Here is a 576,716-nt window from a genome sequence, read left to right as displayed (position 1 = left end):
ACACACACTGGGTGGCAGGAGGCTGCTCATTTCTCTCTGAGAACATGGGGGGGGGGGTGGCTGCTAGGCATTTACATGCGAAGATTTGCAAACAGCTTTCCTGTTATTTGTGAGTCATTTGTGGCTTATTAACTATTCCTGTCTCTGTAGAAGAGCGGCCCAGGGCTTTAGTCAGGGCTCCCCCGTCCCTCAGGACCCACGCCCTGAGCCCCGCTAGAGGGGCCAGGAGGTGAGCGTCCCGGGAGAGGAAACTCTACCTCCCTCTCATTCCGAACCCTTTAGAAACAGCGCTCTGCATGGGCCCAACGGGCGGACAGGACTTCAATTCCCCAAGAGAATCCGCTTTTTCAACTGAAATGGGGGTCGCCTCGCTGGTTTCCTTTGCTGTTGCGCTGAGAATGCGAAATCAGCCGATTTGGGTCTCTGTGTGGAGGGTGGGACTAGGCCGAGGTCAGTCTGCAGAGCCGAGGCTGTGTCTCTGGTCCTCGGGGACTTAGAAACATGCCCCTCCGTGTCTGGGACTGAGCGGGAGGGGCAGGAAAGGGCAGAATGGCCGGCTCCGCATCTGGGCAGCAGCCCTGGGTGGCATGCGGGCCTCACTGGCAGGCCGCACGGCTCCTCTCCTGGGCTGTGTCTCTTCTCCTCTGCTGGGGAAGGATGAGAGGGGGGATGGCGGGAGGTAGAGGCGTTTAGGACAAGTCTGGTCCCTCTTCTTGCCACCAGCGTGTCCCCTGGCAAGCCGGTACCTGTAACACTTTCTCTTTTCCTCCACAGCATCGCTTTCTGCCCTGTGAGAATAAGAGCAAAGCAGTGGAGCAGGTGAAGAGCACCTTCAGTAAGGTGAGCTGCACGGTGCCGGGAGGGTTTGGGGCGCACGGCCTGGGCCCACTCCCCAAGGGGCAGAGGCTGGGCAGGTGCTCATCAGCCCCATCCTTCGCTGGGAGGGACTGTGGGAACCCGACAGATGGTGTGACCTCCTCCGCAGCCAGCGAGGAGCTGCCGCCTCGGTTTATTTGCTTTCTGTGAAGTGTCTTTGGGGGTTTCTAAATGACTGCTCCCCGCCTTTGCAGGCCTGTGGGTTGAGCGGCTGGCCCGCCTGTGAGCACAGTGAGCGGGGTGCTGGGGAGAGTGACAAAGGAAACAGAAAGTAGCTTGTTGGGAATCCAGGCTGAAGCCACACGTGCAGGAAGCCGACACGTGAATGTGCGCGCTCGCACACACACGCGCACACACTCACACACGCACACACACACCCAGGGGTTCAGCCTGGCCTCCCCGAGACTCAGAGCAGGAAGCAGGATTCTCACCCCACGGGGGCTGGTCCGCGCTCACTTTCCATCTGCCACTCCCAGCTCCCCAGGTGCCCGAGAATGTCAACTCTCAAACCAGAGGGTTTCAGGCTTCCAGTTCTTGGTGGACATTCAAACACCATTTCCCAGAAGCCATGTGGCCTGTGTCCTCTTTGGGGGCCGGGGGACAGACACTGGGCAGGGTTCCCACATCGGGGAACATGAGTCCCCCGGCACAGGTTGGATCCGCAGGGTGGGGCCTGCTAATTTGTTGGAGGAAGAGAACAAACCTCAAAGAGGCGCCCTTCTCTCCTCTCGCACCGCCTTGTTTTCAAAGTGGTGCCTCTGACGTTCTTTCATCAAATTCTGAACAAGCATCATGTGAGCACATGGCCTTTGAATGTGTTGGCAAGGCACCCGCTTGAAGACTGTGCTTTGCCAGCAGGTGCTCCTCTCGCCACCACTGGCTCCGCCTCACGCCAATGCCCAGCCTTTCCCAGGGCGGCTGAGCATATCCTCGGGTTGGGGTTGCCTGGGTCCACCCTTCACCTCCCAACTCGAGGGATCAAGTGCAGCTTCTAGACCCCAGGGTGACAGCCATTCAAGCGAGGAGCCACCTGACTCCCTCAGGTTGGGTTTTCACGAACCATCTCTTGTCTCCCCACACAGCTCCAGGAGAGAGGGGTCTACAAAGCCATGAGTGAGTTTGACATCTTCATCAACTACATAGAGGTCTACATGACAATGAAGATGAAAAAATGAAACATGCAAGCAACAAAACAGCCAGGATGGCGGCTCCCCTGGACTCTAGGACATCGATTAGAGATCTCCAAAATCCAACCCGGGTTCCAGGAGAGCCAAGCCAGCTCCTTGGAAAATCTCGCCGTACCTCTCTCCTAGAATATTTATTACGTCTGATACCTCAACTCCCTTTGCTATTTATTTACTGAGCTTCTCTGTGAACTGTTTAGAAAGAAGCCTAATATTATATTTTTTTTCAATATTTATTATTTTCACTTGTGTTTAAGCTGTTCCCGTAAGGTAACAGCCTATGGTATTTAAGTGTTTTAAGACAAATTGTAAGTTATCTATAAAGAAAAGGAAATGTTTCTTGGGGAGCCAATGGAAGCTTCCACTCCAAACCTGGTCTCGCTCTTTTGTCCCTGGGCCTGGGGCTCCCAGAATGTTACAAAGATCTCACTCTCTTAGGAAGAGAAACTTGGGAGCCCCTTTGATCATTCATATCCCAGCCGCTCAGGAAGATCCCCCTGACCTCATTCCCTAACCTCTTCATTCTTGAAAGCTGTGGCCAGCTTGTTATTTATGACAGCCTAAAATTGGTTCTAATAGAACTCAGTTTTAACTCAAAGCAGTTCAATTCCTCTGGGAATGTTACATTGTTTGTCTGTCTTTGTAGCAGATTTTAATTTTGAATAAAATAAATGAGTTTTATTAAAATCATATTATGGTGTCCGTTGACTTCTGTGTGACTAAAATTATTCCCTCACCCTAGCTGGTTTGGCTCAGTGGATAGAGCATTGGCCTGCGTACCGAAAGGTCCCGGCTTCGATTCCGGTCAAGGGCACATGCCTGGGTTGTGGGCTCGATCCCCAGTGGGGGACTTGCAGGAGGCAGCCGATCCATGATTCTCTCTCATCATGGATGTTTCTATCTCTCTCTCCCTCTCCGTCCTCTCTGAAATCAATAAAGATATCCAAGTCTGGGTGGGGGGCGGGGGGAGATATTCTCCCTTCAAAAGCCAATACCAAAGACCACCATAGTCTTTCTATAAATTCAATCCTTTAAGGAATTACCCTTAAATCCTTAAAGATCATGCTGATTTTCAAGGCGAAGGATGAATTATACACACACCAACATTAGAAAGATAGGCAGAGGAAATTTTTTAGTAATTGTTTGCTTCTTCAAGCACCAGAGTTCCAGGGGTGGACACTAATTTATCTGGGTTATGGTGAGGACTAAGATGGGGTGTTGTCATGGCACTAGGAGGTGGTCCCAGTGCCCATAGTGGGTTGTTATCGGCATTCCTACTAAAAACTTCTACCAAATTCTCCCTGGGCTGAAGCAACAGAATGAACCCAATAGAGTAGAATATGAGCACATTAGCCCACTCAATAGGATACCCAAGGATTCAAGCTCCTGCCACTCTGCCTTGAACCATCAGACAAACGTGAGATTGGCTTTTGACTGCGATCTGCTGGGAGGAGCATGGTGGCTGGGGAAGCCCTACTCTAAGCCGGGTGACTCGGAGGAGCCAGGGAGAGAAGGGGCTGAGTAAACACTGATCGCCCTCACGGTCTGCCCAGGCAGCCCTGGGTCGGGGGAGGACAGGAGCTGACTGCCTGTGGTCAGTTTTTCAGTAAGACCTGACTCACTTCGTTTAAAGTAACCATCGGAAGGAAGTGGGAACATCAAAGCTGAAATTCTGAGATGAAAGGTTAGGTTTAAGAATGGAAGATTACCAGAGTGAAGGTGTCTATGCTAAAATGAGAAGAAGCCGGAAGGTTTAGGCATTGAGGGCTGTCTTCCAGGCAACATACACTAACGTAACACATTGTGAACCAGTAGCTTTATTGCCAGCTAACCCAGTGGCCAGATAAGTTTCTATTGAATGAGTACAAAAAACGTGTTACATGAATGTTAAAGGCACGCTTTAAAAATTAAATACCCATTGCATTTTGAAGTTATTTATTACATGTTCTTACAAGCGAATGTCTCTTTAAAGTATGGTACTTTGTAAAACACTGTGTAATATGAAGCGAGAATGCGCCTGATCCGCCCGCAATGTGTTAGTGTGTGTTCTTATCTGTCACCTCATCTGAGGGAAATGGGCACCTGAAGCCAGTAGACAGAAACTCACCTGGGGAAGCCACACAGCTGATCAGGTGTTAACAACAGCTACAATTTACTGAGCTTATTTTGAGCTAGTCAGTACTAGGCATATATGTATCAGGCATACGATATGGTATTTTGATGCTATTTTCTCTAAGGGGAAACTGATTCAGAAATGTGGGTATGGCTTGGCCACATGGGTAATGTGGAGAATGGAGAATTGAGAATAGCATAAAACACCATTCCCTTTGTATTAATTATCTATGGCTGTCCCCACAATTTAGCAGCTTAGAACAACAAGCATTTATCATCTCACAGTTTCTGTAGGTTAGGAATCTGGGAATGACAACCAGGGTTTCTAATGAGTCTTGGGTTCTCTAATGAGTTTGCAGTCAAAATGGCAGCCAGGGCTGCAATCACCTGAAGGTTTGCCCGGGGCGGAACAATTCACACCCAAGGTGGCACGCTAACGTAGCTACAACAGGAGGTCTCCATTCCTCGCTGGCTATTGGCTGGTGGCCTTGGATCCTCACAACATGGGCCTTTCCATAGCGCTACTTGCATGTCTTCACAACATGGCAGCTGTCTGTCCCAGAGCCCAAGACAGTCAGAGTGTCTTTTAGACCTCATCTCGGGAAGTGCACTTCATTGTATCGGCTACATTCTATTTGTTATGTGAGTTGGTTACTATAGCCAGTATTCAAGGGGAAAATAATTAGATTCCACATTTTTTTTTATCTTTTTTTTTATTGCTTAAAGTATTACAAAGGGTATTACATATGTATCCATTTTATCCCCCCGCCCTAGACAGTCCCCTAGCCTCCCCTATCACCCAGTGTCTTATGTCCATTGGTTATGCTTATATGCATGCATACAAGTCCTAGATTCCACATTTTTAAGAAAAGAATATCAAAGAATTTGTGGACACGTTTTTAAACTAACACACCCTTCTAAAAATTTAGAAGAAATAGCTCTGTCCTAGGCTGGGAGGGAGGTGGGGGTGAAGGGAAGGGTAGGCATCAGTGTGTGCGGAGGAGTCATCATCACGGACACTACCCTCCTAAAGTTCTCTCTCATTGGCTGAGTATCATTATATCACTTCTGAGCCTCAGGTTCTCACCTGGAAAACTAGCAAAGCTTCTTTCCCAGGTGTTATGGACTAAATGGTTGTGTGCCCTCAAAATTTATATGTTGAAGCCCCAATATGATGGCATTTGGAGTTGGGGGCTTTGAGAGATAATTGGGGTTAGATGAGGCCACGAGGATGGACCTCATAATGGGATTAGTGTTCCTATGAGGAGAAACACCACAGCGCTTCTCTCTCTATTTCCCATATGCACACATGGGACTAGCTTTAGGCCTGGGCTGGTTTAGGGAAAAGCAGGCATAACACTCCAAGGAAAGAGAAGTTGGATCATAGGAACCTGTGCTCAGAATTAAAAATGACAGGAAGTCCTCTGAATTTTCATAAGCTGCAGAACTGGCTACAGAATGAACCAGTCAACTCTATTATCTCTGAAGGGTTCATGGGTCCCAGGTGACATGTGTCCCATTTTTCAGTACTCCGTCAGGGATTTGATAGGAACAGGAAAAGACATTAGAATGTTAACTACACCATTTTTTAAAAAATAGTAATGCTTCTTTCTTTTTTTAAAATATATTTTATTGATTTTTTTTTAACAGAGAGGAAGGGAGAGCGATAGAGAGTTAGAAACATCGATGAGAGAGAAACATCGATCAGCTGCCCCCTGTACACCCCCAAATGGGGAAGTGCCCACAACCAAGGTACATGCCCTTGACCGAAATCGAACTGGGGACCCTTCAGTCCCCAGGCTGACGCTCTATCCACTGGGCCAAACCAGTTAGGGCTTAACTACACCATTTTATTATAATGATGATAACTACTAAATGCAAAGTGGGAGCTTTGACAGAGAAATTAACGTAAACTCAGGGTTAGAAGAAGGCTTCCATGAGCAGGTGACAGTCAGCAGGACATGAAGGATGAGAATTGGTCAAATAAAGAGAGAGGGACAAGGACCTTAGGCAGGAAAGGTCATACATTTAAAGACCCCATAGAACTTTAAAAAGGGGGACCACGGGGTGTCTCTGAAACAAAAGTGGATTTATACCGACTTCAACATGGTAGACACTGGGTCCTCTTTAGGGCCCTCTGACTTCTTTTTTGTTTTTGTTTTTTCAACTAATGATTCTCTCTCATCATTGATGTTTCTATCTCTCTCTTCCTCTTCCTTCCTCTCTGAAATCAATAAAAAATATCTTTCTTTTAAAGAAAGACTATAATAATATAAGAAAGATATGAGCAGTCTCACCTTGAACAATAATTATGACCTTAGAAAGCACCATCTTCCCTAGGTCTGTTTTTTCAGTGGCCATAGAGGACCCTCTGACTTCTCAATCTCCTCTCATGTTCTGAGGCCCTGAAATTGGTAGGAACTTAAACTGTTTAAGGAACTCAAAGGTGACACTCAAATGAGGGACATTATGCATGAGGGAGAGAGATTTTAGATGAACTGGATGAAACAGACTGGGGTAAGAATTTTAGACTTTAACCTAAGAGCAAAGGGAAGCCATTGAAGGCTACTAAGTAGACAGGAGAGTATATATCTTCTGAATGAGACCCTATATGGGTCATTTATTTCCATTCCAGGCAAGAGGCGATTGCAGTCTGGACCAAGGTGATAATAAATAGGAATTGAGAGAAGTGAAAGTGTTTAAATATTCAGCCACTACTTAGATGAGAGTGGTGACAGCAGGTGATGGCCAAGATAAAACTCAGATTTCTAGCCTGAACAACTGGGTAGAGAAAAAGCAGGTTTGGAGGGGAAGGTAATATGTTCTACACTAGTCCTACTAAGTTGGAAGTGACTCTGAGACTTTGAGTGAATATATTCAGAGTAGTCAACTGGACATAGCGATGTACTCTGGATAAATGGGTATCATTGCTATAGAGGTGGTTAGTGAAGTCATGGGAATGGAGAAAATCACCAAGGGGAAGAATCTAGGGTGAGAAGAGAAGAGAGCCCAGAACCAAGCCCTGGAGAACCCAGGTATTCGTAAGTCAGAACAAGAGACACTGCAAAAGAACTTGTAAAGAGAGGCCTGGGCAGTAAAAAGAAATACCAGGAGAGAGTGGCATGCCTGAGGACAAGGAAACTATTTCAAGGAAGAGGAAATGGTCAGATGGAACAAATGTTCTTGGGAGGTCAAGTAAGATCAAGACAAAAGAGCTCCTACTGAATATAGCAAGTGGGGACACTGATGACTTTATCAAGAAGAGTTCAGGGAAGTGACAGGGGATGGGAGACAGATGGAATTGTGCATAAAATGGGAAGTTAAAGATTGGGATGACAAGTGTGGATGACTCTTTCAAGACATTAGGCCAGCCATGGCTGGGTGATTCAGTTGGTTGGAACATTGGCACGTACGCCAAAGTGTTGTGAGTTTGGTTCCCAATCAGGATACATGCCTGGGTTATGAGTTTGGTCCCCGGTTGAGGCCCATGCAGGAGGCAACCAATCAATGCTTCTCTCACATCCATGTTTCTCTCTGTCTCTCTGTGTGTCTCTCTCCCCTCCCCATCTCACCTCTTCCTCTCAGGTGAGGATTTTTTTTAAAAAAAGACATTAGGCCAATAGAGGAGGAAAAGAAGTGGAAGATCAAGGAGTGAGATGGGAAAAAATGATGAAGACAGTTTCTTCAGCGAGCAGGAAGGGGTACCATGTAGGACAGCCTTTGAAAGGAGGCTTCATTCAATAATAACAGGAAGGAAGCAGGGACAGTGGGTACAATGCAAGTTGATTTGAAAATTTGTTGGCAGGAAGTTGAGGTTATTTCCATCAGATGGTTTCTATTTTCTCTGAAAAGAATGAATAAAAAGGAGAGAATTCAAGGACATTTGAGGAGAGAAAAAAAAGATTTGAAATGATGTTTGCAGATATGTGGAAACAAACAATTCTAGAGAAATATGGTAATTTCCAGACAATGCTAAGCCCAGTTGAGTGAGGTGAACATGAATTGAAGTGGTCTGCCAAGTTGTGTAAGTTTTCTCAGGATTCTCTTGGCATCCTGGAGTGAACACAGAAAGCAGAATTGTTTTTCCCCGTGAATGTAACAAGAGGACAAGGGGGAGAGGACATTGAGAATATAGGGAAGAGCTTGTTTAGAAAAATGGACCCAGGAGTCAAAGTTGAATGATGAGGGAAGTGAAGACAGGAGAGAACTGATAGAAAGGGATGATGCAAGGGCCCTGATGAGCTCAGGAAACAGTTATGATGGTAGAATCTGAATCACCAAGGAGAGAAGGCAGCGGCCAGAGAGTGGAAAGACTGAATAAGGAGATTTTGGAGGTGGGCAGTTTTGAGGGATGACAAAACCCATGCTATAACCATGGGTAAAGGCTGAGGAAAGGCAGAGGAAAAGGTCTGGAATCTGGAGGTCATGGAATTGAAAAGCCACATTTTGGATCAATTATCCACAGGGGCACTGAAGTCCATCAGGCTCATGGCAGCAGAAGGGATTGGAAGGAAGGGTGAGAAAGGTGCTCAAATCATTTGTAAATGAAAGAGAGATGTAGAAGGTGTCTGAAGCTTCTAGTGGATTCTAATTTCCCATGTGAAGAGTTCTCAGAGTTTCACACACTGGGCAAATGGTCATTTTAGATTTTCTAAATCTTAGAGGGAAACAGATCTAGGCAGCAACTTGTTGGATTTCTTGAAAGATTTCCTAATATAGACTTCTTGGGGTTTCCTAATAAATAAAAGGACCTATATATTTGTAAACATATGTTACCAGACTGAAGTCATGTTTACGTCAGAAAAATAACAAATGTCCAAGCATTAATCACATGCAACCCCAGAGACACTCAAATCAAGAAGCTTATAATTTTTGCCATGATGAGTCATCATTCAATGACACATCCAACTGGGAACCTCCAGCAAATCTTTAACCACAGACCTCTCCTCCCATGTGCAGGTTCTTCAACCCCCTTCCCCCCGACCCCCAAATCTCTTCAATCTCTCGTATTCCTATTGTGCTCCATCTATTTCTTACATAGCCAGAGGATAGAAAATAACCATCAAGAAAGTGCAAGTATAATACAAATCTGTTGATGAAAATAAAATTCCCCCTGAAAACAGCAATGCAAAATCGAACCTTTTCCTATGATGTTTGGCTCATAGAAAATTACATTACAATGAGCAATTCTCCCACCCTCATCTCAGCTGAGATATCAGAGTTGCAGTCTAGGGAGAGGAATGGAGACAGAAAGCTGTCTAAATCAGTGCTGCTCAGTGTGGCCTGTGTTGGTCCACAAACTGTTACCTGTCAGAGGCAAGGGGAGTACAGAAACAAAGAGTACGTGTTTAGAAAACTTGATAGCAACTTGACAGTATGTTTGTTAGATCGAATCATTAAAAATGGATTTGTATTTTGTATATCTTTATATTTTTTTCTCATTTTATTTTCCTCGTGATTCTTTTTATTGTATTTTATAAAAATGTTAATTCATAATAGACTGGATATTTTTTTAATTTTTAAAATTGATTTTAGAGAGAGAAGAAGGGACAGAGAAAGAGAGAGGGAGAAAGGGAGAGAGAGAAACATCTATGCAAGAGTGAAACATCAATCAGTTGCCTCCCTTACACATCCCGACCAGGGATCAAACCCACAACCTGGGTATGTGCCCTGACTGGGAATCGAACCCTCGACCTTTCAGTGTATGGGACAATGCTCCAACGAATGGAGCCACACTGGTCAGGGCTAGATTGGAATTTTTTTTTTTAATTTGGTTCTTAGTCAAAGATAGTTTGAGAAGCATGGGTCTTAAACGCACTCCCTGGCTTATTCCTAGATTCATGCAAACTAAGTTGGAAGAAAGAGGTAGTGAGATACAAATGGTAGAAAGACATATATCATACTTAGACTAACTCGATTTCATATCCCCAATCTGCCACTCACTGTTAACCTTGGGCCAATTACCTAATTTCAGTTCCTTATCTGAAGGGAGGGATAATAGTTCTTGATTTACAGATATGATGTGAAGATGACACAAGGTACTGTGCTACCGGCTTACCACAATGGCAGGCCCAGAATGAGGGCTGTGAGTTGCTGTAAAGATCATCTGTTTGAACCCATAACCCAGCAGTTCTCCCCCTGTGGGTCGCGACGCCTTTGGCGGTCGAACTACCCTTTCACAGGGGTCACCTAAGACCATCCTGCAATTCAGATATTTACATTACGATTCATAACAGTAGCAACATTACAGTGATGAAGTAGCAATGAAAATCATTTTATGGTTGGGTCACAACATGAGGAACTGTATTTAAAGGGCCAGAAGGTTGAGAACCACTGCATAACCTATTGCTCCAGTGAGAATTCCCAGCCCCACCAATGAACCAACCACAGGCACCCTAACACAGGCACCATATCCTGATGAGGACCCCCAGTTCAGGCAAAGCAAGTGGTACTGGCCAGGTTATCTCTCTCCTTGTCTTCATCATACCCAAAGCATTTAGCATCCTAACTAGGAAGAGTGGCAGCCACTCTTGGCAGCCATCCCTCCCCCTCCCCCCCCCCCACTCCCTCATAATAAAGAACCCTGATTTTTATCAGGTATCAGGCATCCATGTGCTCCAGGGTAGCTGGGCCACTCCGGTGGTAATTCCATTCCTCCTGTCCAGTGACTGGTTTAGGAATGGGTGTGTGATATAACCTGGACAATGAGACATGAGGAGAAGTTGGCTGAGGGTCTACCAGGAAATGGTTTTTCTGACTCTTAAATGCAAGGATAGTAGCCTGGCCGGCGTGGCTCAGTGGTTGAGCGTCGACCTATGAACCATGCGGTGATGGTTCAATTCCTGGTCAGGGCACATGCCCAGGTTGAGGGCTCGATCTCCAATGGGGGGTGTGCAGGAGGCAGCTGATCAATGAATCAATGATTCTCTCTCATCATTGATGTTTCCATCTCTCTCTCCCTCTCCCTTCCTCTCTGAAATCAATAAAAAAAAAATTTTTTTAAAAGCAAGGAAAGTAGATTTTTTTCTGCCTCTGGTTGTTGTTCATATTTAAAGCCTGGAATTGCTGAAGCTTCTTGAGACCATGAAGGGATTCAATCTAAGAGGATAAATCAACGGACAGAAAATAGCAAACAGAATAATGGAAAGAAGTCGGTCCCTGGTGACTTTGTTAAACCCATGAATTAACCAATCCTAGAAGAGGACTGTTTCAGAATCTTTAATATGTGAGATAATAATTTTCCTTTTGTATAAGTCTCTGTTAATTGGGTTTTCGGTTACTTGCCATCAAAAGAATGTATATAAAATATATGTGACTCTCAGGCAATAGGGCAGCTTTGATCCTGGGGCTTCCCCTACTCCCTTCCTCCTTCTGAGCAGTGAGTCACCTCTGACTCATCCACTGAACCCCAAATATTTGAGGGAGTTCAGGATAGGCAAGGAGTCCATCCGCTTTCACCACAGATCATCACTCCTGAGTTTCAGCAAATTCTGAGGCCAGCCCACATCCCATCTTCTTCACTGGGTTTATCTAAGGAAACCAGAGCTGTGCAGAGCTAAGTGCGGACACTGATGCTGGGAATGAAATATGAGGAGCACCTGCTTATGTATCTGGCCCACGTCTGCCTTTCTCACAGGGCTCTCCCATTCCGCCCCCTTTCTCTTGAGTTAGACCCTCCTTTACAACTCTTTCCCATCCTCTAAGTCCCCTTTCAAATGCCTCCTCGTCTATGAAGCTTTCCCACAGTGGAAGACACACGGTTGTCTCCATTCACTGACCAAACCACTGTGCCACACTTTTAGGCGATTGATAATGTTCTCAGAGGTTCTGCCTTCTAATGGTTTCCTATGAGCTTGACGCTGTCCCTCAATAAATCTGACTGCACCTTTGAATTGCGAGCCTTGCAGTCCTAGGTCCCCAATAGCATCAAGCACAGAGACATTAAATAAAGTCTTGAGTTCAGCTAAAAAGAAAATATTCCAACAGTCATAAAATCACAAACTTTATTGATTTCAGAGAGGAAGGGAGAGAGATAGAAACATCAATGATGAGAGAGAATCATCAATTGGCTGCCTCCTGCACACCACATACTGGGGATCAAGCCCGAAACCAGGGCATGTGCCCTGACCAGGAATAGAACCGTGACCTCCTGGTTCATAGGTCGACACTCAATTCATGAGCCACACCGGCCGGGAAAATCACAGGCATTTTGAGTTAGACCCTCAAAGGCTCTCCTGTCCAACCGCCAGCCACAATGATCCTAACAGAGCTCATTACTTTGTGTGCTGCCTATTTCATTTATGGACAGCTCTCATTATTGGAAAGCAGTTTTATTAGCAGACCCAAATTTGCTTCCCTCTAACTTGTGTTCAGTTGTCTTGTACAGTGGGGCCTTGACTTACGAGTGTCCCAACTAACGAGTTTTTTGAGATACCAGCTGTCTCTCGGCTGATTTTTTGCATTGAGTTGATAGAGTAATTTGAGTTAACGAGCTCCTTAATGAGCTCGGTCTCGGAACGAATTAAACTCGTAAGTCAAGGCCCCACTGTACTTTCTAAGATAAAAATAGAATAAATGTATTCAATTTTCACATGATGGTCCTTCAAATATTGAAGGGAGCTATTACATCAGTTCTACTAGTAAATCATCATTTCTTCAAGCAAACTGTGGGGAGTGACTTAAATCATCCTGTAAAAGTATGGTTCCCAGAATCTTTTCCAGCTCCGGGTTTTCCTTGGTATACCCTCACTAAGAGAGTGGCAGCATTACCTCCAATAGCCAAGATCTGGAAACAGCCCAAGTGCCCATCAGTAAATGAATGGATTCAAAAGCTGTGTTACATTTACACAATGGAGTACTACTCAGCCATAAAAAAGAAGGAACTCCTACCCTTTGCAACAGCATGGATGGACCTAGAGATTATTATGCTAAGTGGCATAAGCCAGTCAAAGAAAAACAAATACCATATAATCTCACTTACGTATAGAATCTAATGAATAAAGTAAACAAAATAGGACCAGAGGCGTGGAACAGACTGACAGATCTCAGAGGGAAGGGGGGTGCGAGGGGGCTGGAATAGATTAGCCAGAGGACATATATGCATATATACATAGCCCATGGGCACAGACAGCAATGTAGTAAAGGTGGGAGGTGGGGAAGGCTGGGTGGAAGAGGGTAAAGGTGAGGGAGATGGGGGACATCTGCAGTCATGTCAACAATTAAAAAAAAAGATTCATTTCTCTCTTAAGCCTCATCTGTTAAGTCAATAAATATTAACTGAGCTCTTATGCACCAGGCGTACAGCAGAGAATCAGACAATGAACTTGCAGTCCGATAAGAGCAAGGAACAGAGTGTGCCTGGTGGCTGAATTGCATAACTTCAGAGCCACTGTTCACACATAATACAATAGAAATGTCACCCCTGGAGTTACGCAATGTGGTAGACCAGTCACTGAAGTGAGCAAGCAAACTGTGGGTTAGGAAAGGCCTCCTTAGAAGAAAAACACATTTAAAATGAGACTTGAAATATGAGGTTCAGTTCATCAAACAAAGTGAAAGAAACAGTGTGCTGGGCTGAGGAAACATCGAGTATAAAGATGTGGAGGAGAAGGGGGCGAGTGTGAGAGTTAAGAAGAGGGAATAGAGCCCTGCATGTTTTCTGGGTTGTGGAGGCTGGTGTGGCGCGCCCACAGGTTGGGGGGAAGAGGAGAAACCAAGATGGCGGCACAGGTAAACACCTAAAATTGCTGCCTTGCACAACCACTTCAAACTACAACTAAAAGACAAAACAGACATCATCCAGAACCACAGGAAGGCTGGCTGAATGGAAATTCTACAACTAGAAGGAAAGAGAAAAGCACACTGAGACTCAGAGGAGGTGCGGAAGTAAAGTGCAGAGATACGGAGGCGCATGTGGCAAGGGCTGGCAACTGTGTGGTTGTCTTTTTCAATCTGGAGGGAGACACAAGCTCCCGACGTCTCTGAACTCCAGTTCCGGGTGAATCTCCGGGGACCCAGACTCACACGGGGAGAAACTGGACTGTCTGGCAGCAGGCAGAACTGGAGGGCGGCTTTCTCTCAGAGGTGCTTGCAGCAATTACCGGGACCCTGAGACGCGGGGCCTCTTAGGGTAGGAGTGAGGATCAGCCATAGCTGATTGCTCCCCCCTATTGATTCCTTGAGAACCCGCCCCACCCAAGCTGTGGCAGAGGCTTTTGCATATGAATGACATCGCCCTTTGCAATCCACAATTACCTAAAAAACTGCAGCTGAGTCAGAGAGACCCAGAACATCCAAAAGAAGGCCCAAGGCCCCACAGCAGATTGCATTGCTTCACAGCTGGGCCTCATCTGGGCACCTCCAAAACCCAAACAAAGAAGTGGAATCTGCATATCTCTCCATAGCTCCTGCTGGGTAGCCTTAGACAGTGGCTAAAATAGCACCTCCTTAGAGATCCAAGTGCCAGTGTACCCATTAGTCAGAGTGGGACCATCCAGATTACAACTCCTCAGATCCATAAGCGACACACTCAGGGGGCAGACTTAGTGAGCACCAAAGCCCCACTGAAACAAGTCTTGCCCCAGAAGGGTGTCTCCAGCACAGAAGTTCTCCCACCGTAGACACAGCTGATTCTCACAGCCAATTGGCCTGGAGGTCAATTCCTCCCAGTGATACCTACAATAATCAAGGCTTAACTATAACAAGTTTGTGCACACAACCCACAAAGGGGTAAACCAAGAGTGTCCACCTCAGGTAATTGGGAGGCTGAGCCACTGGGCCCTAGAGGACACCTAGCACATAAAGCCACCCTATCAACACAGGGAAGCAGCCAAAATGTGGAGACAAAGAAACAGGTCACAAATGACAGAAATGGAGGAAAGCAAACTACTGGATATAGAGTTCAAAACCACACTTATAAGGTTTTTCAAGAATTTTCTAGAAACCACCGATAAATTTAGTGAGACCCTCAATAAGTCTAGTGAGACCCTTGAGGAGATGAAAAAGGACCAACTAGAAACTAAGCATACACTGACTGAAATAAAGAATATTATACAGAGATCCAATAGCAGACTAGAGAATCGCAAGAATCAACTCAAAGATTTGAAGTACAAAGAAGTAAAAAACACCCAACCGGAAAAGAAAAAAGAATCCACAAATATGAAGATAGTGTAAGGAGCCTCTGGGACAACTTCAAGCGAACCAACATCCAAATTATGGGGGTGCCAGAAGAAGAGAGAAAGCAAGATATTGAAAACCTATTTGGCCAAAACCGGTTTGGCTCAGTGGATGGAGCATCGGCCTGCAGACTGAAGGGTCCCAGGTTCGATTCTGGTCAAGGGCATGTGCCTGGGTTGTGGGCACATCTCCAGTGGGGGATGTGCAGGAGGCAGCTGATCGATGTTTCTCTCTCATCGATGTTTCTGACTCTCTGTCTCTCTCCTTTCCTCTCTGTAAAAAATCAATAAAATAAAAAAATAAAAGAAAGAAAACCTATTTGAAGAAATAGTGACAGAAAACTTCCCCTACCTGGTCAAAGAAATAGACTTACAAGTCCAGGAAGTGCAGAGAACCCCAAACAAAAGGAATCCAAAGAGGACCACACCAAGACACATCATAATAAAATGCCAAGAGCAAAAGACAAAGAGAGACTCTTAAAAGCAGCAAGAGAAAAACAGTTAGTTACCTACAAGGGAGTACCCATACGATTGTCAGCTGATTTCTCAACAGAAACTATGCAGGCCAGAAGGGAGTGGCAAGAAATATTCAAAGTGATAAATAGCAAGAACCTACAACCAAGATTACTTTACCCAGCAAAGCTATCATTCAGAATTGAAGGTCAGATAAAGAGCTTCACAGATAAGAAAAAGCTAAAGGAGTTCATCACTACAAAACCAGTATTATATGAAAGGCTGAAAGGTATCCTTTAAGAAGAGGAAGAAGAAGAATAAAAAGGTAAAGATAAAAATTATGAACAACAAATACATATCTATCAACAAGTGAATCTAAAAATCAAGTGAATAAAAAATCTTATGAACAGAATAAACTGGTGATTATAATAGAATCAGGGGCATAGAAAGGGAGTGGACTGACAATTCTCGGAGAGAAAGGAGTGTGTGGGCTGTGGGAAGAGACGGGACAAAAATCATACATCTATGGATGAGGACAGTGGTGGGGGTGGGTAAGGGCAGAGGGTGGGGTGGGAACCGGGTGGAGGGGAGCTATGGGGGGGGAAAAAGAGGAACAACTGTAACAATCTGGACAATAAAGATTTTTTAAAAAAAGAAAAGAAGAGTGAATAGAGAGATTATGAGGCTTGAGATGTAAACCAGGATCAGGCCATACAGTTTCTATTAGGCCATGTTAAAGGGTTGACTCATATCCTAAAGACTCATATCGAAGGGTTTTAAGCAAGGAAGTAACATCATCATATTTGCATTCTGGCTGCTGCATGGAAAGTGAATTGAGAGAGAATAAGACCAGAGACAGGGAGACAAATTCAAAATCTGTGCAGTAATCCAAGCCAAAAGAAATCAACAGTGGCCTGAACCAAAGTAGCAGCAGTGGAAATAAAAAGAACTTACATAGACATAATTGTGTAATAGGTCAGATGTAGTGAATGAGATCTGATGGCCGCCTGGATGTGGAGAGTGGCCAAAAGGGATAAATTAAGACTATCTAAGACAGTGGTTCTCAACCTTGGCTGCACATTAGAATCACCTGGGAATCTTTTTAAAATCCTGATTTCTGGGCCTCATCCTCCAGAAATTCTGTTTCTTTGTTACTAATGTTGTGGCCCCACCCCATAACAAAGAAACAGAATTTCCAGAGGATGCGGCCCAGAAATCAGGATTTTAAAAAGATTCCCAGGTGACTCTAATGTGCAGCCAAGGTTGAGAACCACTGATCTAAGACAAACAGGCAAATGGTTGGAAACCCTGGTGGAGACCCAGGTGTAAAGAATGAGGAAGCTGAAGATCCGAGGGTTGGATAGACTCAGCTGAGATACTTGAAGATGTCTACGTGAAGGTGTCTAAATGGATTTCAAGAGACATGCCCACAAGAGTCTGCAGTCATCAGTATATAAATGGTAGCTGGGTTATGGGAGAGGATGTCAACGCAGAAAAATATGTGTAGAATGAGATGAAACGGTTTAAAACACGGAATACAATCATTGAATGCATGAGCTGAGGAAGAGGTATCAGCAGCAGAGACCAAGGAGAAACAAAGGCCAGAAGGAAAGTGGAGCGATCATGGAAACCAAGGGGAGTGGGAGGAGCCCAGGACTGCGGAAGTCCACTGCATGTGCCTGGCCAGGCAGGTTCCGACTCTCTCCCTCCTTCCGCAGGATCACCTGTCAGGAGACGGCATCACCACTGTCCCACAGAACCTTGAGCAGCAGCCACACCACGTTGCTGGCCATCCTGGGTGTGGAGAGTTGACTTGTGTCTCCCGAAAAGGTTTGTTCAAAGCTTTGGAGCCTGTGTGAGTCCCCCATGGCTGCTGCCACAAATGATCACAAACATCTCCTAACCTGGGTTATGAGTTCACAGGCATTGGCCATACAGATAGGTTTCACATACGGATATGGTTTCATGATAACAAAAATGAAAATAAACAAGAGCAAAAAAAGGAAAAGAAAAGAAGATGTGCTCCAGTCCTAACCCCCTAGTACCTGTGAATGTGACCTTATTTGGAAGTCGCCTTTGCACGTGTAATCAAGTTAAGATGAGGTCGTTAGGGTGGGCCCGAATCCAATGACTGGTGTCCTTATAACAAAAGGAAAGCGTGGCTACAGAGACACAGACACACAGGGAAGAAGACCGTGTGAAGACGGAGGCAGAATTAAAGCTATGCTGCCACAAACCACGGAACATCAAAGATTGCTGGCAACCACCAAAAACCAGAAGAGGCAGGAGTGTTCCCACCTAGACTTTCAGGGTAAGCATGGCCCTGCTGACACCTTGATTTTGGACTTCTAGACTCCAGACTTGGGAGAGACTACATTTCTACTGCCTCAAGGCATCTACTTTGTGGTAGTTTTTCACATTTCACAGTAGCCCTAGGAACCTGATACCCTGAGATCAACGAAAATCCCGAGTCTTTTGTATTTGAACTATGACTAAGTTACCTCATTCTCAGTCTGTGTTGTTCACTGAAGTTTTTTAAACTAAATGTATGACTTACGGGATGCTCATCCATCTTTGCTTTGTTCTTAAATATTTAAGGCTATTGATCTAACTTTCGATAAACCTGGCTTCTATACTTTTGCCTAGATTGACAGAATACTAAATATGGTGAGTCAAGGCCATAGCACATCAGATAGCCATCAAGGTCCTTCTCCCAGCTACAAATAATAGGCAGCTATATCTTATCCACAGATTGATCATATAAGACTTTCTCAGATGCCTTGATGCAATCCAGATATACCAAGTCTACTGGAAGTCCAAAAGGTCACACCAGAGTGACCTTGAACCTGCCCTCTCCCCTCAAGATTGGCACCATGCAAAAGCATCATTTCATTTTTCTGAGTGAACCTGAATTTCTCTACCCCAGGTAATCTCACTGACTCTGCTGCTTGTTCTGTTCTTGGATCAGCCTTCAGATCTGAAGTACTTGGTCTCCCAGGCATGACCCCGAGTGTCCTCTAAAATCCGACTCAGCACCCATACCCACAGATCTTCTTGACTCCTATATCTCCTGAACCACAGTCCTGACAAGTGGCTTTTGCAGCTTAAAGGTGGGACCTGACCAGTGAAGGTTTGCTGGATCCTCGTGACTGTTGCCTTCTGAACTTGCTCGAGTCACAAGCTGTTGGAGTCAGCTATCATTCCACCCCGTTCTGAGGTAGAGAGAAGCAGTGGGCAGCCTTTCACATAGAAACTGGGAGTGAGGGTGAGAGTGAGGAAGGAGAGATGCACAAATACCAGGAATAACATATGTCAGAAGCTGACGTTTGTAGAGTAGGAGAAGGACCAGATGTAACTCCATGTTCATTGCCAGAAAGCAAACTCTTAAATACATGTTGTTGTCATAGACAAACGGCCTCCGTGGTTGGCCTGGATGTCAATACCTAGCCTGCAGATCAGGCAAGAAGGGAAAGGGACGGGGAGGTTTTAACAAGCCAGGCCCGGGGATGGTGGGCTGAAACTTGGCCCACCTTCCATGATTAGAACCGTGTCACTGAGCGGCACCTGCCCAGCAACAAGGCCAGGGGGAGCGGGATCTTTAGCAAACAGCGCCTTTCCTGCCACCGTGGGAAGAAACCTCGGGTCTAGTGAGTGAGGCTTGAATGCCGTGGAGGCTGTCTTTGAGAAAAAATAGGAAGTTGTAGATTCCAAATTAGAAAAGGGTCCGTACATGCCAGGGCTCTGCAGCTGAAAGGTCATTAGTCAGCCCAGGGTGACTCCCCAGAGGCCACCGCACGCCACTTTTCAGAATCGCCAGGGACAAACCAAGAGGAAAAGGGTGCGGGTTCCAACCAGGCTACAGAACTCCTTCGTGGGAGGGGGTAAACTCTGGGATTGGTGAATTCAGCCGTAAGAGTTCATGGAACTCTAGATCCTATAAAAACAATGGCAAATGTGCTGTTGGGAAAAAAGAATATTGTTTTATTATTTTCTGTTGGTAAAAAACAGATAAAATGCTACTCTTGGACCACAATACCTAAGGAATTACATCTCCTTGGGTTTTGCTCTATATGTAGCTATTCAGTGGTTTGGGGCAGGGATGCTCTTTAAGTAAAAGGTGTATAGGAGCGAAGCATATGAAATGTTATTGGGTGTCTTATGATTCTGGAAAGTTTGAGAAACATCAGTGTCCCTTCGCAGGCCTCTGGCCCTGAGATTCTGGATTCAGGGGGACACCCCCGGCATGTGCAGCACTCACCGGCTCTCGAGTGCACCTGGCAGGGCATGTGATGATATAAGCCAATGAGGAGCTGGGCCCCATGAGAACTGTGACATCCACTTTCTCTGTAGACCCATGAACAAGGGACATGCCCCTACACCAGGGCAGGGCTGTGGCCCAGCGCTGCCCTCAGAGTGGCTCATTGCAGACACAGTCAGACAAGTGCCTGACACCAGCAGGGTTTACATGTCTGGGTCTCAGCTTCTTAGTAAGAGCTTTCAGGGCACACTCCTCTCTGTATTGTCCCATTCCCTCCTCCCCCTTGATTTCTTTTTTTTTTTTTGTACCCAGCTAAATTGTACCACATTGAATACAAGTTTTGAACTGTCACTTTGGGAAAACGTGGCATAAAAATCAAATACTAAAGCAAATAAATAGGAAAGTGAAATAACAATCAAAATTCAGTCTAGATAAAAGCTAGATAATTAGGACTTCTCAGAGCATTTGTTAATCCTCAGCTTCACCCATCCACTCAGCCGACAGCAGGCCACAGGGTGTCAGGAGAGTGACTCCACAAGTCCACCGACTCTGAGAGCGAGAGTTTTCAGCTTGCCCCTCTCTCCCCGCCCCTCCCGGGCTGCACAAGCCTGTGGGCAATTTGTCTTTGGCCACCTCAGCTCTCCTGCTGGGCCATGGGGTTGAGGAATGAAATGTGTGGGAATGGTTTGTGCGGTCACTGCCACAGGACCCACGAAGGGCAGAACAAGAGGAAATGGGCTGAAACAGTAGTGGAGGTACTGGGGCTGACAGAGGGAAGGAGGTGCTATCTCCGGTGACAGGAGAGCTCAAAGTACCAGGGTGCCAGCTAACCTCCTGCAGGAGGCCTTCCTGGGTGTGTCACAGAGCTGTGGGGCCTGCTCCCGCCAGGCCTGTGGCTGTCTCCACCACGCCCTTTGACACTTACTCAGACATCACCTGGTGTTGCTCTTGACGAAACTGTTAAGTTCATTCTCTACAAAGAGTACCTGACACTACAAGGTTTCCGCCAACGTTCAGCAAATATTTGAGGGCCTACTATGTGCCAGACGCTGGGGAATATAGCAGTAAATAAAACAGACACAAATTCCTGCCCTGTTGACCATCCATTCCAGTCGTTATAAATAAGTAAATTATATAGATTATTAGAAGGTGATCAGTTCTATGGGAGAGTGGGGGTGGGGGAATTAAATAGGGTAACTTTTTTTTAAAAAATATATTTTATTGATTTTTTTACAGAGAGGAAAGGAGAGTGATAGAGAGCCAGAAACATCGATGAGAGAGAAACATCGATCAGCTGCCTCCTGCACGCCCCCCACTGGGGATGTGCCCACAACCAAGGTACATGCTCTTGACCGAAATCAAACCCGGGACCCTTGAGTCCGCAGGCCGACGCTCTATCCACTGAGCCAAACCGGTTCTGGCTAGGGTAACTTTTTTTAAAATATATTTTTATTGATTTCAGAGAGGAAGGAAGAGGGAGCGAGAGATAGAAACATCCATGATGAGAGAGAATCATGGATCGGCTGCCTCCTGCAAGTCCCCCACTGGGGACCGAGCCCACAACCCGGGCATGTGCCCTTGATCAGAATTGAACCTGGGACCCTTCAGTTTCCAGGCTGACGCTCTATCCCCTGAGCCGAACCGGCTAGGGCGTAGGGTAACTTTTTTATGGACATTATATTTTAATAAAAACAAGCAATTTTTAAAAATAAAGCCATGGAGGGTAACAGAGTGCCCAGAACAGGGAGGCAGGGATGGGAGAGAAGATTGCAGTTTTAAATAGAGCAATACGGTAGGCATCATTGAAAAAGTGGCCCATGAACAAAACCTAAGGGAAATGAGTTGTGCATTTATCTCAAGAAGTAACGTTCCTTCTTGGGGGAGGGGCACAAAATGGCCAATGCTGAGCCCTTCCAGCCCTTCAGGTCCATGACTGCTGTATTCCCTAAACAGCTTCTCTGTGCCTGAGGCTTTGGCTGCCTCCTCCGTGCCTTTGGGAGGTGTTCCAATGGGCTGTAAACTTCTGTTGAACATCAGGGTCCTGCAACGGCTTGTTTAATAGACACTTATCAAGCTGAGCCTCAGTGTACAAATCTGTAAAATGGGGTAGTAACACCACTCCCTCATAGGGTTTTTGGAGGTCCAAATCCAAAATAGAAGAGACTGTCTCAAAGGGGACCAGAGGCTTCTGAATCGGGCTGGGCGGTTCCTTCAATGGGCTTTCATTCACATGTCCTGGAACTGGCCTGAGAGTTGACACTGATTAGCTAAAACCCAAACTAGACACAACTGCTCTCACATTTCCTTCTAATCAGCCCTAATCTCTGCGGCCTCCTTTGCTGGGATATAACCCAGCGGTTTTCTTTGAGAAAAAGAAAAATTATTCTCAGAGAAGAGAGCGATACCCCCAAAGTCAGGAGCCTGATTAATTTTGGCAGCTGTGGGAGGGGAGGAAGGGGGACACATTCTTAGAACTGGGGCTGGCGGGTTCCTCTCTCAGCTCGTTCTAAATATCAGGGGCACCAAGGTTTTGAGAGAAACCCTGTGACTCACCCTCCCTTCTCATGACCCCTGTTTTACTAGAAGGCACACTGGCTTCCCACCATCCTCCCTTGGCCCCCAACTCTGCCTGGCTGCTAACACCCACCTAGTGACCCACCCAGCTACTCACACTTCCTCCCAGCAAGTCCACGCGCCAGCATGGGTGGGGTCCCAGCATGGGTGGGGTCCTCTCTGCTGGGCTGAGCCACCACAAGTGGGTCTAAATATTCCTGCAGCAGAACATTAGTGGCCCCCTTTCTCAGGCAAAGCCACATAATGGTAATCACCTGGTTGCCCACCCAGGCCACCACAGCTGCCACTGTTATAAAAGGACACGTGTCGGGGAGTGAGTGGTGGGGGGAGTAGAGAGCGCAGGGGGAAATGAAGCGGGGAAGGGGCAGAAAGACACATTTCTAATTCCAAAACCCAAACTCTCCTTTTTAGTTAAACCCACCTGCATGCGCTGGTACAGTAATGGCACCAATTACTCTGGTGTGTGATAGCGAGGGGTATGTTCCAGGCATTGTGCTCAAGCTTTGATACTTTTCATTTGATCTTCACCACAACCTAAGAGGCAGATGTTATGTTAGTCTGGGTCCTCTGAGAAACAGGTGCCAAAATGACAGGCAAAGGTCTTGTTAGGAGAAATGTCTTTATGAGAGAAAATAGGAGGGGAGCCAGGCCGAGCTGGGAGGAAGGGGGGGGGGGGGATAGGGGAGCCACCAGACCATGCCCAGCCCCCGCTGAGAGGAGCGAGGACAGGAGTGTAAGTTTGCTGGACTACTGAGCAATCTCTGAAAGGTTCGCAGAATTGCCAGGGAATCCTCCAGCCAAAGCCAGCCATCACTAGGGTCCTGGTTTCCCCAGAAACGATGTGCTTTGGCGTCCCTGCTGTGCCATCGCTGGTGGAGAGCAGGCAAGAAACATGGCCTCAGTGCAGATGCGGCAACGGGCTTCGGGGCCCAGCAGCTGGGGCCCTGGGTGATTATGCTGGAATTGGAGACACCTTCTCATAACCAATAATTAATTAGCATCATAAATAGTATTAATAATTACTGATGTATAACGAATCATCTAAGACAAATTCTAATATAATTAATGCATAGATACTATAATACATAACTGAATTATAATTAATAATTGTGGGGTTCCATGATTATTATCCCCATTGCACTGGTTGATAAGCTCAGGTTCAGAGAGGTCAAGTCGCTTGCCCATAGTTTTGACCCAAGGTCAATACAACTCCAAGGCTTTCTCCTGTGCAGGGTGCATCTGAGCTACTGACCACGGACCCTATTCCTCAGACTCATAGCCAGCAGAGGGTTGGCACACCATCAGCAGCCCATAAAGGGTTTGGAGGGGAATGTGGTTGAGCTCCTGTCTAGTAGGAAAAAAATCCTTGTATGTCTCCTGTGTCCCCCATAACACCTACGTCCCTGAGTCAGCACCCCCTCCTCTGCCCTGTGCCTTTCTTTCCTTGATCTCCCTAATGAGAGGGGGCCCCTCCCCAAGACCCCCCACTCACTCTGGGCCTCTCCTACAGCACCCGCCAGTCTGCCTCATGTCCAAGTCATTTGCACACTGTCATCTCCTTGGTGCTCCCACCAGGGGCACTCACTTCCCCGTCTGAGAAGTGGATCAGGTAACCTGCTGAAGATCAGAAACCAGAAGGAGGCTGAACAAGACTGAATCTCAGTTTTGTCTCCGAGCCATTCTGCCTACACATTCAAAATATATGCAAATAACCATAATTTGGTGAGCAGAGCAGCTGACATGGGGAGAGGCTGAAGGAATCCCCTTGCCCCCTCCAGACCTGATTTTTCCAGTCGCCCACAATGCTACCAAGGGTATGCACTTGTCAGTTTAGGGAAGTGCTTCAAATGTCCTCTTAGCCCCAGATTGCCCCACTGCTGACAGCAAATTCTTTCATGGACTCTCATCCAGAAAGCAACATGCAAAGTGCATTCATTAATAAATTGATACTGTCTTTTTGGCAGTACCTGCCAAAACCTAAATTGTATATACCCTTTGATCTAACTATCTTTTTCTTGGGATCTATCATACAGAAATTCTTACACATGTGCACAAAGATATTGTACAAGATGTTTACAACATTAATTCTTATAGTAAAACAATGTAAATAAATGAAACATATTCTTAGCAGATAGTTAAATAAATGATAGTGCATCCATACTGTGGAATACTCTGCACCTGTTATTAAAAGAGATAGGATGGTTCCGCATCCTGTCATGAACACTCACTAAGATAAGCTAAGTTAAAAAAGCAAGTACCATGTTAACTGGTATGAAAAATTTCCAGAGACTGATTGCAAAACAATGTGAATATACTTAACATTGCTGAAGGGTACACTTAAAATAATTAAGATGGTAAATTTTAAGTCTATTTCACTACAACTTTTTTAAAAAGTTGCAGAATAATAGGCCTAATAATTCCATTTATACTTGTTATAAGAAATTTCTCATCTGTGTTTACAAGCATATATTTTATGGACAGGCCTTCAGGATTCTTTTTCTTTGTGGCCTTCCACAATTTATGAGAAGCACCTGGTAGTTAAACCCCATGATTGTTAGAGCTTCTGGTTCAAACAGCTCCTATGTTCAAACTGCAAGACAAGACATGCTACTCTCAAGGCTACATTCTTGCATCCCCCTCCTCCCTGCTGTTTTGAGAACTTAGGGATAATTCACACCAAGGAGTCTCTATCAGTGATGGCGAAACTTTTGAGCGCAGCGTGTCAGCATTTTGAAAAACCCTAACTTAACTCTGGTGCCGTGTCACATATAGAAATTTTTTGATATTTGCAACCATAGTAAAACAAAGATTTATATTTTTGATATTTGTTTTATATATTTAAATGCCATTTAACAAAGAAAAAGCAACCAAAAAAATGAGTTCGCGTGTCACCTCTGACACGCGTGTCATAGGTTCGCCATCACTGCTCTAGTTAGTAGTGAGTTCCCTCCCCCTTCCCCTTTAAACAAGCCTCTTTTGAACTCTTCATAACTTTGCTCTGAGCATGTTTCACAGGCTTGGGGAAAATACTGATAAGACACCTCCCTAGGACATCTGCTGGACGATCTCCTGGAAAGGAAACAAAACATAACTTTTCAAGACAACCCCCCTGATGTCTGCTCAACTTCAGCCCCAAATCCTCCTCCCTTCCTGGTCACCTAGCAACAGCAGCCGTTACTCTTTAAAGGGGGAAGCCACCCTTTGTTACTTGCCCTGTATTGATTAGCAAGACACCAGCCCTTTCCTCCCTTGGAAAGTAAAAATAAACTGCCTCTAATCTCTTCTTTTAGTTGTGAATTCTTTGAGAGCCCACATCATGGGCCAAACCCTAACGTATATGTATGTAGATAAATGAATAGAAAATCTTTGTAAAGTTGGATAAAATCAAAAGAAACTGCTAACGGAGTTATTTTGGGAGTTGACATAGTTGGGTGTGGTTATGAAGAACTTCCACATTTCACACTGTGTGCATATATAATTGTGTGTATATAATCACTTTGATGTTTGAGTTCATGAAATTGCTTGTGTTAATGGTTCTTTAGATGCATTCACCGTCCAACAGATACTGAGCACCAGCTGTCATTTTTAGAACGTGAAATCAGATGAGACCAGTCTGGATCTCTCTCTATTCTTTCTCTTTCTTGCAGACCAGCTCAGAGAATGGCCTGCTCTGGTCCCCCTGTGAGAGGGTGAGTGGGTGAGAGGTAAGGCTAGAGTCTCACTATGAGGGCCTATTCCTTAGAACAGGTTTCTGACCAGAAAAGGAGACAGCTGAGTACCAGAAACCCATGTCCCCTCCAGGTCTTACTATGAACACCAGCTCGCCATGTACCGCAGGCTCCAGTCACAGCTAACCAAGGTCTGGGACAGACTCAACAGCCTCCAGTCACAGCTAACCAAGGTCTGGGTCAGACTCAGATGAAGTCGTGGTTTCTTTGAAAAGCAAACCTCCAACTGGTGAGTTCAGAACCACAGGTCTCCAAATCAGAGAAGAAGGGCTGGGAGAATTCAGTTCATTTTGAAACTAGAGGCCTCCTACCCCGAGGGAGGAAGCTCTAACTATTTGATGAACCAGAGTCCCACAGCTGTGGGGATTGAGGAAGGACCACGGTCACGTTTCACATGGTCTCAGACAGCAGTGGCCTGAGCTAGCGCCTGGCCTGGCCTCAGTCTGGCCAGAGCCCCCCACCTACGGGTCCATTTGCATAACATCTGCCCGATACTTGGCATCACCGGGCCTCAGGAGCACTGCTGCCCTAGGATCAGGGCACCAGCTGTCACACGCGCCTGAGGGACAGAGCCTGAGGGAGAAGAGGACTGGGGAGGGGAGAGACATGGCAAAGGGGGAAAGCCAGTCCCAGCATTTCACTTGCAAATCCTGGCAGGGGTATTGGATGGGGTAGGAAAGTTCACTGTCCCTCAGAGCAAGAAAATTATGCAAACAAGGGCATTTGCATGGCAGTTCTGTGCCACAAGCTCCAGGGGCTCCCAGCAGCACCGCGCCCCCTGCAGCCCCACCTGGAATCCTACAGGCCTGACAGCCTCGGCTTTCCTCGGCCAGAGGCTTTGGGCAGGAGCTTCCCTTCGGAGCAAGAACTATTCTCTCCAGTGGATGGATGGGTGTTCCAAGGTAACCCCAGGTTGGAAACGCTGGTGTGCAGAAAATAAAAAAGTGTGGAAGCTGGGGTACAGTACAATGTGTATTTGTAACCGGGAAGCTCCCCAGGGCCTGTGTTTAAGACACTGAGTGGTATAAGGACCGTGAACTGGGGTGATACTCAGAGGGGACAGGAGCAAAGAAGCCCTTGACAACCATTCATCCCGATTTTCCGAAGGACCCCCCTCCAATTTCATGTGATGTCCTTTTCTACAATGATCTGTAAAATGTATCACTAAATGTGATCTAAGGTGTCATTTCGTAAGGCTTCTTGAAAACTTAATGAACTGAAGAGCGGGGGGGGGGGGGGGGGGGGGCGGGAATCCCTGTGTTCCCAAGGTTTGGTTTTGGGGAAGCAAGCCTGCTGAACGAGGGGAATCCAGGTTAGAGAGGCGGGAAAGAGAAAATGGGCAGAAAACGTGAGAACACCCCCAGGGGGGAAGTCAGATTTCCCACCGACAGAGCTGATGGGTGAAAGGTCAGGCTGGAGAGACAAGCAGACAGCAGTTCCAACCAGAAGACAGATGGGGTGAACAGAGACCTGGAGAAGGAAGACAACGGCCCTACTTCCCTCATTTTCTACCATCAAAACCATCGTGCCTGGCTCTCCGCCTGAATAGCTCCTCCTTCGGCACCACACACCTGCTGTTCTGAGGTCGGTTCTCCCTGCCTTCTCTGGATGGAGCCACCTAAGGGTCAGACCCACTTCGTACTCATCCATGTCACCCCAATGTCCTGGAAGCTGGGTGTTGCACATAGTAGGTGCTCAAGATGAGCTGAATGAGACGCTAGCATCTTTACTCTTGGAGAGTGGGGGAAGTCTTCTCAAAGAGCAGCTCGGGCCGAGGCCAAAGCACTGACCCTGCTAGAAGCGAGGCCTCAAAGGGCTCAGGGCACAGCCCTGTCATTGTCACGCATCCATAGTGCTTCCCGCTTCCTCAAGTCCCAGGTGGCTGTTTATCCTCAGGTGCTTGGGTGCGAGGAGGACAGATATTATCCCCAACAAGGCATGGACATGAGGGCTTCATCTGTAAAATGAGGACACCGGGCCCACTCCTACTGACCTCACTCATCTCTCCTATTTCAAAGCCTCTAGAGCAGTGGTTCTCAACCTTCTGGCCCTTTAAATACAGTTCCTCATGTTGTGACCCAACTATAAAATTATTTTCGTTGCTACTTCATAACTGTAATGTTGCTACTGTTATGAATCATCATGTAAATATCTGATATGCAGGATGGGTCTTAGGCGACCCCTATGAAAGGGTCGTTCGACCGTTAAAGGGGTCGTGACCCACAGGTTGAGAACCGCTGCTCTAGAGCCCTAGGAGGCTGCCCTGGGCCCCCTGGGCTTGGATTGCACACCCCTCACTGTGTGGAGCAGTTTCAAACGGGTCGATTCAGACCACAAAGTGTGCCCATGCCATGGATGCAGAGAAAGGACCAGGCCTCTCGCTGCTGCACACGTGTTTTGTGTCTTGCTGACTAGGAACCAAGCAGGAACCAGGCCTCACACGTATGCGTAGTGCATACGTAAGTGCCTGGGTGTGTAGTGAGTTAGTGGGTAGGCCTCTTTACACCAGCCTGATGGATTGGATGCAGGGAGAGGAGAGGTCGATGAATTCACCACAAGGACCCCCCAGAGCTGGACCCCGGTGTCCCTTCCAAGTGACTGGCTACTCCCACACTCGGCCAGACTCCCCTTTTGATGGCTGAGGCCCCCAAACTTGGGCTTCAAGAGAAAGAGCTGGGGGGGGGGCTGGATTCCAGGGCTGAGGGCACAGAGGCTGCCCCCAGTGCTCCTACGTGCCAACTCCAGCCACTAGGGGAGGGGGGGGGTGCCCAGCAGGTTTGTTTACATCCGACAGTAGATAGGACTGCCACCCTTGAATAACTGAATTTCCTTCACACCTTGAGCAGACAGACCTACCCACTCGTCATCCACAGCCCTCCGCATTTCCTGCCTCTAACCCAGTCAGAGGAAAACCCCAAATTTACTGTTATTGTTTGCCAACCCAACAGTCTCACCCAAGACTCAGAGACAGGCCCTCAACATAAGGGCAGGAGCAGAGAGCCCACCTAGACCACTGGCCCTGTCCAAACCTGGGGTTCCCTGTGCCCTCTGGGCACGGCAGCCCACCTGAGGGTGGGACCCTAACTGTGATAAAGGCCACCTGACACCTAGCACCTTACAAAGAATTTAAATTATCTCCTTGAATTTCTCACAATGGTCACAGGGCATAGGAATGTCACCCCGGTTTCATTGAAGAGGAAACTCTACTCAGTGGAGAGGAATCCAGTCTGTGTCTGCCCTTCCCCCACCCCATCCTTAGCAAGAGGATGTCAGATATTTTTTCCAATTTGATTCCCCTCTGCTTAGCTGTGAGGCTTGGCAGAGACGTTTTCTTCTCTGGGGTTGTTTGCTCTGAGGTTGCTAGACTACCTCCGAGAGCTTTCATGACTGCGAAGATCAGGGTACTGGGCAACCTGAACTCGTGCTCAGTAGGTGCCTACGGGTGTCCCTAAGCCCTCTTGCATCTCACACCTCTTAAGGGTGTTCAAGAACCACGCCCTGTACCCCTGCACCCATCAGGCCACAAACATTCCACGCTCATCCCATCTGGGGGTTTAGCAGAAAGAGGTTAAGTTTCCCCTAGAGGCAGGGAGGGCATCAGGGGGCCAGGCCAGCGTGCATGGGGGAGAGTGGAAAGGCAAGACCCGCTCACCCAGCCATCTTCCCTGAATGCCAACTTCAGGCCCATCCTCACTGGCCACAAAAGTGTCCTGAGCTGGGCTCACCCAGAGGAGGAAGCAAAACTCATTGTCAGCGTGTAGGGCAAGAGGTGAGAGGGCTGAGACGGGCGTGGTGGCGCAGTGGCCCCTGGGTGCCCACATCCCAATCCTTGGACCTGAGTCGCCTTCCATGGACAGAGTGCTCTGCAGGTAGGATTCAGGGTGAGGGCCTCCTGGACTATCTGGGGAGGCCCAATCCCATCACTCGGGTCCTTGGGAGTGGAGACTCCTCCCTGGTTAGGTCAGAGAAGAGTGGTAACAGAGGGTCAGAGATGTGCTGTGCTGGCTTCGAGGACGGAGGAGGCGGCCATGGGCCAGGGAATGAGGAAGCTTCTGGAAGCTGGAAAAGATAAGGCCACAGACTCTCCTGCAGCCTCCGAAGGAATGCAGCTCTGCGGAGACTGGATCTTAGCCAGTGAGATCCTATCAGACCTCCGACCCACCGAGCTGTAGATAGCACCTGTGTGCGGTTTTAAATCCTGAAATGTATGGTAACAGCAACAGAACACTAATGCAGCCTCCCAGACATCACCGGCTGACAACGCCCTTCCCCCTCTCCCCCCAAGTCCCTTCTGCCACCCTGTTCCCCCTCCCCCGGTTCCTGTCACTGCTGACACCTTCACAAGCTCAATTTCTCTGGAAGCTAAAGCTGACGCTGGTTCATGTGAGCAGTGGTTTCCAGAGGGATGAGTGGTTTCAAGATGGGAGCCAACCCCGGCTGTCCTTCCAGGAGTCGTGCAGGGACCACCGCCTGTGCCCGTGGGTCTGAATGGAGGAGACGTGATCCACCCATGACCGAGGGTAAGGAGGCCTCCCCGCTGGGCAGGAGACATGGTCTGCGGCTAGAGGCCCTCCAGGCCTTGGGATCCTGAGTTCCAGTCCAAGCCCGTTAGCCCGACCTCCAGCAGGTCCCTTCACCCTCTCCATCATTCACTCACTCACAAAGCAGGGATAGCCACCGGCCTCACCTTTCCCCCACTCCCCACCCGCCCCACCCCCCCACCCCCCCACACACACACAGCTCCGAGGATCATGAGAACACGTGACACTGTCCGGGATGCACTCACTGTCCGCCTGGGAGGGAGCAGTGTGGCCCTGCCACACCCCAAGTCATCATGTGATCTCAAGTCCCACTCTGAGCCTCAGCTTTTAATCTGTGAACTGGGAGGAATGGGTCACATGCACCCTGAGGCCCCTTCCAGCTCTGACCTGTTTCTGCCTGACCCCTACCTCCCCCTGCTGGAACCTTCAGGAACTACACCCACCTGCTCCCCTGGTCTCTTTCTGAGGATTTGAACCAAATTACTATCACTAGACTCCCTAGACCCCCACGCCAGTCGGCCTGGCTAGGCTGAGGGTGCCAATGTCTGGCTGTGGCTAAAGAGGTGAAAGAATCGTGTGCCAAGAAGCAACTTGACTCCTGATTCGGTATTTGGCAAAAGGGCATGGGCTCCCCAGCCCTTATTGGCACCTCCACCCTGCTCCAAAGGAGAGCAGCATTATACCCCTGCACCAGACCCACCTGGCCAGGCGTCGACAGGGCAGGCGCTGGCTGCTGCTCGCCCAGAAGGCCCTCCTCTCCTCGTCCCCTCGTCCCCTCGTGTCCCCTCCATTCAGTCTTCTCCCCTCCCTTCCTATTCCTTCCCCTCCCCTCCTCTCCCAGGACTCCCAGCCCATAGAACCACTCTCCACATGTGGGAAGAGGAGAGGTGGGGGGTCAAGGCCTAAGGCCCATGAAAAAAGAGAAAGAAAACCTTTCAACTATTAAATCTGTTTAGTAAAGACAGTTTCGCTCATACAAAACAACAATTTACAACAATCTAAGTGCTGGACACACCATCAGACACGGAGGCGCTGCAGGCACTGGAGCCCTCCCCAGGGCAGAGAAGACCTGAGTGCCCCCCCTGCCCTGAGGGAGATGAAAACTGAAGTATTACAGCCACCCCACCCCACCCCAAGGGACCTCTCCCCACGCTGCTCCTCGCTCCTCACTGGCCTGGACACATGAAGCCAAGCTGCTTGGGGTGGGGGGAGTGGCTAATGGGTCGGGGCAGAGTCGGGGCATCTTTGGTGTGAAGACCCCCCACCCACTAGGCCACACAATGGAAATGTGTGGGAGGCCACAAGGGTGGTGCTGCCTTTGCCCAACACCAGGGCCCAGGGCAAAGCGCAGAAGCTGTGTCCCGTGTAAAGTGCCCAGGTTCACCCCGGTGAGCTGAGAGGAGGCCTGCGGAGAAATGGCTAAAAATGTAAGACAAATAAGAAATGGGTGAACAAAGGCAGGAAGGGGAAGCAGAGGTTACTCGGTAGATGAGCGCCTCAGAGGACTAGGACCAGCACTAAGAGGGGAGTGGGGGGGGGGGGTCCAGTCTTCCTGATTTGGGCCAGTGCTAAGTCACTCCTCTCCACCTCCCGGACCAGTTAACAAGAGACAGGCACGCAGGCCAGGCTCCTAGTCTGGACAGGCTTCCAGGCACCGTGGCAGGCTCACCACAGGCGGGGCGGGACAGGCCAAGGAGGGAGAAGGTTCCTGAGCCACAGCAGGGCCCTCCTTATGCAGCCCGGCCTGTCCCTGGCCCCACAAATGCGCAGTCCTAGGCACACATGCACGGGCGCGTGTACACACACACACACACACACACAGTCACTCACTCCTATCCGTCTGGCACACTGGTGATGTCGAGGGATCCAGTAGGAGGTGGTGGCATCCTGGCCCCAGACCTCCATGGCCTTGAGCGCCAGGTGCCTCGGCCAGCGGGGAGCTGAGGCTGTAGTGGGGAAACGGGGCAGACGGGACGACACAGGGACACTCCCTACAACAGTTTCCACAAATACCCTTTAACAAGAGGAAGGGGCTTGGGGGGAGGGGGGAGGAGGAAAGGACAATAAAAGAAGTTTCATAAAAATCCTAAGTCAAATCATGATCAAACTGCAGACTGAGCACAGGTTCAAGAGCATCTGCTCCCTCCTCTGCACACCCTCCAGACCCCGGCCCTCCCTCCGGCGGCCAGAGCCGAAGGCAGGAGTCAGCCTCTCCCGGGACCCCTGCTCCGCGAGCCGAGGAAGAGGGAGGCAGCAGTGGGCAGCCTGTGTCTTCATTTAAAAAACAGATTCAGGTCGAGTTATTGCTTGTCCTCCGGCGGAGAAGGCCAGCTGAGTGGTCAGTGAGCGAGGGCCGCCGCCTCCAGGGCCCGAGCCTTCTTGCGCCTCTTCAGAAGCAGAGGGTTGGAGGCATCTTCTATCTTTTTTATCTTGATCTGCTCGTAGTCGACACGCATTGTGGCCAAGGCACTGGTCATCTCCTCCTGGGGAAAGGGTTCCACCAACAGAGATGTGAGAGACATAGGTAAAGGCAGAGTGAGCCTGGCGGGGGTGGCTCAGTGGTTGGGCACCCCCAGGAGGTCACGGTTCAAATCCCGGGCAGGTGCTGAGGCTCGATCCCCAGTGGGGGGCGTGCAGGAGGCAGCTGATCGATGATTCTCTCATCATTGATGTTTCTATCTCTCTCCCTCTCCCTTCCTCTCTGAGATCAATAAAAATATATTTAAAAAAACAAATAAAGGCAGGATGAGGGCAACCAGAGCAGAGAGAAGCGGCAGGCTGGTCAGTAGGTCCAGGACCAAAAGCGGCCTCAGCCTTGGGCTGGGTCAACTGAGTCGCCTCCGCTGCTGCCGCTCTCCGAGAGCCCTCCAGGGGCCCCGCAGGAAGAGTCTGCCCCGCCAGTCATTAGCTGTGTGACCTTGAACAGGTCACTCCCCTCTCTGGGCCTGTTTCCTCATCTGCAAAATGAGAAGATAGTACCTCTGAGGCCCTTTTAGAGACCCAGGGAATAGAGAGCTTATAGGAAACAGCCCCCGAGTTTAGGCCGGAACACAGACTCCTCTGCCCCAACCTGGTCAGGGAAGTGGCTCAGACTCGCTGTTCTTGTAACAGAAACCTCTCGTGAGAGAATGCAGAACCAAATCCTCCCTGGCCAGCACCGCCAGGCACCCCGCGCCCTCTCGGCCCGTGGTTCCTCACCTTGACATCCTCCCACCGCTCCTTGTCCTCCTTCAGGACCCGGCTGGTGTGCAGTGGGGTTTGAGGGACCTTTGTTGATTGCTGAGGGGAGAGAACAGGGTCCAAGTGAAACCTGGGCTGGGCAGAGCCCTGGCTAAGCCCTGCCCCCAGGGACAGTCCCCAGAGACCCAGGCCTCTCTGGCCGCCGGCCGGGCTCACCATGATCCAGGGGTGGTTCATGAACTCCGTGATGGTCATTCTCTGAGTGGGCTCTGTTTTCAGCAGGTTCCGGATGAGCATCTTCACTGTGGGGGGGACACAGGGACACAGACAGTCAGGGCCCCACTCCCTCTCCTGCTCCTTCCCACACACACTCGCGCACGCGCACACACGTGCACACACTGGCACACATGGCTCTTTACCTTCCTCTGATACTTCTGACCACTCTGGGTTGGGAAACTCATACTGGCCCATTCGGATGCGAGTCTTCATGCCCGGAGAGATGGCAAGGCCATGGTTGGAATAAAAGGGCGGGTACCCACACAGCCTGAGCCGAGGGAAGCAGAGAGAGGGACAGAGCTGGTGTTATTTAGGGGCCCTGCACCAGGAACAGGATGAGAAGCAGACTTCTTGTAAAGGTCACGGGCAAATGAGGACTCGTTGATTCAGGCACGGTACAGAAATTCAGGACAGGGCCCTGATTCCTACATACCAAGTACCCAAACCACACATTTCCCCGCCCACCGGCTAGTTTCCAATCATCACTTAGCTCTCAGATCCACTAGCACTGAGGGAGGGGGGCGTGCAGGAGATTCCCAGGGAATCCCCATCCAGAAGGGGAATGCTAACCCTCACCTCTTCCTCTCGATCAGAGAGGAGCAGGCTTCCTCCCACCTCGGCCCAGCCCCGACCTGGGGTCCCTCCCGGCACACTCACAGGATGTACATGATGACACCCAAGGACCACATATCACAGGACTTGTCGTACTTCTCTGGGCCCAGCACTTCTGGAGCTGCAAACCAAAGGTCAGTGTGGATGGGCCTGGCCCTTGAACACGCGGATCTACCCCAGTTTCTCTGCAAATGATGCTCCCAGCCCAGACCATCAGCCCGTCATGATGGGACTGTAGCTGCGGGAGGGAGGGGAACAGCCATAACCCAGCCCCGGAGCTGAAGGAGGAGAGCAAAGACCCTCCTCCCAGTGGAACTTAGGACTAGAATCTTAAGATAAGGTAATTCTTGGCAAGAGCCTTTCAGACGCACGATGTCCATTTACTTTGACAAACACATTTGAGAATTTATCCTGTGCCAGTGAGCTGGGCGCCAGAGCCAAATCTGGGTGCCAGACCACTGGGCATCTGATGGAGGTGACAGCTCCTCTCGGGAAAGTGCCCATGTGCACAAAACCCTGCCGTGGCCTCAGGTAGTGTCCTAGGACCCCCCAACCCCAGCCCATCTCTGACGAGCCCTACTCCATTCAGGTCACATGGAACCAGCGCCACACAGGGCCAGAGGACACGCCTCTCCTGGGGCCTCTGGCTCCAAGGCCGGAAGAGGAGGGTTTGGCAGAAGTTCAGGGGGAGGACGAGCCTGGCCTTCCCCGGACTTACCCACATAGTAAGGCGTATAACAAGGAGTGGTCAACGAGTTGTGGCTGGTGGTTTCCTTGGCAAAGCCAAAATCGGTGAGTTTCAGGATGGCGTTGGGCCTTTTGGAGGTGTATAAGAGGTTCTCGGGCTACAGAGAGAGGCAGAAAAACAGCACTCCTGCATGAGGGCTATCAGAGATCAAAAGGGTAAAGATGACTTCCCTCCCCCCTCGCCCACAGCCATCTGTCGGGCCCCAGTGATCTGCACACCATCAGCCATGACTAGCTCCCTGCCTTCCCGGAGCTTGGAGATAAGAGGCTAATGACAGACCAGCAGTGAATTCACAGGGCAGAGAAACCACAGGTGTGGCTGGGCAGTGCCGCCTGAGGACCACAGGGCTTCCGACTGGGTTTGGGGGTTTGCCCAGAGAGGGCAGGCTCTGTGGAGCAGAGAATAGCACCCTGTCCCACCCTACCCCACCCTGCCGCCAGGAACCAGGCAGCAAGGGGACGGGCAGGACGATTCTGGCACCCTTTCCATGCGCCCTCAGCAGCGCCTGAGTTGGGAGGGGGCGGGGTGATGAACAGCTGGTACCTTGACATCCCGATGAGCGATGTTGATTGAGTGCAAATACTGAATGGCCTCACCGATGCTCTTCATGATTTCTGAAGCTTCTGTGGAGGAGAGGAAAGAAAGTCACACGGTGTGTCATTAGGGTTGCAAACTCAGCCACCTGGGCTCAGAGGAGATGGCAGCCCTGGCAGCGAGCGGGAGGAGGCAGGAGCCTCAGCAGGCCGCACCGAGGGCAGGCACTGCGGAAGGTCCGCTTCAGTCACCCGCTGCCCTGCCTGCCCGAGGCCTGTCCCCCAACAGACCCTTCCTACCTCTTTCTGTGAACGCCTGGTCTCCTCGGTCCTGGATTCGGCTGAAGAGTTCTCCACCATCCAAGCTGAAACAAAGCCATGGTCAGGTCTCGGGAACACACCCCACCACTCTCCATCACCCCCCCTCCGCCAAAAAATCCATGAGGGGCCTGGGCAGGGAGTGGGAGGCGGGGCCAGAAACAGATCCGCAGGCTGCTCACCACTCCATGACGATGAGCAGGCACTTCCTCCCCGCGTACAGGTTCTCATAGACGTCCACGATGCGCACGATGTGTGGGCACTGGGAGGCCCGCCAGTGCAGCTCCACCTCGCGCCGGGCCTTGGGGCAGTCCTGCAGCATCTACAAGGCAAACAGCCATCCGAATAACTGCGCTGTCTCAGGAGGGGGCAGCCGGCTGCTGCTCCACATGGGTCTCTTCCGAGGCCCTGCCACATGCCGGCTGGCATCCCACCAATGCGCCATAAACTCCCCACTCCCACTGACCCCCTACCAAGCCAGTCTCCTTGGCATTTTCCCTGCAGCTCCTTCTTCTAAATGCCGACTTGGAGCTTTTTAGCTCCCCTGTCTGCTCTAAAAGAAACCCCAAATGACCCCGTGGTGCCTGACAGTCTACCCAACTAAAGGCACAGAGTCCACTGTAGGAGGCAGGCAACAGCGAGGCACTGAAAGACGGGGATAAAGAAGGTCTGGGAGCAAGACAGGCTGAGGAAACCCAATCCAACATGGAGAAACTCAAGAATTTATAAGCAAAGGTACCTCCACGACCCCTCAACCCCAGCACACCAAATCCTGAGCAAGTCCTTTCTACCTGTGATACTTCATTCAACCAACAGGTGGCCTCGGGGTCAGCGCAATGTATTTAGAACCCAGGTTCCTATGAGGTCTGCGACCTTGAGCGAGTTATTTACCGCACCAAGCCCCATTCACATCCCCCCTTCTTTCATGGACCAGGTGGCCAGGGGCATTAAAGGAGCCTGGATCCCACATGCGTCTCATGAGTCTCAGGGGCTGAACCTTGACTAGTCCAAGCCAGTCTCCTTATGTCCAGGCCCTTCACTAGTGACTGGCTTGGGAATAAGCCTAAGACCAATGTTGGCCAAGAACTTTGTAGGAGATCTGCTGAGAGGCCTCTTAAAGGGAGCGCAGGGATCATACATCACCTCTCTCACATATGGCACCTGGGACCGAGGCAGTCACCTTGGTGCCATAGGGGAACAGCCTAAGAGGATGAGCCAACACACTGAGGAAGACAACCAGGAGAGGTGGCACCTGCCTGGATCCTTGCTGATACCACCACACGTCCCTCGTGGCTTCTTTGTGGTAAGAGGTATCCTGACACATCCCTTTATAAATGGGGATAAATCTGTTGTGAGGATTAAATGAAAAATCCTGCACAATGCCTAGCAGAGTGCCTGGCAGTGCTCAGTAACAGCAGTCGTCATTCTCATTACAGAATGTCTGCCAAGTGCACAGTGCAGATGCCAAAATAATTAAGATAAGGACCCTCGCAGACTGACCAACCGTGGGAAGTCAAGACTAGCACTACAGTACACACCCAACTTCTTTGGGCAGTTAGAGGGCTGGGGTGGGAGGAGGGAGTTGGGCTAAGCAGGAACTGGACAGGCAGAAGGGGAGGCTGACAGCAGAGGAAAACAGCGGGAATCAGGGCTGACCAAGAGGGAGCGGAGCTGGGCTGGGGGGCGAGCTAAGGCACCTGCTGCTGGAAAGCGGGTGAGGCTTGGTGAGTAGGATCAGATGGCCAAGATGGAGCAGATGAGAGGGGGCGCTGAAAGGCAAACGCGGGGATTTCCAACAATAAACTAGCACTCCTCTATGCTGTGGTCCATGATATGCTCGGCCTTTTCTAATTTTACAGTAATCGCCATGTTACAGGGTGAGGGAACCGAGGCTCGGAGAAATAGTGGGTCCCAGGCTCAGATTCGGGGGAAGGCAGAGCCAAGGTTGGAATCCAGGGCTGGTGGATTGCAAAGCCCACGCCATTTGTGCTGTAATACACTACACGACTTTCAGAGAAGAGATGGAGGCCGAGACTTGTCAGTCTCAGACCGCCAACCGCAGAGGGACTGCAGAGGCAACAGGTGTCCAGTTAGTTCAGTCTTGAGCAGGCAAGAGGCAAGGTCCCCATGGGGTCACACTGTCACCTAGTGGCCATATGAGGACACTGCACAGGCCCTGGGTTCTGCCACCCTCAACTTCATTCATTTGGATGGACCAGGAAAAGAGTGTATTTTCCTTTCCCGAGCTCTATGCGGAGTCGGAGGCGGCACTGGCTGCCTTTATGTGCATGTAGCAATTCCACAAGCGCTCAGTGAGCTCCTACTATGGGCCACACATTGTGCTGGATGTCAAGACCAAATAGAAGGCTCCTGATCTGAAAGAACTCGGGCTGGGGGTGGGGGACACACTAGGAAGGTGGACAGAAAATACTTAAAACCCACTGAGATAATGTGCTGTAAGACTGACAAGTTCCAAGGATTCAGGAGCAATCGTTTTCAGAGCAGCCAACTGGGAAAGACCTCTATCGCCCCCTATAGGCACATAGGAGTTAAGGCTCAAAGAAGAAGAAACCAAGTTGTCAAATTACTCAGAGGCAATATGAGGTCATGGATCAATTTCTGGTTGCATCATAGCCTTGCAGAGGTCCTTACCTTTCTATGTCTGTTTCGCAGCTGTAAATTAGGGGGGCTAATCCCCACCTGGTCTCCTCCCTCCTAGAGCCATTGTAAGCAACTAATGCAATACTGCCTCTGAGAGTGTTTTGTTACCGCGCACTCGTCCCTGAGCCCACAGCACAGCTGCCACCGCACAGGGGCCTCTCCATCACATCTGTGCTGCGGCTGGAGCACGTGGGTTACCAGCACAAGTCATCAGCAGGACTGTAGGCTGGGTTTCTGTCTGTAGCCTGGTGGCCACCCCCTGGGAACCAGCTCCAAGCTCTAACCAACCAGAACTGTGCTAAGTGAAGAAGCAACAAGGCCAAACCCAAGAGCACGCCCCCAGCCCCTCCTGAAATTGGAGCGCACACTCCAAGCTCCTTTCCTTCCGCCTTAGACACGTTAGTGTATGTGGCACCAGGCACATTCCATCTCCGGGCTCACACACATTTCTCCAGCTGCAGGGGAGCTGATGGACCTAGTACAATGGGGCCTTGACTTACGAGTGTCCTGACTAATGAGTTTTTTGAGATGCCAGCTGTCTCTCAGCCGATTTTTTGCATTGAGTTGATAGAGTAATTTGAGTTAACGAGCTCCTTAACGAGCTCGGTCTCGGAAGGAATTAAACTCGTAAGTCAAGGCCCCACTGTATATAACACACTTGGCCTTGGAATCACACACAACTGGCGTCCCAGGTCTGCACGTCCCAGCTTGTGTCAGGGAAACCAATCTACATTTCTGAAAAGGGTGTCCTCATCTATCAAACTGCATTCAATTTAACAAATAAGTACATGGTGGAAAGGGTAGCGCTTTTCCATTCTAAGAGAAACATAATCAAATTTTCCCATGAAGACTGGTAACTGACATCCAGGCGCATGCTTATCGGAAGTCCCTGAATGGCTATGAAAACCAACGCAAGCAATGAAAGCAAGACCTTCAGATCAGTCAGGAGGGCAGGCTGGCTGACGTCAGGGCAGAGCCAGGAAGAGCCAAAGAGGCTTGGTGGACAGCTGTGGCGTGCAGAGCGCCTGGAGAGAGGAAATCAAGAATGTGCTAATCTGGAGTACCGGGCTAAGTAAAGAACAGCGGGGAGCCGCCTGAGCTCAGCCAGAGAGAAGGGACAAGGAGAGAAAACAGGATTCCCGAGGTGCTAACAGGGCAACCAGCAGAGATGCGGTGGCAGGTTCAACCAGAAGCCAAGAGGGGACCTGGGTGTGAAAAAGGACACAGGCGGCCCCTACAGCCCTGCGGGCCTGAATCTGAAGGGAGAAAGTGTCTTCCCAGTAAAAAGCCATACAGGCTCTTAGGCAAGGAATGCCTGGAAGCCTGTGAAGTATTTTAAGCGCAGGCTAAACCTGGAGCAGATACCGTGACTTCCCTCCTCCCTCCACATTTGCGTCTGAGATGCTCTTGATTGCTGCCTTGTGCTGCATGGGCCCGGCTGCAGCCCGCCTACCAGTGTGGCAGGGCCAGGGAGCAGGCCACAGAGTCCATTATCTGGGGGGACCTCTAGGGTGAGGGTGGCAATAACGGAGATATGGGAGCTCTCCCAAAATATGGTGCCCTGCCTTTCTGTCTTTGCCAGAACCTGGAGGGAGGCAGGACAGTCCCACTTATCTCCCCACCAATTTCCCCGCAAGCGTCCACACGGGAAGACTGGAGCGTGGTCAGCATCCCAAGCCGAGCAGAGCCAGGGCAAAGAGAAGCAACAGGCCGGGCCTGAGGCCTGCTCACCAGCGAGGCAGACATGAGGACAGGAGGAAGAAGCCAAGCCCCATGGGAGCATCCCCTGCACAAGCTCCACCACCACTTCATCCCTTGGTGCCTCAGTTTCCTATCTGTTAAACAGGACAGTAACTACCTGTCCACATTCAACCAATGAACACACACGTGTTATGTGAGTGACCAAGAATGGTTCCTGGCACATGGTAAGCACTGCACTAGGGTTTGCGATGGTTATTCTGCCCACTCCCCCGCCCCACCCCGCCTCCCCCACTATTAGAGTCCCATTGGGGTGGGGAGCTGGAATCCCACTCCTGCCCACCTCATTTAGGGTGTTAGCACTGGGCAGAGCGGGGGACCCAGAACACCGGGAGGGAAGCAGGCTTTGGCATCCTAGCCCTGAGCTCTCCTGCTCCCTCTCTATACCACCTAAACTGGACAGCTGGGGCGGGCTGCAATGTAATGAGGGAGGAAGCCATCCCTTCCCAAGACTGACCCGGTGCCAAGAGTGATGCAAAAGTCCAAAAGTCCATCAGGCGCTGTGTGGCAGGTGTGCAGTGCTCCTTGTACAAGGCAGCCTCTGCACGCCCAGCAAGTTAGCAGGCACATCCCCCAACCTGCCCCACATGGAGAGGGCTGAGGCTGACCTGGACGCTTCTCCAGGTCGGAGAAAGGAGGACTTGAGAAGGAGGCTTGCTGCACGGCGATGGCGCAACCTCAGCACAGAGCAGCCGGACATTGGCAGCCTCAGAGCCAGAGGAGCAGGGGGCCTGCTCCCGGGAGTGCTCTGTGTTACTGGGGTGTCAGTAGTTGGAATGTGGAACCGCCATCCTCACACCCACCCCAAGAGGAAGCATCCTATTTTATAAATAGCAAAACTCAGGCTCAGAGGCACTAAGCGATTAGTTCAAGGCCTTTCAGCCAGTAGCCTGTGGCAGGGCTGGAATATGAACTCCATTCTCACTGCTCCCAGAGCCTCCTGCCCACCACCCATGGCAAGGCAAAGGGCACAGATGTGTCCAGGGCTATGGTACAACAGCCGAAAGTGGGGGCTGAAATGGACATATGCCTTAAAGTGCAAACCTTGGAGCTTGAAATTACTGTTAGAATTTTATCCTCAGGTACTAAAGGTACTAATGGAGCTCTAAGGATGTGTGTGTGTGTGTGTGTGTGTGTGTGTGTGTATCCCAATAGTTGTTTACCTCACCTAGAAATGGCTAACAAGTTGAGTGCCCAGCAATAGCAAGAGATTTATCTATGATTTATCTATCAATCTATAATCTTTCAGATGAGGCTTCAGAATAATATTTACTAGAAATGGATTCCTAAGTCTCTATTAGCTTCTCAGTCACCATCGTTGTCATTGTCTATTTTTTTCTTTTGCAGCACAAGTTCCAATCTATAATTTCCTTAAATTTATTTATCAAAAAGTATCTGACAGTAAATGGAAGAGCAAGTTACAAAGCCTTATGTACAGTCCAGTACTCTCTGTATATTTATTTATATCTGTGCATATATATGCACATAGACATACATAGTATGTGTGTATATCTATAACAGGAAGAGCATTCATACTCTGTAACATGTTGATGGTAAATATATCTTTATTTAATGGTGATTTATAATTAGTACATGTACTTTTTAAAGAGGCAAAGAAGCTTAGCTCTCCAAATTTTAATCAGAGGCTGTCATCCACACCCCTATATGGCCAGGGAGCAGCTCGGGGCTTCCAGGCAGCTCTGCCACACTACTCGGCCTCGCCAAGTCTATGGACCTAGAATCTCGGAGTCCTGAGCAAGAAATCAGCTCAGGACCTGGGGAGGTGGTAAGGAGAATTGAGTGCAGCTATTCAATCTCAAAGATCTTGCCGCCTACACCCTGGGAAGCTGGGTCCCCCACAGCCCTGTACTAGTGGAAAGGAAGGTGTGAGCTCACGAGGCCACAGGACCAGGACACAATGTCCTTACATCGCTTATCACCTCTGCCTCCATCCCTGGACCTGAAGCCAGGGAGGGACATGGGGAGGAGACACAGCACACGCAGTACTCGATCTCACCTTCCCAGAATGCCGTTCCTCAGCAAAACCTGGGGCATGCAGGATGTGCCAGGGGCATGCAGGATGTGCCACACGCTGGTGTGGGAGGTGCTGGGATGTAACGGAGAGCATGACAGGAAGGCCTGTGCCCTCCTGGGACTTACACTTTAGTGCGCGAGGTACACAATAAACCAGTGGGTGTGTTTTGTGTGTCTTTTTTAAATTGCACATCGTGCTTTATGCTGCAAAGGAAATAGGGAGCTGCCACCAAGTCAGCACTGGTGGTGGGGGGTCTCGTTCCCCAAATTACAGACTGCCCGAAGGCTGGGAGCGTGTCGCAGGTCCCTCTTCATCCAGCCCAGCTCAGGCACACAGGAGATGACAGACAGCTACGTCTTGGTTGAAATGACGATTTCCCTCCACACCTACTGGGGGTGGGAGTGCGCCCCATTCCGGAACCTTGCAAAGCTCAGTGAGGAGCAACGGGTGGTCCTCCCCTAGAAACTGGTCTAAACATACATCTCGCAGATTTGTTTAACCTCAGAAGGTCACCATAATAAAAGATACACAGAAGTACATCATTGGGGTCCCTCATATTGCACATATCCCCAAACACTTGATTCGAAGGTAAAAGCCTCTACTTGCTACTGACTTTCATTCATGTGATGGGGGAGGGAGGAATCCCCACCCAAAACAAAGCTAAAACTCCCAACGGGGAATCCAGTTCCAAAAGCCTTAAACAGCCACGCCACTCTGCCCAGAAGATGAGCAAACCTTTCCTGGGGTCCCCGCCCGCAATCTCCAGGACTTCCCGGGGGGGCCACACAGGACCGAGGTTCAACGAACAGGCCAGCGCCTTAAAACTCACACTGCCAATGACAATACTTTTTAAATGTTTGCAACACATGATGGGTAAGAGGCTAACTTAACTCCGGCAAATCAACTGTAAAAGATTAAGGATCCAAAATAAAAGTGAGCAAAGAATTCTTATTTCAAAGACAAAGAAACACAGATGGCCAAACGGAAGATACTCGATGCAACTCATTACAAGAGAATGTTTATAAAGACAATGATCACAATTTCACCAGAATGGCAAGATTTCAAAATGTTTGACCAAAAACATAACAAAATAAAATTCCCAAGTTTATGCAAAGATTTGGGAAGGAAAAGGCACTCTCTCATATTATCAGTAGGGAAATAAACTAGTGGATTTTTAGAGGCGGTTGGTCATATGTATCAAAACTGTAAATGTTCAAACCTTGGACCCAGCACCTACCCAGCTAGGAAATCACCCTACAGATGTGTTCCTAAGTGATTTTAATGGCAAAGGGGAACTGGTAACAACCCACCTGCCCCTAAGGAGCCAGTGGGATGGACGGCGGAGAGGCATGCGCCGCGGGCTGCAGGCCTGTGGGAGGGAGGCCGCCCAGCCGGGGGAGAAGGGGTGTTAACGAAGGGCAAGCAGAGAGAGAACAGGACACACGTTAGCTTCACGCTAATGTTCTAATTTTTTTAATGGAACTGCATACACATTATGTAATTGACTTTTAAGGTATAATCAGAAAGACACCAAAAGGTTAATCAGTGATTAATTATAAATGGTGGTAAGATAGCTGACAATTTCCTCTTTGGTGTTTTCTTTTAATTTCCAAAAATAAAATACGAAACAGAATATAAAATACAATCCCATTTGGGTGTTTCGTTGTCATCGTTGTTTTGCTCGTTTTTTAAGGCAGGGGGAGGAAAGATATATGGACTTGTGGATGCTTAAAATTTTTCCAGAGGAATTTACCCCCAAAAAATATGTTAACAGTGTTAACCACTAGGGTACAGTAGATACTAGAGAGAAGACTATCTTTTTTCCCTTTTTCTTTCCATTTTATATCTTTCTATTGTTTAAATATTTACCATCTGCATGCATTTTTAATTAAGTCAAGGGTTTACATTCTAACATGCAGTTTGCCTCAGGCCTTAACTTGACCCCTGACCTGGCAGTGACACAGTTACATGTGCCCCAATGCAAGCCAACCTTCCTGTAGAGAAGGAGGTGAGCAGGGACGGGGAATCCCACGCTGGCCAGCGGAAGAAGGGCCTGGTGAACTCTAAGTATGAGGGTAACTCAGTTGATGGAAAGGCCTGGCCATCCTCCTGGAGAATTCAACCAAAATATGATGAAAAGCTGGCCGAAGGTCCAAACCACCACTCCTGACTTACACGGCGTGGGTACCGAACACAGCGGGCGCAGGCTCCCCCGAGTCTGGGGTGGGAAACTGAAAGACTGGAGCACACAGATAGTTCTGCTTCTTCTCGCAGATGATTATGACTTCGAAAGAGAAAGAGGAATTTCCATGTATTCTGCACCGCATGTGTCAGGTGCACTTTATATATAGAAAATAAGCAATATGCCAGCCTCCTAAGGACTCTGAAACAGTCGACTGCTGGCTCCATTTACGGGTGTGACCACCAAGCCCAGTGCAGTTACCTGCCCAAGGCCCCCTGCTGGAAAGTGACAGGGCCAGACTCACACCCAGTTCAGCCTCTAACCTCCCAGTTCTTTTCTTTTGTTTTCATTACAAAGGAGGCTTTGCCAAACCCTGAGCTGCTAACATCAGTTTACTGTTGCCCTGTCCCCATGTTCCTAAATGTCTCCCCTGCCTGCTGTGTCCACTGGCCTCTCCCCTGTTACCTGTGAATCTGTCAGCCCAGCACAGAGCTCGGTGCAGAAGACGAAAAGGGCAGACTGCACCTCAGAACAAAGTTACGGGTGAGGCCTGCAACAGCATGAGGCATCGCTCCCTAGGACACAGGGAAGATGGGGGAAGAAGGAAACACTCTGAACTCTCCAGTTGGTTTTACGCTAAAACCTGAGTGGCAGGAAGAAAAATGCCACATTCTTTGTAGTATCTAGGTATGACTTTTGAAAATCCAGAGATGGAGAAACTACCAAGAGAAATTAAGTCGGAAGGGGGTCAGGAACATTGCTTCTGACCTACGCAGACTCCATCAATTTGACCCTGTACAACCGCTAAAAGCAAATTTAAATTTTTAATTGGGAATGACAAATGCCATCTCACCTTCATCGCCCCAACTTAAGGAATAAGATTCCTGACAAGTACTGGTATACCTAATAATGGGAGGTGAGACAGTGGAAGAAGAGAAGGGTTGTATAAATCAAGAGGGCGGTATATACACGCACACACATACACACACTCATATATGCATACCCACCACCCCTGAAAATAATTCCACAGTTCTACTCACCTGAGAGTGAAGGATAGCCGAGTGAGGACAGAAGGAAAAAGAACCGTAAGTGGTAACATATGGGAGAATAATACATGGTCAAGCAAAAGACATACACCAATCTTTCCTACAAAGTTAGCAAAAAGGCCCAGACACAAGACAGAGCTGCCCAGCGTGGACACAAGGACATCTGAGAAAGAGATGTCCTGCTAAGTCTTTTCCTGCTAAGAGCAAGACACCGGATAAATTCTTGCCTTGCTTTACTAAGAGTTTACCTCTCACACAGCCAAGGATGCAAGGAAGGGAACTACAACACTAAACCCAATTCTGACCAGGGAGCAAAGTCTAGTCAACTGTGTAAAAAACAAACAAACAAACAAAAACCCACCACCACCAACAACAAAAAACCCACAAAAATAAAATAACTTTAGCTCACAAAAACAATAATAAGAATACCACAATAGGAAGTAACCTTGTCATATGAGAGTTAGAAGGAGAGAAGAAAAAACCTGGGGACAAACACAATTGGTTAGCCTAGACTTCCAGATGTTGACACAAAGGAACAGATGAACAGGGAAATCCCAAAAGGGACTGCATTTTGAAAAATATGCCCTGATCTTTAACACGTGGATTGTGACCATCTAAAGCACATAACCCCGAAAAAGAAACCAGAAGCAGAAAAAGAAAGAAAGAAAAGAAACCAGAAGCAGACACCCCAGATGGCAAGGCCACAGCACGGGCAGCTCTGATGAGCTCCGAGATTAAAGGATGCATCCAAAGACATGAGCAAACTGCCTGTAACCAGGACAGACCCAGGCTCATTCTGTGGCTCATGACACAGAATGAGCAGAACTCGTAAACATGCAAGAACCACAGGAAGAGTACCTCAAACCTATATGCAAAGCTGAAAGAACCAAGGAGGAAGCGGGCCCCTCACAGAGACAGATTTGGGGGAATGTTCACCTCCAGTATGTTCCATTCTTTTTAACGATGAAGGAGAAGGCTCTTCAGACTGGAACAGGCTCCACATGTACACACACATTCAAGGGAAATCTCAAATCCAAGCGAGACCAACTTATAATCACCTGAGGATGACTGAGTTAAAAGAGGCCAATCTTGGAAGAATCACAGAAAGAATCTGCAGGTGGTTCCAGAACCACGGTTGGTTCTGAGATGGGCAATGCCCTGCTTTTGGGCAGCATGTGATTCCTCAGCATTCACTGTGCTCCAGGCACCAGACTAAACACTTGGGCATTCCAGGAGGTCACGGCTTAGTCAAGGAAACAGGAACAATATGTAAAAAGAATTGCTGATAAGAAGGACTGCTCAACTTCACATCTGCCTCTGGCGAAGTTCTGGAACAGATCATGAATTGGACCATCACCAACTGGACCATCATGACCTAGCCTGGGTTCCCTGTGAAGCCATGCACACTAGTCTGATACCGTTTTAGCAGGGTTACTAAGTTGTAGGCCAAGGGTCGGATCCATTGGGGCTTTGACGTCTATAAAAGTAACTAACTCCTGCCAGACCTTTGGGATGACAAAGAAAAAGGGGGTGTGATGACAAAGCATTTTGAAAATACTTGCAATTGTTATAAATGACCAATAACAATGTTATTTAATGGATCTAGGACAGGCTGAACATGCACCAAAGTGAACTCACTGCTCTCCTCACTTGCTCCCCAGTCTCGGACAATGACATCACCATCTAGCCAGGCTGTCAGATATAAATCTTGAATCAGTCATCCTCAGCCTCTCTCACTCCCACACCCGCTGAAGCAATCTTGGAAAGATCTCCCACTCCCATCTCCCCTTTTTCTGCCACTTGCTTGGTTCCCTTTGCTCTTGGGCGTTTTCTAACTGGTTTCTAGATGGTACGTATCTGTTACAACACATCCTGGGTCAACTACCGAAAGGAAAATCTGAGTAGGACATTTTCTTCCTTAAACATGTCCATTGGCTAACAGGATAAAACGCAAACTCCTTCCTGTGGTCTTCCTCAGCTCCCAGCCATAATACCTGTACCTTCACCTCCCAACACCCCCCCTCTACTTAAGCTACACTGGACTTCAGGGTCCTCAAACAAGCCAAGTCTTTGCATCTTTCAAGAACCAAGGCACTGTCACCTCCTCTGTGGAGCCTGCCTGACAGTGCCTTCCAGGCAGAGTCAGCCCCTCTGTCCTCTCGCCTCGCACCGGACTCTTGTAAAACTCCTACTCTGGCACTCACGAGTATATTTACAAGACTGTTCCTCCCCTGCCGGACAGACTGTGCCCCTGGGAGGCTGGAACTGTCTTATTCACTTTTTGATTCCCAACCCCAGGCCCGAACATGGCATCGGGACATACTCAATATTTGCTTGTTGGCTAAACCCAGAGAAAACCTCCAGTGACAAACCAAGAAATGCCATCCTTGGCTTTGCCTAATAGTTAACCAACAAGTTGGTTGAAGGCAGAGTAGACAGCAAGCTAATCAAACTTGCAAGTAACAAAACAAAAAAAAAACCCTCCAGTGAGTAAAAATGTGGGCTATAACTAACCCCAAAACAAGGTCATATGTTAGGTTCAAAAAGATAATCTACAGCAGCTTGTGATGAAAGACCTTTCTCAAGTCAGATCCAGGTCACACAGAGGGTGAGTGAGAGCAAAGGTCCTGCAGCCAGCCGCCTGTTGAGTCCCAGTTCCTCCAATGAGCTCACCGTGGGAACCTGAAGTGCCCTAACCTTCTTAGACCTCCTGTTTACTCGAAGATAACACAGAGATAACAGTACCTACTTCACAGGGTTGCTGTTTAGCTAATACTACTACTACTACTACTACTACTACTACTAATAATAATAATAATAATAATAATAATAATGGATTTGCCATTAGAATTGTGCCTAGCTCAATAAACTCTACTACTATTTTTCGCTGCTGTTGTTTTGTTGTTGAAAGATACTTCTAAGAAAAGATGAGCTGTAAATCATTGTGGTTAAAAGCAAGGGCCTGGAATTAGACCGTCTCAAGTTCAAATGCCAGCTCTGAGCTTAGTAACTGCCTGACCTTAGGCAGGTATTTCACTTTTTCGTCACTGTCTTCATACATTAAATGGAGCTAATGATAGTATCTGTCAGAGATTTACTACAGCAGTCTTTCAAATGGGGGAAAAAGTGGAGATAAACTAAATATCCATTACTAGAAAAGGGTTAAGTAAATTATGGTATATCCATAATGGTGCATAAAATAATATGCAATTATAAAAAAGAATGAGGTAGATCTATATATACTGAGATCAAAATTTCTCCAAAAAACTATATTCTTTTTTTTAAATGTTTTTGTTGCCCTGGCGATCTAATCATCAATAAGGAAAAATAACACTGTTCCATGACCTTGAAAAAATATTGCCAAAACATTAAAAACTCTCTTACTGTCAGTTATAATGAAGGAAATGAAAAAACAGTAAAACTAATATTTATCTAGTACACTGTGATAAAAAAATATTAGAGACACTGAGAATGAGTTTTATTTCTTTGTAAAAATATTATCCAGTGTGAAGAGCCCTTGCCTTGCCACCTGCGATGCAGATGGAGCATCATTTCTGTGTCTGCAGACTGTCACACTCCTTTCTCAGTTTGGATCAGTTTCCAACCTTTCCTCCTTTGCACTTTTAATGTTGCAAAATAACCTCCAAGAGTGTCCTCAACATGAAGTTTTTTCCCAGTGTCACTTCCTCTGGGATTACTTCATCTTTCCCGTCACAACCACTCAAGTATTCAATGAGTTTGCCTTCACTGAGTTCCTCTGGCTGCATACGTAGTCTTTCTCTTTTTTTAATATTTTTTTTATTATTGATTTTAGAGAGAGGAGGAGGGAGAGAGGGGGAAGGGGGAATGACAGACAGACAGACAGACAGACATCAATCAGCTGCCTCCTGCACATACCCTGACTGGGGATCGAGTCCGAAACCTGAGTATGTGCCCTGACCGGAAATCAAACCAATGACCTTTCAGTACAGAGAAGATGCTTAACCAACAGAGCCACACCGGCCAGGGCTGCATATATAGTCTTGAACGGTGGCAATGTTAACATTCCTACAATCACTTATTTAGTCTACAATTCCATTTCTGCTCAGTTCAAATTTCACTTCCAGCATTACCACTTCCCATTTCTTGGCTGACACTTCATCTTTTTGGCCAAGTCCCTCTTCTGATTATCTAATTTTATAAAACGTCACATGAGTTTCCCACTGGGAGACAAGGAGGCAGCACAACTGCACACTTTCCTGTCTATATGTGAAGTCAACAACACATGGGGAGTGGCCCACCGCAGACTCTGAAAGAAGGAATATGAATGGTCGCTGGTCATCCCAAACATCGTATATACATGGTGATCTGTGGACTGAAGAGCCAGCAGCAAAAGTTTGTGCTCCAAGCAATCAGTGGGGTAATATACCACGGCAACTGGACTTTAAGCCATCATGTTGAGGGACTGGTGCTATGTAACTAAACTGTGACGACTGAAATCCATGCATATTGGAACCACAAAAACCAAGGACTGTCTGTACAAAGGACATAATACACAAGTACATCCACTAAAGAATAACAGTGGGGCCGAACCGGTTTGGCTCAGTGGATAGAGTGTCGGCCTGCGGACTCAAGGGTCCCAGGTTCGATTCCAGTCAAGGGCATGTGCCTTGGTTGTGGGCACATCCCCAGTGGGAGGTGTGCAGGAGGCAGCTGATCGATGTTTCTCTCTCATCGATGTTTCTAACTCTCTGTCCCTCTCCCTTCTTCTCTGTAAAAAATCAATAAAATATATTTTTTTAAAAAAAGAATAACAGTGGGAAGAGCTGTATTACTTAAATTCTTTTCACTAAGGTTTACATCTTTTATTTTTTAACATATTTTTATTGACTTCAGAGAAAGAGAGAAAATCCATGATGAAAGAGAATCATTGATTGGCTGCCTCCTGCACGCTCCCCACTGGGGATCAAGCCCGCAACCCGGGCATATGACCTGACCGGGAACCAAACCGTGACCTCCTGGTTCATAGGTGGGTGCTCAACCACTGAGCCACGCTGGCCGGGCTAAGGTTTACATCTTAGGAATGGTTCTCAGCCTGAGACGACTTTCCCCCACAGTCTGGAGACATTTTTGATCATTGCAACTTGGGGGCCTGGAGAGGGTTGTAACTAGGGTCTGCTGGGCAGAGGCCAGGGATGCTGCTAATTCCTAAAAAGCACAAGACGATCCGCCACAACAAAGAATTACCTGGTCCAAAATGCAACATGCTGAAGCTGACAAACCCTATTTTAACCCAAACGGCTTACATTAAGCTATTTTTAACAGTACCTTCCTCATAAGGTGATGGCAATGATTGAGGTCATGGCAAGTATCAGTAAATAATATTGCTATTATTTATTAATTAATGCAATAAATGCCATTAATATTAGAGGGTCTAGATGACTTCAAGCTGAATAAGTATCTTAATACCACCTCAGACTTGTGGTATTTTTTTTTTTACAAACATTAACTCATTAATGCCAGGATATGGCTGCCAAAAAGTTCACATCACCTTCAACTCCCTGACAGACCAAGTACCTGGATCAAGATAGGAGTCCAGACCCAACCATGCTCTCAAACCACATCTAGAATCCAGTGCTCACTTCCGGGCAACACGTCTGAAAAATTCCAAAGGATCATGACCAGGATGCAGGAGGTCTGAGAATCATGTCACACGAGGAAGGGTTCAATAAACTGGGACAATTAGCTTGAAGAAGAGAAACCCTGAAGGAGTAATTCCAGACTGAGATGTAATAACAGTTCTGAAATTCTATGGGACAGTCAGAGAGAAGAGAGCTAACTTAGACTTGTCCTACTGGTTCCCCACGGTACAGATTACAAGGAGCTGACCCCAAGAGCAGGGGCCTGGAAGGGAGAGCTCTCTACTCCTGGGAACATTCCAGCAGAGGCTATCAGGTGGGCTCGCCAGGAAGTCCTACACTGAGTAAGAGAATAGTCTAGGTGAGCAGTAGGCACTTTCTAACACCATCTTGGGTCCAGAATTTGAGAGGGTGGCAGAGCAGAGAGTTGGGAACAAGAAGTAACAGTCTCCTTTGACCCACCAATCCCACTTCTAGGTATTGACCCAAGAGAAATAAAAACAGTAAGTCCACAAAGACTTGTGCAAGAATGTTCATAAGAGCTTTATTCGTCATAGCCGAAAGCTGGAAATACTCCAACTGTCCACCAACAGGAAAACGGACAAGCAAATTATATCACATCCAACAACAGAATACTACTCGGTATAAAAAGAAGCAAACGAACGACCTATACAGGGAACCATGTGGATGGCCCTTACACAGAAGAGTTAATACTAACTGATCCATTTATGTGACATTCCAGAACAGGTCAAACTAATGTGCAAAAACACCAGAACTGTGATTGCCTGGGAAGGAGCATGGCGGAGCTTACGAGGGTAATACAAATGTCTATTCTATATCTTGGCAGAGGTCTGGGTTGCACAGATGGAAGCATTTATCAGAACTCATAACTGATACACTTAAAACTTGAGCATTTCACTTTATATAAATCTTAGCACACACACAAAAATGCATGAACAAATATTGAATTCTAATTAAAAGCTATGCACAATGAAATGTTTAGGGTGAAGTGCACTGATGTCTGCAACTTACACCCCAAAAATAAGATACGCTGATAGCCGAATAGGGAGATGGGAAGATGGAGCAAGATATGACAAAGCAAGGTGAGTAAAATGTTCATGGCAGAATCTGGTGGTTGGTATATGAGTGTTCACCACACAAGGCTTTCAAGTTTGCTGCATATCTGACGTGTTTTATAATAAAGAGGGGAAAGTACGAGAGGAGTAACAGCCAGTAGGGAGCACAAGGAGAAGAGGAGGTGGCTGGGAGGTCACGGGAGGAGGGCAAGGGGAAGAAGGGGGACCGTCTCAGCCAATACAGCAGCCTCTCCAGGGCAGAACTGCAAGCTGCAAGAGGCCTGGCTGATCTGGCAACAGGCGATTTTAGCCAGGATGGAGCACATGTGAGGTTGGTGCTCAGACCTTTGTGGTTGTAGTTCTTGTTCCCATGGGACCTGCTCCATGACTATCCTACTCTGTGCCCAGGACAAGACTCCATCCCTCTCTGGCCTTGGTACCTTCCCCTGGACTGAAGGGACCAGTTTAAAGGATCCTTAAAGAGCTTTCCAGCTCTGACAGTCTACGCTCACTGCATCTGTGCAAACCACATTTCCAGACAAGAGCCAAAGGATGCAGAGATGCAGTTACAGCTTCAGCGAGCTCTAGCCAGTGTCCTACACACAACGGCACGGAGCTTGCTGTTATGCCAGTATGTCTTCAAAGAAAGGGACTGGGTACAGCCAGCTCTCAAGTATCCGCGTGTGGATTATCCAACTATAGAGCAGCAAACACTGAATCAATGAGCAGAAGTACCCTCCCCCTAACATACAGCAGGTTTCTGGGACACAGAACAGTATGGAAGCCCAAAAAAATTAAGGAGATAAAAATGCACTGATATTTTAAAAAATCCAATTTCAATAATTTTTATATTATCTACTCCACTATCTCTCCCTCCCCCACCCCCAATGGCATGGATAATTTAAACTGAATTGCGTGCATCCTGTTGGTCTTTCTGTGCTCTGATCTATCTACTCTGCAGTTCTCTACCCCAAGGGACATGAATCCTAGAGTATACCAAGTGATAGAAGGCTATGCCAGAAAGCGAGCCAACCAGTTCTAATGCCCATTCTGCAATTAACTTGCCGAGCACCTGCAGACAAGCCACTTGCGCTGCCCCCTCCTCTGGAAAATCTAACATATGCCTAGCCCACCTGAGGTCTAAGGTTTCTTCCAACTCTAAATTCTTTGACATCATTCTCTCTCCCTGGGTAAGTAATATAACCATGAAATTTGTCTAGTTTTCAAAAAACAAACTTATAGATACAGACAACAGAATGGCGGTTACCAGAGAAGAAGGGGTGAAGGGAGGGTAAATCCCTTTACCCAATATGGAATTGTTATATGGAATTATAATGTTGTATCCCTGAAATGTATAATGTTATTAACCAATGTTACTTCAATAAATTTAATTTTAAAATTTGTTTAGCTTTTATATATTCTACTAGAGGCCCAATGCACAAAATTCGTGCAAGAGTCAGCCTTCCTTCCCCTGGGCGGCACCAGCTTCCCCTGGCACCCGGGACCCGGGCTTCCCTCACAGCCCCGGCTTATCTGAAAGGACATCTGGTCTAGACCACGCAGATGACTTGGAAAAGTCCTGGGGACCCTGGGAGCCATAGGGAGCCCCTCCTATATTTCAGTACCTGTAACCATCCCCTCTTTCTCTGCCTCACCCATTCAAGAGTCTAGGGCTCCTGTCCTCAGATCTTAAAGGGGAGAGGAATATGTGTGTTTCTCAAACCAAAGACCATTACCTCACAAGCCAAAAGCAACTTCTGGCAGAACTTCCTTCCCAGCATTCTCTGGGAGGGTGGAGGGGGGCGGGGGGAGGGAGGGGGGGGAGGGCCCCACCTTTGGGTAAGAAAGAATTCCCAGAATGGCTGACTTGTCTACAAGTGCCCTGAATGCACTCCCGGCAGTGGTGATGCATCCCTGGCTGATGGGGAAGGAGGGAGTCATCCCTGCTCCTCCCCGACTCCAGGTCCCCCTCCACCCTTACCCAACACCCACCTCAGTGAGCTCAGAGCTTCCTGGCAAGGGCTCCCCGGCCTGGGGGCCACAGCAAGTCCTCAGGGGTCAGAGCTGCTGGTCCCTCCTGGGACGCTGGAGCCTGGGAGTCTGCAAACACAGCTCCAGTTGGCAGCAGCAGCTAATAATACTCCTGCTTCCCAAACCAAACCCTGGTCCACCCAGACTTCCTGCTCAAGGGGGACTGGAGGACTGAAGGCGGGATCTGCCCTTTCTAGTGACCCAGACAACGATTGGAGGGGTTGGGTGTGCTCCCCTCCCATCTGAACGGCACCGGCTGCAGTGGCTGAGGCCGTGGCTGTGGCTGAGGAAAGGCAGAGAGAAGCCAGAGGAGCTGAGAGGTGACAGACAGCTCACCCTAGTTCCTGAGGACAGACTAATACCCCTCCCTTTGGGAAGGTCAAAAGAGAAAAGGCGGCGTAACAAAACATACATACATGCACACGTACAAAGATAGGAAATCCTGGGCGTGTTTTAATGACACTGATGTCTGCTCATACTGGAAGCGTGTGCCCCCCAGCGAGCGTGGCTGATTCCCACCTACATTCTCACGTGTTCCCCAGTGGCCAATTTCCTTAGAAATCACCGTGACCTCCTGGCACAGCTGTGCCGGGAGGGCCTGAGGCCTGCAACAGGCTCGGGGATTCCCTGGGCCTGAGCTTGCTCCAAGTGAAGGACCCAGTGGGCCCTCCCAGGCCTTTCTCAGGGGGCTGGCCATCTGGGGGACCAATCGTCCATACCCACCTCCCGTCTCCAATGGCCTGACAACAATTCTACCCAGGACTCTCAAATTTTAAAACTCCACAAACTTTAGTAAACCCACATCAAAACTTGAACTCTTAAACTTAAACCCAAATACCTTCATCCCCATTCCCTGAGTGATGGAGAGCCAAGTGCCCTTCCACCCTGGCTCACCTTCCTCCAGAGACCCTTTGGCTGGGGAAGAAGAGAGAAAACACCCAGCCCCCCTTTCTCCCTGGCTGCCACCTCCAGGTTCAACACAATCTCCCCCACTGGACAGGGGAATGCAGAGATAAGGGAGCTAAATCTTGCTCCCCTCCACGGCCAGGATTAGCAAGCAGCTGCCCTTGGGATCACCAGCCCCTCCCTTCTGACCCGGGGGAGCTCTCAGTAGCCTGGGCCTCAAGCAGGGGTACCGCTTACTGCTTGTTCACCCCCCACGCTGCAAACTGCCACTTCCCAGGCATGACAGATGTAGCTGCTATTCAGTATTATTCAGTATGCTCAAGTCAAGACAAAAGCCTCCTGCAGAAGCACAAAGCCAGCAGGGATGCAGCCAAGGCCAACTTCAATAGAAGCCACCTGCCAGGGGCCCTTCTCTGCCACACCCCCCAGCATTCACACACACACACACACACACACACACACACACACACACCTCTTTTAAGCCTCTCAAACCTGTGTTGACCTGCAGTCAGGTGAATTCTCTGAACCACTGGACAGTTATTCTAGAGCAGAGGGATTGTACTGCCATTTCTCAGACCTTTTCTGTAGGATGTTAACAACTGATAAGCCAAAAAAGGGGGTCCTGTATATGCCACAAGCACTAGGTTATACAAAGTCAAATAGATTCTTTTACTACAGGACTTCTCAGAGCCTTTAAAATGTTAAAGTGCACTGCAGAATGTTTTCCAGATTTACCTGATCACAGAGCACCTCAGAACTGGCATTCCACCAACACAGTCCAAGACTGCAGTGTCTTTCCTCCATGTTCACCAACTCTCGGTACCATGTGGAGCAAATAAGAAATACTTTTCCCCTCAGTAAGCTTCCAGGGAACAGATGAATGAACAGTTCATGAGTGCACACACACTGGTGGTATCCTCACCACTCAAATCAACCGGAGTGAAGTTTCGGCCAGGACCATCGGAACTTCATACAAGATACTCAACCTCTGCACACACTCCAGACAACCTCGACTGTGAATCGCCTGGGCTATGTCACCAAGGACAAGGGTTCTGTCCCAGAGGAGCCATCTGGTTTCATTCCCTCACCACGTCTCCCCCTAGACCTCCCCACTGTTTTGCATTTGGCCAGCAGGGTAACTGGGTGACCGCAGTCGATGTACACACCTGTGGTTGGGGAGGGGTCACCGCCATAAATGTCACACCAGGTCTGAGTGAGCTCAGGCACCAGTGCCACTAATTCCAACAGAGAAACCTAGAAGGAGTACAGGCTGATCAAGCTTGACCAGCGAAGATTCTCACTCAACCCTCCTCCCATCAGGGCCAGACACCAGTGGGCAGGTAACTATGACACTCAGATACGGCATCGATCAGCGGTTCTCAACCTGTGGGTCGTGACCCCTTTGGCGGTTGAACGACCCTTTCACAGGGGTCACCTAAGACCATCCTGCCTATCAGATATTTACATTACGATTCATCACAGTAGCAACATTACAGTTATGAAGTAGCAACGAAAATAATTTTATGGTTGGGTCACAACATGAGGAACTGTATTTAAAGGGCCAGAAGGTTGAGAACCACTGGCATCGATGGTCAACATTTCCCAGGGTCCAGGCTTTGCATATTCAAGCTACATCTCTCAGGCGTCTCTTAGATCTGATGGTAGGCCCCCACCTCCAAAAAAGTTGTTTCTCAGACTGACTTTCCTTTGGGTTGGAAACAGGCGTGTGCCGGGGTGTACTTAGGGAAGACCCTTCGGCAGCCTGTTTTCCTACCATGGGCTCCCTACTCTTTGGGAAAGAAGGAGACTCTGGAAGGGTGTCCCCCGCTGACCTCTGCAGTGAGAGGCAGGGCCCCCACAGGAAGTCTCTGCCTCTCGCGCAGCTGCCCTTGCTCTGCAGCCACGGCCTGTTCCTGGCACACAGTGAGATTTCTTAGAACACCTTCAGCAGAGAGGGAGGCTGTGGTTAGCGTCCGGGCACCACCAAGAGGCCGGGGAATTCCTCCTGCTCTGGTTCTGACCTGAGGGGAGGAGGCCTGATGTCAGCTCTCCTCCCACCCAGCAGCATCGGAAGAAAACAAGATGGCATTCCACCAGGCAGCACCCAACTACCTCTATTCATCGCCGCACACCAACTGTGTGCTTTACCGCCTTAGGAAACAGCCGCGTTGATTCCTACTGAATTTCTCTTCTTGTCCACCTGGCAAAAATTAGTCACCCTATAGGAACCGGGAGTGAAAGGGAACATGGACAGTCCTGTCCTGTCCAGGGAAGCCTCTCCCCAGTCCCTAAGCAGCCCCAGGCCCCACCCCAGAGACAGAAGCACAAGTCTCTTTCCCGCAGCGGCTCCCACCACCCAGCCTCTCCCCCTGACGCCTCAAGGCCTTTGCTTTCACTCATTATCCCACTCGCCTCCTCTAACTGGGGGAAGGGCAGGTTGTGTTTGGACGTAGCTGCTTCTGCAGCTGACACTTTAATTCTTGATTTTAAAAACTTTATTGTTTAAACACCAGTTTGCCTCTGAGGCAGCCAAGTCCCCATGCCTGCTTGTTAATTATCAGCTGCTAAACAGCACTTTTCTCGTCACTTTCTCATCAGAGCTGATGAGGCGGAGGCCACTGGGGATACAATGCTGGTGCTGGAAAGGGGCCCGGTGGCAGTCTCAGCAGAGTCCCAAAGCAGCAAACAGGAAGGACCCTGACCCACTCCTGTGGGCAGGCGCTGCACCCCAGCTGAACACCCAGCCCTGCACTGGCACCGGGAGATCCCAGCAAGCCAGGCCTTGGCCTCAGGAGCTCAGAGTCCAGCAGGAGAGGACATGAGAGTGACTGAAGTCGCATGCATGGCAGTCATACAGCAAGTATCAACACCACTAGGATAAGAAACGTAGGTAGGTATCCTGCCTAGAGTGAAGGGTGAAACCTAAGCCTTGAAGGACAGCTCAGTGCTACCAGGACATAAAAGGATGCACAAATGCAAGGCCCAGGAGACGATGGGAGCCTAGAACACACTGCAGAGGGGGCAGCAGGCATCTCCTGGCAGGGCGAGCGTTGGTGCGCAATGAGGTAGAGGTGGAAAGGAAGGCCAATGCCAACTTACTTGAATACCATGTTTAGAAGTCGGAGCCCTTCGCTGGGAGGGGAGGCTACGAAGGTCTCTAAACAGAAGTGGAGTTTATGGTCCTATCTGACTGGGAAGGATGGTGGAGTCTCTGAAGGAAACCAGACCAGTGCCCTTGAAAAGCAAGTGCTGGGAAGAGAATCAGGGCCTCTCTCTCAGGGAACAGCTCAGAGAGGTGGCAGGCACACGTGCTCCCCAGCAGACGGACACTCCCTGGGGCTCCCTGTCAGGGTCCACGGGAGGTGCACCTTTCCCCATCTCTCGGCCAGGCCTGACCGTCAGGAGGAGCCTGGGGGGTGGGGTCCCATCTCTGCATCTCTTGAGAGCCCGTGGCAGGCTGTGCGCTCTGAAAATGTGCCGTGACGCCGGGTGGCAGGGAGCGCACACGGCTGTGCCCAAGCATCTGTGAGGGTCGGGAACAACAGTGAGCGATGAGCGATATTACAAGAGCTGGAAACTAAATCTGGAACTTAATAAACATGGATCTTTAACAAGAGGAATTTTTGTGATGGTAAGTTTCTAAAAAGAAGGAAGCTCCCCATCACTGAAGGGATTTAAGCATAGGTTCCATAGATCAGAGGTGGCCAAACCCTGATCATTGTCAGGTAAAAATACACCTTCCTGAATACACCACCCTGTAGAGTCTTGAACTCAATTAACATACAAAGAGTGGAGCCCAGAATCTGTATTTTCAAATGTTTGCCAAGGAGATGCTGACAATTGTCCTGGTTTGGGAGTCACTGGGCTAGATGGCCATCAGCCATAAACGAGACAAACTAAATACTATTTAAGGTCCCTTTCTCTTGATCCTCTGGCCTGAACCTCAAAATCTCCCTCAGGCTCTTCTACAAATCCTGCTCCAGCTCAGGGAAGCCTTTACCAGGTGCAGAACGATCTCCTTCAGAGTCAGCACTAAGAGCCTTCTAAGATGATGGAATGTTCTCTGCCTGTGCTGCCCAAAACGGTGACGACTGAGCATCTGAAAGGTGCCTAGTGCCACAGAGGCACTAATTTCATTTTATTTCACTTTAAATAGCCACATGTGGCTATAGTTACCACATTGGCCAGTGCAGCTTCTGTGAACGCCCGTCCACATTCACTGTGGGGTCCAGGCAAATGCGCACATCCTGACTCCATTCCCTCCACCACCGCGGCCTGGAGCTCATCTGAGCCTGAGGAGACCCCCTGACGACAGGGAGATGCAATGCAAAGAGAACAGCAGGAAGGGGGAGCTCTGTGTCGGCTGTGCCAGAGGAAGCAGGTAAGAGAACAAAGAGCCTGAACAGAAGCTCAGCCCCGCGGGCTTGGTCCTGCTCTGCCAATGAAGCAGTAACACCAGGAGCCCCGCAGCCATCACCGCAGCTTCCTTGCAGCAAGCAGACCAGACCTCATCCTCAGGGACCGCCTCGTCCCCCAGGGCACAAAAGCTGGGGTCTCAAAGCAGGTTTGCACTGACCCTTTTTGGCTGTACTGGGGCATAGAAATCCAAGAGAGAGGAAAGGAATCTCACCAGAGAAAGTTCCAGACCTCAAAAGTTTTCATCAGGGAACTATATCGTCTGAACACTTCCAAACACTACTGGCTCCCTGCCCAGGCACAGCACAAAGGCCAGATTCAAACCTGACCGAGGACTCCAGATTCACATGTGTGGTCTCCAGCCTGGACTCCTGCCTCCCACTTCTCAGGCCCCTTTCCCCAGCATCTGCCAAGACACGTGCTCTGAAGTGTCTACCAAAGAGGGAGGTTCTCTGAGCCGAGAGACAAGGACTGCCTCAACCTTCTGCGATGCCAAATGAACACAGACCGACGCGGCAGCAAGTGCGGCCGGGTGGGCGTCATAGTTAAACGGCTGTCACTGTCCAGGAGACGCAGCCTGTCTCACCTGGAGGACAGCGGACAAGATGCGTCTCAAGGCTCCCTGGGCCCAGGCCATGGACGCTTTCTCTTTGGGGAGGCAGCTGGCCTGCTGCAGAGACTGTGCTCGGAGGAGAGGGACACGGGAAAGCACGCAGCGGGAGGAGGGCTGGAAGAAAGGCGAGGGACAGAAAGCACTGTGGGGGAGGGCCATAACCATCCATCAAAGGCTAGGTACTTTTGCTGAAGTTTACTGGAAGTTTTCCCCTCTTTCTTGCTCTATAAAAAGAAAGAAAGAAAGAAGAAAAAACAACATGTTGCAACTTCCTTTGTCACCGCACATGCTCAGGAAAAAACAGGCCCGACCCATTGCTTCACTTTCCCATCTGCACTAACGGTCAATCGCCCCATCCTGAGCCCCCACTTCTGCTCGCCCAGCTCCTGAGAGACAGGAGTGGAGAGCCTTCTGGCACCTGCCTGCCTCCTGCCACTCCTCCACCCGGGAGGTGAACACACAAAGGATGTGACTCTTCAGAGCAAGAGAGAAGCCCTGCGAGGGCCCAAAGGGGAGTAAAAGTTTACCCTGCCACTGGGTCGGCCTGGCCATTTCCTGTCATTGCCCCCTCCCACCCTGGCTCTGAGCAATGGCAGGCAACACCCCATCCCAGCATGTCCTATCAGCAGAAGACCCATGGGGAGACAAGCCTCTTTCCCCCTCGGCCACAAGGTGAGAGCTCCCAGTGACGTGCCTCTGTGCCTCTGTTGGCCTAACTTTTGTCCGCACGATCTCCTGGGTGTCACAGGGGTGAGTCCACAAAGTGTCCCTGTCAGTGCCAGGCTAAAGTGATCCCACCTCTCACCCCTCCAGCCTCAGGGAGCCATCCCAAGACTCTGTATCCTTCGTGGCCAGTCTGTTGCCTGCCTCATCACTTCTCAACACCACCTCCCTGAACTTCTTTCTTCGTGTGTAAAACCTGGAACTGACAACCTGGCCTACCTACCAGAGGTAAAGTAAGTCCTCAACGCTGTCGGTGGTAGGTTCTGCGACTTTAAGTGAAACAATGGATAATGAAACCAATTTTAGCGTAGGCTGATATATAAACAAGAGCTCAGTTCCACAGCAGCATCTTATCAATGTCATGATGGAACGACGTGATTATTCGAGGACCTGCTGTACTCCTGTCAGCGTGTCAAATGGGAGCCTGTGTGAAGGGCACAGCCACAATTTAGGAGGCAGTCTTCTTCACTCCTCTCGTTCCTTATACACACACATAGGTGTTCTCTCCTCCTCTAAACTCTAACTTCCCAAAGGCAGGGCCTACATTTATCACTGTAGCAATTTGCACAAAATAAGCATCCATAAATATTTGATGGTAAAACATAAATTGCTAGGTCAACTAAGTACTGAATTATAATGCAGCCACCGAGGAACGATTAGAGGCAGTTCTACAAGCTGTAAGGAGCCCCTTTTAGAGTTAGATACTTCCATCAATAGCAGCCTCAGGGCTCTGGACTGGCTGTTGTGTCTGCCTGCAGACCCTCCCCCTCCAAATATTTCCAAGGCTCACTCAAATGTCACTTTTGTAGTGAAGCCCGGCCTGAGCCCCTATTTAAAATGTCAGCACGAGACACACACACACACACACACACACTCCCAGCATTCCAGGGCCTCCTCCTCTGCTTATCTTCTCCTTTATACCTATCACCATCCAATAAGCTGTATCACTGAACTGACTGGTGTGTATGTCTCTCCCTGCTAGAGGATAAGCTCCATGCAGGTAGGATTTGTATTCTGTTTTGTTTTTCTGGCCTGTTTAGTACAGTGATATATGCCCAGAGCCTAAAATAATTCTTAGTAGGTGCTCAATAAATAATTGCTAATGAGCGAATTATTCTGAATATGTTTCCTCAAGACTTTTACTTTGTAGTATTATTTTTAAGGATGAGCAACAGAGTGTAAGTAAAACGCCTACCACAATGCCTGATACGTAGTATCTGCTCAATAAAGCCTTGTTATTCATCTGGGAAGCCTTTTACAGAGTTGCTAAACTTTCAATAGTGATCTAATGAGGCAGAAGACAGAAGGCTGTTATATGTATCCAAGTCAACCTGCTGTTCTGATCTATCCTTAGGGAGGGAGGCTGTAAAAGTCAGTCTTGGCTCTGCTAATTGATTTTCTTGAGTATAAGTTGCTTTGGCTCTCAGAGGGCTAGAAGACACATAAGGCAAATCCTGCTTGGAAAAGTGGGAGGTCTAGTCTAAGCTGCTAGAAATCAACCCCCATTATTCAAAAAATTCCTCTCATCTCAAATAGCAGGAGAATTAAGGGAGCCCATTCTAGGCCAATCCTGCCATCTGAGCCTCCTGATGGCCAGTCAGCAGGGAAGACAGGAGGCAGGCAAGGAGAACACGTTTGTAAACACTGCCTGAATGGCTGAATGAATAAAACTACTACAGCCAGGAGGAGGGTGAGAGAACAGTGGCCTGCAGACAGCAGCACAGAGAGGAGGGCTCCCAGGCCCCAGGCTCCCTGGAACCTGGCTGATCACCTCTTTCACAGCATCTGGTTGTCTTCCCAGTAGTGGGGTTGCAACAATAACTGAAGAAAGCTCTTCAATTTGGGGTCCTTCCGGATCAAGTCTCAGTCCTTTCATTTACAAATGAGGAAATGAAGTGGGCCCAGACAGGTTCTAGGACTTGCTGAGGACCACGCCGCCAGACCTCTCAGTTCTGTTTCCCCTGGAAATCTGGGGCATGGAGTTGAGGTGGCCCCACGAGGTTCAAACCTCTAATCTCAGTCCCGGCAACTTGGTGTGCAATGCTGGTCCTCTTGCAACACACGGAAAGGCCAGCAGACAGATCACTGTGGACTGCATCTGTGTGTCTCTGCTGTGTCTGAAGCTAGCTAAGAGATGCCAAGAGCTGAGGGAAAGCTGGCAAGCTCCACAGCTGTTCCTCCCTCGGTCTAAGTTTCCCGAGAGGCAGAAGGGTTCGTCTCCACAGCAGAACAGGAAAAGGAGGGGCTCTGGAACAAGGAGGAGAGGAGAAGAGGCATCAATGGGAAATGGGTCAGGGCCCTTACAAGAACGAGAACTCTGTTAGCAGAAGCAGAAGGTGCCAGCTTGAGTCAGCAGATCCGAGTGGGTGGAGGGAAGAAATGCCCACAAGTCTCTTCTGAGAGTGGCTTTTTAGTGGATAGGAGGAATAACAGGGACAAACACGCCCGGGGACCTTAATATAACAGAGTCCAGCCTAATATTGTCCTTTTCCCAGAACCTCCTCTTCACCCTGAGGATCGGGGTTAGTACCTTATATTTATGTAGGGAGCACCCACTGTGTCAGTTATCGCACCTTTATTAGGCAGCAGGTATAATGCACAGAGCCAAAGTCCTCTATGGATTTAATAATGGCATTCAGTCACCACATGGAAATAAGAGGATACAAAAGTAATGAAGAGGGAGGTCTTCAAGGAATGCAGAATCCCATGTCTAGCGGAGCCCCTTGCACATGGAGAAAGACACTGAACACGTGCAATAAAGGTTTCCAGTGTCCTGGTCAGTTTGGCAGGGAGGGGTGGGGGGCCCGCTTCCGGAGTGAAAGGCTTCGGGAAAGCAGCAGCATCACAAAGATAGGGAGAGAATAGGGAGATACAGATGGGGCTGGGGCGCAGAGGCAAATGAGCTACAGATGGACAGATGGGATACACACTATGGCAAAGGGGAGGGGCTAGGGAAGAGAGTCCTATTAAGGAAACAGCATAGGTAAGCCCCTTAATTTTTTTTTTTTTAAATCGAGGTCAGATCAGGGAAGGATTTGGAAATCTCCTGTATTCTTCAGGCAAAGGGAACCCACTGAAGGGTTTAAGCTGGGAAGCTACATGATCAGAGCTGGGCTTTCAGCAAACTAATCCTCCATGTACCCCAAGGAATTGAGGGCCAAAACCTTCCTTCCATGGCTGAGGGTCCCCACCCTCACCCCACTATTCTCTATTCCGTCTTTCTCCAATTACATTTCAAACCCAGTTTTGTGCTCTTTTGAAAACAACAAAGGCAAGGTCACCAAAATAACTGTATGAAATCAGGGGACACATGCAAGGGGCACCCATGCCCCTCTTCTTCCTCCCTAAGAGCACAGCCCGTGGTAGGGGACACGCAGAGCATGAAGTCCCTGAGAATCCCACAGGCCCTGTGAAAAGAATGCGATGCTTGTGAGCCTGGCAGCCTTTACAAAGCAGGCTACTACACATGCTCAGTGAGTCCCTGTGGCCTTCCGATCTAGGTGCTGTAAGGAGAGAGGTGCTGTAAGGAGAGAGGGCGGAAGGTACAAGATGACCCCTTGCTGCCCTCACCAGCACAACAGAGCACAGAGCTCCCAGCTCTAAGACACACAGTCTCTTCCCCGTCACCTGCATTCCTGGAATGCTCTAAGTTCCACACGTGGCCTCAGAGGCACAGGGCTACCCTCTCCCTGCCCAGCCCCACGGCCATAGAGCTCTGGAGAATCCTCACTTAGAGGGGATTCCCTCCCAGGCTCCTGGAGGCCGGCCTTCAGAACCTCCCAGCCTTCCTCTAAGAATTACAGCCGCCAGGGAAGGAGGCCCAGGCCTGGGGTAGGGAGGAGAGAGGAGAGGAACAGCACAGCTACCCAAGGACAGGGGCTCCGTCTGTCAGAGTTAAAAATAAACTCTTAGCAATTTACACCCAACTCCTCCTCTGCAGAGGCCAATGGGCCTGGCAAACAGATCTCTCCCTGCAGAGGAAAGGCGGACAGACAGGAGGAGGCAGACATGGAGACACGGTCTGGGCATGTAACTCTAGCTGAAGGCAAAAGTCCTACCTTGGCTTCTGTCACTCTCCCCACTCACCCTTCTCCCAAATAAACCCTCATCTCAGAACACAGACACAGACCCTCCCCCTCCTGTGCTATGGTTAGCACCAACACCTGTCCAAGGATTAGAAAAATCAGAAAGAAGAGAATTCCCAAGGCAAACATTCTGCCCAATATCCACCTACCAGTTGAACAGGTGTCCCAGCCACCTGAGCCCCTTTCCTCACCTCCTGCTCTAGGTCCCCAGGACCCATGGGTGGCAAGGGAAGAGGTCACCTTGATGGACCTCAATGGAACAGATCACCAATCCCCATTACCACCGTCAGGAGGAAGATGAGGCCCATGCTCTCTGGAACCCCCTGCAGGTGGCTGAGCTGGGAGAGCCAGGAGGTCATGGCCCGACGCAGGAAGGAGGCCCAGCCAGGGCCTCTATTCTTGGAAGCTAAGGAGATGAGGTCACACTTGTGAATGTGGTAACTGGAAGCCCCAGCGCTGCAGAGGTGGAGAGTATCGCTTAGCAACGGTCAGGAGTCCTAGGGCAGGTAGCAGGCTCAGTCCAGGGCAGCAGTGAGGGCCGGGGACAGCCACAGGCAGGCCTCTCCGCCTCATCCCCACACGCCTGCTGGCAGAGAGGTGTTTGCAGGTGGAGCTTGGAGGGAGCCAGAGCTATAGGCAAACAGCGGAAAGTCTAATGAACTCTGATGAACTCGTCCACCCGCCTCCGTGTCTCACCCTTCCCCTAGTGGGGAGCAAGCAAGGCGGCTCCCCAGAGCCCTTGTGCACACGCATACAGCTCACTACCTGGACAAGCACCAGCCACGGCTCACTCCCAGCACTCGATCCCGGTCTGCTCCCAAGCTACCTACCCAGCTCAGGCTGGGAGCCAAGCGGCAAATGGGGAAGACGAGAGTGACAAGAGGGAAGTTCAGCGTGGCAGGAAGACCTGGGACAGACACCAGGGCCTGGCCTGAGGGTAGACTGCTGCAGTGGCAGGTTTATTTTTAGCTGCTGGGACAGAGGGGCTGAATCCAGGGCCAGAGTCCTGGTTGCCTTGGAACAATATGGATAATCATAATGGCAGCCAAGTGACCAACTCAGTCACCTGCCTGAGGAAGTGGAGGGGTGCAGAAGGAGCCCCCAGGAACACAAAGCTGGAAGAGCTGGCAGGTGTATTGCCAGCAGGAGACCTCCCCTCCCCCATCTGAGACTAGAAAGAGTTCACCTCTGCTTCAGGTTCAAAAGAAGCATCTTCGTAGAGAAAAGCTAAACAGAGAGAAGGCCTGGCCAGAGCAGTTCCCTGGTTCCCTTCATCTTTTCTGAGGCAAATAAAGCTTCCAAGGGTGGCCACGAAGCTGAGCCTTTGGTCACCACTCTGCACTGCAGACACGCCCTGGAGGGCACCAGAGATGCCTGGAAACACCCCTTAAAAGTAAGATACCCTTCCTTCTAGCTCTTTGGGAAGCTCGGGTTCCTAGTGGAACAAACACACAGCCCGCTGGTCTGGGAGGGAAGATCAGTTACAGACAGGGACTGACCTTGAGGCCATGTCCCAGCCTCTCCTACCTGCTGGCTGGCGCAGTGGCACACAAAGGTGTTTTCGGGGCAGAGAATGAAGATCCCAAGAATTCTGTACTGCCCGGCTGAGCCCAACCTCATCGCCTTTCCACTGTGTCTCTTCTTCCTCCCACCAAATCTGATGGCCCGGCACACAGGACCCAACAGTCCAGAGCCCCAGGCCTGAAACTACTGCTTAGCCTTGAACACAACTCACCAGGCACCCGCCTCTCCTCTTCCTTCTTCAGACTCCTGATCTCACTCTTACCCAGTCCTTCAGGAAGGAGTGGCATCTGAATGTAAATCCCAACTTCCCATCAGCTCTGGGAATCAGTCTCCAACTCTCACCTCAGAACAGGCTTAGTCCCTGCTGTATCTCTGAGTGAAATAGAAGAAGACACACATATGGATGGACGCAGCCACCCGGAGGCAAAGCCTGACAGGACACTGTGCTAGATTACAGACTCACTCCCTCCCTCAGCAGGTGCCCCTGCACCACCCATCACAGAGCCATCTTTGGCCCCATGACTTCAAATGGGAAAAGGGTTTCAGACAGGAAGAAAAAAAATTCCCTTCTCCACCAGCGCACAACGATTCTTCTGATGTCAAGGAAGTAGATTCACACCCCATGGACTTACACAGCCCATCCTCTCTAACTGAAACACGTCTGAGTGTTCACACGGCCAGGTATGGGTCCCTTTACCAGCTGCTCAGTGAGGGTAACTAACTGGACACAGGCTGTCCTATCAAAAAGGCATCCATGCTGGCCCACATACTGCTGACGGCCCGGCATGTCAGCAAGCTATCCTGCCCGCCCTCAGCCTCTTCTTCCAGGGCAGCCGTCCACTGTCCACAATGCCAAGTGCTCAAGGAGCCACTGACAGCCTGCCTGACATGCTGATATGTGCACTGAGGCCTGGAAAGTTTAACTGACCTGCTCAAGGTCAAATAACTAGCTAGCAGGACACAAAGACGAGGTCTTTTTTCCCTCCTTCCTAAGCTAGCACATAACCCATCACAATAGGCTCATCTCTAGGTATTTCCATCCATACATATCTTAAAATACAAAATATCAGTATTCCCCTAAAAACTAGAAGATCTGATTTGGTGTGCATGAAGCTGCCACAGCTGTGGTCCCTTCTCTTTACCAGTGTCCCCATTTATAAGGTGACCTGCGTTGAAAGATCCCAGTGACTGTCAGTGGTGCTCGGTTTTGCACTGTCAGGTCTACAACCCCAGCAACACTGCCTTTAGCAGGTCAAGCGGAGGTCTCAGGGGAAGCAGGTCCCAAGACCTGGCTCTTAGGCTGACACCAGGTAAGGCCTTGGTCATACCACTCAATCTTTGTGGACTGGTCCGGCCTCTGCCTCCATGAACTGGAACAAGTCAAGAAAGATGACAGGGCAGTCAGCTCTAAGGTGCTTTGAGGTATGGGTCCCTTCACCACTGGGCCTTAAATCATTACCAAGAGCAGCTGCAGCCCCATCAAACACAAAGAACAATTCTGCTCTGCCCTGCCCGCCCACCCACTCTGGGGCACCTAGGAAAACGCAGTATAGGGAGGAGGGGAAAGAGAGCCCACTTGACCCTTGGAAGGGCATGAAGAGAAGAGGGAGCAGGAAAGGAAGGCTCTGCCACAGACATGAAACCACGGGGAGAATCCTGGGTCAGACCACGGGGGGTGGGAGGGGCGCACCTGGGAATCGTTCAAGGGCTCAGAATCAGATGCCTGTGCTGTCCTCCCCTCTGTGGCTGACATTCCTCCTGGCACAGACTCCATAATGAGCAGAGCTCTGGCCCCTCCCCCAACCCAGGATTGGGCCAGGGATTAAGTCTGCCTCCAGCAGTCCTGAAGCTTGGCTCCTCCGGGCCTCACCCTGAATCCCCTGCACCTGCTTCTTAAGTGAAACCATCACCTGATGATGGCCCAACTCCTCCGATCCCAAGCAGTCAACACATGGTCATCACGGATACCAATCCCTCCACCCTCCTGAAGCGGAGCCCCTACATTTCCCAGACACCCACCAACACCGGGTCCCGAGGCCTGGGGCTTTGCTCCACCCCCCTCCTTCCGTAAGCCCCTGATCCCAGACCTCAGCTGAAGATTATGTTCAAGCTCCATCAAAGCCCAGAATCCACAAGTGAAAAAGGACCATGAGTCAACCGGCTTTGATCCTGCTCAATGGATGCCAAGCGCCCTGCTGCAGTCTACAGGGGCCAGAGCCCCAGGAGAGGGACAGGGTCTCTGAAACCTGCCCTCAAAAAAAGCCCCAAGCCCCAACCTCAGCAACTCCTAACCTTTCTTTATAACATCCTGCTCGCTTACTTCATGACCCTCAAACACTTTATTTTTTTTATATATATATTTTATTGATTTTCTACAGAGAGGAAGGGAGAGAGATAGAGAGCCAGAAACATCGATCAGCTGCCTCCTGCACACCTCCCACTGGGGATGCGCCCGCAACCCAGGTACATGCCCTTGACCGGAACCGAACCCGGGACCCCTCAGTCCGCAGGCCGACGCTCTATCCACCGAGCCAAACCGGTTTCGGCTCAAACACTTTAAAACCTGCTTTTAATAGCAAGATGGTGCTTAGGTTCAATTCTGAGACACCAGCCCCACTTGCTCCCTACCATCTGGACCTCCTATTCTCCCCTCAACTCCACTACCCAGAGCCAACATCACCATCATCTCCTGCAGGTCTACTCCTTCCCCAGGGGCCCAGTAATGAGCTGTTCTCAGCTCTTCCGATCCTCACAGATTCCCGATCCTCACAGATACCCGTGTCAAAGCTCCTCTATTCCCAAGCACACGATTTAACGCCTAGACCAGCAAAGTGCAGTGGGACTTTCTGCGGGGATAAAAATGTCCTTCGGAACCATTCAATTCAGTAGCCACTGGCCACATGTAGCTCCTGAACACTGGAAAGGTGGCTAGCAACTGATTTGTTTAATTTAATTGAGTTTAATTAATTCTAATTTTAATAGCCATGCTTGGCGATTGGTTACCACATTGGACAGTAACACCCTAGACTTCGTTTGTTAGTTTCACCTTCTCCAAATCGGTTTCTCGAGCCTCCCCCCCAATTTTAAGGCCACTTGATATGTCTGTGTCCTCCATACAACACATAGGAGGATGCTCAGTGAACTATGAACTACCTGTAACCATCGTGAATGTAAGAGGCTGATCTGGTCAATGAAACTTGCCTCACCTTAAGATCCTATCCAGCAAACCCCAGTCTGGACTCTGCCCATCACCCAGCCACACTCCCATCTTGCTCCCCAACAGGTACGCATGAGGTGTGCTGGGTAAGACCTCCCTGTACGGTGGGGATGTGGGAGCTCTGGCCTTCCCTCTGACAGTATGCAGACCAGCCATGACAGGTTCAATCAGCTCCCCTCCAGAACACCAAAGGCAGCCACGTTGCTGCACTACGCGATCCGGGGCGAAAGGACGCTGGAGGAAGGAAAGGAGACGACACACCAAGCGCCCTGTTTTCTCTAACCCAGTGGTTCTCAACCTTCTGGCCCTTTAAATACAGTTCCTCATGTTGTGACCCAACCATAAAATTATTTTCGTTGCTACTTCATCACTGTCATGTTGCTACTGTGATGAATCGTAATGTAAATATCTGATATGCAGGATGGTCTTAGGAGACCCCTGTGAAAGGGTCGTGCGACCGCCAAAGGGGTCGAGACCCACAGGTTGAGAACCTCTTTAACCCGTGCAATGGAAAGGTAAACAGAGATAAGTTATGACAGCATCCTATATTTTTTTAAGCAATAACATGTTCCACCTAATCTGAGCCACAGCAGAGAGGGACAACCATGCCAGCTTTAATTAAATTTGTTCAACTAATAACCAAGAGTCACCATGACACAGGGAAGCAGGAAGCAGCTGAGGAACTGCACAGGGAATACAACCAATTACTGCTCAGGTGGCTTGAGACCAGGTGTCCCTATCAAAGAAACAGTTCATAGGATTCCCATATTCTTATACAAAAAAAATAATAATAATAAATAAGATTTTTATCAAACACTCCCTAAAAAAGGAAGGGAGTGGTGAAAGTGCTTGTTACTATAGATTCAAAACTCATGGAGCTGCTGAGTTGGTTTATAAACTCCAACTTCAGGGATGACTGCTGAGAAATACCCACCCAGCACCCCCTCACCCAGTCCAGCAGGTCCTGGGTGACAGTGTAGCTCCTCATGGGGCAGCAGACAGTCCCAGGTACTGGCCTGCTGAGGGCACTACAGTTACAAAGTGTGAAGAGGCCTGAGACCCAGAGTCAGGTCTCCTGGGTTCTAACCCTGACTCTGCCAGGTGCATGGCTACCTTACCTCAAGCACGTCTTCGCTCTGGGCCTTACTTTTCTCATCTGCAAAATGAGGGGGTCAGATGAGATGACCTCTAAATTCCCTCTGACTCTGAACTCAGCAGAAGCAGCCAGGAGAGAGGGTGAGGTGAGGTCATAGCACCCACCAAAAGCGTTTACATGTTAGATCCCTCGGGTGGAGAGAGAAGCAGCAGGGCGGGCAAGTCGAGACTTACATTTTAAGCAGTGAGTTCACTTAATCAGGCTAAGAGGTCACAGACCACAGACAGGGAGTAGGGCATCTGGACAGCCACCACCTCCCTCCATCAAGTCTCAGGTGTCAGAACCCTCATCAGAGGCCCTGCTCTCTGCCCCAAGTCCCCAGGAACTGTGTGACACGCTGTGCTGGGTACAGGTCTTTCCCTTTTTCTGTAGGCACCATCCCCATGGGGCAACCCCTCCTGCCCCTGCCCCTGCCCCACCCCCATCTTCCTCCCTTGCTATATAATCAAAACACTCCTGCTTTTGAAAATCACTTCACTACTCAGCACCTAAGGTTGAGTTAATCAAGACTCAAGATCTAGAAATCTCTTTGGTGTATGTCTGGCACAGGATGCTTTGAACCAAATTCCCCCACAGCTGTAATTATGTGTTGGCCAATATTTGGATATGGAAGTGCTGTTGACACTGCTGTCAGTCTCTGAATGCCTCATCCCTGCTTTCTTCCTCTGTTATTAAGCTTTTCACAAAGATGTGTGGGAAATCTACAATTTAACAGTTGAGTCAACTTGTAAGATCTGGGAGCAGACTACCTGTCAAAACAGACTCTGACTTCAATCTTCACCCCTTCCTAACCCCAGAAGGATAAACGACGAGTGTTATTTAAAACACTGCTGGATTGTCCCTTTCTTTCAGAGCTATTCGAAGAGGGTCAATGTCCAAATCCCTCTCCTATTAATTACAACAGAAATCTTAATTGCCACCCAAAAGCACTTTAGAGGGTGGTTGTGTGTGCCCATTAAATAGAAAAAGGAGCAGAAATGGAGAGCTTTTGTTCTAAAGTCTCCATACAATATTCCAACTTTCCAAGAAAATGAGCAGCCAGTGTCCCCAAACTGCTGATGGGGGAAGGCAGATGGCATCTCAGAGGAGACAAAACTTTGCTGGAAAGAACCGTCTGTCACTTCCTCAATGGTACAGATTAAATGTGGTCAAACAGTATTCACTCAACTGGACTCCCCAAGGTCAGAGCCATGGTCAAACAACCCCTCCCCTCCCAGCCCCAGTTATGAGAATGGAAAGAGTGGTCTAAGGCACAAAAAGTACTCAAGTGTCCATGGTGCTGATATATTCCTTCTCCCACGGTTCAACTCTAAACAACCTTCAGAAGCCCACAACACCACCTTAAAGTATAAACCAAAGAAATCTTGACAGTGTTGAGCTTGTTGAAAGCTCTCCCCCAAAAAGGAGGATGAAAGGAGCAAGAAAAAATAATTTATAGAGGCGTAAAATCTGGAAATTGGACATTCTTGCCCTCTCCAATCGTGAAGTACATACCAGGATTCTATTACATCTAATTATATATTCCAACAGTCCCACCCTTAACACACACACATCTGAGTTTTGTATTAATAGCTGAAATGCAGCTAGCAGTGTGTGTGGGGGGGGGGGGGGTGAGGAGGAAAAGATAAATATAACACAGGAAGTAATTCTCTCCTCCAATCATTAACACCCCCCAGGGGAAGTCGGGGTGATGGGTCACCTTAGAGATGCGGTTTGATATGAAAACCCTCTGAGCAGACCTTTTAAATGCCTCTGAACACTGGCTCCCACTGCACTGGGACGACACTGGGGACTCATCCATCTCCCCAGACCTCCAAGTCCATTCTGGTTAACTTCTGAAGTCGGTATGCTCTCTGAAATCCCCATTTTCCTCCTACCACACCCCCTCAAAAAAGAAAAAAAAAAAAGAGGTTGGGTTTCCCCAGTTCAAGGATAACGCTCCCTCCCACTGCCCACCACCAATGGCCCATGTCCAGGACTCGAGGGGCCACCTCCGATCCGATGTGCGATATCGGTACGGGGCCAAGCGTGGTTTCCAAACCCGGTTTGCAAAGATCAATGACGCTATGGAAACAGCCGACGCCGCGCCGAGCCTGCTGGCCTCCCATCTGGAGCCTCACAGGCGCGGAAGGTAGGGTAGGAGGGCGCCTGCTCTCCGATCAAAACAATCCCCCCTTCCCCGGGGTGGCGGGGGGCGAAGGGCGGGGGTGGGCGGGCCAGGGGGGCGGGAGGTGGCCCCGCGGAATCCCCAGCCTCGCACGACCTCCCGGCCGCGCTCGCGAGGCCCAGGGAAATGAAATCACACATTCCGGCTCCCAAATAAGGAGCGAGGCTAAACAAACCTCCGAGCTCCGACTTCTCCAAACCAACCGACCAACCGGCTCAATGAGTAATGGGTCTTTTGTGCCCGCGGAAAGAAAGGAAGGAGGGAGGAGAGGATGGGGAACCGCCACCCCGGGAAATCACTTCCTCGAGGCGCGGTGAGAATTTAGCAGAAGTGGTCCCGACGCCAACCGTTCAGCCCCGGCTGGATCCCGCTCCAACCCCAAAATGGCAGAGTCCCCGGGAGTCCCGTCGAGTCCCCCAGCCGCTCACACCCGGAGTGACCAGAAACGCGGGGTCGGCAGCGCGGTCGGCTCATCAGACCTGACCTTCCCGCTGCCGGCGCCCTGGCCGCGCGCTCGGCGCCCTCGGCGCCCCGACCCACCGCCCCGCGCGAGGCCCGGACGCCCGGCCCGGGACAGGGTCGGCGCGATCAACGCTGAGCGATCCTGCGCCGCGGCCGCTCCCGGCCCCGGGGCGGGTCCCGGGGAGCTCCCCCGCGCCGGCCCGCCCCTCCCGCGGCCCCCGAACCTACTTTCAGGGCGAATTTCTCCTGCGTCCTCTTGTTGAAGATCTGCAAAACTTTGCCGTTGATGCCCAGCCCCAGGACCTGCGTGGTGACCTTGTAGTCGTCGATGATGGCGTTCTTCTTGATCTGCAGGCTCGACTTGACGTGGAACTGGGGAAACTGCTGCGGGGGCTGCGGCTGCGGCGGCAGCTGGGACGGGGCGGGGGGCTGCGGCGGCGGCGGCGGCGGCGTGGGGAACAGCACCGGCGGGGTCTGGCCCTGCGAGTTGGACAGCATGGTGCCGGGAGACGCGGGCGCAGGGGCGGGGGGGCCCCCGGCCGCCCCCTCCTCCGGCTCCGGACGGGGTCCCCGCCACCCCCCGCCCGGCGACAAAGTTTGCTCCGGGCTGGAGCCGGCTTCCCCGGCCGGGCCCGGCTCCAGGCTCGGCGGGTCGCGGGGCTCCGTGGGTCCCGCCGTGCTCCGCTGGCGCCCACCGGCCCTGCTCCCACCCTCCCCCCGGGGGCCTGGCGCTCGGTGGAACGCGGGACGGCGGGGGCCCAGCCGGGGGGAAAGCGGCCGCGCGACAGACTACCCTGCCCGGGGGCCCGCGGCCGCGTCACAGGCTTGTCTACGTCCGGGGCCGGTCCTTAAAGGGGAGGGGCGGAGGGGCGGGGCGGGGGCGGAGGGGCGGGGCCGGTGGGGAGGGGGAGGGGCTGGCCTTAAAGGGAAGGACAGGAGGCCTCCGAAGCGGGGAGGGCGGGGCTGGGGACTGGGAGCTGGGAGCTGGGAGCTGGGGGACCGGAGCCTGGGAGTGGGAGACCGAGAAATCCTAGTTCTTCATTAATCTGGGCCACGCAAAGGGAAGAGGGAGGCGTACGAAAGTAGCTGCACAGTCCAGATAGAAAACCCACTTTTCTCCCATTGTCTGGCTCTTGGCAGCAGCCAATTGGGAGATGGGGGTGTATTTTGAAGGCGAAGGATGACTAGGAAACACGGGCTGGATGCGACCTCAGGGCTGGAGGCCATTCCTCGTAGGAATAGGTGTGCAGCAAATCTTCACTCTGAATTTTGTACTTGTTTTGCTATGTCCTCTGATTTTTTTTGCATTTCTTTCCTCATGGATGTATTGTTTATCCGTAAATATTTAAGTAATGTTGAACAATTTAGTAATTATTCCTTTGAACATTTGTTTCATGGCAATTTGCTTTAGCCCTAGCCGGTTTGGCTCAGTGGATAGAGCGTCGGCCTGCGGACGGAAGGGTCCCAGGTTCGATTCCGGCCAAGGGCACATGCCCCGGTTGAGGGCTCAATTCCCCACCACCACCACCACCCTGTAGGGGGCGTGCAGGAGGCAGCCAATCAATGATTCTCTCTCATCATTAATGTTCTATCTCTCTCTCCCTTCCTCTCTGAAATCAATTAAAAAATATATATATGACAGGACAGGGTGGGAAGAGGATGTCTTGAGAAGCAGACGGCCTGAATCCAGGGAGCTTTCCCAGGACTGCGTGAAACTGAGCAATATAGCAACGCCTTGTCATAGGGTTGCAGAGAGAATTAGAAGACAAGTGTAACAAATGGGAAGGTGCCGTGAATGGGTTCTAGTGTCCAATGTGGAAAGCTTAGACCCTGAACCTACAGCCCTGAGGAGAAGAGGGTGTTTTTGAAGAAGGGACGTTCCAGTCCAGGTTAGCCCTATATCTCTGGGGAAGAGAATGAGGATCTAGCTGGGCCTGTAGTGTGTGGGAAGGGACTGGGGAGGCCATAAATATAAGCGGCCAGAAGGCCTCTGTACACATTTCTGGTGGGGTTTGCAGATGCTCATTAAATACATCCCTACTGACCTACTCCCTCCTCTGACCGGTATCACAGTTGAGAAATAAGACAAAGGAACCAGACAGGTGGTGACCAAACCTGATATTAATTACTGATAAGGCCAAATTAGAGAACAGGGCATGACCTAGGACCACACTTGGCCTTTCATATCCCCCACCCCCACCCCCGACACTATCGAGCCCCCTTGTCCAGGGAGACCCTGCTTAGGAAGAAAGAGAAAAGGGGACATCCGGAAAATAGGGGCCCTTCGGGGCTGAGGCAAGGCAGGAAGTAGTGAAGGGTGGACTGAACAGGACTCCCTCCGTGGGCCAAGGAGAGAAACAGCTCCCCTGACACAGATATTTGCTCTTTTCAGGCAGAGTTCATGTGATGCACACATTGACTGAGGACAAGGTGCCACGCTCAGCCTGGTGGGGCTGGGGGTGGGGGGCGTTAATCTGCGGGGAAGAAGACAGACAGGGAGAAGCGGACAGCATCAGGAGAGGGGCACAGACACAGGTCTGGGAGACCAGGCCGAGGGGTTCGCCCCTGGCGGCAGGAACCGGAGCTTCCTCCTGTGCAAGAGGATGGATGCGGTTAGACAGTTCCCCAAACCCCTGACTCTTCAAAGACACAGAGACTGCCAGAGGCCATAGAGATTGGAAGACACCTTTGCCTGGTTCTGTGTATTGCTGTCACCTCCCCAAGGACACTGGGGAGATGCCCACGGACTGAGATAAGGGAGGACGCAGGGATGGGGGAGGGTGGAAACCTCCAACTGCTCCATTGTCTTTCTCAGCTGATAGGAGGCCGCTCAGGGCTCTGAGTTGGTCTTTTTCCCTCTGCAGAGGGTCACTGGGGGCTTCCTGCTGCTTGCCACTGAGCTGTCACCTGCTTCTCTTCACAGGGCTAGAAAGACAATAAGCTCTTTTTGCTTTTACAGAGGCGGCCGGGCACCATGGAAAGAGAACAGAATTTAGAGACAAATGACCTAAATTCAAGTCCGTCCTCAAATTGAGTAACTGTGAGCAAGTCATTTATTCTCTCTTTGCACCTAAAAAAAAAAAAAAAGAGAGAGAAAGAAAAATAATAAAATCTATTTTAGGGCTGAGTGAGAATGAAACGAGATGGTGTTTATAAGACCCCTTCATAAACTATAAAGTATCATGAAACAGTCATTATCATTACCGAGGCATTGCTGGCTTGCTCTTCCGTTCTGTGCCCACTGCCTGGGGCTCTGCCCCTGATACCAAAGCTGCCTGCCTACCTCGCTGCGGCTCTAGGAAATGTGCTGAAGCCCAGTGACTTAGGAATAACAAGATAGCTGAAACCCCAGCTGGGGATTTCTCCTGGAGTTACATGGGCTGGTCAGGCCTACGGGCATACAAGGACTCTAAGGGCTTGTATAGAGATGACATAAACTGCACGTCAGGCCCAGAAAACACACACATGTATAAACACAAATACATAAGCGCAATGTTACTGACATGTGACAGACAGGGAATAAGTGTGTAATGGATGAATAACTGGGGAGTGAGATGGACGAAAGAAAGAAGCACTAGGCAGGAGATGCAGAGTCTTAAGTTCCATTCCAGGACTAATTAGCTATGAAACCTTACGAAAGCCCCTTGCCCTCTCAGTTCCCCCTTTGTCATCTGCAAAACAGTGATAATAACATTTGTCCTGCCTACCTCGCAGAGCTACCGGAAGGATTAAATGAAATATTTTCCCTCGGGACACAGAAGTCCAAAGTCCTGGAACATCAAACTCAACCATCTGTAATGAGCTACTTGGACAGTTTTCCTGGATATGTGCAGAAGCCCTTGAGAAGTTAAAAGTCTATGAAAATAGAAAATGCTATTTTTGTCTGTTATTTGCATGCAAACACATATGTCATGCAAAATTGTACACATAAAGACAACTTAAAGACCTAAAGTACATAGTATTGGGTGAATTATAATCCTTGATTCATGACACACTCTCATCATTGGATCACTGGCCCATGTATCTCTGCTTTTATTTATTAGTTATTGTTAGTAATGCAATAATCATCTGCAAATCCACTACCTAAAATTAAAGTCACCATTCCCTTGCTTTCCTTTTATTTTGTTAATGTTTGCATGTCTGCATTTTCTTTTCTTTTTTTAAAATATATTTTTATTGATTTTAAAGAGGAGATAAAAAAAACATCAATAATGAGAGAGAATCATTGATTGGCTGCCTCCTGCATGCCCCCCACTGGGGATCGAGCCCACAACCCAGGGCATATGCCCTGACCAGGAATTAAACCGTGACCTCTTGGTTCATAGGTCAACACTCAGCCACTGAGCCACGCTGGCCAGGCCCCTTGCTTTCCTTTTACATAGTTTTGTTTCGTAAGGGCACATTAAAGGCATAGGTGTCTGACGTTCATGAGAGATGAAAGTCACAGTGTCTGAAAAGAGAGCTGGATAAGGGTGACTTTAGCAGCAAGATGAAGTTCAAATAAGGAAATTCCTTGTCAACGTTTCAGAGTATTCCCCACCTTCTCATGGTGGGGATGATGATGATGACGACAATGAGCGTTGAATGCCTACTCTGAAGCCAACACTGTGCTCAGCCCTCCATCTGCATCATCTCATTTAAATCTCAAAAGAACTGTGGCAGATTGCTAGTTGTTTGCGCCAATCCCCATTTCCCCCTCTTTGATAGTAAAGAAGCTCCGGTATTTACCTAAGCACATCACTGGAATAAAAATGACATTTCCCAGCCTCCGTCGCAGCTGACTGTGCTCATGAGCTTAAATTCAAGCTCATGACTTGTAGATGGAAGTGGCTGAAGGGGAGAGGTAGGGCCGTCTTCACCTCCTCTCTTCTCTTTCCTGCCGGCTGGAATGAAAGTGTAATGGCTGGAGCTTGAGCAGCTATCTTGGTTCATGAAGTGGAGGCCACAAATTGAGGATGTCGAGCAAAAGAATAGAAGGCGCTTAGTCCTTGGGAGCATGCATTCATCCTATCAGCCCTAAACCACTTACCCAGACTTTGAAGAAAGAGAAATAAATCTCCTTGTTACAGTAACTGATGTACTTTTTTGCATCATTCACAGACAAACCTTATCCTTACTGTACACAACCTTGTGAAGTATGTGTTGTTATCTTCATGTATCTCTCTTATTAATGAGAAAACCGAGTCCTGGAGAAATTAAATAATTTTCCTAGGGTCACACAGCTAGCAAAGGACAGGACCCAGTTCTTGCTGACCCAAAGTCCATGCTCATGCCCCCCACTCTGAATCCTGAGCAGACATATACCCACATATTCTTCTTGACGTCAGAAGTATAGTATGCGCCATTTCTGGGCAGAAATCGCCTAAAGAGCTATGAGCTATACTTTCATTTTAGATAAACTTTAAATCTCCTACATCCCAATTTCCATTAATCCTCAAGTAGAAGCCTATGTTGATATGAATGTCTGGGTTATATTGTAGGACAAATCACCAACCCATGACAACCTCTCTTCTCGAAATTTTCCCCACCCTGGCTTTGCACCGTCAGGCAGTGAAAAGGTTCTGTTTTACTGTGATCAGACCTTATGAATGATGACAGAGGCTAGAACTCTCCTGGGGTGAACTTCCTGGAAGTTTTCAGATGGTGTACCCTTGATGAGATAGGGTTATCCATAGGCTGTTGGATATGCATTTGCACACAGAGAGGGCGGTCTTTGTATCTACTGCTGCTACAGCAAACAAAACGATGCAGAAGACACCGTGAGTCACGGGAAAACCCTGTCCACTGAAAACTCACACTTGGAAAGAAAGATGACTTTAGGCCGAGGAGAGAGAAGCAGCCTTCATGTCAGAGACTAATGATTCTTTCATGACATGAGAAATTCTCCAAAACAAGAATGACAGCTATATAAGAACCATTGGTCACAAACATTTCTGAAATCTCTGCAAGTGCTAAGGTCTGATCCATAGGAAGAAATTCTCCTCAACGCAGGTGCTGTCAGCAATGCACAACCCAGAGGACCGTGCTTCGCCTCCCCCCCCAACCCCAGCCTCAATGCCCTTTCTGCACCCCATCCTTTGACCATGTAATACCACAGCGGGGAGCAGCTGGAACAATAGGGAAGAATGGGAATGGAAAGAGAAAGAAGGAAGTACCCAAAGGGGAACAGAAACTTAGCCTCAGCACATCAACAGACATCACTTGGTCCAAAGGGACTACAAGATGGGACTCTTAGGACTACAACATGCCTAATCATAAATTCTGTGGCTTAGGATGGGAACCAGAGGGAAAAGAAAGAAGTCGTCCGCCATAGCTAAGCTGGCCCAAGGTTACTATCCCTGTTTAAAAGCTCTGCCCCTCCCGTCCAGCCTATACCTGCCATGGCCATTGCAACTCAGATGAGTCTTCAGCCTGGAGAGTGAATTGGGGAAGGGGGAAAGAGGAAGGGGGATTTGCCTCCAGGAACACAATGGGAAGGGTCATTCGGTCTTTGCCTGGTGACCTAGTGACCGTTGGATTTTTCCCCCCTTCATCACTTAAGTAAATGGGAGGGTAGGAAAGCTAGAGAAAAGGTGTAGTATGTGTAGAGTGTGTGTGTGGAATGGGTAGTGACTCCCTAAGGGTATAATGATAAACAGCTTCCTATGAGAATATAATTTTGAGGCAGCAGAGCATGGTGAAATCAACCCCTGAGTTCAAATTCCTTCTCCACCACTTATGACTGCACCTCAGCCTTCCCTTTCTGTAATGGAGGGGCGATGCTATTCCCTAGATTCAATGCACAGGCGACAGTTTGCACAGTTAACGATACATAGTCATTGGCCTCTGCAAATGTGAGCTGTTATTACATAATAGGTACTTTCTTTCTTTTTTTTTTTTTTAAATATATTTTTATTGATTTTTTACAGAGAGGAAGGGAGAGGGATAGAGAGTCAGAAACATCGATGAGAGAGAAACATCGATCAGCTGCCACCTGCACGCTCCCCACTGGGGATGTGCCCACAACCAAGGTACATGCCCCTGACCGGGATCGAACCTGGGACCCTTGAGTCCGCAGGCCAATGCTCTATCCACTGAGCCAAACCGGTTAGGGCCATAATAGGTACTCTCAAACCAGTCTTCTCCTTCCATCTCCTCCACAAGGCTGTAAGTAATATTATTTCTGCTATTCTGGTCCTTGAAAACACTCTTCCTCACAAAGGTTACATGCCTGGCCGGAGTCATCACACGGGGGTGGGAAGAGCTGGAATTCAGACCCTGGCTTTTTCCACACGTCAGAGTTCATGTTCTTAAGTGCCCTTGTACGAGCCCATCCCAGCCTGTGCGTGTGGCTGGGGAGAAAGAAGCAAAGAGACTGTGACCTGCAGCTTACCTGGATTCCAAAGACTCGCTCAGAGAGTTCGAGGCCATGACTGAGATTCTGTTAGCCTTCGTAGCTGGGACCCCAGCGTGCATAAGCTTTTGAGGAAAGGACCTAAACATGGAAGGCATCTGTGGTCCATGTTACGTTTTTGCTTTTGCTCATTCCACGGCAGGGGTGGGAAACAGTATTTCCCCCTACATTCCTCATCAGGTGATGAACACTGTTACCTTGTAGAGAGGGAGCGGACCTGTGCAAACCACTGCTCTCTCTCCTTCCTCCAAACACCACACCCACCTCATTGTACAGACTGGTAGGTGCGTGGCCTTAAAACCTGAGACGCTCAGACCTTCCAGGGCCTCACCGCACAGAGGAAGTTCTTCCTTTGTGTGACCCATATAACACAGGATGCAGGCAAGTACGCGCCTGTCATTCTGAAAGCTCGCTCGGTGATGCTGGTGAGGGGTCAGCCCACAGTGCTGGGTAGGCGTCTGCAGCCCCCGCCAGCGGGGCCGTGGGTACAGGGGAGAGTTGGATGTATTGAAAGAGAGAGGTTGGCATGGGGCCAGCCTGAGACCTGCACATGCCTCCCCACCATCCACCTTGTGCCCCCTTTTATATCAACCAACATGGACTGAGCACCAATTAGCACCAAGTACTGTGCTCGTGTGGAAAGACCCGAGGCCCTCTGGGCTTGAGTGCCTTATTTACATAACATACATTTTGTCTTTTTCATCGTTTTTAAGTGTACAGCTCAGTGGCATTAAGCACATTCACATTGTTGTACAATCATCACCATAGCCATGTCCAGACCTTTCCATCTTCCCACACTGATACTCTGTATCCGTTAAACATAACTCCCCACGCCCACCTTCACCACCACCCCCGCCCCCCCAGCCCCTGGCACCCACTATTCTACTTTCTGTCTTTATACATCTGACTCCTCTAGGAAACTCATGCATGTGGAGTCATACAATATTTGTCCTTTTTAAAAAATATATTTTTATTGACTTCAGAGAGAAGGGGAGAGGGGGAGAGAGATTGAAACATCAATGATGAGAGAGAATCGTTGATTGGCTGCCTCCTGCATGCCCCACTCTGGGGATCGAGCCCACAACCTGGGTGCCCCCAACAGGGAATTGAACCATGACCTCCTGGTTCATAGGACATCACTCAACCATTGAACCTCGCCGGCAGGGCCTTCTCCACATTTTAGCTAACACTTGTTATTTCCAGGTGTTTTTTTTTGGTTTGTTGGTTTTGGTAATAGCCATCCTAATGGTGTAGCCTTGAGAGGTGTAAGCCTGGTGTTCCAGGGCTCAGAAACAGAGAAGATTCATCAGAAAGTCCAGCCCCACTACAGAGACATTCGGCACAGACATCTAAAGATGGGCAGCAACCCTCCAGGCAGAGGAGACAGAGGTAACAATGAATGGGGAATGGAGCGAGCTGAGGAAGGGCATGGCCTGGTTAGAAGCAGCAGGGAGTCAGCATGGGCAGGAATGTAGGGTGTGTAGGGAAAAGTGTCAAGATGTGAGGCAAGAGGCAGACTTCAGGACTAGAAATTCCACTATGGCCTCGGCCTTTGGGCACTAGGGAGCCATGGGTAATGTATGCGAATGTGCCTGGCAAACTTCAACATAGAGCATACATGTAAGACTTTAGAATGAAAAAGAGAGAAATGTGTTTCCAGAAACAAAGGTGCTACAGAACGATACACAATGCCTGGACAATGGAGGCAGCTTCTGGCATCTTCCAGGGAGGGTGCTGGGTCCCCAGGGTGCTGACCCTGGCTCATTTCCTTCCTACTGGCTCCCAAATACACAGGCAACCAAGCAACACAAGTGGCCTGCTCCCGTTGACCTCTGCAGTGTGTGTGTGCGTGTGTTTCAGGGGCCAGGGGGGCTCCTGCTGTCCATTAGATGAGAGGGACCCCACAGGGCAGCAGGGCCATCCTACTCCCTCCTGGACCATTGCACTCACCAGTGTGTGCCCTCCTAGTGCAAGAACCTGAGTCACTGAGACACAGGGGAAATCTCAACCCCGAGCAGCCACCTGCCTCTGACAGCTGCTTCTAAGCCTGAAGTCAGGCCCCAGCGAGGCTTCCCCAATGCAGATGTCTCACTGTCCCTTCTGCCGTAAGGAGAGGGACAAAGGACTCTTCTCTATGTTAACATGTAGGAGATTGACAAGGTCACAGAATTCTTTTTTTTTTTTTGAACCTTTAACACATTCACATGATACAAAATGCAATAGCTCAAAGGAGATACAGAAAACTGCTCCCTCCAGCCCTAACCCCCCCCCCCCCCCGCCACCCAGTTTCTCATGTAACTTCTAGAGGTATCCCAGCCAGCCCAACCTCTCATCTCCGAACCAGCAGGGACTGGGTTTGGGCTCAATCCCAGGATATCAGATCCTAAACTTAGGAGGCCTGCTGTCAAGAGGAAAGTCCTGGCCTGGTCAGCGTGGCTCAGTGGTTGAGCGTGGATCTATGAACCAGGAGGGCATGGTTTGATTCTAGGTCAGGCCATATGCCTGGGTTGCGGGCTCAATCCCCAGTAGAGGGCTTGCAGGAGGCAGCTGATCAACGATTCTCTCCCATCGCTGATAGTTCTATCTCTCTCTCCCTCTCCCTTCCTCTCTGAAATCAATAAAAATGTATTGAGAAGAAGAAGAGGAGGAGGAGGAGGAGGAGGAGGAGGAGGAGGAGGAGGAGGAGGAGGAGGAGGAAGAGGAGGAGGAGGAGGAGGAGGAGGAGGAGGAGGAGGAGGAGGAGGAAGAGGAGAAGGAGGAGGAGGAGGAGGAGGAGGAGGAAGACCGAGGCCCTGGACCAGCCATGCCACACGATGTCAGTCCATGGGCCAGCGCCAACCTCTAGCTCATCCTTTGCTCTTGGTGCCTGGGATGTAGGTGTCCTGCATCCCAGGAGTGTGAGGCTTTTGCTTCCCCTGGCACCTGTGAGGGAAGCATACAGTTCCTCACAGGGCGATGGGAAGTGGGGGCTGACAGCTAAGGGTGGGAGCTGGATGCAGGAGTAGGGAAGAGAGTGGGACAAATCCTAAAAAAGGAGAGATGGGGGCAGATGCTCCCTGGCTGAGTGTGAACCAGGAAGTCAAATCTGGGGCGGGCTGTTTGCTCGCTTGTATCTGCAAAGGTCCCGTAACCCAGGCGGAGAAAGCCGGAAAGGTAGCACAGGAGGGCGTGCGGGCAGCCTTCCCGGCCTCCCCCGACAGGTCAGGGCTGAGCAGAGCAGTTTCTTCAGTGTTGGTGTAATCACAGCTGCCCGCCACAGCGCTCTCACCCACGTCACTCCCCAGGAATCTGGTTCTTGTTTACTACGAAGCCGTGCGGTTATTACAGAGCTAGTGGCCCTCCTCCAGCTTCCCCGGAGAGCATGTGGAGGAGCCCAGCGCTGGGAAGGGGGAGCGCTGAGTGGGAAGACCAGCAGCTTCCGGGGCCCTGCCCCTCCCAGGCTCCCTCGCCAGGACAAATTGGAGAAGGAGAAGGACCTGCTGGGACTCCCAGCACACCTGGGACATGCCTTCCTGGAAAGTTGGGAGAAGGAAGGACAGGGAAGCAGAAAAGCATATGGAGGAGAACAGGCCGGGAATAGCTCGGGGACCAGAATGAATGGGATTCTTGTGTGCTCTGCGCTGTGTTAAGAAATCGGAGAAACCTGGGCAGGGAGTGAAGCCTCTGAGGAGATTTATGTTTTGTAAACGTTGTATCCAGCCGGAGCGACTTGCCCAATGTCTGTCACAGCATATGACACATCGTTTTGACATAGTTCTGCTGAATAGATGGGTTGGAGGATGGCAGATGGCACCCGGAGAAAGAGAAATAAAACTCATGATACCAGCTCCCACTAATTGAGCATCTATTATGTTCCTGACATGGTTCTAAGTGCTTCCCATGTGTTAACTCAATCAGTCCCCATAACAACTCTACAAGGTAGGTGCTACTAACACATTTCCAGGCGTCCAGACAAGGAAACTGAGGCACAGTGTGAATTTAAGGAACTTGAAGTAGGGACTGGGGTGGGGATTTAAATGCAGGGAGCTGGGCCCTGAACAGTTTGGCTCAGTGGATAGAGCGACAGCCTGCGGACTGAAGGGTCCCGGGTTCAATTCTGGTCAAGGGGACATACCCGGATTGTGGGCTTGATCCCCAGTAGGCGGAGTGCAAGAGGCAGCCAATCAGTGATTCTCTCTCATCATTGAAGTTTCCATCTCTCTCTCCCTCTCCCTTCCTCTCTGAAATCAATAAAAATGTTTTTTTAAAAATAAAATAAATAAATGCAGGAAGCGAGGACCCAACCCTGTCTTCTCGGGCACCATGCTCTCCTGAGCAGGGAGCAGGGCCAGCTGGAAAGGGACCACCCAAAGGCAGACAGCTGCTGCCGCATGGAATAAAGCTCTGTCTTCGAGTCTTTCTTCTTCCATCAATCACCCGGCGGTGACCTCATCTCCATCCCAACCCCTGGGGGGCTGCACTGGACCCCGATTCTAGGCTCCGAAAAATCATAATGAGACGGACACGGTTAGGCTTTTCCCAAACCAAAATTCTAATCTCACCTATGAATTTGGCTCAAGATCTTGGTCTGAAAGCCACGGAAAGGCAGGGGCCCAGGGACCAGGACACGAGCCCGACCTCCCACGCTACCTCTCTTTGCTGTCCCTCCTTGATGCCTATTCCTCTTCTGTCCCCTTTGTGTCTTTCAGAACAGTGTCCCCGTGAGGAGGCATTTCGGAAACACCAGGTTGGCTCCTTCACTCCCCACCCCGCTGTCTGCTCCTTTCTTCCTGGGAAGTGGAGCTGGCCAGGTCGTAGGACAATCAGGCCGGTTCCTGCCTTTCAGAGTTTCCAGAGGCCCGAGGTGCTGTGGATGGAAATAAATGCCCACGTGGGATCATTACTCTGGCCCTGACGCCTGTGGTCTGACTACCACTTACCCGTCACCGATTCCTGAGAAAGACAAAGGGTGTGAATAATCAGCCCAGCGGACAGTGTCAGGAGGCCGGGGCAGAAGGGAACGCACGGCTCCCCTGAAGGGAGAGGGAAGAAAGGCCGCTGGTCCAGGGGACGGACAAAACGGGCTCCAGAGGAGATAGGCGTGTGGAGAGGAAGCCATTCATCACTGGCTGCTGACAGCCGAGGAAGCTCTCTTCAGGAAAGGGGGAAGGAAGCAGAAAGGAAGGACCCGGAGGCTGTCACGTGGAGGAGGAAGCATGGCATTCGAGTCAGGTTGAATGGTCACAGGTCCTGGAAACTAGCTATTTAAGGGCCTTTGTAAAACACACACGCACACACGTGTGTGCCACATGCATGCACGCATGTGAACACACACGTGAACACACAGTTTTCTTTGGCTGGCTTCTTCGCCTTGAGGCCTGGCTGAGGGGCTGGGGCCAGGCATTATCACTGGGCCTTTTAGTCAGTTTCACTTCCTGTTTCTCATGCTGAAAGCATAGTAATCATCATCATGATGATAATAATAATGCCACTGCCTTGCCTTTGCCTCCTATTTATCTAGGGCCTCCCAGAAGTGTGTGTAAGTGCACAAAGTGGGAGGGGGACAGTGCAGTTTATCTATTCTATCAGTCAACAGCTGGGGGTGGAGACAGGCATGGAGGTGATGGTGGGGGATAGGAATTAACAATGGAAATTATTAACCTCATAGTTTTTTCCAAGAGGGGGAATCTAAATGGGTTGGTAGTTTCCCCCAAATGGGTGTGCTCACCCTACGGATGTTTGCATATCTCTCCCCTCAAGGTCCTCCAAAAATAAATCCTCCCAAGACCTTTCCATCCTCCAACCTGCCCCAATCAAGGAAGTCCTTGTGATTCGAGGCCCAGAAGGTTTAGGGGTAATTTCCTAGAGTCCCACAGCAGGTCAACAGGAAACGTAGAACCAGGCCAGGCTTCTGCTGCAACCTTTCAGAGTTGTAACCAAGAAGGGAATTTCCAATTGCATGGGGGAACTTGCAAAGTAGTTAGGAAAAACCACAACTATTTCTGCTAAGGAAAAAATATGCAGTCCCTGCAGACTGCAAACCCAAGGACAATGAGAGAGAGTTCGCTCTTTCTGAGAATGTGCTGGGATTAGGATCTCAGATTAAGATGGGGTAGGAGGAGCCGCCTCCAGCCTCCAGACTTTGGTCAGGAACAAGGGTTCACGGAATGGAGGTGTCAAGCCAGTATTTTCATTCTTTTAATCGCCAGTGACCAGCTGTACTCGAGGGACAAAGGTGAGCCCTCCACAGCTCTGGGACTCAGAAGGGAGTGGAGGGAAGTGGGGGAGGGACCCATTATCCTGATGTCCAGAGTGGCAGTCTTCCTGTCGATCCTGCCCTTCCCTTGGGGGTCTGAGGAGAAGGGGAGGGAGGGAGGACTACAGGAACAAAGAAGGCAGGAAAAGAAAAGAAAACCACCCCAGAGAGACCCTAATTAATTGAGTTAAAAAAAATTTTTTTAAAGAAAAGAAAACCTTCCTCTCAGGCACAAAGACACACACACACACACACACACACACACACACACACACTCACACACTCACACATGCACCCTGAAGCATTGTCTAGCTATATGGAGGATGAGAGGATGTGATCTCACACCTTCATTCATTATGACATTTATTGTTGTTGAATTTTTTTCCCCTAAAGTGCAATCATAAGCCTGGGCCTGCATGGTGAGTGACGGGTTAGAAATGTGAAAATGAAAAGTGAACTGTGAGCCTGTGAAAAATCAGCCTCGGGCTGTCGGGTCTTGCGTCAGTGCAGGGGGTGGAATAAGAATAATATCAAACGTTTACATAGCAATCCCTATGTGCCAGACCCTGGTCAACACCCTTCATATATACTTGCTCAGCTCATGCCCACAGGAACCCTGGGAAACAGGCTGCTGCGACCAGGAGATTATCATTCCTATTCGTTTCAACCCTGTCCTGGCATTCCGGGGCTCATGGGAGGGATAGATGTTTAGCCACTCACCTCTGCCTCTCTTCCCAGCAGCAGTGGGGCCCAGGCCTGGCTACGTGGTTTGCAGGACCCAGTGCAAAATGAAAACGCAGGGTTCCTTGGGCAGAAGAGAGCGGTCCTTTCACCCATCCCTCTCCTCACGGCCCACATCTGACTGGCTGGCCGTCCTGCTGATTCTAGCTCAGCACGGCCTCCCGTATCCTCCCCTCTTTAGCGTCTCCCTGCCACTGCCCTAGTTTTCTCTCACCTAGAATATTCCAATAACTGGCTAACAGATTCCTTGCTTTCAACCCCAGAGTGTCCAAATCAGTCCTTTGCTCTGCTTGCTACACTTAGGCTTTTATTTTTTTTTATTTTTTTTATATATTTTATTGATTTTTTACAGAGAGGAAGGGAGAGAGATAGAGAGTTAGAAACATCGATGAGAGAGAAACATCAATCAGCTGCCTCCAGCACATCTCCCACTGGGGATGTGCCCGCAACCCAGGTACATGCCCTTGACCGGAATCGAACCTGGGACCTTTCAGTCCGCAGGCCGACGCTCTATCCACTGAGCCAAACCGATTTTGGCCACTTAGGCTTTTATTAGTTTGTTCCAGGGCTTTCTCTCCCCCGATTGTAAGCTCCTCCAGGTGGGCTCTCTATTCCCCGTCTCCCCTGCATTCCTCACTAGCCCGGGGAAGAGCAGTGTGGGCCTTGTGGGTACATCTGCAATGCCTCCTTTGTACATCACCCCTTTTCCTTCAGGCCCAGCCTCTGGGAGTCTCGATCAAGAGAGCACATAGCCCAGCCAGGGTGGCTCAGTGGTTGAGGGGCAATCCATGAACCAGGAGGTCACACTTTGATTTCCAGTCTGGGCAAACGCCAGGGTCGTGGGCTTGAGCGCCCCCAGTGTGGGCCATGCAGGAGACAGCTGCTCAATGACTCTCTCTCATCATTTATGTGTCTATCTCTCTCCCTCTCCCTTCTTCTCTGAAGTCAATAAAAACATATTTTTTTAGAAAAAGAGTACACTATTCTTCTATTGAAATTCCAGAGGAAAGTATGACATCCAAAATATGGCCCAGTGGAAAGACAGGAAGACCTGCCTGCCCGGGAATCAATAGGGGTGGTAACGGTGAGGAGCTGGGGATGCGTCTGGCTTGGCACTGTAGGCGTGGGCTTACTTGGCCCGACCTCAGAAAGGCGGAGAGGCCCAACGTCCATAACTGTCAGTGCCCATCACAAAGTGACCGGCAGCTCAGGGTCTTGTTTTAAAGAGATGGCCTTGCCTGCTGCTTCAGGAAAGAAGCCCCAAGCAGAGATGCTTGAGCTTGACAGTTTTCAAAGTCTTTGTGATGCCCTGACCTCATTGGAAGAACAAACTCAATTACCTTGGGTCCAGGATATGGCAACCGCCCACCTCAGTGAGGATGCGTTCTGCCAGGAGCCAGCAGTGACTTAAACCGGAAAGAAGCTAACCGTTGCATCATGAGACTGAAGGAAGGTGATCTCAGGCTGGCCGGCAGCTCCGTGAAGTCATCAGGTCCCAGCGAGGATCCAGGTCTTGCCATCCTCACAGCAGGCTGGACCTCACCTTCCAGCTCAGCTCATCCCTTCCCTGTGGCAGGGAGACTGGAGCAGCTCTAAGCTTCACCTCCCCCAACAACATGGTTCAACAGAGCAGAGGAAAAGGCAAGTGTAAAACAAAGAATCCAAACAGAACTTGACATTCTAAGGGCGTATTTTCTCCCATGACTATCTTATTTACCAAGAGAAAACGTATTTCCCAGAGAACCTTCGCAGATTTCCCCTCGTGTCTCATTGGCCATCAAGAGGCCCTAGGCCAGGGGTGGGCAACCCCTGGCACGCGTGCCAAACATGGCACGTCAGTAACTTTTGCTGGCACGCGAAACCCTCTCTTATAATCTTCCATTTACAATTTTTTTTCTTAATATTGACTTTTTTATTTTTCAAATAAATTCAGTGTAGGTGCATCTTAGATAAATAAATAATTTTACATAACAAGTTATCTTAAAGACCACAGACATGGATTGATGAGAGGGGAAGAGCAATTTCTATGCCTCTGCCATAACTCTCCCTGCCTTCCTAGATCCGACCAGTGTTTTGGTTTCATCCACATACGCTTGTGAATCTTTGTTCTCAGTGATGAATTTTGTTAAGTCTCATAATAGGAGTAGCCTGACGGATGAAAGTAGTAGCTCGTGCATATCTCTGAAGGTCACAGAATAAACCTGATGTAAAATCTCTGTCATCAGTGATGCAGCAGCAAAAGTCCCACTGATAATATCAAACAGAGTCATAAAGTTTTCTGTCGGACTATCAGTGTACATGAATACATTAAAAAATAAACGTATTTTTCATCATCATATACTGTGTTTTTGTCGCTCGAATGAATTTTATTATTTCTTCAAGGTTCTTCACATACATACACCTTAAGATATATCAAGTAGGCGTAACATGTTCTCAAAAATTAGGGTTGGCACACAGAAGAATTTGAGTCAGAGATTTTGCTGATTTTGGCACGCACTCACAAAAAGGTTGCCCACCCCTGCCCTAGGCCCATCCAAAACCAATCCTGGGATGAAGGAAATGGGATTCCCAGGACTTGTTCCCTAAGGCGGGGAGGAACTTAACACACAGGAAAGAGGAGGCTGATGGTTTTCAAGTGGGTAAGTGACAGCATGTCCCACTCCCACTCAACTGACTCTTCCCCTGACCTTGTAACATGTTTAAGCATCCCTGGCCCTCCATCCTGCCTCTCCCCACATTTACCCGTTTCTCCTCTTCCCTTCCCTAGCAAGCTCGCTGCAGGGGCTGTGTGACTGCATTGTCTACCTCCAGGGCTTCACCTCCTCATCGCTCCTAAACTCCTACACTTGACCGAAGTCAGGCTTTTGTCTCTGCCACTCCTCCATCTGCTTCTTGTCTTGGCTCACTCCCTCAGTTAGATCCCTCTACTGGGTTCGACATGGTGCACCATCCCCTTTTCCTCAAAACTCCTTCTCACCTTGTTCTCAGGACATCACAGCCCGAATTCTATGTCCACATCCCTGCCCACTTCTCAGTTTCCCTCGATGGCTCTTCTCAGCCTGACCCTAAAATGTTAGGGCATTCTAAGGCCCCTCCTTTGACTGTCTTTTGACAGTCTTCTCTACTACTTCCCGGGTTTCAACTGCCAGCTAACTCTAAACCTATGACCCCCAATTCTACAAGTCCAACCCAAACATTTCTCTTGGATCCATACCTGCAGAGGATTCCATTACTAGGTATTCCCAGACACCTTAAAGTCATCATCTACAAAACTGACTTTATTACATGCGTGCGCGCACGCGCGCGCACACACACACACACACACACACACACACACACCACTTCACTCAGCTGCTCAGAGAAGGTACCACTATCTGTCTGGTTGACAAAGACCGATGCTGGTAGTCACCCTCTACTCCTCCCTGTCTCTAAACCCCAATGCCCAATCAGTGGCCAATTCCTGCTAATCCCACCTCCCCACTGTCAGTTTCCTTCCTCTCCATTCTCCTGCTTCTTCCCTGCTTTAGGCACTCGTCATCTTTCATATGAATTATGGCACAGGCTCTTACCTGGTTTCTGGTCTTCCTTTTCCCAACCCATTCTCCCAATGTTGCCCCAATAGCTTTTTTTAAATGCAAATCTGATCACGTTACTCTAGACCTTGGCTCCTCGGAGCCTAGAGAATTGGGCCAAACTCCCTAGTACAGCACATGGGATCATTACCGTGTTGGTCCCAAAGTCATGAGCACTGCCTTTAAAAGTTTAATCTGTAAGTGTTGTGTTGGTTAGATAGAAGAGGGGACAGAGAGACTATTCTAAAATCCTGTTTTTATTATTTTTATGTTTAAATATATTTTTATTGATTTCAGAGGGGGGGGAGAGAGAGAGAGAGAGAGAGAGAGAGAGAGAGAGAGAGAGAGAGAGAGAAACATCTATGATGACAGAGAATGACCCATCAGTTGCCTCCTGCACACACACCCACTGGGGATCAAGCCCACAACCTGGGCATATGCCTTGACTGGGAATCAAACCGTGGCCTCCTGGTTCATAGGTCAGCGCTCAACCACTGAGCCACAATGGCCAGGCCTAAAATACTGTTTCTAAATCTCTCCCTCAGTTGTGTAGATTTGGTAAGCCCATATTGCCCCCAGACTCCTTGAATGTACACATGCCCAATGAATATATATTGATTTGAAATTGAAGTGTATTACTTTTCTTTGAGTTTTAACTTTTCCAACTCCTTAACATGATAGACAGGGTCATACAGCCCATAGCCCTCAGCCCATAGATTTCCACAAATTACTTACCCCATGGCCTTATCTTAGAATTTGGAGTTGGGAATAAATGTACCAAGTAGTTGGAATGAAGGGGTGGATGAAACGCATTTGTGGGGAATGATTGATAGAACCTGGTTACTATTAAAATTTGGATGCACACAGTAAGTCCTAGGTCCTCTGGATGTCCTCTGGCCCAGGGGAATGTAGCCAAGTTCTTGGATTGGGAAATATTAAGACACATGCAAACCAGTTTAGAAAATGAGAGTCGTGGCCCATCTGTATTGGGTGGGAAAGGAAAGGAGGGAGGGGGCATATAACATTAATAAACCAATCCCAACACCACATTCAATAAGTAGAAATAGGAAGGCTCGGTTTCAGATAAAGGCCAAGTAACATTCCCCTTTCACATTTTCTCTGTGTTAGAATCCCAACTTCAGAAGGCCAAGGTCAGAGCTCAGACAATGGAAAGATCCTCTGTCTTAGGATTGGACCAAAACAAAAGGCAATAGGAAAGGGAACTGGAGTTGAAAAGGAGAAAGTCATTTCTAGGGATGCATCTGTGAGATTCTGTAGCAGGTGGAAGGGAGAGAGACCTAGCATAAGTGGACTTCCAAGGTGAAGTGCCTCAGGTACATTGCCTCATTCAAAATTTCACACCATAAAGTAAGGATTATTGTTCCCATTCTTTGTATTAACAAAGAAAAACCTGCCACATATATAGTAAGCAACACAGCCAGAACTTGAACCCAGAGATCTGTCTGACCCCAAAGCACATCCTTGTCACCTCCCTATGACCATGAGCAGCCAGCCAGAACGCCTCCCTTCCCAGGAATAGTGATCTCTCTGTCCAGATTCATTCATTCATTAAACAATTTTTATTGATTGATTTTAGAGAAAAAAAGAGGAAGGGAGATAGACAGACAGAAACAAGATTCTGTTGTTCCACTTATTTATGCATTCATTAGTTGCTTTTTTTTCTTTTTTAAAAATATATTTTTATTGATTTCTGAGAGGAAGGGACAGGGAGAGAGAGAGAAAAAAAACATCACTGATGAGAGAGAATCATTGATTGGCTTCCTCCTGCACGCCCCCTATTGGGGATCACACCTGCAACCCGGGCATGTGCCCTTCAGTCCGCAGGCTGACGCTCTATCCACTGAGCCAAACTAGCCAGGGCCATTAGTTGCTTCTTGAATGTGCCCTGAGCAGAGACCGAACCCACAACCATGGCATATCGGGTTGCTGTTGCAACCAACTGAGCTACCCAGCCAGGCCTCATTAAACAAATTGTAATTAATGTCTATTATATGTCAGGATTAGCTGTGATTCTAATGTTTTGTAGATGGGTATTCAAAGGATCCCTAGAGGTCCCTTCTAGCTACAGAATTAGCCACTGTAAGAAACCAAGGCAGCCACAGCTCCCTGCTGCCCAGGCCAGGGAGGGCAGAGGGAAAGCCAGCAGGAAGTCTGAGAGTCAAAATGGACTCCAGCAGTCTCTCTCAAGGTCCTGTGTTAAAAATGAGCCCAACCCAGGGTTTCCGCTGGGGATGATGAAAAGTTCTGGCAATGGATGGTGGTGATGGTTGCATAACATTGTGAATGTACTTTTACACCGTGGAATTATACACTTAAAAATGGTTAACATGCCCTAACCTGTTTGACTCAGTGGATAGAGCATTGGCTTGTGGACTGAAAGGTCCCAGGTTCAATTATGGTTAAGGGCATGTACCTTGGTTGTGGGCACATCCCCAGTAGGAGGTGTGCAGGAGGCAGCTGATCGATGTTTCTCTCTCATCAATGTTTCTAACTCTCTATCCCTCTCCCTTCCTCTCTGTAAAAAATCAATAAAATATTTTAAAAATGGTTAACATGGCAAATACCATATTATATACATTCCAGCACAATTAAAAAAATGAAGGTACACTTAGCAGCATGAACTCTTTTTTTAAAAAATATATTTTATTGATTTTTTTACAGAGAGGAAGGGAGAGAGATAGAGAGTTAGAAACATCAATGAGAGAGAAACATCGATCAGCTGCCTCCTGCACACCTCCCACTGGGGATGTGCCCACAACCAAGGCACATGCCCTTGACTGGAATCGAACCCGGGACCCTTCAGTCCGCAGGCCGACGCTCTATCCACTGAGCCAAACCGGTTTCGGCAGCAGCATGAACTCTTGGAAACAATTTTGCAACACACCGTACAACACTGCTCCCAAATGTACACCTACCCAAAGAACTAACCGTTCAGAGCATGGAGACAATTCGGTTCACTTGGGTTTTAAACTATCCGCACAAAAGAGGAAGGAAGGCAGGAGACAAGGAAGAAGGGAAGGAAAAGCTCCCTTAACTCATGTGTGGAAAGAGTCACGGCCATGTTTGAACTGTCTCCCTAACGAAGAACAAGAATTTGTTCTTGTGACTTGCTTCCTGCCGGTAGCATCCTGTGCCGGATAGAGTCACCGTGCACATAAAAGGACTTTCCGGTAAGGTGTCTAAAAAGAAATTAAAATAAAAAAGAAGTCCTGGCCGGGTAGCTCAGTTGGTTAGAGCATTGATTGACCTGATGCACCAAGGTTTCGGGTTTGATCCCCAGTCAGGGCACATACAAGAAGCAACCAATGAATGCATAATGCATAAACAAGGGGAACAGCAAATTGATGTTTCTCTCTCTCTCTTTCTCTTCCCCCCTTCCTCCCCCTCTTTCTCTCTCTCTCTCTCAAATCAATCAATAAATAAGACTGTTAATTGAGAACAGCAACAAGAAAATAGGCCCAGCACTATGTCTTCCCAGCCTGAGGGCCACAGTCACTCTGATCTTCCCTGGTCGCTGAAAAGGTGACTTCCCCCCTGGCCAAGTTGGAAGGAGCCTGGCAGGCATGAGAGACAGTGATGCCAGCTTTCAACAGGGAAGACAGCCCCAGCAATGAGACTAACTAGGTCCCAGGACCAGGAGCTGCCCGCGCCCCCCCCCTTCGTTCTCCCCACCCCCTGCGCTTCCCCATGCATACGGATGCTCCCCATTCCAAGTCTGGGACTGCCCACCCACAGCACTGAGGCAGGCAGTGCCTGTCATCTCCACGTTACATATATGGAAACGGCTAGACTTGAATAAAGATACTCAAACAGGTCGTTGCTTTTCTTCCTTATAGCGAAAAGGAGAAATGACTCACGCGATGTTCTCTTTGGAACCAGGCTCCTGTTCAGAGCATGGCTCTAGTGCTGTTTCCACTGTAATGTGTCCATCCATATAATTGAAAGGAGCTCCTGACTAAGGACCAGAGCTGCAGTCGGGAGAAAAGGGGGGGAAGCTGGAAGCGTGGACTCACAGTCATCTCCTTTTTGGAGCTTTGGGGGAGAAACTGCCATGGACCCAGAGGGTGAAGAAGCTGCCCCTGTGTAACTTTATGCTGATACTCACCACCAGAGGGGGCAGTTGCTCCACATCGGTGGTCTTTCTGCAGCGCTGAGCAGGTACTTGCTAAGGGTGAGAGACCCCCTAAGGCCATACGCGTCCTTTTAGCTCTCCCCTGCCCAAGCACCGCCTGTCAGGTACTTACAACTGTCACTCTGCTGTAGATACGGAAGGCTCTGGGGGATCATCTGGCCCCAGGCAGCTGGCTGTTCCCCACTCTTAAAGGGCTCCAGAAATAGATTCTCGCACCTCGCTTGGCTGCTGCGACAGGCTGTCAGTTTGGGCTGCTGGTTGCCCACAGCCCCAGAGACGAGAGCCACGTGAGGGCAGATACCCCACCCCCACCCCACCCTGGTAACTGCGCATCAGCCCCTGTGGAGGGAGCAGGGGTTTCATCTCCTGCCCAGCAGCCCCGGGTACCTGCTTCCGTCCTTCTGGCCCCCTCACAGACCATGCTGAGAGCCGCAGGCAGAGCCTTGGCCTGGGAGTCCAAGGGCTGCAGCCCTTCCTCTGCCTCTTGAGCACTTGCTCTAAGCGACACTCCTTGTGGAGATGAGTGTGGGCGCAGACAGCCCCATTTAGAATGAGCTCCCACCCCTTCTTGCCCCCAATGCATCTGTCTTTGCTTCATTCCATCTGCTGCCCTCAGAGGAGTGGCTAATTAAATTAAAAAGAGCTGGCCTATTTTGGGTGTTTCTCAGAGAAGACCTGGAGGCATAGTCACCACGTGTGGAAAGAACCTCCCCCCACCCCAGACTGAAAAGCTCTGATTGGTGGCTCTTCTAGGATTGGCAGCTCCTAAGTCCTATAGGCTGGCTGGTCACTTAAGGTTCTATTCCTTTCTGTCAAATGTGAGGGTGGGGTATCCTAGTAAACTGGAAGGGAAATACCCTCCTGGGTGGTCTCAGTCCACATCGTCCTAGAAGAAGGAACAAACTCGTTTATTTTGCCTTGTTATTTGCTGCAAAGTCAGAGCAGCCACAGTCTGGGAATAAGAATTGTTCTCTGGAGAAAGGTGGCAGGAGCAGGGTGTGGAGGGTGGGGTGGTGGGCAGGGGTGGCGCAGAGGGACAGATCCCAATCTCCGACTCCATTACTCACACTTGAAGAAATACTGTTTCCTCCCAGAAAATCACTTTCTTTTCAAAAAGAAAACTCATGTTACTGCCCTGGTTTTAAAAAAAAATCCTTTGGTGCCTTCTTTCTGTGCTCAACTGACAAACTCCTTAAAGGGACCTACAGTGCCCCTTTAAAGTGGCCCAGCCCGGGCAGTGTGGCTCAGTGGTTGAGCATAAACGTATGAACCAGGAGATCATGGATCGATTCCTGGTCAGGGCACATGCCCAGGTTGCGGGCTCCATCCCCAGTGGGGGCAGGGTGGGGGGCACGCAGGCAGCAACCGATCATTGATGTTTCTCTCTCTCTCTCCCTTCCTCTCTGAAATCAATAAAAATATATTAAATAATAATAATAATAAAAAGATAAAGTGGCCCAAACCATTCTCACCAGGTTCAGTTCCTAGTCTGGAACTGCTCACCGCCCCTTCCGCCTCTTGCCGTTCCACACACTTCAAGTCCTCCTCCAGGAATTCCCTTCTACCTGGCAAATCCTACCCATTCATGGGCTTGCACTGCAAACATTACCCTCTGAAGCCGTCCTAACACCTCTGGGCATTAGTCACTCTCCACTGTGCTTCCCCGGAACTTTGATCCTATCTCCAGCACACCTCCTGCAAAACATGTCAGTCCTGTGTAAAATGTGGACTCCCTGAGAGCAAGACGCGTATTTAATCATCCGTATAGCCTGAATTCCCAGCGTGAAGTTCGGGGAGTTTTTATTGGTGAATTGCTGGGAGAAACCTGACCTCCAGAGAGGATACAGGCAGTTTGGCAAGTTGCTCCTCTCAGGTGAGGTGAGAAGTATTGCGTGGAGTCAGACAGCTAGCATCCGATGGGCGTTTCTGGCCATGGCTATTACGTAAAATCTCAGAGACAGATCTGAAATGTGACCTTGTGGTAGATCCAGTTGCTAAGTGGCATTCCGCTCCAGGGAAGGAGAGTACTCCCAGCCTTTCTCTCATCTGTCCTCTGAGCTCCATCTCACATTCCCACTTCCTCCAAGAAGGCCTCCCTGAACACTCCTGCTCCGGTGTCCCCAGCTGGAATCCCCGATTCCCGAAGTTTTATCCTGGGTGGACAACACAATGCTGGTGTATAGTGTGCTTTGTGCTCCAAAAGAAGGTTTATTGATGCTGGTAACATTGCCGTCCTAAGATCACAAGATCACAGAGTCTGTGCTGTACCCACTCTGGATCCACTCCCCACCCTTCTCCACCGTGCTCTGTGCCCCAGGAGGTTGGCCTTTGGGGACGGCACCAGCCAGCCTCTCCTGTCTTCTGGCTTTTGGCTATAGGTGTGGCCCGTGGGAGGCCTGGGAGGAAGAGGAGATGGCGGCATACCTATCCCCTTGGTTCCGCCCTTTGGCCAGAGGTGGAGTGCCTGCCTTCGCCTACCAAAGGCCACAGCTTCTGGGGGGCGACCCTCTCCTGCAGGCTCACCCACAGCCATGCTCTTAAAGGTGGCAGCAACCACTCCCTTCCCTGGCCCCAGTGCCTATCCCTGTGGGCCTCCCTGTCCCTTAATGGTTCCCTGTAACTGCTCACGCTTGGCAAATGGCTGCCTCATCAGACTCTCCCATTACTCCATTCTGAGTGAGGGTTAGACACCGCATCCATAGGAACCTTGTGACCCTTGAATCCAACTCGGAGCCTTTCGGGGTTCTCAGCTGCCTGCTCCACATTTGAGAATCACATTTCAGGATCTCAGATGTTCTGCATGTGTCCCAGTCCCCTGTGATTTCTTACATTTTCCAATCAGAGAAAAATGGGCATTTCTTGTCAACCTTAGGAGTAATGTCCATGGAGTTTGGAGTTCATAATAGCTCCTGGAACCACAAATAATCCTGCCCTCTCCCTATATATTTAGTGTTTTTTGGACCACTTAGATATGCAAATGTGGAGTGTTTCTTTGGCGGGGGGGGGTATGTTTTTTTTTGGGGGGATGCCAATTTCTCCCTTAAACCACCAACCACCTAGTCCAGGGGTGGGCAAACTTTTTGACTCAAGGACCACAATGGGTTCTTAAACTGGACCGGAGGGTCGGAACAAAAGCATGGATGGAGTGTTTGTGTGAACTAATATAAATTCAAAGTAAACATCATTACATAAAAGGGTATGGTCTTTTTTTTTTAGTTTTATTCATTTCAAATGGGCCGGATCCAGCCCGCAGGCCGTAGTTTGCCCACGGCTGACCTAGTCAGTGCTCTCGACTGTTGAACGTGCTCTGCCTCCCCACCCAGGGCCATCTCCCCAGTTCCTCCAACAGCCCCTATCCCCCCTCCCCCTCCCCCTAACACACACTCCATAGCATCGTGCCATCCCACAGCGAGGAGGGTTTCTGATTCCTCATGATCCCCAGAACTGTTTCCCAGCCCCCCAGCACAGCGAGCGGGTTGGCACTGCACCCTTCCACCCCTAATACAGGTGACATGTTCTCACCGGGAGGATCCGAGAAAATGAGCGTCTCAGCTGAAGGTTCCCCGACATCTCAGGACACGCAGACCTGAGCGAGAGCCTCAGCTGCTGAATCATTCCACCGGTGCTGGCACCTCAGGAGACAGATTAGTTCAGCGTATATACCCTCCTCCCAGGAGCGCCTCTCTGTCTGCTGCCCTAGATTGCCCGGAGGGAGGACCCTGAGTGTCAGATCTGGAACATGCCTCCTGAAGGGAAACTGAGGCCTAGAGAGAAGCAGCCCCTGCCCTGAGTCACAGGAGAGGCTGGGCAGGAGGAGGGAGCGGGGTCAGGGGCACTGCAGAAGGCAGACAGATGCGCCTGGCTGGTGTGGCTCAGTGGTTGAGTGTCAACCTAGGAACCAAGAGGTCATCGGTTCAAGGCCCGGGGTGTGGGCTCGGTCCCCAGTGGGAGGGGGACAGGAGGCAGCCTATCCATGATGTTTCTCTCTCATCAATGTTTCTGTCTGTCTATCCCAAAACATATTTTTAAAAAAGGTAGACATATGCTGGCGTTCTGAGCTGGGAGGGTTGGAACAAATCTCCGAGAAAGAGAAGATAGGAGTGGGGTGTGTGTGTGTGTGTGTGTGTGTGTGTGTGTGTGAGTTTGCACCCGCAGGGGGCAGGGGGTATGCGGGGAAACAACAGCTCTGGCTTAATTAAGATTGGTCATGGGACTTTGGCCGAGCTGTTTCTCGCTTCAGCTCCTGTGCCCACACTGCCCTCCCCAGAGTTACCACCGTTGCCCAGTGCCAGGACCCGGGGAAGGACAGTCTTGCCCGGAGTAAAGTCCGACTGGCTGGCTCCCTCCCTGGCCCCAGTTGCCCCTTCCCACTGCTCCTCCCTTCCATCGAGGCCCCATAGAGAAGGGCTGGCACCCTCGCCCACGCAGCTCTGGGTGCCAGATGAGACACTGGAGCTGGGCGATTACCGGAGCTCTTTTTAACCAGCCGGGCTCATGTGACTGGCGGGGGTCCAGGCAGACACACGCAGCCAGCCCTCCAGGCGGGGCACACAGCGCTATTTATTTCCTGCCCAGTTCTCCGCGGACAGAGCTGACGGGGTGGGGCTTTCTCATTGTATTTAAGCTTCAGCTGGCGCCACTGAATTGCCCCAGCCTCAGCCTTTGCCCCTTTCCCAACCCTGGAGGTAAAAATAACTGCCCCCCCTTTTCCTGCATCGGGCGGGGGGCGTTGAATGGGGCACTTTTTTGGGTAGCAGAGGAGAATCTGGCTACAGACCTTGGCTCTGCTACCCACCGAAGGGACGAGGGTGTTTGTTGTCTCCGGTTTGGGCCTCCGTCTCCCGCTGGCTTTTTCAGTTGGGAGGAGCCCTGAGGCAGGAGGCATGGTGCCTAATGGGTGGTCAGGGGCAAACGGTCAGGCCAGTGAAGGACTGGGGCAATCGCCACAAACGGCCTTTGCGGCCCTCCATCCCCTGCCTCCACCTTGGTTTCTGCGGACCCCTAGGCCGTGGTCGGCAAACTGCGGCTCGCGAGCCACATGCGGCTTTTTGGCCCCTTGAGTGTGGCTCTTCCACAAAATACCACGAACTTCGTGGCCCATGCGCAGAAGTCGGTTTTCAGCCTGGGCCAGTCTATTTTGAAGAAGTGCTGTGGATATCTGGCTCTGTTGACTAATGAGTTTGCTGACCACTGCTCCTAGGGCATGTAGTCCATGCTCTGTCCCCCCACCACCCCCGCCCCGCGTATGCCATTGTATTTCAATTCTTTACCCACTACATTCATATTGGGATTGCTGGGCACGGCGCCTGGGGCACAGGAGATGCGCACACTTAGCTACAGAAGGAAGAGAAGGCCCGCAGGGCAGGGCGGGCCCAGCCGCCCCCTGGAGGAGCCTGCGGAACTCGCAGTTGGGGGTGAGTAGGGGAGGCTCTGGCAGTGGTTCCCAGCCCTGCCCCGATGCTAAACACCCTGTGGTCTCCTCCTCCAGCCCTCTTCTACCCCCACCCCACGCCACCCCACCCCCGGCTTTCCCAGCTGAAGCTGCACCTTTCTCCTGGGGGAACAAAGAGCCCAGGGATTACTCTCTCTTTGAACTGCAGCTGCCTGGGGCCAGGTGGGGCTGGAGGGGCAGAAGGGGTGGAGCATGTGTCACAGCAGTTAGGAAGCAGTTGTCCCTGCAGGAAGCAGACCACGGAAGCTTGGGCCCTGTTCTTTCAGCAGAATTGGGGGAAGCACCTGTGTGGTCCCCCCCCCCGCCCCCTGCCCCTTGGCTCCCCTCTGAGGCCCCCTGGCCCCCTCGGCCTGGCCTAAATGTCTCTCTGGCCTTTTGAAGTAGATCGTGACTTTGGGTTCCAAAGGAGAGGAAGGGCTCTTGAATGGAGACGGCTGACGGAGAGGGGACTGGACCCAGGACAAGGTGGGGCAGCTGCTCGGAACTGTAGGGAAAGATCTGGGGGATGAAGCTCCCGGATCCATCCCGCGTAATCACCTGCGTCTTGGGCTCCGACCGGGTTTGATGATGGGACAGAAATAAACGATGTTGATTTGGCAACTGGAGAAAACAGCAAGCCAAGCCAGCTATTGTAGAGGGGAGAAAGGGAGAGAGCAGAGGCAGGGGACCCGGTGCCCGCCGGCCTCCTCCCGGAGGTCGCTCCGCCTGGGTGGCTTATGTGGGTCGATTGATGTTGGAGGAGGGACCGCAGAAGTCAATGCCCTGACCGGAAATCAAGTCAGAGCAACTCCAGGGGGTCCCCACCTCATCTTCCAGGTCCGACTGAGGGCAGCGAGAGCGAGGATGGTAGTCATTTTTCTTTTTGTTTTGTTTTTTACTTTAGGAACATTCTTTTTGTTGTTGTTGCTGCTACTGTTATGAATCGTAATGTAAATATCTGATATGCAGGATGGTCTTAGGCGACCCCTGTGAAAGGGTCGTTGGACCGCCAAAGGGGTCGCGACCCACAGGTTGAGAGCCGCTGGAAAGCTTCATAGTCACTTTTCTACAACACAGCACGTCTTCCTTCTCTGCCCTCTTTTCTCCTCCTCCTTCAGCTCAGAACACAAGCCTCAGAGACCCAGCACACGCTCTTCTGAAAGGATCTCCCCTTCTCACCCCACTCACTTGCAGGTTGAGACACATTTTAAAGCCAAGGCTGAGTGCAGACGACTTGGCATTTCCTCTAGAGTCTTCTAGACCCACCGCCTGCCTTCTGTCAAATTCCGGGCATATGGCCTGAATGCTGTCGCTGCCACCCGTCCCTGGCAAGTGCCACCAGAGTGCTTTTCACACCACAATTGCTCAATAAGTCACTGTTGAAAGAATAAATGCACTCAGGAAGGCCTGCATGGACATGCCCCAGGAGGGCAGAGGTGAGCCCGCGGGCCAGCGCTCCACCCTGGGAACGATCGAGAATTCTCCGCAGCGGTTCAGGCTGGACATCCCGGTCTGCTCCTTCGTCAGGAGCTGGTTAGCAGCCAGACGCAAAGGCAGGGCCGGGCAGCCTCTGCAAACAAGGCCACCCTGTGCCCAGTTTCATGCTACAGAAAGGCAGCGGTCCCATCTCAGCACCGGCTCAGTCTAGCTGCAGTCACTTCAGGTTTCCGCCTCTGGACAGAAATTCCTCCCTGGAGATGGACAAGCGATGGACGACACACCTCTAGCCCTCATCGCCATTTCACTGCCTTTCCTAAGTTCTGGGAGTTTTTGCCCTACATGCATAAAAAACCACGGGCATGCCTGGCTGGCTTGGCTCAGTGGATAGAGCGTCGGCCTGCAGACTGAAGGGTCCCAGGTTCAATTCCGGTCAAGGGCACATGCCCGGGGTTGTGGGCTCCATCCCCAGTGGGGGCGTGCTGGAGGCAGTCAATCAGTGATTCTCTCTCATTGTTGATGTTTCTATCTCTCCCTCCCTCTCCCTTCCTTTCTGAAATCAATTTAATATATATATATATATTTTTTAAAGCCACGGGTGTGTCCTGGATCAGGGCGCACTAGATCATGGGGAAATGTAAACAGCTTTGTTGAAGGCGGGTGCTTTGTACGTTCCCCTAGTCCGCAGCTTCTCTAGCAGCTGGTCTCGAACACGCAGCTGCTTCATGAACACCGGGAGGCCCCTCTCTAGCTGTAGGCCAGGCCGCCATCGGCAGCCACAGGCCATGGAAAGCCTGTTCTGGACGGAAAGCAGTCCCTGGGGCCGTGCCCACTTAGCTCCAGTGGCCAGGCACTGAGGGCCCCGGGCCAGACCCGAGGCCGGCAGGAGGGAAGTTGCCCAAGGGCCCCTGAGAATATGTTTCCCTTTCCTTCTTTGGCTTGGTTCCCTCTGGTTTTAAATTATCCCCCGGACCAAGGCCTGGGCCTAAGAAACACAGCGCAACTTCCCCAATGAGCTGAGTGCCAGGCTGCATCCTGGAGCCCACCTCGGGCCTCACTCAGCACATGGAAACGTGGGCGCAGCCAGGGGAGCTGACAGTCAGGCTCCCGGGAGGAGGGCCACCCCTGAGCACCCCCCGCCTCCCCACCTCGTGTTTCCCAGCTCCCTTCTCCACACCCGAGCGGGGCCTACACCGAAGCCCTGGGAACTGAGAGGGTGTTACAGGGGAGTCTCTGCAAGGCAGTTTCTCGGCCTGCTCCTTCTTCCGCTCCAAGGTTTGCTTTTTCAAGCCTTTTCTTCCTCTATTGCTGCCCATGGTTGAGAGGCTGTACCGGCAGCACAGCGGAGCCCATGCTCCCTGTGGGTGGCAACCCCCCCGCCCCCCCCCCCCCCCACACACACTGGAGACACTGCAGGCACAGCACGCAGGGCCGGGCTGGGGAAAGTTCCCAGCTCTGGGTTGGAAACAAGCATGAGAGGCTGAAAAATGCTCAGAGCATGTCACCCTTACTTTTTAAAAAACAAACACCCCAAAATAAAACAACAACGCTGAGTCATCCACACCGACATGTGCTTTCCAGGGGACGCGAGTCAGCAGGTTCACACGAACGGAGAGAGAATCCCACGGCACCAACATGACCCCCCCTCATGCTTCCAGGCTGACATCCTGAGCTGAAATAGCCACGGGCACCATCTGGCCGGCTTTGGGGCGGGCGCTTTCCTTTTAGTTATTTGTGGTGGCGGAAGGTGAGACTTTATAGTCCACAGGCAGGCAGTTCTCCTGTTATAGGGACATCAAGAGAGTCGAGGCTCCGTGGGTGCTCGGTGAGCTATATTAAGAATCAGATCCTCTCCTTCAAAGTCTAGACAGTGTATTTGTGGCTCTGGCTTATCTCAGGGGTTATGGATTCAGGGACCGGAGAGCTTTCAGCCCTTACATGGATGGGTTCGCCACGACTCTGAAAACCGTCCCCCTGAAATTAGCAGGCGCTCCTTTGACAGACACTGGGAGAGGATTAGCCCTAATTTGGTTGAAGGACAGGTTTGGAAGGAAATTCTCTTAAAAAATCTTGGGCTTTCGGAAGTATAGGTTGAAGATGAAAGTGGGACATGTTGGAAAGAGGATATTAAAAACGTTATTTAAAACGGAGAGGCTGCCCTGGCTGGGTGGCTTGGTTGGCTGGAGTGGCGTCCCATACACCAAAATGTTGTGGGTTCGACTCTCCAGTCGGGGCACATACCTGGTGCCCTGGTGGGTTCGATCCCTGGTTGGGGTGCCTAGGGGAGGCAACCGATCAATGTCTCTCTCTCTCACATCGATGTTTATCTCCCTTCCTCTTTCTCTAAAATCAATAAAAACACATTGTTGGGTGAGGATTAAAAATATACAAAATTAAAATTTTAAAAACTGGGGGGCTGATCCCTGGCACAGGACAGTCCTTCCTTGATCTGCCACTCCCTGTCCATAGGATGGGTGTCTGCAACTGCTCTGTGGAGAGTAAGTCCTAGCACACGAGAGGGGCCCCTCTGGCCAGCCTGAATCGACGCGGAAAACATGTTCTGGCAGGTCCACCTGGTTCGAAGGACAAGTGCTTATCCTCAGTTCGCAGGGGAGACCAGACATCCCGGCACAGTCTGGAACAATCATTGTCACCTTTCCAACTTCCGTGCTGATGACATCAAGTGACAGATGCCAGAGAAATAATAAAAAACACATGAGAGTTTTCCATGATTCACTAAAGTGGCAGGAGCATTCTGTTAGTCAGAAAAGCTCAGCACCATTTATTAGCTGCTACCTGAAGTTTAGCATCTGACTTCATTATGCCTCATTCGGAATTAAGCAAAAGAAGAAAGTGTTTCAACACGACCAGCTGCTCCAGATCCCAACTGCTTCACAGTTGAAAATTTTATTTAATCTTTTGTTCTGTTTTATTTTTATGATCATACAATAAGCCCCATTCTTTATAGATTAAATGTTATGAACACTAAAATATGACGACACTGGCCAGCTCGCCTGTCTGTCCCAAACCCCCTTAAAATCCTCCTACTCTAGTCATGTCGTTTCCTCTGGGAAGAGCATCTGGCTGGTCTCTCGCCTTTCACGGAGCCCCTCTAGCACAGCAGCAGACCTTTGTCAGTGAGGTTCCGGTTGCATTTTTCTTTCTTTCTTTTTTTTTTTTTTTTAAATATATTTTATTGATTTTTTACAGAGAGGAAAGGAGAGAGATAGTCAGAAACATCGATGAGAGAGAAACATCGATCAGCCGCCTCCTGCACATCCCCCACTGGGGATATGCCCGCAACCCAGGTACATGCCCTTGACCGGAATCGAACCTGAGACCTTTCAGTCCGCAGGCCGACGCTCTATCCACTGAGCCAAACCGGTTTTGGCCGGTTGCATTTTTCTTTTCCTTCCTATCAAGGTGTCAAACACTGGACCGGAAGAAGGCGGTCTCATAGCACCTTCATCCAATGATCTTTTCTCCAAAAGAGATCGGAGAGTAACTGTGTGAGTCACTTTAAAAGAAGACAAGAGGTGAGCACACTCCTGGTGCACGGGAGGCAGAACCCCCATCACCTGCCCATGACCAGAAGCACCACGACCGGTTCACTCAGAGCCGCCATTTCAACCTTTCTCATCTCACGGCACATAAATCACCAAAGTTCTGCGGCACATCGAAACATGTTTTTTTGCTGATTTGACAAAAAAAAAAAAGGTATAATTTGGTTCATTCATACCGGACAGCTATTGTTGTGTTGGCTGTTGTCATTTTTTTAACTTGACAATCTAAGGAAAAGAAGTGAGTGCCCCTGACTAAATAGTCAGGTATCGCATGTTCTCAGAATCCTTGGGGCACACCAGTGTGCCTGACACGGCACACAGGTTGGGAATTGCTGACTTGGAGCATCATGAAGTCATGGGCCGGCCTATCTGAAGTTTACATTCGTTTTTTAAAATGTATTTTTATTGATTTCAGAGAGGAAGGGAGAGGGAGAGAGAGATAGGAACATCAATGAGGAGAGAGAATCATTGATCGGCTGCCTCCTGCACACCCCCTATTGGGGATCAAGCCCGCAACCCGGGCACGTTCCCTTGACTGGAATCGAACCTGGGACCCTTCAGTCTGCAGGTCGACGCTCTATCCACTGACCCAAACCGGCGAGGGCTGAAGCTTACATTCTCATAGAAGGAGGAATCGTGATTGCACACGACAAACAAACAGCTCAGTCACTGGGAGGGCAGGAGGTAGGACAGAGTCAATAAGATGAGCAGGTATTAGGGACATCAGCCAATTCCCCACATTAAGAGGCAAAAATAGCTTGGGGACTGAAGTGAAACAAAAATTTCTATCCAAATCCGTGTCAGTGGGATTTTGGAAACTCAGCTGATTTTTGTCAATTTCAAAATGAGTAAAAGAAGTCAGTTTATTGAAATGACCTGGAGAACAAAAATGGCTAAAGAACCCAGTAACTGTATGACACAGTTTGAACCTCTGCCTAACTCTTGGTCTGATTCGGTCGCTCACTGCTTTGGCTGGGAAAAGATCCAAGCAAAAATTTAAGCGGCCGAGAAAAGGGGGCACAGGGTGACAGCCTCCAAAAACCACAACTTGTCCCCAGACTTGAAACCCACTCACAAACCTCCCCAAATCCATCTCCACAACCGCCGCCACGCGGGAAAGCAGCCCACTCTCCCCAAACTCGAACCAGCCCACAGAGACCTGCCCTGCGTCACTCCCCAGCTTGCCAAATGTAGGCAAACACACCATTCGCCTTTGTATTTGACAACCTAAGGGAAGAGAGGTCAGTGCCCCCGACTGAAGAGTCAGATACCGCGTGTTTTCGAAATGCTTGGGGCTTTCTAGAATTTGTCTCGTGTCACGGGTTGTCTCTATCCTGTCACTCGACCCAATTTCAATAACCTCACAGTCCATTCCACACGCAGGTCCAGACCACGTGCCAACCTCAGCCATAGGCTCGCTTCTCTCCCCCGGCGCACACAGTGCTGACTGACCAAGGAGACCGCTCACTAAAAACACCATCATGGGGATCGCAAGCCCTCCAGGGCTCCTCAGGTGTTTACGGCAGAGTTCTTTAAACAGGTTTCTTAAAAGAGCAAGTCTTCCACACCGATAACAACCGGCAAAACCACCTCCACATATGCTCTGCCCAGATAACACGGGAGATTTCACCCAGCTTCTCCTTACGTTGGAGAACTCAGCAGGAGTTAGAGCAGCGGTTCTCAACCTGTGGGTCGCGACCCCTTTGGCGGTCGAACGACCCTTTCACAGGGGTCGCCTAAGACCACCTGCATATCAGATATTTACATGACGATTCATAACAGTAGCAACATTACAGTTAGGAAGTAGCAACGAAAATAATTTTATGGTTGGGTCGCAACATGAGGAACTGTATTTAAAGGGCCAGAAGGTTGAGAACCACTGAGTTAGAGGGACCGAGGGGAGGTCTATATCCCATTGCCTTTTGTAAACCAGGAGCAAAGGAAGTTGTGAAGGTTGTAAGTCCAGTTGCAGTCACCAAAAGTACCAGGACATCCTCTTTTAGAGGCTGAGCCTCAGTCTGAACTCTTCCCTGCCACGGGGCTGAGGCCCCGCTCTGGTCATTTGCTCATTGTTTTCATAGCCTGTGCTGTGGCAATCAGGAACACTTTTTGGATAAGGCAAAAGTTCCTTCAATAATCTTCCTTCCTTCCTTCCTCCCTCCCTCCCTTCCTCTCCATATATATTTGATTCTTAGGGAGACTCATCGATTTGTTGTTCCACTTACTTATGCATTCATTGGTTGCTTCTTGCATGTGCCCCGACCAGGAAATGAACCTGCAACCTTGGCGTATCAGGACAGTGTTCTAACCAACGGAGCTGCCTGGCCAGGGTGACATTTTTCTCCTTTGTGTACTGAGTGGCCCAACGAAAGGAGCCTCGTGCTCTTAGGCCAGGGGTGGGCAAACTTTTTGACTCGAGGGCCACAATGGGTTCTTAAACTGGACCGAAGGGCCGGAACAAGAGCATGGATGGAGTGTTTGTGTGAACTAATATAAATTCAAAGTAAACATCATTGCATAAAAGGGTACGGTCTTTTTTTTTTTTTAGTTTTATTCATTTCAAACGGGCCGGATCCGGCCCACGGGCCGTAGTTTGCCCACGGCTGTCTCAGGCAGTTTGCAGACTGAATCCTAGAATAAAAAGGGAACTGGCTCCTCCTGAGAGCGAAGCTGTAGGAAGCAGTGGTGTCCTCCAAGGCACCCGCTTGTTTCGGAGGAAGTGGAAGCGGAGGAAGGGAGGGAGGAAAGCAGCAGTGTTACCTGGTTACTGACTCTCTCCATCCTTCTTAGTGAGACAGTTCGTTAGCAATTAGTTCATTACTATTCCTCACTGTTCAAATCTTAGGAAAAAGGATGTTGAAGAGGAAGGAAATGGGTTATGACGTTGCTGATTTTCTTCTTATAACCGAAGTTCATTCAGAATCTAGGGGCTAGTCTGCGGGTAAATGGCAAGTGGGACGATTGTGGCACGTAGCTGGGAAAAGAGGAAGAAAGCAGCGAAGCCAAAGTTAGGTTTACCTGAAAGGGATCGCTTTTGTAAGGGAGAGCCCATGAAAATGCAGCAAGGAGGCTGGTGCTGGGGCTCCAAGAATGAGGGAGCTGCAGATGGCACGCCGGCTCCGCCTGAGCATCGGGGTCACCTGGGGCAAAGCAGCTGCGTCCTCCTCCTCAGAGACCAGGGGGAGGAGGCATCGGACTCGCCCTAACACCAGTACGCGGCAAAGGGTAAGCTGTCTGCAAAATGCTTCCAGTGCCCAGGAAACAAATCAGAGGCGAAAAGAAGAAAAAAAGTAAGTAATAACAACACACAAAATAAAGCTCTGGTCGGTACGGCTGTGGTTGGAGCATCGGACCATGAACCGAAAAGATGCGGGTTCAATCCCCAGTCAAGGACATGTACCCGAGTTGCAGGTTCGATTCCCAGCCCCCACAGGGGCGTGTGAGGGACGCAACTACTCAATGTGTCTCTCGCACATCGACGTTTCTCTCTCTGTCTTTCCGCCCCTCTTCCTCTCTCTCTAAAAAAAAACAATGGAAAAAATATCCTTGAGCGAGGATAAATAAATAAGCTGCACATCACAAAATCGAAATGAGTCACTGAGAAGCAGAAACACCAGTTCCCCAGGTAACCAACAGCTACCGGGAGCTTCCTTGACCCTGTACTCTGCTGTGAGCCCTTTCACCTAGAATGGCCCCCGAATGGCCTGCTGGGGCAAGAGGTCCAGCCTTGGCTCCCATCCATAACTGCGGCCACGTCCCAGGTTACCCTTCCGGAACAGATGTGGAGGGAGACTAAAAGAGGAATAGTCAGAATAGATTTTTTGGGATACTTCTATCTAGAGAGAAGAGATTTAAACCAATACAACACACAGGTTGATGTACATCTGACAATAATAACAGAGATGCATTGACCTATAAAAAGTCATTTAATGTATATTCCAGGATGGCCAATACAAGCTGGTTAGGTAATTAGCCCTTGAAGAGTTCTTTTTAGTTATATAAAAATGCTTTGCCTTGTTAAAAAAAAAAAGAAATCTAGTCTAAGAAAAACATATCCACCAATGGCTTGTATTTTTCCCCCATTTTTTTTAGGTTTGCAAGATAGTTAAAAATACATACATGTGCATCTCTGAGCATATCACTGTCCATTAGCTAATCAGTTTTGGCAACACACTGCACAGAGGTATACCACCATTGGTTTCTGACATCAAGTTAGCTTTAAGCTTATTGGCTATGCCAACCACCGGAGGCAGCTTGGAACCCAGGCCCTGGAAAGCATTTGCAGAATTTACTACCCGTTTCCCTGACACCTTCTCCACCGTGAGAGGTTTGGGTACAGACTTGCTAATCCAAGGGTGTCTTAACGCTTGAGCGGGGGTCAGGCGGGCAGTGGGGTCCCACTGAAGACACCTTTTCAAAAACTCTATAAACAAGTAGTCATCACACCCTTTCAGTGCTGTCACCCAGTCTTTGCTGCCTGGGGGACCCCGCTTTTTACCCCTGCGTGAGCGACCCACCCCAAGCACCACCCTCCCATCTGCCTGCGTCGTCACGGAGCAGTAGCGAGGGAGGCCCTTGGAGTTGATAAAGTACTTGGCCCGTTTGGACTGCTCCAGAAGTTTGGGGGGCGGCATCCCCAGCAGCTCCATCATACAAGCCAGCTGGTCCCCTTCGTCCTCCCCGGGGAAGAGGGGCTGTCCTGTGAGAAGTTCTGCAAGGATGCAGCCAAAGCTCCACATGTCGATAGGCGTGCTGTAGCGGCCTCCTAGGATGATCTCTGGGGCTCTGTAGAAGCGGGACTGGATATACGTGTAAAGCTTCTGGTACTCGAAACAGCTGGACCCGAAGTCAATGACCTTGGTCGCGCTGCGCCCGTGGTGTTTCAGGAGAATGTTTTCGGGCTTCAGGTCACAGTGAATGATCTTATTTTTGTGGAGCGCGTCCAAGGATTGCAAAATGGACTGGGCAAACTTTCGCACGAGCTGGACGCTAAAGCCCTGGAACTTGTTTTTTTTGATGAGCTCGTACAGGTCTATGCTCAGCAATTCGAAGGCCATGCAGACGTGGTTCCGGAACGTGAAGCTCTCCAGCATGTGGATAACATTCATGCTGCCGGTTTTATCCTGCTTCCTGAGGTGCTCCAGAATCCGGATCTCCTCGGTGGCTTGCCGATGGAAACGCTTCTCATTGCGCACCATCTTCAGGGCCACGTACTGTCGAAGTTTGTGATCATAGACCCGGGCTACCTGTCCAAAACTCCCCTTGCCAATAATTTTCAGCACCTCGTATCGATAAGCGAGGTGGTCTCGAGGTACATGAATATAGGCCCCTTCTGCATCGTCATACCCCCCATTATTGGGACCACCAAGGACTCCATGTCTTTTTTTGGCATTTGGACCCACAAAGTAAATTTCTGGATAATTGAGGATTTCCAGCTTCTCGTAGCCGGTGAGCAGGTGCTTGTATTGCTTCAGTGCCTGCTCCGGGGTCAGGGGCACCACTCGGGAAGCTTTGGGTGAACTGCCGGATTTGACCGTATTCAGGCTGTCTGAACTTTTACCCTGAGAAACAGGAGAGCCCTTTTCCGAGTCGTGAATGCCATCTGACTGGAAAGTGTCAGATCTTCGGTTGCCAAATTCTTGAAACAGCTCTTCTACCTTCATTTCACCTCCATTCAGAAAGCGCTGGGTATTCTCTCTTGTTAACTGCTCAGTGGTGATCTACGGAGAAGGAAAAATGAATATAATGTGAGAGTCACACAGAAACAGGGGAAGGATGAAAGAATCCTCCCTGACACAACAGAACATATCCAGTCTGAGAAAATGACCCAGAAGTGAGGTAAGGACAGCAGGAGTCTCTGGAAACTGTTACGTTAATCTTCAGACTCCCTGAGGATTCTAGCCACCCCTAGCGCCTCTATGTGCCTTGCTCTGTTCAAGACAGGTCTTCTTACCATACCCTAAGCATTCTAGTTCCTTCTAATAGGTATGTCTTTCTACTGAGAGTCCTTTCACCCTAATCACTCAAATCCTACAGTCTTTCAAGTCCAATTCAAGTCCCCTCTCTCCCACTTAGAACTACTCCAAGCCCATACTAAATAACCTTACAGCTTTCCCAGTCTGTACCACAAAATCTGGCGCTTGATTTTATACATATAAATATATATATATACACACATACACACAACTGTCTTATATTTTTTACTAATGGTTTCAAGTACCTTCCCAAATGTTAAAGGCATATAAGCAGGATCAAAACAATGTACATGCAAGTGTTCTGTAAATAACAACGTATTATTAAAGAATAGAGGCAGGATTTGAACCCAGGTCTTCTGACTATCTGCAGTGCCCTTCCCATTAACATAACTTGGCACCAGGTTCTACTGCTCCCCAGTAGGGCTGAATGCTGACCATGGTCTGGAACCAGCCAAGGCCTCCTCATCTACTCTTAGGTCCCTAAGTAAGTTATTGCAGCCTTCTAGCCCAGCTCACTGAATCACAAAAGTTCTAAGCCAAAGGGAACTCTTGAGACCATCCAGGCCAATTCTTTATGTACCTGAGTACGAGTGAGAAACCAACGCCCCAGTGCTTCTTGTCACACTCTCCCGAAGAGATACAGGGTCTCTCTCGCTCATATACACATAGACCTACTCTTCCTCAGCATGAGCCTCGGCGATGAAGGCATATTACTACTCTTTTCACGTGATTTTGCTTAACCTTTGCCTTCAAAAAACAGTAACCCACAAAAGAAAGCTCTACTTACTCCTCTGAAATGAGACAAGATTCTTTGAAATTAGATGGAAGAAAAGCAAAAAATCCAAACACTAAAAAACAAAATAAAAAAATATGAAAAATGTAAAAAGGTGCTAGAAGAAGAAAAAAAATGTTAACTCTGCCGTTAAAAAAATGATGGGACACTTCAAAGGACATCTGTTTTTCTTAATCAACCCCAAAGAGCTGTACTCCCGATCGTTTGATAATTTCTGACAGCCTCTATGATCAAGGATAGGTAATTCCAGGGGAGCTCTTAACTATAGTCACAATCCCTAAAAAATATGATAAAATTTAAAGGTAATGACATAAAATGGCCAAGCCTTTAAAAAACAGAACTTTAATATAAACTAAACAAACAACACCTGGCCTATTACCTTGAATAAATAAAATATAAATACAAAAGATGAAAATATAAACAACAAAAAAAGGATGAAAGTATTCAAGTGTTGACATAATCTTTTAAAGACAGCTCCCAATCTAAGCTATAAAAGCAAAATATTCGATCTTGCCTCCTCCTTTTAGGTCTTTTAATCAACTGAAACATTCACAGAGTACTACAGTTAAGAAATGAGGTGTTACACAATCTTACACAAAAGCAGCCTGAACAACTACAGCCACACTTGACACTTAGTTTTGAAGTAAGGAGGTGAGATATGGACCAGGAAAAAAATCTTCCTTATACCTAAGCAGATAACTATCACTGGTCAAAAAACTACAATAGGCCTGCAGACAGAACCTAAACACCTTGCTAAGATAGAAAATATAGTGCAAGGTTTTTTTCTCATCAGTAATTAAGTCAAATAGTGATTCCTGTTTTTTTAAGGATGAAAAATAGAAGAGGGTCCTATCTCTCCATCCAACATTCACATGAACATTTATTGTTCACTATTACAAATGCTACGAAAAAACACGTGTTCTCAAGGAACGACAATCTATTAGGAGAGACTTCCGTTGAACTAGGGAATTATACATGTTTGGCTTTAGGTAGATTTACATAACAAAATGAACATTGGCGAACATCTCAGCCAGTTTTCTTTAAAATTTTTACCCTCTAACTTAAATGCATCTGAGTATTGACCGCTAGTCCTGGGGACCCATTCTGAAGCAATGTGAAGTCAGAAGGCTTGGGTTGTGGTCCCGTCTACACTGCTTCAAAGCTGCAAGTCCCCGGACAGGTTGCTTAACCTTTAGCCCAGTTTCTTGGCCTCAGTTTATCTGTAGAATGTGGGCAGTAATGCCTGATGTTGTGTGAATCAAATGATGATGATGATAATATACGTGAAAGGCTCTCACAAACTAGAAAACATTTAAAAAATACTGGTAACAATAATGCTCAATATATAAGATTTAAACCCCTAAACATGCTCCCTTTCCCCTTCCAGTTTATCTCTTCTCTCTGTGGGGCCTTCTTCCGTATTGCCAGGCTCCCTCCACTAGACGTCTGCACTAACATGCCTCCTGCTCCACCAAACCCCCAAAACACTTCCCTTAGGATGCACAGAATCACCTCACCCACTGTCTCCCCCACATAAAACTTGCTTTCGACTTGCTATACAATTGAATGTGTTACCTCTCCAGAGATATTTGAACTTTAACGTTAGATCAATGCCTTAACTCAAAGGAATGCCTCTCTAGGAACTGCAGCCATCAGTGACCAGCTGGTGGGGAAGGGATTTGTGGCCCAGGGCCCACCCCTGGGCATCTCACCTACTCTGCCTACATGAAAGGCTGCGCTGGCTCTGGAGGTCTTCGTCTCTGTTTGCGATAAAGAGAGGGTCTCAGGTTCAGAGCATGAACAAGAACAGATATAAAACAGAAATTTAATTTCCATAGAGTTATTACAATAAGATTTAAAAAGATCATTTTGATTTCCTGACTCGTGGTTTTCCCTAATAGTGAGCCTAAATCTCTCCCCCCTCAAAATTAAGCCTTGTTTTGCTCTCGGGAACTACACAGAAGTATCCAAATTTCAAGTAAATGCTCTCAGATACCTACGAGGGGCTGCCCTGCCCCCCACCAGTTTTTTCTATGACATTAGAACATCATCCCCATGACATTCTCTACCTCCCACGGCTGTGTCAGATTCCCTTACTATCCTATTCATATTCTCAATACAGGCTGCACTTTAAGTCTCTCTTCAAGTGTAGCTCCCAGAACAGAACATGATGCCTCGGGTGTAGTTCCCTATGGATTACCAAGGTTCCAATCTCCAGTGAATCTGAAGAATTCCAGGAAGGAATTTTTCCATACAGGGAGGGGTTTTCTCCTTAGCTTGCTTTCTTTTCCTGTAAATATCTCAAATACGGGCCTGAATCAATAATGTATCAAGTCTGCTGTGCTATAAATAAAATCTCCCTTCCATTGTTCTAGGAGACTCTTACAGTTTTCACACGTGTTACAGTATAACAGTTTTAAACCATTGTATATCCCTGGTCTTGGGTTTATAATCAAAATAAACAAGTAATGTGCATGATCACCTATATCGAATATCTTAACTATGTAATTATATCCAGAGAAACAGATAATGCCAGATGAATTATGTTTTATTTAAGAATGCTTCATATATACTATTAATGGGGAGGTCTCTTGACATTTCAAGTCTTAAAGATCTTGTTAAGAAATTCAGAAAAAATTAGCCTTCTCACCCATATAGAAAACACTACCCTTCCTAAGTTCTTGACCTAAAATCTCTACAACACAACCCTTAACCCAATAAAAGCCCATGAGCAAATAATGTGCAGTTTACAAAGAGGATGCAAGCGCATCTTGGATAAATAAGGATGCTAAAAGACTTTGTGAAAATAGCAATAGGTTGTTGAGACAGATTCATGGCATCATGAACTATAAGTGTAACCGAGAAGTCAAAAAGCATTTTTCTGCAAAATTTGCAAAGACATTGGGTTAGAATCTAAAATCGTGTGTTTCCCCAACATTGTTACTCTGAATACCATACAGTAAGAAGTTAATTTTGGTCCTGACACATACGATGTAACTGACCTACTGGAAGATGATTAGCATTAGCGGACCCTGAATTAAAGTTACAATGAATTTTAAGTCAAATGGTAATGCATCAGCCTCCTATAGAACGGTGCTAATTGGCAGCAAGTCATCAAGAAATCGGAGGGTCAACACAAGGAATATGTGGTTCTGGGCTTCTCAGAGGTTTTTACATATTAAAGAAATAAACTTACAGAGAATGGAAAGGAACCTTACTTCACTCCAGAGAGAGTTTAAAAATAGGGTGACCAGCCTTCCAAATATATTTAGCCCATACTTTGTATTATTATTAGCTTTGAAAGTAGTGAAAAGGTTGATCAGCAAAAGCTGGCAAAAAAAATTGGGAAGGACTAGGAAAAATACAAGTAATTTTTTTCATATAGAAACACTTTTAGGTCTTCAACACAGAAATATAAAGGAGAAATATTACAAATTAGTCTCTTCAATTATTCAATTTGTTCATTAGATGCAGCAAATTTTAAAGTCACAGGGTAGCTTCTCCCTATCATGGAACTTGTCCAAACCCTGCTCTCCTTGCTACACTGAGGGAATATGAATTAATTTTTTTTTATTATCTTAAGTAAAATAGTGTCCAAAGCTAAATTTCTGCAGTCTCCAAAATAATTAAATGCCTCAAAAAACCAAACTGTGCTGTTATGTTTTATTTATGAGCTATAAAATGGGTGTCTTCAAACTGATGGCTGCCAGAAGGGTAGGAAAGGGGAAGGAAATTAAGCACAAACTTCCAATTATAAAACAAGTCATATGATGAAAAAGGAACATAGTCAATATCATAACCATGCATGGTGCCAGGTGGATACTGGACTTTTATTACTCTGTAAGTTATATAAATGTAAATGTATATAAATAAGCTATAATTAAGAATACATTTTAAAAAGAAAATGTGAAACTAAAAAAAAAAATGGTTCTCTTTAGCATACTAATAAGCTAAAACCACATTTCTATAGCGTAGAGGGAAAACCTATAGATCTTTGAATTCAGGGGTATTTTCTATTCCTTGTTTTTGTTAAATGGAGCCTTTGAATACAGAGTATATCATGTCATAACAAAACAAACATTCCCTGGATAAAAGCAGCATATTATTTCTTCCTAAGACCATGTCTGTATCCCAGTGATTGACAGGAATCGGTGAATAACAGAAGTTATTATTCCAAAGTCAAGAGAAAGCCAAAAGGAAACAAAGTCTGGGTTGCCAGTGAGATGTAACTGTACCTTGGGCATTAAGTAGCACTTCCTCCTTTCCAAGACAATTAATTACAGCACAAAGAATGACCTCATTGACTTACATTTAGTCTTCTGGGTAGAGGTGGCTCAGAAGGATTGCAGAGAACATTTGAACAGGGTGGGCATTTGGTTTCATCTATCATCATGAAGGTATCATAGACACCATCCCCCAATCTAGTTGAAAGGATTGCAGATAAGATCTGTTAGTAACTGAAGTACGCAAATTTTTATTACCAAAACATCCTGTGTCTTAACTGCTTCACATCTGCCACAAGAATAATGAATACACATAACTGTCTACATTGCACTGGGGTGTTTGGCAGAGGAAGAAAGAGAACCTACATTTTACAAGTAGAGCATTTCTAGGTTTGTATTTTGAAATTGTTAAAACAAGTCTTACTTTCTGAATGCTGTTAAAAAGAGGGACTATCAAATAGATTTCATAGCCCTAACCGGTTTGGCTCAGTGGATAGAGCGTCGGCCTGCGGACTGAAGGGTCCCGGGTTCGATTCCGGTCAGGGGCATGTACCTTGGTTGCGGGCACATCCCCACTGGGAGGTGTGCAGGGGGCGGCTGATCGATGTTTCTCTCTCATTGATGTTTCTGACTCTCTATCCCTCTCCCTTCCTCTCTGTAAAAAGTCAATAAAATATATTAAAAAAAAAAAAGATTTTATGTAACTTACTACTTAATTACATTCTGAAGCCTAAAAACTAACCAGAACATAAAAAAATAAAATAAAATAAAAGACAAAAGTTACTGAATTTCCAAGACTTGGATTCTAATCTCGGCTCTACCACTGGCTGCATTGCATCCCTCCTGAGCCAGTTTTCCACATGCCACAATGGGAAGAATAATTCTAGTCTACACCTTCCGGGTCTTACAGGCAAGAAATAAAAGGCTTTCTTAGGGCTTTTTTTTTTTTTTTTTTTTAAACGTACCTATGTAGCATCTACTTAACTTGTAGAAAAACACAGCAAAAAAATCCTCTAAATCACAAAATGTACTAAATTTCACTTCTTTTTATCCACTCCATTTTCTGGTGGATGGTGGACGCTAAATGCTAAATAATTAAGGATCGTCTCTTCTTTAACACTGCGCCTACACCACCGTAAGGAAACACAAAAGATGAAAAGGGATTTATTTGATGCACAAGATGGCCCTGATTAATGTATTTCATCTGCTACCAAGAACATGGATTTCCCAGCATTTCATTTTTATATGCTATACAATGATGATGACCAGGATGTAGGGAAAAGGCTTTTTTTTAAAAAAAAAAATCTTTAAAATATGCTAGAATATTTCCGTTGCCTTTAAAAACTGTCTTGTAAAATTCATTCTAGGGTTTTCTTAATTGATGTTGTAAGAATATACACAGTAAAAAAAAATAAAACAGAAAACATTACAAATATTTTTGAAATGTTCTTTTTAAAACATGCTCGCCTTCTGACAGAAGCACTTGTATCTTTAACGAAAACTGCTTCACCGACAAAAACCAAAAATTCTGGATGTGACTCCGTCTGCCAACAGAATGCATAGAACCAACCAAACGGGACAGACGTCCACGTTTAAAAAAGAAAAAAGATATAGAAGATCTGCAGATTTCTCATAAATCCCCAGAGGAAATTACCCAAAGGAAGTCTCCATGCAAATGAAACGAGCAGAGGGGCCCTCTGCCCGCTTAGGTGTAACATACCATGCAAGGTGGAGAATCTCTCAAAATAGGACCCCTGAAGTCCAGGCAGCAGAGCCCCTCACCTGCAGATCCAAAGCCAACCGCACCCCTCCCCTCAAAGCCCCAAGAGTTCAGCCCTTGGTGATCTGCTCTGAGCAACAGGGCTTCTCTGGAAGCGAATGCTCCCTGTCTCCCCAGTTGGCTAAAAAGTCCCGGCTTCTCAGAGTTCCTTACCATATAGCCCCCGACCTAGGGCTTCAGAGATAATCCCGAGGGTGGGAATTCCTCTTGCCCTAAATCCGCTCCAGCTCCCTCCCCGGCTCTCGGGGGGGCTGGGGGGAGGGGAGCAGAAGAGGAAGAGGGTGGGCCGGCTCCTGGGGGTGGGTCAGATCCCTTCCTTCGTCCCTCCCGCTGGGGTCCAGGCCTTCCCCGCTCCCCGGCCTCGCCAGCCAGCGCCAGCCGCTCGATCGGGGGCCCCCAGCCCGTTACCCAGCGGCGCCGTTACCTCCGCTGCTGGGGCGGCAGTCCGGCTCCAGGCGGCCCCGCATCCTTCCGCCCGGGCCCGCGAGCCGAGCCTCCCATCGGCTAGCTCGGGACCCCCGGGGGGAGGGGCGGCGGTTGGAGGGCCCGACGGGCGGCGTCCACCTGCGCTGGGACAGCCGCCTCCCGGGCCACGATGCCTCCCCGGGGACTCTCGTGCAGACACTGCAGCTCCACGCGCCTTGGCTCGCGACTGGCCGAGCAGGGGAGGGAGGAGAGGAGAGGCAGGCGGGCGGGGCAGCAGTGTGGTCGCCTAGCAACCGGGCACGCCCCGGGACACGCCTCTGCGCAAAGACGCGTGACGCACGGGGGCGGGGCTCGAGGCCTCTGCCCACCGCGCAGGCGCCGTCCGGGAGGTTCGCTGCGAGGGGCCGCCGGGCGGACAGGTTCTGCTGGCGGCGAGCGGAGGGCGGCGGCCCGGAGGTGAGGACGGTGGAGGATTGTGCAAGTAGCTCTGGGTCCCACTTCTGCCTCAGAAGTCTGCTGGCCCTTAACATGTTGCATCCTGGAGTTCCAAAACCCTCTCTGGAACGTGAATTTTTAAAAATGTGTAATTTCTGTAGACTTCCCTACGGAGCGGCCACCCCTCCCCCCCCACGGGCCAGTAAGTTACGTAGGAGAGCGATAATAAGCCCAGTTCGTGACGCTGCCGGTGCTTTCGAACGTGATATTGTTTTTCTTTCATCTCAGTAACCAGACCAGAGGACAGCCCCCTTGGACAGCTTTCGGCGCTCTTTCCCAGAACGTAAACCGAGGACTGAGTGCCCTGCAGTGGGACGCTACGGATGGTAGGTCTCCAGGAGCCCTTCTAGGGTCGAGGAGACGGAGGCCGGAGGAGCCGTGCGCCCCAGGATCTTCTAATAATCATTTTTTATTGATTAGAGTCTAATTGGCAAAACCTGAACTAGCTAAGTGTGCGAGTTCCCCAGCCTTCCTCCCGCTGCCCCCTGGAAACAGGCTTTTCCTGCCCTTTTCTTTGGAATGTGTGTGTGGAGTCAGTGTCAGACGGATTTTTGGTAGTTGAGACGAAAGTGAGAGGAAAAGACGTTAAAATAGAAGAGCACAAGTGGGTGTTTTCTTGAGCATCTCATCGGATTTTCCAAACCTGCCCCGCGCGAGGCCACCTGACCCTCATGAAAGGAGCAGAACGCTGCTGTGTTCAGCAAATGCCGAACATGGGCGCCACCTGGTGGGGTTTGGGGGACTCGTTGACCCAACCAGTGGTTCTCAACCTTCCTAATGCCGCGACCCTTTAATACAGTTCCTCATGTTGTGGTGACCCCCAACCATAAAATTATTTTCGTTGCTACTTCGTAACTGTAATGTTGCTACTGTTACGAATCGTAATGTAAATTTCTGATATGCAGGATGTATTTTCATTGTTCGCGACCCGCAGGTTGAGAACCGCGGCTAGTCCGTAAGTTGAAAAAAAAAGTCCATCCAAGGCTCATTTGCGTGTGACTAAAAGTCATATTTCTGGTTTTCATGTTTCCAAGTAAACATGCCCTTAAAATCCAAAGGCTCTTCACTTATTAAATTAAGAATGTATTCGTTTGGGGGAATTTTATTCTTTGTGATCAATGTTGCTTTAGCCTCTGATGTACATATAATTGAAAATGTTGTCTTCCATGATGCTTTAAGAAATGTTTCCAATTTTATAAAGAAGTATTTTTTGCTTCCCACCCCCAGAGCAATCCTGTTTTCTTTTTCTTTTTCTTTTTTTTTTAAAATATATTTTATTGATTTTTTACAGAGAGGAAGGGAGAGAGATAGAGAGTTAGAAACATCGATGAGAGAGAAACATCGATCAGCCGCCTTCTGCACATCTCCTACTGGGGATGTGCCCGCAACCAAGGTACATGCCCTTGACCGGAATTGAACCTGGGACCTTTCAGTCCGCAGGCCTACGCTCTATCCACTGAGCCAAACCGGTTTCGGCCTGTTTTCTTATAGGTTTGTATTTGGGCTCCAGTGGAAACCTTTGTTTAAACAAAATCCCATGGCAACAAAGGTTTGAGCTAGATTGTTGCTGAGGCCCCTTTCGGCTCTAAGATGGCAAAATGCTATTATTAATAATCACTGTCCTTGGTACCGATGTGTGGACACCTCAGACCACTTGGCATGGGACTTGCCCCACAAGTTTTGTTATTACCTCATTCTGAATCACTGCTTTGAGAGGATTGGGTCTCCGTCTGTGTTCCAGGCGTACCTCTGTGAGCCAACCTGAAGCATCCCTGCTCCCGTCCTCCCCTGAGACAGAAAACACCCATCCTGTATCTTGCTGCTATTGCTCCCATGGTCAAGGGGTGGGGAGGATTCCTTGAGGTGGCTAGAGCCTCATAAATCTCTAACTTTAGTGACCCAAGTACTTTGCAGGATTTCTTCCAAGAGGCCCTGATTTAACAGTTGGCTGGGTTAAAGTCCCCCACTGAGCTGCTGCTCTGCAGCTCTTGAGCAGGCAGCTCCTCACCATTCACATCCTTTCTTCCCCTCCAAAGCCTCACACATTCTTTGCAGCTGCTCCCCTAAAGTAATGAAGACTGTTTTACCAGTTCTTTTTTTAAAAATGTTTTTTATTGATTTTAGAGGAAGGAGGAGAGAGAGAAACATCAATGATGAGAGAGAATCATCAGTTGGCTGCCTCCTGCATGTCCCCTACTGGGGATCGAGCCCAAAACGTGGGCATGTGCCCTGACTGGAATTGAGCTGTGACCTCCTGGTTCATAGGTCGACGCTCAACTACTGAGCCACTCCTGCCTGGCTGTTTTCCCAGTTCTTGAATCTGGCCAGCCATATGAGTTGCTTTGACCAATAGAAACGGACAGAATTGTATGATTTGGAGTCTAAGCCTCAAGACCTTACAGGTTCTCTCTTATGCTCTTAGATGCTGCCACCATGTGGACAAATCTGAACTAGATTGGTGGAGAATCCTCAGCCAAACGGGCAAGAGAGGCCATCCAGCAGAGTTGTGTTGCCAGATGACAGCATTCACATGAGGATCCCAAGCAAAGCCAGCAGAAGAACCAAGTCAACAGACCCTCGAGAACTGTGAGCAAATAAAATGATTATTTTAAGCCACTAAATTTTGGGGTGCTGCAATAAATAAATGCCGGTACTTTTGAAAAATATCCATTCTGACCTACCCTCGAATCCCTCCAGATCTAATGATGAAGAATTTCTTGATAAGGGGCTCCAGTGATATATATTTTTAAATCTTTATTGTGGAGAGTATTACAGATATCCCCCTTCCCCCCCCCCCCCCCATTGCATCCCTCTACCCGGTTCCCACCCCACCCCACCCCACCCCAGGCCTTCACCACCCTATTGTCTGTGTCTATAGGTAAGATCTTTGGTTAATCTCTTCCTGCTCCCTCCCCCCTTCCCTCTGAGATTCGTTAGTCTGTACTATGCTTTTATGCCTCTGATTCTATTTTATTCACCAGTTTATTTTGTTCATTAGATTTCTTGTTCGTTTATTTTGATTTTTAGATTCAATTATTGATATGTATTTGTTGACATTTTAGTGTTCATATATTTTACTAGAGGCCCAGTGCACAAAAATTTGTGCACTCGGGGTTGGGAGAGGAGGTCCCTCAGCCTGGCCTGTGCCCTCTCACAGTCTGGGACCCATCAGGAGATAATGACCTGCTGGCTTAGGCCTGCTCCCGGGTGGCAGAGGGCAGGCCCAATCCCTAGGTGCAGCCCCTGGTCGGGCTCAGAGCAGGGCCAATTGGGGAGTTGGGGCACCGCCCCCTGTCATGCACAGAGCAGGGCGGATTGGGAGGTTGTGATGCCACCCTCAGTCACGCTCAGGGTAGGGCCGATTGGGAGGTTGGGGCACCGCCCCCTGTCACACTCAAGGCAGGGTCCATAGGGAGGTTGCAGCGCCACTCCTGTCATGCACAGAGCAGGGCCCATCAGGGGGGTTGGGGCTCTGTACCCTGTCACACACAGAGCAGGGCAGATCAGAGGGTTGGGGCTCCGCACCCTGTCACACTGATCCCGGTGCTGGGAGGCCTCCCTGCTCTGCTGATCCCAGGGCCAGGACGCCTCTCGGCTCCCCTGATCCCTGGCCTGGAGGCCTCTCAGCTGCTGATAACCATGGCCTGTAGGCCTCTCGGGTCCGCTGATCACCTGGGCTGGGAGGCCTCTCGACTCTGCTGATCACCTGGGCTGGGAGGCCTCTCGGCTCCGCTGATCACCGGGGCTGGGAGGCCTCTTGGCTCCGCTGATCACCGGGGCTGGGAGGCCTCTAGACTCTGCTGATCGCGGGGCCAGGAGCGGGCCGGGAGGCCTCTCGGCTGATCACCGGGCCGGGAGGCCTCTGGACTCTGCTGATCACCTGGGCTGGGAGGCCTCTCGACTCTGCTGATCACCGGGGCTGGGAGGCCTCTCGGCTCCGCTGATCACCGGGGCTGGGAGGCCTCTAGACTCTGCTGATCGCGGGGCCAGGAGCGGGCCAGGAGGCCTCTCGGCTGATCACCTGGGCCGGGAGGCCTCTCGACTCCGCTGATCGCGGGGCCGGGAGGCCTCTCGGCTCGGATGATAACCGGGGCTGGGGGGCCTCTAGGCTCTGCTGATCGCGGGGCTGGGCCGACTCTGGCCTCCGCTGATCTCGGGGCGGGAGGCCTCTCGACTCTGCTGATCCCAGGCCCTGAGGCCTCTCTGCCCTGCTGCTTCAGGGCTGTTTGGCTTCGCTCTGCTTGGAGCCTGAGTATGCAAATTAACCGCCATCTTTTAGCTTCTATAATTAAAACATTGTATCTTTTGGAGTTGTTGCTTCAGGAGCTCAGAGCCCAGCAGCTGCGGGGATCCTTGACTTTCTCCATCGCTGGGGCAACCAAGCCTCCTATTCTCAGCTGCCTGGCTGCCAGCCGCCATCTTGGCTGACAGTTAATTTGCATATCTCACTGATTAGCCAATGAAAAAGGTATCGGTTGTACGCCAATTACCATTTTTCTCTTTTATTAGTATAGGATTCTTTCTCCTCCTCCTCCTCCTTCCTTCTCTTCTTCTTTTCTTCCTCCTCCTCCTCTTTTTCCTCCTCCTCCTCTTAAAGAATACCCTTCAACATTACATGTAATACTGGTTTGGTGGTGATGAACTCCTTTAACTTTTTCTTGTTTGTGAAGCTCTTTATCTGACCCTCAATTCTAAATGAGAGCTTTGCTGGGTAGAGTAATCTTGGTTGTAGGTCCTTGCTATTCATCACTTTGAGTATTTCTTGCCACTCCCTTCTGGCCTGCAAAGATTCTGTTGAGAAATCAGCTGATGGTCATACGGGCACTCTCTTGTAAGTAACTAACTGCTTTTCTCTTGTTGCTGTTAAGATTCTCTCTTTGTCTTTAACCCTTGGATTTTTAATTATGATGTGTCTCAGTGTGGGCCTCTTTGGGTTCCTCTTGTGTAGGACTCTCTGTGCTTCCTGGACTTGCAAGTCTATTTCTTTCACCAGGTAGGGGAAGTTTTCTGTCATTATTTTTTTCCGTCTACTGTATTGTGGAGTGTCTGTAAATTATTCTTTATTTCAGTTAGTGTGTGTTAATTTTTGACTGGTCCTTTTTCATGTCTTTGACATTCTCACTAAGATCCTTGAAAGTTCATTGAGTAACTTTATAACCATGGTTTTGAACTCTGTATCTAGTAGTTTGCTTGCTTCCATTTCTTTCATTTATGGCATGCTTCTTTGTCTCTGCATTTTGGTTGCTTCCCTGTGTTTGTTTCTATGTATTAGGTAGAGCGCTATGTTTCCTGGAATTGATAGAGTGGCTTTGTGTAGTAGGTGTCCTGTAGGGCCCAGTGGCTGAGCCTCCCCAGTCACCTGAGCTGGGCACTCTAGGAGCACCCCTGTGTGGGCTGTGTGCACAGTCTTGTAGTTAAGCCTTGATTGTTGTTGGCATCACCAGGAGGCGTTGACCTCCAGGCCAAGTGCCTGTGAGGACCAGCTGCGACTACAGTGGGAGAGCAGCTGTGCAGGATACACTCCTATGGAACAGGACTTGCTTCAGTGGGGCTTTGGTGCTCACTAAGTCTGCCCCTTGAGTGTGTCACTTATGGATGTGTAGAGTTGTAATCTGTTATGGTCTGAAGCTGTCCACCAGGTATACTGGATCTAGGGCCTCCAGGGAGGTGCAAAGTCAGCCATTGCCTGGGGCCACTCGGCAGGAGCCACAGAGGGATCAGCAGAGGGCTGCTATTTGCTATTTGTATTGGGCTTGGAGGTGCCCAGGTGAGGCCCAGCTATGAAGCAAGGCAGGCTGGTGCTAGTGCCAGGTCTTGGGGCATGCTGTCACCAGCTGAAGCTTGTTTAAGAGACTTTAGCAAAGGCTGAAGCCTGAGACAGGACAGGCTGTTCATACGGAAAAGCTGCTGCAAACAGCTTGGGTGGGCCTGTAAATTGGATGGAGTGAGTCTCAGGGAATATCCAGGGCAGAACAAACAGTGTGTTCCAGGCTGATAGAGATTCAGAGATGCTGCCAATCAGCCCTGTGAGAGGGGAGGTCCCAGCACTGGAACAATGACCCCTGTGAGCACCCCCATCTGGGAGAAAGCCACCCCTGAGTTCCTGCCCTGATGCCAGACAAGCCAGTTCCTCCCCGTGTGTGTCTGGGTCCCCTGGCACTGGAGCTCAGAAGAAGCAGGATGTGTAAGTTCATGTGTGGGCTCCTTAAGAGGAACACTGGGATTTCAGCAGCCTCCTTGTCACTCAGCCACAATCCAGCCTGGTTTTTTGTTTTGTTTAAATAATTCTTTATTGTTGAAAGTATTACATATGTCCCCTTCTTCCCTCATTGATCCCCTCCAGCCACCCCCCCACCCCACCCCAGGCTTTCAGCACCCTATTGTCTGTGTCCATGATTTATTTATATATGCATACAAAGTTTTTGGTTGATTACCTCCCACCCACTCACCACCCTCCCCCACCTTTCCTCTGAGATTCTGCACTCTGTTCCATGTTTCCATGTCTCTGGATACACTTCTTTCGTCAGTTTATTTTGTTACTTAGATTCCACGTATGAGTGCTATCATGTGATATTTGTCTTTCTCTGACTGACTTATTTCACTTAGCATGATACTCTCCAGGTCCCTCCTTGCTGTCTCAAAGGGTAAGAGATTCTTCTTTTTACAGCTGCATGGTATTCCATGGTATAAATGCACCACAGCTTTTTTTATCCATTTATCTACTGATGGACGCTTGGGCTCTTCCCAGATCATAGCTATTGTAAATTGTGCTGCTATGAACATAGGGGTGCATACATTCTTTCTGATTGGTGCTTTGGGTTTCTTAGGATATATTCCTAGAAGTGGGATCACTGAGTCAAATGGCAGTTCCATATTTAATTTTTTGAGGAAACTCCATGCTGTTTTCCATAATGGTTGCACCAGTCTGCATTTCCACCAGCAATGTACTAGGGATCCCTTTTTTTCACATTCTTGCCAGCACTTGTCATTTGTTGATTTGTTGATGGTAGCCATTCTGACAGGTGTGAGATTGCCATTTTAATTTGCACTGATGATCAGTGACTTTGAGCATTTTTTCATATGTCTCTTGGACATCTGTGTCCTCTTTGGAGAAGTATCTAACATCCTTTGCCCATTTTTAATTGGATTGTTTGTCCTCCTTTTGTTAAGTTGTTTGAGTTCCTTAACATATTTCGATATAAACCCTTTATCGAATGTATCCTTGCCAAATATGTTCTCCCAAACAGTGGGAGCTCTCTTTGTTTTATTGATGGTTTCTTTTGCTGTGCAGAGCTTTTTATTTTGATGTAGCCCCATTTATTTATTTTCCCCTTAGTTTTCCTTTGCCATAAGAGATGTATTGGTAAACATATTGCTATAAGAGATGTCTGAGGTTTTACTGCCTATGGTTTCTTCTAGGATTTTTATGGTTTCACGACTTAAATTTAAGTATTTTATCCATTTTGAGTTTATTCTTGTGTATGGTGTAATTTGGTGGTCTAGTTTTATTTTTTTGCATGTATCTGTCCAATTTTCCCAACACCATTTATTGAAGAGACTCTCTTGACTCTATGGTATGATCTTGCCTCTTTTGTCAAATATTAATTAAGTGTAATGGCTTGGGTCGATTTCTGGGTTCTCTGTTCTGTTCCATTGATCTATATGCTTGTTCTTGTGCCAGTACTAGGTTGTTTTGATTATGGTGGCTTTGTAGTATAACTTGAAAACTGGTATTGTGATTTCTCCAGCTTTGTTTTTTTTTTTAATTAAATCTTTATTGTTCAGCTTATTATAGTTATTCCTCTTTTTTCCCCCCATAGCTCCCCTCCACCCGGTTCCCATCCCACCCTCTGCCCTTACCCACCCCCGCCACTGTCCTCATCTATAGGTGTACAATTTTTGTCCAGTATCTTCCCGCACCCCCCACACCCCTTTCCCCCCCGAGAATAGTCAGTCCACTCCCTTTCTATGCCCCTGATTCTATTATATTCACCAGTTTATTCTGTTCATCAGATTATTTATTCACTTGATTTTTAGATTCACTTGTTGATAGATGTGTATTTGTTGTTCATAATTTTTATCTTTACCTTTTTCTTCTTCTTCTTCCTCTTCTTAAACGATACCTTTCAGCATTTCATATAATACTGGTTTGGTGGTGATAACTCCTTTAGCTTTTCCTTATCTGTGAAGCTCTTTATATGACCTTAAATTCTGAATGATAGCTTTGCTGGATAAAGTAATCTTGGTTGTAGGTTCTTGCTATTCATCACTTTGAATATTTCTTGCCACTCCCTTCTGGCCTGCATAGTTTCTGTTGAGAAATCAGCTGACAGTTGTATGGGTACTCCCTTATAGGTAACTGACTGTTTTTCTCTTGCTGCTTTTAAGGCTCTCTCTTTGTCTTTTGCTCTTGGCATTTTAATTATGATGTGTCTTGGTGTGGTCCTCTTTGGATTCCTTTTGTTTGGGGTTCTCTGCGCTTCCTGGACTTGTAAGTCTATTTCTTTCACCAGGTAGGGGAAGTTTTCTGTCATTATTTCTTCAAATAGGTTTTCAATATCTTGCTCTCTCTCTTCTTCTGGCACCCCTATAATTCAGATGTTGGTACGCTTGAAGTTGTCCCAGAGGCTCCTATACTATCTTCATATTTTTGGATTCTTTTTTCTTTTTGTTTTTCTGGTTGGGTGTTTTTTGCTTCTTCGTATTTCAAATCTTTGACTTGATTCTTGCAATCCTCTAGTCTGTTGTTGGAACTCTGTATAATATTCTTTATTTCAGTCAGTGTATGCTTAATTTTCAGTTGGTCCTTTTTCATAACCTCGAGGGTCTCACTAAATTTATCGGCGGTTTCTGGAAAATTCTTGAAAAACTTTAAAAGTGTGGTTTTGAACTCTATATCCAGTAGTTTGCTTTCCTCCATTTCTGTCATTTGTGACCTGTTTCTTTGTCTCCGCATTTTTTATGCTTCCCTGTGTTGATAGAGTGGCTTTCTGTGCTAGGTGTCCTCTAGGGCCCAGTGGCTCAGCCTCCCCAATTACCTGAGGTGGACACTCTTGGTGGGCTTTGTGCACAGTCTTGTTATAGTTAAGCCTTGATTGTTGTAGGTATCACTGGGAGGAATTGACCTCCAGGCCAATTGGCTGTGAGAATCAGCTGTGTCTACGGTGGGAGAACTTCTGTGCTGGAGACACCCTTCTGGGGCAAGACTTGCTTCAGTGGGGCTTTGGTGCTCATTGAGTCTGCCCCCTGAGTGTGTCCCTTACGGATCTGAGGAGTTGTAATCTGGATGGTCCCACTCTGACCACTGGGTACACTGGCTCTTTGATCTCTAAGGAGGTGCTAATTTAGTCTCTGCCTGAGGCCACCCAGCAAGAGCTATGGAGAGATCTGCAGATTCCTCTTCTTTGTTTGGAGTTTGGAGGTGCCCAGATGAGGCCAGCTGTGAAGTAATGCAAGCTGCTGTGGGGCTTTGGGCCTTCTTTTGGAAGCTCTGGGTCTCTCTGACCCAGCTGCAGTTTGTTAGGTAATTTTCAGATTGCAAAGAGCCAGGCCTTTCATATGCAAAAGCCTCTGCGCACAGCTTGGGTAGGGCAGGGTCTCTGGGGATGAACAGGGTGGAGCAAGCAGCTATGGCTGCTCCTCAGTCCTACCCTAAGAGGCCCCGTATCTTAGGGTCCCGGTAATCACTGCAAGTACCTCTGAGAGAAAGCTGCCCTCGAGTTCTGACCGATGCCAGACAGTCCAGTTTCTCCCCGTATGAGTGTATGAGTCTGGGTCCCCAGAGACTCACCCGGAACTGGAGTTCAGAGCAGTCAGTAGCTTGAGACTCCCTCCTGATTGAAAAAGACAACCGTGTCCTCAGTTGCCAGCCCTTTCCACATGCGCCGTGTCCTCAGTTGCCACTCCTTTCCACATGCGCCACGTCCTCAGTTGCCAGCCCTTTCCATGTACGTGTTTGTACCTCTGCACTTCCGCACCTCCTCTGAATCTCAGTGTGCTTTTCTCCTTCCTTTTAGTTGTAGACTTTCCACTCAGCCAGCCTTCCTGTGGTTCTGGATGATGTCTGTTTTGTCTTTTAGTTGTATTTTTGAAGTGGTTGTGAGAGGCAGCAATTTCCGGTGTTTACCTATGCCGCCATCTTGATTTCCCTTCCAACTTTGTTTTTCTTTCTCAAAATTGCTGCAGCTATTTGGGGTCTTTTTTGATTCCATATAAATTTTTGGAGTGTTTGTTCTAGCTCTGTGAAATATGTCATTGGTATTTTAATAGTGATTGCATTGAATTTGTAGGTTGCCTTGGGTAGTATGGACATTTTAATGATGTTGATTCTACCAATCCATGAACACGGCATATTCTTCCACTTGTTTATATCTTCTTATGTCTCTTTTTTCAGTGCCCTGTAGTTTTCCATGTACAGGTCTTTTGCCTCCTTGGTTAAGTTTATTCCTAAGTATCTTAATTTTTTTGTTGCAATGATAAATGGGATTGTTTGTTTAGTTTCTCTTTCTGAGAATTCGTTATCTCTCTATATAAAACCCTAATATGCAAATAGACCAAATGGTGGAACAACCAAACAACCAGTCGCTATGACGTGCGCTGACCAGCATGGGGCACATGCAGAACATGGCGGGAGTCAGCTGCAGGCAGTAGAGCATAAAACATGGCCGGCATTGGCCGTGGCGGGATGGTGGAGCAGGTGAGCTGGGGCGCCAGATCAAGATGGGGCACCGGTCACTGTCATCAGGGCGAGCCTCTGGTGGTTACTGAAAATTCTTTGCTCCCACACACTGTGGTCCTGCCCCAGTGCTTGCACCCGCTGCCAGCGCCAGCCCTGATCGCTTGGTGCCATCAGGGGGTGTGAGCGGCAGCTGACGGCCCCAATTGCCTCTCAGGGCTTCTCCACCTTCCCCTGCTCCTGAGGGGTGATCAGGTCTGGCAGCGCCTCTCACACCTGCTGCTGGTGCTGGCCCTGCTCTCACCTGCTGCCGGCACTGGAGCCGCCACTTGCACCCATTGCCAGCGCTGGAGCCGCCTCTTGCACCCGCTGCCAGTGCCCGGCACTGGTCCCGATTGCTCGGTGCTGTCAGCAGGTACGAGCAGTGGCTGCCAGTCCCAGTCACCCCTGAGGGCTTCTAGATCTCCCCCTGCTCCTGAGGGGCAATTGGGGCAGCAGCCTCTGCTCACACCCACTGACAGCACCAGCCCTGCTCACACCCGCTGCTGGCACTGGCCCCAATCTCTCTGTGCTATCAGGAAGTCCGAGCGGTGGTAGCGGAAGCTGGGCTGCCGGTAGACAGGGGACCATGGGTTGCGGTGGGAGGGGCTGGGCAGGGTATGGAGGATGGGCTGAGACCTGCCCCTGTGCCCACCACAGCCTCAGGACCCACAGTTCCTTTCAAGGTGCACGAATTTGTGCACGGGGCCCCTAGTTGGTGTATAAAAATGCCATCGATTTCTAGGTATTCATTTTGTATCCTGTTATATTGCCAAATTCCTTTATTAAATCTAGTAGTTTTTTGGTGGAGTCTTTAAGGTTTTCTATGTATAATATCATGCCATCTGTGAATAATGAGAGCTTTACTTCCTCCTTTCCAATTTGGATGCCTTTTATTTCTTCTTGTCTGATCGCTGTGGCTAGGATTTCCAATACTATGTTGAATAAGAGTGGTGAAAGCGGACATCCCTGTCTTGTTCCTGTTCTTAGGAGAAATGGTTTAATTTTTGCCCATTGAGTATGATGTTGGCTGTACGTTTGTCATACATGGCCTTTATCATGTTGAGATATGCTCCCTCTATTCCCACTTTGCTGAGGGTTTTTACAAAAATGGGTGTTGGAGTTTGTCTAATGCTTTTTCTGCATCTATTGATATTAGTGATTTTTTTTTTAAACATATTTTATTGATTTTTTACAGAGAGGAAGAGAGAGAGATAGAGTTAGAAACATTGATGAGAGACAAACATCGATCAGCTGCCTCCTGCACACCCCCAACTGGGGGTGTGCCCACAACCAAGGTACATGCCCTTGACAGGAATTGAACCCGGGACCCCTCAGTTCGCAGGCCGGCGCTCCATCCACTGGGCCAAACTGACTAGGGCTTGATATGAGTGATTTTTGTTTTTCCATTTGTTTATGTGATGCATCACATTTATTGATTTGTGAATATTGTACCAGTCTTGTATCCCTGGAATAAATCCCACGTAGTCATGGTGTATGACCTTTTTAATATACTGCTGGATGCGATTTGCTAATATTTTGTTGAGGATTTTAGCATCTGTGTTCATCAGGGATATTGGCCTGCAATTCCCTTTCTTTGTAGTGTCTTTATCTGGTTTTGGAATTAGGATAATGCTGGCCTCATAAAAAGAGTTTGGAAGTGTTACTTCCTCTTGGATTTTCTGAAATAGTTTGAGGAGTATAGGCGTTAGTTCTTCTTTGAATGTTTGGTAAAACTCCTCAGTGAAGCTGTCCGGACTTGGGCTTTTGTGTGCTGGGAGTTTCTTGACTACTGCTTCTATTTCATCAGTTGTTATTGGCATATTCAGGTTTTCTGATTCCTCCTGATTCAGTTTTGTGAGATTTTATTTTTCTAGGAATTTGCCCATTTCATCCACATTGTCCAGCTTGTTGGCATATAGTTGTTCATAGTATTTTCTTACAATCCTTTGTATTTCTGTGGTATCAGTGGTTACTTCTCCACTTTTATTTCTGATTTAATTTATTTGGGTCATCTCTTTTTTTCTTGATGAGTCTGGGTAATGGTTTATCAATTCTGTTTATCCTTTCAAAGAACCAGCTCTTGGTTTCATTGATTTTTTTGTATTTTTTTTTAGTCTCTATTTAATTTATTTCTGCTCTAATCTTTATTATTTCCTTCCTTCTACTTACTCTGGGCTTTTCTTATTGTTCTCTTTCTAGTTCTTTAATTTGTAGAGTTAAAAAGTTTAATGCTGATATTTCTTGTTATTTTGAGGCATGCCTGTAGTGCTATGAACTTCCCTCTCAGGATGCTTTTGATGTGTCCCCAGAGATGTTGGGTTGTGTGTTCATTTTCATTTATTTCCAGGAAGTTTTTTATTTCTTTCTTGATCTCATTGGTAACCCATTCATTGTTTAATAACATGCTATTTAGCCTCCATGTGTTTGTATGTTTTGGGGTGTTTTTATTGTAGTTGATTTCTAGTTTCATTCCACTGAGATCTGAGAAGATGCTTGATATGATTTCAATCTTCTTGAACTTGTAGAGACTTGTTTTGTGTCCTAACATGTGGTCTATCTTTGTAAATGATCCATGTGCACTTGAGAAGAATGTATGTTCTGATGCTTTTGGGGTGAAATGTTCTATTAATGTCAATTAAATCCATCTGATCCAATGTGTCCTTTAGAGTCACTGTTTCCTTGTTAAGTTTTTGTCTGGAAGATCTATCCAGTGAAGTCAGTGGGGTGTTAAAATCCCCTACTATGACTGTATTGTTGTCCATCTCTCTGTTAAAGTCCTCTAGAGCAGTGGTTCTCAAACTGTGGGTCGTGACCCCTTTGGGGATCGAACGACCCTTTCACAGGGGTCGCCTAAGACCATTGGAAAACACATATATAATTGCATATTGTTTTTGTGATTAATCACTATGCTTTAATTTGTAACAATGAAAATACATTCTGCATATCAGATATTTACATTATGATTCATAACAGTAGCAAAATTACAGTTATGAAGCAGCAACGAAAATAATTTTATGGTTGGGGGTCACCACAACATGAGGAACTGTATTAAAGGGTCGCGGCATTAGGAAGGTTGAGAACCACTGCTCTAGAGGTGTTTTTTTTTTTTTTTTTTTTAAATATATTTAGATGTTCCTATATTGGGTGCATATATGTTTACTGGGGTTATATCCTCGTGTTGGATCAATCCCTTATGTGGTGACCTTTGTTGTCTTGTGATGGTCTTCATTTTAAAATTTATTTTGTTGGATATGTGTATTGCTACTCCAGCTATTTTTTCCTATTTGTATGGAAAATTATTTTCCATCCCTTCATTCTCTTCCTGTGTGTGTCTTTTGTTTTGATGTGGGTCTCTTGTAGACAGTATATAGTTGGGCCATTTTTGTATCCATTTAGCTACCCTATGCCTTTTGATTGGAGCATTTAATCCATTTATATTTAGGGTTATTATTGATAGGTCCTTATTTATTGCCATTTTAATTCTGTATGCCTAGGTTTCTCTCTGTTTCTTCTTCTCATTACAGCAATCCCTTTTAACATTTCTTGTAATGCTGGCTTGATTGTGATGTACCCCTTTATCCTTTTTTTGTCTGGGAAGCTCTTTATTTGACCATCTATTTTGAATGATAGCCTTGCTGGATATAGTGATCTTGGTCTTAGATCCTTGCTTTCCATTACCTTCAGTACTTCATGCCATTCCCTTCTGGCCTGTAGAGTTTCTGATGAGAAATCAGGTATCAACCTTATGGGAACTCCTTTGTAGGTAACAGTTTGCTTTTATCTTGCTGCATTTAAGATTCTCTCTTTGTCTTTAATTTTTGGCATTTTATTTATTTATTTATTTTTAAAATTATTTATTGCTTAAAGTATTACAAAGAGTATTACATATAATTTTTGGCATTTTAATTATGATGTGTCTGGGCATGGGACTGTTTGGATTCTTCTTGCTTGGGGTTCTCTTTGCCTCCTGAACTTGTATGACTTTTCCCTTTACCAGGTTAGGGAAGTTTTCTGCCATTATTTCTTCAAACACCGTCTCTATCCATTTTTCCCTTTCTGCCTCTTTTGGCACACCTGCTATTCTAATATTGGTACGTTTCATATTGTCCCACCGCTCCCATAAGCTGTCCTCCTGTTTTTAATTGGTTTTTATTTTTGGTTCTCTGTTTGATATTTTCAACTCTGTCTTCTAATTCACTGATTCGTTCCTCAGCTTCTCCTGATCTGCTATGTATTCCTTCCATTGTGTTCTCTATTTGTGTTATGTCATTCTTTATCTCAGCCTGTTCTTTTTTTCATAGTTACTATATCTTTTTTCATGCTGTTGAGCATCTTTACCATCATTACTCTGAACTCTTTCAGATAAAGTTCTTATCTTTGCTTCATTTATCTCTTCTTCTGCAGAATTCTCTTTTTTCTTTCATTTAGGGTTTGTTTCTTTGTCTCCTCATTTTGGCTGTCTGGGTTTGTGACTATGTGTTAGGTAGATCCTCTACACCTCTCAATCTAGTGCAGGACAGTGTCAAACACTGTTTTCTGAATAGTTAGGTCAGGCAAAGACTCAAAGCCTCCAGAGAAGCCTCTGCCTACAGACTGATAGGATTCTGACTTGAATTGCCCCAGGCAGTCATTCAAAGATGTGGCAGAGGTTTTTTCAACAGGGTGGGGCAGTTGCTTCTGCCTGGAGGCTAATTGTTATCTTTAGTCTCTTAAGTGGCTTCAGGGCAAGATGTTTTCCAATAGGGTGTGTCAACTGTCTTCCCCCCAGGCAAGGCAAATAAATGTATGGGAAAGATGTCCTCCACTGTGTGAGGGAATGACTCAGCACAGGACACTGGGGTGTCTGCCTTCTGAGCTCTAACCCCTGAGTCCCCAGTCCTGGCTTCTGCTCACAAAGCTCCAGTGCACTCCGCCCTCCCTCTGCTGGAGTATAAATTGGGTGGTTCCACAGGGAATTTTGTGCATTGGCCCTTTAAGAGGGTGCCTGAGTTTTCAGCCATCCCTGGCAGACAGCAACCCCTGCTTTTCATAGCCAGATGTTATGTGGTACCCTTCTCAGTTCTGGTGTTTTCTGCTGGGGGTGCAGGGGCGGGGGGGGGTGGGGGGCACGGGCAGCTTGGGGATTCAATCCCAGAGTTCTCAGTGGAAACTTCCCCACCCCCATCCCACCACAGCTGAGATATCTCTCTGGAACTTCAGTTGCTATCTGTGGGCACCCGGCCAGCCCTTTCGCGCCTCCACCCCTCCTACTAGTCTCTGTGCAGTCTCCACTTTTGGTCCTTGGGAATCAGGGTTCTCTACTGCGAGTCTTCTGTTGATTATTTAGGAAGTTTTTCTGTATTTTAGTTGTAATTCCAGTTTGTTCCTGGGAGCATCCAGTTACTCTGCTGCCATTTTTAATCTCCTAGGCTGGTTTTTATAGCCTGTAGTTGCAGGGACTTCTCTTCCCAGCTCTGAAAGCCTGGGCTGGGGGGCTGGTGTGGGGCTGAGACCCCCTTGCTCCTCACAGGCAGCCTCTGCAGAGACAATCTCCCTCTCAATTAAAAAAAAATGGCACACGTGGGTGATGGACCATCCAGTTCTGTACCTCTGCCCCTCCTACCAGTCTTAATGTGCTTTCTTCTTTACTTCTCTACTTGTAGGACTTCCATTCGGCCAACTTTCAGGTGGTTCTGAATGATGGTTGTTCTGCATTTTAGTTGTAATTTTGATGTGATTGTCGGAAATGGCCTGTATAGGCCTTTACCTACACCACCATCTTGGTTCTCTAGGGGCTCCACTGATATTTCTGTTGTGGCTGTTGTTCACTCACCAGGTCTGGAATTCACTAGAGTAGACCTTGGAGACCAAGTCCTACTAGACCTTGGAAACCCACCTAGCCTATTCTATTCATGGCACCTGGGCCAAGGAAATCAGTTCTCTATCACCTACTATACAAGTATTGCAAGTATCAAGAAACACACACACAACAGCCCTGGCCCGGTGGCTCAGTTGGTTGGAGTGTCATCCCCGTACAACAAAAGGTTGCAGGTTTGATCCATGGTCAGGGTGTGTATGGAGACAATTGATCAATGTCTCTCTCTCTCTCTCTCTCTCTCTCTCTCTCTCTCATCAATGGAACACATCCTCAGGTATGGATAAAAAACAAAATGAAATGAAAAACCATTATAGCTGCTTAAAGAAAATGCATTATGAAGGTTTATAAATGTATACATTTATGTATTATAAATGTATTATAAAAGTGAAGGATCCCATCACTCGTGGAGTTTTCCCAGAGTCCGTTAGGTTCTGAGAGTCACCAGTGACAGGTTTCTGCCACAGGCTGTGGAGAACATCTTTACCTCAAATCAGTCCTTCCAGAATAACTATAACTTTCTGAGATGTGGAGGTTTTACTTCTGAGCAGCTATGTGATCTTTTTCTGCCCAATTGCTAGTGTCTGAGGGCTCCTACTGGCCTCATCTGGGATCCTCCAGATTTATTAGCTTTTGGAAGTGTGAGTTGGGGAGGCTGTGAAGAAGAAAGGAGATTAAAAAACCTAGAAGAATATTTAGTTTGGTCAGTCCTAAGAAGAGAGAAAGGATAAGAGGACATCTTACTCACAAAGAAAGTCTTCACCCTCCTCAACAGTGTGTAGCTCGGATCTCCCTGGGTGTGTGGCAGGAAGGCTAGGACGTGGGTGCCTCTGGTCTCTGCTGGCCCCACCCCAGCCAGGAAGACCAGGCAGTGCTGAGTTGGACATGGTGACACTCTGCCTTCTTCTGAGAGTCAGCCTTGAGGTTTGGTTTTGCAAGAGCAAGACCTTTACCTAATGTGTCCCCCTTTTATGTTATGGGTTCAGTAGCATCTCCCCATTTATAAAAGAGTCACAGATTTCCTGGCACAGGGTTTTTCTGATTAAAGCTCTTCCCTTCCCTAGACCTCTCCAACTTTGCAATAGTCAAACATCTTAGGCTTTTCAATTTTCAATTTTTGTTGGATGTAAAATACAGAATAGGTAGTATAGTCAACTAGAGGCCCGGTGCACAGAATTCGTGCACTGGGGGCGGGGGAGGGGGGTCCCTCAGCCCTGCTTGTGCCCTCTTGCAGTCCGGGAGTCCTTGGGGGCTGTCTGACTGATGGCTTAGGCGCGCTCCCCATGGGAGCGGGCCTAAGCCATCAGTCAGATATCCATAGAGCTGCTGTGGAGGCGGGAGTGAACTGACCACCAGAGGGAAGCTCCTGCATTGAGCATCTGCCCCCCTGGTGGTCAGTGCGCATCATAGCGACTGGTCGTTCCGCCTGTTCAATCAATTTGCATATTAGCCTTTTATTATATAAGATAGGATAATAGTGTAATACCTGTGTATGGTGCCAGGTGGGTAGTAGACTAATTAGGGGATCACTTCATAAGTTATATAAACATCTAATCATTATGCTCTACACCTGAAACTAATATAATATTGAATGTCAACTGTAATTGAAAAATAAAAAAAGGTTTAAACAAAATTCCAATTTTTGCATGGTAAGCAAAATAGCTAGTGGTGGATAATTTTCTGGGAGAAGAGTTGGACTGCATATAGCTATGATTCCATCACAGTGACATGAACAAATTGGCTATTTCAGGATGCACTGGGACAGAGAAATGCTTGGGTTTCTTTATTAGTTTCCATGGCTGCATAACAAACCATCCCCAAGCTCCACAGCTTACAACAACAATAATTACTTACTATCTTATGGTTTCTATGGATCAGGTACTCAGACAAGGCATAGTGAAAAGGCTAGTGTCTGCTCCCTGATAGCTGGGGCCTCAGCTGGAAGACTTGAAAGCTTTTGTGGGGTCAGGCAACTTACTCAGAGCTGGAGGGAGCCTTCTCCCCCCCCACCCCCCCACCACCAGTGTGGCCAGGTGAGGGTACAAGGGGCAGGGCTCTGTGGTGCTACCCTCCTCTGGACTCCTCTGACTTTGTCTTGTGGCTGCAGTGCTTCAGAATAAGAGCTTGGTGGGTGAGAGTGCAGGGGAAGCCTGAGCTGGGTCTGGCCCCTCTGCTGCATTAGGGGCCCTTCCAAGAATGGTGGAGGGCAGACACTGTGCAGGGCCTAATCTTTGGGCAGTCAATGTGGAATTCTCCTTTGTGCAACTATGTCAGCTAATAAAGCAATTAGGATTTTTTTTTCTTGGTGGATGGACATTCTGTGCTGAAGTTTTCACATGAAAAATTTAATTTAATAGGGCCAGGATCCCAGGTGTTTAAATCCTTGCCTCCAGAGACATCTCCCCCAAGCTGTCCCTCAGGGAAACCCAAACCCTCACCTCTGAGACTGATTTTTTCAACTAATATTAACTATTTATTGTTAACTTGCAAAGCCCTGTGCAACATCTCACATGTTAACTCAGTTGTTTCTCATGGAAGCTCTATTAGGTGGCTATGGCATCCACATGTCACAGAAGGCAAGAGTTTCAGAAAGAATAAGCCATTGGTCCATGATCACAACTGCAAGGGCCAAACCATCATTTGATCCTAATCTATCTCACAGATTTTTAAAAATAAGCAATATGAGTTAATAAACTCATAAGTAACATAATTACTTTGGAAACAAAACTCCCCAAATAATGCCTGAACCCAAAAGTTAAAATACAAATAGCCCAAAATACTTTAAAATAATACATTTGAAAATCATTTGTAGTTTTTTTTCTCGTAACATGAAGGGCAAGTCTGGGACAAGAGTGGATTCCCACCCTAACCGGTTTGGCTCAGTGGATAGAGCGTCGGCCTGCAGACTCAAGTGCCCCGGGTTCGATTCCGGTCAATGGCATGTACCTTGGTTGCGGGCACATACTCAGTGGGGAGTGTGCAGGAGGCAGCTGATCGATGTTACTCTCTCATTGATGTTTCTAACTCTCTATCCCTCTCCCTTCCTCTCTGTAAAAAATCAATAAAATATATTTTTTAAAAAAAGAGTGGATTCCCTGTTATTGTTATTATCACCTCATAATAATAACTTCTAGAAATTTTCTCATAACATAGTAGAAAATCTGGGAGAAAATCCTAGCTAAGCCTTTAGTGTGCAATAAAATGAAAAGATTTAATAAACAAAAGCCCTTAAGAAGCATTCAGGAGGCCTGCAAGTTTAATAAAATACCAGCGTTCAATTAATTTTGTGGCATTGAACTAAATTGAATGGAACGGGAGCTGGCACACTTCGAGGCCGATGAAGTGGAGATGAATAGCAATCTCTGTTGGGGCGGGTAACTACAGACTTGCTGGCTCCGGCAGTATGCAGTGCGCAGGCGCAGAATCACAGAGGGGGCGTGGCGCGGGGAGGGGCGTGCAGGCGTCCGCCCCGCCTTTCCCGCCGCCCCGCCCAGTTTCTGTTCTGGGCCCTGCCACTAGGGGCGGCCGCGAAGCTGCGTGGTCACGGTTTCCAGCCGGGCCCATATCCCAGCTGGGCTCCTTTCCCGGCCAGGCCCCAGCATGGCTGCGCCCAGGACTGCGGGGTGGGGAGACGCCGCGCTCTCGTTTTCCTGACAGCCTCTGGCTTCCGTGCTCGACTTCTCAGGCCACTCCAGCAAACATGTTTGCCAAGGCCTTTCGGGTCAGGTCCAACACGGCCATCAAGGGATCAGACAGGTGAGGGGGAGAAGGGGCCTGCTCCGCCCATGAGGGCACCCAAGTACCTCTCAGCCCGGTTTGGTCCAGAGCCCTCTTTGGGTTGGATCAGCCGGCCCGGGTGCAGGCCGCGGGGTATACCCGGGAAAGGGACTCCAGGGGGGAAGTGTGGGTTAGACACATTTTGACGGTGAAGACGGAGGCCTCATATATCTCCTAGGCTGTCTTTTTGGATATTCTAGTGAGTTTAAAAGAAAACATAATTCAGTCAGCGCTTATAAAATGCAGTCTACGGTGTGGAGGATGCAAAACTGAAGGAGTGCAAAGTCCCTGTCCTCCGAAGAGCTAGAGACCCCGGGCGCAGAGAGCTGCAGGTGCACAAGCAGAAGTGCCCGGTGCTTCTGGCCGGGTGCTTCTGGCCGGAGCGGCGGATGCAGGGGAAGGGGGAGGATCGCCGGCGCGGATGGGAAGAACCAGGTCTGTCCAGTGTCGCAGATGGGATGGCACGCTGGCGCTTCCGGAGCCAGTGTTGTGTGGTTGCTATTCTTGGTGCCCTGGTGTAGTGATTCATCCTACGCTGGCAGGTTCGTCCAGCGCATACGAGCAGGGAGTGGGTCCCAGAGCTGGGCAGGGCTGAGTGTCCAAGTTCAGGCTTACTTGGGGTGCTCACTGGGCCTTGTTTTGTTTTTTGTTTTCTTTCTTTGTAAAACGGAAAGATTTGCCCAGGAACATGTGGAAATAGATGAGACATTGGTGTGAAACAGACCAGGATGTTTTGGAAGCGTGTGCGAGAATACAGCATTATAAATTACAGTCTTTCCTTGGCCCTCGTGATTTTTTAAAAAAAACAAAATATTTTATTGATTTTTTACAGAGAGGAAGGGAGAGGGATAGAGAGTTAGAAACATCGATGAGAGAGAAACATCGATCAGCTGCCTCCTGCACACCCCCCACTGGGGATGTGCCCACAACCAAGGTACATGCCCTTGACCGGAATCGAACCCCGGACCCTTCAGTCCGCAGGCCGACGCTCTATCCACTGAGCCAAACCGGTTAGGGCGACCCTCGTGATTTTATAGTACGTCCTCAGTATTTATTAAAGTCCACCCAGACAGCGTTCATTCCAGGCATTGGTGTGCTTTCTGCAGGAGAAAGCTTCGAGCTGACGTGACAGCTGCTTTCCCCGCCCTGGGGACCGACCAGGCCTCCGAGTTGGTGCCTGCGAAGGAAGAGCTCAGCATCGTGAAGCTGTATGCTCACAGAGGGGATGCCGTGACTGTGTACGTGAGTGGTGGTAACCCCGTCCTATTTGAACTGGAGAAAAATCTGTACCCGACAGGTATGGCAGTCGGATGGGGATGGCCATCATTATAGCCTTTGCCTAGTATCTGTTTCTCCTTTTGTCTTCCTGTCTTTCTTAAACAAGTTGAAAATCTCCCAGTACCATCCCTAAAGATTTTTTTGGACCTAATATCCCTAGAATTGGGTCTTTCAAGAGCAGAAACTGCTATATGAGGGAGAAAAAAAAAAGTTAACACAGAAAAAGAGTAGTTGCCAAGGGAAATTCTGAGATAAAGTGTATAGTAGGTTACTTAGGGATGGAGCAGAGGTCTTGAAAACAGGTGAATCTCAGGGCATGAATGTTTCTTAAAGCTACCTCCAGCAGGATTTTCGTCAAGTACCGAAGAGATACTATTGTAGGAAAGAAGCTAGGTTAATTTAAACTACATGCTGGCTGGCTTGGTGATGTGCTTCAGTCGTGAAGATACCTCACTGGGAGTCTTTCTTAGGCTCTGCCTGGCTCTCAGGATTCTGTGCTTCTCTCTTTGTCACAGGTCTCAGAGACTCTGTTCTTTTTTGTTTTCTTTTTTTTTTTAATATATTTTTATTGATTTCAGAGAGGAAGGGAGATGGAGAGAGAGAGAGAAACATCAATGATGAGAATCATTGATCGGCTGCCTCCTGCACGCCCCCTACTGGGGATTGAGCCCACAACCCAGACATGTGCCCTTGACCGGAATCAAACCTGAGACCATCAGTCCACAAGCCAAACCAGCTAGGGCCTTTTTTGTTCTCCATAGCTACTGACACCTACTTTGGCACTTGAGGCTTTCTTCCTCGGAGCTTGGCTGAGACAGTGCAATGCAGTCTCCTGAGGCCACGCCTATCTGACCCCACTTTGCTGCTGTACAACTGCAGGCCCTTTCTGATCTAGGGTTTTATGGCTAATCACTATGGAAACAATAAAAATAATAAACATGGGGAAGTTCAGCATTTCTTCAGCTGGTGCCCTGTTCTTACGTTACTTGCTTCTGAGGTAATAAATGGAATCCTGTTGGGTCTGTGTCCCCACTTTTATCTACTGTGGTCATTTGCTGCTGCTGCAGTCCAGGTAGAACAATAGGTGCCTCCAAATCTCAAGTGACATCCAGTTTCTTAAGTCTCTGCCTCCTTCAGGAATGAAATCTCTTTGGCAACTTTCTCTGTAGCTTTTGCTTTATCGATATCGTAACTAAATCAACCTTAATGTTTGACTTTGCAAATTCCCCAGGGGATTGACTTTGGCAGTTCAGTGTTTTCTGGGTCTGTTTTTGGACAGTGTACACCCTGTGGTCATATCCTGATCTTCTACCAGCATTCACAACATGGCCTCTGGTGCTCGAAAAACTGGTGGGGGGAGCAGGTAAGAGGATTTTCCTATGTTCTGGCTCTTGGCTGAAACCTACTTAGGAAGGGCAACTATTTTAAGAAATGTACCTGTTTCCTATATTCATGCATATGTTTGAAACATGGATTTTATCCACCATGTATATTGTGGCTCTCGCTTGGCTGCTTCCATGAGCCCTTTGGGCCTCTGACCCTTTTGTAAAGTTTAAATAAGTGATGTGAAGGTACCTTGGGAACTGCCATATGCTATACTGTAAGTCAATAGGCTGAACTTAGGAGACTAGGATAAGACAGACTCTGGAGCTGGAACCTCAGCTTGGTGCTTCGATGTGACCACTAGCCCCTGGCCCCCAACGGGAACAGGTCTGCTATTCAGGTTGCCATTTTTAATTTTCATTATGAATAATGTAGTTAATAATTACATTAATGTTTGTTGAGTGAATAAATAAATGATGAAGTTAAAACGTGGAATTAGATGGAGGCAAAACATAGATTGTGATGCTTTTGTTCGCTGCAGATTTGATGCTGCCGGGAATAGTGGTGCCCCCTGCTGGTCTGCCTCAGGTACAGAAGGGTGACCTCTGTGCCATTGTCTTGGTGGGAAACAGGTATTGTGCCAGCCAGCTGTGCCTTTGGGGAAAAAATTAGGTAAAATTGGGGAAGTGGTTGGGGAATGACAACTTTCAAAGCATATGGATAAAGGATTAAGAGGAAAAAACAGGTTCTTCTAGAAGACAGTGAATGGTAATGAGATATGTGAGATATCCACACATCTGGGGCCAGTGTATTTGCCACTGATGCTTCTGTTTTTTTTCCTAAATAATTTCATTTTATTTTATTTTATTTTTTTTTTTTTAAAATATATTTTATTGATTTTTTACAGAGCAGAAGGGAGAGAGATAGAGAGTTAGAAACATCGATGAGAGAGAAACTTCGATCAGCTGCCTCCTGCACATCTCCTACTAGGGATGTGCCTGCAACCCAGGTACATGCCCTTGACCGGAATCGAACCTGGGACCTTTCAGTCTGCAGGCCGACGCTCTATCCACTGAGCCAAACCGGTTCCGGCATTTCATTTTATTTTTAAAACACTTTAATATATATTTTTTATTTCAGAGAGGACGGGAGAGAGATAGAAAAATCAGTGATGAGAGAGAATTATTGATTGGCTTCCTCCTGCATACTCCCTACTGGGGGGATCGAGCCCACAACTAGGGCATGTGCCCTTGGCTGGAATCGAACCTGGACCCTTTAGTTCCAAGGCCAACACTCTATCCACTGAGCCAAACCAGCTAGGACTCCTAAATAATTTTAGATTTACAGAAGAGTTGCAAAGATAGTACAGGGTTCTGCTATACCCAGCTTTCTGTAATGATAACATTTTATATAACCACAGTATAGTTATCAAAACTAAGGAATTAACATTGGTACAATACCATTAACACAATTAAAAACTTTATTCCAGTTTTCCCACTGATGTCTTTTTTTCTCTTCAAGGATTCAATCAGAATAGCACAGTGCATTTCATTGTCATGTCTTCGTAGCTTCCTGTCTGTGACATTTTCTTGGTCTTTCCTTATCTTTCATGAAGTCCATACTTTTTCCCCATCATCATCATCTTTTAATTATTTCAATACCTTCGTTGAAATGTAGTTTACATATTATAAATTAACCTGTTTCAAATGTACAATTCAGTGCTCTTTAGTATACTTACAGCATTGTTCAGCCATCACAACCCTGCTTCTTTTTAAAAATAATATAGCAAGTAATGATAAGAACAATTCTAAAAAATCAAAAATCCCTGTATCTCATAATCCTTTTCTCCTAGGAGTAACCATCATCATGTTGATGCATATCTTTGCCAACCTTCTTCAATGCATATATACATGTGCATATAAAAATGTATGATTTAGGGTATGGACGTTTAAAAATACAAACAAACAGAATTGTACTTTATTTATATTGTTTTCACTTAAGATAGTGTGGGCATTTCCCGTGTAAGCAAGCCCAGATGTGCTGACTCCTCTTACCTACTCTGTGATGATGGGAGAGGTCCTCTCCTAATGGACATTCTGGTGTCTCCAGTTTGTCTCTATCAAAAACAGTATCTTGCTGATGCCTCTAGGAATACCAGTGCCAGTATTTTTCTAAAGTAGCTACCGTCGCCCTCCAAAAAAGCTGTATCAGTTTTCACTCCCACCCATGGGTGTGATTCCCCTACGTTCTCACCAGCTCTGGATGTGACGGGTCACTTTCTTTTGTGTCATCTTGAGTGAAAAATGACATCTCATTATTTTACTCCTCACTTCTCTGACAAGGACCAGGTCAGTGTTTCAAAATCTTATTTTTGCTACTGATATTCTCCAATTGGCCCTGAACCTTTTGGAGCCACACACCTAGAAATGTTTCCTTCCCTGTTTCCCTGCAGCAAAACTTGCAGTTGAAAAGAAGGGCAGTGTCATTGTTTTCCCCTCTGGTATTCTGTAGAAGAAAGGGGAAAACTCCATAAATATGGATTTGGCCTGCATATGGGATGAAGCTTGGGGGTCGTTTGTGGCAGGTTAAAGGTACAAAGAAGCTAAAACTACAAGTTATGTTTGAGACTGAAGTTCCTGAGTTACTGACCCAGGGGCTGGAAAGACCCCTCTTTTAGGAGCTGGGAAAGAAGCCAGATTCAAAGTGTCTGTAGCAATAACTGACCTATGGGCCCAGGAAGTAGAGCTGCTAAGTTAGCAAACATTTCTTCAAGTTCAGGTGTTGGGAACTCCACTCTTGAATCTTCTTGCTTGGGCCCAGGTGACCTTACCCCACAGCTACCCAGCTGGTCACTGATCCTTACAAGCAGTGTGTGAGCAGTGCGTGCGTAACACTGGGAGGACGGAGATTTCTCATTTGGGTCTTGGAAGTTTTTGTAGTTGCTATAAATGTGGTGGTTTTTGACATTCTGGACACACCCAGTTCTTAGATAGATAGTTACACAGAGCAAATCCCGTTATAAAGAGTCAACTCAGAAGGAACCTCTTTAGTTGGTGCCACTATTTATCTCTTCTCCCTTCCTTATGATATCCTTCAACCTAACCATGGCTTATGAATGGCCTCTTTTCTGAACTTCGGTATAGGATGGCTATGCTTTCTTTAAGGTAGGGAAGTAATTTATATTTTTGAAATTAAAGAAAGGGAACTTTAAATATCCTCTCATGGGCTTCATGGCCTGCCTGGGTTTAATTCATAATGGAAATAAAACAAAAAGCGTCAACATCAGCAGAGGAATTGCTTAAAAGAAGGGGACTATTTGGTCAAGGGATTTTTGAAAGTCATATTTCTAGGCGATCTGAAGAAAATTGAGATTTCTGTGATCCTAGTGGGTGCTTTAGATTTGCAACCATGGTGCTTTTAGCACGTGTGTGGGAAGGTGTCCTGCTGTGCTCTCCTGGAAGACACTCCCTGATCCTTGTCTCTGGCCTTCTCCTTCTCAGGGCCCCTGTGGCCATCGGAGTGGCTGCCATGTCTACATCTGAGATGCTGACTTCAGGCCTGAAGGGAAGGGGCTTCTCTGTGCTCCACACCTACGAGGACCACTTGTGGTGGGTCTGCTGTTTTTTTCTGTTTTACAGGTAGCTGCATGGGTGGAGAGAGCATGGGGCCTGGATTCAGAAGTGAGGGTTTTGGTCCCTGCCGTATCCCTAGGCAAGTTGCTGACCCCAGACATTAATTTCTTTGTTAAATGTGGAGAAATATATGTATACATATATATTTTTTGTCTGTATGGAGAAGAAATTAGAGACTCTCTGACTATTTTCTAGGTGGATTATAGAACCCTAGGCTTTGAGTAAGGCCTTAGGGATTGTCTGCTCCTCCCCTCAATGCAGTTATAATCCTTATTTTTATAGCTCTGGTCCATCTGGCCTTGTCTGCCGTGCACATTTAGGCATCTTTTGGCCCTATGACAAGTGCTCAGAAATTCTCACTTCTGAATCCAAATCTAAGCAGAGCAGATCTTTAGGCACCAGGTGGTGATGATGATGATGTTCAGGTTCCACATTCCAATCTCCAGGATGGAAGTTACGCTTTCTCATTGTAACAGTTGCTTTGTGGAGACATGTACGAGTCTATTTTCTGGTTATTTTTTTTGTCACTTTACCAAAACAGTAAATAGTGCTTTTCTCAAAAGCATTATGCCTGGTCTTTTGGCCAAGTGTTGTGGCCTGCTGGTATAGATTCATCTTTACTTTCTTGCCCCTCCCTTAGAGTTGCTCATTTTACGAATATTCACTGAGCCCTGCTTTGCTGGGGTACAGCCTCATCAGCCGTTTCGCAGACATTTGCGAGCTGCTCACTGATGTTCTGACTGCACCTTGCAGTCAGTGTCACGCTAAGTGGTTCTATCAGCAGCTCCTCAGCCCCCACTCCCTCCCCCCTTTTAAAAATACTTCTGATACTGACCTGATCAGAGAACCCTAACCATACACTCTGGCCTCACTAGTCACCAATAAGCCTTGCTGCAGCTGTTAGTTAAAACGTAGTTTGGTTTACATAATTTTGGGTAAGATCAAGCTTGGCACTTCTACCTTTCTGTGCTCTGCTGTTTGGCATCACTCATTTTTCTCTTTTCCTAAGGCTCCACTCCCCTGACTAGAGCGACACTGGACCTCTGGGAGGGGAAGGCTTAGTGGCATAACCCCTTTTTAATCTCTACTCTGCAAGCTCGATTGCATTCTGCTTTAACACAGAGCAGGTGGCTTTGCAGCCCTTGAGCATTGCAGGTGTTTGTACTTTGTTATATCCTGGGAGCCTTGGGTCTTTGTATTTCACCAAACTAGTCCTACAGATGCATTGCAATCTTAATTTTGTTCTTTAATTCAAAATAGTTTTATATTTAACTCATATGAATAGAATACTTTTGGGGGTTCTCTTTAATTATTTTTTCTTTAATTTTTTTCTGTCCCCAGATGTCTGTTAATAATATTATTATTCCTTTGAGATAGAGAGGAGTCAAGAATTATTCTCCCCATTTCAGAGATGAGGAAACTGAGGCATGTGACATTTCTGGTCACAGAACTGGAAATAGATTTGATATGAGACTCCAGGTTCTCTGTCCTTTCCTGGACACCCCACCCCAGCCTGTAGCTCTTACTCTCTCTGGTTGACCCCTGACCCAGGTTGGAAAGTGCTGGGCTTGGTGTTTCTGACATGAGTTTTTTCCAGGCGATCTGGAGACAAGTCCTCTCCACCTTTCATTGCCCCACTGACCCTGGATTCCCCAGATGTCAGTGAAGAGAAGGGGTCTGTCCAGGCAGGCCCCGCCCTGCAGGATGACATGAGGCGCCTTACCCTGGAGGGGAAGGAGGAGGAGAATGGGGAAGATCAGCAGATGCGTGGGGAGAAGACCCTACCAGAAGCCTCAGAAGACCCTGGCGTCGGGGGCCTGAACCCAAACCCCGCAGACAGCAAGACCCTTCAAGGTATAACGCTGGGAGTGGGAGGCCATCCTCTCAGTTTAGGAGCCTGAAGCGCTCCACTCCCCTGACTAGCGGGACACTGGACCTCTGGGAGGGGAGGGCACGTCCTTATTTCTGTTGAGGCGGTGCAACAGCTTTTTGACATCTCACCTGGGAGTCTTCCCCACACAAGTCAGGCTTCCCTGGGGCCAGTCTGCCCTGGCATTTGGACTGTTGCCAGCTTCAGAGCCCTGTAAGGTTTCTGTCTGTCAGAAGTGTTGGCTCCTGGCTGGGTGGAACTTTGTGCTTAACCCCTTCTCTGGGGTCAGCCCTCTTCAAAGGCTCTGTGCTCCAGCGAGTCTGGGAGCTTTGGAACCTGGGGATGGATTCCGTGGGTAAAGTGGGGTACTGTGGAGCTGGGCGGGGAGTGCCAGGCATCTGTATCCCCCAGGAAGGATAAGGTTCTGTCTTTTCCTTGCAGAGCAAATGGATGAACTGCTACAGCAATGTTTCTTGCATGCTTTGAAGTGCCGAATCAAAAAGACCGACCTCCCTCTACTCACTAGCACTTTCCTCGGTAGCCACGTGTTCTCCTGCTGGTACGGAAGGCATGTGTGGGTGGGCGGTGGCCAGGCACAGTCTCTGCCTGATTCCTTGGTGGTGGGACAGGACAGGGCTGATGGGGCATTGGTTGAAGGACACATGGTGGGAAGAGTGGAGTACAGGGTTGATCTGGTAAATAAAGTAGGTCCCAAGTTTTAAAACTTAAATTTTAGCCAGCGAAAAAATGCTGAGGAAATGAACAAGGACATGAGGGCACTGCGCTCTGTGGTGCTCCTGGCAGCACGTCCTGTCCAGGAGGAGTCCCGAGCGGCCTCTGTCAGGGGGCTTCTTCTGGAACCCCCTCATTCTCCTGAGAAGTGGGTGGGTGGGTTAGGTTGTCTCAGGAGGAAGAATCAGTGCGCTCCCCACCCCTCCTCCAAGCACCAGCCACCTGGAGAGGGAGGATCACTTGGGGACAGGACCTGAGCTTTGAAGACAGAGCCATCTGAGCTCAAATGGCAGCTCCACAGGGAGTGGGAGCAGGAGAGCTTGAACTCGGCTCTGGGCTTCTCTGAGCCCTCGTTTCGAGCACAGCCCGCCCTGGCTGGTGTGGCTCAGTTGGTTGGACATCATCCTGTGCACCGAAAGGTTGCTGGTTCGAGTCTCAGTTAGGGCACATGCCCAGTTTGTGGGCTTGATCCCTAGTAGGAGGTGTGCTGGAGGCAACTGATCGATGTTCCACTCTCACATCGATGCTTCTCTCTCTCCCTCTCTCTCTCTAAAAATTAGTAAAAATAAAATCTTAAAAAAAAAAAGATGAAATAGCCTGACATTTAGTAAGCGCTTAACAAACAACATGCCAGCAGGTTTGCTTATTGAGTTTGACCCTGAGACCTCTTTTTTGTAAAGGCGTTCCTAGACAAGAGTGGGGTCTGGAGTGTGTGGCAGGCATTTGGTCATTGGCCCTGACTTTGCTGGTGGCAGGTAACTGAGGGACCCTGGCATGTGCTCCAGATAGAGCTTCCTAACCTGGTGGTTTCTGGAAGGGCTCCCTGGGATCGCAGTGCTGGTGTGTGGCGCATGTGGAGAGAAGATGGAAGCTCTGGGGGAGCGTTCATTAGGGGCCGCCCCTGTGAGCTTGTAGCCCTAGGGCAGGAAGCAGCAAACATTTCTGTAGAAACAGATAGTAAACAGTCCAGGCTTTCAGGCCGTGCAGTCTCTGTTGCAACCATTCCACTCTGGGCTGTGGCACAAAGGCCAAGGCCGTGGAGCCAGCAGATGGGTGGGCATGGCCTGCAGGATCTAGTTTGCGGGGCCCTGCTCTAGGCCCACTTACCGCCACGAGCTCAGTGTTGGAAAGGCTCACCTTGAGGTGGAACTTCTGAGGCCTCAGAAAGTTGTCTAGTTTCAGAGGAATCTAAAGCTCTATCCAGTACAGTGGCGATTTAAGTTTAAATTAATTAAAATGAAGAGTTTAAAATTTAGTTCTTCAGACACATTAGTCCAGGGGTGGGCAAACTTTTTGACTCGAGGGCCACAATGGGTTCTTAAAGTGGACCGGAGGGTCGGAACAAAAGCATGGATGGAGTGTTTGTGTGAACTAATATAAACTCAAAGTAAACATCATTACATAAAAGGGTACGGTCTTTTTTTTTTTTTTAGTTTTATTCATTTCAAACGGGCCGCCATAGTTTGCCCACGGCTGCATTAGTCACATTTCAAGTGCTTAATCGCCACACTTGTAGAATAATAGTGAACATTCCATCTTCACAGAAGGGTCTGTCGGACAGTAAAGATCTAGAGGAGCCTGGAGCGTGTCCCACTGCGAGACCACTGGGCAGAGCTCTGGCACTGCAGCCTCTTTCTGAACATGGGGGAGGAGGGCTCAGGAAAAGGCCTCCCTCAGTGCAGGCAGGTCCCACCACTCTGGCTCTGTTAGCTTAACTTGCCTTTTCCATCTGCCATCAGCCCTGAAGGACGGCAACTGGACATAAAGAAGTCGAGCTACAAAAAAGTAAGCAGGCCCTTCTCTGCACACCCACAGAGTTGTGTTGGGGCACACATGGCATGAGCTGGGTGGGCAGGGGAAGCCCGTTGTCCAGGGCTGAGGCTGGAATTAAACTTTTAATTCCAGATATAAGGTGGGGGCGGGGAGAAAACTCCCTGGGCGAGGCAGTGGGTGGACCTACTCCCTTCTCTCCTCCTCACCCTTGGATATCTGGTCAGAGTTCGGAAAGGTTTCACCGTTTAGTCTGTAGCAGCTTCTCACCCTCTGAGCCTCTGGGTGGGGGCCTCCCAGTTCCTAATTTGATGAGAGCAGGGACTGTCCCGTGTTCTTCCCCAGGACCTGCCTAGCTCGGTGTCTGGCACATCCTAGGTGCTCAGTGTGTGCAGAAGTGACAAAGTCCCCTCCCACTGGCCCTCTCTCCCTTAGCTCTCTAAGTTCCTGCAGCAAATGCAGCAGGAGCAGATTATACAGGTCAAGGAGCTGAGCAAAGGGGTGGAGAGCATTGTGGCTGTGGACTGGAAACACCCCAGGTGAGTGCAGGGGGCCTGCTCACCGTAGCTCAGCTGGCCCTGGGGCACCGGGGCCATGGACTGGGACTTGCAGACACACTAGTATAAAATGTGTTTTTTCTTTCCTTCTGCTGGGTTTTAGGATCACATCTTTCGTCATACCTGAGCCCTCCCCGACCTCCCAGACTATCCAGGAGGGTAGCAGGGAACAGCCCTATCACCCTCCAGATATAAAACCCCTCTACTGTGTCCCAGCCAGCATGAGCCTGCTCTTCCAGGAGTCTGGCCACAAGTGAGTTTTTGGAGAGCAGCCCTTCTCTGCCTGCTTGGTGTTCTGGCCTGAAGTCCTCTCCGCCTGAATAGTAATCTTCTGTGTCTGGCAACACCTTCCCTGCCCTGTCCTCCCTTTCCCCCAGGTCCAGCTCAAGCTTCCTTCCCAGAAAGTGTCTCTGGACTAAATGAATGAGAGTAGGTCTCTCCCTTTTCTACCTGTAATCACTCCTTACATGGCCCTACCTACTACCTCGGTCAGGACGAGGGAAGAAAAGAAGAGGTTGAAAAGCTGGGAAAGCACGCTGCTGAGCAGGGAGTGAGTCCTGGTGTTTGCAGGTTGTCTCCTGGCACACCATGAATTAACGCCCCCCCACTTCTCACCCAGGAAGGGGAGCATTCTCGAGGGCGGTGAGGTCCGGATGATCATCATTAACTACGCCAAGAAAAATGACCTGGTTGATGCGGACAACAAAAAGTGAGTGGATCAGGAGGAGGCTGTCTGTGTTGTTAGTGTTCATCTTTAGCGGACTCAGACAATTTGTGGAGGATGTCGGGATGGAGGGCCGTGTAGAAATAATCAAGACCAGGGTTCTCAACCATGGGCTGTGGACACCTGGTTATTGTCTAGGCCTAGGGTGTTGGGTTCCATATTTGATGTCAACATTGGCTGTAGACTGGGAAGTATGATCTCATACCTATCTACTACTGATTTTCAAATGCAGGTGCTTACTGTGAGTGATAAAATGTAAACTTTAAAGAATTATCATAGCTTTTTGGTCTTTTTTTAAAAATATATTTTTATTGATTTCAGAGAGGAAGGGAGAGGGAGAGAGAGAGATAAAAACATCAGTGATGGGAGTATCATTGATCGGCTGCCTTCCGCATGCCCCCCACTTGGGATCGAGCCTACAACCCAGGTATGTGCCCTTGACTGGAATCGAACCCGGGACCCTTCAGTCCACAGGTTGATGCTCTATTTACTGAGCCAAACCAGCTAGGGCTTCTGTTTTCGTGGTAAGTGGATACAGAAAAACTACTAAGTGAAAAGCATTCCATAATATTTATTTTTAATTTTTATTGATTTCAGAGCGGAAGGGAGAGGGAGAGAAACATTAGTGATCAGCTCCCTCCTGCACTCCCCAGACCCCAGGCTTGTGTCCTGACGAGGAATCGAACCGTGACCTCCTGTTTCATAGGTCAATACTCGACCCCTGAGCCACACCGGCCGGGCTTATTTTCACTTTTAAAAGACATCCATATGATCAGAAGGTTGTACTGGCCTACTCATAGCTAGCTAGTAGCAGAACTGAGCCAAGACTCCCGGTCTTCAGTTTTCCCCATCCCACTTTCCCCCCACAGCCCGCTTCTCCCTTGTTCTGGGAAAGCATACTTGCGGGGTGCATTGTTTCATGGAGTGTGGTCCCATTTTGATTCTAGTAATCCTGGCTAAAAAGGGTGTTATGATAAGAGGTGAATTCTGAGCTGGGCCCTGAGAAGGGGCGAGGCTAGGACTTCTCTATTAATAGCCTCTTCTTTCCCTTTAGTCTTGTGCACTTGGATCCCATCCTGTGTGACTGCATCTTAGAGAAAAGTGAACAGCACACAGTCATGAAGCTTCCATGGGACAGTCTCCTGACCAGGTAATGGGGAAGACCACCCCTCTCCCTAGTACCTAGCACAGTGGTCGGCAAACTCATTAATCAACAGAGCCAGATATCAACAGTACAACGATAGAAATTTCTTTTGAGAGCCAAATTTTTTAAACTTAACGATGTACCTACCTATATAGTTTATTAACTTAATTAGGGTACTCCTAAGGCTTAGGAAGAGCCACACCTGGCTTGCGAGCCGCAGTTTGCCAACCACCGACCTAGCACATTGAACTTTAGAATTGTCACTGTCTTCGTTTCTGACTTTCTTTCCATAATTCATTCCCCGTCAGTCTAAATAAACACAGGCTTGGATAATTCTCATGAGAATGGTCTTTGGGACGACATGAGCCAGCACAATAGAGGAGAACTTGAGAGGGAGAAAGAAAAAGAACACTTTAAAAATAAGCACTCCAGAAAGATTTAGAAGCAAAAGAAGGTGAATTAGGAACTGTCTTAAGTCTTTCAAAGGAAAGATTCTTATACTCTTTCTTTTCACAGAATCAAAACTGAAAAGAACTTGTGTCAGGAGTTTGCAGACTCACGGCTGTGGGTTAGGTCTGGCCTGCTGCCTGGTTCTGCAAACGGCTTTATTGGCGCTCAGCCACACCCACCGATTTATGTGTTGTCCGAGGGCTGCTGTAGTGCCACAGTGGCAGAGTCGAGTGGTTGCAACAGCGACCACATGGCCCTTAAAGCCTCAAATATGTACTGTCTGACCCTTGATAGAAGTGTGTCAAAACCCATGTATGTCAGGGCAAAGAGAAAATCTGGCTAAAGGAGAAATTCCTTGTGGTAAAGGCATTCTGTAACATGTGCATCATTGCAACATGTCAGAGATGGGACACTTCACCAGCCGGGGTAAGGTAGAGTGTTCAGACGGGTAGAAATCCATAAAGAAGCCTGGGCGGATTCTCTGAAGGCCAGGCCAGTGGGCGGGGCTCACGTCGCTGAAGTTCCCTTCCCCGAGTATGCAGTGGGTCTCAACTTCAGTCGCACCTGGGGAGTTTCAAAATACAGATACACTTGGTTAGTTCTGATTTCAGTGGCCGGGGAGCAGCTCCCGAGGTGATTTGAGTGATTCTCATGTGCAGCCAAGGGCAAACCGCTGCCGGCTGGTGGTGGGAGCAAGGGACGGTTCCTGTTGGCTTGTCAGCCCACAGCTCACTGACGCCCGTTTCAGGTGTTTGGAAAAGCTGCAGCCTGCCTATCAAGTGACCTTTCCCGGACAAGAGCCCATTGTGAAGAAAGGCAAAATCTGCCCCATTGACATCACCCTAGCACAGAGAGCTTCCAATAAAAAGGTAATTTTTAAAAAGACACAATATTTGAAAATGGTGATTTAATGTTCCAGCGAAGTTCTGGTCTATCTAATGAGATTGGCCTCAAACACCTCAGAGGTGATTGATGAACACCCATGTGTGTGTGACTGGGCTGGGCCGCATAGAAAACAGGCAAAGCTGACCCCTCACTCATGCCCTCTAGGATTTTGTGCCAGGAAACTGGCCAGAGCCTGGTTCCAAAGGTAAATAAGATTTTTTTTGTCTTAAAGGCTTTCAGGTCTTATTCATTCCGTTATCTCTTGCTCAGTGAAGGTAACTTGTAAATAATTGCTAAGGAACGGACTGTGTTTAGTTTGGCCACACAGAGCCTTGGGAAGCTGTCCTGGGGAAAAGGTGTGCATGTTCTGTGTGCCTCGAGAAGACAGCGGGATGGCTGGGCGGGAGTCCCAAGAAGACAGACTTGGGTTCAAAATAAAAAACCTTCTAGTTGTGCAGGGTTATGAGCGTGGGCTTCAGGATTAGAGACCTGGGTTCAAACGTGGCCGTTGCTTGACCTTGAACAAGTTATTTAATGTCTTTTTGCCTAAGTTTCCTTATGTAAAAAGATGGGAATAATACCTACCTGAGCAGGCACCATGAGGATCAGCGAAGGAATATACACGGGGGAAGCACTTAGAATAGTACTTGGCCTATAAGCATTCAATAACTGGGAACCAATAATAATAGCCTTAATAATTAGGCATTAGCCAGTTTCTTGAGCATACAATTTATGTGCCAGACTTTGTACTGAGCAGTGTGTGTATGGTCTCTCCCTTGATTTGTTTTTTTTATGATTTAAAAAAAAAAGCCCTTATGTTTTGGAGGTACACACTGAAATGTTTGTGTATGAAGTGATCTGATGTCTGGGAGGGTTTGCTTTAGAGCAGTGGTTCTCAACCTTCTGGCCCTTTAAATACAGTTCCTCATGTTGTGACCCAACCATAAAATTATTTTCATTGCTACTTCATAACTGTAATGTTGCTACTGTTATGAATTGTAATGTAAATATTTGATATGCAGGATGGTCTTAGGCGACCCCTGTGAAAGTGTTCGACCACCAAAGGGGTCGCGACCCACAAGTTGAGAACCGCTGCTTTAGAGCAATATAAGAGTGGGGAGTGGATGGGGACATGAATCAGGTTGGCTATGATTTGATAACTATTGAAACTGGTGATGGGTATGTGGGAGCTCATCATACTATTCTGCTTTTCTTTCTGCTTAAAATTCTCCATAATAAACACACTTTTAAAAAAAGTATACTATATTATAGACACTGAGTGGCCAGATTATTATGACCATCTGACGTTTGTAGGCAAATTAGCTATAATTTCACACTGAAGTTGCTAGAGGGCCAGACCATTATAAATGTCTGAATAGCACAACATACCTACGTATCGTTGCTGATCACGTTCATCCTATCATGTTGATGGCATATCCCAGTGGAGATGGCTTCTTCCAACAAGACAATGCGCCATGCCACGGTTGCTCAGATTGTGCAGGAGTGGTTTCAAGAACATGAGGGAGACTTTACCTTGCTTAGGTGGCCCCCACAATCACGAGATCTCAATCCAATTGAGCATTTGTGGGACGAAGTTAAAAGAGCCATCAGGCAGCTGGTTCCACAACCATCAAATCTCACAGAACTGGACAGTGCTATTCATCAGGCATGGTGCCAGATTCCTCACATCACCTTTCAACATCTCGTGGAGTCAATGCCAAGAAGAATCGCCACAGTATTGAAGGCAAAAGGTGGCCCAACGAAGTACTGATGGGGTGGTCATAATAATCTGGCCACTCAGTGTGTGTGGGATAGAAAATATTTATCCCGCTAAATATATAACACACATATTAGATGAGCTAGAAAGACTCAACTTAGAAGTACAAAAATAAAATATTTGGATGAAAAGACACCATGGTTGCAGGGATGATGAACATAGTGGGTGATGAGGCTGCTAGCAGGCCCTCTGGAGGAAGGGCACGTGTCTGTACCCATCATCAGTTTTTTGTCCTCTCCCTAGGTGACTGTGGTCCGGAATTTGGAGGCCTACGGTCTGGACCCATGCACAGTGGCTGCCACCCTGCAGCAGCGATGCCAGGCTAGCACCACTGTCGCTCCTGCCCCTGGGGCCAAGGACAGCCTACAGGTTCAGATCCAGGGAAACCAGGTCCACCACCTCGGCCGGCTGTTGCTTGGTGAGCATCTCCTCTGAAGAAGCAGAGACACTGATCTCTCTTGGCGAAAATCTTCCCATCCTCTGTATATGGCCATAGGGTTTTTACCAGCCAGCAAGAGGTGGAGCTAATGTTTGAACTAGACTCTTTGGCCCCAAATTCAATGTTCCTTCCACCACCCTTTGGAGTAGTTTTCTCCCAGGTCCTTCCCTTTTTATAAGCATTGTTGGGCACCCCAACTGCTAGGCACTAGCGGGGCTTTTTGCAGGTATGACCTCTCTTGATCATAATGAAGCTGCAGAACTGGTTCTGTTTTGCAGATGAGGAAACTGAGGTTCTGAGAGGTTCATTGCCTTGCCCTGAGATAGTCAGCTATTGGCTGCTGTAGCTGGGCTCTGAACTTTGTTTGCTTTGTCCGACTGTAGAGCAAGCATGTCAAACTCGCGCGAGTTTGACATGCTTGCTGTAGAGCAAAGTTCTGTCGATCAACTCTGGGTCACATAGCCTCCAGTCTGGCCTCAATTCAAGCTGTCTTCTGCATTTCTGTCTGAGTCAGCTTTCTAAAACAAATGTACTTACATCACTCTCCTCTAAAGTTATTTTTGCCTCTTTAGTGCGCTCAGAAACAAGGCCCTCCCAGGCCTCAGCCGCTGGCCTCCTGGTGTGCCTCCCACAGCCAACTCCGCCTGACCCTAAAGGCTCAGTGGCCAGCTTAGGGATCACGAGAAGCCTGTCTCAGAGCGTGTCCCATTTTTTTCTGTTTCCTAAAATTAGAGTTTGAAAAATTGCTAATGTAGCACTTTCCAACTGTATTTATAGTACTGGTTAGTGTCTGCAACTTGGCTAATTTTTTCTAATGTCTGAACTTCCTGCTGAGCATCTTAAGTCAGAGACCTTGCCCTTTTCATCCTTTAATCATGCTTAGGGCTTGGCACATAGTAAATGCTCAATAAGCAAATTTATTTTATGATAAGGCAGTAATCAGCAGTTAACTTTTATAATTGAGCCTTTTCAAGTGAAGAACCCTGTATGATTTGCTGAGACAAATACAGAGGAAAACAGACACATTCTCTCATGAGACGGTTCTAAATGCCTGAAGTACAACTAGCAAGTAGCTATCAATGTGAAAATTACTGAAATTCACACGTACCTCCACATCTAGGAAAAACACTTCATCCCAGAAGGCTTCTGTAGGAGCTGAGTCTAAGCAGTGTAGAAGAGCAGATCCATGGTGGAAATGGTTTGAACAGAGGCTTGTCAACAGAATGAGCACCCAAGTGACGAGAGGGCCAGGAGGTAGCCGTGCGGGTTGGGGCCAGGAGGGACCTTGTGAGACGGAGCAGGGGCTGTGGGAGGGGGGCTGTGCCCCACTGACGAGTTCCTGTGTTTGGATTGTAGAAGAATATCAGCTTCCTCGGAAACACATCCAAGGCCTCGAAAAGGCCCCCAAGCCTGGCAAGAAGAAGTGACAGACTCTTGCTTCATGTGGTCGATCCCGTGGAATCCAGGTTCTGGGCTGCTCACTCATAGGAGCGTTTTCAGCTTTTGCAAATAAAAAATATATAATTCTTTACCAGAATAAATTTTTATTCTAATCTAAATCTGATTTCCCTCTTGTTTCCTCCACTCAGCTAAAATATACTAAATTTTCAAGCCAGGAGCCGTTTTACCCAACAGAAGAGGCTGGCGTGCCTTTCCATTCAGGTTTGGGTTCCTCCCTGGTTCTCAAGCCCAGGCGGCCCACCAGAGTGCAGGCAGGTGAGGCCCTCCTATTAGTTTGAAGTCCCTCTGACAGATAACCCACAGCCTCTTGCTCATCTATTCCTACTGTCTAATTAGCCTCCCAGGCCAAAATAATCCTTCCCATCTCTAAGGGTTACTCATACAGAAAGCAGAACCCAGCTGTTTTGCCTGGGTTGATGACAAAAGAGGCAAGGACTGGCCCTGAATTACAGCAAAATTTAAACTCAATAAACAGGAAACGATAAAAGCACATCAGGACGTGGGTTTCTGTCTAGTGATTCTTCCCAGCGTTCGTTAGTGCACTGCCACTATCAGTGGAAAACTGAAGTAGCTTCCTTACCGTGAAGGCTTATCAGGCAAATGCTTTCTGAACTTCCTAACGGGCTCCTGCTAATGTAGCTGGTTTTCAGAGGGGCCATGAGCTCCCTGAAACAGTACACCAGGTTTTGTTCGATCATTTTCCCAAGAGAGGTTACCAGGCGTTTGTCGCATTCCTAGTGGAACACTTAATGCTGCGAGAAGGTCCAGAACCATTGCCTTGGTCCCTGCTCAGTTCACGGAAGTCACGTCTGTGGCTGAAACTCTCCTGTAAAGTTGGAGGGGAAAGGGCTGAGCTGAATCCCTTTAGGGTTCTTTAGGTGGTATCATCAAAAAAGTTCTACTTCAACTTCTTTTTTCCTTTCTCATCTCACTTTTTAAAAGAAACAGAGATGCCCAGCTGGTGTTGCTCAGTGGTTAAGTGTCGACCTATGAACCCTGCAGGAGGCCATGGTTCGATTCAGTCAGGGCACATGCCTGGGCTGCAGGCTTGATTCAAAGTGTGGGACGTGCTGGAGGCAGCTGATCAATGATTCTCTCTCATCATTGATGTTTCTCTGACCTTTTCCCTTCTCTGAAATCAATAAAAATATAGTTAAAAAGGGGCAAACGAAAAAAAAAAAAAAGGGAACCCCCTTCCCCTGCTTGTGGGAATGCAGATTGATGCAGCCACTCTGCAAAGCAATATGGAGGTTCCTCAGAAAACTAAAAGTAGAATTACCATATGACCCAGCAATCCCACTTCTAGTGTTTATCTGAAGAAAACAAAAAAGCTAATTTAAAAAGATATATGCACCCCTGTGTTCATTGTAGCATTATTTACAATAGTCAAAACATGGAAGCAACCTAGGTATCTATCGATAGACAGCTGGATAAAGGCATAATACATATAATATTAGCCATAAAAAAGAATAAAATCTTGCCACTTCTGACAACATGGATGGACCGAGAGGGCATCATGCTAAATAGACAAATACTGTATGATCTCACATATATGGGGAATCTACAAAAACAAACAAAACAGGAACAGACTCATAGATACAAAGATTAAACTAATGCTTGCCTGTGGGGAGAGAGAGGAGGGATGGATGACAAAGGTGAAGGAGAACGAGTTGTAAACTTCCAATTATAAATTCATGGGAATTAATGTACAACACAGGGACTATAGTCGGTATCATAATTGCTTTGTATGGTTACGGATGGTTACTAGACTCACTGTATTGCTTTGAAAGGTATATAATAGCAAATCACCATGCGTTGTACATCTAAAACTAGTATGTTGTGTGTCGATTATACTTGAATCATAAAAAATAAAACTGGAAGCAGAAAAAAGAAATAGAAGAATCATTGCTTACCTCAGTAGCTGGTCCTGGCGTTTAATTCTCCTCAGCTCCAGAACGCCCTTCTCTTTCTAACTCCACATCTTTCCTCCCCTGCTCTGGGGCTGTCGAGTAGCCAGTCAGCTAGCAGCACTCCCCAGCCATGTATTTGGACAGTTTCCTCGAGATCATTGAACAGTGGCTTCACGCCTCTGTCCGCTGGCGAAAGAAAACCTGACACTGCCAAGAAGTGTGTGCTGTCTCGGTTCCCACCGCCCTCCCAGCTCCCAAGGTCCATGAGAAGGTCAAGTTCAAGGAAGAGGTCTCCAGTCTGAATCACTTTTGCAATGAACTTTATTTTTTTAAACCCATATAAGAAAGACATTTAAAGAGAAAATATCCTCAAAACACACACACTGGGAAACAGGAGGATAGAAGGCACTGCCAGCAGTCACGCCCTCCCCGGGGAGGCGGGCTCTTGGGCCATCCTGTTCTCGGAGGCTCGGACCCTGGGTCCTGGGTTAACTGTGCTTCAGATGAAGCCTGCGTTTTCCCGTAACGTTCTTGGTTCATAAACACCCCTACTCTTCATACATAGTATATGCCTTTACGGTATACATGTACATGAGTTTTGTTTTCTTTTCCAAAAATAAAGCAGCCACCCCCGTCAGGAGGTTCTCAGCAGCATTCACAGCGTTGCAGCAGGAGCCGTGCCTTCTATCCGTGGTCGAGACATGCAGCGTGAAGGGAAAGGACGCGGCCGCTCCCTGAACTACGCAGCAGGAGGGAGGCTTTCCGGGGCGGGGGGTGCTAAGGCTGAGCATGAGATGGCAGGCCATAGGGTTCTGTGATTAAAATCTTCTCACGCTGCCAGCCCGTCTGGCTTCTGCAGCTCTGGAGACGAGCACAGTCTGTACGATGAAGGGTCGGCATTGCTTCTGGGACCAGGACAGTGTGGGCTCAGCGAGGCTGCACGAGGAACCGAGGCTTGAACCAACCCCAGCGGGACTGGGGAAGGCAGAGGACGTCGAAGAAAGGGTCTCAGAGGCCGGACTGAAAAACCTGCCGCTTTGAAAGTTAGGTCTTTCTCCCTCAGCACTGGAGTGTCTGCGTCCGGCTCCGTGCTCGCGCCGTGTGGCTGGTGTACTTACGTTTGGGCTGAAACAAGGAGCCAGCACAAGTGACAGCCCGGAACCTGACCCGCCCTGGCAATGTGGTTTGACATCTCTTCTGGGAATCAAAGCCCAGGAACTTCGATGGGAAGAAGGCTTGACCCTGACCCCTGACCCCACACGGAGAGGGAGGGCTCTCCGGGCCTTGTCTCCCACACCGCTGTGGCCCACTTCCTGGCAGGAACAAGCCAGCAGCAAAGCTTCCGACAAGCTCCCTGCTCCCGTCTCTCTGGAAACAAAAAGGCACTGAGGTCAGCGGGGAGGCCAGCGGGAGGCCAGCCCCACGCTCGCTGAGCGCAGTGCCGCTGGCCGCTGGCCGGCCCGTGCTGCAGAACACACAGGACCACGTGGCTGGGTGGGAAGTTCCCCTGAAATCAAGGCCGCTCCTCTGGCAGCACCGGACTCCATGCCCCCACCCAGGAGAGGCCGTGCTGGAGGCCCAGGGCCAAGGCAGCCAGGCCTCCCCGTCCTCCCGCTGGTGGAAGCTGCAGACACTCGGACACGTTTCTCCACGAGCTCTTCGGCTTCCTCTGGCTGCCTGATTGCCGTGCTAGCAGGAGATGTCTAAAATGGCAGGTAGCCGGTTTCCGTGGTGGAAGGAAACACGAGGACGATGGCAGTATAAATACAGTTGTAACTGAAGAACAAACCGTTGTTGACAAAGACGCGGCGAAGCACCACACACACGCAGGTGTACTTCTGCCTCTGGGCTCACATGTGCACAGGCTCTGGCGATGAGGGCCAGGGCCAGGCCGCAGCTTCCCCAGAAATCTCTGAGCCAACCTCGGCCCTGGTACTTCTGACCCGGGGCCAGTGCGGGACAATCCTTTTATGAGCATCATCCTGCTTTCGGGAACTTAGCTCAGACCTGCTAAAGGAATATGCTACAGCTTTTAACTCATAAATAAGACCCAGTGGGTGGCACGTAAAGGAGAAATAAAGGAGGCAACTATTTGGTTTGTGAAGGCTTGCAGATTGCGGGAGGACGCCGGTTGCTCTTCGCACAAGTGCCACTTGGCAGGTGCAGACGGGCGCTGCGCGGCCGTGGGCAGGACCCAGCCCCGTGCACACACGTGTCCATCAGAGGCTGCGCCGCATCTGGGACTGCTGGTGGGCACACACGCATCCCTCAGAGGTGTCCTGAGAAAAAGTGTCTGTTGCAAAATAATAATTAATAATAAAAATAAATCCGTGGGCGCCGGGAGCGAGGAAGCAGGACCGGTTAGCCAGGTTGGCCTTGGGACTCTCTCAAGGCCTCCTCCAGTTTCTGCCTAAACTTGTCGTACTTCTTCTGCACTTGTTGGATTTTGTCCTGCTCTTCTTTTTCCAGGATGGTTAGGAAGTTCTGGAGCTCGGGGATGGAAAAGGCATCCCACTGCGAAGCGAGAGGGAGATGCAGGGAGAAAACGAATAGGAGACGGGTTAGAAGTCGCCCGACCCGAGGGGCCCTGCTGCCTCAGGCTCACAGCTGCGCACAGTCCGCTACTGAACAGGCAGGTGCAGTGAGCAAAGCTTGGCTTTCCCATGTCATGTTAGCAACACATTTTCAAATCCTCATATATGACCAGCAAGAAGTTATCCATGAGCCGATTATCAATATTATCAGTCAATAACCTTAAATGTTCTCTGTAGCAGCGGAGATCTTAACAGGGCCCCGGCTGGTCTGCTCCAGCTGTCTGTGGGGTGACAGTAGGCTCCCCACATGCAGACCCTCAACATTTGGAGGAGAGCTGGACTTGGGCTCAGGAGGCTGGATTTCAGCCTGAATCACCCTGTGACCTTGAGCTCATCACCCCACCCTTCTCAGCCTGTTTTCTCATCTGCTGGCAGAGCAGATAATGAGAGAACATAACCCACAAAGCTCTGCAGAGCCTCGCTGGCCCAGGCCTGCCCGGACGGGACCTGGCTTCTCAGGCTGACCTAGGAGCTGAGGCCCCTGGGGGGCAGGGGTTTGGACGCCTCAATTCTTGGAGCACATAGGAGTTGTGAGGTTCACCTGGTTCCCTCCCCACATTGCATAGGTAGCAAACAGGTCCACGCAGGGAAGGTGGAGTAACCACGGTCACAGAACTTGAGGCGGCGGAGCTAGAAGCAGAGCCCAGGCCTCGGAACCCCAGGCCTGCAAGCTGTCCCCTGGGCCAGCGGTGCTCCAGCCTTTCCAGTGGAACACTTCCAAACAACCAGACCTGCCTGGGTGACGTGGGGAGAAGGGACAGAGCCCCACTTGCCTAGATCCCCCAAATCTCCAAAGGGACCCCAAGACTGCTCTGCCAAGTCCTAGGCCTCCACTGAGCACTGTGTGACAAACTCTCCATCACATGTCTCCGCCTTCCCAGCGTCCCAGGCCCCCAGGGGCACCTGTCTGGGTTCCACCTGTTTATACCACCAGAGTCCTCTAGGGGGAGCAGGTCAGTGTTTAAGAACCAGGGGAGACAAAAGGCTCAAACACCTCTCTATGGTGCTTGCTGGGCCCTCAGGCCACCCTGGAGCGAAACCACCTGAGCTTACCCAGGGAGTTGCCAGTGCCCGTCCATCTGAGCTCTCAGAAACGAAGCCCATGAAATCCTCTTTCCACAGCCCTTGCCAGACGCAGGCCCGGACTTGCCTCACCCTGGGCGCTGCCAACCTGGCTTACACCCTGAACCTGGGCCCCGCACTCACCCCAGCTCAACTCCTCAAGCCATTTTCCTGCCACACCTGTGCTGGGCAGTGAGGACATACCCCTGCGCCACCCGCGGTGCCCTGGGGCTGCGTCTGTGCAGCTGCAAAGGGCCCAGGCCTACCTCCACCTCTCCGGTCTCGTTCTCCTTGAGCACAAAGCTGAGGACGTCCGTGTCGGGCCCGGCCAGCAAGCGCAGGTAGAGGGGGCAGTCGGCCACGGAGAGCTTCTGGAACAGCACTGCGGACAAACCGAGAGCGGGGCTGGGGCTGGGCCGGGAGAGGGGCAGGCCCTGCTCGGGTGGGGAACTGGACAGAGCGGTGCTGGTAACAGATGGAGTGGTCCTTTCAACCACAGAATGAACCTGGCAAGGAGACGTGGGGAGTGCCTGGCCGCGGTGGCTCAGTGGTTGAGCGTTGACCTATGAACCAGGAGATCATGGTTCGATTCCCTGTCAGGGCACCTGCCTGGGTTGTGGGCTCGATCCCCAGTAGGGGGCGTGCAGGAGGCAGCTCTCTCATCATTGATGTTCCTATCTCTCTCTCCCTCTCCCTTCCTCTCTGAAATCAATTAAAACAACAACAAGAATACACGGGGAGTAACCTTTCATCTCTGGTGTGAGGGGGAAGCATGTTTCCATTTACATCATCTCCCAAAAGATTAGGAGCAGTGGGGCGGGTTCCCTCTCATCCCAGATTAGGAGGCGGGAGCCTGGGTGTGGGTTTCCTGAAGTCACATCTGGAGCGAGGGGCACAGGGAGGGCATCAGCTCCCACCCAGCACACGTGGGCCACAGACCTGCTGCACGCGGATGGCCTGGCCTCACGGTGGTGCGGGAGAGGGCCACCCCTCCGCCAGGCCTGGCGGGTTAGTGGGGGGACAGACAGTTAGGAAGGTGGTCTCTGGGGCGGAGCCTCCACTCTCATACCTTGCCCGTCCTTGTGTATCCGCTTAAAAAGTGCAAACTTCTGGGGATTGTCCACGACCATGAACTTCTTGAGCAGCCCCTGGATGACCTCGCTGACCGTGGTGGTGCTGCTGATGTGCAGCTGCTTGATGGCGTCGAGCGGCAGGTAGAAGGACGTCCGCTTGTCCGTGGTGGCCGCCAGGTTCACTTCCTTGATGGCGTCGTAGATGGACTGGGGCCGGATCCCAGCAGGTACCGTCACCGGCCGCCGAAGTTTCAAATGCACTTTGATGAAACCTGTGTAGGTGCCGTCTTCACTCTGCCCGTGGGGAGACGGCAGATGGGGTCAGGGCGGGTCTGTCTGGCACGGTCCTTGCCGCTGCCCTGGGGCCCAGGGGCTGCACTTCACCCCGGGCAGCCCCCCACCTGGCTCCCTGAGTTCCTTCCTGCCTCCTTTAACCTAGGGGTGCCCAGTGGGCCCCAAGAAGGCCCACAGTATGTAGCTACCAGAAAGGATATTTGGAGCAGCTGTAGCTTTGTCCCAGAGCTGCCTGCCCCAAATCTGCCACCAGCCAGATGTCGATTGCCTTAGGCAAGTCCCCTCTCTAAGAGGCAGGGTCTGAGCGGCCTCTTTCTAAAACCCACAGCCTGTAAGACAAACCCAGGCCCATCTGTGACTGGATTTCCTGGGGCCTCATTTGGTTGAAGCCCCCAAAGAACCAGTTGCTGCCAGTCACCAGCAGGGGGCAGGGTTCTCCTGATTTCTCCTCCCCTCCCCACTGAAGATGGACTTTCTGAGCCTGGCACAAAGTGGGCACCCCCCCTCCCCCTCCTGAGCTCTGTCCAACCCAAGGAAGCGTCCCCAGACACAGGCTGTACCTGTGCAATTAAGAGGGGCTGGAAACACCCCTTGTCCAGGGCTTCCTGGGGGCCAACCTATGCCAGGCCCTCGGTCACTGTATCTCCCTTTTACCGTAAAACTCGGAGAAGTTAAGAAAGTCTCCCAAAGTCACAAGTGAACAAGTGGAAGAGCCAGAGATGGGATCTGTGTCTGACTCTAAAGCCCATTCCATTTCTCTAAAGGACGGGGCCCTGGCAGCCCAGGCTGTCCGCCTTCCACAGCCCCCGAGGCCCCCAGAGGCCAGAAGAAAGGGGACGTCAAGCGGGGAGCCCCAGAATCCAGAGGGACTGCAGAGAAGCGAGACGGGAAGGGGGTGTGGAGAGGCCTGGGGGCACGGGTGGGCAGGCCCGCTCACCAGCTTCATGCCCAGGCAGTTCTTCTCACGGCTGTTGTAGCTGGCGATCTGCTGCTTGATCTCCTGCAGTGTGGGCGGGCGCCGCAGCTCCTCCGCGGGTTTACAGACATTCTGGAACAGACACAGAGGTGAGGGTGGGTGTACGTGGTTCTCAGGATTCAAAGGGGAACGCCACGCCCTCCCGAAGGCCTCTGACCAGCAGAAGCCAGCAGCAGCCCCACACAGTGACAACGGATGGCGGGACGCATCTATCTGCTGGGCCTGGAGCTGTGACTACTGTCTGCTGCTAAGGTTTCCACAGCAGCTGCAAGAGAAACGGGCCCTCGCGCTGTCTGTTTGACTGTGGCAGCCAAGAATGAACAGGGAATATAGGAAAAACATGCAGTTTCTGCAACTCAGAAACAACTCCGTAAGCAGTGAAGAGCCCGTTTTACTCCACAGAAGAATCTAAAATATGAGTTTACGAGAGAAATATTGAAAAGTCACTCCCCTTCACCCTTGCCCTCTGATTGATTCCACTTTTTAAGGGTTGAAACTAATTAAAACCTAGCCAGTGAGTTCTTTTATTAAAAGAGAAAAAAAAGAAAAAAGAATTGCATGGATTTAGGGTAGAAACAGAGGTCACATCCCAGCTGTGCCATCGCCTCGCCCACCACCCCTGGGGAAGTAACTGCAATCTCCCTCAGCCTCAGTCTCCTCATCTGTGAAATGGGAGCACTACCTCTCCCTTGGGCTTGTTGCGAGAACAATGTGAAAGTGCCCGTCCCACAGGCATTGACTTTGAACTCTGAGAATCAGCAGAGCTCCTTTGCTGACGAAGGGTTGCTATGGGAGATGCAAAGAAATGCAAGCATGCTCCATCTCCTCAGGGAAGTAACAATAGAGGTGGAGGGACCTGAATGTGCATAGATGCAGCATGTGCCGACCGAATGACAGCAATTCTCCTGGGCCCAGAGGTCCGAGGGCACAGGGACATCAGCTCAGGCCCCATGCCAGAGGAAGTAAGTGTATATTTGTCAATGAATGAGTGAAGTGGTGGGGCCGGGGCTGTGGCCCTCTATGATAATTGAGGGGCTAAACCTCCTCTGCTGGTGCGGAGGGACACCCCGCACTCACTCAGCACCGGCTCTGTGCCTGCACTCGGCGTGCATTACCTCATTGAATCCTCATGAACCCAAACTCTGCAAGACAGTGTATTGCCCATTTCACAGGTAGACCACGGGGAGTAAGAGGTTAGTGACCTGCCTAAAGCCACAGTCAGTGTGTGCAGAACTGGAAGAAAAGCCCAGATCTGTTCTGTGGTGCTCTTCCTATGACGTCATGGCTTCTTCTCATCTCTCCCCACCCCCGCTCCAGGAAGGTAAAGGACGGACGGAGCTGAGGTGATGGAGGTCAGTGTTCTTCACACCGTGGAAGTGGTCCGGGGGGAATTCTGGGTCCAAGCAACTCGGTCCCTCAGTCACCCCCCCAGATTTCTCTCAAGTTCATTGTCAACCACCTTCCCAGTCTTTCCTCAGAGTCTGAGTGTGGCTGGGAGTGCAGGAGCCATCATTTGGGGGAACAAATGACTAAGTAGAAGGTTGGTTGGTCAAAACCCACCCAGAATTTGCCTGATCTTAGAAATCTACCCAATTCAGGGAAGGTCAGGGTTCTCTTTTGGCCAAAGAGGAAACAGGCCGAGGGGGACAGGTGACGGTGCTCTCTGGGCTCCCTCCCTAACACCATCCAACACCGTGCCGTGGGCGTCGGGTTTGGTTGGGGAATTCACAGCCCTCGGCCACCACATCGCCACCCCGTGAACACCACGGGCACCCACAGCAGAGCCGGACCTGCCCCTGCCCTCAGCAAGCTGTCCCGTGGGGACATGCCACACTCAGCAGCTTCCATCACTTCCTCCTCTCACTTTCCAGTCCCACGGAGCCCATAACATGCCACGCTCGGTGGCTGCCAAGGAGCGCTGGTGTGGCCCCTCACCCTCTGCACGGAGGCGAGTGAGAGCCCTTGTCTGTGACGGCATCTTCCCTTGGCCTGTCTCCCCCTTCACTCTTCCTCAGGGATCTTGGGAACAGCACTGTGCCCCGCGCTTTCACATGCCTGTCTCACATACTACACATCTCATTCCCATTTTACAGATTATAAAACCGAGGCTCAGAGAAGTGAAGAGCGTGCCTGACTGTCTTAGGTCCCCCTGCTAGTAAGGGGCTGAGTAGGGCCTAGAACAGCGGTTCTCAACCTGTGGGTCTTGAACAATGAAAATACATCCTGCATATCAGACATTTACATGACGATTCATAACAGTAGCAAAATTACAGTTATGAAGTAGCAACGAAAATAATTTTATGGTTGGGGGTCACCACAACATGAGGAACTGTACTAAAGGGTCGCGGCATTAGGAAGGTTGAGAACCACTGGCCTAGAACCCAGTCCACCTGAGTCTGAAGCCCATGTTCTCCTCCACTCACCACGTGGCCTCCTAGGACGGCCTCTTCTGCTAAAGGGGTACCCCCCTCCCCCTCCCCCCACAATGATCACCGAGGTTCCACGCCACAGGCCTGGATGCGCAGCTGCTACACCAAGGCCTGTCAGTTACGTGGCCTGTGAGAGGCTCACCCAGGGTGCACTGGACCCGTGGGTCAGGCCAGAGGCCCTGGCCCCAGGAGCACCACGGCTCCTGAGAAGATGGTAAGAAGGAACTTCTCACCTCTTCAGCCGCCAGGATGGAGGGCCCACCCTTTCCCTACTGGACCCCGATTCCAAAGAAGACCACCCAAGGGGAGCACTCCCAGGACACCTCCTGTTTGCTTGAGCCTCACTGTCTTCATTTGCTGTTGATTCATTCATCCAGGGACCTCAACACAGAGCTGCTCACCCTTTCCCTGCGCACATCTCTGGGACCTGGCCTGCCCCGCCTGCCCCCTGGGAGCTCCCAGTCGAAGGACCGGGGTCCCGTTACTGTTCTGCGCTCCGTCCGCCTCTGCAGCATGCAGGCTGCTGCTTGGAGTGAAGAGCCTTCTCATACTCATCTACTTAAAAGAGTTAATGGATGGAAAGAAAACTCTAGAAGCTCTGGGAGATCCCTCATAGTTTCCAACCGAACTATAGCCATCTCTCTGTAAGAAAAGGCATCTGTGTCCCCGCTCCCACTGGCCCGTGTTCCAGGCCTGGTTTTGAAGGCAGCCAGGGTCGAGACTGCCCTAACCCAGGGCTTCTTCCTGTTCCCTTTCCTTCAGCAGATAACGCATCTCTTCTACCCCGTTCCCACCCACAAACCTGGGGGAGTGACGTGAGTGGCCGCGGGCACCCCCTCCAGCACTGACGCAGAAGACAGCCGTCCAGACTCCACCAGGAGCCCTGCTGGCCAACACATGAGATCTCATGCCCTGGGATGTCAGCCGCAGGGCTGGGCTGGCTGCTGCCCACACCAGATCTGGCAGACAAGGTCTGACCCACGGACCGAATGAATCACCTCCCAAAATAGGCCAGCCAGCCAGCCAGCCAGCCAGCCACAGGGGCCTCCCATCCTTTCCATCCAAGGGATGGTACGAAATCTAGACCGGCGATGCTTAAACACGGCCACACACGCAGTCCGCAGGGGGGTCGTCAGAAACTCAGCGCCTGAGCTCCATCCTGGGCATTTCATTGGTCTGCGGTGCACCCTGGGCACAGGGCGTCTGGAGTCTCCCAGGTGGTCCTAACGCGCAGGGTTGTTTGAGAAGAACTGGCATGGACCCCTCACAGGCACTTGCAGACCTCAGGGGTGCGCATCCCGCTGCAGGGGCCCAGGCACCCACTGCCCAAGTATCTGCTGTGTGAACAGATCAATAATACAGTCATCTTGCCCAGCCGTGACTCAGTGGTTGAGTGTCGACCTATGAACCAGGAGGCCACGGTTCGATTCCCAGTCAGGGGCACATAGCCTGGGTTGCGGGCTCCATCCCCAGTGTGGGGCATGCGGGAGGCAGCCGATCAATGATTCCCTCTCATCATTGATGTTTCTCTCTCTCTCTCCCTCTCTTCCTCTCTGAAATAAAAATTTAATTAAAAATAATAATATAGTAATCCTCAGAGGATAAGGCAAAGACCCCAATCGCTTCACCTGCCAGATTCTCAGGTGCTCAGAGTGGAAGATTTGTCTCTGCCCCTGGCACAAAGGTAGGCACCAGGCAGACGGAGTTTGTCTCCTGGGGTGGCCCACGCTGGAGACAGAACAGGAAAGTCACTCTTACAATTTAACCAATACTGGCTGTGGCCCGTGAGGGTCTCTCCTTGGGGGTTTACACATCTCAGTGCATCTGGCATGGGATTCGTCTGCTCTGATTAAGCCCTGGCATTGGTAGCAGATGGTTTAGCTGCTCCCAAAGCCGCCGGTACATCCAGGGCACGGGGGTGGGGGTGGGGGGTATGTCCTGAGCCATAGAAAGGGCTGCGTCCTCTCTTTGCTCTCAAGGTTATTGGGGTGCAGAGACCTGAAGAGGCTGGGTGTCACGGGTCAGGGCAGTGGAGCCGCTGAGAGAGTGACCCTCAACATTTTCTATTAAAATATCCTTAACAACAAAATACAAAGCACCAGCCCCTGGCAGTATGGGGCCGGCCTCCAAGCAGATTTCCCTCAAGTTGAATTTTACCTGAAGAAAAACACAACCAACACCGGCTGATTGTGCAATCTAAGCAATGGCACGTGTAAAGTCTTAAGTTTGGTCCCTGGGGGTGACCCAACGATCTGAGGAGCAGAGGGGCTGAGTGAGTCCTGTACCTTATCCCCAGGTACACACGGGGCAGCCCCGGGAGCGCTGGCACCGAGGGGCCCCGTGAGGAGTTGGCCAAGGTGACTGTGTCCCACCTCAGGGTGAAGCCATCAGATTAACATTCATCCCATTTTTTCCTTGACCTAAATCACACAAACCTCATTTTTGTCAAAAATTCCACTCTCTCTGTGAACTTCTTCCTGCACACAGCTTTGTTACATCGCTCCTGTCTGCTCCTCTCCAGTCCCGTCGTCTGTCCAGTGCCTTCATCTGATCGCCCGGGTCCTGAATGATGACGATGATCATCCTTACGGTTCTTTACTGGCCAACCATGTGCCAGGCGCTGTTCTACTCACCACCAGTTTATGAGAAACGTACCATTATTGTGCCCATTTCACAGATGCGGAAACGGAGGCCCAGCAAGGTTAAAACAAACCTACACCTAAAGCTAACGCTATAGTAACCGGCACTTAAATACGCACCTACTGATGTTAACCTCCAAGTACACCGGCCATCTCCGTTTTTCTTCCCAACTTGACAGAAGCTCCTTAACACGTTAAGCGCCATGTCATCACTGGTGATGACACTATACTGTCCACCCCGAAGACAAAACGGGCTGGGCGCTTCACGTGTTAATGCCTTACACCATGCTTCCATTTCTCCTCTATGCCCGGTGCACTGAGTACTAAGCAGATATAACAAATACTCGCCCAGGAAACTTCAATGCCCTGGACAGCTGCTCAGTGATTAGAGCGTCAGCCCGCAGACGAAAGGTACTTGTGTTCAATTCCCTGTTAAGGGCACGTATTTCGGGTTGTTGGTTCTATCCCAGGCCCGGTTGGGGCCCGTGCAGGAGGCAACCAGTCATGTGTGTCTCCGACATCGATGTTTCACTCTCTCCCCTTCTCCTCCCTCCTCTCCACTCTCTAAAAATATCAATGGGAAAAATATCCTCAGGTGAGAATTATATATAAAAAAAAAAAAGAAAGAAACTTCAATGGTCCCCAACTGGCTACAGGAGAAAAAGAATCTAACTTCCCCCTAGGAATTACAGTACCGTGAGCCTTGGATTTCAACTTGGACTGTGCCTGTCTTGTCCACCTAGCATCCCAGAGCCTAGTTCCAGCTTGGCACAGAGTAGAGGCTCGGGTAACACCTGCAGGATGTTGGGGTGCTGACTCCTATTACTAACTAAGCGATCTTGAGAGTCAGATAACCTCTTTGAGGTTCAGTTTATGCCTCTACATATTGGGGTAAAATTCCCTTATTGCTCATAGCATTGATGCAAAAGTAAAACAAATGAGATGACGAGTATAAACGTGTTTGGGGAAAGATCGAGCCCATCCAAAGGCTTGTGCTGTTACTATCAGTCCAGGCGTACGCAGTCCGACCCCCATGGGCGCTGATTCAGGATTGGCCCACGTGCTCACTTTCTCTACGCTAGTGGTTGGCAAACATTTTCTGTTTGGGGCCAGATAATATATATATTTTAGGCTTTCAGGCCAGATCGCCTCTGTTGTAGCTATTCAACCCTGCCACCGTAGCACAAAGCAGCCATAGGTGTGTTTCAATAAAACTTTATTCATGGACTCTGGCCCCTGGGCAGCAGTTGGCCTCTCCGCTCGACACGGCTGTTTGTGCAGTTCCTCCAGCCCCAGAATACAGAGCCTCCATCTGCACTAGCTCCATCTTCTCTGTTTAGGTTCCCGATGAGATTCCGCGGCACCTCCTCATTCTCCGTTCTCCTAATATACTAGACCCCTGACACTTTAATCCCCAGATGGAGACAGGTGTGCAGGTCTGTTCTGGCCCTGCCTTTTCCTGAATCATACTTCTGCTGAGTCCTGTTTCCTGTGTATTTCCTCACAGCTTCAGTTGACAGGCCTTCTGTAACGTCACGCTCACCTAATGGACATTTTTTTACAGGCAGACAAAGGCTTTATCACTTCCTTGGAGTTCCGCTAACTCTCCTCCCTTCTCCAGTGAGGAGGCAACAGGCTGGCTGAGGGAGGGGTGCGGGGGGCCTCTAGGCTCCCTCACTGGCTCAGGGACTCACTCCCAAACACCAGCCCCCAAGCCTCAGATTCCTGTTGTAGCAAAACTGAAAATTACCACATGCCATGGGCCTCTGCAGCTGCTTGCACATGTCAAACCCACTACTGCCAGGACCTATAACCTGCATGGCTACATGCAACAGCTAATTACAGGCTGCCTTTTATTGTTCAATTATTGTTTCACATGTGCTCATACCCCCTTCCCAATTAGATGCTCCCCGGAGGGAAAAAGACAGGATGTCTGAAGACTGCGCTTCTTTTGTACCCCCTGCGGGACCTGGCTGAGCACCGGGCTCACCTCCAAGGTGTCAGATAAATACCTGTGGACCGGGCGGCAGGGAGAAGGCGGAGCAGCCCGGTGAGTCCCAGACCAGGGCCCAGCGATGGGCGCCAGTTAAGTCCAGGAGCGCCTCCCACCCACCCACACCCCAAGAGGCCGATGCTAAGGAGGTGTGGGCTGCATGGGGCTCGGGCTGAAGGCCAGCCCTGTGGCTCAGTTCCTGGCAGTTTCCTGGTGGCAACAAATGCCAGACCACCAAATGACCTGTGACCTCCGGGGAGCCACTTCCCCTCTCAGGGCCTCGGTTTCCTCATCTGTGAAATCATGAAGTGAGACCAGCAAGGCTCCGTGTCCCTTTGCAGCTCTAAGATTTTACATACAAGATAGGTGGCTTCTTTCATCACTGCTTCCTCTTCCTTTTCAGAGAACAGGGTGTGGGGCTGGGCTTCTGGGAGGGCCGCTGGGGGCTCGTCCGAATTGCAGCGATAACGGGTCTGAAGCAGCACCAAGACCCGTTCCCACCTCCGCCACTCGGCTTGTCTCGGGACTCACCACTTGCTTTCTCTGCTCGTCGGCAAGACCCCATTTGAGCCGAGCTCAAGTAGGTCTGCACCCTCTTAACGCGTACGGCTCAAGAAAACAAAACAAGAACTACCCCGGAAGCCATTGGCCATGAGCCTTTGCCACATTTCCTCTTTCTTGGCTCTTAGCACATCCGTCAGCAGCAATTCTCATGCCCCTCTAGCCAGTGTCGGGGAGGAGAGCTCCAGGCGTGAGAATGGCCGTCTGCAGACACCTCCACTCCATCCCTCGGCCCAGCAGCTGGACTGAGCCCGCACGCCCGTGTGTCTGGCAGGCCTGTCCTGAGTAGGAACCCCTGACAGACAGGGCAAACACCCAGCTGTCCGGGCTGGTTGGGATGCCTTGCTCCAGGCCCAGACCACATTCAAGGCCGATGAGTCCCTCGGCGATGGGCTGGACCAGATGGGAAAGAGGAAGCCGGTATAGCCTCATCGCGGGCCCCCTCCCAGGTCCCCAAGGGCCGGTGCCCAGATGGCTTTCCCAGGCAGCCTGGCCGTGAAGCGGTGACTCCCAAAGGTCCCTCTCCCAATGGTGAAGGTCCCAGAAACAGAAGGGCTAGAAACTCCAGAACTGTGCTCTCCGACAGGCTATTCCCAACAGAGGAAGGAAGGAAGGAAGGAAGGGGCTTCAGCATGGAGCCACCCGTCCAGCAGAACCATGTGGAATGTGACTGCTTGGGGGGAATATAGAGGAAATCAGGGAAAACCAAGGGGGGTAGTTGATAAACTGGGAAGAGACGGAAATCCCCAAAGACAAAACCGCACAGCAGATGGCGAATGTCGACAGTCAACAGTTACTGATCGAATTGCCTAGGGCTTGAGGACTGTGAAAGGCACCCTGGGACATGGAACCGACAGGGTGGTCCCTGTCCTCAGGAGCCCACGGTTATCGGAGGAGGGAAGACAGACACGCACAGTCTGCACAGGCCCCCGCAGCTTTCGGGGCGGCCTAGGTGGGCCCCGGTGTACGCATGTGATACCAGCGAACTCGCCAGGAGGCCAGCGTGTCCTGGGTCCGGGCACAGTGTCCCTCACTCTCTTAGGTGACCGTCTCAGTCTGCAAGCGGAGCAGGGAACCTGGGGTGAGTCAGGGCCAGGGGAGGCTGGGTGAGCCCTGGGGCTTTGGAGCTGCAGTGACTTAGGTTCCCGCCCCGAGTGCCTCAGCATCATCATAAGAGTCACCATGGCAGCACTGCTCTGGCTTCACAGCCACAATCTCATTGAACCCCTGAAATAACACAATGAGGGGCGGATGTCATTACCCAGAGTCCCTCTCTTCACCACTAGACCCTGTGCCCTGCACATCCGGCTACAGGTTGGCCTCTGCCAGCCTTGCTCTCCATCTTCTGCGAACTTGGGCAAGTCAGTCTCACTGGGATTCAGATTTCTTTGTGACATGCAGCTACCAAGGCCTTCTTTTCTTTTTTTAAATTATATTTTTATTGATTTCAGAGAGGAAGGGAGAGGGAGATAGAAACATCAATAATGAGAGAATCATTGATCAGCTGCCTCCTGCACACCCCCTACTGGGGATCGAGCCCACAACCTGGGCACGTGCCCTTGCCCAGAATCGAACCTGGGACCCTTCAGTCCGCAGGCCGACGCTCTATCCACTGAGCCAAACCGGCTAGGGCACAAGGCCTTCTTTATACATTTGTTGTAGAGATGAAATGAGGTGGCGCTTGGGAAGTGCTTAGCACAGTCAGTCTAGAGCAGCGGTTCTCAACCTGTGGGTCGCGACCCCTTTGGCGGTCGAACAACCCTTTCATAGGGGTCGCCTAAGACCATCCTGCATATCAGATATTTACATGACGATTCATCACAGTAGCAGCATTACAGTGATGAAGTACCAACGAAAGTAATTTTATGGTTGGGCCACAACATGAGGAACTGTATTTAAAGGGCCAGAAGGTGGAGAACCACTGGTCTAGAGTGAGCACCGTCATCACCACTAGTCATTGGCCCCACAGCCCACAGGCAAGTTTGGTTGCTGGGGAGACCTCGTGCCTTAACCTTGATCCCTGACAGGTGTTTCAGCCAGGGCCTCATTTTATGAGAGCGTTGCTATAAAGACAAATATATTAATACCATATATAGAGGCCCGATGCACAAAATTCGTGCAAGAGTAGGCCTTCCTTCCCCCGGCTGCTGGCACCAGCTTCCCTCTGGCACCCGGGACCAAGGCTTTCCTCCCGCCACTGGCAGGCACCTGGGACCCGAGCTTCACTCGTAGCCCCAGCTTCATCTGAAAGGTCGTCTGGAAGGACGTCCGATCTAATGAGCATATCACGCTTTTATTATTATAGATTAGAATACTTTCTTCAACCTAAAAGTTCACTTTTTCTCCTGATTTTAAAAGAAATGAAAACATTTTTATGGACCCGTAGGATATTGTGGGCCCTTGGTACTACATGCCAACTGTGTCTCATGGACAAGCGGGTGCTGCTTTCAGCTCTCGAGTCCCAGGTAGGGGGACCAACTGTCCCAGTTTGCTGGGGACTGAGTTTTCTCAGGATGCTGGACTTTTGGTGCTGAAGTGAGGACAATCCTGGGCAAATTGGCACATTTGGTGGGACTCCCTCCCTCTCTTATCCTCTCTACTGCAGGCCCCAGGATACTCACTGCTTGCTCTTCTGTAAAGCTGCACTGGCCCCTTGCCCACCCCTGTCTACTTCAGAGACAGTGAAGAGGAAGCAGAGGTGACTGCTGCCCTCTGACTACCTTTGAGGGCCTTCATGCAGCCCCCCTTTCAGCCCAGAGACCGGAAGTGTGAATTCAGGCAGAATAGGTGACCCCCATTCTGCTGCGATGGCCGCAGGCATTTTGCCCTGGGACATTTTCTCATGCCCCCCCCCCCCACCATCACCAAGTTTAGAGCTTGAGGTCTTCCTTCTGGTTGGTTTTCCTCCCTGGATTTCCATCTCAGCCCCTTACCTCCCCCAACCTCACCCAGGTCAGTCTCCTTTCAGTCCCCCGAGCCCTCAGTCTGACCTCTCAGCCTGAGAATTCCTCCCCATCTGAGAGCATGTCCCCGCGCCTGGAACTGACATATCCTTTGGGGATACCTTCCTCAACCCTCCACTTCTATCTAGATCAGGGGTGGGGAACATCTGGCCCGCAGGCCGTATAAGGCCCGAGAAATCATGGGGTCTGGCCCTACCAAGGCATTAGGGGTGAGTTAATTAAATGTCTGACCAAATATAGCAGGTTGATTTTTAAGGTGATAATTTTGTACGGCTCTCGAATCATGTTAAATATCCAAATGGCCCTCGACAGAAAAAAAGGTTCCCCACTCCTGAATAAGTGGACTTTCCAACAACATCAGCTTGTACCTCAATTACTGCAGCACTGGTTCCATCCTCTGTGCAGTCGTATTAGTTGTGTACAAGCCTGTCTTGTCCATTAGACCATGAGCACCCCAAAGTCAGGGACTGCACCTTCTCCATCTCTGTATTCCCAGAGCACCCAGAACCGGAGCACTGTGGAGTGGACAAGGGATGATGGGGGGTACGGTGGGTGAGCGGGTCCCAATACCTCATCCCAGACTCTAGTCTCTCCTGAGGCTGGACTCAGCTCTTTCAGAACCAAATCAAGGAGGATTCCATTGCAAATCACATGCCTGATAAGGAATCAATACCCAGAATATATAAAAAACCCCTACAACTCAACAACAACAAAACAACACAATTAGAAAATGGACAAAGGACTTGAATAGACATTTCTCCAAAGACATTCAAATGGCAAAATAAGCACATGAAAAAATGTTCAACATCACTAGTCATTGTGAAAATGCAAATCAAAACCACCATGAGAAGGTACTACCTTACACCCAGTAGGATGGCTACTATCACAAACACAGGAAATAAGTATTGATGAGGATGCAGAGAAATTGAAACCCTTATGCATTGCTGATGGAAATGGAAAATGGAACAGCTGCTGTGGAAAATGGTATGACGATTCCTCAAAAAAAAAAAAAATACACAAGAGTTACCATATGCTCCAGCAATTCCACTGCTGGGTATCTGCCCAAGAGAAATGAAAGCACACATTCAAACTAATACGTGTGCACTCATATTCATAGCAGCAGCATTCACCACAGCCAGAAGGTGGAAGAAGCCACGGATGATAGTGAATGAATAAACAAAGCGTGACATCTGCCTCCAACAGAACATTGCTCATCTATAAAAGGAGGGAAATTCTGAGATGCCACATTATGGATGAACTTTGAAGACATTGGACTAAGTGAAATTAAGCAAGTCACGAAAAGACAAATGCTTGATGACTCCACTTATCCGAGGTTCCTATAGTCATTAGCTCCATAGAGACGGAAAGTGGAGACGTGGTTGTGGGGGGCTGTGGGGAGGTGAGCAGTGGGGAGTCACTGTTTAATGGGTTCAGAGTTTCAGCTGGGGAAGAGGAGAAAGTTCTGGCGATGGAGCCACAGAGTTCTGGCGATGGTTGCACAACAACGAGAATGTATGTACTTCATGCCACAGACTGCACACCTAACAACGATGAAAGTGATGGATGTTTGCATGGATGTTGTTACCATAAAATAGGAGGATTCCAAGGTCAGAAGAACCCGGAGGCCATAAAACCAGCTGGTTTCATCTGGTTCCCATAAAGTGGGGCGCCTCCCTTACTTCCTATATTCTCAGCAAGGGAGGGGCCAACCCAGCTTCTAAGCCAGCTGGCCCCATCACCCCAAGTCCTCCAGGGGCAGGCTCTTCCCTGGGCACTGGGAGTGGCCAGCTGCTCTGAGGAACGGCTGCGCTGCGCATCAGGGATGATCTGCTCAGAAGCCCAGTGGTCTGGCGCTTCCCAGACGACTCTCCAGAGGGCAGCTCAGAGGCAAAGGAGCCCGAGCTCCGAGAACTGGAGGGGCCTCGAGGTGAACTAGTCCCGTCGCCTACATTCTGAAGCAACCTGAGTCCTTAGGTGACTCAAGTAGTGGGGACCCCCTATTGCTTCAGATGCTCTCCCTGGACCCTGCCACGGCTAGCCATGGCTAAGGAGCTACGCCAGGCTTCCCGAGCTCATCCTCCCCTAGAGAAATGGATGCAACAGCAAAAGGAAGACTTGGGGGCACACTGGACCCTAGAGCGCGGTATGCTCTTACAGTCACGGAGGAGAGCTGGGGGCTGGCTCACCATCAGAGCTACCCATCGCCCTGTCCCCAAATCGCTTCCTCACCCTCACAAGGTGGGGCTTCCCTGCACAAGACACCCCCAAATCGCTTCCTCACCCTCACAAGGTGGGGCTTCCCTGCACAAGACACCCCCAAATCGCTTCCTCACCCTCACAAGGTGGGGCTTCCCTGAAGGAGACACCCCCAAATCGCTTCCTCACCCTCACAAGGTGGGTGTCCCTGCATGAGACACCCCCAAATCGCTTCCTCACCCTCACAAGGTGGGTGTCCCTGCATGAGAATGCTTCCAGTCCCGGTCCCCAGCTTCACGGAGAATCCCGTGTGCTGAGAGCCAGAGCAAACCCAGCCGCATCACTGGGCCACGAGAGAGGGTGGCCCTGGGCGTCCAGCTCACGTGGCCTAACTGTGGCCCTTTCCTGATGAGCGGGACAGGAGGCCGTGATGGCCGCAGCCCCTCTCCCACCACGCGCTGCATCCAGCTGGGCCGAGCTCCCTGCAGGACAGGGGACCAGCACCAGACACCGTGCAGGGAATTCGGAGGTGGAGAGCTGCACGCGGAGCAGCGCCCGGGTCCCAGCATGCCCGCACTGCCCTCACTTGCTGGGAGGGGAGGGGCAGCTTGGGGCTGGCACCAGGGCCAGGACAGCAGCCTGTGCTGCCCTGCAGGAGGGAGTGCAGTCCTTGGCTCCCTCTGCCTGGAGGCCCCACCTGTGCCTGCAGCTGTGGGCTGGGGTGTGCTCGTGCTGGAGGCTCCTCGCCAGCCCACGCTTGCCCTCCTGTCGCTGTGCTGCCTGCCCGGTAACCCCACCCCGCGCTGGCGCTTGGGGTTCGTTTCTGACACCGAAACATGTCTCAGTTGGTTATTAAGTAGCTCACACTGTCATACGGGCTCAGGGACAGGGACTTTGACTTCCTCCGTCTCCTAAACGGTCTGGCAAAGTGCACTACCCTCACTGACCCCTGCTGACATGGGCTGGCGGGGGAGGGGGGGCACCTTTTGGCCTCATAGCGGGGGCTCTGACGACTTGGATAGTTCTGGAAAGTGCTATCCAAGAGGCAGACGGCTTAGGGGCCAGGAGCTCTGGCGTCAGACTACTGGGGCCCAGAGCCTGGAGCTGCCCTCACTCCTGTGTGACCGTGGACACATCACCGCACCCCCTTCTGAGCCTCGGGTGGGTAAATGGATCCGCGTGCAGTTGTCCTGAGGATTAAATGAGTACGTACACGTACAGCACGTAGAACAGGACCCGACACAGAACAAGGCCCAGGAAGCAGCGAGTATTATTACACATCCTGACCCATTCCCAGCAGACCCCTAGCTCCTGCCGTCTCCGTCCCGTAAGCAGAGCCTCATACCTCCGCACCCCTACAATGAATCCCACATCCCACCTCAAATTCAACAACTGTCTGCCTTTCCCCAAATGGCCTTTATTATCAAGGCCCGGGAGTTCTCCGTGGGTTCTCACAACCAAATGTTGGGCCCTCTGGCACTCATTCTCCACGGGGGGGATGGAGGGGGGGGAGAGTCATTCCATTTTATGGGAGGAAAAGGGAGGCCTCGCGAGGCGAGCATGCTTCGTGAGGTCACATGGAGTGAAGACTCCAGTTCCCAGGCCGGAGCCCCTGCCCACTCCAGCCGGGCCCACGGAGAAGGCTCAATCTACAGGGGTCGCCAAACCGGATCTTCACTGGCTCAGAACTAAACTGGGAAAGTAAGACAAATGAGGAGTGTGCTGGTGCCTCCCCCTCCATCTGCCCCTGCCCGTGTCTGAAAGGCAGACGGAGGAAACCTGTCCCAGTGGCTCTCCCACTCCATTCCTCTCCGGGTGCCTCTCTCCCAACCCCCGAGGGCCCTGCCTGAGGAAGGGCCCCGCCAGCTCCTGCCAGCAGGTGCCAGCCTGGTTGCTTAGGGACCCAGCCCTGCCTGGCCTCATCCTCCAGGGCAAACAGCTGAGCAATCACAGATGGGGCGGAGGGGCCGGTGCGTGTTTGGAAAGCTGTCATTGCCTTTTCTGCTCACTCAGTGAGATTTTCTTTGCGGAGTGACTGGAAAAACCCACCGATTCCACATCCAGAATCTTAACCAGCTTCCCTTGGAAAACATCAGCCCTGAGATCAACTTTCACAGACCTTGCCCCAAAGCACTCGCCCGAGTGTCCTCCGGGGCGGCCGCCTCTTGGGGCTCTTGTGATTGAGAAGAAGCCCAAGCCCACTGCTCCCTCATCAACGTGCAGTGAGCACCCGCCATGCGCCAGGGACACCATGAGGAACCAGGCCGGCCCCTCATCCAGAAAACCACAACCCACGGAAACGAGGGCGAGGAGAGAAAGGTGTGGTATTTGGGGAGCACAGAAGGGGGTGTTCAAGTTACAACCAGAAACGCTCTCTAAACACCCCAACTCACCAGCTCCCACATTCTCCATACAAACCCACACGTGCCCAGCCACGTGTGCAGATTAAACATGCCTACTGCCTCTCCACGTGCTCCAGCCAACGGAGGGGCCCTGCCTCACACTCTCACTGGGAGGCGAGTGCCCTGCAGACCCAGCTCCCACTTGTCCCCCACATCAGGGCGTCGGGGACAGTCCGACACCACTCTTCACACTGTGGTAGCGCCAGGAGGTGAGGAAACTGGGGGCTCACGAACTGGAGGGGGTGCAATGACGATAATGGAGTGTGGTGACCCAGATTCCCCGAGACTAGAACAGGAAATTGGCTGAGAAAAACAGCTTCCGCCTATAGGTCACCAGGGTTTGAGATGGGCGACTTGAGCTTTTTGGAGCCTTTCAGGACTTGGTCTCACGCAAGACAGTGGAAAGAGCGTGTGTTCTGAGGTTGGACAGATGAGGAGAGGCGGGGCCACGACAGCACCGTCGACAGAAGCCACGGGCTCAGTGATTCCAGCCTGAAATTTCCTGCCACTATAGCTCCTTTTCCCTCCTGTCCTGACTTTAAATGCTCCTGATCTTAGCAAACGTATCTGGTCCTCTCGTCCCCAGAGAATACTCCAGGCCAGGCTGAGCCCCAGGCTCTTCTCTGGGGGATGGAGCCACCTGGAAGAGGACACTGAGGCCCTGGATGAGGACAAGGCTGGGTCCTCCCCACCGGAGGACCCCAAAGCCAGAAAGAGCACAGGTGTGGGCTACCTGGCGAGTCGGGAGCAGAAGGAAGAGGAGAACATGGGCTCCTGGGCACCCAGGCTGGGCCCAGTGGGCCTGCCCTTCCAGCTCATGAGCTGGGAGCTGGATCCAGAGTTCCAGCCGACCGTGTGAACCAAGAGCTGGAATTCAGGGCTTGAGATCAGCCTCTAATCTTCCTTCTTTTCTCAACTACGTAGGTGGGTGGATGTTGTAGGTGCCGAAGCTACAACCGGAGTTGCTTTGGAAGGAAAAGCCAGCAGAGTCGGGGCTAATGTGAAGAAAGAGGGGTGGGTGGGAGGGAGGAATCTGAACAAACACAGCCGTGAGGATATCTCGGGCAAGTCCCAGGGGGTCCTGAAGAGAGGGCTCTCCTGAGCCACTCAGGTCCTCTTCCTGACCGCACCCTAGGGAAGTACCCCCTTTACAGCACTTGGCGGTCAGCACCTGCAACCCCTGCCAGGCCAGGAGGAGCTGGTAAGACGGGTCTGCTCCCTTGCGGGGTGGCAGGGCTCCCAGGGAAGGAAGAAGACGAGGACAGGCGCACGTCACCTGTGTTCTTGCTGAAAGGACCAGAGGAAGCGCCTGGGTCGGGAAGACAGAAGTGGCCCAGCCACCACCCCTCCGTTACCGGCTGGAGCTGGGATGAGCCAGGATATGTGGCCTCCACTACACCACACGCCAGTCCCGACCGCCAGGAGCTGTCACTCCACAGCTCTGTCCCGCCCATGCGGTGACAGCGATGGGGGCAGCTCTGAGCGGGACCCCAGGGCCCCGGGTCCTCAGCTCTGTCTCTATTGAGCTGTGTGAACAGGGACAAATCCTTTCACCTTCTGGGCTGCAATGTCCCGCCTCGAAGCCACGCTGGAATCTGATAAATGCGTGTCTTCCCTTTCAAGTGAAGCCATCAGCCCACTCCCAAACATTCCCTGCACCCACGGCTCCTCGACTTCAGTATATGAGGGTCACCCCAGGAGAGTCTTTTAAAAAGCAGATGTGAGGGTCCTACCTCGGAAGGTTGAGGAGCCAGTAAGGCTGGTGTGGGGCCCCTGAATCTCCATTTTCAAAAAGTGACCGGAAGAATAATCACAGCGAAGGTCCCAGCCCTTAGGCGTCAGATGCTACAGAGGACCAGCGAGGCGCTGAGCGAGGAAAAGCATCTGTCCTCAAGGAGTCCCCAGGGTACCGAGGGGAGACAGGACCCCCCTCCAGGAACGGCGCATCCTCCGTGACGCACGGAGAGGTTCAAGGTCAGAGAGAGAGACTCCGGCCCTTCACCAAGAAAGTGTGAGCGGCGCCTCCCCGAGGTGATTGGCAGAGAAGGCGTGAGGAGGGTGTGTGGCAGAGACGGCAAATGCTCACCACAACCGGCTTCCTGGTCCACCTGGGCTCACAGACTTTATTTCCCAACCTCCTCTGTGGTTAGCTGCGGTCATGTGACCGAGTTCTGGCCAATGGCATGCGGGTGTCAGAAACACACCATTTCCGGACCTGGCCAGCAAAAATCTCCCACGTGTGATTGTGGCCCCCGCCGGCCGATGTGACTTTCCTTAGAGGAGAAATAGACTTTGTGTTCGACGACTGAGACACAGGGGCTGATTGTTACAACTGTCAGTCCATCCTGATTATACGGGATGCAAGCACGTGGTGTCGGCTTTTGCAACCAGTACTTGGTGCCGCCTTGAACCTGAAGGAGATGCAGGTTCTCATCTTACAGGGCTTACCATCTTTTTTTATTTTTATTTTTAAATATATTTTTATTGACTTCAGAGAAGAAGGGAGAAGGAGAGAGAGAGATAGAAACACCAATGATAAGAGGGAATTAATTGGTTGTCTCCTGCACACCCCCTACTGGGGATTGAGCCCACAACCCAGGCATGTGCCCTTGACCGGAATTGAACCCGAGACCCTTCAGTCTGCAGGCCGACGCTCTATCCACTGAGCCAAACCAGCTAGGGCAGGGCTCACCATGTTTGCAGAGAAAAAGAACACTGGTAAGGACCGGAGAAAACAGCCAGCGTGCCCCACAGGGGTGGAGTGCAGACAACAGCCTAAAAGAACATCCCATGTAGCTTTGCCATGAAGCCTTTTCCAGTTAGCCTTGGGCTGGGCAGGCTTCTGAGACAGCACATAAAAACGCAGCTAAAGGGCCCAATGGTCCTGAAGATTTTTACTTCATCTTTATTGCTCCAATTTGGAACTACGTCATTTTTAGTATTCTTTTCTTTTCTCTCATGCCAAGAAGGTCAGGGGCAGGTGTTATGCCTGAGTCTTGGCGCGCCTGCTGCTGGCACCGATGGGGATTTCCCTGGCCGGTCCCAGGGCCATGCTTGGCTGACATCCCTGGAGCGCCACCGAGGCCTTGTCCAGGGAGGGGCCGACTGGCTGGGCCAGAGAAGATGGGACAAGCGCAGGCACGGAACCAGAGTGGCTTCGTCCTCTGACCCGAGCGAGACCCCTTCCTCTGCATCTTCCTTGAATTTTTCAATGGTGTCGGCATAAAGCAGAGAAAATCTGGCGGGGGAGAGGGGAGTGTATTCTGCCTGTGCTTAAATGTGATATTTAACCAGAGGTAAAGCCAACCTTCTATTTTCCGTATCCAAAGAGAACACACCAGGAAGGCTCTCCAGCAGGCAGTATTTTAGGATAGGCACTGAGAACTTTTAAAGGACTAAAGTTGTAAGTCTCTGGAACTGATGACAGGTTCCTCCTGCTAATGTTAAATGTAGGGCCAGTGTTCCTCTAACAGTATGCCTATGGAAGGGAGGGATGGGAAGGATCACATAGAATGGAGGGATGGGAAGAATCTATGGAATGAAGGATGGAAGGGCCTTATGGAATGCAGGGATAGGAAGGGCCTTTGGAATGAAGGGATGAAATGAAGGGATGGAATGACGGGATGGAATGCAGGGATGGGAAGGACTCTTTAACCCCTTTCCCAGCCTGAGGTCATTTGGGTCTATTTTGTACCAGGTTCTGAAAGGACAAGGCCTACGTTTGTCCCAGCCCTCACCGAGTGAAGAGGATCAAGAAGAGCACTTGACAAGGAGTCCAAGAGGGATGTCAGTCTTGGCTCTGCCCGACCAGATATGTGGCCTGACGAGGTCCGCCTTACTCTACGGGCCTCCGTTTCTCCATCTGTGAGATGGGCACGAAACCAGGGCCTGGCGTTCTGCAAGCAGCAGGCTGTAGTGTCCTCAGTGCACACCCGATGCTGCGCAGGCCTGGTGGCCTGGGCCCGGAGCCTGCTGAACGCGCAGTGCCTGTGTCCCTGCTCAGGGGTCAGCCCCTACCCTGCCACCTGCAGGCATCGGGGGATGACAGGAGTAGAAGTTGGCCCCACTTCCGGGGTCAGATCCCAGCAGGAATAAAGGAGCCACTGGCCTCACAGTCACCAGCCCCACAGAGTGCCGAGCCCTGCCTCCTTCAGGGCTAAGACAGAAAATCTCGGGGCCGGGAGGCAAGAGATGGAGGCTCTCACCTTGGGTCCCCCATGAACTTGCTGTGTGACCCTGGATGCACCCCTCAGCCCCAGAGACTCCTATAGCTTAGACTGGAGGGACGGTGTGTGCATTTGGGCTGCCCCTCTGAGCACCCGGGGGCGGGGGAGGGGGTTTCCACGCAAGCTGCCAGGAGCCCGTGGAGAGCATGGCCCCAGCCCCCGAAACTGCACCTGGCGTGACTCAAACCTCCCTGCCCCCCCAGCTGAGGCACGGCGCCCCAGGAAGCTGCCATGTTCTGAAAGGAGAGAAAAAGCGAGGCCTGTTCCCACGTTCTCGGGGGAGAGGCACGGGGCGCTCTGGGAGGCTGCTAAGCCTGCTCCCAGGTGGTGGTGCCCAGCCCAGCCCAGCACAGCAGCGAGGCCTGCCCACAGCCCCGCTCAGCCAGGCCAGGCCCACAGACGCAGGTTGCTCTGACAGCTATTTATAGCCGCGCCAGCCTCTGCTCTCCCCATGGGGGCCTCGGTCTCTCAGCGACAGGGAAACACACACATGCCTTTCCTTGGAGACGGGAAAAGAAATCCCCCGAGGAGCTCGGACACGATCTCGTTGGGCAGGGAAAAAGCATCCTTAGGGGTCAGACCGGGGTCAGAGTCTGGCCCATCGCTTTGAAACCCTTTCCAGGAGCGCTCCGAGGGACAAGAGAGCTGACAATATTATGAAAGGTGGAAAAACACTCAGCCGGATGAAAGGCTAAGACATCTGGCCGCAGCTCACCCAGCCCCTCCGTCAGCCACACCCCCCCTTGCGCTCCTTCAGCCGGGCCAGCCCAGCAGGGCTGCTCTGGATGCTGGCCTGGTGCTGGGGAAGACGGTCCCTGAGGTGGCGGTTCTGAACCTCCAGTCGGGATTCTCTTAACCCTGTCGTTAGCCAGAGGGGAGGGACAAAGAGGGGCCATGCCCACCGTCCACCCTTTAGGAAGCATCAAGCCCTGAGTTTCAACAAAATGAGTTTCTGAGAAGGGAGTCCTGCCCTCTGAGGGCGCACAGGCAGCAGCACGAGGAAGGGAGATGCGCAGAGGCCCCTGTGCAATGAACGGATCAAGAACCAGACAAGGAAGAGCTGAGGTGGGCGCCAGACCAAAGGTGCCTTTTCAGGGGTGCGGCTAGGAAGGGGAGCTTTGGGGGGGCGGTGAAGAGGGAAGGCTGTTTGGGCCAAGGAACAAGTCACCCCCGGCCCAGCGTATTTTCTTGGTAGGTAGTTCTACTTCTCCCAAGAAATACCAGAAACAGCTGCCTTTTTCATCCGCCAAGAGAAAGAAACCCCAGATTTGCGGTTTGTCACCCCCACCCCCACCCCCACCCCCAGTCATGCAAAAAGCCCACATTCTAGGACCCAGGGCTCACAGCCGGGCTGGCAGTAAGTGCGGCCGCTGAACTTTGTTTAAAAACAGGAACCATCTCCTCCCCAGGCAGCAGCAAAGCTCTGGAGCCACGCTCTGAACCCCGGGCGCACGTCACGATGACCTGGGCAGCTTTTCAAGACCCTGCTGCCCAGGCTGCGCCCCTGGCCGATTCAGTCCGACTCTCCGACTCTCCGAGAGCCCCATTTCCTAAAGCTCCCCAGGCGGTTCCAGGGCGCAGCTAAGATGGGGAATCACTGGCCTAAAGACCCCAGACAGCCGGAGTGCCTGTGTGTGTGTGTGTGGGGGGGGGGGGGAGGGATCCACACCATCAGGCAAGAACCCCCAAGAGAGCAGGCACCTCCCTTCCCCAGCCATGCTGTTCTGCATAAGCCCCCCCTGCAGCCTACCCTCCTCACCCCTACCCCCCCCCCCCCCCCCGCCGCCCCATCCCTCCAGAACAAGCCCTGCTCTCCAGCCTCATGAGGGGCGCCGGGAGGACAGGCACGGTGTCGAGGGGCCAGAGTTAGGGGGCTCCTTCGAACACGAAAATCAAAACCTCTCCTTTGGTTCCCGCGTGCCCCTTCACAAGGAAAAGGGCCATTTGTTTGACGCCGGGGACCCAGCAAATTGGGGACCCCCCCCCCGCCCCCGGGCAGGATGAGTTAGTAACCAAGGAGGCCTCAGCGCCGGGCCTGGGGAAGCTGGGGCTAATTCTACTGGTACAGGACTGACGGCTCCATCAGCAATGAGCTTGCTCCTGCCTGGGACACTGACCAGCTCACTCCGGCCTACAAACAGCTCCTTTGAGGTCAGCTCTCCAAGGCCCTGGCGGAGCGCCTCTCCCGTAAAGAATGAAACAGGTAGCCAGGCAGCACTGTCACCACTCTGCCAGGTCTGTGGCCGTTTGCTGGCTGTGTGGCCACTTGGGGAGGGGGGAGGCCAGGGGAGGCGTGCGGGGTGTGGAGGGGCTGACAGCTTTAGGGAGCACAGAGGACCCCATTAGGAAATGCATGCAAATCCCTTTAGGTTCCGTCCAAGCCACCCAGGAAGTAAAAATGGTGGTGGGACAACCACCTAAGAAAGAAGTTTCCGATGCTTCTGAAAACACCCTGGGCCTCTGCCAAGTAGCTGGACTGCGTCTTAAGCTGGTTTCTGGCCGTTCGCAATAGGGAAGTCTCAGCCCATGGAAGTTCATCCTCCGGGGGGACTGGCCGAAATCCACTTTCTATCTAGAGCTTTGAAGCTCGGATTTGGGGAGGAGGGGGAATGACGAAAGAAAAAGAAAAGGAAACAGTTGCCCATCCCTCTCCCAGCCCCAGGTGAGCATGTGGCCAACCCCCGAGTCAAGCGCGGTCCCCAGATTCTGGAGAGCCATTTTGCCGAGGTCTAGGGACAGGAAATGCCGAACAGAGCGTGAGAAAGAGAACCTGTTTTGCTGGTGGTCCCAAAGGGCTCTGGAACCAACCGCTGGTCTGCCCAGCCGAGCTCTAGAGGGCCCCCAGGCAGCTGCCCACCCACCCGGTAGCACCTGGCTCTGCCTGTTTGCGAGAGCAACGCTGCCCTCGGAGACCACAGAGGGTGCCCCGCACGCATCCCCACCCCCGCCCAGGCAAGTCTCTCGTATCCGAGTAAGTTTACCTTCGCAGAATGTTTGCTCTGCACATTCTTGAAGAAGGTGGTCTTGGCCGTGAAGAAGCAGTCCTCCAGCTCCTCCTCCAGGCTGCAGTACCCACTGCTCATGCTGCTGTCCACCGTCATCTAGCCGCGCGAACCGCAGCGCACCGGCCGGGCCGCCTGGGGATGCGCCTGGGGATGCGGCGCCCGGAGCCTGGGGGTGCGCCTGGGGATGCGGCGCCCGGAGCCGAGGCCCCTCCCCGGCTCTGCGGTGCCCAATGCCTGGGTATCTCACCCCGGACGCGCGTGGCTCCAGCGGCGGGGTAACGGGCTCCCTTCCTGGCGCACCACCGTCAGCGGCTGCAAACACAGGTCCGCCCCGCCGCGCTCTCCGGCTCACCTGGCCTCTGCGGTTTCACGGTTTTTCACGTCCTGGGCGCCCGCTCCCTCCCTCCGCCTGGAGCGCAGAGCGCCATCGCGACACCTCCCCCGCCTGCCTGCGCCTTTCCTGCCCGGGCCGGCCAGGGCGCCTCTGAAGCCACTTCCTCTCGCAAGGTTCCTCAAAGCGGCGCTCAGCTGTCACGGCGCCCCTCCCTCCCTGCGCCTCTCCACCCTCTCGGTGCCACTGGACCTAGGGCACCTCAGGTCGGATTAAGGATGCAGGGGAGAAATAGACGAGGATGGGGCGGGGGGTGGGGGGGTGGGGGGGGGACTTCCTCTGTCCTCTCTTCAGCCTCCTGCAAACAGCTCATTCTCATCACCATCATGCTCCCGTTCAGGGTGGAAGGTGCTATAAGGTCAACCGTCCCTCCTCCTCCCCCCTCCCCGCCCTCTCATTCCATATGCACTGGGTGCAGAAGCCTCGTCCATCAGGGGAGTTAGAGAAGACACTGGAGAAGAAGGAAATCGGTATTTGGCCTGCCTGGAGAGCAGCAATAGTTTTACTTGGAAATGCCAGAAGACACTGCGGGGGTGGGGGGGTGGAGGGGGTGGAAGGTAGGGGGCGGGGCACAAGCATATGCAAATCACATGCAAAGTTTGGCAACCTGGCGAGAAGCAGCCCTTCCACGCCAGGGACCTTGACCTCTGGGAGCCTCAGGGAACTGAAGGAGCCTGCAGACAACACCCTGTTGTTTGTGCATTTCCCTGACGGCCTGGCCAAGAGGGGGTTTTGCCAGACCTTGCTTGTCCTTACCACCATGGACAGCTCATTTACATTTCCCCATCGGACTGGGTGAAGGACACCCTTCACAGCAATTAGGGCACCCCACGCTCGGCCCCCCTCCACACACACACACACACACACACACAACTTCCCAGACCACGTTCGGACACAGTAGTTATAGCTGCCAGTGTTCACACAAGGGCTGCATGTGCCAGGTAATTTACATGCAGCTTGTCATGTAACTTTCCCAACAGCCTGGAGGTAGAGATTATTATTCCCATTTTATGGATGAGGGAACTGAGGCTCAGGGTTACACAGCAGGACACGTGTGCCGGGACAGACCAAGGTCTGTGCTATTCTAGGGCCTATGCTCTTAGCCACTGCGATGCAGTCATTCAGCAGAGGTGGGACTGTGTCGATGTGTACACTGCCATCTTTCCACCCAGTGCAGCCCGGAGTCCCAGAAAAAGAAGGCAAAGCCCTCAGAGCCTGTGGACCCTCGGAGCCCCCGCGAGCGCCCGAGAGGGGTCATCAGGGCCCCCTCCAGGTCTGTGTGGCGCTTCCCGCAGCTCGGAAACGACGCGGTCCTGGGCACAAGTTGGGCAGAGGGCTAGACTCTGCCCCGACACCAAGAGGCCAACTCCATTTTAAGCTCTGGTTACTTTTCTAAGGAACCCGCTCCCTCCTCCACCTTAGCCAAATCTGTCTGTGCTCCAGGAGGTTTCAAACTGCAGCCCAATTTGGCTCCATCCTCCCACACAGCCTTTCTCCCAGAAGCCTGTGAGGCCTGGCAGGCACGAGCTGGCGAGAGCTGAGAGCCAGCACCTAGGTGCTGGCCACCTGGGCTCAGAAGGCCCTCCATACCAGGGGCCGCCTCCCGGGACAGGGAGGTAATGAGGGGGGCAGAGAGCAGAGGTGGGGGGCCGAGGTGAGCTTCGGGCTGCTTGAGGGGGAAGAGCTGACGTTGATGGGGTTGAAAGTAGGTTCTGGCTTTGTCTGGAGCAATCTTTTCTTCAAATGAGCATTTTAGAAACTATTTTGGGGGAGCGGGGTTTTCCCCAGAGACAATGCTTCAGGCAAGGAGGCTGGTATTGGCTTTGGCAGTACCTCCAATCCCAATGCCAACAGGATGAGTCCTGCAGAGAGGGGACTCGGCAGGATCCCAGCCATCGCTAGCAGCCTACCTGCTTGGTCCAGCCAGCAAAGAAACACTCTTTTCCTTTGTAAGAGGGACTTCTTGCTCAGTGGGAATCCAATATTTCAGGAAAAAAAACAGGCCCAGAGTCTCTGTGGCCACACCGTGTCCTCGGAGTCACGCAGGGACCTCTGCAAAGCCACTGCAGTGTCACGCGTCACAACGTGCATCTTAAAATACAGCTAGTGCCTTTTTTAAAACAGCAAGCCAGAGCGCCCCGGGAGTCCGCACGGGCCCCTCCGTGTGAGCCACACACCAGAAAGCCAGACACGGTCAGGAAAAGCTCTAAGTGACACTGTGTTCTTTTCGGTGTCGCTCCGGGCCATCGCAAATATTATGAAATCGTGATGTCTCAACAGGGCTTTTCAAAGCCCTTTTATCAGCCATTGCTTCACGGAGGTTGCTCTAGAGCTTCGAGAGCAGCTACTGTCCCCTTTTCACAGATGAGGAAACCGAGGGGAGCCACATGTTCCTCCACAGCTCAGTCCTTTCAGAGCCTCTTAACTCCCTGTTAGTGTGTCTCGGGCCCACGTCACCTGCCGATGAATCTAGGCCCAGAGAATCTAGGCTCCTGGAAAAAGTCAGCAAAACAAACTGTGCTGGTGAGGATCCTGGGACAGAAGAAATTCGCGGTGAGCATATATAATGCCATAAGCTGGCCAGCCTCCAGGAGGAAAACCCAGGCTGAAGCCCCAGGGTCCTAAAGAGAGAAGACTGGGTTCCTGGCAGTGTCCAGTGGCCCCTTTACTATGACTAACCAGCAGTAGTGATAACCTGGCCGGGGCGGGGGGGTCAGGAGAGGGGAAGGGGACACAGAGAGCCTCCTTTTATGCACCTGGAGGTGAACACACAAAGAATGGGAACCGGCTGTCCTTGTCCCTGGGCCCAGGAAGGGGGGTCTACACCTTAAGCAGCACATCTGGAACCCCAAATCCACCGCTGGGGTTCAGGGGCCCCGTTGAAACGGTGAGTGGGTGACTTTCCTGTCCCAAAGCGTCAGGTGATGAAAAGCATGACATTAGCTTTCTCCCTTCTCCAATGCAACCTGGCATGTGGCCGGATCCCACTGTGAGATCCCCCCTGTGGTTCTTTTTGCTCCAGAAAAGCTGTGACGTAAAAGCTGGTTCTCTAGTCCCAGCTCCACCTCCAGCATGAGCAAGCTCCCTGCCACCTTGTTGCCCAAGTTCCCCTTCTAGACCAAGATCTGATCACCGTTGTTGTAACATAAGACCGCCTAGTCCATTATCAACTAATAATTATTGAATAACTACTATGTGTCAAGCTCTAGTTGCTTATTCTTTCATACAGCCATCTAACAAATATTTACTGAGCACCTTCTACATGGCAAGCGCTAGCCTTGGTGTTCAAGTTCAGGCTCGCATACGGCATCTGCCCACTGGAGGGGTGTCAGAGATGGAGAGCAGCATTCAGGGGCTGAAAACCGTAGTTTTAAATCATTAGAAGCCACCATGTGCAGGCAGTGTACTAATGACCTGACGTGCTTCATTTAACTGAATCCCCACAACAATCCGACGAGGAAGCTACAGTTATTATCTCTGTTTTGCAGAGAGGGAGGCAGATGAAGTCACCTCCGCATAGTCATACATGTGACGGTGCATGTATGGTGGAACCGAACCAACCCAGCTGGTCTGGTGCAGAACCCGGGGCCCGGAACACTGGAGTCCTGCGTGAAATCACAGCCCTTCACAAACAAGGCAGGACCTACTTCCTCGGTCCGGTCCGTCTGTGCCCCTGTCTTCCCTTTAGCTCCCTGGGGTTTTCTGGAGTTCAGCCATGGACTGTCTTCTTCCCCTGTGTGCCCATGTCTCCAGGGGCCCCGAGTCTCCTCCATGCCAATGGCATCCACCACACCCACAGACTCAAGTCTCAGAATTCTTGGTCTCCAGGCAGCTCCAGGTGGGTACCTGCTCACTGAGCACCCAGCCCTCCCCCTGCAGCCTCGCTCTTCCCTGCCTCACTCCCACCTGCTCCTTCCCCCCAGGTCTCTCCTATCTCCAGGAATGCCACAGCCCAGATTATCGAAAAGCCTTCCAGTAGTTTCCCTGTTCCCATCTGTGCCTCCTTCAAACTCCTTGCCGCCTTGTTGCCCAAGTTCCCCTTCTAGATCAAGATCTGATCACTGTTTTTGTAACATAAAACCTTCTAGTCCATTATCAACTTGTATCAGTCTTGTAGTAATAATTATTGAATAACTACTATGTGTCAAGATCTAGTTGCTTATTCTTTCATACATCCATTTAACAAATATTTACTGAGCACCTTCTACATGGCAAGCGCTAGCGTCAGTGTTCAAGTTCAGGCTTGAATATGGCATAGTCCCCGCCTTCTCATAATGTGCAGTTTAGTAGGACATGAAATGAGAAATTATAACTAGACTCACCGAACTCTTACACATTTCATTACCTCAATCCTCACAGCCCTGCCAGAAGGTAACTTACAGAAGAGTAAACTGAGGCTCAGAGTGGTCACACAGCAAGTAAACGGTAGAATCAGATTGCAAACCCAGAGCCTCTGTGTCTGACAATTTCCCATTGTAACTGCTGTCCTTCCTCCAATGACTCCAGTCTGAGTGGGTCCTTCAATGCCGAGTCAACAGGTCACACTCATCTCCAGCCACAATCAAGGTTCCCTCGATTCACTTTCCCAGCAGCCACCCTGCCCTCTGGTGGTTTGGTTCTTGCCTGTCAATATCTTCCTCCTGATTTCCTGACCCATATTCGCCAATGACCACTACACCTCCCCCACTTTCCCATGCCTGTCCTTTCCAGGTGTCCTCTCTCGGTTGCATCATAAGAACGCTACCTCCTAACCCAGAAGAGCATTTGACAGCACGAAACCGACGGTGCACAGCGGAGAGCTCCATTTCTCCCCAGATGGCTTCCTGTTATAAGAGGCGAGCGGCTGCACACCGCTTAGGTTAGACTTGCAGAAGGTTCGCTTTCTCGGGGGTTCTAGCCCACACTGCACTCCTCTTGCTTGGCAGCCAGGCTAGCAGCTTCGATAGGACACTCAAAGACACCGCGGCAGTTACGTGAGCCACGGCCCTGAAGAGCTCCTGCCGGGTCTGAGTCAGGCCCCAGGAGTCTGCCTTCCAATTGCTCTCCTTTAGGAAGACTAGAGACGCACAAAAAGGGTGTCTGGTCAACACCGCATCTCTCAGGGCCCTGCTCCAGGCAAGGCCAGCCCTCCGATGGCCGGGGCAGTGTGGTCACAGTGGGAACAGGTCTGGTCCTACTACACAGAGAGAGAGGGCTCTGTTGACTCCTCAGAGCCTCAGGCCTGACCTGGCCCAGCCAGAGGTCATCTCAGGCAAGCCTATTGCTTCCAGGATAGGAGCCGTGGCTGGGGCCATGAGGAGCACAGAGAAATGTCACCAGTGCTTAAGGATTTCTAGAGAAATAAATACTAGAGCTCTATCCTCCTCAGAGCCAGGATCTTAAATAGTTCCTGTTTGGGAAGCCTTTCAGCTCTGCCTGGCCAGAAATGGGCTCCCATGGGTCAGCCTGAGCTGCTCAGATAGGCTCTGGGGCAGCTCCTGTGGGAGGCTAACTGACTACTGAGGTCAAATCCCTGACAGCTTTGGCCATCACGTCTGGCTTCTAGAGCATGGAGGGAAATCTGTGGAGAGTAGAGTGGCTGTCCCAGATGTAGCCATAGCTTAGAGAGAGGCTGGGGATTGGTTCCTGCCTTTGGCACATGTAGGTAGGCTGGCAGTGGATGAGATAAAATGGAATCATAAAGTATATTTAATTAATCCATAAGAAGACACACAAAAAAGAAAAAGGGAACAAAGAGCAGATAGGACAAATAGAAAACAAATAGTAAGATGACAGACTCAAATCTACTTGTATCAGTATTCACATTAAATGTAAATGATCTAAATAACCCAATTAAAGGGCAGAGATTATCTGACTGGATTAAAGAGACAAAGATCTAACTATTTGCTGTCTATAAGAAATGACCTTTAAATACAAAGACACAAATAGCCTAAAAGTAAAAGGATGAATAAAGAAATACCATCCTAATGGTAATCAAAAGAAAGCTGGATATCAGACAAAGTAGATTTCAGAGCAAAGAGTATAACCAGGGATAAGAAGGTTATTTTGTAATGTAAAGGGGTTAATTAACAAGATGAAACAATCATTCTAAATGTTTATGCACTGAATAATGGAGCTTCAAAATACAGGAAGCTAGAACTATATGGAGAAATTGGAAAATCCACAATTAAAGTTGGAGATTTCAACATGCCTCAATAACTGATAAGCAAGTGGAGCACATGATATGCCTCAATGAATAGCAGCTACTGTTATCAACCACGATTCAATTTGATCAATATTTATGGAGCATTTCAGAGGGGTGCCAGGCCCCAGAATCTGCTGAGGTGTGCAGTATCCAGAGGGCCTGTTAGGAAGAGGGAGAGGCGGGCCCTCAGGAGGGGCAGACCTGTCCCTCCCTCTCCGACCTTCTCTTCTTGCTCCCCGGCTCCCCCTTGTGGTAGTTCAGGGTTCGGCACGTGGCCACTGGGCTGAAGACTGGGGCAGAACTGGCCCCAGGTGCTTCCCCTCGGAAAAGTTCTGGAAAGGCAGAGCCCAACTACAGAGGCGGTGGCAAGACTGGGGAGGGAGTGCGGAGGGAGCGGGGGGCAGGGTGCCAGGAAACTTAGCTCTACAAGCCAGCTGAGTCACCGCTCAGCGGCTGCAGGGGCTGAGGGAGATGGTTCCAGAGGGGCCCTGCTAAGGAATGACAGCGGCTTCATGGGGGGAGGGGTGCAGGCAGAGAGGCAGCTGCAACGGGTCAGGCTGAGACCAGCAGGCCAGGCTGATCGACCCTGGAGCCTTGGAAGCCAGCCGTCCCTTGGGTGAATGGGGACAGGGTCTTGGTCTTTCTATCAATGGAGTGGAGTAATAACATAGGCTGCAAAGGAGGAGATAGTTGTTGAGTCTTATAGTAAGGCGTGCCCACCCAAACCTCAAAGACACAGTGTCCTGGTTGTGCTGTGCATACAGGACAGTAGCCCGTCTTTCTTGGAGAATTGGCAGAGCTAGCCCCTGAGGCTTCATGTGCGAATCCAGGTTTAGGCAGGAGCGGAGGGCAACAGGCAGCCACTGAGGGCTTTCACCACAGGTGATGTGATAGAAAAATCCAGTAAGGCCTTTGGAGGCACCAGAATGGCCCTGGACGCTCAACTCCCCCCGGCCCCCCCCCTCAGCCCCCCCGCCACCTGCACATGTTGTCACCAACATCTCACGGAGCCTCACAACCACCCTGCCTACTGTCCCATTTCTCAGAGGGGAAGCCTGAGGCTGAGACACTGGGAGGTTTGTCCTGGGTCACTTACCAATGATCTCGTCTACACAGTCTGGACCAGAACCTAGCTCTTCTGTCACCTAGGCAAGGGGCCTCTCTTTTAAGAAAATAGGTATCACCTTTTTAAAAAATATTGTACTAGAAACACATGACAGTATCTGGTTACCCAAACAGCACGGAAGGGAACAGCAAAACTCCACCCTTTTCCACTCTCACCCTCTCCTAAGCGAAATCTCCTCCAATGGTTGGCAGGGCATCTGCCAGGCCTTCACTGTACACTTACACACACACACACACACACACACACACACACACACACACACACACTACAAATGGGGTTGTCCTGTGTGTACTTGTTTCCACTTCTCGCTAGTCCCTGTTGGTACATATGGATCCAGCTCTCCCTTAGAAGCACCCGGGCAGGAGTGTGGGTGGCTGGCATGTCCTCCCAGCTCCCTGAAGCTCTTTCCACTGCTCAGTGCCCCTCCGGCACCAGCTGCACCCAGTGCACCCACTGTAGGCAGGTACTGAGCTGGATTCTGTGGGCAGCAGTTCCCACGAATGGCTCTGGGGATTTTTAGAACAGTGCTTGGCGCAATATCTATGTGCAAAGGAATCTGAGGCTGTCCTTACACATATTTTTCTTTTAATTTTAGAGATTAAGTATTCATTTAATGTGTCAGGAAAAAATCCTAAGTCCATCAAACAGTGATTCTAGGCTTTTCAAAGTCCCTTTAACACCAGCTCAAGTTGAGTAAGTCTATCCAAAGAGAAACACTAGGAACATAACAGCAGAGGCGCACCATGGGTACGGCCAGAATCCTAAGTGTCCATAAGCATGTTCCACCTCTGCTATTATTTACCTAGCGTGGAAAGGGCCCAAGTGAGGTCTGGGAACTGCTGTGGGCGGGGCTGGACTTGGCAGGGGGACCTGGGAGTCTGGCTCCTGACGGCTGCTCCTGGGCTCTGGAGGGCCCGGAGGAGGGGGAGGACGCGGCCTGCCGGACGCAAGGTCAATCCCCGGCTGCAGTGGTTCGAGTGGAACAGAGTCCTTTTTCTTGTCCTCCGTGCATTCCATGTACCAAGGAAAACAGCACCAGAGGCCACAGGGCCAGGCTCCCAGGATCCCCGTGGGCTGCAGCAGGTGACCGTGCGAACAGTTTGGGGCAAGGACGCCCTCCCTTCGGGTCTGCTTTCCGAAGGCAATGAACGGACTGGCCCAGACCAGCAGGGTCTCACTTCATCATGAGGGCACCGAGGAACCCCGAGGGTCTTTTTCATCCCAGGGGAGGCATGGCACCAGCACCCTAAGACCACCCGACGTGTAAAGTCTCCGCAGCTGGCTTGGCGATCTATGGCGGCCTTCATGTTCTCGGGGAAGCAGGCGTAACCTGCAGAAGGGACCTGGGGGGACTTGAAGGGATCTGCTTGGTCAACAACGGGCGCCCAAGGGAACAGTCGGACGTCACAGGTCTCGGGGTGTCCAAGGACAGACTCCAAACCATTGCTTCTGAGGCTGCCAAAAGCACAGGCAGCTCCCAGCCGCCCTTCCCCGGTTCCTCTGCCCGAGAGAGACACACACACACCCCACATGGTCTTGTGAGTAGAGCTGGGGGCCCTGAGCCCACCCCACTCCCCCCGCAACACACACACACACACACCTGCCCCACTTCCTCCCTCAGGCATGGCAGAGAGGAGACAGGACGCTGGGACCACTGCTTTCAAAGGCTGAGCCAAATGCTTACCTAGGGGATGACCTCAACAATGACTGGAAACATGTCTGAATGTACAAGAGGAAAAAAATAAAAATGCTACCTAACAGTGGCTCTCTCCGGAGGGAGGACGTTCCATGATTTTATTTTTTTCCTTAAAGAGCAGAGGGGAGACATGCCACCAAGCCGAGACCCCCTAACACAGTGGTTCTCAACCTTCTGGCCCTTTAAATACAGTTCCTAACAGCTATACGTCCCCAGATGAGCTGAGCTCAGACCAAGGCCCCAGCCACCACAACCCCCCCCCCCCCCCCCGGAAAATGCGCTCGCACATCAGGTTAGCCAGCCCAGGTGACGGTGTCAAGGTGAAAGCAAGTCCATCCTGGTTCTGAACAGAAAAGCCAGCCAAGGCGGAAATGAGCACAAACCAGCTTTTCAGAAAAGGCGAGTGAGCCTGGAGCAGGGCCCGGGCTTTATTGATAGAAGGCTAGGTCCTGCCCCACTTGTGCTGAGGCACGCAGCCAGGCCTGTCCAAGGCAAACACAGCCGCCCTCCACCGCCCAGCACCCCCTCTCTAGGCCGTTTGCTGGCTGAGGGCTGTTCCACACCCACGGGGGACTCTTGGCTCCTTCTACACGTCACTGTGCTTCAGCTCTAGACACCGCCGCTTGCCAGAGGGCCCCCCACAGAGAGAAAGGGGGTCACTCTGCTTCCAAATACTCAGACTGCGGAGCACCTGTTCATGCCGACGTTCTGAGGATGAGACGATGTATATGGCAAACCCCAGGCCCTGCTCTGGGGCCTTTTGCTCACCACACCTGGTAGCTGGCTAGGCAGCGCTAGGGTTTCTCAACCTCGGCATCTGTTTTGGGTTTATTTTGTTGTGTTTTTGTTTTTAGGAAGGGAGAGAAAGAAAGCAAGAAACATGCATTTGTTGTTCCACTTATTTATGCATTCATTGGTTGATTCTTGTAAATGTCCCGATCAGGGATTGAACCCACAACCTTGGCATACCGGGATGATGCTCTACCCAAGTTAGCTACCTGGCCAGGGCTCGGCACTGTTGACATTTGGGGTCAGATGACTCTGCTGTAGGGACCTTTTCTGTGCTCTGTAGGGGGCAGAACCCCTGGCTCCTACCCACCAGATGCCAGTAGCACCTTCCACTTGTGATAATCAAAACCGTCTCCAGAAACTGCCAAGTGCCCCCTGGGGGAAGGGAGCCAATCACCCCCTTTTGAGACCTGCTGTTTTAGAAGAAGGAATAGAGGAGACGGAAGGGGGGACCCAGGAAGTAGTGGAGGAAGCAGGCTCCTGGTTGGAGGATGGGCAGGATTAAGGGGAACAAAAAGAATAGACTTGGAAGCTTCCAGATGGGACAGAAAATTGGGAAAGTAAAGAGTTGTTTAAATGAGATTAGGAAATGTTGCTATATGATGTGCTATTACCCTCCCTTTTCCTTCTTCGAAGGAATACCTTCAGCAAAAATCTGCATCATTCACCAGGGCTTTGGGAGTCAAATCCGTCTTCTCCTTTTCCTGCCCTCTCCGCCCCCCCAACCTGGATGGATAGGTTCTAGCTAGGCACAGGGCCCTCCCAAGAGGCCGGGTTACATTCAGGCCATACCATAGCAGTTATTGTTCCAAAATGTGTGGAGGATAACATTTTAAAATACATATTTTGATTGATTGATTTTTATTGATTTCAGAGAGGAAGGGAGAGGGAGATAGAGATAGAAACATCAATGAGAGAGAATCATTGATCATTTGCCTCCTGCATGCCCCCCTCCCCTTCCACTGGGGATCGAGCCCAAAGCCCAGGAATGTATCCTGACTGGGAATTGAACCATGACTTCCTGGTTCATAGGTTAATGCTCAACCGCTGAGCAACACTGGTTGGGCTAAAATGCATATTTTAGAACTGATTCAATGTCATTTTTATGAAAACACACATCCTGTTTGCTTTCTAGTAATGCTTTCTCAGTGGGAGAAAAAGGCATGAGGGAATAGCTGCGAGGCAGGTAACACCCGTGGGTGGATGAGATGATTTGACATCATTGATCACGTGCACCGTGGTCAGAAAAAGCATGTGGATAGCTATTCTGGGGACTTGGGGGCTGAATCCCGGGTTCCCCAGGTTCTCTCAGACTCTCTTCAGGAAATAAGCAGCTATCCAGCATCTGAATGGTCTCTCACACACACAGGGCTTGTTTGTTTAAAGTCTTGCTTCCCTATTCTACTGCAAACACGGCAAGGGCAGGAGTCATATCTGCTTCCTCCATCACTAAGTCTCTGGATTTCCTGGGCCTGGACGTGGTCAACATTCAAAACATATTTGTGCTTGTTTGTTTTTCCAAAACATATTTGTTACATGAATACATGGATGGTGTCCTGGAACACTCCTTACTTCCTTGACCAGCAACCTTTGACTCAGACATTAAGACTCAGATCAAATGTCACCTCCTTGGGGAAGTCCTTCCTGATTTCCAACAGAAACAATTGCACGGTGGACTCAAAACACTTGATTCATATTCTTTTCTTTTTTAAAATTTTTAAAAAAATATATATTTTATTGATTTTCTACAGAGAAGAAGGGAGAGGGATAGAGAGCTAGAAACATCGAAGAGAGAGAAGCATCGATCAGCTGCCTCCTGCACACTCCCCACTGGGGATATGCCTGCAACCAAGGTACATGCCCCTGACCAGAATCGAACCCGGGACCCTTCAGTCCGCAGGCCGACGCTCTATCCACTGAGCCAAACTGGCCAGGGCTTGATTCATATTCTTATGGCAACATGCATCACGGTACATACTGTTTGGTTGTATTCTGCCCCCCATGCCAGCATGTAAGCTATTTGAGGATAAAAACTATGACGTATCATTTATTATCCCTACTCTTGCCAGCGCTTGGCCCATTGTAGATGCTCAATAAATGCTTTTTCAATGCAATAATAATAATAATAATTAATAATAATAATAATAATAATAATAAAATGCTCTCCTGTAACCCTTCCCAATTCTAGACATCAGACACATCTGGTTCAAGTGCCTTGGCAAAGTCCAGAACCAAGAGCTACATTGGCCATCCAATATCCTGGCCTTTAACTCAGGTGGAAGCTACCTGCCTAGCCCCCCTGAAGTTGATGTGGCCTGGCTGGCAGCTCCCCATTCCTACTGCCCCAGGACTTGAAGACCTTAAAGGATCTTCAAGAGCCTTCTTTGGGACCACCACCCTTCACCCATACCCACACCTCTGGCTTAAAGCCCTGGACCAAAGCAGGCTCTGTACAGGGCACTGCAGACTTCTCTGTGTCACTGTTCCTGTTCCACACCCCTCTGCCAGTTTCTTGGAAAGCGGTGTGGGATATTGAGATTTATAATAAAAAATATATATTTGGTCTTTATCGCCATTTCAGGCACAGGGCTCCTAAAGTCCTAGGACTTTCCTGAATGATGAAAGCAACCAAGGTGTCCCTTGTCATGTTAATGAGGTGACTTCTGGACCCTCCCTAAACATGGGGGTTAGAAGATTAAAAAATGGCAGTAGAGTAAGTGGATGCTACATGGACACTCTCCCAGGACCAACCTGGAAATGCAACTAAAATACAAAAGAACCACCCTGAAAAATCAACTGAGGGCTAGCTGGAGAGAACCCTGATAACCAAGGACAGAAAGTAGGAAGGACAGAGGGGTGAAAGAGCTGGAAGAGCCCTAACCGGTTTGGCTCAGTGGATGGAGCGTCAGCCTGCAGACTCAAGGGTTCCAGGTTCGATTCCAGTCAAGGGCATATACCTTGGTTGTGGGCACATCCCCAGTGGGGGGGGGGGGTGCAGGATTCAGCTGATCGATGTTTCTCTCTCATCGATGTTTCTAACTCTCTATCCCTCTCCCTTCCTCTCTGTAAAAATCAATAAAATATATTTAAAAAAAGAAAAGAAAAGAAAAAGAAAGAGCTGGCAGGGCTCCCATAGACAGCAGCTGAAGTCCCGGAGAGATAGCTCAGCTGTGTGTGTGTGTGTGGGGGGGGGGGGGTCTGCCACTGCGAACTCTGGGGTCTAAATACCAAGCTTGGCTCTCCAGCCCAGAGCCCCAGAACTGAGAAAGATGCCCACATAACATCTGCCTGTGAAAAGCAGCAGGGTTGCTGTCTCCTAGCAAGAGATGTTTGAAAATGCAGGCACCCTCTTAAAGGGCCAACACAAAATTTTGAGTGCAGCCACTTCTCTTGGGCTCCAACAGGGAGAGGGCAGAGTGGACTGGAGCTGTGTGAGGAGAGCCCAGGGTTGGGGGCTCTGGGGTTGGAGCTTGGAGGGCCTCCATCCCGGTTACCTATGCTGAGTCATTCCCTCACGTTTTCCTCAGACGTCTCCTCAGATGTTTGCTATCCAGTGTTTTTTTGCCTGGGGGAAGGCAGTTGACCCACCCTGTTGGAGGACCTTTTGCCCCATCCTGTGGTCAATAGCTTGAGGCTAATCACATCTGAGCGTCAATGGGACTTCAGGGAGAGGCAGGTCACTGGAGGCTTTGAGTCTTTGCCTGATCTAATCCAGGGACTGGGGCTAGGAAAAGCAGACCCTGGTGCACATCTTGGTCCTTTCCAAAGTCACCCAGCCCCAGTAAAGGAAGCCACAAGCTGTGAATTGCTAATACCTCCAGGCAGTATTCAAGGCCAGTCATAAACAGCACCTGACATTGTCCTGCACTAGAAACTGGAAGTTGTGGTAGATCTACCGAATACACAGACACAAACCCAAACAGGCAGCCAAAATGGGGAGACAAAAAAACAAACACACAACAAGAAAAAAAACAAGCCCCAAATGAAAGTACAATAGAATTCTCCAGAAGAAGAGCTAAATGAAATGGAGATAAGAAATTTATCAGACATAGAGTTCAGAATAATGATGGCAAAGAGGCAAAATAGCATGAGAAAAGATATAGTAACTGCAGAATGACATAGCACTAATAAAGAACACAGTGGAAGGAATACACAGTAGATTAGGAGAAGTGGAGGATTGGGTCAGTGAATTAGAAGACAGGGTAGAAAAAAATCACTCAATCAGAGGAACAAAAAGAAAAAACAATTAAAAAACAGGAGGACAGCTTACGGGAGCTGTGGGGCTACATGAGACGTAACTATGTTCTCATAATAGGTGTACCAGAAAGGGAAGAAAGTGAGCAAGGGCTAGAGAACATGTTTGAAGAAACAATGGCAGAAAACTTCCCTAACCTGGTGAAGGAAAAAGTCACATAAGTTCAGGAGGTACAGAGAGTCCCAACCAAGAAGAAAACAGGACCACGCCCAGACACATCATAATTAAAATGCCAAAAATTAAAGACAAAGAGAGAATCTTAAATGCAGCAAGATAAAAACAATTTTCACCTACAAAGGAGCTCCCATAAGGCTGACACCTGATTTTTCATCAGAAACTCTACAAGCCAGAAGGGAATGGCATGAAGTATTAAAGGTAATAAAAAGCAAGGATCTGAAACCAAGATTACTATATCCAGCAATGCTATAATTCAAAATAGATGGTCAAATAAAAGAGCTTCCCAGACAAAAAAATATAAAAGGCTAACAGAGTTTATCACCACCATACCAGCACTGCAAAAAAATACTAAAGGGACTGCTATAATAAGAAGAAGAAAGAGAGAGAGAGAGAGAGAAACAGGCATACAGAATTAAAATGGCAATAAGTAAGTACCTATAAATAATAACCTTAAATGTAAATGGATGAAATGCTCCAATCAAAAGACACAGGGTAGCTGAATGGATGAAAACACATGAATCAATTATATGCTGTTAACCAGAGACTCATCTCAGAACAAAAGACTCACACAGGATGAGAGGAAGGGATGGAAAAAATCTTCCACGCAAATGAAAACAAAACAAAACAAAACAAAAGTTGGGGTAGCAATAATCATATCTGACAAAATAGACTTCAAAATGAAGGACATCACAGGAGACAGTAAAGGTCACTACAAAATACTAAAGGGATCAATCCAACACAAGGATATAACCCTGGTAAACATATATGCACCCAATAGAGGAGCATCTAAGTAAAAGAGCTTCCAGAGGACTTTAACAGAGAAGTTGACAGCAATACAGTCACAGTAGGGGACTTTAACACCCCGTTGACTTCCCCTGGTAAATCTTCCAGACAAAAAACGTAACAAGGAAACAGAGACTCTAAATGACACACTGGATCAAATGGATTTGACATTTATAGAACCTTTCACCCCAAAGCAGCAGAATACATATTCTTCTCAAATGCACATAGGTCATTCTCAAAGACAGACCACACATTGGAACACAAAACAAGTCTCTACAAGTTCAAGAAGATTGATGTCATATCAAGCATCTTCTCAGATTACAATGGAATGAAATTACAAATAAACTACAGTAAAAACACTAAAACACATTCAAACATATGGAGGCTAAATAGCATGTTATTAAACAATGAATGGGTTACCAATGAAATCAAGAAAGAAATAAAAAACATCCTGGAAACAAATGAAAATGAACACACAACTGCCCCAAATCTATGGGACACAGCGAAAGGAGTCCTGAGAAGGAAGTTCATAGCACTGCAAACATGTCAAACCCACGCCCAGCGGGCTGCATGCCTCGGCCTGAGTTTGACATGCTTGCACTACAGGCATACATCAAAAAACAAGAAAAATTAATAATAAACTATTTTAACCCTACAACTTAAGGAATTAAAAGAGAACAACAAGAAAAGCCCAGAGCAGTAGAAGGAAGGAAATAATAAAGATTAGAGCAGAAATAAATGACATAGAGGCTAAAAAAAAATACAAAAAAAAAAATCAATGAAACCAAGAGCTGGTTCTTTGATAAGATAAAAAGATTGATGAACCGTTAGCCAGACTCATCAAGTAACAGAGAGAGGGGACCCAAGTAAATAATATCAGAAAAGAAAGTGGTGAAGTAATAAACGTCACCACAGAAATACAAAGGATTGTAAGCAAATACTATGAAAAACTATATGCCAACAAGCTGGACAACCTGGGCGAAATGGACAAATTCCTAAAAAAAATAATACAATATTCCAAAACTGAATCAGAAAGAATCAGAAAACCTAACTAGGCCAATAACAATTGAGGAAATACAGTAAATAATAATAATAATAATAATAATAATAATAATAATAAAAATAAACTCTGAGCAAACAAAAGCTCTGGTCTGGGTGGCTTTACAGGGGAGTTTTACCAAACCTTTAAAGAACAACTAACACCTATCCTCCTCAAACTATTCCAAACAATCCAAGCTGTGAGACTTCCTAGCTCTTTTTATGAGGCCAGCATTACCTTAATTCCAAAACCAGATAAAGCCACTACAAAGAAAGAGAACTACAGGCCAATATCCCTGATGAATATAGGGATATTATTAAAATCCTCAACAAAATATTAGCAAATGGCATCCAGCAGTATATTAAAAAGGTCATACACCATGACCAAGTGGGATTTATTCCAGGGATGCAAGGCTTGTACAATATTCACAAATCAATAAGCATGATTCATCACATAAACAAACTGAAAGACAAAAATTACATGGTCATATCAGTAGACGCAGAAAAAGCATTAGACAAAATACAACACCCATTTTTTATAAAAATCTCTTAGCAAAGTGGGAAGAGAGGGATCATATCTCCACATAATAAAGGCCATAAATGATAAGCCTATCGCCAACATCATACTAATGGGCAAAAACTAAAACCATTTCCTCTAAGAACAGGAACAAGACAGGGATGTCCGCTTTCACCACTCTTATTCAATATAGTACCAGAAGTCCTAGCCACAGCGATCAGACAAGAAGAAGATACAGAAGGCATCCAAATTGGAAAGGAAGAAGTAAAACTCTCATTATTCACAGGTGACATGATATTGTACATAGAAAACCCTAAAGACTCCACCAAAAAACTACTAGATTTAATAAAGAAATTTGGCAATGTCACAGAAAACACAATGAACACCCAGAAATCGATGGCATTTTTATACACCAATAATAAATTCTCAGAAAAAACACACACACACACACACACAAAAATCCCATTTACCATTGCAACAAAAAATTAGATGCTTAGGAATAAACTTAACCAAGGAGGTAAAAGACTTGTATGCAGAAAACTAGAGGACATTGGAAAAGAGATACAGGAAGATATAAACAAGTGGAAGAATATATCATGTTCATGGATTGGTAAAATTAACATCATTAAAATGTCCATACTGCTCAAAGCAATCTACAGATGCAATGCAATCCTTATTAAAATACCAACGGCATATTTCACAGACCTAGAGCAAATACTCCAAAAATTTACATTGAACCAAAAAAGACCCCAAATAGCTGCAGCAATCTTGAGAAAGAAGAACAGAGTTGGAGGAATCACAATACCAGATATCAAGTTATACTACAAAGCAAGTGTACTCGAAACAGCCTGGTACTTGCACAAGAACAGGCATATCGATCAATGGAACAGAACAGAGAACCCAGAAATCGACCCAAAACATGACACTCACTGGTCATGCGGTTTGGACCCCTGATCTTTCGTATGGCAGGTCGGGCCATTTAGATGCCCTGACCTTTTTCTCCCTGAAGATAACATCTAGGCCTCAGTTGTATTTCAGCTCCAGGCTCAGAAAAGCAGCAACACCAGACAAGTGCCACCCTGGCTGCCTCAGGACCAGCTGCAGTGACTAATGACCCTGCCCTGGCACCAGCCAATCAGTGGAGACCACGACCCTCAAAGGGGACACCTGGAAAGCTGATGCATATTCTATTGAGACCCTCCCCTGAGACCGCCCCTCCCTCCCCCCCAAGATTTCCACCTGCAAGAGAGAGACATACTCTCAGGACGAGGGACCCATCGTGCACTCTCCATCCAAGGAGCACGCCCTGCCATTCCCTTCCCCTCTCCTTCCCACACAGGCATGACTCCCCAAACCCTAAGGGACCCCATGAGACTTGCAACCAGGGGAGCAATGGGCAGCGGCCGTTCCTCCTGGGCTAACCCTGAACCTGTCTCCAAGGCCCCTTTTCTCTGACTTTCCTGAGCCAGAGCAGCCCAGCCGAGGCTCCCCTGTGGCTTCCTCTATGCCCTTCCTTGTGTCACTGTCCTAAGTGTGTTACTGCCGTCATCATGGACCCAGTACCCTTTGGCTCAGTGCTGGGTGGCCCTTCCCTTTGGACATCCCCATCCCTAACCCCTTTTCCTTAAATAAATTCAATTTTTCTTTGTTCACTGTCTGAGATGGCTATTTAGCCTGCCCCTGCATTGCCAACTTTAACCTTTCAGTATCTTTTTATAATAATTTTCTAAGTAACCTGTTTCTCTGTGTTCTGCGAGCCGCTCTAGCAAACCAAGGAAGGAGTTGTGGGAACCTCCAATCTATAGCCGGCAGGTCAGAAGCCCAGGGGACCACCTGGACTTGCGATTGGCCTCTGAAGGTGAGGGGGCGCAGAGAGTGAAGCTGAACTGCGAGGCATCCAGCTGGTATCAGATAAGTGCTTTGGAGGTGTGTGTGTGGGGGAAACACACCCACACATCAGAATTGGATGCAGAATCAGAATGTATGTCTGAACCCCATGTGGCCAGAAGGAGACCCCAACATCCAGCACGTGTGCAATACTCATGCCCCCTCCTGTCACCAGAGCTCCTGCGAAAGCTGTTCCCAGCCAGGCGCCCCAGCTCGCTGCCTACCTGGCCAGAGGTCGGCGGCGTGAGGGTGCATTCTGGAGAAGGCCTGTCCCGGAGCGGGCCTTGCTGCTGACTGCAGTCCAGCTGGATCAGGTGGCGGCACTCAGGGTGGCAGGTGAATTTACAGTCTGGAGGGAAAACACAGGGGGGTTACAGGTCAGGCTTCCTGAGAAAAACCTTGGGGGACTGCATCCAGCTCCAAGAGGGAAGGGCGTGCGAGAGAGAAGTGGAGGGTGGAACACCCTGAGAATGAGGCCCAGCTCTCCACGCCATTACAAACGGTGAACATTAACCAGTGCTAGCCCGGCGTACCTCGGAGACACTGCAAGTTCGGCTCCAGATCAACACAATAAAGTGAATATTGCAACAAAGCAGGTCACGCATATTGGGAGGATTACCAAAATGTGACGCAGAGACACGGAGTGGGCAGATGCTGTTGGATAAAGGGCGCCAATGGACTTGCTCAAGGCAGGGTTGCCGCAACACGTCAATTTGTAAACAACACAACTTCCATGAAGAGCAACAAAGCGAAGCACAATAAAACGAAGTATGCCAACGTCTTGGCCGCTATTTCTTAGTGTGACCCTGCGATCATTATTATTGTCACTTTACAGACAAAAAACGGGGGCCTGGGGATATTAGTGACTTTCTAACATCCCTACAAATCTTTTTACGAATATACATTAATCTGTACTAATCTACATTAATTTATACTAATCTACATTAATTTATACTAATCTACATTAATTTGGTCACCAGGGACCGTGGAGTCTTGGGAACGGGCTTAACTCTCTGGGCCTCATTTTGCCCATCTGTGGAATACAGATCATAGCAGCCCTGCCTGGTACACAGGATGCCATACAGGGGGGCCTTGACTTACGAGTTTAATTAGTTCCGAGACCGAGCTCGTTAACTCAGATTACTCTATCAACTCAATGCGAAAAATCAGGCGAGAGGCAGCTGGCATCTCAAAAAACTCGTTAGTCGGGACACCCGTAAGCCAAGGCCCCACTGTAGTTTTAGGGGAGAACAGGTCTTCACGAATTAGAAGGGCGTCCAAACACCAAGGCACTGTCTTCAGCAGCAGGAAAGGCTGCTACCGGTCTCTGACCTGCCCCGTCTAGAAAGTGGGCATGGCTTCTCTCACCCAGCTGACGCAGCCTCCAGACCACATCCCACACCAGGTGTTTCAGAGCCGAAAGCACGTACTTCATAGAGAGAGTTCACTTCCATGGAAGCAGGACTTCATGAGCCGTGGGAAAACGAGGCCCAGAGAGGTCAAGCGGGGTGCCCAATGACACACAGCACGGTGGCAGGATCTTCAAGGCAGAAGGGAGGTAAAGTTACAGGGGTGGGGGCCTGGCTGGAGGGGGCAGGGCTTGTGGTAGGCAACTCAAGTGCCTGGATTTGTTTGGATAACCTGGTCACTAGAGGACAACTTTTTAAAATTTATGTTTTTAAAATTGATTTCAGAGAGGAAGGGAGAGGGAGAGAGGGATAGAAACATCAGTGATGAGAGAGAATCATTGATCGGCTGCCTCCTGCACACCCCCTATTAGGGATCGAGCCCGCAACCCAGGCATGTGCCCTTGGCCAGAATCGAACCTGGGACCCTTCGGTCTGCAGGCTGATGCTCTATCCACTGAGCCAAACTGGCTAGGGCTAGGGGACAACTTTTGATTCATAAGGGCTTAGGCTCCCAACGCTTTTCCTTTGTTTTAGACTTTCTTTTAAAGCATCACACACACTCTATCTTGGGGTGAGGATGGGTCTGGTCTCTTCTCCCCACTCTTTAGGGGAGCTCTGGAATGAGACCCTCACACTCCCCAGCTGCCCCCTTCCCAATCACCCCCAAAGATAAGCACCTTGTTCGGGTTTGCCACTGATGGCTGCAGGGGAGCCCCTGACAAATGCGGGGGCACGTAGAGCTTCCGGAACCCCCCAACCTGACTCAACCTTCGGAAGCTCCCTACTCCATCTGGGATGGCAGATGACGCTCTGCTCATCTCCCTCAGGCCTGAACGCGAGGCCCCGACATCCCCCCTTCACACCCTCCCCCTGCGCGCACCCTCCCCCCGCCCGCACCTCCCCACCCCCACCCCCCCCGCGCACCCTCCCCCTGCACGCACCCTCCACCCATGCGCACCCTCCCCCTGCACGCACCCTGCACCCATGCGCACCCTCCCCCTGCACGCACCCTGCACCCATGCACACCCTCCCCCTGCACGCACCCTCCCCCTGCACGCACCCACAAGCATTTCTGGGTCCCACTGTGGGTGATCTCTGCCTGGCACAAGGATAGCAGCACCCCAGGTGAGGTGAAGGACACACGGGGATGTGCAGGCCAGGTCTCCCTCCCGCAGTGCCCAGAATCGCCAGGGCTTTGATAAGGCAGCACAGTGGCCAGAGCCGCACAGAGTGGCATTGTTCAGGCTCCGCTCCTGGGACGCACCTGTGCCGCCCTGGCCCAGCTCTAAGCACGAAGAATGCTCTGGGGTGCCCCGACGTGGAAATGGGGAGGAGGAGGGACTGGACGCTCCCCCAGGTTTCTAGCAAACAAGCGCTGCCACCAACTCACAGATGGGAAAGCGCCTTGGTGGGGGGGGGGTGCGGAGGTCTCCCCCCCCGCCCACCTTCAGCAGCTGTGCTGTTGACACAGCCGCTCCATCTGATTCTGTTAACCTCCTCTCCTTCCCTCCCGCCCCACTCCGTCTCCCTCTGACACACACACCTGTGCAAAAAGCACCGAACCCTCAGGAAGGCTGTTCTTCCAGGCCTTGCTGCCGGGCTGGATGGAGCCAGGAAACAGGAGATGCCAGGAGGGGTGTTTCCGGATTTTAGGAAAGCCCCTTTGTACACACCAAGGACTTTGGTCCGTCAGACCGTGTAACCACAGAGTGGAGCAAACCCCTGCGGCACATCTGATGGTCCCTGGCCCCCAGGAATGCCACCCTCGGCTTCTAGGCCCACGGAGGGGAAGTCAGAGCCACCGTGCCTGTCCCCAGCCACAGCAGCGCCCACAGGCCCCCGCAGGAGGCTGCAGGCCTCTGTGCTGAGTGGACACCCCTGAGATTCCAACCTGCCGGGCAGGGCCGTGTCCTCCTGGGCCCCAGTGCTTAAACCCCACCGGTCCTCTCCCCCAAGGCAGCTCATCACAAGGTGCTGCTAAGCCAACCCGCCCCTGGCTTCCCTGTGCTGCACAGCCTCGGCTGGTGCTCGATCTGGACTCTGGACGAGGGGAGAGACGGGACTTGGTGGTGCAGGGCCTACAGGCCCCAGAAGGGCTCAGCCTTCCCTGGGCAGCAGCTCCATTGTCTCTGGCAGCAGCTGCCACGTCCTGAGCACGGACTCCCCGTGCCCTGTGCCCGCGTGAGGGGGCAGATGAATGAGACGGGACGCCAGGGCCTCAGGCTAGCCGGGCAGACGCACGCGTGCAGAGATAACTAGTGAGGGAGACGCTGAAGCAGGGCCCAGATCGAGGAGGCCTGTTCCGAGGGCACAGTGCCCGCCAGCCACAGCTGTCAGGACGGCTTCACGGCACAGGAGCTCGGGGAGCTCAGGGAACGGATCAGACCCCCGGTGGCTCCCAGTCCCTCGTGGCAGGGGCCAAGAGGAGGCGGGAGCCGTGACATCGCAGAATAGATCGGACGAGGACCTCCCAACACGAGGCAGCAAAGGCTTAGGGAGTGCCACTCCGACGTTCTGACCGCAGTGTCTCCGGGAGAACCGGCATTTCTTACCCTGAGTCCTGCCATCTATAAAGCAGAACTACCCCTCCCTCTCACCCTTCCCTCCAGCGCAGGCCCTGTCTCCATCCCAGGGGTGTTTTGAGGAATAAACGTGCTTTCAGGTTTGGGACGAGGGGCCTGTGGAAAGAGAAGGGGCCGACTGTGAGGAGGAATAATGCAAACCAGAGGGTCTTCTCCAGGAAGGAGCCAGGAGGCAGGACGGGGAGGGCTCCCAGGCTGGGTGAGCCTTCCAGCTGCGAAAACAAAGCGCCATGGACAGGGCAGCTGAACTGCTGCCTCCGTTTGGAGGCTAGACGTCTGAATCAGCTTGGCGGGTCATGCCCCCTCCGAAACCCGCGGGGAGACTCCTCCCTGCCCCTTCCCGGCTTCTGTGCGGGCAGCCGGTGGTACCGTGGCTCGTAGCTGCACCGCTCCAGTCTCTGCCTCCGCTGTGCATGGTCTTCTCCCAGGCCCAGTCCTCACACGGCCATCTTCCTAAAAGGACAACGGTCATCTTGGATCAGGGGCCAGCTGCTTAACTAACTACACCTGCAGCCGCCCTAGTTCCAAATAAGGTTCCGTTCTGAGGTTCTCAGGCGATCAGGATGACAACCTGTTATGGGCTGGGGCACAATTCAACCCACAACACAGAGCCTGGGCCACACTGGGCACCCATGCCCTTAGGCCCAAGCAGACAGGGTTTCTCACGGAACCATCTCTGGACACCAGCAGCCCGGGCACCAGCAGCAGACGGGCAGAGGAGGCGGCCAGGGAGCGTGGAGCGGAGGCCCCGACACCCGCCTCCTCCCCCAGCCCTGCTCCCGACATCCCCAGGCCCTGACTGTCACCATCAAAGTCTCCATCGGGAAGGAGGGGGTGAGGCCCAGAGGCCCCGGCAACCCACACCCAGAGATGGCCCTTCTCCCACTTCAGCCCAGAGGTGAACCCAGCAGACGGAACTACCTGTGCGAGGAATTGTTTTTCCAAAACACGGAAGCAGCACACCTCCCCCTAATCCCCAGGGCTGCCCAAGTTAGTTCCTGCTCCACCCCAGTTGCCACACACACACACACGCACACTGAAACACACAGAGATACATACACACACTCACAGGCTGACAGATACACACATGCACACCGACACACACAGATACATACATACACACATGCACACACACAGATACACATACACTCACAGGCATACACATACACACATGCACACACACACACAGAGGCACACAAGCTGCTGCATAACCAGAGGCGAATTTTCATTGATAAGACATTCCACTGATAAGGAACCCTTAAGGCCCTTTCACCCCAGACCTGTAGGCAAGATCCTGAGACAACGGGGAGCCTTCCCCTGAAGCCCCCCTCAGCTGGAGCAAAGGCGGGGTGAAGGTGGGGGCACCCAGGAGACGAGCCTGGTGGACAGCAGGCCCACAGGCCTCCCTGGCGATGGTCACTCCCAGGTCCCGGAGAGCAGCTTCTCACCTGCACGGCCAGCGCCACTGTGAGGCCTGAGGGGCAGCCTCTGAATCCAGGAGCCCCGCCCCCGCTCTCTGGGGGCCTCTGTGCAGAAGGGCAACCTCAGAACAGACCTGATCCTTCAGGGCCTGGCCACACTCGGGGAATGGGAAGAGGATGGGGGAGGGTGGGAGGAAGGTGGGAAGAGCATGGGGGAGGATGGGAGGAGGGTGGGAGGAGGGTGGGAAGAGCATGGGGGAGGGATGGGAGGAGGATGGGAAGAGAGTGGGAGGAGGGTGGGAGGAGAATGGGGGAGGATGGGTTAGGATGGGGAGGATGGGGGAGAATGGTGGAGGATGGTGGAGGATGGGGGAGGATGGGAGGAGGATGGTGGGAGGATGGTGGGAGGAGGGTGGGAGGAGGATGGGGGAGGGTGGGGGAGGATGGGGAGGATGGGGGAGGATGGTGGAGGGTGGGGGAGGATGGGGGAGGATGGGGGATGATGGGAGGAGGATGGTGGGAGGATGGTGGGAGGAGGGTGGGAGGAGGATGGGGGAGGGTGGGGGAGGGTGGGGGAGGATGGGGGAGGATGGGGGAGGATGGGGGAGGATGGGAGGAGGATGGGAAGAGCATGGAGGAGGATGGGAGGAGGATGGGAGGAGGGTGGGAGGAGGATGGGAGGAGCATGGAGGAGGGTGGGAGGATGGTGGGAAGAGAGTGGGAGGAGGATGGGAGGAGGTTGGGAAGAGAGTGGGAGGAGGTTGGGAGGAGGGTGGGAAGAGAGTGGGAGGAGGTTGGGAGGAGGGTGGGAAGAGAGTGGGAGGAGGGTGGGAGGAGGGTGGGAGGAGGGTGGGAGGAGGGTGGGAAGAGAGTGGGAGGAGGGTGGGAGGAGGGTGGGAAGAGAGTGGGAGGAGGATGGGAGGAGGGTGGGAGGAGGATGGGAGGAGGGTGGGAAGAGAGTGGGAAGAGAGTGGGAGGAGGGTGGGAGGAGGGTGGGAAGAGAGTGGGAGGAGGGTGGGAGGAGGGTGGGAAGAGAGTGGGAGGAGGGTGGGAGGAGGGTGGGAAGAGAGTGGGAGGAGGATGGGAGGAGGGTGGGAGGAGGATGGGAGGAGGGTGGGAAGAGAGTGGGAGGAGGATGGGAGGAGGGTGGGAGGAGGATGGAGGAGGGTGGGAGGATGGTGGGAAGAGAGTGGGAGGAGGATGGGAGGAGGTTGGGAAGAGAGTGGGAGGAGGTTGGGAGGAGGGTGGGAGGAGGATGGGAGGAGGGTGGGAAGAGAGTGGGAGGAGGATGGGAGGAGGGTGGGAGGAGCATGGAGGAGGGTGGGAGGATGGTGGGAAGAGAGTGGGAGGAGGATGGGAGGAGGTTGGGAAGAGAGTGGGAGGAGGTTGGGAGGAGGGTGGGAGGAGGATGGGAGGAGGGTGGGAAGAGAGTGGGAGGAGGGTGGGAGGAGGGTGGGAAGAGAGTGGGAGGAGGATGGGAGGAGGGTGGGAGGAGGATGGGAGGAGGGTGGGAAGAGAGTGGGAGGAGGATGGGAGGAGGGTGGGAGGAGGATGGGAGGAGGGTGGGGGAGGATGGGGGAGGGTGGGGGAGGGTGGGGGAGGATGGGGGAGGATGGAGGAGGGTGGGGGAGGATGGGAGGAGGATGGTGGGAGGAGGATGGTGGGAGAAGGATGGGGGAGGATGGGGGAGGGTGGGGGAGGGTGGGAGGAGGATGGCAGAGGATGTGGGAGGGTGGGGAGGGTGGGGGGAGGGTGGGAGGAGGATGGGGAGGGTGGGGGAGGGTGGGGGAGGATGGGTTAGGATGGGGGAGGGTGGAGGAGGATGGGGGGAGGATGGGGGGAGGAGGATGGGGGGAGGATGGGGGAGGATGGGGGAGAATGGGGGAGGGTGGGAGGAGGATGGGGGAGGTTGGGGGAGGGTGGGGGAGGATGGGGGAGGATGGGTTAGGATGGGGGAGGATGGGGGAGGGTGGAGGAGGATGTGGGGAGGATGGGGGAGGATGGGGAGAATGGGGGAGGGTGGGAGGAGGATGGGGGAGGTTGGGGGAGGGTGGGAGGAGGATGGGGGAGGATGGGGGAGGATGGGGGAGAATGGGGGAGGGTGGGAGGAGGATGGGGGATGTTGGGGGAGGATGGGGGAGGGTGGGAGGAGGATGGGGGAGGATGGGGGAGGGTGGGGGAGGGTGGGGGAGGGTGGGGGAGGGTGGGAGGAGGATGGGGGAGGTTGGGGGAGGATGGGGGAGGGTGGGAGGAGGATGGGCTCTGAGGAAGGCTGGGCCCCCAGTCACGGCTCAACCAACTCCCTGCACTTGGGGCGGTTACCAACTTCTCTGAGCACCACGTTCCTCAGCTGTAAAGTGGGAATCACCGCAGTTCCTAGGGCGGCCCTGAGTGTGAACGGGTTCCTGGTGTGAACCACACATGGAAGGCTGGGAGCACGGAGGCCCCAGGTTTCAGCCCCCCGCCCCCACTCGGCTATTACCCACCCCACGAGCTCCTGGCGGGTGATCCATAGTCTCGTCACCTCCCCCAGCTAATCGCTTCCAAACAAAGCACACAGATAGCTTTTAGTTCTAAAGTCACTTTGTGCTCAGGCACAACAGAGAAATCTGAAACAAAACAGAAACCAAACCATGTGCACCGGAAAGTGACACCGTCATGAAAGTGTTTTACAAGCAGGAGGAAGCTGCCTGGTCCCGAGCAAGTCACGGGGACAGTCCTGTCTCTGGTCGCAGCCCTGGCTCCCTTCTCTCACACCCACTGGACACGGCCAGGGCCCCACCTGCAGCCCCAGGCACTGTCAGCCTGCAGCTCCGCCCTGCCTGCTCCTGGAGCCAGGAACACCCCTCCATGTCCCACGGCCTCAGGTGCTGGGGTTCCCTCTGTCACCCCGCCTCCGGCCTCCGGGTCCCCATGGCTGCAGTTCTGAAGTCCACTCCTCCCCGGCCTTTGCTCTGGGCCCTGCTCGGTGCTCGAGAGGCCCGGTCACTAGGAAGCAGCTCTTAATCCAGAGTCACCAGGTCAGGGTTCGAACCCAAGCCCTGCTACTAACTGGGTCTGAGGTGGGCTTGGGCCATTTCCTTAGCCTCAGCAAAATATGGACTTTATTCAGCCTCAATTTCCTCATCTGCAAAATGGAAGTAGTATCTACCTTGCCGGCCGATTTGTTGCCAAAATTAGAACAGATGGAAAGTACCCAGCAATGCCTGCACAGAGTAAACAGCTGTCCTGGCCAGTTTGCTCAGTGGTTACAGTGTTGGCTCACAGGCCAAAGGGTTACGAGTTTGATTCCCAGCCAAGGGCATGTACCTTGGTTGCAGGTTCGTCCCTGGCCCCTTGTCTGGGCACATGCTGGAGGCAACCAATCGATGCTTCTCTCTCTCTCCCCACTTCCTCTCCATCCTTTCCACTCTCACTGAAAAATCGATGGAAAAATAATTAAATAATGAATGAATGAATGAATGAATGAATGAATGGTAGCTGTTCTTTTCAACTAAGGGACTCCTGAGACTGGGCACCCAGCTTTCCGTTGACGCAGCATGTAATGCCAAAAAGCCTCTCATTTTGTGAGTCCTCCTCTAATGTGTTAAGTCAGTGGTTCTCAACCTTCCTAATGCTGCGACCTTTTAGTACAGTTCCTCATGTTGTGGTGACCCCCAGCCATAAAATTACTTTCGTTGCTACTTCATAACTGTAATGTTGCTACTGTTATGAGTCGTCATGTAAATATCTGATATGCAGGATGTATTTTCATTGTTACAGATTGAACATAATTAAAGCATAGTGATTAATCACAAAAACAATATGTAATTATATGTGTGTTTTCCGATGGTCTTAGGCGACCCCTGTGAAAGGGTCGTTCGACCCCCAAAAGGGTTGCGACCCACAGGTTGGCGACCCACAGGTTGAGAACCGCTGTGTTAAGTTCCGAAGAATCGCACAACTTTGTTGTTCAAAGTTCCTCCTCCCTGCAGCCCTTCCTCCGATGGGCCCGGAGGAGTCAGGCAGAGGCAGCTGGCGAGTGGGAAGGTACAGACTGTGACTTGTCCAGCCTGGGGGTCTGCAAGCCACTGCCAACATCAACGCCCTCTATACAGTTTTCGGGCTCCTGGCTACACTCGGAGTGAGGCCGGCAGCAGGCGGTGGAAGTCCCCACTCCTGGTCCGGCAGCCGGCCCAGGACACCTGCTTCTCTACGTCTCCCGGAAGGAGCCCGAACCCAGCCCGCCTGAGACCATGTCCTGTGATTCCTTGTTTCAGAGGACAGGCCACCCCTGAGGGCACTCAGCACCCCAGCCTGACGAGAGGGCACGGAGCACACACTGATCCCTCCTACCGCACAACCCCCCCCACACACACCCCTCACAGAATGTGCCAGAAAGCAAGCCAGGAAGTCACAGGAAGCAGATGCGGTGGTAGAGGAGAGGCCGGACAGGCCCTTGTCTTAGGTCAGATTGCCAGGCCCCCATGGACAGGAAAGGGTGCCCTGGATGCCCTGGGCTGTTGCCTCTGTGCGAAGAGCCAGGAGGGATGCACCTGAACATGCGCAGGTCGGGGGTACAGGAGAGGGCTGGATGGGGGTTCCCCCGGGGCAGGCACACTGAGGTGAGAAGGTGCTGGAGAGGTGGGCCGGTGCTGGCTTGAGGAGGACCCAAGGCCACCCCAAGATCCTGGTCCCACCTGCTCCCCGAATGACCGAATCGGGTTTGCGTGTGGCACGGCTGGGTGGGGTTCACCAGCTCTTTGGAGTGGCCGGTTTGTACCGCAGGGACAGGTCCCACACGTGGTCCCTGCGCCTAACGTACCACGTGTTCATTCTGGGCCTGGCTTCTGGCCACACTACCAGGCAGGCTGGATGTGCCCCTGCACCCGCTTCCCAAAGACTCAGCTGGCCACGGAGGCACCATCCTGCCCCGTGTGGGTGGGTGTGGCTGGGTGTGGGAGGGTGTGGGTGGGTGTGCCCCTCGGGCAGGCCCATTAATCATCCCTGGGCTGAAAGGACCAACAAAAGGCAGGCACTGCGGCCAGGCCAGGCGGCTGTGCTGGGTGGGGAGGTTTGGGGAGGCAGGAGGGAGGGCAGAACAGTTCACAGCGAGTTGAGACAGAGATGCAGGAAGTGAGGGGCACCACAGGCAGTGCCCGCCCTGTGCCCAGGGAGGCGGGGACAGGGCCTGACCCCAGAGCACCTTGCCCACGTGGTCTGCTTCACACCCCTTTGTCCTCTGGGGGTGCTATCACCCTTAAGCATGCCCCCGCCCTGCCCTGTGCATGTCTGCAGGTGTGTTTTTCATTGTATTATTTACACTTTCAACGTTTATAACATTTATATTCCGCTGTAGCCATCATCCCCAGAGCTGTCTAAAATGAACTCTACAATGGATTTGGCTTTTTTTTTTTTTTTACAACAGCAAAAGTTTTCAATTAAAATAGGATCTACACTAATAAAAGACAAAGATGCTAATTGACCATACCTTCACTACGTCCACCAGCCAATCAGAAGAGTATGCCCAACAAAGATGGCGGTTAATTTGCATACATACACAGGCGCCCAGCGAAGACTGAAGACAGTGCAGAAGGGAGCCAAGCACTGCAGAAGGGAGCCAAGCAGCGGAGAAGGGAACAGATTGGAGGTAGAAGAGACGGGAGCGGAGCTGAGGCAGCGGAGAAGGGAGGGGAGCCTGCCTCGGTGGTCTTCGCTCCCTTCTCTGCTTTGCTCAGGTCTCAGGAAGCCCTAATCTTGCAGGAACCTTCCTGCAACGGGCCTCTAGTTTATCTATATTGGAAAATAGATATTTTAATTCCTCTTTTGGGTGACTGAGTTTTGGGGGCATTATACTTTTATATGCACTGCTTCCCAGGGATGCTTTCGGCACCTAAAGGGATATGCCCCTATGTCCCATCAGCTCTACGACCTCATGCAGCCCACTTTGCTGACGACAGCGCCGAGGAGCAGCAGCTGTGGATGGAGAAGATCGAGGTGGGCGTCTGCAGGCCTTGGTGCGACATTCTCACAGGCATCTCCGAGAATCCCACCCTGGTCAATAATGGGTGAAGGCAATCGATTTGGGGAAAATGTAAAAAGAAATGATTTGAGGTGGAATCTCAGGGTGGGAAAGCCAAATGGACCCCATTCCTCACAAGCAATTATCTGGAGATTTGTCACCTGGACCCTCTGACCTCGTATCTGAAAAGGTCCAAGTTGTGGCCATTCAGACAGAAGGGCAAAAACGCGGCACCGTTTTGAACGGGGGCAATTACTAAAGTATGTGCGTTCACAGAACGAGCAAACTCAGAGACACAAAGAGGGAGCATCAAGCCTTTCTATACAGTTCTGTCTCTTTTCTTTCCGCCTACCCCCTTACTAGTCGGTTTTCCATGCGTGCATGCGGGCTTCCTTCCACACGGATTCACCGAGGGCCGGCCGGCTAAGAGGGCCGACCACGTCAAGCTATTGTGAAGGACAGTCAGTTCTACCCGGAGACTTTGTAACAGAAACAGGTATGAAAGGGAAGAAAAAATATATATATATATATTTCCCCCCCAGCATAGATATACCCTATTTTAATTGCCACCCAGAAAAATAAATAAACCCTATTGCCAGAGCACCACAAGAAAAGAAAAAACGCCGAAACCGGTTTGGCTCAGTGGATAGAGCGTTGGCCTGCGGACTGAAGGGTCCCGGGTTCGATTCCGGTCAAGGGCATGTACCTGGGTTGCGGGCACATCCCCGGTGGGGGATGTGCAGGAGGCGGCTGGTCGATGTTTCTCTCTCATCGATGTTTCTGACTCTCTATCTCTCTCCCTTCCTCTCTGTAAAAAATCAATAAAATGTATTTTAAAAAAAAGAAAAGAAAAAACGCTTGGAAACTGTATACAGTTGTGTTTCAGGGGATTTAACAGATAGCCACAGCTGCGGTGCCCAGAGTCAGCGTGGGGCCACCAGATGCCTTCTCGGCTCAGGTCGGCGTAGGAGGGGCTTCTGCCTCCTCCGGGCATGTGTCACTCCGCTCTGGGTGTAAGAGACACAAAGCAGGTGGGGTCCCCTACCTCTGGGCTCGGGCCTCTGCCCCCTGCCTGGGCCCCTGAGAAGTCGGAGGAGGAGGGGGCCGGGCAGCTGCCAGAGAAAAGGACCTGATCCGAGGTGTGAGGGGCAGGCGTGGAATGAGAAGCTTGAGGGTGTTTTTGTTTGTTTGTTTTTGCTTTTATGGTTAAAGCAAACACCATCTCTGAGAGGGTTGCCTAGAGGGGGGGGCCTCGCCTCTTGCTAACCTTGAGTATATTGCAGGTAACATCCCACAGACTCCACACATAAGGGCAGCCAACTGGGTTTGCGAGAAGGCCGGCCGGGGCATTTGCAGACGCAGGGGGCGGAGGAGACTTAGACGGGTGTGCCATGTGAACGCACGCACCGGTGCATGCGCACAGGTATGCCAGGAGGTCACAGGAGGCCCGGAGCAGACAGGTTCAGTCCTTTATGGGGCAGCCAGGCAGCTGCAGCCAACTGGTTTTTCCACAACTGCTTTGATGTCACTTGCATGCAAAGTGCAGATCAACAGCCCAACACCCACCCAGCCGGTGGAGAGAGACTTTTTGCCAGGAGAAGAAAAGTAAAGAGATGATGTCTGGGGCGCTCCCTGCAGGAGACACACAGAGGTTTCTTCACAGCTGGATCCCTGGGGCCAGGGCGCCGGAGACTTCGGGGGCGACCCGGACCTGTTTCCTGCTGACCCCCAAGCAGCCTTTTAAAATGACACACGGCTGGTTCCTTGGCAGCATGCTTGCTTGGCGCCTAACGGTGCCCGGTGGGCTCATCTAGCCGGGCCTGTTAATTAAATGGTGTAGTAAACTAGGTGATAGGAATTTTCCCGGAGTGCCTTTAGGAGTTTCACGCCCCTCCCTCCACCTCGGCCCGGGCACCCTTCACACCCCATCTCCTTCACTGAGCTGCAGGCAGCCCACCGAGGCCCAGGTGCAATGGAAGTGCAGCCAGCCAATGGGGGCTTGCACGGATGACCCACCCGGAGCACTTGCTGGAAGTATTCTGGGAGCATAAAACTGCAGCAGCATCCACGGAGGGGCTCTATGTGACAAGCATCGTGTCTAGAGGTTTACAGCCATACAACCCCAGCTTGACCCAATGACACCAGCTGGAGGTTGGCATTCCTTCCCCATTTATACCGGGGGGAAACCGAGGCTCAGAGGGGTTCATCTGCGCAAGGAAGGCCCTCCAGCCAGAAATCCAAGATCCAGACTCTGTGGGCCTGGCTCCAAGCCTGTTTCCTTGAAGCCCACACCACAGGCTGCTCACGCAGCCCCGCAAACAGGAGGAGCGGCTCTAGAATCCAGTCCACAGTCTTCCGCTCTGTCCTCTCCAAGCGCCAGCTTCCCCCTCCTCTTCCAATCAATTAAGTCCACACGCTAACACAAGTCAAACGAGACATCTTAGCCGCAGTGCAGTACAAACCCTGACCTTAGTGCTGCCACTCCGGGCCTGATTGATTCTACTAAATCCATAGCTCCTTGGGCTGAATAGCAAAGGAGCAAGGAAGTGATCTGCTGAATAATTCTTCAGGGGGAGGCGGGCGGAGGGGGGTCGTGAAGACACTAGTGAGCATCTCAATCGAGGAACTGAGGCTCCAGCTGGCTTCTGAGTGAGGGCCGCGGTGTATACGAGGCTAGTGATGAATCTAAATTATTCAGGCTGGCTGAAGAGTATTTGTCTCCAAATAGGGGTTAGGTCTCGTTGAATTAAAATCCCCACTTCTCAAGCGGTAAAACCTTAATCGCAAAACTTATCTTTTCCATGGGCAAGAGCACATTCTCTTTTAAACTCTACTTTCAGAAGCTTCGCCCAGAGATGACTTTTCAGTTTAATTCCACCCCTCGGGCTCCGTGTTGAGGCCACCTAGAGGCCCACCTACTCCTGAATGTGTGCAAGAGCAGCGGGGAGGCGCGGGCCGGAGCCCGAGGAACGCTGATGGGCTCCAGATCGGCCATCAGAGGGAAGCAGCTGAAGGCCAGTAGGATGAATAGAATCCAGGCTGGCTGGGCAGCTCTGACCCTTAGCAAGGGGCCTGCCTTCTCTGAGCTGCCTCTTCTGTGAAACAGCAAATCCCTTCCCTACTACCATACAGTGATCTGGAGGGAATACACGATATGTATGTGTATATCACACATACACACACACACACACACACATACATATATATACACACACACACATACACATACATATATATACATACATATATATATATATATATATATATATATATATATATATATATATATATATATATATTTAAATCCTCACCGGAGGATATTTCCCATTGATTTTCAGAGACAGTGGAAGAGAGAGGGAAAGACAGAGAAATATCAATGTGAGAGAAACACATCGATTGGTTGCCTCCTGCACGCGCCCCGACCAGGGCCCGGGCCGGGAAGGAGCCTGCACCCGAGGTACATGCCCTTGACCGGAAACGAACCCGGGACCCTTCGGTCCGCAGGCTGATGCTCTATCCACTGAGCCAAACCGGCCAGGGCTGGAACACACGATATTAAAAACAAGCCAACAAACGCCCATGCTCTGCATCTTCAGCAGAAGGTGCGCCCAGGAGGACAGGGTGCTGTGGGCCGCGTGGTCCCGCAGGAGGAAGCCTCGGCTGGAGGCAGGTGCTCGGGACCCTGGACCCCAGCAGGGCTCCTGTTGGCCCGGCTCCTTTCTTAGACCAAGGGCAGCAGAATGACCTAACTTCTGTGAAAATGTGAATGACTACTGTCTCTCCTTCTCATCTTCCACTCAGCCCCGCTATCCGTCTCCGGGCAAGGACTGTTCTCACCCTAATTAGTGCTCAGGGAAGGAAACTTGGCCCAGCCACTACCCGAGGCTGGGGCTCCTGTCCAGCTGTGCCCGCCAGCCATCTCCAGCCCATGCGGCCTGTCCCACAGGCACCTCCCCGAACCCTGCAGGTGAGAAGCCTTTGCCTTGAACACATCACGCCCCCGGGTACTTGGCAGCTGATGCCCCTCAGAGCCACAGGGGGGGGCAATGGACAACTTCCACCAGCCCAGGAACCCAGGTGAAGAGGACGTCTTGGCCCTAATTCTCAGCCCAGGAAAGGCTGTTAAAACCCATGGCCAACAGGGGCCTCTGAAATGGGGGACCATGCCCTTCAGGTCCGCCAGCTCCACCTAAACCTGTCGGGGTGGCAGCCCTGGCGCCCCCGGGGAGTCCGCGGGGCCACAGGGTGGTGCTGAGCTCAGCACTGAATACCAGGCTGCCGCACTCCCTGCCCCGTGGGGAAGGCCACAGAACCCCCGCAGCCGCTGCGCTCCCCCGGCTGGAGTGACGTGGACCTACCGCAAGCCAGCCTGGCCTCGTGGGGGACCCTCTGCAGGACCTGGAGCTTTTCTGATCCCAAGTGGCCCTTAGGGAGCCTGCGGAAGAGCCGCTGGAGCCGGGCGGCGACGGTCCCGAAGCAGGCAGTGGCTGCCCCCTGCTCCCGGCCCTCTGTCATCTCAGCCGCAGGAGGCCAACAGCTTCTCTCTAGGCCTGGTGTTCAGGGCGGAGGGACGAGTGGGGCAGCCACTGCCCCTGGAGCGGCTCCGGCCCTCGCGTGACGGAGGTTCTGCCCCGATCAGCCCAGCCTCGCCGCTCCTCCTCCGAGGGAGCCCCCGGCACCTGGGCCCCGGCCGGCACAGCCCCGCCTGAGCGATGCCGGCTCCTTCCCAGATGAGGTCCTCCCTCCACCGCCCCCAGTGGAAAACTTTCTATTCCTGGGGCTTTTAGCTCGATAAGATAAAGATGCCCCCACCAGAGAGGCTGCGGGGCAGAGGCTGCGGAGCCTCACTCCTCGAGTGCCTGAGCGTCTGGAAACCGATGTCTCCGAGGTTCCCACAGACGACAGCGGGGATCGGCCGCCGCGCCGTGCGCCGGGCCCAGGGGCTCCTTAATGGAGTTCTTTGGGGAGGGCGATTAGTGATGCTTTACCAGCTGTGCGGGCTCCTCAGGGACACCCGGGCTCATTCACATCCTCCCCTGCTAAGCCTGTGGTGGAAGGGGCAGGGCTCAGCGTGCGGCCACCCAGACCCTGCAGGAGGCGGTGCTGCTGTAAGAGGGTCCATTGATCTGAGACCAGACACCTGAGCAGAGAAGGGAGCCAGGCGGGGGAGAAAGAGGAAGGAAGAGAAGAGCAGTTTCTCATTCAAAGGGCAGAAATGCTGTCCCCTGGCCCTAAAATGACGCTCACAGGGTGTCCCCTCAACACCGCGTCCCAGGAGCAACCACGTCCTGGTGAGGAAGTTTCTGGACGCCCTGTCGCCCAGGCCAAGACGCGCAGCTGGCACCGGACGGGCAGCCACGCCTTCCGGGGCTGGTCTCGGGGCTGGAAAACACGATATTAAAAACAAACAAACAAACAAGCAGGAATGCCCAGGGATTCCAGAACGCCTCTGCCAGCCACCAGCGGGGCAGGCCTCAGAGGAAGGAGAGGAAATGAGCACAGAGGCCTCGGGTCCGAGCGGAAATGGAGCCATGAGCTCCAGTCACCATGTGCGAGGTCCGGGAAGCCAGCACTCCTCAGTTCGGAGGGGACTCTGTTGTTCCTCCTGCGAACGCCAACCGGGCTCCCCCGCTCTGGGCTGCAGGTGTCCCAGGTCACAGAGAATGCCGACGGGCATCCTATCCCCGAGGCCATGTCCTTGGGCCACTCAGAGAAGAAGATGTTGGTAGAACAAACCTAAGCCGCACCCTGACCCTCCAAACAGGCTCCCCGTCACCGTCCTTCTAAAAAGTCTGGCCAGGAGGTCCCCATCGTAGGTCACCCCTCACTGTGGAGGGCCGCAGGACTTGGTGCAATAACAATAAAAACTCATTCGTAAGCTCAATCATAAAAACACATTTTTACTGCTCGGCTGGTGTGGCTCAGTGGTTGAGCATCGACCCATGAACGAAGAGGTCACAGGTTCAATTCCCGGTCAGGGCACATGCCTGGGTTGCAGCCTCGATCCCCAGTAGGGGGTGTGCAGGAGGCAGCCGATCTATGTTTCTCTCTCACTGATGTTTCTATCTTTCTATCCCTCTGCCTTCCTCTCTCTCTAAAATCAATAAAAAACCAAATTGTTACAAGTAATTTATTTAATTTAGAAATGCTGCCCTTTCTCAGGCCGGGAGCACTGGTTCTTTCTCCCGAAGACTTCCTCCGAGGGGCTGGGCTGCCCAGTTTACCCAGCAACCTCTGCACCAGAAGAGGGTCATGAGTGAGTTCGGGTCCCGAAATGACACTTGGGGCCATCAAGCCAGGGCTGGCGTCGAGGTTCCTTGGCTCTGACCCTTGCGCGTGAGATCTGCGAGATCGACACGTGGGCCCAGGCCGAGTTCAGGCAAGGGGACAGCACACGCGTGCCGGGGGGATTTTAAAATACGAGTCACAGGCAAGAGGGAAAAGCCTCCCGAACGCCCCACTTGAGCTTCAGGGTAAACTTCTTTCTCATCCCTGAGCGGATCTTGGACGGGGTTTCCATCGGGGAATCCAGCAGGAAGGGCCTGGCAGAGACCAGACCAGGGCTGGGCAAACTTTCTGACTCGAGGGCCACAATGGGTTCTTAAACTGGACCGGAGGGCCGGAACAAAAGCATGGATGGAGTGTTTGTGTGAACTAATATAAATTCAAAGTAAACGTCATTACATAAAAAAGTACGGTCTTTTTTTTTTTTTTTTTTTTTTTTTTTTTTAGTTTTATTTATTTCAAACGGGCCGAATCCGGCCCGCGGGCCGTAGTTCGCCCACGGCTGGACTAGACTCAGGGCTTTGGGAGGCTCCTGAGCCTTTGAAAGCTGGATCCCTTCTCCATCACAGGGGCGTTCAGGAGGAGTGCTGTCTAGAATGCTTGCAATGCCCTCTTGCTGCCCCTGGCATCTATGCTTGGACCGATGACCTCAATGCCAAGGCCCAACAAAATGTGAAGAAACGGGCTTCGCCATCTTAAGTGTTGGGTTAAAATATACTTTCACCTTGAAATACTACTCTATTCCTCTAAAGGCACCTCCAGATTTCTTTCAAAGCACTCATCACTAAGATAGACATTTACATACAGTACGCTGAACCCTGTCTCTCCAAACTCTCAAGTCACAGCAGGAATCTGTTGTTCCATTTGCATAGTAAGGCATCTCTGAGGTTTTCCTGGATTCTCAATACTTTCCCTAGTTGCAGAAAGGACATCATTGTTTCAACAGAAACCACAAAACCTCCAGCTTCCATTCAACTTCGACGGAAAAAACGAAACAAAACAGCTTCCTCTGAGTCAGCCATGAAAGTAAATGATGATACTCAAGTGATCCCGTGACAGCCTGGCCTGGAGACACATGCAGCCAGTGCTGGGCGGGAGGGGGCCCTGCCCTGAGGTGCTCTTCCCCACGGGGCCACAGCCCAGTCTGGGACACAGCCAGGGCTCCGCTATGCCACCCTCAGCTGATTTTTCAGTCTCTATCCAACTCTTCCTCACCCACGCTGTCCCCTCTGAGATTCATCCTCATTTCACTTTGGTCCCTGCATCATGAACTCTGACCCTGGGTCATGGTAAGAAGGAGGCTTGAAACAGGAAACGATCAACCTGCATTTCCACGCCCACCATCCTACACACACCCCACACTGATGGGAAGGGGGCGGGAGGGATACACTTGTTTCCTCCCCCTCTCCCCCCCCCCCCGCCAGTGGAAGGGAAGGGGAGAGACAGAGGGAGAGAAACATTGATATGAGAAAGACACATCGACTGGTTGCCTCCAGCACTCACCCCAACCAGACCAGGACCGGGGATCAATCCCGCAACTGAGGTACATGCCCTTGACCGGAATTGAACTCGGGACCCTTCCGTCCCCAGGCCGACCCTCTATCCACTGAGCCAAACTGGCCAGGGCTACTTGTTTCTTTTATCTTGGGATTTTGAAAAACGTCACTGTTTGTTGAAAGATCTCATGATTTACTCACACGCTGAAAACCTACTTAGAAACCCAACGCTGACAACAGGCTGAAGTGCAGCCAACGCGCCATTATTCAGGCGCTGGCTGATGCTCTGGCTTGCACGTGGCTGACCCACCACTCGGCCCGCCCTCCCTTTTTCCTGCGCCTCTTTTTAGGGACATTTCCGCACTCATTGGCAGCAGAGAGGCAGGTGAATGAAGAAACTCAACTGCCTGGCATGTTCAATGGTATCAGCTCACAAGGCAAAATGCTGGGCTGGGTTCTGGCACTGGGTTTGCTACAGTGACTGGGTCGTCTTGGAGAGTCCTGTGATTCCCTGGATGCTGGGCTTCCTCATCTGTGGGATGGTGAGGATTCAACCAGCCCGGCCTACCTCACCAGCTGGTGCACCAGCAACGCTTTAGAGCAGCAGTTCTCAACCTGTGGGCTGCGACCCCTTTGGGGGTCGAACGACCCTTTCACAGGGGTCGCCTAGGACCATCAGAAAACACATATATAATTACATATTGTTTTTGTGATGAATCACTATGCTTTAATTATGTTCAATTTGTAACAATGAAATTGGGGGTCACCACAACATGAGGAACTGTATTAAAGGGTCGCGGCATTAGGAAGGTTGAGAACCACTGGTTTAGAGGAAGCCAAGTCGTCTCTGAGATACAGATATCTCCATCCCACAATTTCTCGGCCATTCTCAGCTCAACACGTACAGCAGGGGTGGGGAACCTTTTTCAAGGGCCATTTGTTTTTGGTTTTTAAAAAATATATTTTTTATTGATTTCAGAGAGGAAGGGAAAGGAAGAGAGAGACAGAAACCATCAACGATGAGAGAAAACCGATGGCTGGCTGCCTCCTGCACGCCCCCCACTGGGGATCGAGCCCGCAACCCAGGCATATACCCTGACCTGGAATTGAACCGTGACCTCCAGGTTCACTAAGCCATGCCAGCCAGGTCCAAGTGGGTATTTATAACATAATTCGCAGTCCATACAAAATTACGAACTTAAAAACCAGCCTGCTCTATTTGGTCAAACATTTCATTAACTCACCCCTAAGGCCTTGGCAGGGCCAGACCCCATGATTTCGCAGGCCTTCTATGGCCCTCGAGGCGGATGTTCCCCACTCCTGATCTACAGGATTATTCCATCCTAACAGGCTCACATCTCCAGCAAACACAATGATAATTCCTTCCCAGATCCAGCCTCCAGTGGAAACAGGACATAAAAGGATTAAAGAAGTATCTAGGCAAAGAACAGCGCTCTTCTTGAGGCCTGGCTTCCGTGAACCTGTGGCCTGATTTCTTTAAGGTCCGTGGAAGCCAAGTTTCCATTTTCTAGCAGCCCCAGCCAATAGCCACTGCAGACGCCTGGGTCAGACCTCCCCGCCCTGGAGATGTTTGTTCAGGACACAGGGAGGGAGGGTACAGGTGGGGTGCAGGCCCTCCACTGAATAATAAACATGACCAAGCCCACTTTGGTCACCGTGAGTGACATACCTGGCCACGTGCCTGCCGCCCAGTGACACACAGCAATGAGCAGACTGGACTTCCCCACACCACCCTTCGTATAAACCCTCAGCGCAATGCCAGGTCCCACCTGTGCCCCTGATGCCCTCATTGAGGCCAAGATAGTAGGTGTTGGGAGCGCAATCCTAAAGAAAATCGGGACCCCTTCTGCTCTGCCTCCTTCGTCTCCAAACATCTCAGTTTTCCCCTCCGGCGGCATCTCCCAAGAACCTTCTCTAGGCCAGGAGGCACAGGCAGGCTAGAACAGACCCTGCATGAACTTGCCGGCCACTATGGCCAAAGCTTACACCATGGAGCGCCCTGGGGGCCCGCCAGGCTCTGCCCAAGTCTCCAGCATAGAGTGTGGGGTGCTTCCCAGAACACCCAAATATCACCTCCCCAGGTCTGAGTCAAGACCGTCTTGACCTTGGGCCCGGGCTCCCCATGACAACCCCCCAGCACTGAGTTTATTCCCCTTAAACCAGTGCCCCCGGGAGCCGAGCCTGCTGCCCTGCCTGACATCACCTCGGGCTCCTCGATCTTTCCCCAGAGCCTACGCTGGCTCAGCTCTCTTCCCCACCCTGCAATTGGGCCCTGAGCATGCGGAGAGCAGCTTGCCAAAACTCCTGGAAAAAACCCCGAAAGTGACTAAATGCACAACCATCTCCCCAGTCAGGACTGGCCTTCCCAGCTTCGTCGCCTGCCGCCAGCATTCCTGACCCAGCGGGGTGAGCGCCGGCCAGGGCCCTGGGGGAAGGATGGGTGGCCTGTGAGGTCAGTGGAGGCAGGAAGCATCCTGCCACTGGCACTGGATCTGCCAGCGAGCGTGGGGAGGAGGGTGCCGACTGGGGTGCCGGGTAGGAGTCGGGGGAATGCCTGCTTGCGTGCTTTGCACACCCACAAGTCCTCCCCGCCCAAGAATACTCTGCTTGTCACTGAGGAATGAGAACAGGAAGGGCCTCCCATGAGGCCAGAGATGAGTTTGCAGCTCCCTCGCCAGCCTTAATGGTATCTGGGCAGGGCCAGGGAGGCGAGCAGCTCCTCTGATGGGGAAACTGAGGAATGAGGAGGGGCGTGGGTAGCCAGAGAAGGCCCCGTGGGGCAGCAGTCAGGGGGTGTCTCTGACATAGAGGTGCTGAGCACGGTCCGAAGGAGGGAAATGGCTGGACAGCCGGAGATGCCCAAGGCCTCCAAAGCCAGTCTGGTTCGCCTAACCTTGCCTGCCCCCAGCCAGGTGCACTGGCGACTCCTGCCCACCGAGACCCGGGCAGAGGCCTCTCTAAGTTCCGACCTCATGAGGCTGCTCGGAGGCTGAGCGGGGCAGGGAGCATGAAACCCCGGGCTCTGCACAGACAAGGCACTACTCCTGCGAGGCGTTTTCCGTCATCCTCCCAGCGGGCCTGGGCCTGCCTGAGCCCCAGCCGCCCTTCTGAGCTGCCGGCCCCTGCTCCTGGCCAGGCGAGTCCCTTCACCAGCCAGGGCCCTTGGGGCTGGGCTGTCCTTCCTCTGTCACTCAGGGCCGAGCAGCCCGGCTTTGGCATAAGCGGGTTCACTGGTGAACTTGGGGAGAAGAGCGCGGATCCCAAGTCAAACCCTCCGCGCTGAGGGGAGATGTCAATTCACGTCCACCTCATAACTCGCAGGATCAGCAGGCAAACACACATGTTCATTACCAATTCTAATGAGGCTGGCAGACAAGTGGCATTAATCATTTTTGACTGTACCTGGGATCCAAGCCCCTCTCCCTCCCTAATCAGGGAATTTCATGCTCTGATGAATGGGGGTGTAGGAGGGGAGGGAATTAAGCCCACATTTTATCCTTTCACTCTCATCTTTTGAGAAGACAGGAAGCAGGGACAGAGGAAAAAGACACAGCGTGGGGAGCTCAGAAGGCCTCTCTCAAAGCATTCCAGACCCCTTCTCTGTCCCCCCACATCCAGCTCCCCCACACTCCATGAGGACCTTTCCCAAGAAGACCCCTCTAAGAGCCAGGAGCAGGGGAGGGGCTGGAAGTGGGTGGGGGGGGGAGGGTTCCTCAAGCTTTCACAGCGTGACACCCATCTTGGCGCTTAACTTCCCTAACCTCCAAAGCCAAGCATGGAACCAATGACAACACTTCAGGCCTCACACCTCAGTGCTGCTGGGTGCACTGGACAAACACCACGCTGCCCAAGCAGCCCGGGTTCTGGGTCTGCTACCAGGATACTCAAGGCCCATGTCCCTGTACTCTCTCCCACAGAGAGCCCACGACAAGGCACGGGCCTGCAGGACCCCTGGCTGCCACACGCGTGGTTTCAGCGTGTGCAGAGCGAAGGGTTAAGCCCACCCATTCATGCAGCGACGGGACAAGGCGGCTGGACAAGGGGCCCTGTGAGATGCCAGCCTCCCTCCCCACGAAGGTCCCCATCCCTGAAGGCCATACAAAGGTCTCGCCCTCACACCATAATTAACGTCTATTACAGGAAGGGGAGGTTAGCTGATGAGCCACAGGGCCCCCCTTGCAACCCTATAATTCAATCGCTTAGCACATTCCCAGCTCTGGACAACGCCCTTCCAGAGAGAGACCGGCTCCCGGAGCCGGCGCGTGGCACGCGCTGACAGCATGCCAGGTGTGTCCAACCAACCCTCCTGGAATTTTGAGTTGGACTTAGGTTTCCCCATTTTCCAGACCATTCCCTGGAGGCTTATGTATCGACCAAAAGGAGATGGAAGGTCAAAGGTCAACTCTAGGTGCCTTTTACAGAGCAAAGGGACCATGACCCATAAGGAATATTCCCTGAGAAGTCAGTCAAAGGGCAGGGGGTTGTTTGCTGCTGACCACCCCCACCTGGAGCGCTGGAAATAGGCATTCTCTCCCCCGTCAGGGCCCCGCCCCAAAACACACTTGGTCACATAATTCTCTTCTCTCCTCTCCTCTCTCTCTACCTCTCTCTCTCTGCACCAATCCCCACCAGATTCCCTTTCCTACCCAACAAACATGATTCCTTCACTCCTAGGAATTAACATTAACCCTGAACTTTCCCGTTGGCACACCCAGCATTAACCAGAGCTCAGTTACAGGCCTGGGGCAGGAGTGCGCGTAAATGAGAGGAACTTTCACTAAAAAGGCAGGCAGACAGGTTTCTCACAGCTGCCCCCATTAAAGGCTCATTTTGCCAACAAGGTCCCCACCCAGGGTCAGCTGCCTGCGCAGGCAGGTGTCATTCATATACTCGCTGCCCTTCTGCTCATTCCCAAGAGCAGGGAGTATTAACAGCAATAACAAGCTGCGGGCTTCATCAGCCACCACTAACTAAAGCCGTGCTCTGTGCCTGGCACTGTGCTGGGGGCGAGAGGAACACAGCCAGGTGCCAATGGCATTCTGGGAGTGACGTTTCCAGGGGACATTGATACCCGCACTTCCCGCGACACGCATGGCACTGCTTCCTCATTGAGCTCTGCAGCCACGCAGAGTTCGAAAACTACACAGCGCTTGGAAAGGTGACCCTCAGAGGTGTCCCAAGCCAGACACACTGTCACAGTGCTACACGGGGGGCATAATAACAGCATCCACATCGCACCCCCCGTGCATATTGCATGTTCCAGGCACTGCTCTAAGCACTTTCCATCCATTAATTCATATGATTCTCACAAGAACACACTAACACAGGTCTGTTGTTATCCCTATTTTTTTTAAAACTAGGAGGTGAAACACAGGTGCACACTGAGACTCGGGGGCCGAGTCAAGATTCACACCCACATCTTCTGGGTCCAGGCTGTCCTCTTAACTACTTCATAGTGCTGCTTTTAAAAAGTCATCTTTCTGAGCCTTACCTTTCAGAATAAAGATTTAAAAAACCAACCCCACCCTGGCCGGTTTGGCTCAGTGAATGGAGCGTCGGCCTGCGGACTGAAGGGTCCCGGGTTCGATTCCGGTCAAGGGCATGTACCTTGGTTGCGGGCACACCCCCAGTAGGGGGTGTGCAGGAGGCAGCTGATCAATGTTTCTAACTCTCTTTCCCTCTCCCTTCTTCTCTGTAAAAAATCAATAAACTATATATTTTTTTTAAAGCCAGCCCCTCCATGGAACGAGACCCTCAGCTTTAAGGAAGGCCCTCGGGGAGTCCAGCCTGCTGTGCCTCCCCCTGCCAGGCCTCATTTGCACCGGAGAACATTTCCTCACTGTTCCCCTCCAGCCACAGGTCCACAGGGAGGCTCCGTCTGTCCATATTAATAACGGCAGACCGAGACCCCTCTCCTTAGCCCCTTGGTTCCAGCTCTGCGCTCTCTCTGGTGTTCAGCCATCCCTGGTTGCTATTAAACCCGTGTGGGGGCCACCACGTCAACCACGTCAGAGGAAACATCACTGCACCTGGTCTTCCTGCCACCAGAAACTACTTACGCACCAATTAAATGAACAATTCTAATGTAAAGCGAGCGTGCATTCATTTAGCCATGGAGTAGCATGCATATGCACCCACATGCGCACACACACACCACCACCACCATCCCCGAAAAACCATAAAGCTGCGTGCAACATGTTCAACAACTGATACAAACGCCATAACAAACCCTAGAATTCCAATGAGGCGGATCCCCCAGGATTCCCGCACAAGAAAAGCCATTCCCGCGAGGACGCTGCCTCCGTGCTGTTAGGGTTGGTGAACGCAGTAAATAAAATACTCCCTGAGAGGCCAGAGCTGCCAACACATCTGAGGGCAAGTTGCATCAATTCCACTGCAAGGTCAGGGCCTTGGCCAAGAGGCTGCAGCCCTGGACCCATTACGCACACCTAACTTTCGCTCGTTCCCTGTTCATGGCACCTGAGCTGTGAGTTCTGGTGTCGGAGGGAGGAGCACCCCCTTGCCCCCAGTCTCCCCCTTCCACTTGACCCCGGCTGAGAGTCGGCTCTCCTTCCCCGCAGCCAGCTGCAGTGGGAGGGACCCTGCGCAGCCTGGGCGGTGGACTGACAGCAGAGAGAGGCTAAGTGGGCTTTTCCTGACGTGAACGAGGCGGGTGCTGTCCAATGCGGCAGCTAGAGAGCATGGGGGGGGGGGGGGGGGACGGTTGCTGAAATATGCACAACCCATTTCCAGAGGTGCTTGCTAGAGCCTGTGCCATTGTCTGTATTTTGTGCCCCAGATACTGAAAATATGCATCTAAACACATAGATATCCAGACACGGGCAACAGCGAAAATGGAGGTGGAGGTGGGGAGAGGACACTCATTAAAGAAATACACACACCTAACTGCAAGAAGAGGGAAATAAGGAAACACCAGGAAGCCTGCAAAGTGGCTCAGAAGACCTGCACCTGGGTGCCCCGCGTTTTACAGTCAGGTTGGAGGAGAGCCTGGCTCAGGGGAGGCTGGAGGGACCTGGGAGCTTGGGGAGGAAGGGGCCGAGCTGGGTAATGTTAGAGCATGATGACCAGTACACTGAGAGCAATCACACAGGAGAAAGGGGAGGAGGCAGGGTACGGCTAAACATCGGAGCAGGATCCAAAGGTCTGAGGGGCCAGAGATAGACGGCAGGAGGGGGCACAGGTCCAGGGTGACCTCAGGCTCCTCTTCAGCCTCACCGCTGGCTCTAGCCAAAGCCTAGCCAGCTCCCCTCCCTATCCCAACAGGACACCCTGGGGGAGAGCATGGACCATCGGCCTGGGCCACAGACAGACAAACCGTTCTGCCATGAACCCTAATAAGCACAGGTCAATGGCCATCTCAGTACCAGTCTCACAACCCCACTCTCCAGAACCAACAACAAAACCGAGAGGGTGCAGCGGCTGACCTTGCGGCTGCGGCCATCGACCCAACCTGCGCGCCTGAATGTACACACGTGTGTGCCTGGGGAGGGGGCGAGCAGGTACCCGGCAGGAGAGGTATTTGTTAAAACCGCAGAACCTTATCCAGGCAAGAGGCAGACACTAAAGGGTACGGGGCAGGGGACTCAAGAGCAGAGAGTTTCCAGGGTTTTTCTCCTTTAATTACAGTCGAGGTCTCCCCTGGAGCCAGAAAAGGCAATGCCCGCTCTCTCGGCCCCAGCCCCTCGCAGTCCCTCGCCGCGGACTGCGGTCTCCCCGCGCCACCCCTCCCCGCCCGCCCGCCCGCCGGCCCCCGCACTCACTAGCGCAGCGCAGCGCCTGCCGCAGCACCTCTCGTCCGCACAGGTCGCACCAGCCGCGGCCGCTCCGCAGCGCCAGTTCGGTGAAGCGGTGCCCCTCGCCTCGCTCCGCCGGGACGCGGGGATCCTGCGGCTGCTCGAAGATGCTCCGCACGTCTCGCGGCCGGGGCGCTCCAGGCCGCCGCCGCAGTCTCTGCTGCAGCCCGGGCCGGAGAGGGCGAGCGGGGCGGGAGGCCCGGGGTGGGGGGTCCAGGTCCCCGCGGGGAGCCCTTCGGGCGCCGCGCCCCTCGTGCGCCCCGGGCGCAGTGGAGATGGGCGCCGGGGCGCAGCGGCGGGAGGCCCGGCCGGGGGGCGGCAGCGGCAGCGGCGGCGGCGGCGGCTCCGGGCCGCTCAGGGTCTGCAGATAGCGCGGCGGCTCTGGGTCCAAGAGCAGCCGGTACGGGCGCTGCCCAATGGCCGGGGACGCCATGACCATGCCCGCCCGGTGCGCGGCGCGGCGCCGACGTTACTCCCGAGTTCGCCTCGAGAGGAGGGCGGCCCCAGACCAGCGGCCTTTAAAGGGACCGCAGGCTGCGGGGCGGGGCAGGGGCGGGGAGACTCGGGAGAGGCAGGAAGGACAACCCCAGGGAACGCAGACCCGCGGAGCCGCTGGTTCGGCGATGGGGGGCGCACGAACAAGTGTGGGTTTCGGGGCGTCTTCAGGACGCGGACTGGACTGCTGGGGCCGCTGGAGGATTTCCTATGGGAAAAGCGCTATTCAGAACAACTCCTAAGAGGGGTCTCGCTGGGGACCGTCTGCCTTCAGCCCCACCCCTGTCCCTCTCCTATCGCCTCCCCCTACCCCAGATCCCCCCACTTGCAGCGCTGCACGCCCTGGTGAGGGGCGCGCGGAAGGAAGGGCTTAAGATCTAGCAAGAAGCCCTAGCCGGCTTTGCTCAGTGGTTAGAGCGTTGACCTGCGGACTGAAGGGTTGCGGGTTCAGTTTCGGTCAAGGGCACATGCCTGGGTTGTGGGCTCAATCCCCAGTAGGGGGCGTGCAGGAGGCAGCCGATCAAACTCATCATTGATATTTCTACCTCTCTCCCCTCTCTGAAATCAATAAAAATATAGCAAGAAGTGGGGTCTAGGGAAAGGTCCAGGCCGGGGGTCTGCCCGCCACCCTCCTGGTTCCAGGGGACCCGAGGGACGTGCCCTTTGCTTCCTTCCTCCTCCCCTTCCAGCTCCCCCGTGAGCGGAGCCCCACGCGGGTCCGGAACGCGGGCTTCCGCTGGCGTCGGGCGGCCACGCAGAGTCCCGTGACGGGAGCGACGCTGCAGATGCCGACCGCGGGCAGCCACCCCCGCGGCGCCGGATCGAGACTGAGCGCGTGCCGCTCTCGCTCTCCCTGGATTTCCCCTCCGCGGGCAGCCCTGCCCGGCAGGATATTCCTTTCCGGGAAGGCTGGGCTTGGGGGATCTGGGCCCTGGGATGGGAGAGCTTCTCCTCCATCAAACCCTTCTCTCCCGGTCGCTGCTCTAGTCATTGCTATGGAAATACCAGCGGCACCCGCCCCCGCCCCCCCCAGCCCTACTTAGCATCTGCGATGGACAGCTCACCTGTGGGCCCCGAGGACAGATTGCCTTGGCTGCTGCACCAGGACCAGCACACCAACCCAACCCCCTTTAATGCTCTGCTGTCGCGATCTTGAGAGAATGGATACTTTTGGAACAAAGGGCCAGGCGCTTTCTCCCTGCCCCGGGTCCCACAGGTTATGGGGCGGGTCTTGATCGCCTCTCGGGCGTGAGGAAACGGGCCTCCTGTCTGGGCGAACCTGTGTCCTGGCAGACCAGCTGTGTGACCCTGGCCCTCTTCAGCTTATAGTTCTAACCAAACTGGTCTGGGCATGAGGAGACAGGGAGACGCGTTTGCAGCCCTCGCCAGTTCCACCGCCCGGACTCGGCCGTCACTGCCCGTCTTCTTAAAGCTCGGGTTGGGTTTGGCTGGTTTATCACAGGTCACCAGCAAACAACTTGGGGAATTGTCTAAAATAGACCTCGCCGCCTCCCCCGCTTCCCAGGCTAGAGATGGGTCTCCCCCTAGTGTCTGGCAGGGGAATTTTCACTCTTGCTTTTCGTTTCCCCTTGCAGGAATTCTTAGGTAATTCCTAACATTTCTTGGAGTCCAGTGGCCGGGGGAATTCCCAGCCTGCTTTGGTCCCCGGCTTCTCCCTCATGGCCCGGATGATCGCATTTGTAGCGGAGGACATGTGGCAGGGTCCTCGGGTCTCACCAGGGACTGGAGCTGAAGGTGGTATCTGGGCAAGCGAGCACGGCCCACAGCAGCCACGGCCACAGCAGGCAACGCCACAGCAGCCAAGGCCACAGCGCTGCCAAGAGAAGGCACTGAGATTCCGGAGTGTGGGCCTCCAGCCACCCCCACCTCCCCTCCCCCACCTCCCCTCTCCCCTGGCTGAAGCTGGCTTTCTCTCCATCAGTGGTTTTCAAACTTTGGCAGCTGTGGCGATCACCTGGAGGGCTCGTTAACTCACAGATTACTCCCCCGCACACAGAGTTTCTGAGTCAGTGTGTCTGGGGCAGGGGGTTGGATTTTGCATTTTTAATGAGTTCCCAGGAGGTGCGGGTACTCTGCCTCAGATCGAAGGTAGTGATAAGATGGGCTCCTCCGTTCTCTCCCCCACAGGACAGGTGACTTCCCTGGGACAGACGGAGAGAAACCCAGTGGGAAGACTGTTCCCGGATGTGCTGAATGTCGGAAAAGGAAAGTGCAATTTGCCTTTGTGCCGTCTGATTCCCATCTCTCCCACTTGTTCTGCACGCAGGCTCGTGGCTTGTGCAGAAACCTGTAGTGCATGTCCACATCTGCTTCACCCACCCTCTGTCCTCTGTCATCTCCTCCCAGGAGGGCAGCGGGCTGGGTGAGGTTCCGGGTGTGGACCCACTGTGAGCTCGGGGTGCCAGCTTGGTGTGGCAGGAAGAGGAGACCTGGCAGAGTTCATCACTGGGAGGCCAGTTTGGAAATGTCATTTGTGAAATAATCGCTGACAATCACATCTCTGCCCTCGACCTCCCGCCCCCACCCCAGGCAGCCCAGGCCAGAGAGGTTCCTGGGATGACTGTCTCCTCCGGCCCTGGACTGGGGACCGTCCGGAACGACCAGGTGTAAACCCTTCCAGGTCGCCTGGGCTGCACAGAAAAATGCTGGCTTCTGTGTTCCTGCTGCAGGCAGCTGGGCAGCAGGCGGGGTGGCGGCTGCTCTCAGCACTGAGCGGGCGGAGACCATGCCAGGCCAGCGCCAGACATTGGCTTCTGGGATGGGAAAGAGATGAAAATGGAGGTGATATGACTTCATGTAACCAACCCCAAGGTTATCAGGTTTATCTGAGCTTCCTCTCCCTGAGCCAAGAAATCGAGGTCTGGAGAGGTAGTTGCCTCCCCCGAACTCAACAGGAGGCTCCCTGCCTGGGTCTGGTTCCTCTGATGCCATCTTTCCAGCCCAGTCCCTTCTTCCTTGAGAAGCATCCCTTCCCTCCCACAACACACACACACACACACACACACACACACACACATATACCACACATACATACCACACACACACCACACACACAGCCCCCCACACACCACACACACACCACACACACAGCCCCCCACACCACACACACACACACATATACCCCCCACATACACACCACACACATACCACATATACACACCATACACACACCACATACACACACATACCACACACACATACACACACCCCAAACACAGCCCCCCACACCACACACACACACACATACCCCACACACATACACACCACACACACCCCAAACACAGCCCCCCCACACCACACACACCACACACACACACCACACACCACACACACACCACATACCACATACCACACACACACACATACCCCCACACACATACACCCCCCCCACACACCCCACACACACACACACACACCACACACACACCCCACACACAGCCCCCCCACACCACACATACACACATACCCCCCCACACATACACACCACACACACCACATACCCCCCCCCACACACACACACTCATTCCTCCCTCCCCAGGGAAATATAAACTCTTCAGCTGGTGGGTCAGGGTGAGGTCGGATGCTGGAACCCGAGCATGGTTTGCACCCCTCCCTCTGTCACGCAGGCTGCACGGGTGAGGCCACAGCAGCCTTGCAGAGACACCTCCGCTGGAGTTTCCCCCACGTGAGCGGCTCCGCTGGGCCCGGAGCCGTGGACTTCCCTCTGTTTGTGACTCACTCCCAGAAGAGGGGGCCGCTTCATGTTTTCACTTTTGACCAAGGGGAAGGATTATGAGAGTCTGAGTGTGTGGTCAGTGTGTGAGGTCACTCCCGAGGTAGGTGGTCCCTGAGCCTGTCAGCTCCCCCAGGGGAACAGTGTTTCAAGGCTTTCCCACCCCCTCCTGAGCGTCTAGGTAGGACGGGGAGGAAGGACAGAGGGCTGCCTTTCTGCAGGGGAAGTGTGGGGCTCTGCTTGGCTTTGAGGCTTTGAAATTCCCAAAGCACCTGAAATTCCCAAAGCACCTGGGGCCTCCCCGTGATTCCCACAGCTCTGGGCTCTGCAGGGGATCACCAGGCCTGTCCTGCAGGGCCGGTTCCTCTGCAGTAATGAACCACCTCACCTCCCTGCCTGTGGACCAGACTTCTTCCTCACTCACTCTACTGCCCTCCGCCGAGTGCCAGGGAGACTGTTCATCAGAGCCACTGAGGGACCCAGGCCGCCGGAGCAGCCACCACAGCTAACGTTGCCAGTCACTGTGCACAGGGAGGCCGAGAGGGTCTGCAGGCTCCTACACCCACCTTTAAAGGCTCCACTCGCTTCCGCACAACTCGTTCACTGGCCAGACCTAGCTATACCACCTGCACCAGGGGGGGCGAGAAGTGCAACCCTACCCTGTGCTCAGAACGGGAAAAGGGCTGGAATATGTGGCCGGCAGCACCGATGTTTACTGCGACCTTCAAGGGCACAGAGTGGCGATTCATTGAACAAGTATTTAATACCCACCATATGTCAGGCGTTGTTCTAGGCACTAAAGGTACAATAGTGAATCAACATGGACATGTTATCAGGTTATGTACTATGATGAACATGACGTGCGTTAAGGGACTAGAGAGTTTCAGGGACTAAGACTAGATTGGGTGGCCTCTGGGGAGCAGACATTTAAACAGAAACCTGAATGGAGTAGGCCCTTGGCTCTCCAAGCAAGGGTGGCCCAGGCGGAGGGAGCAGGAGGCACAACAGTCCCTACACTTTCCCAAACCTTATGCACGCATGTGTTCCAGATTGTTCCAGACCCCATCTCCAGAGACTGGTTTGGCAAATCTGGATATTGGTCCGTATTTTATAAGAGAGTTTGATCAGAGTGACTCACGGACCACACTTTGAAAATGGGACCGAGGCCATGTGCTTGTGTGATTGTGGGATTGTGGAACCCCTCCCTAGACATTTGAGGGCGAATGCTCTGACCCAGTTCCAGCTCTCCACGCTATTTCCTTCCCTGCTCAGACCCGCTTGTCACACACTGAGCTCAGCCTCCCAAGGAAGTAGGTGTGGCCTGCAATGTGTAATGAGGGTCAGTAATACCTTCCATTGCTACCCTGTGAGCCGAGACCGTGACAGAACGCCATCAGGGAATTAAAATGTTTGTGAAGCCTGGCCAGCATGGCTCAGTGGTTGACCGTCGACCTATAAACCAGGAGATCACCGTTCGGTTCCCCATCAGGGCACATGCCTGGGTTGTAGGCTCAATCCCTAGTGTTGGGCTTGCAGGAGGTAGTCAATCAATGATTCTCTCTCATCATTGATGTTTCTACCTCTCTGTCTCCCTTCTCTGAAATCAATTAAAAATAATAAAATGTTTGTGAAAGTCCCTTGTAAAATGCTACATGTTACATGTACTTAAGAAATATGCATTCAATTTCTACTATTTGGCAGGCACTCTTGGCTGGAATGACTTCATCTCCATGGCCACTCTGTGAAATGGCCGGCATTCCTATCTCCCAGATGACACAACTGAGGCTCAAAGAAGTCATGTGACTGGCCCACAAAATGGCCCAGTTTGGACTCAAATCCACGCTTTTGCCTTTGCACTGCCCAGCCGGTGTGGTAACAGCAGCAATGCTTCAAAATCTCTCATCTTACTTTGTAGGTGCAGCTTAAAGACCAGCAAAACCTTTCTCCATTTTTCTCTCCCTATCACAATCCTGTTCACCTTCCCAGGTCCAGTCCAAATGCCAGGTCCCCCAGACCAGAGAGCCTTCCCAGGGTCACCCAGCCCTGACTGGTCACTTTCTTCTGGGCTCCCGTCGCCTCGCATGTCTCTAACATACTTGTCATCACAACATGAATCACAGTTCCAATTTGACATTAATGCCTTCCTCACATGGGCCTTTTTTGCTGTTCAAAACAAAATTTTTTTTTTCAGAGAGGAAGGGAGAGGGAGAGAAACATCAATGATGAGAATCATTGAGGGGCTGCCTCCTGCACGCCCCCTACTGGGGATCGCACCTGCAACCCAGGCATGTGCCCTGACCAGAATCGAACCGTGACCTCCTGGTGCATAGATTGACACTCAGCCACTGAGCCACACCAGCCGGGCCTCATGTGGGTCTTGTTGCTCTTTCTGATCACACCATGTGGGGCAAATAGGAGGTGCTCATTAAATGTCTAATGAAATGAACTCAGCTGTCCGCTCCCCACCTGTTCCTACTCCAGGACTTCTCTCTTAACATCCCTTCGAGCCAGGGCCCCTGCACCCGGGGAGGGGAGACGAGGGAATTGCCTGGTCCAGGGAGAACAGAAGGGGCCAGCGACCTGCAGGGAAGTGGGGGTGGTGCTGGGAACTCCGGTGAAGACTCACGTGCAAGGGAGCTGGTCCCACTGGGGTGGACTTCCTGCTGCAGGTGCTAGTGACTGTCCAGGGCTGAGGGCTGGCGGGTCACCATCCCCACTGCAGGGGGGGGGGGGCCTTCTTTGTGTCACCAAACTGGAGTGGTCCCACGGGGATCATCTAGGTCCTTGGGGACAAGAAGGGCAAACCAGGGTGGGAACGTGAGCAGGGATTTGAGGCTCCTGGAAAGGCCTGGAAGGGTGTCACCGTGTGGGGTGGGGTGGGTGGGGCTTGTTTTCAAGCAGTTTAGCGGCGCCTCCTCCGCCCGTGTCCCAGTTAATGGAATTTTCCCATCCCAGGCCCCTCTGCCAGGCTGACGATAAGGCTGGCTGGGGTGTGTGTTGGAAAAACGCAGCGATTCCAGGCCGATGTCAGCAGCCTTTGCTCCTGGCCAGGGGGTAGCCTCCAAGCCACAGCTACTTGCATTCCAGCACTGCGCCAGCGGGGGGCCAGCGCTGTGGGCCAGCCATGGACGGGGCTGCCACAGACCAGCACAGCAGAGTGGCCCGGATCACCTAAGCCTATCCCTGCTCCCACCCCGGCCCACCACACCTCCCCCCGACTCTTCTGGGCCTCTGCCTTATTCCTCTCATTTCTGCTGCTTCCCCTCCCGCCTCCTTTCTCCCTTGTCTACTCCATCTATCTTTCCCTTCCTCTCCATCCTTCCCTCCTCCCTACCACCCTCCCTCCTTTCCTCACTCCCATCTCACCCCCGACTCCTCCCCCGCCTCTGGCAGAGGGTGCAGGGAGAGGACCCAGCTGCTTCAAGTGGCTGCTGCAACTCTGAGCTTCCAAGGAAAATAAAATCCAAGTTACTTCAGGCCACCCTGGCCCATTCCTTTCCACCTCCCAGTGGGGTTGCCTGACTCAGGATCTTTTCTGCGATGGAGGGAAAGGAAGCCAGGAATTACACTGTTTACAAGTTCATGGAAGCAGTTTGGAAGAGAACCCCAGATGACCAGCGGCAGCAATTCTTTGAGCCCCGCCCCCATCCCCTCGCACCTTCCCGAACCCCGCTGAACTGAGGCAGCCCCGTGAGTGCAAATGGTGAGTCCACTTGGAGAGTGGCCAGGCCTTTGCGGAGGCCTAGCCTGTCCCTGAGACTGGCTTCCCTGCCTGGCTGTCAGGTGGGGGTGCTGCTAGTCCAGTGTGCCGCCCACTGCCAATGGCCCGAGCTGGCTCATTCACACGTCTTCTGGGGGACACCTCAGGCTCTCAGACCTGAGCTGGGTACGCATCACAGCAGGAGGAAGGAAGCCCAGTGCAGGCTCACCCTCACCGATGGGAATCAGGAGGAGGATGGGGTCCCAGAATCTGTTTTGAGTCACCAGCCCATAAGGAGGAAACGGTCCCTTCGGAGGGAGAAGCAGAGACCACAGCCCTGCAGCACCAGGCCCTCCAGACCTGTGGGCAGGCCCCCCTTTAACCTGAGCCGGACTGTTTCCAGAATCTGCTGGTCGTGGATCTGAATGCCCCGTGGACTCCTCCCAGATGAGGGTGGCTGGCCGAGCCCCTGCCCAGCTCTCTGAGACCAGCTTCTGCTTCCCCTCCCCCCGGGCCTGCAGCGGCCTCCCTCCCAGCCAGGGGAGGTGGGCTGGGGAGGGTGTGCCCAGACCCACATTGTGTTTCAGGCGCTTTGTGGAAATACCTAGTTTATCTCTACCCATAACTGTGAGTGATATCATCTCGGTTTTACACATGAGGAAACTGAGGCACGGTGTTTCGATCCACCCCCACAGAGGCACCATACAGACCCCAGAGTCATACCTTTAAAATGCCAGTGGGACTTGCCCTAAAACCTGTGTCCACGGAGCCCCGAGGGAGAGCCGAGTTCCTTAGCGTGGCTGTGAGGACACGGCTCCTCCCCTTCCTCTCGCCGCCTTCCAGTCCCACGTGGAGGCTGGTGCTGCTCAGGCCTCCATTGCTGGGCACCTCCCCTCCCCTCCCCTGCCAGACCCCAGCCTGGAGTCAGTGCTCCAGGTCCTCTCCCGACCCCCCCCCCCCCCCCCCCCGTCCTGGCTGAACTGAGCACCCGCCCTGCCAGGAGGGAGACCGTGCGTGATGCTGCCCGTGAGCTGTGCCCTGCTGTGCTCCCAGCTCTGCCTTCCATGGAGGTGAGCTCCTGGGCAGGCACGGCCCTGTCACCTGGCAGCTGTGGGCCTCCATGTGCATCTGAGGAACTGGGCGGCCCTGCACCTTCAGTGTTACGTTAGGCCTTAGAGAGGGGTGTTTAAGAGGCCTTCAGGTCCCTGGGGGTCTTACAGGGTCCCTCTGGTCACGGGCCTTGGTGCAGTCCCCCCGCCCTTCCCCGTGGAGGTGGAATTGCAGCTCTGGGAAGTTGAGACGTGGAGGCGCCGTGTCCTGCGCTGCCCTGCGCAGGATGAGCTGAAGCCTCAGAGTGAGTGCCCTGCTGGGCCCTGCTCATGAGCTCATGGAGCCTGGATCATGCGTGTCATCCTCCAACAATCTGCGCTTGGCTTTCAGGGATCCCCTGGCGCTCGTGCTGAGCCCCACCAAGCATGTGGGGTCCAGAAGCAGCGGCCGGGAAAACGCACGGCGGGACTTCCCTGCAGGGGGTGACGATCCGGGAGTGCTGGCCGGAGCTCCTGCGGGCAGAGCCGACCAGAGGTGGCCCAGGGCCACTGAGGGAGCAGCTGGGTCCTGGAGCCTCAGAACCTGAGCCCACTGGGCTTAAGACCCATGGCAGGAGGCCCAAATGGCACACACGAAGCCACTTAGCCTGACGCGAGCAAAGCCCAGAAGCCCTCCTCCCCCGGGTCTGTGGAGGTGCCGGTCCCTCCATAGAGAAGCAGCATGGAGGTGGCAGATGCGGGGCCCCAGCCTCCCCCACTTCTGCCCGCGGTCAGGCAGCTGCCCTCCCGATGCGGGGCTCCGGGAAGCTGGGCAGGAAGGACTTCTGGGGTTATCGGGGGTCGAGCATAATGTCATCTTGATGCTTCGAAGCACACAGTGGGGCTTCTCGTTTGTTTCCCTCCCCTATTGGGGCTACTTTCCCGTGTGCTCCCTCCCTCCAGCCTCCTAAGCCAGGGGGGAGTCCAGCTCTGGTTAAGGGAGCCTGGAGGTTCTCAGGGGAAAGGCTGAATGTGCACAAGCCTGAAGGCCTCACCCAGGCACCATGCTAGCTTCTGGACAAAACGGGAAAGGCCCCATTCGACCCACAGCAATGTTCCAACTCAGTATCTCGGGCACAGCCTGGGTTTTGAACAGTGTGTGTGTGTGTGGGGGGGGGGGGGGGGAGGCACATAGATGGTAGATTTGAGGTTTAAAAAAGGCCTTTTTTCCTCCCCAAGTTCCAGACCCCTTATACAGCTTCCCAGCAGACAGGGGGAGGGAGAAGAGGGGGATGGGAGGCCACCTTACTTGGGCTTTTCCCTGAAATTAGGGCCCGTTTAGGGGAAAGGCAGGAATCGGGAAGTAACCAGGCCTGCCTCCATGCCCCAGTCCTTCTCCTCACGGATCCCCACGTGCCTGCTGGGATGCCAGGTGCACCTGTGGCCTCCCCTTGCCTCACCCACCGCCAGGGAGAGACACCCAGAAACAGAAAGGAAGGCACGTTTATTGCACTTCTTAAAGGCGCAGGCCTGTCTCCCCTCGGGCTGTGGGCTTACAGGCCTGTGCTAATCGCATGGCCATTCCTGACCAGCTGGCTGACATCCCAGAACTGGTGGTGCCTCCGAGGGAGAGAGAAGGGGAAGGTCCCTGGACATGGCGCCCCCACCCCCCACTCTCTCACCCTAAGGCTCAGCCAGACCCAGAGCAGAAGGCAAGTCAGACTCTGCGATGCCTGTGGCCGAGTGTGTGACCCTCAGGAATCAGAGGAGAGGGGAGAGGGCTACATGTTCAACAAGAAACAAGAAACACCACAAGAGGAAGGAAGACTGGGATTAGGCCGCGTGGCCCAGCACCCTGGGGAACCCCCGTGGGGCCTCCTCTTCTGTTCCCTGAGGAGCAGTGCCCTGTAAACCGGGGAGGGGGGCTGTCAGAGCCTCTCTCCCGGGGCCCCCGCAATGTTCAGCCGTGGGTGCCAGGGGAGCGTGCGCCTGGCCAAGGAGGAGCTGTGCCTGAGCCCACGTAGGGTGTCAGGTGGGTCCTGACAGCTGTGTGGTGCCCGGGGCCTGCGTGCTGCCCGCAGACAGGCAGTGAAGGTAATGCTGTGGCATCTCCCAGCGGACGGCCAGGAGGGAGGTAGGCTGGTGATGGGACAGGGACAGTCCTGCGTTGGGTCCCATGATTCTAATGCTTCAGGCTGCCCTGTGCACCCACGGAGCTCAGACATCAGGGGCCGATTGGACCCGACTTAACCTGCAACGAAAGGCGCAGGTTAGCTTCTCCCAAGTGCAGGAGCCTGGGAACCACTCCCCAGGCCAAACAGCGTTCAGCAGCTCCAAGCTTTCCGGGCTCAGCTCTCCTGTCCCCCGAGAACTCTGAGGTTCTCAGCCGTGACTACACGAGAGTCCGTGGGAAGCTTATAAAATCCCCACCCTGGGCCACGCCCAGAGCTTCTGGGGCAAGACCCAGGCCTCTGGATTGTTCGAAGCTCTCCTGGTAAACCCAGTGCAGCCGGGTTAGGAGGGAGAGGAACTCAAAAGACTTCTTTAGGCTTCCTGGCTAAAGCTCTGAATAAGAAAGTGAAAGTTCACGAAGATAAAGTATTTTATCTGTAAATAGACTGCATATCACAGCAAGAATAATTTATGTCAGCCCTAAAATTAGAACTTCCTGCCCATTAGGCTGCGTTGGAAAGGCGTTCCAAGGAGCTGTCGGCTCTCCCCTTGGCGGGCATTTAGGAGGATGGATCCTCCCCTTGCTGGAATGGGACATGGGAGATGCCTCCTGAACCCAAGGGGCCTCGGAGACTCTGGAGATGACCACCAGCTCCTCTGGGCCTCCCGGCCTCCTGGCCTTCCTGCCTCCTGGCCTCCCTGCCTCCTGGCTTCCCTGCCTCCTGGCTTTCCTACCTCCCAGCCTCCCGGCCTCCCAGTCTCCCTGCCTCTGGCTTCCCAGCCTCCTGGCCTCCCAGCCTCCTGGCCTCCCTGCCTCCTGGCTTCCCTGCCTCCCAGTCTCCCAGCCTCCCAGGACTTAGAACTTCCTGCCCATCCGGCTGTGTTGGAAAGGCTTTCCAAGGAGCTGTCAGCTCTCCCCTTGGCGACAGCCTCCCAGCCTTCCAGCCTCCTGGCCTCCCAGCCTCCTGGCTTCCCTGCCTCCCAGCCTCCCTGCCTCTGGCTTTCCTGCCTCTGGCTTCCCTGCCACCTGGCCTCCCTGCCTCCTGGCTTTCCTGCCTCCCAGCCTCCCAGCCTCCTGGCTTCCCTGCCTCCCTGCCTCCCAGCCTCCTGGCTTCCCTGCCCCTCAGCCTCCTGGCCTCCCTGCCTCCCAGCCTCCCTGCCTCTGGCCTCCCAGCCTCCTGGCTTCCCTGACTCCCTGCCTCTGGCTTCCCTGCCTCCTGGCCTCCCTGACTCCTGGCCCAACTCTAGCGTCCCAGACTGGTGTGGCCTGGGGGGAACACCTACCATTTAGTGAGGCCTTCCCTCTGTGTGCCCTGTCCTCCCTCCCCAGCACATTTCAGATCACACCTATTTAATCCCCACGGCCACACCATGAGGTGGGCCTCATTATTCCTATGTTACAGAGGCAGGAACTGAAGCTCAGAGCTGAGCGGACCTCCCAGGGTCACATCCACGCAGTTGGGAAGGAGCAGAGTCAGGAGTCAAATGCTGCTGGAATCTCTGCGGAGTCTTCCCACCAGGCCACCGGCTCCCAGATGGGGGATGGGGGAGGGGGGTAACAGGCATACGCAGGACGGACGGGGTCCTCGCCTTCCCTGCGTGTGTATATATGTATGTCAGCCCCTTGACCTCCAGGACAAGGCCATCCTCGTTTCTGAGGTGATGTCCTGCCTTCCCTCTGGTGCTAAAATGTGCTTTACAGAGCGGGGCTGCTCGATGGGGAGGTGTTTTCCCTTCAAATGTGTTGATTTCATTGTATGAGAAGTTGGTCCCTCCAAGTTTTTTTTGTGTGTGGATTTTACTGGTGCACAGAATCCAAACATCTGAGCCTGCTGCACCCCTAGCACCCTCTGCAGCACCCCTCCCCCTGAAGAGGGGGTTCTGCTCAGGGCACGAAGCAGAGTGCCTAGCACTGGGCCTGCAGCCTGGGCGGCCTGTGAGCACCTGCCCCCAGGGCCATGACCCCAGGCTCCGTGCCTCAGTTTCCTGGAGCATGACACGGAGATGAGGCAGCGCCACCCCGAGGCTGGGGGAAGTACAGGCACAGCCCACGTTCACAGCCACGGATCCGCATGCCCCAGGCCCATCTCTGACTGCACCGAGAATGGTCTTAGCATCCAGGTCAAATGCCTTCCCTTGCATATCCCGCAATTGCTTAAAATGAGATGAAGTGTTCCTTTCTGATCCGCTGTATTCTCAAGGCTCTCATGGAGCCCGGAAGCCTTCACCTGGTGAGGATGGTGACTCAGCTGTGGACAGGCCGGAGCTCCGGCACCTGCCACCAAACCTGCCTGGGCAGGTGCAGGCGCTGGAGGGCCCAGCCCCCCCCCCCCCCCCCCGCCACGCACCGCGGGGCTCCTTACCTTTCGATGATGCAGTTGTTGTCCTGGAGGTCGGAGGCCAGCAGCTTCATCTCCTTACAGAGCTCCTCCATGCTGTCCAGGGCAGAGGCAAGAGCGGCCGCTGTGCCTGAGGCCGAAGTTGCCCTGACCGACCCCTTCCCTGGGAGGCCGGCCACCAAGCCTCTCTTTACAAAGCCTGCCTTCCAGGCCTGGTGTGCGACACACCCTCGGGCCCTAACTTTCATCCGCCCCTTACACACACACACACACACACACACACACACACACACACACACACACACACACACGGACATCCCTCAGTACTCACTGGAAACCCAGGTCCTTTAGCTGGAGACCCAGGTCCTTGGGTGCAGAACTGGAATAAGGAGCCGTGGGGGTGGGGGGGACCTGGGCCCCCTTTGCTCTGTCCTGCAGGAGCTGGAGAGACAGCCAGTCGAGGATCTGAGGGGAACCACACTCTAGTCAGAAGGGAAAAGCCAGCTCACCTGTGGGGAGGGCAGTGCTGGGGAAAGGCCGGAAAAGGGTAACAAAAGGGCCCCAGCCCACATCCCCAGAGCAACCAAAAGCTGAGCCCTTCAGGCGAGCCCTCCTTCCCAACCTGTGAGTGCGGCCACCCTCCCTGTCCGCGTGGATGTCATGATCCTGACTGCCAGGTTCTCCCTGTGTCTAACTACCCCCTAGTGCAGCGGTTCTCAACCTGTGGGTCGCGACCCCTTTGGCGGTCGAACGACCCTTTCACAGGGGTCGCCTAAGACCATCCTGCATATCAGCTATTTACATGACGATGCATAACAGTAGCAACGTGACAGATATGAAGTAGCAACGAAAATAATGTTATGGTTGGGTCACAACAGGAGGAACTGTATTTAAAGGGCCAGAAGGTTGAGAACCACTGCCCTAGTGACACCTGCACCAGGAGCTGCAGAGAGGGGGAGGAGGCAGCCACTTGCGGGGAGGGGAGGGGCCACGCTGCCTTTCCTAGAAGAAGGCGCCCTCTCTGTTCCTTTTGTCAAAGCAGGCGGCTTCTCCAGCTGCCTGTGCTGGGCTCTTTGCAGAACACAGATGAGAAGGTCAAGGAGAGGTCACACGGCCCCTCTCAGGAGTGGCCCGCAGCCTCCCAGACAGGAGGAGGGTGAGGAAGGTGTCCCAGCGTTCTGGAGGCTCTGCCCTTGCCGTGACCTTCAGTCTGGATCCTAGGAAGTGCCTTCCGCTTTCTCCATCCCCACCTCAGGGCGACTTTGGGGTCGGACCTCCCACCCATCCCAACATGCTTGGGCTTGGTCCAGGGCAGCTCCGCCCAGAGACAGGGGAATGGCCTGAATGCCCCCAGAGTGCCAGGTTGGCTGGGCAGCCCCCCACCCCCACCCCGCCCTGAAGCTCCCGCACCTTGCTGAGGCCCTCCTGCACCTTCTGGGCTTCGGTGCTATAGGCAGCCACGGAGCAGGCGACCAGGCGCAGGTGGCTCCTGGCCTCGTGCACCACCCTGGAGAGAGCAGATTGAGAATCAGAGCCAGGCTTGCCGGCTCTTACGGGCCACACCCAGCTGTTGTTTGGGCCACTGCACAGCCACGGAATGTCCACGGGTCCAGGCAGTGCCTCCCCCACTGCCTCTGCCCTTCTGGGTGCACCCTCAACTGTCCCCTGTCCCCCTGTCCCCCTGTAAGAGTGCTGATGCTCTGACAGGCTGGTGAGGGTCCTGTCGCAACCAGCTGGGAGCTGCAAACACCGTGCGCTGGGCAGGGTCACCCAGGCCGGGCAGGAGGAGCGCACGGCCAGGCCCGGCTCCAGAGTGGCTCAGGACGGACAGCCCACGCTCCCTATGGGAATTCCTGAGGCTCCCATTCCAGAGAAAATCAAGGTCAAGGCTCTTCTGCGGCTTCAATAAGTGCAGGGAGTGAGCAAGGACACTGTATCCGTTGCCCCAAAAGGAAATCACGTGCAGAGGGGTTACACCAGTGGTTGACTGACGCTCAGCCCTGGCTACACATGAGAATCGCCTGAGGAGCTTTTAAGCTGCCGCCATCCAAGCCAACTTCAGGCCAGTGAAACCAGAGTCGGGGGCGGGGAGCTGGGCATTAGTGTTCTACTGTGAGAGTGGGTGGGCGCCTGAGTCTCAGCCCACAGGTCCCGTGGATCTCAAACAGACGCACCTGGGAACCTGCCCGTCTCCGGAGGAGCCAGCGTTGGTGCAGGTGGGGGAGGAGGGGGGCTGTCTGAGAGGGAGCACCTGTGACAGGGGTTCTACGTAAGGGCCTCTGCCTGCCTCTGCTTCCCGGCCGCTGGTCCCACCCAGGGGACCTGTGCTCTCCCCAGAGAGGGAAGGCTTCCCGCATGGCCACCTGGGACCGTGGGAAGAACCCAGGGTTTAGGGGCAGTCACACCGCTGTACTGTCCCGCGCCTGCTACCTGCTAGCTGTATGCATTTGAGGAAGAGACTGTTCTCTGAGCCTGATAGTACTTACTGTATAGCAGTGGTTCTCAACCTTGGCTGCACATTAGAATCACCTGGGAATCTTTTTAAAATCCTGATTTCTGGGCCCCATCCTCTGGAAATTCTGTTTCTTTGTGATGGGGTGAGGCCACAACATGAGTAACAAAGAAACAGAATTTCCGGAGGATGAGGCCCAGAAATCGGGATTTTAAAAAGATTCCCAGATGATTCTAATGTGCAGCCAAGGTTGAGAACCACTGCTGTATAGGGAAGATACTGTGGGATTAAATAAGCTAATGCGTAGAAATCGCCCAGCGACTGCCTAGCCACCCAGGACCACAAAACTACCCATCTCTTTGCCTTTGTCCCTTTACTACCACCCCCTTCTCAGCCAGGGTCGGCCGAGCCCAGGACTTCCGAGCCTGGAAGGGCCTGGGGTCCACGAGCTCAGGAGGCCAGATGGTTACCTCATGCGCTCGCCGTGCGTGACCAGCGACGCCCGGTACTTCTGCACACACTCCTCCTGGAACACCTGCAGGAGCCGCTTGGCTAAATGGCTAAAATTCACCCTGGAAAGAACAGGGAAACCGAGGCACCGAGCTAAGCAGTCAGAGCCGCCTGAGCACGAGCCTAGCGTGCCTGGGTCTCCACCTCCTAAGCGCCCAGCCCCCCCCCCCCCCCCCCCCGGCCACAGCAGGGCTGGCTCTCCAGGAAGGAGGAGATGATGCCCACACGGGGGGGTCATGGTGACCAGAGGGGCTGGCACCCAGCACAGGACAACAGAGGGACACAGACTCTCAGCTCAGCCCCAGAGGGAAGGTGAGATGACTAGAAAGTGTGTGTGCAGGTGTCGGGGGTCAGGGTGGGTATAGAACTGGGGGAGCGAGTCGCCAAATAAGCATTAAATCAGGGGCCCCCCGGGGCATGAGAAGGCCCAGGAAATGGAAGGGCAGAAGGACACCCAAAGGGAAGCTCAGGCAGAGGCCAGAGCGGCAGGGGCAAACCAGCGAGGGGACAGGGAAAGAAACCCTAGGAGCCGAGCCGTCTTCAGAAGTAAGTCCAGCTTCCTGGGGCCGCCTCTGAGGAGCCTCCCTCCAGCTCAGCCACTGTCCCCTGTCCTGGCTCCAGACGGCCCGCCCAGATACCGTCACACCACCCGCCTCCTGCTAGGCCTCGCCTGTGACCGGGCCCCTCACCACTTCTCGTCAGGCACAGAGAATCCCTCTGCCCGGGTGACACCCACCCTCCTGTGCCCCTCCTGCCAAGGGGCCGGCCACTCACTTGTCCAGCTTGTGGATCTGCTCCTCGTTGTAGCCCAGCCCTGGAGGAAACAGCAGAAATGATGCCACCTGTTACGTCAGCAACATGGAAGGCCCCAGGGTTGGGGGGACACCCACAAAGATGCAGTCAGCCTGGCTTGAACCCTGCTCCCTGGGGCTCCCAGCCCACTGAGCCAGGAAGGACAGGAGTGAACCGAGCACCCAGGACATTGCACCACGACAAGGAAGGAGTGGACCTGGGGCAGGCGAACACCTCAGGGGGAGTGGTGGGTGGAATCGGCCTTGTGGTCAGCCCCGGCCCTCGGCCAACACCCGTCCCAGGGTGACGGATGCCTACAGGCTGTTGGCCTCATCCCGAATATTCAAGCTGCAGGAGAGCCAGCTGGGCTCTGCAGCGGAGCTGGATAAGCCAGCACCGCCCCCCCCCCCGCCCTGTACCCCACTTCCTTGCCCAGACACTTTTGCCAGAAGGGCGATGAAGTTTTCACTTCCTGGGCACCTCCTGATGCTCTCTCACTGGGGAGATGCTGCCCCCTCGTGGGCCTCGAGGGAATGGGCCTCGGGTCATTAGCGTCTTGGAGAGGAAACGCGGCAGAGGTTACCTTGCTGACCCCCCCTCCACACCCCTAGTAGAGAATTCCCTTCCGGGCACTGTTCATAGCCAGCTGGGCCCCTGTGAAGTCCAAGCTACATGTCCCAGGCCTGCCTCCTATTGGCAGGGCGCTGTAAGCAAGTGGTTGCACCTCACCCAGTCCGTTTCGGCGTCTGCCACAAGGCACACACGGCATGGGTGTGAGGGCAGTGAGAGTGCCCTGGTGTTCACTCTGAGCATTTGTCAGAATGGCCTCTTCCAACACCCCAAGAGGCATTTTTCCTGCTTCTTTTCCAATTTGAATAAAGGGCTCTTGAAGACCATAAAAATTAAACTCTTGTTGAGGCTGCAAAGTAAGGTGATTAAAAGCAGCTGGACCTTGTGGTGCTGGCATAGGAGCAGGGAGACAGATCAGTGGCACAGAGTAGAGAGCCCAGAAGGAAACCCAAGCCTATAGGGTCAATTGATATATGACGAAGGAGGCAGGAACAGACAATGGTGGTGAAAGATAGTCTATTGAAGAAATAGTGCTGGGAAATTGGACAGAAACGTGCAAGAAAAATGCAACTAGAGCACCTTCTTACACCATATACAAGACTAAACTCAAAATGGATTAAAGATGTAGATGTAAGATGCAAAGCCGTAAAACTCCTAAAAGAAAACAAAACCTTTGACATCTCTCTTAACAATATATTTTTTTTTTATCTATCTACTCAGGCAAGAAAAACAACAACAAAAAATAAACAAGTGGGACTCCATCCAACTAAAAGGTTTTTGCACAGCAAAGGAAACCATCAACAAAATGAAACGACAGCCTAGTGAATGGGAGAGCATGTTCTCCAGTGATAAATCCAATAAGGGGTTAATGCCCAAAATTTAGAAAGAATTCATGCTACTCAATACAAAACACACACACACACCAAACAATCCAATTAAAAAATGAGCAGAGCCTGAAGAGACGCTTCTCCAAATAGGACACGCAGATGACCATAGACATGTGGGAAATCTCACCGTCACTAATCACCAGAGAGATGCAAATCTATACTAATAAGAGCGTAATATGCTAATTAGACCGGCGTCCTTCTGAGCGTCCTTCTGGACGACCTTCCGAATGAAGCCAGGCTGCGAGGGAAGCCCGGGTCCCGGGTGCCAGAGGGAAGCCAGTGCCGGCGCCGGGGGAAGGAGGGCCTACTCTTGCCCAAATTCCGTGCATCGGGCCTCTAGTTAAAACACAGTGAGATATCACCTCCTGCCTGTCAGAATGGCTACCATCAGTACATCAACAAACAAGTGCTGGCGAGGATGTGGAGAAAAGGGAACCCTCATGCACTGCTGGTGGGAATGCAGACTGGTGCAGCTACTGTGGGGAACAGCATGGGGATTCCTCAAAAAATTAAATACGGAACTGCCATTTGACCCAGTGATCCCACTTCTAGGAATAGACAGAATTATGTTTATGTTGCTTGTTGGTTACTTGCTGAAGTGACAATTTGGATAGATTGGGTTGGATAGGATATATTATTAAAATTAATCTCACCCTTTTACTTCTACTTTTCAATGTTGGACACTAGGGAACTCTAGGCTCCATACGTGGCTGCAGGCCGTGCCCGTGGGACCTGCTCTGAGGTACTCCCAGGAGGGCAAGGACTTGGCAGCGAATCCCGAGACCTGCGAGCCACCCTGTGGGAAAAGCCTGGCCGTGCGGGGAGAAGGGTCCGGTCCTGGGGGTCAGCTCCTCAGCCTCGTGGCCTCCCCTGCTCCCTCCAGTCCCTGCCCCACTGTCCTGGGTTGGACCCTCCCCTGCTCCAAGATGGCGTCCCCTGGGGCAAACAGCCTGACCACTGAGCCTCAGTGAGCTACCCTGTCCGAGGGTCTTCGGAAGGCTTCTTAGAGATGCAGGCAGAGCGCCTGGCCCAGTGGCTCTGAGTGGCATTTCTCTGGGTCTGCCCGTTTCTGGAAAACCCGACTATCTTAGTGGCCCACAGACACAGCAGATAGGGAAACACGCCTTGAACTCTAAGGTGCCCGGCAAAGGTGCGGGTTCTCTGTCAAGGGCCACCTCTTTGATGGCAGCCAGATGCCAGCCACTGTGAAGCCCGTTCGTGTCACCCAAGCCTCCCACCCCACCTGGCAACAGGCTCAGGTGTAAAGGCTTCCTCCTCTTGCTGGTCTGCAGGCAGCTGGAGGCCAGGGGCCCAGGGCCCCCGCCTTGGACCGGCCGCACCCGGGCTCTGCATGGCCAGTGAGCCCCCAGCAGCAGCCCCGGAAAGAATCAAACAAGGGCTGGGTACCTGGCCGGAAGGAGGGAGAGGGAGGGGGAGCAGGAGTCCGCGCAAGAGGAGTGCGTGGCTCTCCCCTCGGCTCACCTGGCCTCATCCGGGCCTTCCTGAACTGCTTGTAGATGAGGTACATCTTGTCCAGGCAGCACTGAATCTGCTGGATGCTGTGGGCAGGAGACAGGGACCAGGTGATGGAAGAGTCACACAGCACAGAGCACCGGGGGAGGGAGGGGCTGCGATGGTGGGGGGACGAGGCAGGAGCTGTCTGCCTGCAGAGGAGCCTTCATGTCACGGTTTTGGGGGGCGATCCGCGAGTGGGGGTGACTCTCTGGTCTCTAAGCTTTCTGAGGCACCTTGAGGCCAACCAGCCAGCTGTCGTTCTCTGTTTATTCTCTCTCTCCTTCTCTCTGTCCCTCTCTCTCTCTTACACACACACACACACACACACACACACACACACACACACACACACACACACGGTGTTGAATAAGGTGAGAGCGAGAAACAGCCCAGCAGGACAGACGGGCGAGTGGCGCTGGCTACATGGGAAGGTTTGAGAGGAGACTGGAAGGGGTCCTGGACCCTGAAGTGGAGCGTCTGGCAGTGGCCGGTGGGAGCGGAGCAGACACCTCTGGTGGCCTGGGAAGGGCAGAGGGGGTGCCTCCTGGCACACGGAGGGAACTAGTACCACAGCCAACAACTCTCCTTTCACACAGTCATGACCCCATGTTCTCGGTCCTGCCTGGAGGCCAGGGAACGAGGGAGGTGACTTCCTGGGCCTGCAGTTCAAGGTCATTATGAGCTCCCCTTCCCCTTTCCAGGCTGGACAAACACTCTGTTTGAGATGTTGGGGGGGGGGGTGTTGGGGGGGCCTTCCTCACCCTCAGGCCTGTGTAGCCCCACTTCCTCCCCGCAGCTCCTCTCGTGACCCCGGCCCAGCTATTTCTGGAGCCGGATCCGGGCGGCACCAAGCTCGTCCCCAGGGCTTTCCGGGTCCCCGGCGCCTGCCCTCCCAAGGACAGCGGGTGGACAAGACCTCAGCTCGCTCTTCCTCCGAAAGGCTGGGCCGGATGTGCCCTGGGATCTTAGAAAGGCGACCCCCACGCACACGGCACGGGGGACACTCCCTCGTGGAACACAGTCCCCTCCAGAGGACCCGGGACCGTCCGCTCCGCGTGGGGTAAACGAGCAGAGAGAGCCCGTGTCGGTTCCGGTCAGTCCCGCAGCCCAGACACCTAACAACGGGACCCGCAGGTCCCAGCGCGTCTCACATCCAGAGTTAAGGACGTGGGGCTAAGGTCCGGGCAGGGGCCGGAGGACGCCCCGGTCAGGGCGGGACACTGCCAGGCCACAGTGAGTGGACACCTTGCGTCTGTTACAAGGGGGGCTGAGGCTGTAAAAGCTGTAACTCCCCGGTGAACCCCAGGAACTAGGCCTTGGAGGTGGGGGGCCCCGGCCCGATGCCCTACGTGGTCACTTGTCACTGGCCGGGACTCAGGGCACAGTAGCTTCCCTGAGGGCATAACGGCAGTGCCGCTGCCTTGAGGGTGAAACGAGAGGAGTAGGAGGGCCTGTCCCGGGGGCTGATGCAAAGCAAGGGCTCCGAACGGGGAGGGAACCAAATTCGTCTCTTACTTAGAACTGTTGCCCCTGCTACGACTTTGAATTCTCTCTCTAAACCCCCAGATCCTTTTCTCCCTCCGGCTAGTCCCAGGGCGGGGTCTCGCTTATCCCCAGATCCCCACCATGATCCCATGCCGGGCATCATTGCCAAGGCCAGGGAGAAAGCAGGCTGACGCCGAACCGGCTGCCGGAGCGGCGCGCCCCGCCCCCGCCCCCCCAAGAAGGGAAATCCCACAGACCTTCTGTCCTCATGTACCTGATCCCGGCTCTTCGCCAGCTCCGAGCTCAGGCTGCTCAGGCTCGTCTGCTTCTCCGTGACGTTGTGGGAGAAGATGGAGAGGACCTCGGCCAACTGAAGGCAAAGAGGGCTCAGCTCAGGGCTCCGCGGGGAGCCGGGCTGGACCTCTGCCCCTGCTCTGCTCCTGACGCACCCCCCCTCACCCCCCCACCCCGCCCCCTGCCCTCACTCACAGTCCGCAGCTGCGACCTCAGCTCCGCCGCCCTCTTCAGCTCCTGGACCTCGGGCATCCCGGCCATGTGGCTGAACCTCGAGGGAAGGACAGAGAGGGGTGCATTTGGGGTATGGCACCCCTGGGACAGCACGCTGGCTTGTGGGGTATCGGGGGAGTCTTGTGGTTGGGGCAGGGGAACCAGCTTGAAGAGGCTCCTAGTCACCCACATGGCTGAGCCCTGCAATGAGTAAAGATTGAGGCGGATCGGAATAAGCTGAATCTACGAATATTCACGAGGCCACATGCAAGGCAGCTGTTCGAGACCTTCTTACTTGGAAAATTTGTAACTAAAGGAGAAGAGTCCGGTTTCTGCCCAGTAGCCCAAGCATGTCAAACGCAAAGGCTAACGCGGGCCACGTAAACGAGGCATGCGGCCCGCGAGTTTGACATGCTCGCAGTAGATTCTGTGTTTCCTGACAACCAATAGTTTATTGACAAGGGAAAAGCTGTATTTTATAGACTACCAGCCAGGCATGTGCCAGGACTTGGAATCCTAGCGTCGTGCTGCCCCGGTGAGAGTATCACTTTTAAAGTGACCGATGAACGATTCAGGCATGGCCATCTGTGTGGGGCCGAAGTCACATCACACGGATTCTTTCACAGGAAAGAAACCAGGCTGTCCCCACCCTGTTGCGCAGCCCGCCCCACCCACCCCCACCCCAATCCCTTTACTCCTGGGTCCAGAGCAAGTGGGCAGGCAAATGCGTCAAAAGCTTCCTCTACACATTCCTTTCCATTCAAGAACCCGCAGCAGACCCATAGGCCATTTTATTGGGGTTTAACCTGCCAACTGGACCCTCCAGGACCCCCATGTGTTCTCCCCTCCCTTCCCCGACCCTTCTCCCTACTCCAACTTCACTCTGGGGTATTCTCATCATAACAGTGGGACCCTTACCAGCTCCCCCCACCCCCGCAAGTCCCCCCAAACCCCCAAACATCCCCCCTCTCTGTCTCGGCACAGGACCTTCCAAATGGAGGTATTCGCTCTCATTATGGCCTGAAAAGCCTCACCTCTTCCAGGAAGACCTCTGCGGTTGCCTGTGCCCATCTCCAGCTTCCCTTTACCCAACCATCCTGCCCTCCTCCTGGGCCCCTCTGCGTGCATGGCACCACAGCTGTCCCGGGACCCCCTGCTGTGCCCTGGCCAGAGCACTGCCCTCTTCCCTGTCGCTGTTTGAGGGGGGCTCAGCCATGCCAGGGACTCCAGCCCTGTCCTCCCACACTGCCACCGCCCCATCTGCTCCATCATCAGCACTGCCACTGCCAAGGCCGGGAGGCAGGCCAGGCTGCAGTGAGTCAGCCGCTGCTGGGAAACTCCCGGGCCTTCCTGCGGACGTGGGCTCGGGCATAAGGGGGGGGGGCACCGGGCATGCTTGGCACTGCCCCTGCTCCTCTATCCCCACGTCTCCTCCCAGTGGGCAAGGCTCAGGCCACCGGCAGCTCCCTGGGCTGCGGAGCCCCATCCCCACCTGCCCCATGGCCCATGCCTTCCAGGATCTGAGGGCTGTGCCCACTTTCCAGGAATGCCCTCGGGTCTTCCTGCTTCTCTCCACAGCCTGCGTTTGTTTCCTCCTCCCCCGTTTCTCCCTTTCTCCACCCGTCACCTCTAAACAGCCCAGTCAGAGGGGTAGAGGGCATGGCGTTCCGAGGGCTGGGCAGGGCAAGGCGGTTTGAGACAGGAAGAGGCTGGAGAGGAGCATGGAGGTGAGACCACAGGTGGCTGTGTCTCCCAGAGTCCTGCTCGGGGCCTGGTGCGGGCGAGAGATGGGGGTCTGGAGGACAGAGGGCCCTTCCTGGGGCAGGGGGGCTGCCTGGGGACCTGGAGAGGCAGTGCCCCTCTGGGCCCGTTCCCCCTGAGGCGTGAGGCGTGAGGTGTGAGGTGGGGGTGATACGAGCCATCATCCGGGGTGGGTTGTGGGGCTGAGGGGCAGGATGGCAGTGCCCTCAGTATTCCAGCCAGGCGGGGGAGGGGGGGCTCCGGTCAGGGGAGAGGAAGGACATTGTGGGAAATATTGGGGTGAGGAGCAGACAGAGAGAAGGGCCGAGGGTCTCAGCTGGCCTCGGGCCTGCTGCGGCCACCGCCCCGGGCAGGACACCCACCTCTCGGTGCCCAGGCTGCTGCTGAGGAAGAGGAGGGCCATCCGCAGGACCTCCAGTGTCCGCCGGCAGGTGGCCTGGAGCGTCTCCCTGCCGAGGGAGGGGAGCCGGCGTCAGAGCTGCCTTCTCCCAGGGGCCGGGGCACGTGCCCGCAGCCGTGGCCCCAGCGCCGCGTGGAGAGCCGGGCTGCCGGGCCGACCCGCTCGCCCGCCTTGCCCTCTGCGCCAGCCCGGGTACTCACACGAACCAGTGCAGCCCCCGCAGCATCAGCTCCTGCCCGGCCCACAGGGCCCGTGCCAGCCGCAGGGCCTGGTAGCCGGCACCTAACACACCCTGAAAACACCGGTGGGCAGAGTCAGACTCCGCACCCCCTACCCCTGTGTGAACCCCGCCCCCTGCCCCCTGGGGCCACCCCTAACCTTGGCCGTGTTGTAATCTGCCTGCAGGTCCACTTTGGGCACAAACTTGGTGATGTCCAGAGCAGCTGCAAGCAAAGACCCCGCCTGAGGGCGCCCTTGTGGCTCACACTCACCCCTCACCACCCAGCTTTCCAACCCCCAGAGCCCCACCTCTCCAGCCTTAGAGGCCCTTTAATGCGTGTCTTTACGATTGCAGGCCCTCACTGCCCCCTTGTGCTCACTTTGGTAAACTGCAGCCTCGTGCCCAAGGCCCCCATCTGAGCCAGAAAATGGGCCCAAACCACCCTCGTTCCTGGGGAGTTTCAAGGTTAATTCCCCTTCCCGGCCTCGGAGACCCGAGTAGGAGGAGGACATCGGACTTGTTCAGAGAAGAAGAAGTGCTATTTCTGCTAGGACTTGGAGGACAAAGCTCTGGGCCTCTGACCACGTTCCCTCTCCAGCACCTGGGGGTCCAGCTTCCTCCAATCCAGACCCTCTGAAGCTTCCCCACCAGCGGCGGAGACTGGGGGGAGCACATGGAAGCCAGGTCTCCCTGTTTCCACGGGAGCCTCACAGCTCTGCGGGCACTGGAGCCCGGGAACGTCGGGCCACCAGCCTGAGGGACACGGCATTTCAAGGGCATATGAAAAATTAGAACCCAGAATTGGGGGCGCCCTGTGGGCCCCCAAGGAAACGGATCCACATCCTGCCTCTTGGAGGAGAGAGGGGGGAGGAGACAAGGTCCAGCCGGTGTGGCTCTACTCACGGTCCTTAAAGGCCAGGCCCTTGGGGGTCTCAGTGGCCACGCTACACAGCGTCAGGGGGCTCCTTGCGGTCGTGTGGGCGATGTGCTGTGCTGAGAGGCTGGGCTCGAGGACACAGAGGTGACCCTCAAATAGGTACTCCTGGTTCTGGGGGGCCACGCTGGTCTGCTCGTACACGGCCTCCAGGAAGATGGCTATCCTGGGCACGCCAGGGGGAGGGGGACAGTAAGGAGAGGAAGTGTCAGCAGGGGGACCCACGCCCCAGCTAAGACTGCATCCATGCGAAGGGCGCAGCTTCTCGGAGGAGGGGACCGGGTGACTTTTCTTTCTTATCAGCGGTGGCGAGACCAGGGGAGAGCTCGTGCGTTTCAGTGGATGGAGGGAGTGGAAGCAGAACTCAGGAGCCTCATAGCCGGCCTCTGCCTTGGCACCTCTTCCCACTAAAACGCACCCGGTTCCACAAAACTCTCCAGCCACCCATCTGGGAACCACACGGCAGGCACCCCACCCAGGGATCATAACGCGCACCAACCCGCGTGGGCGTGCGCTGAGTCGGGAGCAGCTGCGAGGAGGCCTGGTTCCCGTTAACTCGGTGGAACTAGGACTTTCGCAAACGAAGTCCCCCATCTACGCCAAGGCAGCCTGACAGTGGGGTTTGAGATGGGACCCAGGAGCACCCACATGGAAACACTCCCCAGAACGCCGCCTCGGACAGAGAAGGTCCTGGGCCTCCCTCCGGCATGGCGCCCACTCACGTGTTGTGGGCGTGGACGTAGACGTGGTGCAGGACGGCCTGGGGCAGCGAGAACACGTGGACGATGACGCGCTGCAGGATGTCGCTGGTCTCCGCGAAGAACTGGTCGAAGCCCCAGCACTTGGCCGGCTCCACCTCCAGGATGTTGGCCAGGACGGGCACCAGCTGGCTCTGCAGGCCCCTGCCCCCGGGACATGGGGCCGTCAGGGCCGGGAGCCCAGCCTTGTCCTCCTTGAGTAGGTGACAGGGGCATCCCAGGAGGACGTCCTGAGAGCCAGGACCCAGGTGGTGACAGAGGGTTGGGATGGGGAGGAAGGGCTGGGAGGACTGTCCAGCTTCCGGATGGAAAGACTGAGGCCAGAAAGGGAAGGTGGTGGGCAGGTGCCAGGGGCCCTGCCGGGACCGGCCTCCGCCAAGAGGACGCCCCACCCAGACGCGTCTGTGTCTGACCCTCACATGGACAGCTGGCAGGTGATGGGGAGGGCGTAGCTCCACTCCAGGGGCCCGTTCTCCTGCCTCTGGGTGCCTGCAATGGCCCCGGACGGCTTCTCCGTGGTGATCCGGTACCTGGGTAAGTGAGGTAGGACCGGGTCAGTGGGACCCCCAGACCATCACGCGTCAGAGGATGACAAACTCAGCATGGAGGGCTCAGAGCCCTGGTGCAAGCCCCCCAGCTACTCCAAGGCAGCCTGACAATGGCATTTGAGAGTCCTGGCTCTCAGCCAACCAGAGCACCTGGCCTCGGTGCTCCCCAGTCCAGCCCTGCTGCCCCCACTGTCCAGCCCCTCTGTCCCCTGACGCGCGTCCACAGCGGGCCTGCCTCCACACCTCCGCCTGCGCTGTGCTTGGCCCGATGTCCTCCTCCTCCGCGTCACTGTCCTCTTTCCTTCAATGTCCAACCCGCCCGACAGCACCATCCGTGCCCTTTTCCTAATCTCAGCAGCCCCCACACGGCTGACCGAGTGGAGGGCGGGTGCATGGACCTGCCCGTGCGTCAGCCTTAAATCTCTCTGCTCTGGGCCACGCACGCAGTGGGAGCGGCACTGTCTCCAGCTACTTCTGCATCAGACAGCTGGGCCGGGGAGGGCCTGGGACCTGGATGCTGGTCTTGCCCTGACAGTGTCCCTGGAGCCCCGGTTGAGGTGAGATGAGCAGCCAGTGGGGGGCTAAAGGGAGGCACTGAGCTCAGATAAGGGGTCTGGCCGGTCCCCGTCAGCCAGGTGTTGACAGGCAAGGATGTGAGAGGAGCCGGGTCGGGTGGCCAGAGGAGAACCACAGAGTCAGAGGCAGAAGCGGGGACATGGCAGGGCCAGGGAGGGAGGCCAGGCCCTGGACCCTGCCCGCGGCCCACCGTACATGATCTCCTTGTTGCGCCGCGGCCCCCCAAAGGGGATGAAGGGCAGGCTGCCGGTGGCTGCGTGGTACAGGGTCACCCCGATGCTCCAGAGATCCACGGTCACCCCGAACGACTTCTGCTGGGGCTTGCGAAGCACGGCCCGCTCGTACATGTCGGGGTGCTGCCGGAGAACCAGAGGGCGGCCGTGGAGGGAGAGGGCGCGGGGCCTGTGCCCGCCCAGCAGACCCCCTTCCACTGCCTCCTGGTGGCCACAGACCATCAGAATCCACCCCTTCGTCATCTCAGACGTTGGCATGGAGCTGGCCTGTCCAGACCGTGTTTATTTGCCCTCCCTGTGCCCCGGGAGAGGTGGTGACCATGGTGTCCCTTCCTCCAGGAGGATCAGATCAAGCAGCTCACTGCACAAGGGAGGCCGGGAAAGGAGGTTGGGGCATGGAGGCCAGGCAGGGAGGCCGGGGCAGGGAAGCGGGGGGGGGGTGGGGGGGGGTGAGGGGGCGTGGGGAGGGAGGCTGGGCAGAGAGGCCAGGGAGTGAGGCCAGGGAGTGAGGCCGGGCAGGGAGGCCGGGAAGGCTGCAGCAGCGCCTTTTCCTTAGAGAACAGAGTGCGTCCTTCCGGTTGGGGTGCAGAGGGTGAGACCTGTCCCCGCTGGATGCAGGGGAGAGGACAGAGGCCCTCAGAAGGTGAGGGCCGCCAGCGGCAGGGGTGGCCCTCAGCGGGGCCGCGGGGCCCAGCTCCCGCTCACCAGGTACTCCTCCGTCCCGTAGACCGAGACGAAGTGCTCGTCGTCGTCCAGCTCGCGGGCGGCCCCGAAGTCCGTCAACTTGTAGATGCTCTGCCCCTCCTCCCCGAGGAGGCGCATGATGTTGCCGGGCTTGATGTCGCGGTGGACGACGCCGTGCTCCCGCAGGTGGTTCATGCCGGCCACTGCGGACAGAGGGCTGCGGTGGTCCGGCTGGGACAGGCCGGCGCCTGGGGCTAGTCTTGGAGGGGAGGCTGCCCTGGGGCCCAGATAGCTCCCACGGCTGACCGGCCTCCGGCCAAGCCGCAGAGCAGAGATGGGCACAGGGCACAGGAGGGGGGTCCCGAGGACCTGGCTGTGGAGGGTCCGTGAGGCGTTACTAAGCAACCATCAGAGATGGAGGCGCTGGCCGCCTGAAAATGGCAGGCCGCCTGCTCTATTTGGTTATTTTTAATTTTTTTATTTAAAACATGTTAAGTACGCCTAACAAAATGTGCAGTTTTACCTATTTTAAGGATACAGCTCAGTGGCATTAAGTCCATTCACCTTGTTGTGCAACCATCACCACCATCCGTCTCCAGAACTTTGTCAACCTCCCAACCAGACACTCTACCTATCAAGTAATCGCTCTCCACCCTCTTCCCCGGCCCCCTGGTCCACTGTCCGTCTCTGGGGATTTGATTACTCTCGGTCCCTCACGTAAGTATTTGTGTGTCGGGTTTATTTTACTTGGCGTAACGTCCGCCAGGCCCATCCGCACTGGGTCAGAATGTTATTCCTTTTTAAGGCGGTATAGCATCCCATTGTACGTGTAGGCCATGCATCTACCTGTGATATTGGCGTTGCTTTCCCCTGGTGGCTAGTGTGAATAATGCTGTTAGGAATACTGGTGGGCAACCTGCTTTCCATTTGATTTTTCAGCTGGAGTTTTAAACTGCTGATCAGCAGGAGTCAGACCCTGGGCCCTGCCCACTTATCATGGCCTGTCCCAGGTCTGAATGGAAGGCCTCTTGGGTTCTGAATGTTCTTCTGCGTTTGGATTCTTGTTCCAGATGCGCGGCGCCCCGCTGGGCCTCTGCCTTCGCTGCGGGCCAGCCCTGTGGCTGCTCAGAGGTGGGCGGGGGCCCCGGTGGGGTCAGGGAGGGGCTCACCCACACAGCGCAGCACCACCAGGAACTCATCCTCGGGCAGCCCGAAGGCATTCTCAGGGCTCTCCAGCACGGTCAGCAGGCTCCCGCTGGAGCAGTACTCCATCACCAGCACCTTCTGCCGGCTGGCCCCCTGCAGGTGGGACAGAGGAGGCCTGGCGAGGAGGGTGCAACCTGTCCCCTCAAGAGGAGGTGACTCAGCCTATAGCCAAAGCCCTTCTCCAGGTCCCGGCTTCGGGCCTGGCTGTCCCTCCTCAGCCTCACGCTGATCTCACACACCTGAGTCCCAGGCCGCCTCTTCCAGGAAGCCCTCTTTGGTTACATCCTACTTCCTATCCTTACTTTCCCCTGTGCCACTCCCACATTATGTACTTGAATCTACACGTTGCTGCTCTGGCTGCCCTGCTGGTGAGCACGTGACCAAGTCTCTATTAGTGTGTGACCCGACTCTTCCCAGCCTGTTTAGGTCAAAGCCAAGACCGTCCTCTGCCCGGGCACTGCACCCACCGTCTCCTCCACCGCGAAGAGCTTGACGATGTTCTGGTGATTCAGCTTCCGCAGGACCTCAAACTCCCTCACCTGCACCTCGCGGGGCCGCAGGTAGCTGGCGGCGTTGAAGACCTTCACAGCAACCAGCTCCCCAGATTTCTGCCAGCGGGACAGAGCGGGCTGCTAGGGGCTCCGGCTGGGGACAGTCCATTGTCTGGGGAGCACCCTCACCCCAAGCCTCCTCCTTCAGCCTCGTCTGGCAGCCTAACACCAGACATGAGCCAAGACAGCCCGGATGGGGAGGGGCTCCCCCCAGCTCCTTCCCCCGCTCAGAGGGTACCCAGCCATCCAGTACTGAGAGGTGACAGGGGCTCAGCACACCGGACACCCTGCGGTTCCTACATTTGCTGTCATCTCCCTGGTGTCAGCTTTGTGTTCTCATCACTCGCCCCAGTTCCAGACCGCCTAACGGAGGGACCAGGCCGAGGAGCCCTCCGCAGCTCCCACACTTCTGCTCAAACCCCCAGTGTCCCTGACCCCAGAGTGTGCCCAGCCACACACCGCCTGGCTGCCCACGGGGGTTGGCGGGGCCAGAGCGGGCCGCGGTGGCCAGGGCTGGGCCCTACCTTGTTCCGAGCCTTGTACACACTGGCAGTGGCCCCCTGGCCCAGCAGGTCGTCCGTGTGCCACAGGTAATTGGCTGTGCTCTGCATCTCCTGCCCTCGGCTGCCGGCCACCTTCTGCCTAGAAGAACATTCGAGAGTCCGGGATTCCATCACTGACCTGGGATGGACACGGGGGCCTGGCCGGTAGCTGAGCCCGAGATCACCCCATGAAGGGCTCCGTTCCCAGAGGCGAGGGGGCAGGGGAAGTATGCAGCACAGAGAGGTGAAGTCACTTCTCCAAAAGCAAGCACAGCCACCAGGCCCTCAGCCACAGCCCAAGCCCGTCCCACCCCAGGGCATTCCACCTGTCCCCTCTCCCCACACCCCCTTCCCAAACCGCCATTCTGCAGAGACAAACCCTTTTCTCTGTCACCTCTCCCAGGGACTGAGAATTCTGGGCTTTGGCATCCAGGCCTGGGACTGTCCCAGGAAGCAGAAATGTGCTAGAAGGAAGGGCCCCAGGTCAGGCAGTGGCAACCACATCACCAGAAATCTCCAGGATTGCAACATGAGCCCGGAGCCCCTCCCCGCCCACTCGCCTGAGTCCACACTTCCTGCGGCTGTGAGCTAACGGCTGGCGGCTCCAGGCGGCCAGCAGGGCCGGGTCAAGAGGACCAGCTGCAGAGTGGGTGTGTGCGTGAGAGGGCATGTGCATGTGTGTAGGCCTGCGTGTGTGCGGGCACGCATGTGTGTGTGTGCATGTGTGTGGGGTGGGGGGTGGAGGAGGCAGGAGATCATCAGGAGCCCTGGGGAGGATCTGAAACCCTAACTTTGTTCCCCATCTTTGCTTCCATCCTCTTCTCTCCAAAAGCCAGTTCCTCTAAAGCAGCAGTTCTCAACCTGTGGGTCGCGACCCCTTTGGCGGTCGAAGGACCCTTTCACAGGGGTCGCCTAAGACCATCCTGCATATCAGATATTTACATTAAAATTCATAATAGTAGCAACATTACAGTGATGAAGTAGCAACGAAAATAATTTTATGGTTGGAGGTCACCACAACATGAGGAACTGTATTTAAAGGGCCAGAAGGTTGAGAACCACTGCTCTAAAGCAATGGGTTCGAGTGCAGCCTCAGGAGCTCGACTCCGGCCCCTGAGCAGCAGTGCCGGCAGGTCGCTGCGCACGACTGGGAGAAGGGCCTCAGATGAAGCCGGACTAGACAGGCTTCTTCTGACTCACAGGTTTCTCAACCCGCTGTCACCCTCTGGGACCTGGGCTTTGAGCCGTCTCTCTGCCATTTTTTTTTAAGGAAAAATTTGAAAATGTCAATTCCTTGAGCCAGAGGCCACTTCATGAGCTCAGTGGTCAATTTCTCGTTCAACAAATGCATTCGTGTTTGCATTTTGCAGAAGTAACTGAGGTACGAAGGGCTCCCTGAAGACATTAATAGCTCAGGGGAAAGAGCTGGTCAGGTGTCACCCCCCCCACCCCCCGCCCTGCACGAGGATTCAGCTGGGGGCCTGGGGGTGTGCAGTCCTGGCACAGCCCCTGGTGCCAGGAAGGGCCCCTCCTTCCGTGGTGGTTGGATACAGGAGGGCGAGTGGTGGAGCCGGGAGCCAGCCGCTTCCCCTCCCCCCTCCCCTCCCCCCCAGCCCCCGCTCCTCCTCCTTGGGGCTCCCCGTGGCCAAGTGCATCCCCCCTGTGGCCTGGGCACCTACCTGTGCTCGGAGCCCAGCTGCCGGGATCAGGCAGAGACGCTCCCTGGCAAGTATGTGTTGTGCTCTCTGTCTGCAGCGCTGCACCGGAAAGAGTGGGGGGGCGGATGAGAGGCACCCCTCAGTGCTGCGAGCCTCAGCCTCCATCAAAGGCACCGGCCCAGCCCTTTAACCCTTTCCTGTTTGTCACCTCCCATGAGCTGGGGCTTTCCAGGCCATGGCCCCGCTGCTCCTCGCCTTCCACTCCCTGCCCCTGGGCAGGGAGAAGGGCCCGGGAGAGGCAGGGCAGGCGGGCGGGCTGGCGGCAGGAACCAGGCAGGGGAAAGGCGGAGACAGCTGAACCCGGCTTTGGGGTGTTGGGAAGTGGGGCAGGGATGGCAGCCCTCTGTGCCACTGTCTTCCCTGCCTCTCACCGGCTTCCAAGCGTCCTTTGCCAGGGTGGCCCCTGGAGATGGAGCACAGGGCACTGCCGGGTCCCCAGCAGAGGCAGAGGCACAGAGAGGGGTCAGGGGTCAGCACCAGACACACGGGACACTGACCAAGTGCCCCCCTGCAGCTGCCCTTCCCCCCAGGGCCCCCCTTCCCCCCTCCCTGGGGACGCTGCACACTCACCACATCTCAGCTGCGGGTGCAGGCTGGTGGGACTGGGTGGCACCCCTGGGGCTTTCAGGGCTTGCTGTCATCCGTGGGCAGTGCCCATAGCATCCTGGTGCTCACGGGACGAGGGACTCAAAGCCTGGGCCCGTGGACGGTCCGTGTGCCTCCGGGGAGCTGGGAGCCGAGAGCTGCCTCCCCGCCTCCATGCGTGCACACCCGCTCCCTCCAGCCTCCAGCCTCCGGCAGCTCTCACACTTCCTGATTTCCTTCTTTCTCTCTCTTAAAGAGACAGGCAGCTGGGCCTCTGCGGCCGCCCTAGCTGGCCGGCCGGAGAAAGATGCTCTAAGTTCCCAAGTGGAGGTGACAGGACAAAGGAGCCCGAGCCACAAAGAGGCTGGGAGCTAAGGCTGGGCAGCAGTGGCGGGCGGCAGGCCGCGGGGGGCTGCTTGGCATCTCCCTCAGTTCACTGGAGCCGGGGAGTTCAGGGCTGGGCCCAGAGTCACCGGAGCAGGTTGGGCTAGTTATCCAAGTGGAAGGACCAAGTTCCCACACCCAGGAGCCCCAGGGAGGGTCCGGCTCACCTTCCCAGGAAGCCCGCAGAGGCCTGCGAACAAGCAAATGCGGGGCCAGGTTACGCCCTTCAGTATGACCTTGAGCACAGCACGCAACCCCTCCCAGACAGTTTTGTCATCCAAGGCATGAGGATCGTAACATCTGCTCCGCCGGTTGTGTGGATGACCTGGAACGATACATCTGGAAATGCTTGGTGTTCGGTCTGATCAGATCATTGATCCCATATCCCCTCCCCTGGGAACTGACCTCGAGACCACTTTACAGTGGACGACCTGCCCAGAGAATTCTCTGCCCAGAAAAGGCCAACCTAGAGTCCTTTAAAATCTCTGACTCCCCGGTCCCTGGGTGCTGGTGCCATTTTGGGGCTCAGCCCATCTGGTGGTCCAGATGACCTAATAAATTCATCACCCTTTACCCCTTCCGGCCTCGTGCGCTCCTCCTTCGGGGACCCTAACGCTTGGGAGGCAGGAAAGGCCTGGCAGAGCGCACTGAGGGCAGCGAGGCCCACACCTGCAGGGCTTGGCCCATGGCCTTCAGAGAACGCAGGGCTGGGCCAGGGGTGCCCGTTCCCCGCCAGGTCTCAGTGCCCCAAGGACCTCTCCTAGGAGGCTGAGAGGTCTGCCCCGCCCTCCTCGGCTCCGATGTGGCAGTTGGATAAGAAATGGTTAAAACCAGGAAAGTCCATGTTTCTAGAGAATGTCGGAGGGACTTTCCCAGGGCCACACCTGGTGGTTTCCTCTGGCGGCCCCACCCCCAGCACAGTGACTACAGAGCTGAAAAGTGCCTCCCGCTCACATAGGCACACCTGTTGTGACCGGCAGCCAGAGGCCCTGCCGCTGGGCCCTGCCCAGAGCTGCTACCCCTGGTCGTCACAGCAGCACCAAGAGAAACCCCTGAGATCCTCCCCCAGGTCCCCCCAGGGTTCCCAGGCTTCCGTCTGCGGAACCCCAGCCCAGCCCGCATAGAGCTGCACCTCCTGGGCACTGTGATTGGGTGGGGCCCTATGATTCCCCAACCAAAGCATCCAATTGCTGATGCGAGAGCCCCCTGCCCTCTGACAGTAACTGTTAGACAAGGTCACTGCTCTCTCAGGATCCGAGTGACTGTCCCGAGCTGAGCCCCCTGCTGGCCCACCGAGGACTTGCAGCTTTGGTAGTTAATAACCTTTGTTGTTTAATAAGCCATTGAGGTTTGCAACATACTCTTCTTTCTCCAACATACTCTCTTCTAGTTTATCCCTAGGAGTCTACCTAGTTTTCCCTGGGGAACCTGCTCAGCTCTCAGCACCCCTGCTCTCCCCTCTGCAGCAAGCCCGTCTCTCCTCCCAGTGTCTTACGTATCCTCAGAGCAATGCATGTGCGTGTCTAGCACCTACTAGGAAGCAGGCACTGTGTTCTGAGGACATAACGGGGAGACCTAGGTGTCCCCCAGGACAGCATGGTGAACTCTGGGACACACGCTGCAGCAGGTGGTGATTTTGTGAACCTGGCACGGGGGTGGGGGGCAGCAGAGAGGAGGCAGGCTTGCCGGAAGAAAGGATGCCCCAGCCGACTTTGGAGAAAGGAGAGACAGGCAGGGAATTTGGGGTCAAAGGTGAGGTATTGCAGGCAGTGGGAGCACAAGTGGAGGCACAGAAGTAGGAGAAGAGGGGGACTTGCTCAGGGCATGGTGGTGGCTGGGGAGGGCGGAGCGGTGGTGGTGTATGTGGGAGAGGTGGGAGCTGGGCTGGAGCCCTGTGCAGGCACAGTTCCGCTGGGCATCTCTGAGGTTACATCCTCTGTGTGGATAAGTGAATGAGTGTCTTGATGTCGTTTTGAGCTGCTGGCCCCAGCTGGGCAGCATGGCCACCGTTTCATCTGGGTGGCACAGGAGCCTGGCGGGTCCTGAAGGGAGGAGGGTCTGTGGGAGGCGTCACCACATGTTCCCAATGGCTCTGAGGAGTCGTAGAGATCGAAGTGGCAATTCAGAGGCAGGATAAGGACCAGAGGTGGGAAGAGGGATATATATCAACACTAATAAAAGAGAAAAATGGTAATTGGCGTACGACGATACCCTTTTCATTGGCTAATCAGGGCTATATGCAAATTAACTGCCAACTAAGATTGGCAGTTAACTGCCAACTAAGATTGGCAGTTAACTGCCAACAAGATGGCGGTTAATTTGCATATGTAGGCACAATGCAGGGAGGCAAAAGGGAAAGCAGGAAGAAGCCCCCTGCCACTGACAGTGATCAGAAACCCAGGGGGGAGCTAAGAGCTGGGGGGCAGGGCAAAGGCGCCTTTGCCCTGCCCCCCAGCCATGATCGGAGAATCAGGTGCCTTTTCCTCCCTGGCCAGTGATAGCAGGAAGTAGGGGTGGAGCCAGCGATGGGAGCTGGGCACGGTCGAAGCTGGCAGTCCCAGGAGCTAGGGGTCCCTTGCCTGGGCCTAAAGCGAAGCCCACAATCGCGGGGCCACTGCCACTGCGGGTCCCCGATGCCCGGGCCGGACGCCTCAGCCAGAGGCATCAGGCCTGGGCAAGGGGCCGATCCTGTGATTGGAGGGTGATGGGGGTCAATGCCTGAGGGCTCCCAGTATGTGAGAGGGGGCAGGCTGGGCTGAGGGACACTCCCCCCCGCCCCACACCCAGTGCACGAATTTCGTGCACCGGGCCCCTAGTCCTATATAATAAAAGGCTAATATGCAAATCAACCAAACGGTGGAACAACCATTCGCTATGATATGCACTGACCACCAGGGGGCAGACGCTCAATGCAGGAGCTGTGCCCTGGTGGTCAGTGCATTCCCACAGGGGGAGTGCTGCTCAGCCAGAATCTGGGCTCATGGCTGGCGAGCTCAGTAATGGTGGCAGGAACCTCTCCCGCCTCCGCAGCAGTGCTAAGAATGTCCGACTGCCAGCTTATGTCCACTCCCTGAGCCGGCAGTCAGACATACCTCGAGGGCTCTTGGACTGAGAGAGGGTGCAGGCTGGGCTGAGAGACCCCCCCCTTTCTGAGTGCACAAATTTTGTGCACTGGGCCTCTAGTATATATATATATATATATATATATATATATATATATATATATATATATATATATATATGATTTCAGAGACGGGGAGAGAGATAGAAACATCAATGATGAGAGAGAATCATTGATTGGCTGCCTCCTGCATACCCCCTACTGGGGATTAAGCCTGCAACCTGGGCATGTGCCCTTGGCTGGAGTCGAACCTGAGACCCTTCAGTCCTCAGGCTGATGCTCTATCCACTGAGCCAAACCAACTAGGGCAGAGGGGATCTTTATGGCAGCTCTCAAGGGACAAGCTCACGTCTGCCTTCTACGAAGGGAGGCCGAGTGTATACTGGGAAGAACAGGAACTCTGCCATCGTAGAGGTTTGAGTTCTGACTCGACCACTTGCTCTGCATGACCTTGAGCAAGTCATGACCTTTCTCATACGGTTGGTGTGAAACAAAAGGAGATGAAGCGCCTGCTGCCTGGTGGGCCCTGCCTAAGCCCTGGCTGCCTCCTCTGTCCCTACACGGAGGCCGGTCCATCACAGCGGCCTCGCCGGTCCAGCGCCTACAGAAGGGAAAGGACCAGGGCGGGGGGGATGAGGAAGACCTGGGCAGTGTGACTCACGCTCATTGGTGCCGGGCAGAGGGACAGGGTTCAGAGCCCTGCTCCTCGCCACATACACCAGGCGCTTGGGTGGAGGAGGGACAAACCCTGCGGCCAGCCTGGCACCCCCAAGCAGTGGGAAAGGGGCTGTGGGAGCAGCACCCCTGAAGGAAACTGGCCCTGAAGCACTATGGGCGGTGTCGGCATGGAAAGTGAGCATTCCATTCTCTTAATTCTTCAAACCTCCAACTCACCATTCTCTTCCACTCTCTCAGCGAAGGCCTTTGCCTTCACAGGCATGAAGTGAAAGAAGCAATCAAAAGGGAACTCCCTTTCCTGCTCACCCCCACAGCCACTGCCTGCCTTGCACCACACCTGCCTCCCCTCCCAGGAGACGGAAGTGCCTCTCCTCAGGCCCTGGCCAACCCCTCCGCCTGTGCCCTGCCCTCGCCCTCGCCCTGGCCCCCTCCTGCATAGCCACCCGTTCCGTTCAGTGGGGCCCTGCTCTGGAGCAAACATGCACCTACTCTGTCCATTTCAAAAACAAAAACCCGGCCCGTGACCCCTTCTGATGCTCCATCAAAACACCCCCGAATGAGCTGCCATGAGTCCCGGCTACCTCTTCCCTTCCCATGTGCTGCCAGTCCCACTCACTCACCCCCTGGTCCAGGGCACTTTCCTCGCTGCCTCCTCTCCCCCACCAGTATTTGCCGCTGCCCCCTCCTTCCCTGTTCAAACATTCCTTCTCTGGACTCCGGTGACACTGCGCCCCCGGCCACCTACCCCTGTCACTCACTAGCTCCGTCTTCTTTGCTGGCTCCCTCTCCGAAGGATTTCTAATGACTTATACCTTCTCTGTCTCCCATTTTTACATCCTCTCTGGGAATCTCAGTCTGGGTGCATCTATGATGTAGTCGTTACTAAATTTGTTTTCAGGTATGACCTGCCCCCCAAACTCCACATTCACGTATCCAAGAGTCTAGTTGATATTTCCATGTGGATGTCTAGTAGTCATTTCAACGTTACCAGGCCAAACAGAATTCTGGATTAACTTTACCCAGGCACTACCTTCCTATGTGGTTTCGTTTCCACGGTAACAGTTATGGCCTTCTCCCCGAAACTAGAAAGAAAACCCCATTACCTGCTTCTCCTGCTCAATATTGTACGACACGACTTGGCACACAGCGGAACTTAGTTTGGTGATTGACTAATGAACGAGCCTTTGGCATATGTAAGACGCCAGGGTTGCTAACTCCCGAGGGAAAGGAAGCTCCGTAGACCTACCCATGGGCACGAACATTTAGATGAGATAACCCTAGAGGCTGTTTCCTAAGTCCCACCCTCCTGATCTTTTCTGGTCTCTATCTGGATGGAGTGGGTCTATGTTTCCATTGTGCTATTGTCACTAGTTTCCATCAAGCGCCCATCAGAATATGGGAAATGACTTAGAAGAATCCCCAAAGAATAGCCCACCTTTGCCTTCGGGCTCTCTGAGATTCGTTGGTCCTTTGCTCACAGCTTAGGAACTCGTTCCACCACAGCTCATCACCCACACCCAGGAGAGGGAACTCGCCCATCGCATGGGGTGGCAGGAGAGTCGAGAACAAGCGGCCAGCGAGAGATGCCCCCGCTGCAGCTCTGCCATGAACGCCAGGGCGGGAAGAGGACAGACTGCAAGGGCAGGAGTAAAAGGCCTACAGTAACAGGTGGAGGCGACGATCTGGGAGGGCTGGTGGCTGGCCCGGGGCCTGGAGTAGGAGTCCTTGCGTTCCGTTGAACACTGCACTCACTCCCTTCGATACGAGGCTTCACCCATCGCAGGGCTTCTGGTGTTAGAATACAACCCCTGGGGCTCGAGGATGCATTTCAGTGGTTATACCCGAATAACGTCAACCTTGACCGTATGACTTGCTAGAATCAAAACCGAAAGGAGAGAAAGCATTTCTGTACGCCTCCCGCCGCCAGGCACGCAAGGCCCACAGCACAAGCATATGGGTCAGCTCTCCTCCAGGCAGGGGACTGCCAAGGGCAGTGACCAGCGCTTTGCTAGCCGAACTGAAACCTTCCATCGCCCTTGGTTGTGGCTGGCAAAGCCTCCAAGCAACTTCGCAGGCTCCATCCCCCCGAGGGGGAAATCTGACGGGAGACAGAAGTGAGAACAGGCCTCACTGGACACAGGGGAGGTGGGTTCTGTGGAGGAGATGGTTCTCATGGCAACAGACCGCCCAATGGGGAGCGGGAAGACTTTCCACACCACCTCTTAGGCGTCACACATGGACACGCGAGGGGGAAGACCCACATTCTAAGTGCACCCGTGCTAGCCTGCCTGGGGGCGGGCGAAGGTGGTTGGCTCCCAACGCCACCTCCTTTCTCCCTCTGTTGCCAGGCAGTGCTCTGTTACCACGGACACGTCAGAATCCCCCCTGGGCAGCTGGACTCGTGGATGGGAGATTTCAGGGAGAAGGGATGTGAACCGCAGCATTGAAACCTAAAAACGTATTTTATTTCGAAGTTGTGCTTTGGATTTTCCCCAATCCAACATCTGTTGAGTGACAGTCTTAGGTTCCCACAAAGCATCTCCAAGCATACATACAGTGTTCCAGTTATCAACACTATTTAAAGAATATACCATTGTACACGAACGTGACATACACGTCAGACGCCACAACATTGCAACTCCCTGGAAGATCGAGCTTCTCTTCCGCACGTGAGGTCCGTCCACACCAGCCCTTCCAGCGGTCCGTTCGTCCTGCTGCTGGCGGCTCTCCTGCCTCCTTGGGGAGAAACCAGGGTGCCCTGAGGAGGTTGGCCGAGACCAGTGTTTCCGGTTTACAGGCCGTGGGCTGCTGGTACCCCACCCACCTCTGTTCCCCAAAGACCGACCCATCAGAATCCACACCAGGAAGAGGATCCGTGCCTCGGGGCCCGAGCGGGGCTGTTGGAAACACTATGCTGGTTTAGGCAAGCCTGTCCGAGGAAGGCCCCGGGGCGGCCAGCTCCTCTTGGCTTTTCGGTGTGAAAATCACAGTGTGCGACCTCAGTTCCAGTTGACTGCAGTGAGCTGTGCCGAGAAGGACTCTCCTGCTCTGGGTTCCTAGTCCTCTCGACCGGACCGTCTCACAGGTGTGAGGAGCACCAAAGGGGAGGACATCCGCTCCCAGAGCGGGGGGAGAGGTGACCATTCACACACTGTCCAATTCATGATGCAAATCAGCAGACGGACACTGACCCAGGGGACGGCGAACAGTCACGTACAGGGCGGAGAGAAATAAGGCAGGGACAACGGAACAGGCCCGAAGCATTGTCATTAAGAAAGCTTTGCTTTCACTTTCCTAGAGAGGATGCGCCGGAGGGAGGAGGAAGGGCAGGTATGGGTACCAATTTGGATCAGTTGGATTAGAAGGAATGTACAGTGAAGGGTGGGGGTCCATTTTCAGCAGGGAAGTAGATCCTCTGGTACGAGAGACCCTGTTGGCTCACGACCTGTGTAAGTCCAGGTGACAGACAAGGACAGGCCACCAATCGGGCAAAGAGCCAGGGCTCCAGGGGACTGTGGGTTGCTTCTCAGAGGCTGACTCACTTCCCTGAAGCTCTTGATGTCTCCCTTTTGTCTCTTGGGATCGTTTTCCTGGTGCTGCAGGTTCTCCTTCTATTTAGTGATTTCCCACAAAGCTCCCCTTTTCCTTCAGGCAGAATGAGGAAAATCCTACCACTTCCACAGAGCCAACCACCAACTGCAAAATGCTGGCCCAAAAGGGAGCTTCTAGGTTAAAGATAAGAAAACTCTGACTTTTCCTATCTGAATGACAACCTACCATCTCTCCTGAACCATAGGAAATAATAAGGCTAAAAGTTGCAGCTTTAAAACCAGAAAACAGACAAGAGGAATGAGTTTCGGCTTTAACTCGAGCAGGTATCTGAGACGCATGAGCCTGGAGTGTGGTCTGTCCCCAGCTCTGGTCCTGGGACAGAAGGATGCCAGGAGTGCTGGGACCATAGGCACCAGGTTTGGAGGCTGGCTTAAAGCAGACAAGGGCATCATTTTTGCTTTTTGGGGGAGAACCAGAAAAAAGTCCAAAGAAAGGCCAAAATATCCAGCATCCAATTTTTAATTTTCTTAGATGTGGGCCTTTGGGAAGATGTTAATGCCTGCCCTCTCCTCCCCCCGACGGGGGGAGAGAAGGGGGCACAGTTCTCTTGGTTGTCTTGTTTGGGTAAAATAAAACATTTTTTAAGGAGAAATGCCTCCCTTTAATTTCCTGGGGCTCTCCCAAGCCCACTGGCCCCTGAAGAGACCTTATAGAATAACCAAACGAGGGGCTGAACTTCGAGGACGTTTTCATTTGGGAACAATATTGGGCTAGCAAAGCTGAATTTTATTTTTTTAATAGAGGAATGAATTCTATATCTTAAGTGCCCAAATGAGTGGGAGGAAAAAGGACCCATTTCTTACCTTTTCCAAACCTGCCATAAACGCAGTAAGACTCTCTTATAGGGCTCTTTACCCTAAAAGGAACCAGCTAGAAAATTTTTTTATATAGGAAAATGTCTTAACTGGAAAATGGTCCATCAGAGACAAAGACAGGAAAGCAAGAAATGTCTGTACATTCAGAAAAACTTGAGAAGTTCCATAGTAAGACTGAGTTGTAGTTCTAGATGGAGGGGGAGCAAAAGCAAATACCAAGGACCAGTTCACATCAGCAGAAAGAAGACGGAGAGTCTCCAATCCCTAAACAGGTTACAGGATCGAGTCCCATCCTGCTACATTTCCTATGATGGGCGATACCAAAGTCTAGGTTCTCCGGCCCCAGACAGATTTGTGACGGAAACAGAGACCCCTGGTGGCTCCTGTGTGAACTGCCACAATAACTTACTAGTACAAAGAGGCTGGTCTAGGACCAGAAGCTACACATGCCAGAGACTAGAAAAGCGTGTGTGTGTGTGTGTGTGTGTGTGTGTGTGTGTGTGTGTGTGTGTGTAAAACGGAGAATGGACTACATGGACTATATGATTCTCTATAACCAGTACCCAAAACAAGAGGTCACTGAGAGCGGGATGTCCGCACCTGACCATCTGGTTAGGCACCCCCCGTGTGAGGGGGCTGAGACGGGAGCCCATGTCCTCATGACTTGCCTGGCCAGATTTCACAGTGACCTGATAATGGAAAAATCTACCGCTGGCTAACCTAAGGACAGCATGTACTGCAGCTGGCTGACTTACGACGACTGGGGGAAGCAGAGGGCAGTGGGAAGGGCCGGTAGGGTGATAATGAGGGCTTCATTCTCAAGATTTTGGGTGATGGGAAGGCTAATTCCTGTAAGAACAACTGAAATCTAATTTTCAACTGAAGTCCCCAAGCTAGTTAAATAGGAAGAGTTTAATAACAGTCAGTCCCTGCAGTCCCCTTGTCTAGAACAATTAAATTATATCCTTCAGACAGTACAAGACTTGTCAGTGGACTGTGGGGAAGCTGAGGAGTTGACACCAGGGCTAGTGGCATTTGTTTTGGGGAAGACAGTGGGCTTGGGCCGTGTGGCAGGAGGCTTGACCGGGGCAGCCATCTTGACGGACTTGACAGGCCGGAAGGCGCAGGCGATGTCCCCAGCGGTGCTGGCACTGCGCTGGAAGGCGGGCTCGGGGTCCTTGAGGAGCTGGGTGTGCAGGGGGCTGGAGGGCTCGGACGTGGGGGCCACCACCGGGGAGGTTTTGAGGGGCTCCAAGGTGTCCAGAACCACGTCAGGGGTGTGCTTGACGCTGCTCTGCCGCTCCAGTTCCCGCAGCTCGTTGAGGGCAGAGTTCATAGTTGCCTCAATATCCTGCAAAACAGGAAAAAGGAGGTGAGGCAAATGGAGGGAGAGGTCCCCGAGGATCCTATTTCAACACCACAGGCCGAATCGTGGAGAAACCAGCTACAATGAGATGTCCAGATTATTTTACTTGGCCCAAACCCTTGAACATATGAATGTTCAGAATGTGAGGGGAGGAGGCAAAAGGATTTGCATTATCAGGAGGTCCTTTTTCCTTTGGAAAGAGTGGTTGAGATGTTTTTAGAATAGAGTCCTTGGATTTTAGAGATCTGCATTGAAATATTTATGGATGAGGATTTATACAATCCAGTGGGGAGAGAAAAGGTGGACAAACTAAGAGAGTGGCCAGGAGTTTGGTTATGAGTACATGGGATTCATTATGCAATTCTCTCTACATTTGTATATGCTTGAAATTGCACATAGTAAACATTTTTTTTTAAGTGGTAGAGACCAAGTATGATCTTTGTTCTCTTGGACTCCAAGGCCGAAGGTTGAGAAGGTTAATTCTTCCTCCTCAAGGGCTGAGGAAAGGGCCAAGAACCCTGGCCCCGAAGATTCATCAGAACATCTCCCTGCCCGCACCCCCCCCTGCCCCCCTTAACCTGGATGAAGCCATTTCCTCCTACCCATCACCAGGAGAGGCACAGAGTTACCAGGAGGGGAGCCAGAGCCCACAGGCGAATCACCTTCAGCAGGTCACAGTGGAGCACTCAGCTCAGGGGCTCAAGGCAGAGCCAAAGATCCTTTGAATGCAGCCAGCTGCCTCCCAGCTCCCTCCCTCCTCCCCATGCTCGTGTGTCTGGCACCCCCAAACCACCATAGGGCTCTTCCCTTGGAATTAGGCTCATATTGCAAGGCTGTATGTGCCAAACAAAGGCCCCTGGTTAAGGTGTCTGTCCCACGGGATGACCCGTGTGTTCAGTTGACAGAGACTCAATTTCATGCTGTGCTATGATGCTCCCAGACCTTAGAAATGCTCAGGAAGAACTCCATTGCTCTCCACGGTCCCACTCTGCAGCTAGATCCTGTCCCCGCCATTATTCTGGCTTCCTCTTGACCTGGCCAAAGAGGGAGCTGGGAGGGTTCCCATGGTGCAAGGCAGACTGCAGCCAAGAGCTGAAGTAGAGGCGCAGAAAAAGGCGGCCAGCAAAGCAAGACATCTCGGCCCGGAGCTTAATACCGAGCTTACCAGGTACACCTTCCCTGAGCAGAGATCCACAATTAAGCCAAGAGAGACCACGCCCAGCGGCTTCTGCCCCCTGAAAGAGGGGGTGAGGAGAATCTCAACTCCGGTTGAGACAGGAGAGGGCAACCATGAGCCCTCAGTTCCTACCTGGTCTAATGAAAATTATAGAGTTGGGAGAGACGTCTGAGTGAGCTGCTTGGAGTGGGCCTGGTGGTCGGATTTTTAGAGGTGGGGATGGATCTCTAATAGTTCATGGAAAACAAAGGCTTGTCAGTGTAGTGTAAACAAGAAAAGAAGACCCCAGTCACCACAGAGCTCATCTCCACTGCACCTGGAGATTTGGGCTGGAAACCCTTTTGGCTGAGCCCCCCGTGGCAGAGTATTTTGGGGCCTTCAAGACCAGGAGCAGATTGTTGACTGACCATCTATCTACCGCTAGGGACCAGATACTAGCCTTAGGAGATGGAATGACAGGCAGAGTGATATAAAAATAAACTGACAATCAAAATACATCCAGAGACACAGATCCATGGAACAGACTGACAGTTCTCAGGGGGGAGGGGAGTGCTGGGGAAGGGAAGAGATTAACCAAAGAACATATATGCATATATGCAAAGCCCGTGGATAGACAATAGTGTGGGGAAGGCCTGGGGTGGGGCTGCAGTTGGACGGAGGGCCAAGGAGAAGGGAAATGGGGGAACATCTGTAATAGTGTCAATAATAATATAGCGTGGCCAGAACTACATCTGAGCCTCAACACTTGGGCTGAATGGACTCTACCAAAATACTCCATCTGTAACTACTGGCTTTAAAATGACAACAGCCTAGTAGATGTCCCATGCATGACCAAGAAGCCTGCATTCTTTCATTCCATCTTCAAGTTCTTGGGGGGAGAGGGACCCAAAGTTCTTGGAAAGCTGTCTTGTCAGGCCCAGATGTCTGCTAGTCCCTGAACTCGGCATATAATGTACAAAGCATTGTCGTTTCCAGTCCTATCATAATGAACATGGGCGCACTAAGCAGCAGGAACAAGTGTAGACTCGTGTCAGCTGCTTGTCCAGGAGCCCCCCGTTACCTGTGCAATGACCTCAGGATCCACAGGCCGATGGTTATTGAAGCTCTTTGACCTCCCGGCTGTCACCGTCTTCCGGATCTGCGGACTGTCCAGCCGATTCTTCAGGGATGAGTGGCGGCTGATGGAGTTGAGGCTCCCGTGCCCACTGATGGAACACTTATCTGGCCCTTCCTTGGGGAGACTCTGGCTCATGATGGGCTGGGAAGATGGGCGGCAGCCAGCCCCCACCCCCGGGGAGGCAGAGTCAGTCAGAGAACCACTCAGCCCGTGGCTGTCACTCCGAAACGTTTTCCGGATGCTCCCCGATTCTGGCCGCTTCCTTTGCCTTCAATCACAAAGAGAGAGGGCAGTGTGACTAGGGAGCCCTAGCTCCAAGGAAGTGACGACCGGTGAGAGGGACAGATGCTGGCACCCAGGGACGTCCGGGAGGAGAGGGACACAGAGAGGCCTTCTCCGTGCTTTCTCCACGTCTCGGTCCCCCTGCCACCCCAACTGGACAGAGAAGTGGGTACTTACTTGGTAGCCGTGGGCTTTGAGTTCTCAAGGTGGAAGGTACTGCTGTCAGGAAAAATGTCTGATGAAGTGAAAGTTTCTAATGGGAGAGAGGTGCTTGGAAAGGCCCCCCTATTACCTGCTTTGAACAGAAACCAGGCCCCAGGGAGCGAACAAGTTTCACCATCACCAAGGAGGTGGGGAATTGCTGGTAAGAGGAGACTTGACTTTTCCAATTTTAGCCCCTTTCTTCCTCCAACTACAAGGCTGCAATCATGTTGGGCTTTGGCAAGAGGCTGTTGCTACTCATTTTGCAGACATGGAACAGAATATTTTTCAAAAGGCTGCAGTGTTGCAGAGTTAGGGCCAAGCTTCTGCATGTTCTTAGGGTGGAAATACATCGACGTGACCCTAAGTCACCCCGCACTGGGCTGAACCTGGCTCTGTGTCCACTGGTTTCAGACCACTGAGGCTCTCCTACGAAATGGTTTGGCAGAGTTCTACTTCCATGGGTGTTGCCTACTGCTGAACAATTCGATTTTCTTTTGGAATTAGATTCGAAAGGACCTAATCTAAGAAGCAGTAGGATTTCTGGTTTGGGATGGTAGCTGAGCAACTTTGATCTGAAATCAATGAAGGGTGACAGGGCTGAGGTGAGAGCTGAGGATGGAAGAAGGTAGGGGGTGGACCTAGTCTACGAGGCAGGGCCGGCATCCTAAGTCAGTCCTGGTTCTCTTAACCGGTTAGGTCTTCCTCATTGTATATCCACAGGGCCTGGTCCAGGGCCTGGCACAAAGCAGCTATTCCATGAAGCTGCCTGCTCAGTGGTTCAGCGGTGAGAGCCAGCCATTCTCGAGTGGAAAAAGGATGTTCTCGGTGTCTTATGGAGCCCAGCCGAAATAACGGTCTCCGCCAAGTCTTCCCTGGCACCCCAACTCCAGCGGAAGGCAGAACCGATCATGCCCCCCTCTGCTCCTTCAGAGCATCTGCGGCACGGCTTTAGTTACCTGTCTGTATGGTGACGGCTCGGCAGACTGAGTTCTGAGGCCGGGACTACCTTACTGCTTTGACTAAGCAGTATCGGCACTTGGCACAACAGTAGGTGCTCAGTCAATGTGTGCCATTAAATTGAAATGCCGCACCCCAGTAACTGCTGACTTCCTTTTCCACTCGGGTGGCTGACTCACGAGGCGAAAGCTGCTGAGAAGATGTGTGGAGAGGCTGGCGTGTGCCAGGTCCTGGCCAGGCCCCAGGGATGTAGAGGGGAAGACAGTTCCTGGTTGCAAAGAGCTCAGTCCGATGTGGATGTGAGTGCACATCGAGTCCCAGAAGATACTCAAGCTGCTTTAGGAACAGAGAATAAGGGCACCTAACTCAGCCCTGAGGAACTAGGGCTGTCAGAAAGGCTCCCCCAAAAGAGGCAAATCTTCGAACTGTCTTGAAGGGACAGGAGGAGATGACCAGGTGTGCCTGGGTGAGAGAGAATCAGGGGCATTCAGGACAGTGAGGGGCCTGAGGAGGGATGTGTGGAGTAGGAGCTGGGGCAGGAGTTGAAGGCAGAGTCACTCCTAAGGGCATGACATGCTTGGGGGCCGGTGCCCAGGCAGACTATGTCCTCCAAACTCCCCATCCTGACGCCACCAGGCAAGGAGCTCAAGGGAAAGCCTTCTACCAGATGTCCATCCCTTGCCTATTTCAGCTGTGACTCCATACAATTCCTTTGTACAAATGGTGTCAAATATATATAACAGTTTAAAAATATGTACCTAACTAATTATTTAACTTTCCCTCTACCAACCCTGCCTTGGTTTCTGGGCTAATAACAGGCTTATGATCTTATGATTATAGATTTATAATTCACGTAGACTTGTAAATAAGGAAAAAAAATGTGATTAGCCCACAATTACTTTTTACTAGCTCTCCCTCCCAGCAGGGCACGCTGGAGGGAAAGAAATAAAATCCTCAATCATTTTTACTGGTCTGACTTCGATTATAACTGCACTAAGTGAGCTGAATAAGCTACTTACTAACTTGAGGGCCAAAGAGACGGAGAAGAGCCACGTGTCCCAACCACGCCCCCTGCTACCATCTGGTTGGAAAAAAGCCAAGAGATCTGGGCGACCTGGTGCGGTTTAAAAACAACAAGCATCTTTTATTCTCCTTCCAGTTTCAGTGTCCAGAGGCTACGGTTAACAGGTTTTCAGTGTGCAAATCATTTCATTCCTCCAAAGCCAGGGGAATAAAAACTGCGCATCATCTCCAATCCATATTCATCGGGAGCGCCCTGGGGCTTGTCATCCTGCTGGCATGGGGCCAAGTTTCAGGGTCTGGCGGAAAGAGGTCTGTAGGCTTTGGGACTTGGTGTCTGGCCCCTTGAGATGAGATTAGTTCTCCAATAACCTGAATGTCTCGAGGGGAGGCAGCAGCACGCAGGCGTGGGATCCCTCTAGGCAGCCAGATCGGGTGTGGGTGGAGTTAAACCCCCAGGATGTTGCTAACAGCCACAGTGAAAGCTGGGGCAGAGGTAAGAGCCTGCTGGGCAGGAGTGGGAATCTGCAAAGGGACTGAGAGAGGATAACACACAGGGCGAAAGCAGTGGGGGAATGGACAGGTCTCTCCGCTGGTGTGAAAGGGCAGAAAGTAGGAGGTAGGAGTTAGACGAGGGAGGAGAGCTCAGACAAAGCTCTCCTGGGGGCACAGTGGTCTCCCTTCCTTCGCAGGGGCGCGTGCAGGACGGGGTGTATGTGTGTGGGGGACAGACACGGGCCATCTGACTAAGCCTCTGGGCTAACGTGAGCCTAGAAGACACACAGACTTCAGATCTGTGCACAGACGAGGCCAAGAAAGACATCACAGACTATTATTTGAGTAGGAATTGGAAAAGAGAAGGCACCTCTGAGAACAGCGTAAAACCAAGTTGCTTAAAGGAACCAAAGCTTTGGCCAGCGCTGAGCTGTCAGACGACCAGGAAGGTCTGGGCTGAAGCGGGACAGAGGGCGCACCTTCCCAGGCAGGACAGCAGCCAGCGGAGGCCGGCCCTGTGCCGAGGCTGGGGCGGCTCTCCGCCCGCCCGGTCTGCCCTGCAGCAGCAGCAGGAGCGCATGCAAACTGCTGGGCCCGGGAGCTCAGCCCGTGCAGCGGGGTGGAGGCTCAGGCCAGAGGGTGAGGCTGGGTGTGGCAGAGTCAGTCAGAGGAGCAGAAAATGAAAAGCAGCGCTTACTTGTTGATGTTTGCAAGATAAATATCGGCTACATGACCCCCACTGGGACAGCTGGCCCCCGCTCTGGCTGTCACCTTTTCTTCAGGTGGCTCAGAAATGACCTCAATCTCAGACTTGGGGCTGGACCTCTCCACGACACCGTCCTCGCTGGGGGAGAAGGGGCAGGCAGGCAGGGAAAACAACACAGAAAACAGCGTTAAATCGGCAAGATGGCCCCCCAACACACGCGACCCCGCCAACACATGCGACGGCTCTGAGGCAGCAGCGATGCCTGGCTGGGCTAGGTCTGCAAGCAGAGGCCAGGACACCTGAGGGCCTTGGGAGGGTCGTTTAAATAAAAATAAATAATCCCGCTGAGCTCTGCAGGATCCTGAGCTCCTCTGGAAAGCTGGGCTAGGGGACACCTGGATTCCAGGCACTGCCTTCTACCCCACGCTGCTGTCCTGGGGCAGCTGGGCCGGGGCCCCTCCCGGAGGAGGAGGCCAGTCCCGGTTGCGATTTATCTGCCGAGGTCCCGAGCACTGCCGGGTAAGGACAGTCCGCTCCGCGTGGCTCTGGAGCTGCTGGCGTTGAGGCAGGACCCTGCCACTCTGTCGTAGCACATCCAGCCCCGCTTAGAGCGTCCCAGCTGGTCCCGGGTCTCGCCACTGCTCTCTGGCCCCTCTGGCTACTGATGACAAGGAAAGCCCCTTCTCCCCCACAATTCGTCTTCTCTCGGTCCCGCAGTGAAGCCATAACGCTAAATTTGGGAGGGTCCTGTCCACGCACAGATGGCCACCAGGTTTGCGATGTTATCAACAGAGGGAGGCTTTCCCCGCAGAACGAGTTGGGGAGAGGCTGGGAGGGTGCAGACTCGTTCAGGATATCAACCTTTAAAAAATAATATCAAGGGAAGGACTAAACACACTGACAGCATCATATCCAAGGGGAGGAAGCAGGGCAAAGGCGGGGCAGAGGAGCAGGGCGGCTGGCTGGGGGCACAGGAAAACCCTTCCTGCCAGGAGACACTGCTTCAAAGAGCGGGAACCAACCAGCAGCCCCTCTAGGAAGCTGTCCCCTTTGCTCCCTGACATCTTCTCCCCTCCTTTCCCCATGTCTACCTCATCTGGGCTAAATGGACTGGGTCATTTCCACAAGGCTGCGTAAGCTGGCTTTCTCCTAGAAAAGGAACTCAGCATTTTCATTTCAGTGGGAAAACGCCAGCAGGGGCCCAACAGGTTGGGGTGGGCATAGTTGTTTAAAAAAAAGAGAGAAAGAGAAATAAAGATATTTCCCCAACCTGATCTTTAGAAAGTGATCAAATAATAAGGCCTCATTATCACTCATCAGGTGTAAGTGGGAATGAGCGCTGACTGGCGGTGGAGGAGTGGTTTCCAGGGGGAAAGAGTGTGCGAGAACCAAAAACACTTCTCCACTGAATCTGGGGGTTTGGTCTCCCTCATCCCCCGATGGCTCCAGAAACGGTTTCCCTCCCACAGTGCGGCCAGGGAGCCCCAAAGATGCAGGAGCCCAACGTACGTGTCTTGAACCACGATGTACTGATGGGGGATGAGTCCGTCGATGCCATTGTGCCGGCCTTCCCACCAGTCGTCAGAAGCCCGCTGGTAAAGCAGCAGGGATGCCCCCTTCTTGAAGGACAGCTCTCGGGCTGTCCGGCCCACGTAGTCAAACTTGGCAATGGCCTCAATGGGCTCACACTCTGAGAGGAGTGGAGAGGAAGGAAACACATGTTGTTGGGACTCACAGACTCAGGAAACTGAGCGGAAAAGCCCAGTGAGCTGAACTTACAGTGGTGGGAAGATAACCTTATGTGAAAAATGAGCCATGGATCATGCTTAAAGCAGGTAATTCCTGTGCAGACTGTGCCGCCCTGAAAGCACCTGTGTGCCCTTCCTTGCCTTTGTTCATGCTGTTCCCTCCACCAGGAATCCTGGTCTCTCTCATCTGACTGATGAAAAACAGGAAGTCACAGTTTGAATATCACCTGCTTCCTATAGTAACTTCTCTGGCCAACCCCTAACACTGAACCTGCCACACTGTATTTGGAAGCATCATTTCTTTTCTGATTACAAAACAACTAGAGACCCTCGGGGATTGTCGGAGGCCCCGGTGCACGGATTCAGCCCGATCCCCGCAGGCCAGGCAGAGGGACCCACCGGGTCTCTAGTATGCATGTAAGATCTTTGGTTAATCTCTTCCCCTCTCCCCACGTCCCTCTGAGATTTATCAGTCTGTTCCATGTTTCCAGGCCTGTGCATTGAGTGTCTGCCCCCTGGTGGGCAGTGCTCATCATAGCTACCAGTCGAACGGCGGGCAAGTCGCTTTTATATATCTAGATTCCATGAATCACAGAACATTTATCATATTGTATTTTAAATAATTATTTATGCTAGCCATTCTCCCTAGTACAGCAGTTCTCAACCTGTGGGTCGTGACCCCTTTGGGGGTCGAACGACCCTTTCACAGGGGTCGCCTAAGACCATCGGAAAACACATATATAATTACATATTGTTTTTGTGATTAGTCACTATGCTTTAATTATGTTCAATTTGTAACAATGAAAATACATCCTGCATATCAGATATTTACATTACAATTCATAACAGTAGCAAAATTACAGTTATGAAGTAGCAACGAAAGTAATTTTATGGTTAGGGCTTACCACAATATGAGGAACTGTATTAAAGGGTCGTGGCATTAGGAAGGTTGAGAACCACTGCCCTAGTAAAACATGAGTTTTTAGTTTCTATAAAGAGAAAATAACTTGCCCAATCAACTTTCTAAGGAACAAAATATGGAAATACATTTTGTGGACAATCTATGAAAAAAATGTGCATAAATGTGATCAGAAAAAATAAAAGGGGTTTACAAATGCGATGCAGTTTTACTTTTGTGTGAGCCTCCATCTTGTCTATTAAATGGGGATAATAACAGTGGTTTTTTTTTCATAAAATTGTCCTCAGGAGTTAATAATTTTTAAAAAATGAATTTATTGCCCTAGCTGGTTTGGCTCAGTGCATAGAGCACTGGACTGCAGACTGGAAGGTTCAGTTCTGGTCAAGGGCACATGCTTGGGTTGCAGGCTTGATGCCCAGGAGGGGGCGTGCAGGAGGCAGCCAATCAATGATACTCTCTCATCATTGATGTTTCTATCTCTCTCTCCCTCTCCCTTCCTCTCTAAAATCAATAAAAATATACTAAAAAACAAACAAACAAAAATGAATTTATTGGGGTACATCTGTATACTCTAGTTTGTGCTTACAGCCGGAAGTCTAGTCTCCTTTTGTCACCATATATTTGGCCACTTTTACCCTCTTCATCCTTCCCCGACCCCTTACCCCTGCGGGAACCACCATTCTGTCATCTGTATCTATGAGTTTGTTTGGTTTGTTTAACAATTTGTAAAAGTGCTTGGCCCACAGTAAGTGCTACGTGTGTGTTAGCCATTATTATACACATTATACTACACATTTATTTATATGTCTAGTTTCAAAGAAAGGATTTGAAGTGTGTTATTCTGAGTAAATGAAAGAGATTCAATCAGCCCTGTCTGGGAATTGAGAATCTAAGTGAACCTAAAGGCCAAGGGCCGAGACTTCACGACAGGAGGCAGACCAGAGGAGGCCTGCCACATACCCCACTCGCAGTTCTGCACGGCCTTGGGCATGGCACTTGACCTCTTAACTCAGTTTTCTCAAAAAATAGCAGTGCTATCTATTTCACCAGAGATTAGGTCGTAAGACATATAAAGCCTCTAGCATTGGTGGGCCCTCGGCAGGCTCCAACCAAATACATATTTCCCTAGTTCACCCACTTTCCTCCCATGTGGCCAATCATCATACCGATCCATCTGACATCAGGGCCTGCATAACAGCCCTAATGTTTTCTCCTTTAAAAGCTGGCTGAGGACTGCAGAATTCACGGCAAGGCGGGAACAGGGAAAGCCCCGCAGACTGTGCCATTTTGTTCTTATGCCCAGAAAATTCTAAGACCCCTTGTCAGCTGCTGAGCTTTCCAGAGCCCCCGAGATCCAGAAATGGGGCACAAAACTGCTGGAAGGAGGGGGGAGGTGCTGGCCGGACAGTCCCTGGTTATCATGGGCACGGCCGAGGGGCCGCGGATGGCAGCTGTGTCCACATCCCGACGCACACCCCCAGGCCGCAGCGCCCGCAGGTCTGCACTCTCTCTGGAAAGGGTCAGTCTTTCCAGCGGGCAGACGTGAGCGCGTGTGGTTTCTGAGTCCTCACTCCCACTCCCCTCTGGCTTCTGCTGGAGTCTTGGCACCCAGCTCCTGTATTCCCCTGGCTTACTGCTTTTCAAGTGAGCTCTTCACTTTGGTCTCTAGCTCCCTGGCAGCAGTCTGCGCTGGGACAGGAACTGACATGCTGGCGAGACAAGGAGCTGTGAGGTGGGCGAGGGCAGGGTGTTGGGGCAAGAGGTCGAGGGGCGATGACATGTGTAGTCTTCACCTCTGGTCTGATACAGAGACCTCTCTGTCTGAGAAGGTGGGCTGCCTCTTTAAGACAGGGAAGGGGGGCAAGGGCTCGCTGCCTGTGTGCAGGGGGCTGCTGGGCGGAGGCTCTTTGGGAGCACAGGATGGCCTCACCCGGGGAGCCCCGCAGACCCAAGCAGGACCTCGTACCGTCATCACTCGTGTGGTGCTCCGCGCTCACATCCTGGGTGGAGTCTTCGACCGAGGCTGTCTCTCCGTGAGGGCTGTCACTGCAACAGAAGCGAGAGGAACCCGGCTCAGCTGGCTCTCAGAATTCTTGTCTTCCTCTCACACAGCGTCCTCGGGGCTCAGGCCTGGAGTCTACCTCATGCTCTCTCTATCCTGACTGCACACACCGACAGACGCCAAGAATGACAGAGAAGGCTCCTGAGGCTCCTACTCCAGCCCCTGCTACGAAAACCACTGCAGTCTGCTTACAGTATCTTGACACCAAGCGAACCCCTTTTCAATTATGTTTTTTCAAAATTACAAAACAACCCAACTCCTCAAGGGCTGTTTCTCTAGGTGAATTAGTTCCTGGAGGGAGCACGGTGGAAGAAAAACACTAGGCTTTAGTATCAGATACAACCGGGTCCAAAAATCCACTCTGACACTTGGAAGCTGTGTGGCCCTGGGCAAGTTACTGGCCTCTTCCAGCTTCAGTGACCTAATCTATAAATGGTGAGTATAGCTCACAGAGTCACATGAGGATTCAGTGAACTAAGAGGGGGTGATTGATAAGCGGGACTTCCTTTCTTTCTTTCTCAATCTGCTTGATGTCTCTACGATGCCTTGCAGTTTAGCTCCAGGTACTGGAAAGAAAGTGGGAGGGGAGTCACAGAAATGGATGGGAAGAGGAGTCTGCTGTGGGCTGAACTCTGCAAGAGCGCAAGAGACAGTCAGGTCAAGACGGGAAGAAATTCGTCCCGTCTAGAATCATCCAGGGTTGAGGATCGAGAATGGCCAGGGACATTACTAGGAATGTCGTTCTGCCGCCTGATCTCCTGGCTCATGGACTTCAGAGTGCTTAGTAAGGTAGAAAAGCCCCTGTTCATGTCCAAAGGTTCTTTCTCTGGCATGTGGTAGTAATGAGTGAGCCTTTCCATCACCCCCGCTCAACCCCACTACCTGGCCTCAGGGTCTACCTTTGAGCCCATACCTCTCCCTTCTCATGGAATGGGTCCTTCATTCCTAGGAAGGTCCTCAAAGACCAGGAGGCCAGTTTAGAACGAACCTCATTAGGAGCAGTCAGTTCCAAGGAGTCCTCCAGGCTCCAGAGAACATTCTGGGGCGCATGAACGGGGGTTCCGCTTTGTCAAAAAATCTGGGCACAATTTCTTACTGTTTTCTGGGCCTAAAAACCCTCTGATGAGTTTGGTGACATTCTGGAAACCCTTGGGATGCACAGGACCAAGGCTCACTTTTCTGCAGGTTCCAAGCCCACCTACGTGGCCATCCACTATGGGGCAGTTCGCAAACTTCGGAGAGCGTGGGGTGGCTTGTTAAAAACAGATTGCTTCGGCCCCAGAGTTTCCGATTCACTAGGTCAGTGGTCGGCAAACTGGCCCCTTGAGTGTGGAAGAGCCAAAATACCATGTGCAGGCGTGCACGTACAGTGCGATTGAAACTTCGTGGCCCATGCCACGGGGCCAAAAAGCCGCATGTGGCTCGCGAGCCGCAGTTTGCCGACCACTGCACTAGGTCGTTCGCGTTTATAACCAGCCCCAGGTGCTGTTGGTCCGGGACCCCACTTTGAAATCCACTGCTCTAAGGTAAAGGCAAGATGATGTTTCCTAAAGTTCCTTTTTGCCCTAAAATCCCGTTTTTCTCACTGTACGCCCACACCCCAGCAACACCCCAGACCCAACCCTGTGGTCTCAGAAGCTGGCATGCCACCCAGCAATAGTCCTGGAAAAACCGGTTCCAGTCTCACGTGGTAAATGTGGTGAATGGCCTCTCCTCCCCACGGTCATGGGGAGGCCAAGTGGCCTGTGCTCTCTCTTCCTGGCTGTCTGGTCTCCTAGCCACTTTCCAGAATCCTTGGACCCTAGCACGCCTACTGCCACCCCTCCCCCATCTCCTTCATGGCCTTAGCTCACAGCACCGGCATCTCTCTCTCCCCCAAGGAAAGGGAAGGTTGCGAGCCTTCTGAGCGGGTGTGAATCCAGGGCTGAGATGGTCCCTTTAACCCCAAGATCATTTACTCTTGATCCTCTGGTCCCTCCCACCCAGTCTATGGTAGAACATTCCCCGTGTAATCTGTGGTTTTTCCAGAGGCTGCCAATAAACGCTGGATGCATAACAAACAACATGGGGCCGAAGGGAACACCTTGGAGAGAACTGGAGGAAGGTGCCCTCCCGTCTGTGCCCCTGGAGCCCCCACTCCCACCCCCTGCCAGGGTTCCGTCTGTTCCACTGGCTGAGACCACCTGGGAGGAGGTGTGAGGACCATGTCCTGGGATAAACCCAGCCTGCAGCGATTTCATATTTGAGAATTGAGGGCAGACTTTAGAAGGAAGGTAAAGCAGGAATTGGGAACATTGTTCCACAGAAACTGACCCTCCCAGTCACATGTACAGGGACAGCTCCCGGGCGCTCCTCGGCCAGCAGGCTGAGACCTGAACAGCCTCCCCGTCCCACCAACCACCTGCCAGTGACAACAAGCTTTCTCTCTGAGCTGGCAAGCCGAGGTTTCTCCAGCCCGGACCCAGGTACTGGGGTCTGCAGGACAGTGGAGAAGACCGAGCCCGGATGTCAGTGATATTTTCATGTTCACGACACATGGATGTCCCTTTCTTCACTCCCTGAGCAGGAGGCTCCTTCTGTGGAGATCAGGGACCAGTGTGGACCAATCGGCCTCTAAGTAAACAACCTCCCTTATTCTCCCTACCTCAGTCCATAGCAATGGGGCTGGCTGAATTGGTTCCAGATGCTGAATTCAGATGGAATCTGGTTTGGGCTGGCTTATGCTTTCAGCCCAGGCTGAAACATTTTTAGGGGAGGAAGAAGGGGGAGGAGAAGGTAAGGGATGCTAGGGAGTAAAAGAGAGAGGCAGCTGTCTGTGTTTAGTGGAAAACTGACACAGGAAGTGGTTTCCTGGGGGCAGTGGGCAGTGCCCTGCACTAAAGGACGAGAGATCAGGGTGCAATCCCCACCATGGAGTGGCCTGAAAGATCGTCACTGCCTCTCTGCATTGCAGCGACTTGATCTGTAAAACGGAAATAGTGACTCAGTGTTTGTCCAGCGGGAGGGTCTATGTGCCTTGGGATCCTGTCATATCTCTGCTCCCAGGCCAGGTCATGAAAAACCTCACCCCACGGAATTTAATCCCACTTCAGGGTGAAACTGTGCCAACCTGCTGAAAATGGAGCTTACCCCTCTCTCCCTTCATGAATTTCTGAAATCACCTAAATGGTCATCTTACAAACGCCCAGCCAGCAAATTATGCCCCATATCTAAACCCTTCCCAATATGAAATTCCCCGGGAACCGGGACTGTTTCGGGCACCATGCACAGCAGAGCAGAACCCTGAGAGACACTGGGGACTGGTGAACAACTGTAGAAAATTCCCTTTCCCAGTGAGTATTAATATTACTATTATTATTGTCAATATCGTTCAGAATATAATGAAAGATAATGACCACTCAGAACTCATAAGGAAGAAAGGTGGTGTGAAACAGCACTTCCTCCACAGGCCGGGTCAAGGTGGGGCACTGCCTACACCAGGGGTCCTCGAACTACGGCCCGGGGGCCACATGCAAATACAAATATTGTATTTGTTTCCGTTTTGTTTTTTTACTTCAAAATACGGTATGTGCAGTGTGCATAGGAATTTGTTCATAGTTTTTTTTTAAACTATAGTCCGGCCCTCCAACGGTCTGAGGGACAGTGACCTGGCCCCCTGTTTAAAAAGTTTGAGGACCCCTGGCCTACACCAACCCAAGACCCTGGCAGCCTGAAGAGCCTGGGAGTGGGAGGCTGGGCGGGTCTGGGTATTTCCCTTGGGTCTTGTTTGGCCATCTGGCCCCCAGGCCAGAGTGTGTGGGTGATGCCCTCCCCGCTCCAGCCCTGGCCCCCTACCAGTAATCCTCCATGCTTCCTCCTCGGCTGTAGACAGGGCCCTCCAGCTCCCTGGGGTTTGGGAAGATGTTCTCATGCTGGATGATGATGGTTTTGATCAGCTCGTTCACGTGCGCTTGGCAGGACACCTGGTCGTGGCCCTCAGGCACCGACATCAGCGAGGGTCCGAAGCAGATGGCGAGGTTGTAGGGGTCCATCATGTTCTCCTCACTGAACTGTGACAAACTGGAGGAGAAGGGAAAGGGTGCAAGCTGGAAAGCATGCGCATGAATGCCCAGAAAACACAATCACAGGGGCACAGCCAAGAGCAAGAACAGAAGTTCTGCAAATTGCCACCTGCTTCCCTGGGCATCAGAACCCTTCTAAAATGCTGGCAGGAGGGTTGGGGAGGAGGGGTTGGGAATGACCACCACGATGGTCACTCAGGAGTCAAGGAAAGGCAAAGCAGAAGTACATCCTTGCAGGTGTCACCCCCTCTCTCTCCAGCTCCCCGATCAAATCCTACTTACCATCCCACCCCAGATCTTATCCACCAAGTCCCCCCTGCATAGTTGGATACAGCTCCAATAGCCCCTCTAAGCTGACAGGGCAGACAAAGACCCTCAGGCTGCCCCGGTCATAATAGGGTTAGAGGACACAGGCATTGTGTACCTTCTTCAATAGAAAAATAATCAAATTATTAGGGATATTCCATTCTAAGATCTAGGCTTATTTTGTTTAAAAGCCAACGGATTAGCTTTTATATTCCATCAAGCCAGTGGAGTTCTTTCTGGAACAGTTAATGCAATTGTTTTTCATTTTCATAACATCCTCCTCTATTATTACATTCAGGATTTGTTCCGGAAAAGGTCAGCACGCTGTTCAGCTCCTGCTCAGGCTTCCTCTGGATGCCGTCTGACTTCATTATCGGATATTTATTTATTCTGGGAACTCCCTCTTCCCAGCCAGCAGCTGCTCCAGCCACACCTCCAACCTTGGCCAAGGACCCAAGCCCTTCAATGAGCCACCGCACCTGATTGGCTCCCACTGGCCTCTATTTGTCCAGGCACTGAAGCTGGGCCAGCTCTGGATATACTCCCCCTCCCGCCCCCCCAACTGCAAAACAGTGAGCTCTGCTAAGGAGCTCTGCCTCCTTCGGGGCATCAGCAGAAAGTCCCCAGCACTGGATTCTGCCAGAGCCTGAGAAGACACCCAAACCCGCTGATGCTGAACCGAGGCCTGCGACTCCACTGACTTCATGTGAGCTGGGCAGTTTACTTCTAGTGCATCCCACATCCAGACTCAAATTACCTAGTTGGTCTCTCTCTAACTCAAGGGTTCCCTCCTCTGTTGAAGATTGTGATAGGCTGCCCACCCCCCTTAGAGAATGCCGGCAGAACCTGTGAGATGGTCCAGCGAATGTGAGCAACTGTCATGACTCAGAGTCACTGTTTTCTAGGACCTTGTCAAACGCAGGAAGGCCGGCGATGCGAGGTGATAGAACTCAGGGGCTGGGTCGCTTCACAGGAGGTCATAAAAAGTTAATTTTGCAATCCTTCTCTGGCTCCTGAGTTAAAAGAGCAGATCCAGAAAAGGCTGGGAGATGTTTCCAAGCCTACTTCTCAGTCAAATAAAAACTTGGCTGGTTCCTGGTGTCATGGAGGGCACAGGAGGAGGCAGGCCCTGTGTTTGTAGTGTGGTCTGACAATATTCTGGTAACAGGGAAGGAGATCAGAAGTTTCTGAGATGTCTTTATTTTTTTTTAATATAGTTTTATTGATTTCGGAGAGGAAAGGAGAAGGAGAGAAAGATAGAAACATCAGTGATGAGAGAGAATCACTGATCGGTTGCCTCCTGCACGCCCCCCAGTGGGATCGAACCTGCAACCCAGGCATGTGCCCTTGACCAGAATCGAACCTGGGACCCCTCAGTCCGCAGGTCAACGCTCTATCCACTGAGCCAAACCAGCCAGGGCTGGGATGTCTTATCGTCAAAGGGAAACAAACTCTAGCCCTGAGAATCCAGGCCCAGCTCTGCGAGATGAGAAACGAGGCTGAGCCTTCTAAGGCAAGGCCTGTGTAAGTCACAGGTGGCTGCAATGCAGGGGACACATCTTCATGGACTGTGGTCTCAGAGGTCCGGGTCCATTTCTTACTCTCATTAAAATAATTTTGGGAGGACATAGGCTTCTTCAAGGATTTGACAAAAACTAGAAATTCTCTCCCCAGAAAATTCATAGATGTGCACATACAAATGCACACAATTTTGTACCTAGTGGTGTTAATGGTCCTTGGAGACCCTGAAGCCTGTACCCAGTATAAAATCTCAAACACTGGGTTTTGATCTTTAAGGAAACACCTAAACTAAATAATACTGCTAACAGCTCCCCCTCTAAAAAAAACCTTCTTTTTTGGCGTCAACTTATATATCTGCTGTCTCCTCTAAGAGTTGTGCTATATTTCTATAGTTTCATCTATACCACCAGGGAATCCTCCTAATGGATTCCAACTCATTAGCTTATGTGCAACTTCAAAAAGTTCAACATTATGGCTGGGAACACAGGCTTTTTGGGGAGAATGAGAAAATCAGGATTAGTATTGGAAACTTGGACTTTTTACTCGTTAATGATGCACATTTCCTTCTTTGATTACATTTAAAAGAAAAAAACAAAATACCCAAGAATTTCTGGGTCAAACAGACCTGGTTTTGAGTCCTAGCTCCCTTGTTTGCCGGTTCCATGACTTTGTCTAGTTCCCTAGTTTCTTCACTGGAAAATGGAGGCCATTCTATGCCTCCTTTATGGGGCTGTTGTGAAGGTTAAATGCCAAGTACGGAGCACTGTGGCTGGCACATCGGTGGGGTTCCATAGATATTTTCTGTAATTATAATATTCTGACTGCTTCTTGGTGCCAGACCCTTGATTCTAGTCCAGGAATGGACAGCAGGGCTGCGGACATTCAGCAGTAGTTGATTCACAAGAGCCTACCCGCTTCTCTTGACAGGCATTAATTACCTAACTGGGCAGCATGTGACTGTGTGAGTCATGGGGGGCTCTGAACTCAAAGGCAGCTGTGGTGCTGAGTCAGGGCTTGGCTGATGAGTGGAGCAGACACAGTCTTGTGGAGGAGGCAGGCTGCACAGCCAGCACCCTCTGTCACTCTTCAGGGCCAGCAACAGGGCTAAAAGGGCAGGGTGGGTGACCCAGAAAGGTCTCAGGCTGGGGTGACTAACCCAGACACCTACAGAGCCAGGCCCACTTGTAAGCAAGCTGAGGCACATGAACTGGTCTCTAAACTTGCATTCCTTTGAAGTAGAGACCAATCAACTAGGAAGACTCTTCATTTTCACAAAGAAATATGTGCTTGCCCTGACTGGTTTGGCTCAGTGGATAGAGCGTCGGCCTGCGGACTCAAGGGTCCCAGGTTCGATTCTGGTCAAGGGCATGTGCCTTGGTTGCAGGCACATCCCCAGTAGGGGGTGTGCAGGAGGCAGCTGATCAATGTTTCTCTCTCATTGGTGTTTCTAACTCTCTATTCCCTCTCCCCTCCTCTCTGTAAAAAATCAATAAAACATATTAAAAAAAAAAAAAAAAGAAATATGTGCTAAAAAACCCAAGCCCCTTGGTCTAATTTTTTGTTTTCTCCTTTTAATAGATTCACGGATCTAGAAAAATCTTTCTCCACTATATAAAAGACCATCAAGCAAGAGTGACAATAAGTAGCAACTGAATTCATCCTGGGTATGAGGAAGTGTTCGGGAGGGCTGGGGTCTGGTGAGCCGGGCAGTGCCTGCCTCATTAGACAGCAGTCTTTACTCCACAGGGAGCTGCTGTCACGTGGGGAGGCAGATCCAGTACTGCCAGATCTAATCAATTTTCCAAGAGAAGCCAGAAATCTAGATGTTTTTAAGGATGCCCCTGGTATTTAAACGTTTCAATATTTTCAAGATACAGTGGACTGAAGGAAACACATCTATGGGCCTTATCTGGCCCTCAGGTTGCCCATTTATAACCTTTGGTCCAGGAGGTTGAAGGAGAAGCTGCAGTGAAAGGACAGGTGCCTACGAGAGGTTATCACATGTCCTCGCTGCGGACTCTGCTGCCACGTGGGGACTCCTACGCCCTGGGCAAGAACACACTGCTTGGATGAGATGCTCTGGCCAAGCCCAAGGTCCCCTCAGACCCCTCTTCCAGCCACACTGACCCCACGTTTCTCCCGAGTGTCAAATTCCCATGTTCGGCTGCCAACTTACACTCTCCCCTTGGAGGCCTAACGGGCCCTCAACTGAACATGCCTGCATTGGCACCTGGCTGTGATTCCTTCCTTCATACCTGGTCCTCCCTAACTCCACAAATGGCATCACTACTTCCCTGTTGCTCATGCTAAAAAGGTAGAATTCTTCTTGTTCCTCACACTCTACACCAGTGGTTCTCAACCTTGGCTGCACATTAGAATCACCTGGGAATCTTTTTAAAATCCTGATTTCTGGGCCTCATCCTCCGGAAATTCTGTTTCTTTGTGATGGGGTGGGGCCACAACATTAGTAACAAAGAAATAGAATTTCCGGAGGATGAGGCCCACAAATCAGGATTTTAAAAAGATTCCCAGGTGATTCTAATGTGCAGCCAAGGTTGAGAACCACTGCTCTACACCCTACCCACCAGGAAGTCCTGTCAATGCCATGTTCAAAATAGATCCCAAACCTGACCCTCCCCACCACCCTCCATCACCTCCCCAGTCTAAGCCACCATCCCCGCACCCCAGCCGAGATGGTACAATAACCTATGAAGGGTCGACCTGCTTCTCTTCACAGCCTTCTCTCTTACAGTAACTTCTCCATGAAGCAGTTGGTGGGTTTTTAAAATACACATATATAGATCAGATCACATGATCAAAGATCACATGGCTTCTCAAATCCAAACCTTTCAGCCCCACCCCATTCAGCCCTGCACTCTATCCCTTAATTAACACTTCTTTATTTTTCTCCTAAGCACTTACTAGTGACTGACGTTTCTGTCATTGTCTGTCTCCTCCCCTGGAATGTGAGGTAAATGATATCAGGGCTTTCGTCTCTTATTTTACAATGTATGCAGACAGCCTACATCTGTGCCCAGCACTTAGTAAATGCCCAGCAATTACTGGGCTGGAGGAACTGACATAGATCCGTATGTAAACTTCTAGTGGCCGAAGCCAAGGTCTGACCCAGCTGCTTACTGGGACGTCTACTCACTGATTGAGGAAGGCAAAGAGGTATCTCATGATGATCAGAGTGGTTTTGGGCAGAACCAGGAGGACTTTCCGGATGTGCAGAGCTCTCTCCTGTAGGTTGTCCATTGCTGAAAGAAGGAAGCCATGTGTTACCTCCACTGTGGCTGAAATCCCAGGGAGTAATAGTAAGAAGAGTCTACTACCCGCAGGTGAAACACAGAGTGGCCAGGTCAAGTCTATGCAACACTGGTGCACTGTACAAGGCATTTCATCCCTGTGGCTTGTGGGGTGGGGGATACATGCTGGGCTCCAAACACTTACCAGTGCAGGACTTCAGGTATATGCTCCTTGGGCACAGAAGGGTTTGGAGATAAGCATCTACCCTCTTATTAAGACAACCACAGACAAGGAACTATCCATAAACCTGCTATGACTGCTCGACACCCAGCCTTGGAGGGCCTACGTGTGGGGAGGGAGGGAGCCTGGGCAAGTTCTGTCCTGCCTACTCTACCCATGCATTGCCTTATCCTCTGCACAAGTCTGGCTTATCTTCCCCTCGCTATCTGCAGTGCAGATGAGAAAAATGTGTCCAGAGACAAGCAATGGCTGCCCCTGTTAACAGTAATATCTAGGAAGTTTCCTGACTCTCACCATGAACAGATTAATTACAGGTGTGGCACCAGGCGATGCATGGGTAGAGTAGGCAGGACAGGATGGCCTCCATGATGGCCAGCTTCCCACTTCCTGTGTGTCGTGTGGATATAATGAGTATGTTTTTGTAAAAAAGAAATGAGAAGCAGTGGACGAGGAGCATTCTCAAGGGGAGAGTTGGGCAGCCAAGGTATCTCGTACTGCCTTGGTCGTCCCAGTCTACTTAAGATAGTTGACCTAGGCCCAGTCTTAGAAAAAGACATGAAAACAGGAGGGATGCATGTATTTGCTCACCCACAGAATTCATTCCCACCAGACTCCCACAAATAGTGGGTCAACAAGTAAAATAAGAGGCCCCTGAATGCTCAGGCCCTTTCCTCTCAGAATAACAGAGGACAGTGCTCAGGGCATACATGAGTCAAACTGGAAACTCGGGGTGGGGTTGGGGGAAGGAGATCTTGGGGAAAAGGCTGGTTTCTCCATTTCAAAGGCACTGCCTTCTCCAGCCTCTGGAGCCACCAATCCAATGGGGTGTGATTCCAGGGTGACCCGATATTAATCCAACTTCCCATGGATCACTTTAGAGCAAGAGGCAGAGAACCTCGCCGGGGGATAAAACAGACTATCTCTCTGTGAAAATATATTGCTGCTTTTATGCCCAGAGGGTTTTTATTCCTAGAAGAACATGTATTAAAATATCCAGCAGGTAAGCCATGCCATGTGTAGAACAACACACAGGAAATAGTTGCAACACCGATGCTTTCTCCCTGTGTATCATGAAAAGCATAAGCACAGACTATGTCTTATATATAAATATAAATGTATTTTACTGAAGACAAAGCCCAGAGAAGCAAAGGAATTTAAGGTGAATCAGGAAGAAAAAAATCCCCACCAAGGGGTTGACGAGGAGGAAAAACTTCACTGAAAAAAGAAAATATTACTGCAAAGCTTATGAGAAAAAAAGGCCCTGCGGAAATTTCTTCTCTGTTGCTACAAGGTTCTCTGGCCCAGAGGCCAGTCTGAGGCCAGGATGGTACTTACTCACGCAGGCCATCAGGTCATGGAAGATGTCCTTGGGGAAGAGAGGGTGTTCCAGCCCCCGGAAGTAAAGCTTCAGGACGCCAGCTATGGAGTCCATGTCATGGTCATTCTGGTCCCCAGCCAGCGGGTCCTCTCCTGATAAGCAACCCCCCAAAAAACAAAGAGGGTGAGAGAGGTAAAACACGTAGGATGAAGCAGAGGTGGTGGGGGAGGGGTGATCTAGTCCAGTTCCTCATCCCAGTCCATCAGCTCTCTGTCCAGCATGGCGGCCATGACAAGGGTGACCCAGGAACTGGATAAAGCAAAGACTGCTTAGGCTCAGGGTCCCCAGGCCAGAGGAGGGGCATAGGAGTTCAATACGCTTGTGCCAGACTAGCTCAGGGACAGTCCCTATGGGCTGGGAATGGGGCACAGCAACTGGCTCTTTGAGAATCACGAAACCAGGCTGGGCCTGAGCTCCTGGGGGAGGAAAGCGGGGCCACGGAGGCCAGCCCCTCTGCGCTGCTCGCACTCCTGGCCTGCAACAGAGGACACCTACTTACGAGAGAACAATCATGCTGGAGCTCCCTATGGAAATTTCCTATCAGATGTGATTAGATTTAATGATTGGACCAACCTCAAATTGAAACTATATATATATCCATTACAGTGACGGAAATTGCCAAAGCTTGCCCATTACCTTAATAGCCCACAGAATAATAAATGGGCTACGATGAACAGGTGCATTAGCCTTGATATTAACTACCACCAAGGGTTCCGGGTGAAGCCATAAACTGCCCAGACACCACAGTTAACTTCTTGGGTTTCAGCAGATCATCCCCAGGAAGCAGGATGAATGGGGCTGAGAAGGAGGCAGCTGAGATGGACGTTGCCATCTCCCTGTGTATCTAGGGAGAAATGTCTCTAACAGAGCAGGTGCCTGGCTGAAGAGGGAGGCGAGCTGGCTTTCCAACCTCTGGGTACCTCTCAGGGAGAAGGAGTGGAGCCAACAGTCCGGGGGGCTGGCAGACATTTGGTCTTATCTTCCAGGCTGTTTTCTCACCTCTCTCAAAGGCATTTTTGATGTCATTCACTTCCACCTGGGATCCCGACACCCGGAAAATTCCTTCATGCTGCAGACCTGAAAAGTCAGGGAAAAGTGGTCAAGAAAAAGCAAATTCACACAGCTCCAAGCTTAGCTGCATGTCCATCTCTGCCAGCCAATTCATATTTAAGTACCCTTTCTCCCTTCTTCAGGCCAATGGAGAAAACATGTGCAAGGATGCTGAAAAAGTCACTGGAACGGATACAAGGCATTAACAGGAAAAAAGCACCAAGTCAGAGACTTAAGGGAAGAAATCTCTACACCTGGCTCCATAGGCAGACTATGAGGTGGGTTCCTTCCTCAACCTTTGCCTCTGTTCCCATCTGCAAAGTGGGAAGTGACCTTCCGGCATCTTCTTATCACCCAGGATCAGGAATAGGGACCTTGAGCATGGCAGGCAAGCCTTCAGATACCATCGGAGGAGTGTCAGAAGGTCTGAGATGACAATTTTGCTTTAGCTGTTCTAACACTGTTCGGCGGCTCTAGGGCACAATGCTTTGAATAGTTATGGGAAAGAGAGGACATGACAAGTGGTCAGTCAACAGACAAAATTGCCAGACACTGTGCTAGCCACTGGTCCTCGACTGCGGCTTCACCAGGAATGTTACACTGTGATAATGTACGTGAGAACTTTGTCATCTTGGGTTAGAGTAGACGTAATCATAGTAAAATAATGCATGCGTGGTGATTGCTAAGACATGCTTCATATAAATAAATCAACTGGTTCTCACAATAGCCATGTAAGTAAGGTAGGGGGGACCAGCAATCCCATTTTCTAGATGAGGGGACTGATACGCTATAACCTGCCTTAGGTTGCCTAGGCAGGAAGAACCACCAGAGCCAGGACACAAACCCAGGCCTGCTGGCTACAAATGTGTACTCACTCCTGAAGGCCCAGCTTGTGGGGCCTGCTGAAGTGAAGGTGTGGAGGACCAGAAGCCATCTGTGAGTCTGAACATGGATACGGTTGTAGAGAGCACCACACATGCAACCGCAGACCTGGTAAGGGATCCGGGAAGCCCGGCATTAGAGCTGGGCCCAGGGTTGGACTGAACTAGCGGCACTAGGCCTGCCCCACCTTTCTCGGGAGCCCTGTGCCTCAGGCTTTATTCTGCCAGAGTCTCTCTGTTATGGCATGATCCCTTGAAAATGTTGATGTCAGAGAAATCTCAAACAAATTTCTCTTTAGGAAAACAAAAGAGAATACTGCTACATTTTGCCCAGTGTTTAGGGCTACCTGGTGAGGGGTGGCTGAATTCTATCAGCTAGACCAGCGGCCGCCAACCGGTGGTCAGCGGACCACTGGTGGTCCGTGAGGTCTGAAAGGTTGGTGACCGCTGAGCTGGACCTTGGAAAGTAAACCATACAGGCCAGGGCTGAACTCCTGAATCCAACTGAAGCGATATTGAGAAGCAAGTATGGGAAATTCAATTATAGGGCTTGTAACAGGACTTGAGTTCTCTGTTCCTTTAACATGAAGCATGTTAAAACCCCTTCAGTACCAATGTCATATTACCATATTAGTTACCAATAGGGTGGAACAGCCACATGCTGTTTCATCAGAAACAGTCACAGACCCAGCGAGGTGTCAAAACCACAGCCGAACAGGGATGTCATCTCAGGGACCAGGCTACACGGTGCGTTCTACTTGGTAAAGCCAACAACTTGCTCATCATATCCATGATCTTTTTCATTTTTTCTCAGTATAAAACCAATCAGACTTGGGCAAGTTATTTGGAAATGGCACAAAACCTTCCATTTTGGATCCAGCTGTCACCAAGCATTGTCCTCCTAGAGAATTCTTGAAAGGATTGCTACAGCACCACCTCCTGCTCACCTACTTTATCCCTCCACCCTGAAAACGATGGAGTTCTCTCATCCTGACTCAGTCTTGGTTGTTCCTTACATCCCTTCTCCTTCACATCTTCCTGGATCACCCTTACCCGCCATTTACAGATGAGCCTCAGATTTCTCATCTCTATAATGGGACTAAATATCTGCCTCCCAGGGGACATGAAAATAGTACGAATGTGCAAACGGGTGGGCCACAAACACTTCAGAACTGACACATGTTATGGACTCTATCCCCATTAAGTGCACATAAACAAAAAGTGTAATCACAGTTTCTAGGGAGTTAGGGATACCTTGAGTCCCCATCTGGGGGAAAAGTTCAATTTAACTGAACAAATGTGTGTTTTTTTAAATAGCTACAATGTACTTTTCTTTCTTTAAATCAACAACATAGAGGACACATATATATTCTTACACCCTCTTCTTTCTCGCATGAAAGGTAACATGCTTTTTTACTTTAACTTTTTAACTTTTATTTTATTGGTTTGAGAATGAGAGAGAGAGAAAGAAAGAGAGAGATTGATTTGCTGTTCCAGTTATTTATGCATTCATTGGTTGCTTCTTGTATGTGCCCTGATCAGGGATCAAAACCACAACCTTGGTGTATGGGGACGACTCTAACCAACTAAACACCACAACCAGGGCTAAAGGCAGAATGCTTTAGATCAGCGGTTCTCAACCCGTGGGTCGTGACCCCTTTGACAGTCGAACGACCCTTTCACAGGGGTCGCCTAAGACCATCCTGCATACCAGATATTTACATTACGATTCATAACAGTAGCAACATTACAGTTATGAAGTAGCAACGAAAATAATTTTATGGTTGGGTCACAACATGAGGAACTGTATTTAAAGGGCCAGAAGGTTGAGAACCACTGCTTTAGACACTCTTTTGCACTTTTCTTTTTCATTTGACAGTATATCCTGGAAGTCTCTCCATGTCATTTCCTAGAGTTCCTCCTCATTCTTTTTTGGTCGCTGTACAGTATCCCACTGTATGGATACACCACAGTTTATTCAACCACTCCTCTATATAAAGGCATTTAGGTTGTTTCTAATATTTTGTAATTACAAATGATGCTTCAATAAATAAACTTGTGCATATGTAGTTTTAAGCTGTTGTGTATCTTTAGGGTGAATCCTATAAGGATTGCTGATCAGAAGACAAGTGCATATGCAGTTTTGCCAAATTCCCCTCCAAAAGGGTTGTAGCGATTTGCATTGACGTCAGCAATATGTAAGCACAACACAGAAACATGCTAAGGTACAATATCCAAAACCCATCCACTTTCTCAGCCCTTCCACAGCTAACACCCTGGCCTAGGCCACAGTCCTGTCTTCCCTGGGCTACTGCAGTAGCCTCCTATAAAAAACCACTCCCTGTTCAGAATTCTCCAATAGCTTCCCACTCACTCAGAACAAAACCCAAACACCCACCCTAGCCAACAAAGCCCTGAAGTATGACCACTCTCTTCTCCACTCACTCTGTTCCAGCCACACTGGCCTCCTGTGTGCTGGCCCTTGCGTATGCCAAGGATATCTGCATTTGATGCTCCTTCTCCCCCAAATACTCTTCCCCAGATACCCTCATGGCTCACTCCCTTACATCCTTCAGGACTCTGCTCAAATGTCACACTAGGTGACCGTAGGCTTTTCCTGACCCTGCCTAGAACAGTGTCTCCTCTCCATCTCCTCACCTCGCTTTACTTTTCTTCATGACACTCACCAATCCCTGGCATATTATATATTAATTTATTTATGGACTATACAAGTGATCATTTATTTATTTGCCCTTTAGTAGAATATAGGGCTCATGAAGAAAGGAACTTTTTCTTGGCACACAATGAGCAACCAATGTATATGTCTGTTGAATGAATGAATGAATAGAATGCATGGATGAGCAAATAGGAGTGCAGATGCTCTTCTTCTTATTGTCCTTTAGGCACAAATAATTCTTCCTCCCATGAACTTAGTTTGGACTTATCTTTGCCAACTGCTTGACCATTAATCATTACTATCTTGTGAAATTTCTTATGCGGCCGTTCTGAATTACTAAAGCTTATCTCTTGTTAAGTTTTCACTTGCTCATTTATTTTCTCCCGACTCTATCATAAAACCAGGGAAAGACAGCGACAGCGTATTGCCCCTGTTTCTGTTTTCCTGTTTGGCAATGCATGGCGCCCAGCATGGATCAGGGGCTTGATAAATATTTGTGGACTGTTCAGGAATGATGTAAAATGCTGTTACTTCAAGTGAATAGAGATAAGATGAAAAATTGTAGCTGATTAGAATGGGGTTAAGTTGTAGGCATGCTAAAATAATTACTATTTCAAAAATGAACCCAGGCAATGTCTCAGTTTATCAGGAGAGAGGAAGGAAACCAGCTCCTTGGCTCCTCGAGGGTCATTCTGTCCTTTTTCCCTATAATTAGACAGGAAAGCACCTAAAAACAGTTTCTAATGCCTAGTTCCTAGAAATCTTCATGGCGCTAGCTCAGATATCTGTGCTCTCTAAACACTCGTACACTTGGAAGATCAACTCTCTGGCAGTTCACCTCTAACCCTAAATTCTGTCCAAGCAGCCAAGGAGCTGGTGAAGAAGGAATGGAGTTTCTGAGACTGAGCTTTATCTAAGCCAGTGGTTCTCAACCTTCTGGCCCTTTAAATACAGTTCCTCATGTTGTGACCCAACCATAAAATTATTTTCGTTGCTACTTCATCACTGTAATGTTGCTACTATGATGAATCGTCATGTAAATATCTGGTATGCAGGATGGTCTTAGGCGACCCCTGTGAAAGGGTCGTTCGACCGCCAAAGGGGTCGTGACCCACAGGTTGAGAACAGCTGATCTAAGCAGAAGATAGCGTGATTTGACTCGGGGCAAGAAGGAGCCAGTCCAGACCAACTCTCAAATGTGGGGTACAACTTTAAGACCAGCTTCTAACTGCGCTCTTGACGATGCTGTTTACAGTGAGACCAAACAGAAAAAAACCTGGATGTTTTTAGGAATCAATGCAACATTACAAAAGGAGTTGTTTGTAAAGCAGTCTGATCAAAATGCCAATGTGACATAATGGTGAAGGCTGTGCAGTGGTAGATACCGACACGTGCAAAGATGGTGAGTAATGGTGGAACTACCGGCACACATCATGCCAGCTGTACTAATTCACGTAACAGCTGTCATCTAAAAGTCACTCTCAAGCTAGAAAAGGAAGTGTGGTAAAAGGCTGAGGCCTTCTGGGTTAAAACATGTGATGTCTTTCTCTCAAGGTCTATGTGTGGCCATTCGGAAGTAGAAAATATTACATGAACAAATACCATTTTATTCCTTTTCTGAGAATGTCAGGATGGGAAGTCAGTCTCTACGCTTGCTGCTGAAAGAATTCCTGGAAGTTCTTCCCGACTTTGCAAATATGAGCAAGGCTAGCACCCTGCTTACCGTGTCTGCTGATAAACCGGATACAGCTTTCCACCACCAGAGGAATTGCCTGGCTGGAATCCTGAAAAGCCAAAGAGAAACACGTTAGGATCTCTAAACACGGATAGCCCAGGGTCAGAGAAAACGGGACGAAGTGTGAGGAACTTGTCTCAGCTGGTCAGTGGCTGGTCCACAGAAAAGCATCCAGCCTCTCTGCCCTTTAGGCTCCAGAGCTCATAAGCAACGATCCGCTCGGAATGCCACACAGATGCCTTCAGTCAGCATGTCCTACAGGAGACTGATCATCTTTTATCCCAAGTCAGATCCTTACCCTCAGCCATCCAATCAATACATTTTTGTCAAGTATGCCTCCTAAATCTCTCTCAAATCCATTCCCTTTTCTCCCTCTCTACTGTCACCAACCCAATCCAATTCACCATTTTTTCAATCCCCACCCTTGTTGTCCTCCAAACCATGCTCTTCTTCCTTTATATAGTGGTTAGGTGACCTTTAAAAGTGTGCATCTAACTGTTTACTCTCTAGGCCAGCTGTGGGCAAACTACGGCCTGCAGGCCGGATCCTGATCCGGCCAGTTTGAAATGAATAAAACAAACAAACAAAAAAAAGACCATACCCTTTTATGTAATGATGTTTACTTTGAATTTATATTAGTTCACACAAACACTCCATCCATGCTTTTGTTCCAGCCCTCCGGTCCAGTTTAAGAACCCATTGTGGCCCTCGAGTCAAAAAGTTTGCCCAGCCCTGCTCTAGGCTAAACTCTTGAAAGACTCCTCCTACTTTATTTACACAGCCTTGGATGGCCAGGGTCCTGCCTTGGCCTCCAGTTTCATCTCCTTCTGCTCTTCCCCAGTCTCTATTTCAGCCACACTGGCCTTCTTTCTGTTCCTCAGATAAGTCCTCCTTGTCAATGGCTTTGCATGAGCTGCTGTGCATCTGGAATGTTCTCCTCATACCAGGCTCCTGCCCCATAGTCTCAATATAAGAACCACACTTCCTCAAGGATGTTTTTCCAGACTCCCAGATGAGCTCAGGGCCCTGTCTACAGGGTCTCAGCACCTTGAACTTGGCCCTCACAGCCTTGATTGTGACTTAATTGTGTGGGTGTATTTGTTTGCAACTTGTCACTACTACAGCTCAAGCTCCACAAGACGGAGCCTATATTAACGCTTAGGTGTTCAGTGAGGCCATAATGTTCTCACATAGTGGGTGCTCAATTAATGTCAGTTAAGGGTGGTAGAATGAACCAATGGGAGCATCAGAATGGGAGTTTGGTATAAAAGGTAAGAAAGAAAAAACCCCAGATCTTGGTAATAGTGCAGACTAATTGATACTAAGCAAAGAAGCAGGCCTCTAAGATGTCAGTCTTTGCTCTGCCGTTTTGCTATACAACCCTGAAATTTATTTAACTTCTTTGGGCCTCCATTTGGTATCTTCAAAGTAGGGAGGGGATAGGTGGTAAAGAGAGTAATATTTCCTATTGGCACATAAGCATTAGTACTGAGCATTTACAGAGGAACTCAAAGATGTGTTGGGCCATGTACTAAATGCTTTGGATGGATTGGTCCTGGTAACAACCCTAGGGGGTATATAATTATGATTATCCTCATTTCACAAATGAGAAAACAAAGGCTCAGTAAGATGAAATAGCTGCTTATGGTGACATAGTAGTTAAGTGGCAGAGCCAGGATTCAAACCCAGGTATTCTCCTTCTGAGACTGAACCTATCTCTACCACCCATACCACAACCTAGGAACTCAGCAAACATCGTCAGGTACACATACCAAATATTGTAAAAACCAGGAGGGTTTCATAATGCAACTAAACACACATTGGAGAAGAAAGGGATCAGGCAGCCCCTAAACCTAGTTAGAAAGGGCTGTAGATGTTGAGGACAGAGACTGTACTCTCGAGTGGGATGGGTCCTGTGGCTTCTACCCCTTTCACAGTTGGCCCGTGCCCTTCCCTGGCTTTGAATTTTCAACTGTAACCATGGGGCCTGGCCACGTTAGGGAAGCAGCTGGGCCTCACAAAGAAGTCAGGGTGAGAGAGGAGCTGGCATGGCCTCTAGCTCCCAAGCTTATTGGGAGCCCAGGGTGCTGCCAAAGGGAGTACTGTGTGGGCCAAGGCAGAGCTGCAGTCAGGAAGGTCTTAGTGGCCCCCAAACCCATCTGCTTCCCCCAGCTTCCCAGCTGCAGTAGCGTCTGCCCTCTTGCTGCCATCGCTAACTTTTGCCAGTCAGCCTGGCTGATCTTTGAGTTAAAATCTTTGTCAGTTCTTCCATACTCTAATGAAGAAACTATTTAAAAAACAAAACAAAACAAACAAACAAAAAACAAACAAATCCCCCATTTTTGGAAGTCTTTTTGTATTTATAAGTGTTATATATTTTTTATTTACAAATAGCTGTAGCAGTGATAATGAGGATAGTGATATGAAGGTTTGCAAAGTTTTTCTGGTTCTACATCTACACTAATAAAAGAGAAAAATGGTAATTGGCATACGACACTACCCTTTTCATTGGCTAATCAGGGCTATATGCAAATTAACTGCCAACTAAGATTGGCAGTTAACTGCCAACAAGATGGCGGTTAATTTGCATATGTAGGCACAATGCAGGGAGGCGAAAGGGAAAGCAGGAAGAAGCCCCCTGCCACTGACAGTGATCGGAAACCCAGGGGGGAGCTAAGAGCTGGGGGGCAGGGCAAAGGTGGCCCTGGGGCCGCCTTTGCCCTGCCCCCCAGCCATGATCGGAGAATCAGGTGCCTTTTCCGCCCTGGCCAGTGATAGCAGGAAGTAGGGGTGGAGCCAGTGATGGGAGCTGGGCACGGTTGAAGCTGGCAGTCCCAGGAGCTAGGGGTCCCTTGCCTGGGCCTAAAGCGGAGCCCACGATTGTGGGGCCGCTGCAGCTGCGGGTCCCCGCTGCCCAGGCCGGATGCCTAGGCCAGAGGCATTAGGCCTGGGCAGGGGCGGAGCCTGCAACCGCGGGGAGCTGGGGGTCCCCTGCCCAGGCTTGACACCTCTGCCGGAGGCCTCAGGCCTGGTCAAGGGGCCGATCTGGTGATTGGTGATCGGAGGGTGATGAGGGTCAACTCCTCTGGCCGAGGGCTCCCATAATGTGAGAGGGGGCAGGCTGGGCTGAGGGACACTCCTCCCCCGACCCAGTGCACGAATTTCGTGCACCGGGCCCCTAGTTTACAAATAAAGACCCAGAGGGAGGGAACAAAGTTGCTGGCTTCAACAAGCTGAGAACAACATTTTGCCTAGACTTACAGGTAGTTAAAGGGAAGTATACAGGGTTGCAGAAAGCAAGGATTAAAGACATTAACCTGCATGTCCATAGTCAACAGGACAGGAGTATGTCAGAAGTAGCTCAGAGGGGTAATCTGTGGGCAGACAAGAGTGGGCCTGAGATGAGCTGCCTCCCTGTGGAAGAGTATTCTCCTGGGCCACACTGCTCCAATGGGGCCTAAGAAAGAGTCCAGGGGAAGCAAAACCTGGACAAAGACATGAAGGCTTCAGACCCTCCTAAGGGGCCCAAAAACTCTCACTTCACTGACGATTTTGCATACAGCTGGCCAGGCAGTGTCTCTGTGTGTCTTACGCAGGGTGTGCCTCTCCTGTTCTTCCTCTCTCCCTCCCTCCTCCAACATTAGAATCCACCTCAGCTTAATTCTTTTATTTAGAATATTTTTGGTCCTTTAATTCTAGGGTTGGAAAGGTTTTTTTTAAGGACAATTGGGCCAAATCCCCATTCAGTCACATTAAGGGAACTTTAAACCGAAGGGAGAAAGGTAGCAGGCATAACTGGAAATAAGAGTAAAGCAAGCAGTCCAGTGGTTTGCAGGAGTGAACCATCAGGAAGGTGGATAGATAATGTCGAAATAATCCCTTGTTTGGCATAATTTGCCATGAGCGAGAGTTAGGATTTTTGTCAGGTACTGATCTCTGTTACATTTGTTAGCTTCCCGTTTTCACTAAGGGAGAATATACCAACTAACAACATATTAGATGTGGGTAATGAGAAGAAAAGAGGTGTCCAAGATAAAATTTGGGACTTCTGGGGCTGTGAAGAATGGAGAGTCCCAATAAGAGAAATAAAGATGTTAGGGGAGGTGCTAAGGAAGTTAAAACATGGTGGGGAAGGTGAGGAGACTGATGCTATCCCATGAGGGTGGGAGGTGCTATCTTGAACCTCAAACAGCAATGTCCAGCAACCAGTTAGGAGTCAGATCCAAGAGCAAGCTGACATCACGATGGAATACGTGGAAACTGAAAGGAGAGAAAGGTTCACAAGGAAACAAGGGGAAAGGCTATGGAGAGAAATAAGAGGGCCAAGCCTCGGGACATGCCTGAATTTAGAGGACTGGAGAAAGAAGGGCCACCAAGGAAGCTATGGAAGCCACTGGAAAGGAAATGCTGGGCTGAGGGGAGCAGGGAGAGTTTGGAAGCAGCAGTTGCGGTATCTCTTTATGAAGAAAAGTCTGAGCTGGTTTGAACCTAGGGTCAAAAATGACTGGAACCTATCAGGGACTCTCAAAAACAAAAGCTACTAGATTCATCCTCTTGTTTGGCTGATTTGCAATAAACAAACAAATAATTATTTATTCCCTGGTTACTTACTTTTACAAGAATGCTCATCATCCAAATTACTTACTATTTACCCTCCTGACTGTCAGAAAAACACTTTATTAATCCACCATTAGATTTGAGCTGTTGGACCAAAACTGGGGCAGCAGAATGAAAATAAGGTCTTTATTTGATTGGGGCTTTTGGTGTATCCTGGAACTTTTATGCAAATCTAGCAACAGGCAAATATGCTTGGCCTGCAGCTGCTTAGGTGCAACAGGATGCAAGCCAGAGGGGTGCCATTCCTCTCCACGGCGTCCAACCAGCGTGCAAACCACTGCCAAACGGTGGTCTACGGCACTCCTGGAGCCAGAGTGGAGGTGTGAAGCCTTTAGGCATACTCTCTATCCATGAGTAGGAGGCCCAGTTTTAGTCCAGGAACTGAAAGGAACAAACTTCGAGTCCAATCCTATTCTTAAATGTTTAAAGGGGAAAAAAGGCTTGCTTTCTCTTTAAGAGATCCACCTATTAATTTTAAATGCATTAAGTTATCCCTGGGAGTCACTCCATTCTTCTCATTTTAAATGAAATTATGGCAGAAAAAGGGAAGAAGAAAAAAATTAAAGGAACAAGAGGACAGAGAATTGCAATGAACTTTCTATAATTTTAAAAATATGTAATTGTATCCAATGGTGGTCTCATTAAAATGAGATCCAAAGCAGAGAAGGCAAAACAAAACAAAACAAAACAAAACAAAACAAAACAAAACAAAACAAAACCCAACAGTGACAGCAAAGCTAAGACAAGTGAGGGCTATGTCATCTGGGTCCCCCAGCTGGACGACCCAGCCAGCCAGAGCCGTCAGATCGGCTGAAGACCCTGCTGGGCTGCCGACACCACAGAAACGAGGTGGCCTCTATATTTGATTATCTCCCCGTGGCAACAGACACTGTAATTTAACTAAAATGATTTTTTAAAGCCTGAATCAGCTTTCCCCTGAGTAGATACAAAGACATTTCTGAGCTCTTCTCACCTCCTCTCTGCTAACTGCCTACTGCATAGCTGGTATGAGCTTAGGAGATACAAAATCATTTCAGTATTTGCCATGAAGAATAAATTAGGAAGTCAAATTTGCTACTGCAAAACACAATTCAATTAATTTTTTAAACAAGCCCAAATGCTGTTTAGATTATATCATCCCTTGATGTGGATTATCCATCTACTGCTTTCTAAGATCTCCCTTAAATATGGGTAATGAGAGCTAGCTGCCCAGTGTTGGATTTCCAACACTGAAGATTATGCACAAAATTTCCTGCCTATCAATCCTAGATTAGACTTATCTTTGCATTTTTAGGATGTCTTAGAAATACACCTAGGATGACCACACCACTAGAAACAAGTATCTGCAAACATAAAGCAAGAGTGCCTGGCGTGGGTCATTGGCAGCTGGGAGCTTCTGCCCTATTGGTACAGATGTATGAAGTGTGAGGCCTCTCTCCTGGCCTTCTGAAGGACTGATGCCAAAGGCAGTTCTGGAAAAATCTGCTACAGTCAAATCAAATGTCACTATGTAAGATGAACAAATCAGAAAGATCATGGTCACTCTAGCTAAACAAACTAAATCAATGAAGTTGCCAAAATATTAAACACTAGAGGCCTGGTGCATGAATTCATGCACGGGTGGGGTCCGGCCTGCCCGCCCTGATCAGGGCCATCGGGGAGGGGCCGGCTGGGGGAAGGGGCCATGGGAGGTTGGGGGGAGGTAAGACTGGGGCTCCTCGGTTGGCTGCCGCAGTGCGCGTCATAGCGACTGGTCATTCCGGTCGCTTGGCTTTTATATATATAGATGCTATGACTACATGGTACATTCCAAACACAGGCATGAAGTCAGATAAGTGTCTGTCTTGCCTACGGTGGAATTCCATAGATGTCAGTGGGAGATTATCATTTTCACACCAGACCAGCCTGGCTCTTTCTGGGCTCTTACCTGCTTCCTCACGGTTGAGCTACGCCTGTGGTTGACCCCATAGGATCAGAGAGGACCAATCCAGCAAAAGGGAAGAAAAAGAAAATGGGGTTAAAAACAGTCTGTTCGGTGGTTAATGAAACAAGTCACATTATTCTGCTAAGACCCAGAAATGGCTAAGAGACTTGATAAATTACTTTCCAAATAAAACCCATTAAAGCTCTTTTCACAAATGTACAGAGTTTCTGCTTTTAATGTCTGTCACCATTCAAAATCAGAATAGAAGGGAATTGATTCAATTTGCAGTAAAAAAAATATTTGGGCTGACAATAAGATCTCCCTGCAAGGAAACATTAGTAAACACCAAAGGAGGCTACAGTATTTCTCTCTTGGAAATACTTCAGCAAAAGAGAGAGAGCAATTTTTCTTAAAAAATTTAGAGGGTAGAGTGTCCAGATTCGAAGGAACCTTGGGGATCCTCTCGCTCTGTTTAGCCTCAGAAGGCTTTCTCCAAAGGAATCTGACTCAGAGGCACAGTGCTCCAAGAAACAGGAGCAGCGTTGCCTTGTGTGACTGAAGGTAGGGGCCAGAGCCTGGCTCCTGGGCTCCCTCTGCCCCTTCCATCAGGCTGCCTCTAATGAACCTCTCTGGAACCCTAGAGCTCCTCAGATCTACTGGAATGCTTTTTGTCTCATAGGTGAGAAAACAGGAGTTCAGAGAAGCCAAAGAGTGGCCCAATGTCACACAGTGAAATAACACAGCATAAGGGAATTCAACTTTTACTAAGACTGTATCACCATGAAGATACAGAATTCTATTATCCTGGTTCCCTCCAGTCATCAAGATTAATGGAACCTTTATTGTAATCCACAATGACAAAACGATGAAAGCCAAATGAAGCTATTTCTAAATAACAAGCCTATGATTGTAAATGGCCTCATGATTATTGTGTGTGTTGGCAGATATAAGTGGTTGATATAATGGGCTAACCCAGGGTCTCCAAGGAGTCCGGCCATTAAAGCTCTTTCTCCAGTTAAATCAGCACATGTTTAGGCATCTGAGAACTGTTGGCTGAATGAATGCCTTGCTCTCTGCCAGCTCACGAGTGTTCTCATAGCAGCTCCATCACTGGGAGGGAAATATTTGGCTGGGGCGGGGAAGGAAGGGGAAGGTGGAGAAAGACTGGGAGGGTTGCATACTTGTGCACCAGGCCAGGATTTCTACCAATGCTGTTTGGCAAGACAATGCAATGTAATATTTCAATATCCAACAACAGCCACTAGTAGAGGCTGTCATCTTTTCTGTGCATCAAAAAATTCTCAAATGCTATCTCTTGATCTTCCTTCTCAGGGTCAGAGACTTTCCAAAACCCACACATTTAAGTCTGGCAGCTAAGGTTGGGCTACCAGGACCCTCCCTCCAGAGTTGAACATTTCTTTTCCTTGCAGTGGCTTCTGGGAGTTTCTGGGATTATTTCAGCAAATGATAACCCCCCGCCCTCAGTTGGGCTCAGGTCTTTTCCTAAGTCCCAGCAGACCCCACTTCCATTTGGGGCCAGGTGGTGTCAGCAAGGCAAAGGGAAAAAGCCACCTCTGCCCTAGACCCCTCCTTTGCAAAGCCACCTGATGCCTTTGCAAATCAACTCTTTGGCTCTTTTTTTTTTTTTAAATATATTTTATTGGGTTTTTTTTAGAGAGGAAGGGAGAGGGATAGAGAGTTAGAAACATCGATGAGAGAGAAACATCGATCAGCTGCCTCCTGCACATCTCCCACTGGGGATGTGCCTGCAACCCAGGTACATGCCCTTGACCGGAATCGAACCTGGGACCTTTCAGTCCGCAGGCCGACGCTCTATCCACTGAGCCAAACCGGTTTCAGCTCTTTGGCTCTTTATCAGGCTGGGGTCTCTCTACCCCCACGCCTGTTCCCAGGTCATCCCAAGTCACACCTACCTGGCCAGACTGCAGTCTGTCCTCTGACCTGTTGGAAAGACAAAAGCAAAAAGCACATGTTGAAGTAGAGGGTGGAAGAGTGAGACTTGCTTCTGGGAATCAACATGTCTGCCTGGCTCCCCAGAGAACCTCCATTAGTATCAGAGCATGACCAGCCTTTAATGCAAAAGAAAAGAGAAGTTTCCAGAGCCCCTTTCTGGGCAAGGGTTGTTTTTGATACTTGTTCCCAGTCCAGGGCTGCAGGTGTCCCTAAATCTTAGGTTTGCCTACTCTGCTTCCCAATGAGGTGGATTTAGGAGAACAATAGCAAGGCAGACCACACGTTAGAGAACCTTTCTGTAGATGAAATTTAGCTTCTCTTCTGTGCACACTGTGTGTGTGTGTGTGTGTGTGTTTGGTGAGAAGTGAGGAGGAAGGGACAGCAAAGATATGAAAGTTCTAGTTTTAAATTCATACTAAATTCTCCTGTTCAGTTGGGCTGGGGTGGCAAGAGGAAAGTGAGATTCAACACTGACATTGCTATAAAACTGTGGTTTCTCAATTCAGTAGTGGATCCTAATATTAAGTTTAATGGGTCACAGCCAGCTTTAAAACATGAGATTGAAAATCTCAATGTTCATAAGAAGTATTTCTATGTTTTTAAAAAAATACAATGCATGTATGCATGGGCCATGTGTGCGTGGGTCCACAGTTAACCACGCTTGGTCTGTATTAGGCCCATACTGGATAAACCAGGGAAAACCCAAGCAGGCCCAGAATGGAGAAGCTCCCACACTCCTCATCTGTGCTCCTGGAAAGGCACCTCCAAGGGCTGAGAGAGGGCAGGGCTTTTTCTTGCCTTTAAAGGTTGCTAATTGTTGATTATAGTTCAGCTCTTCTTGAGAAACACCCTCCCCCACCCCTAACAGCTTCTCATTACCAAAGCCTCAGCTTTCATCTGCAAAAATATTATTCTGAGCCATTATTTTCAACATCTGGCCCATTTCCACTCTGGAATATTCATACACATCAATTATCTCTCTGTGGCAGGAACAAGGGGCTCTTGTGTTATGGTGACAAATACATACAGAAGGCAGGGACATTGACGACTTGCACACAGGAAGATCTATAGCTATTTTTTTTTTTCCTTACTGCTAGAACCTGTCATATTCAGATGAAGGCAATTTGCAGCACTAATGAATGGTCACCAACCTTCGCCCCTCCATAGCAGCACATCTGGTGCATGCGCAAACCCATTCTCTCTCACACGCAGGCTCCCCCCAACCCCCACCAGGCCCTGTTCCCCATCTCACTTAAGGGCTGTGCTTCAATTATCTTGGCAAAAAGAAATCATGGTTATAAACTTGCTCCGAACAGTTCTGGGCTTTCTTTCCTCTGATTCCCCATGGAGCAATCTGATAACCCAAGAGTAAAGATTTTCTATCAGCAAAGTTTGGATCTCAAAGCCCAAATCTGTTCAGCATGAGTCTCTTGGGTGGTAGGGAGGAAAGAGAACAGAAGTTACCTAACAGGCTTTCTTCACATAAAAGAAAATGCCCGAAAAATCACAATGTTAAAGACATGAGAGAGAAAAGAATCATCTGGGGGAAGTGTCCAGGGCAGGAGAAGGACAGGGCACGAAGGGTGGGTAGGAGGCTCTGGTAAGAAAAGCAGAGCTCTGATTCCTGGGGCCAATGAGCCAATGAATGCTGGGCACTTTCCTCTACTCTGCAGTGTCTGAGGAGTGCTCAGGTTTTATTTTACAAGGTTGGACTTTGTGTCAGAGCAGGTTTGCCTTTCCCTGGTGTTACCACAAATGCCCCGTAGGCTCCCATTTCCCATCTTTAAGTGAGATTAGTGGGGCAGGAGGAGGGGCCCGCATTCAGAGGCATCCCCAACCTGGGAATCCCATTAATCATAGGATGCTGAGAGACCTGGGCAGGGTGCCAAGAACCCCAGGGAAGGTTCTCTTTCAACCTTCGCCTTCTGTTTGACAGCTGGGGGGGAAAAAAGTCCAGAGTGCCAGTCCCGTTCTCTGCCTTGCTACTTCCCAGGGTCTGGTTAAAGTCAGACTCTGAGACGAGACCGTCCATTCAGCACCGTGGCCTCAGCAGGGCCCAGGCAGAGAGAGGGCTGCCATGTAGCATCAGGGCTGCTCAATGCAGAAGGAAACCGCTGCTCTACTGTGACGCTACAGAAAGCAGCAGTCTGTCGGTCACTGTGCCTTTGAAACCCCTCTCCTCTCCTCGGAGCAGCTGGGCAGCTCACCTCCCTTCTTGCTCCAGCCTCAGTCCTGCCACAGAGGAGCTGAGAGTTTTCACAAAGTGTCTGGAGTAAGTAACGCCTCGCCCTTTTACCCAGGTCACGGCAGAGGAGGCGCAGGAAGGGGACTGGGTAGAGAGCAGGCACCCTCCGTTTAAACAAATAGACGATGCACATTAGTGATTCATTAAGCACCGGCCTGTTCCCATTACTCAAGCAGCCATCTGGGGAGTGTGCTTCCACATCACAGGCTAGAAAAAGAAGTGCATTCACACAACCAGACCAGGGCTGGCTTAGGGTAGAGGCTCAGCAGTCCAGTCCAGGGCTCGGCCTTCCCCTCAATGCAAACCTCCAGCAGCGCCCCCACACTCACTTTCTCCCAGGGTTTTCTGGAGAAGGTCGTGCTTGGCTTGCAGCTTGGTAATGAGGTTCCTGCCCTCCAGGTACTCCTTCATTTTCTGTAGGGGAGGAGGAGGAGAAAGAGCAATCAGACTCCTGAAGAAGAAAAAAATCACAGCTGTACAGTCCCCTTCGCAGAGAGCACTTGGTTTCTGACCCACTTTCTACCAGGTCCATTGTTTATTTCTTTATGACCCCGAGCATCTGGACAGCTGCTGACTTTCATGGGAGTTCCGCATTGGCCAGTGTAAGAAACTCTCCGACAGCCCCTCATTCACCTCTTTCAGTTCCACTGAAAAGGAGCAGGGGGTGTAGGGGCCGACTGAGCCTGGTCTTCTTGGTGTGAGGACACACATCTGCCACTGGTCACCATCACTGACATCCAGCCCTGCCCCTCCCCCCAACAGGGTGCATTCCATCACACCAGGAGCAATGCCAATGGCAGACGCGGCCCCCACCCCAGCTGCAAGCCCAGCACGCACAGCATCTTTGTTTAAGCCTGTCTTAATCAGCTTCTTCCTCCATCTGCAAGGAGTCTTTGTGGAAAGCCTGGGATTTCTGAGCTTTCAAGAGGGGCTGCCACTCCCCACTTGCACATACACATATCGGCAGCTCCAAACAGAAGACGAGGGTATGGGAATGCCATGCCATCTTCTCTCACAGTTAAAATACGATTGCTGTGGTGCATTTTCTGATGGGACCTCTCTCAACCCTTGAATGCCCAGTGAGAGACTAGGTTTCCCTGGACAATTCATCAAATCTTCAAAACAACCTTATGAGCTATTAATGTCACTATCCCCATTTTATGAATGAGGGCACTGAGATTTGGAGAGATTAAATAAATTGCTTAAGGTCAAATAGCAAGTGAGTGGTAAAGCCAGTATCCAAACATATGTAATTTGACAATACAGTGTGTGCACTTAACCATTACGGTAACATGCTCCCATTATGTTACCAAGCAGGAAAAGGAGAACACGGCACAGTATCAATTCTTTGTATACATGTGAATATATGAAGCAAATTAAGGGTGTTTAGAGCACTTTAGCACATATTCTCTCATTCGACTATCACAATAACTCTGTACAGCATGGTAGGGAAGGCATCATTATTTTCTTATTACAAACCAGAGGCCCGGTGCACAGTTTGTGGGATCGGACAGAAACCGGCTCTCCGACATCCCCTGAGGGCTCCTGGACTGCAAGAGAGGGTGCAGGCCAGGCCGAGGGACCCCACTGGTGCATGATCAGGGCCAGGGAGGGACAAGGGAGGTTGGCCAGCCCGGGAGGGGCCATGGGAGGGCTCCAGGGCATGTCCAGTCTGTCTTACTCAGTTCCAATTGGCCAGACCCCAGCAACAAATTAACCTACCGGTCAGAGTGTCTGCCCCCTGGTGGTCAGTGCATGTCATAGCGAGCGGGTGAGCAGCCTTAGCATATCATTAGCATATTACGCTTTGATTGGTTGAACGGCCAACCAGCTGACCGAACACTTAGCACAGGCTTTTATTATATAGGATGAAAGGATGATCTTGGGTAAGAGTGTGTCAAATAAATTGCTGATCGCTGCAAGGCAGTCAGTGGAACTGTCAGGCCTGGATCACAGGCCTTTGGCCTCTTAACTCAGGGTCTTTCCCACTCCACCACACAGCCGCTCACAGGATCTTCTTTGCCTTGGTGTCTCCTGCTGCAACAGCTCATCTGCTAGCCTGGGGCCATCTATACATGTCTAAACTCAGAGGCTACATGGCAGTGTTTCCCTGGTGCTATGTGAGATATCTAGGGGGCTAAGTGAATAAAACATTTTAAATTATAATAGTTCTGTCTTTCTTTTAATGTATTACGTAAAAAGTATAAATGCACATCAAGGCTTTGATTTTATGTCTATTACCACATAGGAAGAAGGCAGAAAGAAAAGGTGAAAAAATGTGAGCTACTTTTATTCTGTATGTTTCTGTACAGTGGGAACTTTTAACCAACAGGGTATTTCTTTTCTCTCTCCCTCTCTTTCTGTCATGCAAAAACAAAAACAAAAAGCCTGGGCTTGGCTGGTATGGCTCAGTGGTTGAACATTGACCTATGAACCAGGAGATCACAATTTGATTCCTGGTCAGGACACATGCCTGGGTTGTGGGCTCGATCCCCAGTAGAGGGCGTGCAGGAGGCAGCTGATCAATGATTCTCATCATTGAAGTTTCTCTCTTTCTCTCCCTCTCCCTTCCTCTCAGAAATCAATAAAAATATATTTTAAAAAATTTAAGCAAAAGAAAAAAGCCTGCTCTCTATGGGAGGCACTCATTGGCCCTCCCATGCTCAGCTAGAGGCTCCTGTGCGAATCTCTGCAAATCTCTAAGCCTGCACTTCTCACACCGTCCTGTCCTGGAGGGTTTAATCCTCCTGTGTCTTTCTCTCTAGACTGCCTCCTCCCTATGGTCAGAGACCATGACATTCATTATTCTTGGCATCTCTGATATTTAGTACTGTGCCCAGGAGATTGACACTCAATAAATTCTTGAGGTATGAGTAAGTAAATCAATAGTCTCACTGTCCTCTGGATAGAACCTTCCACAGCAGTCATGAAGGAAGCCTCCAAGTGTGCCCCTACTCTCTCTATTAAGTCTAAAACAATCACAAAATAAACCCTATACCAAATCATTTCTGTTGTTTTACCGGGGACCTGCTCCCTCTGCTCCTTTGTGCTTTTGCATGAAGACATCTGCATGAAAATAGGCTTCCTTGTCACCTTCTCCTTTCCTTCTGCTCCAGCTGCCACCTCACCTGCTGTCAGTCTTCTCTGGGTGATAGCTAACCCCCCACCAATGCCTAATTGTGAGGTTTGGAAGCTACTTCAGGGCCCAGGGGTGAAAAAGCTGCAGGGAAACACCCTCTGCTAACATCTGAATCCTCACATCCTCTTTGGAAGGTTATCCCAGGAGACTCCAAGGTTTCCTAATGAGGGAAAATTTACCAGGAAACTGTAACTCTTAAAAAAGACCAGACTGCTCAGCCACAATTCTGAAAGGCGATGGATGCAAATTCCTTCCCCTCCCTCAGGTTTTTACTTGTGATTCCGGAAATCTTTTTTTTTCCCTTTTTCATTTTATGTTTACAGTTCACTAGTTAACTCTGGCTGTCACTTGGTGAACCATTACAATAAATAAAAATCTGATAAGAGGTATGGATTCCTTTTTTTTGGGGGGGGGGGATTCCATTAAATGCTGAAGGACTGAAACTGTGTCAAGGTGTGACCTGCAGCCCTATGACTGGGAATAACATTTCGGTAAGCCAGATAGGAAGATAAAAGCATCCTACAGTTCATAGGTATGTTATCTATCACTTCTCTGTCCTGCCCATAGCCAGCACTCCTCTGTATGAGAGAGAAGCTGGAGGAATAACCTGGCTTTTACTGGTAGAATTGAGTTAAAAGCTTCAGTCGCTACTGATCAGACACCTGTGAGAAAAGAGCCAAGACAGCTGAAGGCAAAGGAGGAATAGGTGGCTTTTCAATGCTTTCTGCAGACCAGGCCTAGGAAAATAACTATCTATGTGGAATCTCAAAATCCCTTCCTTGGACAATACGGTCACTTTCCTTATTTAAAGCATGTTCCAAAGATTAGGTAATTCTTTTTTTTTCATGCCACTCCCTATACCCTGCTCCCCTCAACAAACATCAACAATAAAGGGGTGATCTGGTGTTTTCCTCAATGGAGGAGAGAAAAGAGGGCAGTTTTCTATTCTAAGTCTCCAAAATCAAATCAAATTCCTGAACAGCTAACCAGTGCCACACCCTCCCCCTAGTTTTACACTCAATGTGATCAAAACTGAGAATTTATTCAAAAAGTAGGGAGGCAGTAAGTCTATTGGGTGGTTTCGGTGGTTTGTTGTTTTTTTTTTTGCCACTGAGAACCTTCCATTTTGTTTTTATGATCTGAACTTATTTCTTAATAACTTCCTTCAAAAAAATATATTTGTATTGATTTCAGAGAGGAAGGGAAAGAGACAGAAACATCAATGTTGAGAGAGAATCATTGACTGGCTGCCTCCTGCATGCCCCCTACTGGGGATGAAGCCAGAAACCCTGGCAGGTGCCCTGACCAGGAATTGATACGGGACTTCCTGGTTCACAGTTGGATGCTCAACCACTGAGCCACACTGGCTAGGCTTAATCCATTTCTAATTGGTTATCAACTGTCAGCAATGAGTTTTATTTATTGAAAAGTATTAGTATACTTTTTCTTTCTGAACCCTCCTTCTCTAACATTTTGGTTGCAGTAAAATGGAAAAGCCTGAGTTGGAATATTCTAGTCCTACCTTTTATTAAGTCTTCTAACCTTGAGCAAGTCACTTAATCCCCAGTCTTAGTTTCCCTTTCTGAAAACTGGGGATAATAATATCTTTTTCACAGGTTGTTGAAGATGAACCTGTGAAGATGTATGACTATGATTATTAGCACAGAGTCCTGCCCTTAGCAGGTATGCAAAAGCGTTCCTTATACTTGAATCACCTGCTCATTAACCTAAAAACCATCATGCTCTCCACTTCTTTGCCTTGTGCTAATAGATAAAAAAGATGAATCAAAGCAGGTTTCTAGTCTTAAAAAAAAAAAAGAGGCACAAAATGCTTTGCAAATTTAATTTTAAGTACCTTTGCCCTTTAAATACGCTTACCATGGAGGTATAAAACGCAAGGCTTTCTGCCTTGGATTTCATCTATGTGGAGCCAGTGCCATAAGTACCCACTGCTACAAAGGGCGGGTAGGTGGGAGGAGTGAGCCATGCCCACCAGCCCCATGTGCAGAGATACACAGATGTCACTCCAGTGGCTGCTTCCCCACCATCAGGCACACTCACATTTTCCCTCCTCCCTGTGAATTTTTAAAGCAGGAAACAGCTGTCAGGCTGTATAAATAATACAGCAAATATTTAAATGGGAGCACATCTCCCACTTTAGTTGACAGGGCAGGGGCAGTCATTCATTCGTACCTGCTTAGCACACATTACTGAATGCCTGCAGGAGAATCTATAATAATAAAAGCGTAATATGCTAATTAGACCAGAGGTCCTTCCGGACGACCTTCCGAATGAAGCTGGAGCTGTGAGGGAAGCCCAGGTCCTGGGTTCGGGGTGGGGGGGAGGTGGGGGAGGAAGGGAAGCTGGTCCTGGCAGTCGGGGGAAGGAAGGCCTACTCTTGCATGAATTTTGTGCATTGGGTCTCTAATACCAAGATAAAAAAAGATTTCAGACCACCAGGTCCACGTCTAGACCTAGAGCGCTGCCATGGCCAAGGCACCAACTCCTCTCCTATCACGTTGCCCAAATCAATACCCAAGAATTCAGGCAGTCTGGTCTTGTTTATCAGCTGTAATCCTTAACCCCCTCCCACTGCCACCTCCATACAGGAAGTACTTAGAAGAAATGCCAGCCTTACAGGCTTTGACAGTCCTTGGCTAACTAGTGAGCATTACTGACTATGAGCAGGGAACTGGTTAAATATGTGATGGTACATCCACCCATACAATGGAATTCTGCACATCCATTAAAAAAGGAGGCAGGTCTGGGCCCTGGCTGGGTAGAGCGTTGTCCCAATATGCCAAGGTTGTGGGCTCAATCCCTGGTTAGGGAACATACAAGAACCAACCAATGAATGAATGTATAAATAAGTGGAACAACAGGTCTCTCTCTCTCTCTCTCTCTCTCTCTCCTCTCACTCCAGCCCCCCTCTAAAATCAGTATAATTAATTAATTTAAAAAGGAGGCAGGTCTTTTTGGACTAATCCTATATAATAAAGAGGTAATATGCAAATGGTCATTATGCCGTGACACGTAACAACTGATCTGCAGGAGGGCGGGGCAGCGAGCCCCGTGCAGTGGAGAGCTACGAGCGGCATGGGTGGGGTGGCCAGCTGAGGGGAGCGGCAGAGAGCTACTCCTCACAGATTCATGTGCAGGGCCACTGGTATAAAAATAAAGCCAAAGTAAATTAAGTAAAAAAAAAAAAGAGTAAAGAACAGTGTAAGTAGCATACTTTTTATATTTCTATTTATTCTATTTGATTACATTTCTAATGTAATTCTATTGTACTGAAGGATATGTCAGTGATAGTCTATGCACAGGGTCTCTCTGGAATGACACAGAATAAACTGCTTTTAACCTCTTGGCAGAAGGGAAGGTATGGGGGGGAGGTGTCAGGGGTGGGTAGAAGCTTGAATTTTTTCTGTATGCTATTTTGAAATCTTTAAAAAATCTATTTTTTTAACAATCACAGTGAAAAAAGGCAATGGGGAAAAAGTGGACACTGCTGGACTGTGTGCTATAGAGGACAAGTGACACAAAGCCAGAAAGAGCAAGACAGGTCGCCTCATGTAGGGAAAGAAGAGGAGGAAGCTGCTGAGCTGTCTCTAAGCCTCTCCTCCACAGCAGCTTCTTCAGCAGGTGGACAGAGAAGGCCTGGGCCCAAGACCAGGCAACAGGGACAGGAGTTCTTTTAACTTCCTGTTGAGGTTCCTTGGACAGGCTACCCATCCTCTCTGGGTTTATTTTTTAATTCCTTCAATGAGAAGGTTTGTTTAGATCAGTCGTTCTCAACCTTCCTAATGCCGCGACCCTTTAATACAGTTCCTCATGTTGTGGTGACCCCCAACCATAAAATTATTTTCGTTGCTACTTCATAACTGTAATTTTGCTACTGTTATGAATCGTCATGTAAATATCTGATATGCAGGATATATTTTCATTGTTACAAATTGAACATAATTAAAGCATAGTGATTAATCACAAAAACAATATGTAATTATAGATGTGTTTTCCAATGGTCTTAGGCGACCCCTGTGAAAGGGTTGTTCGACCCCCAAAGGGGTCGCGACCCACAGGTTGAGAGCCGCTAGTTTAGATGATATTTAAAAATCACTTCAAACTTTAAAATTCCATGATAATTTTTCTGGGACTCCAACAAATGCTTCAAATTTCCAACTGAAGTCATCTGAACAGATCAATCTGATGAAAGCTTTCCCAGCAGCTCTCTGGGCCCCTGGGCACACTACGAGGAGGCCAAGCCACGGCAAGGAGCCTGTTCCCAACGTTCCGAAGGAAGAGAGCTTATAGGATGCGCTATGCTGCTGTTTGCGAAGGACACGGGGAAAAACCTGGCGATGTTTGTCGAGGCAACAAACTGAAAAAAGCCCACGAGCAGTTGTGTAGGCTTTGTCTGGTCTGGCAAGCACAGGCAGCCATCCTGTTTAACATGCATATCCCCTTTTCATGAATGTCCATTTCACCACTATCCAAAAACCCTTTTATCATGAAATGAATTAACTGACACATTCTAAGCACCAGTCACAAAAGTAATGAACTCTCTTGTAAATCTGTTATTAGACAAGCTCAGACAAAAAAAAAAAAATGTTCCTGTTAGCCAAGGAAATCTGCACACAATTTTGATAAGTAGCGCTATGGCCACAAAAGACAGGAAATGGTTAGAGAACATCAGTGCAGACAGAGGTGAAAGAGCGGGCAGATTTGAGAGGTCACCAGTTTGAAGATGGTCTTTCCTGCTCCTTCTGAAGGTCAACTTTGAATAAAAATGTTACAGATTCATTTAAAGCCAAAAAGGAAATCTGACAGTCTTAAATACAGATTTTTAAGTCCAAAATTTCTTATTTAATAAAAAAAAAAAAAAAAAGGAAATCTTCTTTAGTGTAATACGATTGGGTCATTTAAGTACTATTATGTCTAAGCAGTCCAGACAGGCCCGCCAAACAATCCTATTCTTAAAAGCTTCTAGAGTGTTCAATGACCTCCTGAGATAATGAAGCTTGGAGCGGCAACACAGCCCTCATCATAGTCCAGAAGTTCTCTTAATAGCTAACCCAGGTTTTTGCATGTGTTTATGCTTTCGCACATGCTGCTCTTTCCTCTTGATTCACAGCCTAGTTCACACATCCTTCAAGATCAAGCACAAAAATCGCTTTGTGTGTGATCTTTCCCCAACTCCATTCTTCCTGGTCACCACTCTTGCATGTGTGCAGTGTGCATGTATGCATTTTTAAATTTATATATACTTATATACTTCTTTAATTACAAAAATCAATCTGCCATACCTGTTTAGAAATACATAAAGTAAAAATGAAAGCTAACCTTTCATATACCTAATCCCATCATCCCCTTCTTCATGTATACCCTCAGCATTCTCAATAAATGATCAATTTAATGATTGATAAATAAATAAGGATGATGGTGATAATAAATTTTCAGTGCTTACTGAACACTAACTACAAACCAGGCAGTGTGCTAAATACTTTACAAAAATTAATGAATGAGCCAAAATGTCAATCCATTATTTCTATGTGTAGCTTTGAGTATTTCACTCTAAAGTGTTATAATTAAGTGACTTAGAAAAAAATGTTAATAATTTGGTAAAAAAGTAGATTATAAAACAATATATATGTACAGCACTATCCCGTTTTTTGTAATAAAATTATAAATGCATGCTTAGATATGTGTATGCATATATCCTAACACTAGTATCTCTAGGTAGTGAGATTATGAGTGATTTTTATTTTCTTCATTTTGCTTCTAGATTTTATATAAGCATCTGTTGCTTTGTATAACAAGAAAGAAGTTATTTTAAAGAATAATACTCCCTTAAATCATTCCCTTTCAACAGTCTTCTTTAGGACAAAACAAACAAACAAAAACACCTAAGAATTCTGAGCTTGACTAAGTAAAAAAAAAATTTCATTTTTAAAAAGATAGCAAATCACTAGTGTTCTTAATGACGAAAAAGCAGTGTTCAAGGAAGAATTTAAAAAATTGTTCTACTTGTAGGAAAAAGTCAATTTACTGCATATAGACTGTGTTTCTTGTCTGAAAAAAGTTGATTTCTCTCATTCAGAATCAGTGTGCATATTTACTGGCTATATTTCATCTCACACCTGCAAGCTTAATTTCTCCTTTCTTGGTCATCAGGAGGTTAGGAAATAAATTTTAGTCCAGGCAATAAATCCTACTTGGCAAACTCAGAATAACTTAATTATTGAAAAGCAGCACCAAAGACCAGCCAGCAACTTTCCAAAGGGCTGTTAACACTACTAGTATTTTAAAAAGTTGGGTCCATCTGTTTAAAGAGATATTAGGAGATACATGAATAACAAAAAATAAAATGTTTTGAAATTCTCTGCAAACCAATAATGCTACCTATCCCTCTGAATTTTAGCAATAATTGTGAAAAAAAATTTCCCATCAACAAAAAATATAAAAGAAGGTCATCACACCACCTAGAAGAGGCTACAGACTTTAAAACCAAGACACGTCAGTCAGAATATTTGAATGTAGTTCCCAAGACCCAAGAGATGTAGGCCCCCTTTCATGACCCCCTATGATTGAAAAAGAAACTTTCAAACAAAAGCCTACTAAATGGTCAAAAAAAAAATCTTGGTAGTGCACCTGGGTGCATCCTTTCTCTTGAGGGTCCCTGTTGGACACATACAACAAGCGCAGGGACGATCTCTGAATACGCCCAGATCTAAACCTAGGATATCAAAGACTGCCCTTCAGACACGTGACAAAGAGTCCAAGTCCCAGATCTGTGTGTGCAGCGCCTACAGATGATCTTTAAAGGCCAGCACGCTCCCTCACCGTGAAGTAGAACTGCTCTGTCTCTTGCTGGTTGGCTCTCCTCTTGGCAATGCTGGGCTTGCTCATGAAGGTTTCTGAGACTGTGGACTTGACGGACTCCATAGAGTTGCTGTACTGGAAGCAGTCAGACACGTCAAAATCCTCGACGGTCACAATGTCCTGGATGGTCTGCAGAGTGGCCTCCATTGTCTTTTTGACCTGCCACAAGGGCCAACATAATGCGTGAGGGGAAGGTGATGGAGAAGCTTGGAGAAGGGAAAGAGGAGTGGGCTGAGGAAGGAGGGAGGATGCTGTCAGAGGGTGCAACTCTGCCTCCTCCCATGGGACAGAGCTTAACACGTTAAGTGCCGTCAATCACCGGTGACTGACACTATACTTTCCGCCTGGAAGACCAAACAGGCTGGGCGCTTAACATGCTAAGTGAGTGACAAACACTACGTGGACCTGGTATCAAGTGCTACACTCTCCAGTGAGGACCTAAACCATCCCTTCCCTCACACTTGCCTTCATGCTACATACTTGACCCAGCTCCCAGCTCTTTTATTTAATATTTACTTTTAAAATTTAATATTAGTTCTTGGCTATAATAGAAGTACTAAGGGAGAGAGAGAACAAAATTTCAAACATACTCCATCATATAAAGAGCTACTTAAAATGTGTGATGGCCATGGTCCTGCAATGCCTCAGGTTCTATTTTATGACCTTCAACAAATAAACAAACTTATTTCCCATTTACAAACTAAGTGACCCAGGCCCAGTCCTTCCTAATCTTCCTGGGAAAAGTAAGACTTACTAAGATGCCAGGTAAGGAGCTATGTGAGCTCAAAAGAGAAGAAACCTGATAATCATTCATACTGCCCTTTTGAATTGGTTGCTGAAAGCAAACACAGTGGGCCCAGGAGAAAGTCACCCTCTTCTAAAAGGACAGAGATGTTTGAAGCGTCAAAGTCAAAAAGCCTCTGTTTGTTTGCAAATGCTGGAAAAACGCCAGGCAGGAGGGGTGGTTTCAGAGACACAATATTGTTCACTCAGCTGCCAAGTGCCATTTTGATTAAATGTGTAGAGGGGGAAAGAAAGCATTTTGCAAAAGCTCAAAATAGAGCGCAACCTTTGGCAATGCAAGAGCAACTTCCTGGAGTTCAAGGGCAGGATGTAGCAGAGGGGAAAATCCAAGCCTACATTTGGCGAGGAAATGTTTGCAGCAGCCCGGACATTCCCTGCGTGCTCCTTCCACTGCTCCCAGATAGGCGGCAACAAGTTCACCAGGGAACCTCAGAAGGTGGCTCTGGTCTCTTAAGCAGGAAACTTACCTCTTCGTTCTCAATCTTCAGGGTGGATAAGCGAGACTGCAGTTGTTGGCATCTCTGTACCAGCTCACTCTGGACAGGCTGCTGGGCACAGAGCTGGGAAGCCTGCCAGAAGCAAGTGATACCAGGTCAGAAGGAGGACCCTACTTTCGGCGGTTCTGGAGTCCCATTCCTGCTAATAAAACTACACATATTCAAGCTGTAAGGCTCACAGTTTCTACGTTAAACCAAAATCCAAAGCCAAAGTGTGTGGATCTCTTCCAGGACCAAATAGAACAAAGGAAGAATGAGGAGTGGGACCCATTTGGGAGGACCGGGCCTCTCTGTGAGCCCATCTTCAGATTGGTGCTTGGCAGAGGCCGATCTACGCAGGGTCTGTGGCTCCATGGAAGCCGAGTTAGGGCAGAGACGACCGCCTTGGGCAGCCCCAGCTGCGGACACACAATGCTTTGGCACAGGGAGGATTTCCTGCTAGAGGTCCAAGTGGCCACCTCTCTGGCTCCCCCTTCACCCCCCTTTGTACACCAGAGTGAAAGCAGGAGAGAAGTGGGTCAGGAGGCTAACTTGCCGCTGTTGGCAGTCAGCATGTGTTTATAAATCTCTGCCAGGCATGAGAGCGCTGACTCAATTAGAGACAGTGTAAAGCCAGGAACAAGTCTCCAGGCAATGGTAGAGGGCCCCAGAGGGCATGAAATCTGGTGGAAGCTGGCATTTTCAGAGACCTCAGGTCTTCACCAGAAGTGTGGGAGCGAAGTCCACCCTTCCCCCAAGGATCATCGCCAGCAAGCGATGTGTGAAGGAACGGTCAAGCCACTGTCTCCTGATGATGGCATGGCTATGGCATGAGCGTGAGGTCCCCCCCCCCCCTCCTCAGGATGACAGATTAGGAACAGGCTGGCAGACTGGGAGGAATGAGCCACGGGGAGGCAGCTCCTGTCACCTTACCACCATGTGTCTCTTAGCCTCTCATCTAAAGAACGTCTGGAAAGAACTGCCCTTTCTTCCCTAGCAATGAGTGGGCATATCCACATGCCCACAGACCATTCTCTTGCTTGAAAAGACAAAACCTCTCTTCAAATGAAGGGTCTGGGACTTGACCTTTTCCTTCATTGGCTTCTAAGCTCCCAACTAACTCGACCTCTTCCCCCAGCTGAGGGGACGGCTGAGCCAGCTCTCAGATCTGAAGAGAGCTGACTTCACTCTGGCTCTCGTATAAGCAGACACAATGAAGAAAGCTTGGTGGCCAGCTTTCTGGCCAAGTTAGGGCCAAGAGTAAAACTCTCTGGCTGCCTGATGTCACCGGTCAGGCATCCAAAGCCCCACCAACCCCTGGGGGCACCAAAAGTAGAGCCAAGCACCTCCTCCTCATACATCTGAGAGTTCTTGGCATCAACTCATGAGCGGAGCGCCCCAGAATACCAGTCAATGTGGGGCGCTGGCCAATTTCTGAGCTTCCAGTCAAAATGCCACCCGAAATTTGGCCCTAGTTCAGAGACTTCCAGGCAGCTCCCTCTTGTTGCCTCTATAGTCTACAGACAACCCACACTGATGGGGATAGACTGGCTGTAGGGACCAAGAAAGATCCGCCCTCTCCTCTTTCTATTTTCCAGTCATATAAAGGCTAGACTGGAATGCGGAACCTTTGCAAGATCTAGCACTCGCCCTGGCCCTGCCTGACTCAGCCACTGACCAGCTACATCACATAAAGGAAAGGCCTAGGCAGAAGACTAAATTTTTAAAGTAACCCAGACCTAGTAGGGAGGAGTCAAGGAGAGAAAACCACCTCCACGCCTGTTCCTTTAAGAAGCAGCAGGGCTGCTGATGCATGCTTTGGCAGTGGTCTTCTACCGGGGTGCAAGGTAATGCATTCCAGCTGTGCTACGGAGTATGGAAAGGAGGCTCTGACAGGGCTAGGAGGGGGCCCGAGCACCCAGCATTTGGATCCCCCCTTTATGGAGACAAGCTGTTTGGCTCAGAAGGACCAGTCAACACCCGAAAATGTATCGCACCACTCAGCTAGTCCCCAAGTCCCACTGATTCTTGGGAAGCAGTCTCAGAGGCAGCTGGAGAAGGGGCTTGGGAGGCAAGAAGCGAGGGCAGGTGAGGAATGGGGCTTCCTGGGGTTTGGTGACACTCCTTCCCCTGCTCTAATTGCACATGCTGCCATCTCACTTCCCCATCTGTTCAAACACTGACATTTCTCAAGCCACAGCAATGGAAACAGACTGTAAATGGCTTGGTTTTCCAAAAAAGGAGAGAAAAGAAATCATCTCCACATTTTTGTCTTTAAGAATGAAATGTCCCACTCACTATAGTGGCCTATTGATGACAGCAGATCCTCCGGTTACACTGCAAAAGTTGTCATTCTGGAGCAGGGCTTACTACAGAGGTCTGGATGCTAATTCTAACGGAAGCGCCAATCCCTTGCTGGGAGGACACTGTGGTTTCTTGGTCACCTATCACCCACCTCTGTCTGGTAACTTTGGCCTGACTGCCCTCCAGGGAACCTCTCTCTCCACAACTCACGCCATGTACTTTGGATGGGGGTTCTTCTCAATAAGGGGATGGTGATGTGACCTGGCAGAAGGCAAGCAGCTGACTGCAAATACCTAGTCACACTGAGTGACTCGGGATAGGCAAGTCACCCCATCAGAACCAAGAAGACACGTGAGACTATGGGAGCTTCTAGGAGGTAAGCAGATACCCTCTCCACTGGATTTCCACCCAGAAAAAGATAAGGCGGGAGTAGTCATCTTGCCCCCACAAGATAAGAGCCTGAGAATAGGACCGACATAGGACATGGAGCACACAGAGAAAAGCCGGGTCCTCATAAAATTCCCACTCCTAAATCTAGCCATGCCTGCTGGTTCCACCCTGAGCTTTTATTATGTAAGCCTATACATCCTCCTTTTTATTTGAGCAGCAGATTAAATGGTGGCTCTTACCCTCAGGGAAAAGGTTTACTCATTTGTGTGCACAGCCACCAGAAGTAGAACTGAAAGATTTGCAGTAATGGAAGCCAAGAAGCTTCTCTTCCCTCTCACTTTAGTTTATTTAAACCCCTCTTGTTTCAGTCACTGAAGGTGAAAAGTCCAAAACAGGGTCCCCAGGTTCCGCCTCCCCTGCCTGGGCAACCAGCACAGGCCTTCTGGATGCTATTGCAGCTCCTGTCCTCTCTGTAGGTACCTATGCTTTTTTGTTCAATACCCAAGTAAAACGACACCATTTATTGCAATCTTCTAACCCTAGGAGAATAAGGTACTTCAGAACTCTGCCAAATGACAAAAGATCACATTATTCCTCTCAGCCTTCCCTCTCCACAAAGCCATTGGTATCTGGCCCATCTCAGCTCTCACTTCTTCCAACCTCACCACTTGGACTCCCCCCTCCCTCTTCCTTTCACCATTACCGAACTGTTAGCAGTTTTTAGAACGCACCTGTTGCTTTTCACTCCTTTGATCCTTCTCATCCCTTTGGGTGCCCAATCCTCTGCATATTTCTAATTCTCTCTCAACTCCCCAGACGGTAAGCTCCCGAGGGCTCTAATCCCCAACGTCTAGGGTCAAGTTTAGTGGACAGCAGGCACTCAGTAGCTGTTGCTGAATGAGGGGAGCGCCTCACTCACCTGACGGGAATGCCAGGCCTTACTCTCCCCAGAATAATGCGGCCTTAGTGTTGTGAATCTAGATTCAAGTAACTGAGGGGAGGAGAGCCTCACCATGTCCCCCATGTGGGGCTGGAACTCAAACTTCATAGGCGGGCAGAAGACATTGTTGTACATCTCCATGAGGCGCTGCTTGTCACTGGTGGCATCCAGGTTTTCTACGGCATTCTCGATGGCATCCAGACCCTCGTGCTTCGACTGCTCCAGGTTCAACTCAGCCGAGAGGAAGGTGCGCAGCGCCCGGTTCAGGCTGGCGTGGTAGCCTAAGTCACAACACTGCTGTGGAGAGGAGAGCACATGAGCAAACCCTGGACAGCCCCAGGGCTTGGCAGAAAGGGAGGGTGGCCTCCAGAGCAGATGTGACCACGTCAATGAAATGACTGCAGTGGAAGAAGGTTGACATTCGGACTTCCAAGACCTGGGTGAGATGTCTCAGTTCCTGACTTCCATGTCAATGGTAAAATATACCTTAGAGGACTGTGAGGCACTCAGAAGAGGAGTCATTTGGACAAAATAAAATTATCAAATCATGCACTGTCCAGTGCTACTCAGTGCTACTCAGTGCTATTCAGTAAACATGAAAAGAGTTAAGAGTTAAAGGGAATCCTCTCCTATTTTCGGATTTCTCTGGGGACACCATTATAACAAATTTCAATAACAAAAATATAGCCTGCCAATCCCTGAGGGTTACTGTGGTTAAGTCAGTACATACCAACCAAGCCAGGCCATTTCCACACTCAGAGCCCAGAAGTTAGAAGTGTTGCAAGAACAGTTAATTCCACAAACTCAGAACTCGAGGTGGGAGAAGGACTGGGGGCCTGGCTCTGTCAGTGATCACCCCCATCAACTCCCAACATTCTAGAATAGGCCTTAAGCTGCAGACTAAGATTTCAGCACTAATGCTCCTGCTCTATAGAAATAGCATTTACCAGGCCAAACGTTTCTAAATATAAGTCTTAGAAAATCCATGGGAAAATCCATGTTAAAATAATTGGAATATAAAATAAAATATAAAATAAAAGCAAAATAAAAAAGGCATGAGTGAGACAACAGTATTGAAGAAGTACTGGATAGTAAGCCAGCAACCTTGGAAAAGCCACTCCCATCCCCGAACCTGTTTCCTCAACTGTAAAATGAACCATTTGCCAGGTCAGTGGTTTTCAAGCTGTAGACCAGAGCTCTATGGTTCCGTGCCAGAACCTTCTCAGGCTGCCCTTGAGAAGCAGTAAAAGGGCAGCCCAAGTAGTAGGACTTGGAGCCTCCTATCCCTGTTTCAACCAAACCAACTCTGCTCTTTTTTCTATTTAATAAATTGGCATTCTTAGTAAGGTCTGGTTTGAAGAAAGAACTCTTCTGCTAGAGAAAATGTCTAAACTACTTGACAAAATACAAACCCTAAGGCCCTCTTCAGCAATGGCATTCTGTAACTCTATGACAATCTTCCCCATCCCTCCCAAGGGACCCAGAGATCCCAATAGCTCAGTCGTCCATTATCCCCTCTATTGCATAAGCAGCTTTGAGATCCCAAACCCAAGAAGACACGTCAGAGGAGAATCGTGAACAGAGTAAGACCATCTGCCTGACTGTCACTGCATTCCATAAGCAGGCATCAAATCAACTCATTCCCAGCCTTGCCCCTTCATCCCCTTCATCACGATCACACTGGGAGCAGCCACTACTGGGGAAGAAAAAGCATGTGATCTGCCTCCTCCTCCCAGCATCTGACAAGAAGCTCAGCGACAGAGTGGCTGGGCTCTGGGTTCAGTGCCAACAGGCTCTGGCAGGTGCCTGGCTGCAGTGGAAGAACAGCAGTTACAGCTCAACTAGAGACGGAAAGACATTAAATTCAGCTGAGAGGGAAGAACAAATGGAAGCTAGACAAAAGCGGCTGATTGGGAGGCTGCACGTGCCGGAGCCCTTCCTCCTCTGGGAGACCTGCTGCTCTAGCCGGGCTGCCCTTCAGCCTGCAAGCCCTCCTGAGGTCTGTAAGTCTGATGAACAGAAGTGATGCTACCCACAGGGCTGAGCAAGGGTGTAGGCTGGGGGTGCGGGTGGGGGTGAAGATTTTTAGTGCAGAAGAGAATGTAGGGGGAGGCAGGGTGCCCTTCATAAACGCTTACATGGTTTTACTAACCTCCTTTTCTCTCCATTCTCACTACCTCTATCCTAATTCATACCCTTATCATTTTACACCAGGGCTACCTGCTTCCCTCTCCTGCTGAAGAGCCTAGAAAAGCTCTATTTCCCTGCCCCCCTAAATTAAAGACCACCTTCCTCAGTTGGAAATGTTTAAAATGCCTCTGTTTACTAAGTGAAGTTAAATAACTTGAGTAAGATCAATGGCCAAAACAAGTTGTAATCTCTTTAGTCTGACCATCTAACATCATCCCTCTCTAGCTGTTTCTTCAAACCCCTCTGCTCTAATACAATGACACACTCTCTGTTTAGGGTAACATATGGAAAACCATAGACCTCAAATCAGCTGTATGACTATGAGCAAGCTACTTAACCTCTCTAAACCTCAATCAGGGAAAATAGCAGTCTCATAGGTTGTTGTGAGGCCAAAACAGGATATCTATCTATCTATCTATCTATCTATCTATCTATCTATCTATCTCACTATGCAGACACTTAAACACCAGTCATCAATATCCTCAAATTCACCACATCTGCTCTTCAGCTCCTAGCATTTTCTCTTCTTGAAATGTTTCCCACTCCTCTCACCCATTGCAACTGGACCCAATTTTCGAGATCCAAATGGAATTCCCAGCCTCTGGGAAACCAGACAGCCCTGCAACCCTGGCAGGCACTGACCTTGGCCTCCACTCAGAACCACATTCATCAGCAGCCCTCATGTGACACAGAATACACTTCCTCACTCTGTGACTTGCCATTTCGTATCACCCCCACCAGAAGGCAAGCTTCAAAGAGGGCTTGGCCAGTGTCTTACTTCATTTTTTTAAAAAATATATTTTATTGACTTTTACAGAGAGGAAGGGAGAGGGATAGAGAGTTTGAAACATCGATGAGAGAGAAACATCAATCAGCTGCCTCTTGCACACCTCCCACTGGGGATGTGCCCGCAACCAAGGTACATGCCCTTGACCGGAATCGAACCTGGGATCCTTCAGTCTGTAGGCCGACGCTCTATCCACTGAGCCAAACCGGTCAGGGCGTCTTACTTCATTTTTAAATCCCCCACCATTAGGCCTTGCTGCTGGTAGGCATTTAATAAACATCAGTGGATAGACGGAAGCCAAGATGCCAAGCTCTCAGAAAATAACCCACTTAGGCTGCGTACGAGTCTAAGTCAAGTGGTAGATGTAGCCGCTGAAGGCTTTTGTGTTGTTCACCCTGCATGGCCCATGGAGGGCAGGGTGCTTGCTTGGGCCGGTCCACGGCCTCAATTATATAAGCGTTCTATAGCTTCTCTGTGCCAGTGAGTCGGGGGTCTGACTCATAACATACTCTTTGGCTCCTCTAACCCTCAGCTAACCAGGGAGATGCAAAATAGGTTTTCCAGAGCCTTGCTATCCGCAATCTGCAAGGGAACAGCTGGAAACAGAGGCATTAGCAAAGAAGCAATTTCTGCAAGGTGAGGTCATGAGATTTGAATACAGGGTGAGGCAAAAGTAGGTTTACAATTCTGAGTACACGAAACACAGTTCATGTATTATTATCCATACGAACAACTGAAAATCTACTTTTGCCCCACCCTGTATTTCAGAAGTACTAGGGGAATCCAGTGAGTGGAGGCAGACATCATTTTGCTCACAATGGGGACAAAACATGCTTTCTATGGCTTCTGATGGGTTCTGTAGCCAAGATGGGCTCCCTTGGCCATTTCTGGGTTATATAAATGTTTGATGAAACTTTCCCAGGGGAAATCAATTTTTTATAAGAATTTACTGATAGCCCATCCAGATGTGTGATGACATGAGTTGACAGCTCATTAACCCTTTACCAGTTGAAACCTGAGACTGTAGAGAAGGCCTAGGAAAAAAAGTGGGTATAAGAACATCCACTTCAAGCTCACACAGAAGAGAAAAATAACTGCCCTTCATAAGCTTTCCTGTCCAGAAAGCTGGGTTCCCTCATGTTTGACTTGGGTGCACACGATGTCACAGATTCTCCACCGATGGACGCAGCATGCGCAACACCCCAGCTATGCGTGAGAACAATGCCCTGTTCTTCATTCATCCATCTGTTCCGGGGCGACAGAGCCACAGGAGTGCGGGGGAGGAGCATCACATTCCAACGAGCCTACAGTTCTTAGGCTCCATCAAGTCAGCTCAGAATAAATGTCCTTTTGGCCTAAAGTTGGGTTTTCCTGGTGTGTATCAGATGCCTCACATGGATTGCTGCAGTCTGAGTTTAAATTTTATATTATAAAAAGCGGGCAAAGGCTAGTCCTTGTGCCAATGTACTGACATCAACAAAAAGAACTTTCTGCATCCTTACTGTCTGCAGCACACACTGAGTTTCAACCCACTAGGAAGAAGGCATCACACAGATGGCACAGACTGGAATAAGACTCACCCCATGTCTTAAAGCAAGTTCTGGATATTTCAAGATCAGAATGCCATCGTACCCAGACTCACCACTCACTCCTGTTGGGTCACTGCCAAAGCATCCTTTTGGCCATTTGTATTGCAAAGAGCAGCGAGAAAAAGGAAGTACTGACACATGCAATAACGTAGATGATGCTCAAAAACATCATGCTGGGCAAAAGAAGCCAGCTATAAAAAAGCATCTGTTCTATAATCCCATTTTTTGAAGTTCTAAAATAGGTCAAACTAATTCATGGTGAAAGAACTCAAAACAGTGGTGGCCTTGGGGAGGGGAATTGACTGGGAAAAGAAAAGAGGAACTTTCTAAGGTGATGGAAATATTCTATATCTTGACAGAGATGTGGGTTACAAGAGTGTAAGAATTTATCTTGAACATGTAACACTTAAGTTCAGTTATTGTAGGTACATTATATCTCAAAACATTAAAAGGCACAAAAAGGAAAAAAATCTTGGCTTAGGAAATCATCATCTTCTTCCTCCTTCTATTCCTTTCTTCATTCGATGAATAAACTATGCACTCAGCTAAGTATTAAGCTCTGCATGTATGTACTATGCGTGTATTAAGGTAAAGAAAAGACCTGTCTCCTGTCCTCACGAGCTTAGAGAGGAGACTAAGAGATCTTCCTCTGTTCTTAGCGCAGTGACTCTCAAACGTTTTTTGATCTCTAGCTCACAGTGAGAAATATAACTTACATCCTCTCTCTCTCTCTCTCTCTCTCTCTCTCTCTCTCTCTCTCTCTCTCACACACACACACACACACACACACACACACACACACACACACACACATTCATGGGTGTGCAAGCATGTATACTTATCTAACCGAACAGTTTCCCCAAATAAAACATAACTTTACTACTGCGACATACCTTGATATTTTCTTTCTTACTCTATTCCAGTCGGGTTTAATCATTAAAAAAAAAAAGAGTCAACCCATGGAAGTGATTGTCTGATTCCCTAATGGATGGTGACCTAAGGTCTGAAAAATACTGTCCTGGGGCCCTGTGCTTCCCTCTAGTGCGGCAGTGGATACTGTCTGTCTGTATGTCTATGAATACCTCTAGGGCAAAACTATTTTATTCCCTTTTGTGTGCCTGCTACTGAGCACACAGCCCCATCTCAAATAACTATTTACCAAAACATTTATAAAACACAAGAATGTTATCAGCCTTTCTTAGAGAGTAATTAATCTGTCCCCACCTCAAGAAAAAAAAACTATACCAACATCAAACAAAATAAAACAAAAGCCAACTTTAGTACCTGTGTGGCCTGGAATGCTAGCAACCTGAACTAGCTCACAGTAACCCAGACCCATGCCCTAGCTGAGTACTGAGGAGGCTGGCAGGCTTCTTTTCCGTGGTGCTTCTGGTGGCATTCTGTGAAGACAGGCTCTTAATAGATATATTTAATGAGGAGCCTAAGGTACACAATAGCTTACTTCTTAGACTGATGTTAAAACACCTACTAACATCTCATGGAGGGTCCGTGGATTGCCAAGGTTGTGCCTGACAAAGCTGCCCTGGGGACAAAAGAAAAAGGACAGGCCAGGAGCAGAGGGGTGGTGGACTGGCAGTCTGACTGGCCAAGTGTGAGATAAGCAGCAGACAGTGAGCATAAGAAAGAAGTGATTCTCTCCCTCACGCTGAGAACAGGCTTCTCTCCCAGTGAGGAGCCGTTCCCCTGAGGAGGAGAAAGGATCCTGTTTGGGGCTCTGACCTCCACTGAAGGACAGTGTTCAGATTGGCATCAACAAGCAGGGAGAACAAAGAGGCACCTGAACAGCGACCAGGGCTCCACTTACCCAGGAAGACAAAGGCACCCAGGGCGTTAAGGGGCTGAAACTCACTGAGTCAAAACCCCTGGTTCAAGAGACAGGAGTCTGTGTTTTAGAAAAGTTCCCCAAGCAACTCTGACGTGACACCAGGTTTAAGTACCAATGACCTACTCTCATTCTTCAGTTGGCCAGAGTGGGGCGGGGAGTGGAGGGGGAGAGAAAGCATAGTTCCAAAATAGCCCCATAGAATCCAGCAAGTTAGGCAAATCTTAGACCAGAACCCCACATGATATTGTGAAGTGTGGGAGGTTTGTTTGTGGAGAAACCAAGGCAGGCAGGCGAGTATGAGAGGTCTGGCCAGGGGCTTGCAAGCCCAGCGGCTGCCCGCTGCCAGCAAGAGGCAAACCTCAGGCCTCAGAAAGGAGACTGAATGACCAGGATCTGCCTGAAGCCCTGGAGACTGGATTGCTGATGCTAAGTCAGCTGGGGCCAGGCCCCGCCTTCTAATGACTGGAGGGAGAGGTGAGAAATGGTGTACAGTACACCTGAGCAGCTTCTGTTAGGACTGGTTCAGGAATGGGGCCAGGTTGGGCAGGTGGAAGGAATTGCAAGGCTCAACCACTACAAGGTTTGAGGGAAAGTAGCAGGAGAGCAAGGATGACCCATAAGGCCAAAGTCAAAAAACTTGATCCTGGTGCCCGCCCCATGCAAAACACATGTGCCCACTATCCAGCTTCTCTCAATGACTTGGTGCTACATACCAAGAAGTACGAGCCAGGTGTCAGGGGCATCTGAATGCCTTCCTATCCAGGACCTTAATTCGCAGCGAACCTGTGGTAGGTAAACCTCTTAACCCCTACATTCCTTATCTACAAAATGAAGATAGGTTGGTGCATGGGCGGTTCAGGGCTAGAATTCTCGCCTGCCAAACTGAAGATAGTAAACCTGATTCCAAAGGGTGATATGACAATCAAATGAGCTAAGACTGAGAAACATTAAGTTATAAACGTAAGGCATGGCATTCTAATGCTTTTGCTCTTGCCACTTCTACATGCAAGTAGCTGATTTAAGGGAGACAGAAGAGCATAGTGGTTAAGAGCATGGGTTAGTCATCAGAGCTGGGTACACATTTTGCCTCTGCCACTTATTAGCCAAGTCTGGGTAAGTCATCTGAACGCCGGGGATTTAATCTGTAACAATGGAGAGAATAATGTCTTGCTCCAAGGATGCTGATAAGAACTGAAGGGGAGGTAGTGTAAAGTGCTTCACCTGGTACCTGGGGCATGGCAAGCCCCTGGTGGATCATGGCTACTTTCTTCATGATTGTTCTCAAAATCCCTGAGCTGCCTGAGCAATAGAACCGGGGACGCCTGACCAGATCTCCAAAACCAGGAAAGAGGCACCCTGGAGCCCCAGCTTTCAGCACTTACATCAATAAGGTCAGACAGGTCGTGGATGTAGTACTTGAAGACAGACGCATTGGTTGCCTCCAAAGCCAGTAAGTACTCATTCCGGGCTTTAATGGCCTTCAGCTTATTCTCCGTGTACTTGGCTTGGCGCTGAAAAGGGAACGAAAGTTCAATTTTACTTTTTTTAAAAAGAGGAGACTGTTCTCTAAAAGATGAAAGTACAGCACATTCAAGAACCACAATTGTGCTGCTACTCCCTATGCGCATCTTCCTTAAATTGGGTTCTAATTCTGTTTAATGAGATTCAAGGGCACAATGTAGATCAATCCGGGAAAGGTTAATGAGGCTCCCTACTTTAGATGCGTGTCCCACTTTGACTCTATCTGCAAATACCATTCTCCTTCCTTGCATGGCTACCTTGAAGGAGGTGTCACTACATCCACCCCTGAGCAGCTGACACCTGAAGCCAAACCTAGGTCTACAGTCCCCTTCCAGGCTTGGGAAAGGTGACTGCGTGTCTTGTTTATCTGTGACGGTGAAAAACCAGGCGCTCACATGCCCAGGTTCTTCCAGATGCCAGATTCCTTCTGGGCAGACATCAAGGACTCACTTTGGGTGATTAGGCACTAAAAGAACCTAGAGCTTCCTAGTTCTGCTCTGTGCCTGCTGGGAGATTCAGATTAGTCCTGACTTCCAGAATGCGCCTCCCTAGCCCCTACCACTGCCGGGGCACACGCACCTTCTCCTTCATCTTCTCAATCTTCTTCACTGAGCTCCTCCGGACGTGCTTCTCCTCAATGCGGATGTTGGACGAGGAGTCAGGGGAGCGTGGGGTCTGCCGGTCCTCCTGCTTCACCGATTTGCCGATCTGCTTTTCCTCCTGCTTCTCTGCCTCCTTTAGCTTGCTCTGAGCACTGATGCTGTCGGCATTGTACATGTGATATGTCTTCATGACCTGCAAGACACCCCCGCCCCCACCCCAGAGGTCAAACCAATAGGGTCAGTTCTCTGCCTTACAGACTAACAGGCCTAGCCAGACCTCTCCCTCATGAAGCAATGTCTTCATGGCCCGAAGGGAAAAATTCTAAGTGTTTGGAGTGGATTTTAATATTATATATTAAAGACCACTCTAAAGCACAGGAAAGCAGGATTTGAACTGAGCCAACATGCCTTATTATTAAAATGACTTCTTGTCTTCCACCATGTATTATTTATTTGTATTTATTATTTGTCATCGTTACTCTTTTATATTGGCCAAGTAATTTCTATCCCTTAGTCATCTCACAATGCCAAGTAGATAGGAAACAACACCACCACTCAGACCCCAGAGCAAAGCCTGGGTAGGAACCCTGAAGAGGGTAGCACAGCCTAGGGAGTAACCTATACTTTTTGGACATTTCAGATATAAAATGGGGGGGGGGGGGAGGCTCCTGGCCTGGTATCCTGGGGATCTGTCTTGTCTGCTTTTTTTGGTTAATCCTCATCTGAGGATATTTTTTCCACTGATTTTTAGAGCGAGTAGAAGGGAGTGGGGGGAGGGGGGGAGAAACATTGATGTGAGATAGATACATGGAGCTGTTACATCCTGCCAGCCCCCCCCCCCCCAACTAAGGGCAGGATTGAACCTGCAACCCAGGTATGTGCCCTTTACTGGAATCAAACCTGCAACCCTTGGGTGTGGGGGCCAACACTCTAACCACTGAGAGCACCGGCCAGGGCTGGTCTGCTTTATACACATCAAACACTCTCTCTCATAGGAATTAGAAAAGCAGCAGCAATAACAGCGGCAGCTATCATTTCCTGAGCACTTAGTATATTCCTGGCTTGGTGCCAAGTGCTACACGCACATTTTCTCATTTCATCCCTGCAGAAATCCTGTGACCTAGACAACAATCAGATGAAACCTGTAAACCTGCACAATAAACCAGGTAAGAGCCTGAGAAGGAATAAAATCCTCATCACGTGAAACTGGAGTTGCCAAAGGAAGGAAGTAGTATCAAAGGAAAGGGATACAATTTTCCCATTTTCCATCAAAGCAACTGTCTGGGGGTCCAATGCCTTTTCTCAACTGAGCGGCCAGGAAGCTTGGGACTTGTGTTTGTTGAATTTCTACCACTTAGTTCATGCTGCGTGTCAGGCGCTTTATGTACATCACTTCATTTCATCCTCACAACAACTCTGGGAAAGACATGTCATTATTTCTACTTTTAAAGATGAGAAAACTGAGATGTAAAGAGATTAACTCTCACATCCAAGGTCACACAGCTAGTAAACTGCAGAATCAGGATTTAAACCCAGGTTGTCAGGCCATTAAGACCACAGACTTAGTCACCAAGCAGCAGTGTCGCCTCTGCATGGGACCAGAGCTGACCTTATTGGAAGGAAAGGTTAAGTTTCATCAAGAGAGGCTTGAAAAGAGAAACTGGTTTCATTTATAGACTTGAGAAAGATCAGTGGCCTCACACGAAGACTAATTTGGTCCCCAGGGGGCATTTGGTACTGTCTGGAGACATTTTTTATTGTCACAACTTGGAGCTTGCTACTGGCATCGAGTAGGTAGAAGCCAGGGATGTTACTAAACACCCTACCTACAGGACAGCCCCCACAACAAAGAACTACTGGTCCAAATGCCCATGGTGCTGAGGTTGACAAATCCCGGGTTAGAGGGACTTTGTGGGTAAACTAATATCTTAAGATCAGCTGGTGATAGAGGAAGGAATAAAGAATATTGGGACACTTACAAAATCAAAGTGCATTGGAGTATAAATAATGTCTCATTTTGGATGCAGAATGTTTTAAATCAGCTTCACCTTATTTTGAACCTGACATCATTTCCCATAAGTATAAGACCTTCTCTGCATATTCTCTACATAGGAGAAAGGATATTTAATATCGAGAGCATTAAAAACCTTTCTAAGTAATTCAAATGGTCCACCAGGTTTCCAGATTGACTACAAAATGAGAAAGAGGCATCTGGTCTCCGGGGTGAAAAAGGGAAGACAGGAGGCTCCTTTTTCTCTCTTTTCACCTGAATGTGACCAAGGGATTCAAAAGCCTGAGTGAATAGTCAAAAGTGAATGATTTCTAAGAAAGTGATATTCTGTTTCATGAAGATGCATAATAAATAATTAGGAAACACTATCAATAAACACAAGAGACAATAAAGAGCTCAAAGGAATAGTGCCAACAAGACAACATGTGAAGGAATAAAAATTAACAACTTATATTGCTCCTTCCCCCTAAAGAACGTAAAGAACTCTCCCAAAATAATAAAACACCATCTCATCTAAAAAACTATAAATTCCTAAGGGTAAGCACCATTCTTTTGTGTTTTCTTCTCTTCTCCAAAGTTGGGAAATATGTAGACAGTGGTAGTTTTATAATCAATGTGGTTGCCTAAATGACTTAATGACACTGAATCTCTCTTCCATGGAAAGAGGAGAGAAGTACCATTTCTTCCAACTCAAGGGAAAACTGAGGCTTCCAAAGGCTACCTCAGTATAAGTGATATCAAAAGAATTGGAGAGAGAGGACTTGGAAAAATATATAGATATAGATATAGATATGTAGTGAGGCAAATACAAACTAGGGAAAAAATTCAAGAAGTCTAAATCCTCAGTTCTGCAAAGGGAATTAACTTTACTTTGAAAAACACAATATTGAGTTTGTGTTTAGTTCTCCCTCTCCAAGCCACACTAAAATAATAGGAAAAAGTTATTATCATTGTTTTTAGTATAAATTAAGGCATATTTATAAGAATAAAAGTGGGGAAAAAAAGAATAAAAGTGGAAGACAAAAAGCAGGAGACAAATAGTAACTGACCTATTGAACCCTAAACCAAAAGTAGGGAGAGCCAAGAAGCAACCAGACTTATATCACAAAAGCCGCAAGAGGAATTGCTAGCAGTGAGATGAAGGCGGAGCTAATAACAAGAGAAACGATTGAAGGCCTGAGAACAGTCAGACTCCCAGATCCCATCTCCGCGCCCCCCCCCGCCCCCCACCTCCCCGGAGTGGAAGACGAGAGGTTTATATTCTTAGGAGTTAGCCCCAGCACCATGGACTCGGCCACCAGGGTCGCTGAAGATAGGAGTACTGAACTTAAACAGGAGTAGCAACTGAAAATTCTAAAAGGACTGCTGAGATGGCCCAGGCCTCTGTACAACTTGGCCCCAAAACAATTGGGAGATAGAAGAGCTCTGTCTGGAGAATCTGACCGTCCAAGATCAAAGACCTAGAAAGACTGGTCTTTCCCCAAACACAGTCCAGTCAGATCATCCTACAGTAAAGGCCAGGTTGACATAGAACTTCAACCAGCTTTTCACTGCCTCACTTTAAAATATAAGCAGGCAGCCCTGGCCGGTTGGCTCAGTTGGTTAGAGTGTCGTCCCATATGCTAAGGTTGTGGGTTAGATCCCCAGTGAGGGCATATAAGAATCAACCAATGATGCATACATAAGTAGAACAACAAACTGTTCTCTCTCTCTCTTTCTCTCTCCCCCTTCCTCGCTCTCTAAAATCAATAAATAAAAAGTAAAATATAAGCAGGCAACTAAAGATTATCAGACATTTAATGAAAATATCTAATATGAAAGACCAGAACAACCAATGTAGAGGAAACAAAGCATAGAGGAAAAAAAACTTCAAAAACAAATCATCAATAATATCCCTAGAGAGATCAATGAGAAATGAAAAAATATTGCACCATGAAACAAGAACAAGATGCAACAAAAAGGGAACAATAGCCTTGGCAATTAAAATTCAATTTAAGAATCTCTCCAGGGAGCCTGACTTCATGTCCCTCCTCTGTGCAGGCATGTATTTCACTTCCTACTCTATTTTTCTGTCTCTTCTATTAAAACTAAGTGCCTTGAGTTCAGGGGCATCTCTTATATGTCTTTATATCCCTAGTGCCTAGTGTTGGAGACACAAGCAAGCAGAGTTGGGGGGCTATCAGTTGACATTGTTTCAAGGGAGCAGGTGCTAAATACCAGTCCTGGCTCCCTAGCAGACCAGCTGCAGCACCAAATCAAGGGGACTATAAGCAGAGGACTTAGAAGCATCAACCTCTGGGGACCAATGACCCCCATGTCCCATGTCCCCCATGTCCCAACACCTCTTCTTTCTTTCTCGATTCTAGGGCTTCCTTGACTCTTCCCACTCAGCCTATCCATTGGCTTTAGTGCCCCCACGTACACTCCTTCCTGGGGGGAGCTTGCCTGGCCTTTCCAGATACAGCCTGAGTAAACTGAGGCAGAGAATTCCAGAGTTCTTTGGGATGGGAAGCAGCATGCTCCAACTTCAAAGGCATTCCTGGATCATCAGTCAGAAAATGAAAACCACTTATGTATGCCATGGCCTACAAACTAGCCAGCTTGTTCATTATGGGGGTGGGAGGGGGGGAAGTGCATGCAGGAGAACGCTCACTGGGATTGCTCTCTGAGTAGCAGCTGTGGGAAGCAGTTCCTGGCACAGAAGCCAAGTCAGGGAAATCAAGGCCCTTCAGGCAGGAAAGAGGAAGGTGTAGAGGGGCAGCTGGCCACTTACAGAGTCCCGGCCTCTCTACCAAAGGCATCTTTATTTGGGAACACCTGGGCCCTTCCTCTTGGATCATCAAGGTTCAAAAGTACTTAAATTATCAACCTTTGGGTAACAGTCTCCCAAAAAGAAGTACTTATGGCTGAAGAGGAAGATGCAAGGTAAGAAAAGCACTAAATATGATGGGTTCCTTATAACCCAGATTTCCTTTATCCCATGCCTAGTGCCTTCTGCTGCCTACAGGTTCACTGAAACAAGAGGTCCTTCCAGGCCTTCCCAAAGAGCAGATAAGGGGAAAGCTCTTTATAAGAAGCCCTCCCTTGTTCCCTTCTTAACGAGAGAGAGAGAGAGAGAGAGAGAGAGAGAGAGAGAGAGAGAGAGAGAGAATAGTCAACAAGTAGCTTCCCAAATCCAGCATACATGCAGTGGTCTCAGGTTACTATTTGATGAAACACTGTCCATGTAGGTGACCAATGGGCCTGGTTTACCCTGGAATTCCCAGGGTTCAGTCTCATGCCCCAGGAAGCCCTCAGTCCTAGGCAAATAGGGATAGTTGCCACCCTAATGCCATGGTGCTTTATTCACATCAGTCCTATGCTTATCTCGCCCTCAAGAAACAACATGATTCCATCCTCTGAACTTTCTAATTGCCTATGGAATCTACAAACTCATCTGATCCTTCACTATAGTATTCAAGTACATGGCATGTGGAGACCTGGGTCACAGAGCACCCCCCAAGACCATACAGCTAGTGGCAGACTGGGTAGCATCTGGATTGCCTAATTCACTAGACCAGGTGTTTCAATCTTGGTACTACTGATATTTTAGGGCAGACAATTCTTTGTTGTGGGAGGCTGTCCTGTGCTTTATAGGATTTTAGTCACATCTAATCTCTAGCACCCCTCCATCCCAGTGTGACAACCAAAAGTGTCTGCTGGTATTGTCAAATGTCACCCTCCTTGAGAATCACTGCCTTCTCTGGAACTTTCTAGTGCCCTCTCTTTTCTCTCTTCCTATTGCCAACTACAAAAATATAAAATTTTATTTTGGCCCCTGACAGATTATGAGTGTATATCAATTCACCTGATGGCAGAGGACACCACGCTTAGCCAGTTCTGCTTACATACCAGTGGGAAGATGTTATGCTCTACGTTGTCTGTGGCCATCCAGTGGCCAGTGCAGCCCTGGCCAGCGTGAAGTGCCCGAGACTGCAGTTCTCTGAGGCTGCCAGCTTGGCCACCTCAGACGAGAACAGCAAGGGTCAGGGTTTCCTTCTTCACCCCAATACAAAGTATACCCTGTGACTTATTATTTTTTAAAAATCTTAGCATATTAGATCTAGGGCCCTGAGTAACACTAACAGATCCCCAGACACTATTCTTTCTCTGTTGCACCTCAAAGATGGCACGCTGGATTTGACTTAGCCTAGGGTTTGCTGGTGATCCAACCTACTCCTCCCCAGAAACAGTGAATTGCAGAGGCCTGAGATGATTATAGGAAAAGAGAAGGATTCATATAATGATTACATGTGTCATTTTCTATCTTAGTGAATTCTTTGCAGGAGAGAGGAGTAATAATAGCTCTCTTTGGTGCCTAGAAGATGCTCTAAAAATAAAGAGCAGAAATAAAGCATTATAAAGACAAGGGGGTTCAGGAAACTCATCCAGTCTGAAAATGGTCCAAGTCAACACACTTCTATTTCTAACAAGCCTTAACTTCACTTGAGAGAAATGAAAACCTTGGAGCTAAACCAAAGGGTGCTCTCTATCTACTTGGCTTCAGAGCCAAAGAGTCAGAGCAGAAATTCCAAACACACTGAGCGTCACTGGAGGCAAATCTGATGACTCCCCTGTTTACTTGCTTAAGCGTTGCCATGACAATATGGCCACACCTAGACTTTGGGATCAAGAATATGGAATTCTCTGATCCCAAATGCCTGTGATCCACGTCACCGTGACTGTCTTCCTGTGAACTTAGAAAAGAAAGGAAGGAAGAGAGAGAGAGAGAGAGAGAGAGAGAGAGAGAGAGAGAAATAGTGAATAAGCAAGTAAATACAGAAAATCAATTTCACCTCCAAAACAGGATGGGGTAACCCTGGAGAATGACACAAAGGCCTGGCACAGCTCAGCTAGAGGAGAGGCCCTGGAAGGACTTAGCTACACAATTGAAATATTCCCTGTACGGCATCAGGAATTTCTTTGGTGTGCATGTGTGTTTTCATTATAATTAATGAAACATGGCTGGGGAAAAACAACCACCACCACCTCCCAGTGCATGAAGAAACACGCATCAGCCACAGGCATCACGTGTCTGAAGCGCCAGTCACTTCAGGACAGAATGTGCTTTCCCCTCCAATCCCGAAGCATTGCCTCTTTACTGAGGTTTGGCCTTTATACAACCCCAGAGAGTCAATGCAAGGCTCTCTCTGCCTGAACTGGTCTCTCATATTATGGGCATTTAGGACTATGCTTCCCTCTAGAGCACTCACTCTAGTCTCAAACAGGTAGATCAATCCAAGAACTGATGCAAACCCTTGAACCACAAATCCTTTCCAACATGCACATATTACTGGTGCCAAGCAGGCTGTGTTGCTTTGCCTTTAGGTGTGGGGTCTCTGGTTTGCTGCAAATGGGGTCAGTTGTGCTGGTGATCTAAGCCTTGGCTGTTCTCTAGTGATTATCCCCCAAATAAAGCCAGAGTTAGCTGGCACAGGTGATAAAAAGTGTTTCTGGCTCATTCAGGTTTGAAAATAAGAGTGTGAAAAAAGAGATGGGTGGAGGCACCCCCAATGGGGACCGTGCACTGTCTTCAACTTCAGCTCAGTTCTGTTGCTGATGCAACTATGGCCACAGCTGCCAAATGCTGCTCCCCTCTGCTTGTTAAAGAGCCAAGCAACCCGTCTGATTTACCGAGTAGAGCTCATTCAGGACCTTCATCAAATCATCTTGGAGCTGCTGGCCGACTTCTTTACTCTGCAAGAAAAGAGGAATGAAGGTCAATTGGGAAACAGAAGGAAGAAGGAGGGGGCAACAAAGGCAAGAGCAGCAATGGCTCTACAAATAACGCAGACTCAATTAAGGCCCATTATTTAATCCAGTAAATCAGATAACCACTCCGATCAGACCCAATTATGGTCAGATTACTCAAAGAGTTTTAATAAAATGAAACGTGCCCCTTCTATAGCTTAGCAAAGGCAATCGAGTGAAGGGAAAATGGGTTGTAGCCTTTGGTTTTTCAATTGGTCCCCAAAGAACAGGTCTGAAAGCCACATTCTACCTAGCAACTGTTGTTAAGTGGAACAAATTTTCTCGGAGACATGTAGCCAAGCACTCCTGAGAATTGTGGAGGACAGTAAGATGTAAAACAGGATGAGATGGGAAGAAGAATATAAACATCCAAGGACTTCAAAGTACCCAACTAAACAGAATCTTTCAAAGAGGAAGGAGTTAGACCTCTTTATTTTATTTTGGAGTTAGACCTCTTACTTGCTCTATCTCTATCTTACACTTCGAAGGCAGTGGTACCTCAATAAAGACTGATTGTGAGATTGGCTGAACTATTACTTGATTCTGATAATATATGTTAAGGGGTTGCCAACTGGTTAATCCCAAGTAGTGGTGGCTCTCAGGTTCTTTGCTGCTGCCACCCAGAACTGGCATCTAACTACACAGAGAGAATAGGAGAAATAGAGAAGAATGAGGAAGTAGAAAGGAAGAGCCATGCCTTCTATACTGAGTGTTTTATGCCAAGCCCAAGAGAGCAGGGGATAAAACTGATTGGCATCAGTGGGTCACTGAGAAGGGGAGCAATTGTTTTATCTTCTACCAGCTCCTTCTAGTTCTTTTCTATTAAAAATCAGATACCAACAATGCCCTTCTACCAGAAGGAATAACACACCTGGGCACAGCTCAGCTACCAGGCAAATAAAGAAAGAGGTTGTGCATGTCAGACACATAATCACTTAAGATTTTGTCTTTTTTCAAGATGAATGACTTTAAGAATATTTTTTTGACTACAAAAGGAATATATGTTTATTGAAATAAATAAAACAGTAGAAAACCTCAAAAAAGAAAAAGTAACTCTTAATTTCCACTACTAAGAAATCATCACTTTAGACTTTGTTACATATTTTTCTAATCTTCTATAATTTTTGTGAGATCAGGATTACATTATACACACTGTAATTTATACACTTAAACATGTTGTAAACATTTCCTTACTTATTATTGTTATCCTATAACATTATAATAGACCATATTGATGTAGCTCCTAATCCTGGACATTTGCATTGTTTATAAATTTTTATGATAAAACATGCTGCATTAAATTACTTTGTACACAATCTATGCACACACCTTTCATTATTTTCTCCTAGAAGTAGCACTGCTGAGTCAAAGACTATTTACTTATTTATACCACTAAATTGCCCTTGAAAAAAACTGTACCAATTTAAAATAACCACTAGAAACATAAGAATACTATTTCACTTTTTTGTCTTGACAATTTGATATGGTATCCTGCTGTAATTTGTAGTCCTTTGATTCTAGTGAGCCTGAATTTAAAAAAAAAAAGTTTATCAGTCACTTTCATTTTTTTATACTTTGCCATTTTTCTATTATGGAGTTAATTATGGAATATAACAGGAGTGACCTTAGTCATGGGCTGACATGAATTTTTAGACCTGGGAGTGTGGAAAAGGGTGGAAGGAGCCCTGACTTAGCAATCACAAGAGCCTCACATTCCCAGATCCTCCACCATCAAGGAGAGAACTGGATGACTCAGTTAATCTCTCTAGGCCAGTGATGGCGAACTCATTTTTTTGGTTGCTTTTTCTTTGTTAAATGGCATTTAAATACATAAAATAAATATCAAAAATATAAATCTTTGTTTTACTATGGTTGCAAATATAAAAAAATTTCTATGTGTGACACGGCACCAGAGTTAAGTTAGGGTTTTTCAAAATGCTGACACACCGAGCTCAAAAGGTTCGCCATCACTGCTCTAGGCCCATGTTTTCATTTCCATAAAATGAAAGTCTTTGGCTTAAAAATTCTTAAGGTCTTTTCCAACCTCTGCCATTCTATGGTTCTTTATGATCTTTTGTCTGGCTTGTTGAGTCTGTGTTAGAGTCAAACACCACCACTTCAGGGTATGGCTGGTTGGCTTCACTCCACAGAGTGGAAGATAATCAGAGAGTTCTCAGGGATCAAGATGCTCAATAAAATGGATGGCTTCAAAGGTTATCTCGCCAGCCTTAAATTTACATTCCCAGTGCCTCTCATCCATGCCCTCAACCACTGGAAGACGCCACAAGAGAGAATGCCTTTCATCTAGGAGCTCACATACCAGCCTCTCCTTCCCATGTGAGGCTGGCTGAGCTCCACTGAAGAGCAGAGGTCCCAGGAGGTGAAGTGAGGTGAAATGACTCACCAACCAGCCCAGAGTCAGCAACAAGGCCAGGAAGTGACCATGGTTATCACTTCCAAGTGCCCTGCCCTCCCACCTCCGGACCAACTCCCCCAGCCAGCCTCCCACCCTCCCTTACCATCTCCTTATATTTAAATGGCAGAGGTTACAGGAGAAAGCTCCCAGTCCTCTACTTTCTTCCTCACCCATCACTTAAATAACTTAGCGCCCAGAGAAGGAGGGCGGGGTGGGGAGAAAAAAACATAACCAATAAAACAGCAATTAAGCCCAGGCAGATGTTTCCTTTCATGTACTACCCATTAGTTGGGAAAGGACCTACTCAACTATTATCCCTGTTTATTTGAACAGTCTGCTGAAGCGATGCGGATTTCAGGCTTCCCTCTGGCTGAGGGCTGGGGGGACATATGTGTCGCTAGCCTAGTTCAAGTGTCAGATAAAGCCGCCAGCAATCGGGAGCAATTTTGACCCATAGAGAAAGGCAGGAAATAGCCAGAGCCTCTCCTTTCACAGATGCAAAAGGCCACCAGTTCTCTATGTCAGAAACCTTAACTGTGTGCCTTTGGTGGCAAGCATGGCCCCAGCATCCCTGAGAGGGCTTCCGTGCTGGCTGCTCTGGAGGGGTTGTCAGAGTTGGGGCGCTATAAGGAGACCCCACCCAAAAACAAGGGGGACATCTATTCCTGGGAATAACAAAACCTGATGAGGCCAAGTGCATGACAATGAAGACTGTAGAGCCTTTCCCTTCTCTATTCAAAAATCAAGGGGTTTGTAGGCAAGAAAGAAAGAGAATTTACAGAGCAGTCTTTGTGTGCTATCACACAGCCCACATCTCTTCTTTAAAGTTTCTTGGAAGAGAATGAGTCATCTAAACATTGCAGGAAACCAACTAGAAGTCAAGGGAAAAAATTACTTTGGGCGAAGTTTTTCTCTTAAATGTTTGCATAGTAATCTTTGCTTCAAAAAAAGAGAAAAGATGCCTAAATTTAGAAAAGAGACGTGACACAATGGACAGAGCCGGCCCTATGGGACAGGAAGTACAATGGCGTGCTCTGGCGGAGATCTTTTATTTTGAAACTCACCACAAACGTTTGGGCCAGAGCAAGCTTCAGGGCCCCCACTCTGCCTGCTTCTGGGTGGGGCTGATCGGAAGACGGTGAGGTTGCGACAGCTCCTGCCAGCTGTGTGCTTACAAAATGGGTAGGGAATCCTCCTTTTCCAGCAGATAACAGCATTGGACAACAGAACCGAAACACACAGCCTCATTTCCGCAAGGCCAACGTGCCAAAGCCTCTCACTCACCAAAAGGAGCAGAAATGGAAGGAGGCATGATGCTGGTCACTCATCTTTGGGTCAATACATTTCCTGAGCTTGGCTGGGTTTGTCTATTAGCATTTCCCAAAGAACACTGATTATGAAAAGGCTTTAAAACCAGTCCTTATCAGGGAGATACTACAGAGCTGTGTCATTGGGCAGGCACAACATTACTCCCTATTTGTATGAAAGGCAGAAAAGAGGAAGGCATGTCTCGGCCATGTGGTGAGAGCTACTTTCAGCCACCCCAAGGCTGAGTCTGTCAGCAGGTAGAAACAGTAGGGTCATTTACTTCTCTGTCGATTAGCCTGTGCCAGCGGTCTTCCGAAAAAGAGTTTTCAAGGGCACAGATCTCCTTCCATCAGTGCTAGCACCCCCTCCCCAACCCAAAGACACTTCTGAGACCAACTGTTTAAAAAAACAAGTTGGAAATTGAATTTGTGTGTATGGATTTCAGAGGAAAGAGAGAGGAGCCCGACACGGACCCCTGGCAGCAGAAGCACCTCCAGATGCACAGTGACTACTTCAGGGGCACTCACCTCTTCAAAGAGGCCACGTTTCCTGAGCTGGAGGTTTGCCGGAAATGCTTATGGTGGGGAGGACAAGGCTGAAAGGAGAGGCTGCTTGGCACCAGGGCCAGTGCTAGGTGATGGTGGGCACGGTGTCTGGCCTCTCCCCAGCTTATCAAAAGAGGTGGTGCAGGGTGAGGCTGTGAGGATAAGTCAGAGCCCAGGAAGGATTCCAGATCTCCCCTGGGCCATACCACCTGTGCATATGCAGAGGCCTCTATGCAGCCGTCACTCACGGATTAAGTTGCCACATGATGGCTCTCGGGAACCATGCTCCAGTCATGACCTTATACTCTGGGCTGCCCAAAGTAGCATCAAATACAAATCTACTGAATGGCAATTTTTTTATAGAGAGGTAAGCAGGGAGTTGCCACAAAAGAGATGCCTGAAGTGTTTTTACTCTCTGATAATAAAGCAGAGAAGGATTTCAAAAAATTCTTTTTTAAAACTGTTATCCAGTAAAAGTATTTACAACAGTACTTATTATTTCTGATATTTCTTATTCTTTTCTACTTTTTTGTTAGTCATAACTCAACAAGTTCACTTCACAATTCATTAGTGAGTCATTATGCACATGTGTAAAAGGACTGGGTATACTATACTTGTGGAATTAATTTTTTAAAAATGGGTTAAGGTCTGGAGCCCACCAAAAAAGACAGGTGCTAAATCACATGCCCTCTCAAGCGGCTGATCAAATGTTTTGAAGCAGGTTCAATTTCTAGATCGTGGCAAGGGGAATGCTGGATTTTAAGGAGAGCAATGAACAGTTTGTTGGCAAATATTTATAGGACATCTATTATGTGTCAAGCACTTGTGGTTTGGGAATGTAGCTGGATACAAAACAGACAGCTTAAAAGTCCACAATCTACTGAGAAAAGTGGGCTTTAATCTGATGTCTGAGCCTATCAGAACACAACTCTTCCAATCTCAGTCATTACTAGAAATGGAATTTCTTAATTAGTTTTCTAGTTCAAAAATCAATTTTTTTCTATCTCAGCCAAGAGGTTTCCACACTTTAACCTGACTCCAGATGTTGAATCTAGCTTGCCAGAAACAAAATGTGATTTAAAAACATCTATTACATGGCAAATCTTTTTGAATTTGCCTTTTCAAGTTACTAATAGATATTTCATGTTATAATGATACTGTTTCAGTATAAAAACAGTCACATTCCATTTTTAAAGAATGCCTAGCGCTTGTCAGCACCATAAAGGCTAATCTCACCTGTAGCTCCTTTACTCAGAAGTGAACGGGTGTAGTTAAACTCTCCCCGTGACAAGTCATATTTTAAAAGAAAATGTGAGAAACCTGACGCAGTCTGAAACCCAATATCTGTCTCAGAATTCGCCTTCTGAAACACAACTGGTTTCACAATTAGAATTCTATTTAATTGTCTGAAGAACCTGTAGGAAGGAAGGAAAGAAGGAAGGAAGGAAGGAAGGAAGGGAGGGAGGGAGGGAGGGAGGGAGGGAGGGAGGGAGGGAGGGAGGGAGGGAGGGAAGGATCCCAAAGCTAGTAATATGAAACCATGTAAAACCAATGAAAAAGGGATTATAACTGTTAAAGCATCTTTCTGTCTTCTACAGTACCCAGCCCACTGCTGTGTACACAGTAGTCGTAAAATAGCCAGTTGTTGAATCAATTAGATCACATTTGAGTTTAGACTTAAACACTAAGCTTTCACATAACAACAAGAATAGAACAATATAGCTGTGTTTCTTTATATACATTATTAAGTCTTTTCCAGGGTCACACAGCTATTCAGGACCCTGTCTAGGACCACGTACACTATTAGAAGAGAGTGAAGCATGAAGGCTCTGGAATCATATGACTTTGGGTAAGTTATTTAACCATTCTATGCCCCAGCTTCCACATCTGTAAAATAAGATAACAATGAGATAATCCATATAAAGTGCTTAAAAGAGAATCTAGCACCCAGTATGCTCAATAAATATTAGCTGTTATTGTTAGAATCCAGCCCTTTTAATACCCACTTCAATGCTCTTTCCACCACCCTGTGCTGCCTCCTTCTGTTCCCTCAAAACCTGTTCATGATCATGGTGTGGAATTGGGAAGGTCACCAGAAACTAACTGCCAAGCAGGACTGCAGCTAAATCCCTCCAACAGAGGGACTCTACACCCTTCAGAGAATAAGAATCTGTTTTTCCCTCTGCCTGGTGCTGCACAATCTATTCTCTGCTCCATCTCTTTAGTAAGAACCAAAGTAACAATCACTCTGTAAGAAAGACGCCATTTTCCTTGGGGAAAATAAAACAAACAAAACCAGTAGGTGTTTAGCAGAAAGGAGGAAACTGGCTAGGTGGGAGGAGGTACAAAAGAAAAATAAGGAGGCTAGAATTACTTTCTATCCCTCCAAGTGGATTAACAGGAAAGATCCTTCTCAGCTGCACCACTGGAACTTGGTTCAACTGAGTTGGTATTTTAAATGTCCACAGGTAAGAGCTCCCTATAGCCGAGGTCCGTGAGGACAAGGACTGCCCATTACCAAGGTCTGGTTTAATGAAACCAGGAGCTTTCTCCTCTAAGACCCTTGTTTCTGAAAGCCATTTCCTTCAAGTCTTTCCAGAAGTTCTGGAATGTATGAGTAGTCAGACCTGATAGAATAATGCTAGTGGCCCTGGGAGAAAACCCATTCTTTGGCATGACAGCGAGTCCATGGATTTACCTCCTACCTTCCTTGGATTCTCACTATGCTCTATTAGAACTGACCAGAGCTTCTTGTCAGGGAAACACATAATTCGACCAAGACTGAGACCCACTGGGCTGGAGCAGGGGTGGGGACAGGAAGGGGCTGAAGGCCCTCTGCTCTCCCCAAACCTCAGATGGTACAGTCTGAAGCACAATCCTATAACAATCTGAATGTTCCTCCATGGTTGTTTCAATCTCTTGGAATGGCCACTTCTAATACTAAGAAAATAAGCTGAAAACAACACCCTTAAAGGAAAGCGACAATCAAGTCTGAGGCTTCGTTTCTTAAATCCTTTTCTTGGCAAATTTCCATCTCTAACTCTTTTGGTGTAATGATTTCAATGGGACTGTAATAAAGTCTTCAGGTCCTGATCTCCGGGGCTAAAACATTTCCTGAGGTTATAGGAAGATGAGTAATCACCCCACCTCCCAGGTGGGACACTAAAGACATAGAAATGATGTCCAGGTGACCGTGGAACCCTCGGGTAGACTGGGACACAGGGGACAAAAGACACAAAGGCAAACAGGCAACATGAGAACACAAATCTCTCAGCAATTGTAAAATGAACTCTGGAGGAAAAATAATCAATGGCTTGAAACTGGGCAAGAAGGGGGAAAAAAAAAGTCAGATAAGGTTCTTGCCAGCATATGCCTTCCTACAAGAAGAAATTCCAGGAGTGGGGGATGAGCAGAATGCCCGTGCGGTTCCCAGATGGCTGGCAGGAGAATGGAAGAACAGGAGTTAAAAGAGCTCATCTGAAAGCTGGCAGCATGAACACAGAGAGGAGGGTGGCCTGGAAGAAAGTTAAAGTCAGCAGCACCAGTGCCGGAAATGCCAAGGGCACTGGGAAAAGTGCTGATTAAATGCTTTAAGAAAGAGGAACCCAGCAGCAATTCATTGAGGGATCTGTGTAGTTTTGGTACGTTCGGAGTTGCCTTAGAATCGCCTTGTCAAGGGTGACAAAGAGGTTCCAGAAGGTTCAGTGATGGAGAGAGTATGTTCTTGACACTCCAGGGGACAGAGTTGGACCCAAGAGGAGCATGAAGCCAATTCTGAGAGACCGGTAGAGTGCTTTCCTGGCAGAGAATTAGGATGCATTTCTTTGGGGCTGGGGTGCAGATCTGAGTTGGGAGAGCTTTCGTCAGCTACAGCGGTGGTCTGCCGCCTTGTGTCCGTGCCCACACTATGTCCACATCACAGTCACTCCTATCAGTCACAGTCCACATACAGTTAACATCTCTATCCTGGAGGAGGGCACCTCCCCTCTTGCTAGTACTTCATCCCCAATGAAAAATCACTGAAGTGTGAGAAGGAAAATGTTCAGAGTTTGTAGCTGGCGATTTCCAATCTCCAGCTCTGATTTCTCACCCAAGAGCTTCAATTTTCCTCTTCAGTTCAGGCTTTATAAATGTTTCAGGTGCACTTGAAAAAAATGCGCATTTGGCTGCAGTCATTAGGCCCAGTGCCCATATATGTTACTCAGGCAAACGGATTTTCTTTTTTTGTCCACTTGTTTAATCATCCACTAAAACAGGTGTATTAAATCTCCCAGTGGGGTTGATGATTGTTTATTTCTCCTTTTAATTCTGCCCATTTTTTATTTATATACTTCAGAATTTTATTATTAAGTATATACTCCTTTCTGATAACTTGAATCTTTAATTATTATGAAGTGTTTCTCTTTATCTCTAATAATACTTCTGGCATTAAAATCTACTTGGTCTGAATTTATCAGAGCTCCCTTTTCCATCATTTTGCTCTATACTTTTCTATCTCCTTATATTTAAGGTGTGTCTCCTCTTACAAGCAACGTATACTTCACTTTTGTTTATTTAAAATCTGTCGGACAATCTGTTTTTTAATTTCATATGACTCAATTTACACTTGTCATTACTGATAAACTGAAGCTTAAATCCATCCACTGGCTGTATGCTACCTGTTATACCTGTCTCCACAGTCCCTTTCCCTCTCATTTTTTCCCTTCTTTTTCCCCCTTCCATTTTAAAAAGTTCAGTGAGCCCTGGCCGGGTAGCTCAGTTGGTTGGAGCATTGTCCCGGCACACCAAAAGGTTGAGGGTTCAATTCCTGGTCAGGGCACATGCCTAGGTTGCAGTTTCTCTCTCACATCGATGTCTCCTTCTCTTGCCCCCCCCCCCGCCCCCCGACTCTCAGTCAATCAATAATAACATACCCTTAAGTGAGGATTTAAAAAAAAAAGTTCAGCCCTAGCTGGTTTGCCTCAGTGGACAGAGCATTGACCTGGGGACTGAAGGGTCCCGGGTTCGATTCCGGTCAAGGGCACATGCCCGGGTTGCAGACTTGATCCCCAGTAGGGGGCGTGCAGGAGGCAGCCAATCAGTGATTCTGTCTCATCATTGATGCTTCTCTCTCTCTCTCTCTCTCTCTCTCTTTCTCTCTCTCCCTCCCTCTATCCCTCCCTCTCTGAAATCAATAAAAATATAATTTTAAAAAAAGTTCAGTGAAAGCCATTCTTTTTTAGTATATTTTATATGTATTGATAAATACAGAGTCTACAACCACCACCATAATTAAGACACAGAACACTTGCATCATTCGCCAAAATAATCTCTCATGCTGCCCCTTTCCTCTGTAAGTCTAACTCTGCTCCACCCTGCACCACTGGAAGCCTGGCAGCATTGTGTCTCCCTATAGTTTTCCCTGTACCAGAATCTTCTTACCTTCTTCTGGACTCTTTTTATTAATCAAGTTTTCCCCTCTCTTAGACTGGTAGAGATATTATTTCTCTAGTGGTAACCTTAAATTACAACATATAGCCTTGACTTGCCAAAGTCTAATATAAATTAATACAATACTGGGCAATACTTTTAGACCTATTGCCCCACCCCTGCCCAGACATGGATTCTATTGTTACCATTTACATTAATTTTACACACAAGAGTGGGCAAAAGTACATTTAAAGTTGTGAGAATGTGAAACACAGAGTTTAACCTTGATTTATTATTTATTAATCTGTATTTTTCCATATGAACCATTGTGATCCTGCTTTTGCCCACCCTTGTATGCTTAAAACCCCACATTAGATTTTTTTCCCCAACCCACAGACTTTACTCAGGTTTCACCAACTGTCTTACTTGTTCTCTGCAGTAATAATATTTCAGGCCCAGGATCCAACCCAAGATCACCTGCTGCATTTCAGTTGTCATGTCTCTTTAGCCTTCTTTATCTGTATCAATCTTAGTCTTGCTTTTTCCTCTCAGCTTTGACATTTTGAAGAGTTGGGGCCGCCTATTTTATAGAATGACCCTTGATTTGGGTTTGCCTGATGCTTCATTAGATTCACGTTATACATAGGTGGCAGGAATACCCCAGAAGTGACGCTGTATTCTTCTCATTGATCCTATCAGGTGCCAGGCGATTGTGACTTGTGCCCATATTGGTGATGTTAAGTTCAGTTACCAAGTACTGGACATGTCCTCCAAGCTTCTCTACTGTAAAGTTACTATTCCCCCCCCCCTTTGTAATAAATAACTAACCTGTGAAGAGATTATGTGAAATTATGTGAATATCCTATTCCTTATAGTACACTGATGGCTCTTTCCTGAATCTAATTACTATAATGATTGGCAGATACTGGTTTTTATTTACTTTTAATTTTTATTTTATTTGATTGAGTGATTGACTGATTGACCTTGAGAGTACACTTATTAAAACTGGGGACCCTGACACAAGGGAGGGCCTAGGATAGAAGCGGCAACGGAAGAGCCCAGGTGGGGCTGCTGTCAGCTCACTAGAACATCAGAGAAAAGGGGACCTTGGAGACAAGTTCAGGGGATAAGCCTGGGATGAGCTGCCACTGCCCATTGCTCCCCTGGTTGCAAGTCTCATGGAGTTCTTTAGGAGATGCACACCCAGAAGGAAGAAGAGGGGGAAGGGAAAGGCCCAGGCGTGCTCCTGGGAGGTAGTGTGCACCCAGATAGTTATACTTAAACTCTATCATTCTTTCTGCATTTATTAAATTTTACTGTAAGGGTCTTTCCCTTCTCCCTTAGATTTTTACTTCTGTCAAGGTGGATACATGGATTCTGATTTTACTCAATGGGCTATAATCCATTACTGTCATTATTTATTAAACCAAATGGGTAACAACCATATTAAATAAAAGTGGAGAAGAAAGAATCCTAGTAACTTTCAGCTACAGTACTTTCACTCCCCTCAGGCTAAAGATAAAAGGACCAAATTAACTGCAAAGGAAACTTAAATTCAACTTAGTAGGTTAGTAAGTTTATTGCTAATAGAGGTGTTTGGGAATAGTAATTCTGAAACAAGTTTATGTGTATTGTAGAACTGAGCAAAGGAATAAATATATTGATTTTGTTGGGAGCCAGGCTTCTCACAGTGAGAGAAAGGAATATGAATATATACAGTGAAAGGCAAGAATGACTTAAAATGGCAATTTTTCCCAGGCTGCTCACTAAAAGGACACGAGCAATGACAACGAGCACACCTAGCTTCCAGCTCCCAGGTTCTAATATCACTCCCCACTAAAAAGACCTAGATGTCCTTAGCAAAATGGCTGAGTCCAGGGGTGGGGCTGGGAGAGTAAGCCGGGACCATCTTGTGCCAGAAGTAAGAATGTGCTCAAAGAATGACACACACAGAAGCCAGCTTGAAGGAGCTCCCATTGGCCCAACCTGGGACAATCTGAGTATCAAAATGATACCTTTCAGTTCATTAATTCTTTATTCAATTTTGTCTAACCTGCTGTTTAATCCATGCATTGGGCTTCTTATTGTAATTACTGTATTTCTCTGTACTAAAATTTGTTTGATTCTTACTTCTCTTTATATGTAGATAAAATTCACATACCATAAAATTCATCATATTTAAATGTACAATTTGGGAGGAGGGGAGTTCCTAGTATATTCACTAGGTTGTGCAACAAATACCGCTATCTAATTCCAGAACATTTCATCACCCCAGAAAGAAACCTCATACCTGTTAGTAGTTACTCCAACCCTCCCTCTTCTCTCTTCCTGGCAACCACTAATCTACTTCCTCAAAGGAATTACCCTTTCTGGATATTTCCTATAAATGGAATCATATAATATGTGGCTGTTTGTGTCTGACTTCTTTGCATGTGTATGCGTGTGTATGTGCATGTGTGTGTGTGTATGACTTCTTTCACTTAGCATCTAGTTTTCAAGGTTCATCCACATTGTTGCATGTATCAGTACTTCCTTTTTATGGCTTAGTAATATTCCATAGGGTAAATATGCCACACTTTGTTTATCCATAAATCAGTTGATGAATATTTGGCTTTGTTTCCACTTTTTGGCTATTATGAACAGTGCTGCTATGAATATTCATGTATAAGTTGTGTAAGCACATTTTCGGTTCTCTTGGGTATAGATCTAGGAGTGGAATTGCTGAGTCACTGGGTAAGTCTATGGTTCAGTTTTTGCATAAGTTTCGTAAGTTTTTAAGGAACTGCCAAACTGTTTTAAGAGTATCTGCACCATTTTATAATCCCACCAGCAATGTATGAGGATTCCAATTTCTCTATGTCCTTGCCAAAACTGTTCTTTTCTTAATTTTCTTTTCTAAGTATAGCCATCCTAGTGGATAGAAAAATTACTTCATTGTAATTTTAATTTGCCATTCCTTAATGACTAACAATGTTGAGTGTCTTTTATGGACTTGTTTGGCCATTTGTATACTTTCTTTAAAAAAAAATTGGGTTGTTTGTCTTTTGTTGGGTAGTTGTAAGAGCTTTTCATATATTCTGGATACTAGTCCTTATCAGATATATAATTTGAAAATATTTTCTCCCATTCTATAGGTTGTCTTTTCATTTTTTAATAGTGTCCTTTGAAGCACAGAACTTTATAATTTTGATAAAGTTCAATTTATGTGTTTTTTCTTTTGTTGCTTGTGCTTTGGTGTCATATCTAATCTATATTTTGGATTAGATAACAAAATTATAAAGATTTACACCTATGTTTTCTTCTACGAGTTTTAGCTCCTTACATTTACATCTTTGATCCATTTTAAAAGTTGATTCTTTTTATAGTTTTCAGTTATTATTTGGTTTCATAAGTATGTTAAAGATAAAGTTTGTCTGATAATCATTACATGGGTCTCCTGTGAGTCTGATACACACACACACACACACACACACACACACACACACACACACACACGAAGGAGAAATATTAGGCCTAAGACAATAGTATTCTCCACTAAAGAGGATTTAAATTTGCTTCTAGCAACTAAATATCCTAGGTCACCTTAATCCAATGAGAGATTAAGATAATTTAAAGGTAGACTTCAGTCCCTGTGTGACTGTTAAAGTCTATTTCTGATTCACTCTTCTAAGCTGTATCCCTGTGGGGTCCCAAAGCCTGAGGAAGTTTACCAGGGCTCTCACTCCGTGGCCTTGAATTCCAATTTTGATCCTGCTAGTCCTACAAGGCTATTAAAAGCTCTGCTCAGCTTCTTGGACCTTAGTGTCTTTTCTAGAATAGCAGATCCTCTCAGGGAAAAGCAGCTTCAAAGAAGCAGAAGGGTAGGTATGAATTACCTAAGCTGCCATTTGTAGAAGCACAACTCAAAGCTGAAACTTTGAAGACAGAAATTATTTTGTTTCTGTGTGGCCCACACTAGGTCTGGTGCAATGTTGGATACTAATTAATTACTAAAATATGCTTTGTATGAAAGAATGGATGCTGATTAAAGTGAAGGCTAATCACGTTTATGTTTTAAAGTTGTCTATTCCCCAGTACATGGTAACCATTGGTAAAACAAAAGAGAAGCCTGAGGTTTGAAATATGGTTCCTCATTCCTTAAGGGTTTTCAAAATCCACAATCAAAAGGCAGGTGGGGGCTGAACCTACCTAATATAAAGGGCATCCGTGAAATTAGCTGTAGTAATTGAGAATGCAGAAGCAAACCCCAGACATTCTCTGGTGGCTCAAAATCCACCAAATGGAGGAACTCCATATGATGTTCTACAAGTCGGCACCCATTAAAGTCTCCGAAGGGCCATTTGGGGGTCCGAGGAAGGTTTGGCTATCTAGTTTCTGGGACGCAGGTGAGAATGTCAGCTTCACCAGCTACCCCAAATTCTTTAACAGCATATTGTCCTTTCCTAAGTGACACTGGTATAGAAAGGAAAGAAGTAATCACTGACTTCTAATTCTCTCTCCAATAAGAGGCCCTATGCTGCTGCTATTTTCCTTCATGATACATATGTCTGACATTTCTCCTTTCCATTCCTCCTGTCACTGCTACTACATTGCAGGCCCTTCTCATTCGGCCCTGGATTAGAGGCCCAGCCTTTCCGAAACAGCAGCTCTACTATATCATCTTCCTGTGAATAAACCCTCCGTGGTTCCCAAAGGCTCTCAGGATAAAGTTCAAACTTCTTGGTCGAGCACGCAGGGCTCTTTTTGGCTTTGTTTCACCTACTTTCCTAGTTTTCACTCTGATCTAAGCCAACTGTCTTGTTCACCACTCTGGAAGGACCCTCACCCATTCCTGTGCTCTGTTTGTCCTGAAGTCTGTGTCTTCCACATAGAATGTCCTGCATTCCAACTTGCCCCACACCCACAAACCTTTCCATTTCTAATTACAAAATCATTTTCATTCACTAAAATCCCAGCTCATTGTTTCTTCTTTTTGAATTGCTTCATTTTACTTCCCCCAAAAGTAAAATAAATTTTAAAAAATAATAAAAATAAATAAACAAAAACCCAGCTCAAATTTCACCTCTCTACTTTCTGCATGTAAAGCATTTAGTACCATGCCTGCCATGGGTTAAATCTTCAAAATTCTTTAAAATTATTTATTTTAAAGTGAGTGTGTGTGTGTTTGTGTGTGTGTGTGTGGGGGGATCAATGGTGATTTGGAAATTATATAGATTTTTTTAAAAAATTTAATTGTGTGCCTTGGCCGGTATGGCTCAGTTGGTTGGAGCATCGCCCCCTACATCGAAAGATCATGGTTCTTGATCAGGGCACATACCTAGGCTGTGGGTTCAGTCTTAGTTGGGGTGCATAAGAGAGGCAACCAAAAGATGTTTCTTTCTCTCTCTTCTTCTCTCTAAAATCAATAAACATATCCTCAGTGAGGATTAAAAAAATTATATTGTGCCTTACCTCACACTATATATAAAAACTGGTATTAAGGGAATGGCTTGGAGATCATAATGTGAAAGGCAAATCTATGACTTTTAGGTGACAATACAATGGATATCTTCAAGACCTTAGGATAGGAAAGGTTTTCTTAAATGTGGCAGAAAAAGCACTAACCATAAAGGAAAACAAATGCAACTATGGTAAAATTATAAACTTTTACGAACCAATAAAAAATATGAAAAAAATGCAGACAAAGCTCAGTGTAGGAGAATATATGTCTACACTTATACCCAATAAAAGAACTAATATTTGGAATAGGCCTTTCACAAAAGAATATATCTAAATGGTCAATAAAAATAAGAAAAGACCCTCAAACTCATTAGTAATCAGATAAATACAAATTAAAACTAGTATGACAATAGCTAAACTTAAAACAGTTGAAAGTAAAACTATAGTGAAAATCAAAAAGCTGATTATACTAAATGTTAGCAAGGATGTCAAAAAAATAAAACTCATTGCTGGTGGGGGTGCAAATCCTATCTAATAAACAGGGAATATGCTAATTGACCCTCACACCACCACAAAGATGGCAGCACCCACAGCCAATAAGGAGGGAATATGCTAATTGACTGCCCCCGCCCTCAAAGATGGTGCTGCCCATAGCCAATAAGGAGAGAATATGCTAATTGACTGCCCCATCCTCAAAGATGGTGGCACCCACAACCAATAAGGAGGGAATATACTAATTGACTGTCCCACCCTCAAAGATGGCGGTGCCCATAGCCAATAAGAAGGGAATATACTAATTGACTGCTACGCCCTCAAAGATGGCAGTGCCCACAGCCACAAGATGGCGACGCCCAGTCCCCTCAGCCCCGCCACGCGCCTGCCTCCCTGAGTCCCCCCAGTCCCCTCAGCACCCCAGCTGCCCAGGTCCAGCCCGAGGCTCAGGCAAGCCTTGTATGGCGGCTGCCCAGCTGCCCAGGGCCGCCCAAAGCTCAGGTAACCATGGCCGGCTGAGGCTTGCACTGCCGGCAGTGGCAGCAGCAGAGGTGTGATGGGACATCGCCTTCCCGATTGCCAGGTCACCTCCCGCCCCTGAGGGCTCCCGGACTATGAGAGGGAGCAGGCTGGGCTGAGGAACCCCTCCTCCAGTGCATGAATTTTCATGCAACGGGCCTCTAGTTACTAATAAACACTTTGGAAAAACAGTTCAATATATATATATCTCCCTAATATGCAAATAGACTGAATGGCAGAACAACTGAACAACCAGTTGCTATGATGTGCGCTGACCACCAGGGGGCACATGGGGGACATGGCGGGCATCGGCAGCAGGCGGCAGACACAGAACATGGTGGGCGTCAGTCGCAGTGGGATGGTGAAGCAGGTGAGCGGGGGGCACCAGACTAAGGTGGGGCACCGGTCGCTGTCATCAGGGCAAGCCTTCAGTGGTTAATGAAAATTCTTTGCTCCCATGCACCAAAGTCCCACCTGGTGCTCACACCTGCTGCTGGCGCTGGCCCCACTTGCACCCGCTGCTGGCACTGGAGCCGCCACTCGTACCCGCTGCTGGCACCCAGTGCTGGCCCCGATCACTTGGTGCTGTCAGTGGGTACAAGTGGTGGCTGCTGGCCCTGATTGCCCCTCAGGGCTTCTCCACCTCCCCCTGCTCCTGAAGGGCAACCGGGGCCAGCAGCCGCCTTTCACACCCACTGCCAGTGCCGGCCCCAATTGCTCCACGCCACCAGCGGGTGTGAGCGGGGCTGGCGCCATGAGCGGAGCAGTGCCGTGAGCACGTGGGAGCAGCAGCGGCATGAGCAGGGCTGCCAGCAGACAAGGGACCAGGGGCCGCAGCAGTAGGGGCCGGGTTGGGGTGTGGAGGATGGACCAAGACCTGCCCCTGTGCCCACCGCAGCCTCTCGGCCCACAGTTCCTTTCAAGGTGCACGAATTCATGCACTGGGCCCCTAGTATAGAACATAAGAAGACATGCCTATTTTTTGACCCAGCAATTCCACTACTAGGTATATGCCCTAGAAATCTGGGCACATGCACAGCAGTGTGCACATAAAAGAACGTTCATAGTAGTTCCAAACTAAGAGCAACCCAAGTGCCCATTGATAACAAGATGGATAAATTGTGGTGAATTCATAAGTGGAATCCTACAGCAATAAAAATAAATAAGGTACAGATATATGCAACAGCACGGATGAATCTCACAACCCATGGCAAACAAAAGAAGCAAGACAAGAGACCGAGTACAGTATGATTCCACTTATGTAAAGTTCACAAACAGGCCAAATTAAACTACTTTGATTAGAGGTAAAAACCTAAAGGATATAATTTACGAAAAGCAAGGAGATGACTATCCCAAAAATAGAATAGTGGGGGAACAGAGAAACTGTGACTCGGGAGGAGCCGGAGCTTTTGAGGTGCTGATAAGGTTTGATGTGCTAACCTATATAGTTACTTTGTTTGGTTTATAACTGCTCATTTATTATACACATAAATTTTCTATATTTCAAGAAGTTTTTAAAATGTATTTTTATTGATTTCAGAGAGGAAGGGAGAAGGGGAGAGAGAGAGATAGAAACATCAATGATGAGAGGGAATCATCAATTGCCTCCTGCACGCGCCACATTGAGGATCAAGTCCACAACCCAGGCATGTGCCCTGACCATTGAGCCACATCGACCAGGCTATAGTTAAAATTTTTAACACCCCCCCCCCCAAATTGATTAGTGCTACCCATCACAAATACAGGAATGGGGGTTTGCTTACACTGGTTCATGTGTCATCTTTGGACAACAGAGCTGGCTATAAGCTCTTCCTCTACTGCCTGTATTATATTTTGAATTATTATCTGTGCCATTTATGGAATACTTACCATATCTGCATTGCCTTGATTAAAGCTAATTATACAAATGTGTTCTCCCCCTTCAACTACAGCATAAGCTTCTGAAGAATCTGGACTATATCTTGCAATTAGTAATTAATAAAATAATAATTGTAGCTTACATTCACCTAATGTGCTACAGGCATAACCTTATTTAATTTTTGTAATAACTCTATGAGGAAGATATTATCTCCATTTTGTAAGTGCTAAAGCTTAGAGAGGTTAAATAATTTATCCATGGAAACAGCTCTTTAATGGTAGTTAAAATTTGAACTCACAAACTCCTCTTCAATGCTCCTTTGTCATATTTATATCCTCATCTTGTATAGGACCTTGCATATAGTAAGCACCTAGTAATTACTTATTTGGTGAAAATGAGAGGATAAAGGCCATAAACTTTCATAGCAAGAGAGGGCTAGTACAAAAGAATACCCATGATGCATCCTTAGGGATATTCTGCTAAAAAGGTCGTGATTCTATTTGTTCAAAAGGGAATAATATAGATGATAGCTATAAGAATAAGCTGCAGGGTTTTCTGGCTAGAGGGAGGGAATCCAAAATGTAATCAGCTTTTAAATCCACTTGCTGCATTTGGATGGCTGGCAGTTCAAAGGGCAAATGGCAAACCATGTCTTATTCAACACCCTGGCCATCCTGCAGACGGAACTGAGCCAAGGGGTTTCTAATTACTGCTTTGCCACTGATGTGGTGGCCCCGTGGAAGCCTCAACAGTCCATCTGTTCTTCGCCTTGGTCTTGGGACTTCAGCATGAATGGGATGAGGATGGTGGTAAATGACAAGGACGAGCCCTGTCTTGGGGGCCCTGCCCTATAGGGTTCAGGCAGCAATCTTCTTGGGGAGCCCAAGCAAGGGAGTGGAAAGAGGCTTAAGACAATGGGTGCTTTCAGGAGTTCCCTTAGTACCCAGGGGAGCTGTGAGGAGGAGAGGGAAGGTTAAAAAACCCAGGGGAAAGGAAACCATTTTTTGAGCCATTCCAAAAACAACAACCATGATCTAAGAACCACATGACACAGTTATAGCAAAAAAAGAAAACAACAACGTGCCTTCCTGCATTCCTGCCTTTCCATGCCAGGCTGTCCTCACCCCCTGGTCACGCCCACCCCCAACTCCTGGGGACAATTGAGCTGTGTCTCTGGCATGTGCGGAGCTCTGCAGGTCACGGCCATATTTAACGAGAACATTCATTCTCCACAGGCTCTCCAGGCTCCTCAAAACGCCCTTTGTGTCACTTGCCTTTCTCTCCACCGCTCCTTGACACTAATTTAATCAAGATGTCCTTCGAGCTCACAGATAGGGTGGACTTGTCAGTTCCGCATTCTTTGTGGCATTACAGCTTCGAAGCAAAATATGTAGTGTTGAAGCCAGCAGGTTGAGGAGATGGGGTCAGGGTCTCCTAGCCAGAGCATGCCAACCTTTTATGTGAACCCTAGGCAGAAGAGTGCCCTAGGTTTGTGATATGGTTCTTCTAATTTTTAATTAGCCCTAAATATTCTGTTGAGATGGAAAAATATTTTCTTAGGCAAGAACACACACATTCAGAAGCAAAAAAAGCGCAAAGGAAAATAAAAAAGGACAGGATTTCTTCATCAGCTGTTTCTAGAATGCTGAAGTAGAAGGGAGAGCTCGTTGTCACAGTTACGCCAGTTCTCTCTTCTAGTCTCCACCCCACTCACCATAATTCTGCGAAATCTGAAAGCTTCAGTTGTCTTAGCTAAAAGTCAGATTTTAATTCAGGTTTGCCTCCCTTACTTGCTTTTGTAGAACACAGTGAATATCCAGAGGAGAATCTCAAAATTATGGTACGGAATTCAACCAGTAAGAAAAATAAACAAAGAAACCATCTGGAGCCCTGATTGTTTTGTAGTTCTGTTTTTTATTTTTGTTGATTTTTTTAGAAAGAGGAAGGGAGAAGGAGAGAGAAAAAGAAACATCAATATGAGAGTGGAACAATGATTGGCTGCCTCCTGCACGCCCCCTGGAGCTTGCAACCTGGGCGTGGTGCCCTGACCGGGAATTGACCAGCAACCTTTTGGTGCATGGGATGATTCCCAACCAAGCCACACTGGCCAGGGTTCTGTTCTTTCATGTTCTCGTCTCTTGTAAATTTTCTTTCCTTTTTTCTTCTCTTGTATGTTGATGGTTTTCTGTAGTGTTGTGTTTGGATTCTTTTCTTTTTATTTCTTGTCCATCTCTTGTAGATTTTTAGCTTGTGTTTCATATATAACAAGCTATATTTATAGCAGCCTATTTTAAGTTAATGGTCACTTAAATACGAACACATTCTAAAATCACTACCATTTTCACTCCCTCCACATTTATGTTTTTGTCATTATTTTTTACTTCTTTTGTATGCATGTCTTAATTTACTGTTATAGTTACAAAAGCTCTTCCTACTTTTGCCTTTTAACCTTTATATTAGCATTAGTGTTGGTTGATCCACTGCTTTTATTATGTGTTTGTCAGCGAGAACCTTTCTCTTTGTGATATTTTCTTATTCAAACTTTTTATTTTTTTTATCTTCTTCTTAAAGAAGTTCACTGAGTCTTTGGCCTTTTCCCTTCTCTTTTTGCTGACTTGTATATTCTCTTTTCTTAAAAAGCTGTAAGAAATGCTTCCCTCAAACTGTAATAGCTCTAGATTTTGTGTTAGTGTAAGGAGCACTCATTCTGACCCAAGAGAGAGAAGGATACCAGCCAATCTAGCAAGTGGCAGAAATTTGGGAAAAGGCCAGTGGACACAGCCCCTGAAATATGGAGCACAATGTATTGTTTAACCTCATCCTAACACAAATGGTGAGCACATCTGCACTGGACATTAGAAATGGCTCTGGGTTAAACAAAAGGAATTTGGTCCAAGAGCTGTCCAAGAGGAGAGCAATTCTGTGAAACGTCATTTAAATGAGGCCTACAACATATTTAACAAAGTCAGCTACTCTGGTTCTTAGAAGGAATGTGATTTTTTTCCTATCTCAGAATGTTTCCAGCATTAAAAAAAAAAATAGCACAAAATTTAAGCCCTCCTCATTCTGATTCCAAATATAGCTGGACTGTCTCTTCCATCTTCTCCATCCGTCCTCTCACTGCCTTAACTCAGTATCCCGTTATCTCTTAAATGAACTGTTGCAATAGTTTTGTAACTGCTCTCGCTTTTCTAATCTCTCTCACACCCAAACCTCTCAGAGTAATCTTTCTAATAGACACATCTGTCCATGGTACTCTATTGGCAAACCCATTACTGGAATTGTTTCAGTTCAGAAGCATCTATAGATGCTAAAAAGTAGTGGGCAAAGGATGCGGAGAAATGGGGTATTTACATTGTCTCAAAGATTCTCCTCACAAGATACTTGAAGTGCAAAGGGCAAGTACTTAGAGTAAAAGGAATCTGGCAGACATCTACCTTAACCAAGTAATCAAAATGATCACCACGAGTACTGGTCAAATCAACAAGTGCCTCCTGACATTGAACACTGACAACGCAATATCACTCCTATGGTAATTCTTTTTAAAAAAAAAATATTTTATTGATTTTTTACAGAGAGGAAAGGAGAGGGATAGAGAGTTAGAAACATCGATGACAGAGAAACATCGATCAGCCGCCTCCTGCACGCCCCCCAATGGGGATGTGCCCGCAACCAAGGCACATGCCCCTGACCGGAATCGAACCCGGACCTTTCAGTCCGCAGGCCGACGCTCTATCCACTGAGCCAAACCGGTTAGGGCTCCTATGGTAATTCTTACCAAAATTGCTTCACATCACACAAAACAAAATTGAGACAGTCTACAAAAAAACTGGCTAGTACTCTCAAAGTGTCAGTCATGAAACTGAGGAAATATCAGAGATTAAAGGAGACTAAAGAAATGGTATAAGTTAGCACAATGTATGATTCTGAACTGGACCTTGAACCAGAAATTAAACATTAGTGGGGTAATTAGTGAAATAGACTTAGATAAGATTATGTAATAGTATTATATCAGTGTTAATTTCCTGATTTTGATCTTATACTGTGGTTATATGAGAGTTTTACATTAGTAGAATTAGGGGGAAGGGTATATAGGAATTTTTGTACTGTTTTGCCAACTTTTCTCTACGTCTGAAGTTATTTCAAAATGAAAAGTTCAAAAAACAATAACAACATTATGGAGGCTTCCCCTTTACTGGCTTCATGCCAGAGTGTAAGCTCTTTAAGATGGCATGCAAGGCCAGCCTCATCGCTTGCCATCTCCTACAAGGGCCCGGTATTCAGCCATCCTCACCCACAGCACCTATAGTTCTGGAACACTGTCCACTTGTCTGCACCCCTTATTTTCTGCATAAGCTGTTTTATCTCCCAGGAATCTCTATGTACCACCTTCCCTAGTCCCCTACCCCCAACTCCTACTCCTCCTTAAGACTCAAAGGACTTTCTAAGGAAAAGCTCACATCATGCTTTCCTCCACTCAAGAACCCGTTACTTCACTGCATTATCATTGCTTATATCAAGGTCTGTTTCTCCCACGAGACTCTGTGCTCCTAGGTCAGGGGCCACACCATGCCATCTGCCCAATACCTGGCAATGTGTCACACATAGTCAAAACTCAGTAACTATGTGTTGAATGAACATGCTCTCTACACTTAGAACTATTACAATACCCCATATCGGTATAGTGTCTAATATTTTTACAAAGCACCTTCATAAAAGTTCCCCCACTTAATGATGGAATTTCAGGGAGAAATCTTGGAAAGATTAGAAACCCTTATTTTACAGATTAGAAAGAAAACCTAGTCCAAGGTAAAAAGTTAGGTCACACTGTGAGTCAGTGTGAAAGCTCGGAAAAGATTCCACCTCCCCATCAGGGTCTCTTTTGATTCATAAACTACAGCAGGGGCCTCCTTCTCCAAACCAGCGAATACCACAGCAGGCATGCAGGCAGGAGGGTCTGGGCGGGCATGGTGCGTGGGCAAAGCATTTAATAAATGCTTGCTAGAACCCCCTGAGTCCCCAGGGAGCAGCACCATAATTCCTTATTTCCCTCAGGTTGAACCTGAACAAGGTGTGACCCTCAGGCCTGGCGGAACCAAGACACCTGACCGCAGCGTCCAGCCAGGAATGTGCAGCTGGAATACACTAGCGTTCAATGAGAGGCCTGACTGTCCACCTGAGAGACCTCTGATCCAGAGAGAGCAGGAGCCTGACTCCTCCAGGGCTGCACAGCCCCGAGCATGTGGCATCAGGCCAGAGGAAACCCGCTCAGATCACGTCTTCACATCTAACCTGGGGAAGAAGCCCACCCAAGCGTCAGAAATCATCTGCTCTGATTACAACTCCCTTTTTAATCTTCCTGGCCCAAGGGAGGACGTGCACTGATAACTTTAATAATGCCAGCAGGTACAATTAATTTCCCTTCCTGATCTTCCTACAGTGTGACGTGAAGGGGATTAGAAGGACAAAACTCCACTCTACTGGGGCTTCAGCCTGCAGCCCTGAAACAGACATACTGCTCCAAACGCAGCCGGGCAAACCTCACCCTGTGTTTCATCGCAGGGACCACGCTAACCTATGAATGCCTGAAAGACCTGTGTGGCCTTGGGGGCAAGGGCAATTCTTTTGTGGCTGGGCAGCAGTGACTACAAGATTAAATTAAATTTAATTTAAAAGCCTGGGCAGGATTTGATAAGTCTAATGGACACAATAATTAAGCAAGATTTAATCAAGATGATACTGAAATATTTCATGTTGTTTCAAAGAAGAACGTCTATTTTATTGGTCAATGTGTTCTGCATTTAATATATCCCTAATGTAAAGTTTTTTATGACTCTATCAAGATTTTTTTTTAAACTAAAAACTTGTTAAAGTCAACTAGAAAAAGCTATCTTGATTTATGTAACGTTTCTCTTCTAAAGCAGCTTCATATCCTTTCTCAAGGTTTTCCTCACACCATTGCCAGGAGGCAAAGTGGAAAAAGATGCTTTTTCATTCAGTTTACAGACGGGCACACAGAGGTCTGGAAAGGTCCGATTCTTGTGCAAAGCTCACAAGAAGGTAATGCTAGAGCTGGAAGAGATTTTTTTTTTTTTTTTGTAAGTCCCTGTGTCAGGCTTATGCTATTATATTCCTTCTCACTATTAGCTGAACGGATAAGAACGTGCTTAAAATTCGAGTGGAGGTTCTGTGGAGGACATTGTAGTTTCCCAAGATTCAAAAATCCAAATTTAATGACATTTGCTCAGATACCATTCTTCTGACCCCTTCAGAGTACTCATTACTGAGTGGTCTTTTTCTCATTTAGGTTCTATGAGCCATGTTATTCTCATTTCCCGTTTGCACATTTTAATTTGCTTTTCTCTCCTCTATGCTGCCTCCTCGAAGTCCTTCCTTTAGGCCTCAACTGCACTTTTCTCTGAATAGTCACTTTCATGGCTTCAACTATCCGTTTTATGTGGTTAATTTCCAAATCTCCCTTCTGGCCCCAATCCTCACTGGATCTTCACTTTGCCATGTCTAAGACTGAACTCAGGAAATATGGCGTTGTGTCCTAGACAGAACATTGGATAGAAGTGAGAGGAATGGGTAGGTCTGGCCCCACCTCTGCTACGACTTAACGCGGTGACCCACAGCAAGTCACTCTTTGCTGGCAATTCACTAAGTACAGGGCTGGCCTAGAATCAGTGGCTTTCGCATACTTTCCCCAGTAAATGGCAACTCCAACTTCCAACTGCTCAGGCTAAAAGGCGTGCAGTTGTCTTTGGCCCCTCTTCTCCCCACATGCCACATTCAATTCAGCAGCAAGTCCTATTGGCTCCAATATCAAAACACATCCCAGAATCTGAGCTCCTCTCATAAGCACCACACATGTACATTCTGTTCCATTCCACCATTGTCTCCTACCCGAATTCTTAACCGAAGTCTCCTTAACTGTCCTTCCTTTTCTGCTCCTACCTGGCTCCTCCTTCAGTCTTAATACCGAAGCCAGAACAATCCTCCTTAAACAGCAGTCAGACTGTATCATTCTTCTGTTCTAAATCCTCCCGTGGCTCTTCAGTGGCCTCCAAAGCCCCTCCCAGTGGCAGCCTGCCACCAATCCCCAACCACATCTCCTTCGGCTCTTCTTCTTGTCTACTGTGCACAAGGCCTCATCGCTGTTTCTCTAACCAGATAAGTACACTCCTGTCTCAGGGCCTTAGACATGCTGTTTTCTCTGCCTGAAATACCTTTCCCTGGAGCGCTAACTAGCAAAATCCTTCCAGAACCAGTTCAAGTGCCAGTTTATCAATGGAGCCTTTCCTGAACACCCCTATACACCAGCAATATCCCCAACCCTCTCATCCTCTTTCACCCTGCTTAATTTTTATCATCACCGATATGTTATGTATTTCTGGTTTATTTGATTGTTTTCTGTTTCTCTGACTAGAATATAAGCTCCATGCAGGCAAGGACATTTCCCTGTTCTGTTGTCTGCTGTGTTTCAGTGCCTACCACAGTGCCTGAAACAGGAGGCACACTGCAAACATTTGGGGAATGACTAAGTGGATTTTGATCCATCTTCTAACATTTACCAGCATCTACCTCACGTCAGGTCACTGGGCACTATCTATAACTTCTTCGTTATGCCTCTTACTAAATCCCATTCATTCAGTTCCCACTGCCATATCCAAGACCTGGGTTCTGTTATCTCCCTCAATTATTGTAGTAGGGTCCCAAATGGCTTCTTCCACCCTAAGCCACTTTAACACTCCCATCAATGCCACTGCAAATCGTGGTTTTCAGAATTTCACTGCCCTACCTAAAATGGTCAATGGCTCTTTTTGACTAGTAGCTTGAAGTCCTTGGACTGACATTCAAAACCCTCCAAAACGCAGGCTCCAAGCTCAACCCACATCTTCCCCCATTGCTGGCCAACAGAAAGCCTCTGCTGCTGTCAGACTGGTCTCATGGGTGGCGTCTCTAACAGGGACAAAGAGGCAAGAGAGGAAGTTGGCACCAGATAATATAAACGTATTCAAAAGAGCCCAGCTGGTGTAGCCCACTGGATTAAGCATCGTCCCATGGACCAAGAGGTCTTGGGTTTGATTCCCAGTCAGGGCACATGCCTGGGTTGTGGGCTCGATTCCCAGTAGGGGGAGTACAGGAGGCAGCCAATCAATGTGTCTTTCTCATTGATGTTTCTAACTCTATCTCCTCCCTTCTTCTCTGAAATCAATAAAAATATTTTTTTAAAGAGAAAATATTCAAAAGTTATTTCCATAAGATAAGAAATGGATGGATAATTAAGAATCCTGAAGCACATAATTAAAAGAACATCAGCCAAATTCTTTCCCCTCTGTGGAGCTTGCCTGACTTACCTCTTATGAATCTGTTCCTTGTCCAAACTCCACTCGGTGACTAATTATCTGCAGCACTCATTAAACTGATGTCTTAAGTTGTAACCTGTTTCTGGAGTCTATAGACTGTCTATCCAACTGAGATGTAATACATCTAAGATCTTGAAACATATTTTAAGCTTGTTCTAAAGCCATTTTATAGTGCCAAGTTGAATAGGGAACAATTATAGACAATCCAATAATATTTGTTCAATTGAACTGAATGAACTGGTAGTGGTACTTGTGTTCCTGGATTTAAATAAAATGGTGCTTAAAAAAAACACACACACACCAAACAAACAAACAAAAAAAACCCCAAAAAACTTCCGAAGTGAAAGAAGAGTCAGGTGGGCTATGAAGTTTTCTTCCTGAAAACTCAAAAGCCCAAGAAAGGCCACTGACTCAAGAACTGCAAATACAGAGATTGATTTTCTACTCTGCACCCCCACAATGAGCAACAAAAGGAAAACAGGGTCATGGTAGGAAGCAAGGCAGGAAAGGATGCAATGCCTATGTGGGCAGAAGGCTTGGATTACCTTGGCTTTGGAGAAGAGATGATTAAAGGTGGAGACTGGATCTCCCAGTTTGCCTTCTGTATTTCCTTTCTACCCTATATGATAACTCACTGTTAAACAAGATTAGTTTAGAGAGGCAAAGACCACCCTTGCAGGGAGGAGGCCCAAGGTGCATACTCTTTTACATAAACGTAACCAAAGTATAGTTACTTTAGTTACGAAAAGTACAGTTACTTTTTCTTAACTATAACTGACAAGTAATAACTGTATATATTTAAAGTATACAACATGATGGCTTTATAAACACACACACACACACACACACACACACACACACACACACACACACTCTGTGGAAAAAGATTACCAAGATCAAGGTAATTAACACCTCCATAATTAACTCTTTTTTTGTGGTGAGAATGCTTAAAATCTACTCTCAGCAACTTTTAAGTACACAATACTATATTATTAACTTAGATCCTCAAAACTTATAACTGAAAATGTATACCCTTTGACCTTCATCATGTCATTTTCCCTGTCCCCTGACAACCACCATTCTATTTTCTGTTTCTAAGAATTGTGTGTGTGTTTTTTAATTCCAGATGTAAATGATACCATACAGTATTTGTCTTACTCTGTCTGGCTTATTTCACTTAGCATAATGCTCTCCAGGTTCATCCGTGCTGTCACAAATGGCAGGATTTCCTTCTGTTTTTACGGCTGAATAATAATGCCATTGAATATACAGGGGTGGGCAGAAGTAGATTTACAGTTGTGAGTATGCATAACGCAGAGATTATTCTTGTGTTATTTATTAACTAATTGTATTATTTCCATACAAACAATTGGAGACCTACTTTTTTCAACTCCTGTATATGTCACTTTCATCCATCCAAAGACATTAGGTTCTTTCCATATCTTGGCTATTGTGAATAATACTGCAATAAACATGGGGATGCAGATATCTTTTTGGATACAATTTCAATTCCTTTGGATATATAACCAGAAGTGGAATTGCTGGATCGTATGGTAGTACAATTTTTATTTTTTTTAGGAACTGCCATGCTGTTTTCACATGGCTGCACCAATTTACATTCCTACCAAAAGTGTATGAGTCCCCTTTCTCTATATCCTCACCAATGTTAGTAACTGTCTATCTTTTTGATAATTTTAGAGTACTTTCTTTCCAGGTTTTACTGATTTCTATGACATCCTAGAAAGGAAGAGTGAGGGTAAAGATAAGAGAACTGAAATGCAGCGTGAAAGAACTCCACTGAGCCACGAGAGCCCAGGCTCAGACATAGCTCTGAAGTCTAGGTTCCTGGCTGAGCTCAGAGATAATGAGGAAGACAGAAGAGGAAGAAAACGGGAAAGAAGAGGGAAAGCCCAGTTCCTTGCCCCATGTCAAATGGAAGTAGGTTCTTCCCAAAAGAAAGCGCAGGCAACCTAGCCAGCCTAAAAGCACGTGACCTCCAAGAAAACACCACGAGATTCTAAATTGCATCTGAATGTACCAAAACATGGTCTATAAGACAGTCAAAACAACACAGCCCACAAAGAACCATAAGGAATGTCTGAGTGAGCTGTGGGATAGCCAGAAGACAGAATGCTATATACAGTCATTAAAAACAATGCTTTTAAAGATGATACAATGGCATGGGGGAAATGTTCACTTAAAATGTTAAAGATTTACACAAAATTTAATACACAATATAGTCCTAATTTTCTAGAGAAAATACACATGGAAAAAAAGATTAGAAGGAAATACACCAAAATGTTAATACCAATTCCAAGTAGTCATTATTTTCTTTATATTATTTTTGCTTTCCCCACAATATCTTAAAGAACATGTGTTACTTTAAAAAAAAAATTATTAGAGAGGAAAGGAGGGAGAGAGGGAGGTGAAAGGAGGGAGGGAGAGATAGAGAAACACCAATTTGTCATTCCACTTATTTATACATTCATTGGTTGATTCTTGTATGTGCCTTAACTGGGGTTCGAACCTGCAACCTTGGCTTACTGGGCCAATGCTCAAACTGAGCTACCTGGCCATAGATGGTGTAGGTGTTAAAAACAATAGATAGGAAATTTTAAATAAGTACCAGCTATGTTTTAAAAATAACAAATGAAGAGAGGGAAATTTCAGATATATGGAAAACTGAAAAAGAACCAAAGGGAAATCCAAAAACTCAAAACTACAATATCTACAAAATAAAAAATTAATTGGACAGTATTAATAGCACACTGATGCAACAAAAGATTAGTGAACTTTAGAAATCATCTAAACTAAAACCCTAAGGGGAAAAAAAGCTTGCCTCAATGGCCTGCATATCTGTTATCAAGCAGTCTAATAGATGTGCAATTGGAGTCAAGGTAAGACGAGAAAATGGGACGGAAAAAATATTTGCCAGAAATTTTCCCAAAGTGAAGAAAAACCACTACCCACAGATCCACGATACTTAGATATTGTATTTATCCAAGCCAAGTAAATACAATGAGAACTACACTTAGAATCATCAGAGTCAAACTGCTGAAAACCAAAGATAAAGAAAAAAGATAAAAAGCAGCCATAAAACCCCCCAAACATTAATTCAGGGGAACATTTTTAGCCTTCAGATAAAAATCACAGCTAACTTCTCATCAGAAACAATGGAGGCCAGGAAAAAAAAGAATGACATTTAAATTATTGAAAGAATATTATATGATTTGATTTACATATTTTTTTTTAATAGACAGGCAAATACTTCTATTGTGCTAGAAGTCAGGATAGTGGCTTCCTTTTAGGAGATAATGAATGGAAGGAGCCAAAGAAGGTAACTCATGAAATACTTAGTAACATTCTTTTCTTTATCTGGGTGCGAAGTACATAGTGGTTTTCAGTTTGTAAAAATTCACTGATCTGTGTACACTTTACAACCAGCATGTCAAACTCAAAGGCTAACACGGGCCAAATAAAGGAGGCATGCAGCCCGCGGCCGTGAGTTTGACATGCTTGCTTTTGATGTGTACTTTTTCTATGTATTTTAGATTCCCATAACAAGTTAAGTAAAAAAACCTGCAAAAGATAAAGATTAGAGAAAATATATTTAAGGCTTACTACAGTGTATAATATTTATCGTAGGCATTTTATAAAAGCTTGTTATTATGATCATCATCATCATACCATAGAGAGTTTTGAAAGATCTACGTAGACCAAAGAGTAGCCTGAAAAGTCCTAAGCTCTCTGGGGCAAACCTCACTCCTCAATTTGATTTCAAGTGCATTTTGGCACCTAGCATGATGCTGTGTTTACAGTTGTCACTAAAATGCTTACTGACTACATGCTCTTTTAGTTCAGGGTTATATTTAAATACAAGGTTGTATTTGGACACTTTGGCTTTCTGTCCATTGCACCTCTCTTTCCCAGACTCCATCTATTTTCAAATTGTTCTTCAGATTCTTTTAATCATCTCTTGATTTATAAAGATTGATGTACCATTACACTATCAACCTTTTAAACATAGCACCTTACTTGGGCTCCTTCAAGAAGGGTAAATAGATACTGAGAACTAAAACACCAAAAAGGCAAACCTATAAACTAACATAAGCAAAAGACTGCAGGCATCTTGGATGCACACATTCCCTCTGAGCTGAATTTTCCTCAGTCCAAAAAAAGAAGCTTAGACCACCCAGAGAGAAGCCCAAAGGGAGAGGATACAGATGACACTGACCTAGTGTCACAGACACCAAAGCGAAAATGCCAGGAACAGCACTAGCTGCAAAGCTCCCCTCGGTGTTGGCTTTGGCAGCAAACCTGATGCCCCTTATCAGCCGAGATACCTTTGAAGTAGCTGGCTGCCTTCCATCCCCTGCTCAAATCAGCTCAGATCCACATCCTATTCTTTTTTTCAAAGACGATCTCTTCATCAGATATGAAAGAATAAAGCTCAATTAATCAGAACAGATTTTTGCTACCAACAAGATAAAATGGGCAAATGGAGCCGCTGTCTGTAAAGCACCGCACAACGCTGTTGGTGAGCATGTTATGTGGAGGAAATGCAATCAATAACAGATACTGAGTTCAATGGGGGAAGGGAGGTGATTGAAAAATCACTCACCTACTCCTTCTCCCAAAGACATCTCCAAACTAAACCCTTTCTCAAGAGGGCAGAACACAAACATTGGAAATCCATTCTCTGGGTCATTTCTTCTTTTCTTATTTATGACAACACCACAGCACATGTCTCCTTACAGAATCATCATCCTCTCTGCTCACATATGCCAAATAGCCAGACTCAGAGACTCCTAGGAAATCCTATTCCAGCCCAAAGGGGATTCACAGGTAGGCAGGGAACATTTACTGCTCTTAGTTTGAAATCTCCTTTGTCCTCTTTTCCAGCTAGACCCATTTCCTTGGTGCCAAAGGAAATCTGACTGGTCATGGCAATCCTCTTTTTATTTCAGATATTGTATCATGACTGACCTACTAATGGGAAAAGGACATGTTTAACATCTGCGGGCCCTGGAGAAAAGTATTAATTGAGACTCTTACATTTCTTCCTTAGCACCTTCTTACATTCCCCACTTCCTGCAATATGACTTAATTTATCTGAAGCCAGACTCACCCTTTGTCACCCTCCAAGAATAAAGCAGGAAAACCACAATGGGTTGCCTAGACCAGTGGTCGGCAAACTGCAGCTGGCGAGCCACATGCGGCTCTTTGGCCCCTTGAGTGTGGCTCTTCCTAAGCCTTAGGAGTACCCTAATTAAGTTAACAATGTACCTACCTATACAGTTTAAGTTTAAAAAATTTGGCTCTCAAAAGAAATTTCAATTGTTTTACTGTTGATGTTTGGCTCTGTTGACTAATGAGTTTGCCGACCACTGGTAGACCAACCAGCCTAGATGCTCCAGTACTGTCTGTTGCGGGGGCAAACATGATTCACATTCAGACAGGATCTTATGACTTCAGACGTGCTCTGTGCTCTTGGGTTTTCCAAAGGTGGAAACCAGAGTGTCTACAACCAGTGGTTCTCACCCCTGGCCATGTGCCAGAATCATCGAGCCTCTAGCCCAGAGTCTGATTCAATTGTCCCGGGGGAGTGGGGGGGCTTGGTGTTGCATTTTTAAAAATTATCTGTTAAATAAGCTTTACTGGGGCATAATAAACAAACAGTAAAATTTATACATTTTAAGTATACAGTATGCTAAGCTTTGACAAATGCACTTCCTCATGTAACCACAATCATAACTAAGATTGTATAATATTACCATAGCCATACAAGTTCCCTGTGCCCTTTGCAGACCATTCCTCATCCACACAATGGCCTCAAGGCAATCGCTGATTTGCTTCCTATCAATTATAGATTAGAGTTATCCTTTCTAAAATTTCATATAAATGGACTCATACAGAATGTACTCAATGTGTCTGGTTTCTTTTTATAAGTATAATACTTGTAGATTCATTTACATTATTGTATCATCAACATTTTGTTCCTTTTTGGACACATATGTAATACCCTTTGTAATACTTTAAGCAATAAAAAAAAACCAACAACAAAAAAAACATTTTGTTCCTTTTTATTGCTGAGTAGTATTAATATATGGATATACCACCTATGTTTTCCCATTCATCTGTTGATGCATATTTGTTTCCATTTTGGGCTATTATGAATAAAATATTAGCTTCCTATGTCAGCCATAACAAATTACTACAAACTTGGTTGCTTCAAACAACATACATTTTTTTCCTCTTACAGTTCTGGAGGTCAGAAGTCCAAAATGAGTGTTACTAGGCCAAAACCAAGGTAGCAGCAGGTGTGATCCCTTAGGAGGCTCTCGGGGCAGCTGCGTTTCCTTGCCTTTTCCAGCTGCATTCCTTGGCTCGTGGCCTCTTCCTCCATCCTAGCAGCTTCTTTCTGTGACTCTGCTTCTCTCTACTTCTATCGCATGGCCTTCTCCTCTTTGTCTGTAATTTCCCTCCATCTCCTACTTATAAGGACACTAGTGATTGCATTTAGGGCTCATCTGGATAATCAAGCATGACATCCCCATCATAAGATCGTCAAATTCATCGTATGTACAAAGTGTTATTTGCATAAGATAATGTCCACAGGTTCCAGATATTCGGACATGGACATCTTTGGGAAGGGGGGGCAGGGAGACCATTATTCAGCACACAATATTAGGAATATTCAGGTACGAGTCTTTGTTTTGTAGAGAGAGAGGGAGGAAGAGTGATAGAGAGACAGAAGCACTGCTGAGAAAGAAACATCATCGGCTGCCTCATGCACTGGGGATCAAGCCTGCAAACCCGGCATGTGCCTTGACTAGGAATCGAACCAGTGACCTCTTGGTTCATGGGCTGACGCAAAACCACTGAGCCACGCCAGCAGGGTAATCTTTTTTTTTTTTTTTTTTTAATATATTTTATTGATTTTTTACAGAGAGGAAGGGAGAGAGATAGAGAGTTAGAAACATCGATGAGAGAGAAACATCGATCAGCTGCCTCCTGCACACTCCCCACTGGGGATGTGCCCGCAACCCAGGTACATGCCCTTGACCGGAATCGAACCCGGGACCTTTCAGTCCGCAAGCCGACGCTCTATCCACTGAGCCAAACCGGTTTCGGCAAGCAGGGTAATCTTTTTAATTTTAACCATTCTAGTGATAAGCTATATATCTAGATATATGCTACACAGCATATCTCCTTATAGTTTGAATTAGCATTTCCCTGCTGATCAATGAAACTAAATATCTTATGTGCTTATTGGACATTTATATATCTTCTTTAGTAAAGTGTCTTTCGAAATCTTTAGCTTACTTTTTTAAATCTGAGTAGCTTTTTAATTATTATTTAGTAATATGTATTATAAATATATTCTTCCAATCTGTGGCTTGTCTTCATTTACTTAACAATGTCTTTCCAAAAGCAAAAGTCCAAGAATTGGTGAAGTCCAATTTATCTTTTTTTCTCCTTTTATAGTCCATGCTTTTTCTATCCTAAAAACTCTTATCTATTCAAGGTTACAAAGATTTTTTTTTTTAATGACTCTCACTAACAGGCAAAGTCGAGAACTACTGGTCTATCAGGAATCTGACCTAGCTTTCTCAACTTAGCTTGGCTTTCTGCCACAGAACCTCAGGATAACAAAGGTCAGACAGGAGTACAGTTAGCTGGAATACTGTAAAAAAGGATGCAACTGAGAGTCTTGGGACAATTGACCAGCTTCCAAACCTACATGGGAGCAAACTGTCCAGGGCTAAAAACAGTGACTAGAAAAGCAAAGTCCAGGTACTTTTAAGTGTGTTCCAGCTAAGTGAAAGGAGGAAGAGAGAACAGGACTGTTCTCTCCTCTCTGAGAAAAAGCACACCCAAGTTTATTTGAGTTTATGCTGAGAAAGTGGGGAAAATTATTTGTAGTTTTGGTGGGATTCTTTAGAACGTGCCTCTCAGAGACAACCTGGAACCGGAGTGTTTGACAGTGAGTGTTTGGCCACCGTTTTTTAAGCCACTGCATTAAAAGATGAAGGTGGCAGCAATAATATTTGCCCAAACCTGGGTTCCAACAGGGGTTAGACAGACGGAGCTTTCATTACACGAGAGGAGATGTCAGGAGCACCGAATGGGCTCAATTTCCCCTGGAGTCCTCAACAAAGTGGGTCTGTTTCTAAGCTGTGGACAAGAGGCTACTTTCTCCAGATGTTATATTTAGCTAAAGGAATCCACCATGGTTTCATGCAAGTGTAAAATATGTCCCAGCAAACATAACCACAAACCAGAGGCCCAGCAGGGAGCATCCCTTAAGGACGTTCAGTAGCATAGAGGGGTCAATTGTACAGCCACCCTGACATCCCCAAATTAGCTGAGTTAGCTGTGGGCCAGATATTTGGCCAGTTCTTACATTTAATGAGTCTTTGTTTCTCTCTTACTAGACATTGTGCCCCGAGGGAGAAAAATACTGCTACCCTATTTCCCTCTCAACTTCAGCTGCTTGCCCAGACACCAGGTAGAAGAAACAACCCCATGTTGATGTTTAACACCTCCATACCCTTTGAAGGTTTGTGTTTAAGAGAAAAGGTTAGATTAATTCTGGAACCAAGTGAAATACCTGGATTCAACAGAAAAGAGTAAGAAAATCTGAAACACCCTCTACTCTGCACACCATACCTAGATCCTAATGGAACTCGTACATAGAAACCTTGAGTTCTAGAGACAAATATCTGGATTTAAATACTAGCTTCACTTTTTTTTTTCTTCTTAATCTCTCTAAGCCTCAGTTTCCTCCTTCATAAAATAGGGATAATAGTACTATTTATCTTGTAGAATTATTATAAGGATTAAAAAAGGCAATGCATTTAAGGTGTTGAACACTGTAGCTGGCACATAAGATTTCAAAAAAATGTTGGTTTTTGAAATTCACCTGTGCCAGTGAATCAAGTTTTATAGATTAAAAAGAGGAAGGAGGAGGATGAGGAAAAGGAGGAGGAGGAGGAGGAAGAGGAAAGGAGACAACCCATGTTTTTTGCCACTGATGAACAGATTCACATTTGTGAATTTTCCTAGGTGTCCACAGCTGACTCAGAAATAAAGGTATTCTTTCTGAAGCTGGTGTCTCTTTTGCTGCTGGAACCAAATTTACAGGTAAAAGAAAAGGTGTATCTATTTTACACATGTGTATTCCACTTCGACATCTCTTGGCTGCTGGCCTTTACAGATAACAGAATCTGAGTGCTGCATTCCCTGAGAAATGTAGTCTTCCATTGCTTAAGCTAGCCCCCTCCATACCCACATCTACTCTTGTCTGCCCTTATCTCAGGGACTGCAACTAACCTATCAGAATTTAACAAAAGTCACCAACAACTGGAAGAAAGCCCCCCATGTAGAATACCCTCGTCATCATAGAATTTCAGTATATTAGACTTCAAAAGCAGCATGGAGACCACACAGCCTAACTCTTAAAAAAACAAAAACAAAAAACTTCCGGGAACTGAGGCTCAGAAAGGAGAAGTAATCAGCCAAGGCGTTGGAGTTACTAGCAGAGCTGAGCCTGAGGGAAAAGGTTACTTGGAAAAGGCCTCTGTTCCGAGAGCACAGCCACGCCTTGGAAGCTTCACATAGCTGACAGGGTAGCCAGGTACATTCTTTAGTTCTCTTATCTGATTACTGTATCTTAAGCAGTGGGATTCTAATTCTTCCTGTGCAACATACTCTAACCAAAAGAGATGAAAAAACCAAGGTATGGAGAGAGAATGCTTCTGTGTCCATTACTAGAAAGCAGGGAGGCTCACACCCAGCCAAACGAGAATTCATCTATGTTTAAAGATATATTCATATTTTTATTGATTTATAGAGAGAAATGAAGGGAGAGAGAGAAACATCATTGTGCGAGTGGAACATGATCAACTGCCTCCTACACACCCCTATAGGGGATTGAGCCGACAACATGGGCATAAGCCCTGACCTGAATAGATTTGGCAACCTTTGGGTGCACAGGGCAATGCCCAATCAACTGAGCCACACTGGCCAGGGCAAATGAATCTATGACTTAATTGATAAAAATTTATCAAGATCTCTATGATCTGTAACTATAAACAACTATATGACTAAAGTTCATAAACAAAGGTTGAATGAGAGAAACCAGACAGAAAAGATACACTCTGTATAGATCTATTTATATAAAGTATGAAACCAATGAAAATGAATATCTGCTATTCAATGTCAGGACAATTGTTATCCTTGGGTTTTGGGACTTGTCTCCTCCTAACTCCTAATGACTAGAAAGAAGCATGGGGGAGGGGTGCAGTACTTCTAGGGTACTGAAATATTCTGTTTCTTGATCTGGGAGCTAGTTACCAAATAATGTTGTTTATAAAAATGCATTTAGCTATAAGCCTAAAAGTGTAATTTTCTTCAATAAAATGTAATATATAGATAATGCAATAAAGTGTGAGTAATTAGAAATTCTTTCTAATCCCCCCAGCATAGAAATGCCCAGCTTAAGTAGATGAACTCGGAGACCATGGCTAGGAATATTATTCACAAGTGGATTTTCCTACTAAAGGCCAAGTGTCTTGTATACATGCCATGCAGCTAGGACTTTAGTAAAATGTGAAGGGCACCTGAGGAACCAGGGACATTCATGGTTTGGGTAACTGGCTGCCTTCAACATAAACATCTCTGAGATCTGGAGGGGCTACAAGACTCTCAGCTTGGTTCTCCCCTAAACTTCTAAAGCTGGGAGAAAAGGGAGCGGAGAGATTGGGTGACATCTAGATAACTGACCATCTCTCACAAAAATTTTTTATCAGATGAACACAGCAAACAGAAGAGAAAACTATCAGTCACCCCCTTTTCTTCTCAAGGTGGCTAGAATGGCTGTCCGGGGCATAAAGAAGAGCTGAAGTAGTATCTGATTACTATCAAGGTTCCACCTAAATAAGTTTTAAATTTTTATAATAAAAATTGTATGCCGGTTTGGCTCAGTGGATAGAGCGTCGGCCTGCGGACTGAAAGGTCCCAGGTTCGATTCCGGTCAAGGGCATGTACCTGGGTTGCGGGCATATCCCCAGTAGGAGATGTGCAGGAGGCAGCTGATCAATGTTTCTCTCTCATCGATGTTTCTAACTCTCTATCTCTCTCCCTTCCTCTCTGTAAAAAATCAATAAAATATATTTTTTAAAAAATTGTATATATTAAAAGTGTATAACAATGATTTTATATACATACTAAAGGCCTGGTGCACAGATTCGTGCACATTGAAAGGAAGTTAATTAGAAGAAGTATTTTAGAGGCCTGGGCGGGACTGCGGGAGATTGGCTCCAGGGCATGTCCGGCCTGTCTTGCCCAGTCCCAAACGGCCGGACTCCAGCAGCAAGCTAACCTACCAGCCCCCTGGTAGTCAGTGCGCATCATAGCGACAGGTTGTTCTGCTGCCAGTTGTTCCACTGTTCGGTCTATTTGTATATATAGGGTTTTATTATATAGGATAAAATAATTTCTATAATCAGGCTAATTAATATATCTCCTCACATAGTTAGTTACCTTTGTGTGTGAGAAAAGTGCACCTGAAATCTGCTCTTTAAACTTATTTCCAGTATTCAATACAGTATTATCAACTACTAGAGGCCCGGTGCACAAAATTCATGCAAAGGGGGAAGAATGCGGGAGGGTCCCCTCAGCCGGGCCTGTACCCTCTCGCAATCCGGAACTCCTCGAGGGATGTCTGACTGCCGGTTTAGGCCCAATCCCTGTAGTTGGACATCCCTCTCGCAATCCGGGACTGCTGGCTCCTAACCGCTCACCTGCCTGATCACCCCTAACCACTTGCCTGCCTGCCTGATTGCCTCTAACCACTCGCCTGCCTGCCTGATCGCCCCTAACTGCTCACCTGCCTGCCTGATCGCCCCTAACCGCCTCTGCCTCGGCCCCTGCAGCTGCGGCTTCATCCGGAAGGACATCCAGAATGACATCAGGAAGGTCGTTCGGCTGTCCAGTCTAATTAGCATATTACACATTTATTATTATAGATAGTCATTCATTTTAGTCATATATACACATCACTAATTTGTTGCAGAATAATTCAAATAATGACAAGCAAGCTACAGCAGATGCTAAAAGCTATGAGTAGATGGTGAAAAGTATCCTTGCCCCTAAATGAAGCGTGGCCCCAACCACAGAAAAGCCAGGCCACTAAATATAACCAGTGAGATCTGGAGGAAGTTATCTTTCTCTCCCTTCTTTACACTGTCAAATGTTATACCCTTAATATACTGTCTCTAAGACACAGGGAAAGACCCCTTCACATATGCAACTATGTAGTTAGAAGATTCTAAATAATTTATTTTTTCATGCTGTTTAAACAGAAGAAACTAGTTCTAATACCAATCCTACTGAGATCTGGAAAACTTCCTAATGTTAAGAATTGGAAAACTGCCCTGGCCAGTGTTGCTCAGTGATCAGAGCTTCGGGCTATGCGCTGATGGGTCTTGGGTTCAATTCCCGGTCAAGGGCTCATACCTGGGTTGCAGGTTCGATCCCTGGCCCTGGTCGGAGTGTGTGTGGGAGGCAACCACTTGTTGTATCTCTCTCATATCGATGTTTCTCTTTCTCTATCTATACCTCTCTCTAAAAATCAATGGAAAAAATATATCCCTGGTGGAGGATTAACAACAACAACAAAAATTGGAAAACCAAGAGCAATAGCTGACCACAGTCCTACTGACTAAAATCCTTTCTCTCCCAGCCTCAAATTTTAACACTGAATTTTGTCAACTGGAAACCAATGAATTCCATATATAGAAAACAAATAAAATAGCCCTATATAGATTCTTTACACCTATAACGTGTGGTAAGATTATTTGGTTTCTGAAATATCATCTGTGGCTCTCAGACCTCAGCGTTAGACATGGTATATCATGTACAATGGTTGGGGCCTTTGCCACCATTTGTTACCAAAATTCATGAATAAATGACTCCATTGAGAGTTCAGGTTGAGAGAGTTAAGTAAAGAAGTTTCTGGCTTTCCAAGAGATAGTTCTGCTACTGACAGGTAAGGTGAATTTGCCATAAATTTCTTAAGATTATCACAATTATTTTTGAGTCTTTCCTTGGTCAATTTTTTTTAACTTATATCCAAGTTATTATGACAAACAAATGAGCCTCAAAAAGCATTCAGAATTTAAAGAAAGGTATGTCATGATAAGAAAGACCAAATTCATAAGTTCCCCTTGGACAAGATAAGAACTTGGAAAGAGAACTAAACCAAAAACATAAATATATGAATTTGCTAAATGGACTAGAAGAAAAAAAAACATGAAGTGACACGGAAGGTCCCTGAATCTTAACAGCTTCACAAATCATGTATGGAAATCGACTAACCATAATTAACACATGCAGATTATGACTTATGCTGCCAATCCTGGGGTTATACCTGGCAAATGGTTACTTTCCTGGCCCTACTATTAATTCAGCTCAGAAAGAAAGAAAAGAATGTCAATTTAATATTCTGCCTCCATGAGTGATATGAAATGACCAATTTCAAGTCTTATACATGGGACAATAAGATATTCTTTCTCTTATTTACAAAACTGTGTCATTACTCCACCCAACTAGCTTATGACTATAAACAGCTGCATACCTTTTTAAAGAGTCTTCCTGAGTCCTCGCTGACTTGAACAAATCGAGGAATGATGTTATTCAAGTAGATGTCACTCAGTGTGGTGTGGTCCCTGCTCTCCCGCTTCACCTGGTTTAAGAGGAGATTCCAGCAGTTGACTGGAGAAAGAACATTCTGATCCTTCCTGCAGAGAAACAGCAAGGGAAAAAAAATCATTGTTAGTAAGCAACCAGGACCAACATCTGTGACTACAGTCCACATCACAAAATCACAGTGATCAAAGCCACGCCAGAAATACCGTTATTTTTCCTGCACTCTGCACCTCTCGTGTTCTGTTTTCCTGAAAACTCAATGGAGAAAAGGGAGAAAATGAGGATAATGGTAAGGAGAGTGAAGGAAGAGGAAAGAAGAGAAGGAGGAGGAGAAGCAGGATTATCTGTTGAATATCTACTATTTTCTAGGAACTTGGGAGACTGTTTTATGTGCATTATTTCATCGAAGCTTCATCATTTCATTGTAAAAAAACAAACAAACCCAAAACATAAATAAATATATGAATTTGAAAAATGGACAAACACTACCATTATTTCTATTTTACTGAGTAGAAAACTTATCCACAGCTAGTAAGAAGGAATCATGCAGCTAGTAAGATGAAGTCAGGGACTAGAACCACAATTCTGTGTTGTTTATCTAGAAAAAGCTCTAGGTTGTCTCACGCCAAGGCCATTCCCTTGGCCACTAAGTCATCTGGTATGCATCTAGGGTTAGAGACAAAAAGTTAGAGATTTTGTCTAGAGACAAAAATTATTAGAGCAATACAGACTAAACGCCCACACACTTACCTATTGCAGAATTCCATGAATACGACATTAGAGGCAGTTGCCATGAAAAAGTCACTAAAAACTCTTCAGTTCCATAGAACACATCTAATGAAGCTTTGGTTTCACTGATTGAGCCATTATCTCATGTCCCATATTCCCTAGAGTACAACATTCCCAGAACACATGTATTCCTACAACTTCTACAGTCTCACGTGCTCACTGGTAGACTCTGTAATAAGGGCTTTTTATAAATTTCCACTTTAAAAGTAGATTTACACTAGCAAATCTGTTGCATATATGGGGGCTTATGCAAGATTTTTATTTTTAAAAAGGAACCTGTGGCTTTAAAAAACAGTATTAGACACTGTTTTCTTTTAGGGGTTCCCATCTCTTTTACTAATACTGTAGTTTCTCATATAATGTATTTGGTTCTTTGAGTTTGTATGCTTTTTCAGACTAGATTCCTCTTCAACTGAGGTGTTTTAATTAATTCATTTATTTATTTTGGGAAGGTGGTGGGGCAGGAGAGGGGAACGGCATGCTGTAGAAGAAACACAAATACACTGTAGAGACAATTTTCCCAGCCAACACGAACAAAGATGAAACACACTTCAGGCTGGAAAATAAGCGAGGCACCGAGACGTGATTTCATGGGGAGCCTATTAAGGTTCTGCCAGAGTGGTTTCCTGCTTTAGCAGCTTTGCAGCCTCATTTTATTTGGGGCTGCTGGAGCCAGGGGAACTTCGTTTGGTGAGGAGATTGAAATTTGCCTTTATATCTTTTCCATCTATCGTTTGTTTGTACAGTTTCTTTACTTTCCCCGCCCCCAGAGTCTTAGGTTGTGTAATACTTGGGCATTTAAAGAAAAAGGTCTACATCCCTTAGGAATGTGCTGAACAGCTGCAAACCTCCTCAAACACTAATCCCTAAAAAGCAGACAAAATATCCAGAAGTGTTTTTCTTGCTTAAAAAAAATTTTTAGGAGGAAGATCAAAAAAGCATCATACTGTACTTGAGAGGAGATGACGCTGGAGTCCAAACAAAGGAGACCAGAAAGTCACAAGCCGACTAAGCATGCACTGAAAGAAATAAACCTGCACAGCTCAATCGTTAGCTTCAAATACATTAACCCAGTTTTTCTCTTCAACTTAGATTATTCATGGATGTTCAACACACTTGGCAACCAATGCTCAAAGGGATTTCTCTCGAATATCTAGGGGGAAGACCTCCATAAAAGTCCAAGTTGGCTTGTATTACACTTCCCTTTTTTGCGCTTCCCTCTGTTCGGTTTCAGCTATCTCGCCTGTGAAATGGACACATCCCTATCTGTGTCCATCTAGCTCCCTAAAGATCTTCAAAGCAGGACCCTAGAAGCTCTGCTGGCCTAAGGTGCCATTTAATTAATAATTGCTCTGTTCATAGCTCTGCAGATGGGCTGTGTGACACAAGCTTGGCATCACTGAGTGGCTTGAGCTTCTGTATTGCTCTAGTGAAGAATGTTTCCCTTTGGGCCAACAGTGTCTGTCTGACTTGCCCACCTCACAGGTCTATTGCACGGCTCAAATGAGATGGTGGATGCAAAAGAATTACATCAACAGTAAAACACTATACAAATGTGGAAAAAAATTTATTATTTTTATTTCCAAACAAACCAGGACTCAGCTTTCATCATCTTCCAACATGCTCCTCACCCGGCCCTGGGCCAAGGCCAAGAGTGCTGCTGAAAACGAACAGCCCTCGGCAAATAACGTTCGGGATAAGCCAGCAGCAACAGGCAATTAACCAAGCAGCTGTGGTCTCTGGGAGGACGCGAGGGAGATACGAATGGGAGAGCAGAATCTAATCTTCCACTGTCCTTCCCCTGAGGTGGGACTGCTCAGCCTGCCTTCCGCACAGGGACTGTGAGCTGAGGCCCACAGGAAGGAGCCAGAGGGAGCCCAGCACCCGGTGCTCCAGCAACTTCTGCTGAGCCCCCTGTCTCGGAATTCCTTTCAAAACTGCTGGTCTGAATACAGAGATGGCAAATATTAGTACTAATACGTCTAAGAATATTGTTTCTCATTTTAAAAAATAGACATAGCCCTAGCTGGTTTGGCTCAGTGGATAGAGCATTGGACTGCGGACTGAAGGGTCCCAGGTTCGATTCCAGTCAAGGGCACATGCCTGGGTTGCAGACTCGATCCCCAGTTGGGGGTGTGCAGGAGGCAGCCAATCAATGATTCTTTCTCATCATTGATGTTTCTATCTCTCTCTCCCTCTCCCTTTTTCTCTGAAATCAATAAAAATATATTTAAAAAACAAGATTAAAAATAGACATATATATGTGATGATAGATAAAATAAAAATGAGCTAAAGACACCATTCAGCATATGTTATTGAGCATCCAACCATAAGGAGGATAAGAAGAAGGTACATACATAATAGAAGCGATCATTTAGTGATGGTTGGACAGGGAACTTGTGACAAGGCCCAGGATTTGTAAACCTAAATTCCTTCCTGGCACCTTGATTAAAATGAAATGAAGTGACGCAGCCTAAGAGATTATTTTATTCAGATGAGTGTTATTAGCCTTCCTGGCTTATTTTCTCTATTATGCATTTTGCTGATGCTGACAGAAACAGACGGGCCGGATGGAGAGGCAAAGCCGCAGCGGATTAATGGTTCGACAGTGCCATGCATAAAATCAGACCCTTTGCTGACCCAGATAAGCCAGAGGATGGATTGGATTTGCTGGGGAAGGTGTTAAAAAAAGGGGGGGGGGTGTCTCCAAGGTGGAAAGTGACTTGAAAAAGATTCTTCCTGTAATGGTAGCTGCTTGGTTGTGTGACCCAGTAGTACATAAGCGGCCTAAAGGCATCTTTCAAAGACAGGCAGGCGTGCGGGCAGGGAGCAGGCAGCAGGCAAGCATACGTCTCTGGGCTTATCACAGCTCAGGCTTCTGCTTTGCCAGCAATGAGATCAGAATTCTAAGACGGAACGATAAAAGGGCTAAAGGCAAAAATGTATATTCTATGTATGGAGAAATGAGCTTTCAAGTTTTCAGGGCAAGTTAATACCACAAATTGTCTTCAGTAGCCTGGACAGATGATTAGAAAGGATTCAAGCAGTGGTGTACCCACCTTACTCAAAATAGTCTAAGTTGTCCCCTATAATCAGGTTTGGGGGAAGAGCTGTACGGAAATGGAATTCTTGTGGCTCTGGGTTAGTTCCAGGGAATCCAGACACGCCCTTAGGATAATGGCATGTCCAAGAGCTGGGAGCTTAGGAATCTGTTTTGAAGTTAAGAACTGGAGCAGCTCCGTGTTTGACATTTTAATAATGTCAGCACCCTGTCTGACATTTCCTGAATGATGGCAGGACCAAGATTCCTCTGGGTTAGGTAGGGAATGAGAGTGGTTCCCAAATCTGAGCCATTGTAGACTCTAACCAGAAATGTCTCCATCAATTCATGTCAGGTAAGAGACTTTGTCTTCCCTTCAACCACCCCTACCCCACCCCACATTCTTGGCAGGGAGAGAAGGTTGGAGGTTCTTCAAATCACTTGAGATCTATGTACCTGGCACTGTTCTGGGCAAAAGGGATAAAGGGAACAACATTCTTGTTTCTAACCGGCTTCTCTCATGTTTGCAGATCTCCAGGATCCGAGGCATGACTTTTCTGCCTCTAGACCAGCCATGGGCAAACTACGGCCCGCGGGCCGGATCTGGCCCGTTTGAAATGAATAAAACTATTGAAATAAAAGACCGTACCCTTTTATGTAATGACTAGGGGCCCGGTGCACGAAATTCGTGCACTGGGTGTGTGTGGGGGGAGTGTCCCTCAGCCCAGCCTGCCCCCTCTCACATACTGGGAGCCCTCAGGCGTTGACCCCCATCACCCTCCAATCGCAGGATCGACCCCTTGCCAGGCCTGACGCCTCTGGCCTAGGCGTCCGGCCCGGGCAGCGGGGACCGGCAGCTGCAGCAGCCCCACGATCGTGGGCTTCACTTTAGGCCCAGGCAAGGGACCCCTAGCTCCTGGGACTGCCAGCTTCGACCATGCCCAGCTCCCATCGCTGGCTCCACCCCTACTTCCTGCTATCACTGGCCAGGGCGGAAAAGGCACCTGATTCTCCAATCATGGCTGGGGGGCAGGGCAAAGGCGGCCCCAGGGCCGCCTTTGCCCTGCCCCCCAGCTCTTAGCTCCCCCCTGGGTTTCCGATCACTGTCAGTGGCAGGGGGCTTCTTCCTGCTTTCCCTTTCGCCTCCCCGCATTGTGCCTACATATGCAAATTAACCGCCATCTTGTTGGCAGTTAACTGACAATCTTAGTTGGCAGTTAATTTGCATATAGCCCTGATTAGCCAATGAAAAGGGTAGCTCGTACGCCAATTACCATTTTTCTCTTTTATTAGTGTTGATGTTTACTTTGAATTTATATTAGTTCACACAAACACTCCATCCATGCTTTTGTTCCGGCCCTCCAGTCCAGTTTAAGAACCCATTGTGGCCCTCGAGTCAAAAAGTTTGCCCACCCCTGCTCTAGACTATCTGTACAACCTACATCTTATCCTGGTCTTGATGCTTGTGTGTACACTAGCTTGAATGGCCCATTGTGAAACCCAGCCCTCTCTATGACTTCTGCCAACCTGGAACCTTCCCTTCGTTTACAGCCATGTCTTGCCACTAGCGTTCTCAGAGCTACAGGGAGATATAAACAAAAGGCTAGTTAACTCTCCTTGTGTACTCTGGGTTCTCTAAATGCTAGAGAACAAGCACTATGCACTCTACCCCTATATGATCTACAGAACTAAGGGCCTAGAAATTTATTTATTAAAATTTCCCCCAAAACACCCCTCAAAGTAGGCTGTGATCATTATCAAAAGGTTTCAGCTGACTAATTCACTTAATTAAAACATCATAGCATGAGCAAAAGATATAACAAAGGTATGACTGATACCCCATAAATAATTACAGCACATGACAAATATACAGAGAAAAAAATACACACAGGTGTGTTAGTCGATTTTTTAAATGAATGAAATCTTAGGAGATGACTGATAGCCAGTCTGGCTTAGCCCTGATAGTTCTTGCTAGAGAAATAAATGCCTGTCTGTGCCAATCTGAAATGACGTCACTCAGAAATTCACACACTTATTTTCAAAGCAGTAACCACTACCTTGGGAGCATGCAGCTCCCTGGCACCAGGCACAAGCTGAGTAGTTTGATCTACAGCCAGCAACTCCTCCTGCCTGGCAAATGGTACTTAAGCATGCCAAGTACAAACAAGCCACCTTGGAAGAGAGGATATCCCTAAGATTCAGACCATCCCCTCCTGAATATAGCTATTAACGGTACAATGAGTTCCCTTACATGGTTCATGATAACAATGAGAAAAGAGGAATAAAGTAATATAACTTGATTCTGTGAAACTACAGAGCTAAAAGGGATGAAGTCTAAATAGTCACCAGATCCGCTGCATTATCATTTCTCATGTGTCACTTTGATATTTATTCTGCTTTACTAGAAGGGAGTCTTTTGAGGACAGGGTATATGTTGGAATATTCAATGAACATCTATCACCAAGAATGGGTGGGAACTTAATCAGCATTGACTAATGACAGATGCCATAACTACAGAAATCCTGTAAGTGTTGAGCACAGTAAGACAATTCATTAAATGAATAGTTAATATCTTCAGCCTCCATCAATCTTGTCCAATCAACTGTTGCAGGACGTATCTGGGTGGCTGTTGAGTGACTGGATTTGTACACCCATTGGTTTATGTGTTCTAAATTAGAGCATATTATCAACCACTTTGATGCTTTTCTGGCAAAATGTTAATGAGTTAGAGTAAGAGATGCCCTGGTCAATTTCCAGGTTAGTAGGTTACTGAGTTCTACAGGTCAGAAATCTGGATGGCACCCACCCACCCCAGCAAGGTGGTCCTCTGTGAAAAGCACCCTGAACCATGCATACTAGTCTTAGTTTTGCCACTTACTAGCCAAGTAACCTTGGATAAATCACAGATGCACTCTGGGCCTCAGTACTTCTTCATGTGCTTAAAATGATAACTGAAGACCGCATACCTTCCTTGCCTAACTCATATGGATACTATGAAGACCAAATCAACCAAAGTGATGACCACAAAAAAACACTTCATAAACACTAAAGAGTCCTACACTTATAAATCAATATCACCATCATTTACTATTGTTATAACCATTATTATTACTTGACAGTCCACACAATGTATTTACACCCACCAAAAAAAAAAAGGAAAAGTTGTTAGAGAGTAATGGCTAAAAAGACAAACATGTCCCCAAATTCCCAGGCCTTATTACTCAAGTTTGTAATCAACTTGCTTTATACATTTCATACTTCATCAGTGCACTAAATATTGCTTTTAACTTATCTGGTTCTCTGGAAATTATCAAACTCAGTGAATCTCCTGTGCCCAACCTAGGACAGGCTGTAAAGAGAAGACTTTTAAAGTGTAAAAGGAAAAGCAGGAAGGAACAAAAAATAGAATCACAGAATTGCAGAGCCAGCAGGGTTAACAGGGACTTTAATTTTAAGATGATTTAGAGTCTAGACCAAATTCGTCATTTTATCATTTTTTTACTAGAATTTGTGTACGGGTGGAGTCTGGCCACCCACCCTGATGGAGGCCGATCGGGTGGGCCAGTGGCGGGGGGGGGGGGGGGGGAGGAGAGGGGGGAAAGGGAGATGCAGGAGGTTGGCTGGCCGGCCCCGCCCCTGATGGGGGGGGCAATCAGGGACGGGGCCGGCTGGGGGGAGGGGCTGCAGAAGGTTGGGGGGGGGTGTCAATCGGGGCCTGATTGGGCCGGTTGGCTGCCGCAGTGCGCGTCATAACCACCGGTCATTCTGGTAGCTTGGCTTTTATATATATAGATTTTTTAATTGATTTTAGAGAGGAAAGGAGAGGGGGAGAGATCTAGAAATATCAATGGTGAGAGAGAATCATTGATCGGCTGCCTCCTGCACACCCTCCACTGGGGATCGAGCCCTGACCGGAACTATGACCTCCTGGGTCATAGGCTGACACTCAACCACTGAATCACACCACGTGGGCTAAACTTTTCATTTTCTAAGTGAGAAAATTGAGGCTTAGGGAGCCTAACTTCACACAGACAGTAGGGTAGCAAGACAAGAACCCAGGTCTCCTGGCCAGCAATCATTTTCTTACTTTATTGTGGTTGTAGCTCAATTTCAACAAAGAGCCCTTAGCATCTATAAAGCCCTGGTGCTGAAAGAGTTAATGGACAATGCTCAGAGCACAGAGCTATTCTAAGACAACACATAACAGGAACACCAAGGGTCCATGAACTCAGAGGGAGCAAAACTGCTGGTGTCTAACTGGAAAGCATGTTGACACAAAGCCTGTGGTTACACATGAAAGGCAAGTAAATGAGAAAAGCAGTCTTGATCCCACCCCATTCTAATTTGGGACTGGCTCTGGGCACCTATTGGTAGGGCTGGGCCACACCCCAGCCACTTTGTAAAATGACCCTTCAGTTCTGTGGCCTCAGTTAACTCCTTCTCTGCCTTCACAAGGACCATAACAAATATTTTTTAAAAAGACTATCAAGGGATATCAAGATGAAGGGATGAGCATGGGTAGTTGGGGTCATTCTGGAACGGGAAGATTCTCTGTGTGGATTCAGATGATACCTACTAGTATCAACCATCTCCGAGCAGTGAGTGATCTGAAGCCTTGCAGAGCCAGGCTCCGAAGTCTGTAAGAGAGTAGTTTCTCTATATGTGAGTCTTCAGGACCCCAATTCACTTTGCATCACAATCACCTGAAGCAATTGTTTAAAATTATATCTCGCCCTGGCGGGGTAGCTCAGTTGGTTAGCGCATCATCCCCTTATGCCAAGGTTGCAAGTTCAGGCACTTAAAAGAATTAACCAATGAGTGCATAAATAAGTGCAACAACAAATCAATGTTTCGCTCTCTCAAATCAATAAAAAATGTTTTTTAATTCTATTTCTCTAGAAGTGGAGTGATGCTCAGAAATCTGCATTTTAAATATGCATCCCAGGTAATTCTAGGCATACCAGAATTTTAAGAACCAATGCTTTTAAAGCAATGTTTTTCAAATTGTATAATACAATCTACTAATGGGGTTTAAAAAAAATCAATTTAGCAAGTCACCATCTAGCATTTCTCAAAATGAAACCAAGTGGAATAGAATAATACAGAACAAAGTAGAAAATATCAGTACAGCCTGGCAGGCGTGGCTCAATGGTTGAGTGTCAACCTATGAACCAGGAGGTCATGGTTCGATTCCTGGTCAGGGGACATGCCCAGGTTCTCGGCTTGATCCCCAGTGTGGGGCATGCAGGAGGCAGCCGATCAATTATTCTCTCTCAGCATTGATGTTTCTCCTTCTTTCTCTCCCTCTTCCTTCCTCTCTGAAATCAATAAAAATATATTTAAAAGAAATATCAGTACATCACATAGAGTAAAGATCTATAGGTATTCTTTTGCGAAAATACTATGCCACTATAAAAAAGAAGGAACGGTTACCATTTGCAACAGCATGGATGGAACTGGAGAGCATTATGCTAAGCGAAATAAGCCAGTTGGAGAAAGATAAATATCACATGATCTCACTCATATGCGGGATATAATGATCAACATAATTTGATGAACAAGAACAGATCCAGAAACAAGTGGTGGGGGGGAGGGGGATAGAGAGCAACCAAAGGACTTGTAGGCATGCATATTAGCATATCCAATGGACACAGGCACTGGGGCAGTGGGGGCTTGCCCGGGGTGGGAATGGCTTGCGGGGGTGTGGGTAGGGTGTCAATTGGGAAAAAAGAAGACATATGTAAAACTTTAGACAATAAAAAAAAGAAACCTGTGGTACATCTGCACAATGGAATACTATACTGCAGTAAAAAAGAATGAACGTTTACCATTGGCAACAGCATGGATGGAACTGGAGAGCATTATGCTAAGCGAAATAAGCCAGTCAGAGAAAGATAAATATCACATGATCTCACTCATTTGTGGAATATAATGAACAACATAAACTGATGAACAAAAATAGATCCAGAGACAGAGAAGCATCAATCAGACCGTCGTCAAACCTCAGAGGGAAGGTAGGGGAGGGTGGGGGTAAGGGGGGAGAGAGCAACCAAAGGACTTGTATGCATGTATATAAGCCTAACCAATGGACGCAGACACCAGGGGGGTGAGGGGGGCAATGGGAGGATAAGGACACATATGTAATACCTTAATCAATAAAGAAAAAAAAAAGAACCTGAAAAAAATATATATATCAGTACATCACAGAGGAAAGATCTATAGGTATTCTTTTGCAAAAATATTGTTCTCAGTTATTTTTTTTAAGATATACATATATACCTCTGTGTATGTATTCCCACTTGCAACATAAAATATTGTTTATAAAATATTTTGGAGGATGATTACATACCCCAGATCATTTTGAGAATCTGAGGATTTTCTTCAAGTATTCTTCTCACAAAAAGAAAGAGAAAGAACAGGGGGAGAGGGGAGGCTAAGGAGGGCAGGAGGAAGGGAGAATTTTCTACATAAACATCATAATTTGCATGAGTCAGGGGTCCCTGAACTTCAGGAACTCCCCCCACCCCCACCCCCAGGTCTTCTCTTGAAGATAGTTCCTACAGTGTCTAGTACTCAGGTCATATGGGCGCTTCATAATTACTGGACTATGCTAACAACTTTCTCCTGATGCTCTCTATAAATAACTGTCAGTGTCTGTGTGATGTACCTGTAAGATAAGTGGCCCCACCATGCTGATTCTTTTTCTTATATTTCAGCGCAACTAGAAATGTTAAAGTTCTACAGAACACTGGGAGAAAACTATAAGCAAATTCCAAAAATGAGGGTTCTGAGAGCGATGGTGGTATGGGCACAATGTTACTGCTTTCCAAGGAACACGCTCCCTGTCTACAGCATGCAAGGGGAGGCTGTGGGACTGGCACCTTTTTGCACCCCTATTGATAAATAAAGTCGTAGAGAAACATGTATTTTATTCCCAAGTTAGTAACCTTTGACCTGTAAATGTACTTACATTTACAGATACAGAGACCCCAGCCTTGCCTTCTCTATATGATCAAAGGACAGAAATTCCTTAGCCCTTGATGAAAGATTTAACAAGAGCACAATTAGAAAAAGAGCAACAACCTAGCTTGATTATCAACATTCTCATCCCAATGGTTAAACACATCTGCATATACAGAGGGTGACAATGGGAGCAAAGGTTTTAGAAATCAGCCTTTGTCATATGAGGCATACGAAGAAAGAAGAGATGGAAAAGGGGCCAGGTATAATGAGGAGAGGAAGCAGGGGGCCACGGAGGAGTAGGGCAGGGAGGACCACTGAGAAGATGGAGAATTAAACCTCAAATCTATTCTAATATTTCCTGATGCTTTTTAGTAATTTGTTTTCATGTGGTGGAAATTGGCACAGCATCGAGGATGCTTTGGGTCCATCTGTTTTTGAACTTAAGCTGCAGGCAAGATTCAGAACAGCTGGAATCAGTAGCACTGACCATGCTAGATGTGCCTTGAGGAAGGAGAAAAATAAAATGAGTGTGTGGGAAATGGAGGAAGAGGGTTAAACAGGGCAGAGGAAGGGGAATCTGGAAGCCATCCCTAGAAACAGGGGAGAAATTAGATCAGAACTGATGCAAAAGAGCTAGTAGAGAGGCCAAAACATCTCAGTGAAGAAAGGCAAACAGGAGAAATAGCAGGGGCATCCGAACTGGGAGCACAGCAACAGAGCAAAACGTCCTGCAAGTTTGGGTGTCAATTGAGCAATGCCAGGAGGCTTCACCTCTGAGGAACCGGATCAAGATCAACCAAAGGTCCTACACCAAGCATATTACATGAGCTGCTGGGTAAACCATCTTCATTCACAATCACAGCCCAGCACTGAGTTGGAAGCCAGATTCTTAGTTCCCTTAGTGCAAGAGAGGTGACCACGGAGAATGACAGAGAGAATGTGAGGAGTCATATTAGGAAAAAGTGACAAGGGTCCCAAGCCATAAGGTGGCTTTCCCAGTCTCGGCAGGCCCAGGAAGGGACATTCCTTGGTGTACGCTCTTTGTCTGGCCCACAGCCCAATCAGTGACGCCCCATAACCTGTGGAGAGGTAGGACTCTCACTTCTCCTGGGACTGCTCAGTCTCCAGGCAAGAGAAAAGATTTCGATCTATGAGTCTATTTTTTTTTTTTATTGCTTAAAGTATTACAAAGGGTATTACATATGTATCCATTTTATCCCCCCGCCCTAGACAGTCCCCTAGCCTCCCCTATCACCCCGTGTCTTATGTCCATTGGTTATGCTTATATGCATGCATACAAGTCCTTTAGTTGATCTCTTACCCCCCTACCTCCTGCCCCCCAACCCTCCCCGGCCTTCCCGCTGCAGTTTGACAATCTGTTTCAGGCAGCTCTGCCTCTGTATCTATTATTGTTCAAAAGTTTATAATGGTTACGAGTCTATTTTGTTTGTTTATTTTGTTCATTAGATTGCACATGTAAGTGAAATCATATGGTATCTGTCTTTGTCTGACTGGCTTATTTCACTGAACATAATACTCTCCAGGTCCATCCATGCTGTCTGAAAAGGTAAAATTTACTTCACAGCTGTCAGAGGGCAGGGGGCTGGGAGGCTGGGTGAAAAAAGTGAAGAGATTAAGCAAACAACAAATCCTCATAGACACAGGAAATGGTATAGTACTTACCAGAGAGAAATGGGAGTGAGGAGAGGTAGAAGAGGGTAAAGTGGGGATAAATGGTGACGAAAGAAGACTGGATTTTGGGTGGTGAAGACACAATCTATATAATAAAAGCGTAATATGCTAATTAGACTGGACGTCTTTCCGGACAACCTTCGGGACAATGGTGGGGCTGCCAGGGAAGCCAGGGTCCATGTTGCCAGAGGGAAGCTGGTGCCGGCAGCTGGGGAAGGTAGGGCTACTCTTGCACGAATTTCGTGCATCGGGCTCTAGTACAATATACAGATGATACACTTAGAACCTATATAATTTTATTAACCAATGCCACCCCAATAAATTAAATAAAAATATTTTTAAAAAGGAGGAAAGATCCGGCAGTTAGAAATGTCAATCAAGACCTCATTCTGAAGGGGAAAAAATTAAATCCAAACAAATAAATAAACTAAATTATATTTCAAACAAATACTATAACCACACTGAAGGTCTGGGGTTGGAGGAGAAGGGCCTAACAACTAACTTTTGAATACCAGGTTTTAGTCATCAAGGCTGAAAAGAAAAAGAACTCTAAACTAGTAATGAAATTTAGTTATTAGTCTTCTTTTTCAGATGCATGAGCTTGGAATTCTGGAACTACTTTGTGTGCATCTAAGACTGAGCAATTAAATAAACGTATTATAAATAATGGGTGCCAGCTTCTTATTGTCCAGAGAACAAAATTAAAAATATGGAAAGGGGAGAAAACAGAATAAGACATATGGTGTTGAATTGGAATTGAAAAAAATCAGTGTGAACTCATGGGCTTTAATAGAGATACGGATATAGAGAAGTGGATGAAGAAGTACGCAAGTATATGTGGGTGCAAATATTTACACCTAATTACTACTTTTGTCTGCTGAACAGCACTATAAAAACAATGCTACTCTGATAACAAAGAGCATACTTAGTGTCCATAGTTTCTAAATACCATTCATTGCCCATTAAAAGGAACCAGGGGTCCTTGAGGAAATGGCTCCAGAGCTGAAGCAAGGCAAGTACAAGATGGGCCTGGGACACCTTGTTGTGCCAGAAAGTAAGGAAATACTCAGAGCAAGGACACAGGAACTACCTTGAAGGGAGTCCACTAGCCAAATCTGTGATAATGTAAACATTAAAATAAATAAAGATAGTAAGGGATTATAATCTGTTGAATACGATCAGAATCTATGAGTCCACGTTGATATAAACAACCAACCAGACATCTATATGGAGACAGAAAAGCTCTTCTTTACAATAGAATCCCAACCGATAAGTGTAGAAGGAATGATGGAAACTGGAAAAACTATCATGTGGTAACGATCATAATAATTGATTCAAGCAAGGATTATCAATTAAGTAGGTGTAAGGTTGTGAGAATTACACAAATTTTACAGGATCTAAAAAAGTATCTCCCAATGTATATGCATTAATTACAAAGCATAAACTAGTATAACTTTATGGTAGAAAACTCTGGCAGATACCACTTTAACCTAATGATCAAAGATAACATCACTAGTAATGGGATAAATAATCAGCAAGGGGCTCCTGATAAGAATAGGACATCATTTCTATGGCATTCCTGCCCAAAGCACATAACCTGAATCTAATTATAAAGAAATTATCACACCTGAAATTTACATAATGTTAGTTAAAAATGTAACCCCAACACATTTAACTTAAAAATACACCATGAGGTATTGATCTTCTAAACCAGCTTCACGAATTCTTGCTTGCTACAATCACATGACAAATCAGGAAGTTCCCTTGATTTTTTTTTGAAGCTCTCTTTATTTTATTTATTTTTAAATCACTTCATAAATAGGTTAAGCAAAGAACATTTTAATAAGCTACAAGTAATTTCAAAAATAATATATTCATCACTAGTAGTTCCTGAGAAAATATATCAAACATGGTAATCATCTAACTTAAAATGAGCTAAATGAAGAAGAGCATATTAAAATATTAAGGATAAGCTAGCTTCTTTAAAGCCAGGATGTTAAAAAATAATAAGTTCTGTTTAGGGCATAAATAAAATATTGAAATTAAAAGAAATCAGACATTATCAGAAATTTCAAATTAAGGGACAATCTACAAAATAAATGGGCTGAATGCTCTCCAAAAATGTCAATGCCATGAAATACAAAGAAAGACTTGGAAACCATTCCACATTAAATGAAACTCGAGACAAGACAACTGGATGAAACACATAATCTTGGACTTTCTTTTGCCAAAAAGTAAAATTTTGAAACAAATAGTAAATGTGAATGTCTGTGGATTATATAATATTATTGTATCGATATTTATACCCTGATTTTGATAACTATACTATCATTATGTCAGAGAGCAACCAATTTATCCTATATAATAAAACCCTAATATGCTAAGTGTCCGGTTGTTCGGTCCGCTGGTCAACCAATCAAAGTGTAATATGCTAATGATATGCCAAGGCTGCTCAACCGCTTGCTATGACGTGCACTGACCACCAAGGGGCAGACTCTACAACCGGGAGGTTAGCTTGCTGCTGGGGTCCAGCCTATCGGGACTGAGTGAGACAGGTCAGACACACCTGTAAGCCCTCCTGCAGTCCCTCCCCGGCTGGCCAACCTCCTGCGTCCCTCCCTGGCACCCGTAGGGTCCCTGGGCTTGGTCTGCACCCTCTCGCAATCTGGGACCCCTTGGGGGATGTCGGAGAGCCAGTTTCGACCACATGGCAGAACGAGCGGTCGCTCTGATGCACACTGACCACCAGGGGGCAGACGTTCAATGCAGGAGCTGCCCCCTGGTGGTCAGTGCACTCCCAAAGGGGGAATGCGGCTCAGCCAGAAGCTGGGCTCACAGCTGGAGATCGCAGCGACGGTGGCAGGAGCCTCTCCCGCCTCCACAGCAGCGCTAAGGATGTCTAACTGTCCCTAGGGGAGCGGGCCTAAGCCATCAGTCGGACATCTTCTGAGGGCTCCCGGACTGCGAGAGGGCGCAGGCCAGGCTGAAGGACCTCCCTCCCCGCAAGTGCATGAATTTCATGCACCAGGCCTCTGGTTTTTAATAAATTCACAGTGAAGTAGGTTTAGGTAAAGGGGCTTTATGTCTGCAACTTATGCTCAAGTGTCTTACAAAAACAAAATATGTACATGTATGAGTTGTGTATGGTGAGAGAGAAGTATAAAGTAAGTGTAGTAATATGGTAATATTTTAGCGCAATCTGGGTGAATGGCACATAGAAAATCTCTGTACTATTTTTGTAACTTTCTTGTCGGAAATAATGTCAAAAAAGTGTTTAAGATCCCATTCTGTAAGAAAATAAAAATAAAACATTTCTTCCATCTTTTCTTTGGCAATAAATATATGCTATTCTATGCTAACTTTTTTCATCTAAACCTCCTGTCTTCCACATGACACAGTGAGCCTCCTAAAGTCAGAGGCTGTGTCCCATACATCTCTGTGACCCTAGCACCTACCAGACATGTTAGTCACTGTTGATGAGGAAGATGGAGCCAAGTGTTTATTAATGAATCACATATATTATAGGGAACTAAAAGGGCCACTCAACAATTCTAGCTCCTCAACCTTGAACTCCACATCTTGTCAAAACACATACATGCACATACATACATACATACATACATACATACATATACAACCTTAAAATATTTCACATTAAATGATAACCTCCATGAGCTAGATAGTGGTTTATTCTTCTCTCTATATTTAATTTAGGAATTAAGTGAAATTTAATTCCACACTAAGGGCACAGCCTCTTGGTATAGAATAAGTGCTAAATAAATATTTGCTGAAAGAACAAGTAAACCTCACACACCAGGATTGGTATTCACCCAAACTTTCTATGCTAACGCACAAAAGGACCAGGAGTGGGCTTGTTTTTTCAGAAAAAATAATAGCAGAAGGATGTTGTTAGCCCCCCAAATAACTAGTGATCTCATCAGAGATTTTTCAAGACAATTCTTTCTGATAGAGTGGCTTGAAAATAGGCCCAGTTCCCCAATAAATTACTTTTTTCATTTGATTAAAGTCCTTCTTTAATTTCGTACCAAGAAAGCCTGCTAAAGAGGTATTACAGGTTTATTTTTTCCATATGACTTCCCCAAACTATGCTGTAAAATAGGTTTCCTAAGCATTCATCGTCTGGCTGAAAACTCAGTGTGTATGTGTGTTTGGGAGCTGGGTGGGGTGGGGATAAAAAAGAGGCAGCATTGAATCCTTTATAAGCTACATTATCTTCACCCACCTCCAATTAATGATCGGAGACCTGGCAAAATCAACATTGAGAATGTACAAGAATAAGGTTAGCATCCAAGACAAAGCCCCTAACAATACCATTTAATCCATATGTTGTAAGAACCTGAATGGCTTCAGAAGGAGCTAATGGAAGAGACTGGACAGTAAACCTGCCTGAGTATCAGTATGCATGTGTATGCAGGAGTCTGGTAGGGAAGGGCACTCATTTCCACCCATGACCAGAGAAAACAGAGGCGTGGGCGTGGGGGAGGTCAACTAATCAGTCTGTGTATAAGAAGGGGAACGGGAGGAGGGCAGACAGTCAACACACCAAGAAGCCAAACCTTTCTTAATTGTGCCTGCTTCCTGGGTTCACTTGCTGTTTATTCCGAGTTCACTCAATACCCTGTGCTTTGTCAAAGGAACTGTCTGAAGTATCAGCTCCACCTATAACACTGCAGAATCAATTCTGTACAACTTCCTCCTTTTTGCTAAATCCTCGAGATGCCGCCTATAAATTTTTAAGAAAATTTTAAGCATCAACAGGAACCCCCATCCTCACCCGCAGAACTTAGTTATGAACATCTGTTGTTTACAAGGGTTCAGACTAAGAGCTGCCAGACTTGTTCTGCAACCTCTACTTTAACACGGAGGCTGCCAGGGAGGGATGTCTGAATTTCATGCAAGGATGCCCTGTCCCAACTGCTTAAGCAGAAATCTGCAAACACAGCTCAGCATCCTACTGTTAAAGATAATCCTAGTTTGTTCGATTCATTTTCTAATCCTGGTTCTTTAACCAGCTGTAGCTGAGAAACGTTAAGCGTCAGAGCTGTGCTCATTGATCCTCCCTGAATCTAAAACCCCAGAGGCAATGAGCCAATGATCAGTAGGGGTGTTTATGGGCAGGAGGTAGCAGAAAGGATGATCCTTTTTCAACTCTGAAAAAAGCCAAGCCCTATTTTTTTCTGATTCTCTCTAAATCCTTCATTAACACTGAGCTCTTCCGATATGACTCTGTTTCTCTTCACAGCGCGATACTTCAGTGCGCACAGGAGTTAGATATGAAAGTCTTTACTTCAATTAACTTGGGACCAAAACTAATTGAGAATATAACTGTGCTTTTACCTTTCCCTGGCTGAGCCAAGTACGAGTCCCTCCCCAGTACTCCTCCTCCATCTCCCTTCCTAGTGACTACTGGAAACTGCTTGAAATGGGGTCCTATTTTTAGATTCATGTGCCCATGCGCACATGTGTTCTTATTATTCTCTCTCAGTCTGATTTCCCCCATTTCAATTATGAAAGTCCTTATGAAAGAGACTGTCTTTTCTTCTTATCTTATAAACCCTTCCACTTAACACAGTTAGCTCCCAATAAAGATGACATGGCTTTTGCCTTTAAAAGAGAACTGGATCAAAGTCAATTCATTTAATTGGCTGTGAATTCCTGAGAATTAAAGATCCTGCAAATCAGCCACATATTGCTTCCTGTCTCTACTATGCAATTATTATAGGGCTTAGAAAGCGAAGAAATTGAATACTAAAACTCCCCTGCACCCCAGAACTGTTGTTAGGGACAGGATCACCAGGGTCTGTGCCCCAGCAACCCGCAATTATGTGGTATGTCCCGCTGGCATTCCCATGGCCGTGCCCAGGAGACACAGGAAGCCCTCAGCAGTCTCCAACATCCTTCCAACAGCTCAGAAAGCATGTTTTGCTCCTGCCCTGCCGCCCGTCACTCTGCACTCTAAAAGGATGATAGGAAGCCATTTAGGCAGAAGCGTGGGAGCTTCTTGTGGCCTCATGAGACAAACGACCCAGTAAACCACTGTCTGCTATGTCCATGACTGAGGTTTGTACTGCACTGGCCTGCTGGTCTTGATTGTGGCCACCCCAGAAGACTGAACAGGACTGGCGCTCTTCATTCACCCAGACGGCAAATGGGACCAGGGGGCTCAACACTCTATCTTCATGGAATCCCAATGATTTGGCAATTAGTGCTGAATATTGACTCCGTGAAGATAAGGAAATTCTAAGACTAATGTCCTCCTCTTGATGATTATAAGCCAGGATCTAAAAGTAGCATGCCAGGGTTAACTACCTGGTTCAAGGTAGTTCATAACACCTGGTAAACATGACACCCTATAAGACAAAACATACAATTGCTGAGGTTTTTATAGGAACTGGACATACAATTATATAGAGTCACATAATTGCATATTTCCTGCCCAGTGCAGCCATATTATAAAAATCTGGATGGAGGAAGAATTTGTCATTCAACAGAGCCCTCAGGGATTGCTGAAGAAAATGAAGATTGACATATTACCTAGGGCCAGGCTTAAGAATGCTTAACTCTGCACAGGGAATAAATAGTAAATCTAATCTACCAAGTTTTTACCTAGTATAGCTATATTCAGTCTCAACTCCTGAGGACAAGAATAGGAGTAACTGCTATTTACACTTACGATGTGCTAAGCACTGTCCAAAGGGCTTCAGATATATTAATTTACTTAATCAGCATAACAACTCCACAAAGTAGCTACTATTATTATCCACAATATACAAATGAGGAAACTAAGAACCTTCATCTAAAAATCACACAGCTGGTAAGTGGAAAATCCAGGATTACAATCACAGGGGATCTAGTTCCAGAACATGGGATCTTAATGCTCATACTATTCTCCTTCGTTCATGGTGATAATTACAGCAGCCACCTCCCTACTCTTTTTATACTTTTTCTATTTTTTTTATTGTTGACACCATGGGCTATGCATATATGTTCTCTGAGTAATCTTTTTACCTTCTTTTATTCAGTCCGCCCCCACCACCACCTTCCCCTCGGAGATGTGTCAGTCTATTCTATGTATCCACGCCTCTGGGTCTATTTTCATCAGTTTATTTTGTTCATTGGATTCCACATATAAGTGAGATCATATGGTATTTGTCTTTCTCTGACTGGCTTATTTCATGTAGTATAATACTTTCCAGGTCCCTCCATGCCATCACAAAGGCTAAAAGTTCCTTCTTTTTTATAGCCATGTAGTATTCCTTTTTTTTTTTTTTTAATGTCTAGTAAGTTGTGGACACTAAGCTAGTGCTTTATATATACAGGGTGGGCAAAAGTAGGTTTACAGTTGTTCAAATATGGAAAATAATACAATAATTAATGAATAATAATGTAAGAGTTAGCTCTGGCCCTGGCCAGTGTGGCTCAGTTGGTTGGGCATCAACCCCTGCACCAGTTTGGTTCCCAGTCAGGGCACATGCCCAGGTTGTGGGCTCAATCCCCAGTAGGGGGCGTGCAGGAAGCAGCTGACTGATGTATTACTCTCACATCAAGGTTTCTCTCTCTCTCTCTCTCTCTCTCTTTCTCTCTCTCTCTCTCTCTCCCTTCCTTTGTCTCTAAAAAAATGAATTAAAAAAAAAGAAAAAAGAATAAACTCTGTGTTTTGCATACTCACAACTGTAAACCGACTTTGCCCCACTCTGTATTATATCTAATCCCTAGAACAACTCTTCAGGGCAAGCATTATTCTCCACATTTCATAGATGAGAAAGCTGAAGCTAAACAAGGTTGCTCCACGTCACACAGCTATAAGCGGAAAAGACAGGGTTCAGATCCAAATTTGTCTAGATTAAGGCTCTCAGTTTTTTCTACTAAATTAAAGCTCCCAAATTGCTTTCAAAATAATTCTTTCTCTGTTCCAAAGACTGACCACCACTCTGTCTTGCTGATCTCCTAAACTGCCTTCTGGTGTCTCTTCTATCCTGCTTTTATCCATGTGTGAAGAAACCTCCCAATTTTCTAAGACGGACCCAACTGCCACCTAAGGTTCTATATGGACTGGGCAAGTGAAAGGTCACCCAGGGGCCTTTTGTTAGTTTCTAAAGAATTACAGCTTGAGCCATGCCAAAAGGAAGCCAACCCTTGCTCAACACCAGATGCTACATCTGGGCAAAACCTTCCCTAAAGGAACAAATAGCTCCCAGATATGTCCAAAATGAATCAGTGACACACTGGTCCCAGGAAGTAAGGGGTTCCCCCTTCTGGCAGCTTCATCCTTCCTCCTACTTCCCTTCTCAAAGTCACCCCATACTCAAAGAGGAACTTTGTGGTCCTCCACCCTTTTTTGATTTGCAATCACAGCTATAACATGCTCCATGGCCATTTGACTACATTTTCAACGCAGTTCTATCCTGAGAGACTGATAAACAACTCTGAGCTCAGCTTGAGCGGAAAAATCCATCGGCAATAGGTGACATAACTGCAGATTCTGCGCACATTCAAATATTGGGCTCAAGGCCAAGAACATGGACTCTACAAGAATTTCTCTCTAATTAAGTGTGTACCTAACCTCCCATTGAAAGGAGTATTACAGGTTAAACATCTACCAGATTCCTGAGATACCTAGGTCCTGCTCCCTCACATCCCTTCCAATAGTTACACAACTCATAACCAGCCCAATAAACAGGTTTTCTTTCCATGTGTATCTTCTTTTTGTTTTGTTTTTTAAATATATTTTTTTTTTTACTGATTTCAGAGAGGAAGGGAGAGGGAGAGAGAAACATAACTGATGAGAGAGAATTACTGATTGGTTGCCTCCTGCACACCTCACACTGGAGATAGAGCCCGCAACCCGGGCAAGTGCCCTGAACAGGAACCCATGACCTCCTGGTTCATAGGTCGACACTCAACCACTGAGCCATGCCAGCTGGGCCCATGTGTAGCTTCTTAACAGATTGCTAATTTAACATTAGTGAGAATAGGATACTGTCTTATTCCTATCCCCAGTAGTTAGCTCAATGCCTAGTACATGATTAAATCCCCCAAATGTATATTGAATGAATGCACAAATAAATTTACCTTTTAAATTCCTTCTCACTCTCTGCAATCTGAGTACCACAGACAATACAAAGAATGTCTCCCTTTTTCCCCCCTAAACCCTTACTGTTGGAAATCAAACATTTCTACAGCCTCAACCATCACCTCTCTATGAACAGGCCCAAATCTCTACCAACAGCCCAGACTTGAGCCCTGAATACAGCTCAGATCTCTAGCCCTGAATACAGCCATTCATTTTTTGTCAATTATTGAAATTTTCAGCCTCAGTATCTTTCCAATAACTTAAACGTAACACTCCAAAACCAAATTTCTCATAGTCTAAAACAACTCATTCTCCTAACTTCAGTATTTCTACTAAAGGCACCATTAATCTACCAGGCGCCCAAGTCCAAAAGAAACTTCACAGCCTTCTTTCTTTCCTGCTTCCAAGCTCATTTGAAACCTGAATCCCATCAGTCAGCAAGTCCTGTAGATTCTTCCTGCACCAGGTGTTTTCCATCTGTCTCTAGACTATAAGCTCCAGGAGCGCAGGGGGCGGAATCTGTCTTGTGTGGCATGTGTCTGGCACATGGTAAGAGCACAGTACATATTTGCTAAATGGACTGAAGGATCGATTTCTATTCTTTTCATTCCTACCATCCCACCCTAATTTAGATCTTTATCTACTGTGGCAACTGGTTTCAATGAATCAAGTTTCTTGTCATTTAGCAAATTATGACCCTAAGGTTAAGGTTAATCTTCCTTAAACAGAGTGCATGCCTCCGCTTGGACATTAGCTGTTCAGATCTTCAGTGGTTTCCGTTTCCAGTGTCTATTCTTAGAGCCAAATCTCTTAGACAAGACTCAAGGCTCTCCAAAGCATGATCCTATCTACCTTTGTCCAATTTCTCCATATACACTTGTATGTCAGCCAAACCAGACTGCTCCCTGTACCCTAAAGGTGTTTTGTATTTTCTTCCTGCTGTGCCCTTCTTGCCTATAACATTCCCTCTCTCTCCATCTTTCAAAATCCTATTCATTTTTTTCAGTCTGATTCAAATTCCATTTCCTCCCTAAAAGTTTCCTAACCATACCTTTCTGTAGCACACACTTGGTACTTATCATATATTGCCTTATACTGAAGATCTGTTTTATGCATTTAGGTATAATTTATCTCTGACTAGATTATAAATTGATATGAGAAAGAACCACCATTTCTACTTCTCTGGATCTCTCTCCTCTTAGAGTCAAGAACAATAATACCTTTAACATAATTCAAAAAATTGTTGTTGAGAAGGAAAAGCTGTAAGAAAGAAAAGATGTTGGCAGAGGGTTATAAAGTAGCATAAGGTCTCTGTAAGGAACACAGCAGGATAGCAATGCAGGCATATTCCTCTAAAAACTCATCAGAAAAAAAGACAATAATCTCAAAATAAAAGAAAGCACTGAGCTATTAAAAAGAGGAGATCAAAACCAAGTGAGCTATGACTGAAAGGTAATTTATGTAAAAAACAGCCAGCACATTATCAATTAGAGTCCTGCTGGGCAATATTAACACAGATTCCACTTAAAAGAGATAATCAAAGACTCAGCAACATATAGGAATACATTTATGCTCTTCAAGGAGCCAAAGAAAATGCAAGAACAGCTTCCCTAAGAAGAATTCCCACCCTTACATAATATTATTTCTGCTTTTAATCAAACCAGGCAGATAGAATTTCAGATATTAACAGGGTCCTCCCACAATTCAAAGGGATAGAGGAAGCCATATTACCTATCTTAAACAAAGCAGAATAAGGTAGAATCAAGTAATCGCTATAGTTCTATCTGCAGCATCTCTCCCTCTTTTTATGGGGGAGGGGGAAGAGAAGGAGCGTGATGGGACCACAGGGTCAGACTGCACAGCGGGGTCAGAGAAGTGTCTGCTTTAATGAGTGTGTCTGCACTGAGCACAGTGTATGCTTGGGAGAATACAAAAGGTGAGCAGGAGAAAAGCAGACTAGGAAGCAAAGCCAAAGAGTGACAGGGTACTGGCTACCAGCGTTAAGAAATTGTCCAAAAGAAGAGGAAAAAAACAGTTCAGCAACATGTGTCCCTAAACGAAGTCACTTGGGGGACAGGGGAAATGGATGGGAAAGATGAAGGGATTAAGAAGTACAAATTGGTATTTACAGAATAGTCATGGGTACATAAAATATAGCATAGGGAATATAGTCAATAATATTCTAATAACTATGTATGGTGTCAGATGGGTATGAGACTTATAAGGATGATTGATCACTTAGTCAATTGTATAATGTCTAATCACTGGGGTGTACACCTGAAACTAACATAATATTGCATGTCAACTGTAATTGAAAAATAAAAAATGATTTTTTTAAAACTGTAACAGAACACCCAACCTAACCCAGTATAAGAGGCTGAAATCTAGCCAGGGTGAAAACTGGCCTGGAAAAGGGTGGGGCAAATCCATGTGGACTGACTTCGGCCCTGGCCACCCTACCCCATCCCAAGTTGAATAGTTTCCATGTTCCTGAGATGTGTCTGTCCCGAGCTGCTGCTGGCAGCTGCTCTCCTGGCAGCACAGGGAGACAAATTCATGGCATTGCTGGGCCAACAGCTGCTACAGCTCCGGGGGAGGTGACGAGTGCCCGCTGAGATGCTCTGGGCAGAGAATGAACTATTCTAGGGACCCGCCAGAGAGTCAGCAAAACCCAGGCTACTCTTCACCAGTGAATGAAAATACAGTACAACTGCCACTCCAGAGACCCTGGAAACCCACAACCCTTTTCTGTCCCAGCTTCTTTGACTTCACTTGCTCCTTGCCCTTACATCTGGTCCACTTTCCTATTTCCAAGGGCACAACTTCAGTTTAGGCCTTCATTAACCTTAGGCCAACTGCCAGACCCTCCATTTAACAGGTCTCCTTCTGTGTCCCTGCTCCAATTGATCTTATGTGCTGTTGCCATAGTTACCTATCCAAAGCACAGCCATAATTATGTTCCTTACTCAAAAACTATCAATGGCTCCCCCATGCATACTGAGTAGACTCTAAACCCTGACACCTAGCATTCATGGACCGCTATAACTGGTCCCTCACAATTTTTCAAGACTTATTTCACTATTGCATTTATTATTTCTTTCTTTTCCCAAACAGACAAGTTACCCACCAGCCTTGTCTTTCCCAATTGTTATCAACACTGTTTTCTCTGTCCAAATTCTTCCTCCACCATCTTTTTATCCTCTCTACAACTTTTGCATTGTCTCAACTGAGCTAAGCTTAAAGGGCCAATACTGAGCATTGGCACTCTTATTTTTTCATTTCCCATCCATTGAACTTCACCTCCATACAGTCCTCCCCAGACCCCAGCCTGAATAAACCTCTCTTCTCTGTGCACTTATGGCACTTTGAATACATGGTGGCCATGGCCATGGTCTTTCATACATCTGCCCTCTTACACATCACAGGCAATGTGGCAGAGGCTGCTAATAGTCCCACCCCACACCACCACTGTTTCCCCTTCTTCTATATTAATAGAAACTCTTACTTTCAGGTCAACCGTAGTAGTAACTATACTTCTCAGCTCCCTTACAGCTCAATATAACCACGTGACTAAGTTCTGGCCAGTAAGAGGTAAGATGAAGAAATGTATGTGCCACGTCCAGATTGCATGTTTAAAGAGTAAGGATGTGCTTGCCCCCTCCCCCTTTTGCCTTTCCCACTGGCTGGAATGGGGACATGGTGGCAGTGAGCCATCTTGGGTCATACAGACAAGGGCAACACTCTCAAGATGGAATGATGAGGCTGACACAGCCCTGAATGGCTAATGCCCAGGCTATTACACGAGAAAAACCAACCACTATCTTGTGTAAGCCATTATTATTTGAGGTCTATTTTAGTAGCACACGCTATATCCTAACCAAAACAGCCAAGCCATGTCTAAAAAGCCTTTCCTGGACCAAAAATGTTGACTTTTCAGTTGCTAACAAGTGGTCCAAGTTTGGCCTGGTGATGCTGCCTGCCAAGTGCCACTTCGGTTTCAGTAGCAGGGTTGTCTCCGTGCAGTGAATGCTTGTGCGTGCAAACATCAGCGTACCTGCTTCCCTTTCGCAACACAGAGATGTGGAAATTGGAAAAATGAAAGTGCTATTACTAGTGTTGCATTGAGAAGAAGTCTCATCACTGTATTAATAAGACAAGGGTAGACAGAAATCATCAGCAACTCTTCAGATGCTCACTGGACTTAGGGAGCATACATGGGTTTAAGTGTGGCAAAAAGAAAGACCAGGTACAAAACCCTGAAAGTACATCAGGTGAGGTATGTATGATTCAGAATTTCACATAAATACTTGGAGCAACAGAACCCACCTACTCCACCTAAAACTGTGCTTTGACATTCAACCATTTGACTTTTCTGTACATTATGTATAAAAGTGGGATGTTGCCTGGACTCTCTTACTGAGCTTCTCACCATCTTGCCGGTATTCAATACATTTGTGTGTATTTCTCACTTCCTCTTCTAATCAGCTGAGACATCAGGCGACTTCTGACCATATGAAATTGCCACTACATGACCATTTTTGACCTACAAAATCCAGCAATTTTGTTACATTCTGATGAATTAAAAGCTCTTGGGATTGGGGCTCATTTTAGTCATCTTCACATCTCTCACAATGCCTTCTACATGGAAGAGTATCTGTAAGAAATTTCTGGGATTAACTTTTACAGATTTTCTAGTTCCACCAGACAACATTATCCTTCCTTACCTTTTATCCTTTTAATGCTAAAAAAAAAAAAAAAAAAAAAATCTCTCCCTCTCTCCTTCCACTTTCCCTCCCAGCCCCTTCTAGTAGTAACTTATATTCCTCCATAGCATTGGGTGTGCCCAAGCCTTGGGTCCTGATTTTAGCTCTTTGTTCTTCTCTTTCTCTTCTCTGAGTTCATATATTTTCATGTCTACCATAATCAGTTTATACCGAAGATTATGCTAGCTATTTTCAATTATAACCTCTTATTTCAGAAGTACAACCTTCCATCTGGATGTCTGAAGACCTCCCACTGTCCCAAAACCAACATGTCCAAAGTTGATTCACCATTCACAAGAGGTCTTTCCTAAACATCCTATTTTTATTGTAGATGCCATAATTCTTCTAGGCTGCCAGGTTAGAGGCACTGGGTCACCTCTGACCATTACATTTCTTTACCCAAACAGTTATCCAGTCCTGTTCAGTTTCTAGAATACTTCTTGAATATATTCCTTTCCCTTCATCTGAACTCCTCTGCTTATCTGTCAAAGAGCTATTATTTGGTGTCTACTTATCTAACCTTATCTTCCACTGCTTTTGAAAAAATCTCTGTGTTCTCGTTATACTTTGCTCACACTTCTATTAAAGGCCTTTTAACATTATGTTGTCTACATGTTTCCTCTGTAAGCCAAGATTCTAGAGCTTAGTCTCTATAGAAATCAGAACAGAGTACAGTATCCAGTAGGTATTTATAGGGGTTTGTTGAATAAGTAGATTGTTACTCAGGATAAGATCAGACAAGAAGTTATTAAAGTAAATTAGCCATAATGGGACAGCAAAAGGACTGGAGAAGTCTCCCTCTTACAAGTTGTTGTAACACCTTGTACTTTAGTTATGCAACACTTACTTCAACTCATCTAATTGTGCGATTTGCTTAATGCCTGCCTCCTCATTCTACTGTTAAGTGCCATGTGGAACACGCGGTGGCTTACTTACTGCTGTGTCCCAAGGCACAATGTCTGGCCTAAAGGAGTTCAAGGAGTGTGTAACGGACATTTGTGGAATGAATGTATTAGAATCTCTCTTTTAATGAAACTGGACTCCTTACTAGTCCCTATACCCCATTTACCACCAAACATTCCTACTTCCTTTCACCTGTAATACTGTTCTCTACTACACAAATCTTTAAAGCCTAACCTAAAATCTCACTTGCTTCCAGAAAACTCTCCTGACTAGTCTAGATCCTTTACCTATCTCTGATTTATCCTTGACCTCTTATCACATCAATAGTCTACATAAAACTAGTGATCTCTTAATGAGATCATTATTACCTTATCCTTTAATTGCTTCCTATATTAAAAAATCTTTTTTCTACAACAAGAAATGGCCCCCTCTGGATACATATAATAAACTTCTAATATCGTCCAATACCTGTACAATATGAAGCATATAGCTGACCCTCAATAACTACTCACTGGTTGTTTGGGGGGAAATGAGGCCAGGAACCAGCTTTATCAGGAAAATCCATTCTTCCAGCCTTGGAGAAAACACCCTATTCTTTTTTGTTGTTTTAATTAAATCTTTATTGTTGAAAGTATTGCACATGTCTCCCTTTTCCCCCCATTGACCCCTTCTAGCCCACCCCTACCACCACCCCCACCCCCACACACATTATTCTTTGTATATGATCTTAATCAGAGCAATTCAGATTATTTAGAGACTTAGAGAGTAACACATCTGTATCTTAATTTGTAGTAAATATGTCCTTAAGCAGAGAATATAATAGATATACTAGTAAAAATAAAATGATATTTTAAACTTAGGAGCAGCTTATTAACAGAATAAATCCAACTTCAAATCATTTTTCTTAAAGCAAATGATTTCTACACCAAATCTTCATTTATCACATACTAAAATAACACTTTATTCTCTCAGGACTGCTTATCATAAAGAGACCAGGACTTGGGAAAGATAAGGGCCTCTGAGGATAAAACATCTGGAGGAAATTCTCATTCTGACTAAACTGGGAGCGTCACATGTTCTCCTCATTCTTAGCCTCATATCACTGCTCAGAGCTGGCTTGTAAAGGGTATTTGTTTCCCAAATTATTAAGGCAATAAAAATAGAAAACAGGAGAAGACATATTTGGCATTAATTCTTGAATTCATTCATTCATTTACTCATTCAATAATATTTAGTGAGCATCAGTTTTATACCTCATATTATGCTAGGCATTGTGGAAGACTGAAAGATGAATTAGAAAAGTTTATTCAGATCACTAAGAGAAAATAATATAAGACAGACAGTGCTGAAGTGTCCTAATAAAATAATAAATAAAATGCTATACAAAGAGGAAGAACCTTCTTTTATCCTGGGAGAATTAGTAAAGTTTCTTGGAACAGGTTGCATCTGAGATGGACCTTAAAGCATGGGTATGGCTCAGACATGCAGAGATGTGAAAAATGGGCACATAGGCTCAAATAACAGGATGAGCACTGGCACACTGGAGTTAACACTCTGCTTGGTGAAGGTACTGTGGAGCAGAAACAGGAAATAAGGTTGGAAAGCTAGTTGGGCCAGATGTAGATGGGCTTGAGAACCAAGCCAAGGAGTGAGTCTTCACCTTTGTGAATAGAGCAGCAATTCTCAAATTTTTATGTGCACACAAATCACCTGGGGATCTTGTTACAGAAGATCTGAGATTCTCTATTTCCAGCATCCCAGGTGGTGCTGATATTGGAAGACCAAACCTTGAGTATCAAGACCACAGATACACAGACAGTGGGGAGCTACTGCACAGAGAAACTGCCTGATCTCCAGTGTGTTCCAGGAAAACTAAATCTGAAAACAGTGGGTCAGGCCGGTTGGAAAGGAGAGAAGCTATAAACTGTGGTCTTCAGCATTCGTCGTCCATTAGATCAGCTGGGAAGCTTACACCAAGGCCCTACTCCCAGAGATTCTTATTTAATTGGTCTGGAGTGGGGCCCAGATTTCAGCATTTTTAAAAGTTCTCCAGGGAATTCTAATGTGCAGTTGGGGCTGAGAACCTTTACTGTAGATGATACAGTAAATATTGTAATCGCTCAGGCAAAGATGATGATTTAAACTAGGGCAATGGCAGTGAGAACAGAGTGGAGGGGCCAGCGGTAAAAAATACTATAAATGTAGAAGAAATAGACTTTAGCAACTATCTGGGCAGCAATATAGAAGTATGGCTGCAACATCATTCATTTCTTCTAGTTAAAGACATTTTGGTGAAATGGTTAAGAGTACAGGCTCTAGAACCAGGTGGGCTGGGTTTAAATTCCAGCTCTATTTATTAGGGGTGTGTGTGTGTGTGTATACACTGGGCACGTTCCTTAACCTTTTTATGACTTAATTTTCTCACCTATAAATTGGGGAAATACCAATAACCAATATATGGAGTTGTTGTGGAGATTAAGTGAATTAACATATATGTAAAGCCTTTAGAACCATGCTTGGCACATAGGAAGAGCTATGAAAGTGTTTGTTGTTATTATTAGCAGTAGAGGTCCGATGCACGAAATTCGTGCAAGAGTAGGCCTTCCTTCCCCTGGCTGCCAGAACCAGCTTCCCTCTGGCACCCGGGCTTCCCTCTGGCTGCCAGCAGGCACCTGGGCTTCCCTCGAAGCCCTGGCTTCGTCCAGAAGGTCGTCCGTAAGGACGTCTGATCTAATTAGCATATTACACTTTTATTATTATAGATGGTTCATCATCTATTTTGATCTCTCCAAGGTGTTGAGCTGCATGTAAGGCTGATCTGAAAGAGGAGAAGTCCTTGAAGGCTCTCAACTCTCAGCCAATTTGAAGTCATAGGGTTACCTGTTTCATAAATCCAATTGGATCTAGGTGGCATACCCTGCCTCCCTCCATCCCAGACCCCATTCCCAAGGTCTCTAAAAGTAATAGCCAAGGAGTTCCTACTTGAATTGCTGGTCCTTGGTGCTCCGTGTCTTGGCCAGGAAGCGCTCTGCCAGCTTTTCCAGGTTGCGGGAGTAGTCCATCTCAATCTCAGCCTTCTTTCGGAAGAAGTCCTGGAGGTCCTGCAACAGCTGCACCCGGAGCTCACACTGCTGGTCCAGGCATTTCATCTGCTCTGTGAGCTGAGCGCGGATCTCTGCAACAACAAAAGACAAGAGTCATACAGAGATCCCTAAAGGGAACCATACAGGCCAACATTTATACCCCTTCCTTTCACTTGATCCCTGTCCCTGGGGGGGGGGGGGGGGGGGAGGGAGGGAGGGAGGGAGGGAGGAGGAGGAGACTTGAAAAACACTGGAACCAAAAATCTGATGAATCATTTAAGACAATGTGATTATTAGACATAATGATATTCACAGCTACCATTTATTGAACAGTTTACTGTGTTTCTGGCAATGCCAGAATTTGGGCTCTCTTCTGGCAAAGAGCCTAATGAATTTTCTCCCAACCATTCTGTTGGGTCGGTACTACTTTCATCCCCATTTTAAGACGAGAAAACTGATTCTTAAAGGAGTTAAGTGATTAGATTCAAACCCAGACAGATTGACTTTAGATCCCAAGCTACTACTTATTATACTTTCTCTGCATCTTTGTGAATTAGGGTGAGAGTCAGGATATTTTAATAGAGACAGAAAGGGCCCTGCCCAAGGTCAAACAGTGGCAATCAAGAATGAAACAAGCACCAGGTCTTCTAGGCAAGTAAACCATCTCCTGTCAAGCAGATTCCATAGTTTCCAATATCACAGAATGTAAATCAGCCTTCAAGAAGCTGATATTTTTCACCAACAAATATCACTCATATTTCTGTTGCTTCACCCCCATTGATGCTCAGAACTCCTGCTTCATAAAAGCTAGAAATATTCTGGGTAAGCTCCAGCTTGGCAGATTTCTGGCTGGCCATAGTCCTCGTACAGGGCTAACAACACACTCTCTGGAACTGCAGCAATGATTGCTCCAGCTGCAACCAGATCTGCCTCAAATGCAATACTGCATTTGTTACTGACAGGAGACCTGGCACCCAAAGGAAGCAGCTTGCCAAAACCAGACTGCTTGTCAGCTCAGAGAAGGCCTGCAGTGCGGATCCTGCTGAAGTTATGTCCCAATCCCCATCTGTGTAACAATGGAGCCATTTCTTTCATCCCTTTGCCCTCCAAGCCTGCTCAGCTCAGTGCATTAGGATGTGACCTTCACTCCAACCCCAGGAAAAAAGAGTACCCATATCATTATGCCTTCCTTATAGATGCTCCAAATTCATTCCCAGATAGCCGAGCTGTAACAATGCTTTCTGTCTCTGCTGTGTAATGTATGGAGCAGGGGGATCTACAGTTTTCATCTGAGCAGTGGATACATCAGAGGCAAATCTAGCATCAGGGCTATGATGTTGAAAGGTACGCCAAGCACTCCTTTAATGAAGCAATGAGCAATGGGTAAATGGTGCATTTAGCTTTCCCTAAAGTAGATAGAGGTTCATAATCTATCCCCATCTTCATTTTGTTACTCTTTTCATAGATAGTAGGATGTAGCAAAAATATCTGATCCTTTACGGGTCATCTTAGGTGATCCGTAAGTGCCATTCTCACCCTCTTCGTCCACACGCCTCCCCCTTGCCAACCACCATGCCAACCAGGTCTGGAGTAACCTCACCTGAACTGAAACTGAGCACCGTAGGATTGTTTCAAGCAGACAGAAAGCTGTGCAGAAAAGCCACGTACCTCATCACTCATCAAAGCTCTCTTGTTCTGTGTTTTTATGGGAGTCTGATTACAAGGGTGTTGGGGGTGGGGGGGGGGGCGATTCGCAGAGGGCATGTCAGGCACACGGTGCTTGCCAGAGATTTCTGAGCCTCTTTTTTTTATTTATTTAAGAAACTGCTTTTCACAATATATATATTTAAGATTAACATTTATTTATTTATTTTGTTAATCCTCACCTGAGGATATTTTTTCCATTGATTTTTAGAGAGAGTGGAAGGGAGGGAGAGAGACACACAGAGAGAAACATCACTGTGAGAGAGACACATCCATTGGTTGCCTCCCACATAGGCCCCAACTAAGGCTGAAATCGAGCTTGCAACCAAGGTACATGCCCTTGACTGGAATTGAACCTGGGACCCTTCAGTCCAAAGGCTGATGCTCTATCCACTGAGCCAAACCAGCTAGGGCAATTTCTGGGCCTCTCAAAAGCAACAGCCCTTTCCTACAGGCATCTGTACCCTTCCATCTATTGACAGATAAAGGTCATAGTCACTGGGTGGCCCGACTGTGATGGAGAGGACATTCATTGATATTACTTACAACTGATCCATTCAATAAGAATCAGGGCGAAAAGGGACCTTTTGGGGTGAGAAGGTACCCGTCAGTAACATGTGGAAGAGGATGTGGATGGGTGATGGGGCTATCAGGCCCCTCTGAGTCACCTGTAATTCATTTAAGACTCTGCATCAATAACCCCACTAACCATGGAAGTGGAAAGAAACATGGTAGAATGGATGATGCCCATCCTCCACCACAGAAAGAGGGAGCTAGGCAATTTCCCTTGATATCCATGAAGTTCCAGAGGTAGACCACTCCAAGGCTGTGCTATGCAAGGAACCAGCACTTCAGAGGAGGCCTCTGAAATATGCGAATTAATTTAAGGAGCCCCCTAAGCACATACAGCCAGCACAGCATGCCACCCCGACTTTCTCAGGTGCCTCAGTGAGTGAGCAGCACAGCACAAAGTGATCCTAGTTGTGCTCTAGTCCAGCCGTCACCAACTGGTGGTCCGCGGACCACTGGTGGTCCATGAGGTCCAAAAGGTTGGTGACCGCTGCGTCTAGTCCAAATGTGGCTCTAAGGGCCTAAATCACTCATCAGCCGGAAGATGGAGAAGGGGACATTCTAGGGGTGGGAGCCCAAAGTGACCCATCAGGCATCCTTCCAGGACCTGAAGGAAAGGGAACATGTATGTGTTCACTGAGCACCCTTTATATACATCAGTTATGGCAAACCTATGACACGCGTGTCAGAGGTGACACACGAACTCATTTTTTGGGTTGATTTTTCTTTGTTAAATGGCACTTAAATATATAAAATAAATATCAAAAATATAAGTCTTTGTTTTACTATGGTTGCAAAGATCAAAAAATTTCTATATGTGACACGGCACCAGAGTTAAGTTAGGATTTTTCAAAATGCTGACACGCCGAGCTCAGAAGGTTCGCCATCACTGCCCTCAGTTATCCCCAATTATCCTGATTGCACAGAGGAGAAAACTGAAGTGAGATTCGTGAAGTAATTTACAAAAAGGTCGTACAATTAGATGCAAGTGGGGCTGAAGCTAAATTAAGGTTTGTCTGACTTGTCAAACAAGTTGATACTGAGGCAAGGAGGCAGGAAGAACAGAACATGAGTCCAGAGTATCTGAAGGTATTTCTGCATAAATCACAGTTTTTATAGCTCTCACCCTGGAACGTTCCCTTCCTCACTGTCCAGATGACAGGTGATTCAGTCAGTGACAGAAGTGGAAGAGAATGCGGAGGGCGATGGGGCTATCGCAGAGTCAAGTATGGACTAGCCCACTGACTCACTAGCTAAGCCACGTTTTGGTCAGTCCACAACAGGGCTGGATCCTCCCCTGCTTCCTGAATCTACTCTGCAGGGCAGCTTTTCTTGTCCTGTGAGCTCACCCTGAGGTCTGCCAGTAAGCCCAGGGGGCAGAGAAAGTGAGAAAGCAATATCCCCATCCCTGAACCAGGAAAAGAAGAGTGCATCTCTGCTAACAGATACCACCTGCCACTGGAGTTGATCTGTGATTTGACACCACTGAGCACCTCCCCTCCCCCACAACCTGCCTAGAAAGAGAGGCCTCCCTGGCTTCCATTCTCAGAGCATCCATCCAGACATTTAAGGGAGACTACAACCACCCCCGTCTCCAGGCTGCAGCCCTGAGACAGAATAGCTGCTCTGTCCAAGGTAAAATGTGCTGCTTCAGGTTTTTGCTGTCGCTGCGAAGACAAACAATGGTACCCAGGAAGGCAGCTGTGCCAGCCCCAGTCATCTGTCCATGCACATAAGGGGCAGGAAACAATGGGCCACTGAAGGCCAGCACGCCTGGGCCATGTGCCCAGACTGGAGGCCCTCTGCACCCTGACCTACCCACAGACTATAAGGGCAGAAAGAAGAAAGGGGCAATTTATAAAAACACGAAGGAATTCCTCACAGTTCCATCGTGTGCTCAGGCAAGTATGCACATACACACGTGTGCACACTCAAAGACACGCACACTCACACCACCCACACTGTGTTTCACCATAACAACTCAAGAAGGCTTTACAAACCCAGTTATAGCTGGATGAGAGTTCCTGGGAGGGGTGATGGGGCCCTTGCCAGTTCTGTCCTAGAACTACACGGGAAGAAGTCAAGCTCTCGGTTTCCAGAAGCAGCTGTATCTCGGGGCATGAATGAAGCCAAAGTACAAAGGTCACCATGAACTATCTGGAGTGATCAGGGACCTGCCACACCAACAATCATGTAGACACTAAATTATAAAACATGACCTCCCCTGGGCACCTAACACAGCCCATTTATTCAGCAACTCTTTGCTGAGCCCCTACCGTATAGCAATCTCTGTGCTAGATGATGGTGATGGAGAAAACAGGCCCAAGCCCTGCCCTAAATGAAGCATGGCTAGACAAAGAAAAAGAAAAGAAAGCAAAGACGGTCTTATTGCTTCTGTTCTGGATATTCTTTATTATAACACAGCCATGGTAATAAGTTCCAACCTGAAGACCAAAGACTTAATAAATCATCAATAGCAGACAAAAGAAATCAAGCAACAACCCTAATAAAAATTCAATGTCCTGACTTTTTTCCATTGCATTTTTTAAAAAAATGACCCTTGAATAAAAACTGCAGCTTCCCTTGCAAACAACTTTTCTGAGTTTCAGAGCTGACCTTTGGTTGATATTTCATCCAAGATTGAAGTCAAAATTTCACTGCACTGTTCTGGAATTAGACAGTGGTGATAGTTACACAACCTTCTGAATATACTAAAAAACAAAAGCCCACTGAATTGTACAATTTAAAAGGGTGAATTTTATGATATGTGAATTATATCTCATTAAAAATTGTCAACCTAACCAAATAGCATGTCCTGTTGAGCACCATACTTCCAGCTAACAGGCACCAAAAGGAGGGAGGAATTCTTGGTTTCCATTTCTCCGTTTGCATGGGCTGATTCTCAGTTCTGCATTGAATATTCTTAAAGCTGCCCCTCTGGACAGCAAGCTTGTCCATAACATTGAAATCCATTGGTAGATCACCATTCCATCATTTGCAAAGTATGTCTAATCGAAACCTGGCAAGGAATCGTTTTTTGTTTTTGCCTTTTTAAAATCCTCACCCAAGGATATGTTTTTATTGGCTTTAGAGAGAGAGTATGGGAGAGAGGATGGGGGAGGGAGGGGAGGGGAGAGAGAGAGAGAGAGAGAGAGAGAGAGAGAGAGAGAGAGAGAGAGAGAGCAATAGGTTGCCTCCTCTATGTACCCCGACCGGGGATCTAACCACCTAGGTTATGTGCCCTGATGAGAAACTGTTCGAACCCACAACCTTTTGATGTGTGGGATAGTACTCCAACCAAGCCACCCAGCCAGGTCAAGCAAGGAATGTTTTTACGCATGAGTTAATCAAGTCCAGGATCAGCAGATACATCCAGCAAAGTTCCCCTGGAAGTGCTGACTCCTTGTCCATGCTTGGGCACAGCTGAGATCTTAACTACACCTGTCCTGGGAGTTAGAAGAAGGCTCATTTTCTTTTTTAGAAAGATGCTGACAGGTCACATGAAGAATGAAATTGGGGGAAAAAACTAAATACTGATTATTTAACAAAAATGATCAGGGACCTGCCACACCAGCAATCATGTAGACACTAAATTACAGAACACCTGCAATGCAGGTGACACAGTCCTCTGAATACTGTCCTCACTTTAGAGAAAACCCAAGGAATTCACCAGTCAGCAGAGTACAAGAGGATTTTGTTCAGCCCATAGCTTTCAATCCAGAGATATTAGCCCTATTCTTTCCCTCTTTCAAAATTCATCCTTCTTCAGGAATTTTCTCTGATTAAGTCACACAGAACCCCCTTCTATGAATCCCACATTTCCGAGGACAAAGTGGGGATGGGAGGGCAGGCCAGAAAAAGATGTAATCTTTGGAGAGAAACACAGACATGTCCTTCCCTTGTCTGTGATGTGCTGGCACCTGGGGGACAGGAGCTGCTACTCCCACAGGCTCTGTTCCGAGCTGACAAAGCATGAGATCAGCCCAGGTTTCCCAGCGGGAACCGGGCCTGACTGCCAGTCTTTTTCCACAAAATCTGCCTCACCTGCCTGTAGCCCTTTCACAAACACATGACGTCACCTCAGCCATCTGAAGAATATTAATTCCTAGTACCTTTCCAGCAAGTGTTATATAAGAAGACAATTGAGGCTTTCATCAGGTTCTACCCTCCATATCTCTTACCAAGACCTCTTATCTCAAGGGTAATCAGCCCCTCTCAAAATTGTTCCCCAGGAAACAAAATGCTGGAATGCCCTGCCAAGTCTTGCTCTTTGCCCTACTTGTTTGCTTTTTCTACAAACTCAGTAGTGGGAAGGCCCTTCAAAATCCTGTTCGAAAGAGCAGAGAACCAAAGCCCAGAGAAGGGAAAGGGATGGCTGGGGATCACACAGCCATTTAGCTGCACATCTAGGCCTGAAACCCAGGTCAGTGGGTTCCCAAGCCAATGTTCTTTCTTACTGCAAATATTTATTTGAGCTCCTCTTAGGAGTTCTGTGAACAGAAAGACAAAGTCTTCCCTGAAAGTTACCAGAGTAGTATGCGAGAAACAAGTGAAAAAACCTGTAACAAACAAGGTGAAATGATAAATAAATAAATGAGGTATGCACACTATACTGTGAGGGCAGAGCGAAGGGAGGCATGTATCAGCTTCCACCCGGCTTTCAGTGACTGATTATTATTACTAATCTATGAGTAGTCAGTGTTCCAAGAAAAGGCCATCAGCTACTTTCAGTAAAGCAAAAAACTCCTCAAAGAGTATGACTTTTACCCTATGGAATACAACGTAGAAATAGACATGTTAATCCAAACAGCCAAGCAATAAATAGCTACTAAATTTCCAAAATGTGTGGGTGTGATAAATACTTATTGTTTTTCTTTCCTTGTATCCATACCCTCCCTTCCTCTTAGCCTATGTACTTTTGGTAAAGCTGATTCCACCTCTGCCCTCCCCAAAGATGGTGGAAGTGACCTCCAGGCCTTGTTTGGAGACAATGAGTCTGAGACTGCTGCCATCTTGCTACCATGAATGGCAGGCCTGACTGAGAATAGAGCTGAGCTGAGAAAGCAGAGCTGAGAAATGGAAAAAGGAAAATTGAGCTCCTGAATCAAGTCATAGCCAAATGCCAGCCTCTCCATGGCCCTTTTAGTCACAGAGGCCACCTCATTCACTCCTTGCTTAGAGAAAGACTAAACTCCTGGAGAGGAAGAATTTGTTCGGTTCACCAACATACTCCTGAGACCCAGAAAATACCTGGATACAGGCGGCCTTCTAATTTGTGGAAGAAAGAAAGGAGAGGAGAAAGAGCGGGAGAAGGGAGGACATAGATCTGAACTAGCACTCTGAGGATGGGTAAAATTTCAGTAAATGGAAGGGTAAAGAGACAATATTCCAGAGGAAGCTCAAATGTAAGCCAAGAGATGGGAATGTTGGAACGCAGCCTCTGTGAGGCCAGAAGGAGGAGAGCTTAGCTAGAACAAAGAGGAGCGGCTCCGAAGGCTAACAGTAGTTTGAATTTCAAGCAGCCAGAAATGGAGGTGGTGAAAGTTTGTGCCATGATGAAAACCGAGTTGAAGGAAGATCAGAGTGGAAGAGGTCTGCTGGATGGATTCCTGGGCCTTCTAAATTAAGAGATGGAGTTCACATTAATGAGCAATCCAGGCTGAATGATCCAGAGGTCAAACAAGTAGGAGATTTCCATGAGTGGAAAATCCCTGCACGTACTACCACTAATCATTAGTAATAATACAGACCTTCAAGCCAGTGATTCTAAAGCTACTGATACCAAACTATCCCTCTATCCAGTGGTAATCAAACTGAACCTGTAAGAGAGACCTTTGGGTTTAAAGGTAAGACAGTTATCTTGGTGGGAGGAGGGAGGGGTGATGAACTGGAGTCCTGGACTCCCTCACTTTCCTTTTGACTACAGTTCTCTCTGTGGAGCTTTAAGTTTAGCATCTTCAAAACTGTCTGACCTGTATAGCAGATTGTTCCAAAGTTATGAAAGGAAGAACCTCTCCGTCCCTTGCATTAATTCCACAATACCTAAACACTATGCATGTCACTTTGGAGACAAAGAGAAACTAGCCTGTGGGAAGGAAGAGGAGAAAGATGGCCCCAAGGTTTTCAAAAGGACTTTCAATCATTCATTAACTTCCAAGCCCCCAAATGAAGCCACAGAAAGCAACCTTATAAAGCCCATGAGGCAGGAGGTTGTGGAGGGGATATCTCAACGAAGTTTAATCATCACAACTGCTTTGGCAAGCTGCCTCAGCTCTTTCAAGTTACTCAACAGAAAGTCAAAGACCAAGGGCTCCCAAATGAACAAGCTGCCACATCAAATGCCAAAGTAGTAATTCTAGCTCCTGGGCTTTGCCTGAGATAGTTAAGAAACAGAATTTCCAAGATCCAAAGTCTAGAATTAACTTGTACTACAAACCAAAGATTTGGAATGAGATGACCAACAGCTCCTCTGGGAAATGTGACTTGGTCTGATGCCCCTGATTCATTGCTAGAGGCAAACTGGAAATCAGTACCCAAGGATAATAATCAACAAACAAATCCAGCAAATAATGTATTTTATCTTATGCTGTCTCTGTGCAAACATCTGCGTGATGAACCATTGGAACACACAAGAAAAATGTAAGACATTGTCTTGCTCTCAAGGAGCTTATAATCCAATTGAAAAAGGGAGGATTAAGTGCAAAAATACTCAACAATATAAGACTAAGCCAAAATAGTAGTCCCAGACCATGTTCGGAGAGGAGATTAGTATAAACCAGTGTGAGCTTGAATGAGTCTTTAGCTGGGGAGGATTTAAAGAGATGTACGGGTGACAAAGGAAGTGGTCACTAGAGCAAAGGTAAGGAAGCAGAGATGGGCAGATCAATATTAGGAGGACGTGAGTAGAACACTGTGACTTCAAGGTTAACTCAGAAAGTATGGAAGGGGCAGGGAATGGAAAAGCAAGAAAGGGCCAGCACGCTCCATGAGTAGATCAGATACGAACAATTCCAAAGGGGTCTGTACACTGTGGGCAAAGCAAGGTAACAGTCTATCTAGTAAAGGACAGCCCAAGCTGAGTCAAAACCCAGGGATTCCCTACCAATCAACTCCTAACACCACCAGATGTCAATTTCAACTTGCCCACTAGAGTAATAGACAATGGCAAACTGTATGTTGTTCAATATTAAAACCCATACCCTAAATTCCTAGAGAGCTGGCTCTGGAGGGTTTGCTTCATTTTGCGCAAGATCCAACTTTGGCATACAGTACTGGCACATTGTTTCAGATTCACTGGTAGTTCAACAAGCACAGACCAAGCACCAATTAGTTGTAGGGGAGAGGGAGAAACAAAGATAATTATGGAAGATCAAGAGATTCACTTGGCCTTTAAAGTGTCTGTGGAACTTCCAGTTTTACTCTCTAGACTGGAGTACTCAGGAGAGATTAAGTCTGGAAAAAAAATATTTGGGAGCCATCAGCAAGTAGATGGGAATATGAAATTAACCACCGAAATGAATGCAGCTATCCACAGAAAGCATGTAGAATGAAAGAGAAGCAGGCCTAGGCCTGCAGACATACCCATTTAAGTAGTTAGGAAAGTAGGCTGAAAATGAAACAAGTGAAACAACGTTGTCAGTAACTGCAAGTCACTTAAATACACTAGAAGGGCCAAGAGTTGAACTTTGGCAATTCAGAGTTTATCATTATTGAAAGCTTGCTATGCTGAACTCAGTTTATCCATTACCCAATGAACACAACTGCCTTGCCAACTGGTTGGAAGAGCTTGTACCGCTCCAGGTGCAATGGCTGTTCCTGGTACTTCATGTTGTTGGTGGGCCAACCTGACAGAGCCTTGCCTTGTACCCATGCCGCATGCTTCTCAATTCCCACCCCAGGGTTTCCCTGTTATCACTAAGGCATATGATTTGGCAGGACTTGCTCAGACACTAGCCATGTGATCAAGAGCATAGGGACGTTGAAGCTCCATGAAGTCAACCCTTGATCAATAAGAGATGAGAGCTTGCAAGTGAAATCACCTCCTTCCCCCGGTGGACTGTTCATAGATGTAGTTAGCTGCACATAGTTTCTCTCAAGATGTCCCACAAGACCAGCTTATAAGCAGTCATTTAAATTTGCTCTCCATCACTCCCTTTCTTCCATTTTCTTCTCATTCCGGCTTCCCTGGGATGGATCTCCCAAGTCAAGTGTAGGCTATTGCCTCTGACTATTCTAGGGAACCCAGACTAAGACACTTACCATGTACTAGGCACTATTCTAGATGCTGCGTTGATAGTCCCTACCTGGATGAAACAGATTCCAATGAAAGTATCTGCTTAGCAGTTGCCTGAGAATAGCCAACCAATTATTTTTCAATGACCTAGGCTTTTAATTCTAGCTTTGCCACCTACAACTTGTGTATATCCTTGAACAAGGCACTTAATCTCTCTAAGTCTGTTTCATTATCTACAAAATGGAGTTTTTAATAGCAACCACTTGAATGGACTGTTATGAAGAGTAGAAGAGATAATGTATATGAAGTATTTATTACATGCCTGGTGTCCACTCCATTAAAAGGCAACCATGATTCTCCCACTTCACAGATAAGGGACCACTGAGGTTCAAAGAGATCAGTTAAAATTGCCTGAGGTCACCCAGATGGTTACAGATCACAAAAGGATTTGAACCTAGATGTACTTAACTCTAAAATCAGTGCTCTTAACCACTCTTTTACACCTATTTAAGACTGAGAAATGGATTCATTTTGTTGTCTTTCATACTAGAAGTTTATAGTTCTAGGCTGGTAATATCAATTTGTTAACAAAAGGGATCCTGCCCTGGCAGAGTAGCTCAGTTGGTTAGTGTCCTCCCGATATGCCAAGGTTGGGGGTTTGATACCCCGTCAGAGCAAATACAAGAATCAACCAATGAATTCGTAAATAAGTGGAACAACAAATGGATGTTTCTCCCCGCACTGCCCCCCCCCATCCTCTCTCTCAGTCAAAATCAATTTTTTAAAAAAATTTTAAAAGGGATCCCTGAATTTCTTCAACTTATCAAACAAAAGTCCTTATTCTTACTGTCTTAACTCTGCATATTTAAATGTATGTGTTGTGGGTAGATTGGGGAAATACTGTTTTAGCATTTCTTCCTGAGTGCTATAGCAGCAAAAAGTCCACACCACCACCTAGAGATGCTATCAACTCGAGAGGCAGCAAAACAAAATGTGACTCTGGAACCAGACTTTCTGAACTCAAAATGCCAGCTCCACCACTTCCTTAGCTGTGTGGCCCTGGGCAAATTCCTTAACCTCTCTGTGCCTCAATGTCTCTAACTGCAAAAGTTCAACAATAATAGTACCTACCTCATAGGGCTTTTATGAGTTAATATTCATAAAATAATCTGAAAAGTTTCTGGTACATTGTAGGCACTATATTTGTTGTTGTTAAATATATAAGTAAAATCTCTCTCATGAGCTTTTTGATCCTTTAACTTTCTGGACAAAAAGGTATAGAAAGTGAAAGGAATTACAGAGAAGAAATTACTGGCTTCCAAACTTTTACAAGCTCGCGCTCGCGCGCACAAACACACACACACAAGTTTAATGAAACAATACATATCCTTAGTATATGCTGTAAACTCTGATATTTTCTACATCTTTCTAAATGGTGGTTGCGGCCCACTAATTTGATTTCATGACCTAGTAAAACGTCTTGGCCAAAAATTTAAAAGCTCTAGAATAAACCACATGACCACCAAAAGCAGAACTAGAATACAGAATCTTTAAACCATTAAACTCCTTCTTCATAGTTATTATTAAATCAGAAAGGGCCTAAGTTTCACTTCTTGCTGGAAAAGAAACTGTACATTCTGAGTCCTCCTCCCATTTTCTCCACAGTTCATGTGATCACTAGACATTCAGAGAACACCAAGGAACCGGGGTCACTTCCTGTCTATATAACACCTGTTACTGTTGCCTAATCCAACGGGCCACCATTCCGTACCAGGGAGAGTTTCCTGGCCTGTCCTCTGAGTTTGGTCCTCTTGATTTCGAGGCTGAGCAACTTTAGTCACCTGTCGAACCATTTAGAGCAAAAAAGTTGCTGATCTAACACAACAAAACAATGTCATTATGCATTTAATAAACTGATTACAAGCAGAATACTAGATGAACCTTATTAATGATTATGTGTTTGTTAAGTTTTTTTTAAAAACCCAGATCTTATCTCTTGGAGATAAATACTAACGTATTCAAGGATGAATAATGTCTGCTATTTGCTTCAAAGAAATGGAGGGAAGTGGGAGTAGGTGGGGGATGCGGATAAGTAAGACTGGCAATGAGCTGAGGATTATCAAAACAGGGTGATGGGTACATGGGGTTTCATAACACTTCTCTTTCTACTTTAGGCTTGAAATTTCCCAAATTAAAGGTTTTTAAATCTAATTAATGGCATGGTTGTTGTTGTTTTTTAAAGGCTTAAGAGATTTACAGGAAAAGCAAAAGAACATGAAAGAAGCAGGAAAAAAAAATACCCAGAGATATAATACAGGGCAATTTTCTTAAAAAGAAGGAAGAGCTAAATCTATAGGGAGAAAAGGCATACTATATACCAGGAAATGTACATAAAACAGGACATATGATGTTTAAATATTTGAACTCCAAGGATAAAGAAAGAATTGTTTAAGAAGCAATAGAGAAAAAGCAACTTTTCTAACAAAATAGGGGGAAAAACCGGGGTGGGCTCTGATTTCTCCATAGCAACATTTGAGGCCTGAAGATAATGGAGCCACATCTGAAAAAGTCTGAAGGAGAGTTACTGTTACCCAAGCTGAGGCAAGTGGGAAAAAGGCTCAGACATCCTCATACTTGAAAGATCTCAACCTTGAGAGTACCCACGAATCCTGCACCCAGATTTTTTTTTTTAAAAAAAAGGGAGTATGCAGGTCAAAATGCAAATGTTAGAAACCCTGCCAAGGAAATAATCCAGAAAGCTACAAAAATTGGAAGATGGGGAAGAGAAGTACAATGCACCATAAGAAGATGAATCACCTAATCTTTCCAGGCAAGGAATCAGCCAACCCGTCTAAAAGTGAAGATTTAGCTACAAATACAATTAAAAATATTAATAATGACTTCAGTCTCCAAATAATTTTCTTAACCTTAGAATTTATAGAAACTGTTATCTTTTGTAAAGAAGAAACACTTATCAGAAGTTCAGCAGTTCTTTCACTTTCATGTCAGTATTTTCTCTGTTAAACTCAAATAAAATTAATTCAATTGTTTTTATTTTTAAAGCACATGGCATGTTGTGCTCACCAGCCACCCTTCTGTTTATGTGTACTGCATGTTAAAACTGGAAGAGAAAAGGGCTTGTATGCATGCATAAAAGCATAACCAATGGACACAGATAGTAGGGCGTGAGGGCATGTGCTGGGGGGTGGGAGTGGCTGAGGAGAGGTCAATTGGGGGGAAAGGAGACATATATAATACTTTCAACAATAAAGAATTTAAATTAACAAAACAAAAAAAACCTGGAAGAGAAAGTCCATTGTACCTCATCACCAAATCCACCGCCTTACCTTCCTACCAGCCTTCCCTGTCCCAGCTCCAGTCCTAGGCTTACCTTTCTACCTGCACACTAGAATCCACCTGTTTTCTCACTCAAGGCCTTTGCTTCTAAAATTACACACTTAAGTTGACCCTTGAACAACACCAGTTTGAACTGTATAGGTCCATTTATCTGCAAAATTTTTTCAATAAATATGTAGTCAATCCTATGTGTCCCTGGGTTCCACATCTGTGGATTCAACCAACCACGTTTCAAAAACAGATTTCGATCTGTGGTTGGGAATCTGCTTATGCATTGTTGTACATCATTTTACATAAGGCATTTGAGCACCTGTGAATTTTAGTATCCACTGGGAGTCCTGGAACAGGATAGACTGCATGACAGTTACGTTTTGGGGAAGTCAGAAGTTATGAGTGAATTTTTGACTGTGCGGCATCAATGCCCCTAACCTCCATTTGTTCAAGGGTCAACTGTCTTTTCTATATTATCATTTTCCTCTCTCTACTGGATTATTGTCATAAGCAAATAAACATGCTATATCCCCCCCCATCTTATTAAAAAACAAACGTATTTCCCTTGATCTCCTCTACCTCCCCAGTTACTTTTTAATCTTGCCTTCTCTTTATGATAAAACTCAAAATGATTGTCCATAAACACTGCCTCCACTTTTTCTCTTTAGCCAACTGTAACCAAACTCTTGCCTTTTCCACTTTTGTGGGTGGTAATAGCCTCCAAATTGCCAAATATGGCCAATTCTCAGGACTCGACTTACTCCACCACCACCAGGACTAGACAGAGGTGATGGTGGAGTAAGTGGAGTCCTGAAAATTGGCCCCAGACACCGTCTTCTCAATGTCCTTCGCTGGACCCTTGTCCTCTTTCCCAACCTCTAATGCTGAAACACTCCAGGGCTCAGTCTAAGGACCTCTTTTCTATCTCTATTTGCTTCCAGTTCTGTGCCTGGTGCTTCCCAAATCTGTATCTCCAGTCCAGACCTCTCCCTAAACTCCTGCCTCCTATAACTGACTTAACATTTCCTCTTGGATGGCCGATTGGTATTTAGAATTTAACATGCCCAAACCTGAGCTCTTAATGCCTTCCCTTACCCTCATGTTCCCCATTTCAGTAGTGGCACCATCATTATCTTCCAGACCAAAAAGCTACTACTGACTCTTCTCTCTCTTTCTCAAGTCCCAATCCAATTCATGAGCAAATCCTACTAGCTCTAACTTCAAAATGTGTGCAGAATACAATCATTTCTTATCTCCTACACCATTTATGACTTAGTCCAACTCAGCATTTATTTTGTTCTGAATTACTGTGGCAGCTTCCTAACTGCTCTTGCTGCTACCACTCTTGCTCTCCTATAGTCTACTCCCTGCTCATCAATCACCCTCCAACAGCTTTCCAGTGGAGAAGAGCTGAAGGCTTTCCAAAGCCTTACATGGTCTAGTTCCTGGCTATCTCTCCAGTCACTCTTATATGTTCAGATGCTAAGACCTCACTTACTGCTCTCCAGCCACACTGGCCTCTCTGTTGACAGAGCATGCCAAGCACACCCCCACGTCAGGCCTTTACATATGCTTCCCCTACTTTCACAGGGTTAGCTCCCTCACTTCACTCAGTTCTCTCCCAAATGTTGCCTTCTCAGAGCAGCCTTTAGGTCACTCCGTCTGAAAGAGGCCCTGACACTCTCTATCCCAGCGGTTCTCAACCTTCCTAATGCCGCGACCCTTTAATACAGTTCTTCATGTTGTGGTGACCCCCAACCATAAAATTATTTTCGTTGCTACTTCATAACTGTAATTTTGCTACTGTTATGAATCGTAATGTAAATATCTGATATGCAGGAAATATTTTCATTGTTACAAATTGAACGTAATTAAAGCTTAGTGATTAATCAGAAAAACAATATGTAATTTTATATGTGTTTTCCGATGGTCTTAGGCGACCCCTGTGAAAGGGTCGTTCCACCCCCAAAGGGGTCGCGACCCACAGGTTGAGAACCATTGCTCTATGCCCTCAACCCCATTTTATTTTTGTTCATGACACTTATATATCTGTTTAGGTATTTATCATCTCCTCCCACCAGAACATAAGCTTCATAATAGCAGGGACTTTGTTCACTGCTGATCCTTGGTGCCATAGTGCCTAAAACATAGTAAGTACTCAATGAACACTCATTGAATGAATGAATGAATGAATGAATGAATGAAGAGGTCTTTGGATATAATAGGAATTAGAATAATTTACTGCTGACTTCTTTGTACTTTTCAGTTTTGCTTGGATTTTTTATAATTAGCATTCCCTTCTTTCCCTTTTTTTAAACCTCAGAGAGTAAGGGAGAAAGAGAAACAGAGAAACATCAATCAGCCGCCTCCTGTATGCATCCCAAATAGGAATCGAACCCATGACCTTTCGGTGTAAGGGACAATGTTCCAACCAACTGAGCCACACCAGCCAGGACTCCTATTTTTTAAGAAAGTAATAGCTATTCCTTTAAAAATTAAACAAAAAACAACAACCAAATGCCAGTTTAATCAAAAGTCTTTATAATCAAAGAAGAGATGCATTATATAATCAGCTCTGCTATATTCTGACAAGTGTTTTTCCCCATTATTTATGATAGCCACAAAAGAGTTCACAATGTAATGCACATAGGGCATTTTTCATAATTAAAAATACTTTTTTAGGAAGAAGCTTTAAGAACTAATTTTAATTGACCAAAGAATGTGAAGGCACTTCTGCAGGGTGAGAACAAAAATTGGCAAGGTTTTCCTAAATACCACTTCCCACTCTAATTTTTCTCCTCAACCTTGCTGCCCTAATCCAGATACCAAAATCTGTTAGCATCCTGTGAATGAAAAAGTGTAATGGTCATTGGTAATCTATATATATAAAAACCTAACATGAAAATTATCCCCTCTGGAGTTCGGCTGCTCACTATGACGTGCGCTGACCACCGGGGGCAGCACAGGACATGGCAGGCGTTGGCGACACGGCACTGGCAGTGGGCAGCAGTGGAGGCTCTGCCAACCCCGATGGGCCCCAATGAGAGCAGGACCATGGCAGGATGGTGGAGCAGGTGAAGGGGTGGTACCAGGCCACAGTGGGGTGCTAGGCAGGACTGGGGGCACGAGCTGGGGCTGCGAGCCTGGGGGCGTGAGCTGGGGCCCGATCCCCACAGGCCACCTCAAGGGACCCCACTGGTGCACCTCCATAAAAAATAAGAGTATCATTTTCAAATAAGCTGACATTTTCTGAACATGTAATAACCAGGGTCACAAAGTCATACAGGCCAATGAGAAGATTAAAAAGGGTCCCTGGGAGCCCCAGTGACACACATATCACCAGTACCTCCAAACAACCACATCAACACCCAATGTCAGTCAGCAAATAGTATGATCTGCTTCTTCCACCGCCAAGAGATCCTGGGAAAAGTAGAGAGCACAGGGCTACCCCTTTGTCACTGATGAGTGAGGCCCAAGGGCCAACAAAGGCGTAAGTGGCACCCAGAGCTAGGCCATGGTTTCAGTGTCTTTCCTTTATCCTCCCACCAATGTTACTTGTATCTTCTGCTCTTTCCATGACAAGGAAGGAAGCAGCTATAACCTGTCCACTCTGGAAATGTGGACTAGTAACCTGGCAGTGTGAGACTCACTGTAGAAGTTATCCATCGTTGGGCAGGATTCAAAACACCTGAAGTGGTCTCTTAACACTTCTGCTTACATTTTCTTAGACTGTAGACCAAGCAGTAGACTATGAATCCCCACACAAGTTCTAGGCCTTCAGATGCTAATAGCAGTCATGGCATAGCAACTCATGAAATGTCTAAGTACATTTTAATGCATATTTAATCCCAATCTAAGCATGATGTTTATTTAAATTTATTTTGACAAATCACATTCTATCTTAAAATTTTTATTTTAAGATAGAATACATCACCTGTTAAATGAGAACAGAAAAAATATCTTTATATTCTGGAGGTTATTACATTTTTATTTATATTAATATAAGCAGTATAATATAATTTTAATAATGTTGATAGAAAGTGTTTTACCTAACTTCCCTTCTTTCTTTATCATAGTTTATAAAAGTGACATTATTTTTTTAATTACTGGGGGGGTTCACAAAATTATATTACTGTAAAAGGAGTTCATAAATGTTAAAATGTTGCAAAATACCAGTTTAATCAAAAGTCTTTATAATCAGACTCAAGGTCATTTTAATCAGTCTCCTTTCTCTTCACCCTGGGCCTGCCTTCCTAAGGAAGCTAGTCTAGTCTATCAGAAAAGAGAAACTATAAAGAAGTAACTGCGACTGTGATGAGCCCAAATATCAAGGCAAAAGAGGGTGCTGTAGAAACATACAGTAGACATGAGTAGGCTGATCTAAGGCTCAGCCATAGGCTAACAGAGGACCTGTAAGACTGGAGTGATCCGGAAGAGGAGAGCAGGAAATACATTCCAGCCCAGAAGGAACAGTATGTTCAAAGGCCCAGAGGCAAGAGAAAGGAAGCCGCATGCAAAGAATTGAAACAATCTAAGAAATTCAGAGTAGCTGGAGTATGGAGCTCAAGTAGGACGGTGAAAAAAGATGAGACTGATTAAAAAGAGAAGCAGGGGTCAAGTCCTGGGGAGTATTGCAAATAGTCTGAAAAAGAATGGAATTTTTCCCAAGAGCAACAGGAAGGCATCAGTGTGAACACGGAGTAGAAATCAGAAAAGCAAACTACAGTGTTTTTAACAACACAGTATTCTCCAACAGGCAGCTAAAATAGAAATGTGAGCCTTCTTACTTTGAGAGAGTTCAAGGTCTCCAGGACTCTTTTTATAATTACTATCTCTCAACCAGAAATTTCCAAATAAAGTAAAATGCTAATACCCCTCAGAAAACACACACACACAAAGCCTGGGCCTTCCAAACATTAGCAAAACAAAAAACAAAAACAAAAACAAAAACACATGCTTTGAATTGGTGAGTAGATCAGTGCCATTATTTAGACATTAGAGGCAGCAGCAGTATATCTATGTAAGTTAGAAGATTTATTTTTCTCATCCAAGAAACTATGGTAAGTATTTATCCTGTGCCTACCCACCTCTCGCCATCTGAAGGCCATTTCTCAAATAATATAAGTCAGGGGTTCTCAACCTGTGGGTCGAGACCCCTTGGGCGGTCGAACGACCCTTTCACAGGGGTCGCCTAAGACCATCCTGCATATCAGATATTTACATTACGATTCATAACAGTAGCAACATTACAGTTATGAAGTAGCAACGAAAATAATTTTATGGTTGGGTCACAACACGAGAAACTGTATTTAAGGGCCAGAAGGTTGAGAACCACTGAATTATAAGTAAAAAGGATTTTACCAGATGCTTTTACTCAATCCCAGAGACGAGAGGTAAATGCTTCATAATGTACAGTTATAAGGCTGCCTACTTATTTCACACCTCTGAAAAAACACTCTACTGTTCAAACCCATAGATAGGCGCATTCAGAATTTCATAGCAGGAACAAAATTCAGAATTAAAAATTCAGACAATAAAAAATGCTCAACTAAGTAAAATAAAAACTAAAAGGCTCTTGATTCAATCATGTTCTAGTCATGAGACAGGCTCGGGCCAAATGCAGCTGACAGCAGTCAATTAGCCCAGGCTTGGGAGCCATGGGTTCTAGACCCTGAATGCACTCTGAGACTTGCAGTGGTATTTCTATTTGCAGGCTTCGTCATGATTTCCACATCTCAAACAGTTATTACTGATTTTAAAGATCAATGAAAAAATAAAAGCAAAGGGTTGTGGCTCTGTCAGAGAAAAGAACTCAAGTTCCTATTGTTTCATTTGTCGGTATTTTTTAAGGACATTATAGAAAACAGTTTTATTTTATTCTTATTGCTGAGAGTATTACATATGCCCCATCTTTCCCCCCATTGACTCCTTCTAGCCCACCCCTGCCCCCTGTCCAGGCCTTCACCACCCTACTATGTGTGTCAATGGGTTTGATCTCTTACCACCCACCCTCACCTTCCCTCTGAGAAAATCGTTTTAAATTATTTTACGTGTTTCCAGGAATTTCAGAGCAGGAATTATGTCCAAATTTATTTTAAAAAATTAAAATATGTTTAGAATAAAAGACACGAAATAACCAGTAGCCTGACTAGATGAACCTGTGAAAGGAGTTCATAAATGTTAAAATGTAGATATTTCACTTTCCTTCCAAAAGAGTAATTTCTCCAACTTTTAGAAAAAAAAAACAACCCTTATTCCAGTTCCTTATTATTAAGTTAAATGGCACATCTCTCAGAATGAAAGGCTCAGAGCACAGTTCCTCTAATTCATAGGCTCTATTCTGAGGCATTTTATGTACTCTCTATTATGACACTCAGCACAGTGTATGGTAATTAGCAATTTACATCTGTATTCCCTGCCAGGCTAGCAGTGCCACAGTCCAAGACCATGTCTTATTCACTCTGTTACATCCCAGCACCTAGCACAGAGCTGGCATAAATGTTGAATTGAAATAAATGGAAATCAGTTATGCTTTCCCTGTCTTCAACAATGAATCTTTGGCAGATTCCAACAAAGCCTCAGAGTTAACTACGCGCAGATCCTGGGTCAGCTGTACTCACAGTGAAGATTTCTGCCTAAACTGCCTTTCTCCACTCTCCTTCCCCTTCCCTCTCCACCTCCAGAGGGGAGTTCCCACTGGACATTGCACAATTCTTGGTGCAGAGAGAAACAACAAGCTTAGTTCCTGTTGACCTGAAGAGCTTAATGTTCTGGCACATTCTACCTTAATAGAAGAGTAGCAAAACCCAATCTGGGTTGTTTTTCTAACTAAAAACTTCTACTTTTATCTCACAGAGATATAACCTTCTGAGGCACTCACTTCTGCTCTATCCTCATCAGTCCCACAATAACCCACAATAAGCAAATACAACTTTTTGACAGTCTAGGGGTGGGCAAACTTTTTGACTCGAGGGCCACAATGGGTTCTTAAACTGGACCGGAGGGCCTGAACAAAAGCATGGATGGAGTGTTTGTGTGAACTAATATAAATTCAAAGTAAACATCATTACATAAAAGGGTACGGTCTTTTTTTTCAATAGTTTTATTCATTTCAAACGGGCCGGATCCGGCCCGAGGGCCGTAGTTTGCCCACGGCTGGCTAGACACAATACAGGTTACACACGCGCGCACACACACACACGCACACACACACCTAAAAAACAGTTCGGTGCAACAATGGTTATCTTTTCTACATCTAATTCACAATGATATTTTCTATCCTTTAAAAAATCATATTCTATTGGCATTTTCAAAAAAGCTGGTGAGAGGTCAACTAAATTGGTTTCACAACTCTTTCAACAAAGGGATCACAATCAGAAAACACTGGTCTACAGACAAGGCTCTCATCAGCGTTTTCAAAATCAGTTGAGATAAGAAAATTATATAGATTTTCCGATGTCACCGCAATAAATTAAATTACAAATAACCAACAAAAAATGAATAAAATTAAAAGCATCAGTTTGGAGACTTGAGGTACACAAGTTCTTAAAAACAAAACTTCTGTTTCATCATGTACACAAGATGAAATTCTCACCTGAAGTAAACCATTTCATATCCTCCCATGGAAAACCACACCACCACTGGACTTCTTAGCACAGAGAAACACAAAGAGGTAGGGGCTCTACCAAAACAGGTTTCCCCTGCTACCCAAAAGTACAGTGCTCCTCAATAGAAACCTTTCGCAAACTGAAACAGCGTAATATGAAGAAGCAATTACCATAATTTATATGGAAAAAATGTTTTGGTTGTTCCCAGACCCATAAAATAACCTACAAAATCATACCAAATAACACGAAAACCTAAAATAACACTAACATATAATGAAATCAGGAATGATATGATAAATACGTAGCCTACAAAAAGTAGAAATAATGTTTGCACAGCGACGTTTCACTTACCAGTGTGTGAGGCTTCTACAGTGGCCCAATGCAAAACAAAGACTGAACATTTTCGCCTTTTATCTTGGAAAAGTGAGAATTCTCTTCAGATTTATTTCAGTTGGCGAAAACAGGTATTATTGCAAGTCTTTCATGAAAGTGATGGGGTGTAAAGTGAACTTTTGAAAAGCAGGGGATACCTGTATGACCAATATCCAACTAGGCCGAGAGAGAACTGCCCCTAATGAAATACCTCCAGAGTGAACCCCTGGCTATGCTTTTTGGTGTCAAGCCGGGTAAGGAAGAGACCCTGATGCGCCTGCCCATCTTTTCCTGGAAGTTGAGTTTCAAAATGCAGTCAAACCTTGATCTCGAGGACCTCGATTTAACGGACTTCGGATTTCACAGACAAAATTTCCAGTCCATATGTCATATGTGAAAATTAACACCTTGTTAATTTTAAAATTCTTTTAACCAAAATTTGCTTATAATTAAATTAACAACCCAGCTAGTGTTGCTCACTGGTTGAACATCGATCCATGAACCCAGGAGTTCGAGGTTTGATTCCAGGTCAGAGCACATGCCCGGGTTTCAGGCTCAATCACCAGTGGGGATGAGTGCAGGAGGCAGCCGATCAATGATTCTCTCTTATCATTAATGTTTATCTCTCTCTCTCTCCCTCTCCCTTCCTGTCTCTGAAATCAATAAAAACAAAAAAAAATAAATTAACAGGTTATTTTTTTTGTTAATTCACTGTTATTTTTAACAAATTTTAGCAAATAGGCCATATGTTGGAAAAAACACTACATATTACATATCTACAACTAGAGTCTACATACTTAAACCCAAGAGTCGCCACTCATACACAATGTTTGGGGGACAATTAGCACGTGATTACAGTGCATCACACAAGGTAACTGGTTCTGTTGTCTCGTGGCATGACTTTCTGCAGCAATTTTAATGCTGCCAGCAGATGTGCCCACGTGCACTGAGCCATGTCCCAGCTGTGTACATTTGTTCACTTGAGGTGACTGGTGGATGCTCACATTTACTAGACCTATTCAGTATAAATTTAAAATTACAGTAATACACATGGAAAACTTTTCTGTGAAATTAATTTTAACTACACAAACGTGTCTACATAAGTAAAAGCAGGTAAGCTAACTAATTTGTCAAATTTTTAACATACGCATTCAGAAAACCTTCTTTATTATTATAACAGACTTTTGGCTTTAACAGACACCCCCTTGCCCGAATAGTCCGTTACACCTCGAGGTTTTACTATGCTTTCACTTCCATTTCCTCACTTAAACGTTGTCAGAAAGTCAATTTCCAGAATTAGAATCTATCACGTAGGTGGCATAGGAAAGTGTTTCAAGGTGCTCTCTGGAGTACAAGGGCTAACAGCGGGGAAACACCTTGAGAAATTGACTAAAATTATGGGGTTCTTGAAGCAGAACAAGGGGAGAGGTTGGGATAAGAGCAAGCTATGTGGTCTTCCTATTCCATGGGCCAAAGACCGGTGGGTGGAAGGAATCTCACCAAGTTACCAAGTCTCAAAAAGTACATGATCTAGGTCTCAAGTAAGGCTTTGATGCAAGTTTCTCTATATCCTCCCTTGAAACCACCCTCCCCCACATCTCTCCACCACTTCCTAAAGGGAGATCTTACAGAGTTTAGAAGATGGAAGAGTTGAAAAGCTGTAACATTGGTATGATATATAGATGTAAGTGCAGACATATATAGTCATACACATAGATATTTTTCAGAGTAAAAGCCAATGGCCTACAAAGACATGATCAAGCATCTCCTTCCCCCACATCCTCACCCCTTCCTCTGACCTCATCTACTACCTCTCCCCCACACTCACACTAGACAAGTGGTTCTCAACCTTCCTAATGCCGCGACCCTTTAATACAGTTCCTCATGTTGTGGTGACCCCCAATTTCATTGTTACAAATTGAACATAATTAAAGCATAGTGATTAATCACAAAAACAATATATAATTATATATGTGTTTTCCGATGGTCTTAGGCGACCCCTGTGAAAGGGTCGTTCGACCCCCAAAGGGGTCGCGACCCACAGGTTGAGAACCGCTAGACCATTCTGCTTCAGCCACACTGGCCTCCTAGTAATTCCTCAAATACACTACGCACACATGCGTAGGGCCCTACCCCAGGCCCTTTGCACTGGCTGATTCCCCTGCCTTGGAATGCTCTTCCACAATATCCATTACACCCTCACCTCTTCAAATCTTTGGACAAGTCTTAGCACAAATATGACCTACTCTATAAGGCTTCATCTACTAGTAAAAGTTCCCCAATCCCATTTTAAAATGCAACCTGACTTCACTACCCAGCATTTATGACCCTCTTTACTGTATTTAATGCCTTTTAAATACTAAGTAATTTACATGTCTTTACTGTATTTAATACCTTCTAAATACTAACTAATTTACATGTCTCCTTTTCCACTGCAATGTTAATTTACAGGACTCTTTGTTTTATTAACTGATATAAACAAAGCACCTAGAGTAGAATCTGAAACATTATAGATGATCAATAATTATGTTGAATGAACGGATGAGCAAGTGAATAAATGAATGAATAAATCTATAGCCTAAAATAGAACTCTCTCTTCACCTACTTGGTGATGGCTAAAACAAGAACTAGGCCTTCTAGTCACAGATGGAGATAAGCAACTGAAATGCAAATGTTCATTCACACTAAAGCATAATACTCAAACTACTAGCATAAATAAATAATGTCAGACTCGCTTTGGGTTTTGCAGAGCAGCAGTTATCTGCAGATTGTGAATGACAGCCGCTATAAATGAGAAGAAGCAAAGAAAGGAGAGATGTTTACAAAAACACAAAGAAACTTTTTAAAAGTTCACAACTTATCCATAAGATATTCCTATTTATTTTAACCTGAGAATAGTCCAGCAGAAGTTTTATAAAGTCTCTAAATGCCTATAGTTCCATCTAGAATGATTCATGAAGAAATGTTTTTACCTGTCTAACAAGGACTGTCTTATGGAGCATGTTTCATGACTCTGAAACGTGAAGAAAATAATTTCTCCACATTCAGGCAAGATTTATCCAATGGCCACTGCAAACACCACCAAGATCTCGGGTATGTCTCTTGGCCCCAAGGGTGATAAATGAATATTTGGGGGCTAACCTAAAAGCCAACAGCTGGATTTCCCGTTCTGAAACATTCACAGGACTGGGCAGCAAATACCCAGCTCTGTGCAAACACAGTTCAGGATCCTGAGCCTGCTTCTCTGTGGGAAGGCATTACCCTAAGAATAAAATAAGGAAAGTTAAAAGATTCCCCATTGGTCTTCTCCTCAGAATCACTGAGGAGCTAGCGCCCTGAAGAGGAGTAGATTTTTTCTCACCAGCAAGCACAGTCCCCAGCCTACGGAAAACCCCAGAAAGGATTTTAGGTCTCAAGGGACCAATTGAAAAAGGAAGAGGCCATAAAACAATTAAAGAGGGAACGGCTTAATCTGTAGCTGGTCATAATCCATATGTCCTGAGCATCACTGAAACTAGCCATCTCACATCAGTCATTGGCTTTTCAACCCAGGCAATTTTCTTTACTCCCCTAACGTCCTCACCGCCCCACACCCACCCCCCAACACACATTTTATAATGGAGGGAAGGCAGTGGAAAGAAGGCAGAGGTTTAGAGTCCTCATATCCCAGCCCCTCAGGCAACCTGAATTTGCTGAACCTACTCTCCCAGGAGGGACCATATTGTAACCAAGCTTCCTGCAGTCCCTCCTGCCATCTGCAAAATTAAATTAAATGGTCCTTTGCTTTTGAAATCCTGCCATCAGTGTACCAAAGGGAACATCTTAGTATACCAGGCAGGGATGATGGCTTTTCCTTTTTAGCAACATACACAAATCATTATGAGATTAAGTCTCTGAATGGCTAATGTGCATTTTCATAAAGAAGGAGAAGTTAACCACTCAGTCTGACATCCACATAGAAGGGGCTGACAGGGACTGGGTTTGCACTTGCTGCTGCCTTGGGAAGATGATTAAAAGCAGAGTAGACAGAAAGCTAAGGTCTTATTTACTCACTTTCATAGGGTGGTGTTTGGGGTGGGGTATGGACATGGGAAACCAAGGCCAGAGCTGAAGAAGAGGAGAAAAGGGCTGCTGAAGGCCGAGAAGGCTCTGGAAAGGCACCCTGGGAGGGAAGAGCATCCCACCCCACCCCACAGCAGCTCTTCTCTACGGACATCAAACCCAAGGACTTTGGAAGGCCTGCAGTCACCACAGTACAGACCAATGTTCTAGGGCAAATTGGGATTTAAAGCAAAGATACTCCTGTCACTTTCAGTCCTTTGCGCTCTGACACTGTTTTCACTTTCTGACCCCAAAACGCAGACAAAAATCCTGCAGGCTTTAGTCATCATCCCTACCTTCCCCTGACTGAAAATTTAATTCAACCAAGTTATTTCCACACCCACCTCGTCTCACTTCCAATATGCCTAAATTGGGAGCAATGGAAGTGAGTGGGTGAAAAGTAACAAAGAAAGGAAAAGTCAGAGCAGAGATACATAATTTTACAGTAACTCAGACTGTGAACAAACTTAATTTGAATCTAAAGTTACATACAAGCCATGTTTAATTCGAATAACTTCGATCCAACAAATCTTTATTGAGCACCTACTATTATGCCTCCTGGGGAAAGACGAAATGCCATTAGTCAGAGCCCTGATCAACCAAAACCACAGCAAGCTCCTATTCATACACCAAGAGGGAACTGCTGAGAAACCTAGTAGAGAGTCTTGATTAGGGATATATAGTAAAGAACCTGTGCCCATCTAAAGGCTACTCTTAACAGCTTCTTTGGATCCATTTGCCGTCCCCACCCCCACGATGGATAAAGAGGAAAGTTAAAGAAGGCAAGGCAGAAGCAGAGAGAAATCAGAGGGCTGCCAGCAAAGCTTAGACATAAATGCTTCTTGATGAGCCATCTGGCAGGAAGGGCGATAGAGAGAATCCTTATATCATATTCTTCTATGAAAAATTACAATCTGCAAGAGAGGTTATTCACCAAGGTTTTTTTTTCAAACCGCCATAGTTATTAATAAGCCTGTTTGTTTCCCTTCCCCCGCCCCCATCTTGTTCTGAAAGATAAATAATTTTCAGAGAATTAGGAATAAAAGTAGCTCTTGATCTGGATTGTCGGAAAAGATAATATAGTATCAAAATCAACTGGGTGAGAGCATGGGAGGGGGAAAAATCCAAGAAATTGGGAGCAAGGCAACTCTGCAAAGCTCTCCTCTGTCCCCGGGGTACACTACCACACCCAACAGCCACTTGTCTTTGTAGAAATACAGCTGATATCACAAAAATGGCATCAACTGGAAAAGCTCATAAATTCTCATCTCTCAACATTATAATGACCAACAGAATGAAGTTTCCCCTGAAGCCTTAACTCTGAGGGTCATCGAAATTAGGACCATCTCCTTTGGGCTTTCACACCAATGTCCTCAAGAGGGGCTCAAGGGACTGGTTCCATCTGAAACTAAAGTGACATCGGATCTCCCTGCCACTTACTCCTACTGTCAATATCTCCAGATACCAGCCAACAGCCAAAGCCCGGGACCTTCAGACAGAAGGAGTCTCACTCTGGGATCATTCAGCAGCATGAACAGTCAGTAGTTCACAACCAAGAGGTTCTTCCATAAACACACAAGGACACAGAGGAAGGGCCAGGGCGACAGAGACTGAATTCTGGAAGAAGACAAAAATCCCCAGACAGCCTTTCCCTTGTCTAAGAGCAAAAACTGACCAGGTATAGGAAGGAAAAACCCCTGCAAGTCAGGTCCACGCCACGCCCTGTGCTCCTTCCTCTCAGAAGCCCTTCTCCCTGAAGGCGACTTAGAGCCAAATGTCCTCCAGAGATGCGATGCTTTCTCCCACCCTGCAAGGTCTCAAAGCCAAGCTGCCGGCTGGACTTTGATACTGTTATGACACAGAGTTCCAGGAACCTCCAACTATCTGTGTGCAAACTCCCGGATTCCCAAAGATGTAAAAAGTGGAGTGAAGGAGTTTGTGGCTGCAAAGATGGAGAAAATGATGTAAAAGAAAAGGGTATTGTCTTTCCTGATCATTACTTTCTTCACTTTGCTTCCTGTTATTTTCTAAATTGTCTGTGATAAACATGTTGTTTTTCTACTTAGAAAAAGAGGTAATAAATGTTACTTAAAATGTTTTTAAAGATTAGCATGAGCACTATCCTGAACGCTCTGAGGCAGTGCTCAGAGGAGCCCCAACTCATGGGGGGCGGGGGTGGAGGGGTGAGGGGGGAGCAGGGAAGTGAAAAAAAGCACACCACAGCTGAAAGAAAATCCAGCTTATTTTATTTTTTTAAGGAGAAAAGTAGATCTAAGGGATGTGGAAAGGATGGGAATTTCCTATGATTTAGTGTGCACACTAAGACAAAAACTAATTTATAACAGAAGGCACCCAGTTAGTGGGCTGCACAGGAAAGTACTCAAAAGAGAGAATCACTGTTTTCTGGACCGTTTCTACCCCTGAATGTGTTAAGGCTGTAAGACCCTGGGATACAATAGAATCCTAAAGACTTGGATTTTCTCTAGTGCCTCAAAAGTTTGTCTCCTGCCCTAGCCGGTATGCTCAATGGTTAGAGAGTCGGCCTGCACGCCAAAGGGCCGTGGGTTTGATTCCCAGACAAGGGAAAATACCAGTATTGCAGGTTTGATCCCAGACCAAACCCCGGTGGAGGCACATGTGTCTCTCACACATCAATGTTTCTCTCTCTCTGTCTCTTTCTCCCCCCCCTCTTTCTTTCTTCTCCTCCTTCCCTCCCTTCCACTCTCTTTAAAAATCAATGGTGAGGATTAACAACAACAAAAGTTTGTCTCCAGTTTCAGGAGGGCCAGAAACAGCTGTTCCCCACTGGGATGTAGACAAGACAGGAGCACCGCTCCCTCTGAGTAGGAAGATCTCAGCTCACCCTCCATTTCTACTCTCCTATGGTCTCCAGGAAAACTAGGGTCTCACAGGTTCTTCAGCATGTGAAGAGTCTCATGAGAGAGCCGTCTCATGCTAATTCAGTGTTACAGGGGCCTGGCCTGGGAGGAAGAGCACACCACAGTGAGGGGCGAGACAGATAGCGGTTTCCAACAGAAACAGCTGTTCCTTCCAGCTCAGGAAAACCTGTTGGCAGAGACTAGTGCAGGAGGATTTTTGTTAGGAAAAAAAGAGAAAAAGCTCATTACAGAAAAAGGAGCCAATCCTATTAGGATACAACCAATCCTCCCTGCCTTTTAAGAGAGGGGAACCAAAATTCCGCTTCAGCCCTTGCCCACTGTTACCAAAGCCTGCGTGCTACACCTCTCGCCGGTAAGGGTGCAACTCCACCTAGCTGGAGTGCTCTAGCCAGCCACTGGCAGGTCAATGTCCACTGTGACTGGCTCTCATTTGTGCTCTTCTCTAGGTAAAGGTCGATAGCTGACCCTGTCAAAACCTGCTAGGCCAATGGAACCTGGGAACTGAAAAACCCTAAAGAGAAGCTGACCCTTCACTCAAACAGCACCACCACTCACCCCACAGCCTGGAGTGCACAGAAATCTACGGCATTTTTGTTGTTGCCACAATGATTAGGAAAGTGCTACTGGCATTTTAGTCTAGGGACAGGGATACAATATACCCAACAGCACAGCACCTCTGCTAAGAATCACTCTGGACAGAAGTGGTTTGGCTTTCTTTTGACTTATGTTTTCCTAAGTGAGTATAACACTCACCTGAGGAAAACACTTTAAGACAGTACTAAACAGTAAACAGGAGACGTAAGTTTCCCTCCTATCTGGAACTCTGCCTCAAAGTTCTGTGCTTCTGAGGGAACACTGCTACTATTCTCTTGCATATCCTTCCAGAAATAGTCTATGTGTATATAAGCTTCTGTGCATATGCCACTCCCCCATTTATCAGGTTAGCCTGGAGATTTTTCATATCAGTATACATCTACCTGCCCCTCCTTTTCACTGGCTGCATTCCAGTCAACTAGATGGCTGTGCCTTCATTTATTTATTCAGTCAGTCCCCTTTTGATGGTCCCTGCCATTGTTTCCTTTCTTTTTCTTTCCTTTTTTTTCTTTTTTTGCCACCATAAACAATGCTGTCTGAATGCAGACATGAGTATATCTATAGAATAAAATCTTGGAAGCAAATTGCTAGGTCAAAGGGCAGTTACTGTTTAAATTCTTTCAGATACTGCCCAACCAGCAATGCTGCTCTATACCCTGAAAACATAATGTATTAGAAAATGTTTTTATCTAATATGTAAAAAATGATTACATACTTGCAGTTGTAATTTAATTTGTATTTATTATGAATGTGATTGGGGCATCTTTTCCCTACATTCGTATCTTCATATGTTGCAATAAGTCTTTGTGGATTTTTTGCTTCTTTAAACAACAATTTATGCTCTTTGCTCATTTTTTAGTTTGAATTACTGGCCTTTTATTTACTTTTTGTTGACTGTGAGCACTTTATCTATAAAAGAAATTAGCCTTTTGTCATGTGCTATTAACACTGTTCCCAGTTCAACTATTGATTTTGTTTATATTTCATCTATTGACTTTACCATGTAGAACTTTTTAAATTTACCAATCTTTTCTCATATAGCTTCTAAACTTTCTGTCATGCTTAGATTATATAACATGGTTTAAAAAAAAAATGTTCTCTCATGTTTTCTTTTACTATTTTTATGGTTTCATTTTTTACATATATATTTTATTCCATCTAAAATTTACTTCCATAGAAAGAGGAAGATAGGGATCCAATTTTAAATTTTCTAAATGGTTACCAAGTTGTCTCAAAACCAGTTATTGAAAAATCCACTTCTTCCTCCCATCCCATCAATTGGAAATGCCAGTTTACTCTGTGCTAAATTCTTGTGTGCATTCAGATCTACTTCTGAGTCCTCTACCCTGTTTTTTTCTGGACTCTATTTTTAATATGGAGATGGCAAAAAAACAAATCTAAGGAGCAACACTGAGGTATCATAAGGAAAAGGAAATGGCTTTCATAGCCTAGAGATAGTGTTCATACAAACTGGAATTAAAAATCACTCTCTTGCCATGGCCAGGTAGCTCCGTTAGTTAAGCACCTTCCTGCTATGCCAGGGTTGCAAGTTTGATCCCTGGTCAGTGAACGTGCAAGCATTAACCAGTGTGAATGCATAAATAAGTGGAACAATAGATTAATGTCGATGTCTCTCTCCAAATTCAATAAATAATTTTTCTTAAAAAAAGTACCTCTCAACACCATATACAAGAATAAACTCACAATGGATAAAAGACTTGAATGTAAGTTGTGAAGTCATAGAAGTCCTAGAAGAAAATATGGGCAGTAAAATCTCAGACATTTCACATAGCATAATGTTCACCGATACATAAACAAATGGAACTACATCAAACTAAAAAGCTTCTGCACAGCAAAAGGAAGCATCACCAAAATGAAAAGGGAACCCACGGTACTGAGTTAATTTCCAAAATATAGAAAGAACTCACACAACTCAACAAAAGGAGATAAACAATCCAATAAAAAATGGGCAAATGATTTGAATAGACATTTCTCTAATGAGGACATATAGATGGCCAATAAACATATGAAAAAAATGTTCAATGTCACTAATCATCAGAGAGATGCAAATTGAAACTACAATGAGGTTTCATCTCACACCTGCCAGAATGGCTACCATCAATAAATCAACAAACAAGTGCTGGTGAGGATATGGAGAAAAGGGACCCCTAGTTCACTGCTGATGGGAATGCAGACTGGTGCAGCCATTATAGTATGGAGTCTCCTCAAAAAATTAAAAACTGAATTACCATTTGACCCAACAATCCCACTTCTAGGAATATATTCTAAGAATCCCAAAACACCAACCAGAAAGAATATATGCACCACTATGTTTATAGCAGTGCTATTTACAATAGCTAAGATCTGCCCAAGTGCACATCAGTAGATGGGTGAATAAAAGCTGTGCTTTATTTACACAAGGGAATACTATGCTGCTGTAAAACAAAAGGATCTCTTACCCTTTGCAATAGCATAGGTGGACCTAGAGACCATTATGCTAAGTGAAATAAGCCAGTCATAGAAAGACAAATATCCCATGATCTCACTTATTGGTGGAATCTAATGAACAAAATAAACTTATAAACAAAATAGATCCAGAGGCATGGATGCATGGAACAGACTGACAGATTTCAGAGGGGAGGGGGGTTGGGGAGAGAGGAAGAGATTAACCAAAGAACATATATGAATACTAGAGGCCCAGTGCATGAAAATTCATGCACTGGAGGCAGGGCCCCTCAGCCTAGCCTGCCCCCTCTCACAGTCAGGGTCTGGAGGCCATCCGGCAATCAGGGGAAGGCGATGCCCCATCACACCTCTGCTGCTGCCACAGCCAGCAGCGCAAGCCTCGGCCGGCCCTGGTTACCTGAGCCTCAGCCAGCCCTGGGTGGCTGGGCAGCCGCCATCCAAGGCTTGCCTGTGCCTTGGGCCGGCCCTGGGCGGCTGGGGGGCTGAGAGGACTGGGGGACTCCAAAGGCAGTCGCGTGGTGGGGCTGAGGGGACTGGGCACCGCCATCTTGTGGTTGTGGGTGCTGCCATATTTGAGGGTGTGGCAATTAGCATATTCCCTCCTTATTGGCTGTGGGAGCTGCCATATTTGAGGGTGTGGCAGTCAATTTGCATATTCCCTCCTTATTGGCTGTGGGCGCTGCCATCTTTGAAGGCGGGGCAGTCAATTAGCATATTCCCTCTTTATTAGATGGGATATGCATAGCCCAAGGACACAGACAATAGTGTGGTGAAGGCCTGCGATGGGGCAGGGGCTTGGTGCAGGGGAGAAGGGAGGGGGGTGGAATAGGGGACATTTATAATAATGTCAACAACAAAAATTAAACTTAAAAAAATATGACTCTCTTCAATGATTCTAAACCCAATATTCCAAGGGACTTTATCCTACACTTTGCCTTTTGCTAGTAAACAGTTTATATTTTTAAATGTAAGACTTTTATTAAAATGTAACATACATACTGAAAAGAACAAAAATCTTAAGTTTTCATCTTAAAGAATTTTCACAAAATTAAGAAAACCATGCAACTGGCAACCAGTTGGAGAAACAGTGCTCTAGTGCTCCAGAAGCCCCTTTGTGTCCCTTTCCAGACATTACCCTCCCCCAAGGGGCACCGTGATCCTTCATATATATTAGATTTAAAGTTTATATATGATATTACATATATAAAAACCTCATATATTCCATGGAACGTATACATTATATATGTCATATATATCACATAATATATCGTGTGAAGTTTAAAATAGGCAGAATGATCATAATAATAATATATCACTGCACAGTATATTTGATATTCACTAAGATAGAATTTAAATGTTTTCACTAAAAAAAAAAAAGACAAAGATGTGAAGTGATGAATGTGTTAATTTACTAGATGGGAAGAAATTTTTCAGTGTATACCTATACCAAATCACCATGATGAACACTTAAATATCTTACAATTTTACACATCAATTATACCTCAATAAAGCTCAAATAAAGAAAATTTAAAAAGAATCTATGTATTCCTCTTTTGCTCAACATTATGATTATGAGATTCGTCCATATTGTTACATGTACTTCTTCATCTATTCTCATTGGGATCTACAGTAGTATTCAAATGTGTAAATATACCACAATTTATACTTATCCATTCTACTTCTGCTGGTCATTTTAGTAGTTGCTTGGGTGTTATAAATAACATTGCTAAGAATTTTTTGTATGTCGTTTAGTCACCACTTTAGCCTTCCTGAATTCTTTTGTCTTAGGTATGACTCTTGGATATAGCAAAATTGTGTTTTGCTTGAGAGCCAATATGAAAATATTTGCCTTTATTTAGGTGAGTTCAGCTCATTTATATTTGTTATATCACTCATATATTCAGTCTCCACCCTGCCATATTATATTATACTAGAGGCCCAGTGCACAAATTCATGCACTGGTGGGGTTCCTTGGCCTGGTTGGCGATCAGGGCCAATCGGGGCCATCTTGCCCAGTCCTGATTAGGGCTGATCAGGACCGGCCGGTCGGAGGGAGGGACCATTGGTGGTTGGCTGGCCATGGGAGCGCAATGACCACCAGGGGGCAGCTCCTGCATTGAGTGTCTGTCCCCTGGTGGTCAGTGCACATTATAGCTACCGGCCGGTCACCTAGTCGTCCAGACATAAAGGTTGCTTAGGCTTTTATATATATAGATTATTTTTACTGTTTCTATTATGCTATAATCACTCTGTATTCTTATTTTTTGCTTTTTTCTCTATTTAGGATAGTATGTATTTTTTGTTCTAGTGGTTACTTTTAGTCACTAATACTTTTTTAATTTTTTAAAATATATTTTTTATTGATTTCAGAGAGGAAGGGAGAGGGAGAGAGAGATAGAAACATCAATGATGAGAGAGAATCACTGATGGGCTTCCTCCTTGCACAACCCCTACTGAGGGTTAAGCCTGCAACCCGGGCATGTGCCCTTGGCTGGAATCAAACCTGTGACCCTTCAGTCCACAGGCCGATGCTATCCGCTGAGCCAAACCTGTTATTATATAAATACATTTTATAATGGGCATAGTCTCCTTTTTCCCTTACTTAGTCTCCTACTGTTATTGGAGAAATGTGTGGATGGTCTTTCTCTATTGCTATTGAGAATGTGGTTCTTGGAGTATTGCTGGAATAAGCACTTCTGGAGGTCCCCATGAGAAGATAAGATGTAGTAGAAAGTTTTATTTGTGTGGATTTACATCCCTGGGTTTGCAAAGTCCCATTTCCCTTAATCCAGTCCTGAAAGATGTGCAGTTGAGAATTCAACAGAGCTACAGCAAAGCCAGAATCTAGAGTTTCTGTTCCATAGTAGAATTTGGTCCAATACAGCATTAGGCTAGTTGCAGTCCATTAGTCCATTGTGTGTGGGGTCCACATGGCCATGGCCCATGTGGGCAAATACAGGAGTGTGAGAGTCCTACAGGCCAGGAATCAAGAGTGAAAACCAAGAGGCAAGACAGTAAAATCCTTTGTTTAGGAGTTTAAGCATCTGAAATCTTCCTGCACTTGCAGTGGCCATGCCCACTCTGGCCAATGACCTGTTCCCAGGTGTGACTGACAGTCAAGAGCTTTCTCTATGTCACCCACACTTTACTGAGCATGTGTCTAAACTGCAGCTTCCTGGCAAAGCTGCACAAATGGCATGCCCATAATATTTGGTCTTCCCTTTGCTCCTTTCCAGTTGTTCAGAATTAGGTTAAATTCAATGGTCTCACTACTATTTGGCCTGCCGGCTTTAAATGAACATTTTGATTTCTATCTATTAACTTTGTGACAATCTTCCCCTATTCTCTTTTTTTACTAGCCTCCCCCTCCTCCTCTCATTTTTATTTGCTTTACATCTATGTGAGATCATATATAATTTACATGTATTATTCCTCTGCTGTTATCCCTACCTTTGCTTTTGTTTTAAATCTATCATAACATATATTCCTTGAATACTTTGAAAATATCGATCCATTTTTTTCTGCCTCCCCATTCCATTTTGTTTTAATTGAATATTCAGCTGTCACTATTACAGATTATCCACGGGAGGTAATATGCGTTTTCTCCCCTTTGGTTACTCTTAAGATTTTTTTTATTATGTCTTTGTTTCAGAGTAGGCATGGCCATGCCCAGGGTGCAGTTTTCCTGACTTATTCTGCATGGTTCAAAGTACTTCTTGAATCTGTAGTTTGATATATCTTGTACTTTTGGAAAATAACATCATCTCTTTAATTATTGCTTTTATCCTGGTCTGTCTGTCTCTTTTTCTGGGCCTTCAAGTACTAGTGTGTCAGATATTTTCTATGTGTGCTTCCTTATATCTCAAGTATTCCTTTATAAATTTTAATAAGCAACTTTGATCTCTGTGCTTCCCTCTGGATATTTTCTTCAAGTATACCACTAGTTTACTAATTCTTTTCTCAATTGCATGAGACCCATCCAATAAATTCTAACTTTCATTTGTTATAATTTTAGCTTTATAATGGTCATTTTGTCATTTTTAGTTTCCAGATCTCTGCCAAAATTATTGATTTTGTTCTTATTCGTAAACATATTTTGCAGTGCTACTTTCTGATCCACGTCTGATAACATCATTATCTGGATCCCCTGTAGATCTGTTTCTACTGTCTGTTTTCTCTTGGTTTCAAATCATATTGTCATATCACCTTATATATCTGGTTGCTTTTTATTGTTTACTGAGCATTTTATATGAAAAAAATTATAGAAATAATTTAAGCCATATCACGATATTATCTTTCTCCAAAGAGTATTTTCCTTTGCTTCTGATATATGGGTAAGGAAACTAGCCATATAATCAGGATTCTTAATCCAGTCAGGGAGTAAGATGGTGTGAAACTGGGCCTCAATTCCTGGGAGGGCTACTTAATTTCTAGTTCACGTTTAGTCCTAAAGTTCAGCCCTACAGAGTATCAACCCAATGCTCAGGATATATACTATACTAGAGCCCACTCTTCTTTGGCAGATCCTGAATTCAATGTTATACCCCTATTGTCATGTCAGAAAGTTCTAGCCTCTCAGCAGCCTCTTCCAGACCAGCAGGTGTCCCCAGGGGAAAAGTTGCCCCAGTGTCGCTGAGTTTCCTTGTTCTCCAGGATCTTGGCCCTTATAATGTTTTACTGCTCTGTTGACCTTCCATGATGTCAAACAGATTTTTAAAATTTTGTTCTATTTGTGGGTTGTTCTATGTGGAATTACCTTGTCCAGCATATTCAGAAGAACTCCAATAAAGAATCCTGGAAGTGGGAAGTGTATCAAGCACCTTGATGATATTATCAAGAATTCAGGGCTCCGTCAATTATTCTTCAGTGAATTAGCATAGCACTTCATATCACAAAATGGCAACTGAACTTCCAGGCATCACATCATATTTCAGGCAGTAGAAAGCATAGTGGGTGGAAGAAACGGGCCATGCCAACCAGGTATGTTTCCTTTTCCATATATTTTTAATAAATAAGAATTTTTTATTTGGGTTCTTCGTACTCTGTTTATTATTAGTCACCCTTTCTTTTGTAATTGGCAACTCTGGACAAGTCACATGACCTCTCTAGGCATTAGTTTCTGTCAAATAAGTGACTTACACTAGATCTCTAAGCTCCTTAAGCTCAAGCATGCCTAGATTCCATTAACTCACTTCTCTTCCATTATTTTTAGGAGAAAAGTAGAAAGAAATACGAAAATTCATCTATTTAGGAGATAAGAACGAATGTCTGAAAATACAGAATATCTAGAGCTTTATTCTCTAGATAGCAAAGATCTCAATTTATGTTAAAGCCATATACTAAAACCTAGGTTTGAAAATTAAGTTGAAGAGAAAAAAACATGTTCACTTTATAAAATGTAATTCTAATCTTCTGGCAGGTCTTGTTATAATGTTTTCCTAATGCCTTTAAATTATGATTAGATTTACAGTAATTTAATTTGCATGCAAGTTTCCCAAACATCCATAAGCTCTTTTTGTTCATATTCAAGAGCTATTACTTTATTATTATTTTCTTGAAACTGACCAATACTCCTTGGCTTGCATACCAAGTATATCAGACACTCTTTCTCTTTCGGTATTTCTCTGGCCATCTTTCTATGACTTAGAGGCAATTTTCTGAATGCTCTCAAGCCCAAACCAAATCTTCAACTATTAATGAGTATTCAAAGGAAACACCTTTAAACTTCCAACTTGAATTTTTATATACTTACCTCTTTAGAGGTGGAATGTTGAGAGATTCCATATATTTCATTAAGAGAAATATGAAAAGATTCCTTATTTTTCTCCACCCTTCCTCACATTCCTCGTGACCAACACCCTCCTCCAAAAGAGGGTATAATTTGCCTACATTATGCCAAATATTTCAGCTCTATTTTCACCATGGAAAAAGCATTAAACTCAGCTGAATTATTCATGAGACCGTAGGTAACATGACTGTTATTTTTGGCTTTTACCCTTAATACTTTCAGACTTGCAACTCATTTTAGGATTTCTGAATGGGTTTAACAAGGGACTTTGCTATACACATCATTAAATTGTTGGCATGTGTCCTGGCATGGAAATTTACACGATATCAACATACCCATATATCTGCAAGGATATATAACTTAAATTCTGAGTAGTTCTTACTTTTATCTATTTTTTTCTACTGTCACCCAGTTGGGATTTTCAGAGCATGTGCCAATATGAGATGACTAAAATATCCAAGACAGAAAAAAATGTCTGGGCTCCAGCTTAGAGATTCTCAAATTTACCTCTGAGGATGATCATAAGACGGGTTTTTACAGATGGGGGCAAGCACCCCATCACCATGAGCAACCCTTTGAAGCCCTTATCATGGCTTTTGCAAAAGCATTTTTTTCTGAATTTCCACACAGAATCAGCAGTCCATGCTCTGATTCAACAGTCTACACTTTACTAATGCTCAGTTCTCCTTTTAACTGTCACTGAAACATGCCTCCTCTCATGAACTTCCCCTATTCTCACTGCTCTGGTTTGTCCCCAAGACAAGGGAGAAAATAAAAGCTAAAACTCTCCTTCTCCCAAGACAACTCCCAAGCACCACTCTTCTCACTTCCCATTAAAGCAGAAGAGATGTTACCCACTCTTGTACCGAGAGCTCTTACAGTATTATGGTCACACTAAGTAAATCATTGCCGGCTGGCAATGGAACCACTGTCCCTCACACAGACCTGAGCTCTATCCCCATGCTTCTTTCAGAAAACTTACAGTCTCAAAACTTTCATTGGAGACATTAATAGAAAATATTTCATCACTGCATTTTCTTCCAAAATCATACTAGATAAGATAGTACATATCTATTTCTATTCTACTTCTCAGAATAAGGACCAGGTTAACACTACTAAACTGGACCGGTGTCCACCAAGAAACCAGATGTCAGTCCTAGCTGGTTTGGCTCAGTGGATAGAGCGTCGGCCTGCAGGGTTCAGTTCTGGTCAAGGGCACATGCTCAGGTTGTGGGCTCGATCCCCAGTAGGGGACATGCAGGAGGTAGGTGATCAATGATTCTCTCTCATCATTGATGTTTCTATCTCTCTCTCCCTCTCCCTTCCTCTCTGAAATCAATAAAAATAAAAATATATTTTTAAAAAAGAAACCAGATGTCAGGACAGTCTGAATGCTAAAGATGATTGGTCTCCAGGAAGGATTTAACACATACACCAAATGCAGATTTCATCTCTCAGTTTATCCAGTGGGAAACTAATAAGTTTTCAAAAATGCAAAGCAAACATCATTCTCAGCTGTCACTTTATTTTGGAATATACTAGTTCACGGGTTCTCAACCTTCCTAATGCCGTGACCCTTTAATACAGTTCCTCATGTTGTGGTGACCCCCAATTTCATTGTTACAAATTGAACATAATTAAAGCATAGTGATTAATCACAAAAACAATATGTAATTATATATGTGTTTTCCGATGGTCTTAGGCGACCCCTGTGAAAGGGTCGTTTAACCCCCAAAGGGGTCGCGACCCACAGGTTGAGAACCGCTGTACTAGCTACTTAATTTTGTCATAATGTTATCAAGTAATACAATACATTTTCTCTCTCTCTCTTTTAAAATATTTTATTGATTTTTTACAGAAAGGAAGGGAGAGGGATAGAGAGTTAGAAACATCGATGAGAGAGAAACATTGATCAGCTGCCTCCTGCACACCCCCTACTTGGGATGTGCCCACAGCCAAGGTACATGCCCTTGACGGGAATCGAACCTGGGACCCTTCAGTCCGCAGGCCAACGCTCTATCCACTGAGCCAAACCGGCTAGGGTACATTTCTCTCTTATGTTTAGTGGTATCTGTTTTCCAAGGCAAATGAATCTACTCTGGAAGCACCTGGAGTTTTAACACATATCTAGAACTATTAAAGAATATTAACAAGGGTTTTGGGAGATACCCATCACAATGACCTTGTTTATTTTATTTCATAGCACTTACCTCAATTTATAATTAATTAATTTTATTCATTTGTTTACTTACAAATATTATCTTTCTCCCTCATAGAATATAAGCTCCATGAGGGGTGAGGTTTTTTCTGTCTTATTCACTGTTATATCCCAACCTAACAGTGCTGGCATGCTGTAAAATCCTCAATATGTGTTAAGAATCTATCAAAGCAGAGAGGACAGGCTGGGTTCTGGGCAGTCGCAAACATACCCAAATCTCAAGGGCCTAACACAACAGAAGCTCATTTCCTGCTTACTGTGTCCAACACAAGTTGTTAGACAAGGAGGGGAGAATCTGTCAATCATTTTAGCTCAAGGACCCAGACTGACAGGCTCTACCTAGTCACAAACTTTCACATCACCAAGGCAGGAAAACAGCGCACTGCATTATCTAATACTGGCTATTGCTTCTGCCCAGAAGTACCATGTATGGTCACATTTCACTGGCCAAAGCAACTGACATGGCCACACCTAACTTCCAAGGGGAGGAGAGAAGTAGATGCGGGTGAGCACTGGAAGCCTATGCAGAATTATATAGCAAATCTAGAATCTTACTGTTTCTAAGGGGTTTCATTTGGGCCTTTCTTCTGTGTCTGGGCAAGGTTACAATTAGAAGGTAACATGTAACAGCAGGTGTACTAAAGAGTCAGACTAACAATGGGAATCACGTACATCACACCAGAAAGCTTTCCAAAATCAGTGATATTACCAGAAGAGCCTTTACAAGAAGAAAATACATCTTAACTGCCAATCAAGAGGACATACCTATATTCATTATGTTGCTTAAATTAGGAACAAACTAAATAATTAAGGTGCACAGGGTACTCATGCTCTTTGTAACCAAAACCTTCTTGGGGACTGATAACCAACTGTAGGAAAATGTGTGACAATTTGATGTCATGTTTTCAGATGACAAAAAAAAAACAACTCACTAAAATCTTATTCATACTTTTATTTTTATTTTTTGTACCCAAGTAATACATGTGAATAAAGCACAAACTGGCAGCAGCATTGAGGCCCACTAAGCCACATCCCCATTGCCATGGAAGGCCCTCACAACGTTGTGACCTGTGTATAGAAGTTTCTCGAAACCATATCTCTTGGTATTTCCTGCTGATACAGAGCATGATTTCAAACCTGCTAGACGGGCCTTTTTTTTCTTAATCTCCACCAGTCAGTCTCTTACAGTGAGATAACCTCCAGTCACAATTCTCCCTCCAAATGAATTCCCAGGTTGCCATGGTAACTAACACCTTCCTCCAAACTGTCAATGTTTCCCAATCTTAAAGGCAGCCCTCTTGATTTACCGCCAGAAGCACCAGTGTCCTCATGCAAGAGAAAGCACCTTCCTTCTCTCCAAATGTACAAATGAGTCCTTTTAGAAGACTCTGGTAATAATAGCAGCAGCTACCACCTATTAGAGCTTACTTTATATCCATTATCTCATTTAATAATGTTTTATAAAAAACCTCTGCACAGGAGAGCTTGTTCTCATTTTACAGATTAAAATAAGTATAAATCAGAGCTTTTATACCTTGGCCAAAGGGCAGAGCCAGGATTTGAACACAAAATTCTCTGACCACACTATCTCTGAGGCATCCTTCCTGGGCACAGCCCTTTTTCCAGCTCAGTGGCGTACTCTCACCTGTTGTTCTCTCAACGTATCCCTGCTCCTTTTTCCAACAGGGCTTTCTGCATCTCAAGACAATTTAAGTTGTTTTAATATTAGCACAACACTACTCCAAATCCAATGGCAAGTTAAGGTATATTACTGCTGATTAAAAATTAAGAGAGAAAAGACTGCATTCTTGCAGTTCTCTCCTGTGCTCCAAAGGCTTTGGTGGGGTTGAAGGTCCAAGATGCTAAGGCATCCACAACGTGACCAGGTGCCAAGGAATGCCCATAGGGGTAGAACTAAAGCCAAGTCTCCTGATTTTGCTTCCTTTGGCCCCCTTTGAAAGCCCCTCCTCCATGTGACCCACATCCTTACTAGTCTCCCCTAAACATACATCCAGGGACGCACAAAGCAAGTACTGTACTTACTTCTTAGCTGATCCATTCCCTCCCCTGTGCCCAACACACTGGCAGACTATGCTAGCCTTGTAAATAAAAGCTGAACTCTTACCGTCCCACAGTTAGTTATTTTTCCAACCTGCCCTTTTAAACCACTCACCTGGCAGAAACTGTTATTCCCCTGGCCAGCAACTATTTGTAACTGGTCTGCCTCTCTATTTTTACATGAAAGATACAAACTCTTTGATAAAAAGGGGAGTATTCTAAATAAGACAATTAGCAAGTCACCTAGACTTTCCACCCACTCCACAGAGGCACACAAACAAGAGAATTAACTCCATTTGTTGTCTATAATAAACAGAATGCTCTACCCACCACAGAGCCCCAGAGGTTGGTACAGAATAACTTATTCCAAGTAGTAATGGCTACAATGGCCCAGTTCCCTGTTTTATAAAGCTATGGACTAAAATTCAATAGGTACACCTCCCCCAGCCCATCTTTCCTTGCATATTTCTGCATATCAATCCATTAAGGATCTGAGGTGTAATTTATCCTATTCACTATTATCCTGTTAAATTGCTCTACAGCTGCCTTGGCAGTAATTGCAGTGATCAGTGATTCAGACTTCTTGAGCAAAGGGCCTTAAGTAGGTTTCATTATTAAAATTTCTAAAGGTTTTATTATTAAAATAAACCTGAGATAGAGCATTGTGCCTCCATGGGGCAGTCATATAAATGATTCTTGAATTATGAGGGATGCCAGTCGCATCATCAATGTTTCACTCATGAATTCCAGTAATTGGGAATTTATCAACCAATAAAACCAACCACCATTCTAAAAATGAAGAATAATAATCTGATTTAAAATAGCATATGCAGTGCTGTGCAGCCATTTAAAAAGCTGCCTTTGTTCACTGAGGTACTGCTTATAATAGCAAATACTGGAAACAACTCAAGTATCTATATGTAAGGGAAACTAGGAGGCAAAAAGTTAAATAAATACATGCATACATACACACATAAAGAATAAATAAAAATAAACTGGGAGGCAGCCGCCTACACAATGGAATACTATGCAGCTCTGATAAAAGAATGAGAAGGCTCTCCGTGTACCAACATGGAAAGATATCTCTTGACATACTGTTCAAGAGAAAAAAGCAAGTTATAAAACAGGTTATATAATCTGCTATCTTTTCTATAAAAAGAGAAGGATAAGAACATCTATAATAATAAAAGCATCATGTGCTAATTGTGACTGTAAGGGCTGAGCTCCTGGCATGAATTTCATGCATCGGGCCTCTAGTATAGTCATTATTTGCTTGTATTTACATAAAGAAACTAAACAAATTTTTAAGAAATAGTCTCTTAGTCAAATGGTATATAATATGGGGAGGGAGTCTATGAGGTGGACCAAAACAAGTAATACTTCTATATATATATATATTACTACCTACTTCATCTGGTGGTAGGGTCGGTGGGCTCTAATTTGGCCACTTCTGATCAGGCTTCAGACTTACTACTTCAGCCTGCCCTCCTTCTCTTCTCCCTTTTCAATTTTGATTTCATTATTGGGTTTTCATAAAGGGCTTTTGTGAAGAAGGGAGATTTACATCCAAGTCTAGGATTACAACTATCCTAAGACCACTTTCAACACAGCACTTTTTTCATAAATCCCTTCCGGGGTTCCATCTTCCCTAGACTAGAAGAGAGAGGAAAGAGGGAGAGAGGCACACTGGGGGTTTATCTAGCTGTGTCAGTTAAGAGAACTGGCACCAAAATGAATAAAATTAAGCCAATTGTCTAACTTGAGAGTCAGAAAGTCCTTGCTCCAACAAAATCCAAAGACAACTAAGACCTTTCTACCTACCCACATCCTCAACTAGATGAATGCAGATATGAATCAACTGCAGAATTCAAAGGCAACAAATGTTCCAGTGTTAGCAGGGAATCTGGGAAGGAAGAACCCCCAGAGCAGTCCCAGTCACCCCACGTAAGAGACTAAGAGGTTGGGCACCAGCGAGTGGGTAAGGCAAGCCTCATGGAAGCCTACCAATCTCCACCAACACAAATTCTGTAGTCATGAGACGACCGACTAAGCGATGCCAACTGTCCGGACAGCTAGTTTAGCACTGCTTCCTCCCTGGATCCGATCTGTATAGGAAATAGTGCCATAGAAGATTTATCCCTGGCAGAAACTGTTATTGATAACAGTCCTCTTTGGCAGGTCTGTGTTAGCTGATGACTCCAAAATTTCTGTCACCACCAGTCCAGCCTCATGCCACTAAGTTTCAGACCTATCTTTAAGCTACCTTTTAGACATGTCTACCTGGACGTACAGGATGTCCCATGTTCAAAGACAGCTCACTTGTATGTTCTGGGTGTCCCAAGACCAAAGACATCTCTACTTGTGTGTCCGAGGTGTCCCATCTCTACTTCTGTGTCCCAGATGTCCCTGTCAACATATGCTCCTCCTGCTTCACTTTGCCTGCCTCAGTTAATGGCATTACCATGTACCACGGTACCCAACCAAAAAACCTGAAGGGCATCATCCTATACCCCTCCTCCTGCCATGCTCCTCCTTCTATCCACCTAGTCAACAGTAAGCTGCACTGATTTTTTACCTCCTAAAATCTCTCTCAAAGCCTTACTTCCTCTTCATTTTCCCTTTCACTGCCTTATTCAGTATCTCATCATTCATTCAACAGTATTTAATGAGTATAGATCTAGCTAACAGCTTTCAAACAGAATAAAAGTATGATCCCTGCCTTCTGATGCTCAAATCTAATTATTTCTTATCTGAACTACTGAGATATATATATATATTCTCTTGCTTCCTATCATTCATTCACTACATAGCACCCAAACTGTCTTCTCAAAACTTAAATAGATCATTTAATTAAGAGGTCAGCAAACTTTTTCTATAAAGGGCCAGCTAATACATATTTAAGGCTTCTGAGACATATGTTCTCTGTCACAAATACTTAACTCTGCTCTTATAATGTAAAATCAGCCATACGTAATACATAACAATGGGTGTGGCTGTGCTCCAATATTTTTTATTTACAAACACAGGCAGCAGGCCAGATTCGACCAATGGGTCACCGTTTGCCAACCTGCTTTAATTAATTGCAGTGCTTCTCACTCCAGTGGAATTAATCCAACTTGGTTCCTATGGTCCATAAGACCCTCCAATCTCATCTCAATACCATTTGCTCCTCAATGCTCCAGCCACCCGGGCAAGGGCTATGCTTAAAACTCTGAGTCTGGCTTTAGATTTTGTCACTAAATTCTACCTGGCAAGCAGCCACTCACCACTTTCTAGAAAAATTGGTAGGAGGAGGCAGGTAAAGAAGTAAAGGAAATCTATCTGTGCTGTTTCCTGTGAGCAGCTCTGGTAAAAGGGTTAGGAAAGAAGATATAACATTCAGGCTAAAACGCAACTTAGGGATTCTCCATGAATTCTAAATGTCCACATTTCTCTCTGTCATCTATTAGCAAAGAAAACCCAACGTTGGCTGTTTTGCTATATAAAAATAACCCAAGATATTCAAGGAATTTCTGGAGAACTGCCTTACCAATAGAATGGAAATTGTTACTTCTAGAAGAATTTCCATTAGCCCCTTGAAATCTTTTAAACATTCATTAAGGCCAAGGAGTTTTCACCTAATTCAGTCTGATGGGTGGGAGAATAGAGTATTTCTAAGGAATACAGACTCCCAAAATCATTCAGCTAGAAAGGAGGGAAGAAATTTGTTACTCCAAATCAAAGGGCAATGAAAACAGGCCAACCCAAAATGTTATTACTCCCTTTCTGAGATGGGAGATTGATTCCAGAGTCATTCTCTTCCCTTTGCATGGTCTCCTTCCTTAGCATCTAAAAGCGCGGGTCTTGGGTGCAGCCAGCTAAATTCTCTTCCAATGTAATAGAGTCTGCTTCAGCAAAGCTTATGCTGAGCCATCTCCAGATTCCAGAAATGAGAGGCTATAAATTACTGGGTCTCCCATTTGTTATAATGAAGTGCAAGTTAGTGCAGTCCTGCATGACCACTCTACATGCTACTCTGAGTTGCCTGGAGTAAATTTGACTGAAGGAGCAAACACAAAGCAGAGCTAGATCTGGGATGACTTCACTTTTGAACATAGCTCTTCACTACTCACCTGTGGGTCCAATCACAGAACCCAACTAGGGGATGGGGGGGAGGGGGAGAGGGGGGGAGGGGGGGAGAGAAACAAGGCTCCTGGGATATTCATCCCTAATGTCTGCTCCTCTTGCACATTTATTATCTCCTTGTGAAGAAGCTAAATAGGTTAAAATAAATAATTAAACTTTATACAGAATCTCCAGAGATCAACAAAACCGCATTCAAGGCAGTTAGTTATACAGTCCACCTTGAGGATGACTAAAAAATTTGCCTCTGAAGCAAGTACTAGCAATCTGTCAGATTTGGGATCATTCAAAAGTCCTGTCAAAGATCTGCCAACATGGGAGCCCAGAACCAAACCATTCAAAAGGTCCTGCTGCCAAGCCCCTTTACAAGGCCATCTCCTCCTATTATTCCATTAAACAAAAAAAACGATAGCCCATTACCTACCCTTAAATAGCTTTGCCAATGGTACAGAGCCAGGACCTCTATTCCCTGGCAGGAAATCAATAGGATAACCTACTAAACCCCACTCTGAAGATGCTGAAACCCACAGATTACAAGAGAAAATAACAGGTTGAGAATAAGTCTGCCACGTACAAGCTGTGCCAATCCTCCACCTCACCCTACCCCGATAACCCCCATCCCACCCAGCCTAATCCCGGCTGTGTTGACAGTCACCTGATGGAACAGATCTATGGTTCTCAAATGCAAATAGGAACTCCTGATCTGGTTCTACAGAACCCAGGAAACAGCAGTAAATCTTTAAAGACCAGATGAGCTTTTCATAAGAACAGGGAGAGTTTCAGATAAACGGAATGTTGGGAACTGGTGGAACATAAGGCCCAAAGGGACAAAAGTAAAGCTGAGCCCAGACAGAACCTTGCTTACTCTGGCCAGTGTGGCTCAGTTGCTTGGGCATCATCTCATGCACTGAAAGGTTGCTGATTCGAATCCTGGTCAGGACACATGCCCAGGTTGCAAGCTCGATCCTCAGTAGGGGGCATGCAGAAGGCAGCCAATTGATGTTTCACTCTAACATCAATGTTTCTCTCTCTCTCCCTCTCCCTCTCAAAATCAATTTTAAAAATTTTTTAAAAGAAAAAAGAACCTTGCTTAGAGGTTATTAGGCATGAGCTGGAGTTACCATTCAAGCCGGGGAAGTTGGCCCCAGTGAAAGCAGCTTGGCAGTGCAAGGCTAGCAATATTTGGGGTGGTTGAAGCTAAAGTGTCAAACCAGGGGCTACAGCTCAAGATTCACAAAGAGGAATCCTTACCAGGATGAGGCAAAACTCCATAACGGTTGATTGTTGATCTGTTGATTCCTAGCAAGAGCCTCACACTGGTGATGAGCAGGGGAACAGCCTGCAGTCCCCGGGGAGGAGACTGACAAAAGTACAGTCCCCCTTACCTGTGAGGGACATAGTCCAAGACACCCAGTGGAGGCCTGAAACCATCGACAGTACTGAGCCCTGCATATACTATATATAGTATGTTTTTTCCTACACGTATCTAGCTCTGATTAGTTATAAATTAGGCATAGTTAGAGAGAGTAACAACAACTAATAATAAAATAGAATAATTATAGTAATATACTGTTATAAAAGTTATGTGAATGTGGCATTATAAAGTAGAATAAGGGTTTCTTGAATACAAGCACAGCAATATCCCAAAAGTTGATCTGATAACCAAGACAGCTACTAAGTGACTAACAGGCAGGCAGCATACACAGACAGCGTAGAGATGCTAGACAACGGGATGGCCTGAAACTTCATCACACTACTCAGAATGGTGCACAATTTAAAACTTATGAATTATTTAGTTCTATAACTTGCCATTCAATATTCCCAGACTGTAACTGACTATGGGTAACTGAAACCACAGAAAGCAAAGCTGCGGATACGGGGCTACTACTGTGATTCATTCCTAGAGCCCAGACTGTGCTCTACTAAAAGGAATCAAGGCCCCCTAAAAAATGCCTGCTTCTATATCTGGTACAGATTACAGAGCCTGGACCATCTTGGTGTGCCAGAAAGCAAGGAAGCTATGCAAGTTCAATGGGGTCATGTCAAAAAACATGGGAGTCAATTTGAAGGGATACCTGCTGACCTAATGAGGCAATGTGAGCATCCAAAATAATCCTATATAATAAAAGGCTAATATGCAAATCAACCAAACAGCGGAGCGACCGGTCATTAAGATGCACACTGACACCAGTGGGCAGACGTTCAATGGTGGTCAGTGCGCTCCCACAGGGGGTGCACCACTCCGCCAGAAGCTGGGTTCATGGCTGGCAAGCGCAGCGGTGGTGGCGGGAGCCTCTTCCACCTCTGCGGCAGTCGGACATCCTCCAAGGGCTCCCAGACTGCGAGAGGGCACAGGCCAGGCTGAGGGACACCTCCACACACACACACCAGCCTGAGTGCACGAATTCTGTGCACTGAGCCTCTAGTTAATAAATAACTGCAATGGGTTGAAATACATTAAGAACATCATAAATGTATGAGTTTATAATAATATTTAGAAAACAAAACCAAAACAAGTGCTTTAAAAAGGTGGGCTGGTTTGGGAACTAAGTATTTATCCAGTCTTTCCTGTATAAAGGTAAATGTTTACAGGTTTTGGGGAAGATGAAACAAATTTGGCAAAATGGCGACAACGGCTTTATCTGGGTGTTAGGTAAATGTATTTCTCTCGTGTATATTTGAGCCCCTTCCCTACCAGCATACCTCCAAAAAGAACAATACAAAACTTAAGTCAGGCAGCTTAGGGTAAGGTCTCTGCCTATAAAAAAGATTAGGATATACGGGGCAGTTTTAGCTCTGATGGGCTGAGCCAACTGGTGGGATACAGAGAAGTGTTAAGCTGCAGAAGCATCATAGTACCCAGAGCTTGATCTGGAACCCCAGAACCCAGGTATGGTTTGCAGCATGGTTTATCAGGTGATGGATCTAAGCTGCTCAGAGAACTTATTCTTTAGTCATGATTGGCTCAGGAACTGAAAAGGGGCCTGGTTTTGAAAATGGAGCCCTTACATAAATTCAACCAAGAGGAGCTGAGAAAATTATAGGCATGAGGAAGGTGGTAAGGACTAGCATAGAATAAGGGTAAAAGTCACACCGAATGACTGTAGTCTGGACTATTTCCCCCAAAGAACAAAAAAATTAAGACTTGGGATGGTAAACACACAATACAGTATACAGATGATGTGTTGTAGAATTGTGTACCTGAAACCTGTATACTTTTATTAATCAGTGTCACCCCAATAAATTCAATTCAAAAATGCAATAAGAAAAAGAAACAAAAAAAGACCTATCACTCCCCCAAACTCACTCCTACCCCCAACTCAAGAGCCACCCACAGCATCACCAAAGGCAGTAGAATAAAGACATGTATCCCCACTGCCCAGCTGTGAGTATCCAGGCAGGAGACAGGCCCTCAGCAGTTCAGAGTGCCCCTCCCTAACCACACCAGTCAAGTACCCAGTTGGGAAAGCATTCAGAAAACCCGCATCCTGACACACCACTGCCAAACAACTTAAACAGCAGAGAACAACCCATCTGAACAGCAATGCTGGCTGCCAGGAAAAGTTCTGTAGGGACAATGAATAGAGGAAAAGCAGATCCCGTGGAGTCCCCCAAGAATCAGTCTCTGAGCTTCAGCACTTTCCAATGCAGAATCCATTTGCCTCTGGGGCCCATGGAGCTCCATAGGCAGGTTGTCTCCTTCCATCTCCTCAAAGATAAATGAGCAGGGGAGCAAGCCAGAAACCACTCAGGGCATTACTCTTGAAAGAATCTTTCTAGGGTCAAAAAGGAATGGGTCTACAGGCTGTGTGTATTCCCCACAGATGCTGAGGATGATGTCAGAATCCCTTTCCAGATGTGTTTAACACTTTGTGGTCACTTGAATTCCTGCCATTGAGAGTCAGTGCTTTGTTAATTTGATTCCAACTCAGGCTGACCCCAGCTCCCTGGCTCTGGTTACCATTAGCCAAGACTGTCATCTGTACCAAAGAGAATCCTAAAAACAGCTCTTGACCTGCTCTTCCAAAACAAGTAATAATGTCTGCCAAAGAAACAAGACCAAAAAAAAAAAAAAAGATTGAGAGGAAATACAGTGGACATACTATCAAGATAGCAAAAGAGGAAAAGCTGGGAAAAGAATACGCAGACTCACATTTATTCCTAAGGCTGGGTTCATATCCTTTTGTTTTTGTCTAACTGAGCAGCCAATTTAAAACTGCCACTGGAAGAAGAATAGTAAAAGGAAAAAAGCAGGCCCAAATCTCAAAGTATAACTTTCAGCATAGAAAACAAGAAATGGTAAGAATTCCGTTTCCTGGTTATTGTCCCATAGGCTGAAGAGCTGCCTCTGCCTCTAAGGATCAGAGCATTCTGCACTTGATGGCAGAATCTAAGTCAGCACCCAGCACAATCCCTGACAACCAGACATCAGGGTGAGTTCTCCTGAACTCGAGATTGCTCCTCTAGCACTGTGGCAAGAAAATGTACAGTAACCAAGGGAGAGAGCCCCTCTTACTTCCCTAGTTGTGTGAACTCAACTGCACCTTATCCAGATCAAGGACTCCCATGGGTGATTGTAACCCAGATCTAAGATTCACCCAAGACCCAGATACCTAGCTAAGAGATAACCTTATGAAATCTAAAGATGTCAAAGGGAGAATTCAGGGGTGCGCAGAAACTCCACTAGCCTAGCCTGAAAAGAAATAATCTACAGATAGAGTAAGTCCTGGTTCCTAATTCTAGGTCTCAGTATTTTGCTATGTGTCTTAGGATACAGTCCTATACTTTCTTGTCTTTATTATTTTGTCTACCTAATATCAGAAAATTAAACTAAAATAAAATTTGATAACCAAACAAAATGGCATTCACTGGGTCGTACGGCTACTGTACTCAGGATACTAAACTTCCTTTGACCCAAAAAATGGCTATCTGGAAATCAGCAATGCCAGACTATATTTCATATCTAAAACTGGAAGTATGTTGAAATAAATACTGTCAAAGAGGCCACAGGGAGTGGGATTAAATATAACACATTCTCCATGTATGATCAAAGTACTTTCAAAACTCAAATTGGGGCACCTTATATCACGAAACAGATGGCAAGAAATTAGTAAAATTAAGTCTCTTTTTCTGCCATCCCAATTACAGCTCAGACAGTAAACAACACGCTGCAGCAAAGCTGGAGGAGTTTTCCCCTCTTTAAGAGTCCTCTCTCACTTCACCCTGCTCAACAAAAGACCACACGCACTTAGAAAGAGGATGGAGACAGGCCAGCTTCAGGACACAGGCTGCATGGGAGAATCTGATGATCCCAAGAGAGCGCTCTACACCCCTCTGACAAGTCCACAATGGACTGGCTAGACACAAATGCCTGAAATAAGGAAGTCCATCAAGAAAACGAACAGTTGGCAAGATCAAGGCTTCTGGCCTAGAGGGCTTGCAGCTGGTCTGGCCATTCATCAAAAACTGTGAATTTAAATGGAAGACACGTTCTGACTGTGACATGTAATAAAACAACTGGAGCGGCAAAGAGTCTTGATTTTTGCTTCCTTTGCACCCTACACATCTCCTGCCAATGGAAGAGTGAGTGTGTCTGTTGTGCTCCTGGCACATCTGGGGTAGTTCCCATTCACACTGGTCAATCTTTGGGATTTTCCGCATATTACAGGGCTATCATCCATCTACACTAACCCAGAATGTCCTTGTAGATAAAAGCTCCTGTTTGGAGTCTAGAGAAAAACTGTCAAATCTGAAAGCCTGTGAACCTTTCATACAGAGGAGACTAGATGCAGCAAAGACTATAGAATCAGATGTCAGAGGCCTAATTTCAGATTGACCCTAGCCAGCTTTATGACTCTGGGTCATGTACCTACTTTCTCTAGACTCTTTTATTCTCACATCAGAAAGAGAAAACGGCCTAATGGTCTCCCAAATCTCTCCCAATCTTAACATTCTCTGACTTTATGACTGAAAAGTGATACTAAGAAGGTAAAAACTGTGCTTAAACGCAACAGGAGCCAGATAGGACTGCTAAGAACAACTCTATTCGACACAGACAATCTGACCACATCCTCCCCACACCAGCCATCAGAGAGATAAGCACCACCGGTTGGAGAGGCCCCTTCTACGGAGGACACTCACTGAGTGATTCAGTAACAGGCTGATCCACTCGTTCAACCAACAACTATTTAATGAGCACCTTCCAGGCCTTAAGGATATGGCAGTAAACAAAACAAGCAAAATCACTTCCCTCGTGGAGTATTTATTCTAGTGAGAGAAGAGGAGAAATCAGACATTAATCAAATAGGAAGGACACAGTGGGGGGTACACTTTATAGGGAATAGTCAGGAAGGACCTGCTGATGAGGTGACTTATGAGCAGAAACCTGAGGCATGCTGATACTGGGGGAAGAATGTGCCAGGCAGAGGGAAAAGCAGGGTCCTAAGACAGGACTGTGTCTGGTACCCGTCTTGTTAAAGGAAACACATGAGCCAACGCTGATGAAGTGGGGAAGAAGCGGGCGCGAGTAGTAGAAGGCAAGGTCAGATAAGCAGTAGGGGCCCGATCATGTAGGGAATGGAAAACCACTGGTGAGTTTTAAAAGAGGAGTAACACGATCTGAATCCCATTTTAAAGAGAAGCTCTAGCTGTTATGTTGAGAGTAGACTGAAGGAGGCAAGAGTGGAAGCAAGCAAACTAGTCAGCAGGATGCTGAGACAATCCATGTGAGACATGATGGCAGCTGGGCCAGGTATAACCAGTGGGGGATGATGAAGGGCGGTCAGAGTCTGGGACGTACTCTGAAGGAGAGTCAACAGGACACTGGGGGTCAGGCTCTCGGAAAATCCTGGAACTGCTACAGAATGTAATGAAGCTAAACGGCACTAAATTCCAACATTCACTGTGAGATCTTAGGATTTAAGAGTTTGATCATCTCTGTCATCTAATGTCCAACACAGTACCTGACATGTAATAGGTATATAGAAAGTGTTAAATGAATAAATGTGGAACTGAATATATCATGAAGCCAGAAGATCTACAGCTTGACAGGTCTTCAGGAGACAAAAGGTATTTGGTAATCTATATAATAAAAGCGTAATATGCAAATCAACGGAACGGCAGAAGGACAGGGCGCTATGACGTGCACTGACCACCCGGGGGCAGATGCTCAACACAGGAGCTGCCCACAGCCCACAGGCCCCAGGCCGGCCAAGGCAGGTGACGGCAGGGAACCCCTCCATCACCCCGCTGGTCACCCCACAGATCAGCCCTGATCGCTGGCCAGGCCCAGGGACCCCACCTGTGCACAAATTTTGTGCACTGGGCCTCTAGTGTATATATATATATATATATATATGCCTAATATGCAAATTGTGCCCTATGAATTCGACCCGGAGTTCGGTCACTTGCTATGACATGCACTGTCCACCAGGAGGCGGCGCGGAACGAAGGAAGGCCCCAGCTTGGGGCAGGAAAACTGCATTTGGCCCTGATCGCCGGCCAGGCCTAGAGACCTTACCTGTTCATGAATTTTCATGCACCAGGCTTCTAGTATTTTACTAATAATGAATCCTCCTCCCCTAGGTGAATCTATCTCTTTTTGTAAAAAGTTCTCCTTTTTTGCCCTAACCGGTTTGGCTCAGTGGATAGAGCATCAGCTTGCGGACTCAAGGGTCCCAGGTTCGAGTCCGGTCAAGGGCATGTATCTAGGTTGCGGGCACATCCCGATGCAGCTGATCGATGTTTCTCTCTCATCGATGTTTCTAACTCTCTTTCCCTCTCCCTTCCACTCTGTAAAAAAAATCAATAAAATATATTTTAAAAAATAAAAAATTTTTTTAAAAGTTCTCCTTTTTTAACTCACTTCACAGTAGTAAGTAGTGAAGATGACCAAAAACTTCACATAATAGAGCTGAGAATCTGTAAGTTGGCCATTTACCTAAGTGGCCATATGCCAATCACCAACCCTCACCCCACCTCAGCACCTCCCACCTAAAATATAGGGAGAGACATTTCATGAAAAAGTTCATGTTTTATTTAATAATGAATCACGGGTAATTGAAAAGGTATGATTATGAATAATAATATTATTTCAGCACAAGCCCAATCTATATTAAGGACAAGCCTATGGGTTATCCTTGAATGAGCTCCCCTTCCTCTCTTGAAGCTAAGGACAGAAATTTCTAGATTTTCTTTTTGCCCAACAACACTGCTCTAAAAAAGGTGACAAATTCCCAACTACAGAAGCTTCTTTGTCAAGGTGACCCTTGAGATTCCTAAGGTTCTTAACCCACAGAGACTGACAATGTGCAAAATACAGGAACAGAAAATTCAGCATCAGAGAGAAATAATGACAAAGGTGTGTTTTGAATCACATGCTGCTAGCAATTTTCTTAGTTAAGTCGTTGATCATCTTGAAAGGCTAAATTAAAACCCAACATTAATTAGGCAGTAGGTGTGAAAAACATCTTATTTACCAAAATAGAAAAGGAAGAAAGAAAATAAGACATGCAAAGTAGTTGAAAGCAAATTACATTGTAAAGAAAGCTGCAACATTTGCGTCTAGGACCCAAGCCCTAGACGGATTTGTCAGCTGAATTGGAAATCATTTGATGTGACCTTGATCTAATTACTTAACTTCTATGCCTCTGTCGCCCATCTGTACCTGAGTCTCCCACTTGCTGTAAAGGACAGCAAATGACTTCAGCCCCCTCCTGTCTTAACGAGGATGTTAAGAAGCTAAGATCATGTCTCTTGAAGCTTTGGGGGATTCCTTGAGAAGGCACTCCACAAACAGAGGACAGAGGACAATGTTGTTAGTAAGATAATTAAGGGTCAGGCTGTTCTTAGAAACACCCTCACTTATGGAGGCTCCCAACATCATGGCTCCAGAGTTGGGCAACCAAAATATTGCATAAAATGCCAAACTCAGGGTCAGGGCCAGCCTCTTTGTAGATAATGTCAGGAGTCCTAGGTGTGACTCAACCTCACATATATAATAACTATATTCAGGTGTTTAGTAAACATTTAGTGATGCTTTTAAATCACCAGTAACTTCACTGACATGACCACATAATTGTCTACCTATTGGGAGAGGCTGTGTAAGTATGAAGAAGTATAAGGCCCATGATCATGAACCCCTGGGCAAATCCTGACCCTCAATTTCAATCTGTATATTATGGGGTGAACAATAGTGAGGATTAAATGAAATAACATGTTAAATGCTGCAGGCACAGCCCTGGGCTCATGGGAGCAAAATAAATGCTAGAGCCCTCCTCCCTCCTGGGGCTCTGCTGAATAAATAGCAAGTACTATTAACCCTTTAATTTCAGATCTAGAGAAGAATGCAACAGAAAGGGTTCACCATAAATGTCTTATCTGCCTTTTTTTCTCCTATAGCCTCTCCCTTGGAGCAGAGTAAACAAACTGGGCTTTAGTTACAATTATAATGTGGGATGTCCCAGGTAAGCAAGGCTCATAAATTCCAGACAATTGGGAGGACACTGCTTTTAATGGACAGCCCCATACCTGGCTTACTTCAATGAGAGAAGCAGACCCAGTCCTTTGTCCCAGCTTCCCAAAGAAATCCATTACCAGGCACACATGGCTCCAGTGGGATGTCAGGTCATGGCTTTATATTCCGGCAATTGTGGTCTAAGAATAGAACTCCCAAGCACAGAGTAAATGGACTCACAAGGATTGTGTTCATCTACTTTCCAAGTTACCATCTGAGGACTATTTAAAACACAAGGCCAGCGAGCCCCACTCTGAATGGGAGAGCAAGAAGGGGAAATGGGCAGGATGTGTTTGTAATATGGTTCTACAATTTATAAATACAGTGCAACTTGCAGGGCCCCGCTTAGGGTCTCAGGATCCATCCTCACACACTCAAGATATCTCACTTGGCTACCTTTTAACCACTGAGTAAAGAATGTCAAGTTCATTTCACACGTGGAAAAGAGGGAAGCATGGAGGGACAGGTGTGTACACTACTAAGTCCATTACTAATAACTGAAATGACTAAAGCTGTGTACTTCCACATGCTGGCCCTACTAAGCATTTCACCTCACTCACTCCAACCTCACTACCTCCCCATAAGGTAGCCAGTTATTTTGCTCACATTTTACAATGAGAACACTCAGGTTCTAGCAGATTAGGCAACTGACTCAAAGTGATGCAGCTTATATGTGGCACACCCAGGATCTAAACACAGGTCTCTGGCACTACAGCTTGTTTGGGGTTTTGTTTGTTTGTGGTTACACCATTCTGCCTCTCTTGGTTTTTCTCTGCTAACTTAAAAACACAAGGAACCTATAATCCAAAACCATACTCCACACATTACATCTCATGCTTATTACTGATGTCATCAGTTTGGGGAGCCAAGAGAATTAAGTAGTCCAAGGCCAATAACAATGTCCTTAAGGACAGAAATCAGACCATAATTTCAATTAGCTAGGCAAAACAGATAAATTCCACATCAAAGGAACCTTTACAAAAGACCAGGAGACCTTCAGCCTCTGAGAAGACTCATCTCATCATTTTTCCTGTCCTCAACATCCTTCACTTTAGCTGGCTTCATATATCCTGCAAAGAAGACTGATCCAGCACCTTGCCATCACTAAACCAAAAACCAAGTTCATTGGTACTGCATCAATATGAAGATTTTATTTTGTAGAGTCACTTCTTTGCCCAGCCTACCTGCTACATACCTAAAGTCAAACTCCAAATCTCTCAGAACACATCCAAAGTGATAAATCCAGGCTTTCCCTTATTCAACAGAACTGATCACAATTTGTCCAACTGGGGGGGCAAGATCAATTCTCTAGTCCTCCTGCTTCCATGGCTCTTAAAGAAAGTTACCTTCATTGGTATCTTTGGTGTCACGTAAATCATCAACATTTGGGGGTAGGGAGGTATCACACAGGAGAATTCAATAGCATACATAAGCCAGCAAAAGTAAATGTGACATGGTTCAAACCAAGCTGGGTATCCTATATAATAAAGAGGTAATATGCAAATTGACTGCCATGCCCTCACACAAGATGGCCACCCCCATGTGGTCACAAGATGGCTGGCAGGGGAGGGCAGTTGGGGGCGACCAGGCCAGCAAGGGAGGGCAGTTGGGGGTGACCGGGCTGGCAGGGGAGGGCAGTTGGGGGGTGATCAGGCTGGCAGGTAGAAGCAGTTAGGGGCAATCAGGCAGGCAGGCAGGCGAGCAGTTAGGAGCCAGCAGTCCCGGATTGTGAGAGGGATGTCCGACTGCCAGTTTAGGCCTGATCCCTGTGAGATTGGGCCTAACCCGGCAGTTGGACATCCCCCGAGGGGTCCCAGATTGGAGAGGGTGCAGGCTGGGCTAAGGGACACCCCTTCCCCCAGTGCATGAATTTTGTGCACCGGGCCTCTAGTATTCTCATAATTCCTTGAAAATGATTCTTCCTGAAGGCTATGTGACTCACTGATACTCAGCACTCATATGGTAAGGTCTATGGATCCACTGGATCTACCGGGCTCTTCACAGTAACCTACATGCTTTTCCAAGTCAGGTCTCCGGGGCCTGGTTTGGACATGATTACCACGTCCATGAAGAAGCTGACAAGAACTGTTTTCTCTCCCTTCCTCCTCCCCATCAGATGAAGACGGCTCTCTGGCAATTGTCTTATCTAAGGAGACTTATCTTGCAGCAGTGATGTAGCATGACAACTGGAAAATATGGGGACCTCACAGGCAAAGCATATTGTTAAGCATGAACAGGAACATGCTATTACCCAGATTAATAGCCATCTATAGCCAGTATTTCCCCTACACTCATTTCACACAAACCTTAATCAAATCAGGAGAGAGGTGAAAGGAGACTCTGAGGTTCCTGTGCACTACTCTTAAGGAAAATTTTCCTTTCTTCTAAGAAGAGCCTTGGCTATATCTTTTGAGACGGTTGAATTGACTCGGTGTTGTTCTGAGTAAGTAAAAAAGAAAAAAAAAAATGAGATTTCCCCGCCCCCCACCCCCCCACTTAGAGAAATAAAGAAGTAGAATGGTTTGTACACAGACCTGATCGTTCTCAGAGAGTCTGCTTGGAGGTAATGCCATAATTTCAGGTCCTCCTTTAAGAAATCCTATCATATCAGGTTCTAATTGAAGGAATGCCCTTTTAAATGTTGACTTGTAGTCATTGTCAATATTAGATAATATAAGGTGGGGAATAGATATATATATTGCCTTTCTGTACCCAGTCTAAGTAAGTTCATAATAAAGATCATTCACTGATAGTGACATTGAAAACACAGATCTTGTCTAATACCATCAGCATCTTAATCCTGTGGGAAAATACTCTTTCCAATAAATCACACCATCAGAAAAGCTAGGTCATCAGTCCAACTTCCAGACACTGATACATACATTTAAATCAATCAGTAGTCACCGAACTAGAAAATGGCCAGCGCTCCACTGTGGCTATAATACACATCAGGCATATTCCTAGTCTTCAACTTTCAAAGGCAAATCAGGTTCAACTCCAAGGAGAAAGACTGAACAAACCAGAGAACACTTAAATTGCTGAAGAAGGTTTAGTCCACTCAGCCAAGACACATCCCTTTCTCCACCCCCCACCCCCCACCCCCCACCCCGCCCCCGTAAACCACCCAGAATGAGAGAACAGGTACAAAGTCTACCTCTCGGCTTTCACCTACTCTTTCTCTCCAGATCCCTTAGAAGAGGGAGACAGTGCCTACCCCAGTCTGAGACACACAAAATGTAAAATGTTCTACGGAAAGAGGAAGGTCTGGATGACACCAGCAGCTGGGATGAGTTTCCCTATGACTCGAGGCCTCTTGACTCTAGCCTGGGGTAGCCAGAGTCTACACTCAGAAGCATCTTGTTCCTGTTCTTCTCTAGGTTAGCCTCCCAGCTAAGAATAGCACCCCATTCATGCCGCTGTGTACACATCCTTTTCACTTACTGTTTTCCCTTATGTATGCATGAAACCCTGTTCTTGTATGTTTTCCAAGGTAAATGAAAATATTTTTAAATGGACACAGAGCAGCAATTTTATTCCCTGTCCAGTCTACAGAAAGGCACTGCCCTGCAGGAATTTCACTCCAGAGCTGAGTGTCACAGGAATAGCTGGGGCTCAGGCTTCCTCTCTGAAGCCCCAGAGACTCACACTTAGAGATAGTAACCTGGTGGCAATATGTTTGGAATGCTCAGAACCTCACCTCTGTGCAAGTTCTAAACCTAAGCCACACCGGAAAGTGATCAGATGGGTCTCATTTTATTAGGTGGAACCATGTGAAATCACCTATAAAATGGCAATTTCATGTGATTTAATGCAATAGAATCCTAAGCAAATTGGGCATTTTGCTAACGAGCAAGAAGCCAAATTCCATTATTTCCCAGGTGGCTCTACCTCAAGATCACTTCCTATTAGTCTTCAGTAATTAAAACATTTTGTAGGAAGGTTAAAACCTATGGAACACCTTGTAAGGCAGCCCTGGCCTTGGTGTAGAAATCCTTTCATTCGTGTGTTCCATATCCATGTCCACATCCATATTCATCCCTGGCCCTCAAGAGCTCACTAAGAGCCCTAGCTGGTTTGGCTCAGTGGATAGAGCGTTGGCCTGCAGACTGAAGGGTCCCAGGTTCGATTCCGGTCAAGGGCATGTACCTTGGTTGCGGGCACATCCCCAGTAGGGGGTGTGCAGGAGGCAGCTGATTGATGTTTCTCTCTCATCGATGTTTCTAACTCTATCTCTCCCCCTTCCTCTCTGTAAAAAATCAATAAAATATATTTTTTTTTAAAAAAGAGCTCACTAAGAAACAAGCAAGTGAACAGACAACTGAAACACAGTATGGAAACTGCTACTCTACACACAAGTACAAAATCAGAACTCTGTACGTAGCTCAATTACAACATTTCTCACACTGAATATGCCTGCTTTTTTGTATGGGGGTCTTACCAATTAGAAGACGCACACTTAGCAGCAGACACAGCGGTCTTTGTCTTTGAATCCCTGGCATCCTGCACAGTTCTTACACAGTCGGTGCTCAGTGATGTTTGCTGAATGACTGAATGATTCTTAGAGGCTGAGTGGCCTCTCTGTAAACTGAGGTGAGTAAGCAGTAGTTCTCTTAAGAACTTTAAGTTTCTTATATTTTAGACCAGACTACTAATTATAGCACTAGAAAGAATAGCAGACTTCTGATTACAGAACTAGAAAGAAAAGCAGAAGGGGGTAGGGAGTGGCACTACACTTTATAATCAAAATGAGTCTGAAATTACAGACTAAAATCTGCCTCTCGCTGAGAGTGTAGTAGCATCTTTTTCTTTCTCAATTTAACATATTTTTATTTCAATTGATTTTTCTTACTTTACAAGTATAAGATCATCAAAAACAAAGGAAATGAAGGTGTTTTGTGAACTAAACTAGAGGGGACAAACCCAACCAAACCACTTTCCATCTGTCTATTAAAAAGAAATGTCTACTCTACTGGTGGTGGGAGAGAGAGGGGGGACATTATTTCCTCTGGGGGCCGGGATGCCTTTTATAAGTTCATAAAAAGCCCCCCAAAATCTAATTCATATGGGCACCAAATAGGTAATTAAATGTTGAAAAAGGATCAAGATAAGGGAAGAGATCAGGATGGCTGCCAGGTGGTCGGCGTTGGAAGAGGTAAAACACACACACACAAACACACACAATGTCTGTAAAACCCCACCTAGACTTAAAAAAGTCACCTTTTAAACATAAAGAGCAATCATTTCTAAAAGAAACAGCCAGTTGAAAACGAGCCTCAAAAATCTCATCTTTCAAAGTTGATTACTAGTATTTTGATGTCAGCTCAGGAAGTCTTCCTCCCTCTTCAAATAATCAGAGCTCTGGAAAAGGGCATAGATCTTGTTCTGACATAAAATCTTTGATCTATACGTCAGCTTCTGAAGGGGAAAGACTGGCCCGAGCACATTACTGCTTTGGAAGTAGTGGAAATCTTTAACCTAATGAATTGATCTCATCAATTTAACTGCACATTTGACTCTAAGACCCTTTGTGCGCCCGATGACCCAGGGGAGGTCCTTAAGTGAGGCTGTCCCCACGGAGGCCTACTCCATCACGGCCACCAGCAGACAGAAAAGGGCCATTGCAGAGATTCTTATTTTATTATGTAAATCACAGGAAGCCACACTTAGCTCCTCTCCTCCATGCAGCATCCCTATTTCTGCCCAGTGGCCACCAGCAGAGGAGGAGGAGGAAGTCTGTCAGCATAAATAACAGCGTAACAGCTGGCTGCTCCCATTTGACAGTGAGGGTTCTCCATAGCACCTAACTGAATGCTCACAGTTAGGACTCTCTCTCTTTTTCTCTCTCAAAACCATTTCAGTCCATTTTCCAAGGAATGCAAGAGGCAACATCAATGGCAAAGGGTTAAAGTCAAGGTTAGAAGCGCTGTGGGAAAAGCAGAGATTCTAAGTTTGACTTTGGAACCTGGATCTCAGTTCCTAGGTTCTATGTAACCTTGGGCATATTATGTAATTTCTCTGAGCACAGGCTCTTGTCTGTAAAACAGGGATAATCATATCTACCGCACAAGGTTCTATGTGAGGGTCATGTTTTGGGGGGAAGGGAGGGGTTAAGACCAGTGGTTTTGTGAGACAGACAGACCTCAGTCTGTCTCAGGGACACAGAAACCATATATGAAACTCAAGAAGAGTGACATCTAGATACGGCCTAGTCATGACCAATTTCTGCCGGCCTGCATGGTTAGAATGCTGGCATTGCAGGGAGCCAGCTCTGTGAGTTTGAGGACAAACTGAAGGAGCCTTCCACCATGATGGGTGCAGCACATGTCCATAGACATGATCCACATCACTGCAAAATTCTCTCCCTGCTCTAGAATTCCTGAGTTGGCCAACTTTATCCAGCTCAGAATAAAACCCAAAGACTGACAAGACCAGTCACTGTCTTTCTTTTCACGGAACATAAAGTAATCCAAGAAGGATTCAGAGAATTCATTTTCACATCAAACCAGCCTTGCTAATAAATAAAATCACCCTCCTCAATGAAAATCTACACTCTTGTCAAAGCATCTGTCAAAAATGTAACTGCTGCAGACAAGCAGAAGAAAAATGGCCACACACCAGCATAAAATCGCTTTGGCTGAAAAGTACATCAAGGATCCTTTCATCTAACTTACAGGCAGGGTATCTTTATATTCATTTAAAGGCAACCACAAATTAACTACTGCTTTTCTTTTCTTTTAAAATATTTTTATTGATTTCAGAGAGGAAAGGAAAGGGAGAGATAGAAACATCAATGATGAGAGAGAATCATTGATCGGCTGCCTCCTGTACACCCCCTACTGGGGATTGATCCCACAACCCAGGCATGTGCCCTTGACCGGAATCGAACCTGGGACCCTTCAGTCCGCAGGCCAACGCTCTATCCACTGAGCCAAACCAGCTAGGGCACTACTGTTTTCTTTTGAAAAGGAGGAACAGTGAAGGTGGCCTCCAAATGCTGTCTCCTTCCAGCCTACAAAAAAGTCAGACATTCAGACAGCCTTGCAAAGAAATTCTGTTTGCCAGCCTGTGGGTGATGACGGGTTTTTCGTTTGTCACTACTGTTGCTGTTCTCACCCTCCTGATCAAGAGGCACACAGACTAGTACTTCTTTAGATTCATTTCTGTCTGTGAATGTCTTTGTAAAGATGATGTTTGTGGTGCCTGCTGGGTCCTAAAACTGTGGAGGGACATAAGACCGTAATTCTCTCTTAAATTCAGCTCAGAATCAATCTCATGCCAATAGCTAGAAAAATTATTTCCATTTTCACTGCTCCAAAATGGAGGCTTACACCCTCGGCCCAGCTCCCAGCCCAGCCCGAGACCCACACTGCTGTTTGTATTGGCATCTGCAGGCAGCTTGTTCACACACATCCAGGCACCAGAGCAAGAGGAGTTCAGAAGGGCCTGCAACAAGTGAGAGGCTGGGGAGCAAAGTGACAGCAGGATCTAGTATCCCACAGTAGCTTGTTTTCATTGCCCCTTTGCCCTTACCTTACCACCTGCCAGAAGCTATTCAAACACTGAGAAACGCCAAGTCACAAGGATCCTTTTTATTCTCTAGAGCCAAAAGAGTGCCTAAGCTGGTTCCCAGACGGCCAAAGGCAAATACCCGTTTCTCCCTCTAGGCCAGTGGTTCTCAACCTTCTTAATGCCGCGACCCTTTAATACAGTTCCTCATGTTGTGGTGACCCCCAATTTCATTGTTACAAATTGCACATAATTACAGCATAGTGATTAATCACAAAAACAATATGTAATTATATTTGTGTTTTCTGATGGTCTTAGGCGACCCCTGTGAAAGGGTTGTTCGACCCCTAAAGGGGTCGCGACCCACAGGTTGAGAACCGCTGCTCTAGGCAGTCTCTTTAGATTCAAGGGTTTCTTTCACCCACCTGGAGGGACCCACAGCCCCTAAAAGAAGCAGCACTCTGAAAACAAACTGAACTCATTACTAAACTGTTACAGATTAGGCCTTCTCCCATATCTTGGCTGGCCCCCAGAGTCTTCATTTGAAGTAAGAATAATAATACAACTACTGGGGGTTGTGGAAATTAACTGAAATAAACACTTAGCACAATGCCTGGCACATAGTAAGTACTCAACAAACATTAGTTATTATTGGAAAAGCATCTCCCTAAAAGACATGTCATTCAAACCCAAGTATAAACACTCCACAGTCAATTTTCAGTTTCCCACTCAAACAGAAGAAACTACTACAACAAAAAAATCCTAAATAACAGATATTCTAAAAGTTCTGATTCAGATTTTGAGTGCATTATGTGCAGTGCTACACACACAGATCCATTTATTCAGAAAGCTGTCAGGCACCAACTGTGTGTATAGCACTGCACTAAGTATGTGTAAGTATATACACACAAACACATAATCAATAAGACACATTCATATACACATATAGCTAATTCACATTTTTGAGTAACTACCATGGGCCTGGCACTAGAGATCACAGATAAATAAAACACAGGTCCTATCCTCCCAAAGCTCATTGTCTAATAGAGAAATTATGATTACAAGTGCTAAGATAAAATAACAAGCAGTGGAGGCAAAAAAGAAGAGAATCATATACAGGCAATGCTCTCTCAATGTATTTAATAAATCATTTCATTTAAAGGAATTGAACCTAGAAATCACAGATGATGTATTAAGGGTGTAGTTTATGAAAAAGGTCAACAAGACTCAGAAGACCCACACTCTAAGAAAAAGCTCTGGCTCACATCAAAAGATTTATGAATATATGTACATTTATATATTTTTGAGTTAAAATAAAATGCTTAGGTGCCATATATATATATATATATATATATATATATATATATATATATATTTTTTTTTTTTTTTTACATTCTCTGGTTTAACTGACTTTTGAATTTAACTACTAGTTCAACAGCCCCAGATAAGGTGTCCCCACTATACCTGCCTGTTTCTCTTAGGCTGATAGCAAAATGAATTTATATTTCCTTGGTCCAATCTAACTAGATCGCAGAGAAAGTTGGGATGTTATAAAACAGACCTGTTAAATACCTCTCCAACAAACGAAGTGTGAGTGGATTACTAAATTTTAGCCACAGTTGCAGAGACCAAGATGCTAATTCCTGAAAGTGTGAGCAGCACACACTGACTACTCATAGCCTGAAGCATGCACCAAGAGATGAGGTACCTCAGCTTGGTACAGAACTGGACATGGCCCATCAGTTGATTCAAGGATCTGATGTTCCAACCCGCATGTGATGCCATCTGAGCAAGGAGAAAATATCTCAGGTGAAGTTTTATTGAGAAAAGGCACAAGTACCAGCTATCCAGGCATGAAATCCCTTCCCTTGATAGTCAATCTACTATGCATCTGCTTATTTGCACAGAACGCTGGATTTCTGTCCTATAACAAGGCACTGAAACGGAACTGACATCATTAGTTTCCCACCGGAGCTTTAGGCCATCAAGATGCAATCTGTCAAGGGAGGTAGCACAGGGCCTCATGTGAAGAGAAGTCTGCCGCAGCAGCAGAAAGCCAAGTAAAGAGGCAGGCTTCAGCAAAATTTCAGTCCTCCGACAATATTCTTAAAAGAGATACTTAACATATAGAGGATCCCATTGATGGAGGAGAGAAAAATACCAACCCTTCTTTAAAGATGAGGCACTGGTATGAGAGGAGGAAAAAGAACTGGGGAAGCCTTTGTATATTGAGAGCTGAGTTTATTTTTACTCTCTCTGCCAACAGAGGCAAAGTAATTCTATAAGCATCATTTAACTTTCTCACTAGAAATAAAATAGAGAAAGGCAGTTAATGCCTTGCATTCCCCATCTTCAATTCCAACTCCAGTACAGTATCACTTGTTTTTCCCCTAGAAATTTAAATTGATTGTCACAGAATGGCACCCAAATGTGTACTTTTAAAGGCAGATCCCCAAACTGATGGGGTCCTCAATGAGAGAATGAGGAGCTATTTTCCATTTCAATTTGGACTCAGGAAACCGGTCGGTCTCATTTTCTGCATTCAGGGTAGGCTAAGGTGACCTCAAGGATCCGTCTCCTTCCAAAGGAATAAAAGGAAATGAGCTTCAATTATAGCTGTTGAATTTGAAGTCAGATGTCAGCAAGAAATTCCTACTTTGAGAACTAGCTGTCAATCAGTGGACAGGTTTCAAAATAGGTTGTGGAATCTTCTTCCCTGGAGACAGTTAAAAATAGGCCAGGCAGCCACCTGTCTTACTAGGGTGCAGCCCTTTCAAGAGGCGGGTTACAGAACAAACCCTTCCTTCCTCGGGAGGGAGTCTACGAATCAGAAATGCTGAAGCTGACAAGGAAAAAAGAAAGGAGGCGGCCGTGCAGCTGGGCCCAGGTAAAGCTGTGGGCTAGGCAGCTGAGACTTCCGGTGGAAAGGGAAGACTCAGGCTGCCAAGAGGAAAACGTGAGGGGGCAAAGACAGGAAATAACCACACAGCTCTGAGCTCTCTGGGGAGAGCGGAGCCAATCTGGTTCCCAGCTGCTGGTCTTGGGGACTGGGAGCTCAGCCACAAGGTCCTTGGGGAGGATATTATTCTCCTCCCTAGCTCCCAAACGAGCGTCTGTCTCCATGAAGCCCAAAGGAAGATAGGAATTGCCAAATAAGTCCAAGATCTCCCCAGGGGACCAGCAGCACCCATGGATTATCTCCAAAAAGTTTTCCTTTAAAATACACTCTTTTGTTGTTGTTTTTGTTTTCTTTGCAACCCTCTTGGGTCATCTGTAATCCTACCTATTTTCTGCATCTCTTTCATTGCTATGGAAAGCTCTCTTGGGGCATAAAGAGGAATGAAACCTTTATGGACCTTTGAAAACCTAATTCCAATAAGAAATGCAAGAGAAGCATTGCTAGGGCCTACAATGCTTACACCTACCCCTGCCAAACTGGATTTGCTCCTCTCTCTGCAGACGTACGTACCCTTTGACCCCATCTCTGTACAACCACTTCAAATGTACACACTTGGGGCTTTCAACTAAGTCTTTGTTCCTAACACCGTATCTTCCCACGGCACACTGGAGTCAGCCACGTGGCCTTATCACATGGGCCTTCGGGTACCCAGCCTTACTGGTAGAAAAAACACAGGAAGCCCACTGTTTTCTAAGACCCTACAGTGCAAGAGGTCCCCATAGAGGGTAAGAGGAAGGCAGCCAGGTCAAGAAGTCAACACCAAGGACTCACTAAGCTGAGACAGGCAGCAAACTAAAGATAGAGGCAAGGGATGGCTACCAGCTGTTGAGAGACAGACATAAGACATAAGGAAATGCAAGGCAAAACCAGTGCCTGAGGCTTCATTCTTTAAAAAAGAATTTTTTCTAGCTGGGACTGCCAGCTAGGGAGAAACCTGAACCTCAGGCATGCAGCCTGGTGATTTTTCCCCCTTCAGCAAAGCCAGAGAAATTTGCAAAGATAACTAGAAGAAAATCAATATTGTAGGGCCCCACATTTAAGATGACCCTTTACAGAGGAGAAATCTGAGTCTGTTCTGTCCTTTCAGCTGTCCTAGGTCAGATGAGATGGGGCTTTTACCCTAACAGAAGATACCAGACTTACAGAGAAGAACAAGGAGATAATGGATATAAAAGGGCTCTATAAACTTACACAGACCAAAGCATATGACAGGAAGGGATTATCATCATTGCTAATAACACACATACTGTCCCCAAATTGGGTGTTTAAATGGAAGCAACGTCACCTTGAAAAGCATTCTAGGTTACCTCTTGTGGCAACTTTGAGGGCTCAGTAATGGCACCACCTCCTATTTTGCTGGTCTGGGAGACAAAGCCAGCAATGAAAAGGGGTAGGCTCCCCCCATTTCTTCCTGGATGCCACACAGCCACTCCAGGGAGCAGTTAAGGCCCAGCACTGGCCAGACACCTAGACCCTCTGAAATGTGCCAAACAATCTGGTCAAAATCCAGGACATGGGAAGAGCGTATTGGGAAGTGTCTCTCCTCAAAACCTAACTCAGGTGCTAAGGGAAGATTCTATGCAGGAACTGCCCTACATAGCTATGAAATTCAGGGCTTGCTCATTTTTCAGAGCTGGGATCTTCAATACCTTTGGGACTCATTCATCAGATATGGGATTTGAACTACTTAAGGCCATGGGGAGCTGCAACTAAGCAGCAAAGAGCTGGTTACCAAGGAGGAAACTGAGCAGACTGTACAGGAGTAGGGCATCCCCTAGAGCAGCGGTCGCCAACCTTTCAGACCTCACAGACCACCAGTGGTCCACAGCCCACCAGCTGGCGACCGCTGCTCTGGAGGCTGTCTCCTCCACCCCCATCGTCTCCTCCAGCCCCTTGCAGACTCTGGGAAAGCCAGTTCAGACAAGTGACTCCTGTTTTTCAAGCTCTTCTGGGAAGGACAACCCACATTATCTTTCCATAGCCTGGAGCTGATAAAAGAAGGGAAGGCAGGAACAACAGTGTAGTAGCCAACCACTAGCTTCCCATTCACTCTCATAACTCAACATTGCCAGCCAGTATTCTCCCCAGACGGATATAGCTGAAAAGGCTATCAAATCTGAGCGTGGGATAGTGAAAAGAGCATTGGACATCATTAGACATCAAAGACTTTGAACAAGAGGAGAGATTGATTAATGTAATTAATTAATGAGGGAACTTTTGGGGATATAGAAATAGTCAATATATTGATTATGATTGTGGTTACACAAATGTGTACACTTGTTAAAACTCACTGAATTGTAAGTTTTAAAATGGCTGCATTTTACAGTATATAAATTACACCTCAATTAACTAGTTTTAAAAAGGAAAAAAAATCACCCTAGCCGGTTTGGCTCAGTAGATAGAACATCGGCCTGTGGACTGAAGGGTTCTTTCTGGGTTCACTTCTGGTCAAGGGCACATGCCCGGGTTGCATGAAGGAGGCAGCCAATCAATGATTCTCTCTCATCATTGATGTTTCTATCTCTCTCTCCCTCTCCCTTCCTCTCTGAAATCAAAAAAATATGATAAAAAAATAAAAAAGAGTTTTTAAAAATCTGCATCTAATTTCTGATTCTGCCCTTGTTAACTGTGTGACCTGGGACAAACCACTTAGCCTACCTAATGCTTCACTTTTCCCATCTGTTAAATGGGGTTAATAATGTCTGCCCTACTTACCTAGCAAGATTTTTAAGGTCATATGAGATCATTCACGTGAACTCATTTCAAAGCACAAAATGCTGAACAAATATGAGGTAACTGTAATTATGTTTGTTCCACAACACTTGGGACCTCCCTTACTGTAATATTTCCTGATGATTTTAAGGCATGGAAGGAAATCCTATTCTATTTAATTGCTGATGGTTCAAAAATCTTTCCTCTGGAAAACCTTGACCTGAGTATTCTTTCTGCTAGCTGGGCCTATCTGCTTGGCCACCTCATCACTACGTAAATGTCACTCACTATGGGCATGCAGGTCCTTCTGGCTCCCACAGATAAGCACCCCAACATGGAACACAGCCACTGAGCACAGCCGCCTGAGCAGAACGCAGACACCACAGCTGATACCATTTTGCAACTATGGACTCTTCCCTTCCTGGGGAAATTAGTGAGTTGGCATTTTACATGTGGCACAGAGAGATCTTTCAGGCAGAGGAAAAAGAAAGAAAATACAGAATCTCCTCTTTGAAGGACAAAAGGGATCCTGGGCAGTTAGGTACAAACCTACTCAGCTAAAATTAGCTAAAAGGGACTGAGATGATCTCATCCAACTCCTTCATTTTAAAAATTAAGAAACTAATTATCTGAGGGCAAGCATTCAAGACTAAGCAAATTTGTTAAGTAGGAGTTCTGCAGGTCTTTAACCTCCTAGTTCAAGCCCATCTATAACACATGGTCATTTTCCCCTAAGATTCTCTTCTTCCCTAAATTGGCACCTAGTAGACTTAGGCTCTTACCAAAACCTTACAGGAAACAATGGAATCTCTTATTAAAGTATAAATAAACAAACAGCACTTTTGAGTAAGATGAGAGAAGAGACCATTTTAAACAGATAAAGCTAACAGTGAAAGAGATGTCTTCAGCCCATCCTCCCACAGGGGACCTTGACAACAGCCCTAACATATCACTCAATAGCTGGTTTTCTACCTAGCCTTAGGCAAGTGGAGAACTAACGCTTGAAATTCTTCCAGATAAATTCAATGGGCTTACAAAGAACTTCAAGTGGGTCTGCAGAGTTGTGGGTCTTATCTGCAAGCTTGCCTTATCATCCTACAGAGTTTATGCCCCGTCAGTGGCAACAATGTCCTATGGAAAGGGGTATTAAACACCTTGTAAAAACAGGAATCAGAGTTCCAAACAGACCATGCCGATCTTCCCTGCAAATGCTCCTTTCAAATTCATATCTTTAAAATACCACTCATTCTGGTGGAGAGAGAAAACAAGTCTTGCATTGGTCCACTTTTTCCCTAGTCAAAGCCACCATCATCTCTCACTTGATTACTGCAAGAGTCTTGTAACCAGTACCCCTCCTTCCACTTTTTACCTGCTAACATCTACTTTCCCCACAGCAAGCAGCGTGATCCCTAAAGAAGATAAACCACATGTGTCATGCCCCTGCTTACTGCCCTCCAGTTGCTTCTCATGGCGTTGGGAATCAAATGTAGATCTTGACCTTGTTCTCCAGGCCTATGTCTCCAGATCGGAGTGGTCTGGCCCTACCTGCCTATTCCACTTATTCTTCTCACACTTGATCTCTACCTTCTGGTCACACACACCTCTCTGTTCCTAAAAAATACATGGCTCCATCCATCTTCAGATCCTGGCACCTGCTGCTCCCTCTGCCCCCAGATCTTCCATTAGCAGCCTCCTTCTTTCTTCTCATCAAAGGATCTCATCCTCGGATGTCATTTCCCAGAGGCCTTCCCTGACCACACCTGGGGTAAGTAAGCTCCCCCCATCCTCTGGTAGCCACTCTTGAGCAAATCCCCTCATTTCTATTTCCTTCAGAACTTGATTACCTTAAATTATCCTATTGATTCATTTATTTGTTTAGTGTGTATTTCTCCCAATAAGAGTAGAGCTCCAAGGAAGGACAGAGATGCTCTGTCTTGTTCCCCATTCTATCTGTAGCACCAGATCAGAGCCTGGTACACAGCATGCAGCACTACATGCTGAGTACATGAATGAATGAATGAATGAATGAATGAATGAATTAACTTTTTAAAATAAATCAAATTGCAGGTCTTTAAAGACAGGATAAGGTGCTCTGATAGGCCCCATCAGAAACATTGTCCTGGATCACACCTATAGTCACAAGAAATGTCAACACTGCCACACACTTTAGCACCAGGGAAATACACCTATAAGAAACTGAGGTGAGATCAAGTACCTTCATCAGGCATTCTATATAATAAAAGGCTAATATGCAAACTGACCAAATGGTGGAACAACTGGTCGCTATGACACGCACTGACCACCAGGGGGAAGATGCTCAACGCAGGAGCTGCCCCCTGGTGGTCAGTGTGCTCCCACAGGGGGAGCGCCACTCAGCCAGAAGCCGGGCTCATGGCTGGCAAGCACAGTGGTGGTGACGGGAGCCTCTCCTGCCTCCGTGGCAGTGCTAAGGATGTCCAACTGCCGGGCTGAGGGACCCCTCCCCACACCGAGTGCACAAATTTTGTGCCCCAGGCCTCTAGTTTCCATAATAAATCATCAGCATTCATAGACTGAGATACCTATAATACCAACTCTACCATTGATCTGAAGGAAACCTATTCATTTAAACTGACAAAAACATACTGTCATTTTCATTTCATTACAAAGCATGCCAATGTAGCAGAAACATTTTGATTGATTGAACATCTTTTTCTCAATCCAAGTAGTAATTGATCAGCTTACTAAAGTTCAACAACTCAAGTCAAAGCAGAAAACTCTTCTCTTTCTTTCTTTTTTTACTTATGAAGCATAATATACATTTTAAATACAGAAAATTACTAAAATAAAATTCTCTTTTAGGAGACGCTAAACTGTGGCACTCATTTTGTTTGGAATAAGGTAAGATAAGATACATATACATACACACACACACACACACACACACACGTACTCATGCGTGTGTGTATGTATCTATCTATAAGCTGGGCAACAAGTAACTAGAATAATTCCTATGCAACTGCCTGTGGAACATTGACTCCGTGGCCCAGTAAGTGATGTACCACTTCATCTCCATCAACACCTTAATTCCTGCCCCTACAGAGAACAAATGAGACAACAGAACTAAAAGCACTTTGAGTCTCTGAAAGAAACTATAGAAATCCTGAGAGAAGAAAAAAAATGCAAGTGCAGTCTCTGAAAGGGGAAAAAAAGAATACTGCATAAAAAGAGAGTCAAGGTGTTTTAATTGTTGAAGAGTCCTTCAGGTTGAAGAGTGCCATACTTGATTATCCTTCTGTCTCCTGCAGCCACCCAGTGATTCTTTTCAAGGATCTGCAGTGATCTGCTCTCTCACTGCAATCAGTCTATTTATTCAGTGGCCTTTTGACAGCCAAAATGCTAGCAGCTGCTCAGGTGCTCAGGCGTGGTCCAGTCAAACAGGCCTGCACAGGTTTCCACCCCACCCGGGTGTCAGAAAATGAAAACGGGCAAAAGAGTTTTAATGAGTTGTTAATGATTTAAGTATTCTCAGTGATAGGCTTGCAAGATAAGACAAAAGGGACCTAAGAGCAGTGAAACTAAATCACACCAAGAACACATTCAACAGTGGGGAATGCAATTGCACAACTGGTACAGATGTAGGAAGCGTCAAAAATAGCACTCAGACTGAAGATCCTACGGTCCGGCCTTCTGCTTCCACTCAGAAGCTACCCCTCATGCCCTTCCTACAAAAAAGTACTCGAGTCTTTTCTTTAGACTTTCCTGAGCAGAGTAGTCGACAGTGTTCATAGTTTTATACTATTGCTCCACAAACACTTGGCTACTGCCAATGTCAAGCCTACTTATCAATTGCTTACTGAAGACAGGCCTAAACTTGAGTTGTTTCCTGTAAAGTACAATGGTCAACATAAAGATCGTCTACTTGAAGGAAAATTGATTTTAAGCAGATTAAGAAGCTTCATGCTTACAGAGTCTCACACTGGGTATATTTTTCTAAAACATCCCCAACAAGATAAGATGTTGGGAAATAGAGCCCTTGGCTAGTTAAGAAGGAATGTCATCTTAAAAAACAGACACACAAAAAAACCAACAACGCTCTGGCTGGTTTTGCTCAGTGCTTAGAGCATCAGCCCACGGACTAAAGGGTAGCAGGTTGGATTCTGGTCAAGTGCATGTACCTCAGTTGTAGAATCGACCCCTGGGACTGGAGGAGACACATATGAGAGGCAACCAATCAGTGTGTCTCTCTCACATGGATGTTTCTCTCTGTCTCTCCCCATCCCTTCCACTCTCTAAAAAAAAAAATCAATGGGAAAAATATCCTTGGGTGAGGATTAACAACAACACAAAAAATCCATAATAGAATCACCCTGCTAAGGAACTGATAGACACATATCATACTTTCGTACATTTTTGCAAGCAGATTTCATTTTCTTTACCCAAATGTATTCAACTTTAGAGTTTGCAATACCAAAATCCTATATAATAAAGTACTGATATGCAAATTGACCATCACTCCAACACACAAGATGGCCGCCCCCATGTGGACACAAGATGGCCAGCAAGGGAGGGCAGTTGGGGGCAATCAGGCCTGCAAGGAAGGGCAGTTAGTGGCGACCGGGCCGGCAGAGGAGGGCAGTTAGGGGCAACCAGGCCAGCAATTGAGGGCAGTAAGGGGTGACCAGGCCTACAGGGGAGGGCAGTTAGGGGTGACCAGGCCTGCAGGGGAGGGCAGTTGGGAGCGACCAGGCCTGCAGGGGAGGGCAGTTGGGGGGGATCAGGCCTGCAGGGGAGGGCAGTTGGGGGGGACCAGGCATGCAGAAGGGCAGTTGGGGGTGACCAGGCCGGCAGGGAAGGGCAGTTAGGGGCGACCAGGCTGACAGGAAGGGCAGTTAGGGGCAATCAGGCCAGCAGGGGAGGGCAGTTAGGGGTGACCAGGCTGGCAAGGGAGGGCAGTTAGGGGTCGCTGGGCCAGCAGGGGAGGGCAATTGGGGGCAACCAGGCCTGCAGGGGAGGACAGTTAGGGGCAATCGGGCCAGCAGGGGAGGGCAGTTAGGGGATACCAGGCTGGCAAGGGAGGGCAGTTAGGGGCAATTGGGCCAGCAGGGGAGAAGTTAGGGGCAATCAGGCTGGCAGGGGAGCGGTTAGGGGGTGATCAGGCTGGCAGGCAGAAGCGGTTAGGGGTAATCAGGCAGGTGAGCAATTGGGAGCCAGCAGTCCTGGATTGTGAGAAGGATGTCCAGATTGGAGAGGGTGCAGGCTAGGCTGAGAGACACCCTCCTCCCCGGCCCGTGCACCCAAATTTTGTGCACCAGGCCTCCAGTAGATATATAAGAAGGTCCTCCAATTTCCCATTCTCAGCTCCAAAATAAATCAGTCAGTTTAACATTAAGTCAAGGCTGATAAATAAGAATAATTCTAGGTCATGATTAAGATGGCTTTTCAAACTACCAACAGCGGCATGTCCTAATCATCTGTTAAATGCCTGGCACTATGGGCACTATGTTAATACCAGTGGCAGATACAAGAGATGTATAAAATACAGTTCCTGTCATCCACACCTAACAGTCTAGGCAGGGGTGGGCAAACTTTTTGACTCGAGGGCCACAATGGGTTCTTAAACTGGACCGGAGGGCCGGAACAAAAGCATGGATGGAGTGTTTGTGTGAACTAATATAAATTCAAAGTAAACATCATTACATAAAAGGGTACGGTCTTTTTTTTTTTTTAGTTTTATTCATTTCAAATGGGCCGGATCCGGCTCGCATGCCGTAGTTTGCCCACAGCTGGTCTAGAGCCGTGGTCCACAAACCGCGGCTCACGAGCCACATGCGGCTCTTTGGCCCCTTGAGTGTGGCTCTTCCACAAGATACCACATGTGGACGCGCACGTACAGTGCGAATGAAAGTTCGTGGCCCATGCACAGAAGTCGGTGTTTTGTGGAAGAGCCACACTCAAGGGGCCAAAGAGCCACATGTGGCTTGCGAGCCACGGTTTGCCGAGCCACAGTTTGCCGACCCCTGGTTTAGAGCAGTGGTTTTCAACCTTGGCTGCACATTAGAATCACCTGGGAATCTTTTTAAAATCTTGATTTCTGGGCCTCATTCTCTGGAAATTCTGTTTCTTTGTTACTAATGTTGTGGCCCCACCCCATAACAAAGAAACAGAATTTTTGGAGGGTGAGGCCCAGAAATCAGGATTTTAAAAAGATTCCCTGGTGATTCTAATGTGCAGCCAAGATTGAGAACCACTGGTCTAGAGAGACAGCCATCAATTAATTTACCAATAGACTATGTTGCATAATGAGCATAATGAGATTATTTGTAAATTGTCAAAGTTCAAACACATGTTACCATAAAAGGCATGCCATGGTGCTTCAGTTCTCAGGCTCCTAGAACAGTGACTTAGCCCATAATGAAATTGAAATACCAGGTTTGTGCAAATGAAACATGATCTGGCATGTATATGGTGCTCTGTTAGCCACAAAGAGTTTTCGATATACATAAACTTCACCAGGACACTGTGGATATGTTGTATTTGGTAAAATATGGTGATATTTTCAATGGTTGAGTAAGCTGAAGCACAGAAAGCCTGGAAACTTCTTCAAAGTCACGGAGCTACTATGTGGCAACAGGAATCTTATGTTGGCTTCTGACTCCAAATCCCATTCTGTAAACTGAGTAAGAAACAGGTGCAGCGTGTTTTGTTTTGCTTTGTTGTTTAAGTCTGATACCTGAGAAAGGAAATTCACTTGAGGAGGTGAATGGAACTTTTCATGATTCAAAAGGAGGCTTAGGGGCACTCTTTGCAGCTTTCAGTGTTGACAGTCCTGGCGCTTTCCTGACTTCATTTCACTGGAAGCTTGTGGAGGGGCTTTTCCTTCAGGTTTGTCACTCGTACTTTCCAAGTTCATGTGCCATGATTAAAAGCATGTGGGAGGAGGGAGTCTAGTTTGGGTTTAAAAATATTTCCTTGATAACTGGATAAGCACTGGAAACAAGAAGGGAAGGAAGAAGTGTGATGAAGAAGAATGTGTGTAGGGAAAAGACTGCCCAGGACAGAGTGAACCAAGTTGCAAGTCTTAAAAGAAAGGCAAAGAGGGATGGAGGCTGAGGGAAGCACTATTCTATTAAAGGGATCACGGGAAACAGCGTTGAATCAGCCCTCATCACTATGCTATCAAGCCAAGGCAGCTTGGAGGAGTCAACAGCAGCCATAACCCAGCTACGCATAAATATGGGTCTCCTCCCACAGTGAGAGTCTACAGTTGAGACGTCATCTATAAAATCTGCAAGTGGCAATACAAATAATCACATCTACGCCTTCCACAAAAATCCCTCTAACGAAATAAGAGTGCAGAGTTTCATTCATCCAATAATCCAATAAACATTTACCGTGTGCCAAGCACCACACTAGATGTCAGAAAAACAAAGATAAAGAGGTACAGTCCCTGCCTTCGAGGAGCTCACAGTTTAGCAGGTGAGAAAGATGCACAAATAAATAAGTGCAAAATCATGCAAATGGTATGAATTTATTTATTTAAATACGACTACAGCACTGGCATAATACACTTCAAGCATAAACAGATCCAATAGGTTCCCCAACATGCTCTACTTGGCAGACTTGCTACTTATCATAAACCCATCCATATACAGAGGCCCACACTGATATTTAGGCCAAATCTATGTTATTAATCACATATTTGCCATCTAAGTCACTTTACTAATGTCTACCCTGCCCAAATCGCTGTTTTGTTTATAAGGGGGAAGAATGTGTATGTGCATAAATCTCGCCCAAATTGTGTAAGAGCCATCTGAACTTGGGGTGGTGCAGAAGAGGTTCACCATAACATGGCATGTCATTTCAAGTATGGCCCAGAAAGCACAGGTGATTCACTTTAACAAACACCCTTGAGTCAATGTTATATAGGTCAAGTCCCATGAAAACAAGCTCCAAGAGAATGTCCACCTTCTTCTGTTGCAGCAAGTAAAATCTTAATTTATATTTGTTTGAGCTGTGCAATTTACAAAGCAGATGAACAAGCATTATATTAGTTCATCAACACAGCAACCCCTACATTTTCGGTCATCTTATACCTGAAGAAGCTGAGGCCAGGAGAGGTTAGGAATTTACCCAGGGCCATGCAGTTAATGGTAAGGGTCAGAGCTGGGACTAGTCCATAAGCCTTCGGACCTCCAGTTGGGTGTTTTTTATCTTCCAAATTGCTGCTTAAAATTCCCACGACTGTGGGTAATCTTTGTTACTCATGAAGAAAGGTAAAGGAGGAGATTAGAATTCCTAGTTTCCTCGGATCCAACACACTGGATGAGAAGTAAACAAAACATTCTTCTCAAATAAAAACTAAAAACACTAAAAATCCAAGCCTTTGGAAATGATAATGGAATACACTCGGTTCAAGTGCCAATATCTAAATATATTTTCCTAGGAATAGCTTTAGCTTAATCCCCTCTCTCAACAAATCCCACATCACAATCTCCAATCAAACCCTCAATCAAGAAGCCATCTCATCATCCCCAAATTATTCAAATGAAAGCGATTAGCCACTCCTGCCTCCACACCTCGAAACAGCACCAGCACCAGCACCACCCAGTCATGTTTTGCTGAACTCAGCCTCTCCCACACTCCCTGGGATGTTTTAAAATAACTTGTTCATGAGCCAGCTCTATGTTAACCAGAAGAGCTCAGGTGGTGGTGTGGGGAGGGAGGCTTGACTTGACTTTTCTGTAATTCACAGACTAACCCTCAGAAGGGGCCTCCAAGGGAATCTCAGAGCAGGAGACAGGCTTATCAGAGGAGAGCAGGGCAGCTCAGAGCTCAAGTTTCCCTCTCCTTGCTTAGCCATGCTCATCCCCTACAGGGCACAGGGAAAGAAAATGCTACCAATTCCCAAACACAAACCTTAAATCTCCTTCAAGGGAGACCATTTCTCAAACTGAAATGTAAAGAAGCTGCAAATGAGATCAGGTATTTGGCATATACAGGAGTTACCATCTAGTTCCGTTGCTCTGCAACACCCCCTATTTAGAAGAAAGGCAAATGACAGATTGTACGAAAGTGGAGTTGGGGGAGTGGGAAAGGGATGACACTGTCACTTGCCAGGTGAAATTCCTCCTTGAATGTAACTGTCACCTCAAACTTAGGATGTCCAAAATAATACTCATCCTCTCGTCAAGTGCAGAGTCTCCTCCTGATTCCCCAGGCCTACTTCTGCCCTTGCCACTATGGTTCTTCTCCCTGTCTCCCCAGCTAGAAACCTCAGCATTCCTGCCTCTTACCTCACCCCTGGCTCCCACACCCATCTCAGCAGTTCATGTTCTCATTCTAGTAATGTCTCCCGACTACTCTGTGGCCATACACGGTACCAAGAGTAAAAGAAGCAGGCTTTGGAATCAACAGATCTACGCCTCCGTCACCACTCCACCACCAGTCACCTGTCACCTTGGATCATCTGTCTGAGCACAGGTTTCTCGTTCACTAAATGGAGAATCACACTTTCCTCATTGGTGGCTTTAAGAATTGGTCACAAATAGCAACATATTTATAGCCCGCACCTCAGGGCCCGGAACAGACTAGTGTATACTGGGTGGGCAGAAGCAGGTCTTCCCTCCCAGCCCAGAGCAACCAGGGAGTCTCTGAATACAACTTCATCGTGCCACTCTTCAGCTCAGACTGCCTCCATAGTCCTCCACTGCCTCAGCAGAGCCAGCCAGTCTCTGGCTGACCTTCAAGATCATCAAAAACCATCCAGCCAGACCTTATGCCTCTGTCTCCAACTCCTCTGCTCCGGCCAGGGTCTACTCACTCAGCAAACATTTACTGGCTACTGACCACATGCAAACAGGGTACTGGATGCTGGGAATGTTGAAATGAAAGGCTGCCCACCCTCAAAGAAATCACAAATGTCTTTCTGGAAGGGAGTGTGTGTCGGGGGGAAGGGACATGGAGTGGGGGTGAGGGTGAGGGTGGATAAGACCGCATTGTTTTGCAGTGTAAGAAGTGATGCAGGAGTGGTGAGCACCCAGGGGGCTGTGGGAACACCACTGAAGGAAGCGCACACAGTGCCTCTGTTCTTTCTTCCTACACTCAACGAGCCAAGTCCTACTCTGTAAGTCAAGGTCTTATTCATTCTGGCCCACACCTCTCCCATCTCTGAATTCCTCAAGTTCTTATCAACACTACTCATTTTCAGTTATCCTCTGGCTGATGTCATTTCTCGTATTGCCCTGGGTTAAGTTTGTTTTTATTACTTTTTGTATACATTGGCTGTTTTTCTCCACTGGTATACATGACCAGAGGAGGCAGACCAAACTCTAGACAGCTCTAAATCTTTTATGGAATCTACATAATTATCCATGGCATAGATAATATATTGGAAACCACTGACAATCATAAAATAATGTGTTTATTAACTTTGACAAACATACTCCCCTCTCACTGCTAAATCCAGACTTTGTGTCCAATCCAAGACTAGAAATAAGATTCCTAGCTATCTCTGAAAACCTTCCTAAAATTTTTAAAAATCTATAGTTTTTAAACCTTTAAAAATGGTTAAGTGTAAGTTCTTCAAATAATATCTTAGGTGGACACCCAGTATAGTAAACATAAAAGGAGAGCTGTTCTGGTTGGAGCTGTGGTGACAGCCTAATGCTGCCTACCTCATGAGGGGAACATTCACCTCCTCCCCAGTAGTCCCTGACACACATCCCATGCGTGCAGTTAACACCGCTGCAGCATGTTGGAGAGGTCATCTTGCCCACAAACATCTGGAAACTGGATATATATACAAATGTGACAGTACAAATCAAAAGGAGGTTGGGGAAAGCAGTTGGACCCTCTCACAATAACTGGGACTACAACAAATGGTTAGCCATGTGGAATATAAAATAAATCTAAATTCCCTACCTCATACCATTTACAGAAATAAATTCCTCATTTATTAAGGTAGATATGTGAGAATCAAAACTTTGAAACCTTTAGGAGAAAATTATAGGAGAATATCCTTATGGTTTCGGGATAGAAAAAGTTATTGTGTGTGTGTGTGTGTGTGTGTGTGTGTGTTTAAATAAGTACAAATAATAAAGGAAAAGCTAGGTGGACTTGATATATTAAAATTTCATATATATCAAAGGATCAAATAAAAAGTAAAAAGTTGCCGAACCGGTTTGGCTCAGTAGATAGAGCGTCGGCCTGCGGACTCAGGTGTCCCAGGTTTGATTCCAGTCGGGGGAATGTGCCTTGGTTGCGGGCACATCCCCCCCCGGGGGGGGGGGGCGTGCAGGAGGCAGCTGGTCGATGTTTCTCTCTCATCGATGTTTCTAACTCTCTATCCCTCTCCCTTCTTCTCTGTGGAAAATCAATAAAATATATTTTTTAAAAAAAGTAAAAAGTTAAGCCAACTCTGGAAGAAAGTATTTGCAACCTAAACTATCAATAAAGGATGAATAGCCAGAATATATATAAAAAAATCTATACATCAATAATAATTTTAAAAGGACAACCTAAAAGAGCTATCTATAGATTGCAATTGTCAACGATAGCTCATATTCTCCCAGAGTTTAAAGGACAGAACACAGTGAAATGGAGTCTTGTCCTACTTATACATATTTATATTTTATTATCATTTATAACATTTGTTACCATATATAATCTCAGTCTATTTATACAACAACCCTGGGATGCAGGCCAAAGATATCACTTCTTAGTGAGAAGCAAAACCTAGATTTTTCAACCTTCTAATCCACAATCTTTCCATTAAAAATAATTTAACTCCACTTTTTAAAAACCCTTGTTCACACAAAAATCTGTACATGGATGTTCATAGTAGCTCTATCCATAATAGCCAAAAACTGAAAACAACCCAGCTGTTCTTCAATGGACAAATGGTTAACAAACTGTGGTACATCTATACAATGGAACAAAAAGGAGCAAAGTAGTAATACACACAACCTAAATGAATCTCCAGAGAATTATGCTGAGTGGGTGGGGGTGCGGGGGGAGCCAATCCTAAACGGCTACATACTGTATGGTTCCATTTAGAAATATTTTTAAAATGACGAGATTATAGGCATGGAGTGGTTCTAGGAGTTAAGGACCAAGGTGGATAGGTGGGTGAAGGGGGTGGGAGGGGCAGACAAGGACTATAAAAGGGCAACGTGAGGGATCCATATAGTAATAGAACTGTTCAGTATCTTGACTGTGTCCATGTCAATGTCTTGGTTGTGATGTTGTACTATAGTTTTGCTGGATGTTAATCACTGAGAGAAATTAAGTAAAGGGTATGTGCAACCTCTCTGTATTACTTCTTACGACGGCATGTACTAGTAAATGTGTAATTATCTCAAAATATTTTTAAAAGGTCTGAAATCGCCCTGCCCTGTTGCAGTGCCATTCTGGGATTAAATGAGATCAAACATGGAAAGGCACTTCCCAGAATGCCAAGTGCTCTATAAATACTAGGGGACAATCACCATCTTCCTCCACAACCAGCCTCATTAACATTGTCAGATTGTGCTCTCATGCACTGGGCCTTGCACACCCCTGTACTGTGGTCCTACCACTGTACTTGTGTGATCTGTCCATCCCTCTGAATAGGCTGTTATTTAGCTCCACTTGCCCACAACTTAGCACTACAGCAAGCACATAGAAGTGCTAAGTAAATGGGCGCCAGGTTGAAATGAGCTCATCATTTTCTTTTTCAATACAAAGTGTCCCAACCCTGGTGGAAGCGAGGAGGGGAGTGAACTGAGAAGAATAGCCCATCAGCCATGAGCCCACACCTTGAAAGTTTTATCAACTACCGACTCCTTCCCTGAGCCAGGGAGAACCCAAGTGAAGCAAAGGCCTAGACAGAGGGTGTGGCAACAGCAACAAAAACATGAGTTCAATTCATCAGGCCTCCTTTTTTTTAACCTTTTTCAAGCTCTGCAAATGAAGGAATTGACCATTTACAGTTTGGGTCAGTGGAAAAGATGTGAAGGTAGGCTACAATATATCTTCTGGAAAGTATTTCAAAGGGTAGCTGACAGCCCTTTTCCTGAAATAATTAGACTGAGAGCTAGGGAAGGGGCAGAAGAATGCACTAACTGATCTGTCAGGATATCTCTCAGAGACTTCACCCTCTCTGCCTAGACAAACATTTGGCTCCTGAGTTAGGGAGGGGGTTCCCACGCCCTGAAAACAATGCTAGCTCCTCACTCCTCCTCCAAATAGTTTTCCAACATTAAAAAAAAAAAAAAAAAAAAGCACAAGCAGGTGCTTTTCTGAGCCTAATGTTATCGGATAATTTTTCAAATTCTTACTCAATTACATATCACTCTCTTATCTGCAGTCTCCACAGGCCAAATAGCCCTGCTTTCACATCATGCCCACTGAGCCTGCAGAACACAAGTATCCCTCCCAAGTAATTCCAACTCTCAAACATGAGATCATTTTACATTAAGTTCTGTAGAAGTGTGCCTTTTCTTCTAGGAGGAGTAAGGAGATTTGAGGCAACAGGTTAAAAACTTGGGAGGTTTCTGTTTTTGCCTTAGATAATGATTAACTCTTTTCTGATGCTGAATCCAGAAGAGCTGGCATTTCTGGACTGGCAATCCTGCGCCCTGGCCAAAAGAGCAAAAGAAAGCGCGCATACACATTGACTCTTAGAAGGAAAAACTGGCACAAATCAGTTACAAGCTTTTGCAGTGGGAGCACTACCTTAGTTTTAAGGGGTACTAGGTGTTTTAAAATCGTGTTGTTAACTGGCCTTAAAAATCTCTAGATCAAGAACCTCACTAATCAAAGCAACAGATACCATCTACCCAAAATGTTTCGATGTTTCGTTTCAAGTTGCTGACAGCAAAGAGTTGAGATAACTTACCTCACCACAAATCATTGAATAACTAAGAGAGATCAAGAGATAAAGCACAATTGACTCCAAGGAAGTCTAACACACAAAGCCTACAAATGTCATTTAAAGATGAAACCATAAACCAAGAGTAGGAAAGATGAGCCAGAAGAACCTTCTATATCTCTTCTCTAACTTCTATCCTTCCCTCAGAACAATAATCCACATGTAAAAAGATGGAAAGAGCCAGGCCGGAGTGGGTCAATGGTTGAGTATTTACCTATGAACCAGCAGTTCACGGTCGGGGTACACGCCAGGGTTGTGAGGCTCCATCCCCGGGGGCGGGGGGGGGGGGGGGCGGGGGGGGGGCAGGGGGGGTGTAGGGGACAGCCAATCAATGCCAATCAATGCTTCTCTCTTATCATTGACTAGAGTCCCGGTGCACGAAATTCATGCACTGGGGAGTGCGGGGGGGGGGGGGGATTCCTCAGTCCAGCCTGCGCCCTCTCGCAGTCCAGGAGCCCTTGGGGGCAGTCGAACATCCTTAGCCCTGCTGCGGAGGGGGGAGAGGCTCCAGCCACCGCCAGCCGTGAGCCCGGCTTCTGGCTGAGCAGCGCTCCCCCTGTGGGAGCACACTGACCTCCAGGGGGCAGCTCCTGTGTTGAGCCTCTGCCCCCTGGTGGTCAGTATGCATCATAGCAACTGGTCATTCCACCATTCAGTCGATTTGCATATTAGCCTTTTATTATATAGGGTGTTTCTATCTCTCCCTCACTGAAATCAAAAAAATTGTCCAATATTACATAGCTAGTCTTCCATTACCCTACAGCCCTCCCTCCCTATGACTATTTTTTAAATGTCGTAATGACAAAAATATAAGCTGTCACTATTATTAACAGTACTCATTATAAATCAATAGACAGTTACTTAGACTATTTATTAGGTGAAAAAACAACAACAAACATAAACGTGAAAACATTTCAACTCTGGATTACAGCACACTGCATCTGCATCACAATCCACAAAGAAACCCCTGAGTTGACAAAGGGACTCACATGAAGAGGAGTGTAAGAGGCAAGAGGCCATTGTGCATCCTAGGGCAGCCTGAAGTTATTTCCCCCACAGCACAGATGTCTGGATGAACACTACTCGGGTACCAAATCCATGCCACCTCCCCGCTCCCCCCCCCCCCCCCCCCGTTTGTCCCAGCCCAGATGTCAGAGATTAAAAGCCTCCCACTTCCTATTTCTTTCATCTTAATTAAAGACAATCACCCAACTTCCTTTTTCTTTTGAATTCAAGTACAGCACACAACAACATAAATGTCTATAACGCCAAGAGTTACACAAGCTTCATCTCACACCAGTAACAGCAGGGAATTTTCTGTCTGTAGGTCTCTAGGCTTACTGGAAGTCCAAAGTTTTAAAGCACTGACTGTACCTAGTAATGGAGTCACAAATGCACCTCTAGGCCCATCAGGTAACTAGTCCTCTCTTTGAATTTTCTTTTTCTCCCCTTGAATTTTCTGTTAGAACCTCTTCCTATGACATAGTAACACCTAACCAAATATCACTTCAACTGCTCTCCAGGCCAGCTGCCAATCTGCCATCACCTGGGGTTACCCTCCGGAAGCGTGCAGCAGCCACACAGACATGGCAAGCCCTGAGATGAGGAGGGTGTCTTTTGGGAATATAACAGGTTTTGTACTTACAAGTGTGCCTGCTCAGTAAGGGAAAAACTGTCATCAATAGGGGTGGAACTGTCATCTTCCATATCTGCAATAAGCAAGAATCATAACCCACTTGGAAATGTTCTGATTAACTCCTAACTTCCTAGATGAGAAAACCAAGCCATAGACAGGCCAGGTAGGTGTGTACCGGGAAGACATTTAGAATACTGCATTCACTACTTTATGCATCAAGATAATAGGAACTGAAACAATCAATTAAATGTGTGGAGTATTTTATAGATTCAAAGGCCTTTCAAATTAATTCTTTCACAGCAGTGTTAAGTCAGCCTGGGTTCATACCCTGTCTCCATCATGAGCTGTGTGTTTTGGAGTAAGTTATTTAACCTTCCTGTGCCTCACTTGTAAAATGAGGGTAATAATAGTAGCAATTTAATAGGGCTGTTGGGAGATTCAGGAGTTAATATATGTCATCCTTAAAGCAGAGCTTAGACATAAATGCTAGCCATCATCATCATCCTTATTAGCCAGGACTAAGAATTGTTGTCCCCATTTTACAGATGAGGTGAATTACCTCCCGAATCACAGTTGTAAATGGCAAAGCCACGCTAGAACCCAAGCTTTCTGCCTCCAAATCCACATTCTCTCCCATGGACCCGTTCTGTCTATGTAGAACCCTGTAGTTCAATTTTCCATGACCCAAAGTAATATTGCTCCAAAATAGGTACCTCAGTCAAGAACCCTCCCTAATACGCAGCTTCCTCATCTCACAAGATCTGGCCCAATACCCCAACAATAATAAATACATACATATGTATATCCATACACACACACACAAGAAAAAGACTAGTGGGAAAAGGGAACAGATCTCAAGGGGTTTAAATATTTGAAGAAACTGTTGGCAACTATTCAGAAACAGGATGTGTTTCTTAAAGCTCCTGGCATGGGGTGTCTTGGCCAGCTCATGCTCTTGGGTCCCTTTTGTTTTCTGTGCTTTGTCTTCCTGTGGAGCCCTGGCCACCCAGCCACCACAGCTGACAAGGCCACCTTCTCCAGGGAGAAGCACTCAGACCCTGCCCACCATGCTGTGTGTGATTCAAAATGCAGAATCTGAGTTCAGACAGCAAAGACAAGGTCCCAACTTTTCACAATGCCACTCAGGTCCCCTGCCCACAGATTAATGCATGTGTAAAAGAAACGGTTAAAAAAAAAAAAAAAAAAAGACTCTCCTTTCTCCCTAACAGGTGGCATCCTAAAATACCGACAGGGGTGCACGTCCCAGCTATTTTTCCTTCCTCACAAACACGTTTCATTCACAATCTTAAATAAAGTCAAGGCTACTTCGTATGACATGACTTGAAAAACCAGGAGGAGGACTTTTCCTGTTTGTCGCTTTGGACCTTTCCTCCCATTTACCATAGAGCACGCAGCTGCTTCTAACTAGGCAATAGCTCCGAGTAAGTGTCACTGCAGTTCCTTCGCCAGGTCAACTCTGTTTTAACTCCTGGGCAAAACAGACCTAAACTCTCACAACTTTTAGACTTTGAATATCTGTTTAAAACAATACATAAATCCTGGACACGTGTAGAATGTGTTTTTCAATTACAGGAAACCTTTTGTTTTCAACTCTTCGGAATTTCAGAGTTGTTAATATTTTTCTTGGTTTCCAAGGAGATGCATGACTGAAGAAATTTGATGAACTCCATTATCATTTTAAGGTAAGGATTCTAAAGAGGGCTGTGGGGTAGTAAATAAAGAAAAACATCCCCCACTGGGGAGCCTCCATGCTATATAGTTTGTACCTGTCCTTTTTTTAAAAATATATATATTTTTTCTTGATTTCAGAGAGGAAGAGAGAGATAGAAACATCAATGATGAGAAAGAATCATTGATCAGTTGCCTCCTGCACGCCCCCTACTGGGGATCAAGCCCGCAACCCAGGCATGTGCCCTTGACTGGAATTGAAGCTGGGACCCTTCAGTCTGCAGGCAGACGCTCTATTCACAGAGCCAAACCAGCTAGGGCTGTACCTGTCCTTGTGTAGTGACAATATTCACAATGTTTGACCTGCTTTGAATTTCAAATATTAACACAAGGAGAAGGCCTTTCACTCAAGTAGGGGGAGAAATGCAGATGCATGGCATTATGGCACTGTCACATTCAACCTCAACTCAAAAAACATTTACAGCTCGACCTGCGTGGCTCAATGGTTGAGCATTGACCTATGAACCAGGAGGTCATGGTTCCATTCACTTTAATAGCTGATAACTCACTTAATTTTCATTCCTTTTCAGGTTTAACTGACTTGAAATAACAGGGTGAGTACAGTAATATAAACAAGCATAAGGACACTGCTGAGATGCTGAAGGTATGTGGATTAACCATGTGCAGAAAAAAGCAAGGGGGAGATGCTGAGAAATCCTGCTTGGAACCCTGCACAGGGTCACTGTGTGGAGAGCAGGGGTAAGCAGGGAAGACTTTATGGAGGTGGGTGATAGCATCTAAGCTGGATTTTAAAGAATGAATATGTGTTTTCCAGGTTCAGGGAAAAGGACCCATTCCAAGAAAGGTCACAGCATGAAAAAGAAGGAAGTATGAAACAACATAATGTGGTAAGGAAACTAGGTATTATAAAATGTGAGCAAAGTAAGTGGGAAGTGATGAGTGTAAACCAGTGGTCAGCAAACCACGGCTTGCGAGCCACATGCGGCTCTTTGGCCCCTTGAGTGTGGCTCTTCCACAAAATACCACATGCGGGCGAGCACATACAGTGCGATTGAAACGTCGTGGCCCATGCGCCAAAGTCAGTTTTCGGAAAGGAGATAGACGAAACACATATACAAGACGAGTGTGGATGGGAGAGTTGGAAGGGGTCGACCTCAGCGAACGTACCTCAATCAGATTGAGAATGTTTTTTAGCAAAGGCCAGCTTAGGAGTACCCTAATTAAGTTAATAACAATGTATCTACCTATATAGTTTAAGTTTAAAAAATTTGGCTCTCAAAAGAAATTTCAATCGTCGTACTGTTGACATTTGGCTCTGTTGACTAATGAGTTTGCCGACCACTGGTATAAACAGTCGTTTATGCTATGATCTTAACAGAATAGTAAGTTTGTGTGTTTTTTTAAATCACTTTTGTGTTTTTATATAAAATGTATTGTTACGATCAAATTAAGAAACTATTTCTAAAAATATTATTTGTAGTAGTATAGGTTATTCATTTACACATACATCATTAGAGCCAATATACAGGGTGTCCCAAACATGTATACACACTTTACAGATGATAACTCAATTGATATTTCTTTCTTTTCAGCCAGACTAAGCTTGGAACAAAGGAAATTCATCCTGAAATGCTAATGCAAGTTTGAAAATACAATTGAAGTAGAAACACTGCCTTTATAATTATTCGAAGTATATATACACCCTGTGTCCTCCAAAAATGTATACACACTTTAATAGCTGATAACTCACTTACTCTTCACTCCTTTTTCAGGTTTAACTGATTTGAAATAACAGGGGAAGCCAGACTAAGCTTTGAACAAAGAAAATTTATCCACTAGGCTTTTTCATGGGGATACATAAAAGATAAAGTTTACAATATAAAACCGGCAACAATTGACGGGGGCACACAAATACCAAATGAAATGATTCTTGATGTTTGCAATTCCATTGCCTCGAGTTATCAGCAGTTCCTGGACCAGAACAGCCACCAGTTTGAAAACAGGTGTTAACAAAAAAAAGTATTCATTTCTGCAGATTCTTTTAAATTTTGAAAATGAACTGAATGTTGCCCTACCCGGTTCGGCTCAGTGGATAGAGCCAAGGCCTGTGGACCGAAGGGTCCAAGATTCAATTCAGTTAAGGGCATGTACCTTGGTTGCAGGCTCCTCCCCAGCCCGGGCTGGTCGGGGTGCATGCAGGGGGCAACCAATCCATGTGTTTCTCCCACATTAATGTTTCTCTCTGTCTTTCCCTCTCTCTTCCACTATCTCTAAAAGATCAATGGAAAAATATCCTTGGGTGAGGATTAACACACACAAAAAGAAAGAAAATGAACTGGATGTTAATAAACACTGGCTTTATAATCATTCAAAGTGTGTCTACATTTTCTTGGGACACACAATATATTTACTAAGAGCCACCATTTAGGCTACAATACTGTTATAGACATGTTTCCTATCTGAAGAAACTCCCATAATAAGAACTACTTACTTACCATTTAATATTTGCCACACACTGAGCTAGCATTTTATACATGTTTGCAAGAAACCAGCAAAGTAGGACTTGTTTATGTCACAGATGAGGAAGCCTGGAAGAAAATTTAAGTGACTTGAGCCAGGCCATACAGAAAGAAGGTGATGTTGACAAGACTCAACTGAGGGCTGGTTCCAATGCCTATGTTCTTTGCATGGCATTACACAACCTCAAAACATTCCTACCAGAAGCGCAGTAGAAAAGAGAAGACTAAAAGACATTTAAAATAGAAGGCAATACAAGATCAATGTCATAGTGCTGTGTGAGTGAACCTGAGAAGAAGGGTCATTCTGGTCAGAGTGACCAAGAAAGACATCCAAGAAAAGTTGGGTTTCCCGGAAGGGTGAGATTGCAGTCGTGGAGATGTGGGGCTGGGCAGGGAGACAGAGGTAGTCCACAAACAGCACTTAGAACTCTAGTGACAGGACGTTCTAATTCTCTCTGGTTCTATCATTCACCAACTGCAGCCCTAGGGCAAGTCACTGAAACCTCCTACACCTCACTTTCTTCATCAGCAAAATGGGGTAATAGCAATAATTCCTCCTGGAGTTGGTATAGAATTAGGAAATAATCTATGTAGAGTATTTAGTATAATGCTTAGTACATAGGAAACAACAAACAAACAGCAAAATGTCATCTAATAGTACATGCATTGAATGAACGGCAAATAGTTCAGATAGGCCTCCAATCCTCTTAAAATGAGGAATATAAAGTTGGTCTCTATTAACAGGCAATATGGTTAACTTATCTTGATTATAATGGTTGCACGGGTGTATATAACATGTCAGAATTTATCAAATATATTTCTTAAACATATGCTGTTTCCTGGCTGGTGTTGGTAAGTGGTTAAAGCAGCAGCCTATACACAGAAGGGTCATGAGTTCAATTCCCAGTCAAGGGTCAAGGGCATGTATGGGGTTGCAGGTTCTATCCCAATCCTGGGGGGGATGGAGGGGAGGCAACCAATCGATGTGTCTCTCTCACATCGTCGTTTTTCTCTCTCTCTCTCCCTCCCCCACCCTTTCCTCCCTCCCACTCTCTCTAAAAATAAAACAATGGAAAAAATATCCTCTGGCGAGGATTAACAACCCAAAAAAAAAAAAAAAGTGCTGTTTTGCTGTTTATTATGTCAGTTAAACCTCAATAAGGCTTTTAAAATTACAATAAAAGTTTAGTAATTCATGTAATTGTTAACAATATAAAATTGTTATTAATACATAATTCTCATATTAGGAACATAAATACATATTAATAAAATAAAAACATGAATGCATATATTAAATCTTAGCTCTAAAAAATTTATGACAGGTGATTAAATAAAAATGTATATGAAAGCTGGTAAAACTTTGATGTGAAGGACATTTTTAAAAAACAGGGATATACCCACATTCACAGCAGTGTTATCTGCAATTGCCAAAAGGTGGGAGCAACCCAAGTGTCTCCTGGTGAATGAATACACAAAATGTAGTTCTGACAAATGCTACGTGGATAAACCTTGAAGACATTATAGTAAGTGAAATTAGCCAATCACAAAAGGACAAATACTATATCCTTCCACTTATAGGATATACGTAAAGTAGTCAAATAGAGACTGAGTCATGAGATGAGAGGGCTGGGGAAGAGATACTGTTTAATGGGTACAGAGTTTCAACTTTGCAAGATGAAAAGAGTTCTCTGGGTAGATGGTAGTGATGGCTGCACAACATGAATGTACTACATGCCACTGAACTGTACACTTACGAATAGTTAAGATGGTAAATTTTATGTGCTGTGTATTTTACAATTAAAGAGATGAGAGTTCCTACACATTATTGTAAAAATCGGTAAAGTGTTATTTTTGTCATTTAAAAAAATCTTTTTAAGTGTTCTCATTATTTATATTTAAAACAAACAATTTCTGAGGTAAGTTTCCCAGATTCCCCAAAAGGCCAATTCAATAGCTGACACCAGGTTAAAACTTTCACTTGAATTTCATTAGGAGTAGAAATCTACATATTGACTTTTTCCCTGCGACATGACCTAATATTTTCCTAATGAAGCCCTTAGGAAGCATTTTCCCAGGAAGAAAACCTGTCTCTGTAAAGAGAACCTCCAGGTGCCACTGACGGCCCACGTGCATCTGGAGCAAACTGTGGAAGTTTATGAGTCAGGGGCTGGGCACCTACTGATTTTGAAAGGGTGTGGACGCTACCTATCAGGGCCAGATCAGACTCTGCAAACTTCATAGCAGAGAAACAATCAGGGCTTGTCCAGGCTTTCCACCTGTGTGGTGTGTGTGTCAATGTGGCCATAACTAACCACCTGATGGGCTTTTCCAGAAGAAATTTCAGTCCTCATTTCCCAAGAGAATGCCTGACATTAGAAAAGCTGAGCACTCCTCAGAACACTGTTTCTAATCATTGCTACTTCGTACAGCAGACAGCATCCCCAGCTCCTTGCCCACCACCTTCCTCCAGGGTCCTTCAACGCTGAGACAGAGAACACTTGAATTTTTCCAAGAGCTTCCTTTTCTTCCAGGAATTCACCTGACTGCAGACTCCTATTTTCCCTAAGCAAGGGAAGAGGAGCCTTCAATCAGCTCACAGGAAGATGACAGCATCTGCTTGGGGACTCCAGTGAGATATTTTACTGTAGCTTTTCACAAACTGATTATATTTAAAGCTCCCTTGGGGAGTGAGGGGCTGGGAGGAAAGAAGCTTCGGAGAAGACCTTCACTGACATGAGTGAAGAACCACTCAGATCTCCCAAGGGAACAAGTTGTTTAAATACCAGCAATCCACATTCCCAAATGCATGTACACACACAATATGTCTAGTTTTAAATTTCAACCCCTGCTCCGAAAGGGTCCTGAAAGAGTTAAATTGTTCCAGGCAAAGGCCTGAGGCTTTTCTATCAAAATGCTCCAGATGGAAATTACAAAATTTCACTTCTCAGCTCCATGGTGCGGTGCGCACCCACTGTTCTTCTAAGACATTAAAAAAAAAAAAAAAGACAAGACCTCTAATGTTCTGCAGAGAGAGAATTTGACTGCTCAGCACAGCGCCACTCCGTTTCAGATTATTTCTCCTGGAATATTTGCATGAACTGTCAATCTCAAGCCTTTCTGGGGACTGTAAAAACTCAAGGTATGGAGGGGGTAAAGGAATGAGGGTCTTGAATAAAGACAAGACAATGGCTGGGACTGTATGCAGTGATATGAACCCACCCAAATACCACCCAGACTATTGCCTCTGGAACCATGCACCTTACCCCCTTCCACTGCTCCAATCCCCAAAGAGGCTAATAGGCTAGAGGCCAAAAGGCTTCGGGTTATGACCATGAATCTGACCAGGGCTGTCAGGAATTTGCAGAGATTCATGTATGTGAAAGAGCTTTGTAAATTGGAAAGAATCACGTAAAAGCACCAAGAATATTATTGCTCTCAAGTCAGACATTGAGAGGCATGAACTTTCAAAGGAATCCGAACACCCACAAACCAGAAACAATGATGGTTTTTAAGAAGGCGGCTACGAGGCAGACTGACTGAGAAGGCAAGCCCCTCAGAAAAGCAGATGGGACAGGGTTAGGCCTGCAGCCTCAGAAGTCCTTTAGGGGACATGCAAGCAAGTGGTTTAAAGGGAGGCAAAAATCGTGAGATAGACTGGGTTCCAAAAGTCCATTTAGAGTTCACTTGATTCAAACCATTCTGATTGAAAAGCAGGACCCAGGACTGTGGTCAAATACATAGAGCCAACAGCAGCCAACAATTAGACAGTGTACCTCTTTGTTTTGTAGGTCTAGAACAGCGATTTTTCAACCGGTGTGCCGCAGCACACTGGTGTGCCACAAGAATTTTTAAAGCAAGCAATACCTAACTATTTAGTCAGGGGCACTGACTTCTTTTCCCTTAGATTGTCAAATTAAGAAATAACAACAGCCAACAGAATAATAGCCATCCGGTGTGCATGAATGAAAATTATACGTTTTTTGTTTTGTCAGATTGGCAAAAGAATATATATATTTTTGGTGTGCCACAGAATTTTAGTAATTAGTTATGTGTGCCATGAGATGACAAAGGTTGAAAATGGCTGGTCTAGAGGGTTTAAGTAACTGGCCCAAGATACATTTGGCTATTATGGGAGAAATTAACGAGAACTCAAGTTTCATTCCTATCATTTAACAGCAGGCCCTTTGGGAATGCATAGGCAAACAGGTCAACAAGAGGAAAGGTTAGCTAACAGAAAGCAGACTGTGCTATTACTAAGCACTTCCTTACAAGTGCCAGATACTGTGCTACATGAGTTTTATGTACTATCTCATAGAATCCTAATAACTACCTTAGCAAATACACATTATTTTCCAAATTAGGAAACTGAGGCTCAGGCAAGTCATGCAACTGGCCCAAGGTGCAAGGCAAGCGAGTGGCAGAACTGAGATTTAACCTGGATCCCTTAGACTCAAAAACTTGTGATCTTAACCACCACACCAAAATAGCAATTTTCTTTATTATGTTGGCATCTCTAAGAGAAGTAAGACTGGCAGCGCTATGAGTCCCAGGAAAGTCATTTTCTGATAAGGGCTTCTAGCTAATGGGGGGAGAGGAGCTAACCCAGAACCCACATCCTTTGTCTCCAAGATCGATGCTCTTCCATGGAGAACAAGGGCTCTAGAATGTAAGCTCCAAATGGGAGGAGATTTGGGCTTGTTGACTGCTACATGGCCACTCCCAGAACACATGGAAGGCGCTCAATAAATAGGTGATGAATAAAGGAATGGAGTCAATCTGCTAGGTGACCTTGGGAGTGGGGGAGCTTGTTATCCTCGCTAAACCTGTTTCTTCGTGCAACAAATAGAGAATGAAATAATATCCACCTCCAGAGTTGATATGAGAATTAAATGAGACAATTCTTATAGAGCACTTGTGACAGGCTGGAATATACTGAGCACCCAAAATGTAATCAATTATTATCATATTATTACTATTATTCACTGACAAATTTTGACTTCCTAAGATTTCACACACACCCCCTACTGTGGTCAGATAATGTTTCATAGTAAATATGAATATAATAAAATAAAGAAGTAGGAGTTGGTAACCTGCTTCTGGTTTCAAATCTGCCACTGCCTAGCTGCATGACCTTGGACAAGCCTCTTAATTTTTCTATCCTCGTCTCAGCTATAAAATGAGGGACTAAAACATTCAGATCAGTTTCATAAGCATTTATTGGGCATCTTCTCTGAATGAGACATCATGCTCAGCCACCTATAAAATCTATGAATAGTGTCGATGAGAAAATATCAGAGCAAAGCAAAGCAGCCCACTGCTTGTGGCAAGGTGAAGGAGAAATCCCAAATAGCCAACTTCATTACATCATCTCAAGGAGCAACGTTTGTATACACACAAAGTGTTTAATTTTGAGACATTGGTGAGAAATCCTTCACCATTAAGGAATCAGCAGATACAGTTCTATTAACACCTATCAACCCTGAACCTTCCAAAAAATAAACATGTAAAATCATTTTGCACCTTAGTCAAACGGCATGCTTCTGGAGAGAAATCTGGGAAAGTCAAAGTTATTCACGCTCCCTATGGCAACAGTTAAGAATAGGATGTGTAAAAAAAAGAATGACATATCTGGTTAAAACTGCAGGGGCGAAGGGTGGGGGGTGGGAGGGAATTCCAGAAGCAGAATGCAGTGCATCTGGACAGGACATGGAGGTAGTGGCCTATTGTTTACAAAAACAGGCTTGGGTTATGAACAGGGACAAGAGGCCAAGACCTCAATTATCATTCACAACCACACCTCTCCCAATCCCAGTTCAACTGAAGCTATCCATCAGTCAACTCCCCCATCTTCTGTGATAAACCCACCAATATTTGTAGCCAAGTGGAGAGAAGGTCTCTCAGGGTACCTCCAGCATTGACCAAGCTGATGACATGAAGAAGATCCCACAGGCACAATGGGGATTTCAAACTACCTCCAACCTTCTAAGGTATTAGACAGCTGCCCATTTCAAACTCTTCGCTCTGCCCCACCCCAGGCAATCATTGGAGGGGAGACATGGCCCTTTCCAAGTCTTCTATGATAGGAAAAGGTCTCCTTGAATTGGTGCAGGGAAAGGCGGGGACCCTCCCTCTGTACTCTGAAACAAAGGAAAACCCAGAGCTCCAACCATGTGGTGTAACATTCAAGGCCACCCACCTCTCCCATCCCCAGCTGAGGAGATCTCAATGGGCTAGAGCCACATGGCTCTTCCCAGTCACCGGCCAGGAAGGGACAGGGCCTTGCACCAACACATGCTGGGGCTCCTAATCAGGGGGAAACCCCTCCTAGAGGAATTGCTGGTTTCAAAAAGAAAAGGGGCTTTGATTCACAACCACACCTCTCCTAATCCAAGTCCACTAGATGTGAAGACAGGTCCTTTGGTTTCTTCAGATCCACATTTCGCGTTACCCTTCACATTTTTGCAGATAAGTGGGTCATTAAAAGCATGTATTTCAGAGCAGAGGGTGACCATGCAGAAAATTAAACAATTATGTCTTCCCATCCTCCAGAATCAGCACCACCCGGCAAGCCTAACACCCCAACTCCATTCAGGTTGAGGTGAGGGCGGAGACCGAGTGTGAGTGACCTTATTCTTTCTGTTCTCTGATCTTTGGCTGAATGCAGGGCAACCAGAGACCAGGCAGGCACAAGGTGCATCCAAAGTGGCTACCGACTCTGTGTGTCTGATGCCATATAGCAAATGTCACGTTTGGATAGAGTACATCAGAAAAAAAAAACCACCTCTCTCAGGGCTCTCCAAAAGGTACACATTCTCAAGGTTGCCTTTCTCTGCCTGGCCTCAACTCCATCCTCGGGAATAAATTCCCTAACACCTGTCAGATTTCAGTAGTCCTTCAAGAAACCTGACCCAGACAACCAGAGGCAAATTGCCGCCTTTCTCTCTCCAAGAACCTCCCGCCCCTCCCCCCACCCTTTCCAGCTTGGGAGAAAGGGCTGACAAAAAAAGGGCCAGCTCTACAAGAACAAACCCTAAAGCCCACCCTGAAAATCCCTTCCCTGAGCCTGTGGCCCCTGGCACTGCCCACCTCTCCGAGGCTCAGATCCACCTATGAAACCACCTCTGGGGTCAGCCTGCCCCCACCTGCTCCACCCAAAGAAACGAACCTCCTGCAAATCAGGGTGGAAATCCATGCCTCAATGGCCCACCCAGCATATGCATTCCGCTATTTTTTCCAAGCCCTTACCTTTGACCTGAGTATCGTACTCTGCTATGATCTCCTTATCCTTTTTGAATTTGGCCGGAGACGTCATGTTTTCCTTCTTTCTTCCAAATTCGAATTGTGAATTGATAGATCCACGGGAAAAATCCAACCACCTAAATCAATACCTCCAAGACCGCGTCTCCTGAAGGCAGAAGGGGCCCACCGCGGTGGTCTCCAGCGCTCCGGGGAGCGCGGGCTGCGGGCTAGGCAGGCGGCTACGGCGGGCACATGCAGACGGTGGGCTCTGGGGCCGGGCGCGGCAGCGGCTGGTTCCTGTGCTAGAGCCCGAGCCGCAGGCTCCGCATTAGCCAGGAGAACTGCAGCGCCCGGAGGTTGGCCTGGGGTCTGACATCAACGACACAGGCAGGGAGTGCAAGTCCATCCGCACAACATGGTGTGGGGGGTGCGGGGGTGTGGACGCGCCCAGCAGAGTCCCCAGGAGGGAGTGGGTGCGTATCGGGGTGCCGGTTGGAGGACTGGGCGTGCTTCGCGGTTTTTTGTTGCACAGGCTCGAAGATGCTGCAAATCAAATCCCAAACGGGAGCCGCAGCAGCACGGATTGGATCGGAAGTCGTTTGCTCCGGTTCACTTGCCTGTAAATGCAGGGATCAGGGGAGGGGGTGATCAGCTCCAGAGCAGATTCTAATCGCTGCGGGGGTGGGGTAGAGGGCGACACTCCCAGCCCGGCCCAGGCCCATTCATCTCCGACCAACGCCGCCCGGCCAGGAGAGCGCGGCCAGGCGACGTGGGGAGGAAGGAAGCTCCCTCCGGATTTTGTTTTAAGGCTGCAAGAGAACACTTTGGAGCAGCCGCCTGCGCAGGCTCCGGGTGGGGACTGCGGCGGGAACGCGGGGCTCCGGGCGGGGACTGCGGCACCTCGGCGGCCTCCGGAGCCCCAGCAGCGCTGGGCAGCGGCCAGCCGGAGGGAGCCCTCCCTGCCCAGCCTCCGACGCGGCCCCTGACCCCCAGCGGGGCAACTCCCTGGACATCAAAGGGGATCAAAGCCGTGAAGGGACAAGCCACCCGGGCACAACTTTTCTTCCCCTGCCGCCCCTCCTCCCAGTTGTTTTGTTTTTGGTTACTAGCTTCCCTTGGCAGCAAAAGGTTGGGGGGGGGGGTGGATCTGCAGGAAAAAGCCTGCTCGGCAAGGGACACAGGGACACATCCAGGAAAACAATGTGGTCGGCAGAAGCAGGAAACGGGTTAGAGGCGAGGGTCGGACTCGGGAAAATCGGGAGGCGGGGGGAGGGGGGCGGAAGGCAGCCGTTGCCTGCCCCACGCCAGGGATGAGAGCGACTCTAAATGCCATCGCCAACATTTTTTGTCACCCAAGCCCAGAGATCCCGGCTGGGGGCGGGGGCGGGGGGGAGGAGGAGAGGGGTCAGTGACGATCGCAGACCCAACTACTCGCTCCGGGAGGTGCCCGAGGAGATCCCGCCTCTGCCCTGGGCCGGGAGGCGGGAGGGAAGCCGGCGGGAGCGCAAAGCCGGGGGACGCTCCCCGGAGCGCCGCAGCGGCCACCCTCCCTCTTTGGCCGCCCCTTTCCCTCTCGGTGCCGGGAGGAAGAGGCTCCCGCCGGCGTCTCCCGCTGCCCGCGCCCCGGAGAAAGGGCCTCACGGAGCGAGGAAGAGGGAGCAGAGGCGGCGAGCGAGTTCCGGCGGGCAGGAAGCAGGAGGGGAGGAGAGGTGGGGTCCCGCGGCTGCACGGGAGCCGAGGGTACCGAGAGCCGCCGCACACGCTTGGAGGAAGGACGGGGAGAGGGGACGGGGAGGGTTGCCTTAAAGGTGAGGGGGGAATTCGGAGTCTATCGTGGCCCGCGATGTTCCATGAAGCGCAGGGATGTTAGCAACTTGGGGGACCCACTTCTGGGGTCTGGGAACCCGAGTGCGAAGAGGAGCCATTGGGGCGGGCCGGGGGGCTGGGACCCGGGAAGGGCCCCGGAAGCAGGGCGGAACACCCCTTCTGGGTGCAGGACTTGGAGACAGAGTTGGGGGGCCGCGGACGGTGACGGGTGCTGCCAAGGACGGCTGCCCCAAAGCGGTCCGACTGCAGAGTGCTTGGGGAGGGGGCTGGGTGCGGGCTGCGCGGCGGCGTGAGCCCGGGCACAGCCCCGAGCGGTGCGGTGAAGGGCGGAGAGATGCCGTCCTGAGGACAGCTCAGGGCTGCACTCAGAGTTTTGGAGAGGATCGCGGGGGGGTAGGGGGATGGAGGGATTGCGGGCGGCACCGCTAAAGCGATGCAGCAAGCAGCATCTGCGCCCTCTCCTTTCCGCCGCAACCCGGGTTTGTGCAGTCAGGGCTGTGGTCCCGCCGCCGGGAGGAAGGAAGGGGAGAGGGAAGGAGCCTTTACCTGGCTCTGACGCGACGGGTCCCAGGCCCCCGGGTCCGCTTTCCACTCAGAGTTCTCCAGCCCTCTCGTCCCCGCCACCCGCTCCTACGCAGATTGGTCCCCTAGTCCCCTTCGGAGCCTCCGCCAACTCCGCAGGACCCCGCCGGGAAGCAGGACCCACCCCTTTTGCCAATCACCGCCCGCATTCTATCGACCGATAGGGCCTGTAGCCAATAGGAATAGCTGATCCCGAGAGGCCAGGAATGAGGAGGCGGGACTGGCGAAGCTTGGAGGCGTGACTAGCACTCCCGAGGCGTAGTCACGGGGTAAGCTCCTCCCACTGTGGCCGAACCCTAAAGTAGAATTAATGGGCGGGATTAAGTTGGAACCAGCAACCAAACACGAATTCTTGAGAAAAGGTACGACCAATTGGACCGGTGGAGAGGAGGGGCGTTGGAGAGAATTTTAGCCAATAGAGAGTAGAGACCAGAGTGGACTGTAGAACGTCTTCCAATCAGAAGCGCAAAGGGCGTCCTGGCTTCTTCCACTAGAGCCGGAGTAGGCCCGCCCAAACCTCCAGGAGCCCGCCAATGAGGTCAGCGGCGGAGCCACGCTCGGCCAACCAGAAAGCGGAACCGATGTCGGCACCGTTACTGGGGCGGGGCGTACGGTCCCCTCGCCACTAAGATCGCGTCCGCGGCTTCCGAGCCTTCCAATGCAGGACGTGGGCGAGCTCTAGTTCTCCCAATCGGTGCGCGGCGATGGAAATTCAAACTGACAGCCGGTTTGGAAAGGCAGAGCGAGCGGAAGAGGAGGCAGAAAACGACGTGTTCGGTGACCGGGATTCCAAAGTCGACTGAGCCCCCAAAGCGAGCCCCCCCACCACCGCACGTTCTGGAGCGGCCGCTCCGGGAGAGGCCTGGAGGGAAGGCCGCGGGGAACGGGGGGCACGAGGGCGGCGCGAGAGCCAGCACGCTGAGGACTGGGGGCTGCCGCGGGAGAAGCGAGGCCGGGGGCCGGCTGGGACGAGCCGAGCGGCGGAGGTTCGCTGCAGGACTGCGGAGAAGCAGGGACCCTCCGGGTGGGCAGGGCTCAGGGCATTTCCGAACCCTGGGAACCCAGGGCATTTCCTGGAAGAGGCGTGGGTAGGGAGACCGCCCGCCACCCGACAAATAGGAATTGGAGCTCTCGCGGGGAGGGGCTTGGGAGAGGAGAAGCTTTAAATGCGAGGGAATTGCTGAAGGAGGGGGAGCCAGAGGAGAGGATCCCTGTAGACAGGAGGAAGGGAAAACGGCAGACAAGTTCCGAGGCCCCTAGCAGCTAGCCCCCCTCCCCCGCCCACTTCAAACCTCTCCCCCTTCCCGGAAAGTTCAAAGGATAAAGCCAAAACTGCTGCTGCTCTCTCCTGTTCCTGCTCAATAAATATTACTTTTACCCTCCCCGAGGAAAAACAAAACAAAAAACTAATTCTCCTTCCCAATTTTAGGGTTCAGAAAAGCTCGAGGCCTCGCCATTTTATTTTTAGCCCCGGGGGAATCCACCTAGGAAGGGTCTTGCTCTTTGGTTGCATTTTTTCAAATCCCACGCCACATCCTTGCCCGGAACGCCATGTCTACCAGCAGCTGTAGCTTCCAGGACCGGTGCGTGTCCATCCTGTCTTGCAAATTCTGTAAACAAGTGCTCAGCTCTCGGGGCATGAAGGCTGTTTTGCTGGCCGACACTGACATAGACCTTTTCTCTACAGACATCCCTCCTACCAAGTAAGTCATTTGCAGGTGGCGGGCAGCGGACGGTAGCCTTTAACTAAATGGGAAGATGTTAGGGCTTGGACCTCGGAGTCCACCAGGGGATTATCATTTTGGTGTTCCAGCCACTCCCACCAGCCTGATGATCCCCTTGGCGTATAACTAAAATGGGCAGACTGTCTGGACAAAGTCTGTGGTTTAGCCGCAGTGGTCAGTCCTGATGTAATGCTCCTAGTCATGTGACCACACCCCTGAAGCTGGATCCCTGGCCCTAAGCCCTGCCCAACTATCCTTCTCACTGGATCAAGGCCATGACCTAGAGACTCTAGGAAATTCAAGCAAGCTTTTTTGTACGGGTGGAGAGGTCAAGTTTTTCTTTTTCTTTTAATATTTTTATTGATTTCAGAGAGGAAGGGAGAGGAAGAGAGAGATTGAAACATCAATGATGAGAAAAAATCATTGATCGTCTGCCTCCTGCACACTCCCCACTGGGGATTGAGCCCACAACCTAGGCATGTGCCCTTGACCGGAATCAAACCCGGGACCCTTTAGTCCCCAGGCTGCCGCTCTATCCACTGAGCCAAATCAGGTAGGCCAAGTTTTTCATTTTTATCCATCATTTTACAGCCCCCCAAAAATTCATAGTTTTCTACCATTATTTGCGATTGGCATGCTTATTCCATTGTCCTTATAATTCAGTGCTCTTTTCTCAAAAATATCCTTTTCTGAGAGAGACTTAGGTTTGTATGGGATGAAATAAAGACTTACCCTTAAAGAATCCTTGTCTTCCCATAAAGTCTATTTTGGATATCATGCATTCACTTGTGTAATTCAATCCTCTTTAATTGTTTTCAGTCACTACCCACTTTCGGGTGTAGTAGAGCCCTTACAAATTTGCTTCCTATTTGGAAAAATAACCATTTTATTTGACTCAAATATACCTTTTTCTCGCTCTAAAAAGTACTTTCTCTCTCCATGGTCAACATAGCCCTTAAATGATTTTCAAGATTTAGCTCTTTATTGAATCTTTATCATTAAAGTGAAAGAGTGATTATCCATAATATGGGTGAATAAGTAAGTATTCTTTGGACACAGCCAGAGGAGGCAGGCTAATAGTTATAATAATTTAAAGTGAATTTCATGATAATAATAGAAACTTAAAAACATTTTTTTAGCCTGCCTGGCGTGGCTCAGTGGTTGAGTGTGAACCCATGAACCAGGAGGCCATGGTTCCATCCCCAGTGTGGAACATGCAGGAGGCAGCCGATCAATGATTCTCATCACTGATGTTTCTATCTCTCTCTCTCCCTCTCCCTTCCTCTCTAAAATCAATAAAAACATATTTTTTTAAAAAAAGAAAAAAAATTTAATATAGTGAAAGTCGTGAAATTTTCCTGAATTGGTTCAAGTGTAGTCATGCCTGATGACAACGTTACATATTGCAAAGATAAATGGGTTAATATTTAAGTACGTGTGTGTGTGTGTGTGTGTGTGTGTGTAAAGAAAAATCACTAGACAATAAATCTGGAACCTACTATTGCAAAGGTCCTATGATTAAAATATTAACTCATTCATTTTTACAATAGCTATGGTAAGTGATGAGACAGTCATAAGAAGGTTCATTGTTAGAGGTTAGATAAGAGTCTAGAATAGAGTTGAATCTTTCCTATTGTCTATGTTTGTAGGAATTATAAGAGTATGGATTAATGTTTGAAAGTCAGTGAGCACATAAGGTTTTTAAGTGGAAGTTTTGTCATATTATGTTGAGCTCACAAATATTAACTGACTCTTACAAAATATACTATAGTTCTATTTCAGACTCACTTTTAGCTCTTCGGGCCTATAAAATTCATACTAAATCACAATCAAAAGTACATTTGGCCGAAACCGGTTTGGCTCAGTGGATAGAGCGTCGGCCTGCGGACTGAAAGGTCGCAGGTTCGATTCCGGTCAAGGGCATGTACCTGGGTTGCGGGCACATCCCCGGTGGGGGATGTGCAGGAGGCAGCTGGTCGATGTTTCTCTCTCATCGATGTTTCTGACTCTCTATCTCTCTCCCTTCCTCTCTGTAAAAAATCAATAAAATATATATTAAAAAAAAAAAGTACATTTGATAGCAAGGACATGGAAAAATTGGAACCCTTGTGCATGGTTGGTGCTAATGTAATATAGGGCCTCTGCTATGGAAAAGCATAACAGTTCCTCAAAAATTGAAAATAGAATTACCATATGATCAGCAATCCCACTTCTGGGTATATATCCAACAAAATTCAGTGCAGGACCTAGAAGAGATATGTGCACAGCCATGTTCTTAGCAGCATTATTCACAAAAAAACCAAATGTCCGTCAATAGCTGAGTCAATAAACAAAATAAGGTATATGTATACAATGAAATATTATCCAGCCTATCACATACTACAATATGGATGGACCTTGAGGACATTATGCTAAGTGAAAATAAGCCAGTCTCAAAAAGACAAATACTGGATGATTCTACTTATATGTGGTATCTAAAGCAGTCAAATTCATAGGAACAGAAAGTTGAATGATGATTGCCAGGGGCTGGGGGGAGAGGGAAATGGGGAATTGTTTAATGGGCATAGAGTTTTAATTTTATAAAATGAAAAGGTTCTGGAGATTTGTTGTACAACAATGTGAATATACTTTACAGTTCTGAACTATACACTAAAAATGGTTAATTAATAAATTTTATGTTATATCCATCTAACAATTTAAAAAACGTACATTTGACTATCTCTACACTTTTCTCTCTTCAGCACAGTGGACTTAATAGGAAGATGCTATTATACTGAAATCTGCAAATGTAAACTGAAGGACATCGCCTGTTTAAAATGGTATCTATGACAATATTCTAAATAGCCCTGGGTTTGGGAGATGGATGTTGCCACCAAAGCAGACACAAAGGTTCAGTGGACTGCATCGAGCACTGGTTATAACCCTTGCAATGAGCCATTGCAAGTTGCATATGGAATTTAAAATTTTCCATTTGTTACTAAGAGCTATTTTTTAAAGGGCCTGTGGCACTTTAAATTTGTATATGATTTTACAATTTCTCAAAGTTCATTGACAAATATCTGCTTTAATTTTTAGAAAAAGGCAAGTAGTTTGGGGGGGGTTGGGGGGAGGGTGTGTCCCCCCCCTCTAGATTTAGTCCTAAAAATTAGGTTTGAGTCCTGGCTCTACCCCTACTCCCTATTTGATCTCGAATAAACTTAAAACTCTAAAAGACTTCTCATAAGAGGCTAAGGAGAGTTGAATCCTAAAGAATGAGAAGGAGACAGAGAAAGAATGTTCTAGGCAGAGGGAATAGCAAGTGCAAAGGACCCAAGGTAAGAAGATGCTTTAGACATTCCGGGAATAAAAGGATAATGGCAGCGTGGCTGAGACTTTGTGAGCATCTGGGGAGAGTAGTATGAGTACATTAGAGATGTAGTCAAAACGCAGATAATCTAGGGCAGCGCTGTCCGATAGAAAAACGCAAGTTGCATATGGAATTTAAAATTTTCCAGTAACCACATTTTTTAAAAGTAAAAAGAAACAGGTGACATTAATTTTAATCATGTATTTTATTTAACTCAATATATGCAAAACACTATCATTTCAATATGTAACCAATATAAAAACATTATGAATGAAATGTTTTACATTCTATTTTTTATTCTTATTCTTTCAAATCTGGTGTCTGTTTTATACTCCCAGCACATTTCACCTCAGGCTAGCCACGTTCTAAGTGCTCAGTAGCCACATTGGGATAGTGCAGATCTAGACCTTGGTATGAAGGAGTTTATTTGTTTTTCTTTTTGGCCAATGGGAAGCCACTGAAGGGGTTCTAAGAAGGGAGCAAAATGATCTGGGATGTCCCTACTCGAACGTTAGCTCCATAAGAACAAAAACCTTGTCCACCCTGTATTCCTAACACCTAACACAGAATACAAGCTCAATAACATTAGTGGAATGAATGAATAAGGGCAGTACTGAAAGCCACCAGAATAGTTTTACAAATAACAACCAGTCCTAGTCCAAGAACAACTTTTGTTTTCATTCGTTTGCCTTTCAATCAGATTATGATTAGAAGATATATTTTAGGTGGGCTGATACCTCTTATATACTATTTTTTAAAATATATTTTATTGATTTTTTACAGAGAGGAAGGGAGAGAGATAGTTAGAAACATCGATGAGAGAGAAACATCGACCAGCTGCCTCCTGCACATCTCCCACTGGGGATGTGCCCACAACCAAGGCACATGCCCCTGACCGGAATCGAACCTGGGACCTCTCAGTCCTCAGGCCGACGCTTTATCCACTGAGCCAAACCGGTTTCGGCTATATACTATTTTTTAATAGGCCCTCACAAAAATAACTCACTCTCATATCTCACTGGATGAGAACAAGCTATAATAAGACTTTTTACACCTTAAGGTGTAAGCAGTTCATGTTGTCATTTTTTTAAAGTGCCTACTAAAACATTCCCTCTATAGTCAATCTATTTAATAGTAACCAGGTAGGAAAAACAAACACCAAACCCTGTAGAAGAGTAAGGTACTTATAATCAGATGCATAATCGTGAAGACAGTGAAAACTTTTGCAACTTTCTGTAGAGGCTATAGATTTGCTTTACTTCTGAATTCCCTCAAAAACACTGAGACTAAAATTAGAGCAGCCAGCTTGTGTTTGGTTTACAGGGGCTCATGCTGTCTTCCTACTCCTCCATCTGTTGAAACAGTTTTTAGGTCCTGGCATGGAGCTAGAACATGTAAGAACCCAACTTGCCACTGTCCTGAGGATAGCAAAAACCTTTTACCCACAGATCTGAGTTTATTTAATATATTTTGTATGCACAGCACATCAATTTGGAGTTCTTTACAGAGCAAATCACAACCTTATGTCATCTGGAAGCTAGCTTCTCAAGGGAAAATGCATAAAATAATACTAGCAAAGAAATGGAGAAAATGTTAGTATTATTTCACTTAAAGTCTATTTTGCCACTTGACAGTAGCACTGTCATCATTATTAGAATAAATCACATCCCAAAGATCCCAGCAATGGAGGATGTTAGGAGGAAGTGAGGTCTTTATGTCATCTATTTACATTAAAAATACTTACATGGTCATATGTTACACAGCCTCTAACAATATTTACTTTCTTTTTTAGTGGGAACATTGTGGGTTATCATGTGATTGTTCCATGTTGCTCCTGCCTTCTCTCCTGTAATAATGGGCACTTCTGGATGTTTCACAGCCAGGCAGTTTATGGTATTAACAGACTAGACTCTACAGGTAAGAAACAATTGACTGGAACATTCCTATAACATTTGTCTATCAACATCTGAGTGAAACTCCCAGTAGATCATTTCAGGACTCCCTCTGAGACTTTACCTGGATTGGATCTACTAGACTGAAACGTCAATCATATTATCCCAAACACTTATGGATACTAGTAGCCAAAATTCATTGCCATTTCTATTTTCATCATTTTATTTAAGAGCCTCAAACTTAGCAGGATTTCTTGCCCGCCCCCCCCCCCTTTTTTTTTCAGAGAGAAAAGGAGAGAGAAAAAGAGATAGAAATATCAATGATGAGAGAGAATCATTGATCGGCTGCCTCTTGCAAGCCCATGACTGGGGATTGAGCTCACAACCCGGGCATGTACCCTTGACCAGAATTGAACCCAGGACTCTTCAGTCCTCAGGCCGACGCTCTATCCACTGATCCAAACTAGCTAGGGCTCTTGTCCTTTTTAAATTAACTTTTTTTTAAAAATCCTCATCCGAGGACAAGATTAGAGAGAGGAAGGGAGAGCGAGCGAGCACAAGAGAATCATTGATGTGAGAGGGAAACAATTGGTTGCCTTTTGGAGGTGCCCTGATCTGGAATCAAACTGGCAACCTTTGGGTGCACAGGACAATTCTCAACCAACTGAGCCACCACAGCCAGACTTAAATTAACATTTTAATTGCTTTAAATTCTTGTATTGATACATATTATCAAGTATGCATAATCTCATCTATGTGAGTTATTTTTCATAGCATGGTAGGGAAGACTTCTCATGAGAGGCTAAGGAGAGTTGAATCCTAAAGAATGAGAAAGAGACAGAGACATGTTATATACATCTAAGTACGTGTGTGTGCGTGCGCGTGTGTGTGTTTGTGTGTTTTGAAAAAAGAAAATCACTAGACAATAAATCTGGAACCTACTATTGCAAAGGTCCTATGATTAAAATATTAACTCATTCATCTTTACAATAGCTATGGTATTGCCTCTTGCAAGCCCACAACTGGGGATTGAGCCCACAACCCAGGCATGTGCCCTTGATCAGAATTGAACCCAGGACTCTTCAGTCCTCAGGTTGACGCTCTATCCACTGAGCCAAACCAGCTAGGGCTCTTGGCCTTTTTAAATTAACTTTTTTTTTTAATCCTCATCCAAGGACAAGATTAGAGAGAGGAAGGGAGAGAGAGAACAATATTGTATATTTGATAGTCAAGTGTGTGTGTGTAAGAAGGGAGGGATGGAGGGAAGGCTGAGGCCCTGGGGAGTTGGGAGGGAAGATGACTAGATAACATGTATTTGGTGATGTTGCTTTAAGATGAAAATGGACATTTTGACATCTATATTAATAAATTATGATGGAATTTTAGTCAAAGGAAATATTTAATATCAATATGTCATACTAATTATTTAGTAGGAAAATACTGCAACCAATTCTTAAAAGATATTTACATTTTATATTGTTTAGAGCCATTCAAGTTTTGCTATAGGACATGGTTTCAACGTCTAATACCTATTTATACAACAGACCAAGTTGACATTTAGTGGGACGTTTTTAGTGGGAACAAGTTTAAAGAGTTTGACAATCCAAATTGGCACTAGCACTCGGATTTTTTAATGTATATTTTAGTCTTCTTCAGAACTTAAAATATATTCCTTTCTTAAAAATATGATTTCCCTTCACAGACTAAAAACAAGATCACAAATTGTAAAAGCTAGGTCATCAGGGTCTTTAAACCCTCCAATCATGGTTGGGTTTTTAGAGACTCCGATTTTTTATTTTTTTTTATCACCTGGCATTTAATTGTGGCTCTCAACCATGTGGGGGTCTTAATTTAAGACTCTAGCATGTTAAGAGGGCCATTTTTGAGCAAGGACTTATCTGAACTCCCCTAGGTGAGACACAGGCTTCTAATTTAGGTTTCTAGTTTCATATTTGTGTTGCTCGTGGACACATTAAAGGAAGTTTCTGCTTTGATATTATTTTTTTCTGCTTCATGGAATTTAAAACACAGGGTGGAGATTTTTCAATTTTGATTTACTTCTTAATATTGGTCAATTTTTCTAAGATAAAAGCCCGGCATTCTTGCATTTGCATTGAATCTAATCCATGAGAAACACATGTATCACAGGGTTTCCTTCCTCCCTTCTTAACAGAGGAAGGAAGGTGCTGCTTCTGACAGATCCAATCACTTAGTTTATTTTTTCTTCTTTGAACCAATTGTGCTGAGCTACTCGTGTCTCTGTGTATTGACTCCAAGAATATTAGACTTCTCCTTTGTAACCCTAATACTGTGATTTAAAGCAGGATTTTCTAGATGCTTGGCATACAACAGGGTTCCTCATGGCTGTTGGAACTCTCCTTGAAAAACCTGAGTCAGCAGCATCAAAGGAGTACATACTCAAGCTTTATAAAATTCTAGAATGTTTAGGGGCCCCAAGAAGTCTATGTTCTAGGCTGGCCTACACAGGTAGACCTGATTTCCTAAGAAGTTCCTGGGGAAGCTTGGGAAACCTCAGTTCACCTTCACTGGGGTGGGTAAATGCCTCCAAAGGCAAATTCACTTCAACTCTCCATTGACCTTTATGGGTTCTAATTGGCCAGTAGATTTGGCCTAGTGATTCCGTACTATCCTGTCAGCTCTCAATGCCATCTGACCAGAAGCAAAACCGTTCATTCTTGGGAAAAAGGTGTTTTATATTATAAACAATTTAAACAGACAAAAAATTACAGAAAACAATATGATAGGCATCTATATATATCAAACAGATGCTAATTTCTTGCCTTATTAGATTCTAGTATCTCAACTAAGATAGGTAGTTGATTGCTTCTGTTGTTTCAACAATACAACAATGCACATGCTTGTACATGTCTCCTCAGACACCTGTGCAAAATGGACAGTTAGAGGAAAGGATGGGCGATGGGTCATATTTGCAATATATATAATTTTTTTTAATTCACACAATGGAATACTCTACAGAAATAAAAGAAAATGAGCTAAATCTGCACATATGGGTATAGGTAATCTCAAAAACATAATGTCTAATGAAAACATAATGTCTAATTAGAGCCCTGGCTGGGTGGCTCAGTTGGTTGGAGCATCGTCCCACACACCAAAAAAGGTGCAGGTTCAATTCCCCGTCAGGGTACATACCTAAGTTTAGGGTTGGATTCCTGGTCAGGGCATGCACAGGAGGCAACCGATCAATGTTTCTCTCGTCCTAAAATCAATAAACATATCCTCAGGTGAGAATTGAAAGAAAAAGTAAAATTAGAAAAAATACATATAATACCATATTGTAAAATTTTAAATACACAAAACAACGATATATATAGTCTGGTTGCATGCATTTGTAGTAAAAGTAGTAAAAACATCCATGGTGTACTGATAAGGAGTGGAAACTGAGTTCAAACCAAATCTCCAAATCCTGGCTCATTCCATTCCACCAAGTGGCCACAATCTTGGTATGTGTGGAGTGGGTATCTAGACTTGCTGAGTTGCTTGTGCCCACACTGCCAACTGGACAGCTTGAGATTTACTTTCTTGTAAGATTTCATTGGCTCTTCTAAAGGTCAATTTTTTTCCAATTTAGTGCTTTCAAGGTATAATATAGTACATGCCCAGAATAAACCATCTCATTATCCTCTACCATATATGTGGTCTTATATTATATACAAATGCTGGATTCTTCAATATGAAAGCTGACTGACCTTTCACGATGAGAGGTTTTAGGTAATTTTATTTATTGTAGTGACAACTACAATCTAGTTCTAAAGTTGACAATTCTACCTTGACAACCTCTAGACTAAAATCCACGTATATCAGGAATTATTGTTCATATTGTAACTGGCTCCAAAACCTTGCTTTTTTTAATCAGAAAAAAAGGCACCAGCTATTTCCATGCTTGTTGAAGAGATGAGTGACTTATTCAAGTCTTTTCCCTCCAAAGAGATACTTAATCTAAAAGGATCTTGTGAGATCTCCATTCATTAAAATAGATTTGAAAAGTATCACTGTAGAGTTATTATGGCATAATGTAGCTGGAGGCAAGCTTTGAGTAAATGGATTCGTAATATCCTTTTGAGTCCTAAGATTTTAGAATTCAAGCCCTTGCTTAAAACGGTTGAAGAATATGTATGTCCTAGATGAATTATATTAGATAATTTTATTTGTGGTACATTCTTTCAATGCTTTTTCTCTTTACTGCTAATACTATGGTTTAATATAACAATGTTAACATAAAGGTTTCATATATCATGTTCTGAGTTATAACAGTAATGAGCACCAAATAACTTTGTGACCTTTTCTTTTCAGGTGTTAACTTCCTACTTTGGGGCAACTTGCCAGAGATAGAAGAGAGTGAAGATGAAGACATGTTAGATATCTCAGCAGAGGAGTGTATTAGATGAATAGGAGAATAGACTTATGATAGATATAATATTTGGACTTTTTACTATTTAAAATGTATATTAATGGATCAACTTTAAATTGTTAGTAAGGATTTTCCAGTGATTTATTTTTTTAGAAAACCAAAATGGGGCATTTGTTGATTTATTTATTTGCTGTCTTAAATTAATTACCTGTTTAATTTGAGCCAATGTAGTTCTTTTCTTCTACTTCTACTTCTTTTTCTTCCTCTCTCCATTCATCAGCCCAGTATAGGTGTATTCTTAACTTCACATAAGAGACTTTTTTCATGTGCCACTCTGCTACCTCCCAATCTGGGGAAGTTTTTCTTACAACTAGATACCAGGTATATTATTTTACATTCCTGAATAAGGGGCATTAGTACCCACACATATATCAACTGTGCATATATCCATGCATAAATCCACACATATAACCATGTATACATATGTGATGCTCAACTTGGAAATAAACCTTAACAGAGAATTTTAAAAAAACAAGCTGATAGGTTTCCATGGGTACTAGTTATCATATGTTATTTTGGTGACAACTACTTTAATATGGAACAAGACTTCGTGAATCAACAAATATAACACATTTTTAAATGTATGGAGAAATCCTCTTGATTCCTCAGCATGATGTTAGATAAATGAATTTGTCAGAAAATTATCAATATATATACTGTGTACCAATATTATTTATTTGCCTTCTTCTAAAGTCATATGGATACTGTATTATGAAAGCCAGATAAACCAAACCTCTGTCTTTAAGTTACCTCATTCTCTAGGGCTTTCTCTATAAATAGCAAATTTTAAATATGAGTAATCTCAGTCCCAACCCTTAAATAGAAAAACAAAAACAAAATCTAAAGAAGTGGTTTGTTTAAGCCCTTGTGCATTATAAAGAGAGTTTGTTCTTTTGCAAGCTACATTTGGAGCCGCGCAGAAGTAGGAAACTGGGATAGTGTTAGATTCTGGTTTTATGTATAGCTAAAATCAGTGTATAGCCTCAACTAGTATCTCAACTGTAGGTGTTTTGTCAATAATGATACCAAAACAGACGGAGTTGCGGTTTTGTAAATAAACTATTGTCCTGAAAATGATCAGCCTTCCTTTAATTTTTTATTGTACCTACTTTTCTTACCTAAAAATATTAAAGTGTCGAATATAGTCGCTAACATGTTTTGAGTGCTTACTGTGTGCCAGACACTGTTGTAAACGCTTTACACATTTAATCCACTTATTCCTCTTATTCCATAGGAGGTAGGTGCCATTGTTTCTCCTTCGTTACTGATAAAGGCAGGTGAGGCCTGGAGAGGTGAAGTAGTTCGTCCAAGGCCACTTAACCTGGTCAGAGGTATGGCCAGATTCAAACTCAGGCAGATCTGCTCTTCATTTTCATACTGTCGCCCCTGAGCAACTTCAGACGGTCATCAACTATATAGTTTTACTTAGCCAGATAACAACTGCCATGTTATGTGAGGGCCTCAGTGACTGATTTCAAGATTGAGCGAACTCACACTGGGTCATAGGGTAAAAGTGGCCTGTGGACTCTGACAGTCATTGACTGTAAACCAAGATAGGAAATGCTGTTACTAGTACCTGAGAAACTTTTCCAAAAGTCTTTCAGACTGACCATCAGCACTGACAGGGTCACCAAAAGAACCGAAGGGTTGAGTGGAACAGTTTGTTTTTTGATTTGGGAGTTTTTCTTTAAGCTTTCAAAGACATTCTGAAACAAGGTGGCATAGTGGATAAATAAAAAATGTATAAATTGATACTATATTACGTATACAGCTTCAGTTAATCTGTTCAATTAGAGAAGAAAACTTTAATGCTAAAGTAGAGGATGTAGAAAATTTAAATTCAACAGAGTTCATCTGGTTTCCTTCTGCTCAAGCCTGGTTGACTGGGGGGCTCTTTGAAGAGCAAAAGCGAGACAAGCACTGATTGAAGCAAGCCCCAAATGCAATTCCACTCCAGCAGGAAAATATTTCGAATTACACAGCTACTTTTTGGCACTGAGCTATGGGAAGGCCAAGTCTAAGCTGAAAATGGGTTCATAATGTTTTATCTAGAGAAATATATTCATGACCCTATTTTTTAATAAAAGCAAATTACACACTCTGGTCCAAAGACCGAAGCAAAAATCACATGTGTGAATTTAGCAAATTGCTAGGCCTAGAAAATCCATTGAGGCTTTGGTTCTCTTCTAATATTTGATTCGATTCAACAAACCTGTATTATGCTCCTGTGGTGTACTAAGGATTGCACAGTGACAGGCTCCTGCTTGCCTTCATGGTATTGGGGAGAGAATAGAACTTCTACTTAACGCATAGGGTTAAGTGATTTATCAAAGGCATTCTTAAAGTTCAATGACTCCATAGATGAAAGAACACTCATTCTGAGTAGTAGGAGAGAGTGGGAGTTGAGAAAAGTACACAGAAAAAATGATACTTGAGCCAGGCTCTGAAGCACCGTTAGGGGTTTGCCAGCTGGGATGGAAGTCCTGGGCAGAGAAAATGGTGTAAAGAAATAGACCAGATTTAAAAGTAGCTGGCTTATTTGGTAAATTATAAGTGGCCTTCTATACCTTCCAAGACATGTAATGAGAATTCATTAGAAGATAAAGCTACCAGGGAAGTTTGGGATCATGTTATGAAGATTATTCTGTGCCATTGTAAGTTTAGACTTGATCCAGGAGCAATGTAGAGTTAGCGAAGTTTTTAATTAAGCAAGAGAATAAAATGATCAGATTTAGGATGCTAGCTCTGATGGTAAAGTGCAGTCAAGTTTCATTTCCTAGTGTCCTTTTTTGATGCACTTAACAACTTGATCATGAAAATTATATTTATTGCTTTTACCCTTTGAACATATACAGGCTTTTAAGTTCCCTGAATTTCTTGCCTTTCATGAAACATCTGGTCTGCAGTGGGACAGTGTGCTTTTTTCCCCTGTTCCATCTTGTTATTCCTGAAGTTCAGAAGTTCAAAGAAGGGACAGTGAGTCATCAGCTCACTCACTATGGCTCCTCCCCTCCCCCCCTGCCCCTTTATCTTTGTCCTCAAGTTAGTTTCTCAATCTCAAACTCAGGCACTGATGGGTGAAGCCTAATATTAAAGCCGTAATATTTGAATAATCCCTGGCTCTGAACACCAGGTCTTTAAATATTACTAATCTGGGAGATTATCCCACAAAGAACTGCTCTTTTGACCTCTGAGTCACATGTGGCTGATAAAAAGAATGATCTGTATTTCTTTTCTCCATAAGGAGGGAGTGACTATAATACATAAATCATTATATATAAAATATCTAACTAATCTATAATAATAAAAGCATAATATGCTAATTAGACTGGGTGACTTTCCAGATGACCTTCTGGACGAAGCCGCTGCTGCGAGGGAAACCTGGGTGCCGGGTGCCGGGTGCCGGAGGGAAGCCAGTGCCAGCAGCCGGGGAAGGAAGCCTACTCTTGCAAGAATTCTGTGCATCAGGCCTCTAGTTAGAACATAAAAGGGGAGTGGGGAAAGGTAGAAGAGAATATGGATTAAGTACTCTTACTTCAGCCCTGGCCCGGTAGTTCAGTTGGGAAGAGTGTTGTCCTGATACACCAAGGTTGCAGGCCCCAGTCAGGGCAGACAGAAGAATAAGAAGAATAAACCAATAACCAATGAGTACATAAATAAGTGGAACAACAAATCTCTCTCTCTCTCTCTCTCTCTCTCTCTCTCTCTCTCTCTCTCTCCCTCCCTCCCCTCCTTTTTCTCAAATCAATTTTTAAAAAATTAGTCTCGCTTAGGTGATGCATTACTCGATGAAGGCTTTCTCTATTTTAACATTCATGCTTATGAAAGGAAATGGTTTCCTTTTCTGCCTTTTTTTTTTTTAACTTTAAAAGCAGCCTAAACCATAGTTTCTTTCTTGCCTGGTATTGAGTGTATGCCAAATCTACCCTAAAATGCACAGATGGAAAAAATTAGTCTACGTCTGTGGTACCTCTGGGGTGGAATATTTTTAGGACTTAAATCTTTAGCTAAAGATTTTTTCTTCCAAGACTCTCATAGAATCATTTTATTGTCATCCAATGGATAAGCTTGCTGAGATAAAAATTAATATCATGTGTTTGTATATCCCTTTATAGTTTATTATGATCTTTCACATACACCTTAATTTAGTCCTCAAAATAACCTTGGAAGTTATTCCCATTTTACCAATTAAGAAAGAAACCCTTAGTCTTGACACTTAACGTTAGAAGAATTTAAACTTGAATGTGGGCCTTCTCACCTTAATTTAGGATTCTTTCCTACCTCCTTAACCTACCCTAAACCCAAAGTCCATTTTTCTCTCAGTAGATGTAAAACTTAGGACAAATTCTCTTTCGCTTTCAACCTCAAAGCCTAACTACTCTTGTTAATTAATCCATTCAACAAATCTTTACTGAATGCCGACAGTAGGAAAAATAGAAGCTGAGGATACAGAATTAAATAAGACCAAGCCACTGCTCTCATGTGGAGCTAACATTCTGTTGAAGAGAAGGAAGAAAGTGAGCTAACATTTATTGAGGACTTACTGTATGCCCAGGGCTTTACATGTAACAACACTAAGAGGCAAATCCTATTATTATCCTTACTATACAGTTCAGAAAACAGGTGTAGAGGGGTTAAAGAATATGCCCAATGACACCACTCTGAGATTAGGAGGGGCCAGAATGACCGTGTTTTCTTATTATTTTCCCATGTAGTTGTCTTCCATCCAAATAAAGTCCAGTGTTTCATCAACGTGCTTCCACATCTTTCCCTATGAGACCTTAGTTGATTTGAAGTTAAGATGGTGGCACTAGCATCTCCCTTTTCAGTCAAGGAGATGTGGTATGCCTATAAATGATAAGAATGCTAGTCTTATACACAATGGAGGAAGAAGAAAAAAACTATGCAAGAGGAGAACCAAGATGGCGGCATAGGTTAACGCCGGAGTTTGCTGCTTTGAACAACTACTTCAAAAGTGAAACTAAAACACAGAACGGACATCACCCAGAACCACAGGGGCGCTGGCTGAGTGGAAGTCCTACAACTAGGAGGAAAGAGAAACGCATACGGACACTCAGAGGAGGCGCAGTGCTGAAGTCAAATTCTGAGGTGCGGAGTGCGCGGAGCGGGCTGGCGGCGGAGGGCGCGGTTGTTGTTTTCAATCGGGAGGGAGTCGCAGACTCTGAGCACCAGATCCGGGCGAGTCTTTAGGGACCCAGACTCAGGCGGAAGAAGCGGGACTGTCTGGCTTCGGTCAGAGCGAGTGCAGCTTTCTCTCCGAGCTTTGCAGCGGGTGCTGGGACTCAGAGAGGCAGAGCCCCTCGGGACAGGACTGAGAGCCGCCATAACTGCTCTCTCCGGCCCACCCTGTTGATCCTGTTCGACCCGCCCTGCCCAAGCCCTGCACAGAGGCATTTGCCGGATAGCCTCAGGCAAAGGCTAGATTAGCACCTCCCTAGAGGACAGAAGTTCTCTCACCGCTGACACAGCTGAATCTCATAGCCACTTGGCCTGGAGGTCAAACCCTCCCTGGAATTAGCTACAGCAATCAAGATTTATCTATAAGACTGCGAACAAAGACCACTAGGGGGTGCACCAAGGAAGCATAACAAAATGCGGAGACAAAGAAACATGACAAAATTGTCAATGGAAGAAATAGAGTTCAGAACCACACTTTTAAGGTCTCTCAAGAACTGTTTAGAAGCCCTCGATAAACTTAATGAGATCTACACGAAAACTAATAAGACCCTCGATCTTATATTGGGGAACCAACTAGAAATTAAGCACACACGGACTGAAATAACGAATATTATACAGACGCCCGACAGCAGACCAGAGGAGCGCAAGAATCAAGTCAATGATTTGAAATGCGAGGAAGCAAAAAACACCCAACGGGAAAAGCAAAATGAAAAAAGAATCCAAAAATGCGAGGATAGTGTAAGGAGCCTCTGGGACAGCTTCAAGCGTACCAACATCAGAATTATAGGGGTGCCAGAAGATGAGAGAGAGCAAGATATTGAAAACCTATTTGAAGAAATAATGACAGAAAACTTCCCCCACCTGGTGAAAGAAATGGACTTACAGGTCCAAGAAGCGCGGAGAACCCCAAACAAAAGGAATCCAAAGAGGACCACACCAAGACACATCATAATTAAAATGCCAAGAGCAAAAGATAAAGAGAGAATCTTAAAAACAGCAAGAGAAAGAAACTCAGTTACCTACAAGGGAATACCCATACGACTGTCAGCTGATTTCTCAACAGAAACTTTGCAGGCCAGAAGGGAGTGGCAAGAAATATTCAAAGTGATGAATACCAAGAACCTACAACCAAGATTACTTTATCCAGCAAAGCTATCATTCAGAATTGAAGGTCAGATAAAGAGCTTCACAGATAAGGAAAAGCTAAAGGAGTTCATCACCACCAAACCAGGATTATATGAAATGCTGAAAGGTATCCTTTAAGAAGAGGAAGAGGAAGAAAAAGGTAAAGATACAAATTATGAACAACAAATATGCATCTATCAACAAGTGAATCTAAGAATCAAGTGAATAAATAATCTGATGAACAGAATAAACTGTTGATTATAATAGAATCAGGGACATAGAAAGGGAATGGACTGACTATTCTTTGGGGGGAAAGGGGTGTGGGAGATGTGGGAAGAGACTGGACAAAAATCGTGCACCTATGGATGAGGACAGTGGGTGGGGAGTGAGGGCGGAGGGTAGGGCGGGAACTGGGAGGAGGGGAGTTATGGGGGGGAAAAAAAGGAACAAATGTAATAATCTGAACAATAAAGATTTAATTAAAAAAAAAAAAAACTATGCAAAACTTAATTTCCAGCTTTGCTGCACTTCTGTCTGGAAATGAAGTCTTTTGTGCCAGTACAGATTTTTTTAAAAATATATTTTATTGATTTTTTACAGAGAGGAAGGGAGAGAGATAGAGAGTTAGAAACATCGATGAGAGAGAAACATTGATCAGCTGCCTCCTGCACACTCCCTACTGGGGATGTGCCTGCAACCAAGGTACATGCCCTTGACCGGAATCGAACCTGGGACCTTTCGGTCCGCAGGCCAACGCTCTATCCACTGAGCCAAACTGATTAGAGCCAAATACCTATTCTTTAAACTTTTTGTATGTCTCAAATATTTCATAACAAAAAGTGAATTAAAGGATCACCTTTGCCAATTGCTCTAGTCTCAGCCTTCCCTGTAAGCTTTTATTTAAAATGGATGTATATGGAATTTCAGAAGCAGCCTTGCATCAAATGAACACTACTAAATCTTCATAACGAGATTATGTGTTTATTATGAGGGAAGCACAAACAGGAATCAAATCCATATTCAAATTTTGCCTTTTGAGACTTACAGAAGAGTGGCTGGTACATATCTAAAGATTAATTGGACCTGCCAAATATGGACACCACTGAAGTTTGCCCACCAGACTGCTTCTCCACACTTCCATTCACACAGCCCACTTCCTCTGGAAAGGGGCCCATGGGAAGAGTAGGCATATGGGAATGATTCACTTGGGGAAAACTGTATCCAGAATATTAAAACAGTTTTCTTTCTGTCTCTTGCCATAATTTTTCTAGCCAAAGGAACCACCTGCTATTATCGCGGTGACACCTGAAAAGCTTTCTGTATATTGCAGGAGATTGCTCATGCGTGGGTAGATTTCCAGGCTGTTCAGTGGTATTTAAAAAAATGCTTTTTGGGGGGAGATCTATTCTCAGAGACTGGAACACTGCCTTGTCTTATCAAAATTGCTCTTTAGCCTTGTTCACAAACACCTTAAAACACTGAGCCACAGATGGAATTTGGTAGAAGACATACTGAGCTAATTTCCTTTGCATGATGTTACCCAGAGAAACCAAGCTGTCAGCATCCTGAAGAACAAGCCATCGGAGAGAGATGGTGGCCAAAGCCATGGGAGGCAGGAAAGAGTGAGGAGCTTGCCCTTCAAGAAATTCTTTCCATCCTCCGATTTCATATTTTTAAATGAAAATTTATTACCAAAAAACCCCCCCAAAACGAAAAAAAAAAACCAAAAAACAAAAAAAACAAAGTGTTTGACTCAAGATGGTTGTACAGTGATAGTAGAGATGGTAAGTTCTAGGCTGGAAAAAATCTTGAATTCTAAATCTTTCTTGATAATCCAGGATATAGTCATAAAAGGACAATGACAGAAACCCAGGGTTTTAGGCATACAGAGTGTCATAGTCTGGGTTAACTAGAGACAGTCTTCTCTAAAATATGACTTTCTTTTATCAAGCTTTAGTTCAATAATTTAAGAAATATTTAATGAGCATCTCCTGTGCAGGCATTATTCTAGATGCTATTACAGCAAAAAAAGACGTTTGTTTATTTAAATTTGATATATTACATTGTGTAAATTTAAGGTGTACGATGTTTTATACATTTACATACTATAATATGATTGTCATTGCAGTGATGTTTATCACATTCCATATTTAATAGTACAATAGTGTTATCTATGTCCATTATACTGTGTGTTAGATTTCTAGGGCTTATCAAAACATTTTTTTAAATATACTTTTAGTGATTTCAGAGAGGAAGGGAGAGGGAGAGAGAGATAGAAATATCAATGATAAGAGAGAATCATTGATAAGCTGCCAGTTGCAGGCTCCTTAATGGGGATTGAGCCCACAACCTAAGCATGTGTCCTTGACCAGAATTGAACCTGGGACCCTTCAGACCGCAGACCAATGCTCTATCCACCGAGCCGAACTGGCTAGGGCCATCCAACAGCTCTTGTAGTGACTTCCTGATGCCCAGATCGTGGCTAAGGTGGTGTGTTTTTAGACCTAGAAAGTAGTTGATGGCTTCCTGATTTTTAGCTTCCATATTATGGCAGAAGTAGCAGTTCTTCTGGCAGGCCAGTTCTGCAGTAGTCCTCTGGAAACCATTGCTGGAGGCCTAGCCTAGAGCCTGCCCCTACAGGCCACAAAAAGTATTGCAAGGCCTAACATCATTGATACTTTAATTGTCTGTTGCTGTGTAATCAACATCTCCCAAAACTTAGGTTGGCTGGGCACTTCTGCTGATCTCACCTGGGCTCGCATGTGTGGTTGCATTTAGCTGTCAGCTATGCTAGGCTCCAAGGTCCTAGGTGGCCTCCCTCACATGTCTGGGATCTTGGAAGGGATGCCTAAAAGTCTGAGCCCTCTCTCTCCATGTGGTCTCTCATCACTCAATAATCTAGCTGCTTTATAGGAAGGCTGCCTTCCAAAAGGGTGAAAATGAAATCCGGAAAAGCCTCCTTTGGCTAAGTCTGGGGGTCACTCAACATCACTGCCTCATTCTATTGGTCAAAGTTCATCAGAGGGCTGGCCCAGATTCAAGGGAAAAATAGACTCCATTTGGGGAGGGGAGACAGTAGTTGTAGCAAAGGCACATTGCAAAAAGGTACATGGGGAAGGATTGTTGTAGCGTCAGTCTACCACAGCTGTATTAAATTCCTTTCTGCTTCAAATAGCTAGAACGGCTTCTGTTATCTGCAGCAGGACTCTGACTGATACAAAAAGTAAGCAGAGAGACCAAACAGAAGGCTGCTGAAGTAGCCCAGGGAATAGAGGAAGCTGTGGGGCATATCTTGAAAGAGCTCTCATTGGACGTGAGTATGAGAGGACGTGAGGAAGATGTCAAGGATAGAATCAAGAAGGACTCCAGGGTTGGCGGTAAATTGTGCTGCCATTTACTGAGGTGAGGAAGAACAAGTTCAGAGAGAAAACTGAAGCGTTCAGAGAGAAAACTGAAGCGTTCGTTTTCGAATATGCCTTTTGGACATCCACCAGGCAGTTAGCTCTAGAATTCTGGAGTTTGGAGGAAAAGCTGTGGGCTGCAGATGTAAATCTGAGTGCTATTTGCATGTGAAAACACTAACCCTGAGACTTGATACAATCAAAGGAGTAAGAGTAGCCGGGAAGAGACTGGCCTTGGAGCACAGTAATGCTGAGACGGAGGCAAGGTGAGTAGAATCCATTTTAGTGGACATAGAGTTCCTGGCAACACTTAGTAACAGTGTCGATTCCAAGGCCCTACTTCCATGAATTCTGATTTAGAGCACATGCAGGGGCCTGGCAATCTGCATTGTGGACAAGCTCTTTAATTTCAGTGGTTCTCAACCTTCTGGCCCTTTAAATACAGTTCCTCATGTTGTGACCCAACCATAAAATTATTTTCGTGGCTACTTCATCACTGTAATGTTGCTGCTGTTATGAATCGTCATGTAAATATCTGATATGCAGGATGGTCTTAGGCGACCCCTGTGAAAGGGTCGTTCGACCGCCAAAGGGGTCGCGACCCACAGGTTGAGAACCGCTGATTTAGCTCATTCTGAAGTGGGTAACTTAGAAGTACCCTTTGAAAAACACTGAAATCGTCCACCATTGTCTAAGGAAACATTTTATGGGTCCTTAAATTCAAAGAGACTTTTCCCTCTTCACTTCGTCTCATCGGTCATGCATGAGAGACTTACAAGGTGCTGAGAGGGGAAATTGGGCCTCCTCTTTTTTCTAATTGCCTTTTACAAGGTGGGCGGGAGCAAACGATGAACTCTTGCCAAGAAAAGGAGAGAGGGCACAGGCCTACGAATAGTGTCTACCCTCCTAGAGAAGTATATTCTCCTTTCAGTCCCCTGCTTGCTGCCTGATGGTAACACTTTTTTGAAGCACAACCAAGGGCAAAGTCAATACTTCCTTGTCCCTAAATTATAAGTAGCATATGCTCCTTCCATATCTCAGGGAGCAAAAACGCTCTCATATTCTTCCTAATCTTTCATGGAAAGTTTAGAGAAGATTAGATGAAAAACAAAGGCTTGGCAGCCTGTTGTAGCTTTTGCCCTCCTGTCTATCAGAATTAATGCTGATTAGGGGCCTCTAAATGGAAAATGTCCATCACAGTTTACACCATTATTGATACAAGACTGAATTCTTATGGACAGTGAACCCGTATTTCTCAAATATAAAAACGTTAATATATTTCCATGTGGATCTAGTCTGGGCCTGTGAATTACATGTTGGTGGTAGTTAAATTTCACCGACATATTCTCCCCTTTGCAGTTCAGTGGTTGCAATGGGGCCTGAAGCTGCGGGAGCCATGTGCTGTGATAATGACTGCATTGATTAAATGCCAATTACTCCTGGACACTTTTCAAAGGCCTCTGCTGCAGAGTTGAAACTGGGCTTTCTGTCTGATATTAGATCAGTTCTCCATAATCCTAGGCGATAGCGGGTTTGAAGTCTCTAGCAATTACTTGTGTCATGTACTTTAGTCGATAGTATGCTTACTATTTTAATGTCTCCACACCCACTATGAAGCATTACTCAGGCTCCGTGCCCCCAGCCCCCACCCTGCTCCCAGGAACCTGAGCTTCTGACCCACAGATGATTAAGTCATTCGGTGACTCATTCCCAGTGGCGTAGGGGCAGCCCTCTAGCCAGAGCAGAGCCAGACCTTTACTGCAACCAAGTGTCTGTCTAGAAGAGGGATGATGGATCCCATAGGCCCAGCCCGATATCAAGCTACCTGTCTCACTGTTCCACTGGGTATCAGTCTCCTGGCTGGCATCCAGCCAGCAATTAATTCTCTGTTTAGCATATGCTTCCATTAGCAAATACTTAGGAAGGGCCTATGCTTTCATACTCTCCCCCAGGAAATTCTTTCCAACAAAGTTTTGGATCTAATCACCATCCTAGGCTGATGTTGCCACCATCTTTGAAATAGCTGGCTGATGACGACAGAACAGGTATGCTGAAGTTTGGAGCTAAAAGGGTGACCAAGCCACCAACTTGCTGTATGACCTTAGGCATCTTATTTCAAAACCAGGGAGTTGAGCAAGACATTTTCTGAGATCTCTTTCAACTTTAGCATTCTATGGATTGATTTCATTTTTTTGCAGAGAGTGTCTTATTCATTTGCTAAAGACAAATGTATTGGTTTGCTAGGACTGCTGTAACAACGTACTTGGGTGGCTTAAACAACGGAAGTTTATTATCTCCGTTCTGGAAGCTGGAAGTCCAAAATCAAGATGGTGGGAGGGCCCTGACCAGTTTGGCTCAGTGGCTAGAGCGTCGGCCTGTGGACTGAAGAGTCCCAGGTTTGATTCCGGTCAAGGGCATGTACCTTGGTTTCGGGCACATCCCCAGTAGGGGGTGTGCAGGAGGCAGCTGATTGATGTTTCTCTCTTATGGATGTTTCTAACTATCTCTCTCCCTTCCTCTCTGTAAAAAATCAATAAAAATATATTTTAAAAAAAAAGATGGTGGGAGGGTTGGTTCCCTCTGAGGGCCGTGAGGGAAGGATCTGGCCCAGGCCTCTCTGCTTGGTTTGTGGATGGCCATCTTCATCTTCCCATGGTGTTCTTCTTTTATGCATGTATGTCTCTATCCAAATTTCACTTTTTTCCTATTTAAAACTCTTTAAAATTTTTTTAATCTATTGATTTTTGAGAGAGAGAGAGAGATATCAATTTGTTGTTCCACTTATTATGCATTCATTGATTCTTGTATGTGCCCTGACCAGGGATTGAACCCACAACCCGGGAATATCAGGACAGTGCTCTAACCAACTGAGCTACCCAGCCAGAGCCAAATTTCCCTTTTTCCTAAAAACACTAGTCATTTATATTAGCCCCTCCCCCCATAATGGCCTCATTTTAACTTGGTTACCTCCATAAAGACCCTATCTCCAAATAAGGTTGTATCCGGAGGTATTGGAGGTTAGTACTTTAACTTATAAAAATTTAAGGAACATAATTCAACCTGTAACAGCGATTAAATATCAACTATATGTAAGAAATAAAGAATAATGATTGATTTTTAAGGCTGTTGAGTGACAGGGGCACTGTAGGCTAGCTATCAAATAAGTAGAGAATGTTTAATTTAGTTTGTATACTCTAATGGCTTAAGCATAGTATTAATCTTTATCTCCATGTATAGATTTTGTGTAAGAATCAACTCTGAACCCCTTTGTACCTGAAATCCTTAGCTTTGTAAAAGTCCTATGACTATTTAACCAGTTATTGCCCAAAGGAGCTCCATGGGGGGTTAACAAGGCCATTACTTAATCAAATGACCCTGTTGAGATTTGATTGAGTTTGGCCACCAGAGGATATAATGAGTGGAATATGCTTTTCTGTGTTCATATGAGTCTTCTGATCATTTAAAACTATTCAAATATTAAGAAGAGAGAAAAGAAACATGAGATTCTACTGACTCACAGCCACACATTTGGCTTTAATGGAAATAAATGAAAGAGCTCACTCAGTATGAACAAGGACAGATTGGGGTGGAAAAGGGTATTATCTATATAAAAAAAAACACCGACAGAAGTCCAGATTTATCAGCAGAAGTACACCCTTCTCAACACTGGTTTCTTTCAGAGCCTCTCCAGCCTATAAATCCACTTCAGTGGTCGGCAAACTGCAGCTCGGCAAACTGCGGCTCCCGAGTCACATGCGGCTCTTTGGCCCCTAGAGTGTGGCTCTTCCACAAAATACCGACTTCTGTGTATGGGCCACGAAGTTTCAATCGCACTGTACGTGCGCGCCCACACGTGGTATTTTGTGGTATTTTGTGGAAGAGCTACACTTCAAGGGGCCAAAGAGCCGCATGTGGCTCGCGAGCCACAGTTTGCCGACCACGGCACTAGGTGGAGCAAAGGACTAGGAATGAGCTGACCAGGAGCTCACAAGCAAATATGACCAGACCTGTAGCTATTCCTTTTCCTCTAAAAAACTTAGACAAAGGCTGGGGGTAAATGGGTTTCAGAAACTGCTTAATGTCAAATTTTCCTCGTTCATTAAGAGAGATAGTAGCCCGAAGAATAAAGAAACTCAGACTTGCTGAGCTGGACACAATTACTGAACACGCTGGAGGCACACCCATCTTGGACTCCTTCCCCAGGGCTTGGCTCTCATCACACATTTCCTTTCTGCTCTTATTGGTGGCAGATGGAATTTGGGGCAGACCTCTTACCCAGGCTCCTATGGTGAAAAGATCCTGTGCATAGATCCTATCTCTCCGTTCTCCTGCCTGCTGTAACCACCGTAAAGGTCTGGTATCAACCTGGTTTCTATTTAAGTACATCCTCTTTGATGCCCGGCCCTTGGCTTCTAACACTTCCTTCCTTGGATTCCCATCTTGTCTTCTTTCCTGCACTTACGGGTTGGTTCGCCGAGCAGAGGCTGGGAACTCGACTGATTTTATTTGAGGAATTTTAAGGTATCCTCACTTCCCCACCAGGTTTTTGACCTGTGCGCCTTCGCATTCAAACGGCAGGTGTTAACTGTCGCAGGTCTCGGTCTAAATCTGCTGCCAGGGAAGACATCGTTTTATTTATTCACTGCAACCATCCTTCCAGAACCACACAAGTCAAACCCTTGCACAGGAAGTGATGGGGTGAATTCCAAATCCGAGAGTAGTGTGTGTGTGTGTGTGTGTGTGTGTGTGTGTGTGTGTGTGTGTGTGGCTTTGACTTTGTGGCAGGATAATTTATTGAGATATAAATTTCTTAGTCTTCTTCCCATATTTTCTCTTCCCCTTTGATCTAAACAAGTCAAACAGACCCTTAGTCATTTCTCACCTGAGGGATATTTTGCAGAATGATCTGGCTGTCTGAACTCATTGAAGACAATATTTTTAATGCCTTTGAAGGTAGTGGGAAAAGGGAAGGAGATGATTTTTCTAGAATATAACAAAGTTTGCAGTCTGGGAGTCAGAATGCATAGGACTACATGCTGTAGCTACATGCTGGAGGGTTGAGCTGGGTCTGTGGACATGCCTGTGGTAATCAGTGTGGGCTGACAACTGCCAAGGTCTCTGCCTGGTTTGGGTACCAGGTAAGACCCCAGGACCTTGTAGAGCCCCTGAAGGGGAAAGCCCCAATAATGACTGAGATTACATTTTCTGTCAGTCAGGATGGGTACTCAGAATCTGATTTAAGGTAATTCAGGGAAAAATAAAGAAGGTATTTCCTGCACATCTGAGTTGGTTATCTAAGTTCCATATTGGCTACACTATAATTAAGAGTTATTTTGGAAACTTAAGACTACAGAGGAGCAGTGTAGTATGGTGGCTAAGAGTCTGGCCTCTAGAACCAGACACCTGGGTTCAAATCTCAGCTCTGTCACCAACTAGGTGGGGATCCTTGGGCAAGCTATACAGTCTCTTTCTACCACAATTTCCCCCTCTGTGCAATGGAGATAATAGTAGGACACATCTTACAAGGTTATGGTTGAATCGAATCATATAATACATGCAAAGTGTTTGGTAAACCAGTGCCTGACCTACAGCAAAATTCAGTGCATGTAAGCTATTATTTCTCTATATTTTTTGCATCACTTTTGTGGATATTAAAAATTAATTAATTTTCAAAATATGTAATAAAACACAAATGATACAGAATCCAAATGTTAAAAAAAAAAGGTATGCAGTGAAAGATAAGGGTACAAATGAAAAACTTTTCTAATTTCCTTCTCCAGATGCAACCTGTGTCACTAATTTCTGTATATTGAACAAGTGAAGTTACACATGTTTCTGTACTCTTTTCCCTTGGCAACCCTTCAGGGAGGTTGTTCTTTAATAGTATCCCATTATATGGATATACTCTAACTTACTAACTTATTTAACCTGTCTTATTCATGGACATCTATATTTCTTTCTTCTTTTTCTTTTCTTTCACAAATAATTCTGCAATAAATACTTTTATACCTACATCTTTGAGCACATGTCTGGAATATCTCTGGTATAAATTCCTAAAAGTAGATTTGCTGAATCCAAAGCTTTGTGCATGATAAAATTTGATAGATATTGTCAAATTGTCCTCCATTCAGCAAATTATACTCCCACCACCCATATATGAAAATGCCAACAGAGGTTATTCACTTCTTTTAAATTTTTGTCAATCTGCTAAGTCTGCTCATGTAATTTTTATTTGCACTTATGTTAAGAGTGAGATTGAACATATATTTTATATATTTAAAAATCTAATTCATAGTTCCTTTTTGTGAAACAATCCTATCTAATAAAGAGGGAATGTGCTAATTGACCCTCACGCCATCACAAAGATTGCAGCGCCCACAGCCAATAAGGAGGGAATATGCTAATTGTAGCCACGCCCTCAAAGATGGTGGTGCCTACAGCCACAAGATGGCGGTGCCCAGTACCCTCAGCCCTGCCGGGACAGCAGGCACACGGCAAGGCCAGGCTGAGGGACCCCACTGGTGCACATTCGGGGCTGGGGAGAGACACAGAAGGTTGGCCAGCCGAGGAGGGACCGCAGGAGGGCTCCAGGCATGTCTGGCCCATCTCACTCAGTCCCAATCGGCCGGACCCCAGCAGCAAGCTAACCTAACGGTCGGAGCGTCTGCTGCTGGTGGTCAGTGCACATCATAGTGAGCGGTTGAGCGGCCTTAGCATATCATTAGCATATTATGCTTTGATTGGTTGAAAAGTGAACCAGTCAACTGGACACTTAGCATATTAGGCTTTTATTATATAGGATATAAATATATATTTCAAAAAGATTATTTACTCCTGAGGCCTCTCTTTCTGGCTTGCAGATGGCCACCTTCTTCCTGTGTTCTCACATGGCAAAGGGAGTACTCTTGTGTCCCCTCCTCTTCTGGCCCCACCCTCATGACCTCCAAATACCATTGAAGAGGGCGTTAGGGCTTCAACATATGAATTGGAGGAGGAGGACATAGTCAGCCCATAGCCATATCTCTATATAGGTGTCATTGCTTGCCCCTTCCCACCAGAAAGTAGGTTCCATGAGACTTAACGGAGCAGGGATGTAATCTGTTTTGTGGACTTAACCATTTCCAGCATCTAAATCAGTGGTAATATTGAGCCAATAAACACTCGTTGAATTAATGGATTTCTTGAATGCTTATGATGTGCCAAGCACTGTTCTAACACATTACATTCATTCAGAGAATCCTTACAATAGCCTTGTAAAGTAGATACTATTATTTCTTCAGTTGATACATAATGAAACTGAGGTACAGGAAGGTTAAGTAGTTGCACTGTTGTCACAGGAGGCAGGACCAAGTTTTCTGAAGATGGCAGCCTGATTTCTAAGCCCATGTTCTCATCCATTACACTGTGAACAGAGTATAATTTTCCTCCCAAAGCTACTAGGATGCTCATAGAGTTAAGACTTTGCATGAATTTAAAGTACAATGTTGACCAATGTGTTGACATTTTCCCCTAATATTCCATAGTTCCTAGAAATGCTTCTGAATATAACATATCAAATTTTTTTAATATAAAAACTGTTGTTCTGGTCGGATCATTGTTTCTTTTTTAAAATATATACAGTGGGGCCTTGACTTACGAGTTTAATTTGTTCCGAGACCGAGCTCGTTAAGGAGCTCGTTAACTCAAACTACTCTATCAACTCAATGCAAAAAATTGGCCGAGAGACAGCTGGTATCTCAAAAAACTCGTTAGTCGGGACACTCGTAAGTCAAGGCCCCACTGTATTTTTATTGATTTCAGAGAGAGGAAGGGAGAGGGAGAGAAACATCAATGATGAGAGAGAATCATTGATCAGCTGCCTCCTGCCTGCCCCCTACTGGGGATGGAGCCCACAACCAGGGCATGTGCCCTGACCAGGAATCGAGCCCTGACTCCCCGGTTCATGGGTTGACACTCAACCACTGAGCCACACGGCTGGTGGGAGCAGCCTTTCCACTGCACTGTTATCCAGGGTTATACTGTAGGCAGCTATTACTGACACTAGTCTTGTACTTTAGGTAGCCAGGGGAGGGGTTCCCTCCTACCCAGATTCTTCCCAACACAATATTGTTATTAACCTAAATTTTCCATTCTCAGGGTCTTCCCATTGCTGTAAAAGGTGTTAATGAGATTGTTGATTGAAAATGGACTCATGGGTGGGAGTGGGGGACAGTAGAAAAGACCGTTAGAATTGTGCCAATAGTAAAGTGTGGCATAGCTGTATTTTGAGACAGAATGCCATTTGGCTGGCAAGGATGGACACGGGCTAGGCATTTTCACATTTCATGTTAAATAATTCTTACTCAGCCTTGAGATGTGCATATATAAAACACATACACACACACACACACACACACACACACACACACACACACACACACCCGAGGCCTCATAACTAACAAGAGGAGGATCTGGACCTTGTGAGCAGGTTGTGTGGCTGCAGATGGTCGCTATTTCTACTGGCCCACAAGTCTTCTTTCCAGGAAGAGCACTTCTCTAAATGAGTGCTATGGCAACCCACATCCTCCAGCCACTCGTGAAGGTGGGCACGTATTCGTCCTTCTTAGGGACAGAAAGTGTGTGACTGCAGCAGGAAGGATACGTGCCTTTATCACATCACAACCTGCACAAAAAGTAAAACTTACCAATGCCCCTGAGGCATATTTCTAACAAACCTTCCAGTTCTTTTCTATGGCAGCTGGCCTCTCTCTCTCTCTCTCTCTCTCTCTCTCTCTCTCTCTCTCTCTCTCTCTCTCTCTCCTCCCCTCCTTGAATCATTATTTAAGTTCTATTTTTACTTGAAATATATTTGTGATAAAAGTATACTTTCCCTTTTATATCTCTTTTTTTAAAAACAGCATTATTGAGATTATTTACATACCACATAGTTCACCCATGTAAAGTATACAATTCAAGCTCTAGCCGGTTTGGCTCAGTGGATAGAGCATCAGCCTGTGGACTGAAGGGTTGAGAGTTCAATTCTGGTCAGGGCACACGCCCAGGTTGTGGGCTTGATCCCTGGTCGGGGGTGTGCAGAAGACAGCCCATCATTGATTCACTCTCATCACTGATGTTTTTCTCTCTCCCTCTCCCTTCCTCTCTGAAATCAATAAAAATATATTTAAAAATAAAGTATGCAATTCAATCATTTTTAGCATATTTATTGAGTTAAGCAACTATGACCATAATCTAAATTTGGAACATTTTCATCACCCACCCCCCCCAAAAAAACCACCCTTGTACTCAGCAGTCATTCCCCAGTCGCTGCCTCCCCAGCCCTAGACAACCACTGACCTATTTTCTGACTTTAGATTTGCCTATCTAGAACTCCTATCAATGGCACCATGCATTAGGCGGTCTTCTGGGACCGCCTTTTTTTCATGTAGTGTGATGTTTTGAGGTTCGTCCACGTTGTAGCCTATATCAGCACTACAATTCTTCTTATTGCCGGCAAAGCCTCCTTTTACAAACCTTTTCTTCGTGCGGAAATGTGTCCCGAATTGGGGCTAACCTCTCCAGCAAGTCCAACCCTGACCAGAGCTTGTTTCCTGGTGAACCAGCTTCAACATATGACAAGGGCACCATCAGGACAGGAACCCTGTCAAATAACTACTCACAGAGAGACAGACCCGGGGTCCCTTTCCTGGCCATTGTCTACAGAAAGCCCAGAATTCCTGTGCTGGTGGCAGGCAGGGAATGGCATCTGGATATTGGCAGTGGCTGAGGCGGATGGCACCAGTTCCTCACTCTGTTTTGTTCTCATGCTGAGTTTAGATTTTCAGATAAGGGTTTTACTTCTCATCTGAGAACCCTTTGAAACTCCAGGAGCTTCTGCTATCAGAAAGCTTGATTCTGCTGCCACCTGCTGTCCGTATGTGGGAAACTACATATGAGTCCTTGTTCAGAACATGGCAAGAATGCAGTCCTAAAGTTTTTTCCCAGTGCTGTGCTTAAATATTTAGGTCTCTTCTTTATGCCCATGTTCTTATGTTTCCTACCTAAAAGTTCGGACCCCTTGGAAATGCATTATAAGAAAGCTTTGTCAATCAGAAAAGGTCCATACAAATGTGTGTTTTAAAAAATATTCTTAAAAATTGATTTTCAGAGAGAGAAGAAGTGGGAGTGAGAGAGAAACATGGGTGTGAGAGCGGATCATAATCAACTGCTTTCTGCACACCCCCTACTGGGGATCAAGCCCATAATCTGGACACATGCCCTGTCTGGGAATTGAACCAGCAACCCTTTGGTGCACAGGATGATGCCCAACCAACTGAGCCACACTGGCCAGGATGAAACTTTATGTTTTTCAAATCAGACACCAGCCATGGCAGCAATGACAGTGGCCAAGGATCCTCCCCAAATAACTTGTCATCAGGAATGAGCACATGCGAGGGACTTCCTGTTGGTCTCGGAAAGAACAGGGGAGATGAAGAGTGTGGCCCCAAGACTCTGCAGTGATGCAGCTGGAGGCTAAGCAGGCAACACCTTCTAGCACTGATGTTAATGTGGCCCCGTGGGTACCCCTGGGCACTGGCAGCCCAGGCTTCTATGTATATGGGGACGTCAAAGCCCAGAGAGTTGAGATAACTTGCCCACAGTCATCCGGCAAATAAGCAAGGGACCCAAAGGTCTCACATCTCTGTAACCTTTCAAAGCTGGCTCCCAAATGGGGTCCTGTTAGGCAAAGCCTGAAGAAGTGACTTCCTGGATTTTTTTTATGAAGCAGGGTCTGAAAAGGAGATAGAGTGACAGGTTCTTTGTTGACATCAACTCCCTGCAGCAGGATTTGCAAGGTCTCCGGAGGCCCACTAGGGAAAAGCACACGACCCAGGCTTTCCTGGCTGCACACTGGCCCGTCAGGCCGGGACCCCTATCTCTGCAGGCGACCCTCCTGGACCTTCCCTTTGGCTTCGGTTGGGTCCAGATGTCGTAAAGGCCTAACTACTGCCTGCCTCGGGCTCAACTCAGAAATCTCACACACCATTCATTCAGCCTGTCAGCCAACAAATTATTACTGAGTTCCAGGCCCTGTCCTCGGCTTGAGAAAGGTAAGTAGATAACACCTTCCAACCCCATCCTTGAGTGGCTCGTCCAGGTGGTTATTCCAACCCCATCCAGGACTCTCCATGAGAGAATTTCTGAGTGTTTTTTTTTAAATGTCCTCTTTCAAGTTATTCCAGTGACATTTTGGTGCCCTAAGGGATATTTACCCCTCCGTACAGATGGGCTGCTAAGGCCATTGTTCAGATGGTTGGTTGCCCTTAATCTAGGCTCATCTTGAAGAGCCTGAGAGGTGAGGTTAAGAAGCAGCACCTACATGTCCAATACTATGTACCTCTCACAGATTCCTCCACTTTTTAAAAAATATATATGTTTTATTGATTTCAGAGAGGAAGGGAGAGAGATTGAGAGATAGAAACATCAATGATGAGAGAGAATCATTGATTGGCTTCCCCCCCCCCGCCCCCCCGCCACTGTGGGGAATCGAGCCCACAACCCGGGGATGTGCCCCTGGCTGGAATTGAACTCAGGGCCTTTTAGTCCACAGACCGACACTCTATCCATCCACTGAGCCAAACCGGCTAAGGCTCCTCCACTCTTATGTAAGCAGCTCCCTAATAGGCTTTCTTTCATTATCTTTTCTTTCATTATCTCCCCTGACTCAGCCCCCACTCCACCCATCCCTGCAAGCATGGACCTGTCTGAATTCGCTGAATAAATAGAGATGAGGCTTATGTGTTGGGGTCCCAGTTACTCTTGGAATCTGAGAAGGAACATGGATTTGTGTTTAAGAGGCCAGAGAGAAGGAGGCAACAAGTCCCAGGTTTAAAAAGTTAATAATAATAATAATAATAAGAAGAAGAAGAATACCACCTTCATCTTTAATATTCTCTACAATGTTCAAAGATCTTTCCCAAACAATGCATTGACCACTGACCTCCAAACATTCCTCTCAGGAATCGGGACAGGTACTATTATTTTTATTTTACTGTCTGCAAAGCAGGTTAAATTAGAGTGTTTGTTCAAGATGATGCCCTCAACAGGAAGGAAAGCTTGGATTAGAACCCAGTCTGTGTGTCTCCCTTCACGGGGCACTGAGGGGGACAGCTTCATCCTCCAGTCGCCACGTCCATGCCAGTCAGCATAAAATTCCTTTTTTCTTTTCTTTTTTTAAAGATATCAGCTTTGTACAGACCTTCTCAGTTTAAACTCTCAGGGAAGAGTCGTTCCCATTCTGGTGTCTTTGTTTTTTTCATTATCAGGACGTTCTCCCTTATATCTAATCTTTACCTTTTTTGTTCCAGAAATTAAGGGGGAAAAGAATCCATTTCCTGAGTCCATTGTAAAAGGAAGCACTGGGTAGTATATTTTCTCGACGAACACGATTTGAAAACCATTATGGAGCAATTCCAAGGCCTTTGGTTATGCCAGTTTGGTTAATTTTTAGCTCAGAGGCCTTGTGTTTGGACCCTTATCTATTCATTCACCCACTGGAGGGCTGAACTCCTCCCATGGAGTCTAAGAGTCACTTGGCAAGTAAGGGAAACTGACAGGGGAGAAGGCGGCCTAGGATCACGTGCTAAGTGATCGGTGCAGTGGGTACGTGGGAGCTGACACAGATGGAGAGGATAATGAGTCAGTCTTGCCAGGAAGGCTTTGTGGAGTCTTGAGAAACACTTGGGATGAGGCCTGAATATGGCAGGCTTAAGGCATGATGGGGACCCGTGGGGCCATGTCCCACCCACACGGCAGACGCAGCCCCACACTGGGCACATGACTTGGTGAGTGAAGCCAGTGGTGCCTCTCGGTCTCGCTAGGCATCCTCTGTGCCACCACAGGGACTGGCTGCTCTGTGGGACCTTTGGAGGAGGTGGTAGCTAAGGTGGGATCCTTGGTAACATGTGTCATTCATCGTCTCAAAGAGACATCTATTCAGTAGCAGGAGCCTTCACTTCTAACTCCTAAGGGATTAGGTTCTTTTTTTTTTTTTTTTTAATATATTTTATTGATTTTTTACAGAGAGGAAGGGAGAGAGATAGAAAGCTAGAAACATTGATGAGAGAGAAACATTGATCAGCTGCCTCTTGCACACCCCCTCCTGGGGATGAGCCTGCAACCAAGGTACATGCTCCTGACCAGAATCGAACCCGGGACCCTTGAGTCCGCAGGCCGACGCTCTATCCACTGAGCCAAACCAGTTAGGGCGGGATTAGGTTCTTATGTTAGTATTTAATCTATCCTCTCATCTACGTTTTATGGGTTAGTAGAAAGCAGAAGCTGCTGTCACTTTCTTTTAACTAAAAGGTCGCTGGTTACAACCGGAATGCCGTGTGCATTAAGATAAGGTCCCCACTGTTTTGTTTCTAAATGAACAAATACGATAAAAGGTTTCAGGCAGCTATTTATAAGCACTTTCCGCAAATAATATACTGTGGGCGTACAGAGTCTTCATTCCCAGTAAATGAAAAGCCAAATGGGATCAGCTATTACAGAGTTCACCCGAGCCTCCTCGCGCTTTGTGTAGGGTTCCAGTTCCAGACTGAAGGGGGCGCTGTAGAGCCATGGTGGGTTTCTTACTCTGGAGAGTTCCCTGGTTATTGGTTTGGGTCAGTTTTATATTTTTGGTTTTTGGTTTTTGGAGGGTTGGATGGGCCTGGCTACCCATTCTTTGATCAATTCAAGCGAGTAATATGATTTCAACAGCAAGCAGCCAAGGATGGAGTCACCTAATTAGCTGGACCTCAGGCTACAGGGCAGGTCTGGGATTAGATCCTGCCATTCCAGTTGTGATTGTGTCACAGCCCATTCAGGAAATTCAAGTACCTCCCAAAGAAGAGAAGAGCAGAGTTTCCTACCCAGTGGCTAGTGACGCCTGACAGGGTTACCATGTTGTCCCAGGGGCTTTTCATCCTTAAAGTGGAACTGGTGCCTACTTCATTCTTAAAAAATTTTTGTAAAAGTAAATCGGCTTCTTAAATGCAGAATGGGAGAATAAAACGTCAAGACTTGAGTATCATTGTGTATTTTAATATGCAAACTCCAAACCAAACACGCCAGGGCATATCTTAAGATTTATTTGTTGATTTAGCACTCCTTTTTATGCAATTAATTCAAAGTAAACCAAGGAGCATGCATTCTTTGTTGAATTGGGGGAAAACAGGAAATTGTCTCAATATTATAGTCAAGTATTACAGTACAATGAACATTATAATGCAACCCTCAGTCATGTACTGATTTAAATAAAATGTTCGTATTTAAATCATGTGGCGATTACCTACTTTGTTTGGTAGCACTTATTATTCTTTCTAGACATCTAGATGCTTTGAACACTCTTTCTGTGTTTGGGAACTCTGCCTGCTAGTGAGTTTGACTTTTGAAAATAGAAGCCAGAAGCCCTGGCTGGGTGGCTCAGTTGGTTAGAGCATTGTCCCGATACGCCAAGGGTGTGGGTTCTGTTAGGGTTTGGCCGGTGACTCGGGCTGTGAAAGAATTCACAACTAAGAGAAGAGATGCAGAGAGGAAGTTTATTTTACTTTCCAAGAGAGCAAAGGGCCTGTGGATTGCTAGTCAATGCAGGGTAGGCAATAAAGAGCAGCCTGCTCTTTTAAACGGAGGCTGTGGCTAAGTGACAATGAAGGGAGGGGAATTCAGGCCCAGAGGGCATGGCTCAGTGGTTGAGTGTTGACCTATGTACCAAGAGGTCACGGTTTGATTCCCCAACTGGGCAGTAGGGGGCATGCAGGAGGCAGCCGATCAATGATTCCATCATTGATATTTCTATCTCTCTCCCCCTTTCCCTTCCTCTCTGAAATTAATAAAAAGATACACTTTTTGTTTTATTTTTAAAAATAATTCTTTATTGTTGAAAGTATTACATATGTCCCCCATTTTTCCCCCATTGACTCCCTCCAATCCCCCCCCATACCCCCCCCTCCCCCACTCCGCCAAGCCTTCAGCACCCTATTGTCTGTGTCCATGGATTATGCATATGCGCATACAAGATCTTTGGTTGATTACCTCCCACCCATCCACTCTCTCCTGCCTTCCCTCTGAGATTAATAAACATATATTTCAAAGGGAAGGAAATTCTGTTGAGGTTGAGTTGATATCTGGGGTTGTCTTGAAAAATTACAGTTTGTTAGGAAACAGTCTGGCAGATGTCCTAAGGAGAGGTGCCTTATTAGTATTTTTCCCAAGTCTGTGAAACATGCTTAGAGTTTCTACATTTTTTTGTCCTCATTCTATTTGCTCTGATCCTTACCTCATTTTTCTCTCCCCAAATCTTCATCATTTCACCTATTCTATCTGACACCTTTCTTTCCAGAGATTTCCTATGCAGAGGTCTCTGTCCATGAAACACTTTAATGTGTTTAAAAAACAGGCATGGAGTGCCTACTGATAGCCAGTGAATTCAATAAGTCCGTAAGTCATTTATTTCAATAACCATGTGTTGAGTGTCTTCTATGTGACAGGCACTGATAATACAGACGAATGAAAGGTCCTGTGCTCAAATAGTGACTTTATCTCCTTCCCTCTCCTGAGGGAGGATCTCTCTTGTTCCCAGTACCCTCAGTAAATTCTATTTAGTACATGATTGAGAGCCATTCATGAGACCCATCTTCACCCATCTCACCCCAATCCCGCCTCCCTCAGGGCCCAGACAAGGTGTTCTAAGTTGTACCCCTAGCACAGTGGTTGTCAACCTTCCGGCCCTTTAAATACAGTTCCTCATGTTGTGACCCAACCATAAAATTATTTTCGTTGCTACTTCATTAACTGTCATGTTGCTACTGTGATGAATCGTCATGTCAATATCTGATATGCAGGATGGTCTTAGGCGACCCCTGTGAAAGGGTCGTTTGACCGCCAAAGGGGTCGCGACCCACAGGTTGAGAACCCCTGCGCCTAGCACCAAGTCCATCCTCAGAGGGCTATCCCCAAGGAAGGCTGGGGACTAGCATAGGACAGGGACTAGATCCTGGGTCCCATTTCTCCATCCTCCAAGCCCCTACTCTGAGCCTCTGTTTTTCTGACTATAAAACTGTGAAGCGCAGCCCCCCCTTCTCCCCTCTTGCATGCAGTTTAGGACGAGGTGGAAGTTCTTGGCCCGGTGAGGTTGCGTGAGGCATGTTAATTTCCTCTTAAGAGGACTCGCTTTCTGCTCCACTGTATTCTGTGTCATTTTCTAGTGACAATGAGTTGGTGGATGCATCAAGAGATAGTCCCCTTCTCTTGTACCGAGGGAGTTGTCTGCCACCTGCTTCCTCAGGACAGACTTTTCCACAGACTGTCCTGGCTGCTGCCCGCCCACCTCAGGTCTCTGGTTACCTGCCAGAGCTATTTAATCCAACTCTCCATCTGGGCAATAGTTTTAAAAATCCCCACATAACGCAGAAGGCCATGCACCTGGGACTCCCCAGTCCCTGGGCCAGAGGGCCTGGCTTTGGACTTTCTGCTTGGCTGGCCGCCCTGGAACCTCCAGCTCATCTGGCAGGGAACTGTAAAGCTGGGCCCTGGTTAGAACAGCCTCCAGCCCAAGTCCACCCCGAGAAGAGGTGGAGGTGTTAAACTGATGTATGTAACTTAATATCTGCTGAATTAGCCCACGCAGGGCGCACAGGGGAGGTACGGCCGCCACCTCGACTCCACATGGCCGGCTCACAGTCCTCCTCTCCCACACTAGCATGGCTGGCTCCTAAATTTTCAAGTTTCACCTTAGAGACATCCTTAATGATCTCTCTGCCCAAGACAGCCCCCTCTACCTGCCTTTACTCTTGCTCACATCGGCTCCCTGTTCTTTGTTCTCCAGGGCTCTTGTCATGATTTTTTAAACACTGTTTAGTTATTTATTGATTTTATTTTTTTTGTCAATCCTCACCTGAGGATATTTTTCCATTGATTTTTAGAAAGAGTGGAAGGGAGGAGGAGAGACAGAGAGAGAGAAACATCGATGTGAGAGAGACACATCGATTAGTTCCCTCCTGCACGGGCTGCTAGGGCTGGGGGTTGAGCCTGCCACTGAGGTACGTTCCCTTGACTGGAATCAAACCCTGGACCCCTCAATCTGAGACTCTATTCCACTAAGCCAAACTGGCTAGGGCTAATTATGTATTGATTTTAGAGAGAGAAGAAGTGGGGAGGGGAGAGACAGAGAAAGAGATACAGAAACACTGATTTGTTGTTCTACTTATTTATGCAATCACTAGAGGCCTGGTGCAGGGATTCATGCACTGGTGGGGTCCCTCAGCCTGGCCTGCATCCTCTCGCAATCCAGGACCCCTGTGGGGATCGGGCCGAAACTGGCAGTCTGACATCCCCCGAGTGATGTAGTAGGGCACGAAGAGGCAAGCAGCTGGGAAGGAGCCTGAGCCAGGCCAGGCGCTGCGCTGTTCCTGCTCATCACGGCCTCGCTGCGCCTGCTGCCGCCGCCGCTTGGTAGCACTGCTGTGGAAGTGGGAGAGGCTCATGCTGCCACAGCTGCACGCGCCAGCCGTGAGCCTGGTGTCTGGCCCCTGTTGGTCAGCTGAGTGGCGCTCCTACTGTGGGATTGCAATGACCACCATGGTCAGTGCACATCATAGCAACTGGCCGACCGGCCGTTCGGTCGCTTAGGCTTTTATATATATAGATTGTTTGCTTCTTGTATGTGCCCTGACTGGGGATTGGACCCACAACCTTGGCACATCAGGACAATGCTCTAACCAACTGAGCTACCTGGGCAAGGCATCGTTTTAAATTGTTCATGATTTTTGTTTACATGTTTATGCTATGTTACCCCTTAAGCGTCAAGCTCCTTGAAGGAGGACTCGTGTCTATTTTAGCCACCCAGCCTGTCACATAGTAGCTATCAAACAAATAGGTGCTGAATGTCCAGAAATGAGTGCAGATCAGAGCATTTCAGGGCAGCAGAACCTATGCAGCGGTCGCCAACCAGTGGTCCGTGGACCACTGGGGGTCCGTGAGGTCCAAAAGGTTGGCAACTGCTGTTTTAGAGTATGTAGTGGACTCACACTTTGTTGAATGTTAGAACCACCTGGGGAGGCTTAAAACTCCCCAGAGCCATTAAATCAGAACGCCTGGGTGTGAGACCCAAGACACGCATGCCTTGCTTTATTGTGCTTCGCAGGTTGCACTTTCCACAAACTGAAGGCAAGGCCAGCAAAGAGATTACAAGTCACTTGATTGCGATACTCCCTTGGCTGCGGCAGTCTGGAACTGAGCCCCCACTCTCTCCGAGGTCTGAGTCTGCCTGTAGATTTTAAAAATCCTCAGCTGATTCCAATGTGTAACTAAGACCCCCGTGTTTTAAAGCAGAGGCTCTCAATGCAGCGCTGACCACCAGCAGCAGCAGCGCCTGGGGACTTCTTAGAAATGCAAGTTCTTTGGTCCTACTCAGGTCAACCGACCCAGAAATTGGCGGTGGGGCCCAGAAGCCTGCTTGAATGAGCCCTCCAGGCGATTGTGATTCAGGCTCACATCTGACAGCTGTTTTCAAAGGGGTTGTGCTTGCCCTAGCAGTTTGGCTCAGTGGATAAAGCGTCAGCCTGTAGACTAAAGGGTCCTAGGTTCGATTCCAATCAAGGGCACATGCCCGGGTTGTGGGCTCAATCCCCAGTAGGGGACGTGCAGGAGACAGCCGATCAATGATTCTTTCCCATCATTGGTGCTTCTATCTCTCCCTCTCCCTTCCTCTCTAAATCAATAAAAAGAAAAAAACGGGGGAGGGGGGGAGGTAGTGCTGTCTCGACTCTTCTCATCTGGTCTCCTTCTGTTGGCATCGACAGTAGGAAAATGGAAGGCCCGTTAGCAGGGTGGCTGCCACCCAGTTTATGGGGAACTGTCCTGGTTTTACTGGAAGTCCCAATCTCAGGAAATCTTCAGGCCTGGCAACCAGGGTGGGAGGTCCCATCTCTTTAGAACTCTTTCAACTCAAACACCAGATGCACCGGACAGATCGGATCCAGTACGATAAGTGCATTAGCAGGCTTCAAAGTGTCAATTTGACCCAATATCCATCTGATAGCTCCACGAGGTCCTGGAGGGTAGGCCTGCCCAGGCCGCAGGCACGCCTGGTCTCCATGGCTCCCTCTGCGGAACGCAAACACTGCAGGCCCTGCTCAGAGCCCACTCACTGAGCGCTCTCCCTGGGTCATCGGGCTTTATGCTTCAAAAGAGGGCACCAAGTCACAACTCTTAGAGACTCACTTCCACCTTCTTCCTCACATAAATGGTTTGGGAGGAGGTGAAAGCAGAACTTTCCGTCCAGTTCCTTCATAGGCAACAAAACAATGACATCATTTGCAGGTGGCAAAGGCCTCTTCAGAGAGAAGCAGGGACGTGGCTGTTGTTTTGCGTTTCTCTCTCTTCAACATGTATTGACTTTCACGTTTTCCAGTGAGCTGCGCATGCTGCAAGAAAGCCCAGGAATCTGGCTCCAGGTTAAATCCACACACCTGGATCATCATCGACTCCAGACTTCCTCCCACACCAACGTTAATGACTGAATTTAAAACGTAAATGGCCGCGAGAGTTAAAGAACGGCCCTCGAGTTCCTTTAACTCAAAGTTTGGAGTGAGTTTAAGCTTTCTAATGGTCACAGACAGGTCATTCAGAGGTGGTTTGTGACCAAGAGGAAAATGGTAACCTGCCTAACTCTCTGCCCTTTGCGACAGCATGGATGGGTCTAGAGCAGTGATGGCGAACCTATGACACCTCTGACACGCGAACTCATTTTTTTGGTTGAGTTTTCTTTGTTAAAGGGCATTTAAATACATAAAATAAATATCAAAAATATAAGTTTTTGTTTTACTATGGTTGCAAATATCAAGAAATTTCTATATGTGACACGGCACCAGAGTTAAGTTAGGGTTTTTCAAAATGCTGACATGCCGAGCTCAAAAGGTTCGCCATCACTGATCTAGAGAGTAGTATGGGAAGTGAAATAAATCAGGCAGAGAAAGACAAATACCATATGATTTCACTTATTTGTGGAATCTAAAAAAAAAAACACACATAACAAATGATACTCGTCTGATATGGCTCAGTGGCTGAGCATTGACCTATGAACCAGGAGATCATGGTGGGATTCCAGGTCAGGGCACATGCCTGGGTTGTGGGCTTGATCCCCAGTGTGGGGTGTGCAGGAGGCAACTGATCAATGATTCTTATCATTGATGTTCCTATCTCTTTATTCCTCTCTGAAATCAATAAAAATATATAAAAAACACACATAACAAATGAATAAACAAAACAGAAACAAACCTGTAGATACAGAGAACAAACTAATGCTTGCCAGAGGGAATAGGGGAGGGCGGGGGCAGGTAGAAAAAAGAAGAAACAAGAACCTCAAGAGCAAGTAGAACATTTTTAGCAGGTTAATCTGGGCAGGCGTCCTGCAGGAGGAGAGAGGTCTGGAGCTGTTGTGAACACTGAGCATACTGAGGCTCCTTGAGAAGGCCAGAATTTCCTAGAATCTCCCTCCTCTCTTGTTATCGGCTTGTCTCCGGGGGCTGGTGTCCACGCAGCGGCAGCCCCTGGCTGGCTGGGATTACCGCTGAGCTGCACCTGATGGAAGGGCTCTGGCTGTGCTTCTCACAGGTCTGTGTTATTGATACTCGGTGTCCCTCGGGCTCTGGTAATGGCAACCTGCAACGACTAGGATTCGGGAAGACCGTTCCTCTGAGGTCGGGCCTTGAGGGTGCACCTACGGAAGTTGACAGTATACACTGAGCAGGGGAGGGTTTCAAAACTCATGGACCTCAGAGTGTGCCGATCTGTCCTACAAGTGAGCAAGGACAGGACGGAGTCACAGAGTGGGATCTAGGTCCCTTGGAAGCAGAGTCCAAGTGTCAGACGTGTGAGTCCCAGGGGGAAGGCTACCAAGTGGACCCACAGTATTCCAGGTGCTGGGAAGGTCAGCGGTATGAGTCCAAGCTCATGGCCAGCGGGAATAAAATCTCTCCCCTTGCACTCATCTTACGCTCTGCCAATCTCCCCGGCCCCACCCTAGGTCTCCCCAGTCCCCCTGCTGAGAAGTTATCCCTTGGATTTAAGTCAGCTACAGCACCAGGCATCTCTTTGAAAATATAAGAGAAGTAACACCTCATGGAAATATGTTCAATATTTCTTAACAGAAAACCTCTTTTGTTCCTCAAAAAAAAACACCTGCTCTGGCTGAAGCAGTGGGGGCCGGCCTGGGCCTTCCCGCAGTCTCGCCCTTGCTGGCCGCTGAGCCCTTTGTGCAGAAGCCCAAGGCTGGTGCGAACACTGTTTAAAAAGCTTTGCTGCCAACAAAGCAAACATACAAATTCATTCCTGGGACAATTGGGGAAATATGAATACAGACTGGGTATTAGAGGATACGAAGGGCTTATTGTGCATTTTGTTAGGTACGAAAATGGGATGTTTATGTGGGGAAATGAAGATTATCATGGTTACGGGAGGAAATGTCCTTATTCTTTACAGCTTCATATTCTGTGATGTCTGGGATTTGCATAAAAAAGAAGCAAAAATGGAAAATACTGTTCAATCTAGATGGTAGGGTTTATTATCATATTCTTCCCGAAAATGCAAAAGCAATCTTAATGCTGTGGCAGTCATGGGCATCATAGCAGAAGGAGGGCCAGTTTAGAGTGGGGCGCAGAGGGAGTGGGGGTCTGCTGCATCCTCTCCATTCACTCACCACCCATGGGTGTCGACAGGACACAACACTAGACTCTAAAACGCTCCTTGGGTAAAGGATGCACAACATTTCCTAGCACTGGGGCAGGGCTGGCCCCGTGCGCATCCTCCCTGGCAGTTGGGCCCCTCCTGCCTGTCTTCTCTGAGCAGACAAGCCCTCCTCTTCCCACAGCAGAGCCCTGCTCTGCCCTGCTCTGAGCTGGCATTGCAGCCTCAGCGGAAAGCCAAGCTAGTGCATGTCCCTCCTCCCCACTTCCTCTCCCTCTCCTGGGTACCCAGCGATCCTAGGAGCACACCTCTTGCTACCAGGAAGCTGAGAGACGCCTGCTGGGGCAATACTGCCCTTTCACGCCAGAGACCCACCTTAGACTGCTTGCAGGCCGAACGCCAGCACTGTTCCAAAGTCTTTCCCCATTTACAGAACGCTCCTCCCTGCCAGGCACAGCCCGAGGCACTAATCAGGGCCAGAGATGGCAGCATCTCTCAGGGACAACGAGAGCTCAGGAGCAAACTGACTCAGGAGACCTCCTGCAGCCCAGGAACTGGACACGCTGATCTCTGGCCGGAGCCCCGGGGCCGGAGTGGAAGCTGTGGCAGTGAAAAGGTGGCCGACCGATAGGCCACTCTGTCTCCTGGTCAGGATGCCACTGGTTCATATTCTGGTCCTCAGCTTTGCAAGGTCAGCAGCCCTGTGTTATAATTCAGGTCCTGGGGGAGACGGGCCTGTGCTAGGCACTCCTCACAAGAACCATGCACGCCAGAAGGCCATTTCCAGATGAGCAATGAATGAGCGTGGCTGTCCAGCGACCAGAATATTTGCATCCGTTTTCCAAGACACACATTTCCTGGAATAGCATTTATAACCAGGAGGTTGCTCGGTGAGCATGGAATCAGCCAGAGGAAGGGGGTGGCTGGAGCTTGTACTCGGGCTGCAGAAGAGCCCCGGGAAGAACCCCTCGGACCCTTTGCACCTCGAATACCCCTGAGTGGACTTTGCTCCTGGATACGCCTCTTTCTAGACCAGGGGTGGGCAAACTTTTTGACTCAAGGGCCACAATGGGTTCTTAAACTGGACCGGAGGGCCGGAACAAAAGCATGGATGGAGTGTTTGTGTGAACTAATATAAATTCAAAGTAAACATCATTACATAAAAGGGTACGGTCTTTTTTTTTTTTTTAGTTTTATTCATTTCAAACGGGCCGGATCCGGCCTGCGGGCCGTAGTTTGCCCATGGCTGTTCTAGACCCTATTCTTTTGTTAGCCACAGAGCACCGTCTCAAAGACCCCGGCCTTCATGTCAGCTCTATTCCAATTGTGTTTCATTACACGGCGCTGGTAGGTGACTTCATGGCCACCTGGGGATCACCTGGCCCACGGCCCCAACAGACTGTGGCCATTTGGGAATGAGGTTCCACAGTTACCAGATCTGATTTTTTTTTCTAGAGAAGTTGGTAATCTCGATTTTTAGGTGAAATTACCTGATTTTTTTTAATGTTGGCAAATACTTAAAACAAAAAAAATTTTTTTTGCAATGTTCCACTAAAGAAACAAAACATGTCAGGGCCGGATTCATCCAGTCAGTTAGCTTGCAGCTTTCACCTTGTGTTCTTAAAGGACCCCATGATTCAATGTTTTAGAAAATGCTGGTTTAAAAAAATAAAATGAGCAGAAAAAAATGGGCAGGTATTTGTTGTCGTTTTTTAACTGTAGGATTAACTTTTAGATACTCATGTGTGCCGGGAGCCGGTCCATCCTTGCTGTTTCAAGGGACCTGGCATATATGGCATACGGTTCTTAATATGTTTGCTCACCTTCTTGGCGCTGTGTTTTAACCAAGGTCACCTCTCCGAGAAAGGTTGAATCCCCAGGTAGGGATTTTCCCCTGAAGTTAGGGAGGGAATAAAACCCCTCAACTAAGTGCCAGGCGGGTAATTAATCCCTTTAACTACGAACAATCATGCTTAAACTACATAATCTTTTCTCCCTGGAATGGAGATAAGAAACGCCCTAACCTTTGTAATAGAGATTGATAGGATTGAATCAACTGGTATAAATACAGTTGTAACAAGACAGAAACACTCAGAACTCAGAACTTAGAACAGAATCAAGAAGACAGAATCTACTCGGAGCCTAGAGACAGAGCCTAGCGGGAGAACATGGCAAGGGATCCTGGACTGAACCTGACTACAGAGATTGGCAGGAGAACCTGACTGGAACCTGGACACTGAACCTGACTGGAGTACCTGGACAGAACCTCTCTGGAGAGCCTAAGCAGAACCTCTCTGGAGATCGAGACCAGAACTTGGCTGGAGATCCGGGCTAGAGATCCTGGCTAGGCTGCTGATCAACTGAACGCTGTCTCCGTGCCCTTCCTTCTTCGCCGACTCCGTCCACACCTTTGGGGACCCCTGGACCTGCTGGGGTTGGACCCCGGCAATGTGTACTTGGATTTCCATTCAGGCTCACTGGCTTCACACAGACACGGATCCCCTAAGAGCAGGATCTGAAGATGGCCAAGTTCACCCATTTTCAGCCGATCATCTGGCTTCATTTTAGCCAGTGGCATTTCCTGGCCCTTCCCCCTCAGCAAGGGGTGCATTCTCCTAAGGCACTGGTCGGCAAACTGCAGCTCGCGAGCCACATGCGGCTTTTTGGCCCCTTGAGTGTGGCTCTTCCACAAAATACCAACTTCTGCGCATGGGCCACGAAGTTTCAATCGCACTGTACATGCGCACCCGCACGTGGTATTTTGTGGAAGAGCCACATTCAAGGGGCCAAAGAGCTGCATGTGGGTCGAGAGCCGCAGTTTGCCGACCACTGTCCTAAGGTCTCCGAGCCCCAGGCACCTGATGCTGAGTGCAGTAGAGCACGAGGACAAGGACAGCCTGCCCCCACTCTGGACGAACCGCCACGTTTCTTATCCAGCTTAGGTTCTAGAACAGCTTGGGCTGAGTTCAACTTTATCCAGAAGCTGCAGTTCCCCTGCCCCTGCCAGTCTCACCTCCAACAGTGACCTCCCTCCTTCTTTCTTTTCATTCCATGTTCATCATCCCATGTGAAACCACCACCAACCCCTCCCACAGTACCTCTGACTTACCCACCCCCTCCCAACACGCAGCCCCTAGCTGGTTCTGATCACCTCCTAAGAAGACTAAGGCTGGCCCTAACTGGTTTGGCTCAGTGGATAGAGCCTTGGTCTGCGGACTGAAGGGTCCTGGGTTCGATACTGGTCAAGGGCATTACCTTGGTTGCAGGCACATCCCCAGTAGGAGGTGTGCAGGAGGCAGTTGATCGATGTTTCTCTCTCATCGATGTTTCTAACTCTCTATCCCTCTCCCTTCCTCTCTGTAAAAAATCAATAAAGTATATTTTTTAAAAAAGACTAATGTTATACCTAGGGCCCAGCAAAGCAGAGGAACCAGAATTGGTAAGATAAGAAAAGGGCAGGTTGAGTGAATTTATCCAGAGCATTGCAATGGGAAAATCTAGAAACAAACTTAGAAATTTCAGCATTCATATGAGCCTTCGGTGTTGTTTTATTCTGAATTACACTCAGAGAAGACAGGCCTCCATCTTTCCAGGGCTTAGGGCCTCTGCTAGCAGTTTTCTCAAACGATTGAATACATTTTATTTGTTTGTCATCTATCGCCTTCCAGCTTCCAAAAGGAATCGGTGACGGCCTGCAATAAAAACACACGTCTGTGTCGGGGGTTGACATGTGGCATCTGTCAACCTTTTCAGCAGCCGAGCCCTTATCTCGCTCCAGGCTCACTGCCAATGCCTCTGAGTAGATCTCCTGCGGCCAGCTTCCCTCTCAAGTCCATCCTGTGCCCACCGCCGGAGCAATCTTCCTCAAACACACAGTGATTGATCACCTTCCTGCTTTTCATCCTCCCCACCGAGGCTGCAAGCTGCCTGAGCGCAGAACACAAACCGCACTCCTTCCTACTCCCTGTGCCGCGGTGATTCTTCAACTTTGGTGAGGGGCGTATGTAAAATGTAACTCCCTGGTCCTCACCTCCCAAGACTCTGACCTGGTAGGAGGAGCGGGTGGTGGGGGTGGGAGGGATGGAAGGATGGGGGTCAGGAATCTGCCTTTTATTTCCAGACAAGTACTCTCAGAAGACTGTAATGCTGGAGGTCTATAGACTACAAACTGAGAAGCATTATTTTATTATTTTTTAAAATATATTTTATTGATTTTTTACAGAGAGGAAGGTAGAGGGATAGAGAGTCAGAAACATTGATGAGAGAGAAACATCGATCAGCTGCCTCCTGCACACCTCCTACTGGAGATGTGCCCGCAACCAAGGTACATGCCCTTGACAGGAATTGAACCTGGGACCCTTGAGTCCGCAGGCCGACGCTCTATCCACTGAGCCAAACCGGTTAGGGCTGAGAAGCATTATTTTTTAAGTCTGGTGGGACCTAGTAAATGGATAAAAGTTGAGTTTAGTTGTTCTTAAATTAAGCTGTATTTCATCGGTCCTGAAAAGATTCTATTCCCCCATTTCCTTTACCCCAGCAGCTGGTAGAATGTTGATTGGCTAGTCCAGTGGTCAGCAAACTCATTAGTCAACAGAGCCAAATATCAACAGTACAACGATTGAAATTTCTTTTGAGAACCCAATTTTTTAAACTTAAACTATATAGGTAGGTACATTGTTATTCACTTAATTAGGGTACTCCTAAGGCTTAGGAAGAGCCACACTCAAGGGGCCAAAGAGCCGCCGGTGGCTCGCGAGCCGCAGTTTGCCGACCACGGGGCTAGTCTCATCCTGAAGTGATTTTTAAAAAGATTCAGAGGCAAAAAGAGGAGGAAGGAGCTTCTAAATGGCTGTCACTGCGCACCTGGGGGATTAGCAAGGGGATACTCGGGAGCAGTGGTTCTCAACCTTGGCTGCACATTAGAATCACCTGGGAATCTTTTTAAAATCCTGATTTCTGGGCCTCATCCTCCAGAAATTCTGTTTCTTTGTTACTAATATTGTGGCCCCACCCCATAACAAAGAAACAGAATTTCCGGAGGATGGGGCCCAGAAATCGGGATTTTAAAAAGATTCCCAGGGGATTCTAATGTGCAGCCAAGGTTGAGAACCACTGCTCTGGAGGCAAGTGGTACTGTCAGTGATGTCCGGGGATAACCCACGCTGCAGAAAAGTCAGAGGCCTCAGGGACAATGGTGTGAGAGGCCAGGCTGAATGAACATGGTTTGATTTAATAAGCAGGAAACTATATGGCTATGTGCACAGGTAAGAGCGATGATAGGAACAGCGTTTCTGGGTAAATAATCAGGCAGCAGCAGGAGTGGGATCGTGTCCGGGGAGTTTAGAGGCGAGGAGACCAGCTGGGGGCTGTGGCACTTGCTCGGTAGCAGCCGAGTCCCCTGCTACTCAGGATCTGGAGATCGCCCAGCCCCCACCCCTCACACTGTGCAAGGTCCAGAGCCCTTGCTTGGTCCTAGTCACCTGGGGCTCCAACGTCGGACTCTGCTAACTGCTCATTCTGTATCTTGTGGTTTTGCCTTCATCTCTGGCTCAACATTGACTGAAATGTAGGGTGCAACCTTTCTCAATCCCCTCCCTATCCTCCCAAATGTCCTCACACCCGGCAGCTCTGTGTAGGGGAACGTAGGGGGTATGGGGAGGACCTCAGAGGGCCAGCAGAGCAGAGAACTGAAATAAGACTTCCCTGGCGTTAAAAAGCCCACATGAGTTTCTGCTGCCTCTGCACCAGCCTGCAGCTGCGATACTCACCCTCTCTCCCTCCTCCTCTCTCACTCTTCTTCACTTTCCAAATCCTGCTTATTTTTTTTACACTAGTGGTTTCATCATCTCTTCTTTGCTGCCTTCCAAATCCCACCATCAGGGTCTCACCTCTCTCTCCCTGCAGCTTGTTAGCTCTTTTTCTAAGTCAAGATGCTTCCTCCTAAGAGAGACTCGTGCCAGTTTTACAAATAACAGTTTTGCCTGGAGCCCAAGCCTGGCCTTCCCTTAGCTCCCAAGGCAGCCCCTGGAGCACCTTTGGGAAACTCTGAGGCTCCACTTTGCAACCAACAGGCTAGATAATTTTTGAGATCCTGTCCATGTTTTTTTAAAAAATATGTTTTTATTGATTTCAGACAGAGGAAGGGAGAGGGAGAGAGATAGAAACATCATTGATGAGGGAGAATCATTGATCCACTGCCTCCTGCACACCCCACACTGGGATCGGGCCCACAACCTGGCATGTGCCCTGACCCAGAATCGAATCATGACTTTCTGGTTTATGAGTCGATGTTCAACCACTGAGCCACACCATCCAGGCCCATCCATGTTTAAAGCTGTATGAGTCTATGATTCCTACGTTTCAATTCCATGTGACTGGGGGTAAAAGAGAGAGAGAGAGAGAGAGAGAGAGAGAGAGAGAGAGAGAGAGAGAGAGAGAGAGAGAGAGAGACAGAAATGCCAAGTTGAAAAGGCCTGGCTTAGAGCAGTGGTTCTTAAAAGTTTGACTCTCAAAAATCCCTTATACTCCTTATGAAGACCCCAGAGAGATTTGGCTTTGTCCCTTATCTCAATCTTTATGTCCCCTGTGATCTTGGCTTAGTAATTAGCTTCCCGAAGCCCAATATCCTTAGATTAGAACCAAAATACCTACCTAAATTATGGTAAGAATTAAATGAGATCATGTAAGATCAAGTATTTTAATGATAAAAAGGAATGTTTTCAAGTAAGGGTACATAAATATTAGTTGTTATTAGTATTGTAGTTTTTATTAAGAATGAAAAAGGGATGCTGTTGACTACCTATGTCCCCTCTTCCAAGTATTCAAGAGCAGCATAATATTACAGAAAGACTGAGTTCTGGAGTCTTCTCTCAAAAAGACGTGGAATTCTGGTCTCGCACATACTGGTTCTATGGAGCCTTAGACAAGTCACTTAACCTCTCTGAATCATCGCAATTTCCTCACTCACCATTGAGAGGAAAAAAGGATAAAAATACAGTGTTTACTAGTACTTTCCAGGCTTGCAGTGAGAATTTGAGATAAGGTCTGTACAGTGCTGGTGCCAGGTAGATACTAGAAAACAAACACACAAAATCGAGTCTGAATATCTCCACTGAATACTCATTCACTCAAATCTACCCTCCTAAGTCATGCTTTGTCCAGAATATCTCCATTCGTTTGATTAAAACTTCACTGTAGAAGCTCACGGTCAATTCCATGTTAAACTGGTCCTTTAAAACGATGGTTTTGGCTATCCAATGACATTCCTTGAACTGAGGCAGTCAGGACACCCAATTCTGAAGGGAGAAATATGCTCAAGACCGGACGTGAACTGAGATCTGACCCTGGAAAGGGGACATGGGCATGGGCCCTTGTGAGAGGCACCTCAGAGAGTGGCATTAGCTCAGGATGAGTTCTCTCTCCTCACATTCCCACAATGCCCTGCAGGGGGTCCTGCTGTATGACGTACAGGCACCCTCCACAGGGCAGCTGCTGAATGGGATTCTGGCTCAGAATCTGTCCCCATGAAACTAATCTGGCCTGAGAATTTGAATTTCCCGACCCGTTTGGTTCTGAATTTCCAGAATTAGAGCTCCTCGTTAGGTTAGGTGCTATTTTTCTGAATGCTTGTTGTAAACATAAGTATCTCCTGAGAGGGGTAATATTTAGCACCAACAGCTCAGCGTGGGTAGGGACACTGTGGAATTATACCATCACAGAACCGGAAAAAAGGCATTGTAGGCACCTTCGACATCAACCAGTCCAACCACCTTGGTTTACATAAGAGGAAACAGGCCAGGGTGATGACGTGACTTCATCAGGGACACACTGAGTTACTCACAGGAGGACAGCTAAGTTTCCCAACTTTAGGTTTAATGATATTTCCAGTTTTTCCATCATCCTTCCTCCAAACATTTATTGAACACCCACTATGTGCCAAGAACCATGGTAAGAGCTGGAGATATTATCATCAGGGGTGAAGAGTAGACGCCTTGGTCATGTCACGCTGCCTCCCTGTAAACATTATCAATATCAACTAATGAGCTCCCCTCCCTGCCTCCCACCAGTGGGGCACAGAATAGGTAAGTGTTGATGAGAAGACAAACGAAGGGAAGTGCCCCTCACATGGACTGCCACCTACCCATGCCCCCACCCAACCTGGGTAGTGAACTTGCCATGAGTGTCCCCGGGATGCTGGACACAGCATGAGGATATCGGTAACTTGGAGGGGGTGGAGCAAGAAGTACAAGGAAAAGGAAGTGCAGACCTCGCTCTGAAAGCAGGCTCTGGAGGGCATGGGCAGCAAACCTGCTGCTCCCCTGTAGCTGAAGGAGGGGGAGTGGGGTATGGATCTGGGATTCTTTTTTTAAAATATATTTTTATTGATTTCAGAGAGGAAGGGAGAGGGAGAAAGAGATAGAAACATCAATGATGAGAGAGAATCATTGATTGGCTGCCTCTTGTACACCCCACACTGGGGATCAAACCCGCAACTCGGGCATGTGCCCGTGGCCGGAATTGAACCTGCAACCCCTCAGTCCTCAGGCTGACACTGTATCCACTGAACCATACCGGCTAGGACTGGACCTGGGATTCTTAACGGTGAGTCTAGGAATCCTGCTTCTCTGGGGGAGGGAGGAGCCTGGAGGTGGACACTGCCCACCCCCTGCCTGATGGGCTCAGCAGCTGTGCCCTTTCCAGTCCTGCCTGCACCAAAGCGCCCCTCTCTCCAGGGCTGCTGGCCTCAAACAGTCAGGCCCACTTCGTCAGCTGGCCGCCAGCTTCCAGGAAACTAGAAAGCTATGCTATGCATTCATCCTGTGACTCACTGCTATCATTTCATTAAACTCCAAGGGAACTTATTGGAGGGTTGATAACCACAACGAGCTTAAGAGAGAAATGGAAACTTCCTCACGAACTGATGATTAATTAGTGGAGAAAGTTTGAACAGCCCTGCAAAGGGCGTCAGGGCCAGTGACATTGGAGAATGACAGAATCGCCTCCAGTTCTAAGAAGCCATGCCAGAGCAGAGAGCTACCCTCCCCTGCCACCAGGGAGACTCAGCCCAGCACCAGTGACTCTGTCTAAGTACTAAGTCTGCCTGGCTTTCTTGGAGCTGAGGTCTGGCCTGGGGCTGGACACGGGGACCATCCATATTGGAAAAAGGGCCTCCCCTCTGGTTTCTGCCATGTTCCTGGCTGCCAGGATGCCTGACCACTCGATCCCTTCACAGCCACATGTTGAGTGGGCTGTGGGCTGAGAGGTTCCCAAAGACACTGCACTCAGGGAACTTGACCTGACCTAGTGGAGCATGACAGTCACTTCTCTGATCTACTCTCCAGAACACCTCTGTCAAAGGCAGATTATATTCCATATATTACACGCTTCTCTTTACTTTTGTGAATGTTTAAACATTTCCACAATAAAATTTTCAAAAGTAAGGCAATGTTACCTGGTGGAGATCATTAATTTCCTCATTCGTGCCCATTACATTCTGAATTAACATTCAACAGGAGTTTATTGAGCTTCTATTATGTGCCAAGCACTGAGCTGGCTCTATTAGCCGCAGTGCTGAAACCTTTGCTCTATGGCAGTGGGAGGCCTGGACATGCTACAATTTGTTCAGGAGATTCTCATGTGCAGCCAGGGGGAGCATCACTGCCACGAGGGACCCACGTACAGACGGGGGAAAGAGCACACAGGAAGACCTGGGTCCTGTCACGTTCCCACTTCTGATATCCATGTGATGTCGAGAACCTCACTTGCATCTTTGGCTTTCAGGTTGGTCTTTCTTCTGGAAAATGAAAACATGGGACTTGATAGTCTCTGGGGTCCTTCCCATTACTCCGCAGCCTCTTGGTCCAAACCAAAAGCTAAGTCCCTTTCAACTCCTACATTCTACGACTGTGCAAGGTATTTCATGGCAAGAAGAACAAAATGGCATCTCCCTGGGAGGCCCTGAAGTCAACACCAAGTAGGCTGGCCCTTCCACCCTCCACATGTACTCCTTTTACCTGTTGGCTCTCCATCAGTCTCAGCATTAAACCAACTTAACAGAAGATGATGGCGACACCAAGGCCTGCTCCTGGCTGTAAAAGATGCATTAGTCCCCGTAATGGCCCATCTTCCCCAGACCGTTTCCTCTATCTGGGCATTTATGGGACCGTGAATCAAGGGTTGCCCAGGCAGGTGACAGGTGTGTGGAGGGGGACCAGGCATCTCCGTGAAATGATAGCTCTGGTACGTCATTCACCCTGCTGAGAGGGTTCTGAGTCCCAACCAAGAACAGGCCTCTGCAGACCAGGCACCCAGAGGCTGCAGGAGAAAGATGCCCTTATCCACTTTCTTCTGCCCTGGTGGTGATGTGGCACAGAGAGACACACATCCCCACGCTCCACTGGCCAATCATAATGCAGGAATGATTTCGAGTTTACCTGTTTGGCCAAAGTGGAAGATTAAGGGATGAGATACTGATAAGTATATATTCTGAGGAACAAATTTTATTTTTCACGATAGGTCTATTCCTGAAAACGTTATGTTCAAATTGAATACCTGAAAATAGAATCCTTCTTTCCTTTTTAAGGGAAGTGGCATCTAACAAGTTCAATTTCTCTGCCTCTGAATCTACTAGTTAGTAAACCAACGTTCAAATCCATGAAAGCAAATTCTCTTGTAAAGGATTAGGTTAAATTATTTGATTAGGAATCATGTCTTTTAAATTTTTAAAATATTTTAAAAATATTTTTGGCAGAAGACTTTACAAAACCTTTATTATTGTCCTAATATTTAACTTTTAATTCATATAAGATCAGTCTCAGATGGGGACCCACAGTTACTTTCCCATAACTGTATTGAGAAGATGGGGGTGGGGGTCCAGGAGGTATGCATTTGAGTGGGGGGGGGGGTCTGTACTGAAAGGATGCTATGTGCTCATCTACCACAGGGAAAGCCAATAGGTGATGCATAAAATAAAAAACAAAAAACCAAGAAGTAGCAGTATTCCCAGAAATAAACTCATGCATATATGGTCAATTAATTTACAAAAAAGGAGCCAAGAATATACAATGGGGAAAGGACAGTCTCTGCAATAAGTGGTGTTGGGAAAATTGGACAGCCATATGTAAAAGGAAGGACTGGACCACTATTTTACACCAAACACAAAATTAACTCAAAATTGATTAAAGACTTGAGTATGAGACCTGAAACCATAAAACTCCTAGAAGAAAACATGGGTGGTAGGTTTCTTGACACGGGTCTTAACAATGTTGTTGTTGTTGTTTTTTGTTGTTTTTTTTTAAAAAAACCCTGACATAAAAGCAAAAGCAACAAAAGCAAAAATAAACAAGCGGAACTACATTGAACTAACTTCTGAAGAGCAAAGGAAACCATCAACCAAATGAAAAGGCAACCCACAGAAGAGGGGAAAAGTCATTGCAAATCATACTAAGGGGCTAATATCCAAAGCATACAAAGAACTCATGTAATTCAACAGCAAAACAAACAAAAACAATCTGATTAAAAAGAGGCCGAGGGTCTGAGTAGACATTCCGAAGAAGGCAAACAGGTGGCCACCAGCACATAAAAAGATGCTCAGCGTCACTGACCGTCAGGTAAACGCAAATCAGAACCACAGGGAGCTGTCACCTCACACCTGGTAGAACGGCTATCATCAAAATTAAGAAATAACAGGCGTTGGTGAGGACGTGCAGAAAAAGGAACCCTTGTGCACTCTTGGTGGTACAGCCAACTATGAAAAACAATATGGAGACGTCTCAAAAAATTAAGAGTAGAGTTACTATATGATCCAACAATCCCTCTTGTGGGTACATACCCCCCACCAAAAAAAAAAAAATTGAAAACACATTCGTAAAGATATTTGTATCCTTATATATTTATTGCAGCATTATTTACAATAGCCAAGACATGTAAATAACCTACGTGTCCTGACGGATATTGGGATAAAGAAGATGTGGTGCATATATACAGTGGAATTATACTCAGACATAAAAAAAGATGAACTATTATCATTTGGGACAACATGGATGAATCTTGAGAGGATTAGGCTAAGTGAAACAAAGCAGACAGAAAAGGACAAAACCCGAATGATTTCACTCAGATGTGGCATATAAAACAAAAAGCAACAAATGCACTAATGAAACAAACAAACAAAAACCAAACTCATAGATTCAGTCAACAACATGGTGGTTACCAGAGGGGCAAGGGGTTAGAGCAGTGGTTCTCAACCTTGGCTGCACATTAGAATCACCTGGGAATCTTTCTAAAATCCTGATTTCTGGGCCTTATCCTCCGGAAATTCTGTTTCTTTGTTATGGGGTGGGGCCACAACATGAGTAACAAAGAAACAGAATTTCTGGAGGATGAGGCCCAGAAATCGGGATTTTAAAAAGATTCCCAGGTGATTCTAATGTGCAGCCAAGGTTGAGAACCACTGGGTTAGAGGGAGAACAAAGAGGGTCAAATACATGGTGACGACAGGAGGCCAGACACTGGGTGATCAGCTCTCAGTGGAGTAGACAGATGTCATACTATAAAGATGTTCACCTGAAATTTACAGTGTTTTTAACCAATGTTACCCTAATACATTGTTGTTTAAAAACGAGGTTCCGGAATGGTATACATAGTATGATGCCATTTGCAAAATATGTAATATTTTTAAAATGTATGTTTAAGTGTAGATAATTTAAAATGAATATGTCAAGAAATGAATGATTGAGAGCTATACCATGGACACCAGTGTGACTAGCCCTTCTGAGAAGGTTTGCTGTGAAGGGAAGAGACTGGGATAGCTGGCGTGGGAGGCACAGGGTCCGAGGAGGCCTAGGATTTGTTGGAAATGGACAGCACTGCATTTCAATTGCCTGCGGATGGGAACGAACTAGTAGAGAGACTTAAAATAAGAATACATAAGGAGGCAGTGCCCTTGGCGGTCCCGGCTCTGCCTCTTGCTTCAACAGTGTTTGGACGGAACAGGCCCAAGGACACCCCTTCTTCCAGCCTCCGGCCACTCTCCAACGTCTTATCCAGTCACCACCTTCAGAACCACCTTCAGAACCACCTCCAGGACCAGCCAACACACGTGGTTTATTTCTACCTTAATCGTTATCGCCGAACAACCAGGAGCTCCCAAATCCGTCAGCTTTATCCCACCCAGGTGGAGGCTGCGGTCAGCCGCCTGGCCCCCTGCCTCTGCGGGCCCCCACACCTACCTCTCTCTGGCTTCTATTTCCACCTGGACGCTGTGGTTCTGGGGGGCGGGGGGTGTTTCTTTCACAAGCTGGTGGAGAAGAAGCACGAAACCCAGCACGGTGGCCGCATCCTCTCCCAGGACGCGCTGAGGCCCCCCCAAGATGAGTGGGCAGAACTCAGGGTGCCCCGGAAGCCGCCCTGGCCTTGGGGAGGAACCTGGCCCAGGCCCCGTGGACCTGCGTGCCCGGGTTGCGCAGACCTCCAGCTCTGACTTCCTGCAGAACCGCTTCCGGGTGAGGAGGGGAAGCTCATCAAGAAGATGGGCCCCACCTGGCTCCCTCCGCAGGCTGCCGCCCCCGGGCTGGGCTGGGCGAGTGTATCTTCGAAAGGCTCACCCTCAATCATGACTGGAGCCTGTGGAGCCCAGAGGCCTTTGAGGGGCCCCCTACATCCCCTGGTGTCTGGCTTTTACCTGAGCCTCTCCCCGAAACTCCTAGCCTTGCTTTTAACCACCCTGAAGCCCTCTCCCATGCATTGGACCAAATGGAACAATAAAGCTTTTTGTAGCAAAGAATGCATAAAGAGCCCGACTGTGTGGCTCAATGGTCGAGCCTCTCCCTACGAACCAAGAGATCCCCAGTTCAGTTCCTGAGCAGGGCACATGCCCAGGTTGTGGGTTTAATCCCCAGTCGGGGGGCGGGGAGGAGAAAGGGGAGGCGTGCAGGAGGCAGCCAATCGACGTTTCTCACCATCCATGTTTCTATCTCTCTATCTCTTCCTCTCTCTCTAAAAAAAATCAATAAAAACATTATATGTATATAAAAGAATACCTGCCCAGCTGGCATGGCTCAACCTATGAACCAGGTGGTCACAGTCTGCAGGAAGCAGCAGATCAATGATTCTCTCTCATCATGGATGTTTCTCTCTCTCTCTCCCTCTTCCTTCCTCTCTGAAATCAATAAAAAAAAAAAAATACCTAAAGAGCAACATCCTTTAGAAGATGAAGCTGGGCAGCAGAGCATCACAATTTCCCCCTTTGGCCAAGCGCACTGGGGCCCCAAGTCCAGCTGCTTCCACTCCACCTCTCTGCCCTCACCGCCACCCCCCTCTCCACACACGTCCTGCTTGTCCTTCCTCCCGGCATGGCTCTCAGCCTCCCACCGGGTCTGTGGGCAGATGCTTAGTACTTGAGGTGAGAAACGATGAGTGCTTGAACTGTGGCAATGGATGAAGTGGAAATGAGTTTGTAGGTGTTTAGGAGGCGGACTCTTCAAGAAGCGATGGCTAACTGGGTGTGGGGGTGAGTGACACTAAAAGGGGTCTGGTGTGCCTGAAAGGCAAGACCAGAGGACCTCAGGACAATGATGGACCAGCCCCTTCTGAGGGCTGTGGACCATGCTGTCGCCACTCCGAATGAACCAATCTGCTCTGGAGAGAGTCCTCACAATCCACCTTGCCTATGAACCAAAACTAAAGCGCTTTCCCCCACCAGCACCACGCACTGCACATCACACCACACACTGCCTTCTCTGCTGAGCGGAGCGCTTCCTCCGGGCATGCGTTATTTTACCCTCTGCCCCTGGATGTCCGTGAGGTCTGCAGAGCTCGGAGAAGCACACTGCGCTGGGCCTGGTCCTGCATCTACTGCTTTCTAGTTGTGATCCAGCGTCACAGACTCCGTTTTCCATCTCACAGGGTGGTTGCCTGTGGTTGGCATATTGCCCTTAAAGAGTCTGGGAGGCCGGGGGTTAAGCCTTCCCCTGAAGACTCCGGTACCCAATTTCCCCTTTTGGCCCCTCCCACCAAGCGCACTGGGGCCCCAAGTCCAGCTGCTTCCACTCCACCTCTCTGCCCTCACCACCACCCCTCTCTCCACACACGTCCTGCTTTTTCTTCCTCCCTGCATGGCTCTCAGCCTCCCACGGGGTCTGTGGGCAGACGTCCTCCCCAGGGTCAAGGCTCTGTGTGGGGCGCTGCCGGTCCTGCCACCCCTGCAGACTTTGGATCCTGCCGGGGTGTAGGAGAGCCCAACAGCCCTGTCATCTGCAGGGTCCCACGGGAGGGGAGTGGGCGATGGCCACCCCACCCCCAGGTGCGTACCTGTCTTGGGAGACAGTCCGATGGCTCCAGGATACAGCGTCGATGAGCTTGTCTGTCTGTGGGTCCCTGGGTCTGGTCAGCTAGTGAGCACTGCTTTCGTTGTCTGCTTCTCTCCCTCCTTGTCCCTGGTCCCCCGCCCCTCTGTCCCTCTCCCCTTACCCTCCCTGGCTGACCGCTCTCTCCCCCCAGCCGGGGGCCAGAGTCTCACTCCGCCCTCCTCTGCAGGAGCCAACCCGCTGGCCTCTGGGCCGCCAGCCCATAAAACCTGCCTGCCTGCGGGAGCCGCTGAGCTGCTGCGGCTTGTCGCCCCTCGCTGGCAGCGGGCGACTCAGACGGCCCTGACCCTGCCTCCAAACAGACTTAGGGACATCTATCTGCTTTCTGCTTTCAGAAAAGTTTGGAGAAAGCGAACTTGGGGTGGATTCGGGGCTGGTGCAGCTCCCCAAGCCTTCTTGTCCTTCCAGAAGCCTCACCCTGCACAGCTTCTTCCATTCTGCCCTTCCTGACACCCCCTTCTCTTCGCTCCCAGGTTCCTCCTCCCGTCTGGGATCCACAGCTCTTCCTTATCCCCTGCTCCTTCCTTCTCTCTATCCCTATCCACCTACTGGAGCCTTTCCCCTGCCGTCCTGCCCTTCTTTCTCTCCATCAAACTCCAGTTCATCCCTAAACTTCTCCTTGCACCCCACTCTCTACCTGTCCCTCTCCTGTCCCCCTTCCCTCCCAGCAAACTCCCACCATGGATTCTGGGCCGCGCTGGGCTGCCGACCCCATTCCCGGGGGCACCCTCTCGGCCCCCAATGCCACCACACCCTGGCTGGGCCGGGATGAGGAGCTGGCCAAGGTGGAGATCGGGGTCTTGGCCGTGGTCCTGGTGCTGGCGACGGGGGGCAACCTGACCGTGCTGCTGACCCTGGGCCAGCAGGGCCGCCAGCGCGCCCGCATGCACCTGTTTGTGCGGCACCTGGCCCTGACCGACCTGGGCGTGGCGGTCTTCCAGGTGCTGCCCCAGCTGCTGTGGGACATCACCTACCGCTTCCAGGGCCCCGACCTCGTCTGCCGGGCCGTCAAGTACCTGCAGGCGCTCAGCATGTTCGCTTCCACCTACATGCTGCTGGCCATGACCCTGGACCGCTACCTGGCCGTGTGTCACCCCCTGCGCAGCCTCCAGCAGCCCAGCCAGTCTGCCTACCCGCTCATCGCCGCCCCCTGGCTGTTGGCCGCCATCCTCAGCCTCCCTCAAGTCTTCATATTTTCTCTGCGGGAAGTCACCCAGGGCTCGGGGGTGTTGGACTGCTGGGCAGACTTTCGCTTCCCTTGGGGCCCACGGGCCTACATCACCTGGACTGCCCTGGCCATCTTCATCCTGCCCGTGGCCATGCTCACAGCCTGCTACAGCCTCATCTGCTACGAGATTTGTAAGAACCTAAAAGTCAAGACACAGACCTGGAGGGTGGGAGGAGGGGGCAGCAGGACTCGGGACAGGGCCTCGCCTTCGGGCCCAGCTGCAGCCACCAGGGGGCTGCCCTCTCGGGTCAGCAGTATCAGCACTATCTCTCGGGCCAAGATCAGAACCGTGAAGATGACCTTCATCATTGTGCTGGCCTACATCGCCTGCTGGGCCCCCTTTTTCAGCGTCCAGATGTGGACTGTGTGGGACAAGAACGCCCCGAATGAAGGCAAGTGTGTGGTCGGGATGTGGGGTGCGGGGGAGGAGGTTGGGGCAAGTGGAGAAGAGCAGGGAAGGGGAGCAGGGGGATTAGGACAGCGCCACAGTGCCTCCCAGGGCGCCCTTTCCTGCCTGCCTGCGGTGTCCACCACCATGAGCCTGCCCCTCAATCCCATGTCCCTCACCTGTGTAGAGTGATTTTCTACTCAGCACGTGCCTCTCTGAGCAAGGAGTGCAGTCGAGTGTTATCTTATAAGCCATGTGCTCCCTCGGGAAAATGGAAGCCCTTTGGGGCCCTTTTCGCTGGGCTGAGACCCATTTCCTTAAACTTACTCTCCAGTCCACCCCGTTTGCCCCCACAGCGCACTGGGCTCCTGGCTTCCTGTCCCTGGGTCCTTGTCAGAGGCTGCCTGTCTCCGTGCCCTGCCCTGACAGCTGGCTGAGTTATTGCCAGGACACAGCAGGTGCCTATGACAGAATGAGTGGGACTGCCCCAAGGGGTCAAGGGCAGAATCCAGAAGCCAGTGTGCACCCCAATCTATGACATCAATGAGGATGGGGGTACCCGGACT

General features: G+C 47.7%; 9 protein-coding genes and 1 long non-coding RNA gene across 42 annotated transcripts in view; 4 read left to right on the top strand and 6 right to left on the bottom strand.

The window, feature by feature from the left end:
- The window catches only part of IL10 (interleukin 10), a 4,495-nt gene extending 1,792 nt beyond the window's left edge, over positions 1–2,703 (top strand). The window contains exons 4-5 of the mRNA XM_059673617.1: positions 775–840; positions 1,959–2,703. Coding sequence (XP_059529600.1) covers positions 775–840; positions 1,959–2,051 — 159 coding nt within the window. The 3' untranslated portion in view covers positions 2,052–2,703. The remainder of the gene's footprint in view (positions 1–774; positions 841–1,958) is intronic.
- Positions 2,704–31,833: 29,130 nt separating this feature from the next.
- On the bottom strand, positions 31,834–75,070 carry MAPKAPK2 (MAPK activated protein kinase 2). Its single transcript, XM_059674133.1, has 10 exons — positions 74,472–75,070; positions 36,750–36,889; positions 36,550–36,614; positions 36,260–36,339; positions 35,687–35,813; positions 35,014–35,089; positions 34,500–34,624; positions 34,297–34,382; positions 34,099–34,179; positions 31,834–33,383 (listed from the first exon to the last, which is right to left on the bottom strand). Exons 1-10 carry the CDS (start codon positions 74,739–74,741, stop codon positions 33,240–33,242), a joined length of 1,194 nt encoding a protein of 397 aa, XP_059530116.1. The 5' UTR covers positions 74,742–75,070; the 3' UTR covers positions 31,834–33,239.
- Positions 75,071–110,675: 35,605 nt separating this feature from the next.
- Positions 110,676–120,216, bottom strand: DYRK3 (dual specificity tyrosine phosphorylation regulated kinase 3). 6 transcript variants are annotated; one of them, XM_059675439.1, is made up of 4 exons: positions 119,964–120,214; positions 118,725–118,884; positions 117,846–117,957; positions 110,676–112,488 (listed from the first exon to the last, which is right to left on the bottom strand). In XM_059675439.1, the coding sequence occupies exons 2-4, from the start codon at positions 118,733–118,735 to the stop codon at positions 110,917–110,919; spliced, it is 1,695 nt and encodes a 564-aa protein (XP_059531422.1). In that variant the 5' UTR covers positions 118,736–118,884; positions 119,964–120,214; the 3' UTR covers positions 110,676–110,916. The 6 variants fall into 6 exon arrangements, with proteins under 6 accessions (XP_059531422.1, XP_059531423.1, XP_059531421.1 ...); XM_059675440.1 differs by lacking the exon at positions 119,964–120,214 and adding an exon at positions 119,480–119,494; XM_059675438.1 differs by lacking the exon at positions 118,725–118,884 and having other exon boundaries at positions 119,964–120,216.
- A 110-nt stretch (positions 120,217–120,326) lies between these two features.
- EIF2D (eukaryotic translation initiation factor 2D) lies at positions 120,327–158,948 on the top strand. Of its 9 annotated transcripts, none has more exons than XM_059673933.1 (17): positions 120,407–120,421; positions 120,689–120,786; positions 122,883–123,046; positions 141,915–142,105; positions 143,366–143,449; positions 143,951–144,041; positions 146,910–147,017; positions 148,639–148,895; positions 149,353–149,470; positions 151,383–151,428; positions 151,849–151,952; positions 152,074–152,223; positions 152,590–152,679; positions 153,749–153,844; positions 155,037–155,157; positions 157,194–157,368; positions 158,746–158,948. In XM_059673933.1, exons 3-17 carry the CDS (start codon positions 122,991–122,993, stop codon positions 158,814–158,816), a joined length of 1,758 nt encoding a protein of 585 aa, XP_059529916.1. In that variant the 5' UTR covers positions 120,407–120,421; positions 120,689–120,786; positions 122,883–122,990; the 3' UTR covers positions 158,817–158,948. The 9 variants fall into 9 exon arrangements, with proteins under 9 accessions (XP_059529917.1, XP_059529916.1, XP_059529915.1 ...); XM_059673932.1 differs by lacking the exon at positions 120,407–120,421 and adding an exon at positions 120,435–120,602; XM_059673934.1 differs by lacking the exon at positions 120,689–120,786 and having other exon boundaries at positions 120,327–120,421.
- Positions 153,246–155,040, bottom strand: LOC132220635 (uncharacterized). Its single transcript, XR_009449830.1, has 2 exons — positions 154,075–155,040; positions 153,246–153,876 (listed from the first exon to the last, which is right to left on the bottom strand). It is a non-coding gene; the product is annotated as an uncharacterized LOC132220635 (long non-coding RNA).
- A 2,115-nt stretch (positions 158,949–161,063) lies between the features above and the next one.
- On the bottom strand, positions 161,064–235,543 carry RASSF5 (Ras association domain family member 5). Of its 2 annotated transcripts, none has more exons than XM_059673941.1 (6): positions 235,013–235,543; positions 208,241–208,365; positions 166,721–166,831; positions 165,486–165,783; positions 164,683–164,798; positions 161,064–163,274 (listed from the first exon to the last, which is right to left on the bottom strand). In XM_059673941.1, the coding sequence occupies exons 1-6, from the start codon at positions 235,482–235,484 to the stop codon at positions 163,122–163,124; spliced, it is 1,275 nt and encodes a 424-aa protein (XP_059529924.1). In that variant the 5' UTR covers positions 235,485–235,543; the 3' UTR covers positions 161,064–163,121. The 2 variants fall into 2 exon arrangements, with proteins under 2 accessions (XP_059529924.1, XP_059529925.1); XM_059673942.1 differs by lacking the exons at positions 208,241–208,365; positions 235,013–235,543 and adding exons at positions 189,150–189,339; positions 189,374–189,737.
- A 9,964-nt stretch (positions 235,544–245,507) lies between these two features.
- On the bottom strand, positions 245,508–267,421 carry IKBKE (inhibitor of nuclear factor kappa B kinase subunit epsilon). 8 transcript variants are annotated; one of them, XR_009449924.1, is made up of 22 exons: positions 267,344–267,421; positions 266,059–266,128; positions 265,647–265,764; positions 265,039–265,179; positions 264,535–264,664; positions 263,387–263,568; positions 262,644–262,804; positions 261,744–261,854; positions 261,289–261,468; positions 260,536–260,732; positions 259,791–259,855; positions 259,613–259,704; positions 259,375–259,461; positions 257,234–257,309; positions 257,002–257,114; positions 255,227–255,303; positions 252,270–252,309; positions 251,456–251,557; positions 249,944–250,040; positions 248,865–248,998; positions 248,558–248,696; positions 245,508–246,273 (listed from the first exon to the last, which is right to left on the bottom strand). XR_009449924.1 is itself a non-coding variant. In XM_059675310.1 (22 exons), the coding sequence occupies exons 2-22, from the start codon at positions 266,091–266,093 to the stop codon at positions 246,240–246,242; spliced, it is 2,244 nt and encodes a 747-aa protein (XP_059531293.1). In that variant the 5' UTR covers positions 266,094–266,128; positions 267,344–267,421; the 3' UTR covers positions 245,508–246,239. The 8 variants fall into 8 exon arrangements, 6 of the variants coding, with proteins under 6 accessions (XP_059531293.1, XP_059531294.1, XP_059531295.1 ...); XM_059675310.1 differs by having other exon boundaries at positions 248,558–248,629; XM_059675311.1 differs by having other exon boundaries at positions 248,558–248,629; positions 248,886–248,998.
- Positions 267,422–274,593: 7,172 nt separating this feature from the next.
- Positions 274,594–516,444, bottom strand: SRGAP2 (SLIT-ROBO Rho GTPase activating protein 2). 10 transcript variants are annotated; one of them, XM_059675304.1, is made up of 25 exons: positions 516,292–516,444; positions 513,925–514,535; positions 418,051–418,243; positions 387,754–387,916; positions 347,640–347,702; positions 339,933–340,148; positions 339,215–339,343; positions 331,493–331,717; positions 327,778–327,879; positions 326,468–326,665; positions 316,818–316,902; positions 314,204–314,231; positions 312,273–312,297; positions 305,717–305,777; positions 300,385–300,462; positions 299,343–299,477; positions 297,673–297,778; positions 292,465–292,689; positions 288,535–288,614; positions 285,411–285,591; positions 283,893–284,039; positions 280,697–280,738; positions 280,181–280,505; positions 279,253–279,347; positions 277,793–277,928 (listed from the first exon to the last, which is right to left on the bottom strand). In XM_059675304.1, exons 2-24 carry the CDS (start codon positions 513,989–513,991, stop codon positions 279,258–279,260), a joined length of 2,964 nt encoding a protein of 987 aa, XP_059531287.1. In that variant the 5' UTR covers positions 513,992–514,535; positions 516,292–516,444; the 3' UTR covers positions 277,793–277,928; positions 279,253–279,257. The 10 variants fall into 10 exon arrangements, with proteins under 10 accessions (XP_059531282.1, XP_059531283.1, XP_059531284.1 ...); XM_059675299.1 differs by lacking the exon at positions 279,253–279,347 and having other exon boundaries at positions 274,594–277,928; XM_059675300.1 differs by lacking the exon at positions 279,253–279,347 and having other exon boundaries at positions 274,594–277,928; positions 280,697–280,735.
- A 93-nt stretch (positions 516,445–516,537) lies between these two features.
- Positions 516,538–528,881, top strand: FAM72A (family with sequence similarity 72 member A). 3 transcript variants are annotated; one of them, XM_059675319.1, is made up of 5 exons: positions 516,538–517,313; positions 517,757–518,030; positions 520,793–520,870; positions 523,190–523,314; positions 527,622–528,881. In XM_059675319.1, the coding sequence occupies exons 2-5, from the start codon at positions 517,879–517,881 to the stop codon at positions 527,714–527,716; spliced, it is 450 nt and encodes a 149-aa protein (XP_059531302.1). In that variant the 5' UTR covers positions 516,538–517,313; positions 517,757–517,878; the 3' UTR covers positions 527,717–528,881. The 3 variants fall into 3 exon arrangements, with proteins under 3 accessions (XP_059531302.1, XP_059531301.1, XP_059531300.1); XM_059675318.1 differs by having other exon boundaries at positions 516,538–517,351; XM_059675317.1 differs by having other exon boundaries at positions 516,538–517,415.
- Positions 528,882–575,214: 46,333 nt separating this feature from the next.
- The window catches only part of AVPR1B (arginine vasopressin receptor 1B), a 2,766-nt gene continuing 1,264 nt past the window's right edge, over positions 575,215–576,716 (top strand). The window contains exon 1 of the mRNA XM_059675201.1: positions 575,215–576,154. Coding sequence (XP_059531184.1) covers positions 575,215–576,154 — 940 coding nt within the window. The remainder of the gene's footprint in view (positions 576,155–576,716) is intronic.

The sequence above is a fragment of the Myotis daubentonii genome, chromosome 18, assembly GCF_963259705.1.
Source record: "Myotis daubentonii chromosome 18, mMyoDau2.1, whole genome shotgun sequence".
Lineage (NCBI taxonomy): Eukaryota > Metazoa > Chordata > Mammalia > Chiroptera > Vespertilionidae > Myotis > Myotis daubentonii.
Note: the sequence above shows the minus strand (reverse complement) of the source record. Positions and strands in the feature narration are given on the sequence as shown.

What these genes read in the sequence shown, in the direction of transcription:
- MAPKAPK2 (XM_059674133.1), bottom strand. Translation starts at nt 74,741, where the DNA reads ATGCTGTCCAACTCGCAGGGCCAGACCCCGCCGGTGCTGTTCCCCACG. An exon ending in AGGAGAAATTCGCCCTGAAA is followed by an intron (nt 36,890 to 74,471) that starts GTAGGTTCGGGG and finishes TTTGCCTTGTAG; the next exon opens with ATGCTGCAGGACTGCCCCAA. An exon ending in GTCAGAAGTATCAGAGGAAG is followed by an intron (nt 34,383 to 34,499) that starts GTAAAGAGCCAT and finishes TCCCCCCCACAG; the next exon opens with TGAAGATGCTCATCCGGAAC.
- DYRK3 (XM_059675438.1), bottom strand. Translation starts at nt 120,040, where the DNA reads ATGGGAGGCTCGGCTCGCGGGCCCGGGCGGAAGGATGCGGGGCCGCCT. An exon ending in CTGCCGCCCCAGCAGCGGAG is followed by an intron (nt 117,958 to 119,963) that starts GTAACGGCGCCG and finishes CCTTTCAACTAG; the next exon opens with ATTGGGGGATGGTGTCTATG. An exon ending in CTCTACCCAGAAGACTAAAT is followed by an intron (nt 112,489 to 117,845) that starts GTAAGTCAATGA and finishes CCTTCTCCGTAG; the next exon opens with ATCACCACTGAGCAGTTAAC.
- EIF2D (XM_059673934.1), top strand. Translation starts at nt 122,991, where the DNA reads ATGAGGATCCCAAGCAAAGCCAGCAGAAGAACCAAGTCAACAGACCCT. An exon ending in TCAACAGACCCTCGAGAACT is followed by an intron (nt 123,047 to 141,914) that starts GTGAGCAAATAA and finishes TGCTTTCTGCAG; the next exon opens with GAGAAAGCTTCGAGCTGACG. An exon ending in ACCTACGAGGACCACTTGTG is followed by an intron (nt 147,018 to 148,638) that starts GTGGGTCTGCTG and finishes AGTTTTTTCCAG; the next exon opens with GCGATCTGGAGACAAGTCCT.
- RASSF5 (XM_059673941.1), bottom strand. Translation starts at nt 235,484, where the DNA reads ATGGTCATGGCGTCCCCGGCCATTGGGCAGCGCCCGTACCGGCTGCTC. An exon ending in GCAGGCGCTGCGCTGCGCTA is followed by an intron (nt 208,366 to 235,012) that starts GTGAGTGCGGGG and finishes TTTTCCCTCCAG; the next exon opens with ACTGTAAATTCACCTGCCAC. An exon ending in GATACACAAGGACGGGCAAG is followed by an intron (nt 164,799 to 165,485) that starts GTATGAGAGTGG and finishes GTTTGTCCGCAG; the next exon opens with TGCTGTTCCAGAAGCTCTCC.
- IKBKE (XM_059675310.1), bottom strand. Translation starts at nt 266,093, where the DNA reads ATGCCAAAGCCCAGAATTCTCAGTCCCTGGGAGAG. An exon ending in CGGCGCAACAAGGAGATCAT is followed by an intron (nt 261,855 to 262,643) that starts GTACGGTGGGCC and finishes TCACTTACCCAG; the next exon opens with GTACCGGATCACCACGGAGA. An exon ending in ACGCACGGCGAGCGCATGAG is followed by an intron (nt 250,041 to 251,455) that starts GTAACCATCTGG and finishes TGCTCTCTCCAG; the next exon opens with GGTGGTGCACGAGGCCAGGA.
- SRGAP2 (XM_059675299.1), bottom strand. Translation starts at nt 513,991, where the DNA reads ATGACGTCTCCGGCCAAATTCAAAAAGGATAAGGAGATCATAGCAGAG. An exon ending in GCTCAACCGTGAGGAAGCAG is followed by an intron (nt 305,778 to 312,272) that starts GTAAGAGCCCAG and finishes TTGGCTTTTCAG; the next exon opens with GATTCCAGCCAGGCAATTCC. An exon ending in TATCTTGCAAACATCAACAA is followed by an intron (nt 280,739 to 283,892) that starts GTAAGCGCTGCT and finishes TTTTCCTGACAG; the next exon opens with CAGTACCTTCCACCTTGAGA.
- FAM72A (XM_059675319.1), top strand. Translation starts at nt 517,879, where the DNA reads ATGTCTACCAGCAGCTGTAGCTTCCAGGACCGGTGCGTGTCCATCCTG. An exon ending in ACAGACATCCCTCCTACCAA is followed by an intron (nt 518,031 to 520,792) that starts GTAAGTCATTTG and finishes TTCTCTCTTCAG; the next exon opens with CACAGTGGACTTAATAGGAA. An exon ending in TAACAGACTAGACTCTACAG is followed by an intron (nt 523,315 to 527,621) that starts GTAAGAAACAAT and finishes TTTTCTTTTCAG; the next exon opens with GTGTTAACTTCCTACTTTGG.